Source organism: Gouania willdenowi, chromosome 4, assembly GCF_900634775.1.
Source record: "Gouania willdenowi chromosome 4, fGouWil2.1, whole genome shotgun sequence".
NCBI lineage: Eukaryota > Metazoa > Chordata > Actinopteri > Blenniiformes > Gobiesocidae > Gouania > Gouania willdenowi.
Window position 1 is genome coordinate 17,740,604 of NC_041047.1, and position 505,449 is coordinate 18,246,052.

The 505,449-nt window shown below is 38.5% G+C and overlaps 19 protein-coding genes and 1 long non-coding RNA gene across 38 annotated transcripts; 12 read left to right on the forward strand and 8 right to left on the reverse strand.

Moving 5' to 3' along the window:
- Positions 1 to 6,064: 6,064 nt before the first annotated feature.
- Positions 6,065 to 9,869, forward strand: LOC114461433 (claudin-19-like). Its single transcript, XM_028443484.1, has 5 exons — positions 6,065 to 6,188; positions 6,287 to 6,514; positions 7,335 to 7,499; positions 9,117 to 9,207; positions 9,290 to 9,869. Exons 2-5 carry the CDS (start codon positions 6,316 to 6,318, stop codon positions 9,450 to 9,452), a joined length of 618 nt encoding a protein of 205 aa, XP_028299285.1. The 5' UTR covers positions 6,065 to 6,188; positions 6,287 to 6,315; the 3' UTR covers positions 9,453 to 9,869.
- Positions 9,870 to 12,751: 2,882 nt separating this feature from the next.
- On the forward strand, positions 12,752 to 67,833 carry p3h2 (prolyl 3-hydroxylase 2). 2 transcript variants are annotated; one of them, XM_028443480.1, is made up of 15 exons: positions 12,752 to 13,284; positions 50,440 to 50,592; positions 51,698 to 51,887; positions 56,884 to 57,015; positions 58,753 to 58,880; positions 61,685 to 61,774; positions 62,755 to 62,795; positions 63,904 to 63,995; positions 64,075 to 64,202; positions 65,027 to 65,122; positions 65,258 to 65,408; positions 65,542 to 65,659; positions 65,739 to 65,814; positions 66,425 to 66,565; positions 66,741 to 67,833. In XM_028443480.1, exons 1-15 carry the CDS (start codon positions 12,868 to 12,870, stop codon positions 66,831 to 66,833), a joined length of 2,046 nt encoding a protein of 681 aa, XP_028299281.1. In that variant the 5' UTR covers positions 12,752 to 12,867; the 3' UTR covers positions 66,834 to 67,833. The 2 variants fall into 2 exon arrangements, with proteins under 2 accessions (XP_028299281.1, XP_028299282.1); XM_028443481.1 differs by lacking the exon at positions 12,752 to 13,284 and adding an exon at positions 30,331 to 30,486.
- Positions 67,834 to 68,770: 937 nt separating this feature from the next.
- On the reverse strand, positions 68,771 to 75,752 carry ccdc181 (coiled-coil domain containing 181). The gene is made up of 6 exons (XM_028444937.1): positions 75,590 to 75,752; positions 73,391 to 73,501; positions 72,053 to 73,036; positions 71,764 to 71,910; positions 71,078 to 71,235; positions 68,771 to 70,107 (listed from the first exon to the last, which is right to left on the reverse strand). The coding sequence occupies exons 2-6, from the start codon at positions 73,490 to 73,492 to the stop codon at positions 69,936 to 69,938; spliced, it is 1,563 nt and encodes a 520-aa protein (XP_028300738.1). The 5' UTR covers positions 73,493 to 73,501; positions 75,590 to 75,752; the 3' UTR covers positions 68,771 to 69,935.
- A 422-nt stretch (positions 75,753 to 76,174) lies between these two features.
- Positions 76,175 to 92,096, forward strand: cpox (coproporphyrinogen oxidase). 2 transcript variants are annotated; one of them, XM_028444495.1, is made up of 7 exons: positions 76,288 to 76,846; positions 84,674 to 84,817; positions 84,891 to 85,001; positions 85,101 to 85,242; positions 86,576 to 86,794; positions 86,963 to 87,067; positions 91,619 to 92,096. In XM_028444495.1, exons 1-7 carry the CDS (start codon positions 76,288 to 76,290, stop codon positions 91,701 to 91,703), a joined length of 1,365 nt encoding a protein of 454 aa, XP_028300296.1. In that variant the 3' UTR covers positions 91,704 to 92,096. The 2 variants fall into 2 exon arrangements, with proteins under 2 accessions (XP_028300297.1, XP_028300296.1); XM_028444496.1 differs by lacking the exon at positions 91,619 to 92,096 and having other exon boundaries at positions 76,175 to 76,846; positions 86,576 to 86,865; positions 86,963 to 87,069.
- Positions 92,097 to 100,222: 8,126 nt separating this feature from the next.
- prrg1 (proline rich Gla (G-carboxyglutamic acid) 1) lies at positions 100,223 to 113,035 on the reverse strand. The gene is made up of 4 exons (XM_028443780.1): positions 112,702 to 113,035; positions 110,191 to 110,234; positions 107,251 to 107,411; positions 100,223 to 101,650 (listed from the first exon to the last, which is right to left on the reverse strand). Exons 2-4 carry the CDS (start codon positions 110,198 to 110,200, stop codon positions 101,186 to 101,188), a joined length of 636 nt encoding a protein of 211 aa, XP_028299581.1. The 5' UTR covers positions 110,201 to 110,234; positions 112,702 to 113,035; the 3' UTR covers positions 100,223 to 101,185.
- Positions 106,998 to 128,994, forward strand: LOC114461584 (uncharacterized). The gene is made up of 3 exons (XR_003673856.1): positions 106,998 to 107,008; positions 109,687 to 109,694; positions 128,881 to 128,994. It is a non-coding gene; the product is annotated as an uncharacterized LOC114461584 (long non-coding RNA).
- On the forward strand, positions 115,051 to 124,976 carry tmem47 (transmembrane protein 47). Its single transcript, XM_028443781.1, has 3 exons — positions 115,051 to 115,545; positions 122,630 to 122,770; positions 124,037 to 124,976. Exons 1-3 carry the CDS (start codon positions 115,320 to 115,322, stop codon positions 124,213 to 124,215), a joined length of 546 nt encoding a protein of 181 aa, XP_028299582.1. The 5' UTR covers positions 115,051 to 115,319; the 3' UTR covers positions 124,216 to 124,976.
- On the reverse strand, positions 126,468 to 140,105 carry tab3 (TGF-beta activated kinase 1 (MAP3K7) binding protein 3). Its single transcript, XM_028443779.1, has 6 exons — positions 139,965 to 140,105; positions 137,726 to 137,891; positions 133,023 to 134,271; positions 131,121 to 131,281; positions 129,326 to 129,419; positions 126,468 to 127,257 (listed from the first exon to the last, which is right to left on the reverse strand). The coding sequence occupies exons 2-6, from the start codon at positions 137,825 to 137,827 to the stop codon at positions 127,124 to 127,126; spliced, it is 1,740 nt and encodes a 579-aa protein (XP_028299580.1). The 5' UTR covers positions 137,828 to 137,891; positions 139,965 to 140,105; the 3' UTR covers positions 126,468 to 127,123.
- Positions 140,106 to 144,500: 4,395 nt separating this feature from the next.
- Positions 144,501 to 156,516, forward strand: nexn (nexilin (F actin binding protein)). Of its 2 annotated transcripts, XM_028444823.1 has the most exons (14): positions 144,501 to 144,702; positions 147,157 to 147,623; positions 147,718 to 147,915; positions 148,827 to 148,911; positions 149,011 to 149,159; positions 150,513 to 150,713; positions 150,780 to 150,953; positions 151,237 to 151,425; positions 152,231 to 152,422; positions 153,748 to 153,942; positions 154,086 to 154,307; positions 154,929 to 155,114; positions 155,221 to 155,584; positions 155,748 to 156,516. In XM_028444823.1, the coding sequence occupies exons 2-14, from the start codon at positions 147,204 to 147,206 to the stop codon at positions 155,759 to 155,761; spliced, it is 2,589 nt and encodes an 862-aa protein (XP_028300624.1). In that variant the 5' UTR covers positions 144,501 to 144,702; positions 147,157 to 147,203; the 3' UTR covers positions 155,762 to 156,516. The 2 variants fall into 2 exon arrangements, with proteins under 2 accessions (XP_028300624.1, XP_028300623.1); XM_028444822.1 differs by lacking the exon at positions 155,748 to 156,516 and having other exon boundaries at positions 155,221 to 155,619.
- A 1,026-nt stretch (positions 156,517 to 157,542) lies between these two features.
- mindy4 (MINDY lysine 48 deubiquitinase 4) lies at positions 157,543 to 166,799 on the forward strand. 4 transcript variants are annotated; one of them, XM_028445546.1, is made up of 19 exons: positions 157,543 to 157,902; positions 158,044 to 158,196; positions 160,759 to 160,946; positions 161,026 to 161,206; positions 161,310 to 161,530; positions 161,637 to 161,689; positions 161,792 to 161,907; positions 161,997 to 162,113; positions 162,231 to 162,322; positions 162,532 to 162,633; positions 162,722 to 162,785; positions 162,850 to 162,915; positions 163,010 to 163,077; positions 163,352 to 163,415; positions 163,710 to 163,871; positions 164,098 to 164,278; positions 165,181 to 165,259; positions 165,418 to 165,481; positions 166,346 to 166,799. In XM_028445546.1, exons 2-18 carry the CDS (start codon positions 158,065 to 158,067, stop codon positions 165,464 to 165,466), a joined length of 1,935 nt encoding a protein of 644 aa, XP_028301347.1. In that variant the 5' UTR covers positions 157,543 to 157,902; positions 158,044 to 158,064; the 3' UTR covers positions 165,467 to 165,481; positions 166,346 to 166,799. The 4 variants fall into 4 exon arrangements, with proteins under 4 accessions (XP_028301347.1, XP_028301348.1, XP_028301345.1 ...); XM_028445547.1 differs by having other exon boundaries at positions 158,047 to 158,196; XM_028445544.1 differs by having other exon boundaries at positions 158,077 to 158,196.
- A 3,799-nt stretch (positions 166,800 to 170,598) lies between these two features.
- Positions 170,599 to 182,751, reverse strand: alkal1 (ALK and LTK ligand 1). Its single transcript, XM_028444464.1, has 6 exons — positions 182,160 to 182,751; positions 181,669 to 181,953; positions 179,472 to 179,525; positions 177,759 to 177,839; positions 176,036 to 176,109; positions 170,599 to 170,788 (listed from the first exon to the last, which is right to left on the reverse strand). The coding sequence occupies exons 2-5, from the start codon at positions 181,940 to 181,942 to the stop codon at positions 176,045 to 176,047; spliced, it is 474 nt and encodes a 157-aa protein (XP_028300265.1). The 5' UTR covers positions 181,943 to 181,953; positions 182,160 to 182,751; the 3' UTR covers positions 170,599 to 170,788; positions 176,036 to 176,044.
- Positions 182,752 to 183,832: 1,081 nt separating this feature from the next.
- Positions 183,833 to 194,013, forward strand: zgc:153738 (dynein regulatory complex protein 11). The gene is made up of 20 exons (XM_028444462.1): positions 183,833 to 183,963; positions 185,238 to 185,565; positions 186,246 to 186,365; positions 186,454 to 186,636; positions 186,724 to 186,795; positions 187,113 to 187,318; positions 188,308 to 188,392; positions 188,463 to 188,567; positions 188,715 to 188,790; positions 189,296 to 189,402; positions 189,513 to 189,599; positions 189,670 to 189,731; positions 189,827 to 189,909; positions 191,655 to 191,762; positions 191,831 to 191,899; positions 191,975 to 192,030; positions 193,064 to 193,150; positions 193,226 to 193,403; positions 193,500 to 193,738; positions 193,900 to 194,013. Exons 1-20 carry the CDS (start codon positions 183,953 to 183,955, stop codon positions 194,011 to 194,013), a joined length of 2,376 nt encoding a protein of 791 aa, XP_028300263.1. The 5' UTR covers positions 183,833 to 183,952.
- Positions 194,014 to 195,464: 1,451 nt separating this feature from the next.
- obscna (obscurin, cytoskeletal calmodulin and titin-interacting RhoGEF a) lies at positions 195,465 to 245,926 on the forward strand. 5 transcript variants are annotated; one of them, XM_028445263.1, is made up of 82 exons: positions 195,465 to 195,764; positions 196,356 to 196,429; positions 196,525 to 196,791; positions 196,956 to 197,117; positions 197,247 to 197,351; positions 197,466 to 197,732; positions 197,864 to 198,133; positions 198,240 to 198,506; positions 198,587 to 198,850; positions 198,925 to 199,191; positions 199,411 to 199,680; positions 199,825 to 200,091; positions 200,607 to 200,873; positions 201,070 to 201,342; positions 201,432 to 201,695; positions 204,257 to 204,523; positions 204,862 to 205,128; positions 205,218 to 205,487; positions 206,081 to 206,347; positions 206,486 to 206,761; positions 208,339 to 208,605; positions 208,672 to 208,938; positions 209,379 to 209,645; positions 209,738 to 210,004; positions 210,827 to 211,093; positions 211,255 to 211,521; positions 211,802 to 212,068; positions 212,774 to 213,043; positions 213,177 to 213,455; positions 213,537 to 213,794; positions 213,885 to 214,151; positions 214,238 to 214,504; positions 214,628 to 214,897; positions 215,814 to 216,086; positions 217,805 to 218,077; positions 218,587 to 218,853; positions 218,983 to 219,249; positions 219,429 to 219,692; positions 220,100 to 220,366; positions 220,709 to 220,975; positions 221,150 to 221,413; positions 221,496 to 224,216; positions 224,301 to 224,388; positions 224,454 to 224,545; positions 224,616 to 224,728; positions 225,181 to 225,381; positions 225,462 to 225,547; positions 225,749 to 225,922; positions 226,124 to 226,283; positions 226,380 to 226,481; positions 226,712 to 226,876; positions 226,944 to 227,102; positions 227,232 to 227,409; positions 227,565 to 227,678; positions 228,285 to 228,452; positions 229,544 to 229,646; positions 229,733 to 229,862; positions 229,964 to 230,069; positions 232,050 to 232,158; positions 232,286 to 232,407; positions 232,487 to 232,599; positions 233,301 to 233,469; positions 233,584 to 233,671; positions 233,746 to 233,946; positions 234,024 to 234,084; positions 234,164 to 234,241; positions 234,331 to 234,503; positions 234,876 to 234,902; positions 235,014 to 235,166; positions 235,310 to 235,355; positions 235,449 to 235,526; positions 235,615 to 237,352; positions 238,677 to 238,805; positions 239,229 to 239,342; positions 239,771 to 239,938; positions 240,033 to 240,135; positions 240,896 to 241,135; positions 241,806 to 242,029; positions 242,146 to 242,160; positions 243,217 to 243,313; positions 243,428 to 243,577; positions 245,354 to 245,926. In XM_028445263.1, exons 2-82 carry the CDS (start codon positions 196,390 to 196,392, stop codon positions 245,532 to 245,534), a joined length of 19,656 nt encoding a protein of 6,551 aa, XP_028301064.1. In that variant the 5' UTR covers positions 195,465 to 195,764; positions 196,356 to 196,389; the 3' UTR covers positions 245,535 to 245,926. The 5 variants fall into 5 exon arrangements, with proteins under 5 accessions (XP_028301064.1, XP_028301066.1, XP_028301065.1 ...); XM_028445265.1 differs by having other exon boundaries at positions 229,544 to 229,553; XM_028445264.1 differs by lacking the exon at positions 242,146 to 242,160 and having other exon boundaries at positions 195,466 to 195,764.
- A 38-nt stretch (positions 245,927 to 245,964) lies between these two features.
- On the reverse strand, positions 245,965 to 258,386 carry guk1b (guanylate kinase 1b). 4 transcript variants are annotated; one of them, XM_028444845.1, is made up of 9 exons: positions 258,289 to 258,386; positions 256,139 to 256,254; positions 255,134 to 255,175; positions 254,695 to 254,820; positions 250,604 to 250,700; positions 248,240 to 248,378; positions 248,034 to 248,118; positions 247,870 to 247,955; positions 245,965 to 246,562 (listed from the first exon to the last, which is right to left on the reverse strand). In XM_028444845.1, the coding sequence occupies exons 2-9, from the start codon at positions 256,248 to 256,250 to the stop codon at positions 246,533 to 246,535; spliced, it is 717 nt and encodes a 238-aa protein (XP_028300646.1). In that variant the 5' UTR covers positions 256,251 to 256,254; positions 258,289 to 258,386; the 3' UTR covers positions 245,965 to 246,532. The 4 variants fall into 4 exon arrangements, with proteins under 4 accessions (XP_028300646.1, XP_028300647.1, XP_028300648.1 ...); XM_028444846.1 differs by having other exon boundaries at positions 256,139 to 256,364; positions 258,289 to 258,328; XM_028444847.1 differs by lacking the exon at positions 254,695 to 254,820.
- A 1,581-nt stretch (positions 258,387 to 259,967) lies between these two features.
- rnf220b (ring finger protein 220b) lies at positions 259,968 to 291,564 on the reverse strand. Of its 3 annotated transcripts, XM_028444819.1 has the most exons (17): positions 291,340 to 291,564; positions 289,564 to 290,175; positions 280,232 to 280,297; positions 271,150 to 271,276; positions 270,282 to 270,324; positions 270,094 to 270,189; positions 269,311 to 269,353; positions 268,962 to 269,051; positions 266,801 to 266,844; positions 266,455 to 266,536; positions 265,339 to 265,435; positions 264,795 to 264,854; positions 264,626 to 264,684; positions 264,423 to 264,507; positions 263,556 to 263,664; positions 261,269 to 261,343; positions 259,968 to 260,353 (listed from the first exon to the last, which is right to left on the reverse strand). In XM_028444819.1, exons 2-17 carry the CDS (start codon positions 290,153 to 290,155, stop codon positions 260,282 to 260,284), a joined length of 1,740 nt encoding a protein of 579 aa, XP_028300620.1. In that variant the 5' UTR covers positions 290,156 to 290,175; positions 291,340 to 291,564; the 3' UTR covers positions 259,968 to 260,281. The 3 variants fall into 3 exon arrangements, with proteins under 3 accessions (XP_028300620.1, XP_028300621.1, XP_028300622.1); XM_028444820.1 differs by lacking the exon at positions 280,232 to 280,297; XM_028444821.1 differs by lacking the exon at positions 268,962 to 269,051.
- A 31,651-nt stretch (positions 291,565 to 323,215) lies between these two features.
- dmap1 (DNA methyltransferase 1 associated protein 1) lies at positions 323,216 to 333,231 on the reverse strand. Of its 2 annotated transcripts, none has more exons than XM_028444460.1 (10): positions 332,800 to 333,231; positions 331,614 to 331,705; positions 331,242 to 331,437; positions 330,977 to 331,135; positions 330,741 to 330,908; positions 329,835 to 330,020; positions 329,532 to 329,603; positions 326,366 to 326,438; positions 325,208 to 325,554; positions 323,216 to 323,328 (listed from the first exon to the last, which is right to left on the reverse strand). In XM_028444460.1, exons 1-10 carry the CDS (start codon positions 332,893 to 332,895, stop codon positions 323,269 to 323,271), a joined length of 1,449 nt encoding a protein of 482 aa, XP_028300261.1. In that variant the 5' UTR covers positions 332,896 to 333,231; the 3' UTR covers positions 323,216 to 323,268. The 2 variants fall into 2 exon arrangements, with proteins under 2 accessions (XP_028300261.1, XP_028300260.1); XM_028444459.1 differs by having other exon boundaries at positions 331,242 to 331,440.
- A 1,794-nt stretch (positions 333,232 to 335,025) lies between these two features.
- hnrnpm (heterogeneous nuclear ribonucleoprotein M) lies at positions 335,026 to 343,476 on the forward strand. Of its 3 annotated transcripts, XM_028444858.1 has the most exons (16): positions 335,026 to 335,274; positions 336,732 to 336,913; positions 339,088 to 339,140; positions 339,772 to 339,779; positions 339,947 to 340,040; positions 340,149 to 340,499; positions 340,582 to 340,735; positions 340,830 to 340,879; positions 340,974 to 341,031; positions 341,592 to 341,708; positions 341,793 to 341,840; positions 341,928 to 341,996; positions 342,096 to 342,197; positions 342,296 to 342,846; positions 342,929 to 342,980; positions 343,059 to 343,476. In XM_028444858.1, the coding sequence occupies exons 1-16, from the start codon at positions 335,210 to 335,212 to the stop codon at positions 343,220 to 343,222; spliced, it is 2,118 nt and encodes a 705-aa protein (XP_028300659.1). In that variant the 5' UTR covers positions 335,026 to 335,209; the 3' UTR covers positions 343,223 to 343,476. The 3 variants fall into 3 exon arrangements, with proteins under 3 accessions (XP_028300659.1, XP_028300660.1, XP_028300661.1); XM_028444859.1 differs by lacking the exon at positions 341,793 to 341,840; XM_028444860.1 differs by lacking the exons at positions 335,026 to 335,274; positions 339,088 to 339,140 and having other exon boundaries at positions 336,782 to 336,913.
- A 1,450-nt stretch (positions 343,477 to 344,926) lies between these two features.
- timm44 (translocase of inner mitochondrial membrane 44 homolog (yeast)) lies at positions 344,927 to 353,720 on the forward strand. The gene is made up of 13 exons (XM_028444581.1): positions 344,927 to 345,052; positions 345,726 to 345,830; positions 346,517 to 346,696; positions 346,781 to 346,861; positions 346,952 to 347,101; positions 347,207 to 347,343; positions 347,664 to 347,749; positions 349,589 to 349,681; positions 349,801 to 349,925; positions 350,154 to 350,204; positions 352,254 to 352,343; positions 352,522 to 352,632; positions 353,112 to 353,720. Exons 1-13 carry the CDS (start codon positions 345,023 to 345,025, stop codon positions 353,229 to 353,231), a joined length of 1,359 nt encoding a protein of 452 aa, XP_028300382.1. The 5' UTR covers positions 344,927 to 345,022; the 3' UTR covers positions 353,232 to 353,720.
- Positions 353,721 to 383,660: 29,940 nt separating this feature from the next.
- ctxn1 (cortexin 1) lies at positions 383,661 to 399,610 on the forward strand. The gene is made up of 2 exons (XM_028444996.1): positions 383,661 to 383,791; positions 398,225 to 399,610. The coding sequence occupies exon 2, from the start codon at positions 399,120 to 399,122 to the stop codon at positions 399,498 to 399,500; it is 381 nt and encodes a 126-aa protein (XP_028300797.1). The 5' UTR covers positions 383,661 to 383,791; positions 398,225 to 399,119; the 3' UTR covers positions 399,501 to 399,610.
- Positions 399,611 to 401,415: 1,805 nt separating this feature from the next.
- Positions 401,416 to 483,836, reverse strand: fbn2b (fibrillin 2b). Its single transcript, XM_028444051.1, has 65 exons — positions 483,725 to 483,836; positions 477,938 to 478,244; positions 469,765 to 469,847; positions 469,542 to 469,643; positions 460,407 to 460,502; positions 459,527 to 459,622; positions 450,651 to 450,848; positions 447,568 to 447,693; positions 442,164 to 442,289; positions 436,468 to 436,620; positions 434,963 to 435,226; positions 434,719 to 434,862; positions 434,387 to 434,506; positions 434,167 to 434,292; positions 433,950 to 434,072; positions 433,563 to 433,838; positions 433,384 to 433,437; positions 433,154 to 433,279; positions 432,914 to 433,039; positions 432,695 to 432,814; positions 429,366 to 429,503; positions 429,208 to 429,258; positions 428,987 to 429,112; positions 428,679 to 428,906; positions 427,343 to 427,468; positions 427,129 to 427,257; positions 426,160 to 426,285; positions 424,959 to 425,084; positions 424,741 to 424,863; positions 424,531 to 424,656; positions 423,550 to 423,675; positions 422,584 to 422,706; positions 422,337 to 422,459; positions 422,123 to 422,248; positions 421,143 to 421,265; positions 420,934 to 421,056; positions 418,812 to 418,973; positions 418,639 to 418,707; positions 418,348 to 418,473; positions 417,467 to 417,592; positions 416,773 to 416,922; positions 416,617 to 416,688; positions 415,096 to 415,221; positions 414,764 to 414,889; positions 413,702 to 413,827; positions 413,472 to 413,588; positions 412,854 to 412,982; positions 412,640 to 412,759; positions 412,371 to 412,496; positions 412,104 to 412,256; positions 411,959 to 412,024; positions 411,759 to 411,884; positions 411,155 to 411,274; positions 410,940 to 411,062; positions 410,481 to 410,612; positions 410,245 to 410,370; positions 409,878 to 410,084; positions 408,871 to 408,996; positions 408,648 to 408,770; positions 407,804 to 407,920; positions 407,568 to 407,696; positions 407,293 to 407,412; positions 405,893 to 406,124; positions 404,838 to 404,985; positions 401,416 to 404,052 (listed from the first exon to the last, which is right to left on the reverse strand). The coding sequence occupies exons 2-65, from the start codon at positions 478,114 to 478,116 to the stop codon at positions 403,675 to 403,677; spliced, it is 8,682 nt and encodes a 2,893-aa protein (XP_028299852.1). The 5' UTR covers positions 478,117 to 478,244; positions 483,725 to 483,836; the 3' UTR covers positions 401,416 to 403,674.
- Between the last annotated feature and the right edge of the window lie 21,613 nt (positions 483,837 to 505,449).

Consider the following 505,449-nt stretch of genomic DNA (forward strand, 5'->3'; position numbering starts at 1 on the left):
TTGATGCCAACGTTTTTTATGTGACTATGGGAGCAAAAAAGTGAATAAGATAGTAAGATAATTACATATTTTTTTTATGTATTTATATTGTTTACTTGTAATGGAATGAGACCCAGAGAAATGTTGGAATATTACATACTACATGATAATTATATATATATATATATATATATATATATATATATATATATATATATATATATAATTTGGCACAAACCCAAATGTTTTATCATTGATTAAATTTTTTGTAATGTCTTTTAAAGAAACAAGATTACAAACTTCTCAAGAATAGGAACAGTAAATGGGACAATTACAACAAAGACTCTAACTTTGCCCTCAATCCTTTAAAGTAAATCATATCTATATACAGTTACTCTATTATACAGTTATGTCACAACTGGAATTACGCAAACACGCTTTTTCATGTATAAATGAATTGTTGAATGTTGGATAAAGGTTAGGTTGACGATTGCTTAAAGGTTGTCATTGCATTTGTTGAAATGAATGTATAAATCCATATAAATCTGACAACGTTTATTGTTTCACACTCAGTACTTGCTCTATAGTCTATAGTGTGATTTTAACACTGTCCAGGTAAACACGGGGGAAAAAACTGTGAAAACTTTTCAACCACATGAATGAAATGATGAGTTAAGTTATGAAAGAGACTATTTGCTGTACAGACAACCCCCGGTGCTATTGGTACGGTTACTGAAGTACAAGTACGTAGTGTCTTAGGGGTATGGTTATGTTATCAATATCGCAACAATTGATAGGGTTAGGGTTAGGTTTAGGTTAGGTTAGGTTAAGGTTAGGGTTAGGTTTAGGTTAGGGTTAGGGTTAGGGTTAGGTTAGGGTTAGGGTTAGGTTTAGGTTAGGTTAGGTTAGGTTAGGTTAAGGTTAGGGTTAGGTTAGGTTAAGGTTAGGGTTAGGGTTAGGGTTAGGTTATAACCCAATATTGCAAGAATTTTTAGGGTCCGGGTTAGGGTGAGGTTAGGTTTAGTGTAAGGTTTATGTTTAGTCTTCGTCACGTGATCTAAAATGGCCAAATACAGTAGTGGTGCTGCGTACAGATAGAATGTCGGTATATTGATACAGCAATCGTAAAAATAGCCACTGCCTTAAGTTATGAACACAATACGTTGCAAAAAAAAAAAAAAATTGAAATATTACATTGTGAGAAATGTGTTTTCTGCAGATTTTAAGTGAGTTTTGTGATGAATCACATGGCTTTCACCAAAGCAGATGACGTTATGCAATGCTTCACATAATTCTACATTCAAACGGCTTCTGTGACAAATGATCAAATCAGCTTCCTACAAACGGTCTGTCAGATTACAGAAGTGTGCAGCCATAAAGACACAGATAGTCATGCTCTAGTTCCACACCAGACTCTACTGTACGTATGATGGCTAATTCACACCATGGCTCACAACTCTGAGACTATAGAGAGAGAACAACACGTTTGATTAGGTGCAAAAACAACATGTTAGAATTAGGGCTGGACTTTATTGGGTTAATTAATTACAGAAAAATGGGACAAATGATAAGTAGAATATTTCAACGGTGTTTCATTTAGTTATTGTCACATTTGAAATACACACAGAGACAGATGGCTAGTAGAAGCACCCTATGCCTTTCTATGTCTGTGTCTATCTGTTCAAATGCACAGATATTCTAACTATTTCGTACTGTTCAGTTTAATACATGAAAACTTTTTTTTTTTTTTTTGAAAGTTTGAAAAAATCCTGAAAAGCATGAATATAAAGTAGCTTACTTAAATTCAAGTTTGTGTTTTGTGAACAATGCAATCACACTATTCCTTATTCATATTGCACATTATGTTAGCTCTCAGTGATGAAAAATAATAAACACAATGTAGTTGTTTAGGCTCATTTATTGTTTTCATTGATTCAGTCATATACCAAAATCCATTTAAATAAAAACTTTGCGTCTCGATTCATTTTTTTAGCAGTTCATTCATAGAAACATGTTTACTGCTTTCAAAAGCAAGTACAGTATTTCTTAGAACAAGTAGCTACTCTGCTAACAGACTAATGCAGACTGAGTACTGTCCTACAAAGTTGAACATAATAAAACTTGTTTCAAACATTTTCGATCCACATGCCCGGTGTGCTCGCTGTCACCTCTGTGACTATGTTGTAAATCTGTCACATTTTACGAGTTCTTGCTCAGAGTTGGAAGTTTAACCTGTTGTATTTACACTCTGTACATTTACTCCTAAATAACGTATCACATGTGACGATGGGGAATGGGTGTGGCTGCAGAATACAATCACAGTCACTCCTTACTTTATTCTTTAATAATGGTAATACTATTGTTTCCATAGATCAGTCATAGACAACTGGCGGCCCGGGGGCCACTTGGGGCCTCCAAAGTAAATGTACAAAATGACACAAAAATGTATTTAGAAAATACTAAATAATTACAACATTACAGGAAAATACTGTAAAAGACAAGAAAAACACAAAAAATCTTCCAGAAACTCACAAAACTACTACCTATATGTACGACAACAGTAATACACAAGCTCACTCCATATAACACTAAAATACAACATTACAGAAAATGGACACAATAGACAAGAAAAATGCAAAAAAAATGACTCTCCAAAGTAACCTACAGTACTAACAAACAAGCAAAACAACAACAGAAATACACAAAAATAAATAAAAATAAAAATAAAAAATGCAAAATGATTAAAGAAAACATAAATATTACACGGAGAATACACAAAAAGACAATCAAAATGCACACAAGGCCTCCTAACATGCAAGACAACAACAAACATACACAGAATGACAGAAAAACACACAAAATTACTATAAAAACTCTTTGTTGCTTCCTCTGTTAACGCTCAGATTGCTCTTTATTCTAAATGCTAACATGAATGTTGATAATGTGGCCCTGGAATCAGACAATCACATTTTTGTGGCCCCACTCTGATAGATTCATCCTTTACCACCACCACTGACACCACACACCCACTCAGGGGATTTAGCTTTTTATTACATTTTTCAGTCATTATTAAACATATTTAGGGCTGGTACGTATCTTATTTTTCCCATGAAATATGTTACTGTGAGAGCAACTTTAATAAACTATGCTACTAGGCAGATGTCTATGTGTATAGGTCATCAGTTTGACATGAGCATAGACATATATAGGTCAATGTATGCATCTCTATGGTTGAGGGCACCAGAGATATTGTAGATATTGTAAATGTGAGCACAATGAGCAGCAACCGTTGTGTTTCAAGTGTTTTACCGCCATCACCTGGTTTGTTAGGGAACTCATTTTGAAAACAAAGATCCATAAAAACAATTTCAAATAGCAAAATACTTTTACAAATGCAAAAACAAATGTACAATTTTGAAAATAAAATTCACACTATTATCTAAAAAAAATAAAATAACAAACTGCAAAACACTTTCACAAATGCAATAACAAATTTACAATTTTAAAACAAATCTACGTAATCATCTAAAAAAAAAATACAAATACAAATACTAAAACACTTTTACAAATATTGAAACTGATTGTATCTTATATACTTCCCTTGTTGGCATCTACAAAACGGACAGTGCATGTTTTATCTCAGAAATATGGTCAAAACTTTCAGAGTAAATAAGAAAAGCAGTGCAACTTTATAGCTTGCTGTACCTACTTCCGGCGTCTCAGACCCTCCCTTTCCGGATTATTTCACGCAACAAATTAACAAATGACCACAACATTTTTTATAAATGCCGAATTTGTTTTTAATTAATTTTTTTTTTTTTTTTTTTTTTTTTTTTTAGAAATTACTGCAACACTAAATAAATTAACAAATATGGAAACACTTTTACACTTACAATCCAATCGTAAAAGTGTTTTGCTCAAAAAAGTTAATTTGTTGTGCTATTTGTAAATGTGTTTTGCACTTCTCAGTCACTCTAATAATTAGATTAAAAACATTTAAGAAAAACGGCAAAATAATTTACAATCTTTAGTAAAATCTAAAATATTTTGTTTTTTTTTTTTTTTTTTTTTTTTTTAAATGAAGAATTGTTTTAAATAAAGCGATAGCACACCAGTTAATTCACTAAACCCAACCTAAAATAACAGCTGGGGGAGAGAACATTTTTCTTAAAAAAATAAATTAAAATTATTGTATCCACATCACATTGTGATTAAACATTTGATCATTTACAAGCATCATGATAAACAAGTGAAGTCTCCATTAGTGAAAGGCGGTACAAAGAGGCAACAGCATTAAATATCTGTAAATATAAACTTACAGAGATAAGCTTCAGCCCTCCAGGGACAATTGCTGTATGAAGTAATGAAACCAAAGAATTGTAGTGCATCAGTTTGTTTTTCTTTAATCTTTAAATGATTCAGTTCTAACCAACAATAGATACAGGAACATCATAAGGAGGACGGATAGAAGATGTATCTACACTTTTCTAGAATTCAAACTCCAAAACTCCACTTTTCAATGTGTGAATGTTCATTAGCTTCATACATTTGATGGATTAGTCAGAAAAAGAACCAGACTTCCTGACATTGTCATCGAGCAGCTGGTTTAGGAGAAGGCAGGAATTCTAGGGGTGACCTGGGTAAACCATGAACGTGATATCGTACAATGGAGTGGCAAAAACTAAACACACAAATAGAGTAAGTGCTGCTAATGGAGGGATACAGGGTGACCTACTTCAGCTTTAATTGCAGTGAAATGTTTTGATGGAAGCTCATTTCAGGAAAGGGTGGACACCGATCCAACCCAGACAAATACGAGTGTTTACATTCTGACATCCTCTTATCCAAATATGGCCAAATGACTTGGTAATTGTCTGAGTATAATGAAGAGCTGGTTTCTGTGATTTACCCAGGAGGGACAGTAAAATACTGACCATGTTATAGCCTGGAGATGCTTGTGTGAAAATCAAAGCCTGCAGCTCACATGGATGTTTTCTGCATGTCATCAATGTTTATATTCACATATATGTAAATAAAAACAAAACAAAAACGTGTTATTTTTTTAAAATGTTTTATGGTTAAGTGAAATTCATGCACGGTGTATTGTAAGGCAGAATACCCAGAAATATATATATATATATATATATATATATATATATAATATATATATATATCTGTGGACATGCAGTGAAACATGAATCCTTTACACAAAATATCCCATGTATGCCCGCACCCCAATAGTGGAGTATTAGAACAAAGCACTGGATACATTTTATACACAAGCATAACAAATGGGTGATAGTTTAAGGATTTTCCAAACAAATTGTTATTCCAAAAATGTAAGTGATGTAAAAATCACTGCAATTTTCCTATAGTGCAGTGAAACTTTCAGGGCAGAGTAATTTAGGCACTCCTCCAAGCATAAGAAGCAACCAGCAGCACAAAAAATACTCTAATGTAATGTGACTGTGTGCCAAATGACTTAAGAAAGAAAGAAAGAAAGAAACTACACCCAATAAAAAGAAGTTGCTAGACTAAGCACTGTAACAAAGACCATTTTCCACACACTAAAAAGTAATGGACATTATATTTGTGTTGATATTGGCCAGTGTAAAGCAAAACAACGAATTTTTATGCTGCTGAATATGCTGAATGCAATTTTTTGTTTTGGTTTTGTTTTTTTACAAGTTTAGAAATAATCTAACAGTTTTTAAATTGATACATATTTAAGTAATTTGTCATTTCATTTAGAAATGCTAGGTGAGGTATTTTTGTTGTGTTGATTGTTTTTGAAGTTCATAATAAACTGTTTTGTTGATGCATTGTCTGTAATTGCATCTTTAAAAGAAGATTTTCTGTAGTTATTTTCATCTTAAAGTTAAACAAACTGTCAGAAAATGATGTTGTTTTTCTCCTCAGAGTTGCATTAGGGGCTCCCGAAATGTAATCTCCAAAAATAAATAAAAAAGCCCTGATTATATATAGAAGAATGTTTCATATTTTCTCAGTGTACTTTGGATTTATTTTCGTGTAACCATCAGTTGATTGAGCTGATGAAGCTTCCTGAGGAGTGCTTCCCATCATCCTGCAGCTGGAGATGGAGATGGAGAGCCTCCTGCGTCATGCGCTCTGCGCCTTAAATAGAGGCGCACTCTGCGCGCACACATAACGGACTGCAACGAGAAGAACCAACGCTTCAAATCCACTATGTATGTCACATTTTAGGGATTTTCTTTCTTTTCTTTTTTAATTTCTTTTAATCTGTTCTACACACTTTGTAAACATCACATTTGCTTCTGTGAACCAGTCTCCTCCGTGCGGTCCAGTGCGGACACGATGGCCAGCTCCGGGCTGCAGCTCGTCGGCTTCTTCCTGTCACTGTGCGGGGTCGCTGTCACCATCGCTGCCACCCTCATGGTGGAGTGGAAGAAGCAAGAAGAGGGAAAACATGAGATCTACGAAGGCCTGTGGATGACCTGCAGCGGTCACGACACAACCACCTGTGAACTCCACAAGTCTCTGCTCGAACTGTCCAGTAGGTTTTTATTATCGCATCTGTGCCCTTTAAAACCAGACCTCACTTCTTAAGATACTTTCCTCTGGTCATAAGATCCTATTATTAGGACTACACATAGGTCACCTCTGATCACATCTGATTTCTGTATGAGCCCTTGTGAGGAGGACATTTATTTTATTTCATTTTTGTTTGTTTATAAATAATTTTATATATTTATTGTAAGAATTTTTATATATATTAATTTGTTTATATCTATAATTTTGTATACTATTTGTAAGCATTTTTATATTTTTGTCTATTTAGATATACATTTTATACATTTATTGTAGGAATTGTTTGTATTTTTGTTTGTTTGTATATATAATTGTATACGGTATATTGATTGTAAGAATTTTGTATTTTTTGTTTGTTTATACATGTAATTTTATATATTCATTTTAAGAATTGTTATATTTTTGCTTTGTTTATGTGTTTGTAATTTATATATATATAGTAAGAATTGTTTATATTTTTGTTTGTTTATATATACCATTTTATATATTTATTGTAAGAATTTTTTACATATTAATTTGTTTATATCTATAATTTTGTATATTATTTGTAAGCATTTTTATGATTTTGTCTGTTTATATATAATTTTATACATTTATTGTAGGACTTGTTTATATTTTTGTTTGTTTGTATACATAATTGTATACAGTATATTTATTGAAAGAATTTTGTATTTTTTGTTTGTTTATACATGTCATTTTTGTTTGTGTGTTTGTAATTGTAAATATATATACCTTTTTGCATGCATCATCATCATGGATGATCAGTGTATTTGTGTGTTCTTCAGTTGAGGTGCAGGTCACCAGGGGAGTGTTACTGCTCAGTCTCTTCATGTCTGGTTTGGCACTGCTGGTCTCCACAGTGGGAATGAAGTGCACTCGCTTCATGGATGGCATGAACAAGGGCAAGTCTACTACAGCTATGATAGGGGGGATCATGTTCATAGCTTCAGGTGAGTCGAAGCACAGGATTCAACTTTGCTGAGTTTGTTTCCTCACCTTCAGTTCATGTGAAAAAGACAAATTGCAGACTGACGGTTCACTGGTTGATATAGGATTGCTACTTCATGTTCCAAATCTAGATTACCTCTTATCTCACTAACCTCTGGGATTAAATCAGTGTGTGCTTGACTACGAAGCTCGCTAACATCTTTCGGAGCTAAATCACCATGGAAACTTATGCTGAACGACTAGCCTGCTCGCGAGCATGCAAGGATCTGAGTGAGTGCTAAAGTCCCACCTCTTGACAAATCGGATCTCTTAGAAAACGAGCTGTCCAATAAAAAGTGATGTGTGAACACGTCTCTGTGTGGATCTGGTCTGACAGCTGACGAGAGAGAGAGAATATTTAGACATTGATGCAATCCTTTCATTTGCCTACATAGGAAACAGATTTATATCTGATGAACTGATAAAGTAAAATCAATAAATCAGCTGATAAAGCCTGCGTGCATCCAGCGCTTTCACACCAATAATTTAATTAATTAATTCATGTATTCTGTGGTGATGCAAAGAGCCTCATTCCTGTAGATAATATAACATATGATATAAATATATTCCACCTTATGATGTAGGCTGGTCTGTATGAATGCAGCATCAGAGCCACAGACAAGTTAAAAAGAGAAGAGAAAGTAAAACTGATTCTTCGTTCATAATCTCACCTTAACTCTGACAGGGAATGTTTGGTTAAGTGAAGCCCGGTAATGGAGATTAATCCAGGATATAATTATCTAGATTCGTAACATAGGCCCTAAGTGACAGCAGATCCCAAAAGGCTTACATGTCATTATATTAAATGTGTATGACACTATTCTGCTTTGTATTTCTGACCTATAATTTTTCATAAGATTAATAGTTCCTATGGAACTTATCTCACCTGACTGATGGTGCAAGGCGGGGTCCAGCATCTGGACTCCTTAAGGCACACGTGTCAAACTCAAGGAGCCAGATCCGGTCCTTTAGAGCATCAATTGTGGCCCGCAGGAAAAAGTGACAGAGAAAACATGAGTCATTGTGCAATAAATTACCAAATGATTACTTCAGTCCCTTCAAATTCAATGAAATTCTACAATATTTACATGGGCTCACTATTTTCCCATGCCTATATCACATGACAGCAGTCATTTTTGAAAGAACTCTAATTTCTTCTAAAATACTGCAATTTCTTGCACAAGTTGTTAACAAAATCAAGGAATTTTGAAGTAAATGTACTGCAGGGACTGATATCTGTCATCTATTGCTTGGGTGCCTTACGTACTCTATACATAAGTTTTGCGTAGAAGTGAAAACAAGGGCACATTTGGGTTATACACTCCTGCCTTAATGCATCTGTTTTGATCCGTTTATCTTCTTAAAGAAAACAAACAACTAAAGATATATTATATATTGATATATATTTCAATTTCTGAATAACTATGTTCTCTTGTATTAAAGCCTTTTAATCTTAATGCTTTTACACTTGTATGAGGAAGTCAATCAGGAAAACAATTATTAAAAAAAAGCTGTTGTCATCAGTTCTCTTAAGAGTTCAGTGACCATAAATAAACAGGGATGTGACTTTTTTTTCCCAGGTTGCTTGACCATTGCCGTCACCTCTTGGTATGTTAGTAAGATTGTAAAGATCTTTCATGACTCACATCACCATCATCATCATCTACATGGGTAAGGTGCTCAATGGTAGCCATGTGCATGGACTACTATATGACGCTAATAACCATGTGTGCACTTGTGTTTGTCTCATCAGCTACGACTTTGGTAAGGCAGTGTTTGTGAGCTGGGCTGGGGGTCTCCTCACTGCGGCTGGAGGGGCTTTCTTCACCTGCTGGAAATGCTGGCGGCCCAAAGCATCCCAGTCAATAACCTCAAGCCGGATCCCCTCCAACAACAACAAATCCAACTACGTCTAATGGAGGTACCAGGAAAACCTGAAGAGGGACGAAACCTCCATCTGAGGGAATCCTATGACAGTGTCTCTAGTGTTTGGAGCAGAGAAACACTCAAATATTTAACTCATGCTTGTGTTTATAGGTGCACAGTGGCACCGCTGTGGTTTGATGTGAAAAAGTTGATCATGTGTTTCAAGGATGTGAAGAACTCACTAAAGTTGCTGTAATAAAAACAACATTTTTGTTGTTGTTTTTTAAATTCATACATAGTGTGAATGCTATTTGAATGTGTAGGAAGCCATGAAGTTCACTATTTTTACATTGCGCACATGAAATGGTTACTCTGTAGATCACCCAGATATAAGTAATTGAAAGCTGGACAGTTAAACACATCACAGTAAGGCCAAACATTTGTGTTGGAAAAAGACAAAAAAAAAAAGAAAGGAAACAAAACACACAGCGAAGGATCTGTTAAACATCCTGTCTGCTGATGAGACTTTGATCAGTGCACGAACACGCAACCAGAAGGACATAAAAAAAACAAAAAACATTGTGAAACTTTTTTCTTCTTCTATTTTTGCATCTAATATAAAATCAACCTATAGAAGAAATAAATAACACAGGAATAATTGTGCACTGAAAATTCAGAGACAAACACAGAACACAAAAACAAGTCCTGTGAGTTGGAATAAACATTTTCATTCTGTGTGTCCCTGTTGTGCAGAGCGGAAGTAGACGATTGCTCACGAGACAGACACTGTGTCTCAGACATTGATTCTAATCTAGCCTTCCTGATGATGGCTAAGCGCAGACATGGGCAATTGGCAACCTGGGGGCCACATGTGGCGCCCCATCAAAGCAAATCCCCAAAGATTTAAATTCAAAATAACACAAAAGACAGACACAGCGACCACTTAAACAAAGAAAATGATTACGAAAACTTCAACAAATTACAGAATAGCTCCAAAGACACACAAGCTGTCAACAAAATGACAGGAAAATACAGAAAACAACAACAAAAATACAGAGAGCTACCCCAAAAATGCACAAATCAACAGTGAAAATGCAGAAAATGACCAAAATTCCAACAAGAACACAAAAAACTAGGCCAGAACTGTATTCGCAAGGTGAATGCGTATTTGCAATTGAAAAAAACAGCAAAAATGACAACCTGTGTCTGGATTTGTTGACAAGTTTGTTCTTTTTACTATGTAAATTGAAAGTAATAATGCAGGAAAAACAGATGAGTGACCTTGACCTTAAATATGACCTTGAGCAAAGGTAGGGTACACACATTGAAAAGAAAATGTTGTTTAATGGTACCAGTCTGAGCACTGTATCTCAATTTGTGGCCAAGTTATAGGGAAAAAAGTAATTTTTTTTTGTTTTATTGTGACGTCAACTTTGACCTCTACCGATCTTTTTACTAGTAGGTCCTACAGCTACGGCCCAAGTAAATAAAATACTCCACATAAGATAAGCTTTTCATAAAGGTAAGCATCGAACTTTTACGATAAACACTTGTAGAGATATGGAAAATTTTGTTTTTTGACACTTGGAGCAACCTTGACCTTGAAATCCAAAAAAGGTGGACTGCACATCCTTGACATTGCCCTTATGAGATGACATACGTGTCATTAGTGATGCATTAATAGCCTAGGAGGAGTTCCAAGACAAAGGAGTTGCGGAAGAAAAATAATAAGAACTGCAACGAGAACAAAGTTTTCAATTGCCAAATACAATAACAAAAACACTCATAATGACAAACAACCAAAAAAGACAAAAGTATTTTTCTCCTGTATTAATACTCTGATTGGTCTTTATTCTAAAAGCTGACATGTCTTGAATGTTGATAATGTGGCCCTCGATTCAGATACGATCACATTTTTTTGTGGCCCCCACTGTGATAGAGTTGTCCGTCCCTGGATAAGAGGCTGTGTATAGAGTAGATTAAGAGATTACTTTTTTTTTTTTTTTTTTGTTATTTCAAAACATTGTTGAAGGAAATAATTTCAGTTCCAAAAAATAAATGTTGTGCCTCCTACTGTAAAAATGTGTTTTAAAAAAAGTTTTTTAGGTCAGCTGATGCTCAACATTGGAATGAAATGTTAATTAAATATTTAAAACTTTATACAAAAAAACTTTCCTATTGAATATTTTCACGACATATTGTTGTCTGTAAACCTGAGGTGAAAGTGTCTAATTTCTGATTTACAAATTCAAGTTGTTTTTTTTTTTTTTTCAGTGACTTTGTAAAACCATGTGGGTTCACTACAAGAATCACCAGCTATCACATCTCCATTTATCTGCTTAGAGTCAGGCTTTTAGTCAGTTTTTCTCTCTCTTTCTCTAACTTTATATTATAAACTAAATTTATCACGTATGATAGCGTGTCTTTGGTTCAATTTAGATCTTTACTGGCCTCTAGTGGTTACAATCAGAAGTACATACATATATTCAAGCACATATCCCCCCCCCCACACCAGTGCAATAGAAAAGCTGAAGCACAAAGAGTAATAACTAATTTTATTGCATACTTATGGCCTCCAGATGAAATCTCACATTAATTTTCGGCTGCTCTGCTGCTTGATGTCATTTTCAATATTTCAGTGTATTGTTTTTTTTTTTAGCTCTTGAGCTTAGAGTTGAAGTTTGGGGTAATTTGAATTTTGACCATAAGAGGGAGACAGTCACCAATGAATGGAAAGAGTTTGTTCAAAACAGGAGTTGTTTTAAAAGTCAGAAACAACGTTTCTTTACGTAGTTAAACTACTTTACCTCTCAAACTGGGGTCCTTGAGCCATAGCTTTGGGGTTTGACAAAATAAAAATGTACAATAATAATAATAATAATAATAATAATAATAATATTCATGCTGTATCATTGCAAAACAAACATACTTTACATGTATATATACTGATACCTTTTTTCATTCAAGTCATCTTTTTGTATTTGTGCTAAAAGTATGGGTAGTACATTTGTACAATCAAAAAAATGAAACGTTTCAATAAACAATAAACTATTTGAATCAAAAACAAACTTTTCAATTAAAAAAAATAAGAGTAGCAATTCTCAAATTATTTTTCAAACACTTCTTTTCTTTGAATTTTCTTTTTTTTTTCTTTTTTTTAATTGTTTTGTTTTTTATTTAAGTTTTTTTTTTTTTCCCCTATTGAATGGTTTCATTTTTTGGATTGAATAATAAAGACACAAATCGACCTCCATAATTCAGTGGATGTGAGTGTGTTGTTCAGCCTGTAATGTGATGGAGAGTGCGGGGCCGTGAAGGAGAGGGAGGAGTCTGAGGAGCCGGAGGGGGTCTGAGGAGGATGTGTGCTGGTCTACAGCCTCTCTCTATTCCCTCCTCACAGTTTAAATGGCCTGTGAGCGGAGACTCAGACCTTTGTAGTGACCGCTGCTCCGTCCGAAGCAGAGGATGGATGGAAACTTCTCCCCGGGCCTGGTGTGGTCCGCGGTCCTGTTGACCTCCGTGCTGACGCTCTGCTCCGCGACCCTGGAGCCCTACGACCTGCTGTACGACACCGCGGTCCGGGCTTTCTCCACCAGTGACTATGAACGCGTGGTTCGCTTCATGGAGGCGGCGCTGAGCAGCCACGGAGAGCTCCGCAGCACCACGGTCCGCTGTAGGCTCCGGTGCCTGGACCAGCATCCCTTCGACGGCAGCTTCTCAGACTTAAGCTTTTTCAACGTGGTTCTCCACCGAGCTGCCTGTATGAATGAATGTATGGAGGAGAAACTGGGCCCTCAGTCCCTCCATAAAATCAGTGAGGATGTAGTGCAGGACTTCAACAGGAGGATCCCCTACAACTACCTACAGATGGCTTATCAGAAGGTAAGAGGCTCCTACAATGGGCTCTGTTGGAATTAGTGTTACCTACTGCTGCTCAGTGTTACCTGTTGCTGCTCAGTGTTACCTGTTGCTGCTGCTCAGTGTTACCTGTTGCTGCTGCTCAGTGTTACCTGTTGCTGCTGATCAGTGTTACCTGCTGCTGCTGCTCAGTGTTACCTGTTGCTGCTGCTCAGTGTTACCTGTTGCTGCTACTCAGTGTTACCTGTTGCTGCTGATCAGTGTTACCTACTGCTGCTCAGTGTTACCTGTTGCTGCTGCTCAGTGTTACCTGTTGCTGCTACTCAGTGTTACCTGTTGCTGCTGATCAGTGTTACCTGCTGCTACTGCTCCGTGTTACCTGTTGCTGCTCAGTGTTACTTGTTGCTGCTCAGTGTTACCTAGTGCTGCTACTCAGTGTTACCTTCTGTTGCTGCTCTGTGTTACCTGTTGCTGCTCTGTGTTACCTGCTGCTGCTCCGTGTTACCTGTTGCTACTCAGTGTTACCTTCTGTTGCTGCTCTGTGTTACCTGTTGCTGCTCTGTGTTACCTGCTGCTGCTCCGTGTTACCTGTTGCTACTCAGTGTTACCTGTTACCAGGGTTGGACTGGGACGATAATTCAGCCCAGGCATTCATCCCACTACATTATCAGTGGACACTATGTAGAAGCCGTTATTATGTTAGTGATGCTCAACATTTTTATTCCCCCAGAAACCCTAAAGGGGGACACTTTTTAACCCCTTTTTACCTTTTTACCTATTTCCTTTTGCTAATAAATGTCAATTTTTCCCTATTTTTTGTCCATTTTTGCAAGTTCTTTGTTACACTTATCGAAATGTTCTTTCTTTCATTTTTGTTTTTGCCACTGTTCTTCCCCCATCATTAAAGCTACCCTTTCCCATTACTTACCACCTGGTTCCTCTCTACTTGCCTATTTTTTGGCCACTCTTAACCCATTTTAGTCACTTTTGGCCACCTGTTACCATGTCTGCCTCCACTTGCTTATCAAAAAAAAAAAAAAAAAAAACGTAACCGACCGGACCGGCCCACTAGGACAATGCCCGGTATGCCAGATGGCCAGTCCACCCTTGCCTGCTGCTCAGTGTTACCTGCTGCATACCTTAATCTGCACTGCCCGGCCCTGAGATTACGCAGATAAGAGTGAAGGAGAAAAAAGCTTGTGACTGTTGGTCTGTTTCTTTAAAACCACATGTATGGCTCATGTTTTATTTTTAGGAAATCAGAATGAATCAAACACAAGGCAATTCAAAGTGCTTTACATGATTAAAACGTGCAACAGAAAACATTTAACAGTTAAAAAATCAATAAGAACATTAGAATCAGCGGTAAAACAGAACTTTAAATCAATAATAATATGCTTAAAAATCTCCCTCAGTCATAAACAGTGGAGAAAAAGAGTGTCTTTAACTTGGGTTTTAATAATGTTCACATTGGATGCTGACTTCAGATCTGTTGAGAGTTTGTTCCATTTCTTTGCAGCATCACCATGTTTACTGGGAACTCTGGGCTCCACTATCTGACCTGTGTCCATAGATCTGAGAGACCTGCTGGGTGCATACCTGACTAACATCTCACTGATAGATTCTGAAATCTGGACCAAATCCATTCACAAATTTATGCAGCAGGAAAATCGGAGGCTTTAGGGAGTAGATGGTTTTATTATACTGATACACGATGGTACACCAGGTGCTTTCCTCTGGATGGGACACCTACTACTTTCCCATGGACTAATTCTTGATATTGAAAATAAGAAAAACATTTGAGTAAAAAAACAGTGAGAGCTTCATAAACAATTTCTATTTTAAAATCTAGCCTGATTAACTATTGGTATTTTTGCTGATGTCGAGGACATGGATTTAAAGAGTGTACTCTGTGGGAAGCACCCAAGGGAAATAATATATGATCGGAGAGCTGGAAATGTGGTGTAATAGTTACTTTTCTGACTGTGTGTACTTAATCACTATGTTAGATTTGTCCTCTGGGAGGAATTACACTTGACGGGTAACTCAGGGAATATTTTATGATAGAATTTCTAAAGAGATTATTCTATATAGAATCTAAGATTACTTTAGATTGGTGTTTGCCTGTGTAATTTACCCACAAGAAAGAGTGAACTCTCGCAAAGGTTTGTTCAACATACAGAAAGAAGTCTGCGGTTGTAACTATACTTATTTATGTATCGCCACATGGCAGTAAGCTCATGTCTGCTTTAGGAAACCGGAACATGTTTTTCATCTGTGTACTTTGACACTGTGTAATGTACTTTATGTATCAGTAGATTTGGTCTTTTCATTACACTTTTTTCATATATTTTGATTCCGTATTGTTTTTTCTTTCTAAATTAGTTGTATAAGTAATAATTTTATATATATATATCTTACTATGTTCTTGAAAAACTATTTAATATTATGTAAAGCACATTGGTACCATTCAAGGGCTTTATAAATAATGCTGGATTGAAAAGAACAAAATGGTTACAACATAAATACAGAACATTGAATATTACCTCCGTCTAATCCAATAAAACCTATTGTGATAAATAATCTTTTGATAGGCTATTTAAAGTACTTCGTGGGAAACTGGGAACATCTTCTCACAGCTGGGCTCAGAGCTCTATATGCCTGAATGATGACACAGCTTCCTCTGCTCAGAAGTGGTAGGAACTGATTACGGTAGTCTTGTTGCTGTCTGGGAGCAAAAATGTCCTTCATTTTTCTCTGACTCAGCAAGTCCTACTATCACGGTCATAAAGACACACTCTTCTGTCTAGACATGAGCATACATATGACTTAGATCTCAGATGTTTATCCAGTCTGAACATCTGTCAACAGACTTGGGGATGTTAATAACATCTGCTTGGAGGAAAAATGCGCTTCCTATCAGATGGAAAGAAAAGCTCATTTGAAGGTTTAAACAGATATTTAGTTGACAGTTGCCCAGAAAATATATTGACAGGCCAATCCAAGTTGTGTAAAACGGTTCTGTCAGTGTGTTCATGTGGATTTGTAAATCAGTAAGTATGTGTACATGCAACCCCCGCCCCCCCCTCCATGTGTGGTGGTGTACATGGTGAAATTTATAAAAATAAATAACATTCCGGCAGTATTTAACATTCCCACGTCACACGCCCTCATCATCCTGATGGTGTTTGGCACAATGCTGCCATTGGACGTTTGAGAGGACGCTCCACAGACACCTACTGTTTTCTTCACTCAGGCAGTTGTGTGTGTCCTCAGCTCGCCCTACGTTTAGCTGTGCAAATATTTTGTTTTCCTGTTGTTCGTTTGCTTTTCTAAAAATGAAAGGCACATCGCCTTTTGCAAGTGTTAAAGGGAAACTTATTTGGTCTTTGGTGGCTAAATCAGTCAAACCTACTCTGTAATTGGCTCCAACTCCTCATATGCAGGAATGTAAGGTTTTGAACTGTCATTATAAAAAGGAAAGGATTTGTTTTTCACACCTCCTCTACGCCTGCTTATCATCTTCAGCACGGTCATCTCAGCTGACCTCGGACTACCATTGGGCCAACACCCAGAGGCATGCCATTTATAAGACATGAAGAGAGTGTCGTAGGTTGGACATAACATTTATGTTTTCAGGCTTTTGGAGGAAACCATGGTTCTTGGAAAGAACTCGTAAACAATTCCATTTTCCATGCAAGGTCTGCTTTAAAATTCCAATGCTTGAATGGAATCAAACCCACAATCTTCTAGTGAGAAGCAGCGCAGTTAAATCTTCACAAATAACAATGACAATGTAATTAAAGCTGCTTAGTCACATTTTTTAAACTTTAACCGTTGTCATCCAAAAGTTGTTTTCATCCACTATTAATGCCAGTGTGACCCTATAAACACAGCCAAAGTGACGTTTGTGGTGTTTTCATGGATTGAAAGTTGTTGACAAAACAATGGCAGATGTTGATGTGACTGTCCACAGAAACCCCAGAATATAGCCAAAATCTAAGTGATCGCTTATCATGGGGGACACGATAAAGAACGCAGGACAAAAATGATGTCAAGTGAATCACTGTCTTGTCTGGTGAAGAAACACAAAAATTATGGTAAATCATTTTCAGCTTTGGCATCATTTTTGATTTCTTCCAAGGGAACTCCAGATGTTTCAACAGATTCCGCGAAACTTTTACAAAGTTCAAGTCACAGGGCTCGACACTGCGACCAAATTGGTCGCATATGCAACTATTTCTTCAGTGTTTGTGCAAGTGAAAATTTAATCTGGTCGCATCCGTGCGAGTGCGTAGGATAACCTTATTTTGGACAGCGCGGCTGAGCGCTTTGTCACGTCCCACAGAGTGCACTTCTCTCTCTCTCGTGCGCTCTCTCTCTCTTGCTCCACGCTGCAGGTAATGCAACGGTGAATGAACCGATTATAAACACCAATGCGCTCCTTTGAAAAGTGCGTGGTCCGCGAACGGAGCCAGGCATAATGAGCCCTTCACTGAGTGCGCGCTCACATTGAGGGAAGCAGCAAAAAGGATGAACGTGCCGAGCGCAGCAATTGAGCGTACACGTTTATCAGAATCAACATCGAGGAGCCAGAACTGATGGACTATGATGCCAGGCCAGATTTTCAGATGTGGTTCTCTCAGACCAGGGGAAGGGGGTTAGGAGACCACACTATAAGACCTCGCCCCTCTGAATTGAATTCCATGGGGTGAAGCAAAGCAGATGCTAGAGTAAGTTGGTTATGCTACTGTCAAGTTAATTCAAGTGCAGCATTTCTGCAAAATAATGTTGATATGCTTTGCTATTATTTACATTTTTTTTTTTTTTGTTTTGTGTTCTTTTAAAATAATATAAAAGAAATTACCTGTTATTTCAGCCACTGCTTGTTGCAGAAAAACTTAATATTGACACTGAAACCTGAAAACGGTTAGCAAATACAGCATATCTCGAGACATTGTCAATCTTTACTTCGTACATAACTACGGTAGGCCAGTTAAGTCTACTATTCATCAGCATGCATGGCTATGCTGTACACCCCCCGCGCTAAAGAAAATAAAAGGAAAAAACGGTGCAACCAAATTCTGTGCACTAGTGCCACCTCTGGAAAAGTTAGTGTAGAGCCCTAAGTCAACAAACCCATCGTTATTGATTGATTCAATAACAAACCTTCGAGTGGCAGTTTGTTTGTGACATTTCCGGTGAGGGAGCAGAGCCTAGGGAGGACCCAGGAGTGGACTCTCCTATCTCTGGGGCTGAGGTTGTCAAGATGGTTAAAAAGCTCCTCTGTGGCAGGACCCCAGCAGTGGATGAAATCCGCCCAGAGTTCTTCAAGGCCCTGGATATTGTTGGGCTGTCAATGTTGACACGACTATGCAATGTTGCGTGGACATCGGGGACAGCTTTGGGTCATGACCGCAAAGACAAGATCACGGGTACAAGCGGCCAAAATGAGCTTATTCCTTAGGGTGGCTGGGCTCTCCCTTAGAGATAGGGTGAGAAGCTCAGTCCACCGGGGTAGAGCCGCTGCTCCTCCGCGTTTATAACAGCCAGATGAGGTGGCTCAGGCACCAGATTAGGATGCCTCATGGAAGCCTCTGGTGAGGTTCTTCAGGGAACGTCCCACCAGTAGGAGACCCCGAGGAAGGCCAAGGAGACGCTGGGGAGACTGTGTCTCTCCGCCGGTCTGGGAACAACTCGGGATCCTCTGAGAAGAGCTGGATGATGTAGCCAGGAAGAGGGAAGTCGGGGCCTGTCTACTAAGGATGCTGCCCCAGCAACCTGACCCCGGCTAAGCAGTAGAAGATCGATGGATTGTGAGTAAATCCCTGTCAGAGAATTTATCAGAACAAAGAGATGACGTACAGTTTAATTTTTAAAAATGTGAGTTATGTGGTTATCCCGTTTTCAATGAAAAAGCTACTAAAACACTTGATTATCTGTAGGAGTCCTAAGATGAAGTAAGTGTGGTTTTATTTCCCTTAATCTGATCCAAACCCCCCATTTCAATCATTTTCAATGTTTGTTACAGAAACTGCTTTGTACCTTTGAACTCTATTATTTATGAACCACAATAAGTAGACACAGCTTTTTACATGCTGTTTTAATATTGTGTGTGTTGGCCTCATAGAGTATTATGACCCATAGTTTCAGAGCAATCATTGTTGCCACAGATGTTAAATAAATGTATCTTACTTCTTTGTGAATGTTTGACAGAATTATAGTTTTAGTAAAAGGATAGGAAATTGACACAATAAGGGCCTAACTGTGGGCAGAAGTTTCTGTAATAGACTAATATCAAATATTTGAATGGAAAGCAGATTTCCTATTTGTGAAGCCTATGTGTTTTTTTGTCGGATAGGAACCACAGATGATGTTGTTGTCTTCTGCTAATAATAAAAACTCAATGGTTTGTGTTTGTCTTTGTAACAGCTCAAGTAGGCAAACATCTTTAACACCATTTAATTGGTGTGCGTTTCTGGCAATTGTTCCTCATTTCTGTGATTAGGAAAGTGATTGAGTCTTGATGAAAGAGAAAAAGGATAACTGGCTTGTGTTGCCCAAACATATACAGCGACCTTCATTGTCTGCTCTTCCTGTCATTGTGAAGCAGAATTCAGCAAGCGTTGGATATTCATCCACTAATGAGGAACGTGAGCTGGATTAGACAGTTGTGGAACGGTTTAGTTTGACACTGCTGATGATGTGTCGTTCCATTGGAAAATAATATGCAAAAGTATTGTCTCTGTGATGATCAATGCTCTCTCAGAGCCAGAGGGCTGAGTTAATCTTGGTTCTTCTGTTTTGATGTTGATCCTGAGTGGGAAAAGGTTTTGTTCGTCTACTCATCTAAAACCGTAATTATTATTAGTTTTAATTGACTGTAGAGATGAAGATGTTTGCCTGTGATTGTATTTCTTTACATGTTGGACACATGGAATGGGGACAACAGTAGTATCCAGTGTTGTCACTTGTTAGTGAGGTAAGAAACGAGAGTTAATTTGTGTTTTAAAATGTCAGGCCAATGGCAATGGCATTCATTTTCTCCTCAGACCAGCATAGCCTAGAGGGCAGTGCTAAGCTTTGCTCACACAATCAGACATTGTTGCACTTATCTGTGCCAAAGGTCTTCTGCATGGCTGGATAACACAACATAGGAATGTGGAAGCAACCTCTGGCACCTTTATTGATCTTGCCTTGATTAACATCAAACTGTGACGGATGGGGAAAAAGCTAGCAGAAAGCAGCTGATAATGTACAGCTGAGAACACTTTCATGCTTGTGAGCAGGATTAAATGGCAGTAGGTTGTGGGGAACAGGCAGACTTGGCTGGGTGCTGACTTTGTAAAGCGCTGGTGTTTGTTAGTGTGTCCAATGGCAAACAGTACTTCAAACTTGCCTGAAAATGTGCTACTGAGAGGTTGAAAACAATCAAGCTTTTGATTAATTGAAAAAAATATCATTCCATTTTTCACAATTGTGGGTGTGATGGGGGCATGTGTTAGCAGGAAGATAAGATCAGGGTGGAGATTCAGGGAGTGACTATGGGTTATTAATCACTGGTATAGTGCAAGTGGCTAGTTGAGCTAGTTGAACTGATCTATCTATAGGCTACCAGGTAATAAATTCTAACAAAACCTGCAAACCTGTCTGTGTCTGTGAACCCTTACCTGGACATAGTCTTATCACAGTGGGATATGTAGCTGGGAGGGCAGCTTTTATTAACCTAAAGTATAAAAGTACTTTTAAAGGTCCCATATCATGCTATTTTTCACCCATCTCCATTTGTTCTAAGAACCACAAAAACATAGTATTTGAGGTTTATTTTCCCAGACTCACCTTTTTTCCACAGTTTTAGCCTCTGAAAAGTCACTTTCTGAGAAACTCTACACAAACGGGCTGATTTGTGGTCTACTTCTGCATATTCATGAGTGGGCGTGTCTATAGATGGGACGCTGACTTCCTTCTTCCCGCACAGTGATGTAGGGCCAGAGGACGGCCCGCCCTCCTCCCACCCACTCCGCAGCCGAGCTCATGCTGCTTTATAAACACGAGACAGAGCGTGGGGGCGGGGCATTCACCGGTGCATACATAGATTGTAGAAAATACATACATAGCACTGTGCGAAGGATGCTGAAATGCTCACCTTCATGGGCGTGTGTGTTTACATGTCAGTCACAGCAGAGAGCTTCCTGGAGGCGTGGCTTCTCCAGGTCAGTGCCGCGTCAAATTCGTCATTAAACTAACGATTGAGGGAATAAATGAAAAAAACACTTTGGACGTGTACGAAGCCCAAAAAACACTTTGACGTTTAAAGCACAGAAAAGATGATTTAGCCTAACATGGACCCTTTAATGATCTTTTCAGTTTATTTTAACTGTAAATCTTCTTTAAGCACTATACAAAAGGTGCTCTGTTAAGGTAAAGTTAAATTTAAACCTTTTTACTCTAGGTTTGTGGTATTTGGTAGGCTGATGTCTAAATAGTAGGGGTCTACATGCTCTAACCACAGCGAGGTCATTTCTCTGTTGAGCTATTTTTCCACTTGCTGAAGCACTTCTGTGGTGGCTCGACGTGATCGTATGCAGATTTCTACTGCATCCACACAGACCAAGGTAACTGAACGTTCACTGATGTTATTACTTTTTTTTGTTGAAAAGGAGCCAAACACTGAGTCTTCTCTCTCTTGACAAAGCTCTGTTGACATTAAAAAAAAAAAAAGTGATCTGGAGTCATGGTCCTTGAGTAATGTAGCTGCAGCTCAATAAGAGAAGTGTGTGAAGTTACAGAAAATCATATGAACACCACTGAAACTGCTTCAATACAACACACTGGTATTTAGCTTCATCAATGCAATTTTTTTTAAATTAAATACTAAATACAAAAATAACCATCTCAGTGAGTTCAACTTTTTCATAGATCAATTTTCATTTGCTTTAAAAGTAAAAATAAAAATGCTGACCACTGTAAGAAATTAATTAAATGAATTAGGTGAACTCTCACAGACGAGGATCATTGATATTCTCTGGTCAGCACGCTTGCCTTTTTGACCCCACAACTGTTTCCTGTATAATTCAATTAGAAGTGTTGGTTGTTTATCCAGCCTGGCTTTGCTGTCGTCCACCTGCAGAGCATTGCCTCACACGATGACTTTGTACTAAACGTGAGCTTTTGTGGCACTGTTAATCTGTGTTAAAGCATTTTACTTAAAGCAGTTGTTCTCAACTGGTCTCACCCTGGGACCCACATTTTGCCACGGACATTAAATCGCGACCCACTTTTTTTTTTTTTTTTTTTAGAATTCAACCAACAAAATTTTGTTTTTCAAAAATAGCTTTTGAAAACACATCTATAATATTTTTTAAAACATAAATCTATATATTTTCCTGGGTAACATGCATTTCACAGCATGCCAGTCAAAAGAAAAGTTTCTTTCAAAATAAAATACAACATGAGAGACAATAAGCATTTATTTAATTTTGACCAGCTGTCCGCGACCCACTCAGAACAGGTCCGCGTCCCACCAGTTGAGAATCCCTGACTTAAAGCATTTAAGAGTTGAGAGGCCATCAAAGTCAGGTTGTTTTGTCATTGCGTTTATATTTTATACAAGTGTAGTTTTCCATAAGTCTTGTAAAAGGTTGTTACATATATGATTAAAAACATTTTTCCTTGTAGACGGTGTTGTGCATGTTTAAAACACAGGAGAAAGTTGACCCGGACCCTGACTGACACCTGACCTCAACCTCAGCATCTGGTTAAGATCTTTTGCATTTAATGCAAAATGTTAAGCAGTGTCAGAGAATGGGATTATGCTTTGTCGACAATGAGATCATGAATTTCCACATCCCGTTTCTCTCTCTCACATGGTTTATTGTCAGCTGTTACCTGACATTTAAATGATCTCTTGGTTGTTGTGTCCCTCTGTTACTCATTTTATTACTCATATCTCCTGGCCTGAAGACAGTACGTTCATGTAGAGGAAGAATAGTCAGGTTGGAACCATGTGTCCTCAAAAGACTTTAAACCAAGGAGATCCACAAGCAGCAGCAGCAGCAAGCCATCATCTATCATCTGCATAGTGTTAAAGTTTTACTTCATCTCTCGCTGGCCCAGCTCCTGTTTCAAAGATTAGCTAAGCTGCTCCATCTGCCAAAATCAGACACATGAGGAATTACACAAGTCCAAGGATTTTGAACATCAATATAAATTATTATTATTCTGCATTACAAGGTTAGTCTGTGTAGCATATGGCTGTAATCAGTTATTGTATTTATTAAATTAATGATTAACACACCCTAAAAGGTCAGAATTGGGAATTCTGGATCAGACTTTTTGTTCACTTTAAGGGGGATAGTAGTAATACAGTTGTGATAAATTAGTCACAATAGAGTGACTTCATTGGTCACATTTAAACTAGCAAAAGAGCAGCAATACATTTTCTTCTTTAGCCTGCTGTGCTTAGCCAATTACAGCTACGAAACATTATCAGTGAAATTAATATTAGTGAAACCAATACAGTAGCATATTTAGATTCCCGATTGGTCATTTTCAAGATAATAAGAAGTAATTTACTCTCAATATAGCCCAATGTGTGGTTTGGTTATTTGCCGAAACAAACATTTCATATTCAGGTGTGATTTTACATTACTATAGTGTTAATGTTTGCATGTTTTCTGCTGGAAAAGTTAAAATCCATATTTGGAAGTCCAGCTCCCATGAATAATGCAAACATCTGTGATGTCACCTTGCGGAAGAGCTTTGTAGAGTAATGTTAACATTAAGAAATATTTCAGAAAAATTCAAAAAGGGAAGTAATGCTGAACAATGAACCTTAATCGCATTTATTTTTGATGTTTTCACTATTGCAGTAACCTAACCTCAGATGCTGGAGTTTAAACTTACTTCTTCCATCTCCGCAAATGGGGCCCTGGTGTGTTGATGTGTTTTTTGTTCCAACTACCGTGTTAAATTCCTTGTACTAGTTGTACTTTCTGATTCTGATCGTTTGAGTGATATATATGTTCGCCAATCAGAATTGCAGAGAACCGCCTTCCAATCAGAGATGGTTACAGGACACACACTTGTATGCGCTGCAGCAAGTCTCTGAGTGCGCTAACTACACTAGGGCCTTATAAAATCCACGTTATCCACGTTAACAGAATCACAGAATCAAACATCAACTAAACCACCGTCTAAACTGGCAAAAAAAACTACACAAATCAACCCTGACTCCTAAATCAGAGCTGACCAGTGCCCGCTTAACTTTACTGTGTCTGTAAAACTCTGTCCGTTTCTCGTGTAGCGCTGCTGCGCTCTGTGAGAACAGCAGCAGCTTTAGTCAGTTTTACTTGCTCAGAGCGTTTAAACATCTAATCAGAACTACAGAATATCCGTGGAGAAAGATGTTCTGGATAATTTAAAGTAGGTTAATTTAAATTAAGTTGATCAAAACTTAATCAATAAGCCTGCTCAGATTCAGTAATCCATTGATCCCTGAGGGGGAATTGAGTAACAATGCTGTTCTCAGACATCTTTGTATGACATGAATAATTAAAAAGGAGCAGTCAGAATAATCCATGTCACTACAACTTATATAACCCCATTATTTTTAAATTACAGTTTTATTTTTGACATACATTTTGGTTTAATTAGTTTTCTTTTTTTATTAGTATGTATTCTGTTTCCTCACAGTACAATTTATATCTTCCTTTTAATTGTATCTTACTCTATTTTTGTTTAATTATGGGGTTTTTATTTATTATTTTTAATTTTTTCCTCACAAAAAAATTGTTAATATTTCTATTAAAATGTTTGTTATTAACATATATGTCATTTCTATCTATACATGATATTGGGTCCGAGCAGCAAAAGCAATCAGAGGTTGTTAAAGCTCAGTCAGCGTAATGTTATTTATTTATTTTTTTTTTTAAGCTCATGTTCAATACTTGAAGAAGTGCGTGTATAATTTCTTACATACATTTATCTTAACTAGACTAATGCAATTGTTTTAGTTTTGTAATGTTTGTATACATGCACCTAATGAATAGTAATACAAAGTTGATGATATTGGGTGGATTTCTTTTCGACGCATGAATTCTTAGTTCATTGTTTACATCAACTTAAGCCAAGTGGATAATCTGTTATATTGTCCTGTATTTAGCAGTTCAAAGTGTCATCCTGTTATAATAATCACACCTCTATCATCCAGAATGATGAGGTAAGTGTTTTTTTTCTGTGGTTTATTGCTGTTGCAGTAAATCTAACATGTCGTCTTTACGCTACAGCTACTCAGCAGAAGCATGTGTACTTCTCATCAATGTGCTCTGGGCACTTTACGCTTTTCAATGAAAGCCTAAAAAGCTTACGTGATAGAAACTTGCAGACTCAGTCATTTCCTTTCATGTTGCTTTACTGGTTGAACCCCAAACCTCTTGTAAAGTAAAACCCAGCATGGTCTCTTTTTTATTTTATCTAAATACAGCAGTGCACAGTAATTAGAGGAGAGATTTTTGTTAAAATCCTCAGAATATCTCACATGTTGATGGAAGATGTTTGAGAGGGTACGACTTCCCTGGCACAACGTGGATAAATCACACGTTATTTGAATTCCTGATTTTAATTGCGACTGAAACCACGTCTGGAGATGTTGGAAGTCGGCTGAGATAAGCAGTTTTTTCTTCGGTCGTTCTTCTTGACAGATGCCTTTTTGTTAACATACAGTTGAATCTGATTGATCTATCACAGGATAGCATGATCAAGAGATTTTGAACGGCATTATTGGTGGAACTGTTCATCTGTCACACTTTCGAGACATTCAACCCTCGTTTTTCCAGTGACAAAAAGCACGTAAATGAATGATTTTGTCCCAAAACATGCATGTACGGCATTTTTGTGTCATGTTGAGGGCCGATTTTAGATAAAAAAGAGGGAGAGAATGAAGAAACGGTCAGATTGCCTTTTTACTTGTCAGCTATTTTTCCATTTCAGAACCTAAATTCCAATCCAACATCGGGTAGATGCACAAATACACAGTAGGGCCGAGAACCAAAAGTGGCTTTTTTCTGCCATATGCCAGTTTTTCCTGCCATGGCACCTTGTCCCAAAGTGTCCCAAATTGTCCTACATTGTCCCAAATGTCAACCACATTGTCCCAAAGTGTCCCACATTTTCTTAAATTATCCTACATTGTCCCAGTGTCTTAAATTGTCCTACATTGTCTCAAATTGTCCTACATTGTCCCAGAGTGTCCAAAATTGTCCCTCAAAAATGATCCTCCATTGTCCCAGAGTATCCCAGTGTCCCAAATTGTCCCACATTGTCCCAAATTGCCCCAGAGTGTCCTATATTGTTCTACGTTATTTGAAATGTGGTTGTCTATTTGGTGGACAATAGACTTTTGTGGTTGACATCTCCAGACCACAGTTGTGAAATGGTGAGTGCTTGTTTTTCCCGAAAAAAAATAGTTCTTAGTAGTAGCACCGCAGCCGCCGCTTGTGCTACTATGTAGTAGTACGGAGGTGGCATTCTCACCTTAATTAGCCCTACCAATCCCTCCAATTTTAAATACACCTTAACATACCACCCCCCGGAGGGTACGACCGCCGCCTCTACCCTCCGAAGCCAATGCACAACATACACATATATACACAAAGATTGGGTGGGGAGCACCTCATACATTCACTAAACACACACATGCTGGGTGCTCTTTTCGCGAGGTCTCTCCGGGTGGTGTTGGCCTTGCGGGGCATGGGGCTGCCTCTCTCCTTCGGGTGTGGCTTGGTGCTGGCCTCATCATCTGGTGGTCTTGGGGGCAGTGCCCGCAGTGTGTGGGCCCCGGCCGGCTTGCCGCGCCAGTGTGGGGACAAGTTGGGACAATTTAGGACACTTTGGGACAATGTGTTACACTCTGGGACAATTTGGGACGTTCTAGGACAATGTGCCACGGGAGAAAAAACTGGCATATGGCAGGAAAAAAAGCGCTGCGGCACTTTTACTTGTGCTGCGACACAAAAAAAACTGCCACTTTTGGTTGTCGCTGTCTCTCCAAATACAATCAAACACATTCATAGAACGGGTAATTGAATCTATTTAGACCGCTACTCAACAGACCCATTAAATCGGAGCTAGCTTCACTACAAAAAGTCAAACATTTACAGTCAACTTAACACACAGAACATGACATTGGGACAGCTTCATGTTTGGACACTGGATTTTCAACATATGTCAACTGACCCTTTCACTATTAGTAGTGCTCTCTTTCTCTCTCTCGCTCACTCGTAAACTTCTGTGTGGGCCTCTTCTTACAGTTGCTTCATCGCAGCCAACAATAACACAGCCCTACTTGTCCTCTTCCTTGCCATTTTACCGTGCGGTTTTCACTAATGTGTAGCCTTGAAATACACAGCCAGCCATTCTTTTTTTTTTCCATGTCTTCACTAGTACCGTCTGTGGTTTTTAGCGGAGGCAGTGAGGTTTTGGACCATCAGCTGCCTTTAGCTGTCAGCATGTGTGAATGGCATAGCTGAGTGTGTGCTGAGGTAATGGGATGTTTCAGCCTCAAACAGAGCCATGCTACCAGAACAGGATGAGATCATAAAGTAGTGGTTTCCAAATAGGCCATTGTTATCCCCGTTTTACAGCAAACATGTGCAGAATTAAGTAAACTATGAAGCAAAAGTAGGCAGAAGACATAACCGGAGGTTCTTAACAGGATTTGTAAAACTGTTACTGCTGCGAATTATAATAAAACTTCAGCATTTGGATTAAGAAGTTAGTAAATTAGTAGATTTAGTGATATTTGACTTTTTTCTCCATGCATGCCAAGTGGAATAGGAGAATTTACATATTCAAAAATTATGGCAAACTAATCTCAATATACAGTATGTAGGTGAAACACAATTTTGGAGTCTGTCTGTAAGGGAGTCAATGCTATAGGGAAACTAAAGAGAAACAGTTAATGAAGTGAAGACAAAATGCAAGATATATAATTTAAGAGCAAAGAAAAATTCTAGGACCAGAACAAAAACTGAGTGTGAAGCAGTCGGGATAGGAATCAGGACCTTTAAATCTGAATCCGTGCTTGGGAATGATAATATTTAGCGCGTTATAACAGATTCACTCAGATCGCATGTTTATTATAGTCAAACAAACCAATTGCATTGCTTGTGTTTTTTCACATTCGATGCAAGCTTCATTGCACAGGGTTACTCAACCGAAACATGCTTTTGCACGGGCTGTTGTGTTTGCTCATGTTTTTACGCAGGCAAACTCTACACTGTAAAGACATTACGGGAAACATTGATTTTACAAAGTTCATGTTTTTCTTTACCTTTATTTAAAAAATGTGCATTAATAAGCTTCAAGGCTTAAGCATCATTTATCTTTACTTTGAATCAACATTTTAATCTGCTACACTCAAAAAAGAGACACTGCAATGGTAAAATTATAGCTTTGTGTTTAAAGCTGCTGGCGACGATCCCTATCACTTATTTTAACACAGATAAAGACAGAGGGGGACTTTTCTGCGTTTCTGTTTTTTTTTAGTCTGTCACAAAAAAAGAGGAAGAAGTCCAGAGCCCCACAATGTTAAATTGTAATCAAATTGTATCGAGCACCTGTTTTTTATTACTTCCTTCCACTGAACTATGTTAACACGATGTGGTGGTCTGTCACCTGCCTCCGATTTAAAGGAAGTGTTTGGAAGTATTTTGGAATGTTTCGCTTTGGTTTTGTAGGACCTGGCAGTTACAGCTGCTTTGGCTTAGTGTCAACATTATACTCAAAACATTTTTTTATCCCTGAGCCTCCTGCAGGCATAGAAAAGACAACCAAAGGTGTTATTAAATGCCTTGCAAGTCATTTATTCCAGCACCTGTGGTATAAATAACAGGGCTGCTATACTCTGTTGGATTACTCAGTGAAAGTTCAGGCTCTTGCTTGTCATTGTGTTTTTAATGACTCCTATCAAACACTGCTTTTATTTGTGAAAACAGTAGCTTCTCCACCTTCCCCAGCTTTGCAGCCAGTGAGGGAGTCACTTTTTCCAATGATGTAATTGGTGAGGTTGAGCATCTATGAATGATTATTTCATTTTCTGCTTGTTTCCATCAATTACTCTTTTTTGCGTTACCTCCTGTAATATCACTCACGGCCAAGTCTGGTGCTTCTCGAGAAAATCTAAGTACAACAGGCTGTTCCTGTAAGTGCAACATGGAGTTGCGAATGAATGTAATAAAACCAGCAGCTGAGATGAGTTTTCATGTGGTTGTACACACAGTCACATTATCGTCAGGGGCTGGTGAGGCTGAAAGTTGAGTTGAGTTGATCAATGCTGGATGACAGCTGAAAGCAAAGAGGATATGAAGTCAGCTTTATCTTTGGGAGTCCAGTGCCCGAACAAATTCCTGCTCTTCTAGTCAAAGGTTTTTCCTGTGAATCAGCAACTCCCTCACAAATGAGACCTCGGGTGGTTATGTGGGTGGTGGATTTGGTGGCGCAACTCTCCAGATATCTCTGTTTCTGGAGGTTGAGTGGGGGATTTCCTTTCCTCCCCCGCAGGGACATCCTGTTATCTGAGCCACAGCTCAGTGGAAAGGTCTTGTTTCAGTGAGTGGACCTCTATTTTCTTCGAGACGGCTCAGTAGATTTATGCAAGTGGTATTTCAACACTGACCCTCCATAATGAACATATCATTATTTAGAATTAGAAGTGAATGAAACTAGTGTATAAAACATAACAAAGAAGGATTTTAACTGCTTAAACACAAGTTCACAACAGTTAGAAACAGGATATTGGGCAATTATATCCAATTATGACTCTAGCAGCTGTGTGTGGGATGACTCAAGCCAGCGGAATTGCATGGTCTTCAAGAGAAATTGATACAACAGGTATTTTAAGCATGGAAAGTGGAGTTTAGTGTAAAGTAAGTGTTTACTACTTTGGATGTTATTGAGGATGTAACTGGGAGAAGGACTGGGTTTGGTTTTGTAAGCACTGAATGTGCTGGATACATCAGCCAAAACAGCTCATCATCACTGTAGTTTATAACAATCCTTTGGTCTAACAGCTGCTCCTTTGACTGGATGATGGATTAAGATAAGAGCATTATTGGAGCACAAAGAATGAGTCCCTGCGATGTTTTCTGATGTTTGACGGTTTGACAAAAGGATTTCTGAGAGATCTGATCTTGAGGGATTACTCTGGATTTTCAGCCACACCTAACGGTACGTGTAACCTCGGCTTAGTTTGAAGATTTAGTTAAAGTGCTTCTGTCCTGCCTGTTTCATTAAACATCATGAATTGGTTTGGTCAAGCTGACCTCTGTCCCTCCAAAGAGTGCCTTTAATTACTGTGTGCTGTGAAGTAGTAACTCAGACAGCTGAGAGAAATGTAGGCCAGTGTTGCCCCAAGGGCCTTTGGATAAGAAACTGGGTGTGGAGACCTCTGGCCTCTCTGGTTAGTTTTCCTTTTAACTAGAAAGGCTTTTAATGATCCACCTCCAGGGTTACGCACGGTCCAGCCACAAAGGGAAAAGGTGGCCAAAATTTGTGAATTTTGTCTGAGACAAATGGAGCGAGAGACAAACATCTTATGATGTTTCAGCTGTTTGGTTTTAGCTTTGTCCAAAGAAATTCTCTGGTTTATGAGTAATCTGCTGGTCCTGAGCTTTCTGACTCACACTCACGAGGCTTTTCCAACTTCAGCATTAGGCATTTTCCTCTCCTAATTTCCTCTTTCACCTTAAACATTAATATTGTTACGTGCTTGCAGTACAGGGATCACCCTGAGAGGAACAGCTTATTAGGATCAAGGTTTGTGTGAGAGAGGAATAACCAAGTCTAATCAAGTTTCACCAGACAATGCTGAGAAATTTGAATTTTGTTTGTTGTTACTTTGTGGAGTAAATCAGCCTGGTAGTGTTGTTCTGGAAAGAATAACATATAACGACTCAATATCGGATTGAGATTGTTTCTTTCTGTGAGATAGAAAAACTTACCGATACTAACCTATTGAGCTGAAAAGAAGAATTAATACATGTGTTTACGCTGCTCTATCTACTTCTTTGATTTGTTTTGGATAAATTAATCCTTCCATAAGTTTTAAGTTTACTCTATGATATCTTAAATCTTGGAGTAGAGCACAGAATGCTTATGATACACAGATGTCGAACTTGTGTCCTCCTGAGTGTTCTTTCTTGCCAAATAATTTCCTCACTGATAGGATATCATTACAATCCAGCCCTAAGGGGAAGCTTTTCAGCTCTCTACCGACTGCAGTAAACAGTTACATTGATCCAAAAACGTATCAAATGCTCACGTGGGTTTAATAGTTACTGTGACGCAGGAGTCCTTCTGTTTACTGTCTTAACAAAGCAGCTGTAGACTTCATTTCTCGCCATGAAATACAGCCTTGAAAATAGGTCTTGGCTGCCAGGGTGTTGATGTGAAGGATTCTTGGAATTTCTTTCTTTTTCTTGTGAGATGTTGATGAAATCCAGGACTTTTATTCTCTGCCTGTTTTAAACTTTACTAGAAAAGCCGTAATGTCTGAGGGACATTCCTTACACATTTTAATCAGGGAGTCTTTAGGCTTTAAACCTCAGAGGTGGGATTTGAGTTAATATTACAAACGGTCTGAGGGTTTACGTGAAGAGTCCAGTGCACACAGTAGAGGAAAGGGATGCAGATGGGACAAGTTAGTGAGCAATAACTCAACACAGGCATCATCCCTGTGGCCACACACACACACCTATGCGTCCTCTCCCAGAGACAATCTGCCCTCACTGTGACTCGGCTTTCACCTCCACAGGTAATCTCAGCACATGCTTTGATTTCCTGAGGTTGCATTTAGAGGAAGTGGCCAGTGTTCAGTTGTGCTACAAAGTGTGTTGACTTTATTGCTCGAGCAGGCATGACGGCAGAAAAAACCATTGCCAGGTGGGCCTGTCGTGCAGATCGAGGGGTACCGATGGATATCTCTCCTGTTAAGTGCTTCACGATGGCTGGGTCCATCACTCACTGTCATGGCTGCATTCACTGACACAACACTGATGGAAACAACTAAACACAAACAGGCTTTAAGCAGTAGTGCCTTCATGGTAGTGAACTGACACCTCACCTATTGGAGAGGCATAACTGCTTGTTACTCACTCTAGCTAAGATTAGTTAGTTTCTTTTTGCATTCGCAACATCACAGGAGGTCCCTGTAAGGCAAATGTGTCAAACTCAAGAACCGGGGGCCCACTCTGGTCCTATAGAGCATACAATTTGGCCCACAGGAGAAAGAGAAAACATTGATTATTGTCGTAGAGATCTCAAATCACAACTCCAAAATATTTTTAGGGGCTTGCGTTTTTCCTTTGTTTATAACACATGAAGGCAGTTTTTAATAATAATAATAATAATAATACATTTTATTTAAAAGCGCTTTTCGAGACACTCAAAGACACTTTACAGCATAAAAACAACAAGAAAATATGACAGAGAAAAGAAGTGAGTGAGTGGGTGGGTGGTTTAAATGTTGAAGGCTGAGTGAAACAGGTGAGTTTTGAGAGATGATTTGAAGGATGGGAGGTCGGTGCAGTTTCGGATGTGGCTTGGTAGGGAATTCCATAGGGTGGGGGCAGCTACAGAGAAAGCTCTGTCACCCCAGGTTCTGTGCTTGGTCCTGGGGACAGTGAGGAGGTTTGCATCTGAGGAGCGGAGGCTGCGGGAGGGAGTATAGGAGTGGAGCAGATCAGTGAGGTAGGAGGGGGCCTGATTATTAAGGGCTTTATAGGTGAGAAGGAGGAGTTTGACTTCGATGCGCTGAGGAACGGGGAGCCAATGGAGGTTTTGGAGGACAGGGGTGATGTGGTCACGCGAGTGGGTGTGGGTGAGGAGGCGGGCAGCTGCGTTTTGGATGTATTGGAGTTTATTTAGGAGTGTGGAGGTTGTGCCAAAGAGGATGCTATTGCAGTAGTCAAGGCGGGATGTGATAAAGGCGTGAATTAGGGTTTCAGCGGCAGGGAAGGAAAGTGATGGACGGAGAGTGAGGTAGGATTGTAACCAGGTGAGGGCATCGCCAGTGATATTAAAGAGGGATTTTAAGCGGGAAAGTAGGATGGAGTGGTTGATGGTGTCGAAAGCAGCAGTGAGATCAAGAAGAACAAGAATTGAGAGTAGGCATACTGGTTCATATTTGGCCCCTGAACTACAATGAGTTAGACACCCCTGCTGTAAGGCCTGTAAGGGGGGAACACTGTAACAAACAGCAGTGAATGACAGAAACAGCTGGAAACAACAGTAACTACAGTAATGTGTCTTTTGAGTCCAGGTGATTTTTCCAGTGTAATTACTAATGACCTTATCTGAGTAACATTTAAACTGCGGTAAAGTCATGAATGAAATCGGGCCATTGGATTAGCTGAAATTACAGACGGCACAGGGAGGAACCAGCTTCTCTTGGAGTCCTTCATGTCGTACACGACCACAGCCAAGATGACGCAGTGTAACCCTAACCTCATATCTTCAGTTTTTCCCTGATTTATGAATGTAGCATCTCATCTGAACAAAACGCTGTTTGATTCTTGTAACACTTTTAATGAAGCTCCAGTAAACACTGGAGAGATCTTTCCAGCAGCATGAGAAAGATACAGATTGCATTAACATTATTTAGACTACAGTTAGTGATAATGTTATGGTTTCTTTCTTTTCTCTACCCAGCTAATTTATATCAGATGAAAGAGAGTTTTTCCTTGATGTGCGGAGTGTTTTTTTTTTTTTTTTAAATAGAACATTTCATTTTAAATCATACTGACGGACAGATACACACCTCAGAGGGGACAGGAGGCGTGAGCAGTATCACATACACAATGTATCAGCCAACATGGCAATTCCTAATGTTGTTTTTTAACACTGTCCTCATGGTAACTGAAGCATTGCTCTGTGAATGAGCATGACGCCTTGTCTTAATGGCTCCGTAGTGGCCTTCAGCACAGTGTGTCTCTCTTATGAACTGTGTCACCGCTTGGGAATGTGAGACATGCTCATTCCTGTGACATTTCACCACTAGGTCATCAGCATGGCACCCACACAACCCCTGACCTGCACAGTACACAGTGCAGCCGCTCACAGCCGGATACATCAAAGAAAGACAGCCGACCTGCACAAAGGGTTTCACTACACGTGGAAAAAGGTTTCGCACGTACAGACTTGCTAGCTTTTGTAAAACTTAAAAGAAACACATTTTTCTTCTTAACAAATGGAAGTGAATAGAGTACTAGATCAGGGTTTTATGAATGGCACAGAGACTGGCTGTTCAATCATCCGTATTAAGTCAAGTCAGTAAAATCTTCTAAGCTAATAGGATATTGTTGAACCAATATGGTTTTCTTATGACTGTGTTTTCTTCAGTTTGGCCTGAATTCCAGTCCTCATGCTGTGTGTCAAGGCTGGTAGATTTGTGTAATGTGACAGCCTCAGCAGTAACATGTCGTATTTCTGATGGAAATACAATTCACTCAAAGAGAATGGGATTTGATGGTACTTCTTTATTCTCTTCTTTATACAAACTATGTAAAATATTGCTGAAAGAATGAACTGATTTTAAAATTGACTGATTGTTTGTTGGGATAAATCTCAACACAGATCTTCATGGGACGCACATCTTCGGAAAGTATGAGAATGTGTTATTGAAGGCATGTAGTTCCAGGAATCACTGCAGTATTTCCTCGAAAGCTTAAAAGTATTTAACTGCTGAAAAAAAAGGGGGGAAAAAAACCTACTTCTCCCCACCTTTTATTTTCCTCTCATTCCACTTTCCTCTTCACACACACTAAAGTGAAATGCAGCTGTGCACTGAGCCTAAGGCTCACTGCAAGAGGTTTCAAAGTCAAACATCACCTGAGAAAAATGGTGAGAAAATGTTTAAAATGAGATTTTGTCATTTCTCCAATATTTCCATTGAGGATTCATTTGTTCTTTGTGCCTTCTTAATATGTACAGAATGTCTTTCCATCATTAAAAAGAACTCACCTCGGAGTCTGAGTTATTGCTTCTGTCACTTTCTGGCAGTCTGTGCCAAAACCTCACTGTGGTTGAATGTAAAAGTTTGTCTTGTGCATTAGGGATGGTTATCACGTTAACGATAAACATCACGATAAATAAAAACTAAATAAATAAATAAAACATATAAAGTGTAAACAGGTTCCTTTCAAACACAAATAAATCTGAATACATCAGCACTAGACACATTAAAAAAGGCTACAATAGCTGCTGACTCAAAGAGTTCATGAGCTGATATTTTATGGATTATATTAGGGCATTTGGATCATTCTATTAGTGTTACTCTATGTAATTAATTTATTTCACTTAAAAAATAACTTAATTAAGTGTTTTTACTGCTGAATCTTGTTTCATTAATCTTATAATGAGTTACATAAAGTTATGATTGATAAATAACTCTGATTTCCTATAATTAAACCAGATCAAGCTTTAATTAATTTAATTATTCATTCAGTATATTTATGTGTACTACTCTCAATAGTTACATTAGTCTAATGGGAACAGCTTTGTCTTGTGAACACGTGAAATATAATTGTAAAATATTGCGTTTCACAAGTTGGGATGGATGAATAGTGACATTATTATTTATGCTGACATTTCACAAATGCATGTAAAAAGAAAAATGCCCTGTGCAAGAAATTTCTAAGAACAAGAACTGAGACTTAGACTCTGAAACAAAATATAAAAGGTATAAAAATAAATTAACCAATATAATCAGAAGCTCTAAGAAAGAATACTACACAAACCAGCTTGAAAAAAATACAATAGTATGAGAGGCCTCTGGAGTACATTAAATAGTGTTATAAGAAGAAATTCTGAGAAAAACCCTATTCCGGATTATATCATGCAAAATGGAAAAAAGAAGCCAAACTGGAGGACATTGTAAATGTTTGACATGGTCATTATCGTTTTGTATCGTGGGATGACATATTTTTACCAGTGAGAATGTTTTTGACTAAATATCTTGAATGACGATATATCGCACATTCTTATTGTGCATGTACTCGTTTACATTTCAATGCATAGTCATGCTTCGGTTGGATCACTTGCCAGAGGTTCTTGAAGAATCCAAATATATTGCATCATCACACCAGTGAATTTTATCTTTTTTTCACTCGAAAAAAAAACATTTATCTAATTACAAGTATTTCTCTGTTTCTAACAGAGATGTTAGGTTTTGCGCCTGGTAGTGACGTTTTTTTTGTGCAGTTTTTGGTTGAAGCTTGATTAAATCATACATTTCATTACACTGCAGAAGGATGTCACAATACAGTAAGTCATTGTAACAATCCAAGAAGAAAGTGTTTTATCTTAATACAAGTTACAATATTGAAAAGCAAAAATTGTTATTTTACTACTATTTTAACATAATTATTAATATTGCTTTTAGTGTTGTGCCTGAACGCATTCAATGTTTATTCATAAACATGTTTGTATTTTGAGTGAATGTAAACTGAACATAAGGCATTTCTGGCTGATGAACGTTATTGAGTGTGTTTGTAAATGGCGCTCTCTCACAATTTAACTTCATTCAAGAGAGTGCCAGATAACATAGACGAAAACCCAGCTAAAACAGGCTGTAAACAGGCCTTCGTATGTAGGTGGAAAACACCATATCTGGCAACAGCAGTAGTTACCTGCTGGATGCATCATTAAGTAGAGACAGCAGGCTGCAACCACCTCTACGATTAATATGGTATCTCTGTATGATCATTTAAAATAATTTTATTAAGTTCACCCAAAGCAGATAAAGGAATTAAGTAGGGATGTAACGAATAATCGTAAGTCAGTTAAAAATTGATTCATAAGTATCACAGTTCATATCGATACTCTGAAAATTGAATCGCAGTACTTTTTTTAGTACTTATCCAGAAGTGTAGGAAGCAGGCGGAATCTCCTACTACTTTCTTTCTGGCCGCCTTCTACTCTTAAACATGTTCATAAATGATTCCTTATCCCCTTAGCACCGAAAGAATATCTGTAATATTACGTGAATATCTGTAAAAGTCACGTTTTTCTATTAGCTCTGTCTGCTAGCGCATAGCATCTCTTCTTCAATGCAAGAATATCTGCATGCCAACCGACCACTGGGTTACCAGTGCCCTCTGCTGGTCCAAACAAATAACTGATGTAAATATAGTGCAGTAACTGTTTTTTTTTAAAAGTCCAATTGCTAAGGCACAAAAAACATTTTTAGTTGCACTTAAAAAAAAAAGAACTATTATGCAGTTTTGCATTGTTTATTATAGAACCAGAATTTAAATTAATTGGCTTCTTCTTCATTTGTATTATTCCTTTATTTATTTCATTCAAGATTTATTGAGGGTTCATCTAATTTCCTTCTCTGGAATCTTCCTTTTACCTCCTGCTGAGGGTTCACACTACTAACCTTGGCCTCTCAGTGGGAGCGTGGTTGAGCAGAATGAACTTCATTCCTTCTTCCTTTTTCTCATAGCCCCTGAAGTGACCGTTCTTTGTCTTTTCTCATCCTAGTTTGTGGAGGTTAACGTACTATTCTGTCAAACAGCTGCAGGACAAACTGAAATGACTTCATTTTAAACAACGATAGAACCAAACACAGAAAATAAAAATGTTTTTGATTGTACTTAGTTATTGTCTCATCATTTGGTCTCATTGACTGTAAATATTGAAAGTTATTATAGAATAACCTCGACCAAAATCTGTAGTGTCTTGATATTCAACATTGATATTAATACGTAAAAACATTGTGAAATCATGCTCATAATGTAGTAATGCAAACTCCAATGCATGAAACTTTTTAAATACATCTAGTCTGGATAATGAGCCTTACCTGATATGTAAGTGTAACTGTTCCTTTTATCTTCAATTATATATATATAATTTTATACAGTTTATTATATATACTTGGTTGTGATGCTACTGGTATTCAGTTGCCCCTGTTTGTAAGAATCTTATGTATTTTAGGCGCTCCTTAATCTCTATTTGGTCTTTTTACTTGTCTAAACATTGTCCTGCCACTTTTTCCAACATATTATCCTAAGTAGAACGTTTTAAATTTTCCAAGGCCCCAGGGGGACTAGTTGACTTGTGATGAATGATTTTGTGATGAAACATTGGTCAGGTTCACTCGGTCGCTGCATTGTTTCAATGACCTCCATGAAAAAAAAGATATATCCATTACTTTAAGGTTGTTTGAAGTACAACAGAAAACGCTGCCTCGGGGCTTTTCAATTTTCTACTACTTTCCTGTGTGGAAATTCACTCTGACACTAGAAGTGAAAAAAAAAAAAAGAGAGTGGCTCACTGGTTCACAGGTTGTTTCTGTCATGATGGATGAATACCTTACTGGGATTTTCGAGAGTTGGGTTTAACCCAGATTAGTGTCGGATTCATGAGAGCACTTTAGCTTGTTGAAGTTGTTTAAAAGATATTTCACTCACAGGGAGTTCTCTTCATAGAGATGTTAACATTCATCACTTATCCTTATATTCATTTCTTAACCACTCCAGCCTTTACCTTTGTATCTTATAGCCACAACTCCACATTGATGTCAATATGTTAAATTGTATTTCGTATTTTACATTGGTACAATGATATCAGAAAGAATGGGTAGCATTGTGTACCCTACCCTACCCTACCCACATCATGTTCACCTGTTCACATTACAGACACAGTGGAAAGACCCATGAGGGAGTGACCTTTGACCCCAGCACCTGAGTGGCATGTCTGTAAATCTGCTGACTCTCATAATACTCCCCTGAAGGGAAATCCCCTCATGGGGCATTATGTGTAACTGGAGTGAAAGGTCTAGAGAGTTTCCAAATACTTTGGTTTCATATTGTTTTCCTCTGACATGGTCCAGACATCCATGTTTCTCTTCTTGCTTTGTCAGCCTATTCCAGCTTTACGGGGAGGAATTGGTGTTTATTGCACCTTCTGTTGGCCTGCTCAACAAATGTAAGGCCCTTCATTGTCATTCCAATAATAGATGTTATAGGATCATATTTTTTACTCCTGGAAGTTGGTTAATGTTTGCACTTTAGGGTTTACGAGTCTTTGTCTCAATAAGTTCTGCCCTTAACATATGACTAGTAGATTTTTTTCCATGCGTTAATGGAGCTGCAAAATGCTAAAGCCTGTCTCAGATTACACAGAGCAATGACAGCAAAACAAACATGTTTTGTTTATTTTTATTTATTTTTTTGCTGTTGCGTCAAATAGAATAAGTAGACCATACCAGTCAATCTGAAAAAGAAATGTGTAACAAATTGAGTAGTGATCATGTTATTCTGTGATTGAAAATGAATGCACAGCTCTAGTTTTCAAATCTTTACAGTGGCTCCCGGTCTGCCTCAGAATAGACTTTAAAGTTCTGCTGCTGGTGTATAAAAATGTGAATGGGTTTGGTCCAGAATACATCAGTGAGATGTTAGTCAGGTATGAACCCAGCAGGTCTCTCACATCCATGGATACAGGTCAGATAGTGGAGCCCAGAGCTCACAGTAAACATGGTGATGCTGTGTTTAGTTGTTATGCTGCAAATAAATGGAACAAACTTCCAGCAGAGCTGAAGTCAACATCCAAGTTACAGACACTCTTTTTCTCTACTGCTTATAATTGAGAGGGAAATTTTTGGTCATGTTGTTGATGATTTTAAATGTTTTTGGTTTTGGTTTTTTTTGCCAAATTTAATGCACTTATAGATTTTAAGCTGTTGAATGTTTTCTGTTGCACTTTTTGATCATGTAAAGCGCATTGAGTTGCCTTGTGTATGAAATGCGTGATACAAATAAATTTGCCTTGCCTTCATCTGAAATGTGTTTTTAATGTGTTGGGATGAACAGGCAGTTTATATTATTATGACTGCATTCACATCTGAAGGTTTAGCTATTGGTGAATTAGTGAAAGTGGTGGTCATTTTACCTGGTGACACGTAATGGTAATGAAAGGTGTCACAAATAATATTTTAAAGCGAATATCACATAAATCCATAGTATTTTCCTGTTAAATGTGTGGCTGAGGGGGATAACGTTGCTCTTATGATGTGATCTCATGTGATTTCAGAGTAACATCTTGATTTTGTAAACTATCTGAAGCATATAAAATGTAACATTAATAACTATAGTGACTCTGTTAACGCTATTTAGCATGTTTGGTACAATTTTGGGAGGTTTGATAGCAGGTAAAGTCATTTAAATAGAAAAAGATGAGGAAATGGAAAAGTGTAATGTGATGCTGAAATGGGTGTACCACAAAACGGAATTTGGAAGACTTTGAAATGAAAAATCTTTCCGTACCATCAATAGTCTAGCTTTGCTGTCAAAGTATAAAAATACACATTATTTACAAGTAAAGTCAACCGGTTTACTCACTATTTAACAATAAACTAAACAATGATACCTGTAAACTCTAGAGTTTAATTAAAAGCTAAATTCCCATTGACTTTTTATAAGGGTAATTTTACAAGTTAGCATTTAAAAATGAATCCATCAACTTTGCCATACAACTCGTAATGAAATAACAAAAATGTGAATTTGTTTTTACATGTTGCACTTTTATTGCAGGCATTTTTTTATTTGTGAAAATAAAATAGAAAAACGAGTGAATTATACTGGTGGTAGTCTGTGGTTTTTCCTTCTTCAAAACTGTTTAAGGAAAGCATAAGTAATAGCATTTATGGTGCTGATGTCTGTACATTCCCGTAAAAGTCGTCACGTTGAAACCTTAACCAACTGTCAGAAAGGCTATTAACAGGAGCAGTCAGTTTTCCACTCAAATAAAAGGAACCTTTATGTGAATGGAAACCAATATAGAATGAGATCAGAGGAGTGAACAGAGTGAGTAAAAAAGAGACGGGCAGTTCACTGGGCCTGTTTTTAGAAGTTCCTGAGAGAAAGACTGGGTTACTGTATTTGAGGCAGGGGTGAACGTGAGAGCAGTGTTGGGAGGAGAACATGAAGGTGGAGGAGGACGAGGACATGGGTGATTTTCCACCCTGCTTACTCTGCTTATAACACACACGCACATGCACACACACCTTGTAATTTTGAGGTTTTCACACAAAGCTTCCCTTGTGTTTGGTGAAACTAGCCAGTATGCAATGTCAGGCATGGAAAAGGGCTTGATGGTCGACTAAGGATACAGTAGCTGATGTGGTGCCAGTTGGCCTGGGTATATCTGGGAGGAAAGAATGGTGCTGCCTTTCACTGTCTGCTAGATTAAGTGAGATGTCTGAGAGGAAGGCGAGAAGAACAGTGGCAGTGATTTCCTCCAGCAGCTCAATGATGTCAGCGTTAGTCCAGGCACCTTCACAGTTGTATAAACAGCAGTTCCATCTCACCATTTCCTGCTCCCGATTAGTATTAATGGGCAAAACTGTATTTGGATAGATAATAGATTCAGACTCATGATGACTACCTGGTTCACATTTTGGTTCCAAATTGGTTTTGGTCACTTGTTTTTTTTTTTTTAACCTAATCAAAGCAGCAGGTAGTTTCCACTATCACCATTTCAGCTGTAATAACACAGACCAGGTGAAGGTCTGCGCCTGCACACAGTGGCATTATTATTCTAAAAATGATTTCCCTTTAATGTGCAAAGACTTTTAGGAGAGGAAAAGGTCGGCTTTTCCCAATGACTCACTCCTCACGGGTGTCTTTACGTGTGCTGTGAAAAAGCTTTTCAAGCAGTGATGGCTGTGTAGCTTTTTCAGAAATTCCTTTGACATGATCTTAGAGGAGGAACTCACCGTGGCCACGTCTGGGGTGAGGACAGCCAGAAAGAGGCCACTGTGTGGAGCTGTCAACGAGATCAGGGCAGTGAGGAACACGAGCGTTATGATGGATAGAGAGGGTAAACAAAAAAAAGAGAGGTAAAACATCAAAGAGGGCCTTAAATAATGACATCACAAAGAGGGAAACAAAAGCTCTTCAGTCATTTTTTCCCCACTGTGTGTTGAACGCGTGGCAACAGCCACTGGTCAGCTGACAAACTTTATGATCTACAATCATACGATGCAGATTGGACGTTAATGTGTTGTTTGATGGATCAGCAGAGGTATAATTTAGCAAGGCGAGCTCATGAATGGACCTATTTGTGCATTCCATGGAGGGTGATGACATTATCTCATTCAGTGCCAGCCATTTTCGAAATTTCTACCCCCTCAGTGCCAGCCGTTTTAGAGCATTTTGACTAATTTTTAAAGACCCACAGAATATATTTTCCTATGACAATCTGAATTCTGACACAAGAATTCTGAACAGATTAAAGTCTCTTATTTCTTCAGAAAAAATAATTTTGTTTCTAGCTTGTTTCGTTCTTCCGTAATCAGCAGTTGAATAGAGGCAAGTTTCAAACAAATCGCCAGTTTGTGAAAAATAATCGGCTTTTTCTGAAAAAAACCTATTAGTGACTGAAGCAACTTATTTTTTGCTTTAGGGACACCAGGCTTTTTTTTGTATTTTAGCGTTCCTCTAAGTCTCTCCCCCTGTTAGTTCCCACACACGCAACTTCCTCCACACATGCCGAGTGTCAGCGCTTGCCCTGTTTTTTTTTTTTATATCATTTTGTCTCACCATCGCTGCACTCTCAATAGTCCACTTAGTTCCACACATGTTCTGGTTGAGTGTGAGCTGCTGGGAACTTCAGCATCAACTCTCGCAGCGCCATTTTCTGTCTCGTAAACTCCTTTCCTCTCCCTCTGAGCTCTGCTCATAACTGCCTACCTACATGTCACCAGTTGGTCACTACATCATGATGCAAGTTAGATATTCACTGGAGAGCTTCGTCACACTGTCTCCTAGCAACCCCAGCCGATAACACAATTCACATCTATAGACGTGAATGGCACTCAATGAGTTAAGGAGGATTCTGTAGCCTATAAAGTGAAAGAAGTAACTATACATGATTGGGGGTGTTGTCCATTCTATCGCTGAGGTAGATCGAGTCGATATGTAGCATTTAATCAGTGTTGAATTCAGATTCAGACTGAACTGTTAGTGAGCCAGTGAGATTCATCCTATTTGGAAAAGAGCACATTTTCTGTCCACATGGTCACAATTTAGATGTGTGAAAAGAAGTGATGGACACTGATGATGAAAAAAAGCATTTTTTGATACTACAATCCAGATTGTCCCCTGCTTGTAAACGATATAGAATAGTTTTATACACACTTACGTACATCATCTGTAATCTTTTTAGTGTTTCTAAAGGTCCGGCCAAAGACATCCAACTTTTTATCAAACAGATTTATGACCTCGACAAAAAGCTCATACAAAGTTTATAGTGTTTGACTGTTTCATTGTAATCAGAATCAGAAGTACTTTATTTATCCCAGGGGGAAATTACAATATCCAGGAAGATTAACATGGTTTTCATAGGTAACGTTCCTTTAATAATGTTACAAAATGCGTTAAATAGAATAGGAAATGGTAACTATATTGAATAATCAGAGAATTTCTTTAAGCGCAAGTATTAAAACGAAAAAGGCTATTTGTTTTTACAGCCTCCAGGAAATTCTGAATTCAGTCAGAAAGTTGAAAGTTCACACCGTTAGCCTTTAGAGGTAAAATGAAACTGAATACGTCCCCAAAGGGAAGTAATTTTCTATAAACAGCTTTTCCGATAGTACAAGCCTCATGCAGAGCACACAGCCAAAGAAATTATTTAACAGAAGCTGTTATAGCTATCAGTGGCTATAAAGGTTTCCCTTGAGTCGACACTAAGCTTTTTTTTCCGGTGTTCATTAGGTGTTTACTTTAAAGATGTTTTGAAAAGTTGCCTCTAACTTTTTCCAAACAGATTTTAAGCTTTGGTTTTTAATGATCATTTTCTTTCTATAGCACAAACCATAAGGAGTAACCTCTAATTCATGGCCAGTTTTACCAATACTTTTAAGTAGGGATAACGTGTCTCATTAATAGTCAAACATTGGTACAGTGTGTGGCACATTGACCGCAACCACAAGGTTGGAGCCTTGGTTTGGCCTTTCGGTGTTGTTCTTTATGCTCCTTTGGCTGCTCAGTTTTTCCTTTGGAGTCCTTGCATGTGTGTTGATACTAGTTGCAGCTGAAATCATGGCACATTCTCAGTAACATTACAGTAGAAATAAAGTCCTTTCTTGTTTTTTCTTACGTAAATAAAACATCTTTGAATAGTATGATGTGAAAATTAAGTTTGCCCAGGAATCAAGGAATGAAAATGAATCATACATTAGAGGCTGAGGTCTCCTGAAGGCGAGCAGGAAAACAGACAGAAACATTAACACGTGGGCTCTGTATACGTTCCCATGATGAACTTTGTGTATTGACTTTGTTTGGTTGGCTTTAAACACACCTGCTCTCATCCTTCCAACACCATATATCTTTTTGTTACATGTGTAAGTTTTGGGAGAAAAATATTAATAAATCAACTTTAAAAAAAAAATATTTAGTTAAATATTAAACTGTTTAATGGGGAACAGGCTTAGAAATTTGTAAATATTGTTCCCATTCACAAACAGAGATGAAGCCTTAAACAGGAAGCAGAACTCTGCTCCATTTACAGCTTTGGATTTGGGCACATTAAGTTGAGCGCTTTTTCATTCCTACAGTATGTAAAGTGTAAACATCATCTTTATCATCTGCTTGTGTGCGTAAACACAAGAAGAGTTCCCAGCTTCACAACAGGGACATTCAGAGACAGATGCAACCCCAACCCTTCACATTCAAAAGCCTTAAAACCAGCGGTGTGAGCAGTTTCTTATTAGTCGTTCAGATGTTGCTGCTAGAATGTGTTGAACATCAGGGGGCACGAGGACAGGAGAGTTTAAGGAAGCTGGACCTAAACAGTACTAAGGGTGCATTCACACCAATTCATTTACTCGGATACGCTTCGTTTTGTAGGCACAAACAAACTCTAGAGCGGATCAAACAGAAAACATTTTAGAGCCATTTTTTTGTCTGTCTCAGAGCATTTCCAATAGAAGCCTAGAGCGATTAGGAGCGCCGTGAACACAACCGCTCCCGGAGCAGATCAAACACAGGAAGTATCGGCGATGATGTAGAGTGCACGGGATTGTGGGTGGTCAGCAGAGCTTTAAAACACCCAAAAGCACAGTAACGTGTTGCTGCCCCATTGCTGAATATTGTGAAAGAACAAACAAAACAGGCAGAAGACGCTCGCTTTGACCCATAGATGAGATCCTCTTTTTTGGGTTTGTGCTTTTCTGCCTAGAGAAGTGTCTACTCCAATAACCCTTAAGCGGTTAGCTCATGCAAATGCCCCAGAGGCTGTTTGTAGCAAATCAGAACTTGCGCTCTCGACCGAGTCTGGGAGTAAATTGGTGTGAAAGAACCCTTAATGTGACCATGTGCTTCAAACTACCTATGGCAACTAAAGCCTAGCGTTAAATGGTTACAAATGTTTACAGCAAACAGTTATTATGAATTCTAACATCTCTCCCAGGTGCCCAATTAATGAGATTTGCCATTTTATGGATTAACTCATTTACATTTATTTATTTGAATTAGATCAGAGTGGAGGAATGGTACTGGAGCCTCTTTAGACCCTCATTGAGGGGGCAGACGGGTGATTGAGGTCCACCATTAAAGCTTTACAGCCTCTGAACATGTGATTTATTAACTGCTTCTGTGTCCACTGTTAACCTCAACACTAATGTCTGTCAATTCACTGGAAGCCTCTAACCTCTGAGGGCCATTAGAGACTTGGTGAAACAAACTTTGCTCTCTGCCACATTAGACGGCTCTCCCTCAACTGTCATTACCTTCTCCTCTCCTGTTTCTTGATGTTTCTGCTTCAGGTGGGTTCTGAGGCCTGGCACCAAGACGATAGCAGCAGATCCTTTTAAATCTTGTCCATGGTTCAGTGCTGATTCTCACATAACTAATGATAGCAGTGACTGGACTTAAGCTATGCAGCTTGATACGAAAACGTCACCATTTTCACTCGGTACGCACATCAGAGCGTGTGTGGTGCCAGTCCAGATTACTTTGCATACTTGGTGATCAAATGGGAGCCCCAGAGGTGAAAAGCTTGCATGAGTATGTTTGACTTGGCTCTGCCATGTTGCCACTTCAAGAGCACTTCAGTCAGGGTGGATCCAGCAGCTTCTAACACGAGTGGCTCGTCAGCCGGGAGGGCAAACCAGGAGCTTGGACTGAGCTCTAGTTCTTCTCATCTACAGGTGCTCCTTTGAAAATCCTGCAGTGGAAAATTTTACCCGTGGTGTACATGACCACATCTGTTGAAAGATTCTCCTATAATGGCCCACTTTTAGTGTTGTTGGAATTTAAATTCCATCAGAGTAGAAAACTAAGGGGCAACTGTAAGAATATTTATCAACGCTGCAACACTTTTTCACCAAGGGAAATATTAAAGCAGTTGAGTGACGTCTTTTAGAGCTACTATTTGGGATTTTGCAAGAGTCTGGATCATAGTTCTCTCTTTACTATTCTAATTTTGTTGAAAGGATAATTGTCCAATCATTGACAAGGACAGCTTACCTGTAAAAATGTATCAGCTTAAATTGTGTTCCTTCAAACACAAATATGTTGAACATTATTCACAGTTTATCCAACAGCGTGCTATGTTTTTCATAACCTATTTACTCTAGCAACTCTTTGTGTGCTAATGTACAGGCTGTGGGGCAGTGTTGGAATTATTTATAATCCGTTTTCTCCCTTGACATTTTGATTTACTAACGGATTCCTGTTTCAGCCCTGTGTTGTTTTCCATGACCACACTGTGCAATAGTAATCTCATTCTAAAGCCATTATTTACTCCAGCCCCGTCAATCCTGAAGGGTTGTTCTAACCTCTTGCTGGGCTTCGTTTGGTGTGTGTGAGCATGTGTTTTTTATTCAGCGGCCTTTATCTCTGACCACTTTGAACACTTTGAAGCAGTACACAGACTTGCTGCTGAAAAATCTATCTCCACAAATCAGAAGTGATTATCCATATCAGTGAACTCAGTTGATAATTAATTTGAAGTTTTAAAACCACTATCACATGCTTGTCGGCTGGACTTCCTTCTCCTTCTCCTGCTTCTATTTAGCAGGAGACGACATATGACAGGACTAATGTGTAATTCATGAAACATTCGTATTTGACCAATCCCAGCATACAAATGATCAGGTCTTAAAATCGGCACCCCAATATCTGAGATGAAGCAAAACAAATACGAATTTAAGAAATGCATTTAATCAGCTACTGAGCAGGTGACGTCTGCCCCCCTGTGTGCACTGCGAGCAACTTGACAACAGAGATCGTGGAGACACACGGATATGACGTTTATATCGGCCTCAGTCCGCACCTTTTAGGCAATAAGTATCATGGTAAAAGAAATTAATGAAAGAAACTCTTTTTTGAAAAAAACCTTAAAAATGTCCAAATGTTGTCACTTGTCTGTGTTTATTATGCCTTTAGACAATTTCACCTAAAATGAATCACATTACTGAATGAGGTCCTGTTTCCTCCGTACAGCACCTCATCTCCAAGACAGAGCATAGCAGCGCATCCTGTGTGCATGTTTGTGCGCAATGGGTGAACCTATGCGCTCCTCCGTAGCAGAGTTTATTAGCAGAGTTATACGATATTCCGTGAAAGGAAAACCAAAAAAGTGATATCAGTCATAATGTGGGCTTTTTCAAAATTCATTATATTTTGATTAATTCATTTTAAAAATCTGTTAAACCGGTTCTGAATGTGTCTGCTTTTTATGCTTAAATATAGCTGAGGTTTTTTTAAATACCGGTACTTTATTTTTAGCCTCAGTCAGTCAGAATTGATAAATACCGAAACATGCCTGAATATGGTTGAACGCAAGTCTTACGCTCAGATCTGAATGTAGGAACGGTTAATAAATGAGGGCTGTCCCTAAGCTGCATTATCAATTAGATTTAGAAAATGCATACCAAGGCTTCAAAAATCCTACAGGTGAAAAAAGACAGACTTAATGGAGTTTCAATAGTTTTGGGGTTTGACCTTATGGGCTGTTTAGTCTTTGGACAACATATCTGATCAGCTTCATGCCCACTTGATGTTAGAATGATTTACACTTGCTATCAGCTGGCCTCCGGAGTCATGCACTCGCCCTCAGGGGCCTGAGGGCTGTAGGGTCCACAGGAGAAGGCAAGTGAGCGTAAATCACTTTGATGGGATCCTTGCTGTTTAGTCTGTGCTTTCTGGGAAAAGGCATCAAGAGATGATTATCTAGCTTTAAAAAGTACAACTTAACTGCAGTATCGTCCTGGAAAAAAATAGCATTCTTTCTGCGTTAGCATGAGGAGATGAAGATTGCAGTAGCAGAGGACGGGTGATTTATCAGCATTGTGTTGTTCCATCAGTTAAAGGAAGAAAAATCCAGCTTCTCTTTCACAAACACTGATTTCATCGGTCTTAATGCTCCCCAGGTTTTTACTTTGCCCTCAAAACTATAAAGAACGTTTTTGGTTGACCAAAATTTCAGGCTGCATAAAGTTTATATCTGTATCTGTAATTTCTACTCGCACACTTAATAAAAACAGTAGAAGAGAAGCAGCTGCCAGTGTATTGGGTTTTATTTACTTTTTCTTAGTCAGGGAATGCAGGGAATAATCCACGTTTAATACAACGCGTTGTTAGGATTAAATATATCTCAGCCCTTATTTAATGTCAATAAAAAGAACTGTTTGCAGTAAATGAACTCTAAACTCTTAGATAGATTTCTATTTAACTTAAGTTGTATATAATGAGATGTACTCAACAGTTTAATATGTTATGGTTTCATTTATTCAGACAACTTTTTTAGGAAATTCACTTTGAAATTTACTTTAATCTCCTGACAGGTTTCGACTGCCAACTGTCAGTCTTCCTCAAAGGCATCTACGAGCAGTCGAAACATATCAAAAGATCAAAGAAAAAAATCCTGAAAAAGTTGTCTGAATAATAAATGAAACGTTAACATATTATTTAAAAAAAAAGAAGACAAAATGAACTTGCTGGCATTATTAAGCCTATTAGCCTATTCCAGCTAACTCAGGGTGTTTGATAAGGAGAATATGCATAACTGATCAATTTGATCATGTTTAATAATTTTTATGCCAGAATTCCTCAAAAAGGATTTACTGTCTTGTTACTTTGGAAAAATACAGCATTTTCCTAATCTCTCAGGTTGTTTTTGTTTTTAGTTTTTTTCCCAAGATTGTGACTAACAGATGTTGAACAAAATATGGAGCAGATGTCGATAAGGAACTCTGGGCAGCGTTTGGTTTAGTCGTTGCTCACCACATAAAAGCAACATTGTCTGACAGGCTCATCATTCTTTCAAAACAAGCAGGTTTTCTGTGGGAACCAATGGTCTGCTTTGTCCATCACAAACATTCAATGTGTCTTTTGTCGTGGTCGGAGCATTTTCTGCCACCCAATACACAAAGCATTTTGTTTGTGTGTGTATTTATGAGCACTCAGCTGTCTGTAGCAAAGGTCATTCCGGTCCTTAACTACAAAGCTTCCAAAAAACTTTGCTATAACTGTGGAAAATCCCTGACTTTATCGCACAGTCCAGCCAGATGAAAATAAACGGTGTTAGAGAACAAAGCTTTTCATTCCCAACAGGCGTATTTCCAGCCGAGTTTTGCCAAGTTGTGTTTGACACTGGTGTGTTTTTGCCGGGAGGGACTGGCCTTGTCAATGAGTGTCACTGTGGAGGCTGTGAAACGCTGGGTTCTGCTGTGGGTTAACACCTGTTGGTTACATGAAGGCTTGAAACACGTGCTCGTGTGAGTGCTGGTTTTTTATAGACACTTGGCAAACAATGGTGTGTGCTCGCTTCACTGGTGTAGGTCTGAGATTCCCTTTGTGCTTCTGCTCACGTCCGTTTGTCTCTTCACTCTTTGCAACAATACTCAACTCAACTTTATTTATATAACGCAAATTACAACAAAGTCATCTCAGCGCGCTTAACAAAATATTGGTCCATAGCAAGAAAGAAAGAAAGAAAGAAAAGAAACTGTGTGTTTGTGTTTGGTCTTGTCCATGATTTAAATCTTGTCTGAGTGGGACAAGCTGGTTCTGATGGTCTACTTCCTCTAAAATAACTGAAGTAGAAGGACACATGTATACTCTTGCCTGAAATAACGTCTCGCACATTTTTCTCTTTGCCAATATTTTCTAGTTGAAGCAGCCCGAGAAGGCAGCAGCAGCAGCTCACACCTATTTCCAGGCCAATCCAGAACATGTGGAGATGGGTGAGGACCTGGAGCAGTACAAAGACCTGCAGGGTGTCACAGAGGAACACTTTGTAGATCGAGAAGCTCGTCCTCACCAGGTAGCAGTGACATCGAATAAATACTAATTACTCTGTGAAACACTTTAGTTTAGGGAACACCTATTAACCAATCATTAGTTGCTTATTAGCATGCAAATTAATAACATATTGACTGTTAATTAGTCATTATTAAGTATTTATTAATGCTTTATTCTGCATGGCCTTATTATTCAGCCAGTTTTCTCTCAATAACTTTAATAATAATAATATTATTAATAATAATAATGCATTGAATTTTATACAGTGCTTTATCATAGACGCTCAAAGCGCTTTACCGATTTAAGGCATTATTCTTTCACTTCGCACTTAGTGGTGGTAAGCTACTATTGTAGCCACAGCTGCCCTGGGGCAGACTGACGGAAGCGAGGCTGCCATAGTGCGCCATCGGCCCCTCCAACCACTACCAACACTCACTCACACACTACATTCATACCAGGCAATGTGGGTGAAGTGCCTTGCTCAAAGACACAATGACATATACCACTGAGGTAACTGTACCCCACTGTGGCATGCTACGGTTAGTTAGGGCTAACCCTTTCGTCAATTTGTGTGTTTTTGGAGTCATTATTTGTTTTGTTTTTGTCCATGTTGTCATTTTGCGCATTTTTATGTCTTTTCATGCATTTTTTTTTTGTTGATTTGTGCATTTTTGGGTTTCACGTTCTGTATTTTTGTTGTATTTTCCTGTCATTTTGTGTAACTTTGTTAACTGTTTGTGTGTCTCTGGAGCTATTCTGTAATGTGTTTTTGGAGTCATTTTGTTTGCTTTCGTGGTTGTTGTGTCTGTCTTTGTTCTCTTTTTATGTTTTACGAGTCATTTTGTGTATTTGTGTGTACTTTGTGTAATATGTTGGACTTCATATTCCTTCCAACTTCTTGAGTTAAACTTTTTGAGGGCCACATGTGGCCCATGTCTGCTTTATTAGTTCCTGTGAAACTATATAAACAGTAAAGCTCAGTTTGGCTTTTTTTTTCTAAACAAAAGAGTTTAACGTTTCTTCTCCTGTCTGTGTGGTGTTTTCTCTCCTATCTTTTGCAGCTAAATGATAGATTGATTGTATATCTGTGAACCATCTGTAAATGACATTTCCCTCCTTCATCGCAGCGAGCCTTCACTAAAGCAGTGAAATTGTACGACAAAGGCCACTATGAAGAAGCTATAGTTCTGTTCGAGGAAGCTTTGGAGGAATATTACAAGGCCGACGTGAACTGCCGGGCTTTATGTCAGGGTCCGCAGAAGTTTGATGGCCACAATCATGTGCGATACCGCTACAGCCTCCACGAACTGATATCAGGTGAGACTGAGTGTGTGAAGAAAACTGAATCAAACAGAAAACTGTTGTTGATACATTTGCTCAAGTTTCTATTGGTGGAACTGCACAGACAATAGAGAGGTCATTTCATCCATACTGAAAGTTTACAGGATGAACATAGACATATGTTAGATTTTAACTCCACCCTATTCCTACTTTTTAAATTTAGCTTTAAAGTAACATTTAATCTGTTAATACATGAATCTGCATTGATTGCCATCTTCTAACAGTCAAAACACATTGTGCAATTTAAAAAATATCAACAGTTAATTTTTACTGCAAATTTTTATATTCAGTTTTTTATCATAATCTTTTGACTAGAATGCAACTAGTCCAAATTTAGTCATCAGGACTATTCCAGTTAAAGTCTTGTTTTAGTCAATCAAATGACATCAAGATTTTAATCGACTAAATCGGTTACTGATATAGTCAACTAAAATAAACAATGTAAGAGTTTTACATTTACCTTTTCAAAAGATTAAATTACCATTGATCAACCTGATATGGGATGTATTAATGTTTGTAAATACACACAGAAAGATTTGATGCGATCAGTGCCTAAGACCACTTGAATGTCTCAGGTGACGAAATTATAGTTTCGTGTTGTAGTTGACGGACGTATAAATGTATTTTATATAGTTTTTGTTAACATGTATTTTTTTGAATATTCATAGTCCAGTTAAAAAAAATGTACTCAACAAAAACTATGACCAAAATTTTTAGTTGACAAAATTAACACTGATATCAAACGTGCTAAAATGAAGCAGTGAGGTAACAAGTATTGTTATTGTGGAGACATCTGTGTTTGTGTCCAGATGCCTGCATTGTCGTCTTCTGAGCTTCCTTAAACTTTGTGTCAATAGACCCCTTAATGGTTGGAGGCAAAAACAGGAAACGCCACTGGCTATAGACTGTGGAGGCTAGTGATGCTACAGCTTTGTTGTGTGTTTGGGTGCCAGAATAGGAGGAATAACTGACAATTGTGGTTATGCCTCCAGGCTAAGCCCCGCCCAACATAATACGTCACAATGTTTACAAACAATCAAAGGGTCTATAGCTGTAACAGAACAAGTAACACAGTCATCCAATCACCATCATGAACCACACTTTGAGGAAAGCTAATCTTCTTTATTTAATAATAGGGGTGTCACAAGATCTCGCAAGATTAAACTCGACGAGATTTCTCATCGCATTAAAAATCTGTCTTTCAAGATTTTTTTTCTCTTTTTTTTTGTGAGCTATTTAAACTTGTATTTGTGACCTGTGGGGGGCAGTAATGCGCCTTTGCTACGTCTAGCCTGCCAGAACCTAAAGCAGGAGAAGGAAAAGAAGAAGAGGAGGAGGTGTACATTCTTTTTGTTTCAATTTGTGGCAGAGGGCGTTTATTAACAGTTAAAAGAACATGGCAGTGTAGTTGCAGCATGACATGCTTGGTCAGGCTCTGTTTGCACTATTTGCATTCTGTATTGACAGAGTAGAACTTTGGTTTTGCACATAATATTGTTTGCACTTGAAAAAAAGAAAGAAATAAAGTGTTGTATTTGTTTTATTTTAACTTTTATAAATTTTAGTTTCAATTTGTGGAAGTGGAAGTATAATAAAAGCTCGTTCTTACATCATGCATGTAAACTGTTAAAATAAAACATTTCAAAATTCATGTGCAACTTGGGTGAATAAAAGTATGTTGGTCCAGTCATATATTTTGTCATTGTAGTTTTCTTAAAATCTCGTCTTGCCTTGTTCTCGTGAACCCAATATCGTGTCTCGTGTCGTCTCGCGAGCCGAGCGTATGGTCACACCCCTGTTTAATAATGTGTGATGGCTATAGCGGTAAATGCAGCTTACAAATCTTCTTTGACATGTATTCAAAGTTTTCCCAGACAGTGTTTGAAGATGTTTTAACCACATTTTCCTGTGCCTCACCTCAGCAATGCGAAGACTTCCAGATATTGTGAGGAACATTTAAATGTAGGAGCTACAGCATTGGCATATCACCAAAAGTTATATTATGCTTTGTTTATAGCGGTCACTTATCTGTAATGAAACCCAGGGATTAGATGCATACCTGTCAAGTTTTGGATTTCAAAATAAGGGAAATTTTCAGGTGCCCGCTACGAGCCGTCCCACCCGCCCAACCAAGCTCCAGTATCCTTTTATATTTTAAGACAGGTGTACAAGAAACCTAAAATACCCAATTGTCAACCACTTACTGAATACAATTATGTGATTAGAATCTGGTAGGTCGACCTTTATTAACATTGAAATGCTGTGAACATTCCTACTAGGGCTGGGTGATATGGACCAAAATTCATATCTCAATATATTTTCTCAAAATGGTGATATATGGTATAAATCTAGATCATTTTATCAAATAAAGTCTGACCAGTAAGACAATTGTGCACTCAGAAATCCATCTAACTGAGCTTTACATGCTGTTCTGAGAAGTAAAAGCAGCAACTCCTAAAACTAGTATTTTGATACATAATAAGCTATTATATATACTGTGTATATATATATATATGTGTGTGTGATTGGCTGATTTTTCATGGTGACTTATGTCGTTCCTTCTGCTGTGGGAGACGTTAAAATCTCAGTTATTAACCTAACAGAACGTGTAACTGTGTCCCATCCTGCTGCTCTTTAGGAAGATAAACTGTCACATTTTACAACGTATGTTTTTTTCGCTGGAACGTCTTCATACATCATCACTCTTCTGAGTTGTTTCCGGGTTTGTTGCCACAGTTCTCGCGAGGCTAGTGACAGCGTTCAGTTTTGTAAGGCATCTTTTAATTATTATTACATTAAAATACGAGATATTTATGGGAAAATACTAATACGGGAAGATGGCGGGAAAGAGGGGTAAAATACGGGAGTTTCCCGGCCAAAACGGGATACTTGACCGGTGTGATTAGATGATGTTATTAGGTTTTGGAATCAACTTGTCCCTTTCCTGAGAACAACCAGGCACATGATGCATGTACTACTAGTGAAATCTTAGAATTACTTACTACATCTGTTTAAAGACTGATGCCGTTCTTGTGCAGTAGTTGGAGTGTAATTGCTGACAAAAGGGATTTACTTGATTTGAAAAACAAGGAAAAACATCTATTTGTTTTGGCTCGAGAGTTTTTGTTTTACTTATAATCAGAGGATTATTTTCCAAAGCACCACTGTAGTAGATTTTCTGTAATTACAATGTTTATTGCCCCTGTGGGCGTGTGGAATGTAGGAGGAACCATGGTGCAAAGTGAATTAAAATCCAAAGATTTCTTGGTTTCTACTTAAAGTTTTCAGTCCAAAAAGCAGTGAGCGTGAAAGTCAATCGCGTTTCCGTCACAGCTCAGATGTGCTCTGCTGGGACTTTGCTCAGATTGAAACAGACTGAGCCGTGACGTCCGAGTGGGAGGAAAGTAATGCTGCAGCTGCTCAGGGGTGACCTCACTGTACATTCATGCTCACAAACACAAGCATGCTGTTCATTCCCCTCTGTGTGCTTTCCTCACTAGACTCAACACAAGGAAATATGAGGCACCCTGTAAACCCTGTCTTAGCCCAAAGGATGAACAAACAACTGGTTTCATCCCTTCCCTGAGAAACTCTTGTAACCAGTAAACAACTGTGTGCAGCTACGACAGCACACAGTTGTTTACGTTCATTACACTGGAACGGGGCAATAAATGATTTGGGTTAAGTTGTGTTTTTACCCATAAACACTTGAAACCTTCCTGAGATATGCTGTAAACACATAGAAATTTCAACATTTCTATGACCTGAAAATAGTATTTTGAAGTGTGTGTTTAAAGTTTTGCTGATAGTGACTGACTTATTAGAAAAAAGGTTTGTATAGATACTGTGTATTTATACACAGTGATAATTATAAGTGCTTATAATGATTATAGCTTTGGTTATAATGTAATTACCATAACAATAACAACTTATTAAATAATCTCTATAAATAGTACAAATTATGTAAATGGATTGAATACTTGGTGATTATTATTATTAGTGATGAATGATGACAGTAATTTTCTGAAAGGAATTCTTACAAATGCTTTATCATAAACACCAATATAATGTATGTTTATGTGTGAGGCAGGGTAAAATATCAAGATTCAAGATGTATCGAATTTTCTATTTTGACGCCCTAATCGATATGCTGTGTATCATTTTTATAGCGTATTTTGTTTTAGGAGTCACTGCTTTTACTACTTTTCAGAACAGCATTAAAAGCACATTTAGATGGATTTTGCAACAGAAAATTTTATCCAGAATTGTCTTTCTGGTCAGACTTCATTTGAATTAAAATGATCAACATTTTTATCGCATATCGCCATTTTGACTAAAAATATTGAGATATATATGAGTTTTGGTCTATTTCGCCCAGCCCTATATATATATATATATATATATATATATATATATATATATATATATATATATATATATATATATATATATATATATATATATATATATATATATATATATATATATATATATATATATATATATATATATATATGTGTGTGTGTGTGTGTGTGTAGATGGTGATAACACTGTGTGATGTTGCTATTTGTATGTTTGTAATGGTAATTGAATATGGGGTAGGCGTCTATGAGCTTTCTTGCTTTGGCCTCTTACTTTTGAGCTTTCATTAGCATGTAATGATGTATCTTGTGTTTTGTTAAAAATATATATATATATATATATATATGAATATAAATTGCTTAACTAGACTAAACTAATCACCAGAAATTCTTCCACCACAAACTCTATACATGACCAGAACCTCTAAGAACAACGAATGGGCCCTTTTTGACACTCCTGCGTGTCAACACAAACATCAGTAAACTGCAGCTATTTATAAATCACGATGGCTTTCAAAGAAGGGGAAACAAACATATCTCCATTAGCAAAGGATTGTAATAGAACAGTGTTAGAATTAAACAGTTAATGTATAAAAGCTGTTTGATTACAGATCACTTCACTCAGGTGCTGCACTGTGAACACGAGTGTGTCCGAGACCTGGCGACTCGACCCGGCCGCCTTTCACCCATGGAGAACTACCTGCCTCTGCACTATGATTATCTTCAGTTCGCCTACTTCAAAGGTACATTTAACCAACTCACATAAAAAAAATTAAAAAAAAATTGGATCCTTAAAAAGTCTTAAACGGCATTAAATTCATCAATCTAAAAATATATCCTTAATTGTCATTAAAATGTGTTAATCAATGTTTCAAAAGTCTTACATTTGAACACATAATAAGTATGATTTTATGATTGTAATTTGTCTCACATTTCAAAATAAACGGTAACATTTGTTTAAAAAAAATTCGTTTAAGCAACATTGAAAAAAATTTATTGAAAATTGCCTGTCCTACAAAGATTTTTCTTAATGGCTTGTCTTAATGGTATTTTGTTGTTGTTTTATAGATTTATGGCTATTTTTGTGGTCATCTTGTGTTTTTGGAGTGATTTTGATTATTTATGTCTGTTTTTGTGTATATTACTGTCATTTTGTGTATTTGTGTGTGTTTACTTTGTGGGCTGCAAGTTGTACATCTGCAATAGACACTAGAAAAAAAACATTACTCTAACCCTATGCAATTAACGTGTCGTCCCCCCATCCCCCAATCCTGGTAACTGAGAAACTGGTCTTGAATTTAAATTCAAATGGCAATAAAAAGTCTTGAAAAGTCTTAAATTGAATTTGACTAAAGCTGAAGGACCCCTGAAAAGGTCTGTGTTTATTTCTTCTCTCCAGGAGACAACCTGACTTTGAAGCTTACAACTTGGTGTTTAATTATGAACAAAGACACCCACAGCCCATGCACCCAAACACATTTGGTGCGTGCATGAACAAGAACTCACAATGACCACACTTACTAAAGCAGGTCCAGCCAATCACCAGAGGGACACACCCTCTCCAAGGTTTCCAATGTTTGATAAGACTTAGCGATGCTACGTGTTTATGTTGGTCTGAGCTTCTAGCTGTTAGTGGTCTCATGCACTCCCAGCATGGAAGAATGAGGAAACCCTGAGTGTTCCCCTGGTGATGATAAAAACCCTCACAAACTAAAACACACCTCTAGAGAGGGATGTTGGCACAACAACAGAGCGTAGTTAAGAAAGACAGTCTGCCAAGAATTTGTGAAATGTTAATAAACGACTGCAACCAGTGTGATTCACCTGATTTGTGCAAACAATCTAGATTTAGAGTTTAAATCCTCGCATGCATGCATTTAAGTCTGTGTGGGGTCTTATTTAGACAATTGCAGTGTTGGCGTCTGTTATCCACTGCCATAAGTCATCTGTTAAAATTCTCGAGCTCAAGTGTAATTTATTTCTCTTCCATAACTGAAGCTGCTGTCGTAATCGAGCAACATCTCACTGCTGCAGTGGAAGCAAGTCTTCATTCCTCATGCACTGCTTAGCGTTCCTAAATTAATCCTCGATGACATTTTTCTGTTTGAATTCAAACTTCCAGACTCTAGTTGACCCGGCAGATCTGCTGCCTCGGCCTAAGCCAAGACAGGAAATCTTTGGTTGAGTCGGCACTATTAACAATCTAATAAAGAACGGAGCGTGTGTGTGAGTGTGAGTGTGAGCTTGAATTTGTGTTTATGTGCTTGGACTGCATGTAAACCGCTGTACGGGTACAGGATGCTCCTACTTACTCTTCTTCCTCAATGTGAACTGTTTTAAAGGCCAGACACATACTTCCACCATTTCACAACACAATCGCACATTCCTCTCCGTGTGTGTGGTATTCACATTTTTTAAAGATGTTTATGACACATAAAATGGACAGTCATTAAGCTGTCGTCCTGTCTGTTTTTCTGCAGTGGGCTGGATGGAGGATGCGCTGCAGTGTGCTCTGACTTATCTTTTGTTCCATAAAGGAGAAGAGTTCATGACGGACAACGTTGAGTACTACAGAGAAGTGCTGGGACAGGATGGAGAATCCCGAGAGGTCAGAGTTTGGTCTAATTAAAAGGAGAAGGGAGTTTGAAGGCTATTGGCCTTCCATAAACACTCCTAATATGGTTTCTCTGTGTCAAATAATAGTGGAAAGCTCATTATGTCAGAGGATTTTAGTCATAGTCCTAGAGAGCTGCTGTCTTGCTCATTTTTGTGTCACTGTTTAGGTGGGTGACTAGTATAGCACAGGCTGATGATACAAGTGTATGGGCAACACGTGAACCAACCTAAACTCAATAAATAAAGCCAAAAACTTCAAAATACAACAAAAACACATCATTAAATCCGTCGACTATGGATTTTTGCTTGAAGAAAATGAAGAAAGTATTTTTCAAAACTCAAACTTTCAATAATTTCATACAATTATGAAGTGTAGTGCTTCAGTGACTGACATATAAAGAGAAACCCCTAACTAATTGATTGATTTTTGATTTTATTTATAGATTTTTTAACATGTAAAAACAAAAACAATACGTATAAAGTAAAAGGAATGTCTCAAAACAAGTTAATTTCCAAAACAAGTCAAAAACACAAATTAAGAAATAGGGGTGGGAACCTCTGGGTACCTCACGATACGCGATACACCGCTCACGATAACGATTATCTCACGATATGACGATACAGCGATTATCGATATATTGGTCAGAAATCAATCTATGATAATCCATGACATAACAAGGAAAAAAAGATTAAGTGAAAAAATAAAATTTTTATTTTACATCTCTGAAAGACAATAAATTGAAAAAGTGTCCTATGAACAGTGACACCAGTATAGTGCAATATTTCTGTAAAGAAATGTCAACATATCAATGTAAACAAATAAGTATCTCCAATAGTGCTTTCTGTAAACAAAAAATAGGGTCTTTCTTACCAGGGACACCATTATAGTGCAATATTCCAGTAAACAATATATTGGTTCCTTCAACAAACAGTGACAAAAATTTTGTGAAGACATACCTGCACATTTTAAAAAGCAGAAAAGGTTTTGATAAATAAATAAATAAATAAATAAATTTTTTTTAAAAATCGAAAAAAATCGATGCTTAGCGGGAGCATATCGATAATCGATCGTGCGGAAAAATATTGCAATATATCGAGATATTGTCACACTCCTAGTAAGAAGATTGCAATAAAACATTTACACATTCAAAATGTATATGTCTTTGATAATTATTGAAATAACTAGGCGATGGCTTTCTCTCTAAGTAATAAATGTGGTAGTAATAAAGTATACTGTATAAACATTTTTTTACATCATGCATTCATTTTTCACTAAAGTTGGAAGTTTTGCTAGATTTCTTGGCCAAACCTCTTGCCGCCTGCTGTTTATTTTTCCCTCAGCTGAATGTATTAGGCACATTATCTTACACCTGTTTCAAATTGTGGACACATTTAATATAAGAAAAGTTCAACTGCTTATCCATTGGAGTGGAAAAATCCTCCTCCAGAACTGTCAGGCTTATTTGTAATGTCCCCAAGTGAGTTGTTTATGTCCCACATACGCAACCTCTTCCTCCTAAAAACCTGGTGCTCATTAGCACAACGCAAGGCTCGCTGCAGGGGTGTGAGAACTGAGTGTGTGTGTGGGGGGGGGAGGGAAAGGCAGGCTTATCACCACAGTGTTGTGTTTATTTATCATGGAGGATTCCATTTAGATCTCCACTCTTTCCATTGTGGTGGTTACAGTAGTCGCTGGTTCGCAGACAATCTGAGGCAGCTCATTAGCTCAGCCCTAGAAGTCAGAACCAGATCCTACCATCCTCCCTGCCAAAGTCTCCTGCCTTTCACTAACACTAAAGGAATTCATGTCTGAGTGCCCAGTGGGCTTTCTGCATTAAAGAGAGCTTTTCTCCTGGGAAAAGGAAAAGTTCTGTTCTGTTCTTAAGTTACACACAAGTCATGGGGGTGACAGCTACGCTCTGGGCACCTCCGTGGTTAGCTTTGTTTCCAACTTTGAAAATGCTTAAGTGCCCTCATTGTGTGCCACGTTATGCAAAGGAATGAAAACATTTGGGCATTCCTTATAGAACCATGGCAATCAGTAGGCTATCACGCAACGTCTCTCCTGCACCCTACTGCGCTGTAATGCTGTCTGTAACCGTCTCGCTGCTCGTATCTTTAATGCCTTTCTTCCATTGTCGAGCGCGTCTTTCATAATTACCGAGAGGCTCTTAACGTCAAAAAGTGTAATGAGTTTGGCAAACGCGTCATACCGAAGTGCAAATATCGGAGCACTTGGTCTCATCCCAGTGCACCGAACCACAAAGCTTCACAAGCTTCCACTTAACGTCCTGTATAGTGGAAGTAGAACAGCATCAACCGCTGGCCTTCTCCTGCTCAGCTGATGAAAGTGAAACAGTATGTTTTTGTTGAGCTGCTACTTAAAAACTACAATCAAAATAAAAGTGAAAATAGTACGTATTATGTGGTCTTCGATGTTGTAGCCGAAAAGAAAGGGTTTGTTGTGTGTTTTTCCCCGATAGACGTGTCCAATCTGAACCCTTCCCAACCCCCCAGACTCAAAGCGGAATTGATTAAAGGCAAATAAATGTGTTTTACATGTAAACCTCAATTTGGACTTACTATTTCCAAGTAAACACCAAGCAGGAAACTTAAATTCTGAATTAATGAAACATCATGTAACATTGGCCAGTGACCCATTATGTTAGCTGTGTTAGCTGTAGCTGCTAAGGCTCAAACATACTCGGGCGGACACCCGCAAAACCGAGTCCGGAGGAGTCCGCCATGTCAAGTGTGTGTGCGTGTGTGTGTGTGCGTGTGCGCGTGTGTTCACAGAAAGCTGCGTGGTACCTGAGGAGACACAAACAGGAACTGGAACTCCTCCTGATCGGGAGTAAAACCATGGGTGCGGATTTCACTGAGGGGGTGAGTCCATGCATGGCGCCGGATAATATTAGAGCATAAATAAGATACTTATTACCAAGCCACTGATCTGTAATTCTTAGTCTGTGCCTAGAAATTAAGGGAGAATTTGTGGTTTATTGCAAATGTATTTATAAGTCAGTCCATATGCGTCAGTGTGACGTAGGGAGGCCATATGTCCAGCATTATGTGGGACAGTCCGTCTCTTTTTATTTAGCGCTCTGTTGGTCAGTTTAAAGTGTGAAGTTAAATAAGTGCTGTTTTTAAATAGCTTTAGTGACACAGGCTACATACATGAGTAAACCTCAGTAAGCTCTAGTAAATAAAATCTGTTAATAACATGTGCTGGTACTGTATTTGAAGATGTTACTTTTGAGGGTTATCTGCCTGAAAACAGCTTAGTTTTTTACGTGAAAAGTATTAAATACTGAAACAAATAGATAATAATGAGCAAATTTGGCAAAGCAAATATTACATCACCTAAAATTATTGTGCTGAGACACTGCTGTATTACGTTCTCCATCTTGTTGGGTTCTTTCTTTCTTACTATGGATCATATATTTTGTTAAGCACGCTGAGATGACTTTGTTGTAATTTGCGCTATACAATGTAAATAAAGTCAAAGTGAAACGAACATTTTTGAAAACACAATTTACACTTCTCCTGAGTTTGTGCCAGCCTTGTGTTTCCCTCAGTGCAGTAAACACTTGGCACTCATTTATCAGCGAACACTGTCACCTACTGGTCATATTTACACATTAAAGCTCTTTAAAAAAAAAACACACAGTTATAAATTTGTTATGATCAGGTCATAATAATATATCCATCTGTCCATTTTCTGTCCCACTTGCTCCTTTTTTTCAGGGTGGCGGCACACAGTAATATAAATAGTTATTATTATTATTATTATTGACAATGATAAAATGTACTTGTAATAGCTCGTCTTAAACCTACTAATGTTGTGTGGTTTTGTTTCCCCAAAGAATTACTGGAGCAGCTCAGGTGGAAGAGATGACTCAAACAGGTGAGAAAATGTCACATGACATATTGTGTTTTAATATGTATGTACTTGTTTTATTTCCTAATCTAAATAGTCCTGATTCAGTAAAGGTTACACATGTCTTAATAACTCAAGTCACACAATTAGAGATGCGCTGCTTTACATTTGTTTTCTCACTCACTTCTCATTTGCAGTTGTTCAGGCAGTTATTTTTAGTAGCTTAGGCTCTCTTCAACAGTCGTCTGACAAAAGCAGACATTGAGGGTCTGCTGGTTGGAAGAGAGACTGGTGTAGGTGTAGAAAAAAATCGCGATATATAGTGATTATTAGAGTTGAGCCAGGTATTAAGTTATGTTGAGTATGAAAACTCTTGTTCATTACACTTCACTTCATATTTGCAAACGCGCGTCTTCTATTCATTGTTGCAAATTAAAACTTGTTCTGTAAACAGTTTGTTTATTATCGTGATCAAAACCGTTGATCTGAACCTCAAAGCTGATGCTGTCCTGTAAATAGTTTTTCTAATCAGCAAAGAAATATTACAATTTCTGATCAACCCATATCAATTGCATGCTTAAAATATCATACCTGGTAAAGCCCCGCCCATTTCAAGACAACCCGACCCACTTCCAGGTTAAATACCGCCCACTTTTAGGTTAGGCCCTGCCCACTCTGAGTACAGCTACAGATACAGATAATTCATATGGTTAACAGATACACATAATGCTGTTCTAGCTCATCCCTAGTTTATTGTATCAATCCAAAAAAATGTCCAAATCAATTTTTTTAATCAAGTTTTTTAACAAAGACATAATTTCTTTGCGCTAACATATGCATAACATATTTATATCATATTGTTCAGAATCGGGATATATCGTATCGTGACATGAAACTCGTGTATCGTATCGCAGATTCATGGCAATGCACACCCCTGAGAGAAGGATTTTCTTTGGAGGAAGTGATATGAGTTAATACAAAACAGTTTAAATAAAAAAAAAAGGTATTCCCAACACAATTATGAACCTTTTTGAATCTGTTAGAAGTGGAAATGTATTACTAATCGTTTGTATAAATGCCATGTTATTATTGTGTCCAGATTTTAAACTCCTTTTTGACTTTTCTCTGCTTCCAGGATTCCCTCTGGCACAGATGGTTGGATGGAGTACGTTCCCATTGCTGAAAAGAAAAATGTCCTGGTCGTTCCGCCCCAGCAGCTCAGAGAAGGTACTTTGTCACGTCTGCATTGTGCACGGCGGTCATAGTGTGCTGCATACTTCACAAACTGTGCTGTGGTTGTTCAAAGGAGGGCCCTTGGTGTACAACGATGTGAGGCTGGTGCTGGACTCTGTGGCCCTGAACGGGACCCAGCGAGTGCTGCTGGATCATGTGATATCCGAGGAGGAGTGCGCAGAGCTCCAACAACTGGCATACGTAAATAAATACTCAATCAGTGTCAATGAATTTAGTCACTGAAACTGACATCAGAGGTGGTAAACATTAATGTTTTGTAGATTCACACAGCATCATCCTAGATTCAAAGTTATGTTTGGCTCTGTCTAGGGTTGAGGTCAATTAGATTTTTCAGGTACAAATACATTTTCAATTACAATTCAATTACAATTACGGTAACCAGCAATTTTTTCCAATCATAATTAAAATTACAACTATTATTTTCCCCCTGAAAGTCAATTACAATTACATTCTCAATTACTAAAGTTCAATTACAATTACTCACAATTACTGAGCCTGAAATAAATAAACCCATAAAATGCAACCTTCCTCTTGTGTTAGCTTTCTGTTAGCATCTCTTATAATAGTGGGTCAGTTTTGACCCATGTCTTAAATCAGCTGTAAAAAATATTATCTATCATCTAATTTGTTTTTCATCTCTTGGTTACCTTGTTATGCTTCCTTATCCATGAAAATATTGGTATTAATATTGTCAGTGTGGGGGCGTCTGAGTCTTTTTTCTGTCTGTATGACCCTTGATTTTTTTTATGTTAAAATGATCCTCAGGAGAACTGACAGGCAGTGGGAAAAGTTGATATGACACATATTTTAATAGTTGTGAAGAACTGTAACATGGTTCCCCAGGTTTGCGTTTAATTAAGTTATAATCAAAGAATTTTATTGATTTTTTTTTAATGCCAATTACAATTACAAAGTCAATCATCAGAACTCAATTACAATTCACTTACATCATAATTGTAATTAATGATAAAATTCCAGGATTACACCAACCCTTTTCCTTCCAGGCTGTGACTATGGCAGGGGACGGCTACAGAGGGAGGATGTCTCCTCACACTCCCAATGAGAAGTTTGAGGGAGCTACGGTGCTAAAAACTCTGCAGGTGCATTACACAAAGAGAAGATTACAAGTTTATTGAAGCAAACAGGTGTCGAATGGAAGTCGGATTTAAAACCCTTCATGGTTGTCAACTAAATTCTCTCCACCTGTTATGTGTTATATTTGCTGCTACGCACAGTACGGCTATGAAGGCAGAGTCCCACTGAGAAGTGCTCGTCTGTTCTACGATGCCAGTGAGCGAGCGAGACGCATCATCGAATCCTATTTCATGCTGAACTCCACTCTGCATTTCTCCTACACTCACCTGGTGTGTCGGACGGCTATCACAGGTGTTTTAAACACAGGAAACATCGTTTTTGTAGACATACTGATGCATTTCATAAAAACGCATACAAACGTGTTAAATAAATGTTTATAGTATTAATACTGATCATATTATTGTACTGTGTGTGATTTTGTCAGGGCAACAAGATCACAGGAATGACCTGAGCCATCCAATCCATGCTGATAACTGTCTGCTGGACCCTGAAGCCAATGAGTGTTGGAAGGAGCCTCCAGCTTACACCTACAGAGACTACAGGTCAGTCTATTATTTACAACTCTACTCAGTATTTTACAGTTAATCATCATGTGATCTCATTTCTCTTGTTGTTTTTCAGTGCACTGTTGTATTTGAACGGTGATTTTGAAGGAGGAGAGTTTATATTCACTGAAATGGATGCCAAAACAGTCACGGTGAGATCGCTTTTTTGAAATATAAGATTTGCCTCTATTTAAAAGGTTCAAAGCCCTTTTGTGTGGTCTCAGAAATCAAAGCATGGGATGTAGACCAGGTCCAGCTTTGCCCCAACAGATGGTGAAAGTTTGTTTCTGATCTAATGCCCTCATTATTACATAGACGTGTAACATGCAATTAACCAATCAGAGGCCACGCTTTACACCAGTGGTTCCCAACCTTTTTCAGGTCGTGACCTCATTTTTGTATCACAAAAACCCTGGCTACTGTTACACATACACAGTAGCCAGGATTAGTGCACAAAGTGCCAACATGTTTTTATACTGTATTTTATTTGAACTACATTTACATTTGAAAGAGTAAAAATATAGAATACAGTTGTTTGAGATTGTGTGTAGTGTTTTCATTTGCAAAAGTAACTTTTTTATCAATTACTAGACATTTCAGGTGACCCAATTTTAATTCCAGGTGACCCCGAGGTTCTTTGAGGTTATTTTTTTCTAAATGAAAAACCTGTCACAGAATGTCCTAACCTGGGATTAAATATGAATCTGAAAAGTTACGCCCACTTTTGACCCCCTGCTTCATGGTTGATCTTCTTCTACTCAGGCATCTGTTAAACCCAGGTGTGGCAGGTTGGTGGGCTTCTCGTCAGGAGGCGAGAATCCACATGGCGTGAAAGCCGTGACCAGTGGACAGAGATGTGCTGTGGCACTGTGGTTCACCTTGGACCCGCTCTTCAGGGAACTGGTAAACAGCATCAGGATCATTAAAAAACCGCAAAGATTCTGTAATTTTGACGATTAATTTCTTCGCTGGTTTCACTACCTTGAATATTCTACCGCAACAACCTTCTAGTATTGGCAGATTATCAGTTTAATCCTGTTAATTCCTTTATTTGATTTAATCTCACTTTGTCCTACAGGAGAGGCTGCAGGCAGATGAGGTGATCCTTGCATTGGACACACAATCAGTTTGGGGTCACGGCCTAAACATCAACCCTAAAGATGAACTGTAGTAGCAGAGAAACACTGTCACTCCCCTTTCACTCCCTCGAAGGAAACTAATTTTAAACTATTTATTGAATATCATTTGAATCAGAACATCTCTATTTTTGTACTGTTTGAAGTGCAACGTAATGTAATGATGTTTGTATGTGGTCAGTTTGTTGTTGTTGTTGTTACTCTTTGATACTTGAGTCCGTCTTTAGTTTCTTTTACAGCGTCTGGATGCACTTCTGTGACTTATACTGAATCACTAAAACAGGTTTATATTATATGAGGATCACAATGAAATGAAAAGTCATAAAACATTAAGTTATAATATACAATTTTCAGCTTTAAATTACATGTGCCATCCTGTTCCCAGTAGTGGTACATTATTACTGGACAGTGCACTGTTTTCTTCATGTCAACATTGGGGGAAATACGCATTTTTTGTCATTTTTTTGTTTTTTTTTTTGGGAGTCATTTTTTTATTTTGATTGCTTAATATTTAATCTCAGTGCACTATTTTCATGTTCCTGTGTGTCATATCGGACACTAGAGATGCAGTTTATCCCTCCTGTGTCCACCCGCTGTATGATTTTGGTTCCGTCCCTTCAGGACTCAGAGAGCCTAGTACTGGTTTACATGTTTGTTTTTGTTTTTATCACACGTACACAAGACGAGTGTGTGTCTATTTGTTTTTATTTATGTTGTTTTAATATTAGACAGCTGTTGTCTGCATTTAATGTCAGGAACTTTTTTCATAAAAGATGCAAATCATTCCTGTTTCAAGGAATACATTTTTTTTTTTTTTTTTTGTACGATCTGTAAATCTTTACATTTGTGTGGATGAAACAGGTGAGAGTTTAAAGTCGTGCACTGTAAATGATAATTGTATTGTTTTAATTCTCTTGTTTAATGTGGTTGGCCACTTTTGTGTCTCTGAAGTGTATAGTGATGAAATGCTGTAGCACTCAAACGTGTATGTGTAGATGATTATAATTTAAAAATATATTTCACACTATTATAAAACGTTGTCTCTTTGTTTTATTTGTTTGCATCATACAGGAGCTTTTCATGAAAACAGAAACATGATTGATACAGAACAGTTGAAAGATGTGTTTTTCAAAATTGCCCGTCATGTTTTGTTATTATGGAACAAATAAAAAGGTATTCAGTTTGAGCTGCACATCACTGTATCTGAAGTGCTATCAATAGTAAAGTGCAATTACTTGTAGAAAACATCAAAAGCTAAGCTCCTGGGAGAAAAAAAGCACTAAAATATATATGATATAATACTTCAATGAATCAAACTTAGTGTTACTGTTGCAGTAATGTTATTACAAAAGCGGATTCATTGTTGGATTTAGTAAGGCAACTTATTCTGACTATTTTTGTTTGTTTTGACTACTTGTTTTAAAAAGAATTGGACTTTTCTCTAGTAAGTGTTAAAAAATCGTAAATTCAAAAGTAATTCAACTGACCGGTGATCATTGTGATATACAATTATTTTACTAGTTAACAACACTACATTCACACAGACAGCACAGGAGGATATAAAGAACTAGAAGTAAAAACACTCACCTTTGTGGCCTATATACTACAAAGCTGGATTTCCTCATCGCGCTAACTTCCAGGATTTATTTTGTGTGTCCTGTACTACGACGCTGGTTATCTTCTTAAGGAGCTAAATCACCATGGTAACTTAGGCTGAACGACTAACCTGGTCGGGACCTAGTTTTTGTTCTTGCTAGGATATGAGTGAGTATGAAAGCCCCGCCTCTTGACCAATCAGTTCTCTGAGAAAATGACCTGCTCAATGAAAGGTGGATCATTCTATGAACACGTCGCTGCGTGGATCTGATCTGACAGGAGAGAGAATATTTAGACATCAATGCAATCCTTTCATTTTCCTGATGACATCCTATAGGAAATATATAGATTTTGACCTGATAGGCTGACCTACATTAGTCAGCTTTCAGACCCATAAATTAATTAATTCATGTATTCTGTAGCAACGTTGAGTCCTGTAAGATAATACGTGCTGTATAAAATACAAATAATGTCCACCTTATGATTGTAGAGCTGTATGAACACTGCATCAGAGCCACAGACAGGTCTGTGCCTACTTGGTAAAGTGAAACTGATCAATGTCCGTTTTGTATAATCTCACTAATTTAAACATTAACAATTCCTGCATGCCTTTCTTCCTGCTTTTTCTGAGCAACAGTGTTGTTTTTGGTCTGAATTATTGATTTTAAATCTTCGCATTTTTAAAGAATGATTCTGACGTAAGTCTGCAAGGTTTCTCCGTGTTTTTAACTGGTCTGGCGCTTTAATCTCCACCCCTGTCACTGGAGCGCACACTTAGCCGGGCTGAAATCACTTGAGTTAAGACAACGTGTTTATATCCAGCTTCCTAGTACAGCTGTTCTCAGAATGTTTGGTTCGGTCAGGGGAGTCAAACTCATTTTAGTTCAGGGGCCAAATAAATACAGACCAGTTTAATCCCAAGTGGGCCGCAGGTTACAGGCGGTAAAATTAGAAACGTTATCATTCATGTGCTTTGGTTTGCACTTTCACCTATAATAGTATTTAAAGTATAAGGCTCAGACAATATCCAAGCCATAAGTGACAGATGAATTGAATGAAATTTAATTTCCTTGATTTTGTGACCGAGTTTTATTTAATTTGGGGACATTTTGGGGAATAATTTGAGGAAAATTGTAGCATATTTGAAAAATGTAGATCATTTATAACAATTTAAAGTTCAAAATGACTGCCATCATGTGATATAGGCATTGGAAAACTGTGAGCCCTGGAGGAAATGTGCAGCTTCATTGAATTTGGGTATTTGGAGGAACTGAGATATCTGCAACTGAATTAGTTGGTGATTTATACAATGAGTCATGTTTTCACTGTTATTTTTTACTTTCTCCTGCGGGCTGAATTTGGAGCTTTAAAGGGCCGGATTTGGCCCCTGGCCTTGAGTTTGACACATGTGGGTTAGGTGACGCCCGCTAACAGAGAGATATCCCAGATATACTTGTCCAGCTTCGTAGTACAGGCCCTTGAGGTCTTAGTTCTTTGGATATATTTAATAATCTTTTAGAATAAATGGTTTTCAGTTTGGTTCAGAAACTATAGGCGAGTTGCTCAGTGAACCTGAATGGCTTGTTTTCATTGGCCGTACAGAGCAGGTCCCTCATGCGTCGTGCACGCCGTTCCTCCAGCACCAGCCTGCGTGACTGCTCTCGTGCTACCTGCTGCTCTACTCGCTTCTCCAAACGCTTTCGCTTCAACCACCTAAAGAAAGTAGAGGAAGGCAGTGAACCTCAGTGCCGAATTCTTGCTAATAACATCCTACAAATATTAACTTGCCAGTTTTAGGATGTTTTGCTTCTCTGTAATTCAAACACCCACTGGGATTATCTCATTTCATTTCATGTATTTTCATTCTGTCATGGTAAATATCACATTTTTTTTTTTCTCTCAGCAGGAATATTGAACGTTACATTCCATGTTTAAAAAAAAAAAAAAGCAGGGAGAAGAAAAAAATCTTATATAGCCTGAACCCTGTGCAATCAATTGGTCTGCCATGTTTACACTGAGATAATGATATTACAGCATTATTGAAAAAATAACAAATAAATAATATATTATCAAATTCAAGGACTGTCAGCACCAAAATAACGCTCTAAACACCATGTTCAAATTCTCTTAGAAGTCTCTACTTGTACATTCCTTTAAAATGAAATACATTCAAACTGCTTTTTATATAACTTTGGTAAAGAATTCCACATTTTGACTCCAACAACAAAAATGCACATCTGCTTTAAGGTTGTTCGTGCAAACTGATGTTTGAAATAAAATTTCCTTCTGTGGTTTCCATCCACTAAACTAAAAACAAACAACTTTTGTTAATGTTCTGGTAATGCTTTCATTATTATTATTATTATTATTATTATTATTATTATTATTACAGTTTCAACGGTAACCCCATCTATGTTCAGATATATTCTCGTCTTGTTTTATTTAAATTTAAGGACTTGTTTTCATCAAACCATTTTTTTCAAATTATTCACCATTTCATTTCCGACACAAAGCCAAAGTTCATAAATCTTCTCCAGAGCAAATTATAGAGGGAGGGTCAAATTCTCCAATTCTCTACAATAAAGGTAAATAATTGTATTATTTTGAAGACCCACATTATACAGATTATTTAGAAACAATGTGGCTGCTGCAAAAGCAAGTTTGAGTATAAATGTAAACCCACAGTTTGAAGGCGCGCTCACACTCCTCTCTGCTGTGCAGGAGGTACCCGCCGTCCTCCTCCAGCCTCTTCAGCTCCTCCAGCTGCTTCTCTCTCTGCTGCTGCTCCTGTTTCCTCTGAAGCCACATTTTAAAGGCTTCCTCTGGGTCACTGCTTTCTTTCTGTACGATCAAATAGGAAGCAAAAACGAATGGTTTTTAAAAAAAAAAACAACACTGATTAATAATATCAAAAAGAATGTCTAAGCCAAATCTGGCTCTTTAGATCATCCAATTTGGCCCGCAGGAGAACGTAAAAAAAGACAGAAAATACATGAATTATAGTGTAAATAACCAAATAATTCAGTTGTAGATCTCTCGGTCCTTCTAAATACACTAATTCAATGAAACGTCACAATATTTGGAGGATGGAAATGTTCCCATGCATGACTGCAGTCATTTTAGATATCAAATTGTTCAAATAACTAAATTTTCCTCAAATGGTCACAAAACCAATGAAATTTCAAAGAGAAAATCCTGCTCGGACTGGTGTTTGTCACTTATTGCCTTACATACTTTATGTATCATGTATATGTTGAAGTGCAAACTCTGGGACATTAATGTTGAAATTGCTCGTTTTCCCTTCAGAAATCTGTGACCCACTTAAGATCTAACTACTTTATATTTGGCCCCTGAGCTAAAATGTAAAACCTTGGAATTCTCTCTCTCTAGATCCTGAGCTCGGTGGATCCTTCGCTCCTCCTGAAGCTGTAGTCTCTTCCTCATCAACCAGGCTTTGAACGCCACCTCGTTTTCCTGCCTCTTCACCTGCTCCTCTTCAAGTTTCCTCTGCTCTGCCTGACCAGTGGATAAAAGTAGACATCTGTCAGAACAACTGGAACACAGAAGTGCAGCCTACAGTTTCCTACACCAAATCATTTTAATCAACTGATTGAATATAAAATGTTTTTTGTCACTGTTTAACAACCACATTCTTTACCTCTCTGGCCAGCTTCTCCTTCCGTTCTCGCACCTTTTGCAACATCTCTTTCTGCTCCGGGGAGAGGGTGTAGGTGGCCAGGCAGGTGCCGGTGGCAGACTTCACCCGTCGCCTGCTGTCATTTATCTGGCTACGTCTTTGGAAGTAGCCGGCGGAGCTGGGCCGGTTCCTGGGCTGTGATGGAGGTCGGGGGGCTCGAAGGTGGTCAACACTTTGGTGGATGGAAGAAGAGCCAGAATGAAGGCAAGCAGAGGACATGAACCTGTGGATATTAGTTGAGTTGGCAGTCTTTTTGTAGACCTGGGGGGAGGAGCCTGAGCCGTTGGTGATTGGAGGGAGAAGTCCTTGACTCTCTACTTCTTTCAGGCTAACTAGGTCAAACTTCCCATCCTTTTCTACTAGAACCCTGCCCTCCCTTAGGCCCTGTGCTCCTCCACTGCTCTGCTTAGCTCTGCTGGATCCTCCACAGTCTTCCCTATCTTCACGAGGTGAAAGTTTGAGCTCTGAGAGCTTTCCTGAGACTTCAACATCTACCTGATTATCCTCAGGTTGATTCACATCTTCACCTGCTTGGGCCTCAACACTGGTGTTTTTATCAAAGTGCAGCGGAGGGACAACCAGGTCCACTAAAGTCTCTTTAAACTGCAACCTTCTTCGTCTTGTCATATCAGGTGCCTCCTGGTCCTGCAGCTCCCGATTGGCCTGCTGAATTTTCTCCTGAATGTATTTCTTTTCCTCATCGGTCTGGTCGTTCATATCAGGAGGAGGTGGAACAATAGAAGGCGACGTGCTCAGGCTGTCGCTTTCTGAGTCATAGTCCAATGGGTCCATTGGGGGAGGCCACCTGTCTTCATCTTCATCTTTCTGCTCTGGTTTTTTACCTTTCTTTACTTGTTTGCTGCCTTTATCTTTCGATTTCACTCCTTGTTTTTCATCCTCCAGTTCTCTGTCAATTTCTGCCTCTAAATCCACATCATCGGGACCCTGTGGGACAAACGGCCTCTTCAATCATTGAAAAGGGTTTCAGTGTAAATGAAAAGGGGATCGGTACATACGAGACACGCTTTGTGACAACTGATCTGTATACATTTGTTCATTAATATTCTATTAACCAAGGAAACAGTGAAAGTATGTCACACAGCATCGGTTTCACGTGTTAACAATGAGATTTGCATGGTCAGATACCAAAGCATCACTCCAGAAAGGACTGTTTATCAAGAATATCAACGGCAAAGCAAGTACGCCAATCAACAATAGCCAAACCTAACATAGAACAAAGTCTGTTTGGAAATAAAGCCGAGGTTTGTAAAGTATTTGTGTCTCAAAAATGGAGAATACCTGCTCCTCATTTTGACTTTCCTCACTGATCAGCCAATCCAGATCCTTCTCAAAGTCATCCTCATACTCCTCCTGAGACTTTGTGGGAACCACTTCACTCATAATCTACCACTGTGGAAGGAAAGCATGAACAAACAGAAAAGCACGGTGTTAGTTGAACCAACATCAAGAAATTTCAATTCATCAGAAAAAACATCTTGACAATGACACATAGAATAATAATTTAGAAATGCTAAGAAATCCAAAGGTTGAGAAAGTCAAAATTTGACAATGACTCGGCTGGTTTTATTACTGCAACAATCTATTATTATTACATTGTATCAACCAAATATCCTGTTTCTTCAAATGCACATTTGCATTTATTGGAAATTATCTGCATATTCTTGTCCATTCAATTCTGAACTCTGTTCTTGCATGAAAAAAATTAAATATAAATTATAGCTGCTGCACTGCACTAAAAAGGGCCAGCCAATTTTAGGTAATTCTGAGCAACATTCTGCAGTTTGGAGGAGGAAGAAAAAAAATAATTTAACATCAGTAGAAGCTTGAACTCACAATTTCTGGCAAAAGAGATGATCCTTTAAATAACAATTATTGAATTAGTAAGAAACAACTCTGTACATGTGTTTAAAACGTCTTCTAGCTTATTCTGTTGTTATTTTATTTATCCTATGTAAGGTGATCCTGGGTGACTTGAAAGGCGCCATCAAACAAATAAAATGTATTATTATAGGAATTATACAGCTGCAATAATTAGTCGATAAATCATTGTCGACACGTAATTTAATCCACAACTATTTCATGATAGAATATCTGCAAATTGACTAAGCCAGTCACCTGTGTGCAAGACAGCAGCTGTTAGCGTTTAAAGGCAGATATTAAATGACAGTCAAAAATGCAGTTATTAAGAAAAAAATCCAAAATACAGAAATTGCATCTCGACATCATGGAGATGTTGGTAATTTGTTTTAAAATGTATTGACTCCTTTTGTGAAAAAATGATGTTTTAAAAGGTCATTTTTGCGTTTACTCCAAAGTTTGCATGTGGGTGAAATTCAAAATGTTGAAAAAAAAAATCTGTTTTTGGGATAAAATTCTAATATTTTCCAAACATCATCTACCATTGCTCGAAAGTTTAAATAATAATATTGAAAATGTATTTAGCAAGAATTTGCAACTATATGTATATATTATCATTGACAGTAGCAAGTTTGGTGTCAATTGAGCAATTATTGTAGGAGAAGATAGGTTTAATATGTTTTAGCTATTTTTATAGAAAATAAAAAAACAGAATGGTGGTGGATATAATTTGCATAATGTTTGAGTATACCAAAGTTGTTTTTTTCAGTATATAGGCTAGATTTTGGTGAAAGTTGCATATCTGTAGCACATGTGATTGATTTGTTGTATATTGGATTTTAGAGGCTTGCTGTAGCGCCACCTTTAGGACTATTGGCCTAAAGGTAAAGAAGATGATGTTGAGGATGTGATTCTTTACCTTGGCATACTAATGTTATTATTATTTATTATTTTTGTTATTTATATATACATACATACAATCAGTCATTCCACTTCACAGAATTGCAACAGCAGGAACAAGAGTTACAATCAACCTATTATTAAGGGCAACAGTAACAAAGAAACAAAAGGAATATAAAGTGTATGTATATATATATATAGATATATTCTTTTTTTTTTATTACGAATGAGCTTAAGAGATTTTAAATAAAAAATAAAATAAAATAATTAAATAAAAATCAACCCCAATCCGAAATAATTTGAATGATGGAGTGGTGTTTTGAAATTTACATTTATGGATGTGAAACTTTCCTAATAAAATATTAAGATTAACAACAGTATAGTTTATTTTCATTAAATTAAAAACAAGGGATAATATTCTTCCCTCCAACGTGACACAAAGTTTAAAGAAGATCCACGTCTTGTGACCTTGGCATAATAATGTTTTGTTGGCACCAACCTGCTTGATGACGTCACTAATGAACTCGTGTCATTATATCCGTTTTTAGGTTAAAGTCATTCTCGACTAGTTAACTCTAGTTAATTAAAATAGCTCCAAGGCTTTAAATATGATCGTGAAGTAATTCAAGTTTGCTTTCACTATAAATATAAATATATTTCGTAAAGTGACAGAAAAGGAATAAGAAAAAGCTGCAGCTACATGGATTTAAATAAGCTCACCGTCAGCGGGTTAATGCGTCGTGTCACCGTTGAGTTAAAGGCAGAATTATAACATGTCCACCCTTCTATCGCTCCATATCAGTAGTTAACATGGTTAGAGTCGCTATGTAAGGTAACAAATAATAATCTGCTTTCCGCTCATCTGAAGCCTAAATGGTTTATTGGACCCGTCGTTATGGCGACGGTCAACACGCTTTACTCTATGCACATGCGCATTGACAACTAACTTCAACACACCTCCCACAATTTCCACAGTAAACATGAAAAATTAAATGTACACACACGAATATGTTTTCTGATAGCTAATAGACAAAAAAAATGTGAAATAGAACATTTTGACATTTTCTGATGAAGATTCACTAAACTTCATTATTTCTGTAATACTTATTTCATAAGTTGTTAGATAGTAAGCAGGTGTGCTCTTGTTTGTCCCAGCTAAGAGCGAAGACCCTGAAGGCAACTGTTGCTTCTTCTCGTGCAGTGTTTTGGGCTTTGTAGTTTATTACAAACATTTATCAAGTCAAGGTTCCGTGTCAAAGACGACATTTCCCACGATGCATCACTCTCTACCAACCCACTAGGCTGCGTGCTGACCTGACGCACAGTGACAGACAGCACGTAGGCACAAGTTGAGATAATGGTGTGAGTAGTTGGGTAAACGGGATTCATTCAGAGGACGAACTAGTTCCAGGTTACAAATGGCTACCATTGTGTTGTGTTCAATGAGTAAAACTGCTCAGGCTGCTGTGAGGCGATGCACTGGGTTACATTTAAAGAGACTCAGTGACTGTGCTTTACATGCATCTCCTCACAGCAGGTCTGCGGTGCTGTTTCCGGGAGCTGGACGGCTTCCCAGAGGCTCCGGTGGGGTCCGGTTCATGTCCCATGGGACTACCGGGGCGTCTGCAGGCGGACGAGCCCGCTGGAGAGTGCTGGCTGTGAGCGGGGCAGTGACTGCAGTAGGAGCCGTGGTTGGTATCGCAGCCAACGCTAAGCACTTCCAGCGGGCAGAGATGGCTACAAAGATCGCTCCAGCCAACGCCGTCCAGGAGTGTGAAGAGGAGGGAGACATCTTGGAGAGATGCAGAGCCTTCATGTCTCCTCCAGTGACCGACGTGTCCGTTCTGCAGAGCAGGAAGGGGGAGATGAGGACCAGGATGGAGATGCTGATCATGAAGACTCAGGCGGATTTCTGCCGAGCTCTGGAGGAGGTGGATGGAGGGACCTTCACTGTGGACCGCTGGGAACGAAAGGAAGGTGATTCTAACCCTGCTTTAAAGCTCAATGTGCAGCAGATTTGGGGTCAATTAATTCATTAAAAATATGACGTAATTGTATTTGGAAAAATCACTTATAACTAGGATAGACCGATTTGGGTTTTTTAAAGCCGATGCCAATACCGATTTATTTCCCCAACAGCCTTTAGCCGATGACGATACGGACTGCCGATATTCTTGAGCCGATACTACTTTTCGCCCTCAATTTACGTCATAAAAATTACACTGATGATAACAAGTGGTACGAGTCTCAATTTTTAAAAAAGGAACATTTATTGAAATTAACAAAGATGAGGTAGAACGACACCATGTAAAAAATATTTAACAAATATTAAAGAAAGTGTCTAGAGATATGTTAAACGTATCAATAGCTCCTGGGACTGTGTCTAAGTTTCCGGACTTTTTTTACAAAAGCGTAATGCGCCACACTCAAGGTTTTTTCCTTCCGCTAATGTGGGTTCGAATCTCACTTTTGTCATATATATTTTTTCATTTTTTAAGATACCTATTCAACAAAAATAAACATTTTAGGGTATTTCCTGGGTTAGGGTTAGGGGGTAGCTAAAAATAAATATGAGCTAAAATACAACTGACGGAACTTTAGGTCACGTGGTGCACCTATCACGTGATCTAATCTGGCCAATGAGGGACGCTGCGTATGCATTGAATGGCAGTCTATGTAAACGTTTAACGTATCCATAGCCATGGCCAATATTAAAAACTGGTGATGTAGAACAAGAACAAGTAAAAAAATATTTCTGTTCTTTGTAAATAATGTGAATCGCCAAACGCAGCAGCCCACATCGGCCGATACACGTAAAAAACGCCAAAATCTATCACTATTGAGTTCAGATAAGTAACTTTGTAATTGTAATTGGCATTGAAAATCTAGAAAATCCATCAGTGCAAAGGCATAAAGATGTAAATATATTTTTTATTTTATTTTTTTCTGAGATAAGGCTATCATAAGACCCCAAAAACTAGTTCAAATATGATGAGCACTATATGTAAGGCTATATACAACCCCTGGTAAAAAAAAATAATTATGGAATCACCAGTTTTGGAGGATGTTCAGTTGTTTCATTTTGTAGAAAAAAATGAGATCACAGACATGAAGTCATTTAAAATGGCAGCGTTGTGGCTTTAAGAAACACTAAAAGAAATTAAGAAAAAAAAATGATGGTAGTCAATAACAATTGCTTTCTTAGATCAAGCAGAGGGAAACAAATATGGAATAACTCAGTTCTGAGGAAAAAAATATGAAATCATGAAAAATAAACAGACAAAAAAAAAAAAAACACGGCAAGGCAAATTTATTTGTATAGCGCATTTCATACTCAAGGCAACTCAATGTGCTTTACATGATAAAACATTCAATTGTTTAAAATCAATAAGAACATTTAAAATCATCAGTAAAATCAATTAAAATCATCAGTAAAATCATCATGACATCAACAACATGACTAAAAATCTCTCTCTCAATCATATGCAGTAGAGAAAAAAAGTGCCTTTAACTTTGATTTAAAAATGTTCACATTGGATGCTGACTTCAGCTCTGCTGGCAGTTTGTTCCACTTCTTTGCAGCATAACAACTAAAAGCAGCATCACCATGTTTACTGTGAGCTCTGGGCTCCACTATCTGACCTGTGTCCATAGATCTGAGAGACCTGCTGGGTTCATACCTGACTAACATGTCACTGATGTATTCTGGACCAAACCCATTCACAGATTTATACACCAGCAGCAGAACTTTAAAGTCTATTGTGAGGCTGACTGGGAGCCAGTGTAAAGACTTTAAAACTGGAGTAATGTGTCTTTGTCTGGTTAAGACCCGAGCTGCAGCGTTCTGAACCAGCTGTAGCTGTTTGATGCTCTTTTGGGGGATTCCTGTCAGAAGACCATTACAATAGTCCAGTCTGCTGGAGATAAAAGCATGGACCAGTTTCTCCTGATCTTTCTGAGCCATTAAACCTTTCACTCTGGAGATGTTCTTTAGGTGGTAGAAGGCTGTTTTTGTGATAGATTTGATCTGACTGCTGAATGGAAGATCTGAGTCAATCAGAACACCAAGGTTTTTTACTTGGTCTTTAGCTTTTAAAGATCGAGACTCAAGATAATTGCTGACAGCTGTCCTCTTTTCCTTGTTACCAAAGACAATCACCTCCATCTTGTCATGGTTTAGTTGAAGGAAGTTTTCACTCATCCAGCAGTTTACTTTTTCTAAACAGTCACACAACACCTCAATGGGACCATAGTCATCTGGGTTCAGTGATAGATATAGTTGTGTGTCATCTGCGTAGCTCTGATAATCAACCTTACAGTTCTGTAAAATTTGTCCTAAAGGAAGCATATAAAGGCTAAACAGAAGAGGTCCAAGAACAGATCCCTGAGGAATCCCACAGGACATTGGTAATCTGTCAGATTCAAAGTTTCCAATGCTTACAAAATAGTTTCGCTCCTCCAAGTATGACTTAAACCATTGCATTACTTTTCCATTTAGTCCAACCCATGTTTGCAATCTGTGCAACAAAATTGTATGATCTACAGTGTCAAATGCAGCACTTAGATCCAACAGAATGAGAACAGATACTTTTCCTGAATCAGTGTTCAACCTTATGTCATTGATCACTTTGATCAGAGCAGTTTCAGTGCTGTGATGAGAACGAAAACCTGACTGAAATTTATCAAATATTTTGTTGAATGTTAAGAATTGACTAAGTTGGTTGAAGACCACCTTCTCAATGATCTTGGCTATGAATGGAAGGTTGCTGATTGGTCTATAGTTAGTCAGTATAGAGGCATCCAGTGTTCTCTTCTTTAACAGAGGTTTCACAGCAGCTACTTTCAGGGATTTTGGTACGGTGCCTGATTGGAATGAGCAGTTAATTATCTGACACAAATCAGTGACAATTGACTTTACAACAGTTTTAAAGAAGTTTGAGGGTATTGTGTCAAGGCAACACGTTGATGGATTCAGCTGCTGAACATCTCCTCTATTGTTTTTGGGTTCACTGTAATAAACTCTAACATTGTAGTTGACTCATCCCTCAGTGGTTGAAGCTGTTCAAGCTTTTTGTGATTTTGCTGGTTTGTTCTGATGTTTGACCTTATTGATTGTATTTTTTCATTGAACTATACAGCAAATTCATTGCATTTTCCAGCTGACAGTAATTCAGGGGCTATCTGATCTGGGGGGTTGTGAGCTTTTCAATTACAGAAAACAACGTGCGAGAGTTGTTGACATTTTTGACAATAATTTCAGAAAAGTATTGCTGCCTTGCTTTGAACAAGCCATCATTGAATTTTCGCAGACTTATTTTGTACAGTTCTAGATGAATTTGGAGATTTGTTGATCTCCATTTACGCTCAGCTCTTCTACAGTCAGATTTCAAATTCTGCATTATCTCAGTCCTCCTCCAAGGTGTTTTCTGTGTGTTTGGTTTTCTCTTAGTTTTGATTGGAGCCACCACATCTATGACATTACAGACTTTTCTATTATACTCATCTAGAAGATCATCAACTGTCTCAGCACTCAATGTTGGTGTCATTGCTATGGCTTCCATAAACTGTGCACTTGTGTTCTCATTTATGTACCTTTTCTTTAAACACACATAACTAGGGGGAACAGATGTTACAGTCTCTAGGTCAAAAAAGACACAGAAATGATCAGATAGAGCTAAGTCTCTTACATCAACAGCAGAGATATCAACACCTTTAGAGATAACCAGATCCAAAGTGTGACCTTGAGTGTGTGTCGGACCAGTCACATGTTGTGTAAGACCAAAAGTATCCATTAAAGCATACAGTTCTTTGGCAGTATTGTCTATGTTATTGTCTACATGAATATTTAAGTCACCTGTTATTATTAAAAAGTTGTATTCAGTGCATACAACTGACAGCAGTTCAGCAAACTCATCCATGAATTCTCCAGAATATTTTGGGGGTCTATAAATGACTAAAAACAGAACTCTTGAATCACCCTTCAGTAAGAATGACATATATTCAAAGGAGATAAAATCCCCAAATATTATTTCTTTGCACTGAAATATTGATTTAAAAATGGCAGCAACTCCACCACCTTTCCTGCAAGTACGACACTTATTTAAATAAATAAAGTCTTGTGGTGCACTTTCATTGAGAATAGTATTACTGATACCATCATTCAACCACGTTTCATTAAGAAATAAAAAGTCCAAGTGATGTGTCAAAATAATATTAATTAGTAGTGACTTGTTAACAAGAGATCTAACATTAAGAAAAGCTCATTTTAAAGACTTTACTGGAGACACTGGTGGACTTTTTGGATGACATGTTATAGGAGTCAAATTTTTATCTCTATAAAGCTTTTTGCTTTTCTTTAATTTCACAATTTTACCTGTGTTACCTGTCACCACAGGAATTAAAGAAGCTGCATTAACTCCCCAAAGTACTACAACACGCTAGTACTTTGTTGCACCACCTCTGGCTTTTATAACAGCTTGCAGTCTCTGAGGCATGGACTCATAAACGAGTGACAAACAGAACTCTTCATCAATCCAGCGCCAACTTTCTCTGATTGCTGTTGCCAGATCAGCTTTGCATGATGGAGCCTTGTCATTTTCTTCCATTTCCACCACAGATTTTCAAATGGATTGAGATCCAAACTATTTGCAGGCCATGACTTTGACCCTGTGTCTTTTTTCAAGGAAAGTTTTCACAGTTTTTGCTCTACGGCAAGATGCATTATCATCTTGATAAATGATGTCATCATCCCCAAACATCCTTTCAGTTGAGGGAGTAAGAAAAGTCTTTAAAATGTCAACATAAACTTGTGCATTTATCCATCCATCCATCCATTTTCTTCCGCTTTATCCAGGGCCGGGTCGCGGAGGCAACAGTCTCAGCAGAGATGCCCAGACCTCCCGATCCACACACACCTCCTCTAGCAGTTGTGGGGGGACCCCGAGGTGACACCAGGCCAGCTCAGAGACATAGTCCCTCCAGCGTGTCCTGGGCCTTCCACGAGGCCTCTTCCCAGCCTGAAACACCTCCCGAGGGAGGCGACCAGGAGGCATCTGAAACAGATGCCAGAGAAACTTCAGCTTGCTCCTTTCGACATGAAGGAGCAGCGACTCTACTCCAAGCTCCTCTATCTCGAAGGGTGCCCCCAGCCACCCTGTGAAGGAAACTCATTTCGGCCGCCTGTATTCGCGATCTTGTCCTTTCGGTCATTACCGAACTCTCATGACCATAGGTGAGGGTAGGAACATAGATCGATCGGTAAATTGAGAGCTTTGCCCCCCGACTCAGCTCCCTCTTCACCACAACAGTTCGACATAGAGACCGCATCACTGCTGACGCCGCACCGATCCATCTGTCGATCTCACGCTCCATCCGACCCTCACTCGTGAACAAGACCCTGAGATACTTGAACTCCTCCAGTTGAGGCAAGGACTCTCCACCGACCCGGAGAGGGGAAGCCACCTTTTTCCGGTGGAGAACCATGGCCTCAGATTTGGAGGTGCTGATCCTCATCCCGGCCGCTTTACACTCGGCTGCAAACCGCCCCAGTGCACGCTGAAGGTCCTGATTTGATGAAGCCAACAGAACGACATCATCTGCAAACAGCAGATGAGATCCTGAGGTTCCAAAATTGGACTCCCTCTGGTCCCTGGCTGCACCTAGAAATTCTGTTTATAAAAGTAATAAACAGAACAGGTGACAAAGGGCAGCCTTGGTGCAGACCAACATGCACTGGGAACAGGTCTGACTTACTGCCGGCAATGCGAACCAGGCTCCTGCTGCGGTCATACAGGGAACGGACAGCCCTTAGCAAAGGGCCCCGGACCCCATACTCCCGGAGCACCCCCCACAGAGCCGGATCCTCCTCTCCAGCACCCTGGAGTAGACCTTACCGGGGAGGCCGAGGAGTGTGATCCCTCTGTAGTTGGAGCACACCCTCCGATCCCCCTTCTTAAAGAGAGGGACCACCACCCCCGTTCTGCCAATCCAGAAGCCCTGTCCCCGACTGCTGCGCGATGTTTCAGATGTTGTGCATTTATTGAAGATGTAATGACTGCCATTTCCCCAGTGCCTTTACCTGACATACAGCCTCATCTCATCAATGACTGTGGACATTTACATGTTTTCTTCAGGCTGTCATCTTCATAAATCTCATTAGAACGGCACCAAACAAAAGTTCCAGAGTCACCACCTTGCCCAATGCAGATTCATGATTCATCACTGAAGTCCACCATTGCTTTTCCTTAGTCCACTGTAACCTTGTTTTTTTCTGTTGAGGTGTTAATGATGGCTTTTGTTTAGCTTTTCTGTATATGAATCCCATTCCCTTTAGGTGGTTTCTTATAGTTCAGTCACAGACTCCAGTTTCCGCCCATTTGTTGCTCATTTGTTTTGCTGTGTATTTTTTGTTTTCAAAACATATTGCTTTAACTTTTCTGTCTTCCTTGGTCTACCAGTATGCTTGCCTTTTACAACCTTCCCATGTTGTTTGTACTTGTTCCTGATTTTAAACGCAGCTGACTGTGAACAACCAACATCTTTTGCAACATTCTGTGATGATTTACCATCTTTAGGAAGTTTCATAATCCTCTCCTTTGTTTCATCTGACATCTCTGGTGGTGGAGCCATGATTCATGTCAATCTGCTTTGTGCAACAGCTCTCCAAAGTGTGAGAACTCCTTTTTAAATGCAGAATAATGAGCAGATTTCATCTGATGCAGGTGTTAGTTTTGGAAATGGAAACTTACAGGGTGATTCCATATTTTTTCCCTCTGCTTGATCTAAAAAAGCAATTGTTATTGACTACCATCATTTTTTTTTTCTTGATTTCTTTGTGTTTCTTATCCATCGCCATTTTGCGTTCCATGTTAGTTGGTAAAAAAGAATATACTAAAACAGATTATTGTCTGATATCAATCGCAGGCCTCTAAATCGAATCAAATCTAAATCGTTTTGTGACAGGTTTTGTGACATCAGCAAATATCGAAACGTTATCAGAATGAAACAGGTGATTTACACCCCTTTGTTTAGTGTGTCTGTTATCATTTTGTGTACTTTTGTTGACATTTTCCGGTCGTTTTCTGGAGTTTTTTCTTGATTTTTTTTTTTTTTTTTAGTGTTTCTTAAAACCAGAACGTTGTCATTTTAAATGACTTCAGTTTTGTGGCATATCTGTGATGTATTATTTTCTACAAAATTAAACAACAGAATTAACAAGTAATTAAGTAAGGTATTAAAATAAAAAAGTTGATTTTTTTTTTTTTTTAAGAGGCTATGGTAAGGTTTAAAAATTTAACAATTTTTTTTTTTTTTACCTGAGATAGGGCTATAGGGGCATAAAAGTAGAAAATCTTTGGATTTTTTTTCTGAGATAAGGCTATCACAAGACCCTAAAAACTAGTTAAAGTATAAAATATACTGAGCACACTTAAACTGGGGTGAAAATGCAGTAGTGCATGAAAAACAGCAAAAATGTGGAAAAACACCCAAATTTCAGATGTAAGGCTATTTAGTAAGGCACACAAATGTTTATTTTGTATGTTTATTTTATGGCGCATGCAAAATTAGACCAAGGGTCACATGTGGCCCACGGTCCACCAGTCGCCCATGTCTGCCCTATAGTTTTGAACAAGATTTTAAAATGAACGCTGCTCTAAAGGCGTACCCTTTTTTTTTTTTTTTTTTTTTTTCAATACGTTATTCAAAGCTAAAACTCACATAATAATTAAAAAAGAGAGCAGAAGTAGTTCCAAAGCAGCTAATGTGTTTGTGTTTCTGTATGTTTACTGTGTGTGGTTGTTTCAGGTGGAGGGGGGATCAGCTGTGTAATGCAGGATGGGAAAGTGTTTGAGAAAGCAGGAGTCAACGTGTCGGTGGTTTTTGGTCACCTGACTGAGGAAGCGGCAAAGCAGATGAGAAGCAGGGGGAAAATCCTCAAAGGAAAAGATGGTGAGTCTTTATTCATTGATTTATTATATGATTTTTATTTACTTTTTTTTTTTCATTCTTTGATGTTTCCCAGGTAAACTTCCGTTTTGTGCTATGGGCGTGAGCTCCGTCATCCACCCTAAGAACCCACACATTCCCACCGTGCACTTTAACTACAGATACTTTGAGATTGAAGAGGAAGATGGTGAGCGTTCCTAACATCAGCTGTTGTTTCTTTGTGTCAGTGACGCTTGTTCCTGGTGTGAATGAATGTTCACTCTTGTTATCTGTGTGTGTGTTCCAGGAAATAAGCAGTGGTGGTTTGGGGGAGGCACTGATCTGACTCCAGTTTATATCAACAGAGAAGATGCCGTTCACTTTCACGGCACACTGAAGGAGGCCTGTGACAAACACCACCCACAGTACTACCCTGACTTCAAGAAATGGTACGGTTTAAGTCCTGTGTGTGTGTGTGTGTGTGTTACAGTGGGCGTTTCCTTGCTGAATGTGTGTGATAAGGACAAGTCCCTCCCTAAAGTCTACGTGAGCTGAAAAAACCGTTGAGTTCTGATGACACTCTGTAAATGAACAGTGAGGCTATCGTAGGGAGGGGTGGGGTTTATCAGATGATGACATTTTGAAATTTATTTTACTTAATTTTAATTTTCATGGATGATTTTTGAAAACTCCAGAATGAGAGTATTGATCCAGATTCCCTCCAAAATGCACGCCAAATGTGATTGTCTGATCCGAGGACCACATTATCAACATTTATGTTAGCATTTAGAATAATGACCGATCTGAGCATTATGCAGGAAACAACAATAGGTTTTGTCTTTTAGGCCTTTTGTGTGTTTTTTCTAATTTCTTGTCATTATGGCAATTTTTATTTTTGCCTTTTTTGAGTCATTGTGTGTTTTTGTAAAAAAAAATTGTATTATTATTGTCTTTTGGGGTTTTTTTCCTGTCATTTTTTTTTTTACATTTTTTTGTCATTCTGTGCAATTTTGTTGGTATTTTTTTTTTTTTAGTCCTTTAGAAGATGTTGTTGTTTTTGTCATTTTGTGTGTTTAAGTGTTTGTTTTGTTAGGGGTGTAAAGATTAATCTAGATCGATTAATCGATTGTTTGATCAATGATTTAGTCAAATTGATTTAAAGTATGGACATCGATTTCCATCGCTTTTTTCAAGTAAATGCCTTAAACAATCAGGCAATAAAATTCTCAAAATGTATCAATATTGTGTTTTTATTCTTTAATGTGCGAAAAAAAAAAAACCCAGATTATTGTCTGATATCAATCGCAGGCCTCTAAATCGAATCAAAATTGAAATTGTTTTGTGACGTCAGCAAATATCGAATCGTTGTTCTGATAATCGATATATATCGTATCGGAATGAAACAGGTGATTTACACCCTATGTTTATTGTGTCTGTTATCATTTTGTGTACTTTTGTTGACATTTTTCTACCGTTTTCTGTTTCTGGAGTTTTGTCTGTTATGTTGGGCTTCATAAAACTTCCAACTTCATGAATTACAATTTTTTTTGGGGGGCCACACAAAATCAGACAGAGGGCCGCATGTAGCCCCCGGGCCACCAGTTGCCTATGTCGGGTTTAAGGTCTATCTTTGGTTCAGATTTTGTCCCAATCTGTTTAGTACTTTTGACGTAATAAATAAACAAATAAATAAATAAATGGTGGTGAACGCATTCCCTCCTCGGCAGAGGTAATATTTCTGTGTGTTTGATCTAAACTCACTCCAGTTGTGTTGTGCTCTAGGTGTGATCGGTACTTCTACATCCGCCACAGAGGAGAGACCCGTGGGATTGGGGGCATTTTCTTTGATGATTTGGACTCTCCGAATCAGGAGGAAGTGTTCAGTTTTGTGAAGAGCTGTGCACGCACCGTGGTACCCTGTTACCTGCCCATCGTGTATAAACACCTTAATGACTCTTTTACTGACGAGGAGAAGGACTGGCAGCAGGTACGACGAGGCAGGTGCGTAAAAGACACCCAGACGGTGTGAAGGACGATGGTGAGACGACCTATTCTTTATCAATCAGTTACTTGTAGGTCCTGATTATAGTTTCATATACTTTAATAGGACATAAGAAAAGCTGGTGTGTAAAATATTGATCCCAGTGTGTAAATATGATTGTGCTGTAGATATGTGGAGTTCAACCTGGTGTATGACAGAGGAGTGAAATTTGGCCTGGCCACGCCCGGCTCCAGGATCGAGAGCATCCTCATGTCCCTCCCCCTCACTGCCAGGTATACGCTTACACCTTTCACCACAGCAGGGGGTCATAGGTCACTGTGGCGTCAATGAGCAAACACAGGGGTTTTCAACCAAAGATTGTCAGGTGTGCTGTGAGAAATGATTCACTTTGACCTAATTGGTCTAAAAAATATTTTTGAAAACAAGTTAATTATTGTCTGTAAATATGCCATCCATCCATCCATCCATCTTCTCCCGCTTAGCCGTTTCCGGGTCGCGGGGGCAGCATCCTCAGTAGGGAGGCCCAGACTTCCCTCTCCCCGGCCACTTCCTCCAGCTCGTCCGGGGGGACCCCGAGACGTTCCCAGGCCAGCCGAGAGACATAGTCTCTCCAGCGTGTCCTGGGTCTTCCCCGGGGCCTCCTTCCGGAGGGACGTGCCCTGAACGCCGCACTAGGGAGGCGTTCAGGGGGCATCCTAATTAGGTGCCCAAGCCACCTCATCTGGCTCTTCTCGATGCAGAGGAGCAGCGACTCTACTTTGAGCCCCTCCCGAATGACTGAGCTTCTCACCCTATCTCTAAGGGAGAGCCCAGCCACCCTACGGAGGAAACTCATTTCGGCCGCTTGTACCCGTGATCTTGTTCTTTCGGTCATGACCCAAAGTTCATGACCATAGGTGAGGGTTGGAACGTAGACCGACCTGTAAATCGAGAGCTTTGCTTTTCGGCTCAGCTCCCTTTTCACAATGACGGACTGGTGCAGACTCTGCATCACTGCAGACGCCGCACCAATCCGCCTGTCGATCTCTCGCTCCATCCTTCCCTCACTCGTGAACAAGACCCCGAGGTACTTGAACTCCTCCACCTGGGGCAGAACCTCATCTCCAACCCGGAGAAGGCACTCCACCTTTTTCCGGTCGAGAACCATGGACTCGGATTTGGAGGTGCTGATTCTCATTCCGGCCGCTTCACACTCGGCTGCGAACCGATCCAGTGAGAGTTGAAGGTCACGGTATGTTGGAGCCAACAGGACCACATCATCTGCAAAAAGCAGTGATGCAATACTGAGGCCCCCGTACCGGACCCCCTCAACGCCCTGACTGCGCCTAGAAATTCTGTCCATAAAAGTTATGAACAGAATCGGTGACAAAGGGCAGCCCTGGCGGAGTCCAACCCTCACCGGAAACGATTTCGACTTACTGCCGGCAATGCGGACCAGACTCTGACTCCGGTCATACAGGGAACGAACAGCTCCTATCAGGAGGTCCGATACCCCATACTCCCGGAGGACCCCCCACAGGAATCCCCGAGGGACACGGTCAAATGCCTTTTCCAAGTCCACAAAACACATGTGGACTGGTTGGGCAAATTCCCATGACCCCTCAAGGACCCTGCTGAGGGTGTAGAGCTGGTCCACAGTTCCACGGCCAGGACGAAAACCACATTGCTCCTCCTGAATCCGAGGTTCAACTATCCGGCGGACCCTCCTCTCCAGTACCCCTGAATAGACCTTACCGGGGAGGCTGAGGAGTGTGATCCCTCTATAATTGGAACACACCCTCCGGTCCCCCTTCTTAAAAAGGGGGACCACCACCCCAGTCTGCCAATCCAGAGGCACTGCCCCCGATGTCCACGCGATGTTGCAGAGTCGTGTCAGCCATGACAGCCCCACAACATCCAGGGCCTTGAGGAACTCCGGGCGGATCTCATCCACCCCCGGAGCCTTGCCACCGAGGAGCTTTTTAACCACCTCGGCAACCTCAGCCCCAGAGATAGGAGAGCCCACTCTCGGGTCCCTGGGCCCTGCTTCCTGATTGGAAGGCGTGTCGGTGGGATTGAGGAGGTCTTCGAAGTATTCCCCCCACCGATCCACAACGTCTCGAGTCGAGGTCAGCAGCGCACCATCCGCACCATACATAGTGTTGACGGTGCACTGCTTCCCCCTCCTGAGACGCCGGATAGTGGTCCAGAATCTCTTCGAAGCCGTCCGGAAGTCGTTCTCCATGGCCTCACCAAACTCCTCCCATGTCCGGGCTTTTGCCTCGGCGACCGCCGTGGCTGCGCTCCGCTTGGCCCATCGGTACCTGTCTGCTGCCTCCGGAGTCCCACAGGCCAAAAAGGCCCAGTAGGACTCCTTCTTCAGCTTGACGGCATCCCTCACCCCCGGTGTCCACCAACGGGTTCGGGTATTGCCGCCACGACAGGCACCGACTACCTTGCGGCCACAGCACTGATCAGCCGCCTCAGCAACAGAGGCACGGAACATGGCCCACTCGGACTCAATGTCCCCCGCCTCCTCCGAGACATGGTTGAAGTTTTCCCGGAGGTGGGAGTTGAAGCTCCTTCTGACGGGAGACTCTGCCAGGCGTTCCCAGCAGACCCTCACTATACGTTTGGGTCTGCCAGGTCTAACCGGCATCCTCCCCCGCCATCGGAGCCAACTCACCACCAGGTGGTGATCAGTTGACAGCTCCGCCCCTCTCTTTACCCGAGTGTCCAAGACATGCGGCCGCAAGTCCGATGACACGACTACGAAGTCGATCATCGAACTGCGGCCTAGGGTGTCCTGGTGCCAAGTGCAGATATGGACACCCTTATGCTTGAACATGGTGTTTGTTATGGACAATCTGTGGCGAGCACAGAAGTCCAACAACAAAACACCGCTCGGGTTCCGATCAGGGGGGCCGTTCCTCCCAATCACGCCCCTCCAGGTCTCACTGTCGCTGCCAACGTGAGCGTTGAAGTCCCCCAGCAGAACGAGGGAATCCCCAGAAGGAGCACTCTCCAGTACTCCCTCTAAGGAATCCAAGAAGGGTGGATACTCCGAGCTGCTGTTTGGCCCATAGGCACAAACAACAGTCAGGATCCGTCCCCCACCCGAAGGCGGAGGGAGGCTACCCTCTCGTCCACCGGGGTAAACTCCAACGTACAGGCACTAAGTCGGGGGGCAAGAAGTATAGCCACCCCGGCCCGGCGTCTCTCACCGTTGGCGACTCCAGAGTAGAAGAGAGTCCAACCCCTGTCGAGAAGGCTGGTTCCAGAGCCCTTGTTATGTGTCGAGGCGAGACCGACTATATCTAGTCCGAACTTCTCCACCTCGCACACAAGCTCAGGCTCCTTCCCCGCCAGAGAGGTGACATTCCACGTCCCTAACGCTAGCTTCTGTAGCCGGGGATCAGATCGCCAAGGCCCCCGCCCTGGACGACTGCCCGATCCACACTGCACCGGCCTCGTATGATCCCTCCTGCGGGTGGTGGGCCTACGGGAGGGCGGGCCCACGTCGTCCTTTCGGGCTCTGCCCGGCCGGGGCCCGTGGGCAAAGCCCCGGCCACCAGGTGCTCGCACTCGAGCCCCAACCCCGGGCCTGGCTCCAAGGTGGGGCCCCGGTAGCGCCAATCCGGGCGACGTGAACTTCCTTTGATTTTGATTTTTCATACATGGCTATTGAACCGCTCTTAGTCGGACCCGTCACCTGGGACCTGTTTGCCTTGGGAGACCCTACCAGGGACATTAAGCCCCCGACAACATAGCTCCCAGGATCTCCCAGGAAATATGCCATTAAAGCAAAACTTTAACTTGTGATATTCATCAAAAATCTCATAGAAATACACAATAAAAAACCCACCATGTGATATTTGCTCACTATAAGCACCACGTGTTTACTTTGCTGCACTTTAGGACTGATTTCACTCTGAGGAGGAACAGATGAGCAGCTTATGTTTGACTGTGTGTGAAAAACAGCAATAAAAAGAAAACAAAGGCACACAACTGGCACTCAGTTCTCATTGTTCATGTAAAAAAATTGATTTGTTTTATTCTTTAACATCACATCCCTTCATAACAGACTTTGGATCAAATGTGACACTCTTAACGTTGAACCATGCTGGACAAAATTGGATTATATACATTTATTTTACATGTATTTATTTATATATTTAAGACTCTAAAAACTAGTGTAAATATAAAGTGCAGTAAGACATGAAAAAAGTGGAAAATTAAAAATTAGAAAAAAGTGGAATAAAACAAACAAAATCGAAGGTAAGGCTATAGTAAGGCTTAAAATTTTAATTTTTTTTTTTTTTTTTTCTGAAATGAGGTTATCACAAGACCCGAAAAACTAGTAAAAATATGATGTGCACATTTAAACTAATTCAGTAAGGCATGAAAAATGAGAAAAAATTTACAAACACCAAAAATCAGAGGTAAGGCTATAGTATGGCATAAAAATTGAAAAATTTCAGAATTTCTTTTTTCTGAGATAAAGATATCATAAGACTCTAAAAACTAGTATTAATATAAAGTGCATACTTAAACTGGGGTTAAAGTGCAGTGGATTATATACATTTATTTATTATTATTAGTTATATATATATATATATAAATACAAGATAAAGATTGTTAATTGCGCTTCTTTAATGAGAAAGAAGAACTATTTAAAATATGTCTATTCAAGACACTTTGATAAGAATTATTGTATATTATTAATATAGGCAACAAAGTTCAGTTGATGGTGTGTCTTGGGATGTTTTTTCAATGAAAAGATGTACCTTTGCTCCAAAAAGGTTGAAAAACACTGCGTTAACAGACTCCACCTTCTTTTGCAGGTGGGAGTACATGCACCAACCTGCCAAAGGTACCGAGGAGGACGAGATACTGCAGGTGTTAAAAAACCCAGTGGAATGGGTGTGAGTGCATGCAGTGCTCAGGTGTCCACACCAACACGGTGTCATTTACGGACAGAGGTCGAACGAACGATATCAGCTGTTGGTTCTTTGTTTTATTCAATCTGCCTTTGTATCACATGACCACATTTTTAATGTCAGAAGTCTGTGCCAATGTTTACAGCATGACCAAATAATTTTCACTTGGACTTTGTGCCCTTTTAACGGATGTTTGTGTGAATAATAATAATAATAATAATAATTGATAAAAACTGCTTTTCCTACCAGTCTGAAGTGGCCTTACTAGAATGTTCTTTTTTTTAATGAAGCAATGAAAAGGAAAACAAGGACAAATTGAGCCACTGTCTTTATCCACTGCTGTCATCTACTGTCAGTGCAACCAACTGCAGCTACTGGTGATGTTGTGGTTGACGTTAGAGTCACTCACTGGTTTGTTTCAGCAGTCACTGGGTTAGTGTATGTTTTGGTCATTGGATTTTGTTTTTTGTTCAGAAAATGATATTAAAAACACATTTAATGAGTGGTTATTTGATTTTCATTTGAAACAATACTTTCAAAATCGGTTTTGAAAATGACAACTTCCAGTCACATACCTTGATAAAAAAAAATAAATATATAGTAAGGCATAAAATTTGAAAAATGTCGGATTTTTTTTTTTTTTTTTGTGAGATAAGGCTATCACAAGACCCTAAAAACTAGTAAAAAAGATATGATGTGCACATTAAACTGAGGTAAAAATTCAGTAAGGCATGAAAATTGAGAAAAAAGTTACAAACACTTAAAATCGGAGGGAAGGCTATAGTATGGCATCAAAATTGAAAAAAATTTGGAATTTTTTTTTCTGAGATAAGGATATCATAAGACCCTTAAAACTAGTGAAAATATGATGTGCATACTTAAACTGGGGTGAAAATGCAGTAAGGCATGAAAAATGTGGAAAATTAAAAATTAGGAAAAGTGGAAAAACAACAAAATCGAAGGTAAGGCTAGAGTAAGGCTTAAAATTTCTGATTTTTTTTTTTTCTGATATAAGGCTGTCACAAGACCCAAATAACTAGTAAAAATATGATTTGGACATTAAACTGAAGTAAAAATTCAGTAAGGCATGAAAAATGACAAAAAAGTTACAAACACCCAAAATCAGAGGTAAGGCTATAGTATGGCTTAAAATTTCAAAAATTTTGGAATTTTATTTTTTTCTGAGATAAGGATATCATAAGACTCTTAAAACTAGTGAAAATATGATGTGCATACTTAAACTGGGGTGAAAGTGCAGTAAGGCATGAAAAATGTGGAAAATTAAAAATGAGAAAAAATTTGAAAAAAAAAAACGAAATTAAAGGTAAGGCTATAGTAAGGCTTAAAATTTCAAAAATTTTGGATTTTTTTTTTCTGATATAAGGCTGTCACAAGACCCTAATAACTAGTAACAATATGATGTGCACATTTAAACTGAGGTGAAAATGTAGTTAGGCATAAAAAAAATGCAAAAAAATGACAAACACCAAAAATTCGAGGTAAGGCTATAGTATGGCATAAAATTTGAAAAATTTCAGAATTTTTTTTTTTTTTTTTTTGTGAGATAACACTATCACAAGACCCTAAAAACTAGTAAAAATATGATTTGGACATTAAACTGAAGTAAAAATTCAGTAAGGCATGAAAAATGACAAAAAAGTTACAAACACCCAAAATCAGAGGTAAGGCTTAAAATTTCAAAAATTTTGGAATTTTTTTTTTTTCTGAGATAAGGATATCATAAGACTCTTAAAACTAGTGAAAATATGATGTGCATACTTAAACTGGGGTGAAAGTGCAGTAAGGCATGAAAAATGTGGAAAATTAAAAATGAGAAAAAATTTGAAAAAAAAAAACGAAATTAAAGGTAAGGCTATAGTAAGGCTTAAAATTTCAAAAATTTCGGATTTTTTTTTTCTGATATAAGGCTGTCACAAGACCCTAATAACTAGTAACAATATGATGTGCACATTTAAACTGAGGTGAAAATGTAGTTAGGCATAAAAAAAATGCGAAAAAATGACAAACACCAAAAATTTGAGGTAAGGCTATAGTATGGCATAAAATTTGAAAAATTTCAGAATTTTTTTTTTTTTTTGTGAGATAACACTATCACAAGACCCTAAAAACTAGTAAAAATATGATTTGGACATTAAACTGAAGTAAAAATTCAGTAAGGCATGAAAAATGACAAAAAAGTTACAAACACCCAAAATCAGAGGTAAGGCTATAGTATGGCTTAAAATTTCAAAAATTTTGGAATTTTTTTTTTTTCTGAGATAAGGATATCATAAGACTCTTAAAACTAGTGAAAATATGATGTGCATACTTAAACTGGGGTGAAAGTGCAGTAAGGCATGAAATATGTGGAAAATTAAAAATGAGAAAAAAGTTGAAAAAAAAAAAAAACGAAATTAAAGGTAAGGCTATAGTAAGGCTTAAAAATTCAAAAATTTCGGATTTTTTTTTTCTGATATAAGGCTGTCACAAGACCCTAATAACTAGTAACAATATGATGTGCACATTTAAACTGAGGTGAAAATGTAGTTAGGCATAAAAAAAATGCGAAAAAATGACAAACACCAAAAATTTGAGGTAAGGCTATAGTATGGCATAAAATTTGAAAAATTTCAGAATTTTTTTTTTTTTTTGTGAGATAACGCTATCACAAGACCCTAAAAACTAGTAAAAATATGATTTGGACATTAAACTGAAGTAAAAATTCAGTAAGGCATGATAAATGACAAAAAAGTTACAAACACCCAAAATCAGAGGTAAGGCTATAGTATGGCTTAAAATTTCAAAAATTTTGGAATTTTTTTTTTTTCTGAGATAAGGATATCATAAGACTCTTAAAACTAGTGAAAATATGATGTGCATACTTAAACTGGGGTGAAAGTGCAGTAAGGCATGAAAAATGTGGAAAATTAAAAATGAGAAAAAATTTGAAAATAAAAAACGAAATTAAAGGTAAGGCTATAGTAAGGCTTAAAATTTCAAAAATTTCGGATTTTTTTTTTCTGATATAAGGCTGTCACAAGACCCTAATAACTAGTAACAATATGATGTGCACATTTAAACTGAGGTGAAAATGTAGTTAGGCATAAAAAAAATGCGAAAAAATGACAAACACCAAAAATTTGAGGTAAGGCTATAGTATGGCATAAAATTTGAAAAATTTCAGAATTTTTTTTTTTTTTGTGAGATAACGCTATCACAAGACCCTAAAAACTAGTAAAAATATGATTTGGACATTAAACTGAAGTAAAAATTCAGTAAGGCATGAAAAATGACAAAAAAGTTACAAACACCCAAAATCAGAGGTAAGGCTTAAAATTTCAAAAATTTTGGAATTTTTTTTTTTTTCTGAGATAAGGATATCATAAGACTCTTAAAACTAGTGAAAATATGATGTGCATACTTAAACTGGGGTGAAAGTGCAGTAAGGCATGAAAAATGTGGAAAATTAAAAATGAGAAAAAATTTGAAAAAAAAAAACGAAATTAAAGGTAAGGCTATAGTAAGGCTTAAAATTTCAAAAATTTCGGATTTTTTTTTTCTGATGTAAGGCTGTCACAAGACCCTAATAACTAGTAACAATATGATGTGCACATTTAAACTGAGGTGAAAATGTAGTTAGGCATAAAAAAAATGCGAAAAAATGACAAACACCAAAAATTTGAGGTAAGGCTATAGTATGGCATAAAATTTGAAAAATTTCAGAATTTTTTTTTTTTTTTGTGAGATAACGCTATCACAAGACCCTAAAAACTAGTAAAAATATGATGTGCACATTAAACTGAAGTAAAAATTCAGTAAGGCATGAAAAATGACAAAAAAGGTACAAACACCCAAAATCAGAGGTAAGGCTATAGTAAAGCTTAAAATTTCAAAAATTTTGGAATTTTTTTTTTTTCTGAGATAAGGATATCATAAGACTCTTAAAACTAGTGAAAATATGATGTGCATACTTAAACTGGGGTGAAAGTGCAGTAAGGCATGAAAAATGTGGAAAATTAAAAATGAGAAAAAATTTGAAAAAAAAAAAAAACGAAATTAAAGGTAAGGCTATAGTAAGGCTTAAAATTTCAAAAATTTCGGATTTTTTTTTTCTGATATAAGGCTGTCACAAGACCCTAATAACTAGTAACAATATGATGTGCACATTTAAACTGAGGTGAAAATGTAGTTAGGCATAAAAAAAATGCGAAAAAATGACAAACACCAAAAATTCGAGGTATGGCATAAAATTTGAAAAATTTCAGAATTTTTTTTTTTCTTTTGTGAGATAACGCTATCACAAGACCCTAAAAACTAGTAAAAATATGATTTGGACGTTAAACTGAAGTAAAAATTCAGTAAGGCGTGAAAAATGACAAAAAAGTTACAAACACCCAAAATCAGAGGTAAGCCTATAGTATGGCTTAAAATTTCAAAAATTTTGGATTTTTTTTTTTTTCTGAGATAATGATATCACAAGACTCTTAAAACTAGTGAAAATATGATGTGCATACTTAAACTGGGATGAAAATGCAGTAAGGCATGAAAAATGTGGAAAAATAGAAATTAGGAAAAGTGGGGAAAAAAAACAAAATCGAAGGTAAGACTATAGTAAGGCATAAAATTTCAAAAATTTCGGATTTTTTCTTTCAGATATAAGGCTGTCACAAGACCCTAATAACTAGTAACAATATGATGTGCACATTTAAACTGAGGTAAAAATTCAGTAAGGCATGAAAAATGACAAAAAAGTTACAAACACCCAAAATCAGAGGTAAGGCTATAGTAAGGCATCAAATGAAAAAATTTGGAATTTTTTTTTCTGAGATAAGGATATCACAAGACTCTTAAAACTAGTGAAAATATGATGTGCATACTTAAACTGGGATGAAAATGCAGTAAGGCATGAAAATTGTGGAAAATTAAAAATGAGAAAAAAGTTGAAAAAAAAAAAAACGAAATTAAAGGTAAGGCTTAAGAATTCAAAAATTTCGGATTTTTTTTTTCTGATATAAGGCTGTCACAAGACCCTAATAACTAGTAACAATATGATGTGCACATTTAAACTGAGGTGAAAATGTAGTTAGGCATAAAAAAATGAGAAAAAATGACCAACACCAAAAATTTGAGGTAAGGCTATAGTCAGGCATAAAATTTGAAAAACTTCAGAATTTTTTTTTTTTTTTTTGTGAGATAGGGCTATCACAAGACCCTAAAAACTAGTAAAAATACGATGTGCACATTAAACGGAAGTAAAAATTCAGTAAGGCATGAAAAATGACAAAAAAGTTACAAACACCCAAAATCAGAGGTAAGGCATCAAATGAAAAAGGCATCAAATGAAAAAATTTGGAATTTTTTTTTCTGAGATAAGGATATCATAAGACTCTTAAAGCTAGTGAAAATATGACGTGCATACTTAAACTGGGATGAAAATGCAGTAAGGCATGAAAAATGTGGAAAATTAAAAATTAGGAAAAGCGGGGAAAAAAAAAAATTCGAAGGTAAGGCTAGAGTAAGGCTTAAAATTTCTGATTTTTTTTTTTTCTGATATAAGGCTGTCACAAGACCCAAATAACTAGTAACAATATGATGTGCACATTTAAACTGAGGTATATATATATATATATATATATATATATATATATATATATATATATATATATATATATATATATATATATATATATATATATATGTCTATTCAAGACACTTTGATAAGAATTATTGTATATTATTAATATAGGCAACAAAGTTCAGTTGATGGTGTGTCTTGGGATGTTTTTTCAATGAAAAGATGTACCTTTGCTCCAAAAAGGTTGAAAAACACTGCGTTAACAGACTCCACCTTCTTTTGCAGGTGGGAGTACATGCACCAACCTGCCAAAGGTACCGAGGAGGACGAGATACTGCAGGTGTTAAAAAACCCAGTGGAATGGGTGTGAGTCCATGCAGTGCTCAGGTGTCCACACCAACACGGTGTCATTTACGGACAGAGGTCGAACGAACGATATCAGCTGTTGGTTCTTTGTTTTATTCAATCTGCCTTTGTATCACATGACCACATTTTTAATGTCAGAAGTCTGTGCCAATGTTTACAGCATGACCAAATAATTTTCACTTGGACTTTGTGCCCTTTTAACAGATGTTTGTGTGAATAATAATAATAATAATAATAATAATAATAATAATAAATCTTTGTTCTGTTTTTCCTACCAGTCTGAAATGGCCTTACTAGAATGTTCTTTTTTTAATGAAGCAATGAAAAGGAAAACAAGGACAAATTGAGCCACTGTCTTTATCCACTGTCAGTGCAACCAACTGCAGCTACTGGTGATGTTGTGGTTGAAGTTAGAGTCACTCACTGGTTTGTTTCAGCAGTCACTGGGTCAGTGTATGTTTTGGTCATTGGATTTTGTTTTTTGTTCAGAAAATGATATTAAAAACACATTTAATGAGTGGTTATTTGATTTTCATTTGAAACAATACTTTCAAAACCGGTTTTGAAAATGACAACTTCCAGTCACACCTTGTAAAAAAAAAAGAAAAACAGAATGAAAATCTTGCCATTTTCAAAGATTTGTTTATCCCTACTTGACCCTTCTAAAGAAAAATGTCATGATTTCCAATCTTTATTTTTCAATTTTAAAATAAAAGTCAAATAATCACTAATTGTATGTTTTTTTTAAAATTATTAATATTTTCTGAATGAAAATTCCAATAGCAGAAACAAACACTGACCCCACTGTAAATTAATTAATGTAACTTAAACTGGGGTTGTGAACTAAAACAACTCGCTGCTTATTCTTGAAAGATTGAATAAATGTGTTTGTAGTATGAGCTTCAGTTTTGGCTCCACAAATGTTGATCCCTGAAGAACTTAGCTATGAAAACAATGACATCGACACGAACCTATATGAAGTTTTAGATGTTTTATTACAAATTAAATCAAGCTTTTTGCACAAGTCAACAAATATATATGTACAAAGTTTCCTTGCATTTAGTGTTATATATTTTAATAAGGCATTTATTGTAAAAACAAGTTTGTAAGTAACAGTACAACGACCGAACTGAAGTGGTGACGTTCATCAGCACAACTCAGCTCAGTTCAGTGTAATAGCAAGTGCTGAAGATTCACAGCTCAGTAATTCTCAGTGAGAAAATGTGACATTTACCAGTATGTGAGTTAGACACAAACATATTTGGTTACAGAGAAGATGCAGTAAGGTCACATTTAGATAAGCACTCCTTCCTCAAACCATCAAAATAACCATTAAAGTCCTACTTTTCATCAAAGTGCTCATGTGGAGCTTAAACACAAAGTGCTTTCTTTAATTCACAACCTATGTAGTGTACTACCATTAGTGTATACTCATCCACTGCTGTCCAGCTCAGTTCAAGAAAATCTCATTTCAACTTCCACACACACACACTATATACATTATAATGGGCTCCATTACTCATGCTGAAATAAATGCAGTAAACACAGGATCCTTCCCTTATTATTCCCTTACTGGGAATCACAGCAGCTCCAGAAGTTTCTATTTGCTACAGGACAGGAGTGAAGGGGAGGTTTCACAGTTGAAGTCGGCCCTCACATGTTCTGATCAGTCAACACGCGACAGACGGACGGAGCCTCGTGTGAACGGGCTGAGACGCATGCATTGGCAACATATAGCACGTATGACACAAACACAGCACCCAGTTCAACAGCATAGAGGTCATCGCTGTAATATTCCTAAGTTAGGGTGTCCCGATCCAATAGTGATATCAGCAAAAAAAAACTATCTATTTTATTCAACTGCAGATTGTTCTTATGTTTAAAGCTGATATCCAGAGTTTCTGAGAAATCTATGTTAATGTGTTATTCTTTTGAAATGCGAAAAAATACCTAACTAGTCTTTTACTATGGTCTACTGTCGGTGGTCATTCATATACACAGCAATTCTCAACTGGTGGGTCGGGACCCAAAAGTGGGTCGCGGACAGCTGGTAAAAAAATAAAATAAATAAATACTTAATGTCTCTCATGTTGGACTTGTCTTTTATTTTGAAATAAACTTTTCTTTTGACAGGCATGCAGTGAAATGCATGTTGCACAGGAAAATATATAGATTTATGTTTAAAAAAAGGTAATAAATGTTTTTTCATCAGCTATTTTTGAAAAAATACATTGGTTGGTTGAATTCTAAGAAAAAGTGGGTCACGATTTATTGACCATGGCAAGACGTGGGTCCCAGGTTGAGACCAGTTGAGAACCCCTGCATTAATGTATATAAGTCCCTCCTTCATCCTATAGACCCCAAAACAAATGGAAACGATCGCAGAGTGAGTCCAGCCAATAGGCTTCGACTTTCTGTTTTTGAGACTGTCAATCAAAGTGAATTCCGAACTGTGCACAGAAACAAGGCCTATAGACCTGCAGAAAAGTAGAGGCGTGGCTTCTGGTAGATTGGCAGAGGCAGGGGGAGGAAGTGGAGCTATTGAGGGCGGGACATTGAGACGTCCTCTCAGAAACTCCGGATATCAGCTTTAAGGTTAACATTTATGTAAAACCTTAATAATAATAAACAACAACCTGCTGTTGCTGACCTCTTCTAACATTCCACATTACAGAATAAGTCATCAAAGAATGTATGATTTGTGCTGTAATACAAAAGGCTGCATTGTGTGGATATAGTATCGGAAGTAAAACAGTCGTATCAGGACACCCCATTCCCATTCCTAAGTGTGCTGAAGTTGGACCGATGCAACTAATAATCAGCAATTTGAACGACTAAGTTTGAGTTTGCATTAAATTCCTCAACAAAGAGATCCATTCCCATCCCAGTTGGGCTGTGGTAACCCACGATTAAGACCCTTAACCTTATCTAACTCTTTATATATGACAAGTCATTTTTTTAGTTTGATGTAAGTAAATCATCTATTTAAATCACAAGCTCCATTTAATCCTTATTTAATAAACAGTGAAAAATTCTCTTTGACTTGTTTCTTAAACAATATGAAACTTGCATAAACACTTTAAATTTAAGTGTAATTCTTCACTGTCAGATTGCATATGTTTTTGTTACATATTTTCCTTTTTTCTTTCTACATCACAAACTGATGCAGTTAGTCAGAGACGCTCTTACATAAATGCATATAAAACTTTTGATTATTTCAAAGTGCTCACATAAATCAAAAGCAAAGGCAGTGGCCTTCACTAAAGCATCAGTCCAACCTTCACGTACACTTAGAGCCTTTATGCGTCACTATGGCAACAAGAAACAGCTTTTTTTTCACACCACATGCAACATATGTTTGTCTTGCTGCTGGTTTCTGGTACAATAGGGCAGCACAGGTGAAGGTAAATGCTGCTGGTTTTGGTTTAGTGATGGTATAACAGAAGAGAATGCACCAGTGATGAACGCATGTGTCTGATGGACCTTAGTAATGGATGATGCTTTTGTTGTAGTGATGGTTGTAGACACCTTTACTTCCTGCGCGCACTGTTGACACTGATAGAGCTGCTGTTCACTATGTCTTCATACTGCGGTGGAGGCTCCGTCTCTATTCTGACGTCTGTGTGACCCACAGCCTCCTCATAGGACGGCGGGGGGTCTCCGGCGCTGGCCCTCGCTGATGTAATCTCCGATCCATGGTAGACTGGGCTACTATGATAACTGAGTTCTGATTGGTCCCCGTGGTGGTAATCCTGCCCCCATTGGTCCATGGATACCACCGACAGGACGTGATTGTGGTGCGAGTGTTCCAGGCTGGGGCTGCGCTCCGAGCGCTTGCGAGAGTGACAGCGCCACACGCTGATGGCGATAACGGCGATGATGAGCAAGATCAGCAGCAGCGGTACGATCAGGTAGAGAGAGTGGACTCCGCCCACCACCGTCTCCAGACCTCCAGAGGGACTGGTTTCTTTCACGTATTCCTCCCAGAATCGTCTCTGTAAGAACAAACACGTGTATAGTAGGGGTGTGAGAAAATAATCGATTTCACGATATATCGCAATTTTTTTGGGTGCCGATTTTAAACTGATTTTTTCATTTAAAAAAATTTGATTTCTTTTTAAAAAAAAATTTGATTTCTTTTTAAAAAAAAATTTCTATCTTTTTTTATGATGAGTGTGTGACACTGCTTTTTTTCAGTAAAAATGTGCAAAAACACTAATAATCAACAGGATGTTTAGAAGCAAATAGTTTTGACTCCATTTGTCCTCTGAATGATCAATATCTTCTGATGAACATATACAGCAACTTGACTTTTCATCTCTACGTTTAATTTTGATATTAACTGGGTAGAATATCACGTATCGTGATACGTATCGTATTGCAACATCCTTGCCAATACTCACCTCTAGTCACAGGCGGGCAACTGTTATGATAGTGTGGGCCGCAAAAAAAAAATTCCGTTTAATCCCAGGGACACATTATTAACACTCACGTCAGCATTTAGAAAAATAATGACCAAACTGAGCATTAACACAGGAAAAAACACAGGGTTTGTATTAAGGGTGTAAAATATTTCCCCGCACGATATTATCCATAATATGTGTGTATCCATAAAATGAAGAGTCCGTCCTTAAGACTGCTCTACTGTAAAGTGTCTTGAGATACCATTGGTTATGATTTGACGTTATACAAATAAAGATTGATTGATTGATTGATTGATTATTGTATCAATCCAAAAAATGTCCAAATTGATTTTTTTTAACCATGTTTTGTAAAAAAAAAAATTCATTGCGCTAACATATGCATAGCACGTGAACACCTGGGGCCTCATGTACAAAAGGTACGTACGCCCAAAACCTGTGCGTACGTCAAAATCCTGATGTTTAAAAACTGGAGTGAGCGTAGAAATGTGCGGTCTTTTACGTCAAGTCCTGAGGTGGCGTACGTACGTTTCTACATAGTTGTCGCTTTAGATTCTAAGGATTTAGAATCTAAATCCTCACGCACATGCACACGTATCGTGACATGTAAATCATATTGTATTGTCAGATTCATGGCATTGCACACCCCTAGTTTGTACGTGTTTTTGTCATCATGTTGAATTTTTGTGTGTGCGTGTTTTTTAAATACATTTTGTGATTATATTTTTCATGCCATTATGTGTGTTTTTGTCATCATTTTGCACATTTTTCTCTCCTTTTGTGTGTGCCGCTCATTTTTGGGTAATATGTTAAGGTGTCATTTATTCAGGCAACTTTTTTTCAGGAAATTTAGTTTGATCTCCTGACATGTTCTAACTGTCAACTGCCAGTGTTCTTCAGAGGCGTCTGCTAATCGCTTTGATGTGTCCTTAACTTCCGCGCTATAATTACTTTTTGAATAAGAACTTGCTGGAATTACTGGTATTACACGGAAACCAAGGACACATCGAAGCGATTAGCAGACGCCTCTGAAGAAGACTGGCAGTTGACAGTCGAAGCATGTCAGAAGATCAAACTAAATTTCCAGGGAAAAAAAATGATCTGAATAAATGAAACCTTCAAAATATTATCCAAAAATGACTCCAAAAACATGACATGACAACAAAAATGAACAAAATTACTCAAAACACAAATTGACAACAAGCACACACAAAATGTGAGAATAATGTAGAAAATTACTCCAAGAACACACAAAAAAAAAACAGAAATAGTCATTTTTGTTGTTTTGTGTATTTTTCTATTATTATGGCTACTTCTGTTGTCATGTGTGTTTTTGGAGTAACTTTGTGTCTCTTTTTATGTATTTTTGCTGTTATTTTGTATGTTTTGGAGTCGTTTCTTTGCCTTTACTGTGGGGTGGGGGGGGGCACAAAATTAGAGTGAGTGCTGCCAATGGCCAACGTCTGATGTAGGTTTAGGGAGAACGTATCAGAACAATAATGTTTCCTCAACTCGAGGTAACGGAACCAACACAGTTCCTCACTCTAAGTGTTTTACTGCTGACAACAAGAGACGACAATCGTCATGCACGTTCCTTTTCCTGGCTTCACTAGTCTGACTTCTTACAAACATTTTTCAGACGTGCATTCCCTTTAAGTGGGCTGTTCTTCCTGCAGATAATAATCACTTCCTGAAAAATCCACTGAATTCCAAACAGCGCCACTCTTAGTTTTGAATTTCAAGCGTAGGACAAATAAACCTGACATGCAGGATGGCTAAGAACTACTCAGCATCACTACTATTGATTCCAGTCTGTGGACAGCAGAACATTTAATGGACCAAACACTCTACGAGTCCATGTAAAGAGAGGGAGAAAAAAAAGTCACTTTATTCATACAACAATTCATGATTTACTGTATATGATGATCAATAATCAAGCTGATGAGTTAATGATGCTGAAACACACGTTTATGTACACACACCACAGCTAATGGCCACATCTGAGACTGATGCATTACTTATTGTACCAGTAATATGTTACCTAATGTCAATGAATTACAACAGTAATCCAATTACTTTTGCCTGTGAATCATCAGTAAACGACTGCTGTGAACTGAGTACATACTTTCAAATTACTGACCAAACAACTGTGCTGCTACCTGCATTACTTAGGGCTCATCAGCAGATCAAATATACTTTGCAGATTGAGTTATAGACCCCTTAACGTCCCACGTCACGAGTAACGTGGCTGGAGGCAAAAACAGGAAACGCCGCTGGCTAAAGACTGTGGAGGCTAGTATTGTTACAGCTTTGTTGTGTGTTTGGGTGCCAGAATAGGAGGAATGACGTTAGTGGACATAAATTAAAGTTTTATAGGATTGCAGCCGACACTCGTGCTCAGAAAAAACAAAGACAATTGTGGTTTTGCCTCCAGGCTAAGCCCCGCCCAACAAAATACATCACAAAGCTTACAAACAATTAAACGGTCTGTATCATGCTGTTGTTCAATATTTACTGTAGGTCACAGGTTTATGTTCATTTTCATACAATGTAGAACAAGCTATTTTGAAACAAAGTAAAAGGAATAGGACTGTCACATGCATTATGTTTTGTAAGTCCTTTATTTTAAAAAGTGTGTGTGGACTTAACATAATGAAACCTGGCTCTTGGAGTCCACATAATTATTATTGTAGTTGATTTTGTTTAAATTTCAGGTTAATTACTTGTGAAGCATTGTGAATGCCAGTAAGTGACAAGATACACAACAAAGGCTTCAGTTGGTGAAATAAATGTTGCTCATCTATGACCAAGTTACAGTGTGTGAGCAGAATGTGCTGAGTCAGAACTACTGTGACTAATGGAGAGGAATAAAGCAACAGGACATACAGTATATTTATAAATTACATTTCAACTTTGAATGAAACATAAAATGTAAAAAAAAATCATAACTAAAAATAATGATGACCTAATAATCTTCATCACCCAGCAATGCTTAAACATGAAATGCATCCAAACATGATTTTACCTTAAATATAATATTAATATTAGTAGTTATAAGTACTATATGGATTTTGACCAAAGATAGACTTTACGCCACATATGTCAAACTCAAGGTTCGCGGGCCAAGTCCGGCCCACCAGAGCATCTAGTCTGGCCCACAGGGAGATTTTGTTTAAAGTAAAAAAATACAGCAAAAACTGGACTTTTTTTTTTTTTTTTTTTTTTAAACGTGAAAAATTCTCGCAAATTATCCAACAGAACTCAAATTACATTGGAAATTTCTGGAAAACTAGTTGCAAAGTCAAGGAATTTTGACCAATTGCTTAACATTCAGGATTTTATTTGAATGTATGCTTTTAACTTGACAAAAAACATTTATTTTTTGGTCCGGCCCACTTGATCTAAAACTGGGTCACATGTGGCCGTTGAACTGAAACTAGATGGACACCCCTGCCTTACGCCATGGAAGATTCTTTTAAATTTTGAAGAGGATCCAGATCAATATACTGATTCTGGATCAGTTTAAAAAAAGAAAAAAATCTTTATCTTTCATCAGAAATTCACACCTAGGCTCAAAATTGACTGATCTTAATAAAATTGAACTCTGTTATGTTGGGTTTGTTCCTCAATTATTCCACCAAGTTTCATTCAGATCGGATTCAGATTACGCATTTCAATATGATTCATTTAAAAAACTAGTTGTGCCCAAACTTTTCCACCTACTGTATCATTATTAATGGGAATTTAAATTCCTTCCAAGCCTCTACAGCAGAGGTTCCCAATCTTTTTCGGGTCGCGACCCCATTTTGATATCACAAACGTCTGGCGACCCCAGACATTTTTTTTCTCCTAGAATTACTTTTTGTTGATCATGTTTATTAAAGTGTGTCACAAATACAGATTAGTGCACAAAAGTGACAAATGCGCCACCTCCGAGATTTATATTTGAGAAAGTTTAAGTATACAATACAGTTATTTGATATTTACTGTGTGTGATGTGTATTTAAAATATAACAATAATTCAAAAAACATTTAAAAAATAGAATTTGAATCAGTTTTTACCTAGGTTTTTTAGTACTAGTTGCGGACCCCAAGGTTGAAAAACACTGCTTTACAGTGTGAATGATCAAAGTACCATGATCAGGGTCACTGAGCCAATAACTACAAGAGAGGATATTTGGTCCTTAGCGAAGGTTGGAGCTCTTGTTTTTATGTAGTTTTACCTATTTTTAAGCAAATTTACTATTTATAAGAAAACAGTGATTTCATATACAGTACATACTAGGGATGTAACGATTCACTCAACTCCCGATACGATTCGATTCAAGATACTGGGTTCACGATACGATTCTCTCACGATTTATTTTACAAAATGGGACTGTAGACAAATTTTTTTTGGGGGAAAAAAACTAGAAAATGCTGTACTATTTTCCTTTTATTTTTCATTGTCAAAATAATTCCTTGATAAACTATTCAAAACAATGCAATTTAACTAAAAATAAAATAAAATAAAATACAAATGAAAATGAAGCCTATCAATTTAAATTCTGGTTCTATAATAAACAATGCAAAACTGCATAATAGTTCTTTTTCTTTTAAAAGTGCAACTGAAAATTTATTTGGACTTTAAAAAAAAAAAAAAACCGATTGCACTGATTTACGTCATATTTGTTTGGACCAGCAGAGGGCGCTGGTAACCCAGTGGTCGGTTGGCATGCAGATATCTTGCAGTGAAGAAGAGAAGCTATGCTAGCAGACAGAGCTAATAGAAAAACGTGACTTTTACAGATATTCAAGTAATATTACAGATATTCTTTCGGTGCTAAAGGGGTAATGAATCATTTATTAACATATTTAAGAGTAGAAGGCAGCCAGAAAGAAAGTATTAGCAGACTCCGCCCGCCGCCGACACTTGTGGATACTTTAAAAAAAGTACTGCGATTCAATTTTCAGAAAATCGATATCAACCGTGATACCAATGAATCGATTTTTAACTGCCTTACAATTAATCGTTACATCCCTAGTACATACTGTATATTTTAGGTTTCATGTTCACCTAATGGTGTGGCCAGGCCGTTAGTTTTGTCAACCAAATTGTGGTTTATAAAAAATTGCCCACGTCGGGGTTTTTCAAGTGTTTTTGATAAAAGTTGGGTGTGTTTCGTTGCCCTCACCGTCTTCTCCTCATTCTCAAAAGCCTCCCGGGCCTCCTCGTAGGTGCAGATCTCCTCCCGACACTCCCGTTGGATGTTGCCCTGCTTCATTTCCTCCAAGAAATAGTTGGCCCTGCGCAGCCTCCGCAGCACCGAGTGGGCTGTGTCTGCTGGCAGGAACACTGGGGGGGACAGGGTCATGAAGTGGGACAAGTGTGAGAAAGTAGGGCAAACATTATACAACAGGAGTTAGTTACAATTACATTTTCAATTATCGATGTTCAATTACAATTAAATTACGATTACAGTGACCAGCATTTTTTCCAATTACAATAATTTTTTTATCCTCAGAAAGTCAATTACAATTACGTTCTCAATTACAGAAGTTCCATTACAATTAATCACCATTACTGAAATAAATAACCTAATAAAAGTTAACCTTCCTCTTGTGTTAGCATTCTGTTAGCATCGGGTCTTAAATTAGCTGTAAAATACACTAAAAACATTTCCTATCTATTGTTTTCCTTGTTAGGCTTCCTAATCAAGTAAAATATAGGTTTTAATATTTTTGGTGTGGGCGTCTGATATTTTTTTGTGTCACTATATCCCACGATTATTATTATTATTTTATTTTAAATGGTACAATGGGGGAGAGCTTAATGTTGAACATATTTTAATAATTAACTATAAATGTGTAGAACAACTGTACATACAACTGTAACATGGTTCCCTAGTTTTGCATTAAATTATAAATGGCAATTTTTATAGAATTTTCATGCAATTTCATTTACAAAGTCAATTACCTAAACTCAATTACTATTAAATTACGATTATGACAGCAACAGATTTTTTAAAATACAATTACGATTATAATTAGGCCATACTTGTAATTAATTATCAATTACACAATTACAATTATAATTGACCCCAACCCTGGTAGCAGTAAGAAGAAGGAATAAAGGCCCCGTTTACACGACAACGTTTTGCTTCTGTTTCCGTTTTTGTTTCCAAAAAGTTCCGCATTCACGCGGCAACGTTTTCAAAACGATCACTGTTTACATTTAAACCACTGGAAACATAAAAAAACCGTGTAGTAAACATGCCAATAGATGGCGGTGTGGTTTTGCAATGAACCAGAATAGTCAAACACAAGTAAGAGTTCATGCACATCATTCTTTGGATTTAAACTGAATTTCTCCAACAAAATTTAGATTTACTTCAATATCACTTGGATCAGCGGAAAGATTTTTCATGTCACCAAATTCTGACGTCAATCACAGAGCTCCATCCTACTGAGAGATATTAGACAGAACCTGGGCTCTGGCTTAATTTCTATCTTTTTAACATGGACTCGGTTTGGACTCAGAGCGGTGAAGGTGATGTGTTTAAATAAGTGTGAGATGACGCACTAATGTTTGCTGAGGAGGTGAATGAAGGCTGTCCTCTGGCACATGAATAAACTACGTTATAAATGCATAAATGACTTGTTTTTGACTTGTTGTGTTGTTGTGTCACATCTGTAGAGAGCAGCTCTCTGAGTTGTGTGTGTAGCAGCATTAAACCTCTACTAGTGGCTATTGAATAAAGCTGATTTATTAAAGAAACTTGCCTACATGTGCACGCTGTGCACGGATCTGAATAGTGTCTTAGCAATGGGTTCAGGATTAAAAAGTAGGGGTGTCCCGATCCGATATCAATATCAGATATCAGCCTGAAAACGAGTATCGGATATCTGATTCAAATTTCCGATTTTTTATTTATTTTATTCAATTGTAGAATACTGTAGATATTACGTTGAAGGTTAAAAATTATGTAACCAATTGTTTAATAATAAATGGGTCAGTTTTTCTCATACCTACTGTTGCTGACTATTGTTCTCTGTTTGAGTAACATCACTTGATCAAAGCTTTTCTAATATTCCACACTACAAAATAAGTCATTGTTATTTTTTTACTAAAGAAAATAGAGAGAGAGAAAAAAAAAAAAAATATGTATGTTATGATTCATGCTGATATCGGATCAATATTAGTATGGGCCGATACGCAAGGCTGCAATATCGGTACCATATCAGAAATGAAAACGTTGCATTGGGACATCCCTATTAAAGAGAGATCGGCTTTAATTCGAGTTTGGGTCGTATTCTGACGACTACAGGCTGGGTAGGGTCTAATTTATAGGTCTGATTAAAGCTATCCTCGCATGCCCGTGATAGAGAAAGTTTCATTTCCATGTTTACACGGACACGGAGGGATTAAAAACTTCCACTCTGGAGCCAATTTTCAGTCCCGTTTTCCAGCACCAAAACGCCGTTGTCATGTAAATGAACCACCAAAACACAACAAAACTTTTAAGTTTTCAATAGAAAACGTTTTCGTGTAAACAGGGCCTTAGGTGAGAGTTATTGAAAAAAAAGTGATAGAGATGCTGAAATGAAGAGAGAGGCGGAAAAGGGGAAAGAGAGGGAGGTGGGCTATGAGACAAAAGCAACAGAGCAGAGCCCAGCGCCGCTCAGTGCCCACATCTCTGCATAAAAACAAAAGCTCCTTTGATTTGGGAATCTATCCCTGGGCCACATAGGACTAACTGAAAGAAAATATACTATAAGCGTAACCTTTCCAAAAGGAACCGCACACTCAACTTGATTGAGGAATGTTTGAAGACGCACTACAGATTAATAATGACCAACTGTGAGGATGTGATCAACACAAGACTCGGAGAGGAAAAAACATGAGACAAAAAGAGGAAAGCAGAAATTCCCCAAAGGAAAGAACGTTGATTGTTTCACAGTTACCAGCTGACTGGGAAAAAAACCTGAAGGCCCACATTCTGGTGACAAACTTTGTCTGAGTAATAATTAAATTCAACACAAAGGGAGAAATGCAAACAAGAGGAAAGATGAGAAGGCCTTTTTATTTGCATCTGTGGCTCTTTGTCTGCAAGGCACGATGTGAGTAAACTTACCACTCCCCATGTTCCCAGCTATAGTCTGCTCAGGGGGGGTTTATCTGCATGGAAAGAAGCAAACAGACATACACAAACACACTTTGAATAATGTTGACACAACCCAGATGATCAAAAACAACCTCTTAGAGCTGCTACATGCCTTTCTTTGTTTCCTAGATATGTTCAGCTCCAAGATCTAAATATATTAGAGTGAAAATCACAGTCCTAGCTTTTCATTTCCTCTCTTTAGTTTATCCCATATACAGAAAGTCATGTGTTATGAATAGTATGTGTTTAAATGCGTTTTATATATCAGACTAATGTTCAATGTAATGTATGCATTTATTGTGTAAAGACACCTGAGCCACATTGCTGCCCAGAAATATGAGCAATTTGTTGGTTGGTAAAAATAATCGGTGACTGATTATGATGCAGCTACATCTTAGAGCCTGATTGATATGGGATTAATCGGACCGATTAGGGGTGTCCCAATCTGATATTGATATTGGTTGCGATATCAGCCAGAAAACGAATATTATGGGACTGCATATAAAATCTAAGCACTCCGATAAGTTTTGTTGTTTTTGTCCCTGCCCTCAGTTGTTCCCACCATATACTGACACTAAAAATAACTGAAGTGAAGATGAATTGTTTTCACTTTAAAAGTATAATTTAACATCACTTGATCAAGCCTTTTCTAACATTCCACACTACAAAATAAGTCACAAAAGTATGTATGATTCATGCTGATATTGTATCAGATCGATATCGGTATCGGCCAATAACCAAGCATCCAATATCGGTCTCGTATTGGAAGTGAAAAAGTCGTACCGGGACATCCCTAGGGCCGATGTCGATTAAGAGTGTTAGAAAAAAAATAGATTCTTCCATTTACGGTACTTGTTCTTGCAAGTTTAAAAAAAAAAAATTATAAATTGAAATTCATGCAATTTTGTACTTGATTTTTAAAGATGAAATTTGTAATTATTGACATCGCAATATATCGTGATGCATATTGTAATGTTTAGTATCGGGATATATTGTGTCATGACATGCAATCATAAATCCTACCGTCAGATTCCTGGCAATGCAGACCTCTAATGCCGATGTTGGGGATTAAGCTGATATTAACCTCACAAAAAATTACCTGATATTAGGGCTGGGCAATATATTGACATTCAAGATATACTGAGTTTTCTATTTGGTGATATAGAAAATGAAAATACTGCCTATATCGATATACAGTATATACATAATTTTTATAGCTTGCTTTGTTTTAAAATACTTGTTTTAGGAGTCGCTGCTTTAACAACTTCTCAGAACAGCATGAAAAGCTCAGATGATCACTGAGTGCGTTCTAACCCAGACCTTCCCTTAAACAAGCCACGCAACAGAACTCACTCACACGTGCTGTCCCTTATAGAAGAAAAAGCCATAATTGGCACATATTTTCCAACTGGTTGGTAATAAATGAGCTTGTGAGGCATTTTGCATCAGCAAATTTAACCAAGAATTGTCTTTCAGATCAGACTTCATTTAAAATAAAATTATCAATATTTCTATTGTATATTTTGATTAAAAATATCCAGATGTTTCTACAATACTTGTTTTGTTTATCTAAATGGGGGTGTCGTATATCTTTCTTTATATCTTATTTTTTTCTATTTTATTTAATTGTGGACATGCTTGTAGTTGGTTGGTGTGTTTTTGTTTTATTTTGTTCTATGCGTGTGTGCTTAAAGGAGATTGTACCAGTATTCATTGTTCATTGTTCCCTGATATTTGACCTTCATGTTCTTATGAAAATGCTGTACACTTTCTGTACAACTTTAAATAAACAAAGTTTAAAAAATAAATCCAGATATGAATTTTGGTCCACATCACCCAGCCCTAACTGATAAATCGTGTATCGATTTCCCCCTCCTAATGTAACTAATGTGATTGCAATTGAACTCCTTAATCACACATCACATGGAAATAAAAAGACGTGTAGAATGTCCAAAACAGCACAAACACATGAATTAACTGTTTAAATCCTGAGTTGTTGTTGCATTAGACACAGGAGAGGATTGAAATGATCCTACTACACAACCAGCCATGTGTGATCCATCACTACTGTGATGACCACACTGGGACCAATGGCGGCCGTCGCTCTAACTCATGGAGGATGTGAGTTACCGGAACTGTGCCGCTGCCAGAAATAGATGATGTTCATCAGCAGAGGAAACATCCAAACAAAGGCCGCCGCCCTATGGAACAATAGCCAATGAGAAGACCGAGGAAGGTCCACTAAGCCTCACTGTGGCTTCATTATGTCTATCTGACAGTGTGTGTGTTTCGAACTGGATGATTTAGGACCATCACCTCCAGCTTTGGGATGCAGCCTAACGACGAGTAGCACATGATCCAAACGGGATGGGTGTGTGTACTGAACAGGTCGAAGAACGGTTCTCAAAGCGACACGACACATAACACACCATGTTGAAACGGTTTATGGACACGAACATAAACGTGGTCTGTCCTACTCACCGTATTTCGCCCCTTGAAATCCGCATTAGCGGTCCTGGTCCTGGTCCTGGTCCTCCTCCTTCTTCTCCTCCTCCTTCTTCTTCTCCTCCTCTAACGCCTGTAGCGTCGCTATGCACAGGGCGCATGCGTAGTGGTGTGTTTACGGCCCTGCTTTGGGTTAAAGAGACAGTCCGTGGAAACAGCGGGAGCGTCATAGAAAGTTAGAAACACATCCACCATCGTCACTTTATCATCCTCAGTTTAGACACAAAAACACTGGAAAACACTAAACCAACATGATACATTTCAACCTAACAATATTATATTTAGAATATTTACACACAGATTAGTTTTCAACATGTCGTCATATTAGCATTTTATGTTTTGTTTAGTTTTGTATTACTTTAATGTAAAATAACATGTAGGCCTATACACACATATATAATATATATTAAAAAAAATAATAATACTATATTTTCTAAAAGTTTTTATTTAATACCAAAGTAGAATTTATTTTATTCATACCTTACAATACAATAGAATAAAAACAGTTACAGTAGCTATTGACAGCGTTTTAGGGCCACATCGATAAAACGCTTTTTATAATACTTTGAGAATAAAGTCGCAACATTTCAATAATAATAGTAATAATAATTATGTATTATTGTTATTACTACAACTTTACAATAATAATATTACAGCTTCAGTCACCATTTACCTATTTATACTCCGGCTACCCCCCACAGGGTGATTTAATTGTAGAAATAACACCTAAGAGTGAGTGGGAGATTAAATGTGATTGTCTGAATGTGTTATACAGTTTGTGCATAATGTGATGGACAAGCAGGGCCCCACAACTCTTTGATTTATTTTAGAAAGATTTTGAAATGTCCCTTTGAAGTGACTGTTCCTGTGTTACAGGCTGGTTTGTGTTATTTATTTATATAGATATATATATTTATTTTTCTTTCGTTCTTTCTTGAAAATGATCAGAATGTTATTCCCCACTTGCAATACAAGAATGTGCCGCTAGAGAGCGCAGTTAAACCATTTGACAAATACCACTGTAAAATAAACAAGCCACCTTACAATAGACGACAATAAACATGTATATATAATGAATGAATAGAGTCCGTTTCATTCATGCATTAATATTAATTCATATAAATAAAGGAAAATAAAAATGGATACATCCAATAATCGACAAAAGTGTGGCTGGAAAACTTGGGTTTATCGCTCAGAGTAAGCACACTATAACATGTAAAACTATTTGTGGTCGTGAAATGTGAAAAGACGGACTTTTCAAAAGAAATGTTCAAAATTTCCCCACAAAACTTCTTCACAGAAACTTGTCTAACCACACAATGCACAAGGCATATACTGTATCACATTATTATTAGTGGTATCCCAATCTGATATTGGTCCGATATCAGCTTGAAAATGAACATTCGATTTTTTTTCAAATTTGATATCATTTTTTTAATTTTATTGAGTAGATATTATGTTGAAGGTTAAATGTATGTAACCAATTGGTTAATAATAAATGGGTCAGTTTTTCTCATACCTACTGTTGCTCACTATTGTTCTCTGTTTGAGTAACATCACTTGATCAAGCCTTTTCTACCATTCCACACTACAAAATAAGTCATAATTATATATATATATACAGTATATAGTGACGACCGTATCATATTGTATCGGCCGATACGCAAGGCTGCAATATCAGTATCATATGGAAATGAAACGGATGTATCGGGACATCCCAAATTATTGTTATTATTTTTAGTATTCATTATTATTATTATTATTATTGATAATAATATTAGTTATTATTATTATTATTATTAATAATAATACCTACTAATCAAGCTTTACAACTCAATGAGGAGGAGCAGGAGGAGCAGGAGAAGGAGAAGGCGAAGGAGAAGAGAGGAGGAGGAGGCGGAGGAGGAGGAGGAGGAGAGGCGGAGGAGGCGGAGGAGGAGACGAAGGAGAAGGGAAGGGAAGGAGAGGAGAAGGAGAAGGAGAAGGAGAGAAGAAGAAGAAGAAGAGAAGAAGAAAGAAGAAGAGAGAAAGAAGAAGAGAGAGCAGAAGAAGAGAAGAAGAAGAGAAGAAGAGAAGAGAAGAAAAGAAAAGAAGAAGAAGAAGAAGAAGACGAAGAAGAAGAGAAGAAAGAAAGAAGAAGAGAAAGCAGAGAAGAAGAGAAGAAGAAGAAGAAGAAGAAGAAGAGAAGAAGAAGAAGAAGAAAGAAGAAAAGAAAAAGAAGAAGAAGAAGAAGAAGAAGAAAGAAGGAGAAGAAGAAGAAGAAGAGCGAAGCGAAGAAGAAGGAAGAAGAAGCAAGAGAGAAGGAAGAAGAAGAACAGAGAAAGAAGAAGAAGAAGAAGAAGAACTGACTAGAGTGTACAGGACCAGCTGCAGGCGCTAGGACCCAGCAGGTTACTCCAGTCCTCAGCAACTCTGTGAGCAGCTCGTGCAGTCCTCAGAGCAGCTCGTGCATCCCATCCCACCCCACAGAGGGACACCGACCCCGGGGTGAGCGACCTGGGCTCAGTTTGTGGACTGTTTGGAACCCTCTAAACACGGATGTTGGTCTATCACAGCCTCTATTTTTAAACTATAAGTACTTTAGAGCAGTAGCCATGGCTTCATCCGTCAGCGGCACAGAGGAGGTGCGGGTGTCGGCGCTGACGCCCCTGAAGTTGGTGGGACTGGTGTGCGTGTTCCTCGCGCTGTGCCTGGATGTGGGAGCCATGATGAGCCCCGCGTGGGTCACTGCAGAGGACCAGTACTACCTGACCCTGTGGGTGTCCTGCAGGAAGCCCGTCAGCTCCGCGGACTGGTCCTGTAACAGCACGCTGTCAACGGGTGAGGAAACACAGCCTTCTTCACCACTACCAATAGGTGTATGACATCTGATCCATTATGGTTCCAGAAACACTTTTGCCCTTGAAAGTGCAGAGTTGTGGGCGCAGATAGACGCTCACATTCATATTCAAATGAAATTGAGATGCACAGAGCTGAGGGACAACAAAGGGTCCCTGCAGACACTAAACCATCTGCTCAGTGAGTTAGAAATAGCAAACACCACCCAGGAGAGCGCTCAATGTTAATGACTTTATAATTAAACATCGCCTTGCTTCATTTAAACTGCTCACATTTTGCCACATGAAATAAGATGAGCTGCATTCCAGCAGTGAAATAATCAACTTTTGAAAATAAATCCTGTAAAGTGTGAAAGTCTACTGATTGAGGCACTTTGTACTTTTATGTTTTGTCTTATTTGTTTTGTTTTGTTTTGTGTGTGTTTCTTTCTTTTTTTTTTGTTTTTTTTTTTTGTGGTTTTTGTCTGCATGGTGTACCCCAGAGAGATGTGGGAACTTCTGCATGGCCAGGAACAGTCCAGCTGGGGTTTCATTTGGCCTTTTGTTGAGCACAAAATGAGCCTTTGTGTGAGTTTCTTCACTGGCCAAGGAGCACAGAGCTCCCCAGAGATCCAGATGCCTACAGATTAGTAACCAAGGATACAAGTGAAGCTCTGCACATATGCTGATTGTTTTTTTTGTTTTTGTTTTTGTTTTTTTTTTTATTAAAGGAAACTTCCACAAGGAATTCATATTTCACATTCACACTACAGCCCCTTCATTCAGCGATAAAATAGGAAGCTATGGAAAGAATGTGACTTCTCCATTTATTTACTATAGGACATCAATGATTCATTCAGTGGGTATTGATGCAAGAAGGGGATGTCCTGTAAAAACACAAAGCCACGAAGTGACTCTTTAAAAACTACTTATTCAGGAAAGACTTTTTAATTGTTATAGTTCAGTTCTATTTGGTCCAGGTCTTCCCCTCACACTCCATAGTAGACTCTTACTGTATGTGTGTTACTTTGCGCTGGTGTTAAAGAGATAAAAGCAGGCCTGAGAATGTAATCAGACCTTTTGTTATTGTTAGGAAGTGGAAGTGAAGCTGCTCGACATAACAGTCACGTTAGCAAACAATCCGAGTTAAAATGTCATAAATAATGACGTCTCTTTGGTCTTCCTAGAAATGTTGTATAAAGTTGGCGTCACATTCCTCTGATACTGTAAAGTGTAGCCATTGTTTGTTTCAAACATGGATTCCCAAAGGTCTGTGAATTGTGTTTGCTTGATTAGGAAAAATTAAAAAGGACAAAGTCAGCCTCTAAAGTAAAATACTTTGTTGTTAGGCTAAAGCAGGGAGGGGCGTCAAACTCGTTTCAGTTCAAGAGCCAAATACGGACCAGTTCCATCACAAGTGGGCTGCATGTTTTTGGCGGGAAAACAATCAATTTCAACATTAACGTGTCCAAGTTTGCATTTCCAGTTATGGAAGGCATCAACAATATCGAAGCAGTAAGTGACAGATATTTAAATGTCCTTTGATTTTAGATTTTTTTTGACCATTTTTTTATTTAATTTGGGGAGATTTTGTGGAATAATTTAAGAATTTTTTTTTTTTTTTTTTTTTTAGTTGTTTCAACAACAATTTACAACAGAAAAATTGGTAATTTACACAATATTAATATTTTCTCTCTCATTTTCACTTTCTTCTGTGGACCGAATCTGATGCTCTGAAGGACCCAATTTGGCCCGCAGGCCTTGACTTTGACACATGTGGGTTAAAGTATTGATTCCCTATTATAGAGGCCTCTCACTCTTGTAGATTTATTGGCGTCTCTTATTGTGTAGCAACATTTTTGGATAAAATGTTATTTGTTATAACCTTCCTATGATTATTAATCTAATGTTTATGAGAACAAACTAATGTGTTTATTGAAAACGAGCTGCACAGCCCTGTTATTTTACCTCTTTCACACAGTAATAATATACTCTATACAGTAGTTCTCTCCCATCAGTGTCTGTAAAGTTATTCCTTCTTCTTTCTGAGTGACAGTCATTCTTTCTCGTCTGACCCACTGTTTTCTTTCTGTCTGAGAGGACTGGCTGTGGGTCCCAGTGGCCACCGCTGCTCTCCTGACAGCGCAGGCAGACATAGTGCACTTTGGTGCCATATAAAGACATGCCGTGTCTACGTGCGCTCCCAGCAGCATACCACTGTAAATGCACACAGTAAACCTCCCATTTCCTGAGGCACGTGCTTGGCTGTGGGCTTATTGATTTGAATCCCAGTAATCACTTTCTGCTCACAGCCCCTCCCCATATTTCATCGGTGTCATGCTCTGAGCAATGAAATAAATCCTGTTAGTTTTGAAACACCAGCTGGCCATAGATGTTTAGAGCTTATTCTGTAATGCCTGCATGCAAAACTCTGACAAAAATAATAAAGTGGTGTGGATATGATGAAGTTCTGCCTGTTCTCACACTGGTGTGTTTAGAGCAGGGGTTCTCAACCTTTGGGCCGGGACCCCATTTGGGATTGCGTGACACTGAGAGAATGCCAGACAAAAATATTTTTGAAAAAAGTAGACACATTTTTTGTTTATTTTCACCAAACTTGCCATATTTTCACTTATTTTCCATATTTTGGCTCCTTTTAATGCATTTTTGCTACATTACTCCCATTTCTGCCACTTTTCCATCAAATTTAAATGCTTTCTCTGGACATTTTTTTTTCCAGTTTCAAGGCATTTTTCAGCACTAACAAACCCTTTCCACCACTTATCACATATTTTGAGTGACCCAATATTGTCACTTTTAACTAGAGATGTCCCTGGTTGTTTTTCACTTCCGATACGATACCGATATTGCGGCCTTGAGTACTGGCCGAGACCTATATCGATCTGATGCAATATCAGCACAAATTATACATACTTTATGACTTATTTTGTAGTGTGGAATGTTAGAAAAGGTTGATCAAGTGATGTTACTCACACAGAGATCAATAGTCAGCAACAGTAGGTATGAGAAAAAACTGACCCATTTATTATTAACCAGTTGGTTACATACATTTAACCTTCAACATAATATCTGCAGTATTTTACAGTTGAATGAATATAATATATATCTGAGATTTTAGATGCTGGCCGATAAAATCTGATATTCGTTTTCTGGCTGATATTGGACCGATATCCGATATCATTATCGGATCGGTACACCCCTACTTCTAACCTCCTTTCACCCAATTTCATGCTTATTTTTGCCAATTTAACCACATTCACCATTTGTCATGCCCATTATTTACCAGTTTAAACTAATTGTTCCTACTTTTTTCTGCCACTTTTAAGCCAATATTGACACTTTGAACCCTTTTTTTTTTACCACTTTTTCTGTCCGTTATTGGCAACTTTTAACCATTTCACCACCATTTTTGTTCACTTTTAACCCATTTTATTTACAATTCAAACAAAAAATTTACACCTTTAAGATGACTATATACTATGGCCCAAATAATAATAAACTTCCTGGATTACAGTGGATATTATTCAGATCAATAAATAAATGTGGTTATCACAGATTGTATAAAACAATGGACCATCATTTTGCTAACTTTATGGGTGATCCCCAAAAAGTTCTCCCTTTTATTCCCCCTGTCTCCATGTGACTTTTCTTCAATGTTCATGTCTGTGTTCAACAATCTTCAAGTACAGTGGGGGTCCCCAGTCTCTGGAACCTTTCATTTGGGGGTCGCAGGCTGATAAGGTTGAGAACCACATGGTTTATAGTATGTAGAGACCCATAGTGTGTGTTTCCTCTGTCACACAATGAGCTGCAGTGTGTCTGAGGTCAAGTATAAAAGCTACTGACTGGGAATGTGGACGAGTATTGCAAAGGCTGTGTGTGTTGATGTCAGTGAAGTGTGAGACGAGGGGACGAATGTGGAGCCTGAGTGTGAGTGCAACACAACTTTGCACTGGTGGCGAAGTTTATTAATATTTCACTGTGATCGATCTTGCTTTCTGAGGGGAGATCCTTTTTTCTAACACTCCTCCATCTTTCTGCCCTCATATGTTTTCCAGAGTGATATAAAGTAACTGGCGGCACTTCTGTGACACAGATCCTCCACTATTGTCCCAGAATAAGATGCTGAATTAAAGCCTTCGAGGTTTTTTTTTTTTTTTTTGATTAGCACTTAAACAGTGTCTGATGTTCACACAGGGAACCATAATCAAAGCTGTGATTTGATCTTGTGTACTGTATCTCTCCTTCCATCTGGCACCATGCAGGGCTCAGATTAATAGTTTGGCACTTTCTGCTCATCAAACCCTTAAAGCGCTTCTTTCCTGGCTGTGCGTCCCACACCCCTTCCAGAATCAGCATCCTGCTGTTTGACGATAAAGCCCTCACATCCACACACTGGCTGAGCTGGAGACACCAGGAGAAGATATCTGAGCAGCGATAGGCTTTGACAACTGCAGGTCAAGTGACTAAGGGTAGTTTTGCTGCAAGGCAGTAGCAGGGAATGTCAAGTAGTGCGTCTTTAAGGGGGCCCCGCGGTGCACAAGCTGCTGGTTTAGGAGTTGGAGGGCTTTGCTTTCCAACATCCTGTGGTGACAAGGCCCATTTTTAAACACTGAATCATGAACCATATTTGGTCAGAAGTACTGAATGTTTATTTACATTTGAGCTGCTTGGCCTATGGACCGAAGAGTTGGTCCAACGAGAGTGAGAACTATAATTTGAGCAGCTTATGGTTGGTCACTCTCCCACTCTGATTTAATGATTTTCTGCCATTGTGAGGACATTTTTCTGGAATAACAGACTGTAATTTGTGAAAAAGAAAAGAAAAGAAAAGCAACCAGAAATAGACAAATAGGGATGTAAGAAAAAAAAAAATCAGAGAAATTTAATTTGACAGTTTGATAAACTTACCACTTGTTTTTGATATTGGTACTTGAATGACAGTAAGTTACCATTTACTTATTCTCGCAACGTATATCATACCGTTTAGTACTGGGATATATATCGTATTGTGACATGCAAATCATGAATCGTATCGTATCGTCAGATTCATGCCAATGCACAGTACACCCCTACTGACAAATAAGAAGATATGGACATAAATGAGCTGCGACGGACTGGCGCCCTGTCCAGGGTGTACCCCCGCCCAGCGCCCAATGAGAGCCGGAAATTGGCACCAGCAGACCCCCGCAACCCTGAAAAACGTGAATTAGCGGGTTTGAAGATGGATGGATGGATATAAATGAGTTTTATTCACCATTATCTAAAGTTGATATCCAGAGTTTCTGAGAAATCTATATTCATGTCTGATTCTTTTGAAATGCGAAAAAATACCTAACTAGTCTTTTACTATGGTCTACTGCCGGTGGTCATTCATATACATTAATGTATAGAAGTCCCTCCTTCGTCCTATAGACCCCTATACAAATGGAAACGATCGCAGACTGTGCCCAGCCAATACGCTTTGACTTCCTGTTTTTGAGACTGTCAATCAAAGTGAATGCAGAACTGTGCACAGAAACAAGGCCACGCGTCACAACAGCAGCAAACAGGTAAATATGATTTTGGTTCTTACCTGACCCATAGACCTATATCAATGCGACCTGATGCGACCTTGTTATGTTCCGCGATGCGTGTGCAGAAAAGTAGTGGCGTGGCTTCTGGTGGATTGGTAGAGGCAGGGAAAGGAAGTGGAGCTGTTGAGGGCGGGACATCCTCTCAGAAACTCCAGATATCAGCTTGAAGGCACTGTTGTAGGGCTGCTCGATTATAGAAAAAATAATAATCACGATTATTTTAGTCATAATTGAAATCACGATTATTCAAACGATTTGTCAACCAAAAAATTATTTATTTTTTGTACAAAAAAACATAAAATATATTCTTTAAACATAAATAAAATCCTTCAAACATTAAAATCAAGTCTGTTCACGTTTGCTCAAAACACTTCTGGCACTTCTGGCACGTGATGTGTCTTTGCTCTCGTCTAGATCTTCATCATCGAATCCAAAGTTTTCTCATATAAGAGAATTTGACTTGCCACGCTTGTAACAAGCGTTTTGTTTCAGGACCAATAGCAACAACTTTCCTCGTGTTGACCTGCAGGCTAACTTTGGCTTTGAGAGGGGCGGGGCGGAGGGGAGGAGCTTGCAATAAACAACTCAAAGTTAGTATTAATAACCTGTGTGCCAAGCTTTATTATTTGTAGATGTCCGGAATAGTGGGTTTGTTTTATTTAGCGAATAAAACATATATAAAAATATATATATATATAATTTATTTATTTTTTAAATTGTTTTTTCTCGTTGGGTGTAATAATCGAAATTGTAATTGTCATCGAACACTGTTGTTGGTTAAACATTGTCATTCATTTTAGTTTATGAATTATTTCCTCTTGTACAATAAAAAGTGATGACATGACTGTATACAATCAGACTTGATGTTTTTACCACAGTAACACAATTAAAGACCACATACATCATCTCGCACATCGATCATGGATCCCATGATCAATTAAAAGCTTTGCTCTAAAGAAGTTACATTAAAGCAGTGCTTCACTTTACACATCTGATCAACTATTATTAATAATATACCACTCACAATGAATAAAACCCTTTTCCCCTCCAGCTGAGTGTTTTTGGACTAAATCTGAATGAAATGCTGAGAATTCTGCTGAGCTGGCCTGATGGATGCTGATTACCTGAGTCACCACCTCACAGAGCTGGGAGTCTTTCTGCTGCATAAGGATCTATTATTGATCCCAGTCTGAAATGTGTGCATACCAGAGCCCGTGTGTGCGCTTTTGTCAGCTCCACAGTCATTGGCTTAGGGATCGCTCACTGCATGGTTCACATTCTTCATTTTTCCAGTGGCCACGGACCCCCAGCGACTTACAGGAAAACACTGGGAACCATCACAGTCTAAAACACAGATTGTCCATACACTCCAGTGTGAGATTAAGCAATGCAGAGTTACCGTTACTGACTTTAGTCTGTGTTCTGTTTTCACCACCTGTGTCACTCTTTATCACACTGTGATTTCATGGCCGTCCGTTGTGTGTGTGTCAGACTGGCAGATCGCCACCCTGGCCCTGCTGTTAGGAGGAGCCGCCCTGACCCTGTTCTCCTTCCTTGTGGCTCTGATCTCCCTCTGCCTCAGCTCCAGGAGCTGCTGCTACAAGCCTGTGGCTGTCATGCTCTTTTCTGCGGGTACGTAAAGAAGTTTCCATTACTCAAAGAGTGAAGAATGAAAACAAATAATTATTAATGGAGAAAGCCGTTTCAAACATGAAAGTCTTATTATTTGTAAATGATCCACTGATCAATAAATCAGTAAATCTCTTTTTAATGCTGCTTTGGTGAGAATGTGTCAGTGATGAGCTATTCATGCAGAATGGCAGCCAGTCATAACATTATATCACTAACTCATGTGTTCTAATGAATCTTGTCTTTATAATAATAATAATAATAATAATAATAATAATAATAATAATGCATGCATTGGATTTTATATAGCGCCTATCAGACATTCCAAGCGCTTTACATTGCATTATTCATTCACTCCACACACAGTGGTCAGCTATTATCAGGTTAATTGATCATTCATTACAGTTGTGACATCGTTGTAATTGTAATTAGAAAAATAATTAAGTTTGTAATTGTAATTGGCATGGAAATTCAATACAATTTAAACGCAAACTTGGGGAACCATGTATGTTACAGTCTTGCACATACGTACATAGTTAATTATTAAAATGTGTTTTCTATCAACTTTACCTGTCAATTCTCATGAGGATCATTTTACCATTAAATAGTATAATAATCCAGGGGTATACTGACAGAAAAAAGGCTCGAACGCCCCCACACCAAAATATTAATACCAATATTTTCATAGATTATGAGGCCTAACAAGGTAACAAAGAGATGAAAAACAAATGAGATGGTAGATTAGATTGTTTAGTGTATTTTAGAGATGGAATACAACTGACCCTTTATCATGAGAGATGCTAACAGAAAGCTAACACAATAGGAAGGTTACGTTTTATGAGTTTATTTATTAAATGCTCAGTAATTGTGATGAATTGAATTTGAACTTTAGTAATTGAGAATTTAATTGTAATTTACTTTCAAGGGAAAAATAATTGTAAATTTAATTGTAATGGGGGAAAAATACCAGTCACCGTAATCATAATTGATTTGTAATTGAACATGAATATTTGTAGATGTAATTATAATTGATTGTAATGGAACATGGATTATTGAAGATGTAATTATAATTGATTGTAATGGAACATGAATAATTGAAGACGTAATTATAATTGATTTGTAACTGAACATGGATAATTGAAGATGTAATTATAATTGAAAAAAGGAATTGACCCCAACCCGAGCTACTACTGCTATGACCACTTTGTCTGCTGTATTTTTGAAATGTTATCACTAATGCATTTTATTTTCCTCTTTTTTTCTGCACAGTTGTCCTTCAAGTGTGTAGTTTGGTCCTGTTCCCGATCAAGTTCATAGAAACCGTCAACCTAAGGGTGTACCACGAGTTTAACTGGGGCTATGGCCTGGCCTGGGGGTCAACCATCTTCTCATTTGGAGGCGCAGTCCTCTACTGTCTCAACCCCAAGAACTATGAAGATTATTACTAAACAAAATATCAGATGAGAGGAAAAACTCTGGACTTTTGTTTCAAATACTGTACACTTAGCAATAGAAATAAACTCAGTTGGCTGCACAGAGGGTAGCTACTGCCTAGAAATAGTAGATTAGTGTGCTTGTTGATAGCTTTAGAACTGATTGTCCCAAAGACTTCACTGGAATGAAGCCGTGAGAACTGGTAAGCAATCTGGCAGCACACCAGGAGTAGTAGCACCCCAGTGGATGTCGGACTTGGGCAGCAAATGTGGAAGTAACAGATGGGTTCACTGACCTCATACTGGACAAATGGATGGTCACAACAGAAACGAAGAAGATTTGTTTGTATGGGAGAGGAAGATGTGTCATTGAAGTGACATCCAGAGGACGTCAACAGAAGAAAAATAATCCATATCAAAGAAAAGCAACATGTCACATTTCCTTTTTCCCTCAGTACAGAATTATATACAAAGATAAAAAGTAGCACCGCAGCTTCTTTTTTCCCCCTGGTGAAGGTTATTTTACGAGTTCAGTGACCCTGAAACTACTCAGAAGCTGCCTCCACACATTCCTGACAACTTCCAACTTGTGATATTACACAGAAAAGATAAATATGTACCTAGCACAAACAACAAGCAAAATAATGTCCATATTTAATCCTCATACGTTTGCTGCTGATGTACTTTAGTATGCAGTGTGTGCGCCTAACGTGGATTCATTTCAAGCAGCTTTGTAGGAAAAAAAAAGATGGCAAATGACCAAGACTGGAGTGTCTACATGATCACACACATGCACGTGATTGCAGATCTCTCCATGTGATGCCTCATCAAAACTGTGTTTAGAAAAATCTCCATTTACAAAACTACTGTATTTCACTAAGGTAGAACACTGGTCCCAGAAAGCTGCTGGGCTGTAGCTTCTTCATTACTGGGCTTTGTTAGAGTCTGATATGTAAGAATACCTGAATGAAAAAAGTTTTAATTAAACCCAAAATATAACTGGTCAATAATGTAATAAAAGGATAACACTATCTGACGTTTTATGCATAAAGTTGACATTATACTGTCATTAGCATAAATAATTTGTCATTAAGGCTGTCATTAATTGTCATTTGCCAAATTATGACACCTTTGGAGCTATGTTGGCATTTTTGGGGTTATGTGGAGGGATCTAGTGGTATTAGGTAGGTTTATGGTTAGGGTAACGAACACCACCTAATGACAGCCTTCATGACACCTTATTCATGCTAATGACAGGTGTCATGTCATAATAATGACCCTGTAATGTCAGCCTTATGTATAAAACTTTAAGTAAAGCATTACCACAAAATGTAAACCCAAAATGTAATAACTGATCAATAATGTAACAAAAGTGCTGAGCTCAAAATGTAATAAAACCCCACATATAATAACTGGTCAATAATGTTGAACCGTAAACATAACTTTTTGCCCAAAATGTACAAGTTGATATATTTTGTTTATTACATTATAGGACAGCAACTTTGTTTTTTTACCCCAATACTGTAATGTTTTTAATACATCATACAGCGAGTCATTGATTTATGGATTAAAAGGCATATTGATTCAATGTACAGTGTAGTATCATATGTATTTGTTAAATAATGTAAAAAAATAATTCCACTACTAGGGGAAAAATATTTTGCCTGCCCCATAATGTAATTATGACAAAATAACGTTACATTACTGACCAGTTATTACATTACAGGTTTTATTACTCTTAAAAAACAAAAAAAAAAAAAACAATGTGTATTTTTACATATCGGGCTCTAACAGGCCTCTCTCTGTCTCTAATGGCTCCAACATATGGGCTATTTCTCACATTCTGATGTATTGAAGCCGGGTAACAAGTGGGAAACTTGCTTTCAAAATGTGGCACATCTTCACTTTTATGCTCAGTTGGATACAAAAATAATAACCTAATAATAACTTCCAGGAACAAATTGAGTCTACATGAATTACGTGACGGTCAAGCATTTCAAACTTCCGTTGTCGCAACTCTCTCTCTCTCTCTAAACGGCCCTGGTTGCAACCAACAGGAGCACAAGAGTGCAATGCTATGTGCATATGTTACAGCCATGTGGTAGATGGCCTTAACGTGTCATACAGTACATGGTAGCAAAACTATGTGTGTGTGTGCATGAAAATACAGTTATTACAGCTGCTGATCAAAATAAAGACATACGGATAAGTATCTTTCTTGATTGATTTGAGGCGAGTAGAATTAAATATTCAATCTGTACATCAAGTCACATAGAATCAGCTTCTTTATTAGGTACAGCAAGTTGAGGTGTTTGTACAGGATATTAACATCTCATGGTACAAGGTGGCTTCATATGCATAGAAGTATGCAGAATATACTCGTATGCATGTGTCTTTTTCATCACTTCAGTGAGGGGTGCTCTAATACAGAGCCATATACAGTGTACACTCTACATTTCGCATTTGTTAGAACTTTATTTACCACTTCATCCACCCACTGTCAAAGAGGAAGTTAAAGGTCCTGAATGTAAGTAGAAGTGTCTACAGTTTGAGTTCAGGAATGGACACAGTCGTGTAAACAGCGCAGTCACTCATTCTGCATGGAATGTTCACTCGCCATATCATAGCTGCTCCTGACCTTCATGTTGACTTTTCTAAAAATCGTCCTACTCACCGCCAGGACAGAGGTCAACTTACCTGGGATCAGAATTCATCATCCACCCATGGGGAGAAGAAAAAAAAAAGGTCAAAGTGCACAGGAGATCAGGGCCAGGACAAGTGAGAGCAGACGGGGACAGTGGCTCTTTCTCAGCAGGTAGGAGGCGGGGCTTATATAGTGATCGATAAGACTAGACGACCTCTGCACTGCACAGACTGTAGTGGGCTGAGGTTTAACTGGGCGTTACAGCACGGCGAGTGCGCTTCAGGTGTATCGTGGCATCTCGCACTCTTCACAGCGGTTGAGTGCAGGGTGGTTGAGGAAGGTGCAATTTTCACAGTTCCACTGAGCGCCCTCAAAGTCTTCGTCTCTCTGAGGCCTGGAGCTTTGATCCCCATCTGAGAGATAAAGGAAGTTTATGTGGCTAGAGTTTATTTTAGATCACAGAACAGCTAGTAAAAAGTAAAGAGCAAACATCAAAATCACCCCCTGGTGGCTTAGGATGATAAATGTGCTGACTAATCGACATTAAATGTGTCCTACATGAGATGTATTTATTTTGCACATGCTGTTTTAGACCTTTAATTTTGATAGTGTAATAATTTTAGCAATAAAATCTGTTTGTAGAGTTCCACTTGATGAAACGTGTCATGACCTGAGTGTGTGTGGGTTGTTTAGAGTTTTTATAGCTTATTGGGTTTCAGTGTGAAAATCTGTTTTCAGGTCTAATTTCCTAGGTTTTATTTTGTGTTGTTCATTTTAATACTGTTACTTGTATTATGTACCTTCCTCTTCACATTACCAACCAAACAACAGCTGAGTTTCTCGGTAATATTCAAGATTTATTTAGCCCCAGTTTAAATATTGTGGAAATAAGTTATTAGTCTTTATATTTAAATTCCAATAAGGAAACATTGATAGATATAAGGCTTCTCTAACTGGCAGGTTTTCTCAGTAGGTTTCTATGTGATTATACATTTTTAAACTCTGATTTTTTTTTTAACTAATATATACTCTAATTTTTTTCCTTCTAATTTTTAATTCTTTAAAAACAACATTCTAGCTGCCACTACTGGACCAGGTTGGATGTTGTCATATAATTAGTTTTTTCTTTGGGGTCAAACTTTTCTGTAAAGGAAGGAAAACATAAATCAGAGAAAGGGGATTTAATATGTTTGCTCTTGTCAGTGAGAGGAAGTAAGTTGGAGCCTCAGCCTGGTGGCTGACTCAAGTTGTGGTCACACAGCGTCCGCAAACTACAACAAATACATATCCGAGTTCCTGCAGGGTCAACCAATGACAGCACAGATCTCCATTTGTTGTAGTTTCTGCTGCACACAGAAATATGTCAACATTTTTCGAACAAATTCCAATTGATAACGATAGGATATGTTTTTCATGCCCACATGTGAAGGTAAAACAGTAACAAAATGTAATATTTATTTGTGTCCAAAGCACTTTTTCAGATAAATGCACTTAACTAAGGTTCATCTTACATTTCTAATCTACGTCTGGTGTAGTATCTGCATTTATTGCCTGAGGAGGGGTAGTGTCAACAGCCAGGGGCACAACCAGCACTTATTTTAAGTAAAGCAATACATCTTCTTCTTTGTCAAAAAGGTCTTCAACTCCAACAACTACCTTTCAGGTACATAGATTACCAACGACATGGCGTTACCATAATAAATCACATTTAATCACACCGTACATAATGTACTGTCGTGCAAAAAAAGTAGCGTTTCATTCATTTCTTCTAAAGAAAATACACTACAGAGCTTTAGTGAATGCAACTTTAAAGGGTACCTGTAGCAAAAATGTACAGGTATAACAAAAAATGTTTAATGTGTTACTAATAAACTAAATATGTGCACCTTTTTATAAAAAATAAAAAAAAAAACACATGAAAAGGACTTTTTAGAACGATTTTATACCTTTTGTTTTTCTTGAACTACGTCTATTCAACTTTATTTATATAGCGCAAATGACAACAAAGTCATCTCAAAGCTCTTAACAAAATATAGAGTCCATAGTAAGAAAGAAAGAACCCAATAAGATCCACATGAACAAGCATTTAGCGACAGTGGGAAGAAAAAACTCCCCCTTTTTATAGGATGAAATCTCCAACAGAACCAGGTCTAATGTGGTCTGGGGTAATATAAAAACATTGAAAGATGCATTCATCAATCATATCAACAGTAAGACTAAATATCTTCCTGTCACACTGTGTCCAAACAGTGCAGACGGTACAAGTCAAACTCCGCTCGTTCCTGCGTGTGTTTTCAGAAACCTGCTGTACGCGTACGCACTGAGAACGCGCCTCGTCAGTCATTTTGGGACAAACTCTGTGTGCTTCAGGGCTTGGAACTTTCAAGATCAATACTTTCAAATAACTCAGACACACCTCAAAGGAGAATGTGCATTTATGTGCAGGTCAGTCTGTGTTGTATGAGTGTGTGTGGTTTTTACCTCTGGACTGCAGTACATCCGTCTCCTTCAGTGTACAGTCAATATCAATCTGAAGCTGTCTGTTAAGACTCCTGAGCCGGGTCATTTCTTCAGGCTGCAGCCAAAGCAAAGCAAACATTCCACTTAAATCAGATAGAAGTGCAAAGCAAACGGCAAAGAATCACCTTTCCCTTAGTAATAGATTAGATTTATCTCAAATATGACCTTACAGAATTAACTGTGCAGCTGTCATTTTCAATCTGAGTTTCCTGTGGACTTTTACATGCAAGTATGTCTGTTATAGTGTTGCTCACATAACATCCATCATGTCCTGATTCTCCTGAAGAGCTGTTTTACTTCCACAAGAGCAATAACAACAATAACTTATCCAGACTGCAGGTATTCAAAGCATTTTGGAAGCATGAGCATCAACTGTTTACAAAGCCAACATGCTCGTCCAACAGGAAGGGACATTTTATTCTGAAGTCTTTGTCGTAAACACCTCTTAGCTAGCAGTAAAAAAAAATGTCTAAAGATTGTAACATTTATAAAACGACAAAACTATTCATTAACACTGTTTTTTTTTTTACCTTTCATACCTGCAATTTTGTGGAACACAAAAGTTAAAATTTTTATAGGGTTTTCTCTCAAATTTGTTTGCAAAGTACCTGATTAGTATGCCATTATTACATGTTTATCAAAAATTGGAATATATAGGTTAAATTTACATTAAAATCTGCTGGAAGGTCAAGAGTTTTTAGGAATTTCTCTAATAATTTTAGATTTTAAACTACTTTTTTCTCACGCTTTGAACCCTGTGGCTTTAACAATGATGCAGCAAAATAGTGGATTTTTCCCGGTTTTAAAAGCTTAATGCCGCCACAAAAATGAGCTCCATCACATTAGACCAGGTGGAACAATGAAATTGTGACATTAAGTCATTGTTGCTCGCACTGAATCATTCTGATCACTCATTTTGTCATGATGCACACTGTCTCATCATAGCAATGACGCAGAGAAATGTTGTCTCAGAGAGAGAGAGAGAGAGAGAGAGATAGAGAGAGGATAAACAGCATAAAGAAGTTTTAAATCACCGCGTTAGGTTTGTTCAGGATTGATCGGTGTTCTGGACTCTGAAGCTGATGGAGACGCTTCTGTAAGGAGGACGGACAGACAGAGTGGATACAGGCTGTTCAAATCTCCGCGCCGTCTACAGTAAAAGTCAGCCAGTTTGTAAAAGTAGCAAAACAGCATTAAGTTGCCAAATCACCACGTTGGATTTGTCCAGAAGCGATGGCATCCGTATCCTGACTCAGAGTCTGACTCGCTGTGATCGCTCCACGGTAGTTCACGGTCAGAAGAGCGAATGAAGCGATGTATCAGTCTGGTTCCAGTAAAAAGTCACCATAAAAAGCTGTAAATGGACTGATACGTAGACGTGGGGCAGTGAGGAGGAGACTTCATGTAGTGAACAGTTAAACACGAACATTTTACTGCAACCTAACATGAGTACAGCAGCTCAACTACCTGCCCGTTCTGATTGGCCAAGTTGTCCGTAGGGCACCCTCATCAGCCAATAGGGTGCGGCCTATGCTAGGCTGCGGCATTTGTGTGGATTTTTCTTAGAAAATTGCTAAAATATTGTAATGCGGCTAAAAAAAAAACAGTGCGCTTTATAGTCTGAAAATTGCAGTACACAAAATGCACAGTCCCAAATAGACAAAGCAGTCATCAGTTACTCATGAAAGCTTATATCTTGTCATTTAAGAATATAAACACATGCTTGAGTGAGTCCTAACAGAATTTCAACTCTTACTTTGGGTATTAAACTTGTCGAGTTTACTCGTCGAAAGCGTCTTTGAAGAGCGTCATACTCCATGTTGTTAACGTCGGCCTTCAGCTGCTCTAATTTTTTTTTCTCCAGCTGCAGCTCCTTCTTAAGGCGCTCCATCCGTGCCCGCTGGTGGAGCAGCAGAGCTGGGAAGAAAACAAAGCAGATACAATATATTTTTAGATTTCAATATAGGTCAGAAACAACTGCCACTTTAGTTAATAATTATTCCTCTGAGCCACATGAAAACATGAGCTGTACCAACTATATTAACAGCAATAAGGTATCATTCCACCAAAGAAGTAACCAACCAACCTCTAGCTCAGTTGGTTGGTTACATTTTTCCACGTTCATTAAATCACGACCCACTTTTTCAAAAAAAAAAAAATTAACCAACCATATTTATTATTTAAAAAATAGCTGTTGAAATCACAGATATATAATTTCTTTTTAAAACATAAATCTAAAAATAAACATAAGTTTCTTTCAAAATAAAAAAAAACAAGTCGAACATGAGAGAGAAAGTATTTATTTTTGACCAGCTGTCCACGAACCACCCAATCCTGACCCACCAGTTGAGCATAACTGCTCTGGCAAACTTATTCCTGTCCTAACCCAAAAACCTTTTTTATTTTCTATTCCCTTTATTTGATATTGACATCACAATTACATTAGTTAGCCAGATCTATTGTTTTGAGTGTGTTAGCTCAGGTGCTCATTTACAACACCTGTCCACAGGAGGCTTTTAAAAAGCTTAAAACAGGGTTCGAGACTGCGACCAAATTAGTCGCATATGCGACTATTTTTTCAGTGAGCGCGAGTTAATATTTCATGTGGTCGCATCTGTACGAGTGAAAATCCAAAAGGAGGAAACTTCCTCGTCCTGTTGAGTCTTCCTTCTGTGAATCAGGGTCCGACATGGACACTACACGCGCTGCCATGTCCCCAAACACACAGCTGCTGCGTCACCAACACTGGGGAGAAACATGGTCCGTACTTCGTGCTGCATTCACAGACACTGGGACAAACACACTTGGGACAGGCGTCCGGGCATGTGGAACAACAGAGCGCATTGGGGACACGACGAACGGACGTGAGGCGGGCGATCAGGGATGGTGGAGATTGGGGTAGAGAGAGATGAGCTCACCGGGCAGATTTTTTGGCTCCTGGAGGACTTTAATCCAGGCGAGATGAGGTTAAATGGTTCCTTGTACAGTAAAGGTTACAGACCCCTCATCAGGGGAAGTGGGTTAGGAGACCCCACTATAAGAGCTGGACCCTCTGAATTTATATCCATGGGGTGAAGCAATGCAGATGCTAAGTTGGTTATGCTACTGTTAAGTTAATTCAAGTACAGCCTTTCTACAAAATAAAAAAAAAACATGCAACCTGTTGTTATGGTTTGCTGTTATTTAAAACATTTTTGTTATGTCTTTTAAAATGACAAGCCACTACTTGAAAACTTCATATTGACACAAACATTAAAACATTTTGCAAATATCATATCTCAAGTCACTGTCAATCTTTACCTCAACTACGGTACGCCAGTTAAGTCAACTATTCATCAGCATGCATGGCTTGAAAAAAAAAAAAAAAAAAAAAAAAAAAAAAAAAAAAAAAAAAGAGTGCGACAAAATTCTGTGCTGGTGCAACCAACTGAGAAAGTTTAGCGCACCAGTGCGACCACTGGAAAAGTTAGTGTAGAGCCCTGTAAAAGTAACAGAAATAATAAGAAAGTACTTTTATAACTAAAGGTTAGATTTAGTTTACAAAATCAACCAATTATCCTGAAAATAATCTAATGTTATCCTAAATAAAATAAAAAACAAAAAATCATCATCACAATTAAGCAGCATAAATGTCAGAGCTACAGTCATATGTGCTTACCTTGTGTGTAAGCATAGTCATCAGAGCCTGAGCTTAAACGCCGGGGCATTTGTTGAAACTGACTGGCGACACTCCCCGGTAGAGCAGAGATGGGCAGGATGGGTGGGGGAGCAGCATTGTGCTCACCTTGGTCCACGATGTTGAGAAGTGACTCTGCTTCTGCAACGGGGGGTGAGCTCTGTGGTCTTTGGGCCTGGCCCCCTGGAGACACTTTGATTTTTACCGTGTAGGCCGACTGGCCCGACTGAGGGGAGGAGGAAGGCAGAGGTCTGGCAGGACTCTGATGCTGCAGGTACATTCCATGGTGGAATGCAGCCGCTCCTGCAGGAGTGTTCATTGTCACACCCCTCGATGGCGAGCTGGGCATGGGGCTGGTGGCTAGGTAAAGAGCTCCCTGGGGGTGGGGGTTATGAACAGGGGAGTTGCTGCGAGGCCGAGGCCCCTCAAGGGTGATTTCTATCTGGTTCTTTAAGTTGTTTTTTGTATGATAAGGACTGTAAACTGCCGGCTGTTGCTGGTGATGGTAGGGCATGCTGGGAAGGGTGGGGGGGCTAATGGGATGGAAGACATACTGCTGGTGCTGGGCTTGTTGGGACTGCTGAGACTGGACTTGATGCTGGGGTGAGCTGTAAGGTGAGCCATACGTTGGAGTGCTGTAGGGAGACTGCTGATGTGGATGCTGATATACAGGTGTCCCTGGAGAGGTCCAGGGTGCGGGCTGGGGGCTCTGGGATGGGGAAGGTCGGATGTACAATGTTGTGTTGGAACTGTTACCATAGTGACCAGGGGGGATTTGGAGAGCATGTGGGACATTTGGTATACTTTGGGAAAGAGTCACTGTTAATTGGTTCATCTGGGAGCGTTGCACAGGGGAGTATGTGGGAGACATGCCCTGGATGGTGGGTGGGGGAGTGGGAGTGCTGGCCGAGCGGTTCTGTTCGTTCATAAAGAAAGGATTGTATCCTGGCGAAGGGGCCATGTTGGCAGGGGCCGACAGAGGCTCGGGGTAGCTGGGCCGCTGTGGTTCGATGTGACTGTCACTGGTGCTGTGCACAAGAGAGCGTCCGGCCCCTGGCACCCCTCCATTGGTTGTGCCCGCCTCTGAGCCCGGGTAGCCCCCCAAGCTAATGTGTAGCAAGTGGTTACGGCTCAGACGCCCCTCCTCCGGACTGTGACGAAAGTCTCCATACAGGTATCTGTTACTCTCCTGAGCCAACAGGTGGCAGCAGAGATCCAGGTTGTTGTTGTTCTGTGGAAGAAAATATGTCAGCCTTTAAATTCCATCCATCTGTTTAAACCCTCACTACTACAACCTAGGGCTGCACAACTCATCACAATCACGATTTTGGTTGCCACGATTAAATTAACCTGATCATCGGAAATATTTACATTTAAAATGTGGTCTCTGCTGCATATCAAATCAGGCACTTTCTCAACCATTAATCAGCGGCAGCTTTGAGGCTTTTGATGGAGTGATGAGATCTGTGAGCAGTAATTGTTTCCAATGAATTCCATTTTGTGAAAGCAGTCTGTAATAGTGTATTTTTTTGGTATACTTTTTATTTAAAGCTTAATTTTTCACTGTAAACTGTTCATATGTTGTTGTTTTTTTAAGTAGTGCAAAAGAGTCAGATTTTTTTCCTAACATGATAAATAATTGTGATTATAATCGTGATTACAATATCAATAAAAATAATCGTGATTATCATTTTGGGCATAATCGTGCCGCTCTAGGAATAATACCTTAGTCTGGCACAAAAAATCTAAAGATGAACACAAACCAGGTACAATCCTAAGTACGTTTTTTGCTTCAGCACAATAAATGTGTTAATATAATGTAAATATGTTCAGATTTAACACAACATACAATCCTTAGTTATTAAACAATAACTTTGCCCTGATTTTTAATAACAACTCATTTCAACTTGATTGAATGACATTAAAAGAAAGCAATAACAATAGATCCTGCAAGTTACAGTAAGACTTAGGACAGAGTAAGACTGAGGCGTCCACCACCACCCATATATATTTCATATGTTTGAATATCAGAAACTTTATATTCACGGAGGAGGCCAAACTGTATGGATTTTGACTTTATACAAGTCAAACTTTTACTGTACTAAAAAGACCAAAAGCATTATTCAAAATTAATTTGTGAAACTAAAGCAACTAGTGCCCACTCATTGTTTAATGCTATCAATAGATGGTCCTGACATGGACAGTCTGGGCTAAAAAAGCATTTTGCAAACCTTTCCACGATAGGTTCAAGGCTTATCTTTGGGCAAGATCTGGCTCTGAAATTTTTGTAAACTTTTTACCAAATGCCACAGACAGGGAAACACTAAAGAATATTTCTGTTCCTGTTCACCTAACGCACCTTCTGCAGAAACTGCTCTCTCTTCCTTCTTCCCTCAATGCTGGGCCACAATGAACACCCAAATATTACTAAGACAACGGATGCTTTTATAGATGTAACTGTTTTCAAAGTCAGGCTTAATGATTAATCAAATATTACACTAAATCACAAACTGAAATAACACAAATCAGGTTTGGGAAAAAACAAGCTTGAACAGAATGAAAGTGAAAGTATGAAAGTCCTATTTGGGTCTTATAACCCACTGAGTGACCTCCTCCTTTTGATTTTAGAATTCCATTACTGAAAACAGGAAGTGGGAAAAATGAAAAGCTATGCCAACTTTTAAAAGATAATCATTTCAAAGAAAGACAACACTTCTGGGAATTGAGAATGTTTTGAATTCTTGCGTGACCGCTATTAAAAATAAAAAGGTTTTGTGAACATGTGATACAGACAGTCTCTGAAAAGCATGATTTATTCACTCGGGTGTAGAGTTCTATTTAAATTGAAAATATGAGATGTGATGCCCAGGGAGTGTCACAATAACATACGTTTTGGTCATGCTACAATTTTTTGGGAATTTGGTTAAAATCGAACTGAAAATCATTTTAATTCTACAAACAACTTTAAACTGGGACAAACTACTATTTGGCTCGTTATATTCTATTGACGCAGATAAAGAGACGAAATGTCTGTTTGATATGCTGAGTTTAGCAGCACAAAAACCAGTCACAAAAAGACGGTTCAATTCTTTATCCCCGAACTTGGTATATACAATTTTTAGCCCTATTCGCACGGGATCAGTTTTACCTAGGGACCACATGCGATTTGTAATAATTGTGGAGAATGTCTGTGATGTTAATACTGTGCGAATCGGCCATGTCAGTAATTTGCAAAGTAAAAATTCCCCTCCAAATTCCCTACTATATTTTGCTGAACTCCGAGGTCCTGTGATAATACTAATCCAATACGAATAGGCCTCTCTGTGATTTGGACAGAAATGGGCGGGATCTGATACGTGATTACGCCTTGTTTTGCTTCCAGTGTCAAGGTCCGAGTTCACCTCATACTGAGATTGATTATGAGCATATATGCGCGCATGCAACCCTAACCCTAACCTAATCAAATAAACTAATAAAACACGTGTCCGTTCAGTTTGAAAACAAAAATAAACAAAACTGAATTATTGTTTTTTTTTTAGCAAATTCATTTTCCGGGCGTGCACATGCGCGTATATGCACATAATCGATCTCAGTATGAGATAAACTCAGACCGTGACACCGGGACGCATGTTTATTTACTTTTGGCAAAAAAAATGGAGGCTGCATTGGAGTGTTTAGAAAAGTTTTTGGGTCTCAGGCCAGAAAAACCTTGTAGGCTCGTATTGTATGGCAACAAAAAGAGAAGGCTGAAGAGAAGGAGCAGAAGCAAATGGAAGATCACGTCCTGCTTTGTAAGGTACGGGAAGAATTTTTCTTTTTTTTTCTGTTTGTAGCCTTCTATTTAATACAGCTAACTAGCGCTAGCAGTAACACAGCACCGAGCTGTGGTCAAAAGTCTGCAAAGTTGTTTTAACATCAACTCACACACTGTTTCACATTTTCAGATGTCCGTAAATTCCCGCAAAATCTCAAGTCTCGGTTTTCCCGTGCGAATGGTGCTTTTGTTATGGAACAAATTACATTTCATAAAAGACTCCAAATAGACAAGTTTGACAAAATCTGTGAAAATTTGAAAACTTATATCTTGCCCTGGAGGCCTGAGTATGTATGATCATCTGTACTACATGTTTAAGTAACAAAATCATAATTGTATTACGTACACCTCTTGTTTTTTTGTTTTGTTTGCTTTTTGTTTCTTCTGCATGGAAAATTTTGGGAGAAAAAAAAAAAAAAAAAAAAAAAATGAGATGTTTAAAAAGTACAGGCATGACTGAACGTATCCAATTAAAATATTTATAGGGAGATTGTAAAGTTACAGCTAAAATAAAAATCCTAAAGAAATCCCAATCATAGAATTGCCAGAGACATCATGATCGATGGAGACCAAAACAAACTTATGGAAAAAAAACTAAAATAAAAACTTTTGACCAATGTATGAGACTTTAAAGATTGGAATTTAAAAAAAGAATGTCTGTTGTGTGGAGGTGCTAAGCATCGTTCTCATCGGGACACCCCTATTGATAAGCCCCTAAGATGAAGAGAGTATAAATGACTTGAATGTCTAGTTGCCTTTACAAACTTAACCAGATTTACCATGACTTGGAAGTCCTAGAATCCTCTGAGAAATTGGATTAACTGTACCACTGAACAGATGCACCAGTCTGAATAAATACACGAGTGTGTACCTGCAGAAGGTACTGTGACACCACCCTCTCTGGGATCTCTGGGAACCTCTGCTTGAGATCCTGTAGAATGTGGAAGTCGAGCTGAGAGCCTCCCTGAGCCATGCTGAGCCAACACAGACGAGCCCCAATGATGCAAACACCCAAATGATGGATCTGGTCTCATTCCCTGAAAAATGTAAAAATGTGAGGAAAAACTGAAAACAAACCTCATCATGGCAAAGAAAAACACCCAGTGGCATGTGGTACGCACCTTATTTTACAGCAGTTATATGATGATTCATAGAAAATTATATTACACCCACTGAATTTGGCAAATCACCAAAACTTCTTGTGCACTAGCCTTTAAGACTATCCAATCTTAGATGAGATTAAACCAGATTTGCAACTTACTTTCCCCTTAGTATTGTAACTCCTGATAGCAGATGCGGAACAGAAGCTATCTGAACGTCTACATTATGATATGTTCGATACACCCAGTGGCATGTGGTACGCACCTTATTTTATAGCAGTTATATGATGATTCATAGAAAATTATATTACACCCATTGAATTTGGCAAATCACCAAAACTTCTTGTGCACTAGCCTTTAAGACTATCCAATCTTAGATGAGATTAAACCAGATTGGCAACTTACTTTCCCCTTAGCATTGTAACGCCTGATAGCAGATGCAGAACAGAAGCTATCTGAACGTCTACATTATATGTTCGATATTCCCATAAAAAAAAAAATGCTGAACAAGTTTGGAAGACCATTACTCCATTTTAAGCTTTCTATCATGTCCCTATAGTGAGAGAGAAATCATGCTGATCAGTCAAAATGAAACCAAGCAAAGCATTTTTTTTTAATTAATTGTTAATAGCATCAAACTGAGCATTAATGAATCAAATATCACTTTAATGTTGCATTAGTCACATATACCTTCAATAATTTGCAAAAGTATAATTAATGCAATAAAATTGTATGAGCAGTTAAAAAGTTATTTGCTTGTATTGAAGTTTTATCTTGAGAAATTGAAAAACAATTAATGTTAGTTTGATGTTTTATTCTAATGCTTTTAAACATTGTTGGTAGTATTGCTACTTTCCCCCCGTCATTCATAAACCTGTATTTGGATGTCAGAATTTAGATTAGGGCTGAATGAATAATTGCATTTGTGATATTATCACGATATCATAAAATGCAATTTTCTAATTGCAAAGGCTGCAATTTTATTTATATATATATATATATATATATATATATATATATATATATATATATATATATATATATATATAGTATGTGTGTGTGTGTGTGTGTGTTTAAGAAGTGCAGTCCACAAGTTTCACAAAACATGAAGTCAGTTAGATATCTTGAAGAGGTAAAAAAAACAGATTTGCTTTATTTTTGTAATCTGTGCTTTAAAATGTACATTTTACATATATTTAAAGTTTAAATAAATCTGAAATAGTTTATTATGAAACTGATTGATTTATTCCTTGTGTTCACTGAAAAATACATGACAAGAGACCCTTGAAAAAATAATTGCATATCAAATGGCAATATTGAGGGGGGAAAAAAATCGCAATTAGATTATTTTTCAAAATCGTTCAGCCCCAATTCAGATCATAATAAAAAAAAAAGTATTGTATTTGATATATATATATATATATATATATATATATATATATAGTGTTTATAGCAATACAGGTGAATAATGTGCAGAGGATTTAAAACCAGTGTAAAATCAATCCAGAAGACTTCAATGTAGATAACATAAAAAAGTTTACAGTAAATTTGAAACAAAGTAGTGTTGGTATGAGTCTACATAAGGTGTGTAATGCATCAAGGTAAAAAAAAAAAAAAAAGACCGCATACAGGTGGAATTCAAAGCATTGTCACTTGCACTGTCAGTCTGTTTGTTTGTTTTAAGTCACACTGTTGCATCAAACTACGACGACATGCCAGCGCGAGCCAACATGCTAGCTACAGTTAGCTCGGCTTCCCAGCTAAACAACCGCACCTGTGCGAGCCGGAAATTACGCCGTCACTCCCGCTTTCAGTGACAGAAAACAAACAAGCCTCTAAACACAAACAATAAAAGCTCCATTATCCAGCTGCTTGCCTGCTAACCTTAGCTGGAGGCTGCTGCTGCTGCCTGGTCAGCTGTCACAAACCTGGCTGTTGATGGATTAGCGTGCTAACTATGCTAAAGGAAACCAGCGACAGTCCACCTCAAACGTCTCATTACCTACTCACCTTATTTTCCAGATCACAGCATAGTTGCCAAAAGGCTGCAGTGGTCGCCAACGCCTTTGTTGTGATTCAATAAGTAGTTTGGCAGTCCGGCGTCAGGCCGCCGCCGCTAGACTGCATCAGGACAGCGATAGTATCGCGATAAAAATCAGAGGCTCGCGGAGTAGAAAACTACTCGTGCGTCCGCATTGCGCATGCGCGATAGTTTGGGGCTTCTTGGTGAACTCTGCCAACTTAAACTTAAATAATGCGTTCAATAATCATTAATTATCAATTGAATTGGACCATTAATTGTCCTATAGTGACAATTAATTAAGATTATCATACTAGTTGTTTTCTAGTTTGTTTGTTTTTTTACAATATCACACACAAAAAATACTTATTACCTTTTATTACTATTTTCATAATATACATTCAGTATATATTCTGCGCAGATTATATATATATATATATATATATATATATATATATATATATATATATATATATATATATATATATATATATATATATATATACAGTTTATACATTCACATCATACATACATACACACATAAATACATACACATGAATGACATGTTTTATGCTATTTCATATTTACGACAAAAATGTCATCAATTAAATTTATAGTGGCAACATATATATTAATAAAAAACATTTTATTATGTTTAAGTATTAATATATTTTATACCATGATATACATATATTATATATTATTGCTGTCCTCGGTGTCCTAATGTGTATTTACTTAATAATGAATGCTTTCCCTGGAATATTTTCTCTGAGAAAATTCTTCCTGTGAGGTAAATTAAATGAAGGTTTGAAAAAGGAACAAACACACATAAACTGAGGTATGACAGCACATGTAGGAAGAATTTCAGGAAGCCACAGAAGAAATCAAACTTGACAGATAAAAACTGAAGAATGACTCTCCAACTCTCCTGTAGATAACATGACAACTGGTGATGGAGAAACCAAAGCTCTGTTATAACAATTCATGCTCATCAATCGTCTGATACAAAAACCTTTGGCGACATCTGCTGGAGAACTTACAGAAGTGCATTTACAGCTACTTCTCCATTTTTTTTATATGCATGTATATATCATGAAAAAGTTCTATAATTGTTGTTACTCATTTCAGAAAGTGAACCCCATATATGATATACAGTCATGAAAAATAGAGTGAAATATTACAAGCCTTTATTTGTTGAAATGTTGATGATTTAAAGGCTTAAGAGGATTCTGTGTCTCTCCACTCTTTCTCTAGATTCTGGGACCTTTGAGCATATATATATATGTGTGTGTGTGTGTGTGTGTGTGTGTGTGTGTGTGTGTGTGTGTGTGTGTGTGTGTGTGTGTGTGTGTGTGTGTGTGTGTGTGTGTGTGTGTGTGTGTACTTGTAACCACTATGATATAAACTTGTAGTGGTGAGTAACTGGTAAGATGTAAAACAGACAGATAACCAAAAATCAGAAACGTTTGTTGTTATATTGACACGTAGGAATTGTTACAGAAAACTCTAAAAAGTATGTTGCAAGTTTTTTATGTAGACATCCACATGTAGGTGCTGAAAAACTGTAAAATATGTATGAAAAATGACTGAAAAAGGCAATTTTACATTAGGTATTATTGAATTATGTTCTATAACTTTTATACTATTGCTTCAATCAAAAAATACTATCCGATCTTAAACCCCAGTTAATAATAAGTCTTAACATCACCCTTCAAGTGTGTTACTGTAGGCCCACTGGACGCGTACACAGAAGGTTAGAAGTCTCACTATAGGCAGTAAAAGATGCATAAATCCCTGATTTCATATTTACTCAAACAGACACTGACATAGACACATGTCCAATGAAGCCAGGCTTCCCCTGTTTTTTAAAAAAAGCTCTTAAAATTATTTTAACATTCACCCCCTGACCCGTACAATGCCATGATAGGTTAGAGTTGTTTCTATTTTTTATTTTTTTTTAAAAGAATACCTGACACAGTTTAATTATGGTTGAATATTTAAAATAATTTCAGATTATTAGCAGTTTGTAAGGGTTAAAATGTGCGTTTATCTGTTCTCTGATTAGAAGTGATTCATCAGTTTTTCACCAAAAACAAAACATTCTTGATAGACAAGATTTACTGCATGGCTGAAAACCAGCTTGGTCTGACTCCACCTGTTCTGTTGTAAAGGAGCTTTTTTCCTCTACCGAGGACAGCTGAACACTCAGCAGTCACTGTTCGGAAATTATAGCATTACTTCACACTCTGCAGTTCAGGAAAGAAACAGCTAAAAGGCGAACATTAAACATAAAGCAGAATATGTACTTTAATAAGTTGAAACAATGGTATAAGGGCAAAGAATAACACTGAACTCAAGGGTATATCTATTGTCTTTCACTAAAGACATTCATTTATCTTATTTATTTATATCATTATTTATTTATCTCATCCAGCCGTCCTGCAATTTTTGGGATTGTGTGTCAAACTCAAGGCCCGGGGGCCAATTCACGGCCAATTCACGGCATCCAATTCGGCCCGCAGGAGAAAGTAAAAATTATAGAAAAAACATGAAGAATCAATGTGTAAATTATACCAACTAATTCGGTTGTAGATTTTGCAGTCCCATGAAATACACAAATTCTATAAAACTTTACAACATTTCCGAGCGCTCACAGTTTTCCCATGTTTGTAATCACTCGATGGCAATCATTTTTAAAAGCAAATTGTTGAAAGAGTCTCAATTTTTCCCAAGAAATCCTGCAATTTTATTAAAATTATAACACAAGATTTCCCCAAATCAAATACAAATAAATACCAAAATCAAGTACATTCAGGTGACAAATATTTGTCACTTATTGCTTGGATATTGTCGGTGCCTTACATCAGTGGTTCCCAAACTTTTTGTGCCCAAAGCACACTCAAGGACAAGTAAAAATCTGAAGGCACAACTATTGTGCAAAAAAGCCTTTATAGCACGTGTTATCACTCATATCATGTACAATATCTGTAAATGTGCACAATTATTTACGAATGCTAAATAAAATGTGACAAAGACAACTATATTACTCATGAAATATTTATTAACAAAACATTAAAAAAAAAAGTATAGAGTTTGCCTCTGTATTATGAAATGAGTGCATACAAAGTAGTAAATTAAAAAAATAATTATTTTTGTATAGTTGTATATTGCAATGAATGTATGGTTGTCACAAAATCCCACGGCACACCCGGACTTGCGTCATGGCACACTAGTGTGCCACGACATCCGGTTTGGTAATCACTGCCTTACATACTTCACTTATCATTAAAAAGGTCAAAGTGCAAAATAGGGCATATAATTGTGGAAATTCCTTGTTTTCCCACACCTCCGGGGCCACATCAGTATTTGGCCCCTGAACTTAAATGTGTTTGACACCCCTGTATTAATAGAACATATACATTACTGACAAACTTTGAATAAAAAGTCACAGTTGATGTTTTCTTTATGAATGTGATCTGATGTTTAGTGACTAAAAGTGGCTCCTAGGGACAGGTGTGACCATGCACTAACAGATGACACAGTTCTGACCTGCTGAGCCATGCTGCAGGAAGTGGGTGCAGGGAGGAGGGGGGGGTCACCACTACAAAATATTCATAGGAGGGTCAGGGTTGTGGTGCAGCAGCTGAGGCTCAGACCCAGCCTGACTCAGGTTAGCTGTCCTTACAGTGCTGATTAGTTACCACAGCTGTGGAGCTATTTAAAGAAGTCAGTCCCCTTGTTGTCTCTGTTGCTCTGCAAGACTCAACAGAGTGGCCTGAGGGTTCAGAACTGATCCAGACTCACTGGGTAAAAACTTCCACTTAAAATACAAATCAGCACCTAAAGTTAAAACTTTATAGTGGTAAAATATTATTTTATTATTGAATGAAATGTGTGAGGAGAAGCCCACGGTGAGGAGTTTGGAAAAGTCACAGATATACTACCATTGACTCATACGGAAGCGGATTAGGGCCAATTTTGATGGAGAAACAACTCAAGAATAAAGTCAAAATGTTGAGATTAAAATTGAAATTTAGAAAAAAAAAAAAACTCCATCCATCCATCCATTTTCAGACCCAGACAATTCTGTGTTCACTTTGCTGATACAAAGTTCTGCACAAGCACATTTATTAACAAACAGCTGCACAATATGAGCAGTGTTTACGACAGTGACATCACTAAAAGACCTTTAGGGGGAGCGCTAAGCGCAAGTTACTTAGTTCTGTTTTAATACAAAACAAAAATATATGTGTAGTTATTGGCAATATTGTAATTTACATTATCATCAAAATAGAAATCGCAATATATTTTGAATCTCGATATATTGCCCAGCTCTAGTGCACTGTTCCAGTGTCTATTAACACTTTGAATTGTTCAAATGTTGTTATGGATTTTTCACCAAATGACGCCAAAAACTACAACTTTATCACTGCAGCTTTAAGGGAAGTCTTTCATAAACTATTGTTCGTGCTGTTGAAGGTATTGGTTTACGCGCACGCACGGACGCGCGTGCTGGATCCCAACAGCTGAACGCATCACAGGCGCGCACAGAACGCGCGCCTCCATGAGCCTTTAGAAAGTACCAGTACATTTATGGAAACGGAGCTCCAACCAGTAACCAGCAGCAAGTCCAGTCAGTGAGCCTCACTGGTCGCACTAAAGATTAGTCATTTATCTACCACAAGGATTTAAATACTAAACAAGATCGGAGGACAAAACGCAGAGGAGGTAAATGATTTTATATATATATATATATATATATATATATATATATATATATATATATATATATATATATATATATATATATATTTGATACATTCAACAGCCCTGATAAATGTAACTTATTTTTAAAAATGTAAATGGATTAACTCCTCATTTAACTTTGAATATGTTATCCTAAATGTATGATGTATAACTTTTTTGATAGGCTACAGATAGTTGCTGTTTGTTAGGAGGGCAGGGGTTGGGCCTACACAACAATAATTTAAAGCCAATCTGAAGAAAAAAGCCATAAAGACTTGAGAGGGACAAAAAAAGAGCTTCTTTTAACCAGATGTAGGCTATGTCTTTCTCTGCTCCACCCTTTGTTTTTGACAAACTTCAGTGTTTTCGGTGTGTACAGAAATAGGGCATCACCTTCCTGCCCTTGCATCATTTTCCCCATGGTGATCCAGATCCAAATAAAGACTGCTTATTCAGTCCCACTTTAGTGTAAATTATGAATCCAAAACATGAGGATGAAGATAGTTTATTTATTAATTTATCTGGTTAACTTATTTGTTTGGAATGTGTCAGGTACAATCAGTGTTCGTGAAAAGGACAATGCTTACTGTATATCTATCTTGTGTCTAGGATCAAATGCTTCACCAAATGAACAGAGCAGCCATAATCTCTGAATAATTACACGCAACAATAACAATGATGTTTTTTTAACGCTTGAAAATGTTGCGTTTTGAACAAACTTAACATATTGTACCTGAGTACACCAAGCTAGGTCACCAAAATGCGCTTAAGATTTTATGGTCTTTATTACAGTAACAGAAAAGGTATTTAAGGACATGGACGTACATCAGCAACTCTCTAATGAGATGACAAATGATGTATAAACTGCTTCCAGGTGTGGCCATTTTGACAAGGGTCTGTGGGGGGACATGTGGGTGCCAGATTGAGCTCTGTCCAAATGTCTATCACTGCTTATAGAAATAGCCATTATCACATGACGCACAAGTGGGCTATAATTAGAGGTGCACAAGCTTCAACGGCACTCTTCCTCTGGAAGATCTGAGACCCTCATCCTGTTTAGGAACAGTGAAAAAGATTTCATGGAAAAAATTATAGCTCAATGTTGGAAAGTAAATAATCTATCTATCTATCTATCTATCTATCTATCTATCTATCTATCTATCTATCTATCTATCTATCTATCTATCTATCTATCTATCTATCTGTCTATCTATCTATCTATCTATCTGTCTATCTATCTATCTATCTATCTATTGCAGTAAGTGCTTACTACCTAGCTACGTTCACACTGCAAGCCTTAATGCTCAATTCTGATTTTTTTGCTCAGATACGATTTTTTTATTTGACCGTTCACATTACCATTTAAAATGTGACCTGTATCAGACTCCAGTGTGACCCGCATGCGCATTGTCAGAGTTTTTTGTGTACAGTGGAGCCAGAGAATGAATGAGCAGGTGCAGAGGAGGATGAGAAAAAAGAAAAAAAGAGACAAATATTTTGTTGTGGTGCCATTTTGCTTTTAAACACAGACCATTTATGATATGAAGCTTCAAGCTTTGACCCGAACCCGACAAAGCAAAATTGAAAAACTGACGGGTATGACAGGCATTAGGTATTTCCTCATACAAATGACGTATTTACGTTTGTTTTAGTGGTAAGCTTTGCTTTTATTAACAGACAATTGTTAATGTCAACAGAACAGATCAGCGCACGGGGAAACAAGCACACGTCAAACATAGGTGCGCAGTGCGCGCAAGAGACAGTGGATCTATTTACATAATTCAGGTATAAAATATAAGGATAATCCATGTTCTTGATTCAACAGTGGATGCTTCAAGCCTGTCCCAATTCTGTCCCTGTCTCTTTCTGGTTCATGGTGAGCAGAGAACAGTGCACTGCTTGCAGTGCACCACTCACTGCCTCAGCTGTTAATAATGACGTCAACATATCAAACGCGCATTAAAACCGCCTTGACCATTCACACTGCAGTCGCATGGCAAAAGATTGGATACATATCGGATTTAGGACGACATATCCAAGTGACCTGGGTCACATTTGAAAAAATTGGATTTGGGTCGTTCAGACTGCCATAAAAAGATCAGATACAGGTTGCATAGCAAATTGGATTTGAGGTTTAAGTCCTGCAGTGTGAACGTAGCCTAAATGCCAATTGTCCCAAGCTGTTACTGAGCACATGAATACAATTCATATTTTTGTGATGATAATGGGTGACTTGTGATTTATCCAGTTCGTCTTCAAATTTGAAAAGTGTAGCATTCAATAAAATAGAAAAGAAATAACATTTGCTGACAATATTCATGTATATGGTATTATTTTTATATTTAATTTGTGTCTGTATCTGGTTAAAAATCAACTTTCAGGAAGTGACACTCCAAAATGAAAGTAACTAACTTGTATTTGTTGTGATTTTTGCAGGTAAAACTTGATTGTCTGTGTGTTTCAACTTGGCAACCTGGAACAACATGACTGAGGTGGCACAGGTCGCAGATGTAGTTGCTCATGAGGTGGATGACATTGCAGATGTAATTGGTCATGAGATGGAAGACATTGCATCTGACAATGACAGCGCGAGCGACAACGAAAACGACGACGATGAGTGTAATGACAATGGAGAGGCGTGCAATGAAGACGATAAAACTCAGAGCGATGATGACACGAAGACAAAGATGTCGCGTGAAAGTGAGAGAAAGCATTGCCACACTGATGAGAAGAGAAACGACGACACGGACAAGATGCACGTAAATGGTGTTGAGGGAGAAAAAGTCAGCGATGACAATAAGGAAAATATTAGCTCAGAAGATGTAAATGGTTTTTCAAAGAAGATGGAAGACCCGCAACCCGATCAAGACCTGAACATTTCAGATCTGGCACTTAAAAAAGAGGTGAGGAAGAAAAACTTTAACATTATGTGGTGTGATGATACTATCTCAGCTATATGCCAACATACTGTATAACCTCATGTCTTTTGCTGTTTAGAAGCTGCTAAGGTCCAGAAAGCTGGTGGCGAGGAGCTATGTGCCAAAGGCAAACGACGAAAAAGGAGATGTATCCCGGAAGTTTGAAGCCATGCAGAAAGCCAGAGAGGAACGCAGCAGGCAGAGGAATCAACAGGAGCAGCAGAAGAGGAAAGAGCAGTACATTAAGGAGAGAGAGTGGAACCGAAAGAAGCAGCAGGTCAAAGACTGATAACCCCTCTAACCTTCATCTGTGATCTGCATGGCATGGCCAAGCATGACGAGGTGCCTGAGGCTCCAGTTTGAGTGAGAATTGAACCTTTTATTCCCAGCACTGTAACATTAGTCATGCACTGTTCGATAGATCTAACTCAATAACGTTTTATTTAATACAATAGTCAGCATTTAGTTATACTCATTGTTATGGTAGCCTTTTGGTGAAACTATTTAACACTATTAATATGCACCATAAAACTAAAGGCCAGGTTTGTCACTATTTATTGTAGAATTACCCTACCATTCAATTAGATGAAATTTATATACAAGACACACAAATTCAGGTTGAATCACATGAATATATTTCCTGTATTAGGCTATTACAATAGCAAAAACCAACTCGTAGTCATTAATATTTTTTGCATAAAACAGAAATTGAATTCTATTAAAGCATTTATTTATTCAAATTTAAGATAATTTAAACCAGACATGTCAGAATATATATGTTGTATAATAAAAAAAAGGCTATCAGATCTTGACTCATCATAGATATTTATTGTGATTACAGCAAACCAAGCCCTGCACTCTAAAAATTCAAATAGTCTCTCTTGAGTTTGACTGCTGTGTAATAAACACTGCAATGTGAATGGGTTTTCTGTGATACTTGGATTCTGCAGCCCTCCTTCCAGGGAACAGCCGGGGAAATAGCAAGTCCAGGCCTGGACACCTGCGCTCATCTCATGTATGTTCAGCAGTCGTGGGCCAATCAGATGTCTGTCCACCAGCCACATGACCAAGCTATTAGCAGGGATTATGTCCTTGTACTTGCTGGGACCAGCATGGCTTCTGAACAGCGAAGAAGATGATCCCAGCTAAACCTTTAGCTCACTATCGTTTTCTTCTAATCGGCTGCAGATAAAAGAACTTCTCGCTTCCAGTGATGAAGAAGAGGAGGTAAAGCCAGCAAAGGTGGAGAAATCCTACGTCCCCAAAATCACAGGTAACACTCACATTGATTTAAAACGGATCATTGCTGACTGTGGAAGGACATAGAGGACACAGAGGCTGAAGATCTGCCTCGGTTTTGTGAAATTCCTAGGTAGTGTGAAGGGGAAATTCGCAGAAATGGAGAATAAAAGACAAGAAGTGGAGAGGAAGAGGATGGAAGGTGAGAGGAAGAAGAGGGAAGCCCAGGACAACATAGAAAAAGCCAAAATCAGGAAAGAACTGGCCCAGAAAGCTGCAGAGGTCAGTGGACTTGGTATCTGAACTCTTGTAAAGTATAACTCATAGATCTGATTTTCTTTCATACAGCCTTTGTGGAGGGAATAGGGCAGTTTATCTGTAATGATTCAGGTAATCCTCAGCTGCCACTCAGACCAGTTATTCTAAGTGGCATTTGAGATCCAAACAGTTGGCTGAGGCTGGATATAGGTCTGATGCCACCCATGGCAGCATTGTTGACACAACCAGCCTGTAAACTGATGGTAAAGAGGTCACTTTCTCAACACACCATGTGTAAGGAATGAGAAAATTGAGAAATTATATATGAAAAAAAAAAACAGATGAGTGCTGTGCAGACAGAACAAAGTGAAAGGTGTTTTTATTTCACTGTATGTCCAGACAGTACTGCTCTTAGGAAAGGTTATGTAAGTTTCCTTGTGCCAGATCAGTTGTTAAAAGCAATCACCTGTTGCTTCTTTGCCCTGCTTCTTCTCACTGAGATGAATACGAGCTTCGTTGATATTTACACAAGTTTTGTTTTTATAGACTGATCTAAAATTAGCATGAAATAACAGACAAGATAATGAACGCTCAATAAATAGTAGTTTTCCTCATGTCTGCTGAAACATCTACACCCCTAGTTGTTGGGGTTTTTTTTCTGTTGTTGCTCAAATGATAGCGTTTAGCTGTAAGAAAGCACTCTATGAATGTAAAATAAAGTGGAGCAGAGCAGCCAGGTGTAGACAGCCTACTACTGGCAACTGTTTCCCACACTTCCCTGTGACAAACTTAGCTTCTGACTCCCCCACGGTGACTGAATTAGATTCTGCTATCTTAGACTGACACTCATGGGCTGACCTACTGCAAATGGTGACATTAGGCCAGTGAGCCACTCATGCCACTCATATTCCCCCCCCCCCCACACACACACACACACACACACACACTGAATATTTCCGTCCCTCTTCTGCTGAGGTCAAAATGATCGCAAAACACGTTTTTTTATTAAATAGATTTTTTTCCTATGTTTTTTTGTATTTTTACCTTGTTTGTGCATGCTGTCGAAGGTCAACACTACATGTTGTGCAATCTTTCATGGAAAAACTTTATTAAAGGGAGATTATAAAAAGACAGTGCAGTGTTACACCTTGATGAGGGGGAAGGGAACAGGGAGAGGGAGTTAGGGTCGGAAAATGGAAGGGGTGAGGAAGAGTCGACTGTTTTAAGTTGAGAGTGAAATGTGAGGTTATAGTTGGGCTTATTGTGCTGTGTAATCAGTTCAGCCGGTCTGGTGACAAGTGTGGAGAAATTGAAGCAGGTGACACAACACCCAGCTTAATGTTTTTTTTCTACATCTTGTCCAATCATATATTTTAGGATGGAGACGAGACTGTCCTGGTTCGTGTGGTTCCATCCAAGCCATCCCGACCTCCAGGCAGGATCAAGGTGAACTTTGAGAGCATGGAGAAGAGCCGGGAGGAGGAAATCAAGAAAAAAGCAGAGGATGAGAAGCTTAAACGTTACGATGAAAACAGACGTTCTTTTCGAGATGCCAAGCGGCGCTCACTGATACAACAGGTAGGCCCACGATGAATAATCTGTGCAATATTAACATTGGAGCAACTCTCATGATTGATTTATTAGGATGAAGATGAGAAGCCATCTGAAAAGATGCAAGTGACTCCTGGAAAGCTAAAGCTAACATTTGAGGAACTGGAGAAGGAGAGGCAGGAGCAGAGGAGAAGGCAGGCTGAAGACCAAGCCAAACAACGGCTGCTAGAGGAAAAAAAGGCGTTTGAAGAGGCCAGAGTCGGAATGGTAAAGAAAATCTTATCTCAAACAAACTGTGATGAATGAAACACCAAAAACAGCATCACATCAGCTTTGTTTGAATAATAAGTGAGGGGAAACAGTTCACAAATTGTTGAAAAAAACTACCTCCACCTATTGAGATGGAGGACTATTTAATTATAATTAATAGTTTGATTATGAAATTTTAGCTCAAGGGACTGATGCTAACCTGTAGCAAAACAAAAAAGGTTTGTTGATGGAATGAATTAAGTCACTGAATTGTCTTAATCTGCTTTGGTTTCTCCTTCAGGAAGAAGATGAGGAAACAACTGAGTCTAATCAAGAAGACAAGGATGAGATTCGTCCAGGAAAACTGAGAATGAGCTTTGAAGAGTTGGAGAGGCAGAGGGTGGAAGAAGTGCGCAAGAAAGCTGAGGAGGAGGCCAAGAGACGCATGGAGGAGGAGAGAAGAGCTTTTGCTGAAGCCAGAAGAAGCATGGTCGATAATCTTTATAAAATTACAGAAATCGTTCATTAAAATTAACAAACATTAGTAGTATCATAGTATATTACAGTGAAGATGCTTTTTTTATGTGCATTACCGACAATGAGATACAACTCCATCAAACGACAAATGTGGTTGGTTTCTAGGGGGCGCCGATTGTAAAGTTGCGCATGCTAAAATAAACATTTAGCAACAAACCACATTAAAAAAAGATGTGAATTTTTTTAAATGTTACTTTTAAACAGATTTACAGCTATTTTTGTGAAGTTTGTGATATTTTTTTCTCTTGTAAAATAATATTAATGTTCAATCTAAATGTTGAATATTAAATATAAATGTTACATTTAAATGTTAAATCTAAATGTTAGCTCTAAATCTAAATGTTGACTAGAAATGTTAAATATTAAATCTAAATGTCATGGGTAAAACTAAATATTTAGCTATTATGCTAATTCACCGTTTAGATTTAACATTTACATTCAGATTTAACATTTACATTTAGATTTAACATTTACATTTAGATTTAACATTCACATTTAGATTTAAATGTGAACATTTACATTTAACATTGACATATTTTTACAAGAACACTTTATTTTACTAATATTGCTGTAAATCTGGTCAATAATAACATAAAAAAAGTTCACACATTTTTTAAACGTGGTTTGTTGCTAAATGTTGCAAAAAGTTGCTTTTTATTTTGGCATGAGCAACTTTACAATTGGCGCCTCATAGGTTTCTGCATTTGACATGTCTGCCACACTCTGAGTTAATTTCTGTGCTTGTATTTTCTTCTCAGCTGATAGATGAAGATGACGAGGTACTGATGGCCTTACTGAACTTGGAGGGCACTGAACCTGGAAAGATTTGTGCCAGTTTTGAGGACCTTGAGCGCCAAAGAAGAGAGGAGGAACAGAAGAGGGCAGAGGAGGAGGCCAAGAGGAGACTGGAAGAGGAAAAAAGGCTCTTCGCGGAGGCCCGCAGGAGCATGGCAAGTACACCAGGCTCTATGACAGAAATCAACCCCATTACAAAATGTACACGTATTTGGCTGATTATTAACGAGCTAAAAAAAAGGGCTGTTTTTCAAGCTTCTGCTTAAGTTGATGCTGCTTCGTTGTTTAATCCTTTAATTATTTAAGGACATCTATTCTTAACTTTATGTTAAAAAGGTAATATTAAAAAACTATTAGCATTTATTGAAGTTTAATATAAAATAATATAAATCAAACTAATATTTGGCCTGACATCATATTTAAAGATGATTCATTATTGAAATTAAACTTATTAGCTCAAGTACTACATCTACGCTGTTGTACTTTTGTTTACATTTTTTCTTAAAGAGCCCTTGACCAGAGTAAGATGTACTTGATATTCTCAAACACAAAAGAACCAACATCTGATTATCCGATTAGCCTACATTATTTCTCTTAATGTTGTGCAAAATATGATTATGGGTGACATTTTCATTAGGGTCACATTGGAGATGTTGAAAATCATGGAATTTAAAGGTTGCACTTAATGTTTTATGTTAGCTGTGCTAGATGACCAACATTGCAGCAGTCCTGAATTCTTCCTAATTGTAGATTAACATGGGGTTGAATGATGAAGGTCTTTCCATAAAAGGTAACGGAGTGAAATGGAAAACATGAAAGCTGCTGACAGCCATTACACACTGAGGTACAACAACAACTAAATGGTTCCAGTTGTAATACCTAATGTCCATTGTCTTTTTAAAAATTGACATCACAAAGTTGTTCTCAGGTTTCCATGGATACAGTAGATGATAACGGAGTGGAAAGGAAAAGGAAAAGTGCAGAAAATCTATATTACAAAAAACTAACAGAAATTAGACTTTTCTGCTTTATTAAGAAATATACACTTAATATTTCAGTGGATAAGCTTTTTTTCCTGAAAACAGTACGTTAAAAAATATCAAATGTGCCCATGATGGAATTTTTAATTTGATAGTTTTAAATATGTTTTTTTTAACAGTTGGATAAGTAGTTTTGCTTATTCACTTGAGATTTTGTGATGTTAATTATGAGTTGGATTGTAATAAACTCTGGCTTTAATACAAATGTCAATCATTTCATGTGATGTATCATCATATCACATAAAGAGACTGCATAATGCAGATTATTCATATTATTCCTTATTCTTGTGTTAATATACAATCATTGCCTTGGTCTCTATGTTTACTTTTTTACTTTGACTTTTTAATCATGTATGTACAGTATCCTCTGTTAGTAATTCGTTTCATCTTTGTTTTAAATGTTTTGTTTATTACATGTCTGTCGTTGGTAACATTTACAGGTGTTTGATGAAGGAGATCAGTTGGAAAAGACAGAGTCTCAGGAAGCGCTACACCCCAGAAAACTGGAGATGAACTTTGAGGAGCTCCTGAAGGAGAAGGAGGAAGCTGAGAGGAGGCGCAAAACAGAGGAGCGCAAAAGTAAACTGGAGAAGGAGAAGCAGGAGTATGAGCAACTCAGACAGGAGATGGGAGAGGTCGGTATAAAACACATCAAATGAGCTTGTATAGACTTAGAATTGGTGCTTTGGCTGGATTTTTACAGTCACCGCAAAGATACTTCAATATAATGTTCTAAGTAGTTACAGTTCCATCAGTTTTCATTTTCCTGGTTTTACAGGATGAAGTAAATGAAAGTTCAGACGTTCTGAGCACAGAGTATGAAGAGCTGACCAAGCTTAAGAGAACAGGCTCCATTCAAGCCAAAAACCTTAAGTCCAAGTTTGAGAAGATCAAGCAGCTGACTGAGGAGGAGATACAGAAGAAGATTGAAATGGAGAGAGCAAAGAGGAAGGCTATAGATGATGAAATTAAAGAGAGGGAAGCAGAAAGATTCCAGGAGGTAAGATAGACATGACCCATTGATCATATAAGTCACATGTGTCAAACTCGAGGCCCAGGGGCCGAATCCGGCACTTTAGATGATTAAACTCGCCATGCAGGAGAAACTTAAAAAAGACAGAAAAAACATGATTTATTGTGTAAATTCAGTTGTAGATATCTCAGCCCTTCCAAATACACTAATGCAATGAAACTCCACAATGTTTGGAGGATCGCAATTTTCCCACGCTCTCATCAAATGACAACAGTCATTTTTAATCTCTATTTATTCAAAGGACTCAATTTTCCTGGAATTATTTCTCACAATTAGTGACAAAATCAATGAAATGTAATAGAGAAAATCCTGCAGGGACTGATGTCTGTCTCTTATTGCTTGGATATAATTGGGGCCTTGTATACTTTATGTATCATTTATACATCAAAGAGCCACTTGGGGAAATTATTGCTGAAGTTGCTTGTTTTCCCACCTAAAATGTGCAGCCCACTTAAGATCAAACTACTTTATATTTGGCCCCTGAACTAAAATGAGTTTGACACCCCTGATATAACTGATTATAATTAACTAATTTACATCCTTCATGTATTGATAAGGATACTCAGTGTTATACTTAATATTTTTGAGGATGAGGAAGGAGAAACAGCTGCAGTAAGAGCTGAGGAGTCACCGTTCAAACAGAAGGTGGATATGCGGGCCCGATTTGAACAAATGGCCAAAGCCAGAGAGGAGGAGGAGAGGAGGAGAATAGAAGAACAGAAGCTGCAGAGAATGCAGTTTGAGCAGCAGGAGATAGATGCTGCTCTCCAAAAGGTATATCCATATTATTTCAAATCAATTATAATGTAGAGCATTGACTGCTTTATGTTATATCTTTACTCATAGTTATTTGTTTCTTTTTTTTATTATCTCTTTGCAGAAAAAGGATGATGACGTAGAAGAGGAAGGTAGCATAATCAATGGATCTGCAGCTTATGAAGACGATGAAGACCTTGCCAGATCGGGAGCTCCGTGGTTTAAGAAGCCACTTAAAAACCAGTCTGTGGTGGATTCTGAACCGGTCCGGTTCACTGTAAAGATTACCGGGGAGCCAAAGCCAGAGGTGACCTGGTGGTTTGAAGGAGAGATGCTCCAAGACTGTGAGGACTATCAATACATAGACAGAGGAGAGACATACTGCCTCTACCTGCCAGAGACCTTCCCAGAGGATGAGGGAGAGTACATGTGCAAGGCCGTCAACAGCAGAGGCACAGCAGCGAGTACCTGCATACTCACGATAGAAAGTAAGACCACGTTGGTGTGAATGCATGCCTGCATGACAGCCTCTCACTGGGATTTCAGTCTGTCTTCATCACGTGGATGGATCGCATGCTCCTCCTCCTATATGAACTCAGGAACATTCAAGCAGATGTGGATAACTGCTTCTTTTGTCTTTTCTCTTTACAGCTTATGACTACTGATGCCCTTCCTTCCATGTTCTGGAGGTTTACCCTGTTTTGTCTCACTCATTTTGTTTTTACATTCATCATTGTGGTATGGTGAATAAGAAAAAGGAGAAGGAGGAAAATCACAGTACCCTTTGCATTCCTAAGAGAGGGATACACATGTACCACAGCAGCCTCACAAACACTGGCAATTACTCACAACTTTTCATTTACAAATTCCCCAATATAAAAATCTGAACTCCGTGTTAAGATGAATGATGATACTTGTGCCAATGATCCTTGTTCCCATATACCCAGAGTTGCAAAATTTCACAAATATTGTTTTACGCCAGCAAGTTTTAATTGTTCCACTACTGTCTTGTAAATATAGTTTAGACATCATTATTGGGCATTGAGAGGTAAGTGTCAGAAAGCCCCTGTACAGTTACAGTTACCAGATGATTAGGCATGTAGTTTATATTCATATAACAAACAAAGGAGTCATTTGGTCATTACTCATTGGTAAGATTTGACCTCAGAACATAGCCAGGTATGTGTGTGAATTTTTTTTTTTGCAGCAAAAGGAAAAAAATATTGAAATGTGTTGTTTCTTTTCTTTCTAAAACCCCCTTTTTTGTTTTTGAGCTTAAATGTAATAGAGTTTTCATCTCTTGACTGTCATTGTTGACTAATAAATGGTTTGATTATGAAAAAGTTGTAGTTTAGGGTGGATATTCACATATTATAAATAGAACACGTTTATTATAATGAATAAAAACCAACAAATCATGGTGTTGACTTCTTATTACACTCAAACACAGCACGTTGCATGTTTAACATTTTATATACATACAAAAATAAATCTAACGTACAGTATGTCAATACACTTTAACTTTAAATAGCTGTGAACACTTTGTAGAGTCACAAGTGCAGCTGTCGACAGGCTTCCAAAAAAGTTGATTCTGAAGCTACTCATTGACATCTTCTGTGAATTAGTGTCTCTAAGTAGGTACATTTATACTGTATTATAAATAAGGGAAAGCACACAGACATACAAAAATGAAATAAAAATAAAAAAAGGAAATTCATTACAGAATGTTCCATTAGACACGTCATCTTGTTCAACTTGAAATGTTGCAGTTTCACAAATCTTAAATAATATTACTAAAACTATCATTAGTATTATAATTAAGATTATTTATTTATTTACTTAAATCAAATATTAATATTGAAATTTAAGTCATTTCTTTCCATGGACCAAGAAGGCATAAACAAAACTTTTAAAACCAGTATATTTGTATTTTATGTTTTTAACAATAAATAAATGTAATGTTATAGCTCAGAAACAACAAATCACAAAAAATGCTGTTTTTTCGTATTGTGCGACCGGATGTTGCCGTTTTCAAAGTAAGAGGGCGTTTGAGGACGATGCTGTATATGAGAAAGACATAATTTTGGCACTGCTGTGTAAGGGTCCAAAGATATTTTAGCCTGGGCTAGGGTCACCACAGATAGTGACACCTATCCTCATTCACGCTCTTACTTTGAAAACAGCAACTTCCGGACGCACAATATGAAGAAACAGCATTTTTTTTTTTTTTTTTGAGATCTAACATTACATTTTTTGTGTCTTTTCACATTATTTATTTATTTTTTTTTTTTTAAGATAAACCCTTTCTGTTTCAAATTGCATTTGAACCCTTTTTTTTTTTTATTTGATTAAAAATGTTTTTCTTTTCTTTTTTTCTTATTGAATAATAAAGACATAAATTTACATCCATAAGAAACTACATTCTTTGTTTTTCGGTGTCCTTTTCTGAATCAGCTGTAGAGCTGGGTGTCTGCTGTTGTCATGGTAACATAACGGAGAGCAGCGCCTCGGTCGATGCGACAGAACATCACGGCCCTCCTGTCCGTCACTGCTTACTAAGGACGGGCTAATGTTTGTTGGTAGACATTATTAGCCTGTTTCCGAAAGAAACCCACACTTATTAGCTGACCACGGAAAGGTATAGTCGGTCCTTGTTGTCGCAGCCCAAGTGAGTTGAGTTCAGGACCAGGGCCGCTTGTTGCTTATCTGTGCTGTTTTCACACCGCTTCTGCAACGCTGGACCTGCACAATGACTTCTGTCGAGGAGGTTTCTTCGTCACTTGTGAGAGAGTATCTGAGCAGAAAGGTAAGTCACTTAATGTTGGGTTTTAGGAGAGACGCTGTATGCGCAGTCAGCTAGGAATGCTAACATGCTAGCCACCCACCGCTAGCCACGTGACTTTGTTTCACTAGTCTTTTCCGCAACTATTTGATCCCAAAATCCCAGTAGTAGCTGTGGTTGTTGTTCATGGACACACAGGGACTAAAGAGGACCATAGCCTGTATGGATGAGGAGCATCCCCGCTCAGAGGCCAGCATCAACAACAGATCACTGCTCAGACAGCTGCTTGGTATAGAAGATCTCTACAGAAATAATAAGGTGGGTCTTTACAAATGAATGCGTTTCATCTTTTAACCCTTTGTCAAAAAAATAAATAAATCTGCTCTAAATTTTGTTTGGATAGTCGCCCCTCGACATTCAGTGAGATGTTGTTTATATTTTTCTAAAATAAAAAGATGAAGAAAAAAGGCCGTGACTATTCATACGGAAACGTATCAATCGACCGCTCGTCTATGCATAGGCAGCGCCTCTCATTGGCCAGTTTAGGTGACGTGATAGGTGCACCACGTGACTTAAAGTTCTGTCAGTTTTATTTTAGCTCATATGTATTTTTTAGCTACCCCGCTAACACTTTTATTCTCACCCTAACCCAGGAAATACCCTAAAAGGCTTATTTTTTCATATATGTATTTTTAAAGGTGAAATTTGCCGTGGGAAATATGTTCAAATGAAAAAAAATATATGTCAAAAGTGGGATTCGAACCCACGGCAGCAGAAAAAAGAATCCTTGAGTCAGGCAGACCACTCGGCCATCCTGACACGGTGAAAATACAGGCACATTACTCTAGAAAACGTCCGGAAAATGTACCCATAGTTCCAGGGGCTATTGATACGTTTCCGTATCAATAGATACGTCAATAGATATCAATTGATACGTCAATAGATATCAATTGATACGTTTCTGTATCAATAGACACTTCCTAGAAAAAAAAGACAGTTTTAGTATTGTGTGAAAAAGGCTGTAAGGGTCCACCTTTATATATCACCAAATCTTAGTGAATAAACAGAAGAGACAAAAAAAAGTAATATTTAGTGTATTCCAGAAATACTGTTTGACAATGCTATTAATTAAAGTTCCTTATTTTAATTTAGTAGTGTTGTGCTTCTTTGTCTTGAATTATATTTTGGGTATTATAAGATTTTGGGTTTATGCACTGTATATATCTTATATATATATATGGCTATCGGCTAATTAAACCCTCTAATATAGGTTTCGGCATCTGCCCTAAAACTCCCATATCACTCGGGCTCTAGTAGATTGTCTGAAAACAGTTTGACATAGCCACACGTGAACGTAGCCTTGTTTTTTTATTAGGATCCCCACATCACTAGATCACAAAAATGTTGGCTATCTGTGAATGTATCTTCTGCAATGTCTCATGCAACATGCTGTTGATATAAGGTTTTACGTGATGCCATTCCCTCAAATTCAGTGTATCTCTTGCTGTTTTACATTAAAGATAGATCTTGATCATTTGCTGTGCCTTTGGAGTTCCTTCTGGCTGAAAAGAAGACTTTGGACAAGTATCTTTCTGTATCTACCACTCAGTTTCTAGAGACACAGCCCAAAGCTTGCAGGAAACCACCACTATGCGTCACTGTTGCCTGCTTATAGCTATTCTTGTATCACTCAAACTGCATACTGCTACGGGCAATATATGTCTGCACAGGGTCCTAACTCAATGGATCTTAGACCGATAGTTTTTGGCTGTGCAAACATGTACTATTGGGTCTGCTATAGCTAACCATTTCAAATTCAAACTCATCAATTACGATATATACAGTATTACTCATCTACACCATTGAAAATGAAGGTTTAGATGAGTAATATTTGGCTTGATATAAATTGATCTCTTATGCTATTAATTCAACTAAACGATATTTATTTAATGATATTTTTTAGTTTAAAGGCGCAGTCTGTAACTTTCAGATTCCTCCCTCTCCCTCCCTCTCTGCTTCTCTCTTGCCCTGCCTCCAAAGTCCCTCCCTCAGAGGAGCTAACAAGCTAACATTAGCCCGACAGCAACATCACAGTAATATAAATGTACTGCTAAAAGCAGCACTTCTCTCTCTCAATGTGCACTCACCAATCTATCAGCAGCAGCAGCAACAACACAGTGTCATTCACAGCAGCCCACACGGAGGCTGCAGTGAGAACAGCACGCACACAAACAAACAACCCATGCACTACAGAGTTCTAGTGTAACAATTACAAATCAAACAAAATATAAATCAAGCAGCAGTAATTACCTTTCAAGCAGAAAAGTCGCCAATTCCATCTTCTACTCCTCCAGACCATACACTGTAAAAAAGACGGTGCTTCAGGTACTACCTTGCTATGAGCGTTGCTGTTTTTTTGGCCATGGTGGAAGGGGGCGGGGACTGAGAGCAACAGCTGTCTGACAGTCCATCAAACACAATCCTGGCTCAGATTGGTTCTTTTTGCTTGGTCGTGGGGCATTCTGGCAATCTGCAAAGGCTGCTGTTTTTTCCACACAAACTACTAGTTTCATGTAAGGCTGTCCTTACATAGTGACAGCTTTAGCAAATATAACAAAGTCACTTTTATAAGAGTTACAGACTGCACCTTTAATGGAGTTTAAATAACTACAAAACTTCTAAGAAATCAAATATATATGACGAGATCATTCAGTATGTAGAACTGGGGAGCTGGGAGGCAAAAATATTCAATAATCCAACTTAACTCTGGAGGTTTGTGTGCGCTGATAATCCTGTTGTGTTTCAGGTACTCAACTTTATAACTAACCATGCTTTAATGATATGTTGCACTGAAATGCAAGTCTATCTCTCTCATGTCAGGTTCAGAAGTGTCCTCTGAAGACATTGCTAGAGATTATTGTGAACCATCACATGGAGCGACTTAAGTGTGAGAAGATCACCAGTAATGAGGTTGATTCCTCGCAAAAGGCCTCAAGTGATTCTACACCGACACACAATAAAGTGGAGTCTTTTGACGTATTTGATAATTCCAAGGAGACTAAATTAAGGTAATTTTAAAATATTATTTTGGAAGGGTTTTGAAAAAAAATACAAATAATTATGAGCTTATTTTTTCTCCTTTATCAGGACTTCTCTTCAAAGTTTACCGACTTGTGACGCAACAAACACACCTCAGCTGGCTTCTTCTCAGGACAATCTTGGCAATTCTGTAAAAGAACCAGAAAAAAGCAGCTCCATCCCAGAGACAATGCAGCAGAGCAGAAATAATCGTATTAGACGAGGCATGATGGCTGGACCCATACCTCAGGTCACGATCTTTCTGATGCATCAAAAGTTCAAAATCCCATTTTCGTATCCTTCTCATCTTTTTTTTTTTTTTTTTTTCTCTCTTGGATCCATTTCCCTTTTAGGAGTCAAACCGAAAAAGACAGAGTCGGAAGGTTGAAGTGTCCCAGTCTGTGCTCAGAAAGGAGGAGGAGACTCAGGTTGGACTTTTAATGCCTGGCTCACATCAAAAAAGCCAAGAAAGCAGCCTCGCTGAAATCTGCTCAGCTGACTACAGCATACCGGAGAGAATACACAGTGAGGACAGTTTTGAAAAAAGACGACCAAACATACCCAAGACACGAGAGTAATTCACTTTACATGGTCATAGTTTAGCTTTGATGATTTAAAACAAAGTGTTAAAACTGAGGATTCTGTTCATAAGTTTGTGTCAATTGTTGTTTTTTTTCTAGAGTGAAACTCAAGCCAAAGATTGATGATTTGAATTCATCTGAGATGGTTTTGGGTAAGTCCTGTGTTGGAAGAGCATCATTACTTATTTTAGCAACAAATAAGCAGTATTTAATTTGTAATTTTTGTAATTATTTTTAATTTGATTGATATTTAGATGACATTGATGACGATGACAATGATGATGGGTCAGATCTCCCCAAAGGGTTCCTTCAGAAAACTACTTTGGAGCACAACTATGCAGCTCATCCTGTGGACCGACGCACTGCCATGGTGAGGTTATTTATTAAACTCATTTTTAATACTGCTCCGTGCTGTTTCTGCGTTACTTATTCATTTGTTTGTTTGCTTTTGTTGTTCAGGAATTAAAAGTGGTTCTTCTTGGTTCTGGCCTCAATAATTTCAATATTGAGTGGAGAAGTCAGGGCTTCACATTCTCAGAAACGCATGATCTCAGATATGGAATTGTGCAAAAAAAGGTCCTTTTAACCTACTAAAATATATTCTGTGAAGGCATTTATTCTTACATACTGTCTATTACTAAATTGTTTTTTGTTGTTGTTGTCTTGTTTTCTGTATTTGTTTTTCACGTTTAGGGTGGCCCTTGTGGGGTCTTGGCGTCTGTCCAGGCTTGTCTCCTCAAGAATCTGCTGTTTGAAAACACTGAGAGCTGCAACACTGGCCTTCAGTATGTTATCCTTGGCTTCAGAACTTTGCTTCATAGTGTTAACCTCCAGTGCCCACTTCCAGTCACTTGGATGCTTTTTGACAGCCATTAATTCACATCAAGGAGAGCTATGATGTAGCCTCTGTTGAGTATTGATCTGCATTTCAGTATCAACACTGGTGTTAACCCTGCCCCACTCCGGTTTTATTTAAATGCTGCCATGATTTCAGGAGGATAAGACCTTCAAATTCCATGAGAAGAAAGTGTCTTATTTTAGCCCTGGCTGAAATCTTGTGGAAGGCTGGTGAAGAAAAGCAGGCCATGGTTGCAATGTAAGACCACATGTTTATACTTCTACTTCTGAATCTCTTCAGGACAGGTCAATTATGAATACCTTTTGTTTTTGATTTATTTAAATAGACATTCAGGTAATGATCGCTTCACTTCAGCTGGACACTACAAATCAGACGAAGTTCTTGAAAAGGTGCAGACACACCCCTGAATGCTCATCTGATAAATAAATATCATTTAATGGCCTTTTCTTTTAGGTAATGTGTGTATCTGTAAATGACATCAAAGATTTGCAGTTGCTCCTAGAACATTACATTGACCGGGTAAGCAAGCTGCCTCAATGTAAAAACAAATGAAGTGTCTTTTTAATAAATTAAAAATGTTCGTTTTCATTATAATCTTTGTTTTTGTGAACAGTTTCAAACTGGGATGTTGGGATGTTTCCTACTGACCATATCTGCCGTACTTTCCAGATCTATTGAGAAGTAAGTTGAAATTTACTGTAAATTATTCTCTTAAAAAACAAATTTTGTAAATTTTATTTCCGTGGAAACACATATTGATGTTGAAGCTTAAAAATTAAGTAGTAATCAGAAAATGAGAAAGTTTTGTTCTGTTGTAAAATGTTTGACTAAAGAAATAGGATATTGTTTTATTTTTTTTTGTACATTTAAAGAAATCAAAGTCAATCCACTAATAATTGCCTTTACCCATGTGTTTAATAACCCTCTTGTGTTATATATTTTTTTCTTACAACAGAGTAAAAGAGGATATGGATGTACCGACCACTGCACTGATAGGAAATCATGGCTACTGCACTCAGGTTTGATGTGATACCAGTCCTCAGATGTTATCTTTGCAATTCTGTTGAACACATTTGAGTCAAAAATGATAAATGTGCTGAATATTTGACTTCAAAAAGTTAAGAATAGGTTACGTCTTAGCTTAATGTGACAATGCCTATTTGATTTGATTCAATGTAGTCTATTTGTGTGTAAAAGTTTTTTCGAGCACCACCACAAATATGTATCCATCAAAATGAAGTTATCATGATTTATTGATTTATTTGTTTGCTGGGATAATTAAAATCATAACTGGTGTGTGTTTCTTTTTCCAGGAGTTGGTGAATCTGTTGCTGTGCGGCAGGGCTGTTTCTAACGTCTTTGACAACGATGTGGAGCTGGACTCAGGAAATGGCAACATGACTCTGCTCAAAGGCATCAAAAGTCGCTGTGATGTTGGCTTTCTCTCACTGTTCGAGCATTACAATATCTGTAAGGTGTGTTTTAATGCTGGCAGCTTCAGTCACCAACAATCTGAACAAATATTTCTTAGATTTAAGGGACAGCACGAAACCTGCCCATCTAAATAACAGATGACACGCAGCATATCAACACGCATACATAGACCAATGGAAGACTGTGCACTAAAGCCTGCAACATGTCTGACGACTCTAACAGAGCTGCAGAATAAATTCTTTCCTCTTGTCTTTTCTTGTACCTCAGGTAGGAGCGTACCTGAAGAGTCCCTGCTATCCCATCTGGGTGGTGTGCAGTGAAAGTCACTTCAGCGTGCTGTTTGGCCTGCAGAGGGAGCTGTTAACCTGTGAGGACAAGTGTCACGAGTTTGACCTTTATTATTATGATGGCTTGGCCAATCAACAGGAGGAGATTCGTCTCACTGTGTGTAAGTGGCTCCAATCCAATCCAGTTTTTGTTTAAGTGTCAGATTTGTTTTTTTTCCCAGGAGGATTTAATGATGTAAACGTACCAGATTTAGCACTTCTGCCTCACAGCACAAAGGCCCTGGGTGCTGGCTTTGTTTTCCTGCTGGGAGAACTTCAGACTTTTCTATGTGGAGTTTACATGTTCTCCAATGCTTGCATTGTTTTAGTTTTTGGTTTCCAATTTCCATGAAAGTAAGAAAATGAAGAAAATAATTGCAAGCCTAAAGAATGTATGAAAATTATTTTGGTAATGGAAAATGAAAGGTCAAGTTTTTTTGATGGTGGTCATGTGTCATGAGATCATAAAACACATGCAGGTGATGTTGTACAGCAGGGGTGCCAAACTCATTTTAGTTCAGGGGCCAAATACGGAGCAGTTTGATCTCAAGTGGGGCACAGATTTTATGTGGGAAAATGAGTCATTTCAACATTATTGTGTCTAGTTTGCACTTCTACACATACATAAATTGCTAAATATTTAAGAAACCGACAACATCCATGCAATAAGTGATAGATATCTGTCCCAACACTTTAAATTTCCTAGATTTTGTGACCAATTTCTATTTATTTAGGGGACATTTTATGTATTATTTTCAGGAAAATTTAAGGATTTTGTAAGAATTGTGAGTTTTTCAACAGTTTTACATTAAAAATGTCTGCAATCATGCACTATACGCACTGGGAGTGTTAAGTTTCATTTACACAATGATTCATGTTTTCCCTGTAATTTTTACTTTCTCCTGCGGGCCGAATTGGATGCTCTAAAAGGCCGGATTCGGCAACCGGGCCATGAGTTTCACACGTGTTGTACAGTGTATGCCTGGAGGTGTGTGTAAGCTAAAAGTATTAATTGTATCTTTAGCTGTCGGCACATCGACCTCAAGCTGTCAGAATCCTGACTCTGATCTCATTCCTCCTCTGGAGCTCTGTATCCGAACAAGGTGAGCGTCATACAAACACCCTTGGATTCCCGTTAAAACAATCAGTTTTTAATCAGTAGTCAAATTCTTTAAATGTTATTGCAGATGCAAAAATTCAGTCATTATCCTCCGTGTGACTTTTTTAAACAATGCACTGCTGCTCTGTGTGTTTTTGTCAGATGGAACGATGCCTTGGTCTGTTGGAATGATACCGAGCCGATTCTGTGACTTCTATACATGTACGCTATGTTCTTGTATTTATGTGATGATTACAGTGTACGGAATACAGTAATGCCATATACACATTCAGCAATAATAGCTGAAGTTAATCTGAAAATTTTTGCATCACTAATTCCATAGAACAAAGACCAAAGTAAGCAAAACCAGCTCAAAAACATTGTATCAATAGAATTATTACAGCATGATTAAAATACATGGATTTATTCCTAACAGTGAATGGGATTTACCTAAATGTGTATTTACATGTCAGGTCTGAGGTCGTTAGAGGATGCAACATATTAAAAAGAACCAAACAAACCCAAATATGCAGTGTGAGATTGACATGATTATTGACGTGAGGGCGACCGTGGCTCAGGTGGTAGTGGGTCGTCTTCTGATCGAGAGGTTGGGAGTTCGATCCCAGTACCTGACTATGTGTCAAAGTGTCCTTGGGCAAGACACTGAACCCTAAATTGCTCCCAGTGGTCGACTAGCGCCTTGCATGGCAGTCCTGTCCCATTGGTGTGTGAATGTGAGAGTGATTGGGTGAATGAGATGATATGTAAAGCGCTTTGAGACTGCTTCAGTGTGGGGATAAAGCGCTATATAAATCAAGTCCATTTACCATTATACAAGTTTTCACATTTCATCATTTAATGTTTGACTAAACTGGTAGTAGTGCACGAAAAGTGGTTACTTGGCTAAGAAATTTCACAATAGATTGACTTCAGACTTAATTTAGTTTTTTCCTTTGATTGCATCAAGGTTTGTAATAATGTGACCCCAATTCAGCTGCATTTCAGGCAATATCTACAACTTCTTATCTGTGAAAGAGTTTTGCTAAAACCTGCATCCTTAAACCTTATCCTTATGTTTTTTTTTTTCACAGCTGAGATTGTCAACACTTTAAGACCTGCCGGGGGGAAATGCGCTGCATTCAAGAAAACTTGCGTTTTCCCGCTTTATGTATTTGTTAAACATATACAAGCTATTTTCAGATTAGAGATAATAGATTTAATAAGAGTAATGATATTTATCTTATCATAGGTGTAGGGTTTTACCGTTTTGTTGGAAAATGACTGTTGTGTAGAATTAATTTGGTATTTACTTGTTGCCTTCTGATGCTGTGAGCTGTCACATCTCTGCTTTAGTCAATTCCTATTTTGTAAGTGGCAAGATCATTTTATAAGTTGTCATGTTTTTTAAGTATCCATTGTGTGTTGGGGGGATGTCTATTTTACCAAAATACTGTGTACTGTTGTAAAACTGAAAATATGTAAGCATGATACACTAAAGCATACAAGTGGCCATCAAAGTGTTATTAAAGGAAAAAAAAACATTGCATGCTCTAACCAGATTTTCTTTTATTTAGATGTTGACTTATACAGTGTTTGTGTGTGTGTGGTTTCCTCTTTGTACACCCACTGGATTTAAATAAATTTAGAACTACACATAAAATTACTGAGACCTATTCAAAAGAGGCTCATTTTGAGCTGCATCAAAAAGGGCAATAAAGCGTGGTTAAAATGTAGGATATAATTTTTTGGCACATATACAGTAGATCTCAACGACCCCAGCCTACATATTGTTGTGAATGTAGTGCCTTTTTTCATATCAGTGTACTTTTAGCATTTTAGAATATTGTTCTGTATGATAGAGCTCAGTTCAACTTCAACTAGTTCCTTAATCACTCAAGACAATCAGATTACTGTACTCCACTGGAGTAAACCAAGAACAAAACTACTTACAGTATCTAAACTTAAAGTAATAGTAATTTTGATTATTTCCATTTAATGTCAATAGACTTCCAACTTTTCATAAAGACATATCCAGAAGTGTAAAGAGCATTGATATATCCTACTCAGGTAGAAGTACTGTTACTTGATTGACGTTGTACTGAAGTACAAGTAAGTCAAACATAAAATACTCAAGTACAAGTAAAAAAGTAGCTCAATTAAATAGTACTCAATGAAAAAGTTACTAGTTACTTTCACCCACCACATTTATTTTTCAATTATAAATCTTGCCACGGTTCCTTTTCATACAGTAAACATCTCATGTATAAACTTAAGAAGGAAAAGACCAATACTTGCACAATTGGAACTATTTATTTTCTATAAAGGCATCTGTATAAAATAAAAGATTAGTCAAAATGTGAAAGTCTTTTAAAAATAAAATAACACCAATGAATTAAATCAAAAATAATCTAAATGATGATCAGACTCTAAGTATAGCTAAATGTATCAACTCTAAAACAGTGCCGTGCCTAATGTGCCACATGAGTAACAACATAAAAGGTAGAAACCCCAGCCTGAACAGTAGAAAGAGGCTGGACGTTGATCAGAAATGGCATGACTAAGACTAGAAATATACTCAAAAAGCACCCATGAACGCTACTCAATTACAGTAACGTGAGTACTTGTAATCCTTACTTTCACCTCTGGACATATCCCAAAGTGATTGTTGGAGAACGCCACTTTTATGAAGTATTTAACCAGTCAGGTACAAAGCATTCAGGTAAAAGTGCCAAGTTGGGTCAAGTATGGCCACCCAGCCTTGGGTTAAATGAGTGTTCTTTATCACATGTGAGGGAGGGAGAAAAACAGATTTGGATGAAGGATGCCTCGCAGTTAATCGGTGTGTTCACTCTCCGCTGTGGCAGGCGTCAGAGCAGCAAACAGTGTGGGGCATGGAGGGGGTGGTATGGAGACAGGGCCAACACCTCCAGCACATAGGATCAAAGACACTGAAGCTGGCATGCAAACACAGCTACAGAAGATCACTTCCATCCAAACTGGAGAGTGCTCAGAGTGAAGGTCTCTTAAATGAAAAGTCTGGGGGTCAATCATCACGTGTCCATGGTAATCCGTTGATAAATTCCTCATACTGTATTTAGGATAGAAATGACATTTTTCCATCATGGCTGAAAGACTATTGAAGCACCCCCCTCTGCTCATGTCAATCCATTTACATTTGAGCTCTCAAATTTGTAGCGAACTCAATGGTGACTCATGATGGATATGTGCATTCTACATAAAACAGGAAGATGGATGAATGAACCATGCATGATATTGACTCTAGAAGAACTTTCACAGCCATTAAAAGCTACTGCGAACTCTGTGGGTGGTGATGGGTTATTTCAATGAAGCCTTGGGTTGTAAGAAATTGGATTAAAACATTTATCAAGAGAAAGATATATAGATTTTATATACGTCACAAGCACACAGGGTTTAGGTTTCACTCTGAAATACGTCGTTAGGTGCCAAAGGGCTAACCACAGCGTACTGCATGATTTGAAGGCCAGTTAAAGACGGAGCCTTGATCACCTCACAACCCAAAACTATAGGATTTGCTCAAACGGCTCAAAGTTTTATTAGGAAGTCTTTTCAAATCACATCCTCCACCAATATAATAAATGGACAGCAATGTGTTTCCAGAGCAGGTCACCATGACAGGAAGAGGATGGTGTGACTTTGGTCTTTGTTTACTATTTATTACACCATCATTTCTCAGAGGTACCAAAGGAGGGATTTGGTGCATGTGTGTAATTGTGTTAAAGCCCTCCCACATGCTGTCTCTGGTGCATCTTCTGTCTCCTCTCCTAATCTCTGCTGTTTGTCTTCAGATAAATGATATCGCTCTCAGATTAGGATCCGATGTCCCCTCTTCGCCCATCCAGAGGGAAGGGGATCCCCGGTCCATCCCCGTGAGATGGAGGCAGTATTTTTAGCTGTCTTAATCTTCTTAATGTGTGAGTAGAAAACATCGCTCTTTTCCTTAATTAATGTCTAGGTCGCCAATCCACAGAGAGAGGGGCCTTCCCGTGTTTAAACATCTCATATGTATTGAATTTTGGTTTTGTTTTTGTCGGAGCAGGTTTAAGAATAAGCAGGAATTTTGTAAACCATAAATTTCAAAGCCGGTCGCTGCTCCTGAGGATGCTTTGATTTGTGAAGGGGAAGCCTGCAGACATTTTACAACCCCAAAGAACAAGTCTTATAACAAGTTAGCAACACTTTAACACTACAAGAGTTCAGCACATAAAAGGAATCTATAAACGCAACACGATAATAAAAAATTGTGTTTTTTATGACTTTATGACACTGTTATAATAGTGATTATATTGAGCATGTTCTGAAAAGCTGCAGTGTTTGATCAGTTTCTCTAGTCTAAAGCATTTGTGGAAAACTGAGAAAATGAGTTTTCTTTGTGTGTCCTCCTCAGTTTTTCAAATTCTCATACAACCTGTAAGGGTCCCCATTGATGAAGCCTTAAGAAAAGTTTGTCTTGTTGTGTTTCAAAGTACATGTTATGATCTGAGGCTCAGTTTGTGCTATCAAGTCAGTTTTCATTTCAAAATTGCATTTTTATGAATGTTAACAATAGACCTTATAAATGTCCCCTTGTTTGTCGGAATCATTAGTGGAAAGTTGTCTTTGGCCAACACAATTTGCCAGATGTTTTATAACATGAAGCAACATCATACTTTTGATCATTAACTTGATAAAAACTCATATTTTACATTAATTGCTTGTACAATGTTATGGGGATCTTGTTCTGCTGTTCTGGAATTGCTCAACAAATGCTGCAATCGGGCATTAATGTTATCCTAAGCCTAGGCGAACTGTTCAAGTTTCCTTGATAAAGGTCAAAGTCCCCCAGAAGAAAATAATTTCTCTATAATGTTTAATGTTTCTGGTGCAGGAGATGGAAATATTTATTTTGGATAAAAAGAAATAAAACAAAATAAAGAAAGACTAGGGTTGATTAATTTCCATTTAAGACCCCCACACAGATTTGCTGAATTCATCATCAACCAGAGTCGGATGTGCTGTGCGTCAACATTTTTTTTTTATTATTATTATTTATTACTGCTGTGCATCATCACCACTGTCATTCCATATGTTCCCATTGTCAGCAGTCACTCAAGTGCCAAATAAAATGTGATGAAAACAATGGCTTACACATAATATAGGCGTATATCAGTGGTGGTGGTGGGATTCATCTCCAACATATACAGTAGCTTTCATAACCCAGTTGATCAGATTTTAAACCAATGTGAGATTAGCATAAACATACACATCCTGACAATAAATACATTCAACAATAAATGTACGTTTACTTCCAAACATGTGACACGTACAGATATGTTGAAATAAAAAGCAGATCCATGTAAAAACAACTAACAACGTCCATCAGCCTTTTCATACACGTAGACAAATGGAACAAAAATAGAAACACTATAAAACACAACAATCATTTTTATGACTGCTGTGAATTTGAAGGCACTTCCTTGGCAACGCATTGATCCCTCTTCGATTCTTGGAGGACCTGGAAAGAAAGAAAAAAAAAAAGATTTCAAATCCTGATTGAAGTGTGAGGACCTTTGGCTGGAGGATTTCCCATAATAACACAGCCTTCTAAAAATCCATAGTTGTTGGTGTGTGTGTGTTTGTGTGTGTGTGTGCTATTTCTGTGTCCTTTAGTGTTTAATAAATAATAATAATACGTTTAATTTATAGCGGTTTAAAAAGGTGATGAGTTTTGGTGAGTGATTTGAAAGTTGGAGGGTCAGTACAGTGTTGAATGTGTGCAGGGACTGTGTTCCAGAGGGAGGGGGCAGCTATGGAGAAGGCTCTATCCTCCCAGGTTCGGAGCATATTTCTGGGAACGGGAGATAGGAGGTTGGCTTTTGCGTGCAGGGGTATGAGGATGTAGGAGAGCCGTGAGAAAGGAGGGGGCCTGGTGGTTCAGGGCTTTATTTGTGAGGAGAAGGATTTTGAATTGGATATGGTAAGGAACAGGGAGCCAGTGGAGATTTTGAAGGACAGGGGTGATTTGTTTGCGTGTTCTGGTGTGGGTGAGAAGGCGCGCAGCAGAGTTTTGGATGTGTTGAAGTTGATTAAGGACTTTGGATGATGTGTCGAACAGAATGCTATTGCAATAGTCAAGCCTGGATGTGATAAATGCATGGATAAGGATTTTCGCAGCAGAAAATGAGAGCATCAGACAGAGGCGGTCTATGTTTTTGAGCTGGGTGACGTGTTGGTCAAAGGAGAGCTGCAGGCTGTCAAAGATGACTCCCAGGTTTTGGAATTGAGGGAAGGAAGAGAGAGTGGAGTTGTTTATTGTGAAGGAGAAGTTGTGAATGGAATTGGTGAAGGATTTGGGGCCGATGATTATGATGTCTGATTTGGCATAGTTGAGAGAGAGGAAGTTGGTGTGCATCCATTTCTTTATTTCACTGAGGAATGTTTGTCAGGGTAGAGTGGGTTTCAGTGGTGACTGAATTGGTAGAGATGTAAAGCTGGATTTCATCTGCATAACAGTGGAAATGGAGACCATGCTGGCGAATAATGTTACCAAGGGGGAGCAAGTATATGATGAACAGGAGGGGACCAAACACCGAACCCTGGGGGACGCCTTGGGACAAAGGTGCTATGGAGGAGGAGCAGTTATTGATGTTGATAAACTGTTGTCTGTCAGTGAGGTAGGATTTTAACTAGGAGAGAGCAGTTTAAGCACTGCAAGATGAAATGACTACCTTGCTTATGAACTAAGATATAATACAATGAAATTACTACCTTGCTTATGAACTAAGATATAATAATGTGTTTATACAAGTTAAATCTAACAGTGGAAAATACAACACTGCCAATAGAACTAACAACAGCTGGATTAACCTTGATGTAGAGACAAAACAAGCTGCAAACTTGTGTGTCCAAAAGAGACATTCCCGAGTGGTGACATTATGGATGAAACGGGAAAAACCTTCCAAACACCTTCGAAAGAGGAACTATTCTTGAACTGGAGGAATGCTAACAATGTCTGGCAGGGAACAAGGCCAACACGAACAACGAGGAGGAGGAATAAAAACAAGACAACACTGACTACAGATGAGAATACACAAAAAAGGACTGTTCAGAACAACTCAAGAATGTTTGACCAGAGAGACATGTAAACCCATGTAAATTTGCGATGGTAAAACAGGGGACGGGACCCAGATAAGCAAACTGCTTCTCTCGTCTCCTTTTTCGGCATGTACTAAAAAAAAAAAAAAAAAATGTAAAAAAAAAAAAAGTGAATGTAACCATGTCGGAAATAAACTGAATAAATAAATAAATAAATAAATAAAATAAATGATAATAATCCTGAACATTTGCTCAAAGTTTGTTGGGCAATAATAGAGTTAAAGAATTTGCAGTAGTTCAAATTTTCTCTCAAGTCAGATTTTAGCATTAAGCTATTTGACAGCAGTACCTTTTATGTCGCTGGACTCTTCAGTACAGGACTGGTGACACTTTGAGTTATATTTGTTATCTGATTTTATTTTGGGCAGTAAACAAACTCTAGCGATAACATCAGTCTGTTCCTGACATCAGGATTGGGCCAAGTAATGCCGTCATCCATGAAAACAAAATGGCTGTCTGCTCTGATATATCTACTGTATCACTCAAAGAAGGTCTGTGTATCTGAGTGTGGGTGTGGAACGAATTTCTCCCCGACGCGGTGTCTGTTCGACCTGAAACATTTTTAACAGCTTGCACATAGGCCAAGTGTGTGCATCCTTAATTTTTTTTTATTTATTTGGTGTTGCAAAACGTTAATTTTATTTCGAACGTGGGTTTATTGCCAAAGGAGGGTCTAAGGACAGGGGATGCTCCGTGACATTTGTATCCATTTGCTTAAGTCCAGCAAACATTGGTGCAAACTTTATTTATCAATTTATCGTGCGCATGTCTGTAAATATAGATTACATTAATGGTTTCTCTTTTAACACACTATAATCAAATAGCTCCTATTTAACCATAATAAAATATATTCAGGTCAACATACTCACAGCCTATTTTTTGGAACAAACGTTCCAAGTTTTGATCTGATTTCAACTTAATCTAAATCTAACAACAACACAACCATCTACGTATGCAGTGAGACAAATCAGATAAAAATAACTGGGACACTCAGATTAACACTAAAAAAGACAGGTTGACCAAAATGCACAAAATCTAAATCGTTAACAAATAAGAACAATTCTATTTTAAATACTAAACTTAATACACCTTAAACATCTCATATATATACCTAATAAATCAAATAAGCAGGCACAATAGACCCCTAAATGACAAATAATAAATCAATCAATAAATCTTGAACATAGTTTGTAATGCTTTATATCAGCAGTAAATCATCTTTAACTAACTACAATAAATTGATTGTTTGAACCCATCCTACTGCTTACAATGCTTCACACCATTTACACTGATGTCCACCCCATATATCACCACGCGCAACCAGTACAAGATGAAACCTCGTCTGTAGTGAGAGCATTTCAGAGCATGGAGGATGCTGCAAGTTCATGGTTCACGGCTTAACTAGTCTGGAACACTCAGATGGACTGATCAATGGTTTGCGGCTCAACTTGTCTCGGACACTCTGTTTGCCCTTCTGTGCACTAACCCCAACCAGTCGAAGCGGATGGCTGCCACCTCTGAACCTTGTTCAGCTGGAGATTTCTTCCTATAAAAAAGAGGGAGTTTTTTCTTCCCACTGTTGCTTAATGCTTGTTCATGTGGATCTTGTTGGGTTTTTTTTCCCTACTATTAACTAGTTTTTTGTTGAGCGCTTTGAGATTACTTTGTTGTAAATTGCTCTATATAAATAAAGTTGAATTGAATTTACTTGAACTTCTAAATGTAAAACATCTTCTAATTAAAGGAATACTCTTAGATATTAACTTTTGAAATCTATGTTTTGACCGATATAATTTGTGGATATCTTTATCACTGATGAGCTCATGCTTTACCCTAACAATCACAAATGTCTTACATATCATAACAAAAGAAGACATGTGCCAGCCATGTGCCAGCCAAGGGACGATAAACACTAGCTAACAACAAAAAATAAAATGCTGAGAAAACTATGTTTGAGGCCCAGGAGTGAGCCGACCCTGATGCCCACAGCTGTTATTTAGATGAGTGCCTGTTATATCCTATTGACTTGATATTGTTGTTGATTCATTTCTCTTCATCTGTGACTGAATCATAACATAATCTAACCGCTAGAGCGGACATGGGCTCTTCTGTGAATGCTCACATTAACACACCTTGGAGTCGCTGTTTGCTTACCAATAAACGGGAAGAGATTCGTCACCTTTACAATAAGTGCTGACTCGGCCACTGGGAGTGAGGTCCAAGGCAGGCTGACTTGATAATACTGTATCATGTTTTTCTGCAGTCAGTGCCTTCTCCTCTCCCTTCTCTCTCTGCTCTGTTTTAGGTCTTCCTGATCTGTCTGGGACACTGATATTCTATCTCTCTATCCTGTTCTGTTGGTCCTTCTATCCACTAACCCACCAGTCAAGGCAGATGGCTGGACCTCTGAACCTGGTTCTGCTGGATTTCTTCCTGTTAAAAGGGAGTTGTTTCTTCCCACTGTCGCTAAATGCTTGTTCATGTGGAAGTTGATGGGTTTTTTTTCTTTCTTATTATGAATTTTATATCTTGATAAGCACATTGAGATGTCTTTGTTGTAAATTGCGCTATACAAATAAAGTTGAATTGAATTGAATTAATAAAGTGATTGATTGGTTCAGCAAAGCAAAACCTCTGACTATGTCTCTCTGTATGCAATCTCAGGTACTGAATACGAAAACTCTAACATGTCCCATAGAATGAAACCAGGGAAATCACACACCCTATTTTACTTTGCACCTGCACATATACCCCTTATGACACTACAGAGTACAGAGTATGTACACCTCTTTGTACATCCAAACTTCAAACACATACTCATTTGGCCATAATTGACAACTTACTTAAGCTCGAACTATATGAATACATACTTCTGACGGGCACTGTACTAATAATATCTAAAGATGAATGACCACTGACGAATGAATCACTAATAATGCCTCCCAAAGTCCATCACGGCTGATATATACTTCAGATTTCTCAGAAACTCACTGTCATGCGAATCACAAGTGGGGAAAGTGAATACCAGCAATGATGTCAGGCTCTCCAGTTTTCTAATCACCAATTAAAGAAATCTCTAAAATTGAAAGAAGTTTGACGAAACGATAGAATGATTCACTGGCTAGACTTAATCTTATCTATTATGAATGTAGACTTTATCCCCTGCTGTATTTCAAACTAGAATGCTTTACCTGTCAGCTTTTATCAAAGGTCAATCTATGCCATGGTGAGGATGTTTTTTAGAAATTCTTTCCCACTTGTGTGCCATAGTAGAGTGACTTGTTTTCAATCCAGAAGTTGATGATTTAATCCAACCCTATAGCTATCTGTCAATGTGTTTTTGATCAAGACACAGAAACCCAAGTTGCAGTGAAGGGCAGGCGCCTTGCATGGCTGCCCTGTCACCATTAGTGTGGGAATAATGAGTGAACGTGATTAAAGAGCTTTGAGACCACACAGGTGGTGATAAAGGGTCACCTATGTAATGTATGTATGCATGGTTATGTATTACAATCCTCACTCACTCACAGCCAGGTCATCAGTCAGTCCACCACAGACATCACATCAAATACATACAGAACACCAAAATAAAACGAGTTCTACTCACATTGAATGTCTATGACTGCATGCATAGTGGACTCATTGCTAATCGTGTTAACAATCTTGCACATCTTTTGTAATCTAAACGAAGAAAAGAAGAAGAAAATTATTAACATCAAACGTTATGTGTTCAAACTGCACAATGCAAATTTAACCTTAAAACATGCTCAAACATAAACATTGGAAAGCCTAATGTCCAATTGCAGTGTGTCTCAAACATTTTTATCTCAAGTACCCCCCTTTCTCTGACTTTTGAATCCAAGTACCCCCTTATGTCCGACATAATGATGGAATAAATTAATGATAACACAAATTTTCAAGAATCTAACTTTGTAAATAAGTGGAATGAAACATTTAGTGCTTGAATCCTGAATATATTTATTTCTATAGTTTTTATCATTTATGATCATCTCCTTCCTTCATTCAGTATATTTTTTTCTTATTTTGTGTGTTTTTGTTTTTGTGTGTTGTTGGTATTAATTGAATTATTCAATCTCAGTGTACTGTATATGTTTTTTGTCGTTTTTTATATTTCTCTGTTTATTTTTGTGTATTTTGTAGTGATCTTGTGTATTTTGTAGTGATCTTGTGTATTTTTCTCTCATTTAGTGTGTCTGTTGCCCTTTTGTGTGTTGCTGGTAACAGTAAGTATTTTTTTGTGTTTTTGGTGTCATTCAGTGTATTTTGTTGTTGTTTTGTGAGTTGCTGGTAATATTCAGTGTGATTATCATTTTTAACTGAACTAAATTACATTTTAACGAAACTAAACTAAAAATAGACAGTATAACCCCATATTTGCAATGCTTTCATTTGTTAATTTTCATCTCTCCCCCTGTAGTGCCATCGTGTAACCCTAGGGGTACACGTACTCCCATTTGAGAACCACTGTCCTATTGAATGCATGAGACCTCATCAAAAACTCCTAAATTAAAACCCAAATGTATCAAATCTTATAAAGTCCTTCAAATTTAGAGTTTTCACTAAAGTTAAAGGTTTCAGATTGCATTTAAAACCCATCTAGAGCAATGTTTATATGACTGTATTTTACTAATATTACCCAAAAACTAACATGTTAAAGAAGTTACTGTACATCATACTTTTGTAATAGATTGGGAACAAATTTCAGGTAAATAAAATATCTGAATGATCTGAACAGCATTAAATCAATCAGTATGCAACTAAAGCCTGCCTTAGCCATCCTAATTTATTCCACATTTGCAATTTGCATTACAACCGGTTCATAAAGCTGTTAATAGTTAAAACTGATGTTATGCTGTGTTATAATTGCATGATTACATTATGAATATATCAGCCATAACTTTCACAACACTTGATTTTATTCACAAATGATGAACCCAGTTTCTCTGAGGCTAAATTAATATCAGTGATTAAGACTTTTTCTGTTACCCTACAATAAAACAATAATGCATTGTGTACTGTTCACACCCTTCAGAACCGGGTGCCTTTTAAAGCTCCTACTGAGAGCAGACATGATAAAGTGAGAATCAGTGATATTATGGTTAACGGGTGTTTGAGTGGCAATAGTTTTATTATGGATATTTTTAATTATAGTCACAATAGTCACAATGTGTAACAAAAAGACAAAGGTTTATTTGTGCAGTGAAAAAATATTTAAACATAACTCTTGATGGATTGATGATCAACAATCCATCACATTTTGCACATTTGAAATCTGAAAGTGTAACAATCAACGATAGATGGATACGTACATGCTGGTCGTGAACAATCCCTCGTGTTGTGGTAAAGCCTATGAAAGTGTGTCTTGCACTCCGACGAGAACTTGACTGGTCCTGCTTAAAAGAACAATTCTCATCAGGCAAAATGAGTTCAAACCTCTCATTAATAACTCATTATTGCACTTATGAGCTTATACGTGATCACATATAATAAATCTGCCAGTACGCAATACAGAAAACAAACCCCAACTTCCCTGTGAGAATGAACAGTGAGCGGCCATAGGCGTAATGAAGGAGTCAGGGTTCAGCTGGACTTAGTGTATAGTAGGCATAGTAAGTCTCCAATTATAATCACCTTTCTGCACCAACATTTAAGTTTGCAGATTTCCACACCAATAATGAAGTCCACTCATGGGTCCTGGACAAATAATCAGCTTAACCTCGCACTCCCTTCAACTTAAATCAGTTGGCCTCAGACCATGTGCTGTGTCTCAGCACAATTGCCCTACACAGTTAAGCCAGGGAAACCCTCTCCTGACCCACAGCTGTGCAAATTCTCACTAAGATGTCAGACACATTATATAGTGATTTCAACACGAGAGGGAATATTTTTCACTCAAGGAGCTAAACTGTTTATTTTTTTTCCATCATAATCAGAGAAAACATGCAAACAAATGTGCTTTATATATATTTCTCTCAGCTTAAAGCTGCAGTATGTAGAATCATGAGATGGTCCATGCTCCCCCCTCCCCTCCTGAACAAAACTTACCAGTCTTCGTGTGAACGCTTGCGCGAACGTGCACACTGTGGAATAGTTTGCGACTGTTTTTTCATACAGACTAGTGACAAATGTAGGGACTTTATCTTATGTTATTGGAGAGTTAATGTTTTAGAGACATGAAAGCACCTATCACTTGCTGTTGCAAGGACACTAAGAGGTATTGACTTTTGACGAGCAGCTCGAGCAGCCAATAGTAAGACCCAAAACAGCTCATGGATTGCTCTGTTGGTAGAAAGATCTCTGATTGGCTGAAGTCCAGTGTCACACTCCTGGATTTCTAAAGCTAATTTACAGGGCCGGGAGAAGGAGAAGAGATTCACTGTCCACTCAGAATACTTGGATTACAATATGCTCAAAGATGAATATGGATTTTTGACCAAATTATGCCAAAAAAAACGTACATACTGCAGCTTTAATGAGTTCAAGCAGGAGAGTATGGAAGCCCAATTCCGGCAGTGAAAAAAAGAAAATAATTAAAAAATAGGAAAAGTTGAATCATAATAATTAAAAAAAATCTAAGTAATCTAAGACAGTATCTCATAATTATGAGATAGTTTAAGTCATAATTAGTCATAATGAGATACTAAGTCATAATTAGTATCTCATAATTCTGATAGTATTTCATAATTCTGATAATATATCATAATTATGACTTAGATTTTTTTTTAATTATGACTATTTAACTTTTCCTAATTTTTCTTTACTGGCGGTAATGGGCTTCCATACTTTCCTGCTTAAACTCATTAACCTGAGAGAAAATCTATGAAGCACATTTGTTTGTATCTTGTATATCTTATTATTATTATTATTAGTATTTCATAATTATGACTTTGTATATCATAATTATGACTTAGATTTATTATTATTATTTTCACTTTTTTTTTACTGGCAGGAATGGGCTTCCATAGGACTGCGGGATGATGAGATGGAGAATAAAAAATGCTTTTTTTCCTCAACTTTCTTACCTCCAAAGTGCTGAATGAATTTGCCTTTAATGTGTCCATCTTTAGGAAAAATTTCTGCAAAAGAAGCCCATTGTTAGTTTCTAACTCAATGTAATGCTCACAACCAGCTGTGACGTGATACAGATGAAAATGAGAATATAAGAAGCACATTACTGCATTTTGCAATCAGTACTTCAAGTTTAACCTGCTTCCCAGTCATACATGGACAACATCAGCATTTGCATGGTTTGACTTTAGACGCTTCAGTCTGCACCTTTGGGTTGAAGCCACACCCTGTCAGTCATACTGTGTGTCTTCCTCAGAAACACAACATCTCAACCTGTTTTCAACCCTTGATCAAGCGGAAAAGCTGTTACTCTTTACTGCCTGAAGTCTTGGATTTGCAACTCTTTTATTTGTAATTATTTTTGTAATCTATTGTTATTGTAATAACATTTACTCTTTATTTTAGTGTTTTTGTCTTGTGTTTGTTTGACTTTTTCTTTTTTTTTTTTTGTCATTTTCCTCCCTCCTCATCATCGTTTTGTGATATATGCTTGCTTATTTGGCATCATATGGGTTCGTTGTAGTTTTTTTCTTGTCTGTATTGTTTAAAAGATGGTAATTGATGTGTTTCTTGCTCGTTGTCTTTAAATGTAAAAATAATTAAGATATCCTTATAAAGAAACACAACATCTGATAGGTCACTGAACATATATGGTAACAAGCTAAAGAGATTATTATTGTATAGAGTTCACTCAGTCCCCAGACTGAGGAACACGTGCACTTAACAGCAGGATACAAGTGAATGATGAGAACTTAACCAGCTGGAAAACATGTTTTGCAAAAAGTCTAATCAACCGTTTGTGGAAACCATAACATCTGATGACACTAAAATCATTCTACTTAACTAAAATGATAAACACAACATTTTATTTACAGCTATCAAATCAATGTTTTCCATGTTTCCAAAGTTTACACTAACTCAGTTGTGCAGGATGAGCGCACATGTTTGGTCTCATTCCTCTACATTGTGTGTGCCAAACATTTATCCTTGCATGTTCCTGGAGCTTGGGTATTATCATGCGCACCATTTGCTAATTATAGGCTTTTAATATCATCAAAAGATGAATTCCAACCATTCAGTGGTCTGAAAAGGGTAATGGGGCCAAAGGTTTGAGTGGTGCGATGTCCATACACCCTCCCTGTGCCATGATCCAATGGATAGTGATGGTGAAGAGAAACAAAATCCCACATTAAACATGATTTAATATTTCAAAATCTCCCACACAGGTAAAATGCTGGGCTTTGTTAAAAAACTAACATGGATTATTTGTTGAATTTTTTTTTTTTTTTAACTTTGTAAAACTTAATGCCATCTTGTGTCTTAAATCTTGAGTGTTGATGTAGCAGCTACTTACGTCAAAGGCTTTAAATCTGTTCTTGGCACATTACTCGGAGCTGCTGAAAATGCGTATCTTAAACATTTGGCTCAAATTTTCTCAGGAACAAATGAAGAGTAGCTCTCTGGCAGTCTCAAGTGTACAACAAACATCCCTACAAATACTGTATAGTTCCATCAATGACTCTATCGGCAGTTGTATAAAGGAAAAAAAATGATGCAACAGTTTGTTTTTCTTTTCTATTCCCTATCTAATGGGTCTATACCATAGACTGTAAAACAATACACAGGGGATTGACAATGTCCTAGATGTTGCCGTATTCACATTAATGGCTTGTCATTCATGGTTTAGGATGCCATGAAGAATCATACTGAATGAGTCATTCATAAGTTAGGTGTGAAGATGCTCCTCCTACATGGTTAACCAGTATACCAACTCACTTCTTCAATTACCGGTCAACCAGGGGATGAAAAAAATAAAGTGTGTCAAATGAGAAGCGTATTGTTCTCCTCTGTTAAAGGGCATTTTTTTTTTTTTTTTTTTATAGTTTTTATTGTGTAATCGTGTATAAATTAAGACATGATGTGTTTATTGTGAATCCACATATAGAGAGAGGATGTAGGGTTTACTTTTGCCAAAATAAAACAATAGTATTAATAATAGTAGTACAATTTCATCCACAACCATTTTTTCAGTTCTATAGCTCCTCGATAAAGATGAGCAGCAGCTATTAATTTCAATGACAGCTGCTCCAACAGTTAAATAAGGATTATGCTTTCATCATCAGGAACTAAAAATAATTCTCATCAGCTTACCTATGAGTCTTCTGTTATCCAGCCTAGGAACATAATAAGGCTTTTCACGAGAGGAGAACTTTGTGTCTTGGGCTGAGGTGAAGAGTCCACTGCTGCCACAGCGCCTGGAGACGTGATGGTCCCGTAGATGGCTGTCTCTGATCACCTGTAAGATCAGATCCAACAGGGTCCTTCGTTCTTTTTGCTTCACCTCTTTGCTGCCCATGCAGTGGCCAGAGGTGATGAGCAGAAGAGACACAGTCAATAGAATGTGACATTTCCTCCCCAACTGCATGTCGTCAATGTCTGAAAAACACGAGAGACAACAGTTTGATTTGGGACACACACATATATCTCTTGTTACTGTTTTTTAATGTGCAGATACACAACTTTTTAGAAGACGAAACATCAAATATATGATACATTTCTTTTTGTTAAACACACTTTACATATAGCAATTACTAGTTAAACATGATTAAATTTGTTAGGATTTTTTTTTTTTTTAGACTCACCTGTTGAGGAGTTAAAGATGTTTATGGAGAGGAAAACACACTTGTCTATTGTAAATTCTCAGTCTTAGCCTTTAACTGATCCTGAGTGTAAATAAAGACTGGCTGAGCTCACCACCGTCTTTCCAGAAATAATGCGATCCTTTTTATACGAGGAGCCACCTTCTTGAAGGTAATACAATCGATTACGAGTGGGTGGTGGGCCAATGTTGACATCTTTGGTGTAATTTCTTGCACTGACGCCACTCGCTCGCTCACTTTGCCGCGCGCAACTGTTTTACGCACAGAAACATCACCAGAATTAGTTTAACAGGATCCTCTTCCTCAAAAAAACAACAGTTCCCTATGCAAGGATTCACTCTTTGTGATGAGGTTTTGTATTTATAAAATTAAAAAGTCACTTGTTGGCTTTTCTGCGTAAGAGCAAAAGAAAAGAGAAAGACTTTGGGTGACGCAGGGTGCGCGCTCCGACGCGCAACCGAAGTATCCAAAAAGGAGCCACTTGTTGGATGCTGAGCGAGGAGGAGAAGAGCCTCTGGCTGACCTGTCAGACTGCCGATGTTTTTGTTCACCGATGACCAAGTCTTGTGACCGCCTAAGCGCAGGGAAGAATGCGCTTTCAGGCGTAGCTATCCAGCTCTCCCCCCCATGTGCCGATTCAAACTCTGCAACCGTGATTGAGCTTTTATAAGTTATGTAATTCTACATGAAGCACTTTGAAGAGCATCTGAGATTTGAATGTCGCACTTGACCCCACTGACTTATTGAATTCTACTCACAACTTCAGCTGTAGATCTGGAAAATGATTCAGGTAATAATAATTTATAAATTAATTTAAGTGGAAAACAAACAGCCAAACCCATAGTGGGCAAAAAGTACATTGAAATAAAAGTGAAGTTGCATATATTAGACATATAGCACATTTAGTTGAACATTGATGATATCACTTGGTAAAGCTGTTCTTCATTGTGCAGAGATCATGACCTCAAGGCTTACAGGAGTTTGCATGTCCTCAGTGAGAGCATAGGAGGCTGGAAAGAGAAGTGTGTGTGTGTGTGTGTGTGTGTGTGTGTGTGAGAGAGAGAGAGAGAGAGAGAGAGAGAGAGAGAGAGAGAGAGAGAGAGAGAGAGAGAGAGAGAGAGAGAGAGAGAGAGAGAGAGAGAGAGAGAGAGAGAGAGAGAGAGAGAGAGAGAATGATGAGGACAATAATAATAATAATAATAATAATAATAATAATAATAATAATAATAATAATAATAATCGGTATCAAATGCTTATCCTTAGCTGCACTCGTAGTTTTTACTGTACTTGTCTGTACTTTCTTGATTATTTATTCACATTATTTATTTCTGTATTATGTTTATATTACACTATATTTCTATTAATATTTATTTTGTTCTATGCTACTGGCCATGAGAAACACATTTTTAAGGAAATATGAAAATGACAATAAAAAAAACCTTGAAGCTTATTCTTCTTTTAATATAGTCAATGTCTTGTTCTCTTCTCCCTTTACTTTTTGTAAATATGTGTCTTCTTTCACTTTTACCTAAACATAACTTTTACTCTGACTCTTATGAACCGCTGAGGTTCGTATCTAATCTGACCCGCTCTAACCTCTCCTGTGGAGGACACACAAGCCGCTCTGAACTGGGCTGACTCTTTGTTAGGGCCGCGGTTACCATGGAGACATGCACCGTAAAGTAATGGCGGACCTACTGTTGGATGCGGTGTTTCTGTTGTAGTTGGACTGAAGGACAGGGTGGAAACGCTGTCTTTGGTGGCCCGGCGGAGACATGTCGTTAAGGTAAACTCATTAAAAGCTACTTCTGTGTGGACTATTATCCTTTATATTATAAGCATAGAGGCTCAACTTTAGCTAAAGGCGTCAAAGACAAATGTGTAAGTATGACGACCATTAAAAGTGGGGATTCTCAGACACAGCTCACGTGTGTGTGATATTTGTCTTCACTTTAAAACAGTCTGTTTCCAGTATTAGCATAGCCTGCTACTGTTTCCAGTATTAGCATAGCCTGCTGCTGTTTCCAGTATTAGCATAGCCTGCTGCTGTAGTACATTATACAGTCAACAACTCATGGTTTCCATAACAACAGGAATGGTGACTGCTGATCAAATTAAGACTTTCACTCATTTACTTCAGGCCTTTCTAAGCAACACCAGTGGAAACTTAAAGTTAAAAAATAAAATTGCTCAAAACTCAAAGACAAAACATGGATGAATTAAAAAAATAATATATATATTAAAGAAAAAGGCAAAAATCTAACTGTGAACAATGGACTAATTTTATTTTCCCAGTGTTGTAATTTTGTAATCATTACTCCTGATTAAAAAGTTGCTGCTAATGCAGAAAACACAGCATAGTATGGGATGCCAGATGTAAAAACTCGGTCACTGTTTCAAAGCTGACATTTAACTCACTTTCCTCACATTTAGCTAATTTTTCTTTCATTTGAGATAAATTCATGTAAAACAGCATGTTCTATATCACTGTAAAATAAATCTAAATGTAAATGTGAAATGTAAACCTAAATGTTAATTGTTAAATGTAAATGTATATCTTAAATCTAAATCTAAATGTTAATACAAATTAATTAAATCTAAATCCTAATGTTAAATGTATATCTGAATGTTAAATCTAAATCTAAATGTTAAATGTCAATCTAAATGCTTAGAAATCATACAAAGTGGACATGTCAGTGTCTGCTTTAGATGTATTTATCATGTAGTTTACACATTTTAATAAAAATGATATAGAACATGCTGTTTTACATGAATTTCTCTTTCAAATGAAAGAAAACTCAGCTAAATGTGAGGAAAGTGAGCTAAATATGTTGGCTATGAAACAGTGACCGAGTTTTTAATATTCAGCACCCCATAGCACAGAGCAGAACTTCCCAAAGCAAATAAAATAAATTAATACATCAGTTGCATATTATAACTCGACCAATGAATCGGTCGTGATTGGTGATAGCTTTCGTCGGCCCTATTAATCTACCAGGCTCTACTACTTGTTCCGATCTTAACTTGTTCCAATCTGAACTTTTCGAAATTCTTCTTCAGGGCTTACAACCAGATGTGGGCTGGTGCTCAGTTAGAGCTGAGCCGTCTGCTGAGCGAGGAGTTACCCACTGAGCCAGCTCGTCCAGAGAAAGACAGGGTTGTGTTCTTCCAGCGTGTGGGCCTGCTCTATGTGCGCTACCTGAAGCTCTTCAGACAGATGGAGAAGCTGTACGACCTGATGGTCCACCCTCAGAAGAGAAGGTTGATCAGGGCCATCGTTGATGGTGTAATTGGGAGATTGTTGGAGCTGAAGAATGAAATGGTGGAAAAAGAGTTCTCAGAGTACCACTATATGGATGATATCATTCATGACCTGAAACTCACACCAGTGCGTATTCATTTTTAATACATATTTAGAACTTTGTATTTGATTACCATTGAGGGTGTAAGAAAAAAAATCATTAATCATTATTTTTTGACGAAACACCATCTAATTGAGCTAACATATGCATAGCACATAAACGCCCGGTCACTAGGTGTCAGTGAACCACATCAGACCTTGTTAAACTTCCTCACTACTCATTGCATTTTAGTTTGGAAGTTGATTGCACTTTATTTTCATAAAACATACTGGGCACTTTTATAGATGTTTGTGGTTCCTTTTTTGTTGTCGTTGAAGAATTCAAGAACTTAACAGAATCAGAATCTGCTGTAGAAGCAAAAGTTAAACCTTTTTGAAAACTGTAATTTGACAGTTTGATAAACATACCACTTGTTTTTAATATTGGTACTTGAATTACTGTTAGTTACCATTTATTTATAAAGAAATAATTTGTATTCCATACCATCATGTACTTGTAAAGGTGAAATTTGTAAGTATTTATATATCGCAATGTATCCAATTACAATCGGGATATATGCAGTAGTATCGTGACATGCAAATTGTGAATCGTATCGTATCGTCAGATTCATGGCAATGCGCACCCTAATTATCATAGTTAGAATATAGAAAGAAGTATTTGCTCCCTACAAAGCCACAGTCATAGTATGTCTTTGATATCTTTTTAGAATGACCTTGAGATCCCAATTCCTCACTATTTTCTCACTGAATGTCCCAAAGAAGTCAAAGAACGAAAGGCTCTCGTTGCTGATATTCTTAAAACATTGGCTGTCACCGAAAGTCCTGAAGTGAGTAATCCAGACGTACGATTTAGAAGGCGAGAATAAGTTAAAAATATAATTCGACTTCAGATCCTGTTCTTAACGTTTTGTGCAGCCTCTGACATTCAAGAACATGAGTCAGGAAGAGGCCATCAAGGTCATCCAAGTAGCGGAGAGGGCACGGCAAGGTCGTCTGCGAGCAAAGCTGAATGAAGAAAGCAGAAACATGAACAGGATGTACTGGACTAAAAACCCTGCAACTGTTAACACTGACTTGGCAGCAATTTCCATACAAAAGGTTCTTTGTTTCCAACATGTTAGCAGGTAGGTATTCCTAGAAGTCAACAATGTGCTTAAACACAATGTGCTTAAACACAATGTGTAGGTGTGGCGGGGCTACGCACAGAGAAAGAGGACAAACGCTGCTCGTGCGGAAGAGATGATTTTTCTGGAAATGGTGGGTGAAGCAAAGCATCACTTTTTTTTTTTTACCTCGTCTGCACATGTTGTCGAAGGTCAACTAAATGTAGCATGACAGCAATGCATTTTTTTACCTATACATATACATATACATTGAAAATAAATCCGCACTTAAATAGGTAATACTTAGTAATGATAAACCCATGTTTTGTTAACATGGGCACTAGCTCTGAGCTGAATCTACTCTCTTGTGTATTATTTTCTTTGACGACCTGTATTTTTCTGCCTTTCAGAGAACCTGCAACAAATGTGTTCAACCCTTTTCATATGTCTGACTCTGACATTTTATTTTAGGCCCTGGATCCTAAATACGAGTTGCCACGCCCTGCTGAAATCTCAGCTATGAAAAGCGAAAATTCCAATCGGGAAAAACGGGATGAGTTTGAGGAGGCGTACCAGAAGTCTATTGTGACAGTCACAAATGAGCTTCTACAAAACGAGGGTCACAACATGAGCCAAACCATGAAAGAGCTAATCCGACAGTGGTTCATCGAATGCCGGTAAGGTAACAAATGTTAAAGTTTCTACCAGGGTTGGGGTCAATTACATTTTTAAATTACAATTACGTCCATGGTCAATTACACCTCAATTATGATTAGGGACCACCATTTTTTTCCAATTACAAATACAATTATAATGATTATTTTTACCCTCAAAGTCAATCACAATTACTTTCTCAATTACTAAAATTCAATTACAATTAATCACAATTACTGAGCCTAAAATGAATAAGTCCATAAAATGTAACCTTCCTCTCGTGTTAGCTTTCTGTTAGCATCTCTTATAATAATGGGGCAGTTTTTGCTCGTGTCTTAAATCAGCTGTAAAATACACTAAGAAATATTATGTATCGTCTAGTTTGTTTTTAATGTCTTGGTTACCTCGTTAAGCTTCCTGATCAATAAAAATATTAGTATTAATGTTTTTGGCGTTGGCATCTGAGCCTTTTTTCTGTCAGTATAGCCCTCAATTTCAATTACAAAAAAAAAGGTATACAGTATATATATCCTCAAGAGGACTGACAGTAAAACATGATACTAAACATATTTTAATAATTGTTAATTACATATATGTAAGCCATAGAACTGTAACATGGTTCCCCAGTTTTGCACTTAATTAAAATATGAATGACAGTTTCTATATCAATTTTATGCCAATTACAGTTACAAAGTCAATTGTCTGAACTCAATTACAATTCAATTATGATTTCAACAGTTTTTTTTTTCCTGGTACAATTACAATCATAATTACATCATGATTGTAATTGGTTTTCATTGACGCGATTACAATTGTAATTGAGCCCAAACCTGGTTCCTACACACAGATTGTAGCTAACTGACTTCTTCCCACTGGTGTGTGAATGTGAGAGTGATTGGGTAAATGAGCTGATATGTAAAGCGCTTTGGGACTGCTGCAGTGTGGTTATAAAGCGCTATATAAATCAAGTCCATTTACCATTTATCATTTCTATGTGCAAACCTTTTCCCAGTAATGCTACAGGAACGTTTCCAGATTATCCCGATGCAGAGGATGGAGGTTCTGCCCTTATTTTCACAGAAAAGGATCCACAGCAGGTAAATTAGACATGTTATTCAGTAACTACTAATGCAGTGCGTCCTTAAACGTGTGTGTGTGTGTGTTTAGCTCAAGGAAGAACTTGCAGCAAAAAAAGAGGAACAATCCAACAAGCCAAAGGCAAAGGAAGAGAAGAAAGACAAGGGGAAAAAAGACAAAGAGAAGATTAAGGAAGTAAGTTATAACAACACATTATTAATTCATTACTTTTGTATGTTACAGTGCAAACTTTTTTGTACTTGCACATACAAAGTTTAATGAATGCTGTCTCACACAAAGCCCTTTCTGTTCTTCTCTTGATGGGACTATTCCGAGCTACAGGAGGAGGAGGCAGGGTTGAAGATGCTTCCCTCTGCTTTTTTGTCCGAGCTCCAAGTGGGACAAAAAAATTACGCAGGTACGTTTAAACAAATTAAAAAAAAAAGATAAATAATAGGTTAAACACATCTGAATCCAGTAGCTTTAGAAACAGCACAAACATAATCATAAAGGTTCAAAACATTGAAGATAATTATTACCTTAATCTACAAATGAATTCTTAGGTTAATACTTATTTATGTTTCCTCTTATTGATATTTACAAACCTCATCTAGTATGTACTGCACTCTCTGAATATCAGCTGTAATATTTGTCCAAAAGTTAGAACTTAATTGAAAACAAACTCTATGATCATAATTATGAGGAAAATCTGGTATAATCAAAATGATGGACTAATGTGTTTTCCTTGTTTGTGCAACTGCTTGTGCAATCTAATCGTTTTTTTTTATTTTATTATTATTTAAATCAAAATATGCGAGGGCATTTAATGGGTTTGTCTGTGCTATACAACTTGTCTTGGTGAGGTCACTCAATAAAATAGCGAGTGAAACATAAAAGTTAACCCGAATGCTTGTCACTTTTAGATTTTTGGCAAAACCGAAATGAATCAGAAAACTTGAGTGAGAGACACGAAGTGGAGCTGATCAAAGAGGAAAGGAGAAAATACATAGAAGCAGAAATTAGAGTAAAGGTATGGGTTTGTTGATGAATGCACAACATTATCCTTTTTTTTTTTTTTTACTTTCTAAGCATTTCTCCCTGGCAGTGGTGTTCCTGGACAGTGTGTTGGGTTTGTTTCAGGTCGATGAGCAGATGAGACAAGAGCTTGCTGAATGGAAGCTTTCTGTGGATAAGGACAAGGGTGGCAAAACAAAAGCAAGCGTAAAGGTAAGAAAGAAGAGATGTTGGTCACAATCCTGGTTCATTTTTCTACAAATATGCTGGTTTATTTCTACAGAAGAAGAAAGGATCTAAGAGTGGCAAAAAGAAGAAAAAGGAGAAAGATCTGACAGCTGAACGGTGAGGTCACACAGCAGTTGACTTCATTTTTAAGATGCCTGAAGTCTCACAGTGTAACAGAAGTGATGAATAAAATCATTTTGAATCTCTTATAGGACTCTGGAGTCTCTGTGTCATGAGCTGGTGGAGCAGGGCTTGTTGAAACAAGCTAAGAATGTGAGGATTCAGGATTACTTAGGTAAATAAATACCCAATTTTGTTTATATCTTACTTTTCCTTCAATGCTACCAATGCTTTCAATTGTCATCTGACAGTAGAATCCAAACACAGCCTCACAATTATTCCAGACATGGACAATTTGTGGAAAAGGGGCTACATGTGGCCCTTGGTCTAATTTTGTGCAGCCCCCAAAGTAAATGCAGACTTGAAAGAAAAAAATACATTAGACAACAAAAATACACAAAATGACTAAAATAACACACACAATGAGAGAAAAACATAGAAAACGACGCAGAAATCTACAAAACAACAACAAATTTACACAAAAATCACAAAACAAATATGCTAAACAACTCATATCACACAAAATTACAATTTCATTTAGCCAATACTTTTACCCAATGCGACATACAACAAAAGCAGTCAGGTTTAAGGGACTTACTCAACTTCCCACAGTGAAAGCCCAGGTTAGATTTTAACCGATGACCCTCTGATTACAAGCCTGTTCTTCCACCACTGACAACAAACGAGGGCGACCGTGGCTTAGGTGGTAGAGGGTCGTCTTCTGATCCCAGTATGTGACAAAGTGTCCTTGGGCAAGACACTGAACCCTAAGTTGCTCCCAGTGGTCGACTAGCGCCTTGCATGGTGGCTTTGTCCCTTTGGTGTGTGAATGTGAGAGTGAATGACTGATATGTAAAGCGCTTTGAGACTACTTCAGAGTAATGATACAAGGCTATATAAATCAAGTCCATTTACCATTACAAAAATACACCAGACCAAAATGAGAAAATAATACACTAAACGGCCACAAAATCACACAAAATGACACCAAAAACACATTGAAGGACAATAACACACAAAGCAACAACAACAAAAAGACACAAAAACTGACAAAACCCTTTTTTTCCTTTGTGTTAATGTTCAGGTCATTTTTCTAATGCTGACATGAATGTTAACACCGTAATGTAACCCACAAATCAGACAATCACATTTTTGTTGCCCCCACTGTCATAACGGTTGCCCACCTCTGTTTTATGAAGATGTGCTGCCCTCTCCTGGATATAATTGCTACAGCATAGACCTGTGGTGCTCTCAATTTCCTTTCAGTAAAACCTAGTGGCCTACAAGCACATAAGAATAAGTCATTGACTATCTGTTAGTGTATTGGCCCTGTGATGATGACATTAACATGACACTTTAAGGATGTCGCAAGGAAATAAAAGTGGGACAGGTAGGTCCAGATTATCTTTCTTGACCTCTTAGTCCTACATCATGTCATCCTTGGTAAGCTACATTACTTTGTAAATGCTTTTGCTTTTTTTTTTTTTTTTTTTTTAAATACTACTTTTCTTGAAGTAATATGTGAACTCAAGCTTGTTATAAAAAATAACTCAAGAGTCATATTAAAGTTGATAGATATTTGTAAAGTTTTGCTTGATCTGAGATACCACTAGTGTTAATGTTACTTTAATATAAAAATCTACCAGTTTAAATAAAAAAAAAAACACAAACACAAAATTTTAAATGAACTAAAAAGCTTTTTAATGCGAAGGATGAACATGTTTATACATGTTGTATAATTAAAGCTAAAATATACAACTTGAAGTGCAATATAAAAGAAATTTGTTAAATCTACTGCAAAAGTTCATTATGGTCTCAAATATTGTAATATAGGTTTGTGGTAAGAAAATTTAAATGTAACAATGTTTCTGTAATCCTGGTAATATTTGTTTTTTTTGTCATCCATTAATCTGTCTTTAGGTGACTACAGTTACCTTGGGACTGTACTCAGAGAAAGTGATATTGAGCCCATGCCCTCATTATCAGATGTTCGACAAGTTGTATCATTATATGCAATTTTACCATTAGGTATGAATTCTATTAAACTTTATTTTAAAATGTGTTTTTTTTATTAATTAAAAAATTAAATTTTGCAGGATCTCAGGTAGTGCATGAGAAAGCTCCTCTGATAAAAGCCATCCTGTTAGCTGGGCCGGCAGGCGTGGGTAAGAAGATGTTGGTCCATGCAGTCTGCCAGGAGACAGGAGCCACCCTCTTTGATCTGTCTCCTCTAAACACAGTAGGAAAGTACCCAGGCAAGACTGGCCTCACAATGATGCTGCACATGGTATTTAAGGTGAGAAAGGATTGTATAATAGCAGCCACGAGCAACATTAAAAACAGGAATAAACAACAGTGGTGGATGATCTCTCAGACGGGTTTGTCCACCTCTGTCTTCTTCACCCATCAAATCTTTGCATCACTTGTAGGATATTTTAACCTTATAATGATCTCAGGATGTGATGCCTTTAATAGTGCAACAATTAAAGATGATAAACATACCTGCTCATCTATCTCTAGTAGGAGGTACATGTTTTGTTAAATCTGTACATTTTTCTCATATGTCAGACATGGGCAACAGCTGGCCCAGGGTCCACATCTGGCTCTAGTTTTGAGCATCCCCCAAAGTAAATAAACAAAATGACAAAAAATAAATAAAATAATATATATATATATATATATATATATATATATAACGTACAGAAACATACACAAAATACATAATAGAAGCATATGTAAAACGAGAAAAGAATAACACAAAACTAACCAAAAAACAGACAAGACTAATAAAATTACACAAAAAATATCAGTATCTCATTTAAAAAATATGCCAACAAAAATACACAATATGACTTAAAATACATTTAAAAAAAAAAAACAAGTTCCGGAAAAATAAAATAACACAAAAGGACAAATAAAATACAGAAACGCAACACAAAAATGTATTATATAAAATGACAATAGAAATACGCTAAGTTAACTAAAATTTGCAAAAGACAACTAAAAATACACAACAAAAAGCACATAAATACAAGACAACTACAAAAACAGAAACATAATTAAAACCCTCAACACAGATACACAGAAAAACATCCAAAAACAAACAAAACAACAACAAAAACACACGGACCCTTTGTTCTTTCCTGCATTAATGCTCAGATTGGTCATTATTCTAAATGCTGACATGAATGTTGATTATGTGGCCCTCGGATCACACAATCACATTTTTGTGGCCTCCGCTGTGATAAAAGTGAAACATCTCTGCCATGCTAATTTAAACGTATCTGCTTAGTCAGCAGACTCAAACTCATGCCTTCATTTTCCCACAGGTTGCAAGGCTGCTACAACCCTCTGTAATATGGATTGGAGATGCAGAGAAAATGTTCTACAAGAAAGTTCCCAAAGAAGAAAAAGAGGTCTTTCTATGCAATAATGCAAAAATAATCATATTTTTTTGCATTAGGTCATAATGCATGTGATTGCCTCAACAGTTAGATCCGAAGCGGCTGAAAAAAGATTTGCCCAAGGCCCTCAAACTGATCAGAGGCGAAGACCGAGTCCTGATAGTAGGAACAACTAATGACCCACTGAGTGCTGACATCAAGTCTTTGTGTAAAATGTACAGCAAAATTCTCCTCATCCCACGCCCAGAATACGGCTCCAGATATAGTAACTAAAGGACACACTACCACAAAGGTTTTGCAGCTGAATTTGATTTTATTTGTACAATCTAAAAATATATATATTTTGATTGCTTTGTTTCAGTCGTGTGGAAGCAACTCATCAAAAAACATTTGGGTGAGGTAACCAAAGACTTGGACCTAAGTTCTCTTGCAAAGGTTTCTGATGGCTACACTCCAGGTCACATGGTCCAGGTGATTCAGACTGTTCTCACTAAACAACGAGTTCTGCAGCAGGCAAAAAGACCTTTGACGGCTGTTGAATTTGTTCCCCACTTGGCCAAGCTCAACCCAGTTTTCCAAGAGGAGGAGGATGCGTTGAAAGTACGGGTTTTAGAGTCACTTTAAAATCCTTTTTACAAATAACACAGCATCCAAGATAAAATGACAGCACAGGAGATCATCACACTGGTTCAGGCTTCTTCAAAATACACTAATAATATTTTTTTTCTTCTCAAAGTTGTTATTTTCTCCTGTTTCACCAGAACTGGTATGCAAAGACACCTCAGGGAAAGAAAAGGAATAAAGCTGCCTTAGGAAAAGAGGAAGAGGAAACACCAGCCAAAGACAAACGTGCAAAAAAGAAGGGAGGAAAATGACAACAGCAAATCATAGTGTTATTGTTTTGTGTGTTTTTTTGTAGCTTAATAAATTTTCATTGACACTCTTGTTTGAGTAATTTTTTTAAAAGAAAATAATAATATTTTGTTTGTTTTTTTTCTAACCAGAAAGTAAAATAAAGAATAACTAGCTACTGCATAACAATGAAATATTAGGTCGATTTGTGACGTATACTTGTTTTCCTCTGTCTTGAATGCTGTCACGTGTTGAGAATGTAACAAAAGAAGATTTGAAACACGGGAGGGAAGTGTTTCCAAACGTGGACCAAGAGGCTTATCTGGCGTGTTCAGCTGTTTTGTCAAGTTCTAAATTCACACTCAGCAGATCGTCACATTGCCCTAGTCCTTTTACCATTATTCTATTTTTAGAATAGTGGGTGCTTTAGAATTCCATGATTTAAACGTAATGATTTCAGCAGGACTTATGTGTTGTCCATCTTTTTCCTTAAAAACATGAGACCCTCTCATCATTTAAAGGAAAATACACAGCTGTTCAAGTCACTGATCATTTGCAAATCTATGGAATGACAAATCTTTGTAGCAAAATGATTGCTTTAGATTTGTGTGATGTTGCTGTTCTGCTTGTTGTGGGTCACACGTCTCCTCTCAGTGACGACAAGTTGTTTTTTGTGGCACAGTGGGATGGCATAGAGATTATCCTGTCGATAGAGTTTCACTGGGTTTAGGAGTGCTCCAGGCACATGCGGCTGTCTATCAAACTTTGATACAAACAATGCTGCTTGGTGCAGTCTTTGTACTGTCTAGCACCCCTGCAAACCTAACTAAGTATAGATTTACTAAACTAAACTAGAGGCTTTAGGGATGTTGGATGGTGTGGTCACACATTATACGTATGCTATATGTGCATTGCATGATGTTTTCACAGTGTGACTGGAAGAGATGTGCGAACTATACTAGCCACCAGCGGCAATTTGTGTGTCTTTGTGTAACTTAGTTGTGGAGGTTTTTCGTGTAGTGCACACTGGCAATGATGGAGTAAATTTGGAGCTTTAAGTTGTTAATCCTCAATGACCTTTGTGCTGCAGCAACACTGGAATCTCCCAGTGGAAATGGGTTGAGTTTGATCTTTCTAACGTGGGTTGTAGGACACTGACAGATGTAGGTCAGTGTTTACAGTGTTTGAATGTTCATCAGTGTAATAGGTGAAGAAAGTTCTGCTGTTTTTAGGGCAATTGTGTTCAGTTCCGTCTTTGTCCATCACATATTGTTTTGTTGCACACATTCATGAACTATAACCAAAACCAATTATGTGATTTAGCTAGTGATTGTCAATCTGGAAAACTATCAAGCACATTTTCATTGTTTTAAAGGGTTTAATTGATATAAGTTGCCCCACAACATTACAGCTGAGGCTATCTTTGCCCTCATACTGACAGAAGGCTATTTTGGAGGATAGTATGTGGAGAGAGATATGTCAGCTGTTCAGCACACGGCTCCATCACTGTAAGGAAAAAAGTGAAAGCCCCGGACGCTGTCAACTTTGGGGACTGGGATGCAGCTTGAAAACTTGGACACGTTCATTGTTGGCTAAATGATAGTTGTTAATCTTAAAAGCTTTGTTACAAACCTGATAAGACTTTGACGGATGTGCTGCCATGGTGGTGGTTAAATCCCGTCTTTTTACAGGTGAAGATTTTGGTTTTTGTTGTTAGAGGTCCCACGGATGCACAAGGATGTATTCATTCAAGAAAACATCTTTATAATTCAAGGTAGGTTTACTCTTTGTTTTTTCAGAAAACTTTATGGAAAAAATGATTCACTTGTACCAATAAGGAGATTATTATATTTAAATATGTTATTGTTGATTGTATATATTATTGGAGTTTTTTTTCCACTATTCTGGTTATCACACAAGAGGTGGTGCCATTGTGTGAGTTATGGTATTTGAGCTAATATAGTAGATTGACCTCTCTCTTAAAAACATTAGGGCTCTAACAGTAGTGGGAGGAGCCACAGTTTCCTAATCTCAAACATCAATCACTGTTGACTGATGATTTTCTTTTGGAATCCAAACATTTTTCCTCTTCTTCCAAATTGAACCTATGCAGCCTATAAAGGTGACTGCTTGGTCTATATTGGTGGTGTTGAGCTCAGTCTAGAGAAATCACACAAACTTCATTACTCAGGCACACTGGCACCACTCGCCATCCAGGCATCAGCCATATGAGACTGTGATGCCAGGGGGATTTCTTATCTGCTGCATACATACATCTACTAGACTGGTAGATGTAGTCAAATACTGCATTTTATCTTGTATAAGCTACAAAAAAACTCTTATTTATTTTTGATTGTTTTTGTAGAGTTTCTCATCATTCTGAGAGACTTGTCAGAGACATGGGCGACAATAAGCCTGGTGGAATAGTAGCAGCTGCAAGTAAGACTTACTGATTCAGAAAAAAAACTCAAGAATTAGTCATTGATCTTTAATTTGACAAGAAAATTTAAACACTCTTGTTCTGTCTCTGGCAGAAAACCGACTGCAGGTAGTCAAGGGTTTGGAGGATGTTGAGGTGTCTGAGACTGAAAGCTGCTCTTTTGACGTGACTCTAAACCTTGCTTACATTGAGGGAGTGTGGGCTAAGGATGGGGTTCACCTGAAATCCAAACCCAACTGCCGCATCAGCACACACGGAAAGAAACACATCCTACTACTGAACAGGGTCGCTCTGGGAGATGCTGGTGTGTTTTCTTTCCAGGCCAATGGCATTCAGACGTCAGGTCAACTCAGGGTCAGAGGTAAGACATAATAAAGTCTGGTATGTTGGAGCAGGAATTTGTTTTGTTGGGCACTGGAGTTAATCTAGTAAACCCTGAAAAGGCTGTTTGTCCTTCATAATACGTGAAGGAAAAAGTTTGGTTTCGACTAAGTTTGTAATGACAGCCTACATCTTCTCTACCAGCGAGGGACATCCACATAGTGAAGGAGCTTGAGGATGTTTGCATCATGGAGCGACAGCCTGTGAACTTCTTGTGTGAGGTAAATCAGGTGGATGTAGATGGTCGGTGGTACAGAGATGACTGCAGGATCCGTCTTGGGGAAAACATTAAAATCAGACACCAAGGCAAGCGATCACTTTTGATGTGCTGCGTTTGTTGTAATACCTAATGTAATTAAGGGTAATCTATTTCTTCCAGTGATTACCCTTGATACGCATGTAGACCAACATCTTATTGCTTTAATTTGATTCTAGGCAAAACTCATATCTTGGTTATCAAGTCAGTCAGACCAGAACATGCTGGAGAGATCCGATTCACTGCAGAGCGGGTCTCATCCTATGCATCACTCACAGTAAAAGGTGTCTGTTTCATATATTGTTCTTGTTATTAAGCAAAACAACATACAATACAAAAAGCCAAACTTCTTTTACAAGAACCATTGACGTCACCTTCCCTAATCTTCCTCTCTTCAGAGCTCCCAGTCCAGATAGTTCGTCCTCTGAGGGTGAAAATAGCTATGTATCGCCACCGTGGTTTGCTTGAGTGTCAGGTATCACGGCCTAATGCCCAAGTCAGGTGGTACAAGAACAGGGCCGAACTCTTACCCAGCAAAAAGTACCAGCTTATCAGCCAAGATGTCTACAGACAACTGACCATTGATGACGTCTGTTCTTCCGATGAAGATACCTACACATGTGATGCAGGAGAGGATAAAACATCTTGTCAGCTTCTGGTAGAGGGTGAGAGGTTCCCTGCACATCATTCATTCATTCATTCATTCAATTACAACACTTGTGTGTATAAAGCCCTCTATAATGTTGTGTTCCCGACGTTCTACTGAGTTGTTAATATGTTGTTGTTGTGCATGCAGAGCAGGCTATCACTATAGTTCGAGACATGAAATCAGTCGAGGTGACGGAGCCAGAAGCAGCTTTGTTCCAGGTGGAGACCAACCTGAAGTCTGGGCGTCCACCCAGGTGGACTTTAAATGGAGACATTCTGGAGCTGTGTCCTGAAGTGGACATTGACAGAGAAGGCACAGTCCACAGTCTCTGTCTCAACTCCACAGACAGCTCCATGTCAGGCCCAGTTGTCTTTGTCGCAGGAAAAAGTCGCTCCTCTGCTCAGCTTTCTGTAAAAGGTGTGCTAGAGATGTGGCTCTGATTTAATTTGCTTTCTTGAACTGTCTCAACCATTTAATTTATCCTCCTGGATCCTGTAAACCTGGTTTTACTTGCTTTCTTTAGAGCGTTCTCTACAGATCGCCCGGGACTTGAAAGATGTGGAAGCTAAAGAGAACAGCTCTGTGACTCTTAGCTGTGAGTTTGCACCCTCACCAAGGGTGGTGCGATGGTTTAAAGGGCGCACAGCTTTGAAGGCTTCTAACAAGTATAGCATGAAAAGAGAAGGAAAGCGAGCAGAGCTGATGATTCATGGCTTGACAGGGATGGATGGAGGGCAGTACCGCTGTGTGGCTGGAGGCACGCAGAGCACAGCAAATATTAAAGTGGAAGGTTAGTTCAATATGAAGTTAAAACACATCTTACTTCCTGTTAAATTATTAGTGCTTCACTGCATGACTGTGGGATTGTAGTGCGAACCCTGAAGCTGGTCAAACATCTTGAGCCAGTGGAAATGGAAGAGGACGACAATGCCTCTTTCTCATGTGAACTCAACTATGTGGTTGCTAACGTGGAGTGGCTCCTCAACAATGTTCGCCTCTATTCCAACGCCATGAATCAGATTCAGCACATGGGTACCATGCACAGTCTTATCATCAAGAAACCTCGACCACAGCAGAGCAGGGTCACCTTCAAAGCAGGGCTTCTTAATGAAACAACCATCCTGAAGGTCAAAGGTAAGGTTTTACAGGAAACCAGCTTTACTTTTGTTGTTTTTCAATAAAATAATTGGGTGATGTTTTGTTGTCAGAGCGCCCAGCAGTGTTCCTAAGATCTCTGGAGGATGTAGTCGGAGAGGAGCAGGGAGAAGTTTGTTTGCAATGTGAAATCTCTAAAGATACAGTCATCCCTCTTTGGAAAAAGGATAATAAGATCCTGACAGCCAATGATAAACATGAGCTACTCCAGTATGGGAAGTCTAGGGCTCTGATCATTCATTCACTTTGTAAGGAGGATGCTGGGCACTACACCTGTGAGCTTGGAACCAGTCAGACCAAGGCAAAACTAATAGTACATGGTAAGGAGATGGAGGGAAAGGATTTTAATTTACTTTTGATGTAACATTTATTTTTAGATATAGTTATACACTTTGAACTTGTACGTCTTTGCAAATCTATTATGTTTTATTCAATAACGTCAATGTTTTATACAATTCAATTTGTTTTCATGGGATTACAGTATTAGGTATTACAAGTGTTTCCCTGTAATATTTTACTTTTCCTATCCTTATTTACAGATTTGCACATCACTATTGTTCAGCGCATTAAAACAGTTTCAGTCATGGAGGGTGAAAGCTGCACTTTTGAGTGTCATCTGTCTCATGATCTCGATGATGAGCCTGTTTGGACCATCAATGGTCACATGGTGGTTCCCAATAGTCATATTCAAACAATCAACAATCATCGGACATACAAGCTGGTCATCAAAGATGCGATGCTTACTGATGCTGGAGATGTTGTGTTCACAATTCAAGATTTAAGTTGTCGGACTATGCTCTTCGTTAAAGGTGGATCTTTGTGTTGTATAAAGTCAAACATGAACTGCTGTATAAATGCATTCATTTAAAACATTGCTATGATGTTTTCCTTTGATTTTCATGAATGGGATATCCTGGTATGAATAAAGGCTGTATGTAATTTTCCTCATTCAGAGAAACCAGTTCATATCTTCAGGGACCTTTTAAATGTCAAGGCCGTGCCAGGTGAGGATGCAGAGCTTAGCTGTGAAATTACCAAACCGGACGTCGTCATCCGTTGGCTAAAAAATGGACATCAAATCAGGCCGGGCCACAGGTATGAGATGAGCGTGGAAAAAAATCACGCTCGACTGGTGATAAGGAACACCACCATCAAGGACTCTGGAGATTACTGCTGTGAGGCTGAAGGGGTTGCCTCCCGGGCCAAGCTGGAGATCAGAGGTAGAAGGTTTTTCTTTCTTTCCTGACAAATCACAAAATCTAACTCTTATTAAACAAAATAAGCAGATTTATTATTTAAAAACAATGTGTTTGATAAGCAAAATGAGTTCTGGTACTTGAATTGAAATCCTTCAATTTGATTTGTTTATTTCAGTTCAACTTGATTCAGCTTAATGAATCATTATCATTAATTCACTTCATCTTGTTATTAGGGTTACTCCTGCATTTTTCCATGCTTACTTGAGTTGCAAATCAATACACAAGCCTACATCATTATTTCACTACAATAATAAAGAGACTGACAATAACAAGTCACTTCTACCTTTAATATTTAGGATCCAATTAACCTAATATAAACATTATGTTGGGAGCAAAACACATTGGAGTACTCAAGATTGTACTCTTGGAGAAAATGCAAAGTCCTCAAATTAGAATACCAGATGCAACACTGAACACAACCAAACATTTCAGAACAAAACACAATTAATAATCTTCATTGTTTTTACTCATGCTAGAACTTCAGCATACATTTGCGAGGGAGGTGAGAGACACCCGTGCCGAGGAGAAAGGAAAAGTCACTTTGGAGTGTGAGACCCGGCGGCCAGCTAAGCGTGTGACCTGGCTGAAAGGCATGGTGGAGCTGAGGTCCGGGAGGAAGTATGTTATCAGACAGAGGGGAGTAGTTCTCTCCCTAACCATCACCTCTTTGGAAAAGTCAGATACGGATGTTTACACTTGTGACGTTGGAACCATGCAGAGCCGCGCACAGCTCACTGTGCAGGGTAAGGCTGTAGTGAAGAGAATGAGGTGCATTTAGTGGTACTTGAGTCTAGTCATAAGTCAGACAATAAATTAAAATAATATATGTTTAATGCAAAGCCCTCATCCATTCATGTATTTAGTTTGTATGCGTAACTTAGAGATGCATTTGTTCAACGAAAATAAGTGTCTGTATTTTTTGAATTTCATATGTCTTAGATCAGAAAGTGCTAATCCTGGATGAATTGGAGGATGTTGAGTGTCTGGAGGGCGACTCGGTCACTTTCAGGTGTCGGATTTGCCCCAGTGACTACATTAGTGTAAAGTGGTACCTGGACGAAACTCTGCTTTACACCAACGAGCTCAATGAGATTCAGATGATTGCCGGGGGCTATCACACCCTCACCTTTAGACAACTTGCTCGAAAAGACACTGGTACCATTTCATTTGCAGCGGGGGACAAAAGATCTTATGCTTCAATGTTAGTCAGAGGTGAGCCTTTAACTCGTCTATGATTTAATATCGCACTTTATTATGTCGTTATTATTCATTAATGCACACAATCCTTCTCACTGCACCAGAGAGGCGTCCTACTATTATCAAGGCACTGGAGGACTGTGAAGCTATCGAAGGAGGTGGCTTGGTTTTGTCTTGTTTGACATCCAAGCCTTGTCACATTCTATGGTACAAAGATGGCTGCCTGATGTGGAACTCCTCCAGGTACTTTGCCATCCGTTCTGGCTGCGAAGCTCGGCTGACTATTCGGGAAGTCAGCAACAGTGATGCTGGAGTGTATGAATGCAGTGCAGGATCTGTCACGACCAGAGCAGCTGTTACTGTCAAAGGTAAGTTGTAATTTACACTTTCATATCCAAAAGTGTACTATATTGCTGTGCATCTTTACCATTCTGGAAATAGATATATTATCACCAATATTTCTTGAAAACAAAAAAAAAAAAATCTTTAGTGCAGTGGCCTGCATTAGTCTAACAGTGACTGTGGCTAAGCATAAAATGAGCTGTGCGTGTGCAGAAAAGTTATTACTTTGCCTATGGTCCTGAGCAGATGTTAGGGTCAGCTTCACTTTTTTAATAAAAAGGTTTTATGTTCAACATTGTGTCCTGGCTCTTCACACTGAAGTCACAAATTAAAAAAAAAGAGAGTAGGGACGTAACGATTAATCGTAAGGCAGTTAAAAATCGATTCATAGGTATCACGGTTGATATCGATTTTCTGACAATTGAATCGCAGTACTTTTTTTAACCAGCAGAGGAAGTGTTGGCGGCGGGCGTAGTCTGCTAATACTTTCTTTCTGGCCGCCTTCTACTCTTAAATATGTTAATAAATGATTCATTACCCCTTTAGCACCAAAAGAATATCTGTAATATTACTTGAATATCTGTAAAAGTCACATTTTTCTATTAGCTCTGTCTGCTAGCATAGCTTATCTTCTTCACTGCAAGATATCTGCATGCCAACCGACCACTGTGTTACCAGCGCCCTCTGCTGGTCCAAACAAATATGACGTAAATCAGTGCAATGACGGTTTTTTTTTTTTTTTAAAGTCCAATTGTTAAGGCACAAAATACATTTTCAGTTGCACTTTTAAAAGAAAAAGAACTATTATGCAGTTTTGCATTGTTTATTATAGAACCAGAATTTAAATTAATAGGCTTCATTTTCATTTGTATTATTCCTTTATTTATTTAACTCAAGATTTATTTTTAGTTAAATTGCATTGTTTTGAATAGTTTATCAAGGAATTCTTTTGACAATGAAAAATATAAGGAAAATAATACAGTATTTTCTGTTTTTTTTCCCAAAAAAAAAAATTTGTCTACAGTCCCATTTTGTAAATGAAAAAATTGTGAGAGAATCGTTTCGTGAATCGAATCGTTTCGGGAGTTGAGTGAATCGTTACATCCCTAAAAGAGAGTAAAGTAGTGCATCAAGGGTGGCCTAACAGTTAAGGAAGCAAATCCACTGTGTGTGGGACATTGAGCAAGCCCTTCATTCTAACTGCTTCCAGGTCATCATTGCAAAAGAGAACTTGTTCTTAATTATCTATTTGATTAAATTGTCACATGCAGGTGTAGATGCGGACCCAAATGTAGGGATAAAGGCAAAGCTCAGGTGCATTACACCAATATTTATTATTCTTTTAAACATGGTCAGGCAAGCAGGGATTTGAAAACACTTCTTGTAGATCCAGGAATTACTGGCATGAAACTGAGCCCAGGTAACAAGTAATAACATAATAATGTCCCAGCACTGAACTGAGGCAAAGCCTCCCCATTTATACACAGAGCAGTTGGTTTAATCAATTGCTGCTGGTGACCAATCACCAGCAGCTGGTGCCCAGCAGGAGAAAGCTTCTGGGAGGGAAGCCAAGAGTTCCTGCATGCCCTACAAAATAAAACCCCAATCATGCCATAGATAAAGGTAAAAAAAAAAAAAATCAACAACGAAAAAAAATCACACATGCTAGTTGTTTATCACTAGCTTGCCTTGTTTTTACAGTGATGGTAAAATAAAATAAAATAAAAAGTCCTCTCAGCTTTTCCTTTAATGTGATGACGTTATTATTCTTAGAATTTGTCACGGCAAATTTGCGGTTGACCTCATTTGGAGACATGATTTATTGCTCTGGTTGAATGATGGAGTCCAGTCGAAGCGTGATGATTTTATATATAAAAAAAAAAATTATTATAAACGAAATGAAAAAGAGTACAAAAGAAGAAGTGGCCCATCCTGTTGGGAGGAAAGGCGGCCAGAAACAACGCAGGATGGTCAAAAAGCTCCGGCCAGAGGAAAAAAACAAGACTGACTAAAGATCACACTTTACACACACATTTCTACCCAATTCAACTGTTCTACCCCCACCTCGAGATATAAGAAGAAGGCAGGGAGGAGGTCAAGTCAGTTTGTTCTGTTCGTTCGGAGATGGCGTCACCCGGTATCTGTCCTTGATAGTGTGTGTGCGTGTATATCTGCATGTGAGTTTGAGTTTGGCCTTCACTGTGGATACAATACAATCTAGCATGACTCAGCTGTTCAAAAGTGTAAAGAGTAATGCATGACAAATTGTACATATGAACACACATTTGACGATATGATGATGAATATAATAATTGCCATAACATGGTGCATTTAAAATATTTTCCAAGAAACTGCCACAGAAGATTAATAGCTACTTGCTGACATCCCTAATGATATTTAAATCAAAATCTCCCTCATGAGCACAAAGACATATAAACAAATCCCACAAATCCCAGCTTTGCTTTAGGCTCAGACATGGGCAGCTTTTCCTTTACCCCCAAGCTTGTGGTCTTCAATTCAATAATATATTCAATACCATCATATTTACCATAATTTTCCACTCTCTCTCTCTTTTTTTTTTTTTTAGCTATTCCAGCAGAGTTTACACAGCATCTTTCAGCCTTGGAGGCCAAAGAAGGAGAAGCTGTCACCTTCACCTGTGAGTACTCCCTGCCGGGGGTCCAGTGTCACTGGAGGAAAGGTTTGGAGGTTATCCGAGCTGGTGAGAAATACGTGATGAAACAGAGGAGGACGATTAACTCCCTGACCATCAGAGCGCTGAAGCCCAAGGATTCCGGAGAGTATTCTTGCCAGTGTAGAGACCACTACACAAGGGCAGGCCTTAAAGTACAGGGTAAAAATGTTATTTTCACAATTTTACACATTATCAAGAAATAATATAATAATAATAATAATAACCACACCTTTTTTTTACTGTTTGGTGTAGAAACTGCAGGATTTTTATCAAAGAATAATAGCAGTAACTTCTGTTTGGGTAAAAAAAAATGCAGTTTATCAAAGCATACTGTACGCCATGCTCGTGTAAAATAATATTTCTTGCATAATCTGTAATGAAATTTGCACATTCAAACAAAAACCTAATATTTTATTCATATTAAAAAAAAAAAAAGAATTCGATTCTTTTCAGATTTCACATCATCACTTGATGTCATTTTTACATTTTTCCTCTAGCTATCCCCATTACATTCATACAACAGTTGAAGAACATACAAGCAGAAGAGGGCAGTAGTGTCGTACTGCGATGTGAGATTTCCAAACCAGGAGTACCAGTGGAGTGGAGGAGAGATCAAGAGCTGCTTAGGAATGGAGTTAAGTTCCAGATACGGAAAAGAGAAACCAACTTGGAGCTCCTCATATGGAAACCTGTGCCTGAGGACAGCGGCCTCTACAGCTGCGTGTGTGCTGATCAGATGTCCACAGCGACTGTCAAAATCACTGGTATTGAATACAATAAACTGGAAATTGGGAAACTATCTGCATCAGTCTATAGTCACCTTTTGCTTCAATCTGTGCTCATTTCCTTCCAGCTCTTCCAGTAACTTTTAAACAGAAGCTGAGAAACGTGCTGATGGAGGAGGGGTACACTGCAACTTTACGCTGCGAGCTGTCCAAGCCTGGTCACACTGTGGAGTGGAGGAGAGGGGGAGATGAACTCATCAGGAATGGAGAGAAATATCAAATGCGACAGAGAGACATGCTGATTGAACTGAGGGTCTTTGATGTGACACCTGAAGACAGTGACATTTACACGTGTGTCTGTGAAAACACTGAGACAACAGCCACTCTGACAGTGTCCGGTAAACATCATCAGTTACTTTTCATTAGAGCACACGTCAACTAAAGGCCCAGGGGCCAAATACGGCCCTTTAGAGCATCCATTTCGGCCCACAGCAGAAAGCAAAAACGTCAGAGAAACCATGAACCATTGTGTAAATTACCAACTAATTCAGTTGTAGATATCTCTAAAATAATACACAAATTCAATGAAATTCCACAATATAAGCAGGGCTCACATTTATCCAAATCCTGCAATTATCTTCAAATTATTAGACAAAATGTACACAAATTATACATAAAAATGGGTCACAAAATCAAATAAATTGAAAGTGAAGATCCTGCTGGGACTGATATCTGTCACTTATTGCTTTGATATTATCAGTGCCGTACATATTTTATAATTTCTTTATTAGTGGAAATGCATACTAGAGCACAATCATTTTCCAGCCTAAAATCTGCGGCCCATTTAAGATAAACTGCTCCATATTTGGCCCTGGAACTAAAATCATTTTGACACCCCTGCATTAGAGATTCAACCCAACTCAGATGTTTTAGCTCCTTTTTGTATGCGTGCATGTATGTGATATGAGTTTATTTCACATTTGTCTTTTAGCTCTTCCCATAACCTTCAAACAAAAGCTGAAGAACATTCAAGTTGAAGAAGGACACACCATCACGCTGTCATGTGAGATCTCTAAACCAGGTGTTCCAGTAGAGTGGAGGCTTGGAGGAGATCAGCTGGAGAATGGAGAGAAGTACCATATAAGACAAAGAAACTCACTCCAGGAGTTGGTTATTAACGACACTGTTCCAGATGACAGTGGTGTGTACACCTGTGTGTGCAGAGAGCAGAAGACAAAGGCCACAGTGAAAGTTATCGGTATTTCTATACACGTTTATACACCTCTTTATTTCAGTATCTCTTGTTCTTTCTAGAAATCCTTTTTTTTTTTTTTTTTTTTTTTAAACTTGCCTTGTATTTTTTTCAATATATACTCTATTGTACTTAATTCCCCAGCTGTTTCTGCTATGTTCAAAGTAAACCTAAAGAGCCAGGAGGCTGAGGAAGGGAATGACATCACATTGCAGTGTGAGCTGTCAAAGATGGGAGTCCCGATTCAGTGGCAGAGAGAAGGTCAGATTCTGTCTGAAGAGCTATTCCAGGGCAAGTACCAAATGAAGCTTGAAAGAAAAACGGCTTCGATGACCATTTTCAACGTTCAGCCAGAGGATGCAGGAAAGTACAGCTGTATCACAGGGGATGAAAAAACATCAGCTGAAATCATAGTCAAATGTGAGTATCGAGACTGATGAAACTTTGTTATCCCGCAATTCATAATGTTTCCAATTCTGGTGACAGTCCCCTGACATTCTAGATTATTGAGATTTTTTTAGTTTATTGTAATCATTATAATATTTTGTTATTTCTTTAATTCAATAATGACACAGCCCAGAATTTGGAATCTGTAGATGGTGTGGTCACTATAAAAGAGGGTTAGGGGCCACTGTAAAAAAAATCAAAACAAAGCCACTGAAAAAACAAAAACTAATTTAAAAAAGCTGATCTAGTAGTAAAAGATTTTTATTTATTTTTTACATTTTTTAAAATTTGTTTTTAGTTTTAATCTATTTTAGTCAGACATCATAGGTATAGGCAGGCAGCGGTTTTCTGAGTGGTTGGAGGAAGAAACTAGTGAGAATGACCATTAAAAGAAGACATTCTTCAGGAACCCCTCGCTTACACAGAAAATCCAAAAATTTGATCATTCTCACATTGTTGTTATCATAATTGGAAGGGTGAATAGAATCCAAACACCAAGGGACGGATTCACTAAGATCTGAAATAAAGGGTGGTAAACCAGTTGCGTCCCTAAATCCTTTGGTGACACAGTTTCCTCACCTGCTGTGAGGAATTCACAAAGATTGCAGCAATGATTAGTGTACGTGCAGAAGTGGTGGAGACAGCCCTATTTAAATGAGCATTTTGCTCATTTAATGTGGAGACATGAGTGAACAGAAGCAGACAATGACATTTGAGGAAGTTAAATTGGAGACGGATGGACTTCTCTGTCTGCTTCACAAACATTTAATAATGTAGAAAATTAAATAAACGAAATAAAAATATTTTTGTTTTTTTTAAAAAACAAAAAAACAACTTAATTATATTTTTTCCCCTAATTTAATGTGGCTGCTCCGTCAGGTCCTGTAACTTTGCTCTGATCAGTCCATGAAAAACAGGCAGATTTGGACAGAAACCGTCTTTTTGAGTTATTACAGCAACACAGTCTGTCAATCAGTCTGCACCATTTGAAGATGATCTACTGACCATCCACCAACAGGTCTGACCTCCCGAGTAGCGCTGTGTCACCACACTCTCATATGTGACGGTCAGAGTTTGACAGAGTTTTGACAGCTTTTTCTCTCCGTCAAACACACTTTACTCACACACTATTTTGTCATTCAGTGGCTGTTAATATTGACCATTGTTTTATTTGAATTATTTTCTTATACTAGAAAAGTTAACTGGACACTATTTTGTTTTACTGCAGCGGATCTCTGCGTGTGTGTTTGCACCTACTTGTCAGTTGTACTATTTTCCGGTGCTAAAACATTCACCTTAAACAGTTCCAGATTTGATGAATTGCATTGCACCCACTGGATTAATTTTTTGCACCCCTTAAGAGAACCACCTACTTTACTTATTCATCAGAAGGAAATGGGCTAAATGGATTGATCTGATGCGCTGAAGAGGCGCACTCCTAATTCCCTGGAGTTTGCACTCCTTATTAGCACGTGGGGTGACGTTTGCACATGTTTTAATACCCCTAAACCTTTAGTGAATCCGCCCCCAAATATGTTTTATCTCATCAGCTCCTCCTGTTACATTCAAACGCGAGGTTCAGCGCCTGGTGGTTAAGGAAGGAGACAGTGGTGTTTTCTGCTGTGAGCTCTCCAAGCCAGGGGCTCCTGTGGACTGGAAGAAAGGACGAGTTCTTTTGAAAGCTGGAAAAAAATATGACATGAAACTGGAAGGACGTCTCAATAAACTCACCATCCACAATGTGGAGGATAGCGATGCTGGGAAATACAGCTGCAAAACAAAAGACAGCCACTCATCAGCTGAGTTGATTGTTGAAGGTAACATAAATGCAAATGTAATATTTGTTTCTATGCATTTATATTATTTATTACATTTGTCCACAGGTTTACCACCAGGTTTCCAGCTTGGGCTGGCCAACCAGCAGGTGACAGAGGGGAACAGTGTGCTTTTGCGTTGTGAGCTCAACAAGCCTGCCCCCTCAGTGGAGTGGAGAAGGGGAACGGAGCTGCTGAGGAGTGGAGACAAATATCAGATGAGGAAGAAAGACTTGCTGGTGGAGATGAAAATTGTCGAACTCAGTGTGGAGGACACTGGAGATTATAGCTGTGTGTGTGGAGAATTGAGGACAACAGCTAACATCACTGTGCACGGTGAGGAATGTCATTATGACATACAGCAGACATAGGAAACTGGTGCCTCGGAGGCACAATATGTCAACAGTAACGCAAAAAAATATAACAAAAACACACATAATGAGTTGAAAAACACACAAAAAGGCAATATTGACAAGAAATCAGACTAAATGAGTTCAAAAACACACTTAAAAAGCACCAAGACAAAACCCTTTGTTCTTTCCTTTATAAATGTTCATATTAGTCATTATTCTAAATGATCACATGAATGTTGATAATGTGGCCCTCGGCTCAGACAATCACATTTTTGTGGCCCCCGCTCTGATAGAAGTTGTCCATCTCTGGTATACAGTATATTGTCAATGTGTTAAATCCTGTGTGTATTGTTTATTTTGTCAAATTCTTAGATTAGATTAGGGTTGTTGCGCAAACTGATATGTAATGCAAACTTTTTCCAGAACGACCAATCAAATTCATTCAGGAGCTGAAACATATTCAGATTCAAGAAGGCAGTGGAGTGACTCTCTCATGTGAGCTCTCCAAACCCAGTGTTTCAGTGCAGTGGAGGAAGGGAGACACTATTTTGACCAGTGGAGAGAAATACCAGATGAAGCAGAATGGCTCTACAGTAGAGCTTCTCATAAGGAAAAGCCTTCCTGAAGACAGTGGCACATACGTTTGTGTTTGCGAGGATATAAAAACTACAGCAACTGTCATTATTAATGGTAAGGGGCCGTGCTCATCCATTAAAAAACAACAACACTGTGGTCATGTCGACATTTAACACTTTCAGTTTTCTTGTGATTCCTCTCTCCAGCCATCCCTGTATCCTTCAAGCAGAAGTTGAAGAACCAGGAAGTAGTGGAGGAGGGTCATGTGACCTTACGGTGTGAGCTCTCCAAGGCAGGTGTCTCTGTGGAGTGGTGGAGAGACGCTCAACTGCTGAAAGACGGAGAAAAGTATCAGATGAAACAAGAGGGTCGGGTGGTTGAGTTGGTGATTAGAGATTTGACTCTTGCAGATGCAGGAGAGTACTGCTGCTCTGTTGGTGCGGCTGTGACTTCAGCTGACATCAAAGTAAGAGGTAGGCTTTGCCTCAGCTGTTCATAATATACAAACTACTCAGCAAGGAATTAAAGCAGAACTCAGTAACTTTTTCACCTTAATAAATCCTTCTCATGGTCCCTGTAAGAGTAATACAAGTGTTTAAGGGGTGATTGAGGGGTCTTTCATCTCTCCCTGCTGTTTCTGGCCAGAAAACAGCACTTGCAACTTTCCCTTACCCGGTGGCAAGACGCACTGCTTTACAGCAGCCCAATACAAACTAATGATAGATTATGACCAGCCCCGTGGCTGCACACGGTTGTCTACAAATTCACTTTTCACAAACATACTGTATATTGTGGCGGAACCGGCAAAAAAAGGAGAAGACCTTTGTCAGAGAAACGGAGCAATTCCATACAGTGACAGCTTAGCAGCAACACACACCGCAACGACAGTGTGTGTGATTGCGCAACCGGCACGCACACGCACACTCACACGCAACCCAGCGCTCCATCAGGCAGCACACACACAAATATCCATCATCTATCTATCTATCTATCTATCTATCTATCTATCTATCTATCTATCTATCCATTTCCACACGCTCTTCCATATTACTCCCACATCATTCATTAATTTTTTTTGCTATCGTCTTGGGAGAGCAAAGGTGCACATGTAGCTGTGGGGTGGGGCAGGCGGCGGGGGGTGTGGAGTTTTTACGACAGTGACATAACCAAAAGGGACCTTTAGAGGGAGCGCAAGTTACTTAGTTCTGCTTTAATGTGATTCACTCAGTCAGAAAGGTACTTAGTACATGATTCAGGCTGGTTGTAAAAGATTTGAACACTGTTATTTCCATCAGCGCTTCCAATCACATTCAAACAAGAGGTTGAACATTTGGAGGTGAAGGAGGGTGACAGTGGAGTTTTCTGCTGTGAGCTCACCAAACCAGGTGCTACTGTGGACTGGAGGAAAGGAAGGGTCATACTGAAGCCAGGTTACAAATATGAGATGACTCAGGAGGGCTGCTTCAACAAACTCACTATAAACTGCATCGAGGAGAGCGATGCTGGGAAATATACCTGCAAAACTAAAGACAGCCAATCAACAGCTGAACTGACGGTCAAAGGTAAGACAACTGCAATAGCATCATTATTATTATTTTTTTTGTGCATGCGTCTTTTCTTTTAACAGTACAATAATACATGTAACAAGTTCAAGCCTGATAAAAATAATATCACTTTTGTAGTTAATAACAAAATAACCCCTCCGTGGTCACTTGCCTTGCAGCCCCTCCCATCACGTTCAAGACAAAGTTAAGAAACTTGCAGGTAGAGGAGGAGAACAGTATAACACTGAGCTGTGAGCTGTCTAAGCCCGGCCTTGCTGTGCAGTGGAGGAAAGGCGAAGAACTTTTGAAGAGTGATTTCAAGTATCAAATTAAAAACCGAAACAACATCATGGAGCTAATTATTAAAAACACACAACTGGAGGACAGCGGCCTTTACAGCTGTACCTATGGAGAGGCCAAGACCACTGCCAATGTCACAGTAACAAGTAAGAGACAACCGGCAGAGCGTGGATGTGCATTTCCCTCGTTTAAGATATCTAACAACATGGAATGACAAATGTGTTTGTGCATTTTTCTCCTTTGAGGAGATAAGTTGGACTACTTAACTCAATTTGTTTTTGTACAGAAACATTTTATTTTAATATGTAAAATGTTTTATAACATTTTGCTACTTTTTATTGCTTTTAAAGCAAATAATGATTAATTAAAGAGTGTTCTTATCTTTTTTATTCATTAGTGTTACTTAACCTTCTTCTTCATCCACAGCTATTCCTCTCACTTTCAAAATGGGTCTCAAGAATCAGGAGGCCCCGGAGGGAGGCAAAGTGACCCTGCGCTGTGAACTGTCCAAGGCTGGGGTGCCTGTGCATTGGTGGAAGGGTGAAGACCAGCTTTGTCATGGAGCGAGATATCAGATGAGTCAGAAGGGAAATGTGGCTGAGATGACAGTCAAAAACATCCAGCCTGAGGATGTTGGGGAATACAGTTGTGTCTTTGGGGGGCAGAAGACGTCAGCAGAAGTCAATGTTCGAGGTATATGTTGAATTAATCTCATTTGTGTTTTCTGTTTAGAAAATAAGTATATTGTTTGGTTTTTTGTTGTTGTTTTTTTTAATATGTGTGCATTGCATTACCTTAAAGAATAATTCAACCCCAAAAATACTTTTTCCCGCTGAAAACAAATGTACAGTATTTGGCTATGAAGTAGTTTTGTTGATTGATCCAAGTCTGACTTTTGACTTTTTAGATCAAGTATTTCAATTTGGCATACTTTGTCATTAAAATGTAAGAATGAAACCTGGCTATTACAAGGAAATGTTGCCATTGGCTGAGAATGGTGGTTTGTGACATTTCGGTGGCTTCTTAAGTCACAAATCACCACTGTTGGCCCCGCCCCTCCAATAAAAACTAGCAACTGTTGACTCTGCAATTGGTGGCGAGTAGGTTGGATTGAGATAATTGCAAATAGAGAGGTATAGTGGGTAATGAGATGGTATTTAGCATAGTGATTGTTATTTGGGGATTTTATAGTATATACTGGGTGTGTGTTAACTGCTCCAGGAGCCCCGCCCATAATCAAGGCATTTTTGGAAATTCCAGCCTAGACTTATGTCAGCCAATAACTCAGGGTTTAGTTACTCTTTAAGAATTGGATGATCTTAGTTTTTCCAAGCTGTTTTATAAACAAACACTTTTTACTAATACCAGAATGTGTCCCTTTTTTGATTCTTTATTCAGCGGCAGCTTCAGTGTTCTTTGAGAAGGAATTGGAAAGCCAAGCCATTATGGAGGGCAAATCTGTGCTTCTGTCCTGTGAGGTATCCAGTGCTAATGTCCCTGTCACTTGGAAGAAAGACAATATCACGGTTGAAGATGGAGAACAATATATCATAAAGAAAAAAGGATGGACTCACACTCTGGAGATCAAGAAGTTGTCTCTAAAAGATACTGGAGAGTACTGCTGTATCACCAGAGGCAAGAAGACGACCGCCAAACTGGTTGTGAGGGGTAGGTGCTCACTGCAGGGTAGCTGGTCTCTTAGTCACATACTTGTATAGACAAATTATTTTTTTAAAAAGTGCTGTGATACAGTAATTACTTTCTACAAGTTCAGTTGATGTAGCTCTATCTTCCTGTATAGAGCGCGTTAGAATTGTCACGGAGCTGAAAGACATGACAGTGACTGCGGGCGAGGACGCCGTGTTCGTTTGTGAGCTTAGCCACGCAGATGTAACCGAGGGGGTCTGGTGGCTCGGCTCCAGTCCTCTCCAGAAGAACGAGATGAACCAAATGATGCACCACGGCCGCCAGCACCGCCTTGTTCTTACAATGACAACACCTGAGGAGACGGGTGTTGTAACATTTGTGGTCGGTGATGAGAAGACGTCTGCACGTCTGCTGGTTCTTCCTAAAGCCAAAGGTGAACAGTCTCTCACGTTTGGCTCTTTTATTGTTTGGCTTCCCAACTTGTCTCAGTGAGGGTTTCTTTTTTATATTTTAGTTTTATTTGAAGAGAAACCTCAAGACACTGTGGCCATGGAAGGAGAGACAGCAACTTTAAAATGCACTACCTCTGACTTCACCACCTTAGTCACATGGAGACGCAACCACATTCCTCTTCAATATGGCATCAAATATGAGATGCGTAAAGAAGGAAATGTTAATCTCCTGCTTATTCATGACCTGGATCCCCTGGATACTGGAACATACTCCTGTGATACAGGAGATGTGCAGAGCTCTGCCCAACTTACAGTGACAGGTGAATACATTTTGAATTTCAACATTTCATAAGTCATTAATTACTGTTTCTTGTGCATTTTTATTTACTTACGGTTGATGTCCTCTCCAGAGAGTCCTCCATTTTTCCAGGAAGAGTTGCAGAGTGTGGAAGCTGACGAAGGATGTTCTGCTTCCTTGTATTGTGAACTGTCGAAAGTCGGTGTCCAAGTTCAGTGGATGAAGAACGGGCAGCCACTCAGAGCGAGCAGGAAATACGAGATGAGGCAGGACGGTTGCTTCTTGAAGCTCCAAATCAAGGAGCTGAAACTTGAAGACAGTGGCAGCTATTCATGTCAAGCTGGGAGCGCAGAGACCATGGCAACCGTCTATGTGAATGGTGGGGGAGGACTCATATACTAATTTCACGTTCGTACTAAATCATATTATTGTAAATTTTTTTCCATTTCTAATGCTCTCCTCCAGAGCTTCCTCCATATTTCAAAAAAGAATTGAAAAGTGTGGAGGCAGAGGAAGGAGGTTCAGCCTCTCTACGATGTGAGCTGTCTAAGCCTGGGGTGTCAGTGCAGTGGAAGAAGAACAGACTGCCTCTGAGAGCAAGTCAGAAGTATGAAATGAAACAAGACGGCTGTATTCTGCAGCTTCTCGTCAATGAACTCACGCCTGAAGACAAAGGCAGCTACAGCTGTCGAGCAGGAAGTGCAGAAACTGCTGCAAATGTGTCTGTGAAAGGTGGGCTGAATAGAAGATACGCTTAACAGGACAAATCATATTTTATATTAATGAAGAGATGTAAATGTTCTTGATTTCAGTAGAAACAAAACATTTTTATATACCGTTTTCTTAACTTTTCAGAGCTTCCTCCATATTTTAAGAAAGGATTGCAAAATGTGAAAGCTGATGAAGGAACATCAGCAAACCTCAGCTGTGAGCTTTCCAAGCCATATATTTCAGTGCAATGGAAAAAGAACAAGCTTCTCCTGAGAGCCAGCAGCCATAAGTATGAGATGAAGCAGGAGGGCTGCCTGATTGGTCTGAAAATAAAGGAGGTTGAACTGGAAGATAGTGGGAATTATACGTGTCAAGCTGGATCAGCTGAGACTACTGCAACTCTGACCGTGAATGGTGTGTGCATGGAAGACCAGGATGCAAGTCCATCCATCCATCCATTCATCCATTCATTCATTAATTCATCCATCCTTTAGTTTTCTATACCAACTTGTTTCTTGCACTCAGGTTATGATAGGCCTGCTGGTGCCTTTGTCCAGCTCACATTAAGCGAGCACTTGCCAGTTCGTTGCAGGGCCGCACATATAGACGGACAACTTTTTATACACTCATTCACGCCAATCAAAAATACATGTTTATATGGATTGCTGTTGGAAGCAAGACTCTTCTGAGAAAAACTATACAAGCACACATGCCACCACTTAACCCACACGCACCCCAAAAAACGTATCTTCTTACATATACCCACACACTTCTTTTTAGCTTTTTTTTTAGGTAAAATGTTATTCAAAACTCACTAAATATATTGTATAAATTCCTGTACAAATGCATGGTCTGAGAGCTCACAGGAAACAGCCTGTCAACTGTTATATTTGGTTAGTGAAGATTTTAGTGTCACTATGATGTGCTATTTTCCCTTTACTGACTCCCACTGTGGAAAGTATTTTGAGCCTTAAGAGTGCCAGAATGCCCTGTATATATCAGCACAGTCTATAACGACCCTAAAAAGATAAAATCAATGAATGAATAAGAATCCAAGCTTTCCTTCCAATGCAGTTGATTAAAGTCATAAGAAACTATTTTGTACATTTTGCAAGTAATTGTTCAAAATGATTAAAAAACAAACAGTTATTATTATATGACATATATGCTGGTAAATGTATTTAACCTTTATAGTAAGTTATTACTATGTTCAAAAATAATATTTGCATTCTCTTAAAATTCAATGACCCTTTAGAACTTGATGACTTGAGGACTCAAATTTGGTATTTGAGGAATTACTTTCTATCATCCTATCTTTTCTTTGTTCCAGAGCTTCTGCCATTTTTCACCAAAGAGTTACAAAACACAGAGGCCATGGAGGAGGAAACAGTATCCATGACCTGCGAGCTGTCCAAGCCTGTTGTTGGCACTTTGGTCAAATGGAAAAAGAACAAGTTGCCACTCAGAGCCAGCAAGAAGTATGAGATGAAACAACATGGCTGCCTCCTCGAGCTCAAAATAAGTGAGCTCAAACCTGAGGATGGAGGAAACTACATGTGTCAGGCTGGGACAGCAGAAACCACTGCAGCGCTGTCTGTGACAGGTACGTACTGTTGTAACCCAGTCTCATTCCAAACTGTGTAACTACGCTTGTCCACTGTGCAACGCGTGGACATTACACGCAAACGTCTATGAAAGCGTACAAAGACTACATCTGCCCATGGGCAGATGTTGAGTATATTGGGCATACTTCAGGTCATGTGACCGCCGAGTCAGTCCCGTTGAGAAACGGAAAAGATGGCGCACATTCCTTAAATTTTCATTGTAAATTGCTATATATAAAGAGAGCTTGAGGCTTCAGTTTTGTTTCTTGTGAGAAATGTATTCTCAATTGTCATAGTATCCTTTTCATAGCTTCAGATTTTTCATTCACATCTCAATAAAACAAACAACAACCTAAAGTTAAGTCTTGATTTTTCATCAGACAATATCAATTTCCTTGATCTGAAGATCTTAAAAGATAATGTTGGTGACTTACATACAACCACTCTGACAGCAGACAGTTTCCACCCTCCTTGGCTTATTGACAACATACCTTCTGCTTCTGGCCAGTTTCAGAGAGTTCAACGAATCTGTGATTTAACTAATAATTTTGAGAAAAATGCCAGAGATCTGAGCCACAGATTTGAGGAGAGGATATCCAAAAAAGACTAGTGACACAGCTTACAACAAAGAAAAAGGTCTTCCTAGAGAGCAGCTACTGGTTAAAAAAGCAAAAGTATCAACAGCCACTTAATCAAGTTTATTTTGTGATGCAGTATAGCTGCAAAGCAAACCAAATCAAATAAATAATTAAAAGAAATTGGGATATATTGAAATGTGACCCATCTCTTAGAGAAGCCCTTCCTGATGCCCCTACAATCAGCTTCAGACGAGCCCCTACCTTTAACAATAAAGTGGTGAGAAGCTATCCTCCCACAAAGACAAAAAAGAACTGGTTAGACTCTAGAGTAGGTAATCATAAATGTGGAAATTGCAATCATTGTGACAACATGACAAGAACCAGGTACTTTACAGATGTTAACACAGGTAAAAGGTTTGACATTAAGTCTTTTATAAACTGCAACACTTGTGTAGGTTACAGACTTGAATATCCCTGTGGGTGTTTCTACATCGGGAGAACTAAGCATCAACTAAAAGTAAGATTGGCTGAACATAAATATGCCATTAAAACAGAAAACCTACAATATCCTATGGCTGTACATTACAAAGAGTGTAATCATGGTAGCTGTAACTCTCTGAAAATATCTGGTATTGAGCAAATACAAAACTCAATCAGAGGAGGAGATAGATTCAAATTGCTCCTCCAAAGAGAGTCTTTCTGGATAAATACATTAAAAGCAACACAATTTTCAGGTCTAATTGGTGAACTTGACTTTTTTTTTACAGCTTTTACTGGGCTCTAATTTAATACATGTTTAGAAAATATCTATGTATCAATCCTGTATAATGCATTTTCCATGTTCTTAAACATCACTGAATGAACTGCTCTACAGATTTTAATTGTAATTGTGTAACCTTTCACTTGGTCATGTGCCCTGTTGAAAATCTTTAAAGGAAGTAGCTTGGCAGCCATTTTGTCACTGCCCTGATGAAGTCCTATTAGGCTGAAACATGTTGGCATGGTTTTTATGATTAAATAGCCCTAATGGAATAAAGGCTTTTTAACTACAGTCTCTCTGAGTGCCTCACATCTATTTGAAACGCAAATTTGGTATTTGAGGAATTACTTTCTATCATCCTATCATTTATTTGTTCCAGAGCTTCTGCCATTTTTCACCAAAGAGTTACAAAACACAGAGGCCATGGAGGAGGAAACAGTATCCATGACCTGCGAGCTGTCCAAGCCTGTTGTTGGCACTTTAGTCAAATGGAAAAAGAACAAGTTGCCACTCAGAGCCAGCAAGAAGTATGAGATGAAACAACATGGCTGCCTCCTCGAGCTCAAAATAAGTGAGCTCAAACCTGAGGATGGAGGAAACTACATGTGTCAGGCTGGGACAGCAGAAACCACTGCAGCGCTGTCTGTGACAGGTACGTCCTGTTGTAACCAAGGCTCATTCCAAACCGTGTAACTACGCTTGTCCACTGCGCGATGCATAGACATTACACACAAACGTCTATGAAAGCGTAAAAGATGGCGCACATTCCTTAAATTTTCACTGTAAATTGCTATATATAAAGAGAGCTTGGGGCTTTAGTTTTGTTTCTTGTGAGAAATCTATTCTCAATTTTCATAGTATCCTTTCAGATTATGTATACAATTCATAGTTTCCTCATTTCAACGTACATTCTTTCTGCTTTCTCCTGTTGCTATGGTGTTGCTAAGGATGCTATGAGTCCTTTGGCAGTGTGACCTGCAAGTAACCTTATACAGACGCACAGACAACACAATCTGAAGTGATTTTACTGTGCACTTTTATTCCAACCCAACCCTTGCAACACAAACCTAATTTTTTTGTTGTAAGAAGTATTAAAGACAAAGATTATATGGTACTACTGTTGCAATAACTCATATGCATAACATGTATGCATCCATCCAGAGCTTCCACCCTTCTTCAAGAAAGAATTGCTAAGTGTGGAGGGTGAGGATGGCGGAGCAGTCACTCTGTGCTGTGAACTGTCCAAGCCTGGGCAGTCAGTTCAGTGGAAGAAAAACAAGCTGCCATTGAGAGCAAACAAGAAGTATGAGATGAAACAGGACAACTGCTTTCTCAGGCTCAACATCAAGGATCTCAAACCTGAGGACAGTGGAAAATACTCGTGTCATGTAGGAACTACGGAAACAGCCGCCACCGTAACAGTGAAAGGTGTGAGCTGCTGGACAGTTTTGATGTTTTACTGTTACATCTGCATCAATGTAGCTGTACTATTCATGGTGGTGTTTCCAGCATTTCTCTTCCAAAATAACTAACGTGCATTCTGTATCTTTTCCCCAGAGCTCCCACCATACTTCAAGAAAGCCTTAGCAGGTGTGGAGGCTGATGAGGGAAGTACAGTACACTTGCACTGTGAACTGTCTAAACCTGGACTGTCTGTCCAGTGGAAAAAAGACAAACTTCCTCTCAGAGCAAACAGGAAGTATGAAATAAAGCAGGATGGCTGTGTTGCACAGCTCTACATCAAAGATCTCAAACCTGAGGACAGGGGCTGCTACTCCTGCCACATAGGGTCTGCAGAAAGCACTGCAACACTAATAGTGAAAGGTTTGTAGATTCCCAAATTGTACAAATGTATATTCAGTTTCTAGTCTCTAAAGTTGTATAATTTGTGAATGCCAAAATGTTAAACAACTTTCCGAACACATTATTGGCTGACAAATGTAATACATGAACAAGACAAGACTGTATTGTACTCACTAATGCATTTATTGAATGTTAAACAGATCTCCCACCATTCTTCAAGAAGGAATTGAAAAATGTCCATAATGAGGAAGGAGGTACCGCCTCTCTATCCAGTGAACTCTCTAAACCAGTACCAGTACATTGGAGTAAACAAGGACGATTACTGACAGCCAGCAAGAAGTATGAGATGAAGCAGGATGGCTGTGTGGTCCAGCTTCTTATCAAAGATCTCAAACAGGAGGACGGTGGCGTCTACACCTGTCAGGCAGGAGCTGTGGAGACCACTGGATCTGTAACAGTTAAAGGTTGGTGGTTTTTTTTTTTTTGGTAAAAGCAGATTTTTTTTCACAGAGAATAAAAAATTAAACATTAAAACCACATAAACACGAAGGGCTCTTTAAGACAAGCACACATTATCTTCATGTAAAGCAAAGGGTCTACTGATTAATATTCTAAATGTCATTAAGCAATGGCATAGCACCAAATATTTACGACAGTTGACCAGCTGTTCCCTTAGAATTGTCACATTTGAAATTTGAATCTTATTTATTTGTATCTAATTTAAAGGTTTCTTAACCTTTTTTTTATGTGAGCTAAGTCAAAAGTAATGAGTGTGACAACATTACTAAACTGAATTATTTCACTATTATTTTATTTGAAGATAGATGGATAGATAGACAGATCGATAGATTTATTGCTATTTCTTTTACAGAGCTTCCACCTTTCTTCAAGACAAAATTGCAAAATGTAGAGGCAGAGGAAGGGGGTTCAACCACTCTGCAATGTGAACTATCTAAATCTGGGATTTCTGCGCAATGGAAGAAAAACAGACTTCCACTGAGAAGCAACAAAAAGTACGAGAATAGACAGGACGGCTGCCTGGTTCAGCTCCACATCAGGGACCTGAAACCCGAGGACAGTGGCTGCTACTCATGTGAGGCTGGAAGTGCAGAGACCAGTGGAACTGTGACAGTAAAAGGTGCATACGGTTTGTTTAACAAAAATAACATTCAGTTCAATAAGTATTGTAACAAATTGTGACCTGTTTGTTCCACAAGCTCATGGTTGTTTTACGCAATCATTTGCCATCATGCGACTTTTCACTAATATATTAATTTAGTCATCCATGATCACTATCTTTATAAATTTCATATTGGAAATCTAGGATTGTAAATTTAACAGGCTTTATATCATTTGGACTGGTACCTGCATATGTGCCAGTATCATTAACGAATCTCTTGTGTTTTTAAATTCACAATCTTGAACAGCTAGATAATCAGAAATTGTATATAGCAATTTCATATCCTATTATTATCCTTAGAGCGCCCGCCATTCTTCAAAAAACATCTGTCAAGTGTCGAGGCAGATGAGGGATGCACGGCCACCCTGTGCTGTGATCTGTCAAAGGCTGGACTGTCTGTGCAATGGAAGAAGAACAGGTTGCCATTGAGAGCAAGCACTAAGTATGAGATGAGGCAAGATGGCTGCACCTATCAACTCCTAATTAAGGAACTTAAAGCTGAAGATAGTGGCAGTTACTCGTGTCAAACTGGAAGTGCAGAGACCTCTGCAACTGTGACGGTTAAAGGTGCGTGGAAGTGGACACCAGACATGTATGCATGTAAACTTAATACATGATCTCATAATAACTCCCCGGATTATGTATGCGTAAATAATAAATAGATAAAATCACTTTACAAAGCACCATTTATGGTTAAATATTGAAGAATTTGGGTTTTTAGTCTTTTCTCTCTTTCTGCAGAGCTCCTACACCTTACCAAGGATTTGCAAAGCATGGAGGTGGAGGCAGGAGGTACAGCCTCCCTGTACTGTGAGCTCTCTAAGCCAGGAGTGTCTGTACAATGGAAGAAAAACAAACTTCCACTAAGAGCAAACAGGAAGTTTGAGATCAAACTGAATGGCTGCTGTCATCAGCTCAACATCAAAGAGCTGACACCTGAGGACAGCGGCAGCTACTCCTGCAATGCAGGAAGAGTTGAGACTGTGGCCACTGTGCAAGTAAAAGGTTTGGATGTCTTTCCTGGAATTAGAAATGACTCTATGACACGATAACTTTTTAAACCTTTTTTTTTGACATTCATTCACAGCACCCCAAATAGCACCACCTAAGGCAGAAACACCAACAACTCTGCCACAGATAAAAGGTCTAAAATCTCCTACAACAGACCCTGAGAAACCCAGACTCGCAGAGACTAAACCTGCTCCCCCTGAGCCTAAAAAGAGGACTAGAAAATTATCCCTTGCAAGTTCAGAAAGTGAAGCAGAGGCAGTTTTTGAAATAAAGCCACCTCAAATTAAGCAAAACACTGAAGCCATAAAGGCTATCAAACCTGCAGGACCTGTGAAGGAAAACACTGATGTTCCTCAAAAAGTTACACAAGACATGACAAACAAGGAGAAAAATAATGAAGTGTATAAGAAAGCAGGTGAGCTTGTGAGTGTTCCAGTAAGTAAAGTTAAGGAGCCAGGAAAGTCATGGGAAAGTGAAAAAGTTATTTCCTCCGAGGATGCAAGCGTGAAGGAATCAGCTAAACAGGAAGTAGGTAAGCCAGCTAATCTAATAGGTGACACTGTGAGACATATTCTCAATAAGGAAAATGGGGATGAAATTGAAAGCGCCAAACAAAGAAAACTCTCAGAAAAAGCAAGTGAAGAGGAAATGAAGGTGAAAGTGCCAAGTAACGAGCAATGGAATAATAGAGGGGAGAAGTATGAGGTTGTGCAGCTGAATGATGTATCAACTAAAAATGAAATGATGGAACATGCTGTCAGGACATCAGCTGTTGACAACAAAGCAGAGGAATTACTGAAACCACCAGTAAGAGCTAAAACAAAAGGGGCAGAAGTTAAGCCACAGGTCAAAGAAAGGAAGGAGGCCTCTCGTCAGGTTGTAATGGATATGAGAAATAATTCTGAAGAAGACTTTAAAGAGAAAAATCTTGTTGACAAACTAACAGCTACAGAGACAGACAGTAATATAACATCACTGAACAAGAGACCCAATGTGGACAAAAAAGACAAAAATCTTGTGGCCATACCAACAGTTACAGTGACAGACAGTAATATAACATCACTGAACAAGAGACCCAAGGTGGACAAAAAAGAGAAAAATCTTGTTGACATGCCAACAGTTAAAGAGACAGACAGTAATATAACATCACTGAACAAGAGACCCAACGTGGACAATAAAGAGAAAAATCTTGTTGACATACCAACAGTTAAAGAGACAGACAGTAATATAACATCACTGAACAAGAGACCCAACGTGGACAATAAAGAAAAAAATCTTGTTGACATACCAACAGTTAAAGAGATAGACAGTAATATAACATCACTGAACAAGAGACCCAACGTGGACAAAAAAGAGAAAAATCTTGTTGACATGCCAACAGTTAAAGAGACAGACAGTAATATAACATCACTGAACAAGAGACCCAACGTGGACAATAAAGAAAAAAATCTTGTTGACATACCAACAGTTAAAGAGATAGACAGTAATATAACATCACTGAACAAGAGATCCAACGTGGACAAAAAAGAGAAAAATCTTGTTGACATACCAATAGTTACAGAGACAGACAGTAATATAACATCACTGAACAAGAGACCCAACGTGGACAAAAAGCCAGTAGAACAATATAAACAATCCACAGAGAGGGAAACAGACATTCCTGCTCCAAAGCCACCCGTAAGAATGAAAACTAAAGTAAAGGCGGGGATGGAAAGGCAAGCTTCCAGGGACACAGAGACAGACCAGGATGAGCAAACGCTGATGAAAGCGGTTATAAAAACAGATCAGGAGCATCCAACAAAACAGGCTAACAAATCCCAGTGGAAACAGGCTGAGGAGGAAATGGACAACAATAAAAATGATGTTAAACAGATTACTCTAGGTATGGAGAAGGAGGTGAAGGTTCCAATAAAGCAGTCTGTTAAACCCATGATAAAGGAACTCGGAGTGGAGCCAGAAATGAAAGTGGCAGTTGAGCCAATGAGAAGACGAGAAGATCAACAGTCAACTAAAATGGCACAGGATATTCCTCTCCTTTACATTTCCGAAGATGAAACTTTCACTGAAGCTTTGTCTGAGTTACCAGACACCCATTATGAGGCCGAGTTCACTCGCTTGTTGGCTGAAGGACCTACAGTTCAGCTGCTTCCCTCAGAGACGGTCCTAGAAACCAGCAACGATTTTGAGGATGAGCCCCAGATGCAAGAAGCTGCAGTCAAAATCCAGGCTGCATTCAAAGGCTACAAAACTCGAAGAGAGATGCGACCAGTCTTTAAGGAAGTGTTCAAAAACCAGAGTGCAGATCTTCATGGTACACTCAATCTTCTGTGCGTTGTAGATGGAAAAGCCTCTTCAGTCCGCTGGCTTAAAAATGGCCAACCAATCACCAATGACCAACGGTGTCGAATCAAGACCTCAGAGAATGGGGAGTGCAAACTGGTCATAAAAAACCTAGTCAGTAGTGACAGCGGGATTTATACCTGTGAAGCAGTTAATAAGTTTGGTATGACGTCCTACAATGGAAATATTACAGTAGTACAAAGTCTCCAACCTGCACCTTTAGCACAGAAACCTGTACATCCTCCACTAGCAGCCATTACTCCCTTGCAGCTAGCTCCACAAATAACAAAGGATGAAAGAGAGATTTTGCCTGAGGATGCTCTAAATTCAGCTGAAAATACTGGAAACTATGTGGAAAATGTGAACGTCTCACTGTGGGAAGCTTACAACCTGACAGAACAGAACACACTGATCAGCACACAGGAGCGACGATCATCACTGATTACTGCGAGCTCCAGTCAGTAATAAATAAAAACATCCATTAACTCAAAGCTCTTCAATAGTTTGAACTGGTTTAACACTTTCTCCTCACTTTCGACAGTGTCCAGTCCGTCCGATTATGACACGGCTCCAGACATAATGGAACCTTTCGACACCGCCTCAGCCGTACCAAAGGTTCACAGTCCAGAGTAAGGACAATCTTTATCCTTGTTTCAATCTCAAATCCTGTAAATATTAATAAATATCATCATAGGGAGGCACCAAAACCAGATGGAGCAGCATCCAAGGCTGATAAGGTGCAGACAGCAGCTCTGCAACCTCAAAAGAAACTACTGACGGTTAAAGGTGAGTGAAGTTGAAGGAAATCTATATCCTATAGCAGGTATACTAAGGAATTATTTCACTTTATTTTTAGATCCCCAAGAAAATAAACTGAGGGTGCCATCACCAAAGCACGCCCGTGCTCTCACACCTTTAACTAGTACTGTGTCTGAAACGGAGTCTGAAGGGGAGGAGGACAGAAAAGAGGTATTTTTGACATACTTGCTCGTTTACAGCTGGATTCAACTTTAAAGTAATTGTGGCTACAACACAACAAAACACTGTTTAGCACTTCGGATAGGACGTATTGTCTAGAGTTAAGCAGGATTATGATGTTATAATTGTTCATCCCTTCCCCAAGGGTCACATGTGTACGGAGGACAAACTCTGCCATAATTAAAAATAAATAACATTTATGGTCTATATGTTTAGGTATTAACTGATGTATTTATTTATTTAAGTATTGAGTGATTTATTTATTCATTTATTTATTAATGATTTGTAGGTATTAATTCATTTATTTTTTATTATGGCAGAGCTGGTCCTCCGTGTGCTCTGTTATGCGTAAATGTAAAAAAACCTGACCTATTTTAGACACAACATTAAAAAGTAGGCTATAAATCTTGAGATATAATTATTTGGGTTTTTTCCATCAACAGACATTTGAAATGTATGTAGCTCGAGCCGACTGCAGTCCAAACACTGAAAACAAAGACAGCTTCATTCTGAAAGAGGGTCAGTTTGTAGAGGTCCTGGACTCTGTCCATCCTGATAAGTGGTTGGTGAGGACTAAACCCACAAAAACCAACCCAGCTAGACAGGGATGGCTGTGTGCAGCCTACCTGGAGAAGAAGAGAAAGGTAGAGTATCTTTTACATTGGTTTGGGTTTTTAAGATGACAAAAAAAACACAACTGTCAGTAAATGAATGTTACTTACAGGAGAATTTCCCACAATTGAGAGCACCACAAGAAGATCTTGAGTTGGGTATTGGGTCAACAGGTGAAGAGTACAGGAGAACTCTGAGGTAACCAGTAAAACAATGGCGTAGATGACCTTTACCAAGAACCTATGTTACAGAATTCCTTAGTTTGAATTGTATGTTGACTCAGCGTTGACAAATATATATTACATACGTCTGTATTTCTTGATTGTTTTTCTTTCTGTATTTGTTTGTACTAACCGGAAAAATATTAACCAAACTTAGTTGTTTCTTATCCATTTTCAGTCAGTTGATCCAAGGCCTGGTTGATGGAGAGGAAGAGTTTGTAAAAGAGATGAAGTCATTCATCACTCACCAGCTGAATGTACTGGATACAAGTCGCCACGTCCCCATGAATGTCCTCAACCAGAAAGAAATTGTGTTCAGAAATGTGAAAGACATTGTGTCCTTACATGAACGGTAACACACATACACACACACACACACACACACACACACACACACACACACACACACACACACACACACCCCACACACACACACACACACACACACACACACACACACACACCACACACACACACACACACACACACACACACACACACACACACACACACACACACATATGAATGATTGGGTCACACTGTGCACCTTTAGCTCCATCCTTCCTGGGCTGAGAGACTGTTCCACAGATGACGACGTGGCCATGAAACTGATCAAACACACGGAGGACTTTGAAAAGTATCTTCACTACATGGTGGGACAAACACAAGCAGAGGCCAGCATCACTGACAAGGCCATCCAGCAATATTTTAGGGTAACAAACTCCATCTAAGAAATAAATACTGCACATGGCTAAATATAAATACATACATTTAACATGTTTAACGCATAATCTTTATATTTTTTGTAGGATTTAACAGAACCTGGTAGGACAGAAGCTCCTGCCATGGATGTGCTCACTTTCCTGCAGCAACCGATAGAGAGGATTCAAACCTATCAGGCTTTGCTGAAGGTCAGCTCTGAGACTGATTTGTGTGTAATTGCTGTATACACACAAAACTTACTACGTTGTCAATTTAAATTTGTTCCTTGGAAACAGAATGTTCTTTATAAATTAATATTTTGTTTTATTTTATTGTATAACCCTTAGAAGCCTTTATGTGCGGATACATTCTCAGTGATGTTTAAAAGCCGTGTTTAACCCCTCACTTCCCGATGTTTCATCTGAACTTTAATTTGTAGGAATTAATCAAAAACAAAGCTAAAAGTGGTCAGAGCTGTTACCTGTTGGAGGATGCCTTTTCCGTGGTGTCCTGCCTACCTTGGAGGTCCAACAACCTGCACCAAGTGTCCCTCATTGAGAACTACCCCGCTCCTCTGACTGCTCTGGGGGAGCCTGTGCGACAGGTACAAATGCAGGCTTTAACCTCCATTGTGTTTAGATTCAAAGTATTTGTTTCTTAACACATTTCAGGGAGTCTTCACAGTATGGGAGGAATCGCCAGAGGTTAAAGCCACCTCTAGAGGGCATCAGAGACAGGTTTTCCTCTTTAAAGAATGCATCGTACTGTGCAAGTTGAAAAAAGACACAGGCATGACTAAGGATACCTGCACCTTCAGGAACAAAATGAAGGTAAGGTATATTCCTTATTCCTGGAAGTTAAAACAAATCAAATCCCAGGTGTTGTTACTTATTCACAATCTGTTAAGTTTTTGTCCACATTTCACCTCTTCTTCACACTTACTGATATTTCTTTTCCAGCTGAATGACATAGAAATCAGAGAGTCTGTGGGAGGAGACGAGAAGTCTTTGCTCTTGTGTCATGAGCACAGGGGCTCGATGCGGAGGTACACACTGCAGGGTCACTCTCAGCTGGTCAAACTGTCCTGGCTCAAAGAGCTGAAGGAGCTCCAGCAGCGATCCAGCTTGTCATCTAGCTGTAAGATTTGTGGTGCCTTGGCAGCAAAAACGAAATAAGCAGAATGAGAACCTGTTTTCTTAATAACATTAGATATAACTGACACTATTTAGAAATGGACACGTTTGAGAAACACAATTATGTGTGTCTTCTGATGCATTGCTTCCTAACTACAGGCCCTCCAGTGTTTGAATCTCTGCTGTCTGACTACACAACAAAAATAGGGCAGACAATCAAACTGAGCTGCAAGGTATCGGGATGCCCCAAACCGTCCATCACCTGGCTCAAAGGTTTGGGACACTTATGGCTAAAAAAAACAACTGTACTTTGAATTGTTGCATGTTTTTATTCATGGACCTAGTGCTCAAGTAATAAATGTGTTTTAATAAACAAATAAGGTACTAACTTTAATGGCAAGTGTTTTTTCCAGGATGTAGCCTACTGTTACTTTTAACTTCCTTTTTTAAAACTAAAAAGATACAGATTCAGTTGGTAAATAAATCATAATCTCTAAGATAATTAATAAAAGAATAAGCTTGCAGGTAACTTTTGTGTCCGGATGTAACAGCAAGGTAATGATTCACCTGCAGAATTCAGAAGATGTTAAATCTCAGGAACTGTGTGAGAGCCTACTGTATGAGAAGCTTCTTTTTGGAATAGGAGTTTTTATCTTAGCTTATTTTACATGTAAACAAAAATAGATGCAATTATGCAGAGAAAACCTGTTAAACTCATGCATTATTTTTTTCGTCACATTGATGGTAGATAGAGTAGCAGAATATTAATGGAAATTGTCTCTGTTTTCACAGTAGTCAAGTCTTTTCATTCACATGCATATTCTGAGCTTTGCTGCCAATGTAGTTCTGTCTCTAAAAGTTATAATGTCATTTTCATAGATGGTCTTACTTTGGAAGACGACCCACGTCACATCATCATTGCAGACCGAACTGGAATCTGCAGTCTCATCCTGGACAGCCTCACTGCTGAGGATGCTGGTCAGTACATGTGCTACGCCACCAGCTCCATGGGCAGTGCAGGCAGCCTGGCCAAGGTGGTGGTGCAGGGTGAGTTTAATGGAAAACTAGAGTGAAACCAATCTGGTGTTGTACTCAAGACCAAAGTATCCAAGACCAAGACTTACCCATGACCAAGACAAGACTAAGACCATAAAATGTCATTTTAAAAACTAGGACGAGGTTGAATAGTTAAAGAGTAGGGGTGGGACCATATACAAAGTTCACGAGACAAGACCATATACGATATTGGTCTTAAGATAATACGGTATTTTGGAAAGGGAAAAAATACCACAGAAAATACTATTTGAAAAAAAAAAACATTTGTAGTGCTTTTGTTTGACATAAACTTTGGGCATAACAAAATATTTGGGTTTAACCTTTTCAACTCAAGTGAATATAAAATAATTATATCAGTAATGTAAATAAGATGGATTTTTATAAAGTGAATACAACAAATAGAGCTCGAACCCCAAAAACGGCAATTGATTGAGAAGAAATGTCATCATCATGACAAAAAAACATTCCTATCTGTGCATAAACTTTGCATGGCAAGTTTTTTTATAACATCAAACTAAAATCTTCTACACATCCCAAATTTAACATATGGACATGCTCTTTTTCAACATGTCTAAGTTTTTCTGTAGCAATTGAGTCCTTTGGGCAATGATTATGTCTCCTGCAGTTGAAAACACATGCTGGCTTGGTACACAAGTAGCAGCACTTGGAAGCGTTCCCTGTAGCATGTAACAGTTCCAAGTGCTTCTCCTTACTATCACATTAATGAAGTTGAAGACCAGCAGATGAGTGCTGGTCTCGAATGGTCTTGACGGAAAACCCTGACATCGGCCAGGCCGCGAGTTAGACAAGACCAAGACCTTCAAAATGTGGTCTCGAGACCGGACTCGAGTGCTTCAACTCTAGCTACAAGTGTGTTTGATGGTGATTGGAATCATTTTTATTTTTGCAATTCTTTTAGTTTGTTTTTTCTGTTTCGTATTTAATGAATAGAAGGTAAAGTAATGACAAACAACAAGGTCATAGGCAGGTATCAGTGATTCATGATGAACTAATCATTTCACAATTACTTATGTATTCTATTGATCCCTTTGAGTGCTAAATGTATTTGCGCTTCTCTGTAGCTCCACCGAGGTTTGTGAGTCGACTGGAGAGTGCTTGTCTAATAGAAGGAGATGATATCCAGTTCCTTTGTTCCACTCTCACAACGCCTCTACCAAATGTTAGGTAAGACAGTGCGTAGCTGAGTTTCCCCAAATAGCTGTTGATTTTTTTCCCCCATGTGTAAACCTACAAATGTCTGTTTCTGAAAGGTGGTTAAAAGATTCCAAAGAGCTGACTGACCAGCAGAAATACTCAATTGTAAATGACGCTCGTAGCGGCATCTTGTCTCTGACCGTCATCAAGGCTACAGCAGCAGATCTGGGGCAGTATGAGTGTGAGGTATGACACTCATTACTTTTAAGTCTCCCACGTTTCACAAAAGTCAAAATTAATTATATTGTATAGTTGTTGCAAAAAGTTATACTGTATGTTTTTTTCAGCTTTGGAATGATTTCGGTTGTGTCAAATGCAGAGCGGGTCTGTGTCCCGCTTATGTTCCACCGACAGACACCGAAACTGACCAAGCACAGGAGCTGCCACCTAAAGGTAGGACAAACGGAGCTTCTGAGGTAAAGAGCCTTCACACAGAATGGAAATCAAGCATAAAGCACATGCCATTGTCCAGTTTCTCTTCAGTTCTCATCACTTCATGTGACAATTTTTCTCTTGACAACAAACAAACACAAATTCTACTTTTTAAACCATTGCCATTTACCCATTCTGCTAGAATGCCATCATCATCAGGTTTTTCCTCAACATCCATTTTATTTCCTTCCATTCCTTCCACTCACTTCATGAAGACTTCCAACTACCATTTCATTTTTTGCTAGACTCCCACGCATTATGGCACAAAAATGCTAACAACAAGCTAAACACTTGTTGTCTCATCACTAATTCTAGTGTTACTGTGTCAAAAAGAGGAATGTATTAAACAAAAACCCTATCTTAACCATCAGCATCTCACTACTATTTCAATACTGAAAGAGTCATTTTAACTGCTTATAATGTTCTTTTATAACCGGCGGTGACATTCACTCTCCTTCAAACTAATAATTTGACTCGTTGGTGTTAGCCCTCATTTCATCCATTAGGGATCTTCTTAAAACCTCTGCATTTAATTCTTACCCAAATAGTTGTTGTGCACTAATGTGACAAAGACCTTAAAGTAACTATCATAACTTTGTAACTATCTGTGTCTTGCCATAATGAGTGGGATCTAGCGACTGCCATTCAACATAAACATCATTCTGATAATCTTATCCTATGGATCCTTGAATGACACATTTTATTGAACAGTGTTCCAGATCATTTAGTATTTGTGCTATTAATTACAGTTGATAGAAAGCGAGCAGTGTTCACTGAGGTTTACCGCTTCGGGGGGATATGTGATATAGAAAACTGAGGATAAATGTTCAAACATGAGGAAATTAACTAATTGTTGAAGAAGGTAAAAAAAGATAAGCTCTTTACTGAAGAGGGATGGGTGATGGTTGTTGTGTCTGGGGTTAGCCCCCCGCTCTGACTAATCATTAGTGATTTCAACAGTCTATGCACTTAACTTAAAGTTGATAAAATTACAGAGAGCTGAGGCATATGCATAGTTGTTTACTGAAGGCCCAAACACGTTTGAGCCTAAACCCCAACACACTTTTTTTTACAATTTTAAGGGCATGTCCAGCAGATAAGATACATAGCAAATATTGTTGTATACTCTGAGAGAGAAGATGGAGCTGTATTACTATACCAAATTTCAGTTTCACATGTGGTGTAATTGTTGAGATATTGGAAGCTGAATATAGAAGAAAAATAGGGGTGCATGAAAATCAACACATTCCCCCATCACTAAATTGTCCATATCTCTAAGAGTATTCATCTGATCAAACACAAACATGTACAGTATGCCAACTGAGTTATTAAGAAACAATTGGTAGAACTTTCAGAATTTTTTTGGACCGAAGTGCATGGGATGTCCTGAAGCATTGAACAGCTTATTGTTATTTTATGACTTACGGTGCAAAAGTTTGCACAATTTCTGAGATAAATAAACCGTCTTTAGACGCTGTATGAGGAGAGACGATCCAAATGTGCCACTGATCAGTCCTTTTATATATTCTTTCTCATCCATTGTCAATAACGGACATTGTTCATCTTCCCTTCACTAGACCATAAAGCAGGAGGTTCCTCACACCGTTCCATGTAAGTCGTCATTGTCATAACAAATAACCTCTCCACATTCCCCTCTCTTCTCTGACCATTGCATGCCCAGCTAACTCTTCACTCCAACAAGATGGTCATGTGCTGGAAAGTGCTCCCATTACGTCTGTGCAGCAGGGGGCACGGGCTCGTGCTCGTCTCCTGTTGATGTGGTGTTTTTTTGTTGGGTTGAGCCCAAAAGTTGCGAGGTAAGACACAAAGTTGATCTTTACTGTGGCTGGAGTGGAGGTAATGTATACTGCAAATCTGCTATCAGTGCTTAAGAAATTCAAGGTTGGTTTGAGTGATTCAGGCTGGTACTTCTGTTTCCAGATGCAGACTCAGATGGTTGGTCCACTGCCTTTGTGACAAAATGGCTGCAGACAGATTTCAACCCTACCTCCACCACCAAGAAGATGTTCCCTCCAGAAGGGGAAGAACAGTAAGATATTCTTAACAGATAAACAAGTAATAGCTTTTCCTCGGTTAATTTAAAAAAAAAAAAATTTCCAAGATACACAGGAATTTAAAAATATCATTGTAATAAATTCTGCATGTTTTCCTCGTAGCGCTGAGGTGGATGCTCGTATGTGCCCAGCAGCTGAGCAGGCAGCGCAGCAGACGCCCTGTTATCTGGAGGTTGAGGAGGAAGAGATTTACATTTCCGAGCAAATGCAGGAAATCACAGAAGGCAAACGCTAAACTTTACGAGAACAACAATATCCATGTTTGATGCAAGACATTTCTAACTTCATAAATTTTCTGTTTAGCACCTCCATCCATCCAGGTGCCCACTGAGGACTTATATGTTGAGCCAGGCCAGCAATCTACATTTACAGCCATTATCACAGGAAGGCCGACTCCTAAGATCCAGTGGTACAAGGTGGGCGCATAAATGGTTTCTTTGTAAATGAAAGGATTAAATGATTTTATTCCCATCTTTTCTTTGCACAAACATTATTTACCAATATTATTACTTTTGGTAATATCATCATCATCATCATCATCGTCATCACTTTGTCTGTTAGCAGGATTACTTCAAAAGTACTTAAGAGATTTTGACAAAATTATAGTCAAAGATCAACCTTACATCATGGAAGATTCCATGGAATTTTGGAGGGGATTCAGATCAAAATACTGATTCTGGATTCTGATTATCTTACCATTGATGAAATTTCAAAAATTAATATCTTGGTTTGTAAATCTTAATGAAATTTAACTCAGTTATGTCAGGTTAGTTCCTCCATTACCCAACTGAGATTAATTCAGATTGAAAAAATGGACCTACTGTATAGTTAATAATGAGGACAGAAATTTTGTCCAAGCCTTTAAAGTGTGAATGATCATGGTACCATGATCAGAATCACTGATCCAGATAACTGCCAATATCTGGTAATGAGGATATGTGGTGGTTGGTGGAGATTTGTGCTGTCTGAGTGCTCTTATTATTGATGTTGTTATGTTCTTGTTGTCTTATAATCACTAGATTACAATGTTTTGAATTGTTTCTTTTGTTCTTGGTCTGAAGTTACATTACCGGACCAGTGCCCGATTTCAAATTAAATCCACTCTTTGCGACTGTAGGATGGTGAAGAGCTTGTGGCCAATGAGAATGTGAAAATAGTGCAACATGGAGCCCGCTGCTCTGTGACCATTGTGTGCCCTGAGGGGGAGGACAGCGGGATGTACACCTGCTTTGCCTACAATGACACGGGCCATGCTACATGTCAGTCTCAGCTCACCGTTGAGGAAGGTAATACACCAGGGATGCTCCTTTGTATTATACTCTACTGTATTATTATTATTTTGTTACTAAAGTAAGGAAAATGTTTCTGGTAATGTGGAACACGTTGTGTCATTTCTGTAGGTCTACTGGAGTATCAGGAAAGAGAAGTGGAGCTGGGAAAGAGGAGGAAGTTATTTTCCGTTTACGACATCCAAGAGGAAATTGGAAGGTGAATGAACTCTGAAACTTACGTAGTCTGCACTGCTTATCACCTCTGATTTCAACCCTCACTCTGTGTTTCAGGGGAACATTTGGAGTTGTGAAGCGTGTGATCCACCGAAGGACAGGGGAAGTGTTTGCTGCTAAGTTTCTACCTCTGAGGAGCAGCACTCGCACCAGAGCTTTCCAGGAACGCGATCTGCTCTCCCGACTCGCTCACCCGATGGTGGCCTGTCTGCTGGACTTTTTTTGCACGAGACGTACACTTGTGCTGATCACAGAAATGTATCCTTTTAAATGTCTGTGTTCACATGTGTGGACATGCAAATTTAAAATGTGACTCCTTTAACATTCATTTGTAGCTGCTGCTCTCATGGACTCCTGGACCATTTATTACTTCAAGGATCCGTCACAGAAAAAGAAGTACAAACTCACTTTAAATAACTGAAATCCCTCAAACTAAATGTATCAACTCAAAAAATGATGTCTGCTTTTAATGTAGGTTCAGTCCTATATCCTTCAAATCCTTGAGGGAGTTGGTCATATTCACAGTTTGAACATCCTGCATCTCGACATCAAAGTGAGATTTTTATGTTTCCTTTTCTTTGCATTAACAGAGAATCAGTCATTCACGTTTACGCTACACTCGTCTGGGTTTCTATTTTTCAGCCTGATAACATTTTGATGGTGTATCCACCAAGAGACGAGATCAAGATCTGTGACTTTGGCTTCTGCCAGGAAATAGACACTTCCAGACATCAGTACAGTTTATTTGGTACACCAGAGTTTGTAGCACCAGAGGTTGTTCACCAAGAGCCCGTCACAGTGGCCACTGACATTTGGTAATTCATCATCTAGTAGAATTATTCTAATATTCAATTTGATTTGATACTGTACATTGGATTTATTGTAATATTGTGCACAAGTGCTTGTGTTAAACAAATGTGAATTTATGAATTTAGCTTCCATCCAACTATTCCAGGAAAGCCTTGGCTACTGCTTACCCCTAATAGTAGGAACTTTGTGTGAATGAACAGTTGTTTTCTGGGTTGTCTTTGAGGTTCTGTTAAGAGATGGAAAATGGTTTTATCTAAATGTGTCACTTTACTGTGATATGAAAACTATGATAGATATGATTTATCATAAGGATTTATATTGTTGTAATGCAGAACGACAAAAAAACTAACATTGTTTCCTCTCCTTTTTATTTTTAGGGCTGTTGGCATAATTGCATATTTATGGTTTGTATTCACGTTACAATTACACAAATAAAGCCAAATGCTCTCACTCCCTCCTGCTTTGAATTTTTTGTTATTTGTCTTCGTTTTGTCATTATGCTTTTATTTTGACAGTTTGATGAGCCGATGCCCCTTTGTGGGTGAGACTGACAGAGCTACACTGCTGAGGGTTGGAGAGGGCACTCTAAACTGGGACTCCCCTGATGTCCTGCGACGAAGCCCAGAAGCTGTCAGCTTTCTGCGGTCGGTCCTTCAGCCAGACCCAGAGTAGGGACCTTCAGATATACGTATTTTTCATGTGGATCTAATTTGATTTGCGATTGTGTAAATAATCACATGTAGTTTTTGGTTAGTAAAGTAAGAAAAGTAATACACACATCTGACCACACAATTTTTTGTTTTTACCCAAGTCGGCGACCTTCTGCTTTTGAGTGCTTAAGCCATCAATGGCTCCAGGTGAGAGAGAATATTCAAACTGGATTTTATATTGACTTTATATTTCACTTACAGTAATGAGTTTGCCCTTTATATGCTTGTGTCTGTGTTTAGGACGATCATGCAGGAGAGGATACTGATGTTATCAGCACAAAGAGTTTAAAAGTGTTTATATCTAAAAGAAAATGGCAGGTAAGTTACCTGTTGCATAAACGTTTATCATTGTGCATTCAGCATTTTACCTCAAAGACTGGCCTTTATTTCCTTTCTGTATTCGCAGCGTTCGTTGACTTGCATTGGTTCAGTCCTTACACTGAGGCCCATTCCTGAGCTGCTTGATGCTCCACTCAGAGAAACTGCGGTGACGATTCCTCGGGACCCTCAGGATCGCAGTAGCAGCTCGCCGAGCAGCGGCTCCTCCTCTGAGTATGATGAGGCAGACTCTTGGGACCATTTCCAACACTGCAGCCAGACTGAGGAGGAGGAGGAAACAGAGGAGGAATATGATCCTTTATTGGAAAGAGCACAGATTCCCAAGCCTTTTGCTCAACTCTATCCACATGGAGAGGATGAAGGGGAAGTGACCTTGGAAGAGGATGAGGATAGTGAGCCGTTGGGAAGGCAAAGTGTATTAGAAAGAAGTGTGAGCAGGCAGTCGGTTGTATCATCAGAAGCATCGTTCCAGCAGACACCTCAGAGAGAGCACCGGTTCAACAACGGAAGCAGTCAGTCCCTGTGTTTCTCTGATGGGGATGAAGGTTCAGGAAGTGACGGAGGTCGAATCCCAAGAGGTAGTCTTATCAGAAGCACTTTCTATAACTCGTCTCTTCAGCTTTCGCCAATGTCTGCCAGACACATGACACTGCGGGACAAATTTCAGGCCAAAAAGCAGGAAAGAGGCCGCAAACCTCTCAGGAGGAGCTTTTCAGGTCGTCTCAACGAGCCTTTAATAGAATATGTGGAGGATGAAACAGAGCGAGACAGAGGCCAGAGACGGGGATCCGTCCAGCCCGCCATGCAGAAGTCAACCTCATTTGACAGTGGAGTTGGCCTTGCCCACATGAATGTACCCCCGCACAGGCGAAGCAGGTCTCTAGATGAGTCTTCCCGTCGATCACCCAGCTCACCACATCGTAACAAATCAGATCAAGAAGATGGCTCGCATAGTCTGAAAGAAAATCTCACAGATGATGAAGTGGCCAGCAGAAACCTGCTTGCCATTCCGAGCCCACAGCGTGCCACAAGAAGAAAAGGTTCAGTCCCACCAGGACAAGTAACTCCAGCACTCAGGGGTTCGCCTGTTTGCTTTCAAGAAAGAGGTCAAATGAGCTCCAAGTTGGACCAAAGGCAAACAGAAAGACACATGTTTGCAGGTTCCCAGGGCTCTCTGGCTGAATCCTACATCTTAGAGCATGGGGGATCAGGGTCTTCAAGCAGGCTTGGCTCTTCTGATGACCTTAGTCATGGTAATCTAAGAGGTTACCGATCAGGAGAGAGTGAAGGATATGATGACCCAAGTGAACCTCTGATATCACCACCATCTCCTTGCTCATTCCAAGAAGTGAAACCAAGAAGTTCATTACCTCAGGCCCCACCTCGTAACCGCACTCGCTCTAATCCCAATTTATCTACATATAGCAGTGGCCAAACAGGGACGCCAGTAATGGCCAGTCCCAGCACCAGCCTATCATCCTTACAGGCTCCAGAGAGGCCGCCCAGATCCAAAGACAAAAAAGAGAGCGGTGGCCTCCAGAGACACGCCTCAGCTCCCGCCCTGGAAGTACAGCCCTTCCCAGGAAAGTCACCAAAGCTTGGGCTGCTGAGTATCTTTCGGAGGCAGTCCTGGACTGGGAACGCCTATTCCCAGTTAGACAACACAAGGCTAGGGCCCACACTAGGAGAGATAATGAAGCCTGACACTCCCACCATGTCTCTGAGGAAGAAGATGAGAGCTTCAGCTTCCAGCCTGACTAAACTCTTTTCCAGATCTTCCAGCAAGGAGGATGTGAGTAAAGGAGGTAAGTAAATCCATAATTAGGCTGCATCTGTATCCACACTACACAACTACTTGAGCTTTATCTCGCTATCGAGATTTAGTCTTTATCAGGTAAATTCCCATTCTTGAATGCATCTTTTCATCCTATGACTTCCTAGTTCATTGAATGCATAATCATGAGAATCACCCCACAGAGCTATCACACTGACTTATTAAACTGTGAAACTTTGCATACTTGAACTGTATTGAGAAGCTTATTGACAAACTCCACTCAATAAAGTTGGAGCCTTGGCTTAAGCATTAAGGTAGACCTTACCAGTGATGTCCAGAAAAAAAGTAGTAGGCCTTAAAAAAAAAACATTGCAAAACATTATGCTACAATATGGTGGCTTTTGGTGCATTAAATTAGTGTAATTGTGGCTTTTCTTAGCGTGATGTATTTTCTCACCTAGTTTTTGTTTGCATGATGTATTTACAAATTGAAATCTGCTATCCATGATAATGATGCCAAAGAATTGAGCTAATAGGAAAACCTGACTTTTACAGATATTTATTCACATAATATTACAGATATTCTTTCGGCGCTAAAGGGGTAAGGTATCATTTATGAACATGTTTAAAGCTTGAAATCTTTGAGCATATTGTAATCAAAGTGTTTTGAGTGAACAGTGAAACTATTCTCCTTCTCCTGGCTCTGTAAAATGACATTTATAAATCCAGGAGTGTGACACTGGACTTCAGCCAATCAGAGATCGTTCTACAAACACGTGTGCTCCATGAGCTGTTTTTGGCGTTACTCTTGGTTGCTCGACTGAAGTCGAGAGGCGTTCAGGTACCCTCGGTAGTAAAAGTGTAATGACGGACGTCCCAAGAAAAGTCTCCATAACAGCGTTAGACACAGCAGTTACACAGCAAATCAAGAGTAAAAAGTCAGACCGAGGAGGAGAAGCAACAGTTTAAAGCCACAAACATACTGAGGAGGAACGGATCGTTTTGTGTCCTCATGGATCCCCGTGACTGTGCAGGGTCTGCCCCACACATACACACACAGGTGTCAGAGAGAGAGTGATAACAGACAAAGAAAACCAAGATAAGGTTATTTAAGGTGAATTAATTCTATAGTCTGGAAGCGGAGTGATGGTTGTCAGTCCACTGAGGGTGGCAGTCAGCAAGGATCACAGTAACTAGAGTGTTACATTTAAAATGTGAATGATCATTGTACCATGATCAGGATCACTGGTCTAGATATTTGGTGCTTGGTGGAGGTTTTCACTCTCTGACTGCTCTTATTATTGATATTCTTATATTTGTTGGCTCCATTGTTTTATATTTGGTCTTTGTTACAGGGCCCATAGTGAAAGAATCAGCTCCTGTCCCTCCTGGGAGGCACCGCAGCAGTGGCCTTGACAGTCCCAAAAAGAGACGTTCCAAACTTCTGCCATCTTTGAAGATTCCGGCATTCAAAAAGACCAAAGGTACCAAAGGAAATGTTATGTGTTTCTAATGCACAGAGCTGCTAACAAAACAGCTATAAAAGTAACTTTTATTACGACTTCTTTAGTACGGTCTATGGCTGGTGCAGAGGCGAGGGTTAATAGTGCTGAAGCACTTTGGTGCCTAATGTCATTTTGTGAAAGTTTTTTTTAAAGATAAGTATTTATGTGAATTTAAGCTCCTTAGAGAAATGTAATGGTGCAGAATGGCAGCCACGGTGCAGAGACATACAGTTTTATATCCTCCCCAAAAAAAAGGCTTACGGTAAAAGATTAAATTACCTTAAACATTATTTGACAAAACAAGACATTATTATTTTTCCACACAATTCTTAACAAAAGAGTATTTTGGTTAAATGTATTACTTTGTTGTTGTTTTTTTTTTACTGTGTTCACATCCATCAGTCTGTCCCAGTAAAGCTGAGGTGCTGCAATTGGATGGAGGCAGAGTCCTGCTGGTGTGGAAACCAGTTCAGTCCAGTGACCCCATTACTTACTGTGTGCAGTACTGCACAGATGGTAAGCCCTTGGTCTTTTAAAGTCTCCTTTAACCATATGTTCATACACAATGTGGTGTGATGAGGGAGGAACTTCTCAGAAGAATAAAAAACAACAAAATACATTGAATTGTTTTGCCAACATACCAGAGAAGGTCTTTAATTTGTATATTCAGCAACATCTGATAACCACTCCTGTCCCTTTCCTCTGAGTTAGAGGCCATCACAGATTAAGCTTCTACTGAATAAACAATAATGGGAATCGATCTTTAATTTAGAAGGTTGAATAATTGTTTAAAGGGAGGGGGAAAAAGAAAGAAAGCAGATTTTATCTGAAATCCATCAGCGCAATCATTTAAAATGTATGTAAGAAGTCCACTTGTAATATTTCCATTTCTCAGTTTTCTGATCATATGTTAAAAGCGTGGGTCATGTGATGTGTTTTCTCAGGAGGGGATTGGACGGTGCTCTCCGAAGAGGTGACAGAGAGTTGCTTTGTGGTGAGCGACTTACCCAGAGGAGCCTCGTACGTGTTCAGGGTGGGCTGCATCACAAAAGCTGGAGCGGGACCTTTCAGTGATGCTTCAGCTCCTGTTGTTATGGCCACTCATCCTGAAGGCAAGAAAATCTCTGTTGTACAACATTTTGCTGAGCAATGTTTCCGTGAGCGTTGTCCTTTACGGTGTTCACTTGTGTTTTCACTGTCTCGCAGAGATCCACATTCCTCTCATCCAGACAGAATCCCTGGGGTCAAAGGTGTCTGGATCAGAGCAGCAGAAGAACAAGAGCTTTAACTTCCTCTCTGAGATCAACAGGTAAAATGTGTTTTACCTGTTTAATAGTTGTTGAGTTCATAGCTTGGTTGTACCATCAAGACACATTTAAATTGTCTTTTATTTTAGGTTTTACATTTCTAACTATTGAGGAAGGATTATTAGTCCAATTGTAACAACAAGAGTACCCCAGCATACAAAATAGTCAGGAAAATTATGCTTTGTTCCGGCTCTTTTTCACAAATTTAACGGTTATTAATTAATTGCAAAAAACCCCCACAAAATTAATTGATTCCAAGGGTAATACTGAGGGTTATATTGACTCCGAGGGGTTCAGCTTCTGCATCCTCACTTGCATGTTTGGTAACACTTTACTTGAAGTTTTATACGTAAGGCTGACATTACGCTGTCATTACCTGTCATTAGCATGAATAAGGTGTCATGAAGGCTGTCATTAAGTGTTGTTCGCTAAATTATGACACCTTTGGAACTATGTTGACATTTTTTGGGTTAGGTGGAGGGTTCTAGTGGGGTTAGGTAGGGTTTCGGTTAGGGTTAGGGTAACAAAGTGTTAGGGTTAGGATAATGAACGACATGAATGACAACCTTCATGACACTTATTCATGTTAATGACAGGTGTCATGTCATAATAATAACAGCGTAATGTCAGCCTTGTGCATGAAACTTTAAATAAAGTGTTGTTCTAGTCATGTTTCCTTTTAAGGCAGTGTGCACCACGCAGACGTCACCACATCACACACCATGTGCTTTGTGCCACTAAGCCTCGCTCTGTCTCTTCCAGAGGACGTTTCAGTGTAGTAAACCTTTGTAGGAACGTTGAGACCAGTCAAGTGTTCGCTGCCAAGATCAGCCCCTACCAGGCCGAGCAGAGGCAGCTGGTGCTGCGGGAGTATCAGCTGCTGAAAAGGCTCCATCACCCCCACCTGGTAGAGCTGCATGCTGCTTACATCACACCCAGCTACCTGGTGCTGGTGGAGGAGCTCTGCCCCGGGAAGGAGCTGCTGCACAGCCTGGCTGCAAGGTAAAAACTATTTATTTATTTATTTATTTGCACATACAAAATATTTTTAAAAATCCATCAAACATTTATAACATAACTGTGTGGGTAGAGGTGAAGAAGACCACAGGGTCTTATAAAGCCACGTCACCATTTCCAACGATAAGTAAGCATTTTACATGCAGTATACAAAGCAATGGATGAATACAAAAAAATAAAAACAAACAACATCTGCAAGGTGGAGTTCAAAGATGTTCAAAGTAGATATAAATTTCAGAGTCTGAGGTAAATTGTTCCAAAGTGATGAGCCTCTATATTTCAAAATCTGTTGGTCAATTAAAGTTCTGAAAATACAGCAGATGAAAATCTCTGCAACGCCTTGTTGAATAATTGTGAAAATCTGAAGAATATTTAAAAAAGATTACAGAATACATTTGGAAACTCAGTGGGCAAGTACACTACCAATACATGAATAAACAATTTCTGTTAACATTGAAAATGGACAATATTTTGTATTTTCTGAACAAAGGACCAGATGAAGACAATCTTACCGAGGAATCCAACATTCTTATAAAGTTCTTTTGAATTAGTAAAACCTTGTTTATATAAGTTTGACAGGTATTTCCAGGTATTATTACTAATAAACCGTTTAGGACTGTGATGGTCTGAGTTGTCCATCGTTGTGTCCCCTCAGAGATCTGTACTCTGAGACTCATGTGGCGGAGCTGCTGGTTCAGATCTTGAGCGCGGTCGACTATCTTCACAGCCGTCGCATCGTCCACTTGGACCTGAAGTCTGACAACATGCTGGTTGACGATGGGAACCATGTGAAGATTGTGGACTTTGGCTCGGCTCAGTCCTTCACTCCCGGGCAGCCTCTGCACATCGAGCACATTCAGGGCTTCTCAGACAGCAAAGGTGATGAGAGTATCTTCTCTGATTTCAGGAGAAACTAAACCGCACATAAGTAATGCTGGCTTTGTTGTTGAATATTCTAATGCACTAACCCTATGACTGTCATGACCTTCCAACAGACGGCTGCACCAAAGGTACACACACTTTAACGGAGGACGGATTGGTGGATGGAAATAACTCAGCGTAGCTTCACCCACTTCAGCTGATGCTAGCTACTATAGCCTAACAAACACAAGTTCATTCTTCATTCATCATTCTTTGTCATTTCAAGCTATTTAGTAGAACATTTACCGTTACCGTATAACGCCAAAAGTATCATATTTGATACATGAGTTTTGAAACTGTCTACTTGATCAGTGTGATGTTTTTTTTTCTTCTTGAAAAACCCAATGTATACGATTATAAACATGCAATATAAAGATAATCCACCATGGGGCAGTAATTACTTCTGCAGAGGCATTTATAGCAACTCTACAAGATAGCTATGTATGAGGAAAGATGCACAGGTGCTTTTAGAGGAAGAACTTTTCCAATTTTGAAAAGATTAAGGTAAGAGAAACATTCCATTTTTTTACTGAAACATCAATAGGAGGAGTTACTGGGTTGATGCAGTGTGATATAATCTCTGGTGTATCAGATTTGCTACGTACAGCAGGTATAGAAGGCCAATCAGTCAATTGTCATTTCATTGCATTTCATGCATTTTACATATCAATACTTTGCATAACATACTTTTCAAGTAAACTAAATAAATGTTTAAATTGCATAATTTGGTAACCAACATGGGAAACAGACAGAGATAAAAGCACTGTGCTGGCCATTTTTTCAGGCCTGCTACCAGCATGCAAAATAACAAGTTTGTGACCCCAAAAAGAGGAAAAACGTGAAAACCGTGCCAGTTTCATTGGTGGATATCATTGTTGCATGAAAATAGCACTAAAAAATGTCTTATCTATGTATGGAATTACCAATTTGTTGACATGTTGGTTATTTATCACATTTTTGTTGTTAAATAAAACAATATTTGAACATTGAGACCGGATGTATCAAATATGACACAAATTAAAAATCTTTTGGTTGTTCATAAGGACCAAGAAAGGCTCCAGTTTCAAAACATTGGATTTCAGGCTTTACAGAGCTAATGAACAGCACTATTAACAGACAACGTTCGTGTCTGTCTCTTTTGTCAGTTTATATCGTCCTCCCTAAAGCTCCAGAGATCCTGGAGGGTCAGGGCGTTGGACCTGAGACGGACATTTGGGCTGTAGGAGTGCTGTCGTTCATCATGTAAGCACAGCTTTAGAAAGAGAAACATACAATAAATGATGCAATGAGTTCCTAATGGAGATGCAATGCTGAGGATTCACAAATACTAATTGTGGTTTGGACATACTCCTCTAGGTTGAGCGCTGACAGCCCGTTTCAGGCAGAACTCGGCTGGGAACAAGACCGGAACATCAAGAAAGGGAAGATCCAGTTTGGCCAGTGTTACCCTGGTCTGTCAGAGGGAGCGCTGAGCTTCATGAAAAGCAGCATGAATAATAAATCATGGTGAGTGTTATTTTAAAAATCCTGGCCCTGCATTCACACAGTGATACATAACATAACTGTGCAGGGGTGACCTCATGGTTAAAGAAGTGGAACTGACATGATCAGCACTACCGTAGGCTCATGAGCAAGGCACTTAACCCCAGAATAAATCCTCCCAGGGAGGCACATTGAGGCTGCCCACTGCTCCTAAAGGATGGGATGAATGCAGGGAAATTATTTCATCAATATACATGTATATGTGAGAATAAATTGAATGAGCAGTGAACAGTTAAACTTAAAGGTTCTCAGTCAGAGCTCAGTGTGTGTGTGGGGGGGGGGTAATATCTAGAAGTTTGTGGGTTTATGTCTCGCTATTCAAGTCCTACTATTACTGTTACTGTTGGTCGTAACTGGTGTGTTTTCCTTGAATTTCTTATGTACGTCTTTGTAATGAGGCTAACAATGCTGCCAGTTAGTGAGAAGATGAGGGTTTAAGTGGTTTGTAATTATGAGAAAATGTGCTCACAGTGTTTTAATAGCTGCATAAAGACGATTCTGTGCCAAAAGGAAAGGCTGAAGTTTAATTTAGTGAAAGATTTACTGATTATGTGTTGAACAGTAAAAAATACAAAGGAGCATCACTGTGTCAGTGTGATTGGTGACAAAAATAACCGTGGGTGAAACGACACGTTATGTTAATGTTACAAACCTTGGGGTCGCCTGGAATAAAAATGGGGTCACCTGAAAAGTCTAGTAATTGGTAAAACACAAAAAAGGATTAAAATTGTATTTTTTATTATTATTTTTCAAACACACATCACACACAATAAATATCAAATTACTATTCTATACTTAAGCTTTCTCAAATATGTATCTAGTTCAAATAAAATGCAGTATAAAAATGGAGGTGGAGACCCAAGTGGAGGGATGGGGGCGGAGCTCAGGTGTAATAAACCAATATTTATCGTTTACTTAGACATGGTCAGTCAAGCAGGGCTTCGACACACAGGTGGTCAATCCAGGGAGGCAGAGGTATCCAAACACACAAAAGCCAAAACCAAGAACAACAAAGCTTGGGTAAAGAAGAACAACGTCCAAACGCAAAAACACTTGTCGTCGATCCAGAAATGACTGGCATGAAACCGAGCCCAGATTACAAGTGATAACATAGTAATGTCCCAGCACTGAACTGAGGCAAAGCCTCCCCATTTAAACACAGAGCAGTTAATTGCAGCTGGAGACCAATCACGAGCAGCTGGTGCCCAGTACGAGAAAGCTGCTGGGAGGGAGGCTGAGAGTTCCTGCCTGCCCTACAAAATAAAACCCCATCCTGACAAATATCTAGTCATTTTGTGCACCAATCCCGGCTACTCCGTATTTGTCACACTAATTTGTAACACACACTAACACAAAGTGTTGGGTCATGACCTCAAAAAGGTTGGGAACCTCTGAGTTACGTGCATACATTCAATAAAAGTAACTGCTCTTCCTGATTTGTGCACTAGAGGTACTATTTTAGTACAGATATAACAGGAAGACTGAATAGATGATGGCAGTAAAACACCATTGATGACCATTTTATTTTGTTAATGTTTTTGTTTACACATGTGATGCATTTACGAGGGACAGTAATAATCCCACTAATATTGATGTTTATGTCACACTGACTTTGACACCTGTGGTTTAGCCCAATAATTCCTCTCAATTAGGTTTTTTTTTGCACTAAATTAGGACATTTATTGTGTAAAATAGAAGCTTATACAGTATACATGGCACTGATTTGATGTGATTTTGCAGGGGGAGACCCACTGCAGCAGAGTGTCTTCAGGGCCCGTGGCTGCGAGCCCACCGCACCCCACACAAAGCCCGTCCATCAAAAGTGTGTTTCTCTACAGACAAGCTGAAAGCTTACCTTAAGCAGAAAGAGGAGAAACGGGATGTGGTCCGCACTAAGATACAGGGGTCTTTGTTCCAGTGAGGAAAAGGACCTAATGTTCATTTCAGCTGTTTGTGTGTGTGCGACTCATTTTCTGGCACAAAGAAGCAGGTGTTAGAGCATCTTCATTGTAGAAAAGAAAAGTATGTGATGTGTCTTAATCGGTACCAAAGTTTTCTTAAGTTATCGACTTTGTCTGTGGGTACAATGTTTTTTTTTTGTTTTTGTGTGTGTGTGTGTGTGTTTGTGTGTGTTTGTGTGTTTCCTAGCCAGCAGATCATGTTTACAACTTTTAGTGCAGCGTTGCATGATGTGTAAAGATTGGACAGTTTGAGAAAACTGGTGATGCCTGTAGGTTTTATCCAATACACCAGAGACTTATATTCATTGTGTGAGCCTGAAAAAGTCTTTAATAAACCACACAGAAATATTCACTCATGGTCCCTGCATTTTTTTTTTTAATTTCCTCTCCTTTGTGTATACAAACAAACACAGACAAATTATGTCACACAAATAACAGGCCAATATTTGAATTCTAACACACTACTTAATTGTGGTAACACATTTCCTTCATTTAATATTTCAAACATTTTAAAGTCCATTATATTTACACGTCAGGTTTTAAAGTAGTTCAGAAGTAATTCAGCATAGTTTTTCATGACACCAGTGAATTTACAACTAATCAACAAATCACATAAATACAGTGAAACTGCTCCGACTCATTGAGATCATCCGAAACACTTGATTTGGCAGTTGTTTGTCGTCCTTTGACGTGCCAGCTACCTTTAAACCACAGGTTTTCTACATCAACAACACAAATCCTGACACACAGAGCAAAGAGGCTTCATCACATCCGCGCTTCAAACTGCACGACAAACCACTGGGCAACGAAAAACATGTCAAATTCTGTTTGTCCGCGATGATTTCAGGTGTGTTTGCACTCAGCGAAGTGAAAACTTGTTCACGACCGAAACTCATGAGTTGCTTCTTCCTCCCAGCAGCAGAAAAAAAAAACTGTTAAACTAATGGTTTCCTTGTGATCATTTTGCTTCTTGAACTTTTTTGATTTCCTGTTGGGACAGAAATGATCAAACTAGTTTTTATACACATAAACAACAATTAGATGACAATTATTTACACTGATTTATTAAATAGGAATAGCAATGAGCTTTAATAATGAATAATTCTCCATGAAAAATATTTTATCTCAATATTTAGCCAAAAGATGTAAATATATTAACAAAGCTGGTACTAGCTTTTGTAGGCCACCAGTTTGCCAAACAATATGGAGAGATTTCTCATCCATTAAATGGTCCATAAACAGGCTACAGTCAATAATAACCTCTTGTAACCCAGGTTAAAAAATGGATTATACTAAATAAAATTATAATATGATTATGATCATAAATCTAGCAGGAAAAAACTGTAAATACATTATTAATAACAAAGTGGATCTAAAAGAAAATTAATAAATTTTTGAATATATTTTTTCAAAAGAGGATTAGGCTGTAATTGTAAAAATCTAATTGTATTAAATGCATCATTTGACAAATATCACCCCAGAACTAACAGCCAATCAGATCAGCCTGGGATGATGCTAAGGTGTAGTAGTCATCCGGGAGCCACAAAGGTGAACCTGGTTTTGTCGAATAAAGTTTTTTTCTCTCTTCTTTCAGGTAGTTTTGGGCATGCTTATCAGGAATCAGGGGGCACTGGCCAATTGTAAACAGAGGCATGGCAATAAAGCTGCAGTATGTAGAATGGTGAGACTTGTATAGAAACAACCATGCTCCACCCTCTCCTCCCTGTTTCAAAACCTATGGTCCCTTAATGTCTCCTGGTGAACACTCCACTATGGAGCCCTGAGCAACTTTTTTCTCCATAGAAACTAATGACAAATTAAGCAACTTAAGTGATCAAGAATAACAACAAAATGAAAACAATTATCTATATGTTAATAGAAAGTACCAAATACTGAGTCATTACGTGATATTTAAAAACGGCAAATATATTTGTATAGCGCATTTCATACACAAGGCAACTCAATGTTCCTTACATGATCAAGACGTGATCACATTCAACAGCTTAAAATCAATAAGAACATTTAAAATCATCAGTGAAATCAATTAAAACCATCAACAAACACATGACATCAACAACATGACCAAAAATCTCCCTCTCCATCATACGCAGTAGAGAAAAAGAGTGCAGACAAGTACATTTCATCCTCCTCTGATGAAGCCAATGAATCAGCTTCAGGGGCCCCTACTGGTATTAAGGGCCCTATGTATTGCATAGTCTGCATATAGCCAGAAACGGCTATGGATATGAAAGGTTGCTACATGCTCAACACCTTTACTGTATAGGTTTTACTCACGTCATTGAGGATGTCTTTCAGCTCCTCGTAGGCTCTCTCTAAGTCATCGTTGATGATGACAACGTCAAACACACCTGGTTCCTTGCCTATGAATCAGCATTGAATAACGATGGTCAATGCACTGATGATTGTTATCGTCTGAGCAGAACCACAGAGACACTTACTGAGCTCCATGTCAATGCGCGCTGCTTCCAGACGTTTCTGTAAACTCTCCTCTGTTTCCGTCAGCCGCTCCCGAAGTCGCTTTTCCTGAAAGAGAAGTCGGTAACACAACTTCTGCTGTTTATGACCTTAATATAGGTCTATACCAACATATCTCAGAATTATATGGTGTTTCTTATTTTTTAGAATCTTAAAATCAAACATTTACCAGGATCTCCATGGATGGAGGCTGGATGGAGATATAGATGGGGTTTAGATCAGTCTCTTTAATCCTTCTCACTCCCTGGATGTCCACATCCAGAATACAGATCAAGTTCTTGGCCTGCACATCCTGTATGGCTGCTTTGCTGCAAAAACAAGCATGTGTTCAACATCACTGGTTGAATTCTAATTGTTATTGTGTCGTTGTTCCAGCGAGACTCATTTTAACAGTTAAGTTGAGGTTTAGCTTATTCAGACAAGGTTTTTCTGGACATTTTTTATCCCCTGACATGTTTTGACTGTCGACTGCCAGTCTTCGTCAGAGGAGTGTGAAACCTCAACCATTACATGGAAGTCAAGTGAAACTTCAAAGGAACCATCAAAGGCGATCAGCAGAACTCCTCTGAGGAAGACTGGCAGTTGACAGTTGAAACATGTCCGGAGATAGAAAAAAAAAATTCCTGAAAAACCTCTGAATAAACAAAACCTCAACTTAACAAATCATGTAATGATAATTAATTACAATTATGACGAAATTATAATTGTAATCATAATTGAAAGGATGTGGCTATTGTAATCACAATTAAACTGTAATTAAGTTCAGATAATCTACTTTGTAATTGTAATTGGCATGGAAATTAAAAAAAAAAAAACAACTGTCAATTACAATTTAATTAAACGCAAACCAGTGGAATGATGTTACAGTCCTGTGGTAACACATACTGTACGTAGTTAACAATCATTAAAATGTGTTTCGTATCAACTTTTCCAACTACCAGTTAGTTCTCTTCAGGATCATGTTACCATTATAAAACCAATTTAAATTGAGGGGTACACTGACTGAGAAAGGTTCAGACACCCCCCTAAAAATACCAATACCAATATTTTCATGGATAAGGAAGCCTAACAAGGTAACCAAGAGATGAAAAACAACTTGGATGATAGATACATTTATTTTTGTGTATTTTACAGCTGATTTAGGACATGGTTCAAAACTGACCTGTCATCATAAGAGATGCTAACAGAAATATAACACAAGAAGAAGGTTCTGTTTTATTAGATTATCTATTTTATATTTTGTAATTGATTTTTAGAAGGAAAATAAGACTTTTAATTGTAATTGGAAAAAATGCCAGTCACCGCAATCATAATTGAGCTGTAGATGAACAGTGGGTAGATCCAAGTCATATGAATGGGTATGAATTGTGCCTGAATGTTGGTGTGAAATGGCAGTACTTCCCATTCTAGCTTACCACCACTGGTATGACAGATGTCTGATGTGAGTGGCTGGAGTGTAAAAAAGCGCTATATAAAGCCATCTCTAAGCCAATATTATTATTGATATGTGATTACAGAATCTCTACTGGTCCTGGTCACACTGCCCTAAGCAGGCCACATACCATCGTACACTGATAACATTTGCCAAGGTCTCTTCTCAGAGACTCTGTCATTGTTATGCTTAGCGTTATTAGCAGCATACAAAACCCTGAGGGCACAGAACAACTACAGATTCATAAAACCCTTTGACCAAATAAACCCTGTGTCCGCAGTGAACCCGTAAACCTTACAACTTGACTCCGTCTTGTTCCATTCAAAACCGCCACAACAATTATTGTTATAGATAATTAAAGACGGAATTGGGATTGACCCCAACCCGGATTATTGTCCGTGTGAGTCGTGGCATGCAAGCAGAAGGTGTGATGGTTGGCAGTGACTGACTAAAGAGGATCTACATGCTGCATTGATCTGGGTTTAGTGAGCGAGCAGAAACTTCACAATAAGAGGAAGAGATTAAAAGAGGTGCTGAGCTCAACTGTTGCTCTTTCTGACCTCCACGGTTGTTAGCCTCCATCTGTCACTGTTGCACTTTATCCTCCTGATCCCTGTTATTCAAAGGGTTTAAAAAGCACCAGACCTATAGTAAATTAGGTTTAATCATTGTGTATGATAATAAGTGGTGTTTTCATATTTTTTGTTTTAATTTCTAATAAAAAAAGGTACCAGTTTAATACTTAAACAGGGATATTAACAGCATTTAGTTAAGATGCAAAATCCAATTAGAAATTACAAATTGTTTGTGCAGGACCTGCATAAATAAAGAAATATGCAGATCATAGATTGGGAATAAATGAAGGAATAAATGCATTCATTCATTATTTAATCAAGAAATCAAGAAATACATTTGATTAAAAAAGATTTAAGTATGAAATGTTTCATATTTGATCTCCATAAGATCTGATGCTCTATCTTTCCTTTTCAGGATTTCTGTTCATTATAAACTGAATAAAAACACAAATTTGAGATAACTGGTCATTATTAAATGTCGTCAACATGTCAGCATCAAATCAATACATGAGAATTTTTATTTTACCTTGTCCCGTATAAGTTGCCAGAAAACTCTGCGCTCTCGATGAACTCTCCATTGTCAATGCCCTCCTGCACGATGTCCCTTGTTGAAAAGTGGTAATCTGATTAAAAAAAAAAAAAAAAAAAAAAAGCATCATGTGGTGAAATTTAAAGAGAAAAAAATCCCTTTGAAAGTCAGGAAATGCAAATTTAGAATGCAACACACACACATACTTGCTAACTTCTATTGACTACCCATATTTAATATGGTATTGGTAGATATATTTCCACTTATTTAGGAATAAATATTCTCAATGAAACTAGTTTCATTAATTGTATATTTAAAGGGATTTGTAGTATAGAAAATAGCACAGACTCACTCACTGTGCTACTATTACAGCTGCTAATGGCTACTGTGATAGCATACAATCATTAGCATGTCAACATGAAATGGAACACTGCAGAGGGAAAGGACTGAGCTTTAAAGACAGATAAAAAGCTTGAAAGCAAGCAAAGCAGCCTTCATTCAGCTCTCTACATCAGTGGTTCTCAACCTTGGGGCCATGAGACACTGGGTGGGGGTCGCCAGGTGCCTTCAAGAAACTAGGAACAATTTAAGCCCATTTTTGCTTATTTTTACGCTTTTTCTGCAACTACACCAAACTTGCCGCATTTGAACCTATTTTCATTACTTTTTCTTGCCATGTTTTGGCTCCTTTTAATGCATTTTGCTACATTACGCCCTCTTCTGCCACTTCTCCATAAAATTGAAATGCCTTTTCTGCACATTGTCAAGACATTTTTGGCACTTATGAACTCTTTCCTCCACTTGTTCCTTTTTTTTTGCCAATTTAACCACATTCACAATTTTCCATGCCCATTATATGCCAGTTTAAACTAACTGTCCCAACTATTTGTTCCAATATTGACTCTTTTAACCCTTTTTGTTTACCACTTTTACTGTCTGTTTGTGGCCACTCTAATTTGCAACGTTGAACCAATCTTTGTGCTTTTTAAAATCCCATTTCGCCACCTTTTCCACCATTTTTGGTGACTCCTAACACATTTTATTTCTGATGACTATATGCTCTGGCACAAATTATAATGAACTTCCTGGTTAACAGTGGACATGATTCAGATGAATAAACAAATGTGGTTATCACAGATTCATAAAACAATGGGCCATCATTTGCCAGGATCTGTTTAGTTTGTGTTTAGCCCTTTGTGTTATTCTGAGTCTTTTTTTATCATTCTGTTTTCTAGTATTAACTCATGTCTCTGTGTTCCAGGTATTCCTGCTCCACCTCCCAGTGATGTCAGTGTGTTTGGGTTGGGACTGATGAGCTTCCTCATGTGTTGCACCCAGGTGTGGCCCATTCCCATTCAAGCCTCCCTCACTATAGCTGAGTGTTTGGACACTGTGGCCGTTTCTCAATTCTAAGTATGCATACTCCGTACTTGTGAACGCCTGGGTACAGACTCGTGGGAGCAAACTTGAAGAACGAACTTGCGGAGTGCGCAAGCGCGGAAGTTGCGTACTCGTTGTTTTGGGACAAAGCAAACTTCCTGACATCGTTGTGCGCAACAGTGTGTAGTATGTGCGCTCCACTGTAAACCTCAAATAAAATATGTATCATTGAGTAGATGTCATTGTTATAAATATTAATTATTCTGTACAGCAATAAAACATTTTTGTGATAAATTAAAAAAAATGAACAAACATTTTAATACAATAAACGTGTGTGTGTCATACCTGTCAAGTATCATGTTTTGGCTGGGAAACTCTCGTCTATTACCCCTCTTTCCCGCCATCTTCCCATTTAAGTATTTTCCCGTAAATATCCCATATTTTAATGTAATAATAATTAAAAGATGCCTTACGAAACTGAACGCCGTCACTAGCCTCGCGAGAACTTCCACCTGAAATGGCCTGAGTGGCAGTTCTCGAGATTAGTGCCGACAGCGGCAACAAACCCAGTAACATCTCAGAAGAAAGACGATAAATGAAGACGTTCCAGTGAAAAAAACAAAGAACTGGTGTAAATACGTTGTGAAATGTGACAGAGTTTACCTTCCTAAAGAGCAGCAGGATGGGACACTAGGGGAAAACTATATTATTTCATATATCATATGAAACAAAATATTAGTTTTAGGAGTCACTGCTTATACTTCTCAGAACAACATGTAAAGCTCAGTTAGATGGATTTCTGAGTGCACATGTTGTGTAGCTGTTTGTTAATAAATGTCCCAAATTTAACCCAGAATTATCTTTCTGATCAGACTTTATTTGAACTAAAATGATCTAGATTTATATCATATATCACTATTTTGAGAAAATATATTGAGATATGAGTTTTGGTTCATATTGCCCAGCTCTAGTAATGTTCACAGCATTTCAATGTTAATAAAGGTCGGCCTACCAGATTCTAATCACATTTAGTAAGTGGTTTAATAAGTGGGTGTTTTAGATTTCTTGTACACCTATCTTACTGTAAATTATAAGGGATACTGGAGCTTGGTTGAGCGGGCGGGACGGCTTGTGGTGGGCGCCAGAAAATGTCCCTTATTTTGAAATCCAAAACTTGACAGGTATGGTGTGTGTATGTTTTTTGTTTTATATATTGACAGTCCCTATAAATAGGTAATCTGGTCATGGCTAACTGGATGGCCAAAAAACACATCCTAAGCAGCAACCAGGCAATAGGTGATACAGGCAATTTATAAAACTAATATAAAGGACCATTTACAATGGATTGGACATGTATTGTTGTTGTGGCTGCCTTTTACCATATATGATATATGATAATAATTTACAAAATAGTAATAATAAGAAAATAATAATAAAGAAAGAAAAATAATAATAGTTGGTTGTTAATGGGAGAAGGATGAACTAGATAAATAGATTTATTATTTCAATGATTAATGATAATAATTGAACAGAAGAAGAAGAAGAAGAAGAAGAAGAAGAAGAAGAAAATAAAAGTAAAAGTAAAAAACAAATTTACAAAATAGTAATGATAAAAAACAATAAAATGAAGAAGAAAAATACTAGTTGGCTATTCATGGTAGAAGGATGAAGGTGAAGATGAAAAGGAAAAAAAGTTTACGGTAATAATAATAATGGAAACATGTGTGTTTTCGAAGTGCATGCTGGGAAATATAGTTGGCGGAGTACGCACAAGTCTCCTCTGATGCATGCTCAGTAAAACGGGCGGATCAAGTTCTCATCCGGGGATTTACAGCGGACTTGCTTAGAAGCGGACTTTGAATAGGAACAGGACTTGGGCCGCGTGTGATGACGTTTCACATCTCCACGAGCACACGAGTCTGCACAAGTACACAGAATGAGAAACGGCCAGTGTGTTTGCTGGATCATTGTATATTGTCAACCTCCTTGTGTCCCGCTGCGATTGTTTCTTGCTCCCTGATTCTTCCTTGTGCCCTTTTGGATTTTGGTTAGTTTTGGAATAAACATGAACTGGTTCCAAGAACGATACGCCTGCGTTCTGCCTCCATCTCTCTCTGCATTTGGGTTCACACCACCACCACCCCGTGACATCATTTTGCTGCCTTTATGGATGGGCCGCAAAAAGCTCTCCCTTTTACTCCCCCTTATAGATGACCCACCTTTATTTTAGGGGTCGCTGGCTGAAAAGGTTGAGAACCACTACTCTACATAACTAATGGACAATTATTCTCCTCATGTTAAAGCTCAACGCCTCACTTTGCAAATTCCCATCATGCAGTTAGCCAAACGATAGGGGCTAATTTGGGTTATGGTGACACACATGTTCTAAACACAGGAAAAACATTGTTGAATGTTTCTCATGGGCTGCTAATGGTTGGATGCTAACAGCGACAAAGGGGGGAAGTTGGAACCTGTAAGGACTGGACGTGGGGAACACTGTTGAGGCTTCACAGGGGGCTATTTTCAAAAGCTTTTTACTCCAAAGTGTAGACTGTTGGATCCTGAGAGAGAAGCACTTTAACTTTTACTTTGTCTTACAACTTGTGGATATGAATTTAACAACATTGTGCCAGGATGATGAAAGTAACCCCCATCCCTCTGGTGTAAAGTTGAATTTATAAACTGATCAGGTTTCACACCGAGGTCACCTTCATCTGTGGGTTCTGATTCATTTGGGTACGAAACTGAGGTTGACAAATCTAAGTCTTCAGAGGAAAAGATGTCTGCTACAGGCAGTAAAGTAGCCCCCAGAAGCATGGGGAGCGAGTTCAACCCTATGGAAAGAGAGCAAAAAAGGCACAGAGAGTAATGTATCCCTTTGTATAAAAGCAACTATACTATATATAAATATGTATATACAGGGTGACACTTGGGAGTAAGAAGTGCTGCTGGCATTGGATTACACTGGGGATGCATTCCTATTAATATTAAATGTAATGTCCATAACTCAGTTCCACACGTTTGAATAGAAGCTCAGGGCTGCTATAGATGGTGACTGGCACAGGTCATAAGTGTGCAGGCACTAAAGCATCAGCCGTTCACTAAAGAGTGTCACCAACAGGCCAGTTCCAAGCTGAACAACAGTACCTTTGCCAGCTTCCTCTCCAGGACGAGGGTTTCTCGTTGTGTCTGTCAAAACAACAACAACAAAAAAAAAAAAGCAACCTTAAAATAAAATAAAAGAACAAACAGAATATTTTAAGTAGGGCTGGGACTTTAAATCAGTGATTCATTAATTACAGAAAAATAAAGCACTAAAAAAATATTGCAGTTAATCGCTTTTTGTTTTGCACTCCAAACAGCGTGGAACCTTTCTCATGACACGAGTTCCTGGTATTTCCATAACACTGATGCTCCGGCTACAAACAGGAAACCAGAGAAGTCGTTGCTGTGTTTCATTGGCGTTAATTTGAGTTTAGAAAAAAAAAAGCAGAGCCTTATCATTTCAATGCTAAACACGTTAGCCTGGAATGAATCCTAATCTCCTTGTATTATTCGTTGTTTAATACAGGCGATCAGTCTTGAAGTGCTCACAAGACATTTGAGTTCTGGGGGCGGGACAAACACGCACAGAGTAACCAATCAAACAGTGAGCGGACGTGACAACAATGGCGCAACATGCTTAGATATTTTTCCCTAAATGGAGCTGGCAGCAGAAAATGGCGTGTAGCACGATACAGACTTACGGTTTTAAAGCGTGTTCTTGTTGTTGCTATAACGATATATTCAGGTCTTTTACAACAGAGCAGATTTAGTTTTACCCTACTGATGATGAGTTGTTGCAATAGCAATCCTGGTCTGAGTGAATTCTCCTTGGCGGGCGCCATGTTTGTTTTGACACTGCTAGGTGCTGGAGATATGACCTTTCTGTACGGCTCTGATTGGCTCAGTGTTTCTCGAGCCAAGGATATGGGATTAATTTAGATTCATTGAGATTAATTACAAAGTCTCTAATTAATGAGATTTTTTTTAATTTATCGAGTCCCACCACTAATTTAAAGGTATTTCTTTGGTCAATAAAGATTGCAGTGTGCAGACCCAGAAACCTATCCTGAAACAGGATTGCGTTGCCGTAGCCAATCACAGACTTACGTGACACACTGAATCCAAAGACGCCTTCGTGGTCCTTCATCAGCCTCTTCATCAGAGTACTCTTCCCCGCTCCAGAGGGGCCGCTCAGCACCACAGGCCTCGGTCCTGACATGGTCCTGAGATGCACGGGCAGACGGGGAAAGATGGAGGCAGGGTGAGCTTTGGGGGGAGTGTCACTTGTAGCCAAAAGCAGATTACGGTCTGATCATCTGTGACAGAGAAAATCCTACAGCAGAGGTGAGGCTGCCCTTTCAGATTAAGATACAGAACTTAGGCCCAGCTCTACACTGGGAAGGGGTTCACAAATGACACTCTTTTTAACCTTTCAATGATCCAAGATAAACAGAGCTAATCCTTCTTATCCAGGTTTCTCACTCCATTCATCCATTAACGCACACAACAAGGCTTTTACTTTTGTTATTGCTCATCTAACCAAAATGAAAAATCCATTTACACCAATCCCCCTTTTTTAACCTAAACACATATTGCTAGGGTAATGTTAAGAATACCTGTTGAAGTTATGATATGTCAGTCAACAGGATTAAGGGATCTAGACCAAGCAGCTCTGAGACCAGGACAGGTGACCCATATACAGGTACATCTAAAAAAAATAAATAAATTAGAATTTAATGAAAATGTTCAATATTTTTGGTCACTCATTTCAGAAAGTCAAACTTATATATGATATACGCTCATGGAAAATTAGAATATTAGATAAGATCAATAAAAAAAAGGATCTTTTAAACAAAAATGTAAGGCTTCATTTCTATGCACTCAATACTTCTGCATTGTTGGGTCTGGTGTCTCTCACCTTCCTCTTGGTAATACCCCATAGATTCTCTATGGGGTTCAGGTCAGGCCACTTTGTTGGTCAATCAAGCACATTAAAACGATTGAACCAGCTTTCGGTACCTTTGGAAGTGTGGGCAGGTGCCAAGTCCTGCTGGAAAATGAAACCAGCATCTCCATAAAGCTTGTCAGCAGAAGGAAGCATGAAGTGCTCTAAAATATCCTGGTAGATGGCTGCTTGACTGTGGACTTCAGAAAACACAGTGGACCGACACCAGCAGATGACACGGCAACCCAAGTCATCAGACTGCGAAAACTTCACACTGGACTTCAAGCGAGCATCTCCACTCTTCCTTCAGACTTTGGGATCTTGATTTCTAAATGATATGCAAAGTTTATTTTCATCTGGAAAAAAGGACTTTGGACCACTGAGCAACAGTCCAGTTCTTTTTCTCCACAGCCCAGGTAAGATGATTCTGACTGGTTCAATGACCATGGTGTTACTGTGCTTTGATTGACCAGAAAACTGGCCTGACCTGAACCCCATAGAGAATCTATAGGTTATTGTCAAGAGGAAGGTGAGAGACACCAGACCCATCAATGCAGATGAACTGACGTCTGTGCCACAGGTTGATCACCTCCATGCCACGCCACATTGATGCAGTCATTCATTCAAAAGGAGGCCCAACCAAGTATTGAGTGCATAGAAATGAACATACTTTTCAGAAGCCTTACATTTTTGTTTAAAACATCCTCATTTTTGTTCTTTCATTATCTGTAAACCATAATCGTCAAAATTTCAAGAAACAAAGTATTGAAATATTTCACTATATGTCATGAGCTTATATCATATATGGGTTTGACTTTCTGAAATAAGTGACCAAAAATATTAATCATTTTCATGATATTCTAATTTTTTTTTAGATGTACCTGTATACCTGCTGCACCCAGTCTATCAGTTAGCAAAGGGTTAAACCATTCACACCGTTTTTTTTTTTTTTACAACAATGGATGGACTGAACAATATATAAAAAATAACTTTTCCTGTACTGATTTACCTTCATCTAGAAAGCTCAAGTTTTTTTTTTTTAATTACTCTGGTGAAAGTACAAGTTAGTTTCAGGACACTTTGACACCTACGGTAAGTAGAAAGTATTCACCAGTTGAATTATGAGAACAAATACAGTATCATGAACTAGAGAATGAATGAATAAACAATTCTACATCAAGTTATTTCCAAGCAAATGGTTTGGAAAAAAAAATGTAGGGGTTTTTTAGTCTTTGAAAAAAAACATAAATATAATGCTAATCATCATCAGCTCTGTTTTCATTGAAGAGGTTAAAAAAATAGCCATCCTTACCTTTTCTCTCAGAGCCTGTATCGTGTGTGTTGTAGAGACCTTCAGCAACAGATGATTCTTCAGCCAGGCTTCTTAATGGACTGCAGTGTGTGTGTGTGTGTGTGTGTGTGTGTGTGTGTGTGTGTGTGTGTGTGTGCACATCCACTGAAGTAGCTGACTGCCAGCTCTAATTACCACCTCCTCTCTTCATTCAGCAGCCAATCACACGTGTTCTCAGCAGCATGTGTTTACCCACAGTTGGAGGAGAGCACTGTGTTATTAGGTGATAATGTCACTCTTTAATTACACATGGAGTCTGTTGTCTTGTGTGTTTGTTCTCTGAACACACACACTTGTTGAATAGACTGCATGCAATATCATGGTTTTATTGGAACATAATTGTTTGTAGGTGGGAAATCAGAATGTATGCTTTATTTGATAGGAGCAATGTGTTTTTCATGGAGTTAGCTTATAATTGGATGTTGTTACAATGCATTTACTCATAAAGTTGGGTTCTTTAAACTTAACCCCCCCCCTAATATCCTTAGATATTTGTAACACATTTTACCCTTAGGGTCAATCTGACCCCAGAGATATTTGCCTCCAGAAATTTTTTTTTGACCAAGTGTTTGTATCAGACACTTTGTTTATTAACCCCTTGAGAATGTAATTGTGACCAGTTCTATAGCGCCACCGCCAGGCCAAACATTTAATTTTGAATTCATTTATCTGGAATAGTTTTTCTAATTTGGGGGTTCATGACTCTCACAGAATGAACCATGTTGACTGATGTTTTTATGCTCAATCAATTGTACCCATCAGATTAGGAAAAATCATGAAATATGATGCCAAAAAAAAAAAATTAACTATTATTTTTTGAATGATAAACAATGAATGGGTTCAAGTTGACCCCATTGATTAATGGAGGGTTAAAATACTTGGAACAAATGGAGCTGTGTTTTGACTTAGTACACACTCACTTTTAGTTGCATATGTGTTCACTCTGAGGTAATTGGGTCTCACGTGTATAATATTACTATTAATATTATTTAATGATTAAGTATCCATTATGTTCCTTTGTCAGAAGCTTCCTGCTTATCGGTAAAATCCTCTGATAAATAGACAAATGGCAAATAAAGAAATATGCTTCTGAGGTTAGACTCCTATCTTTATTAAGAAGGTAAATTGAGCCTCCAGTGTACAGCAGGTGTCTATTATTATATAATACCTAGGTAGAAGAAATACCATTCTGCTGTCTTTTCCTCTGTGAGCTTAGTGTAAAGGCTTAGAATAGCAGGATTTTGCGTCCTTCCACTTTACATGAGCTCCAGTGGGCTCTGTCAGCTTATCCTGCATCGACCCACTTCTTATAGAAGACAAGCAGACCACAAAAAGTCCTAAGAATGTCAACACGACTGCTTTCAAGGCCCAGAGCTAAAGCTAAAACATTTAGTGACACAGCATTTTTAGACACACATTTTATTGTATTAACAATAAAATTAGATTTGTTGTTCTTTTACAAAGAAATACACCCGGGACGAAGACCAGATGAGTCAGAATGTGATGAGGAGAAGGTAAATGGATCTAAACAAATGGTAAATGATCCAAACAAAGATAAACACTGTACAGTAAATCTAGTTAGTATCATGTACACACATTACTCTAAACATACATACATAAGCTATGTACATGTGCTGCTGCAAAAAAACATATTTGACTAGTCTCATAAAACACAAAATTGATGAAAAACGTGATTGATTTTATTCCAGGATTTTCTCTGCTTGTATTCAGTGCCTGAGCTCAACAGTGTCATCTGCTGCAGAAAAGTGGACATTTGTACAAGTCAGAGGTCGTCTGTGATACTGTTAAAACCGTCATGAAGCAATGACAAATCAGGGAAGCATAGAAGCAGTGAGCAAGAGGAGGAAAGTGAAGAGGTGACTGACAGACCAGCTGCCCACAAGTCCTCCCTTTGTTGTTTAAAAAATGTCCATATTATAGACGAGTGTTTGAGTCACAGGTAGACACGTCTCAGGTCTCCAGGTGAGGTGATGGTGTTGCACTGTGGACATAACTTTTTCGCTCCCTGAAGAAAACAAAACAAAAAAAAAGTTTTTACTCATTTTCACGTCCCTGTTTCTCTAAACCAGTGGTTCTCAACCTTTTCAGCCTGTGACCCCCATAAATAAAGGTGCCAGAGACTAGGGACCCCCACTGTACCTGAAGGTGGTTGAAATGATGGTCCATTGTTCTATGAATCTGTGATAACCACAATTATTTATTCATCTGAATAATGTCCACTGTTATCCAGGAAGTTTATTATTAGTGCCATAGTATATAGTCATCTTAAAGATGGAAATTCTTGTTTAAAACAGAAATAAAATGTGTTAGAAGTCACCAAAAATGGTGGAAAAGGTGGCGAAATGAGTTTTTAAAAACCACAAAGATTGGTTCAACATTGCAAATTAGAGTGGCCAAAAACAGACAGTAAAAGTGGTAAAGAAAAAGAGTTCAAAGAGTCAATATTGGAACAATTACTTTAAACTGGCAAATAATGGGCATGAAAAATTGCGAATGTTGTTAAATTGGCAAAAAATAAATAAATAAATGGAAAAAATGGTGGAAAGAGTTCAAAAGTGCCAAAAATGTCTTGAAAGTGGAAACAATGTGCGGAAAAGGCATTTAAATGATCAGAGAGAGCATTGAAATCTGATGAAGAAGTGGCAGAAATGGGAGTAATTTAGCAAAAAAAAAAAAAATGTATTGAAAGAAGCAAAAATATGATGAAAATAGGTTAAAATATGGAAAGTTTGGCATAGTTGCAGAAAAAATAAAAAATAAAATAAGAAAAAATGGGCTCAGATTGTTTACAAAAATATTCTGTTTCTTAAAGGTATCTGGCAACACCTCCCAGTGTCTCACGACCCCAAATAGGGTCCCAAGCCCAAGGTTGAGACCCCTGCACTAAATCGCAATAAATGTGTTTATCATTTTCTTTTACCAGAGTACGAAGCCAGCACTCCTCACAGTGGACATGCCAGCACTGGATGGAGGTGAGCGGTGTCGTGTAGGTATCCTGCCAACACACACACACACACACACACACACACACACACACACACACACACACACACAGAGGAGGTTTTACTTGTAATACTCAGAGCTGCCACTAGATGTCCATGTCAAACCTCAATGAGGAGCTCAGAAGATATTATTAGAGCTTATCATAAATAAAACACTTGCCAAGTATTTTTATTTTAATGAGGACTGAAAGGGTAACAGCTTTATTATTAACCAGGTTTATGCCCTCACCGTACAATAAAGGTAAATTAATTTAAAGTAAAATGTGTCATTCCAAGTGGTTGAAGTCCGACATCATGGTGTTGTAGTTTGATGGTTAAATATTAGTTTATATAGTAAGTATACAAGGTTGTAATAAAAATAACTTGAGCTTGTTAGCATTTATTAGAGAATACTACTTTCTGACCAGTGCTAATTTTGACAACACATTTTGATTTAGTTTTGCCTAAAATTAAACTTAGTTTTAGTCCAAATTTATTGATCAGGACTATTTCATTTACCACTAATCATCTTACTTCCTATTGGATCACTTACCAGCTTGTCCCGCCTTTCAAAAGTACAAAAGTAGCTGTTACTGGATACTTTCCGAAAACTAAACTTAGTTCTGATTGGTATTTTTTGTCCCATGTGAAAATCATAGTTTTGTTTTTATTCGTCAAAAATATCAATATATTTTGATATAGTTTTTATTCAACTGTTGTAGTGTCGTTATTGTCACTTAAAAAGATTAGACAAAAACTATAAAGAAAAACTTTATTCAACAAAAATTAACACTGGTCTTAACAATGACTTTTTAAAGTTCTTTTATATCAGATATTAAATAAACAAACTAAATGTTTTTATTACCACTAAACTGGAGTTTAAAAAATAGCAAATTCTTACAAAAACCCAAAACAATATTGGTGAATTGTCAAAGCGTTGATCCATATGTTGTGATCGATGCAATGATCCATAGACTAATTATAACAGCATCATAATAAGTTGATCTTTAGCTTTGCATGTCAATCAATCATCACACGAACAAACAATAAAGGTCAGATAACCCACTGAGATACAGTATATTTTACACTACCGGTCAAAAGTTTTAGAACACCACAGTTTTTCCATGTTTTTACTGAAAATGATTGAGTTTATTGTGTCATTACACTCTGAAATGAAAGCATAGAACAAATAAGTAATTTGAGTTGAAACAGAAATCATGAAATCCATGAACAATAATGTTCACCTGATGCTCATGAGGGTCTGGTACCACAGTGTGTTCCAACACTGCTTTTATGCAGACAGAGGGGGTTGGAAGTAATTAATAAAAGTTGGAACACGTGTCCTACCACCGTCTGAAACGTGTGTGTGTGTGTGTTATAGTAGGACTGTGTTTGTCTGTCTCTGCTGGACTAGTGTCCTGTTCATGTTGTGCTTTACATTTAGCCTTGAGTTGGTTTCCAGTCCCCCCAGTAATCATGTACACTATGTACAGGACAAGTAGGTATACAATATAAGTGAATACAATGAACACAAAAAGATAAACTTTAACTGTCCAACAATATTTAGCTCAAATATACAATTAAAACTGTTCAACAAACCTTTTTAAAATTACATATATAAACAGTCGGGCTGGGCAATATGAACCAAATCTCATATCTCAATATTTTTTCTCAAAATGTGATATATGGTATAAATCTCCATATTTTTAATTTGGATAATGTCTCACCAGAACTACAATTCTAGGTTAAATTTGCTGATGCAAAATGCCACACAGGCACATTTATTAACAAGCGGCTGCACAATATGAACCACTTTTGGCTTTTTTTTCCTAAATGGACAGCACATATGAGTGAGTTCTGTAGTGCGGCTTGTTTAGGGGAATGTCTGGGTTAGGACGCACTCAGCATTCCATCTAACTGTGCTTTTCTTGCTGTTCTGAGAAGTAGCAAAAGCAGTGACTCCTAAAACAAGTATTTTAATACAAAATAAGCTATAAAAAAATCTATATCGATATAGACAATATTGTAATTTTCTATATTGTCAAAATAGAAAACTCAATATATCTTGAATCTCAATTAATTGCCCAGCTCTACTAAATAGTTTTTTTTTCTTTTTTCAGAAGAATAAAACCAATAATGGAAATGTATTGCCTAGAATCAAAGTCCCTGTTGTGTCATTTGTCCATGTCTCTGCTCCATTGATTTACATTGTCCTCATATACTCACCATGCAGATGAGGCATTTAAATCTGTCTCCTTTAGACAGCTGTCTCTCCAGGTCTCGTATTCGAGCTTTAAGAGCGTCCAGCGTTGTCAGCGTGGAATCCTCTGAGAGCCTAACACACACACACACACACACACACACGTTAGGCAGACACTGGAGAGTCATTTATAAATCGAAGACAGATTAAATTATTCGCTGGCCAACATGGACACCGAGCATGAAATTAGCAGCAATCACATCTCTGGCGTTCGCTGTCTCATTTATCACAAGCAGAAGGGGGGGGGGGGCAAGGGATGGGGGGGTGTAAGTGGAGTGAGGTCTCATGGTCCTCACAGAGTAGGACATACACACGTTGGCCACACACAAACATACTGTACAGTGTTAAGTGTGATGAAACGTGTGTAGATGTTCACAATGGCTACTATGAGCTTGACTGATGATCTCATCATATGATGTTGTAGAAAATGCTGATATAGAAACAGAGGGAAGAATGTCTGGACTAAACCCACACACATAAAGTCAGAACCATGGTTACACTTTGCACATGAACCAACAACCTTTAGGCTGTGGGGCAGCGTGGTTGTTACGCAGAGTTCCTTTGAGTATCCAGATCTTGATTGTGCAGGAAAAACACCAACCAGATGGTTCTCGGTTAATAACATCTGTTAAATAATGGACAGCTTCACATTATACTATTGAACCTTTTTACCGGCTCTGCTCGCTCACCTGATGAGAGCTCTGAGTACATTTTGGAAATTAATGAGACACCAACAGGAAGCATTACTGGGAATATGTGAAGCACCTGACAGCACATCACTCAGCATGTACACACACACACACACACACACACACACACACACACACACTTACGTTTCTATCTCAGTATTTCTGGAGGTTTGAAGCAGACCAGTGTTGCTGCCGTCCTTTTTCTCTCCACTGCTTGTACATGGACCTCCTGTGTGGATTAACACACCATAATACATTTCTATAATCTCCCCCTTTCTGAAGTACTGTAACTACTAATAATTTTGTGCTTTATATATATTTATTAAACCTATCAATTGAGAGCTCACCATCATTTGACCATTTGGACAAATCAAGGCCACCTCTAGAGTCAGGAAGGATGCTGCTACTGCATAAACACAACAAAGCAAAAAATACCGGTAACTCGAGACAAAATGGGAGAACTATAGACAATTTTTTTTTTTTTTTTAAAGATAAACATTTGGAGGAAACACATACTTCACTTTTGCTTCTTTGGAGTTTTCTCCTGAGCAGGGAATGATGTCAGTCTCTGTGTATCTGCACAGTCAGGTCAAGAAGAACTCTGGGAACCCAACATGGTCAGCTAAACTTTGTAATAATCATTACTTATTTATTATTATTAGTAGTAGTATCTGCCTTTAACTTATATTTTTGTCACGTATGTTACATTTTGTTGTATTCTTCATCTCAATAATTGAAGATGTGATGCAGTGTTATTCTATCTTTGCTTTCCTCAATTGTATTTACAACATGATTCATTAATTTATCAGAAATGTTGTTGAATTGCCTAAAATGTTAACTATTTCATAATAAATGTAGTTATTCTTCCAAATTAACTTAACGTTTCAATATGTGTCAGTATTACGCTGTATGATAAAAGATTAGCCAATTAATTGTTTGAGTTGTTGATAATTGTTCTAAGTTTCTAATGTTATACTTAATTCTTGAAGCTTCACTGAATGTTGAATGCATGAGTAAAATCTTGTTTTGTTTTCACGTGTGTGTTAAATATAAAGGATACTGCGCTCTGCCATATTCCAGAGTATCATCTCCGTCTACGTCCAGGTCTGCGTCACTGTCTCTGCCTTCCTTAGAGAGCGTGTTAACCATCATCACACCTGATGAGACAGGTTATATGGACACTTGTTGACATCAATGACATTTACGTTTTTATGTCATCACAGTCTTCATTAATGAAGTGTATTCATGTTTTCATAAAAACTAAAATCTTAAGATAAGAACAATTAAAAATTAAACAAAATGTAAGAATAAAAACAAGATTTTAGGAAGAGGAAGGAGAGAATAAAATAAAATAAAAACCAAACAAGAACTTATATATATATATATATATACAATAAAATTAAAATGGCCAAATTCAAGTAAAAAGTTAATCAATGTTTTCTGACAAAAAGCATGAAGACAGTTAAATTGGAGAGAACAGTGCATTTAAGAAAAAAGAAAATGCATACAGTACATAATTACCTAATATGTAAATACCTAAAACATAAAACTTAGACCAAACTGTAATCACCAACTGTTACAAGTGTAAATAGACAGCAGTCTAGCATTAAAAAATAACATCAATCTCAAGATCTTTTCCTCTTGGTGCTGAAAACAGGAACTATGAGTTGAGGATGTCAAAGCAGGTGGATTGTATTAAAAACAGAAACAGGCTGATCGCTGCTCATAGTCACTGGATTCTTTGATCAGATGTGACTCGACTTTAACAGACAGACAGTCAGGAGACAGATGTCAAAGGATCTCAGCTTTTTGTTTCCTAATGAATAAGATCTTTTACACCTGATGAACAGCTTTTATTTGTAGTCAATGTGTTTTTGAATGGATGGATGGATGGATGAATGGATGGATGGGTAGATGGATGGATGAACCATAATGCTAAAAGGACGTCGGTGGATGATCATGCAACAGGTTTGCAGGTCAGTTTCCAGTGAGAGAAATCGTTACCTCAATGTGAACCTTAAGGCATCCTGATCTGTAGTAATCTGGACTGAAAAGTTCAGTGGTTTTTCAACTGCCACTCGCTCTCATTTTTCACCCTCCACTGAATAACTTCATACTCATTGTACTCATCATACATTGGTGGAACACACACACACACACACGCACTGATGCTTACTCTTAAATCCTAATGACGCCATCTGCATCCTTCTCCTCTCGTTCCAATCATCCTCCAGAGGCACCGAATCTGTTGAACCGTCCTAACATATAAAAACACGCACACACACACACACACACACACACACACACACACACACACACAATATACACATGAAACACACAATGTAAATGTCCACATGCCCTCCTTTAGCCCGGCCTGTATATTTTCCCCCTGCATTTTCATTCATCCTGATGCTATGTGAAACTATCCAGTCAACAATATGTAAAGGTTTTGGATCACCTGTGCTCTGGATGTTCATCCATGATTACAACAGAAAAAGATACTTTTATCTGAATTTGTTTACCTGTCTGTCTTCCGGTTTCCGTCTTTTCAGCTTCCCGATCCTGACTGAAAACAGATCATAGACACACAGAAGGAGAGAAAGTGTGTTTCATGAACTTGATAAAAGAGGTCTGAGGTGGGGAGCTTGTTTATTTTATTCTTTCATTCAAAAACGCAGTGAGAGTTTCACTGATGTACTGTATGATTTAGAACCTTCAATCACAGCTCATATAAATGTTTTATTCAGGGAATCTGGTGCAATTCCTATGTCTTCTAAAATTTTTCTGTCAGTAAGATGGTGTGCCACAATAATTATTGTAAGCTGTGAGCCTATGATGGGATGATAACAATAAAGTTGTTTTTTTTTTAAAGTTTTACAATTGTTTATAATGACAAATGGACCACTTGAAGGGTTTAAAAAGAGTTATGAGCTGAGGTATGAACTCACAATCTACAACACTAAGAATTGTCCTCCATCTCAATATCACTGAGGAGATGGAAATGTCACCTGTGTAGCTTCTCAAATTGACTAAGACAGCCACTTGTGTGCAAGACAGCAGCTGTTAGTGTTTAAAAGCTGATTTCAGCTGTCAAAAATTCTGTTATTTACACAAAAATCTGAAAATACACAAATTGCAACTATACAACATGGGGATGTTGGTAATTTGTTTTAAACAATAATTTACTGGCTCCATAAGTGAAAAACGGATGTTTAAAAATGTCATTTTTGCATTGACTCCAATTGTTAGCAGAACAATATTCAGAATTCTGTAAAAATGTCGTAATAATAATACATAATAGTATTATTATTCAGGTTTCTTTAGACAGGGCAACACGGGCAGGTACAGGGTTGGAGTTTGACAACCCAGTTTTACACTCTAAAACTTTGAAAAAGAACTTATTCACCTGTTCTTGACAGATGCACAAAAATGTACAAGCCAGCCACATTTGCATACACTACCTACACACTCACATCAGGTGGATGTGGGATCCTCGTACACAGATAGAGGAGGATTTTATTTTCTTAAGTCCAAAACACTGCATCCATCCACATACTGTCATTTCACTGTCCTCCCCCGCTCTCCACGCTGAGGGTATAAAAGTTAACATGGCAGAACACAAACTGCACCTCCCCTCTGAATCTGACCTGACTGACTGCAGATTGCACACAGGAACATTAAGTTTTAGGGCCCTCTAATTCCCATTGGATGACAGTGGCCCCTGAAAGTGCTTGGAGTGCCGGTGGCCGTGACCCGAGCGTCGCCATCCCAGCGTACATAATGAGGGTTAAAGAGATGGTCAAAGATGAGAAAGAGCTCATCAGACAGAGAGGGAGCGAGAGAGAGGTTGATTAATCAACAGAGGGGCCGCTCATCCTACTCCTCCTTCCTGACGTGTATTTAGAAGCTCATTATGCTGTCCTGTTATGAAGCCCAATAAAGCCTAACAGACCTCGACAGCGCTGGCAGTTTGAAGAGTCAGCTAAGAGCTGGAGAAACTCGCTGGAAATAATGACTGTAGCAGAAAATTGGAGAGTGCGACAAATCATTGTGAGCAAACACATCAACTGATCAGTTTGTATTTGATTAACAGGTGCAGTTTGTAAAAATGTATGAATTAATGGCTTTAACTGTGATCTGTGGTGATGATTTTCAGGGCATTTATTTATATTTATGGCCCCGGGTTATTAAATCTTTTCTGTCTAACTCTGCTCTTTCTCACTGACACTAAAGCTCAGGCTTCTCTCCATCTTCTACACCCAGTTTAGTCAGAGCACAAGACACGATGCATCTGTGAAGGGTCATCGTCGATCACCTGCGCATTCACTCCCAGAGACTCACGTCATTCTATATTTAACATGTTTTGCACCATGAAAGAAAGCCAAAGTGTAAGAATGACATCCACACATCTTTAATATGAACATAAAAACTCTACAGAAATGATTATTGTCTCAATTCTACACAAAGTAGTCACATCATCAGTCAAATTAGACCATTCAATGGACCAGATGGCCCACCGCAGTTAAGAAAATGATATTCATTATTTATAATCAATATAAATTTCAATTAGTAACATTAGTTCTATCCAACACATTTCAAACAGTCCCACTCTCCTGTCAAAATAATAAAACCTGCTGCGGTTTAGTCTCATTGTGGGAGAATTGACTCCTCTGAGTTTCTTACCAGTTTGTTTGCAGTCTAGGTGAGCTCCAGCGCTGTGGGGGCGTATTGGGCCAGATTTGACGTAGCACCTGCACCAGCAGAGGTCATCGACTGTTAACATATCAGAGGTCAAAGTTGAAAGGTTAATAGCTCCTCTGCTCGTGTGGGCGCTAGGCCGGTGGAGGGAAAGACATCTGAACCAATGGGGTGGGATTATTTTGAAGGTAAAATATCACAGCGGCAGCGCGTCTTACTGGGCAAAACGTTCACAGAAATGACCAATTTTAGACTGGTCTAAAGTATAGTTTGGTGGGGAAACGGACTCGACAGATTAAAACATTTAGGGACACAAAGCAGATGTGGAACGTACCATTTAGTCTTGTATGTCTGTTGGCACGCACTCGGAGAAAAGTCTGCAAGGAACAAGAAAAAATTTTAATTTCTTTTTAACTCAGGGCACAACAAGGATGTTACTCAAAATGTCTTTTCTTTTTTACATTGAGAAGGCCTTTATATATCATGTTTCCTTGTTTCAGTTTGTCTTCATAGCTAATGCCTTATAGCCTGTCCTCTTCCTGTCTAACGCTTGCTCACAAATATTAAACCTCTGGGACTTCATTTTGAAAAGGTGAAGCGAGATTTGGGACAGACACTAATGCCGTTGTCAGTGTGTATAATGTATGCAGAAAGCTCGCCATTTTCATGTACATTAATTCTATATTTCCTGTATGGATTCTACAAATCTCAGAAACATGTGACTGGTCACCCAAGAATTGATCACTATGGATATAAGAGAGACACATATTATCTACATAAACCAAACCAGAACAAACAACACCGAAACATTACTCAGAGTCAATTACATGTGCATGAATTTTTGTTGTTGTTGAAAAAACACTAATTGTATCTATAGCTTGTTCACTTTAGTTAGGCAGTTGGATCAAAGCTTTGCTAGTGTTTATTTTAGTTTTTACGCACTAAAAAACTTGTTTATGTTGTGTTGTCCTAATTATAGTAGAACCTGGGGCTAAATCTAATTTGCTATCGTTGACGGTCTGCGGTTTTCAAAACTGTTTCGAACTTCAATGTCGATGAGTTAAAAACTGAAACAATGAGACATTGCCTAAAATAACTCATTGTTTCTTCATCCCACCTGGTATCGGTCAGAGTTATGAGCTTCTTCAGAAAGTCGAGGAGGAGAGGTTGGTGAGCCGCCTTCACGCTTGATATGCAGAGAAAATGACAAGGACTGGACAGAAAGTGGTAAAAAATAAACAGCGTTAATGAAAAGGTGTTGTCTATTATCAGTAATAGTATAACGCCACCAAATATAATCCATACCTTTGGCGTCTTTAAAAGGTGGTCAATCTGCAGTGATGTCGTGCTAAATGTAAAAAGACAAAACCAAGGCAAATCTGCTCAACAACTGCACATAAGCTCATATTTCATCTTTACTGATTTCCTGTAAAACGCAAACATACGGTAGGTGACCTGTATTTAAAGACCGTCTCAGATCTCAGAAATAACCACAGCTTTTATCTGCCCTGGATTTGTATCTATCTGTAAATATTAATATCTCTCTCTCTCTCTCTCTCTCTCACACACACACACACACACACACACACACACACACTGTCCCCGTGGGCTAAGTTCAATTTGAAACCATTACTGTCCACGGAGCGGTCGTTAAGCAGATTTGGAGTGTAATGTCTTTATTGGAAGAATCATTCTTCTAGTTTAAGTAGCAGGTATATTGTGTGTGTGTGTGTGTGTGTGTGTGTGTGTGAGTAGAAAGCAGAATGCAGCCATTAGCGAGACATTTTCCGCCTGCTGTATGAATTGTTGCCTAAAGGCTTGAGGCGGTAATATGAAATATGTTGGAAACAATGAGGCAGCTTGTAAACACTGTGCACAGGTGACACAGAAGACAGGAGACATCATCACTGAAAGATCTGAGACCCCCAGAAATACAGACCCTCTCTACATTAGCTATGACATGACTCCTCAACAGACTATCAGCTCTGTGGTAGAAATGTAGTAAGAATAAAATCAGGAGTTATCCTAGAATTTAGTGACATAGGACGAAGATGTGATCCTTAAAATAAATAGTTGGCAAATTATGTAAAATGAAATTTAAGTGACATTAAGTAACATTTTTACACTCTAATGTGTGAAGAAATACAATCAGAGAACTGAGGGAGTTTCACACCTGATTTGTATCTGAGCGAGTTTTTTCAGCTCCTGATCCATGTGTTCCTGCAGCTCTCCTGGTCGTAGGATGGCCTGACAGACTGGACACACTGGTTCCTGTGAGTCATATAGACTTTTCACTTTGTCTATACAGAAATAGAAGAAAAAAACACATGCAAAAATACATCAGATTTTTTTCAAAAGGTCTGTGTGCCAAAACATTTCCAAAGAGATCTTTGAGGAAAAATGATTTACTGGGATTCCTGCAATTTTTTTTTAAATTACATCAGCATTTAGTATAATTAAAATCATTGCTCAAACCTTTGATAGCGCTTACAAAAAAAAAAAAAGATACTCATCTAGTTACACCAAACAGATGCTAATGATCACACATGTATGTGGAATCGCAGTCATTAAACCAAACAGAAACAGCTGTGTAGGAAGCTTCACACTGCTGAGTTTCACACAAACTGTGCCACCAACGGAAGGTTATAGATGTGGAGAGGACAGTTTGATGGCAAAATGTCATAAAGCCTTTCCAGACTGAATATAGCAACAAGATACAAAGTAGTTACCCTGCATCAGCAAGATCTTTCCCAGGCAAAGGCTTCCCCTGTAGGGAGTTACACGAGGAGACAGAATGGCTTGAAGAAGCCTTCATCTGCTCAGATGTGTTGGGAATTCTTCAAAAACTGTGTGCAAGTGTAACGAGCTGAATTTTAGGTATGCGCATGTGTATACAATACACTAAACAATATCTCGTATTAATAAATGATCTTTCCAATTCACAGGACAGTGTTTGTCCTGAAAATGTGTTCTTTAAAAAAGGAGTGGGAATAAATGAAAACAGTGTAAATCATTTCTTTGCCTAATGTTAGTAAACCCAGGACGTATCTTAGCACAGTTTTTGTTTGTGTAGATACTTCCTCCAAATACACACACATATGCACACACGCTCACACTCCACTGTGGCCTCCTGGCGTCAGTGTGCTGACATCATAGGCTGTCAATAGGAACATTACCCAGGAGGGCCACTCGGCCCATTGGGCCCCACTGATGGATTACAGCCATAAGCAGCCAGCTGGGAGCCTGAGGAGCTTTACTATATCAAGATTTTACCTAGTAGATGAGGTGATTTACTCCTGAAATCCATCCATCATTAAGAGAGGGCTAGTAGGCATGATGTCCCATTATCAGAGTCAAACAAATTCAAGGCTTTATGCCATCACAAATGTTTTTTAATTGAGAAGATACCAAAGTGTATTTGTCAGGTCTTCAAACAGCTATAGACTGAACTTACCTTTACATTCATTACTATATTTTGTTCAACACTTGACTAACACTGTTCCAAAACTAAAAACAACCAGAGACAAGAAGGCAGGTTAAAGCAGTGCAGCCCCCTGGTATTGCTATGAGACCTTATAATGAGGAACCAAATAGAACACAATGAACACTAAATAAAACATGGGGTGGAAAATAGAAAGCAGGGTCAGGTGTCCTTGAAAGAATGACAGCTCTCCAGATCTAAGCCTACCCTCTACGCCAACACTTGCCTTTTTTTGCATCCCCCTGTGGAAAACTAAATGACTTTTCCCGACACGCATTGAGCGTTCCCGAGTGTTCTGCGCCCTGCTGCCTGAAACATGCAGGCATCAGTAAACAATGAAATCTGTGGGCTGAAATTGAATTTATAACCACATTACCTGCACAGATACCGTCTCTGAATGGCGCCGCGATAAGAGCAATGGGATTTGATTTTCAGGTGTTTTATTGGTCCCCTTTTTGGAAAAGCCCATTCCGCTCCCCCTCTACACCTTTGCTCCAAACACATCAGATCTGTCTGTGTGCCAATAGATTTAAATTTGTAATCTCTGTCTTTGTACTTATGCTGCTTGATGATTGACGTACAATCTTGTAAGTGACAGTTGTTGGTTCATGAGCACCTATTTACACCCCCACCCCTCTCCTGTACCCCTACCATGTCAGTGTTAGTCAGCCTCAGCCCCTCTTCAGCCTGGGGGGTCCAAGAAGCACAACAGGGGCTATAAAACCTGCCTGTGGGCTTGTTAACGTTCTCTCACTACGGCAACTGGCTCAGGCCGATTGGCCTCCTCGTGCTGGGCTGTGATAACTGAGACTGGACCAACTCCAACAGGATTCACCGTCTCTGTGTCTCTCTGTGTTTGTGTCCCATCTTAGAACCTTCTTTCCTGACTGTCTAGTCTTTGTCCAGTTGACATTTTCACCTCAAACTGAGACAACCCACATGAGAAGATGCTTCATTGGCTGGATTATTTTGTCTGTTCTGTGAAAGTAAACAACTACATTTGGAAAGATACATATTGGCATGCCTTGTTGTCCCTGATTTTCATGTTTTATTAAAATGCTTCTACAACAATTCTCTTTAGACAATCCATCTCTAACTGTAAAGTATTTTAAAGTGAGGTAACAATGTTTCAAACTAAAATACACAAATACAATCCAATGTTTAAGAGGATGATTGAATTGAAGTATGATTGATAGTCAGAGCCAATTTCTGTTGTTCTGCATCACCGTAAACTGGAACTGTCCTTTGTTTCAGGCTCATAACCCAAAGAGAGAGATCAAAATCCTGCTGACAAATCCTGAAAAAACATAAAAGTTCCCCCCCACGGCCTGGATAATGGCCAATGCCAGCGCCCATATGACGGCTGCCAGTTTTGCTGATGCCGACGAAGCGAAGATGCCTAACATGACCTTTAGTGAATGCCACATCACATCAGGCCTGGATGTCACCCACTGACATTATGCTGGGGCATGAAAAGGCTGTTCTACAGGGAGGACATGCTGACAAACGTCCCCCCGGTGACAAACCTGTAGATGTGTTGTAATTCTGATTGACATGACAGCGTTTGGATGGCTTTGAATGGCAGGGGACATACCAACTAGTATCCAGGGGAGGACGTGGAGCTTATTTCGCTTGACTGGTTCTGTTTCTTTTTTCACCGGCGATAAAATGCTGAGACAACTCACTCCAAATGGCATCATTATACCAACCATCAAACAATTCTCTAAGCACATCAGAAATCCCTCTATAAAGTCATAACAAGCAAAGACTCTATATAACCAGTAGGCATACAGATCAGTGGGGGGAGTGAGGTTACCGCTTGGCAGCGCTGCAGTGGTGGGTTGTGTGGGCAGGTCCTTGGCACACTTTCAGAGGAGATGAAGGGCTATAAAATCTATTGGCTCCTGCCACACCTGTACCCCACCCTGTCCTGCGGCCTGCTTCCTATTTAAAAGCATCACATGCAGGATATTAGTCAGGGTTTTCTGCCGTCTGTGAGGTAGAAGCTAACCTCTGAAGCAGAGGGGGAGAAGGGAAAGTATGCAGGCCGCCATTTGTTTTTTATTGGGGAAATAATGGCCTATTGAGAGGTTGGGTATTTAATGAGCAACATAATAGGCCCTGTAGTAACACATCTGCTATGAGCAGAGTCATTTCCTCAGCTTTCAAAGCGTAACTGCTCTAGCCTTTGATACAGTGAGTCTCGTTTCCTTTGACTCAGAACTTTGTGATATCTGCTTTTTATCAATTACTGAATTGTTACACCAATTATATAAAAGACTTCTGCACTCCTTCAGTGACTGATGAATGCGCGTGTCCTGTGCTGGGTCGTCCTCAAGTCTTACTGGATTCATTCTACTGCCAGGATTCTTCAAAATGTCCCGCTGACTTCACAATCAATTGTGTTTAATGTATTAAAGACACTCACCACAACCACCCCAACCTTTGGCCTCTGCTCAAATCAATGTTTCATTAGACCACTAATGATCATTCATTGACTAATAAGATCTGTATCAACCTCTTGTGGAACATTGATTGGCCTTTGGCCTTTGTAGTGCTTTGTGCGTTACGTGAACAACAGAAGACACTGGCTGTAAGTCTCAGAGAGTCGGATGATGAAAAAGCTCCTGGTGGGAAGGGACAAGAATCCTAAACTCCAAATAGACTCATTCTGAAGCACCTCAGGCCAAAGCTCTTTTCGTCTGCCCAACAGATCAATGGACATAACCTCTCTGACCATAGGTCAATCTGCACACAATCTCTGAATATCTCTGCCTCGGCCTCTTGTTCTTCCTCTCTGTCATCTTCTCCATTAGTCACTACAATTGTTCCATCAGGGCCAGGCGTGGCTCAGCATGCACACGTCCAATCATGTCGTTGATGGAGAGAGGACTGGCAGATCTGAGACTGTGCTTCTATGGCCATATTTCCCCTCTCAGGACCTCAGGGCAAAGATCGAACCCTGCCTCTGCTCCGTTCCAACCAATCAATCTGCCCCTCATTAAGATGCATAGCTCAATGATCTTTGATTGTGACTTCTTGATTGGAGGGAGTAAGTGGAAGTCAGAGGGAAAGTTGGGACTGTCCTTGGGTATTTATTTACACAGACATGAGGCTTCAACCCACCTAATGGCCAAGAACTGCACATTTATTGAAAAACCTTGGTTTAGTATTAATCAATTTCCTGTGATCATTTCATCTATAAAAGATTCTTCTAAAATTGCATATCTTAAAACTTGGAGTTCACCGTTTTTTTTATTTTAAAAGATCTCAAACCTTACAAAGCCAACTCTACTGACATCTATTTAATGACTGCCTGTACTATGATCAAATCAATAATTCACTGACTCTGGACACACAATGAACAGAAATTTTAAAACTGTAGCCTACACTACATAACGTAATGCAAAATTTACATGCGTTAAGCTTTGAATAATAATATAAGTATGTAAAACATCACTTGTATGTATAAGAAATGCAATTGCACAGTTTTTTTCTTGTCCTCTTTCGTGGTACAGGGTGAAGTAAAAGTGGTTTCTCAGCATTCTTTGTTTGTATTTGTGCATGTGTTGAACTGAGAGACTGACAGAGATGTCAAGACAGGAGGCTAATAAACGGGTCCCTCATTAGCGGGAAATTATATTGTCTTCAAAATTACAGATCACTTTTCCCCAGTCAATGGATTAATACACATTAATAATACATGTCTGTTTGTGTGAGTGTACGTGTGTCTGTGTGCCTTTTTTTTGCTTTCTTATTATTCATGCGTCTCCTCATCAGTTCTCTCTCATTTTCATTTCCTCTCTCGCTTGTTCACTCAATTAGTGGTTAATAAGGAGAAAATGAGGGGATCGCTCTGCTGCTTTCAACTACTTGACTTTTCTAAACAGTCCTAAAGAAACACCACAAGTGTTTGGGTAACTCACTGAAGAGTATAATTGTAGCTATAGGCTTATCAAAGACACAACGCTAATGCAGTCTGACTGAACAGTGTTTTGTACCTTTGTAGGAAGACAACATGCTGAGTATTTTCTCACTTTCTGAAGTGACAAAGCCAGAGTACATGAATAAATCTGAAGCATCCAATAAAAAAAACAACAAACATCTCTGACACTAAGGACACTATGGATACAGATATTGTGCTATCGTATCCTGGTCTCACAAGGTGAAGTTCTCCAAATATTGCTTAACTGATCAATTCAGTGATCTCTAAGCATACATACAGTATATACACGCTGAGTGCCATTATGTTTCTCTGAAGAAAAAAAAAAATTAATTACATTCTCACTCCCGCTATCAGCTGCACACGGCACGCCTAGTAAGTTTAGAATAGTATTCCCAGATGGAGGCAAGAGCTAGTTATTGGGGGGGAGTGTGTGTATATGCATGAAGGTGGGGGGTGCAACAAGTCTCGTTAAAATATCCCCAGATGGCAATGCTGCCAAACAAAAAGAAAAACTGATGAATATTATTGGGGTAAAAATAAACATATTGTAACTTATTTAAATATTACTACAACTTTCTTGAGAACCAGATCGAGGGACCACTAATGCAGAGTCATGTCAGATAGCCATTTCTACTCAGTTATGATTAAAAAAATTAAAAAAGAAAGAGCAACTTTAGCATGTATTTCCTTTTATTGATTTACAATGTTCTGTCCAGTCAGCTTTAATAAATTATATATTCTCAATCAATTCTGGGTGCCGATGAACAAAACATGACGATGCATTCTAAACACTGTGAAAAAAAAACACATTAAAATACGATTTAAGAAAAAGTCGTATGTAGAAAGTACAAAGCAGATATATACAAACAGTGTCCTAATACCTCTCAACAAAAGGTTTTGTCCATAGCTTACCCCAACCCATTGTTCAACCACCACCAATGCAACCCACCTGTATAAGATCACCTGTAATTAACTGGCCCCAGTAACAGTGCCAACACCAACAAGCCAATCACAAATAGAGGTAAACACAAGCGAGCAGTCATTTCTATGATGGATTCTTATCACAGTCATCAAGAGTGAGGGGCATTTATTGAATCAGGAGGTTTTGTCTTTAGAGCTTCAATAATTTCATAAACATGTAACATTCATGTATTACATCAATATAAAAAGAATCCCTAATGCATTAACGTTACGTTACTGTCCCAAAATCAACTATACAATCATGTGTATAGGCTAAAATATTTAATGTTACTCATTCAAACATTGGTTTAAAGCAACTGACTCACACTTCACAAAATCGAAAACACACTTAAGTTTGTCCAGCTCACACACCTGTCCCACATGCACTTACTTCACTTCAGAAGAAAGCCAGACACAAAAGGATTAAGAAGTGATATTACACTTCAAACATAGTGTCTTCTTAACAGTGTCTTCTGACCTAAAAGATGCCCCGCATCAGGATCTAAGCTCATGAGTGGTTGAACCCAAAGTAAAAACCTCCCACTGAGCAGATTCAGCTTATTTTCAGTAGAGATCAACCAAAGCCTTTCCTCAGATAACATCTGATACTGTCATAAACACTGCAGGTGTGAGACCACCGCAGACACCTAACACTGTGTGACACGCCTTTGTTTGGGTTAGTCACACTTCTGAGATGATGTTATTGTGTCTGTCAAGATGAGCCAACAATTGGGGCAGGTGACCGTGGTTTTATCTTCAAATGGTGGAAAGACACCAATGATTGACCCACTTATGCTCAGAACACCATCAGAAAACCACATGCACAAAAGAAAAGATGAATCAGGAGGGTTTTAAGTGCTGAATGAAGATAAAGATATTGTGTGAGTTTTAGATTAATGTTAAAGTTAAAGTATCCTGTGTGGATAAAGCACTTTTGCCAAATACGAGTTATATACGAGTAATACGAGTCAATATCTGTGCTCGGATAGAATGAAAATCCTCATTGGCGCTGACTGTCTGCGTTTTGAGGGCTAATCAGAGCACCCCTCCCCTACACACACACAAACACACATGCTCTGCTCACTGACACACACACACACACACACACACACACACACACACACACACACACACACACACACACACACACACACACACACACACACATAATAGCTCTGTCTCTGCTCAGTCACTCAGGTTTGCGGGTCTTTTCCGTTAACGTTTAGGGTTTCTTCAGCTTCAGGTTTGTTTTTACTTTGGTTTGTACTTGCTTATTAACCAGTAGAGTTCTGGTAAACGTGGGTTTGTTCATAGGGATGCACCTAAATGAAAATTTGAGGCCGAAGCCGAATGGAATATAAACGCTTGGCCGAATACCAAATATCGAATGCGGTTCAATTTTCCCTTTTTTTCTTAAATAATGCATATATAGCCTAGAATACATTTTTAGACATGTTTTTTTTAAATAAAGTAAATGTTTATTGAATATTATTACACTTTTTTAAATATTGCAGTAGTCTTTGCTTTTCATAAAAAGTTATTTTTTCATTAATATTAGCCCTTAAAATAAAACAAAACATGCATCCAAAAAAAAGCTCAAGTGAATTAAAGTGGAGGTATGATGAAAAAATCACTTTATGATGGTTTTGCTACAGTGATAGACATCCCTTTAGCCTCATTCAGAGGGACAAAGTTGAAAAAGTTATGTTTCCTCCCTCCCTTGTATTCCACATTTTGTAAAAAGTCAGCTTTAAACAGGCCAGTTGGATTTTGCCCACGATGGCAGGTGACGTCACCTAACACGCCTCCTGGAATGTGAGCTCCTCCCTCTCCAACTATCTTACAGCTAAAACAACACTGCTGTTTAATATAGAATATATATTATATATAGATCTGAAGCTCAATGCTGATGCTGTCCTGTAAAAAGTTTTCTAATCAGCAATAAATGTAAAAATTCCTGACCAACCCACATCAATTACATGCTTAAAATAACATGCCGGTTAAAGCCCCGCCCATTTCAAGACAACCCAACCCACTTCCGGGGTAGGCCCCACCCACTCCGAGTACAGATACTGATACAGATAATTCATATGGTTAACATGTACAGATACAGATAATGCTGTACTCGCTCATCCCTAAAAACCATTTTAGAAAACAGACTCCTGCTTATCAGGATAAACCGGGTCTAGTCAGTCAATAACTATGCAATAATTTAACTATGGAAGGAAGATATAGACAATGTAAAGTTAGATATGTTAAGGTTTATTCAAAGGTTCTTCAGGAAATTTTATCTCCTGACATGTTTTGACTGTCAACTGCCAGTCTTCCTCGGAGGTGATTGCTTTGATGTATCCCGACGAGTTCGCTCATAAAAAAGCATCAAAGCATCTTCTGATGGCTTTCATGTGTCCTTATGAGTTATTTCTGTATATATATATTTCACAAAAGAAGACAAAATGAACTTGCTGGAATTATTACGTATTACGTAAGTTGCTGCACTTCAATTAGTTCAAGCACAATTCCTGAAGTGTGGGCTGTCATTTTTAAGCAGGCCAACAGTGGAAAAAAACATTTTATTTTGCAGTTAAAGGTACCTGTAGTGAATTTTAATTGAAAGCTCTAGCATTTAAAGAAAGAAAGCAAATGACTTGTTTGTGAGAGACCGTGGTGTGACAAAATCTGACACTGAACGAAAAAAACCCACCAAACCTCAAGTTTTATTAATAATTTTTCTGATAGCGCTTTCAAATAAAAAAATCCCTACAAAATGTATAATTACTATGAAAACCTGTACAGATGCATGTTTCTATCAAGAATGTGTGTGTGTGTGTGTGTGCGTGCATGCATGAGTGTGTCATTTGTACACACCGTTGTGTAGCCAAGGGGACGGCAGTGTAGTCAGAGCCCCCCATCGATACACCCCTCCGATCTCCCCTGTTAGCAAACACGAGAGAACAAAGAGGCTGGTGACAATGCCAGCAGTTATAGATCTTATTCTTCACCCCTGTGTACAACGCTCAGCAGGGTCACACAGGTGCCACTCATGGTTTCATGTCCCTCTACTTGATTGATCAATAACTTAGAGCTGCTGCTAATAAGACTACAGCCTCTCCAGTTTGCCAGAACCTAAATCAGCCACCCACAGGAAAAAGGTCCACCACTGAACTCAGAAGTTAGCCAGATACACATTCAAATAATTAAAATAACTATACTTTGAAAAGCCGGGACTGCCCGTCTATAAAACAATTCTATATGATACATTTGCATGAGTTCATCTACACTTAATTGTACAGTGCTGTGGGAGTACTGAAGCCTATTCAAGCAGACTCAACCTATCACTGAGCTTGCACTATTATAAGTGGTGATGTCCCGATTCAACTTTTTCACTTTCGATACGATACCGGTATTGCAGCCTTGGGTATTGATCGATACCGATATCGGCCCGATGCGATATCAGCACGAATCATACATACTTTTATTAATTATTTTGTAGTGTGGAATGTTAGAAAAGGCTCTATCAAGTGATGTTACTCAAACAGACAACAATAGACAGCAAAAGTAGGTATGAGAAAAAAATACCCATTTATGATTAACCAATTGGTTACATGACACATTTAAACCTTCAAAATACTATCTACAGTATTCTACAATTGAATAAATATAATATAATATATCGGAGATTTTAGATGCAGTCTGATAAAATCCGATATTTGTTTTCTGGCTGATATCGGACCGATATCGGGACACCCCTAATAATAAGGGTGTAAGAAAAAATTGATTTGGCAATATATCACGATATTTCACCGCGCAATTATTGTATCGATTTCACGGGAAAAAAAAAACATTTCAATGTGCTAACACATAGCACATAAACGCCCAGTTACTAAGCGTCAGTAAACCACATCAGATCTTGTTAAACTACCTCACTCCTCAATGCATTTTAGCTTAGAAGTTGATTTATTTTCATAAAACATACTGGGCACTTTTATAGACTACTGCAGTGCGCGTAGGAAGTATGTATTGCTATAGAAAAGTGGGAGGTTAAGTAGCTTTTTCATGGAACACCTTGTGTTTGAAGGTGGGACATCAGGGACATTTAAGTTTGTTGTGTAATGTGTAGAGTGATAACTATTGTGTTTTCATATATTTAAATGACCAAATTGGGAAAAATCAACGCACCAGCATGAAGTTATGCCCGGAGAAACACTTTGAGACACTCATGTTTACATGGGAGATTTAATTACTCTTTAATTCAGAATAAAAGTTAAAACCTCTTTAAACTGACACAGTTGCAGTTGTGTACGACTTACACATGAAAACCTTTGCTAAAAGTGAATATCTACCTAATATGCATTATTGCATTAAAACTAACCACAGCATATATCCCCTGATCATTCAGTGATTGATTTGTGATCACACTAATAGGGTCACGGCCGAGACAATAGGGTGTGTAAAGAGTCTCAGCCTCACACACTCACAGTGGGCCTGCTGAGCACTGCCTGTGTGGTCTATGGGGACAATTAGGACAATCTACATACTAATGGCTGTCTGTAATGGACACTGCTGAGCCTGCCAGCTACTCTGTGTGAGTGTGTGTATGAGTGTGTGTTCCTGTGTGTTTGCATATGCATGAGGGCACAATACAATTATTGCATATGCGTATATCCTACAGTTTAAAATGCAAAATCAGTAGAAGAGACATGAGATGGGAGCTGCCAACAGTGCATGTGTGATAAGTGAACACATTTAGTGTGTGTGTGTGTGTGTGTGTGTGTGTGTGTGTGTGTGTGTGTGTGACCAGAAGCCCGTATTTTACTGAGGTGAACCGCCTCCCACTCCACCTCCCTTCATTCGCGTCTCTAACCCTGATCCACAGCCACTCATTAGCACCATAATAAAGAGTTTAGACGACACGTAAAAGGTTATATACTGCTGGACTGCTCTTTTCCTACCAATTATCTGACATGTGATTTATGGCTTAGACCCAATGCTATTCTCTGAGGAATATTGGGGGGGTTGTTTACACCCAGACCCAGCAGGGTGAAGGGTCAATACTGACAATCTTTGACCTTTATGAAATGCACAGGCAGGGGTGGGTGTTTAGTAAAAACTGGTAAGTATCACTGCAGGTGATCTGCTTGATCAGAGGGTCTGATATTTATGTCTATATATGCTAATATGGATACGATGGACATCTGAACTATTCTGGGCCCACTGACCATGAAGACCCTTTGATTTTGATTAACTTATTTCACAATTATGGGGTAAACCAAGTTAAAAAATAATAATTAATGTCTGTAAAATTAATAATATGCAATAATAATTCATTCTATTCATTGCAGTGGGGGGAAATCAAGGCTGCACATAATGCTCAAAGTAAGGATCAGAGAAATTTGAAGGGGGGAAAAATCCAAATATTAATATATTTGAAACTGAAAATAAGAAATGCAAAAAGACAATACGGCTGCAATCCTTGCTTTCAAAATCTCTGACTGATGTCAGAAAGTTAAGTATTCAGGAGGTAAAACTGTCAAGCCTGTCGTGTTTCTAACATATTGGCTTTTTGACACAACTTTTACACAGCTGGGAGACATCCAACAAGCACAAGTGACATGCTGTAATGAGGTCTGTGTGTGACGAGAGGCAGCCACACACACACACACACACTGTATATTATGTATATGTATGCGAGTATAGGTCCCGTGTCTGCCATCCAAGCATGCAAGATTGGTGTGGTCCTGCTATCTGTCTGCTCTGCTCCTCAGCGGCATGTGTTTAACCCAAGACGTTGGCCTTCCTGCCCTCTCCTTCTGCCTGACTGATTTGTTGGGCTCTGGGGAAAAGCTGTAGGATGTGAGTTTATGTGTGTGTGCATATGTGTAACACTTTTTTCAGAGATTCAATCTACAGAAAGACAGCTTTTACTTTACCACACATCTTTTCTAAGCACGGATACATGCACAAACGCACACATACGCACACGCAGAAGGTCTTTGATGTGAGTATAGAGGCAGCTATGATGCAGGGTGATCAGGTGCACGCACACAGAAAAGTAAAAAGGAAGAAGCAGAAACAGAGGAAACAGGAGAGATGGCCTCTGTTAAAACAAGGCTGCTTTTTTAACGACCCCCAGGGCCCTGGACTCATTATAAACTTGTCTTTTTTTCCATACTCCTTCACCATCTCCTCCGCTTTCTCACTCATGCTTTTCATTTCTTAAATTCCTAAGAACTTCCTCTCTTGCTTCACAAACAAGTGCTGCTGTTTGTGCGGGCTGATCACAGCAGCAGACAAAGGCATAAGGAGCCACCGCAAAACATTTTGTGACTCGTGTTTCATTTTGTCGACTGCTTAACAGGTGCTGCTGATTGTAACTCACACATGCATGTGCGCATGCTTGTGCACACAGAGTTCCCACCGCTACTGTAAAAGTCCACCACCAGACTTATGGAAATCCTGTCTGTGTTCGACAAGCCGTGTGGTCCACAGCCTGACACTCTGCAACTTGTGATGACTTCTGGGCGATATGGACCAAAACTCATATCTCAATATTTTTTTCTCATATAAATCTCGATAATTTTATTTTAAACGAAGTCTGACCAGAACGACAATTTTGGGTTAAATTTGCACATGCAAAATGCCACACAGGCACATTTATTAACAAACAGCTGCACAAAATGAGCCACTTTAATCTTCTTCCCTTCGAAGGGACAGCATGTGTGAGTGAGTTCTGTAGTGTGGCTTGTTTAGGGGAAGGTCAGGGCTCGAGCACACTCAGAAATATGTCAAACTGTGCCTTTCATGCTGTTCTGAGAAGTAGTGAAAGCAGCAACTCCTAAAAGTATTTTAAAACAAAATAAGCTATAAATATATATATATATATATATTGATATAAGCAATACTGGCATGTTCTATATCAACAAAATAGAAAACTCGAAATATCACCCAGGTCTACTTCTGATGATACGCTCACAGAATCAAACTTTTAAACAAATCCAAGACCACACAAACAGTGTATAAATGTAAAGGAATGAGGAAAAGGTCTAATCTCACTTTCCAGCACTAATAAGATGGAAGGAAAAGAGGTAAAAAAAAAAGCTGAGAAGTCTTTCCCCTCCTGCCAGGATGAAAGCAGCTTTTACTCAGGAGAATATTAGGAGAACAAACTACTTTCTCAACAGGAGGGGGAACATTCAACCACTGCATGGTCTCACATCAAACAAAACCACCTTTAATATTTTAATGCTTCCTCTTCCAGCGCCTAAATACAAAAACAGTGTGGTTGTGTGGGTCGGTTGCAGATGGCTCTTTGAGACAATGTGGCTATAAAATCAAACTGAACATCCCTGAAGCACCAGCACGTGACACATTATGATCCATTTTCCTTTGTTACAGTAATTTTTACAATTTCCAGATCTGTTGCTAATATTGGCATCACCTTGTTTCTACATTACTCCATTTATGAGATCAGTAAAGACTCTAAAACCACAACACAAAAGTAAACACTAAAGCTCAGTGTTGCATTGCAAACAGAAGGCCTCCAGAGAAGGAATATTCACAATGGGAATATTAGTTGGCAGCCGATACTATATGTGTATGCATGAGCATTGAGTGGTTGCTATTGATCTCCTATGTTCAGTCAGGGGGATGTAAACACTGTGTCTTTCAGATAGAAGCCCCACTCAATACGCAAAGCCCTCAAAGACTTGTACACACCACACACAGCAAAAACGTGTAGCTACATCAACACCTAGAAATGAGTGATAAAAAATAAACATAAAACTATAATAGTTAAGAGCTGAATGACCAATCTGTCCTAATCTAAATGACATGTAACATCAACATCTAGAACTCACTAGGGCTGGGCAAAAAAAATCGATTTAATCGATTTATCGAAATTGTAGGTAAAACGATTTTTATTTTGCAAATTGGAATTATTATTATTATTATTTTTTGTTTTTTTTCACCACAGTTTTTTCAGACTTTTTCGCATTCCATCCTTGTGGGTTACCGTAGCGCCATGTGAGCCAGCCCCCTCTTTGTTTACATTTGTTTACCCTTTGAGTAGGCTATATGTGTGGCACAGACATGTTTAATTTTTCATTCGCACTATGTTGAGATGCTAAGAGAAGAGTTTATTATTTTTTTGATTGTAATGTTATAAAATATGCAGTTATCCGATTTCTTAAACAGAAAATTTAAGCTACTGTGAAGTTGCTGTTGCACTTTTGCTTAAACTTGGGTTAAAGCTTGAAATTGTTGAATGACAGAGCCTCATTTACTTTTTATTTTGGGATTGTTCTATACATTTTAACTCTTGAGGACAATCACAGCAATAAAGTTTCACTTTTGACAATATATTTGACGTCTGCAGTCATTTTTAAGTGCATCGAAAAAAAAAATACTCGAAAATTGAATCGAAACTCAAATTTTTATTAAAAAAAATCAGAGATTTGAGAGCCTTAAAACTGTCATATTTTTTTGTTCAAGCTTCACATTTAAACCCGCAAACAAACGTGGAGGACATGTATGTATACACCTTGCTAATCTGGGGCAAAATTCTCAGTGTGTTTTTTAGGAAAAGGTCATTAATAAAAAGCTGGGAAACCACAAATAAAAGCTTAAGGACAAAATCTACTGTACTTTATTATTATTATAAAAGATCTATGTATCTAATACAAACAAATGATGTTTGTGTTTGGAGTGGATAATGAGTTACTGGGAGAGGCTCAAACTTTTTGCCGTCAGCTGCTCTCAGACTCCTCTTTCTTTGGTAACTAAAGCAATAATTCTAACAGGTTGTGACACAAGTTAAGTCTTACAACCAGGCGGTCTACATGTACTTATGCATATTATGCATTAATCGCTGCTTGTGTATGAAAAACCCTATACAAAATAATTGGCCTTGCTTGATGCGTAGAATGTTGCACAATTTAATTCAAAGTGGTGACAGTTTCCTCATTTTTCCTTTTTCTTTATAATGACTAATTGTGTCAGAATTTGCAATAGTTTTATTTGGAAAAACAATAGCATTATGGACTACAACATATTAATATTACTAACGATCTCATAATAACATTATTAATTATTATTATTATTACCATTCTAATAATCATAATAATGATAAATATTCAAAATTGCACCTCAACACGTGTATTTGTGTGATGGTCTGTAACAATAAAAAAAAAGTAATAAATGAAGAGTTGCGTATTTAAAGACCTGAATTTATTCAACGTATTTATTTCACGACTGCAAGTCAATTTGTATGATTTGATGTGTTGTGTTAGTTTGACAGTTAATTAATACAGCAGCAGATTGTTTTCTTATTGTCTTGTTTTTTTTTTTTTTTTTAAATACACCTAAGTGTGATTTCAGTCTGTTAATATAGAAATAAATAGCCGCTAAAAAATAAAAAGAAAAAAAAAGAAAAAGCTGCAATTTGGAAGCAGAAGTTGTTGATTTTTCCACAGCTGTATACAGCAAAAAAAGTTGACAATACTGTGGTTTTAAATTTTTTTTATTAAATAGATTTACACTGCTAAAAAGGTCAAGCAGGGAAAAAAAATAACATCTGTAGTTAAACAAATCTCTTAAACGTTCCCTGTATTTGTATTTATTGTGATGTTGTGGTTGCCGAGATAAAGAGTTAAAGCAGGTTTTTTTTAAACAGTAAAAATCTATTACGGGCATTATTCATGTAGGAGTCAACAAGTCATCCAAGTCATTAGAAATTATTGATCAATCCTTTTAATTGGTTAGATGAACAAGTGAAGCTTTTTAAAATAATATATTTTCACCATTATTTCCTGTTGTTTGATGACCATATTAGTGCCTTTTAATCATCTGGGCCCATTAATGCAGTTCACACTTTGTTTCATAACTACTGTGAGATGGACACACAAACACACTCACTAAGAACAGTGTCAGGCCATGGGGAGTTTTTCACCACTCCTCACCTCTGCTTATGTTCCTGGTAAAGGACCCTTTTAGTTGCGGCTCATGCCTTCAGTGGAAAAGCATCTCCCTGAGGAAAATGAGCATGACATGCTCCAGCAAAGACATCTGCCCTTTGAAAGCCCAGCGTGGCTGTTTGAACAGCTGTCATCACACACCGTGCATCTCAGACCTTGTCTGATAAAAACAGAGGCGAGGTCTGGGAGGGATCATCGGCACAGCAGAGAGACAAAATGGTCAAAAGGAGACGCTGATGGGTGATGACAGACAAGGCGGATGTGAAGAGGTGACATGTACCTGTTTAGTGACTTAACTGGAGGATTGACTCAGAAATTCCTACAGACCCATCTGAAGTTTGCCAAAATAAAATACAAAAATAAATGTATTTTTTTAGGGTAGACTTCTAATTTATTTATTTTTAAAAATTAAACATATTTAAAAATATAGTGAGGATATTTTACAAGTTAAAGACTTATTGTCTTGTTGTTTCCAGAATTTTTTTTTATATACATGAGCATGATTGGATAATAAGGGCTATGCATTAGGTTCAGAGAGACCTCACCACCGTGCCATGTTGCATAGTAATATGACATATAATATGTTTAAAAGGACTAGAAAAATATATTTTATGGTCCGTTTTGTTGTTCACTCAGAATTGGTTGTTTTCAGTCAAGTATGCAGGCAGCGCTCTCACACTAAAAGAAGATTTCAAGCTTAACGCTGAAGACTTCTGGTCCTGAAGTGACTGTCTGTTACTCAGTCAAGAGGAACAAGTGTATGTCAGACTTAGAAAAGTGCCAGGGAGCTCAATTGCATTAAAGCTCTTACTTTGCCTGAGCTCTGATCTAATTGGATAAAGCTGCAAAAGCAGCCTCCAATGTGCATGAATCCATTTTTCCCCTTTTTTCTTTTTTTTGGGGAGGAGAGACACTCTCCATGTTCTCCTCCACCCTGCCTTTTGTCCTTGTCAACATTCCCCAAATGAGATTCCCAAAATCAGGTGGTGAGCGTGCATGCACGAGTGCACCGAGCAAACATTGTCAGACAGACACACCTCTCACACCAGCACGCTGCCTGGCATCTCTTCTTTTCCTGTCCTTATTAAAATTCCATATTGAGATTCCTTCCTGCCACTCCGCCTCCCTGGCCCTGTCACTCAGCCACCAACCAGCAACAAAATCACCAAGTTTCAACAAAGACGCACACATGCATAGAGACACACAACCAAAACTTTTCTTAAGACAACTCGTCCCTCCTCTGTGTGGGATGAAAGTTTTCTTAAGGTTCTGTGTGTATTAGAGGGTGCAGGAGCGTCTCCCTCTGCTGCCTTCGCCCTATCACCCCCCCACACCTCCTTCTCATTGTCATTATTTCGATGGTGTCCCCCTCTGATCTGCTAAGCCTTTGGGTGCTCTTGTTCCTCTCTCTCTGTCTCTCTCTGGTCTCTTTCATCTGTCAGGCGCTCCCCTTGGCGACCGCCGCAGAGGGGGTTTGATTTGCCATCATGCCGAGCATCGCTTCCTTGACTCTAGCTCCCTCACTCCCTCCTTCCTCCATCTGAGGCAAGTGTTGTGCCCCCGCGTCGTTGGGCAATTATCCCCTGGAGTAATGAGGACCGTCTCTGCCTTGGCAGCGCTCTGACTGACACCTCTCCCACTCATTTGTCAACAAATCAGACGACTGGTGTGGGCGGCCATATTGAGCTGAGGGTTGTCGATGGGAAGCTCAGACTGAAGCGTGTTCGAGCATCTCTCTCTCTTTCTGCATCCTCTTCCATCCCTTCCTTTCTAACTCTGCCACCTCGTTATCTCTGACAGGGTGTCACTCGTTCCAACTCTCGCTCCTCCCATGTCAACCTTCCATACGCCCCAAAGTGTTTGTGTTCCTCCGTCACTAGGAAAGGGAGGACTTCCAATGGGCCTAATGGCCATATGTGGCTAATGATCACATAATAAGTGACACTGTTCCATTTTTTGTGTGTGTGTCTGTGTCAGTCGCTCCCTGTTCAGACAACTGAGACATAAGGGCAAATGATAATGATTTGTTTTTACTCGTATAAAAGGCACTTTGAAATTGTTGCCTTTAGTCAATGCAGCCAAAGAAAATGTATTAATCTCATCTGACGTGTTGTTGCTGTAGAAACAAAGTCAGTGATGTGAATGTGAGCACACTTTGATGTTAACATTAATAAGACTTTTAGGTGTAAAAGGGCAGAATCATGTTCTCAGACAACAAAGTTTACTCACTGTGCTCTTTGCGCTCCTCAGAGCTCGCTGAAGCCTCTCCTTCAGACAACAGGCCAGACATGGAGAACAGCTTTCTCCCAGAGTCCTCCCCAGCTTTAAGGGTGGCTCCAAGGGAGCCAAAGTCAAACTCCTTTCCCTCTATGTCTGGAAAGCAGCCTTTCAGCCTTTTGGCTGGTGTAAAAGCTGAGTGATATGCACCTGACTCTCTCTCCTCCTGAGGAGAGGAGAATGGTTGGAAGGCGCCAACACCCGCATGGCTCAGCATGCCCAGGGTGGAGCAGTCCAGGTTCGGTGTGGTGAACTGGGGATGGAGGTGAAGCAGGGAGGCTGGGAAGTCTCGGGGTGGAAATGTACCTGACATGGGGCCCTGGCGTTGATACATGGACGTGAAGGTGTAGGAGGCTGAGGGGAAGGACAGGTGGAGGTCCTTCTCCACAGATACAGGGACTCCAAAAGGCCTGGGAGCCTGGCAGGGAACGGATGCGTCTCGGCCTGCTTCAGCGGTGGAGGCGAGGACCATCAGGGCAGGGGAGGCCAGAGGAGCTGGCAGGTAGGAGGGGCTGTCCATCTTAAAGGAGCGGTGGAGGTTCATTCACCTCACTGTTGTTGGCCCTAAGAGTGAGAGGATAGAGAGGAAGACAGGTGCAGAAGGACAGAGGGTATTAAGGAGAAAAAACCAACTAATAAAAACAAACATTTTAATATTTTTCTCACTATTGCATTAAACAATCACTCTGCATTGGAAATAAATATTTAATTGAAAATGACAACATCAATTTTTGCAATAACTTCAGCAATTTCTCCTTTTGGCAGCTGACTTTTACAGTTTGTTGGAGTTTTAAAACAGAGGAAAAATATGAGGCCTCCTGGGTGCAAATAATTAATAACAGAATAAAAATATCCTATGCAATAAAACATAAAAATATCCTATAAAACACACAAAGTCATGAGATTTGACTGAAAAAATTAGGGAAAATCATATATTCCCCAATCTAACATGGGACCAGTTAGGAGAAGACATTTCTTATTTTTTTTTAACTGAAATAAATACTTGCATGTAAATTACAGATTTTATTATAGAAAACAGGGATTGTTTATGCAGCTTTATTTTAAAATGTCTACGTATGAAAAAAAAAAAAAAGTGAAGTGGCGACATTAGCAAAAGGTGTGAGAAATTAACTAATTAGTCTAGGCCTCGTGACTAGCGGCAACACATTTTAATATTTTTGGGGGGATAAAGTAGTACATAATGTAATTATTATTTTATCAGTAGGCTACATTAAAACAAAAATCGTTTTATTTTTTGTTTTTTTTTATTTCTTTTTTAACAAAGACAACCATAACTTGCGACGCTTAAACTTTTCCTTTTTGTGGCTTTGTGTTAATTTAAGTGTGTTTTCGTTTGATAAGAAGTCAAGTGAAGATCTCAATGAAACACTCCAAATGAAAATGTAATAACTTAGTAATCAAAACAATTATTGAAAACGGCATTTGAGAGTTTATCGCTTAGAAGTATGAACGAACTTCTTGAATACGAATTAAATATTTTACTTTGTAATGAACGTTCTCCCCCTTTTTAATTATATGAGCGCAGTTGTGAAACTATTTCGTGAACACGTTTTACTTTCCAAAGTCCTGAAATCACTTTCACAGAGCGCACGTGTACTTTTATCACTGAATTAAACACTGCACTTCTCTGCCGACGCCACATGGCAACATCAAATGAGTTACACCAGAATGAAGCACTAAAAACTTAATAAAGGTGGGCTTACTTACCGAGAGGACGAACCGACGCTTTTTCTCCGTCTCTCTTTCCAACTTGCAGTTAAATTCAAGTACGCGTCACTTTGTTTTGAAAAGCCAGAGAACGGGACGGAGCGCGCGCAGCTGCGGACCGGGGTCGGTGTTTCTGATCCTCTTCCAGATGTGGAGGCGTCAAAGAGTTGGAGCTGTGCAGCTGTGCGGAGGGTGGAGAGAGGTGGACTGGCTGTGGGTCGGGGGTGTGCCTGAGCTGGTCTGTGCGCTGTGAGCGATGAGCCCCCCACCACCTCTCTTTACCCTCCCTCTCTCTCTCTCTTTCTCTCCCCCCCACATCTGCATCCTCTCCCCCGCCCCACACACTGTTCCCTCTGTCCACAGTCAGTGAGAGAAACTGTTCAGATTGTTTTTTAAGGGAAGAATTATACACATTTAAATATAAGTTCATTCATAGCGTTCATTCATTTTTTTTATTTTTTTTTATGGGATTTTTATATTTAATTTTTTGTTTTATATTTACTGCTTTGTAATTCTATGTTTTTATTTTTGCTATTTTTAACTCTGCTTGTAAGGTGTCCTTGGGTTTTTTGAAAGGTGCCCATAAATAAAATGTATTATTATTATTATTATTATTATTATTATTATAGCAATATTTAAAAACAAGACAAAAAAAAACAACAGCATTTTCTCTGAAAACTTACATTTACCCCCCATTTAATTCTAAGGACTTAATTCTCATTTAAGTCCTAGGTTCCCAAAGTGGGGTACAGGTACCCCTAGGGGTCCGCAAATTGTCAAAGGGGGTACATGAATAAAAAAAATGTAATTTGGAAACTAGAATATAAATCGACCAGCCGTCAGGAACCTCCATGCATTGCCACAAATGACCCATTAGCCGACTACCCTTGGTTGCAGATGATTATTTTTTATTATTATATATTATACCTCATTTTATAGACACATTTTACTGTAGGGCAACATTGTATGTGAAATTGCATCAGTGGTTCCCAACCTTTCTGGGTCGTGATGCCATTTTAATATCACACATTTTTGGTGTCTCCAGAAACTTCTAGAATTAGCTTTTGATAATGTTTGTTGTTGCCAGGATTAATTTAGTGCGCAAAGTGACAAGATGCACCCGCTCAGAAATTTTCATGCTGCATTTTATTTTAACAAGTTTTATATTTGAGAAAGTGAAAGTATAGAATACAGCTGTTTAAGATTGTTTTTTGTGTGTGTGTGTGTGTGTCGTGTAATAATTTGAAAAATAATAATTAAAACATTTTTAAAATATTTTTTCAATCAGTGTTTTTATTCATCTAAATTATTGCACATTTCAGGGGACCCAGTTTGAATTCCAGTCATGACCCCAAAGTTGAAAAACTCTGCACACGGGGTACGGGACTGTGAAAAGTTTGAAAACCACTGCTTTAAGTTTATTTTAAAGCCACAAAGGACAAATGCCACATCCATCACACTAAAATGTACAGTGTTTGCATCTCAAAAGTTAATTTAGAAAAAAAAACTAGCAAACTTGCAAAGACTTTTCCCCTCTCTTCCATAAAGCTTCTTCAGTTTCATGAGGTACACTATATCAGTGATTCTCAACAGGTGAGTCGGGATCCAAAATAAATGAATACATAATGTCTTTCATGTTGGACTTGTCTTTTATTTTGACAGAAACTTTTCTTCTGACATGCATGCTGTGAAATACATGTTGCACAGGAAAATGTATAGATTTATGTTTAAAAAATAAAAAAAGATTATATATGTGTTTTTAACAGCTATTTTTGAAAAAAGTGGGTCGCGATTTAATGACTTTGGGTGCAAGGGTGAGACCACTTGAGAACTCCTGCACTATATAGTCCGCCATGCACATAAAAGATGAAAAAAAAACCCATCAAAATAATTGTCTTAAAACCATCTGACTAAGATAAAATATATTGTCCTAAAAGTAGATATATCAAATTAACAATATTTTCTGTTGTTTTTATGTGTTTTTGTCTTGCACTTAATATGAAAACCCTAAAAACTCAAGATTAGTGTTTTTTTACAGTACTGTTGTATTGCAGTTATTTAAAAAAAAAAAAAAAATGTATTCACATTTTTCCTTTCTTCTTCTTCTTCTTCTTCTTCTTCTTCTTCTTCTTCTTCTTCTTCTTCTTCTTCTTCTTCTTCTTCTTCTTCTTCTTCTTCTTCTTCTTTCTATGACATACAGTATTAGTTTTTTCACTTTATCAATCACATGTATGCTGCATAGGGCTGGGCGATATGGCCTTTTATAAATACCGCGATATTTTTAGGCCATGTCACGATACACGATATATATCTCGATATTTTGCATTACCCTTGAATTAACACTTTGATGCACAAAATCACACCAGTATGATGATTCTATATGTCTACATTAAAACATTCTTGATCATACTGCATTAATATATGCCAATTTTAAACTTTCATGCAAAAAAGGGGATATCACAACTAAGTCAAAGTTGACATAACTGTATTTATTAAACAGTGAGTGGCTCAAACATAAAATTGTCAACAGAAAGTGCACGTTCTGTGCAAAATTGTCACAGAGACATTTCAAAACAAGACATTAGTGCAGGATGCAACTCACATGGCATTTCAAAACACAAAATTAAAGTGCACTTTTTGTACATAATGCCACTACAATATTTTAAAACAAATAGTGCCCTTTTGTGCATGTTGTCATTAAGATGACATTTCAAAACAACACTAAATTTAAGTGCACCTTTTGTGCATAATGCCACTAAGATATTTAAAAAAAAAATAAAAAATAAAAAAAAAAACAAAAAAAGTCCGCGAGTTTAACGGTATGGTCATTTTCAACACCGCACAGACTACAAGCTGCGATATATCGAGTATATTCGATATATCGCCCAGCCCTAATGCTGCATATGAAATTATATTCATTTGTTGTTAGTTTTGTCATTCAAAAAATGTCACATTACACAATAGTTACCATAATAAAATGGTCTCATACACTTATTCACCTCTACTGTTTGCTTGTGACTCAGATGTTCACAGAGACTGTTTGTAGAAGTAAGTCGCATCCAACTTTTCACAAACCAAATTCAGAGAATGTTGGCCCACTCAGGATGTCACTCTGAGTGTATGATCTGTGTTGGTGTCACAGTTTTGAATGGCATGTGAGTGAGTTATCTTCTCCTCTGTGGCTCACTTAGCCTGTACAGTCCCAGCCTGTGTGACTGACACATGGAAATATTCCTTTTTGATGAAACACAAAGCAAACCAATGGGATTATTTGTCACACATAATCTGCTTTCAAACCAAACACATCAGACACGGTGCGATATCTGCATAATTTATATCTGATTTCTGGCACATTGTCACAATCCACAGCTCAGAGCACCACAAATCAGCCCAAATCATTCTTAATTTGTTTTTATCGGTTTTGGTATTGCTTAAAGACTTTTTGAAATAATGTAATTGAAATAATTCTTTATTCCCTGGAGCCAATCCAGAGGCTTTACACCGCTAATCTAATGTGACACGCAATTTCCGTCTCTCAGACGATTGCTTCCCCTCAGGTCCCTGTCTTTAATGAACAGCCATTTGGCTGTGAGCATGTGTGCCTGCATTTGTGAGTGTAATCAGAAAGCAAGACATCGTCCTGAAATGGGAAATGGTGGAATTGGGAATATCACAACCAAAATGAGGATCTAGGAGAGGGTGTTAGAGGAGGTATCTATAGAGAAGAGTCAGTTTACAGGACTAACTTATCCTGAACACAAATAATTAGGATGTAAAAAATAAAAATTGACTCCCGTGTCCACATCGAGAAACAGAATTGAGCATGGACAATTTATCCGTCCAATATGTCCTTAAAGTGCTCCCTGAGATTGAGTTTTCCATGCACAGTGGACCGACTCTCACACAAAGAGAGCAAATGCAGACCTTTAAATGAACACATAAACCAGTGCAGACTGACTCTGTAACAATGTTGCCCTGAAGACCGTTGTGGGAGTGTGTAACACGTGTCTTGGTTGTGACAAGGCAAGGTCATTATTCCACTTAGAGCCCCCTCTCACTCACAGATTGTTTTGGGGTCAGACCGTGGCGTGCTATCACACTCCCACAGAGAAACTCACAGGATGAGGTTCGGACATCACGAATGAACAAAAAGCTCAGATTGAAAGTCAAATCTGCTTGTGGCAAAGAAACCCTATTATTCATCGCTAATCATAAGTCAATAGTGATGTTTAATTTAGGGAGAAATACATTTATCCTTTGTAGGAAACTAATTAGTAAACACATACTACAAGTGGCTTCATTGCCAATGTGCTTATTATTTTCCAGTTTTGCCCTGGTTGTTAGCGGCTGAGGGTGTTGTAGAGTGGATGATGGGTGTCTGTCCTGCAGGCCCACTGAAGTGTTAATGATGTCGCTGCTGCCTCAGCCAGGTTACGGCACAGGGGCCACGAGGCGCACTGGGTAAACTGCATGGCTCCCAGAATTAATTGCCACCCGAAGCCACATCGGCTGGTCGGCCACCCAATTACAAAGCCTGCTCGCTCAGCTGAGGATGATGGCATGCAATGTTAATTGTACGCTTTCATTTTCTGGCAGGAGGTGAGTCACTTGGCTGTCTTTTTGACAGCTTTATATGAATTTAGACACATGCAGAGCCCAACATCCAAACACACATGCAGTTTATGATTATTTACGGGCTTCTTTGGATCCTTTGATTTCTTTCTTATAATCAAAGAGAAAAAGATGAGGAGAATAAAACTCGCTGCTTAACTTTGTTATGAGGATGTGAGGTATCTTAGGATACCTTATGTTCTCGATGAGTAATCCATAAAAGAATCATGATGTTTCTTTGATCTGAAATGTTAGGGCGATTGCAGTGAATATGTGAGGGATTGTGTTTTTCTCTCACTGTGGCCCTGCACGGTGACCTGATACATCCTGACCCTGTATAGTACTTGTGTCAAACTCAAGGCCCGGGGGCCAAATCTGGCCCTTCAGAGCATCCGATTTGACCCGCAAGACAAAGTGAAAATGACAGAGAAAACATGAATCGTTGTGTAAATCACCAAATAATTCAGTTGTAAATTGTTGTTGAAAGAACTCCACATTTTTACGAAATGGAATCATTTTTCTCAAATGATTCCACAAAATCTCCCCAAATTAAATAAAAATTGGTCAAAAAAATAACACATCAAAGGACATTTAAGTACCTGTAACTGGGAGTTCAAACTTGGGCACATTAATGTTGAAATTGTTTGTTTTCACGCCTAAAAACAACGGCCATCTTGTGATCAAGCTGGTCCGTATTTGGTCCTTGACCTAAAATGAGTTTGACACCCCTGCTGTATAGGATGAAGCTTGTAAAAGAGATGAATAAATGAATCACAGGGCAGAGATCTGCAGCTATGCTTAGTAGATTTTGTATGTTCTTCCATTGTTTGTGTGAGTTTTACTTCTGTTTGCCCCCACTATCCAAAAGCATGCATTTAGATTAAATGAAATGATCTAATTGCTCATTGTAACAAGATTATTGTCCAGATACGGGTTAATCGACAGCCACACAGACAGGTTTACAGGTTTTTTTCAGGCCATACTGCCTAGTATACACACAGTTTCGTTTAATATCCCCCGCCACAAAGTGAGGAAGGGGAATATAGGTTTGAGCTCCGTCCGTCCATCTGTCCGTCCGAGTTAAAGGGGACAGCTTTTCTTAGAAACTGTTTAAGATAGGATAACCAAATTCGGTTTGTGGCTTCAGGGTATCAACACCTTGATGGAGTTCGAAAATGAGAAGCGAGCAATTGATTTTTTCCGGAGTAATTGCCCTTGTTCCGTTTTTGTTTTGGCGGGAGATGTTGATGACTGTCTTCTTGTTTCTGTTAGCTTTGCACCCCTCAGCTGCTCCTCTTTCAGGAGTGTTTACAATATGCCTGCTATAGACTGCCGGTTAGCGTTCCATTCTAGCCACTCCCTAGAATATACTGTGTATGAAACAGGTGTGAATAATCACATGCACTACACCTGTGATTAATCCTTCCCCAAATCACCTCCCTCTGATTCTTTCTTCCTTCTAACACAGACATTCATCACATCCGTACAAGTAAATGAGTGTGTGAATGCAACCCTAGACATATAGGGATAAGCAGGTACAGAAGATGAGATGAGAGAACAGTATTTTTTCTCTTTGCAGTAAATTCAAATTCTACGATTATCAACTTGAAGATCAACACACCAAATCCATCCCAAATGATGAATATAAAAGAGTAGTTTTGAGTGATTTGGAGAGACAATAAGTGCTGGTGTCCCAACAGGATGCTGCTGGTGGCCGTATCAGTAAAGACTCACAGTGCTTTGTTTTCCAGAGTCAGTTGTGTAGTGCAACACTCTCCTCAGTATATCAACACAGGGACTGCCTGGTAGCAGTGTTATGGAGAGTGAGGTTAGCTACTATATTAACATAGGGAGAGACAGCGCCAGAACAGAGCAGTCTGCCAAAGACTAAGCAGTGGAAGTGAGACAGAGAGCAGGGCCATCGACCAGACAGATACAAGATGGAGTGGAAGGGAACGTGTGAGAGATGAGCTGTCCAACATGCAACAATCTGTGTGTGCGTGTGTGTGTGTGTGCACAAAATAGCCAGTGAGCATGAATGTGAGGACGAATACAGAGAGGTGCATTATGGTCTCAATCATTGATCGCCTCCTCCCAAGGGGACAGTGACTGACCCCCCCATCATACGTACGTACACGGACACACACAGTGGTGCCCTGTTTGTTTTCACATTCACAGTGCATCGTGTTGAAAGGCCGATACTGTTTGCATGTACTCAGCTTGCTCTCTGCACTGTTAGACCAAGAGTATGGATTATCTGGTATCAGTCAAAGCAGCTGGACTTGACTTTTCTTTCACCTTTTTTCAAGGAAACTAAATGAATGTCCAGTTGCCTTTACATTATATACCAACAGACAAATGCGTAACGTGTGGCTTTGGCATAGTTTCTGAATACTCCAGCATTGTACAGTCACTTGTGGAACTGCTCAATGAGTCACTTGCATGTTAAAGGTTTTGGTGCTGTAATGTATTAAAGAATTGAAACAAATAATTTTTAATGAAGTGTTTGCAAAGATATGAATTTGTGCCAAGATGCATCCGAAATATGCAGCATAGTGAATAGAACTTTGAACTGTTTGTTTGGCGAGTTCCCAAATGGGCAGAATGCCATTTTTATGAGACAAGGAGGGTGAAGTGTTACACTTGGCACTGTATGAATAAATTGAGCAGGTTTGAATTTGAAAGTAGTGTGTGAGTGAGTGAGTAGCTTATTTATGTGCAATGTGCTGGTCTCAAATAAGCCTGATGAAGTGTGAAAGACCTTGTTCATATTTTATTGTTATTGTTTTTTATCGGTGACTGAATTTAATTTGACCAAATTATTGTCAGATTTTTATGTTTAGAGATATATTACCCATTATGAGGATTAAACAAATTTGCAGCTTTATCCTTTAAAATTCAATGTACATAAGAGCCCAAATGATTATTCGGTGCAGCCAATTAATCAAGCCGATTAATTGATATTGGTCAAAAGTGAAGAAGTTAAATGTTTACAGTTACATTTCACCTTTTTTATTTTATTCACGCTTACTGTTTGCAATTTGAGCAACTGTATTTTTGAATATTTTCTTATATCATATTAGTAGTGTTTTGCTTCTATTACTTGAACCACATTTTGAGTATTATAAGAGTTTGTGTTCATATACAGTATAAATACTGTGTATACATCAGTGTTCTTGCTTCATATATCGACCGATAAATCGTTATGACTGATATATATCGATAGATTGGCGATTTCTTCCCGTTAAAAGGGAGTTTTTTCTCCCCACTGTAGCTGATGCATGTTCGTGTGGAATTGTTGTGTTTTTCTTCAAGCTGATATCCGGAGTTTCTGAGAGGACGTCTCGATGTCCCGCCCTGAACAGCTCCACTTCCTCCCCCTGCCTCTGCCAATCTACCAGAAGCCACACCTCTACTTTTCTGCACACGCAACATAACAAGGTCGCATCAGGTTGCATTGATATATGTCTATGGGTCAGGTAAGAGCCAAAGTCATATTTACCTGTTTGCTGTTGTGACACACGACCTTGTTTCCGTGCACAGTTCCACATTCACTTTGATTGATAGTCTCAGAAACAGGAAGTCGAAGCCTATTGGCTGGGCGCACTCAGCGATCATTTTCATTTGTATAGGGGTCTATAGGACGAAGGAGGGACTTATATTCATTAATGTATATGAATGACCACCGGCAGTAGACCATAGTAAAAGACTGTTAGGTTTTTTTTCACATTTCCAAAGAGTCATACATAAATATAGATTTCTCAGAAACTCTGGATATCAGCTTTAAGAATTTTATATTTTGATAAGCGCTACTAGATGACTATTGCTGTGATTGGCGCTATATAAATAACGTTGAACTAAATTGAATATTAATTATCAGCAGATACATCGGTTATCGGCTTTTTAAAAACCCCAATATCAATATGACTCTAAAAATCTCGAGGCACTAATGCATATAGTATTTTGGCGTTCAACTTAGAAACGAGTATGCAGCTGTAGGAAAAGTGCACAGATGTGTTTGTGCTGCTCACTTTCATTCTTAATCTTTTGTCGCAAATGGCCAAAAGGCAAACAGCACAGAGCGGAACAACCTGCGTCCTCATCCCACCACCACCACCATTCCATCATGCACACATAAATACAACCACCATCAAACATCACACCATCTCCTCCCATTCCACTCCTCACCCATCCCAACCATGGCCCCAGTCCTTCCTCTCCTCGCATCGCCACGAGGCTGACACTAATGTGACACTCTGGAAAATAATTACCAACAAACGCACTGCTGACTGCAAACAGCTCGCTCCCCTCAGTGGACTGTCACTAGTCATTAGATGAACCCTAGGAGAGGACAGCGCCATCGAGGGTGGGAGGAAGAGGAGGCTGTGGAGGGTGAGGAGCAACATATCAAAATAAAGAGGAGAGTGGAGGACCTGGCAGGTAGGGTTAGAAATAATCTGCTTTGCACTTGTAACACATGTAAAAACGAGCCTGGCTTTGCATGTAGTCATGTTTTCATGAGTTTGGCCCAGTCCATATACTTGGCCCCCTCTGCTGGTCTGCAATGTAATACCTGTGGAATAAATGGATCGAGAAGGGATTTTTCAGGAGGTCGAACTAAAGGTGTCCTATAGATCAAACCATGTTTTTGTATTTACATTCACAGAGCCGAAACTGGGTACATCTCAGCAAAACAAAGAAAAGTAACACACAATTGTTTTTTTTTTCTTTTTTTCGTGGAACATCGACAGCTCCATCTGTCCAGTTCCTAATTGAAGTTGTCACCATGTTGTCTCTGATCTAGATCAGTGGAAAAAAAACAGATTTCACACAAAGAATCCAACCATGCTTTCCCTTTCGAAACAAAGTTATTGATCTACTTCTACCATATGTTAAAACGAGTCCTAAAAAGGCATTAAATAATGAAAGAATATTGAGTTATAACCAATGGTTTCAATGGAATGTAGCTTTACAAAACTATTCTTTCTTTCTGCCCGAACTCCAGAAATGATTGGAAATGATTAGTCCTTATAGCTTTATTCGTGTTCATTTTGTTTCTACAACAGAAGTAGTTAGGTTGAAGGAATTCCTACAGGAAGATGTTTTGAACTGTGAAAGAAGATGGGCTGAGACACAGCTCAGCAGAGATGAAACAGAAAAACCTGTGATCCAGGTGAGCCAAGAGATTGAATAAAGAGAGGTTGCTCTGCATGGAACTGTTCAAGATGGCAGCAATTTCAGGACAATTATCCAATTGCCACAGGGTACATCAATTCTTGGACCACCAACCCCCTTTTTGAAGACTGTTATTTGAGTTGCCTGGGGGGCAGCTGTGCCAGTGAACGATTAGAATTGTTAGAGCTTCCACAATGGCCAATATTAAAATGTCTCAATACATCTTGCTGGCTATTTTGATTGGTAAGTTAACCCTTGACTTCTGTGGTAAAGAAGACCCAATCTCTTGGCTATTGTTATCAGACTGAAGTGTAATTCTTGTATGATTCAGACTAATGAGCCAGTAATAGGTCTTATGTCTGCATGTGGATGAGAAAGTTATTACAGTGCAGTGAAGAGAAAAGAAGATGAGCAGTAACAGTGAAGAGGGGGTGAAGTTAATTCTAGGGTACACAGTTTAATCTGTGGCCCAAAAAAAGCTTTTCTTTGCTCTAGAATCAAGCAGAGCCTGTCATTGATCGTCAATTTCCATACAAATAGGCAGATTTGGTAGAAATAAATGTTTGAGCGTCTCATTCCTGAGTCAAGACAGTGAGTGAGGGAAAAAATGATTTGGAGAGAGAGTGAAAATGTGTCTGTCTGCGTGTCATTCAGCCTATGGCTTCATCCAGCCTTATCCTGAACCATGAAACCATAGCGCATGACACCCCTCTATGCTCAGCACAGATATGGCAATTCACTGTTAGCACAGAGATTTGACAAGCCAGACTGCGTTCACTCAGCTTGGGTCAAATGAATGACTGTCACAATCTTTTTATCTCGCTCTTTCCTCTGTCTCCCATCTCCGCTGTGCCTTTCTTTCACTCCAGACTCACTGCCAATCTCCCAACTTTGCCTGTTCAAATTGATAAATTCAACTCGCTACGAGGGGAAAAAAAATGGATAAGAGTGAGAAGACCCTGAAGGGAAAGATTTGGTTGAGTGGTAGCTAGTAAGCTGGAATATATTCATTTGTTTTTCACAATACCAGAGGTGAAAGTAACAGATTACAAGTATTCGTATTACTGTAATTGAGTTTGCTTTTAATGGTACTTGTACTTTTTGGAGTATATTTCCAAATCAGTCATTTTACTTGTACTTGAATACGTTTTAAAAGAAGTAAAGTAATTTGTTTCAGTTCTACGCTCTACTTGTTTTAAAAAAAATCAACTGACATTGTGAAAATAAAAAAATTAAACAACCAGACAACAACGTCATAGTCGACCAATCAGATTAAAAGTAATCCACAGCGCCAAACCAGCATAGAATGCAGTTATTCTCTCACTTTTAGAGTTCATTAATGTTGGTATAGTTAGAGCCTATTTTTTTTTAATTGAATTTATTGGTGATTTTTTTTATTTAAAGAATTGTACATTTTGACAAACCTTTTATTTTATACAGTTGCCTTTGTAGAAGTTTTTGCATGATTTTGTATTTCCTATACATGAGATGTTTACTGTATACAAGCTAACCGAGGCAAGATTTATTACCAAAAATACACATGAACGGTCAAAGTAACTAGTAACATTTACTTTGAGTACTATTTAATTGAGCTAAGTTTTACTTGTACTTGAGTATTTTATGTATGACTTACTTGTACTTGTACTTGGGTACAATTTAAATCAAGTAACAGTATTTCTACTTAGGACACATCAGTACTCTTTACACCACTGCACAATACAAACATTATGATGAAAAGGTTTTAAACAACAAGTTTTTGTCTAAATGACAAAGAAACAATAAATTCAATTTTTCTGAATTTTTCATTTAAATTTTTTAAAATATGTTTGTCAACTTGAACCAGAAAAATCATTGGAAAAGTACTGAATGAAAGCTGCGTAGGTTAAAAATCAGAGAGGAAAACTGAAACTGTAAGTTAATTTAGTCAAGCCGGGTAGTCTGCAGATGATCATGATACATGTGTACATTATAATTGAACTCAAAAAGCTCAAAAAGCAACAGAGCTCCATAATCACCATACTATATCATGAAACGAAAATAACTGTGTTGTATGCGGGAACACAAGCAGTTGGAAACCAGGACAATCAAGTAGCAGATATGCTTATAGAATGAGGGTAGTTACGGAGATGGGCTTCACCTGTGAGTGAACATGGGGAGAGAGATCTGCACGCGTACACAGACAGGACAATGTGGTTCACATTATAAGTCATAAAACACACAGACTAGGAGAAATACAAAGTGAGCACAAAAAAAACAGATGAACTAGAATAAAACATACGTTAGAAAAAAAGTGCCCCACTGTTGTTTGAGCTTCCAACATCGTAATTAACGAACAGAATCCCAAAGCAATGGAATAACGAACTACATAATAATAATAATACGCCAAATATTCTTTTTACCAGATATTGTCAGTTATCTGGATCATGGATCCTGGTCATGGAACCATGATCATTCACACTTTAAAGGCTTGGAAGACATTTCTGTTCACATTCATAACGATACAGTAGGTCCAAATGTAAAGGCACACCCACAAATCGCGATGAAATGTGTAATCCAGCTCTCATTCGGATAAATTGCGGTGGGGTAATTGAGGAACCAACCCAACATACCTGAGTCAAATTTCATAAAGATTGATCAATTACGAATCGAGACATGAATTTCACCAATTATGAGAAACGGGGATATTTTTCTTTTTCAAATTGATCCAGAATCAGTATATTGCTATAAATTCCCTGCAAAATTTAACCGAGTCTTCCATGGACTAAAGTCTATCTTGGGTTACAATTTTGTCCAAATCCATTCAGTACTTTTCTCGTATAATAATAATAATAATAATATGAGAATTTAAAGGCATTGAATGAGGTCTAACATTGTGCCCCTCTGCCGTGGAGTATTTGTAAGTCTTTTCCCTCCCTAAGCTCATGCAACCTTAGGTTTTGTGTATCTAATTACGACACAGTCCTCAGCCTGTCAAAGTGCACTCACACACATAAGCACACACGCAGATGCAGGAAAAGGTCTCTCAGTTGTGCTCTTTGGGTGGCCTCTGCTCAAACAGATCAATAGACACTGGCACGTCTGTCCACCAACCAAGAGAAAACAATTAAAAGCCATCGATCCTGTGCCAGGCTCCTCCTGAATATGCATGTGTCCTTGACCTTCCTTTGGAGAGGGTAACACAGAGAGAGAGAGAGAGAGAGAGAGAGAGAGAGAAGCTGTGTTTTCATTACAGATTTTCGCAAAATAAAAGCGATATTTCTAAATGTTGACAAAGTATAATTGCGCTTTGAACGTGTTTCCATTGAACGTTGTTTTGGGCAGGAGCCTCGTAACTCCAGTGAAATCTCATCCCGCGAGACTTCGTTGCAGGAAGATGGACGCTCAGAACCTCCGTATGGAACTCTGTATTTCTTTGTTGTTTGCTCTCTAATGTGGCACTAATAACCTTAAAATGTAATGCTTAAAAATGTCCCGGTCTCCTCTTCTGTATACACGTACCACGCCATGATTCCTCACGCCGTGACTAGGTATTTTGCGGAAAAAGTGTTTCCACAGCGATTTTACGATTTTAATATCAAAACGTGAAAGCGTAAAAAAGTTTTTGTGATATTTGAGTGTTTTTTTCAAAAATCAGGTGTTTCCATTCTACGTTTTCATTGACCTATTTAGATTTTGCTCATTTCCAAGGGTATTGGAAATGCAGTTATTGAAAGAGAGACTCACAAGCTCTAATTTTTTCTTCCAATCTTAGTTTAGAATGTATCCTGTGCACTTGTGCAGTGTTGTTGTTTTGCTATTCATGAGTCAACACAAATCAAATATAAACCTGTGGCTGTGCTTCTGCGCACAGTCAAGCTTTGTGTGACCAGTTGCTCTTTTTTTCCGGCAGTTTCAGGCGCGGGTTGCTCTTTTCTTGGGCTGAACAGAGATCAAGCGGTTTCACAACAAGATCCCCCTCCAGCTCTCCTTCTGCCTGCTTCCCGTCTAATTACAGATGTGTGACAAGCACATGGGGACATCTCCATGTTAGCACATCACTGTGCCTGTCCTGACACATCCGGTGGTCACAGCCGAGGAGCCTACAGGGGACAGCCCTGCCCTGTCTCCCGTCATCGGGGATTAGCATTAGCATGCTAAAAGGACCCCAAGGGGAGCTCTATCCTATGAGTCCTCCTCACAACTGTCAACAGCCTGCTTTAATTAGCCAAGCCTGGTATTCAAGGAGCTGATGGTTTGTTAAATCATTAAATATGTATCTGTAGATAAAACCAATTGTGTCCATTTTGTGGGTTAAATTGATGCCACTAAAGATGCTGAGGGCTGGCAGGCGTTGGATTTGGATGTAAAATGATGACTGCATCCTTGGCATCGTTCCTCCCCTGATTCCATTCCCCTCCTGACCCTGTCTCCTTTGCTCTAATATTGAACATTTGGGAGTCAACAGGGTAAGTGCTGGAATGTCACATTGACAGGCCCCTAACCTGACAGTATCAAGTCGACGTTGTCACGGCCCTATAGATAAGGTGAGAAGCGGAGGGTGTGAGAGAGTGTGTCGTCAGTCAGAGGGTGCATTATCCAGCCGTTCTCTGGCTGTCTACCTTTTTTTTTTTTTTGTGCCAGGGTAATGGGAGTGTCACACACACTAGCAGACAGTTAGAGTCTCACTATTCAGCTGTGAGGCCACATCCATATACACCACCTTCTAACTAACTGCCAGCGGTGCTGAGGCTGTCCTATCTGCACCACAATGACTGTCAGTGGCAACCCGGGGGTTGGCTGGTGTGACAGTCAGCGACTGGTCACAAAGCATTTACCTGGTGACAGAATTGCAATTAGTCTAGAAAATGTTGTTACTGGGAGAAAGAAAAAGAAAGACAGAAGAGCGTCAAAAGAAGGAGGGTAGGTATGGGAAGAGTGGGTGGAAAAAGACACGTAGATAGAGAGAGAGAGTAGATAAAGAGAAGAAAAGGTGCGTTGGAAGGTAGTGACAGGCCTGACAGGAGATGAGGAGACAGCAGCGATGAAGAGGAGAGGTGAGGAGATAGAGAAAGAAGAAGAACGTGAGAAGATTGATTTTTGAAGCACCGCTTGATGTTTGTTGTGCTGTAGTTTTGCTCGGGGCATCATGTAGTGGTGTTCCAGTGTTCCAGGGTATAAATGCATATTACTGTAACAAAATCACAGAATTCCAACAAATGATCCCAATCATATTATCCCAAAACCAGTGACTAAGCTGCACGATTGTAGCTCAGAATAAAATTTCGACACTGGATTTAATCATTGCAAGTATTTTCTTTTAATTGAAAAAGTGAAAAACACATTTCCGTATTGGGAATAAAGTGCAACTGCAAAGCTTTAACAAAGAATGTTAAATCTCCTGTGAGATTGATCAAATAACAACCTGCCCAACCAAAAATGAATCCCTCAGCATTTTTAAAAACCTCACACAAAATTCACATTTAAGTAGTACAGGTTGTTGGACCCTATCACATTAAACATGTGTTTGAAACTTGTTTTTCAACAGTTTGTAAAGAGAGAGAGAGAGAGAGAGAGAGAGAGAGAGACTGCACATGATTAAATGGGAAAATCAATTTTTGATGTTATAGCAAATATTGCAGCCTTACTAGTGACCTTCTACAAAAAGGTCTTTGTCACAGATTGTAAATGTAAACAAAACAACAGTTCGTAGGACTAATCGTGTAACATACTGTACTGAAACTCATCCACTAATGAATATGTGTGTGTGTGTGTGTTCTCTGCCTGATAAGAGAGCTTCTGGAGCTCCTCTCCGGACCCTCCGGGTCAGACAGAGCGTGACCGAAACTGTAGTCTAAAACCAAACACAAGTGGAAATTGGTCCCTGGGTTAGGATCAATAGTGAATTAGCTGCTACGCTGGTTCTATAGAGGGTTGTTCAACTCTGATCTGATGATCCATAGTAAAAGGCTTTGAGAAAAGTGCTGAGGAAAAGAAGACTTTTGAGGGTTTAAAGGTGACGTCAATTATTCAGCCTTGACCTACTGAACTCCTTTTAAAGAACCAGAACTTCCAAAAACCAGAGAAAGTAGATTTTCAAAAGGGGTTCATTGATATATTTGTATTTACAAGCCTTTCGTTATCATTGGAATTATGACTATTGTTCTTTAAATTAGTTGAGAAATGTAATTCCTGGTTTTATTTTGACACTTCCTGTATTGGTTTCTAATTGAATTGTTATTCCAGGCTGCTTCACCCTCCGTTCACCCTACCCCATCAGTTTCACCTGTGTTCCCAGCTGTTACTCATCACACTTGTTAGTTGGTCCATTTAGTTCAGCTCCTGTGGGATGTTCAATATATATATACTGTATAGTTTCTGATTAATATTTAAGTTTGTGCCTTTACCATTCTCATGACAAATTATTATTTCTTTGTTGATGGCTGATAAACCTTTGTCAGTAAATTATTGCATTATGGAACAGTAGAACAGTCACTATCCTAGGCTGCTTTCACATCGGAGTTCCATACTCGCCTCCAATGGGCAAATAGCATTTGATCATTTTATCATTTTTGAAAATTGTGAAAATATTTAGTATTAAAAAGTCCCTGGCTCCAAAATGTTTTTACTATGGCTATGTTCACAATGCAGATCAATTCAGATTGTTTGCCCACATGTGACATGTGTCGGACTTTTTCATGTCAAAGTGAACAGTACAATTCTGACCTAGGCCACTTTCATATGTTCATAACAATCTGATATTATGCAACGCAACTGCTGTCTGAATGGAAAGGTGGCATTCTATCCGACTTTTACGTCATCAAAATGCGTCATAATTCTGCATCTCAGAAGGAGTGGCGGGGGAGGGGGGTAACCCCCGGTGGAGGACGGAGTGAAAGATAGACAGTGGAAGAAGAGTGAGTTCTTAAAATGTATAACTATTTATTATATTTTACATATTATCAGTGCCACATACAGATGCTTCCATATTTATTTCCATAAACACAGTGCATGCATGCGCACATATTACCTCAGGACCACTTTAGCGCTTGCATGTCACTTTTGTTCACACTCCAAACTGATAGAAGACGCATTTAATATGTAATATGAACAAACACACAAAAGAAAATCAGATTTCTTAAAAAATATCTGAATCGAGTATTAAGACCTGCACTGGGAACATAGCCTAAGTTTCCATTATATGAAAATAAACTACAGCCAATGTGGTGTATAGATCTGATTTTATGGATCAGTGACATTTTGATCGACCCAAACAAAAAGGGATTAAATTTTTTGTTATTTACAGCATGCTATTAGTAGAGAGTTGTATCCGAGGTATTCTGAGGCCACTCCGCATCTGTAAACCTGCTGTGTCACTTTGTGCTTACGTCCTTATTGTGGGGCAGGTGTTAGTGCTCCACTAAACTAACCCTACTGTTCATCACTGCCTGCCCTGACAGCGTGTTTGTGTGTGTGCGTGTGTGAGTGCATGCGATGATGATTAATGAGAGCCAAGGCTGATGGATTGTGCTGATCACTGTAGGGACACCTGACTGAGGAGGAGACACACACACACCCAGTGTAGATTGGGAGCAGTGGGTTACTCATGTGGACATGTATGTTGTCATGGCCTGTTGGGAGGTGTGTATTATAGTATAGCCCTGTGTGGGTTCCTCCTGTTAATGTTTAGAATCAGTCTTTTATTTGTATGCAGATTATGTTGTCCTAAGTAGTGTTACATTTGCTATCAGAATAATTGCCTTATACTGTTGTCAAACAGCACAAGATTAGAAGACTATCTACATGTTTTTGTGGGTAAAGTGATCAAATTGCTTCAATTTTAGGCCTTGTCCACATGGAGCCAGGTTATTTTCATGAACAAATGTCCACCCCCCTCTGTTTTTTTTTTTTTTTTTAATTCCTTCTTCAACAAGTTCAGATGAACTACGGCCGGGCCCTCAAAACATCTCTGCACCAAATAGCACTTAACACGTTCCCAAGAATTCAGTCAAATGACTCGGTTTCACCGACTAAAACAAATCAAATTGTGCAACGTAAAATCTTAATCTACGTTGAATTGCCTTTGAAACGATATGTCACACGACTAAGTTCCGATAAATTTAGAAATTACCGGAAAAGGAGGCCCCTCGTCAAATTATGCAAATTATGCGAGGCATAATCATAATTTACGTTGAATTACTTTTGAAAAGATCTATCACACGACTATGTCCCCATTAGTTTGGAAATTACCTGTAATGTGTGATGGGCCCCCGGGCTCCATTTAAAAAAAAAAAAAGGTCTCCTTGCGTCTCATTTTATTCATTCATAGAGTATTCATACCAAACTGCATTCCGATCTAACTAGAACTAACGGAGTAGTCATTTGAAAAATGGGGGCACCCCAGTGACACGTACAGGGTAATGGGCCCCATTTATATATTAGTATGTGCCAATGATTTGGTACCACCAATTGTCGTAATATTTGACTCGCAAATAAATGAGAAATCGACTTTTGTTCTTTTTTTTCTTCTTTTGGGGCCCCTTAGGGCCCCCCTGGGCCCCAAATAAAAAAAATTGGGCTCTGAGCGTCTATGCGTACACATCCATAGATTATAACTATCAAATTTCAGCCCGATTCGTTTACGAATAACAGAGTAGTAGCGATTTTAACTAGTGTACACAACATATATATATATACAATCTCACATATACAATGCGCACTCAGTACATGACACCAGCCAAAAAATGACCTTATGTATACTGTATGTATATTTTTATTTATTTATTTATTTATTTTTTACTTAATTTATGATTTTTCACATTTTATGTGACACACTAAGACAGAAAAAGACATAAAGCCAGGCACAAACTATACATAAAAATACAGTACTTAGTCCAAAGTTCATCCTAAACACTATTAGACCTGGATAAACAAACAAACAAACAAAACAACAAAATGCACAATACAAACAATGAAGCTATTAATACATCATATTAAAATATCCACAATTTAGCCACAAACAAAATGAATGTAAGTTTGAAATACTCCATAATAGGTTTCTACATGCTGTAAAATGTATGTACGTTCCCTGACACTGCATGTCTCAGTTTTCCAATGTGCAGTACTCCAATAAATTCTGTTCGTCATGCTTTAAATACAGGTGGGGCATCAGATTTCCACATTTTCAAAATACATCTCTGCAATAACCATGCCCAATAAGGTAGATTCAGGGTACAGGTCAAGATTGATTTAAAATATAGACAAATACCATTTAAATATTGAACACTAAAAGTTTTTAATCTTTGGGCATTGCTAAAAGTGGTGTACCAGTGTACCATTGAAGATCTAATGTTGTGGAAGTGAGCGTCAGCAAGCTAAATGTTAATTTCACTTTCCAGATGTGAAAAAGTCACCTGGTCGGTATGATTGTAGGAATGAATAGAATATGTGACCAGAGTGAGGGGACCATCTTATCTCAGCCTGGAAGGTTCTATTTTGATTTGATTGTGTGATATACGTGGGCACGGTACAAAAAAAAAAAAAAAAAAAATCATTTCTGCCTCCAGCCTTAGAGGAAAACACAACCAAACACATGTAACAATGTCTCTCTTCAGTGTGAGTCCCTCTGTGCAGAGGTGGGCTGATGTGTGGCCTGAATCTACTTTGCAGCGCTCACTGTTTGACTGTTCTTCAAGTGATTTACATTGATAAACTCTGGCTTTCTGGGGTCCAATGAATCGCATTTGGAATAAACCATTTTAAAACACAAACACATGCAGAAAGGTGTGGATGCAAACACACAGGGACAAAAACGCATATATGCCCCCCCCTCACCCCACCCCCACACCCCCCTCCAGCAAGTCTGATAAGGTTGTCTTATCAGAATAGAATGAAGGAGGAAGGAAAAGAGGTTTCCATGTGATAATGGCTTTCACCAAATCCCTCCTCTGTCACAGATTAAAATGCCTGCTTGGAGAGCATTAGCAATCTTTCTTTTCATCTCTCTCTCTCTTTTTTTTTATTTTTTTTTATTCTCCGAGTGCCATCGGATTTCTGGGCCAATCTATTGTCACAGGCCTGCGACATATACAAGGAGAAGTCAACCTCAATCTGATAGGCCATTGTCTTACTCTCCCCATCGCTGATTCCTGCTGGTGGTATCGATCGCAAAGCTGTCCCCTCTCACATCTCATCACATCCCTTTCGCGTGAAGGAGTGTGTTTGCCCCTCTGTCATTCAGCGGGATAGAAGATGTGCTCAGTGTCCCAGTGAAAGAACGTCTCCGAAAGGATAAAAGGTTCAAATTAAAAACTATTTTCCTCCAATTACCCACAACTGTGACTTTGTTGACTCGCATGCCCAAGCCATGGACGTCATACTGGGGGGGGTGTAAAGGATACTGAGTACCCAGGGCCCAAAGCAGGGTAGGCTCAGAAGTCTGTTTTATATATACAGACCCTTTCCAAAAAATTAGAATATCATGGAAAAGTTGTTTAATTTCTATAATTCCATTCAAGAAGTTAAACTTTCATAGATTATCAATTCAGGGCCCACAATTTAAATGATTTCAAGTATTTACTTGTTTATTTTTACATAATTTGGCTTCCAGCTCATAAAACCCGCAAAAACAGAATTTCAAAAAATTAGAATACTGTGAAGAAATCACCATTTACTCTACAAAAAACAGGAGAAAAAGGACTGGACTGTTGGCCAGTGGTCCAAGGTTCTCTTTTCTGATGAAAGTAAAGTGTGCCTTTCATTCGGGAATCAAGGTCCAAGGGTTTGGAGGAAGACGGGTGAGGAACAGAACAGAACATTACACCCCAAATCATGACTGACTGTGGATATTTCACACTGGACCTCAAACAGCTTGGGTATGGATATGGAGTCATTAGGTTATTGTGAAGAAGGAAAAAAAGCTTATATAATAATGCAAGAATACTAGTTTAGTTTCCGGGCACATAACTTACAGTAAGTGATATGTGAACAGAATCTCTCCTGGCCCTAAACAAGCCAGATACCATCGTACACAGATAACATTTGCCAAGGTCTCTTCTCAGACACTCTCTCATTGTTATGCTTAGCGCTATCAGCAGCATACAAAACCCTGAGAGCACAGAACAACTACAGATTCACTGGGACACACACACACACGGAAACCTCTGAATCCCACACCGGTCTGCCTCAAAAACCCATTGACCAAATAAACCCTGTGTCCACATCTGACCAGTAAACCCTACAACTTGACTCCGCCTCGTTCCATTTAAAACCTCCACAACAGTAAGGGCCCAACAACATAGTTTGTACCCAGGGGCCAAAATGTGGTGCTATGCCACTGGCTCAAGCTATGTGGACTGCAGATACACCCAGTGATGCTCTACCTGGTCACTCAGGTATCACGGAGTGGAGACGCCACTCACTAACAATACGACACTGTGCCTGCATCGCCTCAACCTCACTACGGTTCTCCCTCCACCATCCATGTCTCACAGGCCGGCTGTCACCCCCTGCTATAATTATGAGGAGTGAGAGTAATGTGTTGCAGTATGAATAGGATTGTCGGCCTGATTGTGATGTATAGGCTTTCATTACCATGTCCAGGCCTGTGCCCTTCGCCATGTAGGAAATCCTATTTAGGCCCCTAATTTGGGAGCCTCCCCGACCGTCCCGCCTGATAGCAATCACACACAGTAATTGTGTGCCGGGGCCACTGACAAGAGAGGAGGCTGCAGACATGGAGGAAGAAAGAAAGAGGGATTGGTTGAGGAAGAGGAGGAGGGAGGAAGTCCTGACAGTGATATATCTGCATAGTTGGTGAATTATTCAAGTATTCCACAGCAGAATTTGTATGTTTTTAAATGATTTTGACTAATTTTATGACAGCTTGATATCCCATATATACATATACTCATCTATATTCTATTCATCCTAAAAATGTGATGACATCTTAATGGACGACTTACTCCTTTTCTCTCTCCTATTCCACTGGAACAATGTTACACAGGCTAATTGGGAGAAGAGATCATGCTAACTGAATAACTATGATTTATGAGTCAATCTCCAATAGACATCATACATTCTCCACTGATTTGATGACAACATGTAACCAGGCCTCAAGCAATCGATATTTGTACATATTCCATGTCTGACTTGTTAACTTTCTAAATATTTCATTAGTTTCTCTTTAGAGGAGGGGATCCCTGCACCAACGTGTGTGCAGATCTGACTCCACTCATAGGCCTGTAGATAATGAATGTCTAATTGACTCATTTAAATACTGTTTGCCTGCAGGAGGGCCTTTGCATTAAATGTTTGATTGCCCTCATATTAACTGTCATTAATCCCCTCTGCTCTTAATAAGGACTTTATGAGGCTTTCTTAAAACTTCTCATCTACCTCACTATTGCCTCTGCATAATTAAGTAGAATATTCCAAAATATGGAAATGAAGGAGCTCTCAGGAAATGACTGATGGTCTTTGTGGTGCCCAATTCTAATTACGGGCAAACCATTACAATTTATGTTCTGCACTGGCCCGTGGTTCATTAGCTTGGGTCAGGATGGTTTGATGTGGTTAATTCCTCATTTTATTGTCCAACTTGGACTCATCTTAATAATAATTCTCCAACCGATAGAAGCTCCTATACCTGTGGTGGTGTTTGCTGACAGGACCTATAACATGTCCCCAAAAAACAGAGGTGAAAGTCATAGGTTACAATTACTCATGTTATTGTAAATGAGTTGCTTTTATGGGTTTTTGAGTATATTTCTAAAATCAGTAATTTTATGTATACTTATGTATGTTTTAAAATAATTAAAGTCATTCCTTACATTCCTACACTCAACCATTACTGAGTAAATTATACTTTTATTTTATTTTTTTATTTCCTCCTGTGCCATTTCTGATCAACGCCCAGCCACTTTCTTTGGTTCAGGTTGGGGTTTCTACCTATTTTGTTGTTACCCACAGAGACATTTGGCATGGCACTGTTTTAAAGTTCATACATGTAGCTATACTTGAGCCAGAGATAAAACATTTTTATTTTAAATTGAATCCATTAGTGTTATTTATTTATTTTTTTTAAAAGAATTGTACATTTTCTCAAACTTTTTTATTTCATACATGACTGTGGTAAATAAATTAAGTTCCAATTGTGCTAGATTTCTTCTTGCTTCCTTTTTAAGTTTATACATGAGATGTTTACTGTATACAAGGGAACCATGACAAGATTTATTACCAAAAATAAAGGTGGAGGGGTGAAAGTAACTAGTAACGTTTACTTTGAGTACTATTTAATTGAGCTACTTTTTGCCTGTACTTGAGTATTTTATATGTTCAGGTTTCTTTTGTTCAGAAAACGAATATTGAGAAAATGCCTTGATGCTTTCCTTATGAAAGAACTCGTAACAAAAGCAGTCACCTCTGAGGAAGACTGGCAGTTCACAGTTGTGTCACATGCCAGGAGATAAAATTCCCTAAATAAAACAAACCTTAACATATATTTCGAATTAGAAGACAATATGAACTTGCTGGAATTACTGAGTAATTTATGTATGACTTACCGTATTTTTCGGACTATAAGGCGCACTTAAAATCCTTTAATTTTCTCAAAAATCGGCAGTGCGCCTTATAATCAGGTGTGCCTTATATATGAAATTAACTACTGTGCTTCAACATACTGAACTGAAAAAGTGAGTGTATTGTTCTGTATTTTATGTGTTAAACCTGAACAATGTTGAGAATTATTTTTAATGAGTTGAATAAAGTTTGACTTATCAGACTATTTTATTTCGCTTAATAATAATAATAATAATAATAATAATAATAACAAACTGGTGCGCCTTATTGTCCGGTGCGCCTTATGTATGAAAATAGACCCAGTCAGACCCATTCATTGATAGTGCGCCTTATAATCCGGTGCGCCTTATAGTCCGAAAAATACGGTACTTGTACTTGTACTTGAGTACAGTTTAAATCAAGCAACTGTACTTCTACTTGAGTAGAATACATCAGTACTTTTATACACCTCTGCCAAAAAAAGGAAGATTAACAGCTCAGAGCAAACTTTTGACAGCCTTTACAAACTGTCACAATACCAAGAGAGGGTGAAAGACACAAACTTGTCTGTGTTTATAGCTTAACTGATCCTCTTATTCCTGCTACTCCTCCAGTCTCTCTGCTCAGCTCTAATCTCTCTTGGGGACTTTACTGGTCCAGGATGACAAATGGGAAGAAGAGGCCAGTCAAGCGTGGGTTGGTGTGGGGAGAGGCTCAGGCTGGGGGTCTCACTATAAGCCCCCCTCAGCTTCGCCCTGGATCAACTCTGACATAGCCTGTGCTAACCCCGAGGACGGAGAGGCCACACACATCACACACGCACACACAAAAACCCAGGTGTCAGTGGTGGACACGCAACCCACAAATACATCATTGGAAACACATACGCAGAGAGAGAAACATGTGAGGAGATAAACTTCTGATCACTACAATGCACCAGATTGATTTCTCTCATTGAAATCTTTGACCTGCTGCTGATACCTCCTGTCACTTCACACACACACCCACACACACACACACACACACACACCTGATCTGCTCCAACAATCCAGAGCAGCTGTGTGAATGTCAGTTTACAACTGGTGTCACCACCACATAAAATCCTTGCAGGCTGCATGTCAGCATACACAGTCTGGCTCAATAAGAACATGTACTAAATGAGTGCAATGTAATGAGTGGCTGTGAGGCTGTACTCAGAGCTGTGACACTGACAGCACAGGGAAGCGTAATGCGTTGAATCCTCCTACTATCCCCCCCCCCCACCCTTCCTTCCTTAACCCGCTCCTTGCTCCTCTGCACCCCACTGCCTCTCAGCCCCGGGATCAGCTGCAGGCGCTAATGAAACGTCAGTCAGGTAATTGAGGCTCTGGTGGTGGCGGGCCAGCCAGGCAAGTATAGTCAGCCTGGGTGGGTGATGACTCTGGGACACCATGCAACCCCTCCCACACCCCACCCCAAACCCCATGGAACATCACAGAAACTGCTCGAGGATTCAGCAGGGTGGAAAACATTGCATTCATACTGGTTTCTTCCAGTTTGGGGGAAAAAACTTGATTGATGAGCCATAAGGTGTGTACCAGTAAGTTAAGTCATAAACTCCACCAGAGATTATAAAGCAGCATTGGGAAAAGCTGCAGCTGTGTGAGAGTTCCACCAGGAGCCCCCCCCCAAGAACAATTCATAGGTTAAAATCCTTTGTTATTGCACCCCAGAGTGATGTTACCATCCCTGACCTGTTCAGCACCTCTGGTGAGTTATGGGTGATGTTTAATTCCCCCATTGCGACCGCTGTGGATCCACACGGTAAATTGGATTTTTTTTTTTTTTCTTTCTCCCCCTCTTTGTTAGTATGTGTTTGTGCAGGTGAAGACATTTGCTGCTCTGCTTTGTTGAGGTAACTCCGTCACATTATAGCTGAGGGCCGTCTCCGTCTCTCGCTGACAAATCAAATCAAAGTGTTTCCGTGGCTGATGGGAGAACAGAGCTCAACCAGCATGCAATCACAACTCTGTCCTGGATAGGTCACATTTCCAATACCCTACAGTGTAGCATGGTGGTTCTCTTCATGATAGACAATAATTTAAGATAGTCTGTGCAAATAAAGACAGATCACACACACTTGAAGGACTAATACAGCAATGTCTGAAGGACTAAACAGTCAAATTAACCTGCAGTTATTAGCCTTTTGAAGTTAGCAAATGAGCAAGACCTGTGAATGTCTTTACTCCGAGTCTTTCATGGAAATGATATATATTTCTATAAACAACCATGTGATACTATTAATGGCTGATTAAATGTGTTTTTAATCAGTCAGCACCTTGGTGTTGTTCTTTTATTAGTCTGCAAAGTCTTATTAAACGACAGAACCTACAAAAAAAAAAAAAAAAAGACATAACAATGTAACTCTGAAACTCTGAAGATCAATAAATACAGTACATTTAGGCCCATTGAAATGAATTAAACATATTTTCATGATCATATCTTTATAATGGCATCTTTTACTAAATATACTGTCATAGTTGGGACTCATTGAAGCTAGTTGTCTCAAACCTGCAGCTGTCAGAGTGTCACAAAAGTGATTCAAGAACAACCTAAAATTAATTAAATAAATAAATAAATAAAAACTGCTGAACAATCACCTGCAATATTCATCAGGTTCTAATAAAAAAAGAATATACGTATGCAGAACAGGGCAGGTTGTAATAATATTGTGGCTAATAAGTTTATATGCTTAAGTTTATATATCAATATTTTACAGATAAGAAATTTTGAGCTAGGAGCGAATGGCTTACCTACTGTATATGATGTGTTACAATTGTTCATTTTAATTAATTTATTAAAGACGCTGACCACACTTGTTGGGAAAAAAAAACATTGTGTAAGATTTTAGTGATAAAATATGAAACGTAATGACATGTTGGTGTCTTGTTGTGATAAGCTAATCAAATGCTTTAAAATGTAATAAAGTTGTAACAGTTTCCTCCACAAATGTATATATAACCGTATGAATACTGGTATATATCACAACAGTTTAAACCCAGCTCACGTTCCCTATAGGTGAACTATTCACAGCCTATTTATCTGTATGTATACTGTATACATACATTATTTATACTTCTACACATAAATTATAAACAGTGTGATATACAGATTCCAAAGTTACATATTTGACTGACCTATTGATTGGATAAATCCCGCTCACTGTAAATGTATTTTAATCAATATTGCTAGTGAACCAACAAACTAGAATATTAAACACATTATTAAATGAAATAATATTAGAAATTTAAGAGGTGATGAAAAGCTTTTCTTGTAACTCTATAAACATTTGCTCTCATTTTCTTTTAACAACAACAACAACAAATAGTTTGATTTCTTGCGCTAAAAACAAACTCAAGATGTGAAAAAACTTTCAGAATAAATCAAATGAACATAAATTAATCATTAAAAAAAAAACTAAAAATCTAAATAAATCTAATTTGTGTCTATTCCTCAAATACCCTTCCTCTCACACAGAGATTCAATTAGTTTAATGGTGCTGCAGATTTTCTTGTGTTTTTATTAGATTACTACAAAAAGGGATCAAAACCTTCATTTACCTTTACCTGGTGAGTCTAATGGGTCTCACAGAACGCACACATGAAATCTTTCCCTCGCTTCGGTCTTTGATGTTGGGGTAGGACACTTTTAAAGACGACATCTGAGTAGAGATGTTCCATGCATGGTGCAGTGATGGGGAATGGGATGTTGTACAATTGGCTCCACTCAACTCCACTCCCCTCTGCATCCTCAGGGCTGTTCTACACAGAGTGGTCAGAGGGGTTAATGCCTAGCTGTAAGCACTACTTAGTAGCAGTGATTGGGTTTGCCTTGTAGTAGGACTACCCCATGGTTGCAAAAATCCAATGGAAATGACTTCTACTGTCCAAACCCTGTGGGCACCTCGTTTTCCAACCAGCGGTTCATCCTCTGTATAGCTGCTCCGTGTCCCAGAGCGCAGAGGTGAGTTTGATGATTAGAAGTATTCAAGGTGATCGGAAATACTGGAGAAGGTCAAAGTCAAAGGGACAGACGCCAAGATGAGAGAGGGATTCACATAAGTTGAATTATGTTCCGGACACTGTAGAATGTTCTTGTCCAAAATCCATCCTGAAGTTCCATTTCACAGAAAGTCTGTCACATGATACAAAGCAGAGCTCAACCTGTTCTAATCTGATCACCCACACATGATCTCAGGAAGATATTATTTGGTGAGTGATAACATGATTTCTTCTTTCTTTGCGCTGCTTGAAACGTAAATTTGCTGCATGTGGATTAAACTCACACAGGGAATTGAACCCCCTGCTGCCCCTGTGAAAAATGGAGACCTTGACCACTGCACTGACTGGTGAAATGGTACGGCTAACAAAAAAGTTAGTTACCATTTCTCCCAAACTAAATTCTAAAGGTTAAGGACTAGGGAAGTAACTACAGGGCGCCAATTGTAAAGTTGCGCAGGCTAAAATAAACAGCAACTTTTGTGTTATGAGCTTTATTTTGGTACTTCCGGTAAATTTACATATTAGCTAAATATTTAGTTTGACCCGTGACATTTAGATTTAACATTTAGATTTAGATTTAACATTTAAGATTTACATTTAACATTTAGATTGAACATTTAGATTTAAACGTAACATTTAACATTTATCATTTAGCATTTAGATTGAACATTTAGATTGAACATTTAGATTGAACATTTAGATTGAACATTTAGATTTAAATGTAACATTTATCATTTAGCATTTAGATTGAACATTTAGATTGAATATTTAGATTTAAATGTAACAGTTACATTTAGCATTTAAATTTCAATTTAACATTTAGATTTCAATGTAACATTTAACATTTAGATATCAATGTAACATTGAACATTTCAACTTATAATTTCGATTCAACATTAACATTAAATTTTTTAACACAAAAAAAAAAATCACAAATTTCACAAATATTGCTGTACAGCTGGTCAAAAGTAACAAAACTCCCATTTTTTAAATGTGGCTTGTTGCAAAATTTTGTGGAAAGGTGTTGTTTAACTTTACAACCGGTACACACAAAACAGTAGATTGATTCATTTATGTGAAATTGAGCTCAATCACCAGACCTACACAAGGTTTACACAATTTTTTATGAAACTTAAACATTTTTGGTTCATAGTTACAAATTGATTACCTGTATTAAAGATGCAAACCTGTGAGAGGAAGACCTGCATGAGGTAGATGGAAGAGTAGATATTTCTTATTTGTTTGTAGAACAGTATATAATGTTCTCACATTTGTCTTCTTTAATGCCAAATACTAAACTTTAAAGAAAAAAAACATTTTGACATAGATTTTAAACTTAATGATGTCCAAAGCCTTAAAGACTTCATATGACATGATGATTATAGAGCAGAATGTCATTGAAAGTGTTATTCTGTCACATCTGCAGGTACCTGCCTCTTCCTGCCCTATGTCCCATCGTACACATCTTTTCTCTAAACTGTGTCTTCACCACCATCAGCTTTGCCTGCTGGTGCAGCCCAGCAACCCTTTGACAGTGACGTATGTTGGCGATTAGCCTGGATACAGTTCAATTATGATCAAAAGGCTGCACACCTCTTAGGCTGTGATTAAAGCCTTGGTCTGGTCTTGATAAAGAGATCTCATCTCAATGCTATCAGCGCTACATTAGAACACAGTCCTCTGCAGTGTTCTGCCTCATGCTTCTGTAGCAGGCCGCTCCTCACTCTACCATATAGACATCGCCAATGCAGAACCACGTAAACTTTTGATGGAGCTCACGTTAAACAGACACGAGTTGGATGGAGAGCTACTGAAAGTCTTTATCACTCACACATGGCTGCTGCTGGATTCTAGTTCTATTTCAAACCTTTATTAATAACCATCACATTCTTTCAAGATAACTTAAGATGGTAGAAAAAAAACAGATTCACTGGTTTTGATGAATGCATTCAGTGATGAAAAGAGGATATCAGAAGAGCAAAAAAAAAAAAAAACCACACAGGAGAGAGGGGAAGAGAGCAGAGCATTAATCCAAACAGCAGACGCTACAGACTAGAGGGGCAGTGAGAAGAAAGAAGGGGAGGAAGGGAGGGCCAAAAGAAAGATAGCCTCCTGGCTGTGTTCTGTCAAGGGAGAAATTACACATTTACGGAGGTTTTTTCAAGCAACGACGGATTCCATAGATCAAACCAGTGGATTTATGAGCCAATTTCCAACATGAAATATAGACACCGGGAATCCATTTTACCCATGTTTACTTGCCTCCTCTCTCTCTCTCCCTCAATCATATATACGGCCTCCAGTCTGTGAATGGATTCACTCCTGTAACCCTCAGCAGCGATTATTAAAGCTGTATATGAAAAACTCATTGATTGCTATGATCTGTCAGTGTGACATCATTAAGTGTTTGCACCTCTGATTGTAAGAAACAAGTGTAAGCCCAAACAATTCATTCAAATGTAATCATGTATTCAGATCTCAAGCTTAAGTCTTGGTTTGTAATCATGTTGATGGAAAATCATTTTTACATACATTCATATTTAGAGTATGAGGACGCAAAGGTGGATAGCAGGCTTTGTTTCACTTGGTCACCTGAAAAAAGGCATTTTTATTATTCATTGATATAGAAGTGTAGTCTATCCCCTCCCCCCCCATCCCTTGTATTTTCAGTTCATGTTTTAATCAAATCATTTCCTTAAACACTATTATGATTATCATTTTTTAACTAAAAATAAACACTATAAAACCCAATATTTTTAAGTTTTATTGTTATTTTTACACTTTCTCTCTCAAGTACCCCCTGTAATGCCACTGTGTACCCCCATTTGAGAAACACTGCTGCATAATATACAGTTTCTAAAATAAAATCTAGTTGATAAAAGAACCCGGGTTTGAAATGACGTAGATCCTAAAATTAGATTTATTGATTAAGGATGCAGGCATGTTGCTGGTATGGATCTGGCATGGGTCATCATTTTGTGCCCTTGAGCAAGGCCAGGGGTGTCAAACTCATTTTAGTTCAAGAGCCAAGTTCGAACAAAAGTGGGCCGCAGGTTTTAGACGGGGAAGCGACCGGCACATACAATTAAATGTCCTTTGATTTATTTATTTTTTAGCCAAATTTTATTCAATTTGGGGAGTTTTTTTTAGAAGAATTTGAGAGAAATTGCAAGATTTTGGAAAAATTTGAGTTCTTTCCAAATGAATTAGTTTGTAATTTACACAAGGATTCATGTTTTCTCTGTCATTTTCACTTTCTCCTGCGGGCCGCACTGGATGCTCTAGTCTGAAGGGCTGGATTTGGCCCCAGGACCTTGAGTTTGACACATATTGAGCAAGGCCCTTAACCCTAAATGCTTGCTGGATGCTACACGACTGTGGCTGCCCACTGCTCATCAGGGACGGTTTAATAGGAGATAAACTATTTAGTGCATGTAGCACATACGTATATGAAAATAAAAAGTGAATTAAATTAAAAAATAATTAGCCAAATGGACAAATCAATCTGATGTGGTCGTATACAAACACATATCTACAATAGTTTCTAATCACACCGCTTCTCTCCTTGGCAAACACGTCCAAAATTTGCATAGAAATGATTGCGCAAGTCGACTAAATGATATAATTGACACGCAATTAGCGATATTATGAGGAGAGGACCTAATGAAGTTTCAGTGGCCGCGCCAACCTGCAAGTGATCTGTTTAATTATCATATTAATGAAGTCATTAGTAGTCTCTTAACATAGATGACAGGTAAGGTAAGAATGTCACAATCCTTTAATTTCCTCTACAAACGTGTTCAACACCCATTACCCCAAAAGTCAAGATCTCATCAGGGACCAAGCAGTGGATTAACATGGAACACAACCAGATAGAGAGATGAATAACATTCACTGGAGCGTTGACAAAAGCATCTTCAAGGTCACCTGAGGATAAACAACTCCAATCAGCTCCAAAAATCAAACAGAAAGAATCAGCTGCAACATGCAGTCCAAGGGTGATATACAGCACAACGCTAACTACAGGTTCAAATAAAAACACAATAATGTGATAAGCTACACACAAAAACTCTCCCACACACACTAAAAAAAAAAAACACAACCCATGGAGTCAAATGAGCTTTACGGCCAAAGGCCCTCCCACTACAACAACTGGTTCTTTCATTTCAATTACTCAGTCATTCCCACCTCCTTCCCAGTGTCCAGATTAGCTCAGCCTGGCAATTTACAGTTGATCTCACCTCATCTAAGGCCAAGCAACTTTGGAGGCTGGGAGACTGCCAGTAATGAAATGAAATGTCACTCTGTCGTTGCCTTTGTCACAGCAGCGCTGGGCAGACACGATGGGGGGGGTTGCAGAGGTCTCATTAGCACAGGAAAAGTCCAGTGTGTGTGTGTGTGTGTGTGTGGTCAACAGTATATCTACGTAAATAGACAGCCATCCAGCAACTGGCTCTGTTGCATGTTTCTTGTCCAGTCCTTAATACACATATAATCATCACACGAGTGCAGCTGAATGAGGAACAACATTTTTTTATTCTTTCATTGCACACCAACACCGGTTCCCTCATCAAGGCTTCTTCACCTTCTTTATCGATGACGAACTGGATGCAGATTCTCTCCGTTTGCGCTGTAAACAAAAACAATAAAGATAAAAAAATGATTAAAGCAATTTATCATTAATTGTCTTGATTTGTCTTCATAAAACATGAGTAAACAGTCATCTGAATCAATCTAGCATTTTTTATGACCACCTTTTCCTTTAGATCAGTATGGATTCTGTAGGTGAGATGTCACACACAACACCATGAAGGCATAAAACAATGTATAAGCTCAAATTAAGGGAAGATTAGGGCCACTGAAAATAAAAAAAACACATCCAGTAGTGGAAGAAAAAAAAATATCACAATTGTAGTACACTTTTTTATTCACATGGTTATCGTTTTTTGTCTGTTTTCTTTTTAGCCTTCATCTTTTTTTGTTTTGATTTGTTTTAGTCTAGATTTTTTTTCTTAGTCCTGTCTTATTTTTTTCCATTTTCATCTGTTACTATTTTGGAACTCCTGCAGGCTCCTCCCACACAGCAGTTTTCTCAGCGGCGGGAGTTAAAACTTGTGAGAATGACCAAATTTTTGGATTTTCTCCGTGAGCAAAAATCTTAAACGATCATTCTCAATTTGGTCTCAATCAAGGTTTTACCATGTTTATTTTTAGGACAGATGATATAACTAAGTTTTCCCTGAGTGCTGCCTGCAGGTTGAACTGGCTGTGATGAGCTGAGGAGAAATAAGTGATTGAGTCACACAAACTTCAATTTCTTGTTTTTTCACATTTGCATATCCACACTCTACGATCGGAGTGATAATGCATCAAAAACAAGCAGCTCTGTAACTGACTGGGTTTTCCCTTTCATTTTTAGAAAGGATCAAAAAGTACAATGTGAACGTAAACTAGGGGTGTGAGAAAAAAAATCGATTTCACTTTCATTTTTTGGGAACCAGTTTTAAATCCATTTTCAAAATTTTGAAAAATCGATTTTTTTATATATTTAATCAATATTTTTGTGTATTTGTGTAATATTTCAGTGGTGGTTACAATGCTTTCAATGTGTTGAAATGGTTATTTGATGCACTTGATTTTATGATGGCAGTATGTAATGCCTGCAATATTTATGTATGCACAGATATTTTATTTTCATATAATCTGTTCAGATTCAGTGTTTAAACTGATACAATAGGATAAATAATTTTTTCTTATTTTTGTGCATTGTCAGTGACTCAGGGTGCTTTATCCTTAATGTTCTCACTTACAGTTGTAACAATGCCGTCATTATGTTGTCATGGTTACTTTGAGACTTCTACACAGTAGTTTCAGTTTTATGATGGCAGTGTGTAACACTGCATTCTCTTTTTTCAGTGAAGATGTGCAAAAACACTAAATAGGCTGTTTTGAAGCAAATAGTTTTGACTCAATTTGTCCTCTGAATGATCAATATCTTCTGATGAACATATACAGCAACAAGATTTTTCATCTCTACGTTTCATTTTGATATTAACTGGGTAGAATAACATGATATATCGCGATAATATCGTATCGCGATACGTATCGTATCGTGATACGTATCGTATTGCAACATCCTTGCCAATACTCACTCCTGACATAAACCAAGCAAAAATCAAGGTGATACAATTTTCATCTGTTCTCTGCCCGATGGGCCCTAGTCAACAACTATATCGCTGTGAAAACAGCCTAAGACTTGATGCTGATTTGATGGTAAATTCAGAAAACAGGTTTTATATTTGTTTTCTCTTTGCATTTTGTAAAGTGCTAAAAACTATTTAAAGCCTGTGATATCTTTAACATAACCTAAAACGTTGGCACAATATTTTCCATTTCATTTTGATTGCATTCTTTTAAATATATGCTAGTTTTTACACGTGTGTCCACTCTTATCTACTTTCCTTTCAATGTTGACTTTAAGTCTTTTAAAGAAAAGAAAGGAGACTTACTGAGTTGGGTGTAAGTGGAGCTCCTACGACATCAATGATCTGCTCCTTAGCTTCCACTTTAATATCATCTGCCCAGGAAGGAGCTTCGGCCCCAGGGGTGGATGCCGTCGTGTTGTTGGAGGTGTTGAGGTCCCCACCATGTGGTGCAGTAAGGATCCCAGCACTTAGTGGTCCTGTACACCCAGTCCCACTGCCAGCCTTCAGCAGGGCCTCGTATCGATGACGCAGCATCTGCTGCTCATATTCACAGTTACTGTGGGCCTGTTTCAGTTCATAGAGCAGCACCAGGTCACTGCGGAGCTCGTTGAACATCTGCACGATCTCCTCAGTGGGCATGGGGTTAAGATCTAAGAACCAAGAAAAACACATTTACAGATTAAAGCGCTTTGATGGTTGAGGCTTTTAAAGACCAATTTAAGATCATAGAATTTAATCAGAGTGGATAAAGCAGCTCTTTTCAACCTTGGGGTCGGGACCCCATGTGGGGTCACCTGGATTTTAAAATGGAGTTGCCTGAAATGTCTAGGAATTGATTAAAAAATTACTGATTAAAATAAATGTTTGATTATCGATTAATTATTATTCTTTTTCAAAATAAAACACAATCTTAAACAATGATATATTGATTAATGTAAATCTAGTTATTAATAATAATAATAATAATAATAATAATAATAATAATAATAATAATAATAATAATAATAATAATAAAATATCTGTATTTGTAATATAGTATAACAAAAATGATCAAAAACCAAAAATTATTGATATTAAAATGGGGTCACCATTCAAAACAGGTTGGGAATAACTATGATAAAGTGTTACCACGGTAAAAAAATAAAAATAAAAACAAACAAAAAATAAACAATATTGAAGGTTAATCTGAGGGAAATTTCAGCACTATATACTGTATATCTACATTTATAGCAACTGCTGACATGATCTACATGGGTGGTGTCATTGAGGAGAAAATTCCACGTAAACTCAAGGTGAAGTATAAACTAAATAACAGTTTAGTTTCAGAATCTTCTTCAAAGTGCATTTGAGTGGGTTTTAGGGATTAATTACTCAGTAAACTCGCTGCAGCGTCTGCATCTGTGTCTGTCACAGACGCAGACGCTGAAGTAATAAGACGTGCTCATGTTTATTCATACTCACCCACTCCTTGCTCTACCAGGATCTGCTCAATGGCCTTGATCTTCTTCTGGGCTACTGAGCCTGGCAGTTTCATCTAAATGACACACAAACACAAGCAAAAATAAATAAATAAACAAACACGTCCACAAGAGGCATGACTTCAAGCACCGGGAACATTAGGATAAACAGCTCCACCTCGGGGCTTTTAATTGGTATGAAATGCACTTCAGCGAGCCAGATCAAAATGTCTTTATCCACTGAGCTCCATCTGACTGATTAGCTGTAGGGACACTTTACTACTTTAGCCAGGCTAATGCCTTCTCCATTGAGAGCAGCAGCTCCTCATCAGTCAGAAAGATGAATAAGAGTCGTGTAGCTTGGTTTTAGAGAAATGACCAAATAACTGACATCATCTGTCATTACACGGGTAAGAAAGGATTGCAACTTAAAGATAGGAATGTTTATCTGTCACATAGAGCAACATTAGACATAAGCTGAGTAATAAAAGTTCTACACTTTATGTAAACAGTCAATAAGTGTTTACACAGCTGTGCAGCAACCACAGGTGTAAAAAGAAATGATACAGGATGACTACAGGTAGGAAGAAGTTATATTTAAGACTTTTTAAGACCTTTTTAATACCAATTAAAGACAATTTAAGACCAAACACAATGAAAATACAGACCAAAGGGAAAATATATTGTTTTACCATTAAAGGCACTGATGTCAGTTAATAATGTACATAAAAGGAAAAATGAAAATAATCAGTTGTTCAAAAACATTCTTCAAATGTGTCATATCATGATTTTTTCTTTGGAAAAATCACGAACACGATTTTATTTCATTCAGATCATTTAGACTATTTTAAAGTTATTTACCAATAAAACAAATCACCAAATCACCTACTTAAAAACATCGCCCTAAAAGGAAAAAAGGGATAAAAGATCATTTAAGTCAGGGTACTTTTCAAACATTTTAAAAAATGTATGTAAACAAATTTTTAAACCTGGTTCCAATAAACATCAAACAAAAAGGCTGACGAGTTCTTTTACTCACACACAGTCCGCTTAACTTAACTAAAGTGATGTAGCATTAGCATTAGCAACACTTGCATCGTACTTTAGGCAGTCTTTTGAAACCCTCATTTCCCACAGTTTGAACAATCATATCCTTAACCACATAAAACATTACTGCTTTGGTTACATTAGGTCTGGGTGATATGGACCGATATTCATATCTCTATATTTGTCCTCAAAATGTTGATATAAACTCAATTCATTTTTATCAACAGTTTTACAAGAAAAACAATGAGTGAAAGTCAGTGGATAAAAATGCCACAAAGACCATTTTATATTTTATTAATCACTAGCAGAACTATATTAACATTTTGAGGCACTTTTGACTTTTTCCTTCGTTGAGGCTGAAATGTGTGATTAAATTCTGTATTGTTGCTAAATCACAGTGGAGCGTACTTTCTGCGGTGATTGAACTCTGATTACCATAATTCTTGTGTGTGTTTGTAATACTAACATGAGCATGACTAGTAAATGGTGTGATTTGTCAGAGAAAAAGCCCTTTGGTTGAGCTGTGTGTGTGAGCCACAGACATATGGTGAGATGGAATGGGATGAGAAGAGCGTTCAGTCCGTGCTCACCAGAAAATGTCACGGTGACGTGACTAAAGCACATTTAGGACCTATCTGATCTAAATTTAAGACAATCTAATACTTTTTAAAATCTTTTATTTGTAAAACAAATTATTTAAGACATTTTAAGGACCCACAGTGATATATCCTACTGAAGTAGAAGTAGTGTTACTTGAATGAAATTGTACTCAAGTACAAGTAAGTCATACATAAAATACTCAAGTACAAGTAAACAGTAGTTTAATTAAATAGTAAAAGCAAAAGTTACTAGTTACTTTCACCCCCCACGTTTATTTTTGGTAATAAATCTTGTCACGGTTCCTTTGCATACAGTAAACATCTCATGTATAAACTTAAAAAACAAAGTATTCATTTAAACTTTATTTATTTTTTTACAAAGGTAAAAAATGTATAAAATTAAAAGTTTGTCAAAATGTGGAATTATTTATTTATTTTTTAAATAAAACGACACCAATTAATTCAATTCTAAATAAAAACATTCTGAGGCTGAAATAACCAGCATTCAATGCTGTTTTGGCATTGTGCATTATGTTTAATCTGGATGGTCGGCTATGATGTGATGCATTCGATTGATGTCTGGTCATTTCATTTTTTTTAGTTTCACAATGTCTGTTGATCATTTTGAAACAAAACAATAATAATTTACTCAGTAACGGTTGTGTGTAGAAATGTAACAAATTAATTTACTTCTTTTAAAATGTACTTCAGTACAAGTAAAATAACTGATTTAGAAATATACGCAAAGTACCATAAAAGCAACTCAATTACAGTAACTTGAGTACTTTAATCCATTACTTTCATCAAGGGCTGGGCAAAAGAAAAAAATCAATTTATTCGATTTATCAAATTTGTAGATAAAAACGATTTTTATTTTGCAAATTCGAGCTTATTTATTTTTTTCAGTTTTTTTCGCGTTCCGTCCTTGTGGGTTACCGTAGCACGATGTGAGCCAGCCCCCTCTTTGTTTACATGTGTTTACCCTTTGAGTAGGTTATGTGTGTGCCACAGGCATGTTTAATGCTTTATTCACACTATGCTGAGATGCTAAGGGCAGAGTTTATTATTTTTTATTTGTAATGTTATGTTATAAAAAATATAGTTATCTGATTTCTTAATCAGAAAATTTAAGCTACTGTGAAGTTGTTGTTGCACTTTTGCTTAAACCTGGGTTAAAACTTGAAATTGTTGAATGACAGAATCATTTACTTTTTATTGTGGGATTGTTTTATGCATTTTAACTTTTGAGGACAATCACAGCAATAAAGTTGCACTTTTGTCAATATATCTGATGTCTGCAGTCATTTTTAAGTGCATTGAAAAAAAAAAAATTGAAACTCAAATTTTTCTTCCAAGAATCCGAGACATTTTTTTTTAGGTAAAATCACTCAGCTCTACTTTCACCTCTGGCAGCAACCAGGAACCTCAACTTTTGACTCTGATTTTAAAATGTAACTTCAGTGTAATTTCCAGTCTGCTTTCTATTATCGGAGTGTGTAGTGGTAGGTTTACGTATACACTCACCCTCTGACTGCGCAGGGTGACTCCTGCTGATTTAAAGTCAGGGAACTTGATGCCTGCTGTCTCTGGAACAGCCTGAAAAAGCAAAAAATATTGTTGGAAGACAAAAATGAGTCTCATGTGATCATTGAACACACCTAAACTCAACATAGAATTATGGGGTAAAACAGGCCCCTAAAAAGCTAAGTGAGAGCAGTTTTATACTGAACAAAATAAATATAACAGCACCACAATCTTCCACAACAGTTCACCCTGCTAATTGTTTATCTGTCAAAGGTGTTTCGTTTGTGTGGGAGCACATCGTACCAGTTTTTCTGCTTCTCTTTTCTGTGGAAGCTTTTTCTTAGACACTCTCTTTTCAGCTCGTCTCAACTCTGTGGTTGTATCGGCAGCTTTGATGAGTTTCTGTAAATCCTGGGCTTTCTTTTCACGCTCCTTTTTCCTGTTCTCAATCTTTCTCAGCTCTTGGACAAGATATTCCTCTTCTGCCACCTGCAGGACAAACAACAGTAGTGCAAACATTGGATTGTAAAGTTGTTGGAAAACTATGTCGATAAGAACCAGGGTTGGGGTCAAATAGAATTGTAATCATGTAATTGGTCATTAATTACAATTATGACATAATCATAATTGTTCTTGAGGGAATCCGTTACTGTTGTAATTGTAATTTAATTGTACTTTAGCTCAGACTTTGTAATTGTAATTGGCATGGAAATTCTATAAATGATTTAATTAAACACAAACCCGTGGAACTCGGTTCTCTTCAGGATCATTTTGTCATTTTAAAAACAATCAAAATCTAGGCTCAGACTCCCACACCAAAAATATTAACACCAACATTTTAATTGATTAGGAAGCCTAACAACGTAACCAAGAGACAAAAAACTAATTAGGTGATAGATAACATTTTTACTGTATTTTACAGCTGATTTAAGACATGGGTCAAACTGAGCTGTTATAATAAGAGATGCTAACAGAAAGCTAACACAAGAGGAAGGTTACATTTTATGGGCTTTTTTCTTTTATTAAAGCATCAGTAATTGTAATTGCAAAAGATGTCAGTCACCATAATTGTAATTGAACATAGATCATTAAAGACGTAATAGCAATCGAAAAATACAATTAACCCCAACTCTGCAACACATGTAGTAGGCCCAAGTTGCAAACATCATAAACGCCATGTACACAAAAAATAAATCAAAAGGTACAAACTTGTTCTGGCGTGCGATTAAAGAGCTTCTCCAGCTGTTCCTTCCGACGTCTTTCATGGCCAGCGTCAAAGATGTAGATCTTGGGTTCTGCTCCTGTTGCAGCACGGACCTTGGTCAGCTTACCGCAGATGCCATAATAACGCTCTTTGAGGTCTTCAACAGAGCGTTTCTACAAAAATAAAAATAAGACCATATTTTCAACCAATATCTTTTCACTGCAGAAATGTGAAGCCCTACTCTGTATTGCTGGTGGTCATATCGGTCGTGGACTACAATGAAGCGCAGGTCAAAGCGTTTGCACAGGTCAAACAGGTGGTCGGTCTCTGCTTTAGTCCAGCCGTCATCATGCAGATGCAGTTGATACTCCTGCTCCGAGTACACTGGCACCTGCACAGTCTACGTGAGGGATCAAAGAAATAACACCTCATTATTGGTCCCACAGGCTCAAAACAGAGGCTTCAAACACACCGAGCATCTAATCAGAGACGTATGTGTTACACACTTTGTTGAAGCGTGCAAACGGGTAATCCTTTCCTTCCTCGGCAGCTCGTCTCCAGTGGTGGAATATGGCTCCATCTCTTCGAGCCGGGTTTGTGAAGGGCATCCATTTCCAGGGACGGACTTTTTTACAGCCTAATTTGGCTTTGACTGTCCTATAGCCTTGAGTAGTGTCACTCGGTAACAGAGGGGGAGCATCTCTACTTAATAAGGGAAAAAACACATGTCGTAAAGTGAGGAGAAAAACACATGCTGTATTAGACATCAATACTGTATATAAACTGTTAAACTGCAATCGACTGAAGTACTGGTTACTAATGTGATGTACTAAATGCTTGCCATTATATGTGTAGGAGTACTTTTTAAATAAACTCACTTCTTGTCTGAATAGAGCAAAGCATAGACTTCTCTGTGCATCCCCTCTGGTCTCTTGAAGGTCAGAGTTTCTGTGGACTTTTTAGATTTTTTCTGAGGAAAATAAAGACAATAGACATTTTTTTCAGCTCAAACCTAATTTGTAGCTGGACATTTCTAAATATAAAAATGGTCTTTGTTGTAGACCTTATATTAGATCGGTCATTACATTCTAGAAGAAATATTAAAAACAAATTGTCTACTGGGGGTGTTGATAAAAATTGATTCTGCAGTATATCGTTGCGTGATTCTTGGATCAATTCAAAATGCATCCATATCAATTTTTTTTCATTTCTTGAAAAAAAAAATGTACCTTTATTTAACCAAGAAAGTCTTTTCCACTGCAGGAGACATTGTAACTGCACAATTAAGTGCCCTGAAACCTGGATATGTTGACCAGCTTGTGTTTTTACAATGAAATCTAAAAAGAAAGTACTAACTTTCTGCATTTATTTGTTGTTCTAGGCATATACCTCAGTTAAGTTACACTAAAGTCATGTTGCACTAAAGATAAAGTTGGTTTAAAACCCACAGGCAGATTGTATGTTATTTTATTTATTTTAAGTTGTTGGCACATGGTATGTTAAAGCCAATGTTGTCAGTGTAAAATATGCTAATAAAATATATTTCTTACATAATGTTCTCATGAAGGCGTACACATTTACAGATTAGTTGTTTCTCGAGTCATATATTAAAAAAAATAAAATAAAAAATCACCTTATACTCTAATATCGGGATATATCGTATTGTATCGTGAACTATGTATCGCCAGATGCCAGGCAATACACACCCCTAATCTCTACCATTAGAAATGTCAAATCTGTGGCATCTTCAATCTAATAAATTAAATTAAAGTTGTTTTTTTTTAAGCTAAACAACACGTTAGTGTATGAATATCAGTGCTCAGGTTTTTTTTTTTTTTTTTTTTTTTAAACTGGCCGGATTAGTGAAAGTTAAATTTGGGACAATAAATTGTGCATTTTCAAATACAGTTCCGTCACGTAATCAACAAATAATTTAAGTAATTTAAAATAGCATTATGATTTTAGATCACTGTAAAATAAATAAGAAAAAATAAATAAATAACTGATTGATAATGTTGGTTTTTTCAACATCACTATTGTTCATCACATCACCATCTCTCTCACCTTGTCTGAATTGATGAGGTCCTTCTTGCTGATAGGACCGTCATTTTCCCCTCCAGTCAACTCCAGAATATCCCTGACATCAGCCCCGGTAGTCATGGCTTAGTGAATGAGTTATAGTTCAATGTTTGTACAGCTTTGTCGATCGTAAACACAGTTCAGTATCTCAGACTCCGTGAACACAAGCTAACGCTGCTATTTATCCATGACGCTCCGAGCTAAAGCTTTAAATTACAAATCACGTTAGTTTCACAGACTACAAAAATAACAATATCACAATATTATTTTTTTTTTTTTCAAATCAATGCTACCGAATGCTTCTATGGTGAAAAACAAACAACAAAAGACGAATTCACAACGGGTGATGATACCAGCTAAGATGCTAACTAGCTAAACAACCGGACTGTACGTCCATGGCTGTGATACACTTAACTAAGCAGTTGACTCTCGCCCCCATGAGGCCTGGAGATGAACTGCTACATCTAGCCCTGGCAATCTCTACAGCGGTGGTTCCCAAACTTTTCACAGTCCCGTACCCCTTCAGACATGTACCCTGAAGCCATGTACCCCCTACTGCTGCACACTTAGAAAATACAATAATGTAAATCAGTGTTTTCAACCTTGGTGTCGTGACCCGATGTGAGATCACCTAGAATTCAAATGGGGTCCCATGAAACGCGTAATAATTAATAATAAAAACAATAATAATAATTTAAAAAAAAAAAAAAAAAACTGATTAAAAATCTGTTTTTAAATGATTTCATTTCTAATTATTTTTCAAATTCACACCACACACAAAATCTTAAACAACTGTATTCTACACTTTCACTTCATCAAATATAAATCAAGTTCAAATAAAATGCAGTATAAAAATATCGGAGCTAGTGCATATTGTCACTTTGTGCACTAATCCTGGCAACAACAAACACTGTCAAAAGCTAATTCTAGAAAGAACAAAAAGCTTCTGGAGATACCAAAAATGTGTGACATTAAAATGGGGTCACGACCCCAAAAAATTGGAAAACACTAATGTAATGTCACATACAATGTCACCCTGCAGTAAAACTTGTCTCTGAATTTTACCTATGTCCTGTTAAGGAACAATATATAATAATAATTAAAAAAAAAATATTAATAAGTATTCTTACATCGGCTAATGTGTCATTTGTGGCAATGCATGGAGGCTCTTGACGACTGATCAATTTATATTGTAGTTTCCAATTTTTATTTTTTATTCATGTGCCCCCTATGACATTTTGCATACCCCTGGGGGTACCCGTACCCAACTTTGGGAACCTAGGCTCTACACTGTAGAGCCTAGGTTCCCTGTATCAATGAATGCTGTAGAGTCTACAGCATTCATTCTTTCATTCTTGCATTTTTCTTCTTGGCTCCTTGGGGCTTTCTCGGGTGAGTATGTGGGGGGCGGTGGCTGCCTCTCGGCTTGGGATCTCCGGGGCGTCTGGGGGTCTACTCAGTTGTGGGGGGGGGGGGGTGGCCTGGGGCTCCTTGGCTCCCGCTCTTTCTGCTGGCCTGGCTGCATCTTCGGGCCCGGGGCAGCACTTTGGTTTGCAGAAGTGGTTCTTGCACAAACATTGGTCTCCGATGCACTGGCATGTCTTGGGCTGTGGGTTAAACCCTTACTAGGCTTAACCTTAGACACGTTGATATATACCAGTTTTAGGTATAACCACTCACTCCTTCCCTCTGTTCACAGCCACCATTATTATACTTAAACTCCACACTTGTCACCAGACTGGCTGAACTGATTACACAAACACAATAAGCACAATATGCACAACTATGACATCACATCTCCCTCTCACTTCAAAACAGTCAACTTTCCCCCACCCTGTCCATTTCATACCCTGACTCCCTCTTCCCTGTTCCCTTCCCCCTCACCTAGATGTAACACTGCCCTCTCTTTTTATATCCTCCCTGTAATAAAGTGTTTCTTAGCCTTCCTTAGGGAGGGCTGGTGATGGTCACAATTATGCAATAAAATACATTAATTTATTTAATTGCAATAACAAAACATGCATTGCTGTCTTTAAAATATTGCACTTCTTGTAGTGTTGATCTTCGACAGCATGTGCAGACAAAATAGAAGTAAAAAAAACAAAAAAAGAAAAAAAAATCCACGTTATCGTGAAGCCTTTATTCTGAAATTCGGATGTGTTATAGCCTTTACTTTGAAGGGAAAACCTCGGAAGCAGCGAATGACGAAACGAAGTTTTTAAACATCTTCATCCGCTCCTCCTCCTCCTCTCATACCTCCGCCATCTTTTTGGTCGTGGTTTTGCAGAGTCTGTCGGATTAGATACGTTTTTAAATCAAGTTCAGTCGTCTATATCAACATTAGCCGTTCAGGTAAAACAACAGAATTTCGACAAGATCTTCAATTCGTCAGAAAATGTCTAACGAGCAACCAGCGAGTGTGACGGATAACGCAGGCCTGCAGCAGCCTCCGCAGCAGGGGTGAGTCCATTCATGCAGGCTGTCCTTTGTTAACGAAGAGTTAGCATCTGTGACCCTTACAAAAACAAGCCATGGTAAACAAGTCTGTTATATTTAGCTTGTAGTTATGTACATTTAAATCAACGTTCAACGAATTCCATCTCACAGAACTAGTCTACAAATAAGTTTCCCCATTATATTCGCTGATACTCGCCGCGTGTTTGGGACCTGATTATTTCCTGAAATTATCCGCGCAAAACACGACTTGTTTTCAACAAAAAATAAATAATTAAGAATACAATACATAACGCAAATCCGCAGCAGATGTAAACAATAAGCAATTTTTTTAATAGTCAAATGTTTTATAACTTTGTAATTTTGTTATTTTGTCCAATTCTTTACCCTTTATGCTGAAGTGCGGCCTACTACGTTGACAATGGGCGCGTTTCCGAACCTTTTTTTATTATTATTTTAACATAAGCGTAATGTGCCTGTGTTTTTCACGGTGTGAGGATGGCCCAGTGGTATAAAACGCCTCACCCAAGGATTCTTCCTTCCACTAACGTTGGTTCGAATTCCACTTTTAACAGCATTTTTTTCATTTTAGCATGTTTAACACGGCAAAAATAAATATTTTGGGGCATTTCCTGGGTTTGGGCTAAATAAAAGGGTTGGCAGGGTGGCTATAAATAAATATGAGCTAAAATACAACTGACGGAACTTTAAGTTACGTGGTGCACCTATCACGTGATCTAAACTGGCCAATGAGGGGCGCTGCATATGCATAGTGGCAGAACGTATTCATAGCCACAGCCTTTTTCAAATATACCAGCTATAATAACTTTTAATAATCATCATTGGTGTATCTGTATCATATTTGTATATAATTTGTACATTGTTATTAGTGTTATCTATCTCACTTTATTTTTTACTACTGTAATGGGTGTTTATCTTTTACTTAATTATAGACTTATTTAACGTTTATTCTTTCTTTTGTCTTTGTTAAACATTTCATTCTTTTATTTGTGATTTTAATTTTCATAAAGTGGCTGTAACAAAAGCAATTTCCCCCTGGGATTAATAAAGGAATTCTGAATAATTTTAAAAATCATTGAATTGCAAGCAAGAATTAAAGAGTCACATTTCTTTTCTTTTTTGTTTTACTGGTGTTTTTTTTTTTTTTAATAATAATAATTGCAGTATATAGGATAACTCATCTCTGCTGTACACAATAGGTAAAAACAATGGCAAAACAATTAAATAAAAAATAAACTAAGTAAAATAAAATAAGGATCACTTGAATACAAGATTTGTAAAATATACATATAATTTAGAATTTATCTTTTTTTAGATTGTCAGGTCCTACAAGTTATTTTTTTTAAAATTAGATTTAGACATAGTTAGTTCTATCTAATAAATGATCAGCCTATTTGTTCTGTTTTCCAATGCCTTCTTTCAACAAGTTATCTTTTTTGCAGAGAAATGAATGGAAAACCTAAGAATGAGAACCCAAGCAGAAAAGAGAGGCCCCAGAAGAGAGGTGGAGGTGGTCGCTTTGAGCCTTACGCACAACACTATTCCAAAAGATACCGCGTCTTTGTCAGCAACATCCCCTATGATGTGAAATGGCAAGCCCTGAAGGACCTGATGAAGGAAAAGGGTAAGGTGTTTAAAAAAAGAAATGGTCCATATCACTTTGACATGAACTCCTCTCACCATCATAATCCAGCGTCATTTTGTTTGACAACTGGAGCCTTGAAGAGCTGGCGGGATGTTGCTTGAGAGTTGGTGGGAGATATTTGGAGCAAAGGTTTTTGGGAAGGTCTTTCTTCTCATTTGTCTGTCACCTTAGAAATTGTTACAGAGTGCAATGGTGTGGTGAACTCTGACTTTAGCTGAAAATTTTACGTTTGCATTGAATTTATAAAAATTTGAGGTTTCCTGTGGAGGCGTGTACCGGTACAGGGTTTATGCGTAAAGTGCATACTTTGACTTTAGAATATCAACAAGCCCTTTTACCTCAAAAATTGTAAAGTACATTGCGACGCAAAAATTGTGAATATTAATTTGGGTGACCTGTCAATTGAAATTAGAAACTTTGCATTTCAGCAAGGTTTTTGTCAGTTTTTACTCAAATAGTTGTACAGAGATTGGTTATTGGAAGGGTTCGATTTACTGTATGTAAAATAAAGTGTTACTTTTTAGACCATTGTTACAGGTACTGTTTTTCAAAAGGAAGGCCAGGAACTGTGTTGTTACTACTGACTGTCTAGTTACATTGCATTCTCTTTTTTTAGGTGCAACATTGACAAGTATGTTTTCTCAGCAGATCTCCGTGTTGTGCCAAACAAAGCCATGTGTTGGATTGGATTTTTTATTTTTATTTTTTTGGGGGTACAGGTCTACAAAATGAAGCACTGTCCTTGTGTATATACGTTTGGTCATTGATGCTGTGTTGTACAAACTCAAGACCTGGATCAAACGCGTGGCAACGGTCAATGCTGATCAAATTTTGATTGTGCATCTTGGGCACAAATCCATTTAAGTTTCTGGGTTGAAGGAGAAGAAACTTCTTTCTCCCCAATGAGATTAGTTTAGTTTTACTAGCAGTAGCTTCTGTCCTAGATTTAGATGATGGAGTTATTATTAGCGATCTTGACTGTTATGGTGAGTCTAGTCAGGACCCAATGAACAGGGCTCAGGCATTGAGCAGTCGATACAGCTGGAAATTCTTTGGTCTCTACATTCTTAGGTTGAAGGTTGTGTTAATTCAAACCAGATAGCTGTTGGCCATTTCAACAGTTGTTGTCCTCAATCTATTGCTTTTGGTGTCAAGGACAGTCTAAAGAAGTTTTTTTTAAAAAAATATATATATATATAGTATATATATATATATATATATATACATACATACTAGGGATGTAACGATTCACTCAACTCCTGATTCACAATACTGGGTTCATGATAGGATTCTCACGATTTATTTTACAAAATTAGACTGTAGACAAATGATGACTGAAAAATATTTTTAAAAAAATTCTTCGGGGGCAAAAAAACTGCACTATGTTCTTTTATCTTTGATTGTCAAAATAGTCCCTTGATAAACTATGCAAAACGATGCTATTTAATCAAATCTTGAATGAAATAAAGAAATAGTACAAATGAAGAAGAAGCCTATTCATTTAAATTCTGGCTATACTGTAAACTATACAAAAACTGCATAATAGTTCATTTTCTTTTTAAAAGTGAAACTGAAAATGTATTTTGTGCCTCAACAATTGGACTTTAAAACAAATCCCATATCAGAGAAATAACATAAACAAAAACTATGGCTTTCATTCCCTCTCTCTCTCTCTCTCTCTGTACCTCTCTTACCTTGAATTTCACATGTTCTTTCTTTCTCATCTCCTTCATTTTGTCTTGGGGAAGCCAAAATGCTTCCACACTTCTGATTTAAAACACAGTGGTGCATTCTGAATTTCAAATTCTAAATAGATGGTGCCCTCTGCTGTTAAAAAAAAGTATTGCGATTGAATTTCGAGTATCGATGTGAACCGTGGCACCTTTGAATCGATTTTTAACTGCCTGACGAATAATCTTTACATCCCTAATATATACATGTGTATATATTTATACACACACAGAAAAGAAAGCAAGTTTGCTTTTTGTAGACCTGTACCATCTAGTGCTGCTGAGGTGCTGGGGGAAGGCTTGCGACTGAGAGTCTGTGCTCATGGTCACCAGCTGCCCTACTCCTGCTTCTGCTCTAAACCCCCCTTATTCTCTTGGCTTTTCTCCCCTTGGTGTGTCTCGTCCCTGGAATCTGATTTGTAGTGGGTGAGGTAACGTACGTGGAACACTTAACGGACGCAGAAGGCAAATCAAGGGTAAGTGCAAATACATACAAATTAAAAAAATCTAAATATGGCAAGGCAAACCTCTGTCAGCTTTGGTTTCTTCACCTAAACTGTTTGGAATTGTTCAGATGTATAAATCTGGTGGAGTGTGAGTTTGTGACATGCTCGAGGCATGTTTCAACTGATGTTTGTGGCACTGACTTGAAGCCATTCTCAGGGGTTGAAGCTTTTAAAGAGGAGTTCAGCTTTCTTGGTAGCAAATCCTGTGGATTATAGTATCTGAAAACGTCACTTGTGGTTTGCTGGATTTGATCTGAAGTGGTCTATTCTGCAAGAGGTCGGCACAAGGCAGTTGGATGGTTTTTCTCTAGAATATTGTAGCTGTTTGTACTCCTTTGTCACAGTTTGATTTTATTGTTGGAAACTATCCACCATTTTGGCCAGGATTCTGTTTTTGAGTGGGTTTAAGAAAATGAACTTATTTCTTGAAGTTCTAATTTACAACTAATGCTGTAGTCATGTCTTTTTTCCTAATCTTTGATTGCATGCAATACTGTTTTAATACAATTGTTACTTTGTGTTTATTGTATCTGGTGCTTTTACTAATTTGTATTTTTTTCATTTTTTGGTGCATTCTGTGTGGTCACATCAACTAACAAAGGGTTGTGCGTAAGTATCAGTTTCTCTTCCTAATTCTGTAATATTGTGCTAAAGCCCCTTACATAGTTATATCATTTATTTGTCTTAAGGTTGTGTATACAATGCAATTTTAAGTGTGGCTTTCTAAAGAAACGTATGTGAAATTTATATTTATCTAGTGTGTATTTTTGTCGTAGTGTGGTTGAGTTTCGGACTGAAGAACTAATGAAGAAAGCGGTGGAGAGTGTCAACAGGCACAACCTCAACGGACGACCCCTGAAAGTAAAAGAGGTAAAGCTCAAGGAAAATATGGATGTCAGAAAATGGCACCTACTTTTTTCGTGGAAACAAATTCTCAGCTGTGGATCTGTCGTAGTACAATATCTCTTTATTTTACAGGATCCTGATGGTGTAATTGCTCAGAGGGAGATCGGCAGGTCTCAAGGTGGAGGTCCTCCCGGAGGCCATGGAGGGATGGGCGGTCATGGGGGAATGGGGGGCCATGGAGGAATGGGAGGCCATGGGGGCATGGATCGCATGGGAAACATGGACCGCATGGGAAACATGGACCGCATGGGAAATATGGACCGGATGGGAAACATGGGTGGCATGGATCGTATGGGTGGCCCGGGACCAAATGGCCCCATGGTCAACATACCTCCCAGTCTGATGAACAACCCCAACATTCCCAATGAGATCATTCAGGGTCTACAGGCTGGTAGGATTGGAAGCACCATCTTTGTTGCCAATGTAAGTTTTGTTTACTTGCTGAATACCAATAGTAGTTTGTATTGGTACTGATGTATTGTGACACTGCTCTTTGTGCCAACAGCTGGATTATAAAGTGAGTTGGAAGAAGCTCAAAGAGGTGTTCAGCATGGCCGGCATCGTGGTGAGGACCGACATTCTGGAGGACAAGGATGGGAAGAGCCGAGGCATGGGCACCGTCACCTTTGATATGCCCATTGAAGCTGTCCAAGCTGTCTGTATCTTTTATAGTTTGATGTGTACTTTAACCTGTGACTGTCCTTTTTACACTGCTTTATAATAAGTCTGGGATATTTCTTAACGATGTCAAAGCTATGTTCAATGGCCAGCTCCTTTTTAACAGGACAATGCACGTTAAACTGGTACGTTGCCTACCCTAACTTAGTAACTCTACTGTAATCATTAGCATTTTAGTAGTGAATCAACTTTTACAGTTTTCTTTTTTCTTTTTCTCAGGATGAGAAATCCAACCCTAAAGATTTTGGACCACCAGAAAGAGCCCCTGCTCTTCCACGTAAGTGTGCTGCTAGCTTTCTTTGGGATTTAAGAACATTTACAAGACTAGAATGTAGTGGTGACTTTAATAGCCTTATACCTTACAAAATGTAGGGAGCCAACTATAGAAAAAAAAAAGAATAAATCAATAAATCCAAGATTATTTGTTAAAAAAAAAAAAAGTAAAAGATTGAAATTGCTGCTTGAAAGTTTGTTTTAAACTCCATTATTTATTGACATTGCTGGAAAAAGTTTAGCACATTGCATTGTGGGATGTGGAGTCGCGAGTTTTTACTTCATTCTGATACACGGTGAATACCGGGAACAGACGAGAACAAAAACTGTCGAGCGCAACACCATGCGCTTTGTTTGGCAAAAACAAACAAGAAAAAATCATGGTACGAATGAAGTGAATGCACTTCTATGCATCCGTCCCACAATGAAATTTGTGAAAAAATAGTCTTTGGTTTATTGATTTATGAAGCCTACACTATTGATTTATCTAATACAAAAAAGCAGCTATACCTGTCGTGTCTAATTGCATTACGGATATAACCGTTGCCGTTCTCTAACTCCCAGGTGGTCTGAGTGGTATCGGGTTGGGACTTGGTCCTGGTGGTCAGCCTATTGATGCCACCCAGCTCAACAGAGGTGGAGGAGGGGGAGGAGGAATGGGCAACAACATGGGTCCCGGAGGTCAGTGTTGTCATTGTGTTTTTATAGATTGTTAAATATCACACGGCAAACAGTTAGGCTCATCATCAGCCGTCTCTTTTGTAGGGATGGATGGAATGGGTTTTGGAAGCATGGGGGGACGTATGGGAGGAGGTGTGTATAAACCTGATGTATGTTTTATAATGTACACTACAACATTATTTTCTAACACCCTGTGTTTTCATAAATGTTATCTCCAAGGAATGGACAACTTTGGAGGAGTGAACAACATGGATCGATTTGCGTCCTCTGGAATGAACAGGATGAATGGTGAGAAGCTGTTGTGGCATGCTTGATACTTTAACAAAGTGTGCAGTACTTGCCTGCCTTGCGGGACGTTTCTAATAGTCTCATCTCTTGCATTGTCAGAGATGGATCGTGGGATTGGTGGTTCTTTTGACAGGGAATTTGGACGAAATGAAATGGGAATGTCTCGTAGTAATTTTGGAGACTCCTTTGACAGAGGAATGGGTTAGTACTTAAAGGATAATGTTTTAAAACCTCTTTTCTACAAGTAAAAAGTTGTTTCGAGATTTGGTGCCCTTGTATTTAACTGTTGTTTTGTGTAGGGAACTCCCTAGGAATGAGCTCTGGAACGGATCGTCTGGGGGGCAATATCGAGCGTATTGGAGGAATGGATCGAATGGGAATGGACAGAATGGATCGAGGGTCCGACTTGGAGAGAATGGGTTCTGGGTTCGACCGCATGGGCACTGGCATGGACCGACTGGGATCAAATATGGACAGGATGGGTTCTGGCTTGGATCGTATGAACTCCAACATGGACCGCCTCGGCCCAGCTGGATTTGACCGTCTCAGCTCTTCTTCCTTGGATCGTATGAGCACCGGCTTAGACTTCGGTTCTTCAATGGGAATGGGAAACACCGGGATGGACAGAATGTCCAGCGGCAGCTTTGACCGCATGGGTTCCTCCAGCGGGCTTGACCGCTTTCCTACTGGTAGTCTGGATCGCATGAACTCTGGAATGAGCTCTGGCGGTGTTGGCGGTCAGTTCGATCGATCAGGTGACATGGATCGTGGATTTGGGGGCAACTCCTTCGGAGGAGCCAGCTCAGGGGGAGGCAACATGAGAAAAGGCTGCCAGATCTTTGTCAGAAATGTGAGTCATGATACATTATAGGAAAGCATACTTGTGTTAATCACTTCCACATTTTTAACCACTTTTTCCCTTTATTTTTTAGCTCCCATTTGACTTCACTTGGAAGATGTTAAAGGATACTTTCAATACCTGTGGTAGGTGTAGGCTTAGTATATCCTAATTCACACTATGTGCAGTTGTTCCTTCTACTTTCCTAACCTTCCTTTCTACAGGTATGGTCCAATACGCTGACATCAAGATGGAAAACGGCATGTCCAAGGGATGCGGTGTGGTCCGCTTTGACAACCCAGAAACAGCAGAGCGTGCCTGCCGCACCATGAATGGCTATCGGCTAAACGGAAGAGAGATCGATGTCAGGATTGATAGGAATGCATAAATTTATTGTCTGTTACATCTGACATTTTGTTTGGATACAGATCTTTACACACTGCATTATCTGAAATATTCTTTAGCATACTCCGTAGACGTGAGCAACATTAATCATGTTGCTACAGTTAGAAATTTGTAACACCCTGTTTTAGTTTTTTGAATTTTAGAGACCAAATTTTTAAGTTTTGTTTTACTTAATGTCTCATAGCTTTTGTTGTATAAGGTGGTTTGATAAATAAACCTGAATTTGAGATACTTTGACATTGTTGTGAATGTGATTTGGATTTTGAAAAAAGACAAATATGTAGCTTGTTTTGCAATGCCATTTTTTTTTTTCTTGAATCAATGTGAGGAAATTGGAGAATTACTCTGATATGTTTATTGGAAATATCTTCTTAAATAAGTAATAAGAATGATAAAATCCTGTTTTATATCATTTTACACATTACTAAATGTAGTGGTTCAATGTGTGGAAAATAAATGCAAGCCTGAATAGTAGAAGAACAATCCTGAGAGGAGTGATCTACTGTGCAGCCTTGGACTTGAGATTGCCACCAGCAGCTCCCTGTCATTCTGCAAGGAACATGGAGAAATTAATACAATATTTGATAAGAGAAAACAGCAACAATTGAGTTAGAAATTAGCTTCAGTTGGCAAACGGATTACCTACGGTAGGTTACTTGCACAAAAAAAGTCAGCATATGAAAGGCAGACAACTTTTTACCACTTCAATATATATTAGGTGTATGTAAAATTAATTATGTAGTCCATTAGCCAGGGTCACAATATAACGAATAAATTGCAGTGGTTAACATTAGGTAAAGGTAGTCCCTTCAGGTAAATTGCTGTAAGGTCATTAACACACCTTAACTCTTCCAGGATCATTGCTATTATAGTGCTGTTGCTTTACAGCAGTGGTTCTCAAACTTGTATGACTGAAGTAACCCCGCCCCAATCTCTTATTTTCTGAATCCAAGTACCCCTTTATCTATTCTTGCTCAGAATAAATACTATATATATATAAAAAAAAAAAAACTATAGAGCATAATGATTTGATGATAACACACCTTTTTAAGAATCTAACTTTGTATAGTAATGTTCTGAAAAAATATTAAATGCCTGCTGAGATTTATTTATAGTTTTTCTAATTTCTGGTCATCTCCCACCTGGTGTGCTCATGGGGAAATGAAGCTTTTTTTTTTAGAGCTTACACTGCTGACTGGCTGCAGTATAAGTCATAAACCCCGCCTCCTCAATGTTAACAGATGGGATGTTGGTCAAAATGTATAGTTAAAATACTCGTCACATAATTTTTTCAAACCTAAACTCTGCTGTGATCATTAGTCATCACCCTACATTGTGTTCAAGTGCTCATTCTTCTGTGAAGTTTGTTTTAAATGAGTTATTTATTTATTTTGTTTGTTTTAAATAAGTCAATTTGAGGTTGAAAAACGGACGACGTCATATATAACGATGATTGGGCAGTGCGCAAAATGGGCGGGGCGTGCTACTCGGGCTCTTCCCGCCGGACTCTACTGCGCAGACTCTGGCTCCAAATGAGTCAGGTTTGCAAGATGGCAGCGCCCCTAAGCACAACTACAGTGCACGCCCACTGTGTGGAACCACTGACCTTTTTCAGTTCATGTTATAATTAAGATCATTTTCATCGTCATTATCAATTTAAACCAAAAATACACATTTTAAAATCCCCATATTTTCTTGCTTTTATTTGTTAATTTTCCACTCGCCCACTGCACGCGGGGTGGAAGGTCACTACCGGAAGAAGGTCACCGGCACTACATTCAAGATGGCGAGCCCCTTGTGTCAATGCTATCAGGTGAGTAGCTTCTTTTAAGGTTTTCTGCTCCAGAGACACGTAAACACTTAACAAAAACAAACGAAAAGCTGAAAAGAGAAGAGTGTGTTGTACCACAGCAGGAACATATCACAGAAAAGTGTGTCACGTGTCTCTGTACCGGGCTGTTAGTGTTAGCTGCTACAGTTTCACCACAGTTTGAATACCATTAGCTGTTGCTAAGAGTTTAATGTTGTGAACAGTGCCACAACCAACATAATGCCACGGACAGGATGACGATTAAGTTATGGTTACACTGTGTTGTACTTTTAAATACGATTAAAGTCTCCGTTGATTAAATGATGTAAACAGGAGTGTTGTTGGCTTGTTCATCCTCTACAAACATACAAACGGAAATATGTTAGTGTGTGCTAATCTTGATCAAATTCTAACTCCATTGAGTGAAAGTTAAAGACACTTTTATTTTTCTTTAATGCGTATGAGTGAGAGGGAGATTTTGAATCATGTTATTGTTGATTTAATGTTTTTAATGCTGATTTTAAGATTTTCTGTTGCACTTTTTGAATTGCCTTGTGTATGAAATGCGCTACACAAATACATTTTCCTTGGCTTTCCTTGCCTATTGTCTTACTCTCCATTATCACTCTCAGGCTTCCATTCTGTGCCACTTTATTTTTTGGGTTTCTTTCTCCAGGTATGTCTAAGAAGGGGTTTGGTTTTATCTCCTTCCTCTCACCTGCTGTTTGCCACCAGACTAAATCCCTACAGGATACATGGACTCCTGACAGACAGGACACAGGTACAGCAACTAAATCCTTACACAAATGTAACTAAAACATATTATAGTTGATGAAAAATTGTTTTACCAACAGTGTTTAACAACAGGAGTAAACAAAGTAAAATTTCATGTTGGTGTTAATTTCATGTTTAGGTTAAGTGAGCGTATAATGAACAGTAGGGGTGAGTATTGGCAAGGATGCTGCAATACAATACGTATCACGATATGTTGCAATATTCTACCCAGTTATTATGAAAATGAAACGTAGAGATGAAAAAATAGAGTTGCTGTTTATGTTCATCAGACGATTTTGATCATTCAGAGGACAAATTGAGTCAAAACTATTTGCTTCTAAACATCCTATTTATTATTTAATATTGGTGTTTTTGCACATTTTCATTGAAAAAAAAAAAAAAAGAAAATGCAGTGGTAAACACTGCCATCATAAAATAGAGTGAATCAAATAACCATTGCAACACATTGAAAGCATTGTAACCACCACTGAAATATTATTGCACAAATACACAAAAATATTGATTAACCCCCCCCCCCCCCCCCAAAAAAAAAAAAAAAAATCGGCACCCCAAAAATTGTGGTATTTTGTGAAATTGATTTTTTTTTCCCACACCCATAATGAACAGTGAATTCAATGGATTTTGCCTTTGATGTTTTTCTTTTTGTTTTTTTTCCACATCTCTCCTCTGCAGGTAAGGTGTTTGTCAGGGGAGAGAGGCGGTGGCAGAAAAGGTTTCTTTGGGGAGTTTTTTGACAACATTAAGCAGGAGCTAAACAAGAACAAAGAAATGAAAGAAAACATCAAAAAGTTCAGAGAAGAAGCAAAAAAACTGGAGGAATCGGAAGCACTAAAACAAGCTAGGAGGAAATATGTGAGCACTTTGCCTACACATACACAGTTTGTTTTGTTTTAATGGGCGGTGAAGTTATGTTCATAACATGTGGTTTTTACACAGAAAACTATTGAGTCTGAAACTGTAAGGACCTCTGAGGTTCTCAAGAAGAGGTTGGGAAACATATCAGAGACTGTCAAAGAGGTAAATATGATTCCCTCTGTTAGCTTTAACAGTAGCATGCTGGTTGAGGCACTTTATGGTGTAAATTGGCCTGCTTGTCTCCATAAACAGGGCCTAGAAGAGGTTAGTCGTACGGAAATTGGGAAGAAAATTAAAGAGGGAATGGAAGAAGCTGCCAAAACAGCCAAAACCTCTGCAGAGAACGTCTCTAAAAGTGGGGAGATGTTGGGGAAAACTGGTGCTTTCAAAGCAATATCTCAGGTTTGGGGTCAAAATTTTTACATATTTTACTTTTGCATAATAATGACACACATGCTTTATTAGGAAACTGTAGTTTGGTTTTAGCATTAGTTTCCATGTTTTTAGGGCATGGAGAGTGTAAAGAAAGAGATCGGTGACCTGGGACACACCGGTCCATATCGCCCACCTTCCAGACTTCGCAAGAGGACTGAATTTTCCTCTAAGGGATCAGGTGTTGATCAAAAGGTCTACGAAGCCAATGAGTACGTGAGTGTTTTCTACATTTGGCATCCTCCTTTGGCCTTGCTTCATCTGATAAATGATGAAATAAATGTAAAAAAAAATGAGTAACTACAAGAGCTGAGAAATGTTTTACCAACTCTCAACCAGAGGAACTTCTCCTCTACCAACTCGATTATTATTATTCAAATGAAGATCAAATGAAGAAGAACAGCTTTGGAATATTTCCCCCATAATTTGTGGCCATATATGAGGCTGCAGATTAAGAGATCAGAACTAGAATTGTTAGCATTAGCACATTAGCACCATGGAAGTATAATTTTCTGTGCTTTTCAACCCTCAGGGAAGCTATGGGCATTGTGCTGCATAAGGACTCAAAGTGGTACCAACAGTGGAAGGACTTCAAAGACAACAATGTGGTGTTCAACAGTAAGAAGCTTCAATGTTCTTTGTTTTTATTCATTGTACAAAACCTATAACGATAAAATGTTTTCCCCAGCTTTATTTTTGACTCTTAAGTAGGGATGTAACGATTAATCGTAAGGCAGTTAAAAATCGATTCATAGGTATCACGGTTGATATCGATTTTCTGAAAATTGAATCGTACTTTTTTTAACCAGCAGAGGGCGCTATCCACAAGTGTAGGCGGCGGGCGGAGTCTGCTAATACTTTCTTTCTGGCCTCCTTCTACTCTTAAATATGTTAATAAATGATTCATTACCCCTTTAGCACCGAAAGAATATCTGTAATATTACTTGAATATCTGTAAAAGTCACGCTTTTCTATTAGCTTTGTCTGCTAGCATAGCTTCTCTTCTTCACTGCAAGATATCTGCATGCCAACCGACCACTGTGTTACCAGCGCCCTCTGCTGGTCCAAACAAATATGACGTAAATCAGTGCAATCGTTTTTTTTTTTTTTTTTTAAGTCCAATTGTTAAGGCACAAAATACATTTTCAGTTGCACTTTTAAAAGAAAAAGAACTATTATACAGTTTTGCATTGTTTATTATAGAACCAGAATTTAAATTAATAGGCTTCATTTTCATTTGTATTATTCCTTTATTTATTTCATTCAATATTTATTTTTAGTTAAATTGCATTGTTTTGAATAGTTTATCAAGGAATTCTTTTGACAATGAAAAATAAAAGGAAAATAGTACAGCATTTTCTAGTTTTTTCCCCAAAAAAAGAGAATCGTATCGTGAACCCAGTATCGTGAATCGAATCGTATCGGGAGTTGAGTGAATCATTACATCCCTACTCTTAAGTTATATTTATGGGATATGTTGTCACACACAATCAAATTCCGGAATATTGTTCTTTGTTATGCTTGTGTGCACATTTATTGGAGCTGTCATCATAATTATTGTTGGACTAGTTTGATAAACATGCTTGGGACAATCCAATATTGCCCGGATTCATGGAAAACTTACAGCGCTGCTTGCTTTGTTAGGTGGAATAACCACGTTATTGGTTGTGGTCAATGCAATGTGAAGGAAAACAACAAAAACGTCACCGATAGTCTGTTTTTAAAAATGCTCTTTATTAAAGTTTTTGGCAGAGGAAAATGCAGAAATGTACATCGTCTATATTTATTTTAGGGGTGCTCCGATCCAATTTTGATATCGGATATCGGTCCGATATCAGCCAGAAAACGAATATCGGATTTTATCGGACGGCATCTAAAATCTACGATATATATTATATTTATTCAATTGTGGAATACTGTAGATATTATATTGAAGGTTAAAATGTATGTAACTAATTGGTTAATAATAAATGGGTCAGTTTTTCTCATACCTACTGTTGCTGACTATTGTTCTCTGTTTGCGTAACATCACTTGATCAAGGCTTTTCTCACATTCCATACTACAAAATTAGTTATAAAAGTATGTATGATTTGTGCTGATATCGTATCATATCGGTATCGGTCATTACTCAATGCTGCAATATCAGTATTGTATCGGAAGTGAAAAAGTTGTATCGGGACAGCCCTAATTTATTTAATCTTTTTTTAACCTTGGTGTTGACTCCTGTGTAGAATTGATGTGACTGGACGTTTGACTCCATTCTTCAACATGGTGCCATCAGTCCCTGAGCTTCATCTTTTTAGTCCTATGAAAATGTACATTTTTGATGAATAGGGCATCTGCTGACTTTTTCATGTCGTGTGTGTTCCTGTTTGTTGGACACGCTGTTATCTTGTATCTGTTATATATTTAAAAACAGTCTGTTCGTTAATATTTAATTTCTATGTTAACTTTAGGGTTCTTTGAGATGAAGATGAAGTATGATGAGAGCGACAATGCCTTTATCCGAGCGTCCCGGGCAGTCACTGATAGGATGACTGACCTCATAGGTGAGACTGTACCTAATGTTGAAATAAAGTTTTTAAACCTGATGAAAATACTTTCTTGATCCTACTTCAGATTCATGAAATATGTCTGTGTGTTTTGTGTCTTTGTGTTGTGCACACAGGTGGGCTGTTTTCAAAAACAGAGATGTCTGAAGTATTAACAGAGATTTTGAAGGTGGACCCTTCATTTGACAAAGACTTATTTTTAAAACAGTGTGAGCGAGATATCATCCCCAATATACTGGAGGTATTTAAAACCATCAACCTTCAGCCCTTTACACTCAACTTCAATAATATCTAAGTTAAATATATTTGAAATTTTAGTATACTACTCTGTAACTCTCACTGTGAATACATACATATCTAATGAAATGATGCATTATAAAACAGTCTTGCAGTAATAAATGTAATCAATCATACATTATTATCGATCACCCCATTATTAAAAGTAGTGTTTTTCTTTGTTTTCAAACAGGCAATGATCAGAGGAGATCTGGAGGTGTTGAAAGACTGGTGTTATGAGGCGGTATGACCTTTCTCACATTATCACTGTTTAAAATGCTTTAAACACTGGATTACACATATTAACTCATTCACTGCCAGCCATTTTCAGAGCAGCCAACCCCATACTGCCAGGCGTTTTATATGATTTTCACTGATCTTTCAAGACCCACAGACTATTTTGTGCTATGACAATCTGAAATCTGAAACCAGATTCCAAAAGATTAGACTCTACTTTCATCAGAAATTTTGTTTTACAACTTGTTTCATTCTTCTGTAATCAACAGTTGAATAGAGGCAAGTTTCACACAAATCGCCAGTTTGTGACAAAAAAACCGAGAAAAAAAGCCTTTTTCTGGGCGACCGTGGCTCAGGTGGTAGTGGGTCGTTTTCTGATCGAGAGGTTGGGGGTTCGATCCCAGTACCTGACTATGTGTCGAAGTGTCCTTGGGCAAGACACTGAACCCTAAGTTGCTCCCAGTGGTCGACTAGCGCCTTGCATGGCAGTCCTGTCCCACTGGTGTGTGAATGTGAGAGTGAATGGGTGAATGAGCGGATATGTAAAGCGCTTTGAGACTGCTTCAGTGTGGTGATAAAGCGCTATATAAAATCAAGTCCATTTACCATTTACCATTTACTGAGAAAACCTGTCAGTGAATTTGAAACATTTTTTTTTTTGCTTTAGGGACACCTCAACATTGTTATTATTATTATTATTATTATTTTTTATCTAGGTCAGAATTGAATGGTTTGCTTACTGTATTTTGGCCTTCCTACTAGGGATGTAACGATTCACTCAACTCCCGATACGATTCACGATACTGGGTTCACAATACGATTCTCTCACGATTTATTTTACAAACTGTAGACAAATTTTTTTTTGGGAAAAAAGCTAGAAAATACTGTACTATTTTCTTTTTATTTTTCATTGTCAAAAGAATTCCTTGATAAACAATTCAAAACAATGCAATTTAGCTAAAAATAAATCTTGAATGAAATAAATAAAGGAATAATACAAATGAAGAAGCCTATTAATTTAAATTCTGGTCCTATAATAAACAATGCAAAACTGCATAATAGTTCTTTTTCTTTTAAAAGTGCAACTGAAAATGTATTTTGTGCCTTAACAATTGGACTTTAAAAAAAAAAAAACCCGTGATTACACTGATTTACGTCAGATTTGTTTGGACCAGCAGAGGGCACTGGTAACACAGTGGTCGGTTGGCATGCAGATATCTTGCAGTGAAGAAGAGAAGCTATGCTAGCAGACAGAGCTAATAGAAAAACGTGACTTTTACAGATATTCAAGTAATATTACAGATATTCTTTCGGTGCTTAAGGGGCAATGAATCATTTATTAACATATTTAAGAGTAGAAGGCGGCCAGAAAGAAAGTATTAGCAGACTCCACCCGCCGCCTACACTTGTGGATAGCGCCCTCTGCTGGTTAAAAAAAGTACTGCGATTCAATTTTCAGAAAATCGATGTCAACCGTGATACCTATGAATCGATTTTTAACTGCCTTACGATTAATCGTTTCATCCCTACATCCCTACTTCCTACAAGTCTCTTCCCCAGTCATTCTCTCCACACGCCACTTCCTCCTTCTCCCGGACATGCTGAGTGTCACCGCTTGCCCTGTTTCTTTGATCGTTTTCGCTCACCATTGCGACACTCAATAGTCCACTTAGATCCACACATGCTCTGGGTCGAGTGTGCGCTGCTGTGAACTTTTCTGTTTTGTAAACTTTGTTTCTCTTCCTCTGAGCCCTGCCCATCTCTCATCCAAAGGTGTTCTGCCGCCACCTACATATCACCAGTTGGTCACTACATCATTGTACAAGTTAGATATTCATGGGAGAGCTTTGTCACTGTCTCCTAGCAACCCCAGCCGAAAAACACAACTGACGTCTTTAGACGTCATTGGCAGTCAACGTGACTAAACCCAATGACGTCTATAGAGGTCAATGAGTTAACAGAAATACGTACCTTAAAAACCAGCTGCACACCTCCATTCACTCATTCATCAGATAAAATCAACACAGTTCTCAACTCTTGTGTTGTGTGTCTGCAGACGTACAGTCAGCTTGCACATCCCATTCAACAAGCCAAGGCCATGGGGCTTCAATTCAGCTCAAAGATCCTGGACATCGACAGCATTGATGTAAGTTCTTTGACCTGCTTACTCACTTAAGTTAGCTATAAGTTTACAATTTATGAAAATCTTACAGCTCAAATATAAATACTTGGATGATGAGTTGAAACCGTAGTGAAACTTGTGAAATGTGGGTGAGTTGTATTCTTACTCTTTGTATAAGATTTGTCTTGTGTTTTGTTCCCAGCTGGCCATGGGTAAGATGATGGAACAAGGTCCAGTGTTGATTATTACGTTCCAGGCTCAGTTAGTCATGGTGATCCGAAACACTAAAGGAGAAGTAGTTGAAGGAGATCCAGTAAGTTTTACACATTCAAACACAAACCACAGCTTATTTTTACCTCCACCAAGGAAGATTTGGATTGCGCATTTTATTGAGATTTTTAGAAAATGGGGGCACCCATGCATTCGGAACTACTGTATTTATTAATAATTAATATGAATGTAAATATTAAGTGTGAAGTTCATTGTACCATGATCAGAATAGCTGATCCAGATAACTGCCAATACCTGGAAAAGAGAATATTTGACACTTGGCAGAGGTTTGCACTCTCAGTGCTCTTGTTATCATGTGTTCCACATGATATCATATATATTATTATATGTGTTATACACTGACATTGCTATTTAATGTATGTAACCTAATAAGTTAAATACAACATTATATAATAGTAATAACAAATACTACCAGTAGGGTAATGTGTCTGGAGAACCAAGGTTGCATGCTATATTTCAAACCTTTTGTGTAAATGTGCTCATCAGCTGTTTTCTCTCCAGGACAAGGTGCTGAGGATGATGTATGTGTGGGCTCTGTGCCGTGACCAGGAGGAGCTCAACCCCTACGCTGCTTGGAGACTACTCGACATCTCTGCCTCAAGCACTGAGCAAATCCTCTGAGACTGTTTAATATGCACAAAGAGAGAGAAGAACACATCTGTACCTGATCAGACCCTGGAGCCGAATGACCTAAAACATGCTATCAGCACTAGCTCTTTATCCTAAAGATTGTGAACGTTGACTCTAATTGATCTTTCTTGCCACTAGGGGGTGGTAGACGACCAAAAACATTGATCTGGAGCCATCTTCTAACCAGATCAAACCTATAAATGCTAATACTGTAACATGTTATCTGTGTTTTCATACACGGCTTCAGATTCTGACAGTAATGAATTTAATAAACAAGGAAGTGGTTTTCTGTATCTGAATGTGGTTTACATCAGGGTTTTTACAGTCTACAGGTCACTGTCCCTCTCTCTCTCTTTAAGCTGTTGCCTTCTCGATATGACATTGTTCTTGTTTGTATGATAATTAGCTAGTGTAACCCTTAAAGTCTATATTTATTACAATCAATAAATATGAACATGTTTTCATATAAACTTTTGAAAACTGTTTTCTTCAAACTTTTCATACCTTCTGATCTCCCATGGATTAAACTCCATGGCATTTCTTCTAGGGCAGTTTCTAATTATTTTTTTTTTTTTTTTTTTTTCGGTTTTCATTAAATCCTCGAATGGGATTTCAGCAATGGATTTAAAATTTCCTTTGGGACCAAGAAGCTGCTGAGTGTTTCCATAGATCTAGAGCACTCATTTGCTTTGAGAGAAACTTGGCTTCATATTTATCCCTCTTTGTAGCTCTGTTAACACTTGCCTACCACACACTATTTTGATTGGTGCGGGATGGAAGTTTTAATAATAAAGTTAATCATTTTTAATAATCTGCTGCCAAGGTAAACTTAGAATGAATGCTCTGTCAGCTTTTGATGTCAATCTATGCCATCATGCATTTCTTAGGCAACTTTATTCACAGCAGGGGCCACAAAAATGACATTATCTATTCTGAGGGACACATTAATATTGATGTCAGCATTTAAAATAATGATCTACCTGAGCCTCATTTCAGTCATTTGGAGTCGTTTTGTTTGTCTTAGTCATGAATGTTTATGTTGTGGATTTTTGTGTTTTTTTTGTTGTTTTCTGTATTTGCTTTTTGAGTAATTTTTGTGTTTTTGGAGTTGTTTTGTGCATTTTTGTTGTTAATTTGTGTATTGTATTTTTTTTTAAATCAGTTTGTGTGTTCTTATGTTTTTGTGTTTGTCTTTTTTTTTTTTTCACTTCTTGAATTACAAATTTTGGGATTTGTTTTGTGACCTGCCAGTAGCCCATGTCTGTCGTAACCTGTGGTGATAGAGTAAGAGCTGCTATGGCCATTTTGAGTTAGATTAGCTTTTATCAGATACAGTGGATATTAAGTCTAAACACCCCTGTTTTTGTGATGTAAAAAGATGACACCAAGATAAATAGTTTCACAACTTTTTCCACCTTTAATGTGACCTATAACCTGTACAATGCAATTGAAAAATAAATAGAAATCTTTCAGGGAGGTGAAGCAAAAATTAAAAACAGAGAATGAGGTTGCAAAAGTGTACACACCCTCTTATAACTGGGGACGAGGCTGTGTTCGGATTTAACCAATTACATTCAGACTCATGTTAAATTGGAGTTGGCACACACCTGTCACAATTTAAAGTGCCTCTGATTAACCCCAAATAAAGATGTTCTAGTAGCTTTTCCTGATATTTTTGTAGCCACATCTTCCAGCACAAGCCATGGTCCGCAGAGAACTTCTCATTGTTCTCATTGTTCAAAGATATCAGTCATGTGAAGGGTACAAAAGAATTTCCAAGGAATTAAATATAACATGGAACACAGTGAAGACAGTCATCCTCAAGTGGAGAAGATATGGCACAACAGTGACTTTACCAAGAACAGGACGTCCGTCCAAAATTGTTGACAAGACGAGAAGAAAACTGGTCAGGGAGGCTGCCAAGAGTCCGACAGCAACGTTGAAGGAGCTGCAGGAGTTTCTGGCAAGTACTGGCTGTGTCGTACATGTGACAACAATCTCCCGTCTTCACATGTCTGGGATATGGGGTAGGGTGGCAAGACGTAAGCTTTATCTTATGAAGAAAAACATCGAAGCTCGGCTTCATTTTGCAAAAACACTTTTGAAGCCTCCCAAACTCATGTGGAAAAATGTGTTTATGGTCCTATGAAACCAAGGTCGAACTTTTTGGCCATAATTCCAAAAGGTATATTTGGTGCAAAAACAACACTGCTTATTACTAAAAGAACACTATACCTACAGTGAAGCATGGTGGTGGCAGCATCATGCGTTGGGGCTGTAATTCTTCATCTTGCTTTTCAATTGCATTGTACAGGTTATAGGTCAAATTAAAGGTGGGAAAAGTTTATTTATCTTGGAGTCATTTTTTTACATCACAAAAACCTGGCATTTGAACGGGGTGTGTAGACTTATATATATATATATATATATATACACATGTATATAATCATATTAAAGTGTCTAAATACTTTTTGATTCATCTGAATAGCCTTGTTTGACACTAAAGCTTAAAATGTTAACAGAAAGCTAAATAAAAGCTCTAAACAGTGGTAATGATATAAGGATGCTGGTTAAAAACCTATAAATGTCACTGCTTTCTGACATTAAGGGAATGAACTGAAGGTCTGGAGACTTGCACAGTAGGATTAATTATACCTGCATTGGGAAAATCGTATGAGGTGAGTATTATTATTTTTTTTTCAACAAACATGCATGTTTCATGTGGCAGCATAAATGCTGCTTATACACGTGCACACATGCCCATAGCTCCAGGGCTGTCCTCCATGATGGATCCAAACTTCCTGAGCTCTGCTGAGGTTGCAGCTCCCCTTGATGGTGCTCATCGCTCAGGATGAAACCCCTGCAGCTCCAGGGAGCCACTCTGGAGAAATCACAGCTGGATACATGGTCTGCTACCTCTTGTCACGCAGACAGATCCATGCTTGTGTGTATGTGCTTTAAGCCTTCATGTGGATGGTGTTTTATTTTAGGTTGATTGAGTGTCCCCTGTGGAGTGTGATAATTAGTTTGTCGAGATTTGGAGCGTCAAACACTCATTGATTTGCATGGTATTTCATGTTAATGCTTTGATGCGTCACACCTAACCACCTTAATAAGTGAACAGATCAAAAGATTGGAGTTTAAGTGTACTGAAGTCCACAACAAAGGTCATTTAGCAAATTAAATTCGAGCAGGTGGGTTTTCATGATGTCGTTCTTTTTGAATGTTAGGAATTTATGGGGTGCCGAATGTTAAAACTTGGTCACTGTTTCATAGATGACATATTGAACATTTCTCTCACTCATTTTTTTTAGCTATGTTTTAAAAAATGTGTACACGTAAATCTAAATGTTAAATCTAACTAAATGTTAAATCAGTTGCCATTTATCTCACTTTTTTAAAGCTAATATTTCTTTCCTTGGAGACAAAAAAAAAAAAAAATCATTTAAAACATTATGTTCTATATCATTGTTAAAAATGTGTACATGTGAAAAATAAATCTAAATGTTAAATCTAACTCTCAATGCAAAATATAAATGTTAAATCCGTCGCCGTTTCTCACTTTTTTTAAAGCTAATTTTTTAATTCATTTGAGACAAATCATGTAAAACAGCATGTTCTATATCACTGTTAAAAATGTGTACACATGAAAAATAAATCTAAATGTACATGTAAATCTAAATGTTAAATGTAAATGTTGAATCTAACTCTAAATGTTGAATTTAAATGTTAAATCTAACTTTAAATGCAAAATCTAAATGTTACATTCATATCTAAATTAAAATGTTAAATCTAAGTCTAAATGTTAAATCAATTGCCAAGCGTAAAGCTAAATGTTTAAAAACATGCTGTTTTAAAGGAACTTGTCTCAAATGAAAGAAAAATGAACGAAATGCGAGGAAAGTGAAATAAATGTTCAAAATATGTCGGCTATGAAACAGTGACTGAGTTTTTACATTTGGCACCTCATGAGAAGTAGGAAGAGAAAAATCATTTATGCCGTTGTGCTATTGGATGACACTTGGAAAAATCCCATGATAGCAGTGGATCAAGCTGCCTTCACAATGTTTCCTCTTGGCAAAACTTATTTTTAAAAAGTCATGCCCTACGCTGTAGAACATCTTTCACTTGGGTGTTGGGTGTTGTTTTTTCAAACAAGATGGCGCCGCGGATGGCTGCTGTGGTGTGTTGGTGCGCACTTTTTTGTCTTGTTTTTGTTGTAAAATCCGCAACTGGCTTCTCTTATTCAAGAGAAGAGCTCTTGAATGTCAGGGCAACAACCCCGAGAGATTTATTTCCCACTTTCATCGCTTCCTCTGTGGATTTACTGGACATTTTACTCAAAGGTGCGCTCACCTTTGCTCACGCAGTGAAGCGCCGGAGGAGAGGAAAAAGAGCCGGTGCGCTTGTGCGCCTCCGCCAGCGCGGCCGGCGCACACCGTTACCGGGGATATTCCTCTCTAACGTGCGCTCACTGTGTAACAAAGTGGACGAACTCCAGCTGCTGTTAGGTAGAAACAGAGACTTCTCCTCATCTTCTGTTCTGTGCTTCACGGAAACGTGGCTGTGTGGAGCGATACCGGACTCTGCGCTGCAGTTGGCCGGCTTCCAACTTCACAGAGCGGACCGAGACGCGGAGCTCACCGGGAAGAAGAAAGGTGGAGGAATCTGCTTTTATGTGAACAGTAACTGGTGTAACGACGTGACAGTGATCCTCCAGCACTGCTCTCCTCACCTGGAATCCTTTATTATCAACAGCAAACCCTTCTATTCTCCCCGTGAGTTCACTTCATTCATCCTGGTTGGTGTGTACATCCCACCGTCAGCTGATGTGCGCGAGGCACAGCGCACACTCGCCGACCAGATCCTGTGCGTGGAGCGGACCTACCCGGACTCTTTTATTATTGTGCTTGGTGACTTTAATAAAGGGGACCTCTCACACCAGCTCCCCAAATATAGACAATTAATTAAATGTCCGACCAGAGAGGAGAAGACACTGGATCACTGTTACACCACACTAAGCAGTGCTTATCACGCCGTTTCCCGTGCTGCACTGGGCCAATCGGACCATTTGATGGTCCATCTGATTCCTTCATACAGACAGAGGCTGAAGCTCTGTAAACCTGTGGTGAAGGAATCTAAACAATGGACCAGTGAAGCAGTGGAGAAACTCCAGGAGTGTTTGGACTGGACTGACTGGGATGTTTTCAGGTCTGTGAACAGTTCTCTGGATGAGTTTACAGACGCTGTGACGTCCTACATCAGCTTCTGTGAGGACAGCTGCATTCCATCAAAGACCAGGGTGAGTTATAACAATGACAAACCCTGGTTCACAGCTAAGCTCAGAGGGCTGAGGGCAGACAAAGAGGTCGCTTTCAGGAGTGGAGACAGAGCCAGGTACAGAGAGTCGAAGTACACGTTTGAAAAGGAGGTGAGAAAAGCCAAACGTTTGTACTCAGAGAAGCTACAATATCAGTTCTCTGCAAATGACTCAGCTTCTGTCTGGAGAGGGCTCAGGCAAATTACAAACTACAAGCCCAGAGCCCCTGCTGCTGCTAACGACCTCTGCCTGGCCAACAGTCTGAATGAGTTCTATTGTAGATTTGACAGACAATGGGACAGACCTGACTCCAACCCCCCTCACACCTCTGACCAGCCTCACTCCAACACCTTCACCCCCCACATCAAAGCTACAGTTTCACCCCAGCTGCCTACAGAGGCTCTCTCCCCTATCTTCCCCCCCTCCTCCCCCCCTCCTACAGAGACACCTTTCTCCATCAAAGAGAGAGATGTGAATAGACTTTTCAGGAGACAAAACCCCCGTAAGGCTTGTGGACCGGACTCTGTCTCTCCCTCTACCTTGAAGCACTGTGCTGATCAGCTGTCTCCAGTGTTCACAGACATTTTTAACACCTCACTGGAGACATGCACCGTACCAGCCTGTTTTAAGGCCTCCACCATCGTTCCTGTCCCTAAAAAGCTGAGGATCACAGGACTTAATGACTACAGACCCATCGCTCTGACATCTGTGGTCATGAAGTCCTTTGAACGCCTCATGCTCTCCCACATCAAGGACATCACCGACCCCCACCTGGACCCCCTGCAGTTTGCCTATAGATCCAACAGGTCCGTAGACGATGCTGTAAACCTGGCTCTCCACTTCATCCTCCAGCACCTGGACTCCCCAGGCTCCTACGCCAGGATCCTGTTTGTGGACTTCAGCTCTGCCTTTAATACAATAATCCCAGCTCTCCTTCAGGACAAGCTTTCCCAGCTGAACGTGCCAGACTCCACCTGCAGGTGGATCACAGACTTCCTGTCTGACAGGAAGCAGCACGTGAAGCTGGGAAAAACCATCTCTGCTCCCCGGACCATCAGCACTGGATCTCCTCAGGGCTGTGTTCTTTCTCCTCTGCTCTTCTCCCTGTACACCAACAGCTGCACCTCCTCTCACCAGTCGGTCAAACTCCTGAAGTTTGCAGACGACACGACCATCATCGGTCTCATCGCTGATGGAGACGAGTCCGACTACAGGTGGGAGACAGACCGGCTGGTGTCCTGGTGCAGCCAGAACAACCTGGCGCTCAATGCTTTAAAGACAGTGGAGATGATAGCAGACTTCAGGAAGAACCCAGCCCCCCTCACCCCCCTCACCCTGGGAGACTCTACAGTGAGCTCTGTAGAGTACTTCTGCTTCCTGGGGACCATCATCACTCAGGACCTCAAGTGGGAGCTGAACATCAGCTCCCTTATCAAAAAAGCTCAGCAGAGGATGTACTTTCTGCGGCAGCTGAAGAAGTTCAGTCTGCCAACAAAGATGATGGTGAACTTCTACAGCTCCATCATCCAGTCCATCCTCTGCTCCTCCATCACCATCTGGTACGCTGCAGCTACGGCCAAGGACAAGGCCAGACTGCAGCGTATCATCCACTCTGCAGAGAAGGTCATCGGCTGCAATCTGCCCTCCCTCCAGGACCTGTACGCCTCCAGGATTTTGAGGCGTGCAGGAAAGATTGTGGCCGACCCCTCCCACCCCGGTCATAAACTGTTTCAATCTCTCCCTTCTGGTAGGAGGTTTCGGTCCATCAGGACCAGAACCTCCAGACACAAAAACAGCTTCTTTCCCTCTGCCACCATCCACATGAACACACCCCAAGTCACCCACTGAACCCCCCCCCCCCACCCGATCACCACCTCCGCCAGCTTGATACCTGCTGCACTGTATATATATATTTATATTTATATTTATCCTATTTATCATTTATTCTCTATCTATCCTTTATTTATCCCTCATCCTTTATATTTATCATTATTATTATTATTATTGTTGCTGGGTTGTTCTTTGTTGTGTTGTTTTTATTTCTTTTGTTTCTTTTTGTTGCTTGTTTTGTGCACCAACCACCAAGTCAAATTCCTTGTACTGTCCTCAAAACTGTACATGGCAAATAAAACATTTCTGATTCTGATTCTGATTCTGAAGAGATGAAAAGGTGCGCGCATAAATAAAGTTAGTGACCTCAGTATCTTAAGTAACAGCCATGCAGGATGGCAGTCTTTCTTTCACACACTAACCCGTTCATAGAGGAACACTAATGATCCCAGGTCACAGAAATCAACAAAGTAGGTCAGAGGTGCCACACACGGTATGTCGCTTGATGTGTGAGTGGTGACATCCTGCTGTGGCCTGGGATCCAGGTTGGCAGCTGCAGGAGGACTAACAAGCCCAGAGCTGACAGCAAAAATAGAGGAACACAAACCTGACGCATTGAAAAGTTATCTTTATAGAAGCAAAAACATTCAGTTTTAAATAACAGAGAGCACCTACAGCACAATCTAAAAAAAAAAACACAGAAATGACCAATAAACATTGACACACTTGTCTCCTGTTGGATCTTCTTCCTGACATTGATTTCATTCACACAGAAGGGGTTGGCAGAGGAACGCTGTCTGTAATCACCAGAAGCAAAGACATTGAGTTCATTTTCGACACAATGCACCTGTTGTCTGAGTCGCTAGCACAACAGCAGGTGAAAACGATTCGCAATTAGATTTGCTTCCTGGCTGCAGATACACTTGGTACGGTATGTAACCTATTCCCCTATCACTCACCTGCCTCATTGTAGGGTAGACTACGTCTGTTCAAATGCTGCTGTTTAACATAAATAGCTGAGAAATTTGATACATGTGAGGAAAGCTCCAAGAAGTTTATTTTTCATTATTTTTTTATTATTAATGAAACCAGATATTAGGGGATTAAAGTTCCTTTAAGTATAGCTTGGTTGGAGCCAAACAGGCTTCACTGAGAATTGCTCAGAAGAAGAGTCATTACCTTTTGAAGGTATGGTGTATTCCACTGGTTCTCAACCTTTTTTTTTGGCTCAAGTACTCCTTTCTCTTATTTCTGAATCTAAGTACCCCCTTTGTCCGACTTCAACATTTTGCCCAAAATTCTATAAAAAAAAGCATCTACAGAGCACAATGATGGAATGCATGAGTGATTACACACATTTGAAAGAATCTCATTGTCAATGGATAAGTAGCATGAAACAGTATTTAATGCCTCCTGAATTATTGCATTTCTATAGAGGGTATTCACTGACATCACGTTCAGGGCCGTAACTCGGACGCGTGGCCATATTGGAGGCACTCGGAAGGTAAACATTGCGATGGATAAATGTCCGAAACCACAGAAAAGCTCCTGTCATAGATGCAAAGGCATACAGGGAAGGACTTGGTTCGCAGGAAAGGACCCGATATTTGGAAAAGTTACGGTTTATTGGTGGTGCAGATCCATAAGAGTTGACTCCTTGTCTTGGATCAATGACGACCCGGAGATTCTTCCATCTGATATCGTCAACTACCTGGTTGTAAACCTAACCCAATCTGGGTCATCCTTTTGATAAAGGTCAGACCTTTTACCTGGAATCCAATGAGAAATGCAGCACATTTTAGCTCTACATTTTAAGAACTGTGTACAAGACTGACCCTTGTATTTACATTTCATGTTTTAATCAAGGTCATTTTCATCATCATTATGATTATAATTTTTCACTAAAAAAATAAACATATTTAAATAAACCCCATATTTTTTTTTTTATAATTTTTGTTTGTTAATTTTCCATTTTCTCTCTCTCAAATACCCCCTGTAGTGCCATCGCGTACCCCCATTTGAAAAACACTGGCGTATTGGACACCTTAGTATGAACATTGTTCCAACATCACAGCCTTGTGTTTATCCCATTAAACACAATGTAGCCAGCAGAAACTGGTCTTTAAACTGACCGAGCTAGAACTGATATATTCTGTATCGTAATTTACACTAAAATGACAAAAAAGTTGTTATAATCTCTATGGACATTTATCACAACTCTGAGGTTTACAATTTGACTGAAAAGCATGCTAAACATGAAATGATCCAGCATAAAACAATGAAAAAGAGCACAACCCACTTCAAGCAAAGTGCGCTGAATAAAGTGGATATACGCGTGTTTTGTTGCCACAAATGGTTTTACATCTACACAATATTTAATACTCCATGATAATGTTCAGGATTACAGTTTAGTGCGCTGATCTGAGGAATCATGTGTAAACCGTAGACGTTTTCATGGTCGTTCCGCTAAAATAAACACCTATAGGTTTAACACTCTATCCTTCTTTGACTGTGACAATGTCACATTATGATTGATGCTTATGAGATGGATGGAAAATAGCAAAGCATGTCAAATGTTTCTCACCTGTCAGCCTTTTTATTGCACATTCACAGTGTCCTGCCTTTGAGGATGATTTCCTCTTAAATATGCTGTCCTTGAGTTTCTCGTCTCTTTCCTTTACAGTGATGCACCGCTCTACATTTTCCTTTTATCGATGCAATTTTCTCTTTTCAATAGGTTAAAGACTAGGGTTAAACATGGTGAGCTTAGTAGTAGAAACTGATGCAGCATGACCTTGTTTCTGCTTGATATGGAGTTCAACACCTTTCTGAGTATCAGAGCTGTTCACTCTGACCAAGATCCCCCAGTGCAATGGGGCAATGTGTCAACATGTCAGTTCCTTAAGTAACAGGTAAGAAGTGCATGCCCATGTCCAGACAGGAGGTCACACAGCAGTCTATAGAAAAGGTTAGCGGGGCGTCCCGCTGAGAGAGGGATTGTAGCCGAGGGAGCTCATGTGTTTGAACAGAGGATACAGAGGATAGGAGGGATTTTCTGCTTTGGTAAAAAAGACTAAAAAGTAGGACCTGGAAGTTGAAGAAAAACCTACTCAGTTTTCTACATGATCCACATTTGGTACGGATTGCTCACAGGGTCTGTCCTGGTTCACCACTAAGGAATACAGCCGTGTGTAGTCTGCTCTTTGTGATGACCTATCCTAGCATAGTCTGTGACCCCTTTGTGCCACAGCAGATCTGTTTTGGACAAAACTGGAAGAGGTTGGTCCAATTTTAGCCCAATTATAGTTGTAGAAATGTAGTTGCTATTAGGCTGTCCAACTAAGTCCAGATGTTTCCCCAATATAATTGTTGAAATAGGATTGTTATTGGATGTCCAACTTGGTCCAGATTTAGCACTTATATTTGGGCTAATTTGGACCAAATTAGCCCAAATATAAGAAGAAAAGCTATTATAACAACTTCAAACATAACAGCGCACAAACATAAACCAAAAATACAAATCTGATCCTGGTACAAGTTGACGACAAAGGTTCCCAAATTAAATATTACGTTTTGGGAAGGTAAGATGGAACACTTTTAATTAATTAATTAATTAATTAATTAACTAAATTCTAAGTAAATTCATCTTGAGTGTATAGTACTATGACCAGAAAACAGGGTTGGAGATGAGGTTCTGCCCCAGGTGGAGGAGTTCAAGTACCTCGGGGTCTTGTTCACGAGTGAGGGAAGGATGGAGCGAGAGATCGACAGGCGGATTGGTGCGGCGTCTGCAGTGATGCGGAGTCTGCACCAGTCCGTTATTGTAAAAAGGGAGCTGAGCCAAAAAGCGAAGCTCTCGATTTACAGGTCGGTCTACGTTCCAACCCTCACCTATGGTCATGAACTTTGGGTCATGACCGAAAGAACAAGATCACGGGTACAAGCGGCCGAAATGAGTTTCCTCCGTAGGGTGGCTGGGCTCTCCCTTAGAGATAGGGTGAGAAGCTCAGTCATTCAGGAGGGGCTCAAAGTAGAGTCGCTGCTCCTCCGCATCGAGAAGAGCCAGATGAGGTGGCTCGGGCACCTCATCTGGCGCTTCCTTCCGGAAGGACGTGCCCTGAACGCCTCACTAGGCCTATTCAGACGTGTGGCAAAGACGTCTTTTCAACCATATTTTGCTGGGTGGGTTATAAATCAAAATGACCTTTTACTTTTGTGTTAATTTATATACTTTCTGATAAAGATAGTGCTTGATAAAGAACAACGCAGATAGAGATGCATCTTTGTTTTCTAAATAATGAAATTTCCTACAATATCCTGTTGATTGAAAGTGGTCATACCGTCAGGTAGGCAACAGCTGAGCACACCGAGGGATATTGCAACACAGTCAAATTAAATTTTTCATCCAAAGTTTATCATCTTCATCTTTTCATAAAGCTTTTTATTACAACTTCAACCCATTTGGGATCCGATATGAAGGAGATGTCTTCCCCATGAAAACTAGTGGTCATATTTTAATCTCATTTTCATACATCCCCTCACTCCTCAGCGATCAAACAGTGATATCAAAGGTCGGACATGTGATATGAGAAAGTCACTTTACTTTAATAAAACAGAAGAAGGGAGATGATATGACCAGTGAGCAAACAGGAGAAACAACACAAACACAGTATCCACAGTGCATGTTTAGCATTGTAAATTAGCTGCGAAGCAGGCTGCAAATTTACGGAGAATCAGTTGTGCTTTTGCAGCTATAATAGGCAGTGAGAGTGCTCTAACAAGCCCCCCTCCGACCCTAATATGCACATCTAGAAAGCAGCAGTCTGCAGAGAGCGTGCTGGAACTGTCAGGGCAAAGATTAGAGCTAAAAACGTGGGATGATGGCTTTTACAGATTAGACAAGTCAGCCACTGCTTTGTGTGTCTGCATGAAGTGCTGCTGATAAATCCTCACTTGAGCTGTGTAGCACAGTCTCATGAAACTACGTACGCATAAAGCGAGAACAAAGAAAAACTTTTTTTGAATCACTATATTGTACAAATAGATTTATAGTACAAACATAACTAAATATTGTTATTTATTGTGCAAATGTAGTGTAGAGTTTTTGGAGTGATGTTCAGAATTGGATTCTATCGAAAGGGATTCAACTTAATGTGTTCAATGTATCAGATGTGAAATTTGGCCTGTTTGTTCTTGAAAAGATGATTGATTTTGATGTGAATGATATTGTTTTGTTATGTGAATATTATATTAATAAATACCGTTTCTTTAATTATAAGCCTAATTTTACCCACTGGAGGAATGAACTCAAACTTTTTTGCCAATTCTTTATCTTTTCTCTTTTCTTCATGGCAGAAATGCCTCTAGACTTGTTTCATTTATGAAGAAAAATTGATTTTCAATTGCCAAATCTGTTGTTTGATTGTCATCACATCACATGTTTAGCCCCTTGGTTCTTTTTTGTTTTGTCCTTTAACTTTGTTTATAATTTGTATTAATGATAAAAGGTGCCTTTTTCTCAATAATTTTTTTATTTTTTTCATTTTTCGTTTTTATTTATTTGTGCAAGAGAAAATGTTCAAATAATACAAAGAAATACATAAACATACAGTATGTAATGCGTCAATTCAGACAAAAAACCCTAAGAGTCTCACCTAAAATGAAACAAACATTTTCTGGGTCCTCTAAGAAGAAAATACCAACAAGTTTGGATTCTCAAAGTCAAAAACAGGAAGATAATACACTTTACAGGAAATCAGTTGATTTGTATTCTAATACAATGCACCTAAAAATTGCTATATGCAGTTAAATATGAATTAAAACAGTAAAACTACTGGTATATTGTTCATACAGTAAAATATCACATACTTATAATATGATTATAATGTTAATACAATATCTATCATGTTTGTACCATATCATTTAATTATTCGTACTATATAGCGATCCAATATATATTTTTTCCTGTGGCATCTCTACGTCTATCCATGTGAAACAGACAGCTCATTCTTATGTAATCTTTTCAGTTTTTCTCTCTTGCTAGGAATGCATTTTTCTCCCTGCCTTTCTTCCTCCATCTGCGACTTTGAGTGGAAGAAAATGACTCTGGCCATGGGGCATTGGATACAACCCCAATAAACACACTTTCATAGTTTCATTAAAATCTGCTTAAACAGTTAAATTTATGTTTCCAATCTTGCAGCCTCCGAATATACAGTATATTACATTTTTTAGTAACAAAAGGACTGACTGTGAATGTCAGTAGATAATGTGCTCCAATACGCAATCTGTTCACTTCATTACTTTGCCCTAATGTAAAGTAATGGTCAAAGAAAAATGTTACTATTAAGTAGCTTGTTACCGATTGGGTTTGGTTCCAGTCAGTCACAAGTTTATTTATGTATCCATTTATTTGCTATTTTCTAATTGTGTCCCCCCCCCCCCCCCCCCGCTCCCCACTCCCCACTTTTTTTCTAAATAAAAAATCCTCAGTCCAGTCAAGAGCCCATCAGCAGGCTCGCTGTAATTGTAGAGCCATTTATGAGAATGGAGATTCTGCTAAGAGGCCGAAAAAAACAATAGAAGCAAATGTTGTTTGTATTGATCAGATGGCATCTCTCTTTTTCATCCCTCCTACTGGATGGGTTTACTGTTCCTTATCAGAAAACTGATGAATCACAAGATATACTGGCCTGGTTGTGAAGTTGTAGAGGAGAAAGAAAGCCTGGGTTTATGTGTTTTTTTCTAAATAGCTGATTTAGGTTTCCAAGAGTAAGGTTAAAAAATGTCTATTGTCCTCACGTACTTGTCCTATGCGCAGAAAAATGTGTTTGTTTCTAATAAAAGTGGCTTGGACAAGACTAGACAGGAAGACCTGGAATGGCTTTTCCACAGTATGTCATGTTTAAAGCTGAAACCATGGAGAAAAGAAGCTGTTCAAGTTCAACGTAATAAAATGTCTTTTTTTAGTAACAACTACGGCATGACTCATGTTTCTGCCTTTATATTCTTTAGTTCATGAGCCCTGTGGGCAGTTGGTGTGAAAGATTGCCTCAGTGGTAGTGACAGCAAATCTTTAGAAGTAAATCAGATCAGAGCTGAGGCCAAAGGACGGCTGGGATGGGTGGGTGGGGGGGGGGTGTAACGGGTATTGTCCTGCTGGTGTTCTTGTCTTGCCAGCTCTAGACTATCAATAACTCTAATGATGATGGAAGTCTTATTAAATTAACTTTATGCATTATTTCCTCAAGGAGTCATGGAGGCCAGCGGGTCGGGAAAGTGAATGTTAGCTTGTCGGGGGTTAGCATTAGCTACACTTATTATTAAAAATGAGCTACTTAGGTTGTCCCCAAGCAATCCACTAAGCAGCAAGAGGTCATTTCAGGTCGTATAGCCCAATCCTCGTAGGGTAATGGTCTCATAGATTTTATCGCCGTCCCTTTCCTTTCATTTTTCTGTTTTATGATGTGAGTATGCATGAGTGTCCACAACGGTTGGTTTGCTCTTGTCTCTTTATCAGCGTGGCAGGAGGACGAGATAGTGAATAAAGAGTTCCCTCCCCTCGTCAATAGTTACCAGGGTCAAAGTGACGGACAGGGAAGGTGATTTATTACTGAAGGCAGAAGGTGGAGCGTGAAGGAGAGAAAGTAAAGAAAGGGGCGGGAGTGTGAGAATTAAAAAGCCTATAGAGGAACATTAGAGATTGAAATGGACAAACGAAACCCAAGGACAGAGTATCAGGGAGCTACAGAAAACCCCATTGCGCTCTGGAAAGTGTTAGCTTTGGAAAAGAAGATTACAAACACTGCTCAAACACAGCTCCTATAAGCAGTACGTTACATGTAGCACAGAAATGCACCAGTAGTAAACCGGTATTAGACTCGATACCGAGGTGTGTACTCGTACTCGTAAAACAAACTCCAATACTACAGTCATATGCCAGTGATGTAATTGTAGAACGTATATTTAAGAAGTACTGACAACAAAATATCTGTCTATTATCAGCTGACCAGTAAAACTGTGATGACAAAGATGACGCTATGGCCAATCTGGATTACAACCATCTTCAATGCCTTGATTGTTGTGATTTAAAGAGTACAATACGCACCTCCCTACCACTACTACATTACCCATGAGCCACTGCACATTACTCACAAGCCACCGCTCTTTAAGAAATAGGCGCATCAAACCATATTCTGATTTGTATATTGTATTTTCTCATTTTTGGTAATCCAGAACATGGCCAAAATTGCATCACCCGTTCCTTGTTCTATTATCAACATTTTCTAAAAATTTCATCCAAGGCCTTTTCTGTGGCCTCAAGGATGTTCTTGGTGGGTTTTCTCAACTGCTGTCCTCCAATGCCTAGGAGAAAAGGATTCTTGGAGCTGGAAGCAAAGGTGAGGAAACAGAGGACCCTGAAAAGTAAGGGGGACCCCTAGATTCTGAACTTTAGGTGGAAAGTACCAGAAGAACAAGAGCGTCCGATAGAAGATGTCTTTGGCGTCCACAGCAGTCTGCTGAGGAGGAAGCAGAGAGCCTCGATTGAGCGTGTAGCTTTACATGTATCACGGTTATTGATTACAACATGTATCACAGTTATTATGTTAATAAATCTAGTTCTCTATTGAGGTGATAAAAGAAAGTAATTGAGTGATGTCCAGGTCAGTGGAAGCACCAGCATTAAAAGTTCTACGCTGACAAGGTGCACACGCTCCACCTCACCTACATTTAGTATGATTTGGTCTTTTCAAACTTTAATCCAGTTAAATAAGTTTATTGATGGGTTTTTATTTTTGTGATCTTCTTTGCCTCCTCTTTCTTTGAGGTCATTAACACATGCATGGAAACACATCCATGGAAGTGAAAGCCAGGTGAACACAATCAACCTAATCAGACAGGACCATGTGGCCCAGAGGGAGGGGAGGCTTAGGGGTCGAAAGTTTAAATTAAAGGGTTTATTATTGACATCTTGCCAATTATGAAATGAAAATAGTAAATAAAGAAAGACCTGTCTTTGTAAATATGTTTTTGTTGACTGTGTGAATATTTGTTGTGGGTGGACTAAATATGTAACTAACCCACATGGATTAATGGGTTAGTCCATTGTCTATTTAAGGTGCACAAAATGAAGGTTTAGGTTGGTTTTTTCCTGTTACTTGTGCAGGGGACACTGTTAACACCATGTGGTGAAAATAAAAAATAAAATAAGTAAATATCCAGCATTGTGATAAATGTTTCTTTATTTTTCACTTGGGCACCTCAGCTACTCCCTGTAGAACCATCTAAATCTTACACCATTGTTTAATTTTAACGACTAAATAAACAAAATCCCAACTTAGGTAGTTTGCAGAAAACATGTATTTATAAAATATATGTTCTCTTATTTCTTTTGGAGGAAGTGCAGTACATAATAGTTTTGTTAAACTAGTGATCAACTCAGATTGTAAATTGATATTTGCAATCCAAAGCCACATTACGCAAGTGACAGGCTGACAGTTTTCCAGCGCTCTGGTCTCTCAGGAATCCTCCACAAGCTAATCATCCTTCAAAGATTAATTGCATCCATTTAAAAGCAATAGGTGACTGGTGTTTGATGATAATGGTTTTAGTCTACCATATTTTTCAGTGAAAAACACTTACTGTGTTGTTCAGACTGACAATATTTATTATTTAAGGCCAGGACACTGTCCTGTGCTGTAACAAAGAACAAAACCAGTGTTGGGCGGTAACGTGTTACAGCGCCACCACTACTAGTACCCTAACGCAATATTTTTGAAAGAAAAAACGCATTTACCTTTACAATATGGTGCGTTTGTTCGTTACTTGGCTAGCTGCAGTGTACTTCCTGTTTAAAGTGGCGCTGCAATTTTTTGCGGGATGCCGTGCCAACCACGGTAAAACAGAAGAAGCATTGTGGGCGTGTTTCTGTTTACTGCAACGTGCGCTAATCATGGCGAGTCAATGCGAGAGCAAGACGAGCTCAAAGCTGAAATACGTGCATTATTTTACCAATGTGCCTCCAAAAGATACGTACATCAGCAAAGCTAAAAGCTAAATATACTTTTAGATATGTTCATGTGTTGAGGCACCTCAACAGACACTTAAGTAAGGCATAAGAATAGGTATAATTTAGTCCTGAAGTGACAAATTGTGCCTTGCATGCCTCATAAAGTACATAGAGGTTTATGTTTATTGGTCTATGAACTATTCAGCATACCAATGTTCTGCGACTGACTGTGTAGGAATAATTGTTCCACAATAAAAGCGTGCTAAAGTCAAAACACAAATGATGGATAGCAGGAAGAAGACAGAAGGATTAAGGGAAGAGGTGCAGGCAGAAGGGAGGAAATTAAGGAAGTGAGGTCGAAATAAAATTTGTAAAGAGAGGAAATTAAAGCAGAGGCAAAAATATCAAGTCTTGTTCCCTAACTTTATGCTTCTACTGCTTTTGATGGAAGAAACAAATACTTCTTTACATTTTTAAATTAATTTATTTTTCTAGATTTATCTGGGGTCAACCAGGTCGTGTATGCGCGTATGTGTGTGTATGTGCGATAGAACAGATGGCACAATGTCAAAATAACCATTTTAAAATTGACATAGCATCAACATGGCTCGTCGCCTTTCATGCTCAGTTTGTCCCTCATCTGTTCCTAATATAATAATTATTTGTTTCATTAATTCATAGAAATGATCAATCAATTTGAATGTAGCCAGAGTTAATCATTTGTAAACGTTAATCAAGTAGAGAAAATGTGTAGTGGGGCATCATCAGTCAACTGGCTCCGTCAAGACGTTATCTTATTTTAATCGGACTCTGTGCCAGGGTCTCTCTCTTTCTCTCTCTCTCTCTTAGAGAAAGAAAATGATTTAATGTGTAGGAGTACAAAATGAATTTGGCAGCCAGCTCTCTGAGACCGACATGATCAGACCTTTGGCTGTTTATTTTCCAAAGCTGATATCAAATGGCCATCAATCACTTTGTCTTTTTCTTTCTATTGCAGTAATAAGTGTTCTGCAGGCTCATTCATTTATCAAGTGGTTAAAACTCTTTAAAAGGTGATTTCATTTTCAAATTGTACACTGCAGTTGCTTAGTGCTGTTGGACATCCCATGCATAATTAAGGTTAATTAAAGTAAAGTCATGCTTTTATCTGTGCCACACAAAGTTCCCTTGAGACATCATATAAATTCCTGGAATGCACTTATGAAGACCATGGGTTGAGGAACTAATGTCTCATTAAAAGCTCATGTTCCAGTTGTACCATTATAGGTGAATTGGGAGTGATGGGTACCATGGTAAAACGCTGAGAATTTTTGTGTGGGAAGTAATTTTTTCAAAAAACTGCAGCAATAAATAAGACGAAATGATACTTTACTGGTCCCACAATGGGGACATATGGTTGACACAGCCGCGTATATCCAAGGATTTGGACATAACGTAATACCCCGCAGTTCATGTGTGAGTCATTATAAACAGTCTGATGGCTGTGGGGATGAAGTACTGCTGAACTGTATTAGAGCTGCTTAGTGGTCCCTGTGGTGCAGAGGGGTGAGACAGAGCTGGCTCAAGCCTCCGAGGGGCCCTTAGCACAATCATATTTAGCCCCCCCACCCTCATTTTCACCTAAACGTAACCATTTACAATGCTGGAGGGTTTCATACAAATATTGCACTCGTTGTCTGCCGTAATAATATTTATTATGCACCACAAGTCTTATGTTAAACCTTTTACATTTAAAGCACAAAAATAAGGTGCAACAGGCCTTGTTCAGAAATATAGACAGCAGACGTTGCGTTCTGTTAAGTGGTAGTCACATTTGTTAGTAGTTGTTTTTTTTGCTTAGGGAGACAACAAGTGCAAATATTGTGCAAACATAAACCAGATGATGAAATTTAGCACAGAATCTTAAAACAAAAAGTAATTAAATAAATAGATAAATAAATAAATGTGCCGTTTTGAAGGCAAAATCAGCAATAACCCTCATAATCCTTAATCTATCACTTGGACATATTTGTTACATAATGTATAGCATCAACAGTAAGTCGTAGCATAAAAAACTTTAACTAAGAGCACTGCATTTGTGATAAATATAAATATGATCTGTTTTTCTCCCTTTGTTCATATCAAGCTGTGCTCCAAAATACTTTTCACAGTGCACCTGGAGGAGAAAATTGGTTGAATGAATAGAGTTTAATGTTATTTAAAAAAGTAATCAAATTGTTATCATATCTTTAACCAACATGTCCACACAAACAACTGTTTTAAACCATTATCAATCTAAAGCAAGATACCTAAATGTATCTAAAATAAGGCAGAGTGAAAATAAAGAAATAACTATGGTCTCTCACTAGCAAGGCATTGCTGCACTGATGATGTATTTTCAGAAATCTATTATAATAACTTGCTACACTATGACTTATACTTGCCAGTGGCAATGACAATGCCTAAGCTAGCTCTGGACAGCGCACAGCACGAAATAATTTAATTACCCCCTCTTTTTCCTTTTCCTTTTCTTCATCCACTCTTCTTTCTTTTCTCTGCCCCAGAGGGAAATGTCTTTTTATAGGACATTGCAGACTTGTTCATCCAAAGCAGCATCCAGTAGTTACTACGAACATCCGGCTTTACAATCATACCTGTCACACATGCAGACTACTATTAATAGTCAGATTTGTAGAATAAGAATTGGACTGTTTTGGAGAGCTATAACCTATACCACACTTTCTCTCAACACAATCAAATTTAAATATATATACTGTAAATTGCATGCTCGAGTCTTGAGGGGGCCCAGGTGGTCTTGGACTGCTTATCCCTTGGGCCAATTCTGGGTTGAGAGAACTTATCCAGAATAGATGTTAGCTTCTCACCTCTCACCTTCATGATGTCAAAAGGACATCCCACTACAGAGATGGCCCTCCGAACTAGTAAGCACTAGAGTTGGGTCGGCAGGGCTTTGCAAATTCGAGACCACCAATGTCAATTTACAACAAAGTCATCTCAACGCGATTATCAAAGTATAAAATTCATAATCAGAAAGAAAAAAACCCAACAAGATCCACATGAACAAATATTTAGCCATCTAACAAAATCAACATCGTAAAACACCATTAAAGAAACAAACAATTATTCATTATAGCCCCCATACTCTCAACACAATATATCTCATGACATGGCAGCGCCTCCTGCCTGTAGTGTTATCCCGCCCACTAGCTAGAGAACGTAGCAGCAGCAGTGATATCAATTCACTAATGCACTGTGAACTTACGTATAGCATTTAGCGTAGCACAAATACGTCCAAAGGTAGCGTAGAGAGCTGCCTTTGGACGTAAATGGTTGTCATCTTGGGGAACTGACTGCGTAAACACATAAAAACACGCTATAGGAACAGAGGCAGAGCAGTAATGTGCTTTTGGGAGGGGGTGTGGCCTCCTCCTGCCTTATAGTGGAGTGAGACTGTGCAGCGTCTTTAGTCATTTGGGCTATGAAAAGCACAAAATGCTGACACTTTCAAACTTATCGGTACTGTAGGCTATCGGAAATTGAAAAATACATTTATAATTATATTATAATCAAAACAAATAATCAAAATATCAATTCACACTTGGGTAGGCACTGCCTACCTTGCCTACCCTGACTGCACGTCACTGATGCACAGCCTGCTTCTGTCTCTCTCTGTTGCTCCTCTTACCAAACTAACTGTCAGGGTTTGCTTGGATTTGTTTGTGTTTAGCCCATGTGGTCCTCTTTTAGTTCTGTAAGTTTTTGTTTTGTGTTGTTTCAGTTCTTGTTTCTTGTTTTAACTCTTGTTTTTGTGTTCCCAGGTCTTCCTGTTTGGGGGTATGCTACGAAGCGAGATGACCTCTTATCGCGCTAACTTCCGGGATTTAATCAGTGTGTGCTGTCCTACGAAGCTCGCTAACGTCTTACGGAGCTAAATCACCATGGTAACTTAGGCTGAACGACTAACCTGGTTGGGGGGAGGTTTTGTTCTGGCTAGGATCTTAGCGAGTGCAAAAGTCCCGCCTCCTGAACAATCAGTTCTCTTAGAAAGCGAGCTGTTCAATAAAAGGTGATGTGTGAACACGTCTCTGTGTGGATCTGATCTGACAGCTGACAGGAGAGAGAATATTTAGACATCGATGCAATCTTTTCATTTACTGATGACATCTTTTAGGAAAAATATAGATTTATGTCTGATGGGCTGATCTATAGTCAGCTGATGAAGCCTATGGCTTCGTATGCGCTGATGGGTGAAGTCATTAATTAATTAATTAATTCATTCATACGCTATAGTGAGGCTGACCGCATCAGCAGGAACATAATACAGACTTTGAAACAATGTGCTCTCATCCCAGTGTGTGTGTGATAAATAGGTCTACTTGAACAGAAAATCGTGTGTGCACACTGAAGCTAAATATTTTTGTTGATTCGCCACCGTTGAAAGTTCTGAATGCATTTATGCAAGAAAGTGACCAAGTAGAATATCAACATGTGGTCATTTGATCCATAAAACTCACGGAAACACATTTCATGCCGACATTTCTGAGATTGATCCGCCACTGTGTCACTGACTAAACTTCCGGTTAACTTCCAAACAAGAGCCCTATTTACAGAACAAATGGAAGACAAGAAGAGATGCTTTTGTTTTGAAACAGGGATATTTGCTTTTTAGCTTGAAGCTGGTCCCATGACGATTTTATGTTACACTCGCAATGCATCATTGGGCGGTTGAGTGTGACTTGTGGCCCACCGTGCATACTTAAATAATGTCCCGATATAGTATACATCTGGGTGTCTCTCGCATACTCAATCTTTCCATGTTATCTAATTGGAATGCACAACATTTTGACGTCAGACTGAGTGTGAGTAGTACGTTAGTATATGATTTTAAACACAGCTGATTGCTGGTTCATTGTTGATGTTCCCCTCCTTGTGTGCTGCTGCATTTTAGTCCCCTGCTCCCACTTTTCATTGTGCCTGTTTCGGAATTGGGTTTTGTTCGTTTGATAAATAAACATGGACTGTTTCTGTTTTGTTTTTTTGGACTGGTTTTATGTGCTTGGGCCCTCAACTACCACATCCACCTAGCTTGACAACAACTGGAACCAATCAGACTCACCAAAATTCTTGTAAATCATGACATATTTCAAAAAAAAAAAAAAAAAAATCATTTCTAAAGTGTGAAATGTGTTGCTTTGCAGCTCAAAGTTCCAAGAACGCTTTTGCAAGTTTCTGACCACAACTGATGTTCTTCTTGTTTTTGCTATTTACTGCTGTTCCTTTTTCATGCAAACACCAACTATCCCAAGTTTTTATACAAGTTTGCAACAAAGAAAGTACTTTTTGTTTAGTTTTTCCTCTTTTTTGGGAACCTTTATAGTTGTTCCACTTAACCAAGATGTTACCCTAAAACTTAATTGAACAACAGTGGTTGTGAAACAGGTCAGCTGTCTATCTATAAACAAGAAGTTCAGAAATAGGGGTAACATACATTTTTCATTGTTTAGATGGCTGAAAACTACAATAAAAATCTGACCACAGTTAATATTGTCAACCAAAAGCATTTATTTGACTTGTTCACTCATTCTGTAGCCAACAGGCACAATCACAACACAAAGAGACTCATAGAGAAACCTTGACGCTACCTGTGAGACACTTTAGAGTCGTTGAACAAAAATAGAAACCTAATGGGCCGTGAAGTGTGAATCATTGAGGAGACGCCTAAGGAACGATGTGTGTGAGTGTGGTTCCAGCTCGTGGGTGTGTGAGCTTATACAGTGGTGGTATCACCAGGGCAATCCTGTGGTGAAGTATTGCAGCAGTGCTGTATGATGGATGTTGCTCCTTAACCAGGAGTGAAGGGGAATGATTAAACTCTTTCCACCAATCACATTCCCTAGAGTTTCAGCAATGCCATTGGGGAAACCTACACTAGTCTGCGCCGACAGCAGAGGACGATGAATAGACCGCAAAAAAAATAAAAATAAAAATTCTTTCTGTGTTTTCAATAGCTCATCGTCATTGATATCAAGTAAACACTTAACATATTACCAAGACAGCACTGAGCAGGAAGTGTAAATGTATTCCCTGAAAGTGTTTAACATTCTGTATTCATGGCCGTGTGTAATTAGATGCTTAATCCTCGGTTTGTGTGTGAGACATGTTCACACAAGCGCAAAAAATGTGCTGATGCAACACTGAGCATCAGCCAGTAAAGCGTCTTTGCTGAATTTCATTTACGGCCGAGCATTTAGTTCATGTCAGTATTCAGGGGCTCATGATGGATGAACTCAAAGCACTTCAACTTAGACACAGCAGCTGGAAAAACCCACACCGGTGCAAACCAGTAGTTATTCGCTGGAATGACCAGATCATCAAGTGTTAGTTTGGAATTTTATCATATAACACAAACTTTCCTCTAGATATACACATAAAAACCTCCAAAAGGAGTTAAAATTGTTATGCAAGTTTTCCTGTAGCCGTCTATCTGAAAAACATAGGCTGTGTCCAAATAGTCCCTCCTATCTCCTTTTCTATCCACTTTTCCTTAACCCCGTGGATGATGTCACAGGGTTACGGAAAGATGTTAGGAAATTTTCTAAAGTAGTTATGTAAAGGCCATAACGTTGTTTTGACAATCAGACCCACTTCCACTAGGTAACATAATAATTCAATGGTGGTGCAGGTTAGTGACATCTGAAAAAAAAACTACAAATATTAAAAAATGAACTACTAAAAGTGCATTTATAACACTCCCCTGTACCTCTAACTGCTGATTTAATCTAAAATATCAAGGATTGAATTTAAATCAAAAGAAAATTGGCTACCTACGAGGAACAAAAGTGAAACTAAAAGAATGTCACATTGATAATGGTTGCTCACACTTACCTTCCACTCAGAAATCAACATTAATCCAAAATAAGAATTATTTTATGAAATTGCTACATTTGTGCAAGATATACTACTTGCCTCCATAAGGTTGTAGGCATACACATGTACAACCACACAAAGTATTCCTAGGTAAATGAAATATGTTGAATAAAACATAATGTGGCTAAAAATGTCTCTGATCCCTTTTTCTTAAACAAAAGAGTGCTCTGTTTTCAGTCTTCTTGAGTTTACCTAAACGCTCGGATGAGCGGGTCCCTTTAAATGTTGTCGCTGCAAGGAATTGTGGGGCATCATTATCTGGTCTCCTTGGGTAAAGAATGCATCAGTGTTTCCTAGGCTAAAGGAGGCTATAAAGGAAGCATTGAGCCTCCTTTCCTTAGCTTTGAGAGAATTGGAACACTCAGTATCATGGCCGCCACTTAAACACCTCTGGGGGTTAGGAAAAGTGGATAGGAAAGGAGATAGGAGGGCGTATTCGGACGCACCCATAATCTCAGCGCAGAATGTGTGACGCACTCCCATCTGGAACACCCACTGTCCTTCTGAACAATAAAACCTTCAGCTATTCTCCTGAAACTGAACTCTGGGAATCCTACAACAAAGTACACACAACTACACAATCTCACATGGCTCGCAAGGTCAGTAGCTACAACAACAATTGCCTCCCAGAGGTTTTAATGGCTTCCAGATTCTGCCTACTTTTACTCTGAAAAGCCCCATTGGGGTTTTCAGCATATCATTGGGATAATCCGTGAGATGGTTGTGCATGTGGTGGAATATTGTTGTTTTAGGACAGCTTCAGAACTCATCATAAGCATCTAGCACATAGCACAAACACTCTATCATCTTAACTGTTCATATAGTTGCAACTATGTATAACAATTTAATCCTCCTATAATCTTCAAATATTACTAACACATTTTACCCTTAGGGTCAATCTGACCCCAGGGTTAGTTGCCATCAAAAAATGATTTTCAGAAAATTGTTGATCAAGTTTTTGTGTCAAACGCTTTGTTTATTTGTTGAATACATAAATCACCCGTTGATAATGAAACCTTCACCTGTTCTCTGGCTCCACCATCAGGCCAAACGTATAAATTAATTTATCTTGAATAGTTTCCATTTAAATCTTCTCAAATTTACTGACAACATTAATGAGCACGAGAATATGAACCCTATTGGTTGTGGTGATGATATGACCTTTCCCGCAGCGCCACCATCAGGTCAAACTTAGTGTATCATCCAAATCTTCTCAAATCAACTCAAAAGTATCAACTCTGCACCTACAGGTGTGAAGATGTAAGGTCACACATGGGGTTACACACAGACACACAACGTTTCATGCAGCTAAAACATCTTGGTGTCAAATTGACCCCAAAAAAACACTGATGCATGTGTTCAGCACATTAATCAATTGTACCCATCAAATTAGGAAAAGTCATAAAACATGAAGCAAAAAATCAAGTTTTTTAATGATAAACATTGAATGGGGTCTAATTGACCCCCAAGGACCATAGGAGGGTTAAAATAATGTTTGACAATTATTTGTGTAATTCTTAATACAAAAGGTTGGTAGTTGGATGAAAATCCTCGCAACACATAACCGGACTGGGAGACTTTTCAAAGCCAGGAGGAGTTTGTTAAAGTGGACACATTGATTAAGCGTAAATGTCGTCTGCTGTGTTTTGTGTTGGCTCCAAAGGTTAATAAGGTCCATGTTTGCTCTGTGGAGAGAAGAGGTCTATGCTCTTTATGGAAGACGAGGTTTAACTGGCTCGAGGAACGACAACATGACACCCTTTAGATCTCATTATCGAGCTTATTGATTGGCCATGGCCCTCTGCTTCTCCACACACACACACAGCCCCGCAATCGCATTTAGTCACACACAACCAGAATGTTTTTAATCACTCAGAACAACACGGCCTCCGCACCACACAGAAGTTTAGCCAGATATGGGACCAGCTGATAGAGGACCTCCTCCATATGCACACGTAGAGTTGAACAAAAACACCTTCATAAAGGAACCCACACACAGCTACTTCACAAAGACACTACACTGACCTTTTCAGCCTCTAATACGAGGCGGACATTTTGTTCTATGAAGAAAATCGCTTTAATTAAGATTAGCGTGGTGATAATTGATGTGCGCCCAGCTGGGTTGAACAACTCCTCTGAGGCTGCCCATGTGCAGCGGACTCAGTGGGGAATAGTTGACTTTGCTGGGCACATGTCCTTCTGCTTTAAAGACATTTGACTGTGTGAAAAAATTGAAGAAAGAAAGTACTAGAAAACTAGATTCGAAAATTCGAAGTGTTTTTTTACAAAACTCACAATTTTGGTCATGATGGTTTTAAGTGACGCCCCTTTGCACCCCCCAAAAAATAAATGAACGAAAATATGAATACAAAAATAAAACAAAAGATACTGTAAACCAGTGCTTTTCAACCTTGGGATCCCATGAATAGTCTAGTCATTGATAAAAAACACATTACTGATTAAAATCATGTTGTTTTTTAATTATTATTATTATTATTATTATTATTATTATTATTATTATTATCAAAAATATTCTAAACTTTCACTTTCTCAAATATAAATCTAGTTCAAATTAAATCCAGTATAAAAATTTCGAGAATAAATGACTCAGGGTCGGCAGAAATGTGCAAGATAAAAATGGGGTCATGACCCAAAAAAGGTTGGGAACAACTGCTATAAACAAAAAAAGATCTATACAAAATGAATAAGACAGCACAAAATAAGATATTACAGTATTAACACATTAAATTTGGATTATTGGGAACAACTATATTATGTATTCATTTTTTAACACAGACCCCTAGTGTTAGTTTCTGGGGTTACATAAAAATCGATAATTATTAGATATTTTATTAAAAAAAACTTTTAAGAATATATAATTTTTATAAAAAATAATTTATAGGCTTTGCAATGCAGTGCAATTAAATTAATGTGACCATGTTTCATTACCACAAATAGTACCAACTACAGTATTATAACCTAGGTGTAGTGCCTCCTGGATGGAAGGGGTACCCCTAGGGTTTGCCTCCACTGTCTGTACCACTGGCCATCTCTGCGACTGATAGTAGCTGATTATGTCATTTGGATAAGTAAATAAATGTAACTAAGTGCCTCCACTCGCTCATATGCTCCCATAAGCCACCTGGCACGCCACTCAAACCCTCCCCTTCTATTCTGGGGCAGATGACTGGTGGGCCTGAGCGTGGTGGGAAGGAGAAGGACGTGGATAACAGCTGGTAGCACAGATTGCACAGATACCATGTTGTTCTCCCACAAGAAATCCTCACATAGGAGGAGAAAGAAGAGGCCAATGTAGACGAAGTGGGCTTTTGCAGGTTAAATAAGGGAGTGAGAAAAGAGGATGGCCTCCATCTGGGAGAGAGAGAGATATGAACCAAAGAGGATAAAGTCTTGTGGAGAAATGATTACACTGAAATGTTTCATTTTTGTTTTCTTTAGGTTTTAATTGTATTTGGGTTAATTTTCTGTTCCTTTCATGAATTATATTCTTTATTCCTAATGTGAACATATGATGTGGTTTATAAGGCGTGTTTGCATTAAGGAAATTACAGAACGATACCAAGTTAGTGAAGAAAGGTAATTGTTCCATTGAGTCGTGACATTTAAGAACATCATTTTAGCACCTTTTATGATTTTTTTTTTTTTTTAAATGATTTTATGATGGCTTTGTTTTACCTGTGATTGTCTTACCCAAATGCCAATTTCAAAATGACTACATTTTGGAGTCATGATAGATGATGCTTGGATAATATCAGAGAATGTCATTTTATCTCAAAAACTGAGCTTTTTACAGCATCTTGAATTCCCCAAACAATTACAGCCAATTAAAAGATAAAAACATCAGTTTTTCATTTATGGAGCAAATAAATTCTGAAAGTGTCTATTACAGTTGCCATATGGACAACCCCAAGTGCTATTGGTTTGTTTTGTAATGTACAAGCACGTAGCGTCTTAGGGTCAGGGTTAGGTTTAGGTTTAAGGTTAGGGTTAGAGTTAAATTATAACCCTATATCGCAACCATTTTTAGGGTTAGGTTTACGGTGAGGTTTAGTTGTAGTCACGTGACCTCAACTGGCCAATGAGGGTCGCTACGTACAGATAGAATGTCGGTATATTGATACGGCAACCTCACGGATAGCCACTGCCATAAATTATTGTTAAAAAAAAAAACCAAATCAATAACATCACCATGGTTAAATGCAATTTGTGTATTTTTGTATCAACTGATTTTTTGACAACTGCCTTCAAACGCTAACAGCTGCTACCTTGCACACAGATGACTGGCTTAGTCAATTAGGGAAGTTACAGGTGACATTTCTATGTGCTAATTAGCTCAGTGACATAGAGGATGTTCCAATATGAAATAGTTGATGTGGATTAATAACGGGTTGGCTTTATGATTTATCAGCTAATCAACTGCAGCTGTAGAATTCCTATAATGAGCAAGAAGAAGTTTTACACTATGACCGAATGTTGTCTTGCCTCATTTGATGTAAAATGCCCATGAGAATGAGACCTTCTTTTTCAACGTTCTACACTATAGTTTCTCCAATTTGCCTAAAAATGCCTGGCCCTGATCATTGCTACACAGCAGCTATTACTATTGTTATGGTAACCTTGAACTCTTTAGTAAAAAAAGACCAAAAGAGGGGGGAAAGTTCAGCTTTCAGAAGAATAAGTGTTTTCTGACAAGTTGGCCTTTAGAGAAAGTCCAACAAATGCAGTTTTTGTCAAAGATGAGTGATCACCAAATCGATTTTATTTTGCTATCCACACGCTCTTATTGTTTTCTGCAAAAAAACTGCACATTACAATAAAAAAAACATGGCTATTTAGGTGACTATTGTGATTGTGAGTTTGTCTCTTCTTCAGGGTGTGTGTTTATCACAGCAGCAATCAGTCAGCTGTTTCAGCTGTTTCAAACATTCACCGCAGTGTTAAGCTGCCAAGTCACTTTCTTCTCCTCCTCATCTCTTCTGTCTACAGGAATAGTGCATTTGAAGTGATGATAATTTGTTTTGTTCAACCGCTGCCTCGCATTGTGTCACAAACACTTCACATCAAGTCAAAGGCGATACGAATTGGAATAACGGATACTAAAAATGGAACTGCTCCAGGTGCTACAACGTGGCTGCCCACTGCTCCTCAGGGAGGGGTAAAATGCAGAGAACACATTTTGTGTATGTAGCTTTACATCCAGTATGACAATGAAGTATAATATATATAGTTTATATTAAACCGCAGTGTTTGTTTTACTTTTGAGGTAGTTTGAGAGGGAGAAGCTCACTTTATTATGGGGAGGAGGAGCCAGGATTGTCAGGAGGAGGAGTTTCTGTGATGTGACATGCAACAAAAATCCCACTTGCCTGTTTGGAGCTGATTTTTTTACAAAACGTGGATTAACAAGGGAGAGAGGAAACGGAACTTTTTCAACTTTGGCCCTCTGAATGAGGCTAAAGGATGTATATCACCATAGCAAAGCCATTATAAAGTGATTTTGTTTAGTAATACTGCCCCTTTAAAGCCCTTCTGGACTTTTTTGTGTCCAAAAACATGCATAGGTTTATGTGAGTGTAAAAGCCTACAGGAGTATATAGGTGTGTGAGTTTGATGTCTGTCTCTATGGGGTGTCAAATGTAAAAACTCTGTCACTGTTTCATAGCTGACATATTTTGAACATTTAGCTCACTTTCCTCACATTTAGCTCTTAAATGTTAAATCTAAATGTTAAATTTAAATCCAAATGTTAAATCGGTTGCCAAGTGTAAAGATAAATGTTCAGAAATTAGACAAAGTGGGGCGGATTAGTGCCTGTCGATCATGCAATTTAACTTAGATTTAACATTAAGATTTAGATTTAACGTTTAGATTTACGTTTAGATTTAAATTTTTACATTTAACATTTACATTTATTTTTCATGTTTACACATTTTTAACAATGATATACGTAGAACAGGCTGTTTTACATTAATTTCTGTTTGAAAGAAAATTTTGATACATGTGAGGAAATTGAGCTAAGAGTTCAAAATATGTCGGCTATGAAACCGTGACCGAGTTTTTACATTCGGCACCCCACATGTCTCTTTGTTTACCTTTAGACAGACTACAATTCAAACACCCTTCTAGTTTTGTAAATAGCCAACATCTTTCAATATATTATCATAATATTATGTAGGGGTTTCCCTAATTTCACATCAGCTGTGTCATGCATGAATGATGCATGTTTGGTGGCGTTGGGGCCACCTCTGTGATTGGCTGTGCAGGCTGAGGGGTGCCTAGGTGGGTGGAGAGCTTTAAGAGCCAGTGGAAGCAAAGCGACGCTCAGCAGCAGCAGGAGGAGGAGGAGGATGAGGATGAGAGGAGACAGCAAGCAGAGCTCAAAGTTTAACACCGCAACTGATCGGACACTGAGGACACATGCAGGCAGCAGGACACCTCTGTCAGGTTAGTGCTATTCAATAAGATCATCTTTGGGAAGAATTTGTGTTCAGTGCCTGGGATTAAAACACAGAGGCCATGTTTTTTAAATAGAAGGTTGAATTTTAGTGCCTTTATGTTGTATGTAATATAATATGTAGGTAATGATGTCTCGCTGCTCGGTAAACTATAAACACCAAACATCAAAGTAAAAATAGTGTTAAATGTAATCGATTAAATGACTTTTTAGAAAGCCTTGTATGTGTATTTGTTTATTTGTTCATTGGATCCCCAATCTTCCTGGGGTCCATTAAAATAAAAATCAAGATTCTTGTACACATAAGAACAGAAAAGTTTTCTATACAGAAACGTTACACAAGAAGGTACATCAAGACACATTTTCATTACATCAACAAACACAAAAAAATCCATGATATACATTAAGATTGGTAAAAATATGATTTTTAAAGTTTTATTTAAATATGTGTAAAGTTAAAAGCTCTGAAAAAGACAAACATTTGTAAATGGTTTATTAGGACAATTAGTAACTAGTGTATTCCTATGCAGGGATACACAGACTGTATACTGTATATAGATATAAAGTAGCTTCCATGCAAGTCTTCTTTTAAAATAACCATTTAATAAAGATATGTCAATAAAATCGACTTAATTTCACATTTGAAAGAGTAATCGATTTCGAAACTATTTTAATTTCTGGTTATTGTCTCATCCATTCCACTTATCCAGCTATTGCAGCACTGTGGTGCATGTTTAAGTGCATGTAGTCGTAAAACAGTATGAATAATAGCTCTACATTAAGAGCTATTAATGTCCTCCTCTGTTTCAAAGATCTTACATCAAATGTAAGAATCCTGCTGTTGCTTTTATGCCATCATTCCCAACGTGCCTATACAGTAGCTGGACACACCTGAAGCTGCCCAATCAAAGTTGTCACACTACAAACCAAAGCACCATGAAATTACTTTACCTGTCGAAAGTGACAGAATTTCCTTTCTCTTTCAGCCTTGAGCAAAGCACCTGAAAGAAAAATGGGTTGAATTAAAATGAAACACTGGATCTAATTCAGAACCGTCACTCACAGTAGAACATTTAATTTACCTCATATCATATTTAGAATTTCACTTACGTGAGCTTTCTTTTGCTACTGATGGGGGGGAAATTGTGCCGTCACTCAGTTAATTTCGAGTCTGCTGTATATCTGATCAACATCAGCAGCAGCATTGTAATTTGATCCAGTTGTTTGCTGCACATCTGTCATTTACTCTCAGGACATTTTGAAATCTGTGACAACTGTTCCAAAGCTCACCACAAATTTTCCCTCCACTTTGTCTCACGTTACAGAAACAAAATGAATAATTCATGTCAACTTGATTGTGTTTGTGAGTAATCCAAATGTTGTTAGCTGGAATAAGATGGAGGGATGCAGAGAAGAGGATACAGGTGGTGTGCTGTTGTAAGGCCAGTTTGAGCCAAAAGGATTAAAGCTAGAAAAATGTGAAATTTAATTTAACAGAAATACATGTTTGGAATGTCGACAGTGTGATCTTATTAAAATAAATCACATCCCAACTATGTTTGTTAGGTTCTATTTGTGTAATGAATCAAGATTTTTTGGCCTCTTTCTTAGGTTTAACACTGTTGTCTCACCACTTATCATGTAGAGTCAAACTCATTTTAGTTCAGGGGCAAAACACAAAGCAGGTTGATCTCAAGTGGGCCACATAGATTTCATGTGGGAAACCAGTAGTTTCAACATTATTGAGCCCTAGTTTGTACTTCTAAGACTACTTATACCTAAAAATACTAATTATGTAAGAAAGCCACAATATCCAAGCAAAAGTGATAGATATCAGTCCCAACAGGATCTTTTCTGAACAATTTATATTTAAGGGGGCAGTATTATAAAAAAAAATCATTTTATAATGGTTTTGCTACAATGATATACATCCCTTTAGCCTCATTCAAAGGGCCAAAGTTGAAAAAGTTCTGTTTCCTCCCTCCCTTGTTATTCCACATTTTGTAAAAGGTCAGCTCCAAACAGGCGAGTAGGATTTTTCTCGCATTGTGATGTCACATCGCGGAAACTCCTCCTCCTGACAATCCTAGCTCCTCCTTCCCTATAAGAAAGTGAGCTCCTCCCTCTCAAACTACCTCACAGGTAAAACAAACACTACCGTTTAATATAGAATATATGTTATACTTTAATGTCATATATGTAAAGCTACAAACGCTAAATTTGTTCTCTGCATTTAACTCCTCCCTGAGGAGCAGTGGGCAGCCACAGGGGAGCAATTCCATTTTTAGTAACCGTTATTCCACCTCGTATCGACTTTGACAAGATCTGACGTGTTTGTGACCCACAAAACAGTGGACTATTGTCTTAAATGGACTATTTCTGTAGTCAGAATATGTACAGAATATCTAGAGACACGCCCACTCATGCATATGCATGAAGGCCCCAAAACAGCCTGTTTTTAGAATCATCATTAAACTTTTCAAAGGGCTAAAACCCCAGAAAACTGGCGAGTTTGGGAAAATAAACCTCAAATACTATGTTGTTGTGGGTCTTAGAACAAATGGAGATGGGTGAAAATTTGCATAATACTGGACCTTTAATTATTGAAAATATAATTTAATAATTGAAAGATTTTGTAAGAACTTTGAGTTTTTTCAACAGTTTAACAATAGAAATGTCTGCAATCATGCGATATAAGCACAGGGAAAAATACTGAGTTTCATTTACACAGTGATTCATGTTTTTTCTGTCATTTTTACTTTCTCCTGCGGGCCGAATTGGATATGGCCGCCGGGGGCCATGAGTTTGACACTTGTGATATGAATATCAATTGTAAACTTTTAACAGCTATATAGAACCTTTTAAGTGTAGCCACTTTTTGATTTTATTTTGTAGTTGTAAAAATGAGCAGTGATCCATTACTTCTCTGACAGCTCTCAGATTACCAGTCCTGATGGATACAATGCACGTGATTGGCAGGAAGCTGAGGGTGTCATTTTGTCATGACCTGTAATGAGAAGAGCGATGGACATGAAAAGAGAAACCTGAAGTGGGTTTACCCACAATCCCTCTTAAGTTCCTGTCAGGATGTACTGTATTACATGAAGCACATTAGTGAATCAGGTTCTCCTCTGCCCGTTGGTCTCACTGTGTCACTGTTATCAGTGTTATCGTATACCAGAGATGGGCAACTTCTATCAGACAAAAGTGTGATTGTCTGATCCGAGGGCCACATTATCATTCAACATTCATATTAGCATTTAGAATAATGACCAATCTGAGCATTAATACAGGAAACAACAAAGGGTTTTTTCTTTGTAGTCCTTTTGTGTGGGTTTTCTTGATGTTTTAAGACATTTTGTGTGTTTTTTAATTTATTTGTTCTATTTTTTTGTCAATATGGTGATATTTTGTTGCTTTTTTGTGTGCTTTTCAAGTCGTTACATATGTTTTTGTTATAATGTGTCATTATTGTCTTTTTGTCTATTTTTCTGTCATTTTGTGAAATTTTGTTGACATTCTGTGTGTCTTCAAAGTCGTTTTGTGTACTTTTGTGGACAAGTCATTTTGTGTTTAAGTGGTTGTTTAGTGTGTTTTTGTTATCATTTTGTGCGGCTTTTGCTGTCATTGTCTGTGTTACTGGAGTTTTGTGTTATGTTGGGCTTTATATACTGTAACTTCCAACTTCATGAATTACAATTTTGTTTTGGGGGCTGCACAGAAATAGACCTAGGGCTGCAAGTGTTTTAAATTAATTAAATCTTACCGAGTACCCATGCAATACGCTCCTGTACCCCCAGGTGTACACGTATCCCTGTTTGGGAACCACTGGTCTAATAGAAGCTGAGTATTGGAATAAAAGCACTGACTCCTTTTCCTTCCAACACAACTATAATTTAAATGTCATGTTGCCACAACTCCAAAATGACTTTTTGATGGAGAAGCAGAGCAAAAGAAATCATTGCTTCACTTTATGGCACTTCTGTGTATTGTTCCAGAAATAATAGCATTGGTATAAGTAGAGAGATTCAATTTGACAGTATATTATGTGGCACTGCAGCACATCCATTTAAAAACATCACATTTGTTGTGTTTTTTTTTTTTTTTTTCCTCCAAAAAACCACCTGCTGTAAAATCAGCATGGAGGTGAAATGAGTGTCACAGAAAAAGCTCTCTGTGTGCCGAGGACACGCAGAGAGGCCGTCGAGGGTTTTCAACCTTGACAGGTGGAAGTGAAGCGTGGCCCGTTTGGATTTTCCTTTGAAGATCGGCCATCAAAAATTCATCAGCACTAATAATCTATCAGCCTTCACTCTCTCAAGGTCTGGATTTATGTGCTTTGTTTTAACTGTAGTAAAACACTTAAAGTGCTAAGAAATAAAATATGTTGAGATTTTTTTTTAAAAAACAACAGAAAAATTGCATTATGGCGATGTTTCAAGGTGGATGAATGGATAAAGTTTGTGGACTTCATACCTAGAGTTAAATTATCAAATCAGTTTAAATGGCTTCCTATTTCTGAAAAGTGGTATGTCCAATCTCTGCATTGACATTTTTTATTTTTTTTTTTTTTTTTTATTATTTAATCATGCTCAGGACTTTCACCGGTGGCTTCTTTTGTCAGCACCATGCTGAGTGTGTAGTTATTTCAGATCCACTGTTTGAATCAGCACTTTGTCATTGTTTGGGGTTTAAAGCTCCTTTGTGAACTGTGGATGACATTTTTGCTTCACATTGTACATTATGAGTGGATTTAAGACAGCTCAATTTTAGCTCAAAACAAAATCCCTATTTTTTACTTTGAAAACGATTTTGATTTTATTATTTTTTTTCTTCCCTTTAAAAAAATAAGACATGTACAAAAAAAAAAAAAAAAATAAAAAAAAAAAAAAAAAAAGGTAATGTAACCATGTCGGAAATAAACTGAAAAAAAATAAAAAATAAATAAATAAATAAATAAGACACGGGATTTAATTATTGCAAGTATTTTCTTTTGATTGAAAAAGTGACAATAATTTTTTTGTATTGGGAATAAAATGCAACTGCAAAGCTTAACAAGTTAAACATGTTTGAAACTAATTTGTCAAGAGTTTGTAAAAGAAGAGAAACTCTTGCCGTGATTACACATGATTAAACGGAGAAATCGATTTTTCGATTTTCACTTTTAAAAAAATCCCTGTCAATAAACACTCTGATTTCGATTTCATATCGATTAATCGTGCCGCCTTAGGTGGATCTGAACCATCTTTGTCACACTTTGTGTTTCATCTCAGCTCTCAAATTAAAGTGAAAATTTGGTTTAATACAGCCTGATGTAAGCACTGTTTTAAGGCTAAATGCTCTATGCCTTCTTCATCCTGTGAGTGTTATGCAGACAGGGCATGTAATATATATATGTGTATATACAGTATATATATATATATATATATATATATATATATATATATATATATATATATATATATATATATATATATATATATATATATATATATATATATATGGCCTCCATCACGGGCAGGTTGACTGGCTGGCACAGGGTCCGTTCTGTCCCAATGGACATGACAGAATGACGGCCTGATGGCAGGAAAGTGCTGTCTTCTGACTTTGGAAGTGCTGACATCTTTATTTCGACGCACTCGTGCGCACGCGCACACACACACACACACACACACACACACGCACACACACACACACTGGTATTTCAGAGCCAAAATCTCATCTGTGGTTTTTCTTTTTGTGCTTTCACCCCTGTGGATTTTCTTTCTCTTCCTCTTACCTTATGATGAATCTCAGTGATGCTCCCTGAGCAGCTGTGGAAACTGTCTGAATGTGAGCGAGAATCACAGGCATTAGCATTCCACTCACCATCTTAGCTCCCCTTTTCTGTATTATCTTTTGGTTTGTTTCCAGTCCATCTCTTTCCTCTCAGTTTTTCATGAGACCATTTCTCATCTCCCTGCTATAGCTCTGTCTTGGCTTTGAATTGGATTTAGATGTATAAGCTTTGTGGTTTGAACACCAACAACGTTGATCAGTACGGATAGATTTGCTATGCCAACAGTTTTTTTCACCTTGTATTTCCTATAAAAAGAGAGAGCATCCCACCACTATACTTAGAGTCCATTTCTGCTGACCTAGAGCCACAACCAAAGCAATCTCCTTTGGTCTTCATCATTGTTTGAATATTTTATGTTTCTGATTTGTGAATTAAACATGTGATCCAGGTGGGTAAGACTGAGCTGACATTAATTTACACCGACTGGCAGGACTGAGGGAATTTCAGTGCAGATAAAAGTTTTGCTGGTGACGTGCACAGGGGGGAAAAGTTTGATTCTTGTGCTGTCAGCACCTTTGGATCGGTCCCACCTAATTTGCCTTCGAGTCAAACCTTGACTGTCATATTCGGAAAGATCATTGTTACTTTTGTGGTTCACATTTTTAAGTCTAGTTTTGACTCATTTAGGCTCCCCCTTGTGTAGAAACAATAAAACATTTTTATTTTTTAAAGTTTTTAAACTGACTGGACTTGCTGTCCATCATTAGAAAACACCATTTGTACAAAAACATGGAACTTTTATTAATGTTTCACATGATAAATTTACCAATTTTAACCAGACAGAATTTTGTTTACATTTTGACATTTGTAGCCAATTTTTAGTTGCTTGTAGCTTTCCATATTATGTGATTTTTTTTATTTTTCTTACCAACAATTGTTTGTACTGTTAAACATGTCTTGATTTGTATGTGGATATGTTTTATTATTATTATTATTATTATTATTATTATTATTATTATTATTATTATTATTATTATTATTATTATTATTATTATTATTCTTGTGTTACTTTGTTTCAAAGTTAATTTTCCTGAGTTAAATTTTTTTTTTTTTTTTTTTTTTTACCATGTTTTGTCAGCAACACCTTTCTACCAAATTAAGACTAAGCCCGAAATCAAACTTATATTAATGAAAACCAACAGACCTACAATTACCAAGACATGGGAAAAGGAGAATCTGCCCTGGATACATTTTGTAAATTAGACTGAAACTAAACATTAACATTTTTCAAATGACTACTCCTCCGTTGCTCATTGAATCGGGCTGTAATTTGACATGGATATTCTATGAGCGGATCTCAAGAGCCTCTTGGAGACCTTTTTTACTCGATGGAACCGAGTCTTTTGCCTGAATTCGTGGAGAAGTTCCGCGAGCCCGGCCGTAGTTCATCCTAACTTGTTTTGGCCACTTTTCATCCAAATAAGCTAACTTTTGCCTAATAAATACCACTTGTTTCCTTTTTACTACATTTTGCCTCTTTTTGTTCCCCATTTTGCCCATTAAAACTACCCTTTGCATTACATACCACTGGGTTCCTCTTTATTTGCCCATTTTTGCCACTCTTGACTGCTTTTTGCCCATTTTAGTCTCTTGCCACTCTTTTCTCGTTTTCTCGTTTTTGCCACTTTTGGACCATTTTTGGACACCTGTTGCATTCTCTGCCGCCACTTAAAAAAAATAGTGCAGCGGACTAGCCCACTCCGGGTCGACGGCCCACCGGAACGATGCGCGGCCTGCCAGATGGCCAATCCACCGATGAAACGAAAAGACATTAGGAAGGAAGAATGTCTGGATTTGAACCCTCAATCTCCTTTTCTTTGAGAGGCTTCTTTGCTAACCTCAGTTTCATGTTAACCCATGTTAGCAGAGGTTCTCACTGCTTTAAAGAATCACAACATGCTGTATTGGGATATCTCAAGTTTGGCCAACATTATGAGTGAATCATGTTTAGCAAACAGATGAATGTAGTGTTATTGACTTGCGGTGGACTAGCTTCTCATTTAGACAGTTTTAATTCATGATGATTTAATAAATGCAATTCTAATCTTTACCTGGAAAAAATGGCAGATTTTTCCCTCAATCAACAGGCCATGTGCTGCTTACAGCATAGAAGTGGTGTAAAAATATTCAAAGTATTTACCCATTGATTTACCCATTGATTTCTACCCTTTGGGGTAAATATTTTTATATAAAGATAAAGCTGCTCAGCTTCATTGCTACTGTATAAAATCATGTAAGGCTTGTTTTTTTCTTGTGCTTTTTCATCTGTGTACAGCTCCATTTTTCTTTTCCTTCATACCTTAATCCTCATTTCTCCTGTTTTATTTCATAGAGGAGCTTGGCAGTAAAAATTGTGGAAAAAAGCAGCTATTATAATAGTGTAGATTGACAGATTTGTGAATAGATCTTCAGAGAAAAGTGCACTGCCCTCCTTGTTATGGTGCAAGGCTTTTTTTTTTTAAAAGGTCAGCAGTCTTAAATGTGTTCCTGTCAAAGCTTTGGCTTCTCATTTACATGTAGACAGAAGAAAAGTGCTCGTGCTCTGTTTCCCTCTCACAATTTTATTGTCCACATTTAAGTGTGCACTCAGCTGTCTGCATGGAAACAGCTGAATATTCAACTGCCTGAGCCTAATCGTGACAAACGCGATCTGTGGAACTGGCTGTTTGTGAACTGGGAACTGACTTTGCACGCACAGGCTGTGTCTGACTGCAAAAATGTTGGCGTTCTAGTGAAGCACAGGTTCAGTTTCCCGTGTTAAAGAAACAGAGGTTGGACTTTGATAAACATCTGTTGAACACAGCTCAAGGTGACCCAGTCCCAATGGCCATTATTAGCTGCAGGCCCTCATCGGGTGTCGGCTGACCAACCAATCAAAACAAACGGGTGTGTATCACAGCGAGAAGAAAACCAAATGTATCGATAAAATGTAATGATTGATGACAACAATGCTCTATCCTCAGAGGTATTCTAGCCTTTGTGTGTGTGTGCGTGTGTGTGTAGGTGGTGTCCCCTGAATGCTCCGTGTCGTATTTATAGATGGTACTATAAGGTGATGTGACTGGGATCCCCATTGGAGCTTATGGATCTCATGCTGCTGCTCCCTTCTTGCCTTTTTACTCCAGCCCACTTTATCTTTATAAGCAGCAAAATGGAAAGGGTTAATTCAATTCCCAGCGGGCTATGGCTGTGACTGGGAACATTTACCATCCCTTGCTCTCTGTGCCTTTTCTTCTCCATCTCTTCAATTCTCTCCCTTTCTTTTTTGTTTCCAAAGTCTAATTACTTTTGTAGAGTAGCTTCACCCTGGCGATAAATAATGACAAATCAAGGCTGCTCCTGCACTGAACCTTGTCTGGGAGTGGCTGGTTAGCCATTCCTATGCAGTCTGAAGGTGGAGGAGGTTTGGAGTTTTGGAAATTGTCTGTTAAAAGTTATCATGTTTGGCTTAGATTAAAAAAATATGAGGAAAAAAAGCCCCAAAAGATAAAACAATCATCCAAAAAAATGGTGGCAGCAAGTCAGTGGTTCAAATGTAATCTTTCACTAACAGCATAGAATAATAACTTCAATTACTAATGTACAGTAATCACACAAATAGTACTAAAATTAACTTTGGTCAGAAATAGTATTTAAAACTGAGAATATATATATAAAAAATGGATAACAGAAAGCTAGCTTATTGTGACTTATCAAATGTGTCTGTAAAAGTTCTCAGAGATCACAGTTTATGATTACAATGAACAATGAATATGCTAAAATTTAGCATACACTAAGTTAGATTAGATTAGATTGGTTTATTTGAAAGGGGACAGTGCAATTTCATATAACACATGAACAAACATGGTTAAAAAAAGCCAGAATTAGCCAGAAGACTATTTTTCATCTGTAGTCCCCTGGCCAAGATGTAAAAAGGCATTAAAATACAAGCATGACGATACATTTACAAGTCAATAACGACAATAACAGTACCTGTTACAATATTAAAACACGTGTTCAAAAGGCTACGTTATCCAATATAAGCTAAACATTTTTTAAATACATACACTAACATTTTTAAATTATGCACTTTTATCATTTGAATTAACAGTTGTGTGTTTTAAATTAATATTATGTTTGTTTTGTTTTTTATTATCTGATGGTTTTGTCCTTAAGCTGCTGTTATGTCCTTTAAATTGTCCCTCGGGGACAAATATAACGAATGGAATTGAATTGTAGCGAACATGTAAAAATGATATTTGAAATAAGACAAAGGGACAAAGAAACCTCTGTGCCAAAAATATCAATCATTTCGTCTGGACCACTAAAGTAAGTCGACTAATAATTTACCCAGTGGCTCTCAAAAAATAAAGCTTTGTTTTTTTGAATAAACGTGCACATTTGTGTTTATAATACATCAAACACATTTGATGGTAGATGCATTTCCATTATGGGTAGCCTTTAAAGAACTGTCAGAATACCCGTTACGAAAAAAAACCCAAAAAACTTTATTAAAACTGAGACTCACAATGAAGCCTGTAAGGCCAAAGCCAGCTGTAAACTGGGTGATTATTCTCTGTAAAGCTTATCTCTCCTACAGTGACAGAGCCAGTCTACTCAAAAGGACACTTTGTATCAAACACATTGTAGAAACATTGAGCGCAGCAAAGTTTTTTGACCTCACTGCAAAGCCATCAATCGATCTTGATTGTTCAGTGGATTTTACAGTGTGAATCATTAAGCTTGGCAGAGATGGTTGGAGAATGGATGGAAGACGATATGGTGAGACCACACAGCTGAGAGGGATAGAAAATGATTATTTCCTGCTCTTTTTGAATAATTAATAAAGTCAACAAAAGCATGGCATGTGGCAGAATGAGGAGGTGTTGATGACCTCTGTGAACACAATGTCCTCGTCTGTGCTTTAAGGAATATCGTCCATTAGAATGTCTGGGCGAGGATAATAAAGTATGATGGTGAAAGTGAGACTTAACAAAGAGGAAAATATGTTGAGCAAAATCCGTCTGTTTCCTCCTTCAACTCACACTTATTCAAACACGCACATACTCTTACAACTTTTTCATGATAGACAATCAAGTATCTGTGCCACTCGGTTAAATAAGTATTATCTTTTCAATCCTTTGTGAGTCTCACACTTTATGGATTTGAAGCAGTGTAGGACACCATAAAAAAATCAACGGCTTAAATGAGTCGATAAGGATAAGAGAAGCACTACCTGCTGTAATTTATGATCACTGTTTTTAATGGTAAAAAAACTATTTTTCTCAGTTTTTATGTCTATTGAACTCTCTCCCTGTCCTCGCTCTAAGCAGAAAGGTAGTGAGAGATCACAGTGAGTCACATCATAAGAAGGGTATGCTTTATATCGTCGCCTCCCATATTGAAAAGGAAAATGTCTCTTCAGTGTGTGGGTGTGTTTACTCCCTCTCGTTCTATCAGGAAAAAGCTACTTATCACATGAATGCACTTTAGATGACAGCTGAATATTAAAATATTGTTACTTATTCAGGTGTGAAATTTCTTTAAAGTCATTTATATCTATTTTTAGCCTCAAACACATGGATTTTAGCCAAACTGTTCACAAATGTTACTCTACCATTAAATGGCATTTCAATGCGACGTTTTAGCGAGCAGTTGCGTGTCATCCATTGAGATTATTCTTTTTAAGAAGACCATGTACGATACGGTGGATGAATTTTGACATTGCACTAACCAGGAAATGAGAAGATGTTTGTTACTACACACTGTACTGTAGTTTTTTGTGGGTAATGTCCAAGGCAACTACTTCAGGGTGTGACATGAGTCCCGGGCTCAGCTGGCTCCGGCTGACAGTACCTGGTATGGGCCCCTGTACTGGGTAACGAATATCATTCCGCTGCCTTGCGGTCAGGTTCTTTAACCAAAGGCTAAGGGAAGATGTAACCCTGACAGGAAACCCACGTTGCGCCCAGCGATAGGCGACCCTCAGCAAACCGAGCTGCCGGCAGGGAGCTGCAGTCCCTCTCGAAGCCGGTTGTCGTGGACCTCTCCATGCCACCGGATCACTTTGTGGTTGACCAAGTTAGTGGATCAAGGCCAGCGCACCCTCCCTCCACTTGAATCTTCATCGCGCATGTCTCATTGTGTACTGTAGTTTGCAAGGCATACAGCATTTACCGTTAATAATAACGTGTTTAAAATAGCAGTATCAGTTCAGAGAATTTCTTTAGATTCTTTGAAAACTTTATAACACACAGCAAAACACATTTGTTATTTAAGTGAAACAAGGAGAAGCAAAAACTGCCTGTGCCTTATTTAAACAACGAAAATCTACATTTTTTAAAACGTCTATTTTCTGATAAAAGTTTGTTATAAAAATGTCTTTACGGGAGCAGTCTTGTTGCTTTAAATGCCTCTATTGAATTATTAAATCCCAACCAAATGAATGGAGATCTATGATTTGAAGCTCAGATACGCATAATATATGAATGAATGAATGAATGAATTTTATCCCATGATTATGTCCATTCACAGAGACCTGCTTCATCTAGCATTCCACTTGTGCTGCTCTTATGCCCTTGATTGGCCAGTTGAGGATAAATAAGGTTTTATTGAATCTAATTGAACTTGTATAGCCAGTGCTAAGTTTTGCTTTGAAGAAGATTCACAGTATCATGACTATATAGGCTTCAATTCAGTAACTCATCACAGCAACACATGCTATGCAAAAAACACGTTCAGGACGATCGAATAATATCTTGATTATGCAAACAAACAAAAGAACAACAACAAGCTACTTTCACTTCATACCTGTCTTCTGTAAAGCTTTGCTCTAAGCCTGCAACACTTGACTTATCAAATATTTAAATTGTTCTTTAATGAAGGTGTATCTTATTCTTTGCTGGTTCCGTCTGATCCTCGTTGACTACATGAGGGAGCTCAGGACCAAAGCTTTGATCAATAAAATACTATCTAGAGAGAACTGAAATGCACAAAAGAAAAACGGAATGGCTTTGCAGTTGTCCATGCATAATATTGTTTGATGTTGTATATTTTGGAGGGGGTGGGGAGGGTGGACAGAGGAGACTTGGGCCAGGTTGTGCCCGCAGTTACAATATTTTACCACAAGGAGTTAAGCCTTGCTCATCCATCTCCACCTCCCCTATTAATCTTAATAATTGACTTTTCATCCTCTGCTGTTAACTGTCCTCCTTCATTCCTCAGTGCATGAGTCACATCTCAGCTTTCCTATTAATCTCACAGTTACAGCCTCTCTTTATATGGACTATAACTGTGTCATATAGTGAAATTGAATACACCTCTTTGCTTCTTCTTCTTCTCAGTAATTTAACTTAAACATTAAAAAAAACCTCTTATATTTCCCTTTTTGTCATAGTTCTGTGTCCTACAGTTGACGTCACCGATCACCTCATGCTGGTCAGCAGGTAGAATTGGTTCTGTGTTTCTTGTCAATGGTTTGAAACCCGGCCTGCCACTGGAGATGTGATTATGGATTATTAATGAGGCTTGACAATACTTTGTCTTCCCTTCAATCATGTGTGCAAATGAATGGAGGAAGTGAACACACAGTGCTCTTTACCTTCACACTGACAAATGGGCTTGAGGTAATACTCGTGTTCCTAATCACACATTCATTACTGCTAATGTGGTCATAATGACACCATAACCAGCTTTTTAACTGAGTGCCATTACAAGGGGACGCTTGTGCTGTGTAGTGCTTCCCACAGATGCCTGTTGTGGCTCACGCCTACTCAGCATAAGGTCGCAGTGTGCACGAGGACAGTCACAGAACAAGGACTTAAAAGCAAATGCTGGGTTACTCCGAACATCATGACCATTTGGGGAAGAGGATTAGGGACAATTTTAATGGAGAAATTAGTTTTGGGCAAATCAAGAATAAAGTGGAAATGTCAAGATTAAAGCTGAAATTTTGAGAATAAAGTTGAAATATAATGATGAGATCAAAGTCGAAATTTCCAAAATAAACTCAAAATACAATATCATGCTAAAAGTCGGAAGGTTTGCTAATAAAGTCAAATCTACAGAAGCAGACGAGAGCCAATCAAAACCGGCCCTAATCTGTTTCCGTAGCTCCTTAATAGCCACAGACGGACTGAATGCTCCACCACCAGATTTTTTATTTTTGACAATATCTCTTCAAAGTCATTAAAGAGATTACAAACCAATGTTTATGAGATAAAAAAAGGAAGAATCTCTTTGTTGTTAAACCCAACTTTGAAGTAGAGTTTAACTCGTTCATCGATACACAGCATTTTGTAGACGGCCACCATCTGCTGTTTGTCATATGGTGAATTGGCCCTCATCAGCTTCCGTAGATTTGACTTTATGAGCAGATCTTCAACTTTTATCATGATATTGTATTTTGAGTTCTTTTTCGAAATTTAGACTTAAATCTCAACAATATATTTCAACTTTATTCTTGACATTTCGACTTGATTTTTGATTTACCCAAAATTATTTTCTCTATCAAAATTGACCCCTAATCTTCTTCCGTAACATTTCTTACTGTACTTATCAAAATGTTAAGAGCAATTCTCTCATCAACTGCCTTTATGTGTTTCAGGTGCAAAGTGGCAGCTGAAGTTCTGACACACAGTCCAATGCACCACGACGCTGCTGCAAGAACCTTTTAACAAGCTTTTTCCATGAAAGTCAGACCTTTCTGAGCAGTTTTGCACCATTTTCTACCTCTTGTTGTTGCTTCTCTTCCTGGAGTAGTGTTTTATCCCCCAAAGGAAAACAGTGGGAAGGACCTACTTTAACTTTGGAAATCTCTGACCTACTTATAGAGAACTTTACATTAGGTAGGCAACAGCAAAAAGTATCTGTTTTATATTCAAGCCCAGTGATTGACTGACCTCACAATCTAATTAGCCTCATACAGACACACATCTACACACACACACACACACACACACACTACAGGCCTGCCAGCTTCTGCGAGTGCATCAGAGAATCAACACCCGCGCACAAGATAAAAGAGCTGAATCCAGCGAGGTGTTAAAGAGTGGATCTGCACTTTATTTCCCTTTTGCAAACCATTGACCTTGACTGTGGTGAGAGAAACTGATTTGTGTGTGTGTTTGTCTGTGTATGTGCGCGAGTGGCTACAACAAACATGCTCAAGGCCAGAGGAATAGAATAGAAACACCTCAGAATGTCATTGTGGTTTTCACACAATCCGAAATGTGTCACACCGAAGGAAGAATATATTAATTAAAAAGTGTGTGTGTCACATTGTCAGTTTAGGTCACGTCTCATTGACTGACCTACTTTTATTAGAATAAACCTGCTACTGGAGGAGGATCTGACGACATGATGACAAATCACACCCACATTAAGTCCTGAGAGTCGAGGCATCATTAAGACCAAAGATCTCCACCATCTGATCTGTGTCCGCATTAGAAACCACCAACACCGACTTCTACAGTTTGGATGTCTCAACAGTGGTTACCTCCATGAATGCATACTCCTCTCTTTCCACACTTTCACCCAACACACCAAACATCCAGTCAGCGTGTAAGCCCTGTCTACGGGCGCCGTGGAGGATGAATGATGTGCCCACACTTGACTATGAGTTGCTGCTGTCCCCGGCCAGCTCCTCCTTGCCCGGTAGCTCTGGGGGCAGCAGCAGCAGCCCCCCTCTGACGTTGGTCTGGGTGGACACAGAGCAGCGTACTGCCTTGGCCTTCGTAGGCCTCCTCATGCTCTTCCTGGTCTTCCTGCTGGTCAGGTGCTTCAGGATCCTGCTGGACCCCTACAGCCGCATGCCTGCATCATCCTGGACTGACCACAAGGAGGGGATAGAGAGGGGTCAGTTTGATTACGCACTAGTGTAGAAGAAATTAGCATTGACATAGCACAGGGGTTCTCAACCTTGGGATTGTGAGACACTGGAAGGGGGTCACCAGATACCTTCAAGACACTAAAAATATATTTTTTAACAATTTGAGCCAATTTTTGCATATTTTCATACCCTTTTACCGCAACTACACCAAACTTGCCCTATTTTAATTTATATTTATAATATTTCTTGCCATATTTTTGCTCTTTTTATGTATTTTGCTACTTTACCCCCATTTCTGCCATTTCTCCATCAAATTTTAATGCCTTTTCTGCACATTTTTTTTTTTCCATTTTCAAGACATTTTCAATCACTTATAAACCCTTTCCACTACTTATGTTGCAGATATTGACCCATTATTATTAACTTCTTTTCACCATTTTTCATTAAACTAATTTTTCCTACTGATTGTTCCAATATTGACACTTTGAACGCTTTTTACCACTTTTTCTGTCCATTTTTGGAAACTCTAATTTGCAACTTTTAACCAATTTCTGTGGTTTTTACATTTTTTGTCACTTTTAACCCATTTCATGTCTGATTAAAACAAGAATTTACATCTTTATGATGACTACATACTATGGTGCAAATAGTAATAAACATCCTGGACAACAGTAGATATTGTTCAGATCTATAAATAAATGTAATTATCACAGATTCATAGAACAATGGACCATCATTTTGCTGACTTTATGGATGGGCCCCAAAATGCTCTCCCCTTTATTCCCCCTTATAGATGGCCCTGTCCCCATGTGACTGTTCTTCAATGTTCACGTCTTTGTTCAACCACCTGCAGGTACAGTGGGGGTCCCCGGTCTCTGGCACCTGAAAAGGTTGAGAACCACTGACATAGCACATAGACTTTTTAGAGAGATGGACCAATGTTTGGGTGAATAACTGTACACATGCATTATGATGTGAAAGCACTGTTGGAGTGAAGCCTGCTTGTTTTAATTGTTATCACTGTGTAAACGTGTACATTTTCAGGCATAATGTATAGTAGGTAAACCAGAGGCTGCCCTTGCAAACCAAAACACATTAAAGTTAGACAGAAAAGCCACACAGCTGCCTTAAGTTGAGTGTCAAACATCAGTCAAACATGCTATCACACATTAGAAACACTTTGGGGGGATGGTTTCCCCGCCACAGACTTTTTGTACTGATTAACACTCACTGTAAATCTTCTCAGCTTAACAATGCTTCACCTCTGAGGATGCTTCGCTTGCACAAACACAAGCAGAACTTTAAAGACGTTTACATTAAAGCAGAGGCCCCTTTACCAAACCTCTATGAACCTTCAAAGTGCAGATCAATGACCCCCAACATGACCTCACCTGGACCCTCGAGCAGCACTACAACCTACTTACTTTATGAACACGTGCAGGTGGTTTGTGTGGCCATAAATGCTTGTCTGTGTATGTTTTGTGTCTCACTGTAAATGTAACTGAGAAGCCATAACTGAAACAATATAATCTGTAGTTCCTGCTAGTAGGGTTCAAGTTATCCGCTGGTGTCCTTTGCACTAGTAAACCGAGTGTGGTCATAAAACAACTTTTAGGCAAAGGAAAGCTTTATTTTTCTATTCTCGACTCACATTTTGGAGTCTCTTTTTGCTGTATTTTGCCTCGTTCTCTTTCTCTGTATGAATCCCAAGACTGGTTTGTAAGGCAGAGGCAAACGGCTATAGCTTTGTGGTGTTTTGTAAAGGCACACTCTCTTTCCTTTGCTTTTGATACCGTAAGCTAAAAAGCGTGGTGAAAAAAACAAATCTCCTTTTTTGTTTGTTCTTCAGTTTTGGTGGACTCTGATGATGGTCCATGTTTGATTCGTGATGGGATTTGATTAAAACAAATATCTACATCATTTGTCTCATATTTTGAATATATATTAAAAAGACATCAACACTTAAAAATATAACCCACAAAACTTTATTGCCATTTATTTCACTGGACAAAAGTTTACACAAATGATTGAATGAATGAAATTTACAGACTGCATGTAAAGGTTGTAAATCTTTGGTTTCATCCTTGCATAAGAACACTGATAATTTAATACGTTAACAGATGTCCAATGAAGCATCGAGTGATCCTCAGCTCTGTGATTGTAACGTCAGCATTTCGACTGATTTCAAGAGTCTCATGTTGAGCTTTGGAAACAAACAAAAAAAAAACCCTGCTTCCTCAATTTGTAGCGACATGACACTTTGATGTTGGGAGCTCGGCAACAGTGTTCAAGTTTGACATTGAAGCAGAGTTACAGTAAGCACATGCAGTACGTTGCATTTTTTTTTTTTTTTTTTTTTTTTTTTTTTTGACATTGTGGCAAATTAATAAAAGAAAATGCAAATTGACAGTAAAGATACAACTCATACAAAAGCTCCTGGTTAGAAAATGATTATGACGTATGAACATTGTCTCAGCTGTGAGACAGCGCAGAAACTTTAAAAGTTCAAAGAGGATTCTCATTTAGCACCATAGATCATTACACTGTTTGCTACCAACAAAACACAATGAGAACACTGATTATTTGACACGTCTGTTTTTGTTACAGACTTATTTAGAGGTTAATGAGTATCAATGTGAGTCAGGAATATGCGATTTAGCCATTTTCCATTATCTTACTACAAACAAAATCACCTTAAAACCGTCGAGGCCGTTAAAACCTTCACTTTTTGGGTTGCTGTGATGTTTTTTTTTCTCCCAATTTTGGCATTAAAAAAACCCCCCAAAAACATCAACATTTCACTTAAAAATATATACTTTAATTTTCAGAAAGCACGTTTGATAATATTGGTTTTCAGCACTGAGACAACACATAAACAGACAAACAAACAAAAATAAACCAAGCAAATAGACGTGTTTTTTTTTTTTTGCAATCCAGATTAAAAACTGCACAGATTAGCACCTTTATTTCTCTTTGAGAGATAAAGAAACACCTGGAAAAAACTGACATAGGACCTGAAAATAACCTTTTTTATTGAGGTCGAGTGTTCACCTGGATGAGCTGTTTACTCTGTAGGCACTCCTATTGGTTCTGGCCTAACATGCTATGTACCTTTGAGATGGCTATTCTGTGTGTCACACTGTGTTGTAAACAAGGCTCAACACTCAGACATGGAGCTCATGGCAAAGTCAAAGAAGTCAGATCATGTCAGTTTAATGTAATTCCAGCCTAGTGTTGATATAAAAGAGGCCATTTTACCCTCTGACAGTCTGTATTCAAATAAACTGGCTCTCAGGTTCAGAATCAGTGCACCTGCGTCAAACATCTGACCTGGTTTATTTCCTTCAAAGACTTGAAGCTGCTTTCTAGAGAATTCCCTGCTACTGATGGATGCCGAGGGACTCTAGCACCCTCTTCTGTTTTGGAGTCGGCATCACAGCATTGGTACTGAGGTAACCCCACGTGACAGCACACGCACAAGAAATCTAATCGCAGCTTTCTGCTTGAAAAAAAAAAAAACGTTACATCAAGCATTAAGGTTAAATGCTGTTTTCTCCTTGGTTGGAAATCAAGCTATAGAACAGAGTGCTATGAAGGTAGGAACCTGAAATGCTGTGTAAATGATGCAGTCCTTCGTGTTTACACCTTTCAAACAAAAAAATACATTAAATGACAATGACTACAATACTGAAAGGGGCGAACGTGACAAACATTGATGCCCAGTGTTGTCTTTTTACCACAATCACAGAGAGGTGAAAGTGTTTTTAGACCACAACAATTCCATGTAGCCTTGATTAATCAATTACCAAACAAAGAGAAAACTTGGGATTGAAATACCACCATACATGCTACAATAAAGTAGTTTTGACCACTCTCAGCACTTGTTGAACTCTATGTTTTCCATAGCTTGTTGCTCGTGTAAAAAAGTGCTTGATAGACTCACAATGGATTCGTTTTTCTACATGAACGGTCAGTGGTCCAAGCACAAAGACACCTCTCTGCCATTGGCTCCACTGGCTCTCTAAGAGGAGAATGAGTGCGGGCTCAAGTAAACGGGTGTAGGAGATAAGGTAAAAACAAAAGACAAACCTGAACATATAATAACTGGACAGGAACAAAGTGGTGGGGGTAGGGTTGGGCTGGTGGCATCAGTCTTTCATTGTCCTTGATTACCCTTGATAGTCCTGCAGTGGGTGGGTGCTGATGGAGGTTACCAGAGCAGGGGCTCAGTGCAGGTGAATGTGGAGCTTGATGCGAAGAGCACCTCCGATCTCCCCCTGTAGGTAGTTATTGTCATGCTGTTCCTCCAGCTGGTGAAGTTTTCGAGGCCCAAAGAGCGGCAGGCTAGCAATATCCAGCCGGTACGATCCCGGTAGAGGGAGTTTCTTGCCCAGCCGGAGCACGCTCTTTCCATCGCGGCGTTCCAGCAGTCGGAAGTGTTCGTTTGCGTTGCCATGGGTTATGACATAACGCACGTGGTGCAGCAGAGGCTGCAGGGCTGGGCGGAGCTCCAGTAGAGGCTCCTTGTTGAGCAGGGAGGCCAGTGAGATGTTCATGGGAATGGAGTCCTGGATGTCCAGACTGGCCATACTCACTGTAGGATCCTGCAGTAACAAAGACACACAAGTTTATCCTCATGCACCAACAAGAACACTACTGACTGAAAAATTGATCGGCTTGTCAGCAAACATACCTGCAGGGGTGCAAGTAATGGATTACTTGTACTTTTTTCAGTATATTTCTAAATCAGTAATATTACTTGTACTTAAAGCCACACCGCAGACTTTGTGACCTAAAGAGTTGATGCACATTGCTTCACTGACGCAATGACCAGGGAACAGTGTGTGTGTGTGTGGGTGTGTGTGTATAAGCGGTGACAGAGGAGAAAGAGAGAAGTCTGATCCGGCCGAATGTTTACAGCACTTATCATAGACAGCTCTGCTTTTACGGTTTAAATTATCAACTTACAGAGTAACTAAAAAAAGATTTCACTCAGAATGTAGGCTTATCCAAGATTATTTTTATATAATAAAAATAAATTGAGGAAGTGCAGTACAGCCCTCCGCTGCAGCCGTCTGCACTGTGGCGAGAGGGAGCAGGAAGGGGCTGCTGCCGCGGCTCTATAGACAGTGAAGGACGGTAGAGTGGTCGCTTGAAGTTGCTTAAAAAGTTAAAATTTTTCAATTTTGAGTTGCTCAAATCACGCAAGTCACATCGCTTGAGGGGGAATAACTTGAGGTTGCGTCATTTACATTGAATTGAATGTAATCTAATCGCTTCAGTTGCATTTGGTGTGAAAGCACCTTCAGGCATTTTGCGCAAGTGACAGATTCCTACTTTACTTTTCTTGAGTAGGATATATATCAGTACTCTTTACACCTCTGCATACCTGGTTGAGTTCATCAGCATTGCGCTTGTGTCGTCCACTCTTTCCTCCTCCGTTAATCTTACACTCGTAGCAGGCCTCAGGAGAAAGACTATCGTCCTCCTCACCTTCTCCAAACTGACTGCTGAAACCTGCGCCTGACAGACAGTGGCTGGGTGGAAACAAAGAGCGACAAAGTTCAGTGAGTAAAGAAACACTGTGGTAACATTTGACGTTTTATACATAAGGCTGACAGTACGCTGTCATTATCTTTCATTACCATGAATATGGTGTCAAGAAGTCTATCATTAAGTGCCGTTAGCTAATTTATTACACCCTTCGCTAAACCATGATAATCATTGGAGCGATGCTGGCATTTTTTGGGTCAGATGGATGCATCTAGTGGGGTTAGGGTTAGGGGTTACGGCAAGGGTGTCCAACTCATTTTAGTTCAGGGGCCAGATACAAGGTAGTTTGATATTAAGTGGGCAGCAGATTTTAGGTGAGAAAACAAGCAATTTCAACATTAATGTCCCCAAGTTTGTACTTTACACAACATATATAAAGTATGTATGATGCCAACAATATCCAAGCAATACGTGACAGATATTAGTCACTGCAGGATTTAAAATTCCATTGGTTCTGTGACCAATTTTGATTCATTTTGCGGAAATTATGTGACATGATTTCAGGAAAAACTACTTGAAATTAAAAATGATTGAATTTGTGTATTTAGATATCTGAGATATCTGAGCTGATTTATTTATAATTGAATTATTTTGTAATTTGGACAATAATTATTATTTTTTCTTGTTAACTTTCTCCTGTTGGCCGAATTTGATGGTCTAAAGGACCCCGGGCCTTGAGTTTGACACATGTGGTTAAAGTAACAAAGGGTTAAGGTTAGGGTAACGAATGACACTTAATGATATCCTTCATGACACCTTATTTAATGACAGGTGTCATGTCATAATAATACCAGCATAATGTCAGCCTTTATGTATAAAACTTCAAGTAAATTGTTACCAACATTATTTTAGATTATGATTATGCCTATTCCTCATTTCTAGTCTACACACCCCTGTCCTGCTCTGTAGAAGCCTCCTGGACAGCCACACAGGTAGCCTCCATCAGTGTTAGAGCAGCCGTAGGTGCACGGATTGGACCCCTGGCTGCATTCATTCACATCCTGGCAGCCGCCGGCATTCTGCTCAAAGTCGAAGCCCGAGGGACACACACACTTGAAACTGCCCAGTGTGTTGTAACACGAGGCCGAGCCGCAGACGGATCCTCCCTGACATTCGTTTTCATCTGCAAGAAAAGCAATGCAAGGCCTACGATGTCACACAGGCACTTTGACAATGTTAAACAACCTATAATACTTCAAAATATCTCCTTAAATAATCAGAATTTACTATGTGTACATCGTCGGGATTCAAAATATTATGTCACTGTGGCACTGTGATTATGTATTTAATGCAAACTAACTGTAAAATAAAGAAAAAAGTTAATATTATAAATTTCCTTAACAATCATTAGGGGCAACGTGTTTTGTAAGAAACTGACGAATGACATCTGCACCATTACTCGTTGCGCTAACATGTTAACATATAGGCAAAGGTGTAGCTCTTGCACACATATTGTATATCTTCTATTGGTCTTATATGCCCAGATTGTCATTATAGTCCTTAAGGACCTGCATGTTGAATATTTCTCTGATTGTAAGTAGAGGCTCGTCATCAGCTTTTCTGCAGAGCTGGATAATGGTACATTAATTAGATTCTAACACGGATAGGCAACTCTTATCATAGCGGGGCCACAAAAATGTGATTGTCTGATCTGAGGGCCACAATATCAGTAATGCAATAACGACCAATCCAAACATGAGAAAACTAAAGGTTTTGTCTTTCTTCTTTTCAGTCATTTTGTGTGTTTTTGGAGTCATTTTCTGTATTTGTCAGTTTGAGAATTTCTGCTGACATTTCGTGTATTTTATGAGTCATGTGTTTTTGGTATTTCTTATGTGTTATGTTTGCAATTTGTTTATCGTTGTCAATCTGCAGTGCTGTTTTGTAGTTTTTTCTGTATTTGTGTAGTTTTGCGTATTTTGACTGTCATTTTGTGTAATTGTGTCAGCATTTTGTACGTATTGGATGTCATTTTGTATGTGTTACTGTATATGAATATTTTTGGAAACTTTTTGGGGTTTTTGTTGTTGCTTTGTGTAGCAACGACAAAATTCATCAGAGTAACACACAGAAACATACACCCAAAGAAAGACCTATAGTAAAATCTGAGATGCATTCAGACGGTAGAAGAAGATCCGAGTCCAAAAAATCCAACTATGTTTTTATCTTTGTCAATTCTACAAGCTCTCTCAAATCTCTCATCTCATAGATTCTTGCATACGGTAATTCCTCATCGACTCAGTGTCACCACACTAAGCTGGCAGACTCTCAGTACAGTCACCATAACTCACCCACACACTGGTTCCACTGGTAGTGCTGCACGTAGCCCTGAGGACAACCACAGCGGAAACCTCCCAGCATGTTCTGACAGCCATGCTGACAGCGGTGGTTAGAGCCACATTCATCCACATCTGAGGAAAAAAAAAAAGAAAGACTTTTACTTTGTGCTAACAGCAAACAACCTCTTCCAGCCTCACATTTCTACCCCATCTTGTGCTTAGTAGATTTTAAAATCGCCTGCATCTCCTTGACATTTGTAGATAACTTTTGATGGATGCCTGCTTACCCTCACACTCGATGCCCGTGGTGTCCAAGGAGAAACCTTTAGAGCATTCACAGTTGAAGCTACCAGGAGTGTTGACACATGAGGCTCTGTCTCCGCAGGCGCTGGCCTGGCTCGAACACTCGTTGTTGTCTGTGAAGACAATGAAACCAAGAGATCAAAGTGTATGTCAAATCTGCAGCCAGGACCTTGTTAGAAACCCTTCAGAGCAGTGACCGTAAAGATGGCCTCAAACCTACCAATGCAGGCAGTCTGATGCTGAGTGAAGCCAGGCGGACACTTGCAGGTGAATCCTCCGATAGTGTTGACACAAAGGAACTGGCAGTTGTGGTGTTTCGTTGAACACTCATCCAGATCTTGGAAGGAGAAAGGAAAGCACAGATGTAGAATTGAATCTGAATCCTGGACAGCATGAATGACTCATGCTGCGTTCACACCGGATGCGTCATGAAATGTTTGTGCGACCAGATTACATACACGTCCCAGAGGCAACATCTTTCCTGTGGGGCGGTGCGGTCCGATCCGCGCGTCAAGAGCATTGGCCGTGCGAGCACGCTCCCAGTTTTTTGTCATATTCGCACATTTGCTCGAGTTGAAAATATTGAACTCCTGCGACTGTTTATTGACGATGATGTCAGGCTGTGGACACGGACATCGGTCTGTTCACTAATTCAACCATGGAGTAGAAGCTGTGTGTGACCACCTAGAGCTGTATGACATGGCCTTTATATCCGGGACTGGACTAGGAAGGATTAGGCGTGGAGGAGAATCAGCGAGGAGGTGGTAGTAGCAGGTAAAAGTTCTCTGTAGTTTTCATCTTTGAAAGTCGGCACTGAGCTAGGATAGCATTAGCCGCTAATCGCACTGGGTTTTTTCACTGGTGGTTTATGTTTATGAGAGGAGAAAAAGGAGCGCAGCTCCTCGCTTCAGCAGGAAGTGAAACTCACTGAGTTGGATGTGTCACTGGTGGGCGGTGCTTCACTTCAAACTTTTTTTGATCCGGCAGACGAATCCGGTGCCGCAGAAGACGCATTCGGTGTGAACACAGCATAAAAGTACTAAACAGAAACAGGAGAATTGTACCTTTGCAGGTCTTTCCGTCAGGCTGTAAGGTGTATCCTCTGGGACAGGAGCAGAGGTAGCTGCCCTCCGTGTTTTTACACAGGAAGTTACAGGGCTTCGGAGACAGAGCGCACTCATCCATATCTGCAAAATAAACACGATAAAACACAAATGATTTTTAATGTGGTTGGAGCTAATCTTTTTCAAACTTTTTTAACAAGAGCCTTTAAGTGGTTCATCGTACCAATACAAGACGTTGCAGTGAAGTCGGTCTTGTATCCCATATTACAGTGACAGCGGAAGGATCCAATGGTGTTGATGCACTGACCGTTACGACACAGATCTGGCATCACCTGACACTCATTGATGTCTGAAATACAAATTTTAGACATAACTCCACTTGGTGAGCTGCAGTTGATGGACCTGTAACGTTTTATCAAGCAATTCATATGAATGAAATAAAAAACTCTCTTTCAGATAAATATTTAATATTTTGTTTCATATTTCTACAAACATACTCATACAGTAGCTTTTTTTACAATATTTAAATGCATGACCAATAAAGGAAAGTTACACTTTCTATTCAGCAATACATCAAGAGATCCCAGAATATGGAATTTCCTTGTTCCTCATCTGATCAAACTTTCAAAAACCTACTCCTTAATAAATAATCATGACTTTTGAATTTGATGTTAATGTTTTTCTATTTCCTGTTTTCTGCTCTGTTTCAAAGTTTTGCTGTCTTGACGTTCCATTATTTGGTCTTTTAAATGTTATATCGGGCGACCGTGGCTCAGGTGGTAGAGGGTCGTCTTCTGATCGAGAGGTTGAGGGTTCGATCCCAGTACCTGACTATGTGTCGAAGTGTCCTTGGGCAAGACACTGAACCCTGAGTTGCTCCCAGTGGTCGACTAGCGCCTTGCATGGCAGTGAATGTGTGAATGTGAGAATGATTGGGTGAATGAGCTGATATGTAAAGCGCTTTGGGAATGCTTCAGTGTGGTGATAAAAGCGCTATATAAATCAAGTCCATTTACCATATCAGGTGCCCTCTTCTTCAAGCCCCTTGAGGGTTTTTTGGGTTTCCCCTGGCATGCCTCTAAAGTGTATTGATTTCTGTTAATATCTGTGTACCATTGATATTATTGTTTTGTAGTATTTTAAACTGTGCCAAATAAAATAGTGAAATTAAATGAAATAAATGCATTTTCCAAATGATGAAATCATAATGTGTCTTTTACTGACTCTCACCTCTGCCATCTGTAGTGTAGCCCGGGCCCAGTGGGCACATCTTCTTGTACTGCACAGTGCCAGGCAGTGGGCAGAGCTCACACTGGGAGCCCCAGCCTCGGCCCATGTTGCAGCAGCATTCAGATTTAGTCACGCTGTTCCTGTTGGTAGATGACTGCTGACACATTGTCTGCAGAACCTCAGTGAAACAGTAGCCCTTTCTGTTGTCTGAGGAAACCAAGGGCGTGGGGGAAGGGGTGGGGGTGGGGTGAGGTTATGAAGGAAGAAAGAGGTAATGTCATGGATTAAGAAGCAGCATTTTGAATAAAAGCACATTTGTAGATCCAGAAACGGCAGCGACAGGTTGTAAAAAAGCTGAAAAACGTACCGATACATTCAGTTCCAGTGGAGCTGGGCTCAAAGCCGTCGTTGCACTCGCAGCGGTAGCTTCCCACAGTGTTGATGCAGCGCCCGTTCTTGCAAATGCCAGGTTTGGCACGACACTCGTTCAGGTCTGCCAACAAGTGGAGAAAATAAAACACCAGTGGTTAAAAAAAATGTGTGCAAAAACTGAGGTGAACTTTTTTTTTCTGTTGCAATTTATTTTTTAAATTTTTTACTAACCCATGCATCCCTCTCCATCTGGCCGCCGTTGCATGCCAGGAGGGCAGATACACATGAACGTCCCGATCAAGTTCTTGCAGGTCATGCCCTTTGAGTCACAGTCATCCAGGCCCTCAGAGCACTCGTCCTGGTCTGATTAGAAACAGTGAAAAGTCCAAAAATAAATTAAACCAGAAGAACGGATCAAAAGCCACTTTTTCCTTCAAAGGATTTTAAAAGAATTTAAACTTACTGAGCAGAATTCCAAAATGAAGCGAAACAAACAAATACCAAGGAATAAATAGATAAATGTTAACATTTGGATAAAACATTTTTTTAGTTAAAGTTAGGATTATGTTAACATCTGGGTGGATTTTTTTATTTTTTTGTAAAATGCTGAACTCATTCTCTGAAGTGAACAAATAACTTTATTGACTTTAATACTAAAAGTATTCTTTTGCGGGTAACTTGATCTCTTACCTCTGCACATGCGTAGGTCCTCTCGCAGCACATAACCAGCCGGACACATACACTCATAGGAGCCAAAGGTATTGACACAACGGAAGGCACAAAGCAGAGGATTCTGGGAGCACTCATTGATGTCTTCAATAAAGAAGAGAAGCAAGTACAGTCATGAATGCTAATGAATAGCACACAGCTGCATGATTTACAGTCAGAGCTTGCCATAAGCAGACCTTCACAAGTCATCATGGGTCCTGGTTCGAAACCTTCCTGGCATGAACACTCGAAGCCTCCAACCACATTAGTGCACGTGCCATTTCCACATGGGTTCCCAATGTCGCACTCGTCAGTGTCTGGGAAGGTCAAATATATATAAAATATATGTCTAGGGGGACAACCTCTGGTTCAATAACAAAATGACACGGTTCACAGCCCCAAAAAAGTCTGATATAGCTGACATTTCTTTGTAGGGGTACCTGCTGCTGTAGTTTAGAACAAATAACACATTATCAGTGAAGAGAGTCCAATCATAAATTTGTGTTTGATGAAGTTTTTGGAGAGTCATCAGTAGCCTTTAAGAGCTTGCATATTTGTCAGTGAGTACTTAAAATTACAGTTTGGAAAAATGGTTGGAATCACAAATATTCACATACTCACAACATGAGATCCTTCTTTTTTGACAGATATCTGTCTGTAGGTGCATCACCAACTGACCTTAAACTGTAGTATATCTTTCAGACTTCCAAATTATTTTTTATGCCTCTGCAGGCATTTGCACCTTATTGCTTTACATTTGAAATGAAACTCTTATTCGGTTTCCTCTTAAATCCTCCTCACCGACACAGTTGACTCCAGTGAAATCCAGGTTGTATCCGAAAGGGCATTCACAACGGAAAGAACCATCCGTGTTGATGCAGATACCATTCTGGCAGATTCCAGGGTTATCCAAACACTCATTCATATCTACAGGAAACAGGTGCAAATCAGCCAACAGTGTTCCAAATATTAAACAGCTGGAGGGAGGCCAGAGTGCTCACCTTCACGAGCCTCTCCTGGTCCGGGCAGAACTCCATGGCCATAGGGACACAGGGTGTCAAATGCAGCTGGAAGCATTAAAAAAAAAAGATTGGTTTGTGCATGTGTGTGCAGGTGAGAGATTTAATGAGACTCGCAGTCACACACCATCACTCTCTCGTGGGCAGAGCTCACAGGGAAGTCCCCAGCCCTCCCCTGCCATCTTGCTGCAGCAACACTTGGCTTTAGTGGTGTTAAAAGCTTTGGGAACAGAACACTTTCCTGCTTCAAATTTGGTGAAACAGAAGCTTTCTCTGGTGTCTGCTCTCAAAAAGGGAAGGAAATGAAAAAAAAAAAAAAGAAAATTAGACAAATACTAGCTTTCAAGCTAACAGGAAAACGACAGTTTGGTCTTTAACCACAAGCTTCTCTCACCGTAGCAGCGTCGTTTGTTGTCAGACAGAACAAAGCCTGGCTGGCATGAGCACTGGAAGCTGCCGGGAGTGTTTGTGCATGTGCCAAATTGGCAGATGTTAGGCTCCACATCACACTCATTGATATCTGGAAAGTGAGCACAAAAGAGGATAAGAAAGAGAATAAACGAAGGAAAAAGGATTGTATGCGCCAGCTGTGTTTTTAATGGTGCATATGCGGAGCAGATGGGCTTTAAACGGTTGAATAAAAATGGTGTGCGTGTGCCTCACCTATACACTGGTCATTCTGCACCTCGTATCCAGGAGGACAGATGCATCTGAAGGATCCATCCAAGTTTTGACACGTTCCTGGTGAGCAAGTGCCGGGCAAGCTCACACACTCATTGATATCTGGAAAAACACATATTAAACGCATGTATGCTAATGCTATATCCATTTAAAAGGGCTCCAGATCACATTCCGCCAAACTGTTCAGTGGTCTCACCAACACAGTTCTTCCCATCAGGTGTGTTCTCATAACCCTCGTGACAGAGACACTGGAAGGAACCCAGCCCATTGATACACTGTCCATTCCTGCACACTTGGCCCTGGAGGGCACTGCATTCATCAACGTCTGTAAGATAAATATTCAGAGGATTAGATGTCTCCAACTCTAAATATGCCTTGAAAGTCCAATTATAGAAACAGAAAGATCAAAGGCAAATGAAAAAATGATCTTGACATCAGTGACATTTACCAAGCTGCTTGTGTTCTGTGTTTTTGTGTTTTTGTTATAAAGCCAACTTTTAAGCGTAATTCTTAATGCAGCTTGATGTAGTTCTGGGACAAACAAATGGAACCTCATGTCTAAATTTAATTCTTTCTCCGCACCAAAGCAAAGAAATGAGCAGCAGAAGAAAAGTTCAACTCTATAAAACAATTTAATGATTCAATTCTCTTCAACACTCGTTTTTTTTTGTTTTGTTTTTGTTGTATGGTCTACATAAATAAAGGAGCTTTTATAGCTGTATTAGAATAACCACAGAGAAATCCTAACAGGGAGGGAGAGAACATGCAATCTTCACACAAACAGGTCCATGTCCAATCGAGTTGTTCTTCATACCCATGCAGTCGTTGTTGTGAGTCAGCTCAAATCCAGGGAAACAAAGACAGTTGTAGGAACCCACAGTGTTCTTACAGGTGCCGTTCCCACATGGCTGTCTGTCACACTCATCGATGTCTGAAATCAACAATGAAAACACAAACAGGTCAAACTATGAGGTATTCTCTCTCCCTTTAATTACATTCGTAGCAGTTTTGCGTGCCAAGGAGTTAATTGATGGGACTCCTTACCCATACACATGGTCTGATCTGCAGTGGCTTTGAAACCGTTGTGGCAGAGACAGCGATAGCTGCCCTGTGTGTCAATGCACTCGCCGTGACTGCACACATTGGGAATCTCCTGGCACTCATCACGATCTGAGAAAAATGGAAAATGTAATCATAATCATGTTACTTATTTTGGGCTATTCGCTATAAATTTAACCAAGGAATCTGAAGCAACAAATCTGATCAAATTTGTCTGATCATTCAAGATCAGGAGTCACCAACACGGTGCCTGCGGGCCCCAGGTAGCCCGCATGGACCATGTGCGGTGCCCTCAGGCTGGTTCTAACAGCAGCACTAGCCATCAGTTAACGCCATCTGTCTGATTTACTTGCCAGGCTTCAAACTCATTAAAATATATTTAGATGACAGATGTAGTCAGTACCCTAATAGAGTTAAATACTGTTGCACCTGATACGGTTTTTTTTTGGTAAATGAACCACCTTTAAATGTTTATTTTCACTGAAACATTTGGTAATAACATTTTACATTATTTGGTAAATTGTAAGAACATGTTTCGGTTTGTAAAAGAGTAGCTAGTGGGTCGTAAAATAGGAACTTGATGATTCCCTATGAAATGTTTCAGAGGTGGTCATTAGAAAATGAAACAATCACATAAATTAAGAGAAATAAAATGCTGAATGTTAAAACTTCAATATTTCCTATCTTTTTTAAAGTCTTCCTTCATTATCTTCCCCTCAAATTCAAGTGAAACTAGGAAATTGAAGTAGTATTTCATTGTATATCAAACTGGTAGCCCTTCAGAGTATGTAGTAACTTTGAAGTAGCTCGCGGTTTAGGAAAGGTTGGTGACCTCTGTTCTAGATTGTGTCGATCATTTTATTTCCTTTTATATTTCTTTTATCGATGCATTTATTTATTTCTCTCCGTTTTGAGGTGATCTTCACTGTTAGGGAAGGTGTACAGATGAATGTATTTTTTTATCTAAATTTAAAGTTTTGAAATGGAAAAGTAAAGATCTAAATCTTCAGCACCTTCAGCCTCTACAGTAGGTCAGGCTGGACTCACCCAAACATGCGCCACTGGGAGTCAGTTTGAAACCCGCTGAGCACTCGCAGCGGTAGCTGCCCGGGATGTTGATGCATTTGGCGTTGCGCTGGCACAGGTTGTCCCCACTATTGCACTCGTCGATATCTACACCGTAGGAAGAAAAGAAGAAACGTGAGCATCAATCAGCAGCTCTGTCAGCTGGTGGACACATGGAGAGAAACAGCCCAGTTTGAACTGTCATGGCATGATTCATCCCTCTGCTGGGTGATGGCATTAAGAGGCATTACATTTGTGGTTACGAGGTCATAATTGATGGTGGTATAATATCAATACACGTCAGGCAAGGGTACCTTCACAAATGAGCAAAATGTTGTTGTAGCTGAAGCCCATTGGACATTCACAGCGGAAGCTCCCAATCTGGTTGATGCACACTCCATTAGCGCAAATACCAGGGATCTCCCTGCATTCATCGATATCTACGATAAACAAGAAACCAGGAATTTTACACAAAAATTGAACAGCAAGACATTGTTTACAGAAGGGAAATGTACAGTTATCTGAAACACGGGCTCCGTCAAATTGGTATTAAATGCACATATAAAAAAGACAAATGTGATTCTGATGAGTAGAGTGATGCAGCTTTTATATTAAAGTGAGAGTCAAGAATTCAAATCCCAAATGCGGTGATGTCACCAGTTTATTTGGATACTATTTGGACCGTAACACTGTTGGGTACAGTTGGCACAATATTCACAGATTCGGAATTACAGCATCAGTAATTCTTTAACAAAACGTCATCGACACAATTTATGCCTCTTTGCCAATGACATGAGGTGGACAACATGTCACAAGATCTAGGGGTGTCCCGATCCGATATTGATATCGAATATCGGTCCAATATCAGTCAGAAAATGAATATCAGATTTTATCGGACTGCATCCAAAAATCTGAAATATATTATATTATGTTTATTCAATTGCAGAATTCTGTAGATATTATGTTGAAGGTTAAAATTCATATAACCAACTGGTTAATTATAAATGGGTCAGTTTTTCTCATACCTACTGTTGCTGACTATTGTTCTCTGTTTGAGTAACATCACTTGATCAAACCTTTTCTAACATTCCACACTACAAAATAAGTAATAAAAGTATGTATGATTCGTGCTAATGTCAGATCGATATCAGTATCGGCCAATACTAAAGGCTGCAATATCGGTATTGTATCGGAAGTGAAAAAGTTGTATCGGGAAATCCCTAACAAGATCATTTTTTATCAAACTCATCAGAGTAAAATTCCGCCCCCGTCTGTGGGTCCTCTCTGTATGATGAGCTTAAAACATGAAGCTCTCGCCCATAGTTTTCCCGTAAATATCTAAATATCACACAAACAGAAGATTTGGTCTTAAATGTACGTACAAAAAAAGACAGACAATATGTGCTTCTGATGAGTAGGAAGATGCAGCTTTTATTATAAAGTGAGAATCAAGAGTTCAAATCCCAAATGCGGTAATGTGGGCATCTGGCGTAAAGTAAGTATCCAAGCTTGTTTAATCATGTGACGGGACAGGAAACCTCAAAGTATTGGGGCTTTACTTGCTGATCTTTTTTTCCACAACATCAAATACCTTGAGAGGGATAATGGTGCTGATGGATTCTCTATCCACCAGTGCCAGACACTGAGAGGACTTTGTTTTCATAGATGACTGATAACAGGGATTACATGAAGAATCTGTTTTTAGCTTAACTGAGGAAAAAATAAGGCATACTTGTACAATAAACCACCAATCGCAACCACATGTTCACTCAACAGTCGAATAATGCATACGATAATTGTCGTACATCTGTGAACAGAGGTCAAAACAAACTTACCGACTGGTTTGCCAGTGTGGATGTCGATGATGAAGCCAGGGGCCTGGTTACCACACAGTAACTGATACTCGGCTGAAAGAAAAGACACAGTTCTCTTAACAGGAGTTGGCATCCATCGTGAAAGTTTTCACAGAAGTTTCTGAGGTTGAAGCTCACAGGTAGCAGGCGTCGGACAGGCCTCACACGGCTTATTCCAGGCTTTCCCCACATTGTAAGCGCAGCAGCACATCTTCTTAGTCATGTTGAACGACAGCTCGTTTTCACAAGTGTCGTTAAAGTTGCGGTAACACACGCTCTTCCTCATGTCTATATCACAAGAAAGACAATACTTTTTACTTTATCAGGTTTTGACAGATATCTCACCAACAGATGTTAGCAACATGTCTTTACATTTTAGTTCAGGGGCCAAATACGGAGCAGTTTGACCTTAATTGGGCCACAGATTTTAGGTGGAAAAAGACATTAATGTGGCCTTGTTTGCACTTTCAGGTATAAATAATGTATAAATGATAAAGTATATCAGTCCCTGCAGGATCTTCACTTAAATTTCACTGATCCTGGGAAATTTGGGGGAATTTCGTGGGATAATTTGAAGAAAATTTGCCAGATTTTGGAAAAATTGCAAGATCTTTCAACAATTTCAGATTAAAAATGACTGCCATCATGTGATATGAGAACTAGAAAATTTAGCTCTTCAAATATTGTGGATTTTAATTAAAAAAATTCACGGTTCATGATTCTTCTATCATTTTTACTTTCTCAAACGGGCCAAATTTAATGCTCTAAATGTCCGAATTTAGCCCCCGGGCCATGAGTTTGACACTTGTGAGGTAAGCTAACGTTGACTCACCCATGCAGTTGTTTCCTCCATTGACTTGCATGTATTCAGGTGGACACACACAGGTGTAGTTACCCAGAGTGTTGTAGCAAGTCCCAGGTCCACATATACCAATGTGGGTGGTGCACTCATCAATATCTGAAAAACAACACTTTTCAATAACATAAATGGAAAAATTCACACTTCAACCAGGGTTGGGGTCAATTATAATTGCAATATCGTAATTGATCAATAATTAGAAATATGACTTAATTTAAAAAATCTCTTGCCGTCGTAATTGAAATTAAATTGTACTTGAGTTTAGACAATTGACTTTGTAATGAAAATTCTAGAAAAAATGTCAATTAAAATTTTACGCAAAAACTGGGGAACCATATTACAGTTCAGTACTACACATATGCAGTTAACAATTATTAAAGTATGTTTCATATGAAGCTTTCCCACATTTTACCATTTAAAAAAAATGAAATCGAGGGGTATACTGACACAAAAAAGGCTCAGACGCTCACACCAAAAATATTAAAATCTATATTTTCATTGATTAGGAAGCCTAACAAGGTAACCAATAAGAAAATAGATGATAGATATTTGTTTTTAGTGTATTTTACAGGTGTTTTAGCACACGTTATCATAAAAGATGCTAACAGAAAGTATTATGGGGTTATTTATTTCAGGCTCAGTAATTGTAATTAACTGTAATTGAACTTTAGTCATTGAGAACGTAATTGCAATTGACTTTCTGAGGATGAAAAACAATTGTAATTTCATTGTAATCGGGAAAAATGCTGGTCACTGTAATTGTAATTGAACATGGATAGTTGAAGATGTAATTGTAACTAAAAAAATGTAATTGACCCCAGCATGAGACTTTAATGGAATGACTCAGGCCTTACCCTCGCAGATACGAGTCTCCTCGTTGAGATAGTAGCCCAGCGGACACTCACACTGGAAGCTACCAAACGTGTTCACACAGTTTCCACCCTGGCAGAGTCCCGGCAGTTCCTGGCACTCGTCAATATCTAGAACAAGTGTGAGATCCATCAATGTCGTGGGAAGTATGGATTTATGAATTGGTTTTTACTTTTAAAATGATTTTGAGACAGCAGCCAGTGTTTAGCTGTTCACTGCTCCACTGATCATGAGCTGCTGTTGATTTATTAGAGAGCAGGAAAACAAAAGTTTACCTTCCAGGATAACAGTGATTGGATTTGGTCTGAACCCTTCGCCTCCAGGACACAGAGTCTTATATTCAGCTGAAAACAACAGGAACACAATGGAAGAGTGCATCCAAATAACACAGCTCAATTAGTGGATTTCATCATGAATATGATCATTAATGAGCTTCCGTGGTTCTCACTGGAGTTTGCGGCTGGACAAAGTTCACAGGGGTTTCCCCAGGCTCCGCCCAGGGAGCAGCAGCAGGACGCTCGAGTCACGCCCACTCCAATTTCAGCACTGCAGGAGATCCCTCCATCACCCCGGGCAAGGATGTCCAAGAAACAGTTTCCAACACGTGTATCTGAGATAGGAAGCAGATTCGACATTAAATCAAAATAAAAAGAACAATTTGTCCAGAACATAAAAAAATACAAATAAAAACAGGGGAATACTGCATGTTTGGAATGATTGTACATGAGTCTAAAAACACTTCTCTGCCTCCTATTTCATGTCTGCATACTCGCCCTTTCCACTGTCACATTCATCATTACTTTCATGGGGAATAAGGATCACATAAACCCCCTGGGAGGCTTTTGGTAATTGGCAGCCATTGTCACATTCTGAGTCATTTTTCACTATTGATCCTATTTAAGATGCCACGCTTTAGTCTACACACAGTCTGTACATTTGAAATGCTTAAGCTGTAAATTTAATAAACGCGCTTTATTCCCAAAAATATTGTGACCAATTTATAATAGTCCAATGGTTCCTAACCTTTTTTTGGGGTCGTGACCTTATTTCGATACCACAAATTTTTGGCGGCCCCACTGACATTTTTTCCTCTAGATTTAGTTTGTGTTACAAATATCCAGGATTAGCGCACAAAGCGACAAGATGAGCAAGCTCACATATTTCTATACTGTATTTTATTTGAACTATAGTTTTATTTTTGAGAAAGTGAAAGTTTAGAGTACAGTTGTTTAAGACTGTGCGCTGTGTTTGAATTTGAAAAAAGAATAATAATTCAAATTTTAATCAGTATTTTAATTTTTTTTTTATCAATTACTGGATGTTTTTGAAAAACATGTTACTAGATATAGGTTATGTTAGGTTATTTAGGCCAAAGATATAGGTTATGTTAGGTTATTTAGGCCAAAGATATAGGTTATGTTAGGTTATTTAGGTCAAAGATATAGGTTATGTTAGGTTATTTAGGTCAAAGATATAGGTTATGTTAGGTTATTTAGGTCAAAGATATAGGTTATGTTAGGTTATTTAGGCCAAAGATATAGGTTAAAGCATATTAACAACTTTCACAAACATATTAAATGTTGTAAGCTGACAGATAAAGACCCAAATGCAGCAGTCTGGGTTAAAATGTAATATTTATAATCGCAATAAGGAACAAAAAATGAACAGTGAAAAAGTCACATTACAGACAAAATATCTAAACTACAACTGACACTACATGAGCACTGACAGATTGACCAGAGAGGGTAATTCATGAACCAAAGTCAAAGCACCTGGTGAACACAGCTGATGAGGAGCACATGAAATGAACAGACACACACTGGTTGGTAGATAGAAACAAAGTGACATAACACCCACACTGTTACTAAACTAAAGACAAATCCCTTTTCTGTGTCATTCCTTCCTTTCTTTTATTGTTTCCAACTGTAAAACTATTGGATTATTTATTCATTTTTATCTTATTCATTGTAATTTCTCTCCCAAGCACAACATAACATGTTTCCATTACAGATTTTGCAAAATAAAAGCGATATTTCTTAATATTGACAAAGTATAATTGCGTTTTGAACGTGATTCCACTGAAGGTTGTTTTGAGCAGGAGCCTCGTAACTCCTGAGAAATCTCATCCCATGAGACTTCACTGCAGGAAGACGGACGCTCCAAACATCCTTATAAAACTCTGTATTCCTTAGTTGTTTCACGTTTAATGAGGCAATAATAATTTCTAAGTATAATGCTAAGAAATGTCCCGGTCTCCTCTTCTGTCTACAAGTACCACGCCATGTTTTCTCGATGAGAAGTGGTCATGTGACCATGTACGTCACGTTCTGTGACGTGTATTTGATGAAAAAGTGTTTCCATGGCACTTTTACCACACATTTCAATATCAAAACATCTGAAATTCCTCCTCATGAAAGTGTAAAAAAAAAACCTTTTTAGCAATATTTGAGTGTTTTTTTTTCAAAATTCAGGTGTTTCCATTCCAAGTTTTTTAGATTTTGCACATTTCCAAGGGTAATGGAAACACAGCTATAGACTCCTAGTTTAGCAGCGTCTGGTGGGTGACTCACCTACGCAGCCCACACCAGTCGGGTTGAGTTCAAAGTCAGCTGGACAGTTACACAGGTAGCTTCCTGGTGTGTTCACACAGAGTCCATTGATGCAGTTCACAGGGTCAGCACACTCGTTGATATCTGCACAGTGACACACATTAAAATATATAGAGATACACATCACTTCATGAGCAGTGGTTTACACTGGCTTAGTAATCCAAACTAACCGGTGCAGTTTCCTCCACTGCGGTCCAGCTCGTAACCATCGTCACACACACAGCGGAACATCCCTGGAAGGTTCTGGCAGGTTCCAAACACGCAGATGTTTTGGAAATTACACTCGTCAATGTCTGTGGACAAGACGAGACAGAGAGAGAGAGAGAGTAAAGGGATGTTGGTGAAACAAAGTGCTTTTAACCCACGGAGCATCTTTGTGACATTTTGGATGTTTTTATTTGTTTGTCTGGTTGTATGAAATTTTGCCACAATTTCTTTTTTATTTTTATTTGATTAATTCCAAAGTCCTGTGTATTGGAAGTGTATAGAAAAACAAATATGCATCATACTGACACTTAGTAACCTTGTGACCAAATTTGGCCCATTGACTCCCATTGTAACCATATATTTTTCCTTTACTGTAATCATGACATATAATGCTTTTTCAATTAATAACCAATAGATCAAAACCTCTACATTAAAAATAATAAGAAAAATATGTTTTAGGTGTTATGACCAACTAACAACCAGAGACCATTGCATAAAGTTTTAGGGAAATTTCAGTGAAGGCCTGATTTTCTAACATTGCAAAATATACAAGGTGTACAAGTGTAATTTTCTCTTTAAAACTGTCCTTGTGCCAAAAATAATAATACATTAAATTGAATTCTGCTATCAATTAATGACATGTTCAAGACTGTTCACTTTGGCACTCATTTTTAGAAATACTGCATATTTACTGTTTTTCCTGCTGAAAAAAATGAAAGGTTCTCATGATAAAAAGTCCAAACAAACATAAAAAGGGTTTGAAAATATAATACATTTTATATACATGGATAGGTCTGAAGTAGTTGAAAAGATCTGATGCGGTGGAAGTAAAAGAAAAAAATGAATGGAGTACATTTTTATTGCTTTTTTAAGATTCAAAGGTGCGTACAAGGGTTAAGGATGTGGATGACTGATAGAAAAAGAGAAAGAGCGAGTGCAGCACCTTGACAGGCCTTGCTGTCCTCCGTAGGAGTGAAGCCCATCTCGCACTCGCAGCGGTAACCTCCTGGAGCATTCAGACACTGGCCGTTCTCACACAGATTCACGTTGTCTGCACACTCATCCATGTCTGGAGCAGATGACACAACACGGGGTCAGTTTACTGTCAACCTGACGTCCAAGTCTGTCTCTCAGTCAGAGCCGTGTGAGGGTCTCACCGGAGCATGAGAAGCCGTCTCCGTTGAAGCCCTCCTTACATGTACATCTGTAGGACCCGGGTGTGTTCACACAGTCTGCGTTTGGATTGCAGTTGTGATCTTCTGCTGAGCATTCATCTTCATCTGCAGGGAAGGAAAGGACAAACCTAGTAGCAGAGCTTAGCAGACATTATCCACCTTTACCCAGTTCTTAAATGTGAATACAACAATACGAAGCAGCTGGGATCATCTGAGAGCCTATACTCACCCACACACTTGATGCCATCTCCAATCCAACCGTCACGACAGCGACATTTAAAACTTCCCGGCACGTTGATGCAGGCAGAATGCATGTCACAGTTATGAGCTCCGATCTCACACTCATCAACATCTGGAAATATAAAAGAAGACCATTCAAGAAGTCAAACAGACAACAATACTACAGCTCAGGGGCCAAACACGAAGAAGTTTGATTTTAATTTCAACATTATTGTCCCTAAGTTTGCACTTTACACGACGTATAAATGATACATAAAGTATCCTAGGCCAACAATATCCAGGCAATAAGAGATATCAGTCCTTACGGGATTTTTCCTTTGAAATTTCAATGATTTTGTGACTCATTTTTATTTAATTTGGGGAAATTACAGGAGAGTAAAATTTTGTTATTCTAACAGTTTGAGATTAAAAATGACTGCCGTCATGAGATGAAAATGTGGGAAAATTGCGAGCCTCCAGATTTTGTGGAGTTTAATTTTATGTGTGTATTTATATAGGCTGAAATATTTGGTAATTTAGACAATCATTTTTAACTTACTCCTGCAGGCCAGAATGGATGGTCTAAAAGGCCAAATTTGGCCCACGGGCCTTTAGTTTGACACATGTGCTATAGCTGTATCTTATATACCCTTCATGTAAAAAAGTAAATGTGAAAAAAAAGTTACAGTAAAATCTTCAGACAAATAATATTATGAATCCAAATGTATCATAAATTAGAGATGACAAGGAACACATGAATCAATTGTTTCAACATGTGGGCATAAAAAAATTAAAATGTGGACATTTTGTGTGTGTGTGTGTGTGTGTGTGTGTGTGTGTGTGTGTGTGTGTGTGTGTGTGTGTGTGTGTGTGTGTGTGTGTGTGTGTGTGTGTGTGTGTGTGTGTGTGTGTGTGTGTGTGTGTGTGTGTGTGTGTGTGTGTGTGTGTGTGTGTGTGTGTGTGTGTGTGTGTGTACCAGTGCAGCCTGTGGATCCTTTCTTGACAAAATACCCCAGCTGACAGTGGCAGATGAAAGACCCTTTGGTGTTTTCACAGTCACCATGGAGACAGATGTTTGGGTTCAGATCACATTCGTTGACATCTGGACAGGCAGGAATTGACACAAATGGATTCTTAATTCACCTCAGAGTGCAAAGTAAGACATGATATATAACCTAAACAAAAACACACAGTCATCAACATCGCCCGCCAGATTGGTTGTCATTATTACTCACAAACTTTTCCTAAATGTCCTAAATCTAAAAACTTAGATGTATACATAAGAAAATATTATCACATCAGAATATAAAATTACTAACTATCTTAAACGGTTTCTAAGAAAAGCTGTCCCCTTTGAAGATACAACAGAGTAAAAAAACCGACAAAAGTGCAATAACTCCGTAAAAAACATTGCCGCACTTCTCATTTTCGAACTCCATCAAGGTATTGATACCCTGAAGCCACACAACAAATTTGGTTATCGTATCTTAAACTGTTTCTGAGAAAAGCATACCTCGAACAGAGTGAAAAAAAATGGAAAAAGGGCAATAACGCCGTAAAAAATATTTGCGCACTTCTCATTTTCGAACTCCATGAAGGTATTGATACCCTGAAGCCACACGCCAAATTTGGTTATCGTATCTTAAACTGTTTCTGAGAAAAGCATACCTCGAACAGAGTGAAAAAAAAATGGAAAAAGGGCAATAACGCCGTAAAAAATATTTGCGCACTTCTCATTTTCAAGCTCCATCACAGTATTGATACCATGACGCCACACACTAAATTTGGTTATCCTATCTTAAACAGTTCAAACCTATCCCCCTTTCACACTTTGTGGCGGGGTTAATAAAAACCAATAAAGATTTGTTTTGTCAGAAAAACAAAAAAAAAAAAAAGTGAACGAATGAGTGAAAATAAATGTTACTATTTGCCTAAAAGTAAATATTGAGTTATTTACCTATACAAGTCCTCATGTCCATGGAAGCCATGAATCCATCGTAACACAGACAGCGATATTCCCCGGGAATGTTGGTGCACTGGCCTCCATCGCAGATGTCTGGGGACTCCTCACACTCATCGATATCTAACAGGGGCAGGAGTGAGTTCAGCACCAGAAACGTCAGAACATTGTGGATTTTAGATTTTTATTTCAACTCCTTGTGTTTACCAGAGCAGGTCCTGAGGTCAGGCATGAGAGCGTATCCCTCACTACAGCTGCACTCATAGCTTCCCTCCGAGTTGGTGCAGTGAGTCTCACAGCCTCCGTTCATTATCGTGCACTCATCAATATCTGCAAGGACAGTCCCAGAATAGTAAATCATTGATTCATAATTGGGAGTTTTGCGGTTCTAATATTTTACATAAGGTTGTACTTTTCTCACTCACCGACGCAGCCCTGTCGGTCTGGCGTTGCCTGGTAACCAGTATCACAGGAGCACTGGTAGGTTCCTGCCATGTTGATGCACTGGCCGTGCTTGCAGAGATTGTCACTTAACTCGCACTCGTTCACATCTGCCACGCCACAAAACACATAGGAAACACTGTTTATTAAAGTCTTTGTAATAAACAGTAAATAAACCTTAATAAGCCTCTCAATAAGGCCTTAACACATTCTTATTAACATGAACAAGGCTGTATAAGTGTTAATAAAAAAATATTTAATATATATATATTAATGGTATTTTAATAAGCAGTAATTATTATTAATTTTAAGAAGATCTTGTTAACATGAATAAGGCTGTATGAGTGTTGATAAAATGTTTTGTCATGGTAATATATGTATTAATATTATTAACACACAGAAGCTGCTTTTACTAAGCAGTAATTATTTTCATATTAAGGCCTTATTATCTAAGTGCTCATTAACATTAATGAAGCTATATAAGTGTTAATAAAAGAAGCTTAATAAATAATAATGCTTTTTAAGCTGTACTGATATGTTAGTACGCCCCTTAATGAGAACTTTACATTAATTAAAAGATTGAAATATATTATATATTATATTGACATTAATAATACTTGGGTAATGATAGTAATGCCTTATTAAGGCTAATATATTTTTTTTTATTATTATTATGCACTTATTGATAGTTAATGCAGCTCTGCAGCTACTGGATCTGGATAAAAACATATTAACGTTAATAGGCATTTAATGAAGCCTTATTATGAAGCTCATTTAAATATTATGACTGCTTATTACAAGCAGCTTCAGTGTCACAATCAGATGTTTCAGAAATATTTTGAATGAAAGAAGAAACACTGAAACATAGAAAAGAAAGAAAAGAAAAAGAAAACGTACATAATTTAATGAAAGACTGTTAATTAAATAGGGATTAAATACGCCTCCAGGGAAATATAATACAAATGTAAAGATATAATACAGATAAATACAAGTATAGTATAGTGAGACATCTACCAACTACAGGTACACTTACGTAGCCTTATTAATTTTCTTGGTAAATTAATAAAGCTTTATTAAGAGATTAGTTACTGAATATTAAGGCCTATTACAAACACCTTAAACAGATATAAACATTGGTGGTTACGGATGTAAATAGCTTCTAATGAGCCGATGTGTGTAGTTCACCTTCACATGCAGAGCCGTCATTACTGAGCGCATGTCCGGGGGGACATTCACACTCATAGCTGCCCTCTGTGTTCAGGCAGCTTCCTCCACGGCACAACAACGGGTTCCTCTCACACTCATCAATGTCTGTGAATTATAAGAAGAGAACAGACACAAAGACAGCATGAAGATGGCTGAATAAAGTTGGAGGATTAGAAATATTACATGGGTACACCCAGGGGTGGACTGGGACGAAAAAATCAGCCCTGGCATTTTCTATCCAGACCAGTCCACTACATTATCAGCAGACACCTGGTAGAAGCCGTAATTAGCATGTGGATCTTTAGGTTTTCATTTTAATTATTATTCCCCCAGAAAAACTTAATGGGGGAAACTTTTTAACCCCTTTTTAACTATTTCTTTTAGCCATTTTGTAGCTTCATTTTTCCCATTTTGGCTCCTTTTCAAAAGTTGGACACTTTCTTCAGACTTTAGCTACCTTTTGCCAATAAATACCCCTTTCTCCTTATTTTTTGTGCATTTTTGCAAATTCTATTTTGACACTTTAATCCAATTTTTGTACAATTTTGTCTCTTTTTGTTCCACATTTTTGCCCTTTTTCACTATTGTTTGCCACATTTTGTTTATTAAAGCTACCCTTTGCCATTACATGGCACCTGGTTTCTCTTTATTTATCAATTTTATGGCCACATGGGACTGCTTTTGGCTCATTTTAATCACTTTACACTCTTTTCTTGCTACGTTTTTGCCACTTTTGGACAATTTTTTGACTACCTTTTACCATGGCTGCCTCCACTCGCTCGTAAGAAAAAAAAACTAAAACATAGCGGACCGGACCGGCCCACCAGAGACGATTCCCGGTATGCCAAATGGCCAGTCCACCCTGGGTACACCTAATTAAATAACGCATACTACATCAAAACCAAAAATGTACTTTCTTTTAAAACATGAACGATTGTGCTTCCTTACCCATACAGTTCTTCATCATCATAAAACCGCTTTCATAACCTTCAAAGCATTCACATTCAAAGCTGCCGGGAGTGTTGACGCATGTGCCGTGACCACACAGGTCGGGGGAGATGCGACACTCGTCAATGTCTGAAACGCAAAGATGAACCATATCAATGACGTGTCTCCCTCATGGATTTGCACTCGTTCTCTGAGCAGCATGTTTCATTCCTACCTGTGCAGTTACGCTCCTCTGCAGTGAGAGCGAAGCCGTTGTTGCAGCGACACTTGAAGCTGCCGATGGTGTTTCTGCAGGTTCCATAAGTGCACAGACCTTGGAACACTTTACACTCGTTCACATCTGAAGAGAAACACACACAACTTATGTGCATCACATCCATGTGTCAATGTGCTGGAAACATAATATATATATATATATATATATATATATATATATATATATATATGCAAAAAATATAGGAAGAGTTCACTGTAACAAAACTATTTTAATGCAATCTTGAGTGACTGAACTTTCCAATGTTATTTTTCTGATCGATCCCTCAACAAGATTACCTAAGATGTCATTTTTATTTTGTATAGCTTTTGTAAATCTTTATCTAAAATCAACTTCATTATTCATGCTCACACAAATGTATTGTATTTCTTAAACAATTATTACAAAGTTAAACTAGGATTGCTTAGAGATACAGGAGAAATGAAATTTCCAGAAAACCAATAGTATATTATTGAAACTAAAATTCCATAAATACATGTTACTTTTTTTGCCATTTGAAATAAAATTTAAGAAATGCCACATCAACTGAATAGGGTTAGGGTACATTTTTTTCCAGTGTTTAGTGGAGACGTGCAACCGGCGGCCGCAAAATTAAACATACAAAAATACACAAAATGACAATAAAAAACACAAAAAAAAACCTGACCAAAATAATCAAAATCACTCCAAAAACACACAAGATGATTACAAAAACAGACAGAAATCTATGAAACAACAACCAAAATACAAAAAATAAAAGCCATTAAGAAAAATCTTCATTGGACAGCCAATTTTCATTAAATGTACATTTCCCCATGTTGTTGAAAGCAACTATGTCACTGTTTTGTAGTGTGGTTCCGCTCTCGTGATTGCGCAATGTTGCTGTAAATTATGTATGAATGTTAACTTTTATTTTCAAATGTGTGACTAATTACAATCATAAAATCATACTTATTATGTGTTAAAATGTAAGACTTTTCAAACATTGATTTAAGATGTTTCAATGACAATTAAGGCCTTATTGTTAGCTTCATGAATTTAATGCCTTTTAAGAATTTTAAGGATCTGCGAGAACCCTGACATAGCTCAAAGCTGATCAAATTACAGGGAGTTGAGGCATATGCAAAGTTGTTTACTGAAGGCCCAAACATGTTCGAGCCCGAAACCCGAACAAACTTTTTTCCAAAAGTGTTGAAATGACATGGGATGACCCTATAGTCATTAATACACAGCTGTACGTGCTGCAGTTTGCTCTCATGGAGCTTTATAAGCATTTAAAAGGGAAAAACTGAGGTACCTTTGTAGAATGACCTGCCAGTCAGAATGTCTCCTCTGTTGGCAAAGCCGTGCCCTCTGGGACAGATGGATCTGTACTCAGGCGTGCCCGCATTGGGACACTCCTCACAGTCCACACCCCATGCAGCACCGACCGAACAGCAGCACATGTCCACGCGGTATCTTCCAGGCAGTGGCTCTCCACACTCGTCCTCGTGCCACTTCATGTAGCACTGCTCGCTGCGCATATCTGGACAAATCCATTTAAAAAATGACTCAGTTTTCCTATTCTGTGGCTTCTGTTTATCTCCAGAGGCCTGATGTTCTTACCAACACATGTGCGGCCCGTACTGTCCAAGGTGAGCCCCTCGGCACACTCGCAGCGGAAAGAGCCCTGAGCGTTCACACAGCGCCCATTGGTGCACACTCCAGGGAATACTTCACATTCATTAATGTCTGCGGGGGGCCGGGACAAGTTAAGAATCATTAAGACAATGAATCCTTGTCACGCATGAACAAATTCAAGCTCATTAGAGACAGAAAGCTGTTACCTTCACACACCAGGCCCTTCATACGAGCAAACCCTCTGGAACAAGCAGTGTCTGAGGACACAGTTTAGCACATGGTTTTACATATCGGTCTTAATACTTGATACGTGCATGGGTTTGAAGAGAAGTTTGAATGTGTGTGTGTGCGTGTGTGAGCTGACCGATCTCGCAGGGTTCACACGGGCTGCCCCACGCTGCTCCCAGTGTGGAGCAGCACTCAGACTTCAGCGTGGCTCCGTTGATGTTCACCTCACAGCGGTTGTCCTGAATTGTAAGCCAGCAAGTGCTCTTCATGCTATCTGTGGAGTCAGTGAACACAACAGGACACGTGATGAAACGTGTTAAATGTCAAGAAATGATCAAAATATAGCATGTTTGAGCCAACAGATTAAATAATATCCAAAAACACATGATACACTCATGATAACATGGTTCGACAACATCTCTAGTTTGTTTATCTGTTTCTTTGTTCATTGGATCTCCCCATTAGCTTCCACCATGGTGGCTGCTAATCTTCTTGGGGTCCAAAAGAAAATCAAGATTCTAGTATATGTAAGAACAGAAAAAAATCAAAGACAGTTAAAAATATACAGAAACGTTGCATAAAAAGGTACATCGAGACACATTTTCATTACACCAACAAATAAAAAAAACCATGATATATACATGAAGATTGGTCAAAAATATGATTTAAAGTTGTCTTTAAGGTCCCGAGGCAATTTGTGAGAAATCTATGTTTATGTATAATTCTTTTGAAATGCGAAAAACTTCCTAACTAGTCTTTTACTATGATCTACTGATGGTGGTCATTCATATGCACTGATGTTGATTGTTGTACATTTAAATCATATTTGTATATTTGTACTATTTTTGTAAATATCTGTATCATTTATTTATTTATTTATTTATTCAGTTTATTTCCGACATGGTTACATTCACTTTTTTTTTTTTTTTTTTTTTTTTTTCTTTTTTTGTACATGCCGAAAAAGGAGACGAGAGAAGCAGTTTGCTTATCCGGGTCCCGTCCCCTGTATATATACAATCATAATTGTATATATATTTTTCAGTCTTTTACTTATACACTTATTTACGTTTTTATTCTTTTATTTGTGATTTTTTTTTTTTTTTCTGTGGCTGTAACATTAGCAATTTCTCCCTGGGATTAATAAAGGAATTCTGATTCTGATGTATATAAGTCCCGCCTTCGTCCATAGACCCCTATACAAATGCAAGAAAGCGCCGACTTCACCCAGCCAATAGGCTTTGTCTTCCTGGAGCGGGCCACTGTCAATCAAAGTGAATGCACGTGTAACAGCAAACAGGTATCACTGAGCAGCAGAGCGTCATGGAGGAGCGTAACCAATTCCACGATTGCCATTGCCAACTTATAAAGCTTCTACTAAAAAAGAAGTCAGAGTACCAAGCTTGTGGATGAACGTCTTCGTGACCACCACAGAATTTATCTCGGAGCTGCTTTTCACAGGTGGAGGGACTTGGTGCTTTTAAAAGGATTCCAAACGGACCAGGATTTGGCGACATTTCTCATGGACAGGCAATAAACTTGTTTTATTCAAAAGTTATGGCACTCTAACAATAAATGTGTAGTTTTTGTAGTTATTAGACTTTATGTTTTGCAATGCGCGTGTTCAAACGTAAAGGCGTAGCTTCTGGTAGATTGGCAGAGGCAGGGGAGGAAGTAGAAGGACATCGAGACGTTCTCTCAGAATCTCCGTATAGCAGCTTTAAATCAGATTTAGTGGTTGCCGACCAAATTACCGAACAGTACTCAAGGTGAGACAGCACTAGAGATTGTACAACCTTAAAATTTGGCAGTGGTTCTTGAAAATTTAAAGATAATTTTTTTACTGTCTCAATTTCACTCGAGCAATGGCCAGACATCTTTATAATCCCTTTCTCTGCCATTCCCAATGAGCTGAGAGTGAAATCAAGACATTTTCTCTTAAACCATCAGGCCACCCAAACACAGACCACAGCTCAACCTAACTTTCCATTTCTCTCTGCCACCGGATAAAGAGCTTTTAAAAACAACCAAGATAAATGATCCCAGAGGACGCTGATGGAGCCAACTTACGTTTTACAGCATCTCCTAATGTTTTTTTTTTTGTTTCTTTTGTTTGTTTTTTCTGGGCACAGTATTCAAATGTACTTGTTTAAAATCAAATATAAATAGTGAAAACAAACCTTATTTCTTTTCTTTGGGCTTCCATAAAACCCTTTAAAGCCAAGTCAGATCGTTAAAGGTAAAACCCTCCAAATTTAATAAAACCATGAGAATTTATCTCATCAACCATCTGGATGACATTTTGTCTGTAAGATCATGTGAGGATAACATTGCAGCTGGATGGTAATGCTTCAATAACGTCTGTGTTTGCTTACTAAACTATAAGGTACTATGGGTTAAAAGAACTGTTAGGAATCTCCTTCACCAAACATTTCCAAGTGAGTTTATTTTTTTTTATTTCAACATCTGAGGTGTCAAAAATATGGTGCGGAAGCCAAAACGATGGCCATTTCAGCCTGTAGGGGGACCAAAATGGGACAATAGAATTCATTTAAAGGGCCCATGTTACGCTAAAACTTTTCTGTGCTTTAAAAAAGTGATATTTAGGCTTCATACACATGCTCAAAGTGTTTTTTCATTGATTCCCTCAATCGATAGTTAGAGGATGATTTGCTCCTTTCTTACTGCAGGGTGAGCACAAACACCTCGCTCCAATTTGATGACGCGTTCCCACTTTGATGACGAATTTGATGCGGCACTGAGCTGGAGAAGCCACGCCTCCAGGAAGCTCTCTGCCGTAACTGACATGTAAACTGACACGCACACGAAGGTGAGCATTTCAGCGTCCTTCGTGCAGTGCTATGTATGTATTTTCTACAGTCTATGTATGTACCGGCAAACGCCCCGCCCCCACGCTCTGTCTCCTGTTTATAAAGCAGCATGAGCTCGGCTATGGAGTGGGTGGGAGGAGGGCGGGCCGTCCTCTGGCCCTACGTCACCGTGCGGGGAGGAGGATGCCAGTGTCCCGTCTATAGACACGCCCACTCATGAATATGCATAAGTGGGACGCAAATTAGCCTGTTTGTGTAGAGTTGCTCAGAAAGTGACTTTTCAGAGGCTAAAACTCTGGAAAACAGGCGAGTTTGGGAAAATAAACCTCAAATACTATGTTTTTGTGGTTCTTAGAACAAAAGGAGATGGGTGAAAAACAGAATATGAGACCTTTAAGTAAAATATATTATTATGCAGATAAATAGTTATTGCTACATGTATAAATAATGAGCAGTTGCACTAAAAACAAGGTGAAGATTTCTGTAAAAACAAAAGGAACAAAAGAAAACCTATTTTGAGGTTTTTATGAGCTGAATTTCAAATGAGGAGGGAAATGAACATTATTTTTTTTTTTATCTATTAGTGTTCAGTGGTAAGCATTGTCTATCAAGTAATAATAAAGGGCTGATGTCTCACCCACGCAGATGGTGTTTGTAGAGTCCAACTTGCTGCCATGAGAACATTCACAGTTGAAGGACCCAGCCACGTTACGACACACTCCATTAATGCACGGACTGGAATCACACTCATTGATATCTGAAGTGTACGTACACACACACAGAGTCAGAGTCAGAAACTGTTTGATATACTGTAATTAATAGTACCATGACGTGTATGCAGTGCCATGCAGCTCACCTTCACAGGTCTCAGAATCAGGTTTGAAGACAAATCCTTTAGGACAAGAGCATGTGTAGGAGCCTGGAGTGTTTCTGCACAGCCCGTTGTCACACAGCAGACGGTTCACCATACACTCGTTGATGTCTGCAGGTGAAAAAAGAAGAATAAGGATTCTCTTGTGGTCAGATGTTATTTGTGACATCAAAAAAGTCAAAGATGGATGATGATGTACTTTTGTAAAGCACTACAATCACTTACCAATGCAGTTCTTTCCACTCGTGTCCGACTCATAGCCGATGTTACAAATACAGCGGTAGCTTCCTCTCAGATTCTCACATATGCCGTTCTGACAAATGTCCGGGTCCAAAGCGCACTCATTGATGTCTATATGATATAAACAGTTAACCAATGGTTATTTTGAAGCAAGGGCCTGAATAATGTATTTGTTTTTAGTAAATATCATTTATAATTCTCTTCAAAATGCCTACCTCTGCCATCAGTTGTGATTCCGATGCCTCCACTACACACAGCCTGAAACTCAGCTGTAGAAGAAAGGAGAGCAAATGAAGATGAGTTAAATATTGATTATTTTAAATCAATGAACCAAATCTAATCCAATCAAATTGAATCAAACTAAACCAAAAAAATAAATAAAATACGGCACTACCAGAGTTCCTGGAGGGGCACGGATGGCAGGGCTCTCCAAAGCCATGTTCGGGATTGGCACAGCAGCATTCAGACTTTGTGACAGCCCCAGGGAATGGACGCGAACATGTGCCCATTTTAATGGCCCCGTAGCATGTGGTTCTCATGTGTGTGTCCACACAAACCCTTCCATCCACGTCGATAGCCAGGCCTGGTGGGCACTCACAGCGAAATGAGCCCTCGGAGTTGATGCAGCGGCCATTCATACAAATGCCTGGAGTCAGACACTCATCGATATCTGATAGAGGCGAAGTGACGTGAGGTACATTTATTAGATATGGCAAAGTGTGCACACCCTGGTATTTGCATTTGTATCTATTCATGCCCTGTGTTCATTTATCAGACGTACCCGTGCAGTATCGCCCATTGGGTGCAAGTGCAAACCCAGGTTTGCAGATGCACTTAAAGCTGCCATCCTCATTGATACACATGCCATTGAGACACATGTTGGTAGTAGCACACTCATCGTGATCTGTGAGGGGACGAGAACAAGAAATAAAGCGTGTTTCGTAAAGATTTAAGGATGGTGTGAACTTTTTTTCTTTGTGGGTGTCTATCATCCATACCAATGCAGTTCTTTCCATCTGGAGTTAACTCAAAGCCAGCATTGCAGATACACTGAAAGCTTCCCTCGGTGTTCACACAGCGGCCATTACGGCACATGACCCCGTTTACAATACATTCATCAATATCTAAATGAGAAGAAAATGAGAAGATGTACAGTCTTTCCACTCAAAAACATATTCACCATACAGAATTATTTAAACAGAAAATACTTTTGCATACCAATGCATGCTTGTTTGGTCGGGGTTCCCTGGTATCCCTCGTGACATTTGCAGAGGTAAGATCCAGGTGTATTCACACAGTCTCCATTTATACATGGATTACTCACACACTCATCCACATCTGGATAAAAAAGAGGAAAAAAAATAAATTACAGCTTGGACTTGTCATCCAGCATCAGCCCACCCATGTATCAAGTTCCATAAATTGGCAGAAGATGGCAGTGCAGTGTACCCAAACCGTGGCGCACGCCCACATGCTGTCTGAACTGAGACCTGTGTGATCAATCTGCAGCAATGTGTCACAGTGATGAAGTGTGTGAGGATGCTTCTTACCAATACACTCTAATCGAACATCCTGCCTGTAGCCCATGTTACACTCGCAGCGGTAGCTTGGTGGGGTTGGGATGCAGCGTCCATTCAGACACAGATTAGTGAAGTGTTTGCACACGTCTATGGTGTTGTTCACAGAAACAGTGCCTGAGGATATACAACAGAAATATAAACCACACATGATGACAAAAACGTGCTTCATTAAATATCAAATAAGATTAATTATCCGCCTCATTTCGACCCACACCTATGTGTTGGTGATTGTGTCCTCCTCCATTGCCTCCAAAACTTCCTCCATTGCCTCCAAAGCTTCCTCCGTTGCCTCCAAAGCTTCCTCCTCCTCCCCCGTTGCCACCGATGCCTCCATTTCCATTACCGTTTGGTAAGCTGGGGAATTTGTAGCCATAGTTGTATCCGTTGCCATTGGTATTAGGAAAGTGCCCATTAGGGTATCCCTGAGGGAGACCATGGCCTTGAGGAACACCAACGATGCACAGGCGTCTGAACTCGTCTGCAGGGACGAGAATGGAAAAATCACTAGATGAAAACAACAGTAATGTTGCATGTGCTGTGACTGTGAGCCATAAATAGTGCATGCAGAGTATGGAAAGCTGTTTGATCATACATTTCAGTGATATCAGCCATACTCAAACTCAAGTTTGAGTACATGTACTCAATTTTGGTTTAGTGAAGAAAAAAGTAATTTTAATTTTTTAATTGCAACATTATTTTATGTCTACTGGTACTACTAGTAACACAAAGTTGTAGATGATTTTGCTTTACTAGTAGCCTATAGACTACTTGCACACTAGTGGGCCAAAAATCTTTACTAGTTAGTCAAAATTTTGGTTTACTCGTACTATTAGTACTCTCAAAATCTCACTAGTAGACTGTTTCATTCTGCTAGTGGTACTAGTGTAGCAAAAGAAATCACTAGTGGTACTAGTAGACCTAATGCAAATGAATTAGGAGGGATTAAAATTAAATCCAGCACCATGAATGGTTGTAATTTTCTGAAAGCCAATGGCAAGCCTGGATTGCGCGTTTTGCTTTACTACTATTACTAGTGACATGTTTTACTTCACATTTTGTTTCACTATATATAGTGTACTCCTGCACTAGCAAACCAAAATTGAGTACAAATTAGAGCACGAGTAAATCTATACTATGATACCACTGTTATAATATCTATGCTCAAATGGCTTTCCATAGCCTACACCAGTGGTTCCCAAACAGGCGTACAGGAGCACATCACAGGGGGTACTTGGAAAGATTTAACAATTAATTTAAGAATATTCAGGAAATATTCCTAGTTTCTTTTTGGACAAATTTGCTACAAACTAACAGTACTATATATCAATAAAATACTATATGTACTTGCAATTTATTGAAACAGGATTATTTGATGCTGTAGATGCCATTTGTTTTCTATGTAATTACCTATGGTGTTATCACAGAAGTTGCATTTTTATTTTTTTTATCTTTTTTTATCTAAAACAAATTCCACATCAAATTCCACTTGAATTTGTAGATTGAAAAAGCATACGAGTCTATGGACAGGATATGAAAGGGGATACACATGATTTGACAAAAATGCAAAGGGGGAACACGGGACAAAAAATATTGGGAACCAGTGGCCTAGACTATTACAGTAAACCAGTCAAATACAAGGCATTATTTACTACAAAAAAAATAAAAAAAATTTATAATTTGTTCCTTCAAAAAATCCTCATGTGTCTTGTGCACACTCACCAGATCCACGGACTGGGCACATTTCCGGTATTTGTCCCAAAGCCCAGCAGCGTCCTGTGTCACAGCAACATTGCATCTTGTTGTACTGACCGCTCAGCTCAGCAGCACAGCGTCCATTAGTCAAAGCAGAGAAACAGGTGCCCACACGCTGATCTGAGAAAAACAAGGAAAGATTAGCATAAATAAATGGCAGATAAGAAAGCATTTAAATACAGTGACAATATGGAATACGGTTAAAAAGTGATGGCTGATTAACAAAAAATGGGGAACGCAGAATGAGTTGGGTTGAAAAAAACTGAGAGTTAAACAAAAGCTCTTATAGAAATCTAAAGGGAAATAGTACAAGAAATGATGAAACCAATCAAACAAAGTTAAAAGTGAATCCTTAGTTTTATTTTAGACATGGAAAACTCAGGAAATTTCCCAAGTTTACGAATAGATGGAGTGATGGGGGAAGGACGGTTCGCTAATGAATGAATAGGCACGTCTGGAATTAATCAACTGCATGTGTAGCTGTCCTGGCCTATCAGAGTGAACTTTCAGAACTGTGTGTTGGTCTGGATTCACGAGCAGTAGCACACACGCTTACATACTGTATAAATGCAACCTACACAACAGGTAAGCTTTCCCTGAGGTACACATTTTTAACTACAGTACATTTACACAAAAGCATACTCGTCTGATGGAAGCACATTAAAAAATAATAACAATGATGAAGTTGCCTTAAATCAAATCCAAGCTGCTGTTTACGTACACATTTGGTTAAATACAAAATCAGATTTACTTATTTATTTATTACAGTACATTAATGTTTCTATGGGCACATGTAGGGGTGGGATATACATATATATGTATAACAACTCCATTCCATTTATTATTATTTTATTTTGTTTTTAATTGAATTTTATTTCATTTATTTATTTATTTCAAACGAGCAAACAAAAAACAAATAAACAAATCATAATACATTTGATTTGTTTGACAAGGGATAGAAAGACGCCTATGCTTGTCAAGTCCGACCCCCGTTCTTCACCACTAACAACTGCAAAATCCAGTGAAATAAACTAAATTGACAATACAAATACATGCTTCAAATTAGCTATTAGGATAAACAGAACAAAAACAAACAAAATGCACATTCTTCATTGCTGTACTTTTCAAAGATGTATATTTTTGAAGAAAAAAATTAACTGCATTATATTCATATTTAGTTTTTCTTTTTCTTTTTAAAAGCTTGGATCGAGGGATGACTTTCAATAGATCGCAGCGTGAAGCTGCTCTGCTACGTACGAACCCCTGACCCAGAATCAGGTCGTCTGCAAGTGATTTAGCACCAGGTCCTCCGTGAAAGTGAGTTCTGAGATGGGAGTGGGGCGACCGACTTCCGGCCGCACCCGGCCCCATCACGAAAGGCTCTCCGCACCGGCCGAGGCCGGCTATCCCAGACCAACCGAAGGTCCGCGGCGCTCCGGTATCATCACGCCTAGGCGGGATTCTGACTTAGAGGCGTTCAGTCATAATCCCACAGATGGTAGCCTCGCACCATTGGCTCCTCAGCCAAGCACACACACCAAATCTCTGAACCTGTGGTTCCTCTCGTACTGAGCAGGATTACTATTGCAACAACACATCATATTCATAGTAAATTTTATTTCTATAGCGATTTTCACAGATAAAATCACAAAGTGCTGTATGGCCAAAAATGAAACTAAAACAACAGCAGCAACATCACAAAAGGATAATTAAACACAAGATAATTTAAAACAACAGTAGGAACATCATAATAAAAAATTATAAAAATTAAAAGCAATTTAACCAAAAGCCTTTCTGAAAAGAGCGGTCTTCAGATGTTTTTTAAAAGAGTCCACATAGACAAGCTTATGGAGGGACTGGTGTAGGCTATTCCAGAGTCTTGGTGCTACTGCCTGGAACGTCAGGTCACACCAGGTTTTAAAATGCCTTTTTGGGATCATGAGGAGACCCTGGCCTGATGACCAAAGGGTGCACCTTTCTACTATAATAGGAGGCAAAAATTGAACCCTAAAATGACCAAAATACAGGAATACACGACAAAGTGACACAGGGAAGAGATAAAAAACATACCAATTGAATGAAGAGGGGTTATTTACGAGTGGACAAAAAGCTCAGCGGACAAGAGCAAAAGGGTTGGAAGCTACAGGACTGTATCAACACATTAGACTCTTTATTGTCCTCATCCTGATATCAGGGCTCCCTCAGCCCAGTGAAACACTTACTGACCTGCCTCACCCCGAACTACACAAACATCATGTGATCATTAAAACAAAGTCAAACATCCTGTTTTTGAAACAAAAGGCTTAAGCAAAACAAAAGAGTTCTCGTGAAAGATTTGTTTTCATTCTTTTTCAATTCATGCACACCAAAAAACAGAAAGTTACGCTATGGAAAACTTATTTTCAGTACATCAGTCACAATGGAAGCTAACACTGCCAAGCCAGGGTTTTTCAGGCAATGGTTGTGTAAAAGGCGTTTGCTGATTATAGCAGATCTGCTTTTGATTAGGTTCATCATCTCAGCATTTGCTTTGTTCCAAAGTAGCCATTTATTCCTGGATGGGAAAAGGATGGATATTTCCCTGTAGTTAGTTGTAGAAATATGAGAGGGGGAAAAAACTATAAGCAAGTTGCAAAGAAACTGTCAGAAAAGAAAGCATTGAAAAGGATGATGATGTAGGGAGGCCTCAGTTTGGTGGTTTGGGGCAAAATTTTGCCAAAAGAAAGCATGAAGTTTATAGTGGGAGGTTGGTAAGGATTTTAATTCATTTAATTGGAAAAGACAAGTGACAAACGTTTTCACTTCCCGCTAATCAACATGGCTAATAACACTTTATTCTACTACCACGGTCACTCAGACAAATGTGCTACTGCAATTGCAACTATAGAAAATGAAAGCAGTTTGAGCTTTGTTTTCACTTCTTACCATGCTGGGGGAACAAAGTCCCAAAAGTTCAAAAACCAGAAGGAGAATAAAGGACAAAAGAAAAAGTCCTAAAACAGAAGGAAATGACAACAGTGCCAGAGAAAACAGCTGTAACACCTGTAAATTACTGAGCTGTTGCTTAGCAATGGAGCTCTGTGGTGATTTGTGCTTTAAGTTGAACTGAGCTAAAATAAGAGACATAAAATGGAGTCACACATCACTTCAGACTGAGTAAAAAGAAAGAGGATGAAAATTAAAAAAGGGAGAAAAAGGAAAAGCATTGGCACAAAGTCAGACACATGGAACGGTTTTGGGTTGGGTGAGTGCAGCGTTGGACACATACAGGCAAATAATCTATTTAACTCTATGGTCAACATAGAAACTATAATGAACCTAACATCCGTGTGTTTGGATCAGAGACTTTACTTCAGTGTCTGCCAAATCATTTTTGAAAGTGAAGTGATATGTATGATGTAAAAAATGTATCACTAAGCACCGTGCCAACTGAATAAATGTTTAGTGCCAAAAACTACTAAGTTAGCTTTGGACTGATAAAAACTCAGACACGATTATTAGTTGTACAAACAGTAAATCTGTCATAAGCAATCATTTGTGTTGCTCCCTTTGCTCTAGATACTCTTGGAAAGTTGCTGATTATGTTCCAGCTCAAACAAGTGGTAAAAATTCAAGTCCAGACTTTTGAGTGTCAATCTCAAGCAAATGATCTTTGATTTATTGATCTATGAGGCATGTACTATGTCTTTATCTGATCAAAATAGTCTCTAGCAGCTTTAAGTTTAAAAAAAAAAAAAAAAAAACATTTCTTTTCTGCAATCTTCCTTGGCCTCTAAAAGTTTAGATACCATTCTTTAAATCAGGGGTGGGTAACTCCAGTCCTTGAGAGCCAGATACCTGAGACCTTTAGACGTCTCCCTGCACCAACACACCTGAATCAAATGAATGGCTCGTTATCATGCTTCTGCAAAGCTTGATGACAACACATGAGTTTCAACCACGTGTATAATCCCAGGAATCCGGCCCTCGAGGACTGTAGTTGCCCACCCCTGCTTTAAATCACAACATGCAGCCTCAAAAATGACCTCACTTCACTTCAAGTTTAAACAATGAAACCGAATTCTGTTTGTACACTGTGGTCCCTATGTGCACAGCACACCTAGAGGCCGAGTTATGTCATTTTTCAAGGTGTGGGCAGAGCGTGTTCTCCCTGAAGGACAGGCAAGGCACTATTGGGCTCATGACTGCTCACACTTCATTCATACTTGATCAAAGTCCCTCGTATTCAATGAGATGGACCTGCCTGACAGGAGAGGCAGAAAGGGAAAAGGCAGAGTTCATTCAGCCATTTAAACCACCATGCCCTGGACTAGTACTGGTCCATTTGGTATCAGGGTGTGCACTTGAGCTTTGTTAAGTTAGAAACATGTTCACAGATTCCATTTTCTAGCACTGATATCTCCATCTCTCTGTATTCAGTGTAACACAGAGAACTTATGACTAGAAGCAGCCGATATTATCTACCACCGATATTATCGGCCCACCACTATTATTGGCCGTAAAATGTCATCAGTCTACATCGGTATTGGTTTTTCCACAGATATTGAAAAAATAATGTGTACTGTTTTTTTGCAACAACGTATTAAAAAATGAATATGACAATTATTTCTTTACTAAAGTTACATTTGTTTTCTTATTTTGCATAGACGTTTATTTGTGGAATACATTCTGTTATATATATATAGGTATCGGTTATTATCAAAAATCAGACAATTTGAGTTGGCCAATAACAGCATATCGGACATTAGCAAAAAGCTAATATCAAACATTCCTACTACGGAGCATATTCCTTCATTACAGTCGGTCTGCTGGGCTAAAAAGATACATAGATGTCAGGAGCACAGTGGGCAGGGATCATCTACAAAGTACAGGAAATTTCAACAATAAAATCAATACCTTCACTGTCTTATATTATATTGCTCTGGAAATCATGTGAAATGTTTAACAGGCCATGCTGATATATGAAGAACTACAGCTATTCTGGGAACAAATGCTTTTGGGAAATTATAATCAATATTATTTTTTGTAAATAATCATAACTGAGAACAAAGTGCAGATAACGGAAAAATGGGCTTTTGTGTTTGTATGTAACAGCTGCCTTTGATCATCCTGATTTCTAATCTTTACAGAGAAACTAATTAGGTTTTTCCAGACTAAAGGTAAATATGCACGGAAAAAAATAAAACATGTAAAAATTTGTATGTGAGCTTCTTTGGAGCAGGATTGAGCTCCTGATACTGAAAAGATTCTAGAGCAAAGGCTCCAAGAAATATGAACATCTGGCTGCGTTTCACTTTGACCGTCGTGAGAGGCGATGGCCGCAGGAATATATTAACACCTGGTAGTGTTCATTGTACTTGTCAGTTAGGTATGCACTGTATGTGTGTCAGCTTGTAGGGAATGAGTCATAGCCTCTCCAACTATAGGGCAGATTAATGCTGTCAAGGCCAAACATTGCGTGCAAATGCCTCTTGTTTTATAGGTGACCACAGCTCCGAGGGCCACGCTGACTCATCAAAACTGTGCTCACAGGAAGCAGCGATGACACGCGGGAAAAGGTATCAACAGCATGTGAAACTCTCCACAAGGTGAGCAAACACGCATCGACAGAGAGAGCGTGAAACATACAGATGTGTATTTGATACTTTATGTGTCTGACTGACCCACACATCTGGAACCGTCTGTGCTGGAGATGTAGCCTCGTGGACAGGTGCAAACGTAGCTGCCTGCAGTGTTGGTGCACTCCCCTCCATCACACACACCTGGAATAGTGCTGCATTCATCAATGTCTGAAAATAAAAACATCAAGTTGTCACTTAAGGGAAAGTAAATCAATTACAAAGCAAATCACACGATGTTCCTTCTAGTTCTTTCTGTTTAGAATCAAAAGCAAGCTAGTCTGCTCAAAAAGGGAACAAAACAGTAATATATGTTTGCAATACTGAACTTTAAAGTTCATTAGGAGTTAGAGAGGTGACGACAATACTCAACTCTACGTCATCAGAGGAACCAATTAAGGTGAAGTCTTCCTACTACAAGCTGTATTCAGTATAAACCAGGGGTGTCAAACTCAAGGCAGGCCCGCCAGAGCTTTCTATTCAGCCCGCAGGAGGATTGTGTTCAAAATAAAACTTACAAAGAAAACATATCATTATCACTAGTTGGTTCAGTTGCCTGTGATGGAGTGGCGCCCTGTCCAGGGTGTACCCCCGCCCAGCGCCCTATGAGAGCCGGAGATTGGCACCGGCAGACCCCCGCGACCCTGTTAAACGGGAATAAGCGGGTATGAAAATGGATGGATGGATGGATGGTTCAGTTGCAGATATCTCAGTTCCTCTAAATTCACAAATTTGACATCTGCAATATCGCCATGCTCATTATTTAAGGATTTCATCACAAATTGTTTGGTATAACTACATTTTTTTTTTAAAGGATGCTAATTCAACAATCCTTTAAGTCAAATACTGCGTGTGAATATTATTGCATTATGCTTAAAGGGCCCATGTTAAGCTAAATGGACTTTTCTGTGCTTTACACATCATAAAAGTGCTATTTGGGCTTCATACAGATGCCCAAAGAGTTTTTTCATTGATTCCCTCAATCATTAGTTAGAGGGTGATTTGCTCCTTTCTTACTGCAGGGCGAGCCCAAACACCTCGCTCCAATTTGATGACGAATTCGACGCGGCAATGAGCTGGAAAAGCCACACCTCGAGGAAGCTCAGCCCCCACGCTCTGTCTCGTGTTTATAAAGCAGCATGAGCTAGACTACGGAGTGGGTGGGAGGAGGGCGGGTCGTCCTCTGGCCCTACTCACCGTGGAAGTCAGTGTCCCCTCTATAGACACGCCCACTCATGAATATGCATAAGTAGGCCGCAAATCAGCCTGTTTAGAGTTGCTCAGAAAGTGACTTTTCAGAGGCTTAAACTCTGGAAAACAGGGAAAATAAACCTAAAATACTATGTTTTTGGGGTTCTTAGAATAAATGGAAATGGGCGAAAAATAGCATGACATGGGACCTTTAAGGATGTCCTAAGAAGGCAGTCACACATATTGTCTACACAGTGAAGAGCGGATTAGGGCACAATAATCGTCTGTTTGCACTTTTTTCCTTAATGAAATCTATATTTTTCTGGTTGGCAGACCAAACTGGGCTGTAAATGGCCCCTGATTGGAAGTGAGTTTGACACTCCTGGTATAAACTAATAAAAGTGAGTTGTTATCCAATAAACAAAAGAATGAAATTCCAAACAGATAATGTGCAGATTTTAACAATCCCAGGGTGTAACCCACCTGGGTGCACAGCACTTTATGACGGCATTAAGTTGTGTAATTTAGTGAAAGGGGGCCTCACTGTTCCATGACGAGGGAAATTCAAAGTAAAGTACCAGAAGGTTTTGGGTTTTTTATGATGTGTCATGTGTATTTATGGTATCTGTAATTACTGCAACGCTGTGGGCCATAATTATAGTAATAGTGCCGCTATGGTGTATGCACTATGCATGTATTCACAGCAAACAGTAAAAAGTGAGTCTTTTTGGGGAGAATGGCCTAATGTGAAGTGACTCTACTGTGACCAACATAAGGTACCATTGTTCATCATCTGATCTCGACTCCTGTGTTTAAAACTGCCTGCGAGTGTGTAATTGTACAACATGAGTGTGTGTGTTGGGTGGGTCTGGATGGCAGGGGGCTGGGGGGTTGCGGGTAATGAGAAAGTCTTGCCGATCCAGTAAGTGTTTCTTTATTCAGCACTAAAAGCTGGTTTTAAGCCAATACATTTGCTTTTATGAAAGGAAACTAGTAAGAGGCAAAGCAGAAATGCTGAAAGACAAGAAGGACCGTAAAGGAAAGACTGTTGAGCTCAATCTCAACTAAAAGCCTGCCATTAAACCAGGTACCTTTTAGGGCTACAAAAAAAAAACCATCGGACACCCACGATAATGTTAAGTGTAGCTAATCTTAACAGCCCAAACGCTCTGTGATTTCACAGCTCTCAGTGAGGTTGTTTGTGCCTCAACTCGAGGAGGTACTTCAATAAAAACCTTCCCCCAAAGGACCTGCTCTGATTGCTGGAAAGATTAGGCTCTAAATATGAGTTTCCTGTAGATCCATGACTCAAGACACACAATTGTTCTTTTGTTTTTCAAAAGTAGTGCAATCACTGAACTCTTTCACTGCTCACACTGCAAGCTTTCAAAAAAAAAAAAAAAAAGGATATAAAATAAAATCAGATTCTGAAGCTGATGTTGGTGGCGTTTAGAGAAGAAAGCGTTTCTAACGCAAAAATGTTTTTTTTTACTATTACATTACCTCATTGGAGCTTGGAGTAGATCAAATACAAATTAAATAAAAATGTAAACAAAATAAAAATCTTTGACTATAATTCCTAACCTTTTGGCTGCAGGAAAAGCCAATACAGAATATAGGAAGGATGGATTTTTATTGATTATTTAACACTTTTCCGAGCAGTTGCAGCTGTGTTCTGAGCTTTGTATTGATCTTTGACAGCATTCCTGTCAGCCAGTATTATTATTATAATTACTAAAAGGCATATTTGATGTGCAAGCAATGCTGTGAACTTCAGCTGTGTTTTATTGTGTAAAAAAAGTGGGAAAATTGGCCCACAAACAGTAAACAATAACTCATTTTACAGATGATCAACGATGCAATCACAATAAAAATGAAGTCCATTTTATTAAGTGTTGTTGTATTGGCTTTTACGGCCAAATGTGACACAGGAAGAGAGAGGTGGACTCCAGTAAAGGCTGATGTCGTTACAAAGGAAACCATTAAGGTGCTTTAGACGTCAGTGTTGAACAAATGTAGGTCAAAACGTCGGCTCAGAATTAAAAAAAACTAAAGCTGAGATTGCCAACACATTTTGAACCACCCAGCTCAATGTTTCTGATGGTGGAGGAAACAAAGGGTCCCTGTCATCCCAGGACCATCTGGTTGTGACTACGCGTGTCATAATAAATCAACTTGTTTTAGAGATTTGTGTGTCCAGTTTAATCAGCAGATCTGTGAACAATCTAAAAGATGATTTGCTAAACTCGTTTGACAGAATTGAACCATTTCAGACACATTGAGGCGTATTTATGTTTAGCTCATGGACACAGACACAGTTTTAATACATTATAAATGTATCTTTACCATTTTCAAACTCAAGACACGATCTTGTTAATGTCAACTCTTTGTCCGGTATCTTTTTTTTTTTTCTCATATATTATGGAAGTATTAAGTGTTGAGTAAAGCTCTGATAATTCATTACAATTACCAATTAAAGAAGCTTCGTTCTTTCTGTACTAAATAACGGAACGAGGTGTAGACCGGGTTCAAAATCTTGATCCCTTGTGGAAAGGTTCTTCCTCTCCTGCTTGTAAATGCTCATTTGAGCTTGTGATTCTGAAAACAATAGTTGCATTGAATCCAGTAACGTCATCCTCCTCATTTCCTCTTTTATTAAATGAGAAATAAATCACTTTTTTTCTGGTGGGACACAAAGATAAATGCTTCTCATGAATCAGCAAAGGAAACATTATATTTCAGAATATACAATCAGCAGAGCTCTTCCTGTGTTGGGTGCAGGCACTTAGCTCCACTTCATGCGAATAAAAACTGGATTGAGGTAATAATTCTTCGACGGTTACATGAGAATTGCCAATAAAACCCTAGTCTAGTCCAGTAAAATAAATGTCATCTGGCTCAAAGAGTTTTAGAGCTTTGTCTAATCCCCCCAGAAGACTAAGAACACACCGGCTTTACGCCAAGAGATACAACTGCTGCCTGGATAACTGTCAGACTGTTTAACCAGGGCATTGCTCAAATTCCAACCAATCAACACGTTGTAATGGGAATCCACTCCACTGTGTACACGCATGCCTTTTCGCAATCGTGTGTGTGTACATGTGTGTACGTGCACACATGTCGGAACTATTTTAACTACTCACGGTGAATTGTGAGAATGATACGAGCAAATCCACTGTAATGAAAAGCATGACTGTCACATTATTAACAAGAAGACCAGTGAATTTCTGTCTGTGGGAAAAAAAAAAAATATTCATGACAAACGGAGATGATTCACAGTCCTTTAGTCATTCATTTATCAATGAATTAACAGTCTTTGTTTCATGTGAGTGTAAACTACATTTTTGGGGGCAATTCAGAACTGATATATGAATCTAATGCTAGCAGAAAACTAATACTTTTGGACAGTGTTTCTCAAACTTGATTGCCCCATGTACCATTTAGTTTTTATTTCTTACTTTATGTTATACATTATTTATTTGTGTCTGCAGACTCATCTTAACTCGTTCCTGTGTCTTGCCCAACATTAACCTTGAATTTAGGACTTTTTATTGATGTATTTATGATGTTTTGCTCATTTTAGAATTTGAACTTCACCTTTTGGTGCATTTTAAAGAGAAAAAAAAAATCTATAATATTAAAAAAAGTAAGTAACCCGAGAGATACACGTACCCCAGTTTGGGAACCACTGCTTAAGGACAATTCAGTAGCAGAAATGGGAACTGAGCTGTGTCTTTGCCCCTCTTGCTACTACTCAATGACTTGCTGTTTCACTGTGATCTTAAACAAGATCTGTTTAAAGGTCCTCCAATCCTTGACTATTTCATCTATGATAAACATATTAACCTATCAGTATTAATCCTCCAAGGTTGATAATGAGGCAGGACATTAACAATGGCTAACAGTTTTTTTTTTTTACTGAATTGTTCCTTCATCTTTAAGCTCGATTTCTAAAAGTCAAGATGTAAACCTTGGCCACTGCTCTTCATCACACGTGGGTAGAAACAAATGTGTGAAAGGTGGCAGGTAAAAGCAGTAAAAACATGTTGTACTACACTGTTAACGTGAGGCTATAGCTAAGACAGAATTCTCCAAAACATTTTTCAATCATAAATATTGGGTAGTGATCAAGAGAATCAAATCGTGGATGAAGGTTTCAAAATGAGGGCTTTTTCTAGGTCAGGAGCTTCAAATCCCTGCTTTGCAGTTTTAAACAATGAATTTGGAAAGCTTTGAATCTCAGCACCAGAAGACTTACCTTCACATTTGTGATTTGTTTCACTTTGACGGTGACCTGCAGGGCATTTACACTCATAGGATCCCACGGTGTTGATACAGTTTCCTCCAGAGCACAGGCCTGGAACTGCCTGACACTCATCCACATCTAAAAAAGAGGAGAAAGGAATATTAAAGAGCATCACATCATATCTCATCTCATGGAACGACTAATGATACTTCAAAGAAATCGAAGAGAAAACAAGCATCAACTTGGCTCTGTTCATGAACCCCACAGTGAGTGAACATAACTCCTGCTCTTGTTTTTCTAGTTAATCTTTCCTCCAGCATTCAGAATGAGTCACTGTTACCAGTATTAGATGTCTAAATAAATACAATATAAAACAAATATGTTCTTGTAAAGTCTGTATGAGTCTCAGGGAAGCAGATTTTAGTGTTGGTTTGAGTCTCTCAGCTTTTTGAATGTTTAGCTCTCGTAGAACAAACACCTGCACAAACAGCAACATTACACCACACTGTTAGGTTGATGTAAAGTTTGTTTCTCATTATGTGAAAGCTTTCAATCACTGTTGTTTTTTAAGTCTGCGCACAGCGCACTTTGCAGCCAACGCTGTACGAGGGAAAGCGTCTGTCAGCCAACATCCTGCTGTGGGGCATGGAGTGAATTCATGGTCATGTGTGCTTTGTACTACTGCCAAATACATGTTGCTCAAATCTCTGGTGAATCTGTGTTAGTGTGTTCTCTGTGTGTGCATGTGTGCGTGTGTGAGAGAGAGGAAAAAGCGCACAAGAGAGCAAATGACAAAAATATATCCAAAGGTAGAAAAATCAAGTATATATATGTATTTTTTGTACTTTTAAAATCAATTTGGCTGTATGTAATGTTATGACATTACTTTTGTGTTGCTGTGTTTATGATTTCTTAGGTGTATGCTACAGTATATCTGTATACATCTATTCTCTCAAACATTCTGATGTTAACTCAGTGAGAAAGAAAAAGTTGAAGAGAAAACGACCTTTACAGCTTGTTGCATATAAATTGATAATATACAGTATTTGCTCAAGTGCTCACTTCAAATAGTTATTGGTTATATTTTTTGCATTTAATATTTTAGGAAGTATAATAATTCCAGTTTAAATTCAATACCAATGTAAGGTAAATGTGATTTATGCAGCACTTTAGTTGCCATCACAGTAATCCCAACCAGCTTTACAAAGAGACATATTCACACGCCATTGGTGACAACATTGCAAGGCACTAATTGATCCACCAACCTAATGTTCAGTTTCTTGCTCAAGGACACTTCAATACATGGAATCGAACCCTCAACTTTTTGATTGAAAGACAACCTCTCTACCACATAAACCAGTTATCCAAGTATGACTTGTATATTTTACACGTAGCTAATCGGCCCCACAGAAGGATGTGTTTACAATGTTTTTTTTAAGTTTACTTCTTCAACTAAAGTAAAAAAAACACTTTTTCTAACAGGAAATATTTACAGAAAACACATAGTGTAGTTTAAAATTCAAGCACCAAGACTTATTTGATTAAATTCTTCCAACTTGATGAAGAAGTTTGTAGTATGTAACTTAATATGAAGGGTAATTCAGACATAAAGTCACTATGACTTCATCTGGACCCCCACCAATCCAGTCTGCCTCGGGTGGTGTTTGGGTATATATCCAAGTTTGAGCGAGTGGAACTGGTTGGGCTCATTTAACAGGGGACATGACCTCCACATGTGTCATATATTGATACAAGCTTATTGCTTAGACTGGCCACAGCCATAGGTTATTAGAGAGGCATGCAGAGGGGGCGTACGGTTGGAGGGGTGCTGACATATCAGCAGCAGTTCTAATGAAAGTGGATGAATTTCTGGTTAAATTAAATTCTGAAATCCTCTTGCAGTGTACTTTTTTAATGTCTAATAAAACATGTAGGTTTTTACCTTTCATTGCTGTTCAGTGGATATTTGGTTGATATATGACAAATATTAAAATGCATGATAACACCTCTTTAAAAATTCATAAAAGGCAGAAGGTTTTTTCTCTTCCTTATTTTCTAAACTTGAATTATTTGCATTTGCCATAAGTCTGCTAATTCCCAAACCTGAGCAAAAATGGGATTATTTTACATTAAATGTTCTCTTTATATATATTGTTTGTCATTTTTTAGCCACATCATGATGAAATACTAATCTGAAATGGTACTAAACACCATGGAGTGTTCAACACATTGCGCTACACACATAAACACAGCCATTCCTAATCTTTCTCTGGTGTGGTGGTTTTCCTGGTGCCTCATCGTACATGGTAGAGGTTTATAGCAGAGTTATGGTTCTCTCATTATATCTTGTCGGGAAAACGACTAACTTTACCTCTTTAACCCGACCTTCTCACTTCCTCACATCAACAAATAATTTGAGCCTTTTATAATTCTACTTGAAGCGTCTCGTGCTTTAATCTTCAAGTTTTTGTTTTGGGTTAGTTTTTTTTTTTTTTTAAACAAAGAATTGTTTTCTGTGATGATCACAGCACCAGATGTTCTTCACGTAGAAAATTACAGATGTTCCCTCTCCAATCATAGCTAAATATTATGTTGGTGCAGGTAAATATTTTAGGCTATAATTGTGACACAAATTGAAAAGTGAAGATTGTTCAGGTATATAAATAAGGGATGCTTGACACTCAGATAACAGTGATTTCTGATGTTTTTCTACCTTTTTCTTACTGTCTTTATGGTTGGCTGTTTATAACTATAGCAACAATTGCTGCTCATTCCCCAACACAATGTTTCCATTGAGCAAAACAGACAAGGATGTAGTAAAGCAAAGCTTTCGTGTGTGTGATTTTTTTTTTTTTTTTGACTGCCTTTATTATTTGTGTACATTTATAATCATATTGTTGTAGTTTTAAAAATAAAAGGTTCAAAAAGTACCTCTGATTACTGTATTATTTTAACAGCATTTTAGTTGTTAGTGTCAATATGATATTAACTCTCAATAGTGCCAAAGTGTATCTATTTGTGTCGCCTACATAGTGTCTGTTGTTGATGTAATGGAAAAATGCATGGTTGTGTCCAGCATTTTGTGGAAATCCAACCTTGACAAGCCCCGGTGCGGATGTTGGGGATGAATCCTCGTCTGCAGGGGTGCGGCTGGGCAGGACACTGCTCACAGGGGTGGCCCCAAGCTCGACCAATGGTAGCGCAGCACAGAGTTTTGGTGCAGACGATTCCACTCAGCTGGCCCTGACACATCTGGTTGTTCACCTGGGTGAAACATGGCCCCGTCCTGTAGTCTGTGGTTGGACAGCAGACACAGAGCTTTAGTTGGTCTGTGGCTAACATTTCACTGATGAAATAAGAGAGCAATGATTCATTTCCTCAAGCACATCGGGTGTTGCACTAAAGGAAACCAGAGAGCGTAGATTAGGGTCATGTATAATGAGGAAAGACCTTTTAACTAACTCAGTTAGCTTTGCTTTTCTTCTTAATCTTTTGCAGGTTTTCCCAAGAAATAGCAGAAATGATGTGGGTTTAAATTGGGGAATCATTAAAAGATAAATCAGTAATGGGTGGTAAAATAAATGTGTGCGTAAAATGTGAACTAATTTATTTAGAAAAATCCACTTACTGTAAGATGAAAGTGTAATACTGCAGAACAGTGATTATGAAACTTTTTTGGCCCCCTTTTTCTAATTTCTGAATTAATGTACCCGCTTTGTCCGACTGCAACATTTGCTTAGAAAACTATTCAAAAACAACTATAGATCATAATTAATGGAATGACTGAGTGATAACACACATTTTAAATAATCTCATTTTGTAAATAAGTGGAAAGAAACAATATTTAGTGCAGTGGTCCCCAACCTTTTTTGGATTGTGACCCCATTTTGATATCAAGAATTTCTGGTGACCCCAAAGATATTTTTTTTTCTTCTAGAATTAGTTTTTGATCATGTTTGAGCTCAGATATCTTTTATTCACTGTATTTTAGTTGAGCTAGATTTATATTTCACAAAGTGAAAGTATATAGAAATACAGTTGTTTGAGATTAAATGTTGTTTTAATAAAAATAAAAATAAAAAATCAAGGCGACCCCACATGGGGTCCCGGCCCCAAGGTAGAAAAACAGTGATTTTGTGTCTCCTGAAGAGATTTATTTCTATAGTTTTTTATCATTTCCAGTCATCTCACACCTTCATTTGTTAATTTTCCACTCTCTCTCTGTCTCAACTACCCCCAGTAGTGTCATCGTGTACCCCTAGGGGTACACGTACCCCCAACTTGAGGAACACTTCTGTAGAAGATCGATATGAAATTCAGGGAGCGTTTAAAAGATAAGATTTTTTGGTTGTGTTATTAAACACTGAACACACAGATAGTTTTTAAGCTTTTTTTTAAAAAAAAAAAAAATATATATATATATATATATATATATATTTATATATTTTTTAATGCATTTAAGATAGCTACATAATTTCCTTCAATAAATCAATAAACCCTATATTCTGGAGAGCAATTTATTTATATAAACAAATGGAAATTCAATGTTAGGACTTAGTGTATTCATTGTTTCATGAATATATTCAATATAAAATTAATAAATGTGTTAAATATGTGCGTATAAGCCTAAACTCATGCTGCTGTCTCCCTGCACAAACTGACTTAATAGTATCAAGAATATTAAAAAAAAAAAAAAAAAACAACAACACAAAGTTTTTGCTGAAATCATTGCAGCATTCAAAAATCTTTCACCTTTCAATCACATGCAGACTAATAATGGGCCTCTCTTTTGAGAACGACCCTTATTAAGTCTTCCACAGTGGCGCCAAACTTAATAAAGCCTTGGTTTACATTGTTAGATTGTCACAGTGGAGATGAAAGATAAAGTGCATGGTTGGCCAGACAAGGCTGTGATGCGAGGATGTGGAGAAAGAAAGAGAGCTGCCCGCTCTGCTGTGAATGACAGAGCTGGATGGAAAGATAGGGATCAGGCTGCTCAAGCCTTATTGCTCTTATTAGTTCCCTGTGCAATATGAAAGATGGCTCACACAGAATTTGGCGAATCAGGAAAAAAAAAAAACCTAAGAAAAGTAGGTCAAACTCAGCAAGCTGTGAGTGCAAGTTAGGGCTCAAGCTTGCATAGGTCTTCATTTTTCTTTACCCACTTTCTTTCAATCTGTCCTTCAGTGTGTCTTTGCCAGCCTATCAGCTGCTCTTTGATCTCCATGTGACCTGGTTGGCAGTGGCTGAAACACTACATGCATTTATTCATGCTCTTGGCCCGAAAATCAACACATGACCTTCAGCTCCATTCATACCTAACCTACTCTAGACAAAGCCACCAACTGTTTCTCGGCTGCTATATTATATTTTGAGAGCGCTTCCAGATGACTATTGTTGTCATTTGCGCTATATAAATAAAGTTGAACTGAATTGCTCTGCCACAAATTGATATACATAACACATTTTAAAGATTATGTTGGTGGTGCATTGGTTAGTACCTCTGCTTCACCCAGCTAGAGACCTAGGACCTTTATGTGAGGGATTTTAAATGTACCCTGGTTTCCTCCCACAGCCCAAAAACAGGTATTCTTTAATATTTACATTCTCTACTGGCTTTGCGTTTCTGTATGTTAACCCAGCAACAAATTGTTCCTCCGTCCAGGAATCATCTTAAGCCAAAAACAGTCCCGCTGCGTGGCTTTTCTGACTCATGTTCATGGGAGAATGGAGCCCTTAATGCATTCTTCTTTTTAGGGGTGATCAGGAATGACACTGAAGCCTTCAATAACACATTTTTTGCAACAGTGATCATGACCAGTTGTATGCAAAACCAAAATAATTGCTGCTAAGCAGTATCTTTCAGTACAACAATGAGGCAATTGGACGCGGGAGATTTTTTTTTCAAATATTTAAACAAAAAAGTTTGTTGATGAATAAATTCCAAACATTGGAATGTCTTCTTCAGCTCATTACTGGTTTTGGGCTTCTAATGAAAGACAAATGGGAATTTGTTGACTTCAAGAAAAAAAAAAAAAATACACACCAATGCTTTCCCCTTGAGCCAACATTTTTAAATGTACAAAAAGAGATTAAAAAAAGGAAGAATAGGATTCCTCCCAATAGCTCAGCTCCTTTCCAAACATCTGACAACCCCACACACAGCAGCCATGTTCTGGAGGGAATGCATGTGGGCTGGAATAAACAAATATTTCTACTCTGTCATCTCAAGGCTGCGCTACTCCTGTCAGCCTGATACAAACACATGCACACACAAGAATGCACATACTTGCCAAGTGTGTACACATGCCTGATGAAAAACAAAGCACATCTTTGTAAAGTCTAGATCGATGAGTAAGACAAAATGATGGATGAGCAAAAGCAGATTTATTTTATTCAGCTCAAACAGAGCTAAAAACAAACCCTAAACCCTTCCTTCTTCTTAAAGTTAGTCAGCAAGAGCACCACATCTTCCTCTCTGTGTAAAACAAAACGAGATTTCATGAATACGATTCACCATGAGAGTCAGAGCGCGACTGCTCCACATCTGTGTGTTATATACATGTACATTTCCAGGACACATGCGAGCACGTGCAGGTTAGAACAGGGGAGCGATCCAACATCCTGACTGGGTTCGGCTGACAACATTAGGAAGCAATTTAGTCTCATTAGCGCTCCAAATGCTCAATAGATGAAAAACCCTTGGCTATCCCTCAGTCTCCCATTTAATTGTCTCTTCTTTCATTTATTAATCATCACTCAAAGCTCTTCATTGGCTCAATAAAGAAAATTAGCTCACTTCCTATTGAATTGTTTTATCTCTCTTTGAAATAATAAAGGTAATACTTCAACTTGTTGATCTTCCTTTATTTTAGACACAAGCAACTGGCTGCCTGTGCCCACATGTGGCCCTCGGCCTAATTTGGTGAGGCCCCAAACGTAAATGCAAAAATTGACAATAAAAAAAAAAAAAAAACACAAAATGACAACAAAAACACACAAAATGGCTCCAAAAATGCACAAAACAATAACAAAAACACACCAAATGAAAGAAAAATATGCAAAACAACAGCAAAATTGCACAAAATGACTCCAGAAATACACTTAACCCTTCATTCGTTCTTGTATTAATGCTCAGTATGGTTATTATTCTAAAATGCTGACGTGATTGTTGATAAAGTGGTCCGCGGATCAAACAATCATATTTCCATGGACGCGCTGTGATAACAGTTGTCCATCTTTGTAGCCACAAGTTTTAGTTTTTTTTAACCACTGATGCACTTTCACCCAGATTGGTTTCAGTGGATTATTTAGCTAGTCCTGTTGGACATTGTTTACTGAATGTGACTGTTCAAGACACAATGACGCTTTTGTTGTCGGCTAACCACGTCAGAGCCTAATACAGTGGAGGGGAAAACTTTACTCAAATTAAGTGTATGAACTAATTGCTCAGAGGAGGATTATACATAAACCGTAAACCGTAAAACCCTTTATGGAAAAAAATAATAATCTCACTTGGAACTCAAAACCTCTGAGTTAAAGATTTTCCAATCATCCCTGAACAGCAATGGGATCACAGAGACGGAGCACTGACCAAAGCATGAGGAGGACAGAGGAGGAGGGGTCTTATTTCAGAATCATTAATAACTGATCAGCTAAAAACTGCTGGGAAGGCCCACAGTGTGAATAAGGAATCTCTTAAAATATGAGTGCAGTGTATATATAGCTGTTGGTGGCTAAATAAATAAGGAAAGGGCAAAGAAAGACTTTTCTTTTCAATAAAAAAATTAAAAGTTTTCTTTAAAAAAAATGAAATAAAAAATTGCAGGGCCTCATGTAATCCCTCATTTATCAATAAATGTGTTTTAGATGGGGCTGCACACAACTGAACAAAATGCTCATTTTTAACAGGAAAATTACAGCGGGACAAACACAATAATGTGTGTTTGTGTGTGTGTGTGTGTGTGTGTGGGGGGGGGGGGGGGGGGTGCATGGGGTTGTTCAGCGTTGACCAACCATAACAGTCTGTTATTCTTATCTGAGTCATTATCATAGCATGAAATGACTCTTTTTCCTGTAGATTGCTGTAATCACCTCTAATGCAGTCTGCCCTTCGCATTGCTCCAGCACAAAAACTCTGCAGCTCAAATGTGACAAGATATTTTACAAAGCACTGGATAATAGGAGAGGAGAAAAAAGCCTGCAGAATCTCATCACTCCATCAGCTATTGTAGTTTCTTTTAGGAGACTTTCAATGCTCAATTCAACAGAGCAATAATAATAATAATAATAATAATAATAATAATAATAATAATACAGGCTTGATCAGATTGGTATGCTAGTGTGTCCAATCAAAGGAAAGATGGTTTCCTTTGATACTGGGATTGTACTAAATATTGCCATTGCAGCAAAATAAATGAAAAAAATATAATTTTATTGTTCTTTGTTAAATCTGAAATATTAGAGCACAGACATTCAAAATCCTTGTAGTTTTCTCATGGGAATTACTGCTTTAAGCCAAATGTGACTGTTTTTAGTTATTTTTCCATCATCTGTATATACATTAAAATGCACAAAGAAATAATGAAATGTATAATTTCAATGGACACAAACTATGCGTTCATATGGTTGCAAGCATGTCGACTTTTTCAAAGTTATCCAAAGACTCACAAACGCATGCCCTAATTTGACAAGTGTAGTAAAAAAAAAAAACAACAAAACATATTGTCAGGACTTAGGAAACATAGAATAAATGGTGGAAAACCACCTCTGCACCACAGGCACATGGACATTTTCTGGATGCTTGACGTGCACTCGTGCAACGGATTTCCCGTGACTCCAGCTAACACACTGGTTGACTTTCATAACCACAGTCCACCAGCAGTCTTCCCACTGAATCACATAATAAATCCACTGACTCTCTTGACCCCAGTTGCACAAACTTTCAAAACCACATGCACAGCAAGTGCACCAAAGAATAGGTCAGGAACATTAGAGTGAAAAACACAAATGGGCCAAAATAAATATTTTGGTTTACTGTATATACTTTATCTGAATTATTGAACATTCCATAACAGCCTATCTATTATCTATGAACTGTTTACTCATGTGGGATACTTGTGGTCTAGTATGTTCCAAAGAAATGTTTGCTTTTCCTTACAGAACTAAAAGTGATGATTTGACATACTGATGTTTAAAGGGCCCATGTTAAGCTGAATCAACTTTTCTGTGCTTTAAACATGATAAAAGTGCTATTTGGGCTTCATACACATGCTCAAAGTGTTAGTTAGAGGGTGATTTTCTCCTTTCTTACTACAGGGTGAGCCCAAACACCTCGCTCCAATTTGATGACGAATTCGGCGCAGCACTGAGGTGGAAACTTTCTGCCATGATTGACATGTAAACCCTAACCCTAACTCATTTCAGCGTCCTTCGCACAGTGCTATGTATGTATTTTCTACGGTCTATGTATGTACCAGCGAACGCCCGCCCCCACGCTCTGTCTCTTGTTTATAAAGCAGCATGAGCTCGGCTATGCAGTGGGTGGGAGGAGGGTGGGCCGTCCTCTGGCCCTACGTCACCGTGCGGGGAGGAGGAAGTCAGTGTCCCATCTATAGACACGCCCACTCATGAATATGCACAAGTAGGCCGCAAATCAGCCTGTTTGTGTAGAGTTGCTCAGAAAGTGACTTTTCAGAGGCTAAAACTCTGGAAAACAGGCGAGTTTAGGAAAATAAACCTCAAATACTATGTTTTTGGGGTTCTTAGAACAAAAGGAGAAACAGCTTGATATGGGACCATTAACACTGGAAAATTTAGACAGGAATTGAGCTATTTTACTTGTCAGAAAAGCTGACTATGATAAATAATCCTTTCAAAATCACATATTCTAAAGCAGTGTTTCTCAAATGGGGGTATTTGTACCCCTAGCAGTACGCAAAGGCACTTCAAGGGGTACTTGAGAAAAGAGAGAGTGGGAAAAAAAATGAATGCATTAAAATATGGAGTTTTATCATTTTTATATTTAGTTAAAAATGATAATCAAAATAATGATGATGGAAATAATTTTGAATAGAACAAGAACTGAAAATACAAGTGTCAGTCTTGGTCCCACACCAGGTGGGAGATGACTGGAAATAATAAAAAAATATAGAAATACATTTATTCGGAAGGCACTAAATACTGTTTCATTCCACTTATTTACAAAATTAGATTCTTTATAATGTGTTATTAATTCCATCATTATGCTCTATAGTTGTTTTTTATAGCATTCTGAGCAAAATGTTGTAGTCAGACAAAGGGATACTTAGATTCAGAAATCAAAGTAAGGGGGTACTTGAGCCAAAAAAAAGTTTGAGAACCACTGCTCTAAAGTTTGACCATTTTTAATGCAAAACCCTAAAAGTTATTTGGTCCCACAAAGTCTCCCAACATGGAGAGGTTTTGCACTCCCCTCCTGCAGTCTTTGTGTGCACAGCTGGCAGGTCCATTTTCATGTCTACTCTGGCCCTCCCATCGTTCTCTCTTCCATCCCCCTCTCTCTTCAATGTCTCAGCTTCCGACCCTCATCAGGCTATGTCCCCAACCTTCCACAAAAAAACTTGATTATGTTGATCCTGTGAGGATGCTGTGGGAATGAGACAAGTATTTGTTGCCAGATGTTTTTTTAGCTTGTCTTGACAAACTACACCCCCAACCACCCCCCACCCCCCACCCGCCACCAATGTTGCATTTTCCAAGTAAACCAGACCCATGTGTTGCAAGAGAAACCAGAACAAGGAAAGCAATGGCACAACATTTAAAATAGGACGCGAGAAAACTGGAAATACGCAGCATGAGATCATTGAGTGTACTTTATTTTACTTCTGCTCACATATACTGTATGGACCAATATCACAAGACTAAGAAGGATATAGTCAGTAGATTTAAAATGCAAGGTTTTAAAAACTCTTTTTTCCACCTCTGCATCCTTGTCTGATAGACCTCATTATTCCCTAGATAACTATCCATTTATTGTCAAATTTATTAGAACCACTTCAACATACACTTCAACAAATAACTTTTTGCCTGCAGTGTTCAAAAGGAAACAATGCCTTACTTAGTAGCAGGATGAGCAAATAGCCAAAGGGTAATCAAACACTGTGGTGCTTTTTGGACAAGACTAATTTAGGCAAGACAAGTCTATTTGTATAGCACATTCAGCTCTGCTATCAGTGTGTTCAACTTTTTTGCAGCATGTTTACTGTGAGCTCCGGGCTCCACTATCTGACCTGTGTCCATAGATCTGAGAGACCTGCTGGGTTCATACCTGACTAACATCTCACTGATGTATTCTGGACCAAACCCATTCACACATTTATACACCAGCAGCAGAACTTTAAAGTCTATTCTGAGGCTGACTGTGAGCCAGTGTAAAGACTTTCAAACTGGAATAATGTGCTCCCATCTAATTTTGTGTTTATATAATAAAATAACAAAGGCTATCTTTCCTTCTGACGCGTTGACTATCCGTTGCGACATTGATACAGAGGGGCGTATTATCTTTTCCCAACACCCTACCTCTACTTCCCCACCACATACACAGCAGAAGCAAGTCTTCAAAGCACAGGAGAACACCACCCACTGTCTGACTGAGCTCGCTCCATGAAGTCATGTGCCATGATAATGAATTAACAGAGTCTGCACTGATAGGTACAACACCCCCAGTCACCAGACCACTTCAAAGCCTTCCTTAACATCTCCTGTTACACTGAAGTGTATGGGATATACTGCAAGTTCACAGCACAGCCAACCACTCCCCCAGTCGGACCTCATCATATTGCAAATCAAGATTAAATTTGTTTGAGAATAGGGCTCAGGGCTTTGAAGTCAAACCAACAATAAGTATGACATGTTGTTGGCTTTGCATATTTTTGCAGAATAAGGTGAAAACAACACACCAAAGGACATTGAAATGAGAAGAAGCTCTCACCTCTCTCGCACTGCGGGCCAGTGAAACCATAGACACAGGCACATCTGTTGGGTCCAATGCAGCGCCCTCCATTCTGGCAGCCATTCTCACACACAGCTGATGGAGACAGAAATAAGAGGAATTTCACACAAAGCGCACACAGCCTCTTTCAGAGAGATACACTTTGATACAGAACCAGCTAGATAAAACAATTACATAGTTTTTCATCCATGGTTTTAAATTTGGATATTGTATATGGGACATTGCACGTCATTTCAACAAATGGCCCACGCACTTCAGTCTCAACAAATTCTGCGATTCTTATTAATTGTTTCGTAATTATTCATTTGGCACTCTGTACATTTTTTGTTTGATCGGATAAACACTTGTTGAGATATGGCCAATTATGTGAGGGGGGTATGTGTCGATTTTTACACGTCCTTATTTTTCTTCCATTTTCAGCTTCCAATATCTCAGGAACTACATCATATAGGAAACTGAAATCTAGTATAGTAATACAGCTCCACCTACTCTCTCAGAATATACAACAATATATGCCATACATTTGTTCTGGTAGGCATGCCGGCCCGTCAAAACTGAAAAAAAGTTTGTCGGGGTTTCGGTCTTGAACATCTTTGGGCCTTCAGTAAAAAACTCTCAGCTCCTTGTAATTTCATCAGCTTTGAGCTATGTACACATATCATGCTCAAATCACCAATGATTAGTCAGATACATGCAGTGGTTATTGGGTGACATGGAATGACACATGTGTAACACAACATGGTATTAAATGCCATGTGCTGAAACAATGATTGTACTTCTATAATGATAAAGATGTCATTGAAGGCACAACGGATGCTTAAAGAACTTAAATTACACCTCTGCAAACCTGTTTACTTACGCTGTCCACAGTGGTTGCCTGTGTATCCCTTTGAACAGGAGCAGGAGTCCTCATTGCAGCTTCCTCCATTCATGCATCTGACGTTACAGGATTGAACTGTAGGAGAGAGCAGAGTTTTTATCAACTGTTGCCCAGATAAAAGGCTTGATATGTATTACCGCTATATCTTCCTACACAACTAAAGCACACATTAGGTAGAGGAGAGCCAGTAATTGGAGCCAACTTTCAGACTGGAAACTAAAGAAAGAAGAAACAGGGAAGAGGAATCTGGTCCAGTTGGAGAACAAATGAACAAGATACACAGAGTGAGATGAAATAAAGGAAAATTACTAGATTAATAATAACTGAAACTAATCCACACGACAAACTGCTGGGAAAAGGAAGCTACGAGCAGATTCTTTGGGACCGGACAGATCCAAAAATCCTGTGAAGTCCACTGCACCCCTTTTCACTCCCCACTTCCCAGACCAGGTTGGATAGGACGGTTTAGGAATGTTTTCAGCTGGTATCCCACATAATTTCTACCAGCACTTTTCTGGCACCACTTCTGGTTTCTTTTCGTGCATGCAGTCTGTGGTTGTTTCAGCTCTTAAAAGCCTGCTCACTTAAGGTTTGTTTTGTGGCCTTACAGTCCAAGTAGTATCCAAACAAACTTGGGACTGACTATCAACTTTGTTACTGGTGTGAAGCAAACCATAGATGATAGAAAATGTAAGTTTACACAGCTTTTGTGAGGGCAGTGAAAAATATATTGGTAACACTTAACTTGGAGTTTTATACATAAGGCTGACATTACACTGTCATTAGCATCAATAAGGTGACATGAAGGTTGTCGTTAAGTGTCGTTCGCAAAAAAATTGCCATGTTTTAATACCTAGCTCAACCAACGGCAGCCGACAACACAAACTAAGATGAATTGGTCCTGAAATATATACCAGTATATATTTTTTTATTTGATAAGGACAGAAATGCTTCAGACTTGACTTGGGACACATAAATTATAACCACTGAAGTCGCAAACAGATCGCAGACAGACTGGACCGGGACAGATTTTCTGTCCCAGACAGGAATTCGTCCCGGTCCGCTCTCGTTGCAGCGTGCATGAAGCAGTCTAGTTAAAGGCATGGCTGCTAATAAACAGTCCCCACATCCATACAAGGCAGGGAGGGGTAATCTATGGAAATTTACTGGATGACCTCTCTGAGCAAAGCCAGTCTTGGCTGGTGAACCATTGTAAGGGTGACTGGACTAATCTCTCAAACATATGCTGGCAGAAAAATAATTGGTCTTCCTAGCAGCATGGCAGCTTTGTGATGAGTCAGCGTTTACGGTACATAAAACCAATGAGAACACAGTACAGCAGCTCATATGAGGGAATCAAAGCTTTACCACTTACATCACTTTAGAAAAAAACTATCCAGTGCATCTTATTCATCAGCTCAACTTGACTAGCTTCCACATGGCAGCTAGCTTAATGAGACTTTTTCTGGGTTGAGGCACTTGGCCACAGGAGTTGTTTCTCATTTTAACTGTACCAACAGACTGAGTATGATTTAGGTCAGTCATAATGACTGAATATACTCCTAAGTAGCGATTTATAGCATTCACACGTCTACCTTACTGGGCGAACACTGGGGACACATTTCGTTAGCATGAGTCAAGATGCATTAATCTTGGATCCCAATGTGCAGCAGTTTAAGTCGAAGCACGTCAGAGGTGTAATTCTATGAAATGGTCATCAAGCTTTTATTAGTTCCATGTATTTTATGCCTCTCCAAGTCCAGAAGGAATTCCAGTCAAGTTTCTCATGTGCAACACTTGGCAGAGTTCCCCTTAAGATTTGGCCGCCTTAACTCTGAATTGTGTCCCATGGTAACACATGGTAATATATTATTCAAAGCCATGGTTTGCTTTTGGTTTCACTGTTCTCATACCTATTTTTTATGTTGAAATTTTGAAACCTGAAACTCATTTAAAATATTAGGCTCAATGCAACACACCCTTCAGCTTCTTCACGTGTGACCCACAAAAAAAAAAAAAAACTGTAATGTGAAACACAAATGAAGAGTAGGGGGAGTGACTGCAGTTTTTCCTACCAGTAGTGAAATGCTCCCCAGGAGATGAGGGAATATTTGTTTTTGCATACCAAATTTTTAACAAATGCCCTTTCACACAATACCAGATTTTAAATAGGTCAGCGGAAAATCTTTGGGTTTAGCAATGTTGCCTCACAACATAAGGATTATTGGAAAAGGCCCCAATTGGAGAGTGGAGAGTTTTTTTTTTGTGGCTTTTTTCAAGGATGCATGGGGCTTCTTTAGATATTAGAGCTTATTTTGACATGTTAGACATCTTAGCTAGATTCTCTAAGTTTATTCAAATTAGTTCATTCTCTCATCTCTATTGGTTGAAAGAAACATCCTCATTTTGGTATTTTCACTTTTTTCAGGTGTTCTAAATTGGTCTGTAAACTCATACTCTTCTTGTTATTGGTTCAAAATATGGTTCATTATTTATTATTATCTAAGAATACATTTATGTATGCTTGTGATTGTCAGTCTAATGCAGTGGTCCACAACCACTGGGTTGTAAATGGGTATTGATCCGGTGAACCATTCGGTGCCCGGGCAACAAAAAAATAATAAAGTCTGAAAAAAGTGAAGAGTTGCATCTTAACACTGGCACACTTGGTTCAGTGCAGAAATGAGGCTCCAATAATGGGAGCAGCCTTCTGTGCATAAAATCGTGACCAAAAAAACCACCAACATTTTAGCTTATCACTTTTTAAAACTCCTAGGGTTTGATTGGGGAACATTTTTAAACTGTGACTGTATTTCATCTACTACTAAAGCCAGTGTGCCCCCAAAACCACTACCAAAGTGACAATCCTGATGTTTTCACAGATTGAAAGTTATACCAAAACAATGACAGATGTTGATATTGTGGCTTCCGCGAAAAAAACACCCATTTAGAGACGTCACGTCCCAGGGAACACCATAAACAAAAAAGGCATCAAGCAAATCACTGCATTCTTTGTCTGGCGAAGAAACACAAGAAATCACGGTTACAATGAAGTAAAACTTTAGAAAGTGGAAATTTCAACTTTTGACATTGTGAGTAAATTCTCCCATTTTTTCAGAAGAAAATACCGTATGATCTATGAGGCTTACACTTTATGTTTTTCTGTGTTATCAACTTAGTAATTATCATCCCCAGCAGTTTTAAGCTATAGACATTAAAACACACAACTGAGTTTTTAAAAGAGATTTTTGGTCAATTTATTTTCATTGATTTTCCATTTAAGTTACTATAACGTTGATAAATAGTTACACTAATATGAGGTATTACAGTAAACACAACTACTAATAATTTACATTCACTGATCACAAATATATACATGATTCACATGTTGAAGTGTCAATATGCTGTGGGTTTAGTCGTCTCCCCAGCAGTGAACCAAGTAAATTAGTTTATGTATTCTGAGATGAAAGTAGCAGGATATGACGTAAGCACATCATACTTTGACCTCACACCTTAGTAGCAGTAGATTATCACCTGCAGGTAGAGGGAGATGACTTGCCCATGTAACCTATGCCTGAAAAACCACATGTGCCTCACTGCAGGATGGGGGATGTGAGTGTGCATGTGTGTCTGTGGGCTGTGTGCGTGCTTACGTGCGTGCGTGTCTTATCCTTAAGCTGAAATGACTTGGGTGCAGTACTGTGGCAGCACAAAGCTCCTCTGTACTCCTGTAGTGTCGTCGTTGGTTTGCTCACATCTGGGCTTTTTTTTTTTACAAGAGGCCACGAAACACAGGAAGTCCCCCCTTGTGTACCAGTGTGTATGTGTTAGAGAATGTGAGTCTGATGGAGAGCTGAGGAGCTTTATTGGTGTGTATGTCTTGATTTACATGCTCCCCAGAGACTAGTGATGGAGACCCCTGCTCAGCATGGATAGACTGCATCATGAAATACAATGCTGTATAAATCATTACAGTAGGTAAAGGGTCAGGTACAAACACATCCTTTTGTTGGTGATGGTAGCTAAATAATATTATTACCAGTAGAGAACTGCCTGTCCCTATTCACAAAAGGAATGAGCTAAAAAAAAATTCCAAGACAATGGAAACATACGTACCACTTAAAAATGTAATTGGATTTTTAAAAAAAAGTGTTAATTTCGTTTAAAGAAATCAAAAATAATAGATGATGATAATCAACAATCGTGATAAACCATCAGTGGATCATAGATTTCGTCAGGGTTTTTCAAATAACACATTGGTTTGAATTGTAAAAGGCTTTAATATTGAAAAACTTAAGAACGGATCAGGGTGGAAACACAAGCACTGTGTCAAAACATCTTCCAGGGCAAAGTAGGTTGAAATTTCAGGAATTCCATGAACTTCAAAGTCACGATAGATTGCTTTCCAACTGAGCATCACGTTCATTACTGAGAGCAAATTTCCTGTTTAACATTTTTTTCAGCATTGTCGGCACATAAAATAAGCTATAGTTTGTTTTTACAGCTTCCTGAAGGTTTTAGGCTGACTGCCATATATGATTAAATAAAACAAGCAATGGAAACTTGAGCTGACGTCAATAGATCAATAAATACAGGAAGTACGTTTTACAAATGTAAAATGAGCAACAATGCTGATTTTTAATTCACCATCTAACAAACATTTCAGAGTGTGCTTGTTTTTCTCATTTGGAACCCTCAGCAGTATTCTGGGTAAATTACGAAGCTTATTGAATTAGCTGGTTTTCTTAGCTCAAACCTTAACAGACAGTGCAGCACGCTGCAGTCAGGATAGTCAGTGTTATGGCAGCATGGTTTCTAATTATAAGGTCCCCTCTCTCCTTTCCCAGGGTTCACTACTGCTTTTAGTCAATGGCCAATGTTCCCCCGTCACTCGTCAGACAGCTGTTTCTCAGCACTGGGGCGAGAACATCCCTGGTAATGATTTTGTAATTATGATTATAGAAAGACAAGGTAATAAAGGTCACCCTGAATGATCCTCAGCACAGCTGCTCAGCCCTAAAACGAGTGTTTATTACTTACAGCGTGAACCCTGTTTGTTCGGGAAGTGACACGACAACTTCAGGTTATCAGTAAATTCGGCTCGTGTGGTTGTAAAGCCACACCGGCTTAGTAAAGGATTTAGCTTTTTATATTCCTGATGATGCCCTTCCTCAAAAAACATGTGTGTGTATTGTTTGTTGGCAAGGCGCTAAGATTCCAAGGAGCACCTTTAGAGAAAAAGACAATGCTAGTTCTCATGGTTCACCATCTGTGTGGATAGTATGGTAATCAAGGACATGTGATTACGTGAAGTAACTCACAAATGTGTTGCTGATTTGTTTAAAAGTCTGCATTCCTCAGGCAAGATATGAGCCGTAGCAATACTGTCTTTAATCCAGGAAAGCAGGGTGCTAACATGAGGTTTTATAATCAAGATGGAGGAAATTGTTCTTTTAATATGTTATCCGGAAAACTGCAATTTGCTTCGAACTGCAATGAATTATCTTGTAAATAGTGGAACTTCATCAACAAATGGACTTGGGAAGAACAGTTTGGATTAACGGTGCAGTCTGCAACTCTTATAAAAGTGGGTTTTTGTCATATTTGCTAAAGCTGTCACTATGTAAGGACAGCTTTACATGAAACTAGTAGTTTGTGTAAAAAAGTCTGTGTAAAAAAAAAAACAGACTCCTGCAGTTTTTGGCAGATTGCCAGAATGCACCGCGACCGAGCAAAAAGAACCAATCAGAGCCAGGATTGTGTTTGATGGGCTGTCTGACAGCTGTTGCTCACAGGCCCCGCCCCTTTCCCGGGGCTGGAGCGCCGTCTTTTTTACTGTGTATGCCAGGGGTGTCGAACTCCAGTCCTCGAGGGCTGGACTCCTCAGACTTTTAGATGTGTCCCTGCTCCAACACACCTGAATCAAATGAATGGCTCGTTATCATGCTTCTGCAGAGCTTGATCACAACACATTGGTCTCCATCAGGAGTGTTTGAGTAGGGACACATCTGAAAGTCTCAGGAATCGGGCCCTCGAGGACTGGAGTTTAACACATGTGGTGTATGGTCTGGAGGAGTAGAAGATGGAATAGGTGACTTTTCTGCTTGAAAGGTAATTACTGCTGCTTGATTTACATTATGTTTGATTTGTAATTGTTACACTAGAACTCTGTGGTGCATGTGTTGTTTGTGTGTATGCAGCAGCCTCCGTGTGAGCTGTTGTAAGTGACACTGTGTTGTTGCTGCTTCTACTGAGGTGTGTGCACATTGAGAGAGAGAAGTGCTGCAGTAATATGTTATATTACTGTGATGTTGCAGTCGGACTAATGTTAGCTTGTTAGCTCTTCTGAGGGAGGGACTTTGGAAAGTTTGGAGGCAGGGCAAGAGAGCAGCAGGAAGGGAGGGGGAGAGAGGGATCTGAAAGTTGCGGACTGCACCTTTGACCTAAAAATTGTCAGTGGACAGGAGAAAAACATATGAACAAGATTACAGGGAGATCTACCACTCCTATCACAAATATCTATGGTAGTTGGGAAAATTTGAGCAAGCCTTGCTTTAGAGTAATGACACCTGAAGAAAACTTTAAAGTGGATCAATGTCAGACGAATAAGCTTCAATGCATAGTCCCACCAGCATTGGTCAAAGACCACTCCTAGTTCATTGTCCCAGGCTTGTTTTGTTTTTGTGGTTAAATAATTATCATATGATTGAATAATGTTATATATTTTAGAGGTGATTGACTTCTGTGAGGGGGTTAATCGTGAAAGTTCAATCCAAGGCTGCACAGGAGGAAGGTAAGGAAAACTAGGGAATAGATATCAAACTATATATAACATACCACTGACCATACACCAAATCTGCAACACTTAAAAACATTCAGTGAAAATAAACATTTCAAGATGGTTAATTTAATATTAAAACTTTATCACGTGCAGCAGTATTTAACTCTACTCAGTACTAACTACATCTGTTATATGTATTTATCTTTGTGAGTTTGAATCCTGCAAAGTAAATCAGATTTTAGATGTAGCTCTTTGGTGACTTGAGATCCTGAGGGCTCCTCACATGGTCCATGCGGGCTACCTGGTGCCCACGAGCACCATGTTGGTGACCTCTGATTTAATGTAACAACAAAAAAGTATTTTATCGCTGGAGGGACTCATGAACCAAAACGTGAGTTAAATGTTTTACAGTACATGACTGTCTGAACGAGCCCGGAGAGGCGTGACAAGAAGTTTACTGTGTACTTTAATCTATGATGTCCTCCATGGCTAACTATATTGATAGAAAACTTTAAAGGAACTGTTCAGACTTATTTGTGTGGCTTATTGGTTTCTTTTCAGGGTGTTTGTGGAGCTGCAGAAAAGCAGTGTTTAATAGCAGCAAAGAACTGAGTGGCAATTATATCAGCCCAGGCTCTGCTTTGCTCTGCTTTGCTCTGCTTTGCTCTGCTTTGCTCTACTCCTAATTTATCACTTCACTTTTCGGGGGGCGCTCATGGCCCAAAGGAACATGACCTCATAGCCGTTCCTGAATCACTGACTGTGCAGGACGTCTCTGCATGTGTCCTGCCATACAGGTCAGAGGCAGCTTTTCCACTCCTTCACAATAAATCCTGAGTAGAATAAAATCCCCGTTCACACCTCTGGGTCACAGCCAATGATGAGAGTTTTTGTATCTAAGATAAGTATCAGCGTTTGTGTTAATGTGTGTGAAAGTGAAAATGTGGAATGTGTGCATGTGTGAAGGGTCTGGCTGGGGCCAGGCCGTGACTGATGAGCTGACATTGGCCTACTAAAGCAGTGAAGCTGAACACATTGCACACTACGTAACACATTCACATTAACACACTAACACACATAAGCACACATAGGGAAAAAAAAAAAAAAAAAACTAAACTGGTGACTAACAACAGTTTAGGTTCATTAGGAACACGCCAACAGTAAATAGAAACCCTTGACAGATCACCGTCTCATCCTGTTTGTCTCAGAAATACAAACAGTTTTCCAAACACTCTGCAGAGCAGTTTTATTTCCTCGCACACATCTGTGACTAAACCCAGAATACTGAGTCAGGGCAACCAGACTCTATGTGACCCCAAGGACATGGCACAAACCCGGGCTTTAATACAATAATATTACACTGATTGAACCCGTCTCCAGGCTCCAAAAAGAAAATTATATAAACGACAGCAGAAACCAGCACATAACGTTTAGGGTAGGGAATATAATTTACTAGGATTAAAGAAAAGTTAGGCAAATCCACAAAAAATCATGGCCATGCTATTTTTATCTTGCAGAGAATTAGAGTAGTATTTGTGGTACATTGGCTTAACTGAAACAAAACTTTTTATGTAGTCTCTTGTTGTCTTGTTTCCTTTTTCTTCATTGTAATTACGGAAATTGTAAAGTGGTCAAGACAGTTTATATGGTCAATATATTTACAAGTCACAAATGGTGAAATTCTAGTCTCTTTAAATAACTTAAGTGTTGCAAGAACAAGTAAAAAAAAAACGTTTTGGTGTGAACTGACTGTGTGAAAACAACCCTCCTTAATCCTTTCAAATGTTATGTGCACAACTTTTTCTAGGAAAATGTTAAAGTTCAAGAATTTATCACTTGCAGCTGTGAAGAGGTGCCGGCGGTCACCTTTCTGTCCTCTGACAGAACCCAGCTAGCTTTCCTGACTTGTGCTCACTCTACAAACATAAATAGAAGATTAATGGCTTCATCTTTGTGTTCTGATTCGACTGATTAAATAAGAATGCAAATTTGATCATTGGATTTTAATTGACAAGTGAAGTTGGAAATCAATAGGATACTGCTTTTTGTGGAAAGAGTGAGTTTAATAGATGGATGAAAACAGTGGAAAATACACAGTAACAATAAAGCATGCATGAGTTGTGATGGGGCGGACATTTTTTTATTATTACGTGAACCAGAAACTCAATAAAGATGCGTTTCTTAGCAGTTAAAGATTAATTCTGGAAAAGCAATGAATTTCTGATAGATGAGCAAACTACTGGCATTATGTTTGCCTTCCTTAGAAATGGGCTGCTGGTCTATTAATGGTGTGTGTGTGTGCGTGTGTGTGTGTGAATAGGGGAGTTACTGACCTCCTGCTGTGGCTCCACAGCTGGGAGAGAGCTGTCCGTTTGTACAGGTACACATGTTGGGCCTTGAGCAGAATCCATCGCCACAGGAGTTCCTGCAGATCGCTGAAGAAAGGGAAGCAGAACAGAGTTGATTTCAGCAGATACTTTATTTTACGTCCCTGTGTGCTAAGTTCTGTGCTTATACTGTATGCGTGAAAGAGGATTTGATGATGGAGGAACTCACGAACTATGCACTGGTTCCCTCCGGGCAGAGTTTTCCAGCCTGGACAGCAGTATGAATGGAAGCGAGAGCCACACACATTGGGCCTGAAGGAGACAAAAGGAATGAACAAATAAACTTAGGTCTTTCCAAGTCTTCCATATTTCAGTAATATCCCCAAAACAAATAACCTCAGTTATGAGATTTTTTGTTCTGTTTTAAAAATAAACAGAACAAATGTTCAGTTATAATTAAAGTGGTGTAAGCCTACTAAATAACCAACTTACCGCTTACATACTGACTTTTGATATTGTTATACTCAATTATTACATAAAACATTCTTGTATTCCTGCTTACTACGGTCTAGCAATACGCAGTGAGCTGTGTTAATGTTATCCTTCATGACATAACTCAAATAATGTACAGTAATCTTTATAAGCTTGTGATAATATACACTTGATGTGGAATGTAGCTATAAGCTTTTACCATGTCAAATGCTGCAACTTGTAAGGTCAATGTTATTGATTGTGTGGTTGAAAATGCAATTTTTAATAGGAAAATGTAACTCATGAGCAGGTACATGCTCGTGGATGTGTGTGCCTGGGTATGAAAATGGTGTACTTGAACTTTTACGGTAACTTTTCCAATGTAATGTAATTTGTGAGATGCAGTTGTTGGTTGAGTTCCCAATGGGAATACAAATGTGAAATGTGCGAGTATTGAGAATATGAAGATAGGGGTAGGTGCATATAAGCTTCCTTGCTTCAGTCTACTACTTTTGAGCTTCCATTACTGTGTAATGATGTGATTTCTGTAAGTAAATTAATGTAAACAGCTCAAATAAACTAAACTAAACTAAAATGTTGATCCAAAAAGACTCCTCCAACGATGGACAGAGGAGGAAGAAAAATAAGATTTAACTTGAGGAGTTGCACTTCTTTGTTTTAACTTTAAAGAGTAACTAAACCCCTGCTTTCTCCTGATCTGCCACTAGGAGGGAAATTAAATAAAAAAAAATGCCTTGATTATGGGCGGGGCTTCTAGAGCAGTTAAAACACGCCCAGTCTATACTATAAAATCTCCAGTGAAAAATCTATGCTATGTTAACTAGCTACTCATTACTCACTATACCTCTCTATTCACTCTTCTCTTAATCCATCCTCCTCACCACAGATTGTAGAGCCCACAGGTGATAGTTTTTATAAAAGGGGCGGGGCTAACAGTGCTTGTTTGTGATGCAAGATGGTCCCAAAATGTCACATGATCTTGCTCTCAGCCAATAGCAGTCGCTCTGATATTTTAAATTTCAAATTGAAATACTTTGACTAAAATGTTGAGAGTTGGACCAGAATCAATCAACAGCACTACTTCATACCCAAATACATTTGTATTCAGCAGCAAAAAGTGTTTTAGGGGTTTAGTTACTCTTTAAGCTTCAAAGAAAATGGCTTTGTGATAACATTCCCACTATTGATGACTGGATTATCATTCAAGATATATATGTAATGTAAATACTTCCATATGCTGTAAGATTAGAACATGACACATTTGAAAAGTTTTGGAGACCATGAAAAAGATTTATTTCAGCACCCTAGTCAGTTTTAAGATGTGACTGCGCCAATGAAATTGGTAGAATGTTTGTTTTTTTACTTTATTATACAACTATGGATGCATATATGTTGTTTTGTTGATACTGTATACATATTTTAAAACTTGGGACTGAAAGACATAAGGTCATATTATATTTGTACTGTCTATTTTCAATAAAAATTGAAACTACAAAAAAAAAGGTTTGTTCTTTCTGCAATAGTCTCTGCTCTGCCATCGTTTGCAGAGTCTCATTTCCACCACAGCAGCTCTCCTTCTTTGCGCTGGAGGCTCAGGCTGTGGCACCAAACTTTGACCTTGTGTGACAGATGTAAGAGTCATCACAGCTACAGAGCAGCCGGGCAGGTTCAAGCCGCACAGTTTTCCTCTGAGGAAATGGGTAAACCACATCTAGAAATGACAGACTCTGCTTACACATGCACAAAGGCACACATAAACATGAAGCAGGATCAAAAGCTGCAGCTGCTTTACAAGCTGAGGCAAGGGATACGTTGTTTTTTTTGTAATTTTTTTTTTTGCATTAATGAGTCACGAGAGACCAATACGTCATCCAAGACAACTTAACACGTGCGATGAGGATTTTGTGCAATTGCCAACGCATAATTAAATGTTGTCTGTGGAATAAAACTACCTAAGGCGTTCAGTAGGGATAGGGATGGGGTTGCACTAATGACACTTTCTGTCACCTTCCATAGCGTGTAATGACTGGTTTTATGGTCTGCATGGTCATCTTTGTTCATAGCTTTCTGTTTTTTTATGCTGATGTCATGACAAAGGGGGGGCCAAAGTATACTTGGGACACGCCTTATCAAGATTCTCCTAATATATTGACATTTTCTGCAGAATCTCTAGACTAAATCGTCTAAATGTCTGCCTTTATTTTACAAATGAAAGGAAAGCATTTATATTGACCTTTAAATAGGATATACTAAAAATAGACTTCAGTTTATTACAAAACAGTTTTTATACTAATGTTTCACACACATCCTGGGTTTCATTTCTGGTCCTGTTTTATTAGTTTTCTTTTCTTTTACACTCTAACCTCTACTGCTCTGTCTTTCTTTCTCTCTCACCCTGTGAGTGAATAAATGAATACAGTGTAACATTTTTGTTATGGCTTTACTTAGGTTTGTCATTTCTGTTCATTACCGTTTCAAATCAGAGCGGCTGTGAATGCATCTGTCCTCCTACGGTTAATGTTATTATTAGTTTTTATCGGTGACCATGCACATCTGATGTGCAAAAACAGAACTCGCTATGCACCGCAGAATCTTAGCGCTCGAAACTATTTTGAAGTAAATTGAATAAAGGAGTATTCAGTCTTTGTTCTGACAGACCGTTTCCTTCTGTGCTAGAGGAAGTAATCCCCATAAAATGCTGTAAAACTTAAGCCCTTGACCTATGCAGGGTTAATCACGATGTGAGAAGTAAACTAGAAACTTCCCTTTTTGTATCAATGAATACCTTGAAAAGTAGCTTTCGATACCAGGAAACCCGTCAGACAATACTTAAATACTTTGTATTGCGTTTACCAATTATAGTTTAAGCCTACTAACAAATACAACTTCAGTTATAGTCAGAACTTGTTGGAGTCTTCCAACTACAAAGGATTTGTAGATCTTTGAATGACTTCAGGGATAGGTCAAGCTACAAAGTCGGTAATTAAGTGCAAATAATGACCTTTCTAAATTGTTCCTGTGTAAAACAGCTGACCTTCCTTCCCTCCTCATAGAGAGTGCATGGTAACCATGTGCCGTCACCAGCGAGATGACAGCTGGCTTTAAATCTCTGATGGATGGAGAGCAAACAACACCTCCAATCACATTACCAGATGGCAAGAGAGAAGAGACAAACAGGTGGGAAATGAGACATAAGATACTCACGTGGGCACAAATGAGATTAAAAATAATAATTTTCATTGAAAATAGAAAAAGCCTCTGTGAGGTTTAAAGAGAATGTGAAGCATGTTGTTTGTTTCACCGTGTGAAAAAAGGTGAAAGATGATTAGAAGAACAAACAGGAAAGTGCTGGAAAGGGAACAGGGGATCAGTGGGAGAGAAAGCAAAACAAGCGAATGCTGAGAGGAGGAAGCAGAAAAAGGAGCAGGAGTGGAAAGCAGAGATATGGAAACGAGGCAGAAAGAAAGCAGCGTGCACGAGGAAGCCAGAGGCAGAGAAAGCCGTTGGCCATGCAGCTAAAAGCACTCAAAGCTAACAGTGCTTGGGGGGAAAAAAAACTTGAGAAATGAGCTGGAAAGGACACAAGCATTCCCACATTTAAATTAGCAGTAAAAACACAACATCCATCTCATTTTTCCCATGCAACATTGAAGTTTTTCCATTCGTCCAAACCTATGGACACTCCATGAAGACTACAAAGTTCTAACCCTGAGCTCTAATACACTGGTTTGTTTTTCTACCACGTCTCCTTGCCTTTGGGTCAGGTTCTGATCTCCATGAAGGAGAAAACCCTTCAGAAGGGGAACTTAAGTAAAACTGAATGAAACGCAGTGATATAGAAGGCCTCGTATGGGTTTTCCTCCTTAATGAAATGTCCGACCGTACTCAAAGCTCAATCTAAAGAAGATTAACTCTTTTTTCACCAAGTCACAGTCTTGATTCATTAACAGGGAGATTGGATGTGGACACCAGCTCTTTAAAAAGCAAAAAAAGAAGATACAAAGTACTTCTTTGATTGAAGCAGCTTAAATGTCGGAACAGGACAAAGGGTTCAATGAACCATTAGTAAGTATGTCAATGGTATTCAGTCGGTGCAATTGTTTTTGTTACTTTTAAATGACTGGGAAATGAAGGACAGAAAAAACAATCGTTATTTTTGCATACACAGTTCTTACTGAGTTTTAGCACTGACAGAATTAGTGACTGTAAAAAAAGCTGTTATCAGGCTTTGGCCTAAGGGTCCTTCCTACTCAGGAATCAGCCGGGTCAAAGGTTAAGACAGTTCTGAGTAGGCAGTCTCCAAGGACCTACAAAAAGGGAGCCGTGGAAAAATGACTTCAGATAGTTTGTTTGAGAAAGGATATGGAGCAAAAATTCAGAGTTTTCCAAAGCTGGAGGTCAAATGACTGCTTATGTTGGTGTACGTTTGTGCGCGTTCATGTGCCAACATTCATGCCATAGGTCAGAGATCCTCTTCCTGGTACATGACTGCACTTCAGGAGACACTTAACTGAAAGAAAGCTTTGCACATGAATGAGAAACACCTGTGTTTGCTGATCTGTTTATAGACATGAGGCTGATACAACGATGAGTTAAAAAAAAAAAGATACAAATTGAGTGAGAGATTAAAGATTTATGTGATAAACATGTGGTTCTTTCAAATCAGCCGAGTCGGCCATGATGGAACAAAAGTGTCCATGGAGGGCTGTAAATTTAGCAGAGTACATATTAGAATGCCATACTCATTTAATCACATCTTAAATACAATTTCCCAACTACATCTTTTTGGCCTGTGAAGATGTGTGGTTTTGAACTTAGGAAAACTCGTAGCTATAGTGTTTGGTGAGTGAAAAAGGCTTGGTTTAAAGAACTTGGGTAGATCAGCAGTGGATCTTTTAAATTGACAACTGGCAGGAAAAAAAAAACACAACAATGAAGAAACTGAAAGAAAAATAGCACAGCAGAGAAAAGAGAGTTTAAAAAAAGGGAAAAGAATGACACACCTGTGAGTTGAAAGTCAGTTATGGTGGATTACAATGTGAACTGTGTCTCACAGTAACTGTATATACTCATGTCTGTGAAAAGATTTGTTTGGATTCAGAAGTAGATTCTGTTAGTGTGGTGATATCAAGTTTCAGACTTTTTCTGAACTAAGTAGAAGCTACTTTAATCGTAAACCACAAGCCACTTACAACTGTGTTCCTACAGCTCAATATTAGCCAGTGCACTGACTGAGTATTTAGACAGAGAACACTAAAACAGAAGGAATCCTCATAGATATAAACCAGAGAGGGAAAATGGCAGTTTTTCTTTGAATAATAAAATACTTCTATTTTGTACTTACTCTCTCTTTCTTTCCTTTAAATTATAAGTGTAGGCTAAAAAGGATCTTGGAAAAGACGACAGTGACTCAAAATCATTTTCAAGTGTTTGAATGCTCCTGAACTTGGCAGTCAAAGTGTCTCTTTGCAGAACTCTTTGAGGTGTTGCCAAAAAAAGGCTACATAAAAAGGTTTACCAGCATAAATATAACATGTGAATCGTCCTCAATGTTTAGTATTCAAGCTTAATTCATTATTAAAGTTCTTACTATTTTCAGTTGGCTCTGATTTAAAGATTGAAATAAAACCAAAATGTCTGCTCTGACTGCACGTTTCTTGTACTTCCAACCTAAGTGTCAATCACTGGCCGTGTAAAGAAAGCCAGACCAGCGAGCAGCCAACCGATGGTCTGAGCAGACATCGCCTGTGTGGATTGATGCCTGGGTGCAGTGTGTGTTGGAAGCCAATAAATCAGAGTCAGCCAGCATCAGACCCAACACCACGGGAGACAGACCAGGGGACACAGCACTCCAGCCAGCAAATAAACAGTGCCCCCCCCCCAGCCCAAGGCCTGCATAATGAGCATCATTAAACTATAACCTACATCCATCTCCCACACAGAGAGTCTGTGAAACCCACTGAGTCAGTAACAATTCTACAGGATTGGTGAAAGACATAACAAACAAACAACATCACATCTTATCACGAACACGATTAGTTCATCATCAAAGCTTCTCTTCAGGTGGTTACAGGAAACAGCTCCACATGCAGATGACCAATATAAGCAGATTCCAAAGAGACTGTGATTAGCTTTCAGCTAACAACTCTCTGACATTAACTGAAAGTGACGCCATCTCATTATGTCTCAGCTTTGGCCAAATAGTAAAAGTAGACCAAAAGGTAAATCAAGGACACGGACCCAGAATTAAATCCTTATCCCATAGAAATATTTACAAAGATGTCAAAGACATTGTCTGACTGATGGTGATTGTGTTGGCCCAAGCCTAGAGGGAGAAGAACTGAACATCCTACCAACAACACATATTGTAACATCTCAAACATGCTCTGTATCATCACACAAAACTATTTCATTCCCGACACAGCAGCAGTGCATTTAAATCTTTATGGTTTGATGGAAAATGCCTTCAGCCTTTTGTTACTTGTTTTAACAAAACCACACACTATTGGATGGAAGTAATCTGCTGTTGTGCAAGGTCCTGTGATTTCTTAACTCTCACCTCTGGCTTCTCACTGCATACTTTTAGTTCGCTCACATCAAGGATTTCACTTTTTTAGTTCGATGTCTATTATAGCAAAATGTGTGGCTCTGTAAACACTGGAGTTGTCAAACAGCATCACTTTGTCATGCTTTCAGTGAAAAGTACAAACCATAAAGGGCTGACATCACAAAAACTGCAGACGCAGGGCACTTTTCTGTGTTTCACATGGACAAATGCCATCCATTTTCACCAACCTGATTGACAAGGCAAACACATCTATTTCTATTAGGCAGGAGAAGTCCAGGCCACATGTGTTTTTAGAGAAAACATCTGCCCTGTGACTCCACGTGAGCTATACTCTGTGCAAGTAACGATCAACGACTGAACACAGTTTGGTTACATTGACATTCTTGCTATGGTTCTACCTTTTTTTCCCCTTATCTCATCCCCGACCACTCATTGGATGGCTGTCTTTCATATCTTGTCTGTCTTCTGTCATTTCCTCTTCTGCTTTGTCACCTACAGCGGTAAAACAAACACCCCTTTTCATACCCCCCTTGGGTGATCTGAATACCTCATTTCCTGTGGCTTGGCACTGGGGGAGCCATAAGCTGGGACAGATGGGAGTTGATTGGAATAACTGATGCAGACTGAAAACAGGCTTCCACAGAGCATGCTTTGTTTTTTAAGACCAAGAATAATATACAATCAAAACTCATTTCTGCACTGACATATCGTCTATAGAGGTGGATGTGGCGACAGTAGTAGTTGTTACTGTAGCTCATTTCACAATTTATCTCTTAAGTCTCAAAGACAAATTAACAACACTTTTAAAAACGTAGACTAATTCATATTTGCCTCCACATACACATGCCAACCTTTCCAATTGGCTGCTGCTCTATGAAACAATAAGGCTTGCTTTGTTCCCAACAGCAGTCACAAACTAACTTAACCAACACACTCACAGGAAATTAGGTCAAGCACACCATCCCCTCATGAAATGCTGGAATACTGAAAGCTGCTTTTCCTCTGACTTTTTGCTGTAAATACATGAGATTCCAGTGTTAAGCGCTACCATGTGCTGTTTTTGAGCAAACAGAAAGATCATATTCACCAGCACATCTTTGGTATAAGGAGAGTTCGGCCTCTGCCAAGAAGGCAACAGTAGTTGAAAGAAATCTCTCAGGAAACAAGAGTCCTATTGTAGTAGTTCTGATGATCTCTACATTTCTAGCATTTACCATCAGAAACTCACAAAAGTCGTCAAAAACTCTATCTGTGAAAACTGAAATAGAAGGATCTTCAAACTTGATTGAAGCTTGAATTTTGTAAATTCAAGCTGAAGAAAATGCCAAATGTAACTTCTCACCCTCTCAGTGTCTCCTGGCCTCGGCGGCGAACCCGTTGCACCTCCCTCTGATCCACGCTACCAGTGAAGCGGCTAGGCTGGTACGGTCCATTTCCAGTTTGACCGAAAGCGACGTGAACGGCGCCGAGACATAGGGCAGCCCACCCCAGCACAACCTGAGCCAACGTCCCTGATCCCATTAGTCGGCCTGGCTATACCTCCAACTGAAGCAGCCCCCTGCCAGTCTTCTCTCTCTGATGCTCAACTGTGTACCCAGACTGAGCAGCAGGATCTAGACCAAGCCCAGGTGTGCTCTCCAGAGCAGGAGCTGGAGAAAGAGAGTGGGTTCAAAGCTTTATAATACATTAACACAGAGACAGTTTGTATTTCAAAATGTACAACTGATAATAACCATATCATGGAAATTGTCATAGAATGTAATACATTTGCAAATTTGGGTTTCTATGTTGGTCAAGCTTAGATTTACAAATTGTATTCCTGAAGGTTGACGCCCTACTAATGAGTTTGATTGTGGTATTAAGAAATTATGAAATGATCACAATCACCTTTGTATTACCGCCACCTATTAATTATTAAAACTAGCATAGTAGTCCTCGAGAACTGTCTTGGTCTTTGTCTTTTCAAGGCCTTGGTCTAATACCTCGGGATATTTTCCGTCAAGACGCTTGGAGACCAACACAGTTTTCTGCTATTCTTCAACTTTATTAATGATATACTGTAATAAAGAGAAGAACTTGGTAAAACCATAAATATCTTCAATTCATATGTTAATCCACCCTGTGATAACTGCAAAATTCTTGATTTTGTAACTGGGTGATACAAGTTTGTGACTGAACTTGTTCAGGCTGGGCATTTGATGATATTTACAGTTGAACTGTTTCTGAATAATGAATGTTGAAATTTCAAGTGTACGAAGTGACGGAGCGTGTAAGACAGGAGCAGATTGTTTATAAGCTATATGCCGTTTTTGAGTGATTGACAAAATAAACGTTGCAGCAGTTGAATTAAACCGGAGTCAATGACTGCTGTGAAACAAGGGAGTAAACCCCGAAGCTGAGGATAGCTTCAACTACAACAGAGTTGGAGATGAAGCTGTGGAGGCAGACAACACTAGAACTACATGAAGCCTCCATCAGCATTAGGAGCAAAAACATATCTTCTGACTGTGGCATTGCAAAACCTACTTTTGCGTGTAGTCCATTTTTCACAGGTGCACAAAGGGGGTAGGACTCACACATTTTCCCTTTGTGCACAAGTGAAATAAAGCCATGTTACGTAAAGCAAACAACTCTTTGGCGTAAATGAGACAGATAAAACAAGAAACAGAAAGTTTCATCACGACAATGACGTCATTGATCGGGTCCTCGAATGAAGACATTACAGCCGATCACATTAATTGCATAAAATGCAAAATATCGGCCGACCCGATATAGCTGATCAGATCGGTGCAAAGCCTACTTTTGTGTTGCCTTATGTTTCAGAAACCTGCAAAAACTGGGACCATCCATCTTATTTCTAGTCAGAAATATCTCTAAATACTTACTGTACATTCACATGACAAAGAAAAATCTTGTTTTCAGATATTTAAAATAATTCTGGACTTATCAGTGGCTTTTTCATACATACAAGTGTTTATTTTTTCAAATAATTTAGTGAAACCAATTTGTTAAGAGTAGATATTTTTACATGTTCTGCTTTGATGGAGTTGCAGACACGTTTTTGGTCTGTCAAATGTATTTAAAAGAAACTAAAGGGAATGTTCTTTAACTGTATAACCTTGTCATGGTTTTTGAAATAGATTTTTTTTTTTCACCATTAGTTTATCATGAAGACTCATGTATCAGGTTTAATCTCATAATATTAACTACCCAATAGGGGTTCTTTAAGGGTATAAGAGCCAATTTCTAAGAACTGAAGTCACTTTCTACTAAGTGTCTTCTGTATTTTGACAATACAACTCTAAGAGTCCACTATTGACTTTGATTCAAACCTTAAAAGACAATAAAACTATTTTGAAATAGATTTTAAAGGCCTTGGTGTTGTCTCTTTCTTGGTCTTGACTCCCAAAAGTCTTAGTCTTGTATTGGTCTCGGTGCATCCTTGTCTCAGGCAAGTCTTGGTGTCTTAAGAACAAAACTGACTCTGTTAGACTGAGACATCTTTTTACTTCTGTGTCTACTGTCTCCACAAGTTTTTAACTTTGTTCATCATAGTTACTACTCATGGCTAATGGTTTCAAATTTTAAAACTTGAAAAGCATTAATGTTTGTTTCTTTTGTGTGGCTCCTCTACATTACAATCACCCCTGCAGTTCATTTTATGCACAAATCAAATCTGGATACAACCTCATACAACCTTGAGATTATTGTGAACAGAGAACCATGCATTCTGTAAAATAACTTACAATTTATAGCAGTATTGATTCATTTTTTGTTTGTTTGTGGCCTGCTTGCTGGTTAAATTACCATCAGAGATAACAAAAAACACATGAGTTGAGGAGAGAGTAGGAATAACATCCAAGGATATAGAGGCAGTGGAATCTGTTTTCACTAAACAGAACTTCAAAGCAGTTCCTTAAGTGGTTTATCGCTCGAAAGATACAAAACACTGTGAGCATCTGACAGCAAAAACTGGTAAACTGATGAAACAAGTTATGTTTGTGGTGAAAAACCAAGAGCTATTTGAAAAATCTTATAGAACATGTTAAAGAGTTAAAAACCTGACCCAAACTATCAGTTCTGGACATTTTGGAAAGAATATGTTGTGTTGTTTGACCATAAGTGGTCAATGAAAGGATTACACATTTGATTATCCATCCATCCATCCATTTTCAAACTCACTTGCTCTGGTTTTACAGGGTCACGGGGGTCTGCCGGTGCCAATCTCCAGCTCTCATTGGGCGCTGGGGCGGGGATACAGCCTGGACAGGGCGCCAGTCCATCGCATCAAATAAAGTAATAAACTTGATTTCATTCTTGCAATTGAGGTTCACTATCATCAACTCATGCTGTCCTGTTCTCTATTTTGAAAGGTTGTGCTATTTCTTCCATTATAACTTTAATGTTTTTACTCTTATGTGTAGAGTATTTGGTAAAAAAATATATAAATATATATATATATATATATATATATATATATATATATTTATTTATTTTTTTTGAATGCTTGACAGATAGATATAATTAACTGGTATGTGTCTTACATCACTGCTTTAAAGCTCAATGGCGTGATATTGTTGATCTGGGGCCTTATGTGTGTAGGATATTTCCTAGAAGTGTGAGTTAAAAAAAAAAAAACTAAGCGCCAGAAAATATTTCGATTTATATATTACCGTGCGTACGCAAACCTGAAAGCATTTTTCCTTTATAAATTACAGTCAACAATAAAGTTTGAGCAGGTTCATTCACTTCATATCCTGTTCTCGACACACCCCCAGTTTACCATAACTGGTCAATGCAAAGCAACTCATGAATGGTTTTTGCATCGAAACGAGCTGCTTACAATGACATTTCACACTCAATCAGGGCAAAAACGACAAGGAAAGGGGCTTTTACAATGAAGTACAAGTGCTTGTGAGGGATTTAGGCCAGAAGAGCTATATTGGCTTGTAATCGGAGAGTCATCGAAACCAACCATGACCATCACCGTCGGATGTTGAACAAAGTCCCTTAACCCGAGCGCAAAATGTAATTGTACCCCTGTACAGGGTGTACCCCCCGCCTAACGCCCATTGAGAGCTGGAGACACCTGCAACCTTGAATTGGTGGTCACATGCACTGGCAAGTTAGTGACAGCAATCGATACTGCTGTAAGTATTTTGAGTGTCACGGAGTGAAATGTGGCAGAAGTGCAGAAAAAGCCATCTGATCTGAAGGTGAAGGTAAAGAGGAGATTGTGGCATCATCAGAGTGTGTCTGCTACAGGTGGGACAGGGCACACCTGAACCCACAACACGTGACACCTTCCCAGTTGAAACACGCACCCTATATGCACTATTGTGAATCGGTATGAAGGAATTAGCAAATTTATCAGATTGCAAATTGATTGTATAGACATTTTCTAGATATGTGAGGACATTGAATGTACATGAGATGTATGAGATGAATCTGGTATCTATTCACCATCACACCAAAATGTTAGTAAATGTATTATATCCCACATTCTCACGCTACGTTTAATCAGATAATCATTACAAACTTTGCGTGAAAAGTGTCGTGTGCATCTTTCAGGCTTGGTTCTGTGTGTGGCAGATAAAGGCTTAGGGAAAAATCTTCAGTTCATTGATTCAAAATCAATGACATTCAGATAAAGTATTCACTACTTAGTTTTCTCATCGTTTAGCGTTTCTTGGGGTTTAACTTTAATTATTGCTGATATATAAACCTTATGCAGACCCTAAACAGACACACATATGATCTTAGCACTACTGGACAGCACTGGTTTATAATTCTATCCTTCGTCTCTAATAGACCTCAGGTTTAACCAAGAACTGAGGGGCCCAAGTGATATTCAACTCCTGCAGAACTAAGTCCTGTATAGCCAGGGGTCCAAATATGATACAAATCTAGATTGAGACATAATAATCATATGTTGGTTTACCGCTGTGGTTTCCATAGTGCAAAGCAGGTATTTACTGTAAATTATTCTCCTTCAAGGTCATCAAGGTGTCACAAGATCACATTTGTTACTTAGCCTTTTGTTCAGTTTCAAGTTGAAGTTTATTGGTAAGTTTACAATTGAATGCCTTTATAAGAAGTTTCAGTTTGTACAAGATGAAATACAAAGTGTAGACTGGGACACATTTAGTTCAAACTGTGTCAGGGGTTGTGACTTCTTCAAAAAGTCGCCCATGGAGACCTTTTTTTTTTTTTTTTAGAACTAAATGGTTAAGACATAGGACATCAGTCTAGGAAAAAGTAAACTTAGATTGTGGAGTAAATGTTAAAATGTATTTTATGGTCTAGTCTGGTCTCAGATTAGAAGATTAGTGAATGCAGTGGCTGCCAATCAATGAGGTAGAAGGAGGCGGGATCAATGTGAACAAAAGAAATCCAAGATCAATTAGCTGTGCTAACTGTACCTTCAAACTAGAAAAAGAATAGCTCGTTCATTCAACTTTATTAACACTTTTCTTTCAAATAAATACATGATTTAAAAAAATAAAAGTCCATTATTAACACAAAGTCAGAATAAGTAATTAAAGTTACATACTTGGCTGTTTAAAAAAAAAAAAAGCTGAGACTTTCAAAGCATTTAAACAAGTTTGTGTGAACTAAACTTAGAACGTTGTCCAATGAAAACTGAGCATCCGGCACGCACTCTTTAATGCAAAGTAAGCAGTTTTATTCAGCACACTGCGTGTGTGCGCGTGTCACCACAACTTTATGAATGAAGCAAAACAAAAAAAAAAAAAAAAAACGCAACATCCTCCTCTGCAGTCACTGAAACACTACTACATCCCTAAGGAAAAGAGCTAAATATACACGTATCTCACTTTACGCCACAGGAAACCAGACCTAAATATCCTCAACAAGGCGATCAAACGGGAAAACGTGACAACTTCGGCTTTTTTTCCGTTTTTTTTTTGTTTTTGTTTTGTTTTAATAAAAGACGGTAAAATATAATTGAGCATCAATCTACATCTTAGCGGGTTTTCCTCTTTGTAATTTATTTAAAAAAAAAAAAAAAAAGAAGTAATTACCGTCAAACAACAAGGGGTTTGAAACAATAGTCATTATCAACATAATCAATGTACTTTAGTCGACAGATCAATAATGCGCACATTACCTTGCAGCGGTCGGAGCGTTGCTGTTGGAGCCCAGTTGGATATGTAGACAGGATGTGTGCCCCACGATGCAACATTCAACTGTAAGCTGGTGGGAAAAGGAGAAAAAGTTAGGGAATTGCCCTGTTTGGAAGAGGGGAGGGGAGAGTGAGGCTAGGACTGGGAGGGGGGGGGAGTGTGTGTGTGTGGGGGGGGGGTAATGGACTGCAGGACAAACCCACATTCCTCAAGAAAGACTCCTAGAGCTGTTATAACAGGGGCCAAGAGCTCAGCCTCATCACTGCTCCACTATCATCAGTCTACACACACACACACACACACACGCTCTCTCTTTCTCTTTCTCTCTCTCTCTCACTGCCCTATGCAAGTGTTTAAGAGTCTCTTAAGAGCCAGGGATCATCGTGGATCAGCAGAGGAATTACCACACAACTGTGAAACATGTGCCAACAATAGTGAAACAATAGCAGGCCACTGTGTCACTGAGGTCACAGATGTAGTTCAATCACTCAATCACATCCTAGGACATCTCTATTTCAAAATAATTCAGCTTTTGTGGTCCCACCATGGCAACAATTCACATTTCACAGTAACCTGGTACAACATTATGATGGAGATTAAAACACAAGTTGATCATTAATATATATATATATATATATATATATATATATATATATATATATATATATATTACGGATTACAAGTACTCACATTACTGTAATTGAGTTGATTTCACGTGTACTTGCACTGTTCTGAGTATATTTCTAAATCAGCAAATTTACTTTTAGTAAGTTTTAAAAGAATAAAAGTAATTCATTACATTTCTACACCCAACCATTACTGAATAAATTATAGATTTTTTGTTTGAAAACGATCAATAGACATTGTGAAACTACAAAAAATGAAATGACCAGACAACATTCAAATGCATCTCATCATAACCAACCAACCAGATTGAATGTAATGCACATTGCCAAAACAGCATTGAATGTCAGTTATTTTCCTCAGTTTTAGAGGTCATAAATGTAGCTATATATACTTATAACCTGATCTGATTTATTTTGAATTTAATTCATAGGTTCAGGTGTGTTGAAGTTTTAAATGATTCTTTATTAAATCCGAAATGTTAATAAAATAGTCTAATGTAATAGCGTTCTCTAAATTATGTTTTTGGTTCTGAGCTGGCAAGGTTTGGGTCCTGCTGCTCCACAGAGCAGTAATAATGTCACAGTCTTAATAACAATAGCCTTTTCTTACTATAATTAGACATCTCATGCAATGATGGAGTGAGAATAAATTGGCTATATTATTATACTTTTCACTATAAATGTTTAATCAAAATAAAATAAAAGGGAAGGAAATAGATGCTTGTCCTTAGGACGTCAGTCTATATTTTTGATGGCAATTTTGTTCTTGTGTTAAAAATAAATCTATATCACTTTATTTTTTTTTCACTTACCAAAAGCGTAACTCAATCAACATAATTTCCCCCAATTTATCACATAAAAGTTTCCCAAATCAAGGAATTTTGTCTTAAATTATCCAAAAAATGGGCAGATCTTTTTAGTAATTCAACAAAATGAAGTCACCGTACAACACCTTGTCCTTGGTAGAAACATCATTAAGTCAAAGCGTGCACACAACAAAGTTGTGGTGGTGTGTCAGACTCAGATTTATGCTTTCTATTTAAATGCTGCTGCTATTTACTGCCTCGGCCCACTCGGTGCCTGTGATTGACGCATCCTTGTGCTTTGTTGCCACAAGTGCTGATAGGAAGTTCACATTGAGACAGTGGCCATCTGGGTGGTATATGGGCGAGGACAGCTGAGCACATCTCAGATGTTGCTATCTTCTTTGCTGGTTTCACCACCTCCTGCATACGTCCACGGCTCAGTCACGCTGAGAACAAGTCGCTCATAACAACAATCAGACCAGGCTCTGTTACTTTCTCCAAAAGATTGTTTTTTTAAGTTCATTGTTCATCCTTAACTCTATGACCACATGAGCTGTGGTTCCCCTTATGTGGCTAAATCAGCTTTGAATCATGGAGTTTACTCCACTAGCCCTCTAGAAGGGTGCTGTGATATCTGTAACCAATAAATAGGCAGAGAATCCTTTAAATCGGCATTTCTCAAGAAACAAATAAAGCAATGGTGCATCAATAAAAGTTGACTATACTGTTAATAGTCCTCCACGTTATTAAAACCCTCACAAATCAAATCATATTGTTTTCTGTGCTTTGTTCACAATGCATAAAAAATCAAGCTAGAGTTTATTTGATGAATTTCCAAATTTCTCACACAAAAGTTCAATTTGACAAAAGGGATTTTCAGGTTCATTAGGTTTTTATCAGTACAGATACTTTACTTATTAAATAGAGACATTTAATTAACAATAAGAGATAATTTCAGGCCTGACACTCTGAAACGACTACAGTTAGGAGGTCAAAAGAACATGTTGTCTCCAAAAGTTTGGGAAATCCTGTGTTAATCCTGGAAATAATAAGTTTGAAATGAATTAAACTGTAGAGGAAAAGTCAGCAAACACCTCAAACTTGTTGATGTGCTCCATAAAAGTCTTCCTTTTATTGTGAGGTGCTTTGTTTTACTGTTTGTTTACTGCCACAGTTGATGTATGAATGGATGTTTGCGTCACGTAACCCATTATATCTGCAGGTAGTGACGTCCACATGGGTGACAGAATCTGGACATTGTTCAAAAATGTTATACACCCTTTACTGGCCTGACATCTTTCCACAGCACATCTTTGTTTCATGTGTTTCTCTGGAAAGTGAAAAATACATCCATGCAGAAGGTGCGGTAAATATCCTTAAACATGTGTTTGAGAATATTTGTTAATATTTTATTTATAGAAAACATATTCGAGGACAGTTTCAATAAACGTTGCAACTCTTTGACCATCGTCTCATAGTTTTTTACTTTAAGGTTATGCTTACATATCCAAATATGGATAATTCTATGCACTACAGTGTGGTTTGGAGATACATAATACAGCTAAGGTGCTTTACTGTTAGCCACCTCTGCTTATACAGATTTCTATACACCTCTCTCTGATATAATGTTAAAGTCGATATCATGCAGACATTGACCACATGTGTCAAGATAGCAGAGTAAGCAGTGTTTGAATTTCTCCCTCCAGATGTCCCCTCACGCCCTGTCAGTTCAAATATTTTACTTGTGTCGCTTTTCATGTGCACTCTGTAAATGTCTTCCAGGTGAGAAGTTACACAGACGTAGTAGCATTTCATCCCCACTACAAAGAGAACATCGCAAAGCAAAATGAGCATGAATGTAGTTTTATGCAACCCTTAATCCAAATATAGGCAACTTTTATCACAGTGGAGACCAACAAACTGTAATTCTCTGATCTGAGGGCCACATTGTCAACATTCATGTCAGTGTTCAGAATAATGACCCATCTGTGCAAGAATACAGGAAAGAACAGGTTTTTGTGGTCATTTTGTAATTTTCTCTGTCATTTATGTATTTTTTGTCATTTTGTGCTTTTGTGTGTGTGTAATTGGAGTCATTTTGTGTATATGTTATTGTGCAGTGTATATTTTCAGTATTTTAGTTTGGATGCGCACAAAATTAGAGCGAGAGCCGCATGTGGCCCCTGGGCCGCCTGTTGCTCATATCTGCCTATTCATCCCCATTTCACAGTTTCTCATTTGTCCGAAAGCACAGCTGAGACCTGAGATGACCTTTGACCTGTTATGGCTTCATCTCTCAGTGGGGGGGTGGGGAGGGCGGGGAGGCTGGGCAGTCACTTTGGAGGAGATTCAAGGCATCTTGCCTGTATTTGTTGGAGACGTTTGAATACGCTCCCATCTGCTAACAAACATGCAGGTTCTGTAAACGTTGTAAATACATTTTCAGGCAATAGATCATTATTCTAAAACACACGTGTCAAACTCCAGTCCCGGGGCTGAAATCCGATCTTTTAGAGCATACACTTTGGCCTGCAGGAGACAGTAAAAATGACAGAAAACATGAATTATTGTGTAAATTGCCAAATAATCTAGTTGTAAATATCTCAAATTCACCAATTCAATGAAACTCTGCAATATGTTTAGGGGCTTGGCGTTTTCCTTTGTGTATATCACATGAATGCAGTCATTTTTAATTGCAAATTGTTGGAAAACCTCTTGATTTTTCCACAAACCTTCAATATCTCACAAAAAAATCCACATAATTCCTTTAAATTACACACAAATAAGTTACAAAATCAGAAGTTTGGCAGGGAATGATGTTAAAAACTATCGCACAATTGATGTTGAAATTGTTCTTTTTCCCCACCTAAAAACTGCGGCCTACTTGAGATCCAACTAGTCGTTATTTAGCCCCTGAACTAAAATGATTTTGACATCCCAGTTCTAAAAGAAGGATGTTAACCTTTTTATAACATTCTCTGATGAGCCTCGAGAAAGCACTGAGTAGTTTTGTTAACAGTGACTAACAAATTTGGATAATGAAATCCTTGTGTGGGTGATTTCAGATGATCTAAATATACCCAAAACATTTCAGAGCTTTGTAATTACCGAAGAGGAGATGATAGATGATTGTGTGCTGTGCAGATTGTGTTCATTAGGTGAATGGGTATACAGCATTGTTCCTGCCATGTGTTTTTAGAAACATAATAAAAGTGCATGGAGATGGTTTTAAATGTGATTTTAGCAGTGTTACTTTATCCCTGAGCCTTGAACACGTGTCCACAGTTACAACCCCTCCTCCTTACTTCATGGGGGGGGGGGTACATGGCGAGCTGCTCTGACATGCAGTGTACTGCTGCAGGTATGATTTGTGATGTGTAGCCAGAGCCACATACTGACACCGTGAAACACTGGGATGGATCGGAACAAAGTGTCCAACCCTCGAGGAGTTATTCAGTGTGTGTGTGTATTTCTGACCCCCCACCCCCACCCCATCGACCCCCGCCCCATGCTCCCCCTCCCACTTGGTCTCTAAACAGAAACACATTTTGCCAAGCAGTAATCTGGCTACAGTGAAAACACATCACTGTCTGGGGTGCATTGTACTCTCTGAGCCTGGGGAAATACTTTTACTTGCTTCCCCTTCCCCGTCTGGCTCGGTCTTTTACTCATTTTCAACCCTTTAACTCCCTACTAAATACATTTGAAGGGACGTACATAAAACTTGACACACTCACAAACTCCCTGACCAGAGATTTGTTTGCCGTCATGATGTCATTGATTTCTCTAATCAGATGAAATCGAGATCAGAAAGCGACTTATAATAGCTTAAAGGTGCAACATAATACACCCCAAGACAGGAGGCCACTGTCAGCTTTAGCATAAACTGCAATAATTTGATAGCACGCAACGAAGCCAAAATCAACAAAAGAGCTTAAGGCCTTTTTCATTTGTTCGATTGCGGTTGGATGTTTTGTGAACAAAACCCTTGTCAGACAAACTAATATACACAGTGATGTCAGAAAAGCTTTGTCCAGTCATGTTTCTGCTGTGTGTTTTACATCTGATCATTAAAATTAGCACATTTACTCTGTTATTTACAGTGCGACTAAAATCAACATCAAAAATGCTTTTTTTTCTTCGGTTTATTAATTATTTTTACAATTTTAACCCTTATTTAACCAGGAGACACGCGTTGAAATTAAGGATTTCTTTAGTAATTAGGTTGCTCAAAGTCACACATTAATCGCCCACAGTCGATTTGAACCAGCAACCCCTGCAGATATAAACCTGTTTTATTAACCATTGGTCACTACCCCACAGTTACTCACTGCAAGAACACTTTATACACACACAACTAGGGCTGGGCGATATGGACCAAAGCTCATATTTCAATATTTGTTCTCAAAATGGCCATACATGATATAAACCTTGAGATTTTGAACTCAATAAAGTCTTGCCAGAAAGACAATTCCGGGATAATTTTGTTGATGTGCCACTTTTGCAGTTTTCTCCTTTAAGGGACAGCACATGTGAGTGAGTTCTGTAGTGTGGCTTGTTTAGGCACTCAGTAATCTATCAAACTAAGCTTTTAATGCTGTTCTGAGATGTGGCGAAAGCAGTAAAACAAATATTTTAAAACAAAATAAGCAATGAAAACATATACTGTATATTGATATAGGCAATATTGTAATTTTCTGTATCACCAAAATAGAAAACTCGATGTGCAGTATCTTGAGTCTCAATATATTGACCAGCCCTACACACAACACTGCTGTTTAGCTGTAATTATTGGTCTATTCATATACTTTATTGCTTCACTGTCTTGAAGTAAACCCAATCAAATATTCAGTTTCCCTCTCACAGCATTTAGAACTTCAAATATAGAATAATAGACCAATAGTCAGAATTTTTGAGGGATGAGATGATGGGAATGGGATTATTTGCTCCAAACGAAGCAGTTTTCATGAGTTTCGAAAGAACAATTTTAGCCACACCTAGAAAATAAAAATGTAGGTCCTTGACTTTAACATTTAATTCCTAAGCATTTAATAATAATAAAAAAAAAACAGGCTGGATTTCTACAACATGTTCATGGCCTTGTAGGAGGCGAGACTGTGGGAAACCAACTCTGTGCTTCTTTACAGAGTTTGGGGATGATATTGCATTACAGAAACCAGATGATAATATTGTCCTCACACCAGCACATGGTGTCATTTACCTACAATGTCTTTCTTTTGTTATTTCCAAAGATGTTGAAATGCAATATAACAATGCAAAAAATAATCAATACAGCTCTTTTGGATTAACTGAGCATTTGATTTGAATGGCTGATCTTGCCCAGTGCTGAAGAATACAACCAGGAGAGACCACAAGTTTGATTTAGCTGAGCCAGAACAGCCATCATTGAGCCAGAGCATGTCAATGACAGCCCTTTAGCAGGGATAGAGATTCATGGTCAGAATTAGTCATACTGTACGACTGCCCAGAAAGGTGAACTGGTGCACGTGAGGATCATCACAGACAGGGCTGTCTCGGAGGAGATAAAGCAAAAGTATCTATAGTAACTATAGCTTCCAAAGGGCAGTCTATACTTTGTATATACCAGAGCAGCTAACCAATATGAGTTATATACTTTTTATGATTTGACATACAAAAAGCATGAGGCCATTATTCATTCCATTTGAAAGATCCCACTGGTGCAATACATTTTTCTTTTTGTCCCAAGGAATGTTTCAGACAAACACAAGAAAATATATATCAGCCCCAAGTTTGACCTCCGTAGAAAAGATGTAAGAGGATAAAGGCACAGATGTACATTTATGAGGTGTTCAAATGCACAGTAACGGACATGGCTTACTGCAGGTGTGCAGAAAAATGCTCTTTATGTATGTTGGTAAATCACACATCCTCACTTACACTGGGACTACAACTGGAAACCACAAAATAATCTCCCTGCACTTTTGTACTTGATATTAAAAAAAAGAGATCATTGAACTTCGTGTATAATATGGAAGGGGATTAGGGTCAGTTTTCATGGAGAAAATAATTTTGAGCAAATCAATAATAAAGTTGAAATATCAATAATAAAGTCAAATTGTCCAGATTATAGTTGAAATGTCGAGGAAAAATTTGAAGTGTAATGTCAAGATTAAAGTCGAAAAGACGAGATTGAAGTCAAAATTTTGAAAACTCAAAATACCTGAATTTTCAGCTTATGTGCAGCATTAGCTTTAGCAGCAAGCTCTGCATTTCTGCCCTGGAGACCAATACCACGTTTCCACAAAAAATCTTTCAAGGAATCAATGCTTTAACAGTAAAAATAATCGAAATCTCTTTCAGACTCGTTGTCAGCCAAGGCGAGTTTATCCCTCTTGACCTTGCGCGAGAACTGAACGATAACAAGATTTCCGAACGTGTGAAAAGACTTAAGGTTTGAATGTAAATCAAAGGAAAAGAGGCTACCAGGCTACGAGGAACAAAAGTGAAACTAAAAGAACCAGTGACATGCTGTGAGCACTAGGGTAGGGTAGGCAGGGCGTTCCAAATCAAGACCACCAATGTCAACACCAATGACAATTTCATATGTTTCTGCTGGCAAGTGTTCATTCAATTCAATTCAATTAAACTTTATTTGTATAGCGCAATTTACAACAGTCATCGCAATGTGCTTATCAAAATATAAAATTCATAATAAGAAAGAAAAAATCCATCAAGATCCACATGAACAAGTATTTAGCCATCTAACAAAATCAACAACGTAAAACACCATTAAAGAAACATAAACAATTATTTAATATAGCCTCCATACTCCCAACAAGATATATCTCATGACACGGCAGCGCATCCGTTGTTTGTGTTGGAAACACAGAAACATGGAGAAAATGACAACAACAACAACTCGGAACAGCCTCAGTGAGGTGCATCCACAAAGCCAATCCTTCCTTGTGTGCGTATCCCTTTAAATGTTGTTGCCGCAAGGAATTGTGGGTCAGCATTATCGCATCTCCTTTAGTAAAGGATGCATCAGTGTTTCCTAGGCTAAAGGAGGTTGCAAAGGAATCATTGAGCCTCTTTTCCTCAGCTTAAAGAAAACTCAAACGCTTTTTATCATGGCCGCCACTTAAACACTTCCGGGGCTGAAGGAACAGTGGATAGGAAAGGAGATAGGAGGGACTATTCAGATGCATCCTTGTTCTCCGGTCCAGGTTCCTGACACGCCCACCGCGAGTAAGTAGACCAAAAGGGCGGAGTCTGTCAGTGAAGGCGGTCTGAAGCAAAAGAGGCAGACTGGACATGAAGTTTTTCCAACACTGAAGCACACTTTTAATTTCCTTCGCTGATAAACAAAGCTACAGGTTGATTTGATCAGATTATTGATCAGATTATTGCTTGTGTGCGAATCGTCCGCGTTCTTCTGTCCGAGTCACAGTTAAAATCTCTCCTTTTTACCCTCATGCTAACGATAGATTAACGTTTGTTTGTGTGGAAAGCCTGATTTTATTAACTTCTTCCTGTCTTCCATTCATAAACATCTGTCATTAATACGGTACCTGCTGTAAAGCGTGAGGTATGAGGAAATATTCCTGCAGAACGTCCTGCTTTTATTCAAAGGAGATAAAGATGTTTGCAGTGAAACAGAACCATTGGCTTCCTACATATTAAACAGTTTTAAATATAAATTGTTTAAAGCCTTATGGAGCTGATGTGAGCAAGTCTGAACTGAAGCTGAGCCTCATTTAAATATGTATGGGAACAGTTTCTGGTCTCCATCCTGCCATGGGCATTTCACCAACTTCAGCATATGACAGCTTGTTTCACTTATTATTTACTCTGTAGTAGATCAAACTGTGACTTTACGTTGGTCATAGTATGAAAATAGTTGGACATCACTGTGATCAATGTGGACAGAAGTCTGACGTCTGTCAGAGTTTCATTTATTGAGCAGCAGCAGCCGGGTGCGCACAGTTGATCAGCTCCACAACGCACAACCTACCGTCTCTGCAGAAAAAGGAGTGCATGGCACAGATAAAATGTAATTAAATGTAACACAATTTTTTCTTGTCTAGAATGGGTTAATGTGAACATATTGAACCCTGTGACAGCGTGACAGTGTAAGAGTGTCAGTTTGGATAGATTCTTTCCTGGAGTCTCTTTTGCAATATTATGAGTCTGTGTGGCTTAAATTGTAACTAAGTCCAAACTTTTAATATTTCATCTTATCGCGGTGCTGCACTTATTCCAGGTTTGGAAACGCGTAAGAAGAAAAGAACTTAAGCAGACGGGAGAATGTGCGCAAGGCCAGATTTGAATGGGAATGCCCACATTTCGGGGTTGCTCCACCCACAGGGCGTAACTGGGATGAAGGCACGCAGCAACTGACTTAAGTACAGTGGGAGAATAGCGCACTGCCAAAAACAGCGCCGCGGCACGGCTTTTCTGACTTACGCGCATGGGAGAATAGACCCCATGGTGAATTGGCATTCGTCAGCTTCCATAGATTTGACTTCATTAGTAGACATTCGACTTTTGCCACAATATTATATTTTGACTTTTTGAGTTGATTTTCGATAGTTCAACTTAAATCTCGACAATATATTTCACCTTTATTCTTGATATGAACAAAATAGTTTTCTCCATCAAAATTGGCCTTAATCCACTTCCGCAGTATATCTTAAACACTGGCTCATCATTCAACAAAATACTGTTTTCATTGCCTAAGATGTCAAAGGTAAAAAGCTCAGAGAGCTGAAATTGCTTCAAGTTGTGCCGTTTTTTTTTTCATGTTTACCTTTTATGAGTAAGTCAAATGAGGTCACAATGAAGTTTTGTGGGGGTTTTAAAGCTTTGAAATATTCACACAGTTCCCATTTTCCACACTAAATTTATTCACTTAGATCCTCCACAGCTCAAAGTGTGTTTTGGCAGAAGACAGCCTTAAGGTCATAGGCCGCCCTTGAGGCTGGGCTGAGGGTTTAGTGGTTAAGGTTTGGATTGTTTGCCTGGTCCTGGGGTTTGTGGCTGAAGCCTTTTGAGGTTTAGGTTGGATTCAACCCACTGCTTCGATGATATCAGCTTGGAATCTGGTGGTACACTGGTGGCTTTTTGTCTCGGTGGATGGAAATGGGATTACTGGGATGCAAACTCAGAAGGACAAATAAACACCTACGAAGTGTGTGATAGGATGGATGGATGGATCATTTCCTTCACTCTTCTTACTCCACCTCACCTGCTTGTCTTGGCTCTGCAGAGACTTGGCCTTGTGCAGCTGTTCAGCCCCAGTGATGCAGTAAGAGAGGAATGCAGAACATCAAAGTGGAACATGGGCAGAGACAAAGGATGTCAGTGTTCAAGGAAGAGGAGAAGATGTGATCTCATAAAACAGCACACAAACACATTGGTCCATTTATACAAGGTTAGACTACAGAGGACGAAAAGAACCTGCCTCGCATGGACCCAGACTGCTTTGTGGGGAAATTAGCCTTCCCAGGATGTTAGTCCAGAGTTATCAGCTTGGCCACAGGTAAACCACTGTTAACACAGGCTAAACGTGTGCTGTGTGAGCTATGGTGAAGTTGAGAAATCCTTGAAACTGGTACAGAGAGGAAAAAAAAAGAAAGCAAATGAAAAGAGGCAAAGAAATGTAGTCATATTTGAAGAGAGTGGAATCAACTGTAGCTAAGAGTTTGAGGGGATAATAGCTTTCAGATGCATGCAAAAGACTTGTATTTCAAAGGAGCATAAAACATTCAGTCTCTCAGGAATTGAAGCAACGACTGGAATTCAGTGCCAGAAAACACATCACTTATTGCTCTTTTCTATTTTACATTTACAAACAGGCTGAGCCTAAGTACCCTAAGTTTACCTGAGTTTTTTCTCCTAAACAGCTGTAACGGGTACGCTGGGCTGGAAGGGGTGGTGGCGTTCTCCCTATTTCCTGTTCAACCCTCGGGGAAAACTGGCAATTGAATGAGGTGAGGTCATTTCTTGTTCCAACCGTGAAGTTAAGTGAAGGATAAAGTGGAGGCCACTGCTTTTCTGTGCAGTCCAGCCACGTGCACGCGGCTGCTCTTCCACAACCAGGTGGGACCATTATCCTTTAATTATAGCAGCAACAATTGAGCACATGCCTTTTTATAATGTTGACATTATCAGTCTGCAAAATGGTTTGGGGACGCACGCACGCACGCACGTAGTTTAAATCTAGTTTCTGGTAATTACCTGCTACTCTTGTTTCAACATTTATTAACTATTTATGTATGTATGTATTTATGTAACGTGATTGTGAAATACTCACAGTGTGAGTCTGCATGCTCTCTGTTGTCTAACACACACTCGTTACTGTTGATGATTTATTTGATCAAATTTGTCCCTGCAAAAGAACAAAAACTGTAGCTTCAATTGCATTAAAGATTATCCGTGTACTCTTCGTTCTGTGTTTTTTCTGTTTTAAAACCAAATTAAAATAACAAATAAATAGTGTGGTTATTTTGTTTTACTGACTTAAAACCAAAACAGAAATACAGAAAAATCAAAAACCAGTTTTTCTGTTTTAAATTTAAATATTCTGTTTGTGTGATATTTGGATATTTACGGGAAAACTATAGTCAAGAGCTTCATGATTTGAGCTCACCAGATGGGGACACAGAACAACAAAAAGCAGCAACGTGTAAGTCACATTACTGATGAATTGAAACATTATTAATACGTAAATAAATCAAAACAGAAAATGAATGTTACGTAAAACATCACACGATATGTGATTAAAGGAACTAGAGGTGGTGTAATGAATCTACTGGTGCTCCTTGTTTCTTGTGATCATCTTGTGTTGATAAATGGTCAAATGGTAGAAGTTCTAACATCTATTGTTCCTCTCAGCTTCACAGTCAATAGTCAGTCACCAGTTTATTTGGATACTATTTGGACCGTAACATTATTAAGATCACCTACACCATAAAACAATTCGTGAGCACTTTTATACGAGCTAAAACATCTACAGAATGCATGAAAACAGGAGCAGGAGCAGAAAACAGTCCTATTGTGTGCGGCGACCTGGTCTAGGACCTGTGGAGGGAAACGAGGTGCAGCGGACTTCAGGTCGGGTTTCCCCGTAAATATCCAAATATCTCACAAAGAAAAACGCTGCTTATCTTGCTTTTGTTCTTTTTTTGTATTTTTGTTTTGGTTTTAAGTCAGTAAAACAAAATAACCACACCATTTATTTGTTATTTTGTTTTGGTTTTAAAATGGAATAACCAAAGAACGAAAGATACACGAATTGATAACTTAGCTTTTTTTTTGAGTTGACAAAACTTACATTTTTTTCGAACTATTTAACAATGAAGATAATTTTTTAAAGAAATTTGGCACTGCATTGAATTCAATCTTTAGCCACGTGTGTAAGCCTTGAAATCATTCTTGTACCTGCACCTTTAAAGCTGTATGAAGTTGTGAGAAGAAACAAATTAATTATTATTATTTTTTTTTTTTTTCTTTTTAGACAGTTCATCAGCAGCCTGTATTCAGGTACTTATGTTAACCTACAATAGAAAGAGAGGCACACAGCATTATGTTTGGTTCTGCTAATTTTGAGCTCTTCCAGGAAACTCTTCATTTTTCCGAGCAAGAAATGACCTCACCTCCACCTCCTCTAAGCTGAGGAACACCTGGAGTTAGCACAACATAAAAAAGAGCTTTTTACAAGGTCAGCTGTAAATAAAGGAAACTGTGAAAGATTCAGAATTGATAAGCCTTGAACTACAACCAGGGAGAAAGTGGTGGTAAATTGTTATAAACCTGGCTATTATAATATTATATAGTATTTTTTGTAGACGTGGGTCAATCACAGGTCAATCCATATTGAAATTTGAAAATATATACTTCAATCCGTCTGCAGCACAAAATGAAAACTCAAAGCTCTGTGGTCAGTGTCACTCAATTCATTCTAGGTGTGGTCCTTCTGAAAGACGGATGTTAGAGAAAAAAGGAGGAGACAGCCATGGCTTTATCCATCCACCCCCTCGTTAGAGACTCAGGGTATGGGCCTGATCATGAAACCAAGTCTGGATTTTAAAATAATGTGTCGAGCATTAAATCTTTAGTGTGTACTTTAGTCCACTTCCTCCAATCCTCTTGAAATAGTAGTTTTAGTTTAGTGACTTCATAAACGTGTCACTCTAGTGAACCCAGTGTCATTATTACTATGCCTTAGCAGCTTTTACAAATAGAGACTATGCTGCTGTGGTAAACGAGAATATTATGTAGAGGTGTAGCTTAGCTCACATTTCTATACTGCTAACCTAAAAGGACTAGTGGTGTAATTTATTTGCCAATTCTACAAGTATCAAAGCAAAATAAATCACACGAAAACTCAAGAAAGAAACTTCTTAAGGTAATTTTTCTCTGCCTTACAGCAACCTAGGTTACAGTTTTCTCTGAATTTTCACAAAATTAAGATCACGCTGAAATAAATAATAATGAATTTTTTTTTTTTTTTTAAAAAACAATGCTGCTTGAGCATCTACCACAACAACAAAGTCTATTGCCTCAAGTGTAAATTTTCGTGCCAGAGCATCCAATTAAACCTGTGAGATGATAATTATTTAGGCATATATTAAGGTGCCATATATTACCAAATAAATTGGTTCCATATCTGTAACTTATCTATAAGTTAGTTCTTTATATTTTTGGAATTATATTTAGTTGTTTAGATGTCAGACCATTTTTTGTGGCTCTATAGTTTTTATGTTGTCCCTGGACTAAAAAGAGTTTGCTAAAGAGGGTTGCAGGGTTGCTGGAGCCAATCCCTGATGGCTCAGGGGCTCAAGGTTGAGTCAAACCCTGCTGGACAGGAAGCCAGGCGATCAGTAACAATGTCAAGTCGGACGACCACAGGAAGGTCCCAAACCCTTGAATTTAAACCATTGAAAATATTTCAAGTTTACCAAAATACTTGTAAATCTGAGTCCAAACTGATTGTGTAAATACCTGGTGGAGCTGACCGCTCGGCTCCATCTGGATGCCAAGTGTTTCCCATGGCAAACATCGTTCAATCTCTGCCCCACAAAAAAAAAAAAAAAAAAAAAAAAAATCAGTGTTTATCCACGAACGCTGCCTGCCTTCTGCAGAACAGATGAAGATAGCTACAGGAAATCGTATAAGAATCAAAGCCAAAGGGGTTGAACATTGTGTGATTTTGGCTGGTTTATTACTTAAAGGAAAGTTAACAACATGACAGTCTTGACTTCACCTTGCAGGCATCTACCGGTATTTGTCAATGTGTACACACACACACACACACACACACACACACACACACACACACACACACACTAGTGCATTTGCATTGGAAAAAGCCACAAAAATCCTTTTACGAGTGTTAAACCTGACTCCAGTAAAGCAGGTGTACTGGACAAATGGGAAGAACAGGACGTCTCGCTGGCCGTGGCCTGAGCCGTTATTGAGCTGCTGCCACTGCTGCACTGTGATCAATGAGGGTTGGATCAAAAGACGATGAGATCTTTGAAACATCCTCTCCACCTACCTAACAATCAGCATTCCTTCCACATTTCCTCCATCCCTCTGGTCTTTCCGTCCTCTTTCGCTCAGGCTCGTGTCTCGTTTTGGCTGCAGCTGTTTTCATTTGAATGCGCAAACAGACAAAGTGAAAATCTTTAATGTAAGTGTGCGCAAGAAATAACAAAAAGCAATAAAAAATAAAGTGAGAGGGTCAGTCTTTAGGTTATGCAATGAGAAAATACACAGTGTAAGTTCTGATAAAACAAATTTAAAAAAATCCCTCTTCTTATTCAAAATGTGAGAAACTCGTTGTTTCTTCTGACTGTCTGTGATACATTTGTTTAGGGTGAAATTTCCATGGCTCTCAGACAAGCATATGTTGTGAGGTCTATTAAATAGTATCAATGGACCACCCAGGAGTTTTACACAAACCAGAGTCAAAAAGCCGAGGGGGTTTGCACTAGAAACACATAGTAATGCGTTTGTAGCGACAAGAGGGCAGATCTATGATGATGAGTCAATTCTCACACTCCGAGTGTTGACATTTACAGTAGAATATAAAGGGAAGCTGTGGAATTGATGCCATCAGACCACTTTTCCTATTATGGCACCCATTTCAAAGCTTCATCATTTTACCTAATAACCCTGGTTTGCTGAGATTTCCCTAACACACTCATAAATGTATACTTGATTCGAAATTATTTTTTTATTATTGCCACCAAGGAGGTCATATTTTTACCTCCGTTTATATGATTGTTCGTTTGTCAATTTTCGTCTAAAATATGCAACAAATTTTGACAAAATTTTAACCAAAGACAGACCATTTGCTATGAAAGATCCCATTAAACTTTGGAGGGGATCCGGATCAATATATTTCGGTTCCTTCATTACCCCACTGAGTTTCTTGGATTTTGTTTTTGAAATCTGCTTTCAATTAAAACTGTACTTCATTGTAATTTTTCACGGAAAAAAATGGGGGTTCCGATACAATTGGACATGCTGTATGGTTATTATTGGGGATAGAAATGGCAGACGTTTACATTCTCTGTGTGCACTTGTTAGTAATCTTTTATTTTACACTTGTAGGCTGACATGTTCAACCTTGAATCGTTTTCTAAAATAGAAGATGCATTTCTGCATCACTGAGTTTAAAACGTCAATGTTTTAGGTGTAGAATTAAAAGAACTTGGTGCTAAGACTCAGTATACTCCTCCAGGCATTACAACACTGTTCAGTCATCACCTAAATTATTGTTAGCTCAACATATATAAGCAAATAACCTGACCTGATGTGATTATAGCTATACTATCATTTTAGAAAGTGTATTTAAAATCTCTTTTTTTTAGACGTTCCCTCGCTCACTCGTTCTAAACCAGGAGCTGCTTCAACCGTGTCTGTAACATGTTTCCTGGTGCATTCCTGCTCAGCTTGGCTATGGCTGCTTGTCACTTAACTGGTGCTCTGATACAGAAAAGCAGCACTGTAGATGAACTAGCAAACCAAGCCTGAAGGTGGGAGAGGAGGAGCTGTCAGGATGAAAGACAGTGCTGTGCTAGTCCAGCTGTTTGTTCTGCCAGCTCGACTCTAAAGAAAAGACAGAGGATCTGGAAGAGTCAATATTTGGTGCTGTGTGTGTCTGGTGTGCTTAGTGAGTGACTCAGTGAACTCCTGAAAGAGCCAACGGGGTCATTTAGCTGACAAGCTGTCTTTTTGCGATTGTTTGGGATTTATTTGTTTCATTTGTGAGAAATACTCTTCCAACAGGTCTCACAATGTCTAAACCTTCCGGTTTTGTTAATTACAAGTGAAAAGAGCTGAGACATGTTCGCGAAGGTGTGTGGTCTCACTGAGGAAGTGCGTGAAAGCCTCTCTAACGGGTCCCCGTCATCTGGTACTACTTGAAGAATAGTGGTTTGATTCTGTGCTGCACATATTTGAAGTCTCTACTGTAGCATTGAGGAATTTGAATACAAACCCTTTAGTTTTGCCAAAAACCTTTTTGAAAACTTGTTTGTAGACTTCATAAGCAGGCATTGGATAAAAGTGCATGTTGGTAAATATGAGTATTTTAGAGAAACAGTAAACTAAAATGCTAAGTCAAACGATGTGTGTGCACGTGGTGCGCATGTGCATTAAAGATTAACATAATTAGAGGACTTGCTTGAGGAATGTGACTCCCACTGTCAGCACTCTCTCCAGCCCGTCCATCTTCATTATGGCCATACCAACATAGTGGTCATGTGATTGCAGCTACAGGCTCCAACTCCAGTAATGTAGAGCAAATTCCTAACTGGGATCAGTCAGAATTCATACCCAGCAGGGGTCAGAAGCCTGAGAAAGTGAAAGAGTTGCAAGGGAAAGGGAGACAAGATGTGGAGATAAGACACAGAGCAAACAAAGGACGGGGAGGAAACGGCACATATGAGAAGGCTCCATGTATGATGTTTATGTATGTTTGCAAATGTGTATAATATTTCTGAGATGCCATTTTTAATCCAGTAAAATTAAATCTGTTCTGTGTCTGTTCAGAGTTGGGAAAACTGAGGAGAAATAAAGCTAAAGTAAATACACAATTCCATTAAATCAAGGAAACAACTCAAGAACCAAAAGTAATTTGTATGACCTGGGTTTTCTCTGAGAGGTGAGAGGTTTTACAGTGTTTAAAAGCTGCCTGGTCCTATTGACACAAGACCTCAGCAGAGAGTGTGGGCTGGTTCAGGGAAGCAGCCAGCTGTGCACCGCCACCACCACTGCTGTGAAAGTGCATACATGATGGTTGTGGTCAGTTTGAAATCCAATGAATATCATCTTTGCAAGATGCATCTTGTACAAGATGGTGAAATTCCTCAACGCTAGGCAAGAATTCATTGACATGAGATACAATATGTGAAAGATAATCAATGATGAATTAGAAAGGCAGAAAGTAGCTCGTGTTAAACAATTGGTGAACTAAAGTTCTGAGGCTTTTTTCTTCAAAGCTTATTGAAGCTGTTGGTTGACTCTGCAACTTGTTGGTAGTTTTGTGTTTTATATTTTACCACTGAGAAATAATATAATGTCCACAGAAGCAAGAGAAGTAATGGCGATGGTAAATGTTTATTACATTTCGATCATTTTATCAATAAACAGTTGTTTCACTGACAGTACAATAGTACACCAGTTAGTAGCTCTTAGTGTTGTGCTCAAGTCCACAATATCCAAGACCAAGATTTGCCCAAGATCAGAGAGCACCGAGACCAAGACAAGACAAGGAATTTTGGGAGTCGAGACCAAGACAACCCAAGACCGAGGCCATAAAAGTCTATTTCAAAAACCATGAAAACGTTGAAAAGTAAAAGAACATTCTCTCCTCAGTTTTAGTTTCTTTAAAATACATTGGACAGACAAAAAAGGTACAGCATGAATCAGATATATTTATCATTTTGCCAAGTTCTTCTCATTATCACATTAGTAAAGTTGCAGAATAACAGAAATCAGTGCTGGTCTTGACCGGTCTTGACAAAGAAATCTCGAGTTCGGGGACTCCGAGACCGAGACAAGACCGAGTATAAATGCTTTCAAATCTGAGACAAAACCAAGAACTTTTAAAATCTTGTGTCGAGACCAAGACCAGTCAACTAAAATCTAAAAACATTTACATCATCTGTGTTTGTGTGTGTGAATGTGTTTGCCCTGTGACATTCTAGAATCCAGAGTTTACTGTACACTCTGCGTCCCATGCAAGGGGTGAACACAGAAGATGAATGAATGAATTTCTGTTGCTTTCTAAGCTGTCAAGTGCAACAATGAACAATATTGAGCTGAGAAACAAAGTCATGGCAGTCCCACCCTCCTGCTAATGTAAAGGGGGTTATAAAAACAATGTAATCGGTGGGTCACAGCTTCTAGACATTCCCAGCTACAACTGCTGATTCTTGATAAGAGTATTGGCTCTGGAGTGGCCTTTCCTCTATTAGTGAGTGATTTGTGCAGCCTATTGTAAAAAATAAATAAACAGTTTGCACAAAGAAGTGAGTTGCCATAATGACAAATGTCTCAAATTGCTTTAAACCACTTCACAGCAAAACATTTGAAATGAGTGAGGTGTTAGAACAGAGAACAAAGAAAAGGGACAGCTGATGATAGACAATTACAATCAAAGAATGATGAAGCAGATTTTTATAGGCAGGGAAATGACAAGGGAACATCATGAACAACAAGTTGACCGCAGTCTTCTGGTGCCACATGCCGCTTGTTGAGCTTTCACAAGCTGCACTGTTTTTCCATCAGCCTAAAAAATATGCCCGCTCAGTCCCATCACGTCTCCTTCCTCCTCCACCCTCCACCCTGCATACCTCAGCACCGCTTTGCAGACAGGGATGGGGGGAGTGGGGGGTGCTAATTCTCCTCCTGTACTGTGTTCCCCTCACTCTGGACACCTGAGGAAGTTGATCAGATATCATGCGCTCTTAGGAGACTTTAATGTCGGTATGATAATAATAACCATTACTGAAATGATGAATGATGTGTTGCTGTGAGTAATTCAATGATGTCACTGGGGGACGATGAGACGCTGTAGTGGGGAGAAGCAGCTGTGCGTGTCCTGACCTGTGAAGCAAAGGGACAAGGCTGAGGACAGCTGGGACGTTAGAGCAGCCTCCATAGGCTGAGTGTGAAGAACCTAAACTCAGGTTCATCAAAGTCATTTATTAAAGCCAATTCTGAAGGTGTTTCCACATATGATTTGTACAGATTGAAAGTCTGGAGCAGTGCGAGTTGTTGAAGGACATGACACAGGCTGGTGGGTTGAAAAGGAAATAAGATGTTAAAGAGAACAATGTGTGTTTAGTGTGCTAAGCAGCGCCAAGTCCTAAATATCTGGAGTCCATATGTGATTAGGTCACAGGAAAACCTTATTGGGAGAATATCATTATATGGAATAATGTATTTTTATTTGTTCATTTTCTGTCAACTAGTCTCTAAATTGTCCATAGGAGTGAATGTGAGCGTGAGTGGTTGTCTGTCTGTGTGTTGCCCTGCGATGGACTGGCGCCCTGTCCAGGGTGTACCCCCGCCTAGCGCCCAGTGTCAGCCGGACATAGGCACCGTCAGACCCGGAAAACAGGAATAAGTGGGTCTGAGAATGGATGGATGGATTTTCTGTCAACTACTTCCTGGCTCACTCCGGTCTGTATACCTTTCAAGCTGACATCACACACCAGTCTGTTGCTGGGCAAAGAGAGAGAAAGCTTTGAATTTAAAAAAATCTAACTTTAATAACTATTTCTGGCAACAAATGCCCCATTCAGCACAAAAGGTGCTTAATCGTGATTTTAGGAGGAATCTATGGAAGCCCATTCCCGCCAGTAAAAAAAAACAGAATTCGAGATACTATTTATGACTTAGTATATATTATCTCATAATTATGACTTAGTATCTCATAATTATGACTTAAGATTTTTTAAATATAATTATCACTTTACATTTACTTTTTTTTTTAACTGGCGGGAATAGGCTTCCATAGTAATCCCACATGGGCATGAGGAGAACATAAAAAAACTTCCAACAGAAATGCAAAATTGTATTGTTGAAGACAATGAAATGTCTTCGCTGGAGATGTAATTCAAAACCAAGTATCTTTATGCACAACAAAGCACAGCATAAGACCAATAAGGTCATCATTTTATGGAAGTTTGTATCTCAAAAGAATTATGAGGTAAAATAAAGCAAAACAGGTGAAAGAACAACAGTGAGGAAAGCAATACAACAGATTGATTGATTAATTGATTTTGTTTAAGTGTCATTAACTATACGTGCCCAACCCACGTCGTTTTACAAGACACTGAACCAACATAAACAACAAACAGTGAAAACTGTGACAAAGAGCATCCAAACACAAACATCCTGCACAAAACTTATCATACTGGATACAACAACAGGACACTAGAGATACATATCGTTAAAAAGAGGGAGACTAAGAGATATCGTTTCAACTTCACCTGGTTTCTCTTTCAAAGTGTTTGATGATGGTTTGAGGATTAGTGTCAGAAGGCAGGAGGGCCCCGCCCCTCTGCTGTGTCCTGAGAAAGGATGTAAAATGTCCAAATATTCAAAATAGAGACTTAGGTCAAGTGTCATATGAGAAAATGCAACATCAGTGACCAATACTCTGAGTTTGGAATATTTTTCAGTCAGTTTTTAGTTTTGTTTTTGTTTTGTTTCATTTAGCTTATAGAGTCTGCTGGAGCATATTCTATCTAACATCCAATAGTAGGCGTGGGTACAGATGGAGACAGAAAAGCACAATCATGCAGGAAATCCACACAACACATGACAACATGCATTTTATCATGTGTTTAGATGAGTAACGGTTAGCTCAATGCTGCTTTGGAAATGTTGGGTTTCCTGTTGGCTTTGGCCACTATGAGTGGAGTGTGCATGTTCTCATTGCATGAGTTTTCTTTCAATATCACACTCAAATCAACTCTCTAGAATAAGCCTATCAAAGAAAATAGTGCCTGGGTGTGCTTCATGATCCAAAAAGGCAGCAGCAAAAGCAGGAAAAATGTAATATTTTGGAATGGATGGATGGATGGATGGATGGGTGGACGAACTTGTTTCTCAATTTCCTCGTCAACCTCTTTGCACAAAGAACTCTCCTGCAGAGACAAAGAACTGTTGGACTTCACACAGAGTTCATTGAAATGAAACAGAACAATGGATGGATGTTGTTCTGGTTTTATTGTGTACTTCCTCCTGTTTGTTTTAGTGTTTACTTCC

Coding starts and splice junctions, on each gene's coding strand:
- prrg1 (XM_028443780.1), bottom strand. Junction 101,651..107,250: donor TTGAGAATGAGGAGAAGACG/GTGAGGGCAACG, acceptor TTGTTCTTACAG/AGACGATTCTGGGAGGAATA.
- nexn (XM_028444822.1), top strand. CDS start 147,204: ATGACTGAGGTGGCACAGGTCGCAGATGTAGTTGCTCATGAGGTGGAT. Junction 150,714..150,779: donor GGCGCTCACTGATACAACAG/GTAGGCCCACGA, acceptor TTGATTTATTAG/GATGAAGATGAGAAGCCATC. Junction 150,954..151,236: donor AAGAGGCCAGAGTCGGAATG/GTAAAGAAAATC, acceptor TTTCTCCTTCAG/GAAGAAGATGAGGAAACAAC.
- ctxn1 (XM_028444996.1), top strand. CDS start 399,120: ATGAATGCATACTCCTCTCTTTCCACACTTTCACCCAACACACCAAAC.
- zgc:153738 (XM_028444462.1), top strand. Junction 188,393..188,462: donor CAGAAAAGGATCCACAGCAG/GTAAATTAGACA, acceptor GTGTGTGTTTAG/CTCAAGGAAGAACTTGCAGC. Junction 191,900..191,974: donor AGCTGGGCCGGCAGGCGTGG/GTAAGAAGATGT, acceptor CTCTAAACACAG/TAGGAAAGTACCCAGGCAAG.
- dmap1 (XM_028444459.1), bottom strand. CDS start 332,895: ATGACTACCGGGGCTGATGTCAGGGATATTCTGGAGTTGACTGGAGGG. Junction 331,441..331,613: donor TTGCTCTATTCAGACAAGAA/GTGAGTTTATTT, acceptor TCCCTTATTAAG/TAGAGATGCTCCCCCTCTGT. Junction 325,555..326,365: donor CCTGGTAGAGCAAGGAGTGG/GTGAGTATGAAT, acceptor CTTGGTTCTTAG/ATCTTAACCCCATGCCCACT.
- LOC114461433 (XM_028443484.1), top strand. CDS start 6,316: ATGGCCAGCTCCGGGCTGCAGCTCGTCGGCTTCTTCCTGTCACTGTGC. Junction 6,515..7,334: donor GTCTCTGCTCGAACTGTCCA/GTAGGTTTTTAT, acceptor TGTGTTCTTCAG/TTGAGGTGCAGGTCACCAGG. Junction 9,208..9,289: donor CATCATCATCATCTACATGG/GTAAGGTGCTCA, acceptor TTGTCTCATCAG/CTACGACTTTGGTAAGGCAG.
- guk1b (XM_028444845.1), bottom strand. CDS start 256,250: ATGTCAGGACCGAGGCCTGTGGTGCTGAGCGGCCCCTCTGGAGCGGGG. Junction 250,701..254,694: donor ATCAGAACCCACAGATGAAG/GTGACCTCGGTG, acceptor TTTTTTAATCAG/ATTACCACTTTTCAACAAGG. Junction 246,563..247,869: donor TGAAAGACATCCTCAATGAC/GTGAGTAAAACC, acceptor CTGTCCCAACAG/GAAATCAAAAAAGTTCAAGA.
- fbn2b (XM_028444051.1), bottom strand. CDS start 478,116: ATGGGATCAGGGACGTTGGCTCAGGTTGTGCTGGGGTGGGCTGCCCTA. Junction 434,293..434,386: donor GACCAAACAAGCATGCATTG/GTATGCAAAAGT, acceptor CTTCTCATTTAG/ATATTGATGAATGTATTGTA. Junction 433,839..433,949: donor CAATGGGCGATACTGCACGG/GTACGTCTGATA, acceptor CGCCTCTATCAG/ATATCGATGAGTGTCTGACT.
- mindy4 (XM_028445544.1), top strand. CDS start 157,846: ATGACTTCTGTCGAGGAGGTTTCTTCGTCACTTGTGAGAGAGTATCTG. Junction 158,197..160,758: donor ATCTCTACAGAAATAATAAG/GTGGGTCTTTAC, acceptor CTCTCATGTCAG/GTTCAGAAGTGTCCTCTGAA. Junction 161,908..161,996: donor TGGACCGACGCACTGCCATG/GTGAGGTTATTT, acceptor TTTGTTGTTCAG/GAATTAAAAGTGGTTCTTCT.
- tab3 (XM_028443779.1), bottom strand. CDS start 137,827: ATGGCTCAGGGAGGCTCTCAGCTCGACTTCCACATTCTACAGGATCTC. Junction 131,282..133,022: donor TGACTATGCTTACACACAAG/GTAAGCACATAT, acceptor TTTTCTTCCCAG/CTCTGCTGCTCCACCAGCGG. Junction 129,420..131,120: donor CGACAAGTTTAATACCCAAA/GTAAGAGTTGAA, acceptor CTTTGGCTGCAG/CCTGAAGAAATGACCCGGCT.
- p3h2 (XM_028443480.1), top strand. CDS start 12,868: ATGGATGGAAACTTCTCCCCGGGCCTGGTGTGGTCCGCGGTCCTGTTG. Junction 65,409..65,541: donor GTGTCGGACGGCTATCACAG/GTGTTTTAAACA, acceptor TGATTTTGTCAG/GGCAACAAGATCACAGGAAT. Junction 65,815..66,424: donor TGGATGCCAAAACAGTCACG/GTGAGATCGCTT, acceptor TCTTCTACTCAG/GCATCTGTTAAACCCAGGTG.
- tmem47 (XM_028443781.1), top strand. CDS start 115,320: ATGGCTTCATCCGTCAGCGGCACAGAGGAGGTGCGGGTGTCGGCGCTG. Junction 115,546..122,629: donor TAACAGCACGCTGTCAACGG/GTGAGGAAACAC, acceptor TGTGTGTGTCAG/ACTGGCAGATCGCCACCCTG. Junction 122,771..124,036: donor TGTCATGCTCTTTTCTGCGG/GTACGTAAAGAA, acceptor TTTTCTGCACAG/TTGTCCTTCAAGTGTGTAGT.
- alkal1 (XM_028444464.1), bottom strand. CDS start 181,942: ATGCAGTTGGGGAGGAAATGTCACATTCTATTGACTGTGTCTCTTCTG. Junction 179,526..181,668: donor GGATAACAGAAGACTCATAG/GTAAGCTGATGA, acceptor CTTCTTTTGCAG/AAATTTTTCCTAAAGATGGA. Junction 176,110..177,758: donor GGATTGTTCACGACCAGCAT/GTACGTATCCAT, acceptor TTCTTCGTTTAG/ATTACAAAAGATGTGCAAGA.
- rnf220b (XM_028444819.1), bottom strand. CDS start 290,155: ATGAACCTCCACCGCTCCTTTAAGATGGACAGCCCCTCCTACCTGCCA. Junction 271,277..280,231: donor GTCCCCTTGGCTACACAACG/GTGTGTACAAAT, acceptor ATTTCTGTATAG/ACAAAGTGAAAAGTCTATAT. Junction 264,508..264,625: donor GTCCAAATGGTCAAATGATG/GTGAGCTCTCAA, acceptor TAATCCACACAG/GAGGTCCATGTACAAGCAGT.
- hnrnpm (XM_028444858.1), top strand. CDS start 335,210: ATGTCTAACGAGCAACCAGCGAGTGTGACGGATAACGCAGGCCTGCAG. Junction 335,275..336,731: donor CAGCAGCCTCCGCAGCAGGG/GTGAGTCCATTC, acceptor TCTTTTTTGCAG/AGAAATGAATGGAAAACCTA. Junction 342,847..342,928: donor GCCAGATCTTTGTCAGAAAT/GTGAGTCATGAT, acceptor TTTATTTTTTAG/CTCCCATTTGACTTCACTTG.
- timm44 (XM_028444581.1), top strand. CDS start 345,023: ATGGCGAGCCCCTTGTGTCAATGCTATCAG. Junction 349,926..350,153: donor TCATCCCCAATATACTGGAG/GTATTTAAAACC, acceptor GTTTTCAAACAG/GCAATGATCAGAGGAGATCT. Junction 352,633..353,111: donor AAGTAGTTGAAGGAGATCCA/GTAAGTTTTACA, acceptor TTTTCTCTCCAG/GACAAGGTGCTGAGGATGAT.
- ccdc181 (XM_028444937.1), bottom strand. CDS start 73,492: ATGAGTGAAGTGGTTCCCACAAAGTCTCAGGAGGAGTATGAGGATGAC. Junction 73,037..73,390: donor AAAGTCAAAATGAGGAGCAG/GTATTCTCCATT, acceptor TTTGTCCCACAG/GGTCCCGATGATGTGGATTT. Junction 71,911..72,052: donor AGGAGAAGCTGGCCAGAGAG/GTAAAGAATGTG, acceptor TCCACTGGTCAG/GCAGAGCAGAGGAAACTTGA.
- obscna (XM_028445263.1), top strand. CDS start 196,390: ATGGGCGACAATAAGCCTGGTGGAATAGTAGCAGCTGCAA. Junction 214,898..215,813: donor TGCAACTCTGACCGTGAATG/GTGTGTGCATGG, acceptor TCTTTGTTCCAG/AGCTTCTGCCATTTTTCACC. Junction 243,314..243,427: donor GGAGTGCTGTCGTTCATCAT/GTAAGCACAGCT, acceptor ATACTCCTCTAG/GTTGAGCGCTGACAGCCCGT.
- cpox (XM_028444495.1), top strand. CDS start 76,288: ATGGCTACCATTGTGTTGTGTTCAATGAGTAAAACTGCTCAGGCTGCT. Junction 76,847..84,673: donor CCGCTGGGAACGAAAGGAAG/GTGATTCTAACC, acceptor TGGTTGTTTCAG/GTGGAGGGGGGATCAGCTGT. Junction 85,002..85,100: donor TGAGATTGAAGAGGAAGATG/GTGAGCGTTCCT, acceptor TGTGTGTTCCAG/GAAATAAGCAGTGGTGGTTT.